Source organism: Lissotriton helveticus, chromosome 8 (assembly GCF_964261635.1).
Source record: "Lissotriton helveticus chromosome 8, aLisHel1.1, whole genome shotgun sequence".
NCBI lineage: Eukaryota > Metazoa > Chordata > Amphibia > Caudata > Salamandridae > Lissotriton > Lissotriton helveticus.
The window spans coordinates 161,612,198-162,188,913 of NC_136069.1; the positions used below are offsets into that span (position 1 = coordinate 161,612,198).

The 576,716-nt window shown below is 46.3% G+C and overlaps 1 protein-coding gene and 1 long non-coding RNA gene across 2 annotated transcripts; one reads left to right on the plus strand and one right to left on the minus strand.

Annotated features, from left to right (window-relative positions):
* Positions 1-30,891: 30,891 nt before the first annotated feature.
* Positions 30,892-319,656, minus strand: BACE2 (beta-secretase 2). Its single transcript, XM_078656817.1, has 9 exons — positions 319,013-319,656; positions 193,847-193,935; positions 149,280-149,496; positions 144,838-144,957; positions 131,512-131,646; positions 126,905-127,006; positions 90,898-91,047; positions 82,053-82,221; positions 30,892-33,985 (listed from the first exon to the last, which is right to left on the minus strand). Exons 1-9 carry the CDS (start codon positions 319,289-319,291, stop codon positions 33,744-33,746), a joined length of 1,503 nt encoding a protein of 500 aa, XP_078512943.1. The 5' UTR covers positions 319,292-319,656; the 3' UTR covers positions 30,892-33,743.
* A 214,659-nt stretch (positions 319,657-534,315) lies between these two features.
* On the plus strand, positions 534,316-535,710 carry LOC144771524 (uncharacterized). Its single transcript, XR_013599327.1, has 3 exons — positions 534,316-534,450; positions 534,975-535,064; positions 535,512-535,710. It is a non-coding gene; the product is annotated as an uncharacterized LOC144771524 (long non-coding RNA).
* Positions 535,711-576,716: the final 41,006 nt, after the last annotated feature.

Genomic DNA, 576,716 nt, shown 5'->3' on the forward strand with positions numbered 1-576,716 from the left:
AGGGCGGCTACTCACCCGTGAGGGTCTCAAGGCGCTTCATATACCCTATGCATGCACAAAAAGCCCAACACTCCAAGTGACTGAGTGCTCGAATGCCACTCAGCAATGCAGCAGCAAAGAACTGTTTCTGCAATGTCATTGCAGGTGTAAATAGTTTTGATTGGCTGATTTTGCTTGAGCTGCTAATGCTTCAAAAGTATTTGTTTGCTTTTGGTTGAAAAAGATCTGTTTTCAAGAAGAAGGACTTGTAGAAACAAATATTAAAGTTTTATGAACAACTTGGTGATTGTTTTAATTCATATAAATCAGAGAAAGAAACCGAGATTAAATCATTGCGGTTGTCTAAAATAAAAACCTTCATTGAGTGCCTGACGATATGGCGGTTGTAAATCAATTATTAGAACTGACACCACCCTGTCATAGTATAAACTGACAGAGAACAAATGGACCACTTAGGAATCAAAAAGCTAATTATTACGTTTCACTTCACCTACTTTCCGGGTTGGCTTCTACAACAACTGACTGATGTTAACAAATAATTAACTTTACTTCTATGAGTCCACAGCACTGCTACACCCCATCACACAAACACAATGAAAGACCTTTAACCCATGTTGATAGAACTTGAAGAGTCATTTGCATAGCCAGAAAGTCTCTACTTTGGAATTTAATGCCTTCGCCAGTGGATTTTCGCGATCCTGTACTGCTGTTCAGCGTGGCTAAAGAGAGGTAAAAAAGCCCCCAAAAAAGGCTCAATGACATGCAAGCTCTTTTTTACTCGGTATTTACTTATAAGCATTGTGTCACAAAAAAAAGCACAGTATGGTGAAGCAACATTGAGGGGATGGGTGTTTGAACCCAAAAGGCACCGGTGGGGGGAAGCAACACTGTGGGGGGAAGCAATACAGAGGGTGAGGGGAGAAGTACGCAACATGGGTGAGAAAGCAACATGGAGTGCGGGGGAACAGAAACAGGCAGGCGAGAAGGCCATGCAGGGGTGAAGCACATAAGGGCAAGTGTGATAGAGACCAATAGTGCTCTTTCATTTGTAGGGGTGCATCAGAATCACTAGTAGTTCGCACCTACATTTATTCTTTTGTTGTATTAATATGAGACAGTCGAATGTGCACTGTAATAATTTGAACAGTGGCGCGTTAGAGGAATTTCCATGTAAATGTGAAGAAATGTAATGTTGTAATACATACATGTTTAGTTAAAATATGAATGTGTAGAATTTGTATATGAGGCTTATATAATGTACATATTTGATGTGCTCATGTATCGTGCAGATTTAGAAATTCTTCCTAGAATATTCATTTATGTTTGATTTTCTTAAGGCCTATGTGCCTCACTCTTATGTTGGCCGATCTCTGTAGGCCTGAAATGTATTCTCCCCGACAGCTCTCACAGAGGGATAAAAGATGAATTTCTTGTGCATGTTGGAGTTGTTCTGTTCTCATGTTTCTTTTGCAGGTGGAGAGATTCATCCGTGTTAGTTAGACTAATGCTATTATTTTGGGAGTTAGCCTCAAGGAGGAGAGGATACTTTTTATACAAGTATTGCCGATAATGTGAGACAGTGTTCTTTCTCACTGGAGAAGGCCTGGGAATCAAAGTCATTGAGTCAGGAGCTGGGAGTATCGAGACTAAATGGAAAATCACCTAAGAGGAGTGTCCAGCTGAATGAAGTGTTTGGAAGATGATCAGTGGGCGTGTTCTGTGATTTTGATGTTTTGAATTAGGCACACTGCCCCGGGGGTTGAATTAGGAGAAGTAGATTGATGGTGAAGGAAGGAGCCTCTTAGAACGAGCTCTGTAGATTTATGCTACTTGACCCATACACAGTGAGTGCACTTCTTAGGAAGTCTTCATGTGCTGACCCCCTTTTCCTGACTTGCCTGGGAAATGCTAAGGGATGTCATGTTAGTGGTAGAGTAGGGACAGTCTAATGCTTTTTACTTACGAACCTCAAATGAAGACTGATCTTCACATGGGTGCAATCAGTGCCTGCATCCTGTTTTTGGAATTTGTCATTCTTTTCTTGCTTCAGAGGCTTAACATAGCCCGTAGGTATGGCTTTGTATTAGTTCCAATGTATTTCTACAACCTCATATTGAGGTGTCTGTATGTTCAGTTATTTTTGGCTTTGTAATAAACCTACTAAACTAGGAGACCTGTAATCAGTGATTCCTTGGACTCCTGATTCATTGAGCCCATAAGTCAGACCTAATGAGTTATTTCTTCCCTCTACACTTCTAAAGCAGGCAACAAAGCTCCATTGTCCAAGGTTTCCAGAGTATGTTTAGGAGAGGGAACCTGGCTCCTTCAGTTGGTAGCAGAGGATGGTTGCCTCTTGGAGTGAGGGGAGAATCTGGGAAAGTTTAGCCATAGAGCCCCAAAGAGCCCAAAAGAAGAGAGCCCAAAGGATTGAGAGCAGAGAGCGACAGACTTTGGCGGAGACCAATGGAGAGTGAAGGTGCGGCGGGAACAGCAGTTCACAGTGGAGTTAGTATGATTAGGGATGTGTGTGTTAGATTGTAGTGGTGATTTGATTGTGTGATGTCTGGCGGAGTTGGGATGCAAGTCAAGTGATTGTGGTTTCGGGCCAAACGCACGTGGTCCATGTGATACGATTTTTTTTATATCAGGCTCAAGGAGTAGCCTAAAATCCGGGGATATATTTGAGGTGTTGAAGACACAGAGTGATGTAATTGTCTAACCAGTGATTGTGGGAATCATGAAGCGCTATTGACAACCCGCTGGGAGATAGGGAACATGTGTGAGTGAGCTTGATCGAATCGTGTGGGAAGCTAGTGCACAAGGGGGGACCACAGTGATTCAAGTGACCAATGCAGGTCGTGGTTCACAGTGTGTGAATGGTTTGAGCGATTAGATCCTATCGATTTTATTTATTTGACCGTCCAGTCATTTCGTAGACAGTCTGAGGTGCAGCTGTTCGGTTGTTTCACAGACAATTGCCAGAGGTGAGGCAAACAATTACTCGGGACTGTCCGGTTGTTTCGTGGACAGACAGTCAGATATGTAACTGTCTGGTTGGTTTGTGGACAGACAGTTACTAGGTTCTATGAGTGACGTGTGTGAATGCTTAAAGAGAGGCTGTAAAGGAGGGTTAACTGCTGTGTGCGATGAGGAAGAGTGACAGAGTGTGCCGCGCTGTAATAGGTTAGTTGGTGTAAAGCTGTGCTCGGATTGGATGAGACGTTTTAGGGTGTTAAGAGACCTTTGTAGGGGAGATATGGGAGTAGTGACTCAAGTGAGTGAAGAAGCACCACCCAAGGACAACCCCGCCCATTATTTGGCCACAAATGTAGCACTCCATACCATAGTTTGGCTTCAAAATTAACAAAAGATTACCGAAAAAGAGGGTGATTTGGCTTTTCCGCGCTATGGTTCATTTAGGTTAGAAGTGTTCTACCAATTGAGGGGAGGGATGGCTTCATTGCGACCTCCACCTAGACCGACACAGTCGGAGGCATTAGATGCATGGATGAGAGCAGCCCAGGCAAAGAGCAGAGTGTGACGTCAGAGAAGGATGAAGAGGGCGATGAAGGCATATCCGGAGGCACGATGGGACGCACAGTTGAAGAAGTGAAGGGTAGACACCATTGAGGGAGAGAGGCTATTCCCATTATTAGTAAAAACAGTAGACGCTCGAAAGAGGAAGGAAGAGGATGATAATGACATGGATGACAGCTTTTTAAATAGTTTGCTAGCAGAGCGTCCTCCGCTATACAATCCAGATTACGATGAGGGAAGGCGAGTACTCATGGAGAAAATGGGAGAACCGCAGACAAGCCCCAGTGCAAGAGTAATGGGAAAGATTGCAACAGGAATGCCAATGTTGGTGGGGCACAGAGATGAGTGGAGTTAATGCTGCTACATGAGTTAACTTTCTAGTTTTTGTGTTTGGAGTAAATCTATTTCATGTTTTTCCTTTTACTCCTTGCTTTTTCTTTAAAATCCTTTATGTACAGAAATCAATACAGGAGGATATATATGTTGGTTGGTCACACGGCCAGGACTATGTTGGGTTTACGTATGTAGATGTACTTAGTGTTTCCTATTTTTCTCCCTGAAGTACATTTGTGGTGACACATATTTTATATATTTATAGGTCCCCTGGGAAGTGTTTGTGTGTAATCTGGAAGAGGTCCTGAGGAAGGTGGCCTTGTTCCACCGAAACGCGCGTCGACCTAGTGCGGAATCTCATACGGTGTTTTGAGATTTACTCTTTGGCAGAGATCTTCTATGTCAATTAGATCCCACCATTGTACAAATTTTGTTTGAATGTATTTGGTGAGGGTATGATTGATGTGAGAGTTGTATGTATCCGGGGGTATATTTCTTTGATGAATTGTGATTTTTGGATAATGTTTCTCTTTTTATATTGTATATATCATGTGTTGAATTTTCAATTTGTGCAAACTATGAAATAATATGTTTAATGTAATATAAATCAATATTATTTCTTGAATATAGACACAAGATAAAATGAGTTATTTTGAAGAAAAAGAATGAACTATATAAAAAAATTTAAAAAGTGAAAATCTTGTGCAAATAATAAAGAATATAAATGATTTGTTGTGGTTGTCACTAATGTACTGTTCAAATGGATTATAGAAAGTAAACAGAAGTATAACTTTGTTGAATAATTACGGTCTATGAGGGAAGTGCGTCCGTTTGGAGTTAATGATGCTACATGGTTAGCGGAAGCCCTTACAGTACCTGTCACCATTGGTCCCATAGTGTCAGTGTATGATCCAGGTCAGGTAGAGAACAGTAGTCAAGCACAGTCAGCAGCCGGAGGAAGGGTTAGTTCTGGAGGAAATGGTACTGTGAGCAAAAATGGGCCATTCTTGGTGCCTGTAGAGGCTAGTACTCTATTGCCAGCCACTGCAGACTCTTCCAGTGGGCGTATTGGATCGAGTGCAGTAAGATCAGTGCCATTCACATACTCACGTTTGGACTTGAGGATGTGGGACCCTCCAGTCAGGGGACTCATGGGGAGGATATCAGGGGGGATTGATCAGGGAACTCCTGGGAATCCGTACACTCCACAGCATACAACCAAAGAAAATCCCTTCATGAATCAGAGCAGTGAAAGAGAAGGGCTGAGCAGGACACTAAGTTAGGGAATGATCAAAGCTGCAGTAAAGGTGAAGCTGTTGGATGTAGTAAGGCTAAAGGTAGAAGTGGATGAGATCATAAGTGGAAGTTTGCCCCTAGAAAGGTAGAACTTTATGAACAGGATGAGCGGTTTGTGACAAAGGATGTTACCCGTAAGGTAAGGAAAGCCATGAGAAACTGACCGAATTGGCACAGAGGTATACCATGGATTTGTCTAGAACCAAAATGTTACAGGAAGTCATAGGGTAAATTACAGTGATCAAGAATTGGAAGAGAAGAGTCATAGGCTTGAAGACCCACATTTGATAATTGATTATAGGGATACATGCAGAGAGCATGCTTGACAAGTGGTAGTAAAGGTGGTCCAAGAAAAAGAACGTCAGAGAAGGGATAAGAAATACACCGCCTCCAGAAGGGGGAACAGCAGGCTTACCCATTGCGAGAGGTACCAAGCGGAGTGTATGTGCATGTGCCTTGTAGTAGTGGTGATTTGGCAGCATTTACAAATGATTTCCTTCAGCAGAAGGAAAAGCCTGTTGAGTGGCAGAAGCAGGTTGATCGCTTTGTCAAGGTTTCAAAAGTACTGTGTATTGATTTGAACACCTTGTTTGACATCGTAGTACCAAGTGATTTGTGGTCTTGCTTGTAAAATTGCATTTGATTGGCCATCTAGTGAACAAGAATGTGACCCCATAACGAATGGTCCTTAACCTATAGTTATGAAAAAGTGTGAACGTGTGATTGAACAGGGTGTGGTGTCCTCCGCTCTGATCTGGAACCTGGAACACTCGGAGTGAAGAGTGGTTCCAGGGTTCCAGATGAATCGGTTGGCTCAAGCTTGTACGGATCATTTTATCTTCTCTCCAATAAATCAATTTTATTATCAATACGCTGGCTCCACATCATTCCTCAAGGAGAACACTTCACTGGCGACGATTGGGTAACAAACCTACGCGACTCACAAGCTTGAAGCCCTGCTTGCCGCAGATTAAGCAGAATGCAACTGCACAACGAACCTGTTGATACATTTGTAAAGGATTTAAGAATTTTAGCTGCAAAGTGCAATTACCAGGAATTTCATGATCAAATGGTAAGGGACCAATTAGTGCATAACGTTGCCGATGCCAAGTTACAAGAGAAATTACTAGATGCAAAGGAATTAACACTTGCCAAAGCCCTTGGCATTGCTCATCGTTTTGAAGATATGAAATTGGGCATGAAGGAATTGTCCGAAAAAAAGACGAAGGAATTATCAGAAAGTAAGACTTTGACGTCCGAAGTTCAAGCGGTCAGGAAGAAATCCATAGAGAACATTTACAATAAACCCACACCGTCCGTGAACAACACCAACACCAACAGAAGAGATGTAATCTGTTTTAAATGTGGTTTTCCTGGTCACGTAGCCACCGATAAACGATGTCCAGCAATTAGTCAAGTATGCAGATATTGCAGGTCCAAAGGACATTTTGCTAGAATGTGCATAAGCAGGAACAAGTTTAGAAGCAATACTGTTGATGTCAGAAATGTTAATTCTGAGAATGTCTATGAGATTGATAACGATATAGATGATGATGAGAACATAGTAACTGTATATGAAATTGACGAAGAAAAAAGTTATGGCTGATTCTGGTGCCAGGCACACATTAATAGGAGACGAATGGTTCAAAGAATTTCCCAATGTAGCATTACTTCCATCCGATATTAGGTTAGTTGGTTATGGCAAAAAACCAATAGAAGTTTCAGGTTATTTCACTACTGACATTTCATTTAAAGGTAAAACTATATCTTCAAGAATTTATGTTGCCAAAGAGGGCTCATGTTTGTTAGGATGGCCACAACAACGTGATTTGATGATTAAATTAGATCCCAACCACCCTCAACAGGTATTAGGATACTTAGATATAATTAACCAGATCAGCACTGCAACTGATAGTGATTGGGAAAAACTATTTCCGAAAGTGTTTTCTCCACATTTAGGACTTCTCAAGAAATGTGTACATAAAATTATATTAAAGCACAATGCCGTTCCAAAGGTTCATAAAGTCAGGAATATTCCGTTATCATTAAGAGATTCTGTCAAGAAAGAATTAGAAAGGTTGTGTGAATTAGATGTTATAGAAGAGATAGAATCTTCCGAATGGCTTTCACCAGTTGTGGTTGCCCATAAACCAAATGGTAAGGTGAGATTGTGTGTCGACATGAGAGACCTAAATTTGAATGTTTGGGTCGACAGACATCCTCTCCCGAATATAGGTAAAATGTTCACGAAACTTAAAGATGCCACTATTTTTACCACGTTAGATTAATCTAACGCATACCATCAAATATCATTGCACGAGGACAGCAAACACTTGACATCTTTTATCACAACAGAGGGTGCGTATCGATACAAAAAAATGCCATTTGGGTTGGTTTTAGCCTCTTCAGTCTTTCAGCAAGTCATGCATACATTATTTAAGAACCTAACTAATGTACTTTATTTTCAGGACGATATATTAGTTTTTGCAAAGGATGTAAATGAGCATTCTGAAATTTTACATAAAGTATTGTCTATTCTTCAAGACAATGGGTTAACCTTAACCAAAGAGAAATGTAAATTTGGTTTGGAGTCAGTTGATTACCTTGGCCACTCTATTAGCAAGAATGGTACCTCACCCAAGCATAGTCTAGTGAAAGCTATTGAAGATGCCCCGGAACCCTTAAACAAAGATCAACTCAGGTCCTTTTTAGGATTAGCTGAATATTATGCCAAGTTTATTCCGTCTTTTGCAGATAAAACTAAACATTTAAGTTATTTGATGAAAAGTCATCGATTATTTGTTTGGGACTCAAACTGTAAATAACAATTTGCTTATCTAAAAAATGCATAGCTTCTGCACCTGCTCTATCCCCTTTCGATACTTCTTGTGAATCTGTCATCATTTCAGATGCTAGTAACGTAGGCATAGGCACTGTCCTCATGCAAAAGCAAAAAGATGGTCTTGTCACAATTGCTTTTGCATCCAGACCATTACGAGGAGCAGAAGACAAGTATTCCACTTTGGAAAAAGAAACCTTAGCCTGCTGGTGGGGAATTGAATACTTTCGCAAGTATGTATACGGTTCAAGGTTTGTAGTGAGAACCGACCATCGCCCACTAGTAGATTTATTCACAACGAAGGGATGCGGTAAAGCAACTGCCAGAATAGCTAGGTGGCAGTACAAATTACAAGACTTCCATTTTCATGTGGAATATATTCCTGGTGTAAAAAATGTTTTAGCGGATTGTCTTTCAAGACTTCCTATTGATGATGACAACATGGTTGTTTGCGATGAAGATCCAGATAGAGTTGTATCTATATGTGAAGTCTCTAATGGGTGCATAAAAGAGGAACAATGGAGAGTTGCTTGTAACAATGATGAGGATTACAAATGTGTTATGTCATTTGTAAAAGACAAGTGCCCTAACAAAGCTGAACTCTCTCTAAATGTATTACCTTTCTTTCAAATTTCTCAAGAATTATCCATTCAAAACGACATACTATTAAGAGTGTTCCAACTAGTTGTACCTCGTAATTTCAGGGAGATTATTCTAGACATGGCTCATGAGGGACATCCCGGCATGACCGCAATGAAAAGGAGAATCAGATGTAAATTTTGGTGGCCTGGTATCGATAGATCCATAGAAAGAAAGGTTAGATCATACATTGAGTGTGCAGTTAGCGACAAGTCTATGAAAACAGTAAAGTATCAGCACAAGTTTATTTCTAGACCTTCAAGAGCATGGGAATGTGTATTGATAGATTAAACAAAACCATTTAAAATAGGGTCCAAGGGATATATATTTTAAAGACCCACACCTGATTTTATCCCCAGCACCAACTGCATGTATAACACACGAAACACAGGGGGTCTAACAGCCAAATTGAGAGGCTACACTGTCGATACTGAGTCAACAAGATCTCAAAATATCTTTATCGCACACACATAACGTATTAATAAGGATAAAGAAGGAAAAAAGGCTAACACTACATGCATAGAGGAGACCGGTACATCATCGATTATTCGTAAAATGGCTGATTAATCCACAACAGATTGTAAAGGGTTTCCATCAAATTAGACTCAATGATCAGTCCTATCATTTGGCCAAACCCATGTGCAAATGAGGCTGGTCCCCTGATCAGTGGGACACTCAGCTCCGCACCTTATTGTTGTATCAGGATTTGGTCCACCAAATACACAAACCGTCCATGATGACTGATCTTTTGATGGTAAAGTAAGAAGAAATAGTGCAACGAACAAGAAAGTGATTTAAAATAGGATGGAATGTCCTCCTTCTAAATACTTTATTCTGCGGACTGGACACGCCTCCTAATTAAAAAATAGAACAGTGCAAGAGAAGACAGTGACAATTATCTGTCTACATAAGGGCCAACATGTTTCTGCCTAACGGGTATTTAATCCCTTGGCATTCGTCAGGGCCTCTGCTCGTATAATAATTGCACTCCTAATTGTGAAATATTGAATTCACCACCATCACCAAAACAAATTGTAGTAAAACTGGTTAGAAACGGTACAACCTGTAACAACCATGGACATTAACCCTCCGATTCACAATGGTTACTGTGAATTCTGTGAAGGAAAACGTTATATCATTAGTACTGTATTCGATGCATCAGTCTCATGTGCATAGTGTGTCACCAAGCCAACCAATAATGTGTGTCAGAAAATTAATTTTTATGCTTACCCTTTGTGGTAGGGCAATAGACCTCACCTCACCTGGACACTGCTCAGGTACTAAGAGGCCCGCACTACAAAGATATAGGGAAAACAAAAGAATGTGGCAAAGTACTGTAAAGAAATTTTTTCGCTTTACACCCTGCCTATAATCATTCCTATAACCAAATGCCCTATATCTAGAGGCAAAACATGTGAGGTAGATAAACACCCCAAACTCAGTGTACTAAGCCTCAAAATGACCCAGAAACTCGACTAAGACACCAAACTTTAAGGAAGATTAAAACTCCTTTGTATGCTATTATCAGACATTTATTGTAAAGTAAGCCTTATTGGTCTTTATTTTCATTAGAAAACTAAGCGCACTACTTTACGCTCGAAATCTCGCGAGATCTCGCGAGAGGACGTGCTCAGAACTACCATATGATGTCATATCGGCCATCTTTGTAGTTCCTAACACTATAATCTGAAAATCATTAGACCATGATTATTCCTCACGTGCATATGATGTTAGAATGCTCCCAGTGTTGTGAGTCACTGCCTATTTTTCTACAAAGTAAGCCTAGTTGAGCTTGTTTTCTTAGGAACAAGAGCGCACTACTTAACGCTCGAAATCACGCGGGAAGATGCGCTCAGAACTACCCGATGACATCATGTCGGCCATCTTTGTAGTTCTGAAGGCTCCAACCTGTATATCATAGAATCACGATTGACCATGTGTTGTTTTTGAAAAAAGTACCAGTCATTGGGCAATCACAGCTGCCCAATGATGTAATTTCGAACATCTTTGTAGTGCAATGACTGCAACCTATTGGTTCGTGATATTCCAATGTTGTTTTTGGGAACGCAAGTGCTCTGAGTAGTGTGCCATGAGTGGCCTCAGAGTATATTCAATGGGCATAACTATGCAGATGCTCCAAAATCTTACAATGTGGATACCATCCTAATGATTGTGCATAGTTATATGTCACCCTCCAGTGTATGTCAGAAACTCCCATACTCAAACCTATTTGTGATATTATGAGAAAAGTGTGAGCAAAGTAATTCAGGCATGAATCAATATGTACAACATGTTTATATAGACACACCCTATTACAGTCAGTATATCCCAGTTATTGCTCACTAGTGCCAAGGCTACAGGGAGGTCCAAGGAATATCATCATTTAATCCTCCTGTATCAGTCCGAAGTTTATAAATCCATTTTTGCTCTTTTCTAAAAAGGTAACCCGACACATCACTTATGTGACTGGGTATATATGGCTTCTCCAGGACAGTCCATTGGAAGTCCGTTTCTAGATGTGCACGCTCCAGGAAATGTCTTGTAAGTTTAGTGTTGTTTTTCTTACAATGAAAAGAACTCTTGTGTTCCAACATCCTGGTTCGGACTTTGCGGGTCGTCATACCCACATATCGTGTGGAGCAAGGACATGTCAGCATATAAATCAGATTGGTACTATTGCAATTACTATAGTTACTCTGCAACCAAGGTCTCGTGGTGCCTATATCTATCTCCTTCGTGTGTTTGGTCTGAGGGCAGACTGAGCAAGTGCCGCAAGGGTGATGCCCGACAGCTGGTGGAAGGTTCCACAGTGTTTCACCAAGTTTCCTAGGGAGCTCTTTTGGGCGTGTGTGAACAAGTCGAACCCGAATGCTGCTTGCCCTTTTGAACGCAAACAAGGGCTGCGCGATTTTCTCTCTCCCATGGTTCAGAAGGCGCCAGTGTCTTTTGACAATCTTCTGGATGGCATTGCTTCTAGTGTTGAAGGTGCTCACGAAAGTGAGTCTAGTCAGAGGTGGTTTAGGGATTGGAGCTTCCAGGAGGGCCTCCCTATTGTTGTTAACCGCTCTCTTTTTTGATCTTTTTATGAGTGAATTTGGATAGTGTCTGTCCCGTAATTGTCCACAGAGATTCCTAGCATGCACCTCAAAGTCCTCTCTATTGGAGCAGTTCCTGCGAACCCGTAGGAACTGGCCATATGGTAGATTCTGGCGCAGGGACTTCGGGTGGTAACTCTCGTAAAGGAGGAGTGAGTTCCGCGCCATTGGTTTCTTATACAGTTCACTCTGCAATCCTGCAGTAGTGACATAGATCGACAGATCTAGGAATGCAATTCTTTCCTTATTTGTTTCCATGGTGAATTTAAGAAACTGGTTTCTACTGTTTAGCCATTGGTGGAATTCAAAAACAACACATGGTCAATCGTGATTCTATGATATACAGGTTGGAGCCTTCAGAACTACAAAGATGGCCGACATGATGTCATCGGGTAGTTCTGAGCGCATCTTCCCGCGTGATTTCGAGCGTTAAGTAGTGCGCTCTTGTTCCTAAGAAAACAAGCTCAACTAGGCTTACTTTGTAGAAAAATAGGCAGTGACTCACAACACTGGGGGCATTCTAACATCATATGCACGTGAGGAATAATCATGGTCTAATGATTATCAGATTATAGTGTTAGGAACTACAAAGATGGCCGATATGACATCATATGGTAGTTCTGAGCACGTCCTCTCGCGAGATCTCGCGAGATTTCGAGCGTAAAGTAGTGCGCTCAGTTTTCTTATGAAAATAAAGACCAATAAGGCTTACTTTACAATAAATATCTGATAATAGTGTCCTTGCCACTAATACATACCAATTGAAGGGACACATGATAAGATTGCCACTATCTAGTATACATCTTAAAGGTGGAGGGATACTTTACTAACAAACCCCCACTAGACTACTTATACTAGCATCTCCTACAGATCGGTGCCTCCCCCAAGTCTCAGATGGGAGCTTGAGGTACCGACGGAAAGATGAGCAGCTACCACAGAATACTTTTAGCTATACTATGTTGTAAACTTTAGCAAATCACAGGTTTTGAAGATCAGAATGTTGTAAAATTCCTGAATAAGCATACAAAGGAGTTTTAATCTTCCTTAAAGTTTGGTGTCTTAGTCGAGTTTCTGGGTCATTTTGAGGCTTAGTACAATGAGTTTGGGGTGTTTATCTACCTCACATGTTTTGCCTCTAGATATAGGGCATTTGGTTATAGGAATGATTATAGGCAGGGTGTAAAGCGAAAGAATTTCTTTACAGTACTTTGCCACATTCTTTTGTTTTCCCTATATCTTTGTAGTGCGGGCCTCTTAGTACCTGAGCAGTGTCCAGGTGAGGTGAGGTCTATTGCCCTACCACAAAGGGTAAGCATAAAAATTAATTTTCTGACACACATTATTGGTTGGCTTGGTGACACACTATGCACATGAGACTGATGCATCGAATACAGTACTAATGATATAACGTTTTCCTTCACAGAATTCACAGTAACCATTGTGAATCGGAGGGTTAATGTCCATGGTTGTTACAGGTTGTACCGTTTCTAACCAGTTTTACTACAATTTGTTTTAGTGATGGTGGTGAATTCAATATTTCACAATTAGGAGTGCAATTATTATACGAGCAGAGGCCCTGACGAATGCCAAGGGATTAAATACCCGTTAGGCAGAAACATGTTGGCCCTTATGTAGACAGATAATTGTCACTGTCTTCTCTTGCACTGTTCTATTTTTTAATTAGGAGGCGTGTCCAGTCCGCAGAATAAAGTATTTAGAAGGAGGACATTCCATCCTATTTTAAATCACTTTCTTGTTCGTTGCACTATTTCTTCTTACTTTACCATCAAAAGATCAGTCATCATGGACGGTTTGTGTATTTGGTGGACCAAATCCTGATACAACAATAAGGTGCGGAGCTGAGTGTCCCACTGATCAGGGGACCAGCCTCATTTGCACATGGGTTTGGCCAAATGATAGGACTGATCATTGAGTCTAATTTGATGGAAACCCTTTACAATCTGTTGTGGATTAATCAGCCATTTTACGAATAATCGATGATGTACCGGTTTCCTCTATGCATGTAGTGTTAGCCTTTTTTCCTTCTTTATCCTTATTAATACTTTATGTGTGTGCGATAAAGATATTTTGAGATCTTGTTGACTCAGTATCGACAGTGTAGCCTCTCAATTTGGCTGTTAGACCCCCTGTGTTTCGTGTGTTATACAATGTGTATCGATAGACATTGCTGGCCCTATGAGTTTTGGTCTCAATCCTGTCTACGCCATTGTATTAATCGATCAGTTTTCTCAGTGGCCCGAAATAAAATTTGTGCCGCATGTTACGTCTAAGGTAGTCATTGATTTCCTGAATTGCATTTTTGAGAAGAAAGGTTTTCCCATTTCTGTTTTGTCTGATAATGGAGCGCAATTCACCTCGTGTGAAATGAAATCATTTTTTGACAATCATGGAATACTCCATAAACGTTCCTCTGTACATTACCCACAGGGAAATGGGATTGTGGAACGATGGATTAAAGTGCTGAAAGAAGGTTTGCAACTCGCTTTATGTTATGGTCAAAATTGTTATGAAGCTGTGAGAAAATTACTATGGAACTATAGGAATACTCCTAGAAGTGAAGGTGACTTGTCCCCTTTTGAGAAAATGCGTGGTAGAAGGGGTATATGTAATATGAGTCAACAGTGGATGGGAGATTTGAGATGTAGTAGAGTTACAAGGTCTTTGTCTAATGATTCTCGGTGTCTGTCTAAAGAATTTCAGTCCAAAGAGTCACTCTCTATAGTCAATGTTCCATGTAGTGTTGGCGATTGGGTACGCGTAAGGAAGTCTGGTTTTATTAGATCTGGTAAGTCCAGGTTCTCTGATCCCATGCAAGTTGTTAGAGTAGGTAAACAAGTTGTGGAATTGACTGATGGAAATGTTTGGAGTCTTTCAAAGGTGGTAAAGGTCTCCAAGCCTACTGGTACTTATGGTTTATGCAGGATTGATAGGAGGACAGCTCGTGGGAACGTAAATTGGCGTAAGTGTGTACAGAATACTAGTGCATACCGTCAAGATTATCAAAGATCGAGTCTAAGGCAAAAATGTTCACCAGTTTGGTGCAAGGACTATGTTATGAAAAGATAAGTTGTACAATTGTACTTTTTCTAAAAATGTAATGCTTTCTTTCTTTTTATTTATTTAGTTTCTTTCTTTATTTCATTTTTTTTTCTTTCTGTATGTGCATGCTTTCTTTTCTTTTAAGGAGGGAGATGTGTGGTGTCCTCCGCTCTGATCTGGAACCTGGAACACTCGGAGTGAAGAGTGGTTCCAGGGTTCCAGATGAATCGGTTGGCTCAAGCTTGTACGGATCATTTTATCTTCTCTCCAATAAATCAATTTTATTATCAATACGCTGGCTCCACATCATTCCTCAAGGAGAACACTTCACAGGGTTGCAGTCCAAGATGTCCCCCAAAGATATTGATTGGGTTAAAATAGATCGAACTAACCAAGAGCCCAAGGAATCAGTACATGCTTACTATGAGTGGCTTGTACAAGCCTTTAAGCAGTACAGTGGATTGGATACGTTAGATTCAAAGGACATGAGACAGTAGGTTTTAAAATTCATCCTAGGATTGAGACCAGAAATTAGCTTTATGATCGGCAGCATCTGATCTGTTGACAGAACAAATCTGTGGACAAAATTCTAAGGTATGCCTGTTATTACAGTGATGAGTTAGACTCTAAATATAGGGAATTAAAGGACAAGCTGATGGTAGTCCAAATAAGTAAAAGAGATAGGGTAGACCAAGTAGAGTCCAGTGGAGGAACATTGGGTCGGAAGAAAGGAAACAATGGAGGATCCCAGAATGTGTTGAGTCAGGGAACAGTGAAGCCGATAAATCTTAAGGAAGGGATAGTTGTTGGTACCCTAAAGAGAACCACTGCATGTTATTTTTGTCACAAAATCAGGCAATGGTAGTGCAAGTGTAGACTGAATCCAGCTAATCAGATCCAGCATGGAGTAATAGTGCAGGTACTTGAGGTTGTAAATACTGTGACGAGGCCCAGGTCTGTACAGGGAGGGGATCTGAATCCACAGGTACAAGTTCCCCAACCTCAGAGGATTCCACAGGAGAATCTAGTGTACCAGCAGATGCCCTTCATAAAAGCTTTTAATACATTTTGATCCAGACCCGTTACAGTGACGGCGCCTGAGGGGGAGGAAGACTGTACCCTTGGAGACAGAGAGCATCATATGTGGAGGCAGATGTGGATGGTCATCCCATCATATTTTTGATTGATACTGGTTCTACCCATTCTACTGCGAGATCAGATGTGGTCCCAAACATACCCCTCTCGGGACAATCAATCCAAGTTATAGGAGTTGCTAATAAGAGAATGACCAATCCATTGACCTGTGAGAATAGGAACCTTTCAAGATTTACACCAGTTTGTGGTGTGCAATTCGAGTCCAGTCTGCTTGTTGGGTGGTGACCTTTTATGTAAACTGAATTGTACCATCTATTGCACACCCAAGGGAGTGGAGTTGCAGATTAATGATGATGACGTTGCATTCAAACTGGTGAACCAGAATTTCTGCATAGAGATGTTTCCCATGTTAACAACTGAAGTTCTGCCATACAACTTGAGGGACTTGGTCTCTCCAGAGGTGTGGGATTTCACGGGAGAAGAGATAGGACTGATTCGAGAGGTTGAGCGAGTTAAGATCAAGATCAAGCCAAATGCTGAATTCCTGAGAACTCCCCAGTACAAACTGATGCTGGAAACAGTGGAAGGAATCAAGCCTGTGATTGAGAGCAGGGCATTTTGAAGGAGATAATGTGGAGCCCATGCAATTCCCCAATAATGGGACTGCAGATGCCAAGTGGGAAGTTCAGAATCGTGCAGGACCTGCGGAAGGTCAACACAATTGTAATTCCATGTTGCCCTCTGGTACCAAATCCATCAGTGATCTTCTTTCAAATTCCTTGTAAGGCTGAATAGTTTACTGTGATTGATCTATGCCAGGCATTCTTTTAGATACTGTTGCACGAGAAAAGCCAATTTTTATTCGCTTTCCATCTGGAAAATCATGTGTTAACAAGGGAATACTGAGAGTCCATCGATCTTCAATCAGTTCTTGAAGAAGAATCTTAAGAGTCTAATGCTGCCGCAAAATTCAGTTCTCGTGCAACACATTGAGGACCTCCTGATTGCATCAGAAAAGGAGGAAGCTTGCAGGATTGACACCTTTGCACTGTTGAATCACGCAGGAGAGAATGGACACAAGCTGTCACCGACAAACTTCAGCATTACTTACCCAAAGTTCAGTATTTGGGTCATCGCATTGAGAAAGGCAAGAGGAAGGTGTCACCAGACCGCATTGATGCGATCATGAAAATGAATGCGCCTACCACACAAAAGGAAGTCAGGATGTTTTTAGGAATGGCTGGGTCCTGCAGTCAGTGGATTCCCAACTTCTCATTGAAGGTGAAACCTCTGCAGAGGTTGACTCACAAGGATACAAGTGATCCGGTACCATAGGATAATGACTATTTGGTTGCCTTTCTGGAGCGGAGAGAATGCCTGTGTCGCGCTCCGGCTCTAGAAATGCTTTATTACAACAAATATTTCTCATTATTTTGTTGGGAGGGTTGCGCACTGTCAGTGCTCATGTGAGAAAAAACTTGAATAGCAAACACTAAATTTTAAACTGCCCTAGTATGGTCTATATCATTCTTAACAAAAGAGACAGTATCAACTGTCTCTTTTGTTAAGAATGATATAGACCATACTAGGGCAGTTTAAAATTTAGTGTTTGCTATTCAAGTTTTTTCTCACATGTTCTGATTAGTCCCTGCAGTTAGCAAACGTAACAATATGTAGGGGTCCCCTGTTCATAAATCACTGTCAGTGCTCATACAGATTCTTGGAGGTGTCTGTAGACCAGTTGCCTACTTCTCAGCTACCCTAGATCTGGTAGCTTAAGCATTGCTTGGATGTCTTAAATCCGTGACTGCAACAGGTGTCAGCATTGAAAGGTAAGAAAGTATTGTGATGGGTCATCCTCTTACTGTATATGTTCCACATTCAGTTGAGCTTCTGATGACGAGAACCAAAACACTGTATTTGACAAATATCAGACTCACACACTATGAGCAAGTCATACTTGCCTCAGAGAATGTGACTTTGAAAAGATTTTCTGATGCCTATTCCAAATGTTGAAGATGAAGATTGTGAGGACCATGACTGTCTCGATATGACTGAATTTTGCACCAAACTGAGACCTGACATGGTTGACCAACATCTGCCTGAATCAGATGAAATTCTCTTTGTAGAGGGTTTATGCTTAAGAGAGAATGCAGGTTCCTTGAGAGCAGCCTTTGCTGTCTGAATTGTTTTTGGAGTTGTGGAACCTGCTTCTACACTCCACACAGGTGGCTGAAATCATTGCTTTGACACGTGCATGCCTGATCTCTGCTCAGATCAGAGTCACCATTTACACTGATAGCCAATACCAGTTCGATGTGGTTCATGACTTTGGACAGCTATGGCCACAGAGGAGGTTCCTAACGTCATGATGCTCTCCCATCAGAAATGGGAGACAACTGTTGGAAGCTTTGCAACGACAAAGAGAAATAGCTGTGGTAAAGTGCCTTGCCCACAGGAGAGGGGATGGCTTTGTGACGTTGGGCAAAAGGTATGCGGATGAAGTTGCACATTTCTGCACTGAACAAGGATGCATTTGTAATGGGGAGAGAGCACATAGAGAACCGAGCTCAGCATGGTGTTAGCCATAGCGGACACCTGAGTGGAGGTTAAGCATCTGCAGGGAGAGGTGTCTGCTCAAGAAGACGTTGGTTGGATTAAAGCAGGTTGTGAGAAGAGAGATGATGGCATTTGGGTTTCAACTGATGGTCGAGCAGTGTTGCCACATGATAAACTGGGCCCCATGGTGAGGCAGATTCATGGAGCAGTTCATATTGAAAGGGATGCCATGGTGCAAGTGTTAAGACAAACGTGGTTTTGTGCGTTTGTTGAAGCTGGGTGTCACAGATGTGTTATGTGTCAATAGATAAATGCTGGGAAAAAGACTGGTTGTGTTGAGTCACATTGAGAGATCTGGGGGTCCCTTCAATTGGATCCAACTGGACTTCATTGAAATGCCTAGGTGCAATGGATTATGGTACATTCTGGTGGTGGTGTGTGTTTTTCTCACATTGGGTGGAAACATATCCAATGAGAAGGTGTGACAGTCTTACACTAGCGAATCTGTTACTTAGAGAGTTGATACCGCGCTTCGGATTTCCGACTTCATTGGAGTCTAATAGTTTGACGCACTTCCACAGCAAGATATGAAGCTTCTTTCTCCTGCCTTACAACTAGATCAGGGATTGCCCTGCAGATACAGGCCAGGGGCACCTGGTATTGTGGAGCAGGTAAATGGAACTCAAGATGCGAATGGTGAAGGTTTGCTCGTCCACATCCCTGTAATGGCCTGATGCATTGCCTTTGGTGTTGTTGAGTATTCGTAGCACGTGGTCTGTTCTGTGTCTCATCAGGTTGAGGCAGCGACTACCCAGACCTCGAAGGACCTCCATCACAATCTGAGCCCAGGTGACTAGATCCTGGTGCGAAAACACGTGAGGAAGAACTGTCTTGATGGCCGCTGGAGCGGTCTATACCAAGTGATTCTGGTGACAAAAACAGCTGTGCAGTGTGGAGGGTTGCTAAACTAGATCCACGCTTCACATACCTGCAGAGTTTCAGGACCCTTGGAAGAAACAGCTCCTCTCCCTGAAGAAAATCCAGCTGTGGCTAGGAGCTTACTGGAGAGGGCAAGCCAAGCTGTGAGGGTTACTGACTAGGCTTTTCACCCGCAAGTGCAAGCTGAGGGGAGGGGGGTCAGCCACAGAAGACCCAGGTATTGACTCTGAGGGAGACGGTAATGTTGCGAGTGGTACAGTCAGACTCAGCTGAAAGAACTGGTGTGCAGAGGGATCAGGTGAAGAGAAGAAGGGTAGAGTTTTCAAGAGAAACGTGGCCTGTGAGACAAAACCTGAGATTGACATCTGAAAGAGATCTTGCCCCTGTGTCCAAAGCTTCTGAATCTGATTAAAGTGACGCAGAGCAAACACAAGTGGAACTTGAGGAGATTGAGAAGAGCCAGAGTGCCTTGCCAGAGGTACGCTGCTCCGAGTGGACCTATCTGATCACAAATACCGGGAACAGTGGGGACAGGCAGACTGAGGTCTTCACGAGTCGCCAGCAGAGTTCCTGAACTGAACGTTGAAATGGAACTGTTAGTCCCTGGAATAGAAGTCAATGGAGTGTTGACAGTGACTGTACCAAGACCTCCCAAACTGAGTAAGGTGCAGGTTTTCATTCTGCGAGATCGGTCTTTCCCAACATCCGGATACCAGCCACAGTCTCAGGAGGTTGCAGCTGTTAGTCTTGAAATTCTACAGTGCATCATTAGTGAAATTGTCTCAGAGCTTGTAAGAGACTGTTGAGTGAACTGTGGACCGAAAATAAACGTTTTAGAGAAGATAACCTAGGCCCAAGTGGAAGAAGAATAAAATCGTCGATTTTCCAAAGAAGGAGAGGGCTGAAGAAGTCTTTCTGAACTGTGTAAATAATTGTGCAACAAACTGTGAACTGATTTCCTGGACTCCAAGAAACTGCATGTGAATATTGTTGAATGGCAATCAGAGGCAGAAAAAGAGACTTTGCATTGATCCTCTTGCTGTGCTAAATCGACTAGGTAAAAATGGAGTCTTGAAATCCAAACCGTAGAGCAAAGTGCGTGATAGGTACACTCATAGCAGGAGTGATAGTGGTGATAGCAGTAGATATCATAGTCTCTGTAAAAGTTTCACATGATGTGGAAATTGAAGGGGTGGGAGTGCACAGGACATTTACACCTGTTACTTCTAGCACAAAAGAGGTTATCGGAGCAGATAAAGCTATGCTAGATCAGACTAGTTGCATGTCGATTTGTCTACAGGTGATTATACATTGAATGCCTATGTGAAATTGTTGTAAAATTATGTAACACGATGGATGTGAGAGTTTGTTGTGTGTATGCCGTTGCCTACTTGAGTGGAGGAGGGGATTCGTTATCACCATCTTCCTTTGATGTACTGTATTACATGTAGTTTGTTGCTTAGCATGTTTTACGGTTAGGGTCATTATGAGTATTACTTCTCCAACTATGACGTAGTGCTTTCAGAGGTTCCACCTTATAAGCACCTGAACAAGTATGATTATTACAAGCAGGAAGAGAGAATTGGGAGATATTTTATATCTACAGTTACATTGGATACAGCTTATGCATGTATATTCACCGATGTAGAGAAGTTCATAGATCAAGTAGAAGATAGATGTTGGCAGTAAAACGTAATACTAAAGAGGAAAGATTTGAATGAACCAAGGAGGAGTTAATACACAAAGCTAAAGGGAGTTACTGTCCAATAGCTTTAGATTATGAAAAACGAGAAAAACTTTGCATTAGGGAAGTACAGATCTGCTATGATAAGATCTTTGTACGACAAAGTGTGTGTGATCACATCTTCACAATTGAAGACACTGCAAAGAAATGTACGCAAGATGCAGTGCAGGTACTACCTAATATGTATTTTGTGTTGAGAAAAATGCCTATGTTCATTTGCCACTGAACTGGTACTGTAGCTATTGTGTTTCCAAAGATTTATCACGTTGAGGATTTGGCCCATGAAAGGTGGGTTACACCATAGAGAGAAGCGAGATATCAAGATTAGAAGGTTGTCGACCATTGTCGATAAGTGGTCAGCAAATACACAGTCTTTGTTGTTGGTAGATGGAGAGATGGTGTTGATAGGAGCCATGGTGATGCAGAACCGTCTTGCTTTAGACATTTTAGCAAGAGGGCGGAGTCTGTAAAATGCTGAGGGTCCAACAGTGCTGTACTTCTATCCCAGACCATAGTAAGGATATGAGGAAGTATACAAGTGACATCACTGAGATTAACCATGAGGTGCATGATCTGGAGATGGAAGGAGTTTGGCACAATGTTGGGAAAGGAAATGGAAAGATTGGAAGTTGGTTTGCCAACCTCAGTAAAGGAATTCTCGTTTACATTCTCAAGCCCATCATTATAGTTGTGGGTTGTGTGATTCTCTTGCTTGGAATGGTACGGGCCTATAAATGGTATAAGGCAAGACAGGCTGAGAGATCTCTTAGAGAGCAGGCGAGGAGAATGGAGGGACTGCAGGACAGTCGCTATGAGAATCTCAAAAGACTAGAGAAGTTCCGGCAGGGAAGAACAGCTACGACTTCTGTTTAGGTCGGTTCTCTCTACAAGGAGTTGTGATTGATTGTGATGACACTTGTCATCAGAGGGGGGCGGATAGAGCGTGATAATGCTCTTTAATTTGTGGGGGTGCATTATACTAGTAGTTTGCACCTACTTTTATCCTTTTGTCGTATTAACATGAGACAGTAGAATGCGCACTGTAAAAATGTGAACAGTGGTGTGCTAGAGTAATTTCCATGTAAACGTGGAGAAATGTAATATTATTTAATGTTGTAATAAATACATGTTTAGTTGAAAAACTTAAGGTGTAAAATATTTGTAGAAGGCTTACAAAATGTACGTATTTGATGTGCTCATGTATCGTGCTGATTTAGAAATGCTTCGTAGAATATTCATTTATGTGTGATTTTCATACGGCCTATGTGCCTCACTCTTATGTTGGCCGATCTCTTTAGACCTGAAATATATTCTCCCTGACAGCTCTCAAAGAGGGGTAGAAGCTGAATTTCAGGTGCATGTTGGATTTGTTCTGTTCTCACGTTTGTTTTGCAGGTGGAGAAATTCATCCTTGTTAGTTCATTTTAAGAGTTAGGATCGAGGAGAAGAGGATACCTTTTATATAAGGAGTAGCGATTTTTTATTTATAGAGTTTTATATATAGCGCGAACTTGACCCTTGGGTATCAGAGCGCTTCACAGTTACATTTGGAACATTTGTGATACAGTGCGAATAGCTGTATATAATTCCTGTACATGATTTGCTTATCAGTTTCAGGAAAAACAGCAGCATTACTATATATAATATTCCTGTACATGACATTCTTATCAGTTTCAGCAAAAGTAACAGTATTTCTGTATCCATGGTTATGATTTGCTTTCTGTGAGTTCTAAAACAGGACCAGTTTGTGATTGACGTTTGTGTATTAGTCACAATGCTAAAGAACAGACTAGCCTTATGGAAGGAACTTGCTCATTAGGAAGTTCTTCGCTTCCTTCTTGAATGTTGATATGTCTGGAATTTTTCTAATGTTTGGAGGGAGTGAGTTCCAGATTCTGGGGACTGCTCCGGAGAAAGCTCGGTCATATGTTTTCTTCTTCCGAAAGATGGGTGGTTTCAGCAACAGTTCTCTGGCGCTCCAAGCTGGTCTGCTTCCCCCTGAAAGCTCTATTTTCTGAGCTAGGTACGTTGGAGTTTTGTAATGGAGTGCTTTGTGTGTAGTACATGCCAGTTTGAATTGAATTCTGGCTTGGTAAGGTAACCAGTTTAATGCTTTCAGGTGAGGGGAGATATGGTCGTATTTTTTGGATCCAGTAATGAGTCTTGCTGCCGCATTTAGACATGCTTTTAGTGGAGCTGTGGACATTTTTGAAAGACCTGCTAGGCCTGCTTATTTGACTGTTGCTTTAACATCTCGAATAGTTTCTGCAGTCTATTTTTGCCACCGTCTAGTTCCGATCTAAAGAATTCCTTCTTGGAGTTGAGTACTTTTTTGTTGTACTCGTTTCTGATCTTTCTGAGTGTTTTAAGATGGGGGGATGATGGGTGCTGTCTCTATTTTCTTTCTGCAAGTCTTAGTTTACGCCTACCTTCATTCAGTGTCTCATTAAACCATGGATTTTTATCCTTCTCAGATATTCTTTTTAGTTTTAGTGGCTTGGTGGAGTTGACTATATCCGTCATTGATTTAGTGTAGTGCTCAGTGAGTTCGTTAGCGTACAGCAAGTTGTTAGGCGGATTTAGTTCCTTCTCGCATCTTGCTATTAGTAGCTCAATATTAGGATCTTTGATGTCCCTGGTACATTTTTTTTCAGTATGACAGGCTGTGCGGATTTGCTCTTTTTTATTGTGGGTATCAGGAAGGTTATGGCATGATGATCTGACCAATCACAAGGAACAATTGATTGGACTGTAACATCTTTACTCCTTGAAATTACCCAATATAAGGTTGCCCTTTTCGAGTGGGTTTCTTATGTGCAGGTTTGAGTGAGGTTTAGATCTGTTAGAAAGTCTTTAAGTGCGTTGATCTGTTTGTCATTATTGTCATCCCAGTGTAAATTGAAGTCGCCTAGGAATATGTTATTAGTGTGACTGTTAGAGTTAGCCGTGATGATCTCCATTAACTGTTCTATGAAAGTAGCATTATTGCCTGGTGGGTGGTAAAGCGCATGCAGGTTGCATCTTTGATTGCCTGCTGTTCTTACATTGAGGCCTAGGTATTCACAAGATTCAAGAAGGTCTGACTGTATTTGGTTGATCTCTATATCTGATCGGTGTATGCATGCTATACCGCTACCTATTTTTTCGTCTAACTAATCTCACAATGTTATAATGAGGGGGCACCGGAAGATCCATGAAAGGGGTAGTTGATTCCGTAAGCCATGTTGCTGTTAGGATTGTTACGTCTATTTCCTGACTAACAATGAGGGCAGCGATGTCCCAGGCATGTTTTGCTGCGGACCGACAGTTGAGCAGTAGGAAAAGTAGTGGTTTCCCTGTGCTACTCGAGTTCATTTCTCGAGTATTGGTGGTTAGCTGGACTTGTTGTAGGTTGTTATGGTTGGGTTTCCAATTCTTGGGCCAGGGTTTCCTATAGGCATCGATCGGGACTGACTTAATTTCCTCCCCTTTTCTACTAGTTTCCGGCTCATATGATCGTAATATGGTTAAGGTTTCATCGCCTGATAGGTATTCAAGATTTCTGTCTGGTTGGTTATGTCTATTTGATAATGGCATGAGTGTCTCTCTACTCCTTTCTTGAGAGCTATGCACTAATTTTTGGATGCGTTTGACTTCGGCGTGGGTGCTTACTGTGATTTCCAGTATTGTTTGCAAAGCTTGTAATGCGTTTAAAATGTCCTGTGACATATTACCCACTTTTGTTTGAGGAGCTTCGATTTCTTTCCGAGGTTGTGAAGATATTTTGGGAGTATGCGTCTGCCACCTGCGAGTTTTGCTTGGGTCTTGATGTTTTAGAGCTTTGTTTTCTTCAGTTTTCCTATTTTTATCATTGGTTCGGGTGTTAGTGCCTCCTATGTTTGTGGGGTGGGATGCGCTTCCTGAGACCTGGGCTTTTGGTCTTACGTTATGAGGATATGAGTTTCGTAAGGTCCTTGATGTACTTTGTGATGCTGTTGAGTGGGGTATGAGAGGGGTGTTCGCTTTCAAATCCTTTATTTCTGGAAGGAGGTTTCCGTGGACTGTCCTAAATGTAGGAGAGGTCAAATCCCACGATAGAGGCGTTGATTCTACTCGCTGAGGTGGCGTTGAGCGGTATTTGCATATGGTGTAGCGTTTTCACCTGTCTCTGTATCATTTCCGTCTAAAGAGCCTCCTGTCAACGTTGTGCCTCCTGGTATCATTGTAGTTTGTGGATCTAGAGGGTCTCTGATTGTTGCGACGGCTGTTGCGGTATTGTTGGAGGTGAGTAGTGTGGCTTCTTGTATGGTCTGTTGTTGATTAGAGAGTTTTGTTGTATCTACCCACTCTTTTAGCGTTGAAAATAGGTTGTCAAACTTTTCTAGCTCGTTGTTAACTGCTTGTATAAGTACAATGCCGTGCTTTTAGATAGTTATGCATAAAATCCGCTTTTAGTGTTGGTGACAGGATGATCATAAATTTTGTGCCATGTGGAATGTTTGTGTTTTTTTTACATAGAGCATCTTCGTAATGACAGTGCGCCATTGTGCCATTTTTCTGGTGAAAAATATCGTCATTAATAATTATGCCTTTGTTTAGGTTGAAGTAGGGGTCAGAAATCAGTGTGTCTGGGTGTTTTCTAATTAGGTTGTGTTTGAATTTTTTTGCTGCATTCTTAGATAGGTTAGTTGGGTATTTTATGATAAAGGAGTTTGTGCCTGCTGATTCTAAATTGGTTCCTGCTATATTTCAGAATATAAAAAAAAAATGGTGACCTCACTTGTATGACAAAACCTGTCTCTCGCTGCTTGCAGGGCTATTTTTCGTTGCTGTGTCCTCTTCGCTCCCTGGGTCTTATATTTCCCCAATAAATGAATTACATTGAGCCCTTCCAAGATGGCTGCCTTCTTAGTTGCTTAGGCTCAACTCAAGGCTGTGAGGTCCTTTTCTATTTCTGTGCCCAGTCCTCTTTCTGTTGCCCTTTCAATGTTGTTGCTATTTTGGATGCTGAGCTGATATGCCAAGATGGAGCACTCAAGATGGCTGGGGCAAAAAAAACAAGACAAGTAGCAAACCACATTGAGAAGACGGATGCCCGACTGCACATTTGCCTCACGTTATATCACAAATATGTCCAGGGTGGCCGCCATTTTAAAGTCAGGCAGCCCATGGTGCAATGCCACCTTATGGGGAGAAAACAACCACTCACGGTGAAGTGATCTCTCCAGAGGAATAGGTGCCCCACTTACGCACTGCCCAGCAGCGTGACTTCGCCCAACTAGGGCCCGGCCCAGCACAGACACGCACGTCTCCTCCGGGGGGGGGGGGCCAACAATGTGGGCAATGCTGCCGACAAAACCCCTCCACTTCGGGCTGCGTGCGGCGCGTCCAGCCAGTAAAGAACACCACCACTCGCCACACTGAAATCACCAGCCCCTGGGGCACCAAATCATCCGGTGCCCGGCCGAGCAGGAGGGCAATGCCGCAAGAGCGAAATGCAGCGCATCCAGCAGGAAACCCGCAGTCGTCGAATCCAAAGACTGGACAGGGGACCCCATACGCTTGCCACAATGGTCCGATGCTGATCTGACGATCCTGCGTTCAGCGTGGGGGGCTTACAGTCGTCTGGTCCAGTGAGGGGTTTGCCGTTGTAGAGTCCAGAGATTAGACACAGCTCGGGGATCCTGGGTGATCGCTGCTCCAATTTGTCGCAAGCGGGCGGTGAGCTGGCTACCAGGCAACCATCACATCACTAAGGGGAGGTTACCCGGCCCAGCAGCGTCCTGCACGTAGCCCAAGCACTGAAGCAGGAAAGGGGAGGGCTCGCTTGATGATCTTCTTAAGGTAAGCCAAAATTTCCTCTCCTTATGAACTGGCTTGATTGTAAAAAGCAGGCGGGTGCAAGACGGGTGGATGGCTGGGGTTTGCAAAGGGATTTAAACAGAATTGGTTATCCCCAACCCAGGAGCTCTAGCACAGAGCGGCCATTTTGCTACATGTTCCTTTTTGGGTCTCACTGAGCCAGGGCATGCACTGCTCACCGCTAATGTGAGAAGGTGTTCTTTATCATTTTAGAAGGCCTGGGAATCAAGGTCGAGTCAGGAGCTGGGAGTATCGAGACTAAATGGAACATCACCTAAGGGGAGTGTCCATCTGAATGAAGTGATAGGAAGATGATTTGGTGTTTTGAGTTAGGGACAGTGTCCCAAGGATTCAGGTAGAAGATCGATTGTGAAGGAAGGAGCATCTTGGAACAAGCTCTGAAGCTTCACACTACTTGGCCCATACAACGTGCATTTCCTAGGAAGTCTTCACGCTCTGACACCTTTTCCAGACTTTCCAGCAAAATGTTAAGTATGGATGTCACGTTAGTGGTAGAGTAGGGACAGACTAATGCTTTTTACTTACGAATCTCAAATCAAGACTGATCTTGACGTGGGGGCAATCATTGCCTGTGTCCTGTTTTGGGAATTTGTCATCCTATTCATGCTTCAGAGGCTTAACATCGCCTGTAGGTATGGCTTTGTATTAGTTCCAATGCTACTCTACAACCTCATCTTAAGGTATCCGTAGGTTCAGTTATTTTTGGCTTTGTAATAAACCTACTAAACTTGGAGACCAGGAGTCCGTTATTCTTCGGAATCCTGATTCATTGAGCCCGTGAGTCAGACCTAATGAGTTATTTCTCCCCGCTACACTTCTAAAGCAGGCACCAAAGATCCATCGGCTGAGGGTTCCAGAGTACATTTAGGAGAGGGAACTTGGCACCTTCAAGTGCGGCAAGGGTGGGGCAGAAGCACAGTGGCTAACAAGAGCAACACCGAGCGTCGTGGAACTGGTGGTGGGGGTGTTAAGTAAACAAGGGACACAGCTGGGAAACACATGCACTCTCAAGCAAAAAGAAAAAAGTAGTGCCAGAAAAGAAAGTGGAGGAAAAACACAAATTCGATTCTCCAGGCGAAGGACAAACACAAGAAGAGGAAGGAAAGGCCATGCAAGGTAACTAATAAAAATTATGCAATGAGAGTGACAAAGTCAACAATGTTTAGCACTGTGTCGGCTCAAAGCCGACAGGAAGCAGAAAATTGGTCTTTTTGCAAACAGACAGGTTGTGCTGTCTACTAGGCGAGACCTAAAAAACGGATCTGGAGGTGTTGACAAGCACTGTACATTGTGTAAAAAAGTGGAGCAAATTCTGTATACTACGTTATGGTGATGTAAGATATAATTCCACGGATTCCATAGTAGTGAGTTTTGTACAATGTAGAATCCATTGAAAACCCTCTTGTGATTCCTAGAAATTGGGTCTACTGTAGGTCAATTAAAGCGTATCGTTTGTATGTCGTTTATTAAGAAAATTAGAACCACCAGTCTGTAATCAACAAGTGCAGCACATTGCCACAACAACTCACCTCTTGCAACATTCTAAATGCAGTGTTGTGTATTATCCTGCGCTTTAAGTTTGTAGAAAACTTAATATGCATTTATAAAATGAATGGTTTACTTGTACGTTAGTCTGCAACGTTGACTGCTGATGTAAGGTGAGGGACATTGTAGACATGATGGGGCTCACTTCAGGTGGCTGAAACATGTAGACTAGCGGATACGCACCCACTTGTAAACATTTTGCAACCATGTTGGACTAACCGCAAGAACAGCAAGAAAATATTAAAGTATCTTCAATCAGGTAATAGCTGTGTCTACCATGGCTATTTTTCTAAACAAGATTTTAAAAAACCCACTCTGTATTACGCTTTAAGGTTTATACATGCACCCATCATTGTAAAATTTAGGCTGTACTGCAATATTTTTGCCCTATTTTGCTCATTCTTCAGTTCATTTCTACAAAACCTTATTTAAAAGGTTTTCTTTATTTATAATCTGTTTTTAATTCCCTACAATCTGAAGTAAAACTTCAAAAGGCAGAAACGGCCATTGGTAGACGTGAGCCCCTACAAAACTGTAGATCATAAACTAATCAAAAGTGGAAATCAGAAACTAATCAGAAAGTAAAAGATTACTCGACCAGAAACTCTGGATGCTACATGTGATCAAAATACTTGACTGCTACTTGCAGCTACGCCAGACAGGTCAGTCTGGGGCTGTCTTTTCACTGCCCTGACCTAACAAACTTTCCTCCTTTACAGGGGCTTCATTGTTGGCTTTTGAGCCAGGAATGATCATTGATGGGGTGATGCACTTGTTCGATTACAGATTATGATGTTCTCGCTCTTTGTCACCTCCACACCTATTCCCCAACAGTCCTCAAAGTGGCACTTTCTAATATCTTTATTAGGATGCTCTCGCACAGGTTTGTTTGTTGTAACACAGAATCGTTAGCGGGTAGAACTGACCATCGCTTTTGGTAGTTGAGAGGCTTCTCCAACGAGTAGCTCGTGATCTACTGGTAGCTCTCCAGCTCCCTGTTAGTAGCTCTCATTGGTGCCGCTCAGTGAACTAAATTAAAAGATATACCTTGGTAGAATTAATAAATATACACCATATTGGAAAAGTGTGTATTTGAGAGAAAATGTGTATTTTCATAACAACTACGGATAGCTGGAGAAAAATGGTTTAATTTCCGAAATATATTTGTCGTGGACATTTGAGGGATAAATCATGCTGGTTTGTGAGGGTAATTACTCATAGGATTACATCGGTGCCAGGGGCATTGCAGGTATGGCTGATATACACGATTCATGTACAGGCATTCCAAGTCTATAAAGCTTGGTTTACATTACTGCTGGCAGTCCTGCCTGATGCTCTGAAGTGATTGTGCATGTGGTGGCCACCAAGGTAATCTTGCTTGATTTGGTCACCATTAAAATACTAATAGTTGCTGATGATTTTCATTGAACACAAGTAGCTCGTACTACACAAAAGGTTGGAGACTCTTAGTTGAGCGAAACAATGAGGATGTTAAAAGAAGGTAATGTCATCTTATGGCCAGTTGTAAAAGTGCTGAACTGGTCCCTTACGTGGCCAACTCAAAATATGTGAAATTGTTTACATCCTTACCTTGCAACACAACACTCCGGTCCGGACCGTGCTGCAGCCATAACTAGAGTCGACATTCTGTTAAAGTACCTGGGATAACACTTCCAAAGTAATTTATTCAGACCACTATCCAATGTTCTGCAGAGTGAAACCTCTGAAAACCTTGACCCATCAACTGTAGAATAATAATCATTGCCGTTTTCACATTCTCAGAACCACCCACACATTTCTGGTTCAGTTGTGTCCTTTTTTTGTTTTGCACTTTATTTTTCATAAATCTAGTATCTTTTATAGAGCAACAATTAAGAACGGAAACTGCAAGTTGATTGCACAAAACATACGTCTCGGACACTGAAAATAAACCTTGGCAAAAGCATGCAAGTCCATCTCACTAGAGAAACCAAACCTGAAAAGCATAACACAGAAGTGAGGAACTTTAGTCAGAATAATTCTTTAGAGGTTTTTCTAGCATAGAGTAATTTCTCTTGGTGTAACACAAACTTGAAGCTTATTTCAAGAACTACTTTTGCTTGTCATCACAACACATTCCACCACAGCCCTTCAGAGTTATTTTCTCAGTGTGTCTTTTCATTCACAGGTCGCAAAATGAGCGCCCACAACCAGGTGACACTGCTTTTCTTTTACTTTAAGGAGGTCAAGGTGACCCTGTTGCAGAAGAAATATTCTTCGTGTGAAAGTATTTTTCCTAAAGCCAAATGCAAAGAAAACGACAGCATTGTTAAATCATGTCATTACAACAATGAAGACAGTCTGCACACTTTAAAGTTCTAAGGCAACACGTTTAATAACTATTATTTCTAAAGCACTGACTGCCATTTACCAGTAGTTGTAAGAGGACTTAAGCAGTCTTCTCAACGTGGAAAAACAGCACAGCGGTTGTCATGGTATCTGTGCTAGGTAAAAATGCTCATATGCAACGTTTCAAAATGAAGAATTAAACATTACTTCAAAGACCACGGTTGACAGCAGCCCTCCAACAGGGTTTGTTCTCATCCGAACGGAGATGGAGAGGACATTATCTGAACCCTGTTTTCACCATTTCTAGATGTCTAGACATGCATTTGGGTAAATTCAACATTATTGTGCAGTCAATGCAATTTGGCACAGAGGGCGGTGCGACCAGAGGAAGCGCATTTATTGGCTCTGCTTCAAGTTAAACAGGTCAAATTTGCTTGATGATGCTGAATCTATTTTGTTCTAAAAATAAACATTCCCTTGTGATCATGTTCTTAATAGAAAAGGTTGCTTAATCAAGGGGTTTCATCTCTGGCCAGAGCAACAATTCTTAAGGCTGCAGACTACACTATTTAGTGCGCCTTTTACTAGAAGTAGTGCGTACCTAAACATATAGATAAGAGGTTATAGGAAGACATATTGTAGATGGTAATATGACATTTCAAGTACCATCACAATTATTTCTGCAGACTAAAAAAATGTAATGGACAGGGTGCAACAGTTGCTGAAAGAATGCAAGTCGTGGGATAGGGGTGGGAGGTTACACTTCCTTACCCACATATGACACAGGCGTCCCACCGAATGAATCTCAACTAAATATACATTTGTTAGAAAGGAGGCTAAGATGTTGAAGCAAGTATCGTTTTTCAGTTCAGATGAGTTATGCGCCACCGATAAAAAAATAATGCCCCTCAGAAAGGTATGGGCTTTGGTTTTATGAGCACAAATACTATCTAGAAGTAAACTTAGGAGAATATGTTACAAACACACTTAAGTTTTTCCCAACTACATGTTTAGACTTTTGACGTTTCTGAAATCAATTTGACAACTATATCGTCGACTAAACATGGAAAGAAAAGGCAAGAAAATTTGGCAAACTGAGCTATTAAAAAGCTTCTAGGTAGGAGGCAGATGGGGATTGGGAGTGCATTGAAACCCAGAATAAAAGATGACCATCTTTATTTAACATTACGCTTAAAAAAATTGAATATGATTAGGCAAGGTGTCCAAGCAAACTTTTGGATGGAATTGCTACTCCTAAAACCAAGAAACAATTTGTTTAAATGCACTCAACTGGTAATAAATGCCATTTACCATTCAGTGGCATTACATTGTGTCATAAGACCAAAAAAAAGCCACTAATGTATTTCCTCAAGTGGTTCTATGACAGGTGGTTTATTAACATCAAATCAGAAAGCTACCCCCAGAGATTTGAGAGGAACTAGAGCAATAAAGTGGCAATGATTTACCTTACTAGTATTTATTTTAACATATAAATACTCCTATGCAAAAGAACACTTCTAAGGGAAACCTGTAAGAGTTGCAGGGAGATACAGGTTTGGCGAACAGCGCAGTGACCCCGGAAAGGGACACCCAGCACCTCTGCCACACACCCCTCAGTTAATTGGACTTCATATACGTCCAGATAGACTGAATGACGTAAAGTAACAACAGCCCATTTATTAAGAAGCAGACAAAGCTGAAACATCTTTCCAAATTGGCCGACACCCATTTGCTGGGTGTGCTGTTCCTCTCTGTGCCCTGCATGTGCTGTTAACACAGATTGCGCATTGTAGTATGCAGTCTTGATTTCGAAAAACTTTTGTAATGTTATATATTATTATTATTAAAGTAACAGGCACTTCCTGAGTTCGGGTTTACATGGAAAAAGGATATAACACATTGACTCTCATTAGAACTTGGCTGTCTAGATCGCCAATAAATCTACATTTGCCTAAGCTCCTCATTAATAGTGCACATAAAAACTCAGGGGATTTTGCCAAGAAACCCCCAGGAAATGAACTTTAAGTTCCAGTGTAAGACTGCCTTGTAAACATACTGCATAGGGGAATTTTCGTCAAACATGGCAGAGTCCTCAATCAGAGGTAAGACTTTAGCCTACATGAAACACGTTGTCATACTTGCTTTCTGTTCAGCACAATTAATTTCCATCCAGCACTTGGAAAACCTTCTTATACTGCACACAGGAATGTCAAGGCCCAAGAACACACAGTGCAAGAAATACTCATTTAGAAGTTTTTGATTGGATACCAATACCTTGATACCGGTTACGCAATTTTTTTACGAACTAATTATATCGAATGCAAACCTGTGGTATGTTTAAGAACACAGCTGCTTCTGCTTTCTGGCACTGACAAACAATGTAAGACAATACAGAATGTAAGACATAGGGGTAGTGTTACAATATTGAACACACTTTCTGGTTAATATCCTTTTCAAGACAAGCACTATGTTGGGAAGTATTAGTGTAAGTCAGCCTATACCAAAGGAGAAATCAAGAACATTATTTCTGAGAGAATTACAAATGCAGGTCAGAGGTAGTTATGTACAGGCGCGGTAATCCAAACACAGATAACCTTTTCATATGTAGGTTCTGAATGATACTGGAATGCTTGTCATTTGGAAGCCTACGGTGTCAAGGAATAGAAAACTAGCTGGACTTGAATCAGAGTATCAGGTTTCCACATAAATTTACAAGAAAGAGATCTTGATGTGGAGTGCAGTTAGACTGGAGACCATCCCGCAGCAAAACAAAGACTAAAGATTTTATAGTGTTAAAGAACTCCAGTTGTTGTCCTCCTTCCTAGTTTTTTGGTGATGTCATTGTACTCTGCTACTTCAATACAGATTAGCTTCACTTCCAACGATTCTGTACCAATGATGATGCATCGTTCACTTCACCATCCCGGTGATTTCGCCGTGGTAAAAGCAGCAGAATGATGAGTATGAGCAGAATGATTCCACACATTGCCATGAGGACATAGGATATGATCCACACGATGGGTTCACGAAAAAAGTTTGTAGACACGCAGCTGCTTGAAAAATCAGTTGTAGGGAAAGGACCAGCAATCTCGGATACATGGCTGCCACCTACATCTGAAAAGGAACAAATCAAATATATATTGAACTAAAGACTTCAAATGAAAATATGTATCAATAAATTAATAATTTATTATGAATTAATACGTGTTAAGCACAGAAAAATCATACATGACTAATAAACCAAGAAAACTAATGCATTACTTAAAATTATTTTGTCCTCTATTCATATAAAACAAAAATGGAAAAGCAAGGACAGTAAAACAAGGAAGCAGAAACAGACAAAAATGTACATAAGTTACATAGTGCATCTACACTTTGCTCGAATTCTGCTACTAAAGTCAACTTATTACATTTCCATATATTTTTTTTTATTTGAAAAGATTTTCTTAAAGAGATTTTAACAGAACATGTGAAGTGAAGGCAGTACTGGTGTCTTATGCGCCATAAGGTTACAATGGGCATAAGGTTGACATAGTTAGGTGCATGTTACATTCATTGTTGATGCTCGTTTCAAACGTGTACTATTTCTCAAATATCTCTGCCATTGCGCTAATTTTTGGAATGGAAGAAACCTTGACAAATTGGCAATTTTAAAGCTTAGGGCCATTTAAAATGGGGCCTAATTTTGGTCAATTAACTGTTGAGAGCAATGCTACAGAATCTACTGCTATGATATATACAAATGTCTACTTCCCATGATTGAAGTCATGGGTTACTTTTGAATGAGTCATCTTGCGGTCCTGTACCTGCTCAGAGGTAGTCCTAAAAACCATCAAATGTTAGAGCTGCTGCTCTGCTCAGAATGGTGCCGCAGTAGGTCTATCCTTTGGGCACACCAACATTGTTTCAGAATTTAGGAGTGGTATCAAGTTAAGATTTCTTTTTTGGTTGGATGTAGGTTCTTTGCTTTTATTGCAACCCTAGAGTATAAAGCACATCTGTGGTGCTTTGCTAATCCACCAGATTTTTTAGATGAGATTGTGATCTCACCAGTCATTAATGTACAGAAAGATTGATGTTCTGCTAGGCGGCAAACACTGGTTCGCATTTCATAAACAGTCCGGAAAGTCAACTTCAAGCAAAGGAATAGCACATGAAGCAGGCCGGGGTTCATGCTTACATTGAACATGAAGTCGTACTTTTAAGATCTGCAAATCAATAAATGCATCCGCCCTGTCCAGGGATACCAGTTAATCTCCTTCTGTCAACACTGGAACAAGGGCGTGCATAATTATTTTGAGGCAGTTGTTCAATCATTGAGGTCTAGCAGCAGTGCACATCTTATGGCCTTTTTTTACTGTGATGAAACCTTAAGGAAATATACAACTTGACCCCCTCAGAGGAAGCGCTATCTTCAATACTCATGTCTGTAAAATATTTCAGCCCTACTCATCCCGGTGGTGCCAACTAGAGGTACCCAACCAAGAGTCTTGATAGTATTTAGGCTCTCTTGTCAGAATTTAGTTTCCCAAAAGTTAAGGAAGGAGTAGAACTGCACACAATCACTGCAGCATGCAGTAAGATAGGTGCGACGTGAATAAGCCATTATTCTGGTTCAATGGGCTACTTCAAAATGGTCTCTATGGTTGATGTACACAAAGGCTGGAAATTACAGCCTCTGTGTGGCTTTAACAAGAGGACCCAGCTGTGTCTGGCCATAAAATGTGGCGACCCAACCTTGAAATTGTTTGCAAAAATGTACTATTCTCCATTAGACATCTGGGAGTAAGCCTGATGTTCTCACTAAGGACATATTGCAAGGAGGCTCTCCATCTGCTATTTTCTGACTACCATGACAGCTGAGGCATTGAACTCCCTCTGCTAAGAGACTGAGCTTCCACAATATGTTCGTCTGGCAAAAACTAGACAAGTTGACAGAGACCAGTCATCCTTGGAGAGCAGCTTATTAAGAGTAGTTCTCATGCTGGAATTGATATGCCAAGTCATGCCTTCAGGTGGTACTGCTGTTCTTGTACTTGTGCTGCAGAATGAGCTACAGGGAGCGATCCTTGCTAAAAACTCAGATTTTGACACGTCATACTTTTTTGTTGGGCGCGGGGTACATCATGGCCAGTTCAGGTGCAAAAGACACATACACCGCAGGGTTCCTTGTACCCTGCATCACAGGAACCATTACCGTAGCAACCAAGGGGTAGGTGGTGTACTGAAGATGAAACCTATGCCTGGAGGATAAGGTGGAAAAGGAATGCTACATTTGCCAGAAGTTAATCCGTGATGGCCTTCAGTTCCTCATGATTGCCTGGATCACCTTCTTTCAATAATCATCACAACAGCCAAAGCATGATTCCAAACCATTACCTGGGACTATCACACAAACATCCTATGAGAAACCTAGGTTATGGAAACAACAATTATTTAAACCTATTGTGGGCTGCAAAGTGCATCACAAACTTGAATTACCAAAGAGTTAGATCTTCAGCACAAATTGCTGTTCTCTGTATTGCCTCGGTTTGAACACTTTTTACCAAAACTGATGCTCAGAAATATTTTGCTGTATGTGTGATATTGAATAACCCATTATCTGCATGGAAGCATAGACATAGTCTCTAGAAATGGTTTCAATTAATTAAAGAAATACTGAGCCTTATTTTAAATAATAAAGTCATACTTTCCTATAAACAATTTTTAAAAGGCTCCTGTTGATTCGGTTACCTCCAGGTGAACTTCATAATTCTGATTTCCCCCGTCCCTCCCAACCCTCAGAGATCTCAATCTCGCCCAACCATAAAAGGTGAAAACATTCACACATCTTTTCCCCAGGGAAAAAAAAAAATCAAGCTCCTCCCTTAACTCCTCCTGTATTTCTTCTCCTAGCGATCTGTTTGACGATGAAGCCACTGAAGGAGAGGGTGGTTTGTAAGAACTGGGACAACTGAGGGGGAAGTGGGTTTATGGAGGTTAGCAGTAAGTGATCAGAGCATTATCTCTGTCCTTCACTCTGATGTGCATTGAAGTGGCAGGTCTCCGCCTAGATTCCACAGACCCAACAAAGAATACACCAGATTATGTAGGTGCATTATGTGGTAGTGTGTAGTTACTTCCTGTAGTCCTTTTTTACATGCCCACCTGGTATGTTCTTCCCTTTATTTTCCTCCTGTTCCCTCCCTCCGCACCCCACTACCCCCAAGTGTTTTGTTCCATAAAGAATGCTTACTCCTGATTGTGGAAAGTATGAGAGGCATTTACTAGGGTGAACTTGTTCATAGCTGTGTCTGGAGTTTCTTTTCTTGTGGAATAAATCTTGTTTGAAGCTCAACTTCACATTGGTGATGACTGGACATTCCCCGTGTGAATAGAAAGAAACGTCAACATCTTTACCTTGATACCATTAGATTTACTTCACCAATGTACTTTTCTTCTTGGATATACAATTTCTACACTCATGCTCATTAACAGCCTTTTTACTGTTATATAGGTGCATCCAGCAAGTACCTGCTAGTGGCCATGGACAGGTTATCCATGTGGTCGGAGGTTGGTGTTACCAATGAAATTAAGACCAAGGCCGTCATCAACATTTTGCAAGGGAGGGAAATCCCAACATTCAAGTCAAGGGAGATGGAGAAATGTCTTGGTCACAGGGCATTAATCATAAGAAGTGTGCTCGCTTTCATCCCAAACCAATGGGATGGTGGAGAGGTTTAATAGGACTCTCAAGGAAATAATTCTAATTGCCAAGGGTGGTGGAGGTAGTTGGATTCAGGAAAATAAAGAAAAGGGTGGAAGAATACAGATTTACCCCTCACCGTGCCACAGTGATGAATCATTTTGTGATGTTCAAAAAATGTACGCTCTACACTGTTATGAACACCTCCTGGTTGGAAATGTACAGTAAGAATTCTTAAAGAGCATATGAAGGGAGATGGACATCCAAATGAAGAGAAAAGAGAACTAGAATAGTGGCAAATTGGTGAAACCTTAGTCTGTGTGTTTTAGAGATCTGGTAAAGAAAATGTTTATGAGGTGTCTCACGCTATAGTGAAATGTTCAAGGTGACAAAAGTATTTTGAGGGGCTGCTAAAATGGATGATGGGTGCACTTGGAATTTCAACTTAATCATGAAACATCCATCAACTCATTAATGTGTTTTGTTTATTCACCATCTGTTAGGGGACGTGGGGTGTGGTAATGTGTAGTTATTTCCAAAAGTCCTTTTTACATGCCCACATAGTATTTTCTTCCTTTATTCTCCCCCTGCTTTCCCCTTAAGTGTTAGGTTCTATATCGAATGTTTACTGTTGATTGTGGAAATTTTGAGAGGCAGTTCCTAGGGGGAACTTGGTGACAGCTGTGGCTGGAGTTTTTTCTCTTGTGGAATAAATATTGTTTGAAGCTCAGCATCTGTTACCTTGCATTTCTTTCATTGGGACTATGGGTAACTACAGCACCAACGTCACACATTACATCTCATCTATGTGCACATATACATATTTCATACTAATTATGCTTGTAGAAGGCGTGAGTGTACACTTGAACAAACGCCAAAGACCCTCTCCTATTCATAGTCAAAGGGTTCAAAGGGTGACATCACACTCACGAGACGCCCACAACCAGATTGAAGGAACTACCCAAGAGGTACCCCCAATCTGGTCAAAGAGCCACACAAGAGGTGCCCCCAGCCAGTCCCTCATCCAGTGTCAAGAACCAGCTGCGGACGGACCTATTTTTCATGATCTTGCAAACAGGTGAGTAGCAATCTGATTTTGTCAAACTAATGAATCTCAACTTTGGTGAATGGTAACTATATTGTAAACATCCATTTTTATGGCAATCGGATGGTTTTCTAAGCAAAAATGTACGATACTCAGTATAAAATATCCAGTCTGGCATGAAGGAAAAACTTTCCAAAAGTAAAACAATAAAAAGCCTAAATTAAAAGGAAATCGAAGCAAAAATAAAAAAGACAAGGGTTAGAGAGTTTGATTAAAAATAAAAAACAAGCATTTGCAATGCAATAGGTCTCACATTAGGAAAGTTTGAGCTATTGGTCTTGTAAATGACAATGCCTTTTATTTATGGGTTGTTTTAAAAGCAGATAAAAAAAGCTGATGGTATTTTCAATGCCAATAGCTTAAACTCTCGCAAATGCGAGGCCTATTAAATTGCAAATGTGTTTGGAGCCAGGAGAGAACGTCTCCTGATCTTGCAGGCAGGACAAAGCTATTTCAGAAAAAGTGCTTGGAGGCTGTACTGAAAGGCAGCCAACCAAAAATACAATTGTTATTGTAGAGGCCGACATTAAAGTTAAAAATGCTGCCTACGCCTGACTGCGGGACCCATCTAATGGACACATGAGTAAACATGTTCACTGTGTTCCATGTCACATTTGGGCTTCACAGCGCTTGATTTTATGAAACCTCCAAAAAGACAGTCAACTACAAACTGAGGCAGGAAATGCAAAAGGAAAGCTGCCACGTGATATCAGTTCCCATATAAGAGCGCTTGGGGAAGCACATGGACACCCAAGTTCGCAGCGCTACATTCCGGCAAGGGACCTGGTTTGAAACCGTGATGAGCCGACAGAAAGTAGCTATAGGCGAACGCCGCCGCCATCCGCGACAGAAAAGCAAACGAGGCACGGTCGGGACACACTCTGCAGCACATATGAGAGAGCACATGAAAGGAAAGGGCCGCGCTAAGAATACTCCGAAGTGTGTCCCTGAGGCGCTGCGGCCACTCCAGAAGGAACGGCTGAGAACTTCGGACAAAGGCTCGGGCCGAGAGTTGTTAATAATCTGCAAAGCTGCAACGGGCTTCGGATCCGAGGCAGGGTCCTCGAACAACTGCCTTCAGGCCCTGGTGCTGCCGAGAACCAGGGCTACCAATGCAGTGCAGTAACCAGCGCCACCAACCCAAAACAAGCGCTACATGGACAAGCCATCTGGATGTTGCAGGCTGATGACATAGTTGTATTAAAAAAACTGGCAAAAATAAAGGAAAATGAACTGCATACACAAACGGCCTGGTCCCCGACCTGAATAACAACTGTCGCCGTTCACACAGCATTGGAGGGAGGGGGAGGAACAGCAGAGTCAGTGGGGTGGGAGTGGAGGAGGGAGGGGAGGGAAAGAGAAGATGCGTGTGACGGTTACATGCAAAAGCTTGCTAGGGCTGTAACCAAAACAAGCTGGTACGTTAGAAGGGAGACATGCTGCGTGGAGAAATGCAGGAGACAGAGGTAGGGAAGAGAGTGAAAGACAGACAGGCACGGAGATAAAGAAAAGAGAATGAGAAGGCCAGGAGAGAGAGGAAAGAGACAGAGAAAGAAAGAAAACAGAACAAGCTCTTGGCATTGCTGTGGGGAGGGGTGAGGAGAAATACGACATGGCCTGGCGGCCGTGAAACGTGTGAAATGAAAGCCTTTGATGCAGCAGGGGGCAGAGCGGATCCCTTTCAAGTGAAGCTGCTGGCGGCAGATGGCTGGCTTTAATGTGCACGCGCTTTTTAGGTCAATGCGCTTGCGCATGGAGCTTGCTTTTCACGGGCAAAGCATCAAATCGCCCGATGGTTCAGCTCTCGTTAAGCCCCTATATTCTCGCAAGCTCAATGCGCAAGCGCATTGACAGGCGAGACCTAATAACTGGATAGCCTGTCTACTATCTGTACCATGTTCTGTGGAGGAAGGAGTAACAGGGGCCAGATTGATGAACACTCAAGATAAGAAAAGCATGGAGGATTTCAGAAGTGGCGGTAAGTTAAAAAATAAAATAAACAAAAAGCATCAATAGCGAATGAGTAGGAGGAGAGAAAGGGAGGGGTTTCGAAGAGCGGCCAGTTGGGGGTCTGCCCCAGATTGGAACAACTATGAAAGTGAGAAGAAAAAGACGGTGCAAGAGGGAAGTTTATTTGCAGGAGCTAGGAGGCCCACACATGATGGTTAAAAAGGCACTGTCAGGGGTATGCACACACCGGCTAGGCGCTTCCAGATATATTCCTACCTTAAGCGTCACAAAATCGACATAGCGCTACTTCAAGAAACGCATTTAAATGCAGTAGAGGTGCGTGCTTTACACCGTAGGTGGCGTGGGCAGCTTTATGCCACGAACTACTCTTCATACGCGCGAGGCGCCCTGTTGTGGGTTTGGCCTAGGACCCCCTGGGTGGTTATGGACACGCACATAGACCCTGAGGGTAGATATGTAGCAGCCCGGGGCAGGCTTGACGGGCAACAGGTGGCATTGGTCTCCCTATACTCCCCAAACACGGATCAAAGCAGCTTTTTTGCACGCCTCTCTGTGACCCTGGCGGCCTGGCATACAGCCCCACGGTTGTTGGGAGGCGATTACAACTGCGTGCTGGACACAACTCTCGACCGCTCCTTCCCACCCACAGCCAACGCACCGACACATGGCACCACAAAGGCACTGCTGGGCTGGGCTGCATAGTGGAATCTACATGATGCCTGGCGGGTTCACAACCCCGCAACACGAGTGTATTCCTACCACTCTCTCTGGCGCACACAACCTGCACGTGCGCCTGGATAGATTCATGGTGTCCACTGACCTCCTCCCCCTTGTTACTGACACATGCTACATGGGGCGTACGCACTCTGACCACAACCCACACTTCCTAACCATTGCCTGGGAACGCCCACATCCACCCATCCCCACCTGGCGGCTCCAGCCGGCGCTGCTACTGGATGCAGCCTTTCGCGACTCTCTGCTCACGCAGATGGCCCAATACTTTGCGGAAAATACGAACACGGCGTCCTCTCCCCAGATTGAATGGGATGCCTTTAAAACAGTGATTCGAGGCCATTGCCTAGGTACACAGGGACACATGCAGCGCCGACTGGAAAGCGATCTTATGCGACTAGAGACCGACCTACTTGATAGAGAACGGGATGCGGTGGGTGGCGCAACTAACCAGCTGACAGACACACGAGCGGAACATACGCGCCTTCTGGAGAGACTGCGCGTTCTCAACTATGCAGCTCACTCGGCGCGCACACACCATCTGAGTGACAGACCTGGCAAATTACTGGCGTGGTTGATATCGCGGGAGGACCGGGCAGCCCCAGTGGCGGCGATACACGTGGAGGGGAGGGGAGGGGCCTGCAGTACGCGCAACGCCACATCCACGAGGCGTTTACAGCGCACTACGAAGCTTTGTACCGCTCCAGGCTCCGCGACCCCCACCCAGATATAATCGGATACCCGTCCCCCCTCCAGATGCCGCAATTAACCATCGCACAGCAGGATGAGCTTGGAGCCTCACTCACAACTGAGGAACTCCATGACGCCATCTTTAATTTATCTAATGGTAAAACCCCTGGCCCGGATGGGTTACCGGCCGAGTTTTACAAAGCTGGCTCAGACATTCTAGTGCCGAAAATCTTACACATGTATACTGCAGCCGTGGAAGACTCCGCTCTGCCTCCCACTCTAAGTGAAGCTACCCGGATATCCCTAGCCAAACCTGATAGAGATGCCACGCGACTGGGCTCTTATCACCCCCTGGCCCTCCTGAACACGGACTATAAAATATTAGCATCCACACTAGCCCGAAGACTGGCACCTCTGGTCCCCCTCCTGGTGCACCAGGATCAGAATGGCTTTGTACCTACACGCCACACCTCCCATAACATACGCCGTCTATTCCGTATTCAGAAGTACGCGGTTCGGGCATGGCCTCGAGCGGGGTGTTTGGTGTTAGACCTGGAGAAGGCATTCGACTCTGTCGAGTGGCCATACCTGTGGGCGGTGCTACAGAAGTTTGTCCTGGGAGGCGGCTATGAGGCCATGGTGGACTTACTCTACCACAGACCGACAGTCCGAGTCCGCACTGGTAAATTGATCTCTGACACCGTCCGTGTCTGCAGAGGCACCAGACAGGGCTGCCCCCTGTCGCCCCTGTTATTCTCACTAGCAATGGAGCCACTAGCTACGATTCTCCTGTCGCGAGGGGACGAATGGGGGATCCCGCTAGCGGACGGTCTCCATGTAGTTTCACTGTATGCGGACGACCTGCTCCTATACGTCCGGGATCTGACGGCAATCCCGGATTACCTCGCAGACGTTTTCCAAGTCTTTGAGGAAATGTCGGGCCTACGGGTCAATTGGTCTAAATCGGGAGCTTACTCCTTCAACCCGGACACACCTGAAGCCGACATACACCTCGGCGGAGCAAGGCTGCAGTGGCACCCCACCACATTCCGCTATCTGGGCATACATATATATCGGAATCCAACAGACATCCTAGACGGAAACCCGATGAGAGCGATTGCCTCTATCCGCACCCAGATTGGCTTTTGGAAGACCTTACCCCTAAACGTGCCTAGCCGTGTAGCACTAGCCAAGATGATAGTCCTGCCGCGACTATTGTACTACTTCTCCAATATTCCAACTTATGTCCCCACTAAAATATTTCGGGACATTGAGGCGCTGCTTCGTGGCCTCATCTGGAATAAGGGCCGACCCCGTGTAGCCCTGGCCAAATTATATATACCTGCCGCCTTGGGAAGCCTGGCGATTCCCAACATGGAATTGTATTAGTTGGCGGCGCAACTGCAGTGGGTGTCGGGATGGCTTAGTGGCAAGAACCTAGAAGACACAGCCTCGGATATCACTGCCTGGACCCAGGCGCAGATCTGCGCATTATTCCACCCCCTGGCACAACCCCCTTGTCCTTCCCAGCTACACCTAGTGGTGGCACGCAAGTGCTTCCTCCGCTGCTTGCGCCTCACCCGGACCACGACTCTATATGCTCCGATAATCCCTCTCCAGGGTACCTCTCGGGCAACGGGTGCATTGACGGAGACCCAGTTGGCAAGCTGGACACGAGCGGGAGTGGAGACACTGGGTGACCTCTACGCCGAGGGCGAGCTACTCTCTTTTGAGAACCTCGCCGCCAACACGGAACTTCCTGCCGGACAATTCCTACTGCATGCAGCTATAGTTCGCACACTGACCACCCCATGGGGAGATATCACGGAGGAACCACCGATGCATCAATTCATGCAATATCTACATGTCATGGGCAACGGCTCCCATGTTATACACTGGCTGGCGCAGGCCCTCTTGGCACACACGCAACCTTCACTCGCGCAATTGAGGGAGAGATGGGCGACTGACAGAGGTAGAGAGTGGACGGACAAAGAGTGGGAGAGAATATTGCTGGGACCGACCAATATTCCACACAACCCCCGTTTTAAGCTTATCCAGCTGTACATTCTACATCGGGCTTATCTCACACCTGACAAAATCAACAGATACTTCTCCCTCACAGATACAGCCTGCCAGCGCTGCTCTCTAGTGGGAGCGGATCTATTACACATGCTTTGGCATTGCCCCAATATTCAATCGTACTGGGAAGAGGTCACAGCTACGCTTACACAATGCACCAGCGAATGTGTGCCACACACATGGGAAGCCTGTATACTGGGGCTTTACAAACACACAAAGTTGAACAAGGTGCCGACACGGTTTTGGGACATGGGTCTCATTACAGCCAAACGCCTACTCACCAAACATTGGAAGGCTGCTACCCCCCGCACATCCGGCACTGGCACACATCCTTCACTAATTGGGCACGGGCAGAGAGTGCAGTGCTCTGCCGGGAGGAAACAGCGGGCCTCCGAAAGTTCCCTATTGCGCAGACTTGGCATGCTTTCCTTAATTCCTTTCAGCGCACTTGCCAGGAACGTGAGGCGCACTGAGATGACGAGACTAGCCTCTGCTGCACAGACACGAGACGTACCGGAACTCTATGATCCTCGCCACCCCCCCCTCTGTCCCCCGTTTTCGCGCCCCCCCCCCCCCATGTCTGGCTGCCACTACACCCATGCCATTACTAACACTTTGGCTTCTCGCTCACCCGCTATGGCCGCAAGCGCACCACACTGCGCCCACGCCCACGTGCTCACTCTCCCCCTGATTACTCTCGCCACCCGCCCCGCCAACAATGACAGCTCGCTGCTATACCCCCCACCCCCCCGGGCTCGCTAACTACAGACCTCTCATCGCATACCACGCCGACAACACTGCAGTTCTCTCACTCCCGCCCCGCTATTACTCCACAGTTGCGCCTATACCTATTGTTGTTTACTCATTGGTCATGTTCCATGACCGAACCCTATATTGCCATAGACAGCGACATTCCATATACAGTAACATTGCTACGGGACAACGCATGCCCTACGGCATGATGCACTCCTGATGAGACAACATCAGGCCCTCCCCTGTACACGCGCACTGCGCGCCGTGGTGAGGACGAATCCCACTCCCTCCCTGACGCTGAAGGACTGACCAGGGGAACAAACTTGCGCCATTGCTGAGCGCACCCTCATGACTACTACTGAGAGACGCCATGAGTATTAGGCTGACGACTATCCCAGCCCTGACTGTAATATCCATGCTCTGCCGTTCACAGCGATGCGAACTAATTTCCTTGCATTAGTGAGCTATATTATTACTCACGCGCTCACTTCATAGCGACCCTCCACATACAGAACTTTCAATCCCTCGGCAACCTATCCACACCAGACCTAGTACTTACCTCTGACCCGGCACACACTTTGTGGATATAGGTTGCTGCCCGGATATTACAAAGGTCACGGACGCGCTGACGAGACTACATGACTTATTGCAGAAAATGGGAAAATGTATGCACCTATTTCTCCATTGAGCTACGTGCTATAAAAATGTATGCACCTATTTCTCCATTGAGCTACGTGCTATACCATGTCCGCATGTTCTCCTTACGCTACGCCGCCGGACCCCCGGGTTGTCGGCTGAATGGCTGTGTCACGGCCGGCCCTATGGGTTGTAGGCTAAATGCTGTGTGAATACGAAATGGACTGTCTAGAACAATAAAGGTCTTTAAAAAAAAAAAATGTTGGTTAATAAGGCACAGAAACAATTTTTTTTTGAAAATTTGTTTATTTGCATAGTAAGTAGAGCAACAGTATGGTACAGTTGGTATACAAGAAATCGCATAGTAATACGGTCTTTGCGGTACAATGATATCAAGTGCAATATAAATTTTCTATTTTTGTTGCATTGCAGTTAACTAAACAGAACCCCCAAGAAAACCCCCTACCCGCCACCCTTTGTAAACCCACCCTAGGCACTCATATTTCGTAGTTGCAGACATCCATTGGTATTTGGCTATGCCCAAAAACAGCTCTTTCCTAATATGCTATTCTGTACAACCAGTCAGTGACAAACAAAAAACTGTGTGGGTTTCCCATTGCTGTGTTGAGGTGCACCAAGCACGTCCGTAGCATGTTGTGGTTTATTGAGGACGGCTCACAGTTCAATCTGTAGACAACGAGACAGTAGACTCATCATCCCCCCCCCCCCCCGTCTCAAAAATCCCTAGTATGGCAAACCAGTCTAGCGAGATCGGCGTCTTCCTGAGGCCCCTACGTTCCTCGCGTTGTAGCGCTTCCCCCTCTGCCCTGCCCCATCGTATAACCTCTGTCTTCCACATGTCCGGGTCAGGTGGTTTGGGCGATTTCCACCTCATGGTTATTGCACGTTTCGCAAGTAGCATGGCCATATCAGTGAAACGTGTCGACACACTTCTTTTACGCGTCACTGGTCCTAGCCCCAGTATTGCATGTTCTAAGGTGTGTGTTCTAAGGTGTGTGCTAGTAGGTGTTGGTCCAGTAATAGCCCAATTTTGGGCAGTCCCATAGCATGTGTATCAGTGACGCATCATCTGCTCTGCATCGGGGGCAGGTGTCATCAGTGTCAGGGAACATAGTGTGTGTATACGGCGTGGCGTGAGATACGCCCGGTGCAAGACCATCAATTGAATAAACTTGAACTTCGGGTTTCTAGCCACTTTTTTGGGAAATTGAAGGATATGCTCCCATTCTTTATCCCTGAGTGGCCTTCCTATGTCGCCCTCCCATTTGGCCTTGCGGGGCAATAATGAGATCGCCCTCCCCGTTCTGATACCAGCAGTAAGCCATCTGGTCAGGTGGCTTCCCGTTCCCATGAGGTACTGCATTGTTAGCAATGGGTTTGTGGGTGGCTCTTCGCCATCTCGCGCCCACATCGCTGTCACGTAGTGACGTAAACCAGCATGTAGGAGGAACGATCCTCCCGGGAAGTTATGTGTGGCCCTGAAGTCCTCAAAGGACAACATGCGTCCATCTATGAAGAGGTCCCCAATTTGCGTTACCCCTGCGGCGTGCCATGGTGCGAGCTTGAGGGCCGAGAGCGTTCCCGATTCCAGTGGGATACCTAGTAGTGGAGTTGTAGGGGAGTATGAAGTCGTGGGGGTCATGTATTTTACCGCTTTCCGCCAATATTGTACGGCAAGTCGGAGAAGAGGAGGAATGTCCCTAGGTAGCTCCGATCGGGGCAAAAGCAAGATATGAATTTTCCCCTTGGAACGATCCTCCTCCGTCATGTCGATTTCATGTAGGTTTCGGCCTGCCAGCCAGTAGGCCAGCCATTGCAGCTGACAGGCAAAATTATAGGCTCGGAAGTCCGGTGCTCCCATACCCACAGCCCCAGAGGTAAGCTGTAGCTTAGCAAGTCCTATGCGTCTCCGCCCCGATCCCCATATGAGCTCTGTTAGTAGTGTATCCAGTGCCCTGAACGTTGAAGCTGGAATCAGGAATGGTAAGTTAGTGAAATAGTAAATGAGTCGGGGAAGCACCACCATCTTGGAGACTGCCACTCTACCTGCCACCGATAAAGGCAGCGACAACCAGAATTGTATCTGTGATTTGAGTGCCCTCATTGCCCTGCCCAGATTGCCGTCTATCATTTCCTCGGCACCTTTGTAGATTTGGATCCCAAGGTAGCGGAAAGTTGTGTCCGCCATTTGAAAGGTGTAAGGCGGAAAAAGCAGTGATGCAGATGGGCCAGTGGCAGCAAAGCAGTACCCATACGACTTGGGTTCGCTTATCGTGAGGCCCGATGATAACCGGTATTCCTCAAATAGTTTGGGTATAGGGTCTAGGTCACCCCTCAGATCACGGAGGTATAGGATGATATCGTCAGCATAGGCGGACACCACGTGCGTCGTCCCGCCTCTCTGAATGCCACGGTGGGAAGACACCATCCGGAGCTTACAAAGTAGCAAATCGAGCGCCAGGATAAATAAGAGCGGGGAAAGTGGGCACCCCTGCCTGGTACCCTTTGCAATGGCCAAGGGCTCTGAGATGCATCTGGACGTACGCACCCGCGCCGTGGGGCGGGTATATAGCAACCTGACACATGCAATATATTCTGGAGGCATCCCGAATTTTGCAAATGTAGCAAACATGAAATCCCATCTGAGGGAGTCGAAGGCCTGTTTTAGGTCTAGTGAAATACAGCCCTCAGTGCTTAGATCTGCCTGGTCTCGTAGCATTAGTTGGGCTAGCCTCCGGAGGTTCATTGCTGTGCTCCTACCAGGTACAAACCCGCACTGGTCGGGGTGGATCAGTTGGGGGATGTACTGCGCCAGTCTCGTTGCCAGTACCTTGCTCAGTATCTTATAGTCAGTATTAAGGAGAGACAAGGCTATGTAGTGAGCTAGGTGCATCCCGTCTCTGCCCGCTTTAAAAGGGAAGTTATCAAGGCTTGGAGGGCTGATTGTGGCAGGGAGTTGGCCCGTAGTGCCTCTTGGTAGATGATTTGTAGGCGTGGGGCGAGTAGGTCAATAAATGTCTCATAAAATTCTACCGGTAAGCCGTCCGTCCCAGGAGTTTTATTCCTCGGGAGAGCGTGTATTGCCTGTCTAATCTCTGCTATGGTGATATTACGTTTCAGGTCGTCTCGTTGTCCGCCAGTGAGTTGGGGCAGATCTAAGTCCCCCATGAAGTTCTCCAGTGCCGTTTGTGAAAGACGCTGGTGCGGGCCATATAGTGTGGTGTAGTAGTTCTTGAATGCAGTGTTGACTCTCAATTGAGTCGAGGCCGTCGAACCTTCTTGGTCTATAATTTCCAAGATTGGGAGGTGTGTCGGGGAGTCTCGTATAATGCGGGCTAACAGTGGGCCTGACCGATCAGCCTGTGTGTGCAGTCTGTTAGTGTATTCGTGGTAGTCCAGTAATCTCAGGTCTTCAAGTAGCTCAGCATGCCTTATGTGTGCTTCCTGTAGTGGCGTAAAGTGCAGGTTTGTGCCCACTGCTTCGTGCTCTAGCATTGCCAGTCTACCCAAGGCACAGAAACTATTAGAGATGGGAAAGGGGTGTGGGGAAGAAAAAAGTCCCTAAAATGTGTGGAAGGAGATAGGACAAAAAAAGCTAGTGTCAGACCGGTCTATGCATCCCAGGACCAATGTGATGTAAACATAAATGCAGAAACAGCAATATCCTTGGCTTGAAAGGCTTTTGAAGGATCAATTCAACCATCTCCCAAATGTCAAGTCTGTGGTATCCCGAGCAAGAACAAAGGCACAATTGTTTACAAGTGAGTGTCCAATAAAGGGGTCAAGTCCACACTTCTACTTTCTCTTCTTTCTTCATTTTTTCATAGCAGCATCCATGTAGATCCTAGCCAACACGTGTTTTGTCTAAAAGCGGTATACACAAAAGACTTCCTCAGGGCAATTGAAATAAGAAATATTCTTACACCGCAATCAATGATCCATATCGCTTAATAGATAATCATGTAAGGTAAAATAATCTCCAAAGGTTTATATCCAAGTTCAAATTAGAGCTCCAATGTAAGCAAGCAATAAAGTAAAACCCCACGTAAGGGGCTTAGGTCTCAAGGTCCTGAGATCGTAAGTGTAGCACAAAGTATTAACCAACTCGAGAAACCGGCGTCATGTCATTTTTGAAAATACTTGTGGAAATAGATTGGACAGAAATTATTCACCATATATGGTTTTCACAAGTCCATATCATATTCTAACAAAGGGACTATCCCTGTGTGGACCCAGATTGGAACACAGTAAGCTCTTAGGGTAGTTACAGAAAGCCACTGTAATTAAATGTAACTGGTCTCCAAACCCATTACCTCCCGATTTATGCATATTGACTCAAAAGAAGACCAATGAGTGCCACACACCCTCATATGCTAGTTGTAACTGAAGAAACCAAGCTCTAGGACAGACCTAATCACTAGAGCCCAATCGCTTCGTTACCACTGTCAACTTCAGTTGTTTGTAAGAGTGGGTTGAAAGGAACGGTCTCCACAGAAAATGTATCTACTCATAACATCCACTTAAATCTTACTGCCAGTTGATCTGGCGATGGGAACCATTTCTGGCGATGCCAGAAGGGACTGCCAAAATCTTACATGAATTTCCATTCAGACCACTGGCATCTGCAGAGGTAGGGCTTGAGAGGTACCACTATTTGAAGGCACCCTGAACCTACTAGGTGACCACAAGTACCACCTCAGAATCCAAGAGGGTGAGTGTGGGGTGAGGAGGGGTGATGTCATAACCATAGCTTAGCTGAAGATACGCTATTACTATTAAATGAAATTTAAATGAAATGAAATTTCAATTTGTAAAGCGCACTAATACCGGAGGGAGTCTAGGCGCAAAATAATCTACCAGGAGGCTACCCAGAGATGGGACGCCTGGGTTATTGAGCTCATGCTAGTTGATAAACAGCCAGGTTTTTAAAAGTTTGCGAAAAGCCAGGAAATTGCTTTCCTTCTTAAGTGCCAGTGGTAGAGAGTTCCACAAGCTAACAGTGCCTGCAATGAAACTTCTCACCCACCCCTCCCTGCAGGTGGCAGTTTTTGCCTTTTCAATTGCAAGATTAGAGGGTGCCGCTGATTTGAGATGCCTTTCTGGGACGTACCACCTAAATCTGTGTGAAAAATAGTGGGAGCCACGACCGTGTAGGGCTTTAAAGGCGATACAAAGTGCCTTAAATTCATTCTGCCTCTTGACAGGTAGCCAGTGCAGAATTGGCAGGGCATAAGCTACTGACTGATGTTTCAGGATGGCTTGCTGCTGAACTTCACAGGACCCGAATTTTGTTTAGGAATCTTAATTGAATATTAAGGAATGGACCACTGCAATAATACATTTTTGACAGAATGAGTGCTGAGACCACAGCTTTCTGAAGCTCTAACGGAATAAAAGGTGGTACTTTCCTGAAAGTTTTAATCATTAAAAAGGAGGTGATGGCATGTATTTGACCTTCGAAGGACAGTCTGGAGTTGAAGTACATTATTACCTTGGTGACTAGGTTGGGAATTTCTCCCAGCTCCTGCGGCCACTAGCATGGTGTCCAAAAGGAGGTATCACATCCAAATAAAAACACCTCAGTTTTTCCTGTATTCAGCTTCAGACAGTTTTTGGACATCCAATTACCAACTTCCTGCATAGAAGTCGTGAAATCCGGACTTGGTTGTGGTTGGGTCCCAAGCAAAGAATGCCACGATTTGTGTGTTGTCGGCATATGATAACGCCTCAAAACCGAAAGACTTTATATGTCAGTTTGTTATCTTCAATGAACTGAGTTAGATCTATGTTCATCTCCTTCTCAACCATCTTGGGTGGAAAATGTAATTGTGAGATTGGCCTATAGTTGTTGGGGTCTTTATTATCTAGATTTGATTTCTTCAGCAGCGGTAAAATGGATGCCCTTTTCCACTGAATTGGATAATACCCATCTGAAAACATTCTCTTAAAGATATCTTAGCTGGCTGTAACATTAGGAACCGAATGGAGGACAATTGGAGGACACGGGTCCCAGGACACGGGTCCCAGGGTGATCCAGATCTTGTCTAGTTAAAAATAGTCGTGACCAGTGATTCCGAAATGGGATTAAAAATGTCAAAAAAGGGGGTAGCGACTGCTGGGATAACTGTGCAATTTAAGCCCTCGAAGTAGAGGGAGTAGGAACCTCTATACGCACTCCCGGCGCTCGGTGGGTGGAGGAAAAGGTGTAAGAGGCTTTTGACTGGCAAAAACCTGCTAGCAAATTGAGGAATTCTGGATCTACTCTAGTGTTTTCCTGTACAGGGAGTTCACTCTGCTTCTGGACTGTAGAACAGAGCTCTTTCGGAGAGTTGAGAAAGGTCCTGATTTAAGTGGAGGAATAAATTTTTTTAGCAGTTAACATTTTTATTTTGTACTCCAAGGTGGCTTTTTTGTCAGAGGACTTGTCCTCATGATTGTAAATGAGTGCACCATTTCCTTTAAAGTCTCCGGCATATTGGTTTCTGTTGTCTCAGACTATTGTCAAACCATGGCTCGAAAGGAGAGGTCCTTTTATTGGTTACGGTTTTTATAGGAGCGTGGATATTTGTATTAGTAATAATCCAATTATGGTAGATGTTAGTGGACTTATCCTATGGAAGTCTGCCCCCAGTTATGGAGTCAGGAAATACACCTCAAACCAGCGTGCTGTGGCCAATGCTTTTGTTATCCGACAAAGCCCTGGTAGCATCTCCTTCAGGTTTAATACTCTTGCATAAGAGAGAAAAACTACCCATTTGAGTGTTCTGAAATTTGCCAAAAAAAATCCAGATCATGTATTGGTAGGTAGGAATTTAAGTCCAGTATAACTCGTGTCCTAGCGTAATCATAACTTGCGCCCCGCCATGCTTAGATTTTTCATCATTAATGTCATTGCAAATGCTGCAGTGATATTATCAATGATGTCTTAGATCTCATGAGTGATGTTATAAAATATTACTTCACTTTAAAAAACACTAGGTTAAAGTAATGATATAGTTAATGAAGTGTTCAGTAACAAGGTAACGTTTTAAACTCTAGAACTCGTGCCCTAGAACTATAACTTGCGCCCTTGCCATCCACTGCTAATTACCCCACATAGTACTATACGTGAAGCCAAACCCCGCCACGCACAGCCTTTGGCCGCGCGTGCCAGTGGGTTGGCCTCGCCCATGTCCAGGCCCTGTGCGCAACCCTCCCAAGGCAAGGGCCTTTCGCAGCGGCGGGTTGGCCGCAGGGCCTGGACGCAAGGCAGACAATCCCCTGCTGCACAGGGCCACCCTGTGCACAACCCTCCCAAGGCAAGGGCCTTTCACCGTGCGCAGCAGGGGATTGGATGCAGAGCCTGGATGAAAGGCAACCAACCCCCTGCTATACAGGGCCTGTGCAGCAGGGGGGTTGGCAACAGGCCAGGCCCTATGGCCAGCCCCCTGCATGCAGCCAACCGCTTGCCGAGTACGGCCTTCGTCTGTGCGCAGTGGGGGGTTGGCTACAAGGCCTGGCTGCAGCAACCCACCTGAAGGTAGAACCTCCCCCCCCCCCTCCCCCAACCCCTCCATCCCTCCCATCCAGCTGCCATGAACAGGCTTTGGCAATGTGGCATAGGGTTGGCTCCAGAGACCACATCCCTCGGGCCAAAATGTATTCAGGGGAGGGTGGCATGCAGTCCTCCTACCAAACCCTTAATAGGCTACATGGATCTCCATCCCCCGGGTCCAAATTCATCGAAAAAGGAGAAGGAGGCAGCATAGCCCCCTTCCCCTCTACCCGAGCCTTTATAGGTTCTGGGGACCCTAACCTCCAGGGCTGAACTGTAAGGGGAAGGGGGCATGCTGCCCCTTTCCTATGCCCTGGGGCCAAAGCTTAGTAAAACAGGGCGGGGCATGCAGCTCCCCTCCCCAAGCCTTCTTGAGCCCTGGGGACTGCCTTTTCCGGAAACAAACATAACAAAGAACCCTATTAGACCCAAGGACCCCATCCACTGGGACCATAATAAAAGGGGAGGCAAGTTTATTTTGGCCCCTGGGACCACATCCTACAGGGACCGCATCAACTATAGGTGGGTGCCCCAGTGCCCACCTGGGTGTATCCACCGACCAACATGTTGGGCCTTGCAGGGGGAGCCCCAGGGCCTCCGCCAGTTCTCTTTATGGTGCGGAAGCCAGCAATGCTCACTTTAGGAGGGAGCAGCTGCTTTTTGAATACTCCCTCCATGCGGGAGCAATTTGGGTTTTATTTCGGAAACCGTACCCAAGACAGCGGGAGTATTTTAAATCTCCTGTTAGGCAGGAGTAGACTTACTGTTTGCTCCCGTTTGGCAGGAGATTTAAAAAAGCACCCTCCAGACAAGAGTAACCGCATTTATCCCTGCCCACTTTGTTGTTTTGCATTTTTTTAAGACTTGGGACTGACTCCTGAGTCCTAAGATGACTGCTACGACATGCTGGTTGATGTGGTGGCAGCCCAATCAGATCGCAGTAGGAGATCTGTTGGATATGCAGAGGCTCTGCGTCCCTAGTGCTGCATTTTGTTTTTTTTAGCATGATTTGCTTTAAAATTACTGAACGGATTTACACCAAATCACATCAAGCATCCCTGACAACACAGGAGTGGAGAGGATGTGGCACAGCGACCAGAGCTGCTGACTCGAGAGCTGGGGATCCCAGTTCAAGTCTCGCGGGCTCCATGCAACAGCCTGTGATTCTATGCAAATTATTTCATTTCTCCGGGTGATACATTGTTATAATATAAATATGCTGGAAGAGTAAAAGGCAAAACTTTATGAAAATATAGTTTCACTAAGGCACATCTTAATGGTATTTCAGCAGTGGGAAACTGAAAAGAGAAGCAGACGCGGAACAAGCATTTGGTAAATGCAGGAAAGTATGCTACAGCCAAAAGAAATGGAGGAAAGGTAAGTGGCATGCACAGGAACCAATGAGAAGCCAGGAAAGAGAGGAGGCATAATGTAAGGCACTTTTAAGTTTATATTAAAAATAGATTTCTCACAGCGGACGCGCTCAGCAGGCAAAACCTAAATTAATGGGGAAAACACGTCCCCTGTCGTCGTCCCCCGTCCCTCCCCCTCCCCCCTTTTTCTCAGCACCTGCCTGACGGATCACCCCAAAGCTTTCCATGCATAAACTAGTCAAAGAGTAGCACATTTCGTGGAGATGTGTCAAACGGCGCCAAAGTTATTAGGTACACAAAAAATGCTTTCCCTATGTAAACGCGATCCTAACTATAATTACCCAGTGGCGACTGCCAATGGTAAATATAAATATATATTTTTGTGGAGAGCAAATTCCCCAAATATTCATTTTCAAACTGTTCTACAGGTTGATAAAATGGTACTTTACACTTTTTCAGATGTGAAATAGTTGCGACGATTTTTTAAATGTATTTATTTTTTTCAACCAGAGTTTCACTATGTAACAGCTCTGCCATCTTGTGGTATTTAAGAAGAATACACCGCAGGCTGCTGAGCGTCTGAATAATACTGAAAGTGATATACTTTTTTTTGATGATAGTCATTTTAGCACAGGGATGTAAAATCACCGGGGGTTTGGGAGGGATTTTAAAATACCATAACGTGTGCACAGTCAAAACATACAGTGCATACATGAGCAAACATACAGAGCAGGTTCGGAACAGCCCGTAGCAGTGCAAGCTTCCCTCGCATATAGAACTTGTTTGTCGCTGTGTGGAGTGACCAGTAACATTGAACATTCAATTTATATATATATATTGTCCATTGGAACTGAGATACCTGGGGGCCATAACATGGATGCAGAATAGTTTGTTCATTGATGATGGGGAAATTATGTCACTTACACATTTAGGAATGAAAAGGAAATTGTCCTTATAACTTTTCTAATTGTACAAATATATTCTATCCTCTCTCTCCCTTCTCTGGACTGGAGACATTATTCCAATCTTGTTGAATTACTTGTGGAGTATCCTCTCAAATTTGATTTTTGAAAGAATTGAGTCCAAAGGATTTTCTATTTTTAATCACAGAGCACGACACTTTATATATGAGACACTTTAAGAGTTGATTGTATTTTAAAGATATAACGCAGGTTGTATTATTTATACTGCACCATGCACTTTATGTAAAATATATTGCACCTTATTGGAACAAAAAAATCTCAAATGTTAAGAATTAAGATTCCATTGTGACGTAGTTGCGTCATGTATAAAGCAATACACACTAAGTGCAGTGAATAGATAGGTTTTCCAGTCAAAAAGAATATTTATGCACTTTATGTAAATAAGAATATCAAATATGGTTAATTGACAACTGTAAGGGGTATTAGAAAAGTATGATACCACGCAGCATTACATTATGGATTAGGGGAAAGAATTCTTTTAGATAATGGAGGCTGTACTATTAACACTGCACCATGCACTTTATCTAAACATATTGCACCTTATTTAAACAGATATTTGAATTTCATTGTGAGGTAATCGCGATACGCACAAAGCAATATGCACTTTAAATGCAGTGAATAGATATGTTTTTCTGCCAAAATGTATGATTATGCACTTAATGGAAATAAGAAGTTGAAACATGGTCATTGCTTCACAACTGTAAGGGGTATTAGAAAGGCATGATACCATGCAATATTATGCTATGGATCAGGCAAAAATAATTTACCCTTTAAGACCATCATAATTCTGCACTGTGTCCTCCACATAGAGCTAAAAGTACAAGTTACTTACCTTCAGTAACGATGTATCTGGTAGAGACGATTCTAGCCGCATATTCCTTCACGTAGAATTATCCCCAGGTGTGAGACTGGATCCGAAAAATCTTTGCCACAGCATCCCTGCGCGCCGAGGGGACGGCATCAAACGACTCCGCCCAGATGTCACTCGCAAACATGACGTCATCGAGGTCACATAAGTCCAGCCCTGGCACGCCTATGCCAGTTTTCTTCGGAGAGTTTTTCCGCGCTGCAACGCGGAGCCATCAGACAAAACTGTGAGAGTAGAGGAACAGTGTGCGAAAAAAAAAAAAGGGAATGGTGGAGAACAACACCATAAGGAGCAGTGCCAACACTGCAGTACCAAAGGCAGGGAAAAAAGTAAAGAACACAGTTCTGAACAGCCACCCTGCCAGTACAAAGATAGCACCCCCCTTGGCGGCAAAAACACATGAAAAGTGTTATGACAACAGAAAACAGGACCACAACCCCAACCAGTATAATGAAGAGCAACCAATCAGGGACAACAAGGCACAAGACCCCAAGACAGCCCCACCTACAGAGTGACAACCCCTTTAAGGAACAAGGACAGAGGCCCTGCCAAAATACCCCAACCTAGAGGGTAGCAGAGGGGCCAGAATACCTAGCAATGAAAGGGGAAGAGAGGGCGGCCCAACCAAGGGCAACTAGAACACAAAGGCACAGAAGTACCTACAAACAGATCCCCCAAAGCGCCAAAAGGGGAGGAAGGAACAAATAAACAGGACGAACATCCTGCCAGAAAAGAATGACAGAACGCACGCACTTAAGACATAGCCTCCCACAGGGAGGCGAATGCAAAAGACCAAGCCAAACGGCCCTCACAGAAATGGGAGGAAGGGTGGGCCATCAAGGAATCTGCGACTAGAATCGTCTCTACCAGATACATCGTTACCGAAGGTAAGTAACTCGTACAACTGATAGAGACTACTAGCCACAGATTCCTTCACGTAGAATAGATACCGTGGCCATATCCAGGGGGAAGGAGTGTCTGCGAGAGGACCCCACGAGCCTGGTCATAACAGAGGGTCCCACAGGGGCAGAGTCCCAAAGACAGGACGAGGATCCCTGTCCCCCAGGTAAGGGGAAACCCCGCAAGCAGAAGACCACCAATCCCAAAGGGGATGTGGGGAAAAGAAGAGAAGAGGTAGCCCGTCCTCACCCATCAGAGGAAACAAGGGAAGGCGTAAGGAGGCTAAGGCACCTCACGCCCATACAAGGCAACAAAACCTCTGCCAAAGACCAAGGCAAGAAAGAGGTGCACCGAAGGAGAAGAGCAACTTTGAGACTCCAAGGAGAAGAGGCAGAGCAAAGGCAACCCCCCCACCCACCCCACACCGGAAACACACCCAGTGAAGAGGGCAGCCGAGCCTAACACAGCCAGAGGGCAAGACCAGACAGCAGGGTGCCACCAGTATCAAGCAGGCAGTAGCCAAAAAGGGCAGCTCAAGGTCACCCAGGAAGAACCGTCCAGCGCCCCGAAGGGACAGACTGCGCCAGAAAAGGAACAAGAACTCGGGGACCAACTCATCCCACAGGAAGGAGGGGCAGAACCGAGCGCAAGGCCCACTGGAAGGAACGGACAAGACAAGGATGACTGTCCCACCAAAGCGCCAAGAAGGCACAATGGTGCAGAGAAAACAGTAGGTCAGCACCAGCAAGTACAGCCAGACGCTGAGAGCACCGCAGAAGGATGTGCTCATGTGTTCATTGTCCGATGTTTAATCATTAGCTTGGTCTCTCATGCTCTTGTCTTTGGTTTCTGGTTGCGCTGGGACACCTCGTTGCTGAGGCAGCCATGCGCATTACAAATCTTAAATAAATAAATAAGGATGTGCTCAGGACAAGCCAGACGTCAGCTGAAGCCCATGCCATCAGCAAGAGGATTGCATCTGTAACATACCTTAACGCCACGGAGAACAGAGACCCGAAGTCGATCACAACTCCCCAGCGCATAACAAAGCTGTATAACAGCTACCTCTGCCCCACATAGGGCATGTTACGTCCCAAAACATGGGAACCTCTTAGGAAAAAACTTCCGCAGCAGAGGACAACAGAAAATACATGCGGAGAAACCCACAGAAGGCTTGTCAAACAGCCAAGGAGAAAAAACAGCAGGCCTAGTCTAAGGACCAGCATGGTGTAGAAAACCTAAAACAAAAACTAACAGTCAAGAAGGGCTGGCCAGCAGCCAACAAAACCACAGACCCAACAAGGAGGACTCGAGTAGCCACGAAGCATACAGAACACACAACTGGGGCGACCCGTCCCAACTGAAGAACACTTCCAAGAACTAGATCAACTCACCGATCACTGAAAGGGAGGGGGAGGAGGAGGAGGAGGAGGAGGAGGAGGAGGAGGACGGAGCCCCGCCAAGAACCTCTGACTAGCTGAGTCTGCAGGGGAGTGGAACAAAAGAGTAACATCGAAAGGAAGGTCCACCAGCTGTTCCCGAACGTTCTCCGGGAACACACTGTCCCGAAGCCAGGCATGGTGATGAAGGGCAACCGAAGAAGCCATGGCACGAACAAGCACCTCAGAGATGTCCAAAGTGGAGCGAAGAATAAACGATGCCAGCTCCCGGCCATCCAACACATGGTGCCTCAAATCAACACAGGAACCCTCCTGTGAAGCGGCAGACATAAGGGACCCCACCGAGTCCCACAAGCAAGAAGTGTCCCTAGCCAAAACACACAGCGTGTTCAGGGCCCGCAGAGATGCACTGGTTGAGGCGAACATATTACGCACCCAGGAATCCAGCCAGCGGGCCTCCTGTGACAGGGGAGACAACAGCAGCGGCAAAGAGGGAAAGGCTTGCTGCAAAATTGGGCTCCGGTAGAGGGATGGAGGGGATGACGCGCCGGATCATGCGGCCTTCTGCACCGCCACCGGATGGTGGCGGTGCAGAAGGTGTTGGGGCACCGGGTCCCGCATGGCGGGACGGCCCCAAGTCCCCGAAAGAGAAGAATGGAGTGAACCATCAAAGGGAAGCAGCAGCTCCCTGCCACCAGAGCCCTGATGGAGAACCTCCAGAAGATGATCCGCGGGGAAAAGGGTAGCTGGATCACCCATGCGCAAAATTCCCACAGCTGGGGAAACAGCACGAGCGTAGCCGCACCCGCCTCCGTAGGGCCCCGCGGAGGGGAAAGCAGCTCCTCGGTAGGCGACGGCTGCAAGCTAAGGCGCCATCCCCCAAGCCAACTGGGGGAAGGAAGGGCCAAGGCCGGAAAGAAGGAAGAGGGACTGAGGAGTGTGGGACCTGTGGCTCCTCTGGCGAAGACCGCAGCCGCGTAGACTGCGTGAAGCCGCCCTTAGATGACACCGAGGAAAAACCACGATGCGTCGGCCCGTCTCCGGGGAGAACGACACCAACAAGCGCCGAACCTCTGGAGAAGAGGCGTCCGAGGACAGAGTCAACGACCAGACGCCGTCCCGGCGCCGTAGAGTCCGCAATCTGAGGCAGGATTTAGTCATCCGATGCCAGGGGCGACGCCGGAGCGGCGAGGGAGCGGTGCCTGAAAGGCGCCGACCTGACCTCCGACGAGACAGCCGCCTGCCTGTAGGGACGAGAGGGACGAGGAGTCCCCCGCCAGCCTTGACCCATGACGGGGCGAGAGGGGCCCTCCGCCGACCCCTGTGGTGCCGCGGTCTGAAGGAGGGACCCCTGAAGGGCTGCACCCCAACGGCACCATATCCTTCTAACCCGGATCCAAGCCAGTCCGCGCCAGAGCCACCGGCGACGCCATGGAGGGCCCCGCACACTGCAAGGGATACGCTGATGTCCCAGGAGGGGAAGGAGAAGCCAGCGAGGCCTGCAAAGTCGCCGCATATGTCTCCATCTGGGCTCGCCCCCACACTGGAACACGGCGGATAGGGGGACGACACGCGGGGCCGCACCACCTGCGGAGAGCCCGTGCCCCGGACAGGGCGGGAACCAACCATCGGGGACAAAGTGCAACACTTACCAACAGGTGAGCGATGCTCCTGTGACCTCGGAGAGGGACGATGTCGATGAGGGAAGTATCGGGTTCGTGTACCCTCCGCAGGGGTCAGGCAGGGTGATGCCGCCGACCTGGACATGCGGGCCGAAAGAAGTTTTATCCGGCGCTCCCGCCGGGACTTCGGTTTCATCTGCTGGCACGCTTCACAATCAATGGAGTCGTGGTATTCCCCCAAACACCACATGCAGAAGGGGTGAGGATCTGTCAGGCATCCACAAGCCTGAAGATATTCGCACACTGTTCCCACCCACACACATGCAATAGTGTAAAGTTAAAAGGCCTAAACAGGCCCAGAGCACGATCCAGATCAGTGTTGCACGTGGAAAAGAAAAAAAAACTGACGTAGGCGCACCGGGGCACGACTTATGTGACCTCGCTGACGTCACGTACGCGGATGACGTCTGAGCGGAGTCGCGTGATGCCTTCCCCCCGGTGCGCAGGGATGCTGTGGCAAAGATTTTCTGGATCCAGTCTCACGCCTGGGGATAATTCTACGTGAAGGAATTTGCGGCTAGTAGTCTCTATCAGATACAGCTATGTAAGAAGAATAAGGATACACTCTTACACAGTTTTGGAGGACTTGTGACGATGACAAACATGTACCTCGCTTGATCTGGGAGAGTAATTGTCATCGTGTATAAGGTGCATTTCGTTATGCAAAAATGAAAAAATTAAAGAATAAAAAAATTGAAAAAAGAACAGAAGAGAAAGATCCAAGTTAAATACAACCTCAATCGAAAGTCTTTCCTCACTGAAAGAGTGATAGAGCAAGTTATTGATTGTACATAGGAATTTGTAAATAGTAACATGGTGGAAAAAATACTTTTGTTATGTGAAAACCATTGCGCTAGATGTTTAGGGGTCAAGGAAACCGAGAAAGGACCAAGAATAAAATCAAACACACCACGTAACCCGGTAAGATCGAGTAGAAGGCGTCACCCGAAACACGTCGGTCTGAGACACCATCTTATAGAACACTGTTGATTACTTTTGCACATAAAACTAATGGAATAAAAAAAAATTGATACAGATCTTACATCATGGATGCTGTCCTTCCTGGATTGTGACACTGTGTGAGGTGTTAGGAAGGCGGAACACCGAAAAGGATGGATATATATATATATATATATATATATATATATATATATATATATATATATATATATATATATATATATATATATATATATATATACATACATACATATATACATACATACACACAAATACATACATATACACACACACACACACACACACTCATACATACAAACACATACCTATATGTATTACACAGAAAATCATTTTTTGTTTTCTTAATAACTCTAGTGCTGGACGTCAAGCCTCTACAAAACTTTCCAGTAAAAATGTTCAACTGTTTTGGGTTTGGAATGTCATGCTTCTTACAGCTCCAGAAAGTAGGATCCCCAAAAACGAAGGGGGTTGGGGCTCATAAAAGTGACATTTACCATTTTTATTCCCATATGATTGTTTGCTCTCCAATACAGAAAGAATGCTGAATGGAATGGCACCAACTATGGCAAGAAAGTGGATATTTACTTAAGAGTTTAATAAATAGGTGAGCTTGAAAGGGTTAAATTGTAGGGACATCTGGGCTGTTAACATTTTAAAGAAATATTTAAATCTGGTCGGATAAGGGTACTTTACTTGCCCATAGATCATTTACGGCCCAGAAACTCTCATATTGGCTGTACGAAACTTGAAGATAAAAATGTGGAACCCATTACAAAACAAAGAAGAGCCAAAAAGGGGCAGCAGTAGAATTCTTTGCACCTCCGTCTTAGGCTGGGCGGTTGGCAATCCCAAAATAAAAACAAAAATAAAACAATTTTGTCACCAGGTTCTGTGACCCAAGGACTGGGTTTGCATCCCGTAGTGCAGCACCAGAAGTCAGCGAACCCTGGCCAAAGTAGAGCAAACCCACAGCAAGTGTCTTGGACTTCTACTACATCTTCTGTATGGTCTGCAGATCTAGTGGGAAATGCTAAACATGAGTGGGTATCAACTACATACATTTAAAATAGGCCCTAACATAGGGGCCGATTAGGATGGCGGACGGATCGCCACCGCCTCCGTCTGCCATCTGTGCCCGTCCGCCACCAATTTCCCCCCCGCCATATTACAATGGCAGGGGGCACCGCGGCAGACAGAAACACCGTCCGTCGCTTTTCTGCCCTGGTCGCCTTGCGGCCGGGGCGGAAAAGGGTTCATATGGCTGGCGGTGTCTTCCAGACACCGCCAGCCATATTACGATGGCCGGATGCAGATGCCTTTCCGTGGTGGCAATGCCGCCACGGAAAGGCATACTGGCGTTGCTTTGGCGGCCAGTTGCAGGCCCCCAGGGTGAAGGGGGCATGGGGGTGCACATGGGGGGTACCTATGGTACCCCCCTGCGTTTCACAGTACAACATGGCAGGCACCGCGCGGTGCCGGTCATGTTGTGCTGTGAAACGCACAACATGCATTTTTTACATTGCGGCAGACGGTGCTTTCAGCACCGTCCCCCGCAATGTTAAAAATGCAGGATTCACCCGCCACTGTGGCGGGTGCATCATAATTCGGGGCACTGTACCTCCGCCCTTTTGGCGGATGGTCCCTGCCCCAGACAGGATGGCAGACAGACTGTCCGTCCGCCATCTTAATCGACCCCTAAATTAGGTGGTTGAGCCAGGGATCGCGTGTACAGATTAAACAGGAAAGGAGGTAGGACAGGCGATACTTAGGTGTGTGAGGAAAAGGATGTCAAAGCAACCCCTTTCCCCTTGTCTGTGTCACTGGGACTAAGCCACGGCCCAGCTGAAGCTCTGTTCAGCTGCCCGGCTGCTGTATTTGTCCTGCATTGAATCCCACAGGCAGCCCCCACTGGGCCCTGCACCAACAGAAGGCCTGAAGTAACCTGGGCCTGCTCTTCCTTTGGCAAGCTGTTGTGCATTCCACAGCGAAAGAGGTTTGAGGACATCTATTGAACACCTCACACACCACAGTAGTGATGGAGAGGACTACCCAGGTTGGTCTCTTGACTAGGTAGTTGGACCCGGGGACCTCAGCTGTCCACTCAGAGCCCATCTTATCCTTGGCACTGGCCACTACATGCCAGCTCACATTCAGAGCCTCTGTATCTCCACTGTAAACCATCTTTAACTTTAAGAGGTACAAAGATTTGGCTAGAAGGTTTTAAGATCCTCCATTTTGATTAACCAGATCCATGCAGCTTTATCTTAAACACACTGTTGCAACTCCTAGCTTTTGTATCATGCCAGGATACCCCTGCGGGAGATAGTGTACTTTACACATACACAATGCTAGGAAATTTTCTTTGAACTTTCAGAGGCTGTGATCAATAGTTTCACAAGCATTAAATAGTATCTAGTGTTGAGAAGTGGGCCCTACTGTTAAAACTATATGGTCTTCTAACACCTGTTCCATAGCTGCCAAGGTTTCGAATTGCTATGTGTGACATTGTCATATTTTCAGAGTAATTATGAGTGACATTACAATGACTATGAGTGACACTTTCTCGAGAGCAAAATAAAGCAATGAAGCCAGGGAAAACATTTAAATATCACAAATGACCCCCATTCGAACAACGAGAAACCCTGAGAAGATCCTAAAACTTCTGTAAAGCACTAGAAATGGAAGGGCACTACCCAGACACAGACTCTACATCAGAGGGCAGGCAGGCACAGAAGCTGCTAAGAAGATGATCTCATTGATCTGCTCATTCAGGACCTGCACTAGCCTAAAAAAAGCAACGTTTATAGCATAGCAAGGGCAACTATGAGCTTATACCATCACTGTCTCTAGTTTCTAATGCAATAAGGTAAAAAAGAATGCTCGGAAGAGCCAGCGCAAAACCTGGAGCTGTTTTGCTCTAAACATGCGACAGTCCAAATAAATGAACAAATGCAAATTGCACAAAGTTATAAAGAAAAGTCCTATAAACAGTTGGACATTATATTATACTACTTTTACACATATTCAAAGAATGTTTTTATTTATGACCCGTTGTGGTCACGTACTGAGCCCTTTCAAAACAGAAAACAATTCCTTTTTTTGAAAATGTAGATTTTGTTAAAGATTTGTTATATAAATCCGTCACTGCAAATGGACTAGCTGCTACCTTGATTATTTTAACAATATATAGATGCAGAATAGAATGCAAACGAGGGTCGTGGATGTTACAAGAGTATTTATACTTGTGTGGTGAAGACCTTTGTTCTTCGCCACCTGTGTTGCTGGGTGTTAGACCTGTCTGGCTTTTTGCGTAGTCCCTCCAATTTATTATTTATTTTGTCCCCTTTTTGCCCCTCATACCCTTAATAATTTTTGTGTCCACTAGTTTTTAAAGGTGTTGGCCAAGGGGATAGGTGTTCTTTTGTCCCTCATAGTTTTTCACCTTAGGCCCAGAGGCCTGTTCTGTCAGGAAACTGCTGTAATTCACAAAATGGAGGGCCTTAACTGTTTCCAACTGCCACATCTTAGACAACCCCATAGGATAACCTTAGGCCTTCCAGAACCTTCTGGACTCTGTGGGGGTTGTCTATAAAAGGGCAGGGGTTGAGCAGCCATTTTGTCTACCTGTGAGAGTCAGCTGGAGGACAGGCTATCTTGGAAGGTGGGGAGAGACTAGTGCGAGGGTTGATCTCCTGGTCTGGGAAGCAGCCTAATTAATCCACCCCTCTACTCCTCCTTTGGGATCCTTGTCTTGTCCCCGCTGTGGATGTTTAAGGGAGACCCTGGGCGCCTGACTGACCCCTAGCTTCAAAATAGTGGGGTGTACACAGGAGAAGGAGACTGTGGCGCTGCGGAGCGCAGTCCTCTGCCCAGTGAAAAAGACTCAGGAAGAATAACCCTCATCCCTAGACATCAACTTCCATTCAGGCTTGAATAGTAAAAGGACTTTGCGAAGTGGGGAAGTGGGAGCTGAGGTACAAAATCGAACCAGCGCTGTTTCCTACCTTCCTGGGTGCTGGGGAAGGCTTGTGCCCTGGTGTCCTGAGAGGCCCTGGCCGGACGTGCAGTCGGCCGATCCCTAGATTTCCTGGTGAATCGGCAAGTGGTGAAGGGTGCCGGTTTCTCTGAGGCAGCGCCGTCTCAACTGTGAGCGGGACCCCGGGGGCGCCTTCCGTGCTCCTGACACATTGCCTGCAGCGCTCTGATTGACCGGGAAAGTGAGGGCGAGACCCTGCTTAAAGGCGCCTTCGCGCATGCCCCAGTCGTTGTAGCAATCCCCACAGGAGGGGCCTAGGACCGAGCAGGCCCGTGCGAGTAGTGTCCTTCCTGGGAGCGGCCGCCGTGAGAGGCGGTACCAACGCGGGCGTCTCCGCGCATGTCAGCGGGAGTAGCAGCCCCCGCCGGTCAACGCTGAGGAGGAGCGCCGGCTACCGCTGCAGTCAGAGTGAGTGTCCCGCCTCTCCCTTCTGCTCGCGTGCCACACGGAGGAGCTGGCCGAGCAGAGAGGGGGAACTGAGGGGGCATTTTGTTATCGTTCCGTCCTTCCACTCAAGCGCCGAGCAGGAGGAGCTGGCCTGAGTGAGGAGGGGGGGAAGCAGGGGAGCTTTGTGAGGCGAAAGAGCCTTTACCACCCTCGTGTTCCCTGGCCATATCGGTGGTGAATTCCACCAAACGACTGGCGAAGGAAGGACCCAGCAACAGATAATTCTCAAGTAAGGAGGTGAATTGCAGGGGGAAGCGGCACTAGCGCCTACAGTGAAGCAATTAAGGCACTGGTCGTTTTCAGCCCTGTTCAATCCAGGTGGGGGAGTAGCACAGAGGAATCTGCTGGATAAATGAAGGAATAAATTCCTTATGGAGATTGCTGGTCTTTAACTAAACTTCTGGTTAAACTGAAAACTCCTCATTGCAGTTAAATCTGGTCTGGTCAATGTTGGGGAATTGTTTGAATGTATAATTGATGACAAATACTGAAATAAGTTAGCATCCCTGAGGATAGAGCTACTGAATATAAGTCATCTAAATGTAATGTGATGAAAAGTTTAAGAGTACTGTGTTTTTGACATTATTTGGCATTTCTAAATGTACTAGTGTTTTTCCCTGGCAGAATGCATTACATTGAACTGTAAATTCTAGAACCAAGAGAACAAAGAGTATATTATTTTTATAAACAAGTACTTATTTTCCTAACAGAATGGTGTATTGTCCTTTTTAAGTGTTATTGCGTGGGTTTACTGCTGGGTGGTCTGCAACCTTCACACTTGTGCCTCTAGAATTGCATGTCTTACCCCTAGGCCAGGCTACCCTAGGTGACCTGGCATCTCAGGTTCTAACATTTGGTGCCTAGCGGTGGGATTCTGACTTGGTTGCAGCTACTCATTAGTAATTCAACGCAATACACTGACCTACACCAGGAGTTTTCTCCTTGCGGCCCTCCTAATTTGAATTTTGTTTTTCCAAAGTTATTTCTGGTGGTGGGTGGAGGTTAACCTCAGGTCACTTCTTGGTTTTCTCCTGTGTGTTAATTTTATTCCATAGTGAAAGATGGAATTGAATTTTAAAGAGCTAGAATCTCACACTGTGACCCAACTCAAGGAATGGTGTCAGCAACAAGGGGTATTCTTTAACAAAGGTGCCAGGAAAGGCGAGTTGCTGACAAGCATAAGGGCATGGGTGGAAGCTCATTTAGTGGAAGAACCAGATACCGAAGAGAGTGACGGGGACACTGTCCTTGAGATTGCAATGTTGAACCAAGCTGGAAGGGGGAATCTGCTGACAGGTCCCAGGACACCTTCGAGGGCGAGCAGCAGCGTCTCAGAGAGGGGTTTAACTGACGCCGAGCTAGAAGATAGGAGGGAGGAGAGGAGAATGAAGTTGGAATTAGCTAGGATGGATATGGAAAGGGAGGACAGGAGGTTAGCCCATGAGCGAACCATCAAGGAGATGGACCTACAAGCCTTAATACGAAGGTCTCCCAATCCAGATAATGGTGGCAGCGAAAATAAGATGAATACCAGGGAACCCAGACCCTATCTACCCAAGGATGTCATTGCCAGTTACACCACAGGCGATGACATTGCCAAATGGTTAGCCGCATACGAGGTTTCTTTAAGGGCTCACGGGATCTTAGAAACTCACTGGGGGGGTGGGCTGTATAAATACATGCCACCTGCTGGCAGAGACACCTTGTTGGCTCTGGAGCAGGATGAGCAAACCCACTACCCTACAATGAAGGTGGCACTGGTGAAGAAGTTTGGACTTACCCCAGAAAGGTACAGACAGAAATTCAGGGGAAGTCACAAACTGAGTACCCAGAATTGGGTAGACTTCTTAGACTACGCCAAGAAAGCTTTGGAGGGTTGGGTTAAGGGCAGCGAGGTGAAGGATTATGAGGGGCTGTACAATCTATTTTTGAAAGAACACCTCCTCGAGAAATGTTTTCCCGAGCTGCGCCAACACCTGGTGGACAGCAAGCTGACCAATCCCCGGAAGCTTGCAGAGGAGGCGGACACTTGGGCGAGTACCCGGGTGTCCTCAAAGGGGACTGGAGGGGATTCTCAAAAAGCTGGACAGGGCGCCCCCCAGAAGAAGGAGGGGGGAGATAAAAAGAAGGAGTTCTCCAAAGGTCCCCAAAATAATTTCCAAGGTAAGGGAGCAGGTTTCACCCCTAAGGCAAACCCGCCCAGAAACCCTAATCCTGGCCAAAGCCAGCAGCCAAGTGTTCTCCACTGTTTTGAATGTGGTGGTGTTGGACATTATAAGGGAGATGTCAGATGCCCAAAGAGACCACCCCCTCCCACCGGAGGAAAGTCACCGGGAGTAGCTAGTGTAGCGCTCGGGGAGGAGTTGCCCTTAGATAAGGGGGGTGAGTGGGCGGGTGTCACCTTAGTGTCCTTGGGAGAGCGGGAGATGGTTCCAAAGATCCAGGTGCCCCTAAATACTACAAAGTATGGGCAATGGGTCACCATCAATGGCCAGAGAGGGGAGGCTTGAGAGATACAGGAGCCAGTATGACTATGGTGAGGAGTCAACTGGTGTCTCCAGAGCAGGTGGTTCCCAATGTACTCCACCCCGCCGCGATGGCTGACGGCAGAATGGGCCACTATCCAGTGGCTGAGGTTCCATTTGAGTGGGAGGGGGTTGCAGGTTCACTTCGAGTTGCCGTAAGCCCTGCCGTGCCAGTCGATTGTTTGTTGGGGAATGACATGGAGCACAACACTTGGAGAGAGGTGGAATACCGGACGCATTCTGCGATGCTGGGTACACCTGACTGGGCCTGTGCAAGCACACGGTCTGCGACTGCCCGGAGAGGGAGTTCGCCTGGGTTGGAGCCTGGAACAATGGCCCAACCCGCTGCCAAAAAGGGACAGACCCGGAGACAGGAAGAGCCTGCTTCGGCTTCCACGCCCCATGTGACAGATCAGCCACCTGCGGTGGTGGGCCAGGAGTCCATGGAGGGGGAAGTAGACTCTCTGGAGGATTTACCCATCCCTGCTGAGTGGCATGTGGAGGGAGGACCTACCAGAGAGGAATTCTGTAAGGGGCAGAGGGAGTGCCCTACCCTTGAGGGACTGAGGCGTCAGGCTGAAGCCCAGGCAGCAGGTGATGCTACGGGACACCACCATATTTACTGGGAGGATGGACTCCTCTACAGTGAACCCAAGGTACCCCTACCTGGCTCATCAAGGGCCTTGGTGGTCCCGCAGCAATACCGAGCCTTTCTGCTGGAATTGGCTCATGCAATACCCTTGGCAGGACACTTAGGCCAGGACAAGACCTTTGCTCGGCTTGTCCTCCACTTTTACTGGCCTCAGATGAAAGTGGCGTCCAACACTTACTGTCGGACCTGTGTATCCTGCCAGGCCAGTGGGAAAACAGGAGTGAAGCTGAAAGCTCCCCTGGAACCACTTCCAGTCGTTAGCACCCCCTTTGAAAGGGTGGGCATCGACATTGTAGGGCCATTGGATCCACCAACAACAGCTGGTCACAGGTTTATCCTGGTTCTAGTGGATCATGTCACACGTTATCCAGAGGCCATTCCTCTGAGGACTGTTACTGCACCTGTGGTGGCTAGGGCCCTGATGGGAATCTTTACCCGAGTAGGATTCCCCAAGGAAGTTGTGTCTGACAGGGGGACCAACTTTCTGTCAGCTTACATGCGGGCGATGTGGAAGGAGTGTGGAGTGACTTACCGGTTCACCACTCCTTATCACCCCCAGTCGAATGGATTGGTAGAGAGGTTCAATAAGACCCTGAAGGGCATGATAAGAAGTCTGCCTGAGAGCCTACGGAGGAAATGGGACGTCCTCCTGCCTTGCTTGCTGTTCTCCTACAGAGAGGTGCCGCAGAAGGGAGTGGGCTTCAGCCCTTTTGAATTGTTGTACGGGCACCCTGTGCGTGGACCTCTCAGCCTGGTAAAGGATGGATGGGAAAAGTCTCCCAGGAAGCCTCCTCAGGATGTGGTGAGCTACATGCTGGCCTTTAGGAGCCAGATGGCCAAGTTGTGGAAGCAGGCTTCTGATAACTTGGAGGCCAGCCAGGCAGTAATGAAGGAATGGTACGACCAAAATGCTCACCCGGTGGAGTTGGAGCCTGGCCAAAAAGTATGGGTGATGGAACCTGGAGAGCTAAGTGCCCTTCAAGATCGTTGGACAGCTCCGGACTGCCGCCAGATCCCCCTGTTCTATGCCCTCGGTTCTTCGCTGTCTGGTTCTTGTTGGATCAGACGACTACAACTTTGGACAAACGAGGACAGGGCTGATACGAATTTTCCCTTGTGTGCGATAGTCTTGTATTGGTTTGATGATCGGCATGTACTGGTATGATTATGTTTGACTTTACGGGGATCCTGAACTGTATCCTGATACTTTTTGACTTCCCGTGGGCCCGGTCCCCTTTCTCTCAGGCGGGTGGGTGGGTGGGTGCAAATAATACTGTCCCTTGGCCCTCTCCCGTGCGTGATACTTTCCCTTTCTCCCTTCCCCTCTCCCGTTTTTGTCCTTTGTTTCTGTCTTGTCCTTGCTCTTCTATATTTCGGGTTCTAATTAGGGCGACAGGCACGCTGCTGGGGGGTAGGCCATAGCCTTCTGCAGGGGTGCAGGGTGGGCTTGTGGGGTGGGTGGGGGGGTCTGTCATTTTGGGGGGTCTTTTTCCTCCCCCTTTTTTCTCCCTTCCTTTGTTCTATGGCTCTTGAGTATCCCCTTTTTTCGGGGCTCTGTCTTGTCATGTGTCCCCCTGGCGTGTCTCTGAGGCATTTACCTTCCGGTAGTACTGGTTAGCTATGTGTTCTATCATCGACTTTTACTGTATACTTTGTACCGGATTTTGTTTTCCTGCTTTGTCGCCGGGGGGCGCGTGATTGGATAGGAATCCCTTCTTTTCCCTTTTTCCTCCTTCCCCTCCCCCCTTTATGGGGGGTTTCCTTTCTTTGGTTGGGGTGCGTTTTGTATTGTTTTTCACGATGGGGTCCTTTTTCATTGATGTTTGATAAGTCGGGTGGTTGCTGTGGTGGGTGAGCGTTGGACGGCGAGCGCAATTGCCTCTCCTTGTGGACCTCTGATTGGGCCTGTGTTTATTGATATGTTTCCTTCATGTTGGTTTTATCCTGTATTTTTATGATCGCCGGATCGCGGCGCACCACGGCCCCTCCCTTGTGGTTTGCCTCACTGCCCGTCATGATCCTGTACTCCCCGCCCCATTTAAAAAAAAGAGAAAACTACCCTTCTAATTTCCTGTTCCTGCGATTGCTCTATGGCTTTTGGTGCTTCTCCTGTCTCCTTGCCGTCATATTCTGTGGACACTTTTGTATTGCTACTAATGCTTTTGCTATGTGGTGGCCAGCCCGTTGGGTTGTAGGCCCGTATTTGTGAGCATTCTCTGTACAATAAAGGTTTTCAAAAAACAAAAAAACAAAAACAAAAAAAAAGATCGTTGGACAGGCCCATTTGAGGTGTTGGAAAAGAAGGGTAAGGCCACTTACTTGGTGGATCTTAAGACCCCGCGACAGCCCCTACGGGTGCTGCATGCCAATCGCCTCAAACCCCACCATGAGAGGCCAGAGGTCATCCTGATGATGGTGACTGATGGTGCCGAGGAAGCAGAAAGCGAGCCTCTCCCGGATCTCTTTTCATCCCAAGAGAAGGATGGGTCGGTGGAGGGAGTGATTCTCTCCCCATCCCTAACTCCTGAGCAACGAGAGGATTGCCGCCAGGTATTGGAGCAGTACTCTTCGCTGTTCTCCCTTGTCCCGGGAAGAACCCACCTGTGTACCCATGATGTGGACACAGGAGACAGCCCCCCAGTGAAGTCAAAGACCTACAGGCTGTCAGACAAGGTGAAGGCTAGCATCCATGGCGAGGTTGCCAAGATGCTAGAGCTAGGAGTGATAGAACCTTCCAACAGCCCTTGGTCCAGTCCGGTGGTGCTAGTGCCAAAAGCCGCACCACCAGGCACCACACCCGAACTGAGGTTCTGTGTGGATTACCGAGGACTGAATTCAGTGACAAAGACTGATGCTCATCCGATCCCTAGGGCGGATGAATTAATTGACCGGCTAGGAGCTGCCCAATATCTGAGTACCTTTGACCTCACTTCAGGGTACTGGCAGATCTCCTTGACAGATGGAGCAAGGGAAAGGTCAGCCTTCTCCACGCCTGAGGGACACTTCCAGTTCTGTGTGATGCCCTTTGGGCTTAAGAACGCCCCTGCCACATTTCAGCGGCTGGTGAACCAGGTCCTCTCTGGATTGGAGAGTTTCTCTGCTGCTTACTTGGATGACATTGCTGTCTTCAGTAGCAGTTGGGAGGACCATTTGCAGCATTTGCAAGCAGTTCTCCAGGCCCTGAAACAAGCTGGATTGACCATCAAAGCCAGCAAATGCCAGATTGGGCAAGGGTCGGTTGTGTACCTTGGACACTTGGTGGGTAGGGGGTCAGTGCAGCCCCTGCAGGCAAAGATTGAGGCAATCATGGCCTGGGAACCCCCCAAGACACAGACTGAGGTCCGAGCTTTCCTGGGCCTCACAGGTTACTACCGTCGCTTTGTGAAGGGGTATGGCACTATTGTAGCGCCCCTCACAGAGCTCACCTCAAAGAAACAACCTCGACGGGTAGTTTGGACGAGGGCTTGTCAGCAAGCCTTCGAAAAGTTGAAGCAGGCAATGTGTGCAGCACCGGTCCTGAAGGCCCCAGACTTCTCCAAGGAGTTCATTGTACAAACAGATGCATCAGAACATGGCATTGGGGCAGTGTTATCGCAACTAAATGAAGAGGGCCTGGATCAGCCTGTAGTCTTCTTATCCAGGAGACTGCTTCCCCGGGAACAGAAGTGGAGTGCAATTGAGAGGGAAGCTTTTGCGGTGGTGTGGGCTCTGAAGAAGCTGCGGCCATACCTCTTTGGCTCGCACTTCCTGGTTCAGACTGACCACCGACCCCTTCGTTGGCTGATGCAAATGAAGGGGGAAAATCCCAAGCTGTTGAGGTGGTCCATCTCCCTACAGGGAATGGACTTCCGGGTGGAACATCGGCCTGGAGTGGACCACGCCAATGCAGACGGTCTCTCCAGGTATTTTCGCCTTAGTGATGAGGACTCCCAAGGGGTTGGGTAGTTCTCCCCACTTTCAGCTGGGGGGGACGCGTGTTAGACCTGTCTGGCTTTTTGCGTAGTCCCTCCAATTTATTATTTATTTTGTCCCCTTTTTGCCCCTCATACCCTTAATAATTTTTGTGTCCACTAGTTTTTAAAGGTGTTGGCCAAGGGGATAGGTGTTCTTTTGTCCCTCATAGTTTTTCACCTTAGGCCCAGAGGCCTGTTCGGTCAGGAAACTGCTGTAATTCACAAAATGGAGGGCCTTAACTGTTTCCAACTGCCACATCTTAGACAGCCCCATAGGATAACCTTAGGCCTTCCAGAACCTTCTGGACCCTACTGGACTCTGTGGGGGTTGTCTATAAAAGGGCAGGGGTTGAGCAGCCATTTTGTCTACCTGTGAGAGTCAGCTGGAGGACAGGCTATCTTGGAAGGTGGGGAGAGACTAGTGCGAGGGTTGATCTCCTGGTCTGGGAAGCAGCCTAATTAATCCACCCCTCTACTCCTCCTTTGGGATCCTTGTCTTGTCCCCGCTGTGGATGTTTAAGGGAGACCCTGGGCGCCTGACTGACCCCTAGCTTCAAAATAGTGGGGTGTACACAGGAGAAGGAGACTGTGGCGCTGCGGAGCGCAGTCCTCTGCCCAGTGAAAAAGACTCAGGAAGAATAACCCTCATCCCTAGACATCAACTTCCATTCAGGCTTGAATAGTAAAAGGACTTTGCGAAGTGGGGAAGTGGGAGCTGAGGTACAAAATCGAACCAGCGCTGTTTCCTACCTTCCTGGGTGCTGGGGAAGGCTTGTGCCCTGGTGTCCTGAGAGGCCTTGGCCGGACGTGCAGTCGGCCGATCCCTAGATTTCCTGGTGAATCGGCAAGTGGTGAAGGGTGCCGGTTTCTCTGAGGCAGCGCCGTCTCAACTGTGAGCGGGACCCCGGGGGCGCCTTCCGCGCTCCGGACGCATTGCCTGCAGCGCTCTGATTGACCGGGAAAGTGAGGGCGAGACCCTGCTTAAAGGCGCCTTCGCGCATGCCCCAGTCGTTGTAGCAATCCCCACAGGAGGGGCCTAGGACCGAGCAGGCCCGTGCGAGTAGTGTCCTTCCTGGGAGCGGCCGCCGTGAGAGGCGGTACCAACGCGGGCGTCTCCGCGCATGTCAGCGGGAGTAGCAGCCCCCGCCGGTCAACGCTGAGGAGGAGCGCCGGCTACCGCTGCAGTCAGAGTGAGTGTCCCGCCTCTCCCTTCTGCTCGCGCGCCACACGGAGGAGCTGGCCGAGCAGAGAGGGGGAACTGAGGGGGCATTTTGTTATCGTTCCGTCCTTCCACTCAAGCGCCGAGCAGGAGGAGCTGGCCTGAGTGAGGAGGGGGGGAAGCAGGGGAGCTTTGTGAGGCGAAAGAGCCTTTACCACCCTCGTGTTCCCTGGCCATATCGGTGGTGAATTCCACCAAACGACTGGCGAAGGAAGGACCCAGCAACAGATAATTCTCAAGTAAGGAGGTGAATTGCAGGGGGAAGTGGCACTAGCGCCTACAGTGAAGCAATTAAGGCACTGGTCGTTTTCAGCCCTGTTCAATCCAGGTGGGGGAGTAGCACAGAGGAATCTGCTGGATAAATGAAGGAATAAATTCCTTATGGAGATTGCTGGTCTTTAACTAAACTTCTGATTAAACTGAAAACTCCACATTGCAGTTAAATCTGGTCTGGTCAATGTTGGGGAATTGTTTGAATGTATAATTGATGACAAATACTGAAATAAGTTAGCATCCCTGAGGATAGAGCTACTGAATATAAGTCATCTAAATGTAATGTGATGAAAAGTTTAAGAGTACTGTGTTTTTGACATTATTTGGCATTTCTAAACGTACTAGTGTTTTTCCCTGGCAGAATGCATTACATTGAACTGTAAATTCTAGAACCAAGAGAACAAAGAGTATATTATTTTTATAAACAAGTACTTATTTTCCTAACAAAGTGGTGTAGTGTCCTTTTTAAGTGTTATTGCGTGGATTTACTGCTGGGTGGTCTGCAACCTTCACACTTGTGCCTCTAGAATTGCATGTCTTACCCCTAGGCCAGGCTACCCTAGGTGACCTGGCATCTCAGGTTCTAACACTGGGCATCCGCAAGAAAACAATTAACAAATCATCTAGCCTCAGCCACACTACGCCAACTTCCCACCACCACACCTCCATGTCCCCGGTTCCAATTATTAGCATGCTGCAGCAGAGCATCAGTTTGGACTCCAGTCTGCTATCTTTCCCACGTGGGGCCCAGGCCCGGCCGACTTGAGCTTCCCAAAAAATAATGTGATAGGCCCCATTCCTGGATCTGAGGCACTTGGGAAGCTGGTTGAGAAAGCAGCAAATGCTTTGAAATATTAGTTATGCATGAAAAACATTAACAACCAACCTGAGGACGAAAAACCAATAAATAAAAAACGTGACAAGCTGCGTTTGCATAAAAACAGCGTGAAATACTTTTTTTTATAGACTAAGCCTGTGTCGTTTGATTTGAATAAAGCTCAAGAATGCCCACTTTCCGCAATTGCAGCGTGAGTGCGCTTGTGCTAAAGTTACACAGACTTGGTACTTTAGACAGTGCCAGCACCACCTCTGCAGCCTGGCGGAAAGTAAAGTGCGAAATAGGTACTACACTTACTTGAACTTGAAGTCTTATCGCTGTCTTCTTTACAGTCAAGACTGCATCACACATTCTCCTCTCGTGTCACTCTGGCAGACTCCCTGCAGCGCCCGCGATGCCTCTGATGCAGCGCGGCCAGGGCCATGATCATGTTGAGAGTCACTAGTAAGTTGCGGTCGATGTCTCCCAATGCCGCTGGGAGTGGATATAATTAATTACCCCCTGGTCCCTTATGTCCTCGTCCCATTCATAAACAAGTGGAGATAACCATCTCCCGACAGAAAAAAAGATCAGAAGAATGCTGGGACACAAACCCCGCCCCTCCCACCGGGAGTACATAAGGGGTACTTACCCAGCATTCCACCTGTCCTTTTTTCTGTCTGTCGACAGTTCTTGGATGCTGGTGCTGCTCCTGCTCCTGCTGGGCTGGGGTGGCATGCGCTTTTTCTGCTCCTCCCGCCCGGCTGCCTGGCTTCGCGGGCGGAGGATGTTTCTTCTGTAGTCTGCCTCCTGGCCTGCCGGGCTTGCTGGGAGGCAGGTCTGTCCCTGGCTGGAAATCCGCCGTCCCTTTGCGGCTGGTGCGCCGCCTCCCGGTTGCTTACGGGTCACTGAGAGGTGTTTCTTCCTTGGCTTGGCCAGGTGGTTGCTGTGCGGCGTCCTTGGATTTCCGTAGCTGGTTCTTGGGGTGGGGGCCTTGTTCCTGTGCGGCCCCTGCCTCGGGTAAGTCCCGCATAGCGGTGTTTTGTTTGGGGGCGGCTTTGGTGTGCTGTTGTACACCTTGTCCTGGGCTGCTTCCTCCTACAGGGTGGGGTATGGAGTGCGGTGCTGCGGGCCCTTCCTGCCGTTTGGATGTGGACTTCAGCGCTTCTCCTCTGCCGGGCGCTTTCGCTCCGTGGTTGTAAGTCTTGTGCCAATTCTGAAGGGGTACACGATTTCCGCTTCCCATGGACGTTGGACGGGAATGCAGAGGCGGTGCTTCCCTGCTGCGCCCTTTGCTGTGGCGTTGGTGATACCTTAGGAGGGCTGATATCTTGCAGGGTCTAGCCTTGCCTAAAGTGTTTACTGCTAGTTTATTTCATGTCATTGGACTGCAGTGGCATCTTTCTCTCGGTATCCGTTTCAGCTACTGTGTTTGCGTGTGTATGTGACCACATTGGTCTCCGTGTCTTGCCTTATTTTTCTGTGCGAAAGATCTGGTGTCAATCCCGCTGTAGCGTTTGGGGACGCTGGGGTGCTTGGTGACTGTGCTTCACGGTCACTGGAAGGGAGCGTGGTGCCATGTGTGGGATGATGAACGGTTGGAGGCATCCTTACTACACGCCCGGCGTCATGTGCATATATGTCTCCTGCTTATGTGCTGTTCCCTTTTTTTCGCAGGGCGCTGAGTCTGGTGCTGCCGTGGTTGCTCCTTTTTCACTTCTGCTTCTGCTGTACGGGCCTCTGTTTCCCCTCATGGTCTCAGGCTCGGATCCCGGTGGTCCGCTCTGCCTTTCATCCTTCTGAGGTCGTTGGGGTGTGTCATTGGTTTTGGGTGCCTCTCCACATCTGTTGTGCGACGCCTTGTTGACCGTGTGCTTTCCTGTTGCACGTTCCTCTTCGGGGGCTCCTGGATTTGTCGCAGTTTGGACTCAATGGTCTCGTCCCTGCTGCCCTTGGGCTCTGCCTCTGTGCTTTGTTCCCATTTCTGCCCTCCTCTTCTTGCCGCGAGGGGCTGTGTCTCTTCTTTTTCGCCTTGTTGGTGTGGGACTTTCACTTGGCTGGTCCTTTTCTGCTTCCTGAGCTGCTCGTGGGTCGCAGTTTTTCCCGCGGCTTTATTCTTGGGGGAGTCGGTGCTCTTCCTTGGGGATCATGGGTTCTGGACGTTTCCCTTGGTTTTCCTTGTTTCTGCAGTTTGGGGTGTGCTGTGTTTGTGTGCTCCCTGCTGTGTGTGCTTGCTTTCTGTCGCCCGTGGTTGCGACCTTGAGCTTGCGCTCGCGCCTTTGGTCCATGTGCCTGGGTTGTGTGTTTCATATCTGCCCTGGTTTCTGGCTGGGTGGGTTGCGCTTCTGGAGCGGACCTGTATTTTTCCGGTGGAGTTTTTGCATCTCCCGGGTGACGTGCTGCTCTCCTTTTCTTTCTGGGTGGCTTGCTTTGGTTTGCCTGCACTTTGTCTGTAAAGGTGTTTTTGTTGCCTTGGACGGACTGTTTTGGCTTCTTGCCCTTGGGCTGCTGCGCTTTTCCGCATGTTCTTTTTTTCGGGCTCCTCGGGGGTGGGGCCCTGTTGTTGTGCTCTTTTTGGGTCCTATGTTCTGCCCCCTTGTTACCTTTTGGCTCCAGCGCGGTGGCTGTGGTGTTTACCGTTGTCTTTCGGGCCTGGCTCTCTCTTCTAGGCTCTGGCTTTGCCTTCGTGGCTGCCTTGGGCTGTCTGTTGGGGTGGGGGCCTTGTTGCTGGTGGTGCTCGGCCTCTCCTCCGGGTTTTCTCGGCCTCTCCTATGCTTGGCCCTTCCCTGTGTGGGTCCTGTGCTTCTGGAGGGCTGTGCCTGTGGCTTTCCCTGGTTGGTGTGCCATTGGCTGCAGGGCCGGTTGTTGCCTCTGTCTTCCTGCTGCTGTTCTGCCTCTCTTGGTCCCTTTCCATGTTGCCTTTTCCTGCGCTTCTGCGTGGTTCTTGGCTGTGTCCTGGACGTGGTTGCTGTGGTTCTGGCTTCCGTTTTTTTTTGCCTGGGCCCTTTCCTCGCTGGGGTTGGATTTTCTCCTGTGTGGGGTCTTCCGTTGGTTGAGGTTTGTTCCCTCTTTTTCGGGCCCCCGGGCTGCTGGTTCTTGGCGGGCTCTGTGGTCCCTGTTTGGCCTCCTTTCGGAGTCTGTTTCCCTTGCCTGTGTGCTTGGGTTGGTCTGCTCCTTCCTCTCTGTTCCTCCATGCTGCTTGGTGTTCTGGTCGCCTCGTCGGCTGTGGTGCCTTGGTGGCTTTTGGCTTCCCCTGGGTTGTCTTCTGTTTGGCCCCTTGGCTGCTGGCTGGGCCTTTCCTGCATGTTTCTGCTGGTCTGGTCTGGTCTCCTTGGTGCTGCTGGGTGGTCGTTCTGTGGTGCCTGGGTGGTTTCCACGGGTTCTGTTGTCCTCCGTTGGGTCTCTTCTGGCCTGCTGTGTTCTTTTCCGGCTTGGTTAGCTGTGGAGTGGTCTGTTGTCCCTGCTTTTCTGGCATTGTGGTGCTTCAGCTTTCCCTGTGCTCCTGTTGTTCCGGGGGGGCTGTGTTTAGGTGGCTCCTGGTCTGCGGGCTTGATGTTGCTTCTGCTTGTCCTTCGACCTGCCTCCCTGTTGGCTCCTGTTCTTGGCTGGTCTGCTGCTTCCTGTTTGATGCGACCTGCTCGGGGTTGCCTGGTTGTGCTCTTGCGCCTGTCCTGGCCTGTCTGTTGGGACTGTGTTGCAGTTTCCGCTCCCTGGTGGGTGTGGTGTTTTCCTGCCTTTGGGGCTTCTCCCGCTCCTGTTTCCCTTCTTCCCTCGTCTTGAGTTTGATTTGGGCATTGCTGGGGCTGTTTGCTCTCTGCCCTTTGCTCTGCTGGGGTCTTCGCTTCTTTTGCCTTCCTCCGGGTTGGTTTTGGGGCTTTCGGGTCCTTCTGGTCCTGGGGGTTGCTTTGGCTTCGGCTTCCCGGCTGTGTCCTCAGTTGACGTTTATGCCCTGGGGTTCGTCCCTTGCGCATGCCCATCTTGGGTCATGCCGGGCTGTGGGTTTTGGTTTGCTTGTGCTTTCCTCCCTGGCTTCTGTTGCTTCTGTGGGGTCCTCTGAGGTTGTTGTGCCTCGGTCTCTCTGGCCTCTGGGATTTTGCCCCGGCCTTCTGCTTGGGCTATTTGGGGTCGTTTGTGCCTGGCCCGTCTCTGGCTGTGGTTGTTGCTGGCTTCCTTCGGGTTCCCTTGCTGTCGTCTTGGGTTCTCCGGGTCCTTTGTCCGTCAGGTTGCGCTCCTTATATGGTGGTCGGGGTGTGCCTTCTTCGGGCTGTTGCTTCCTGCTCCCGTTTCCTCCTGTTTGGCTGGAGTTGTGTTTTGGGATTCCTGGGGTTACTTCGGTTCCCTTTTCCTCTTTTTTTTCCAGGTCTCTTGGTCCTGGTTGGTTGCCCTTGTTCGTTCTTGCTGCTCCGGTTCCCTTTGGTGCCTTGTATCCTCGTCTTTCGGGTCCTGGTGGCTTGGCTTCCTGGGGTTTGCTATTCGTTCCCAGGTGCCTGGGTTTTCCCTCTTTCCCTGTCCGTGGGCTCTGTCTTGCCTACCGGGATGGGTGCAGGTGGGCTTCCGCCGGCTGCTGGCCCTTTTTTTCTTGTGGCCTGCTGCTCTTTTGTGCTGTTCCGGGGATTTTTTCCTCTGTTCTCTCTGTGGTCGGGTCGTTTACTTCCCTTCTTTTCGGGTTTGGTCCTGCCCTTGTTGGGCTTCTCGGACCTTTGGTTTGCCGGGGTCGGCTTTGGTTGGGACTTTGTGTTCCTCTGACCCGCTTGTCCCCTGCCTGTTTTCTTTCTTTCTGGGGTCTGGATTTGACTGGCGTGGGGTCTCTGTGCCTGGGTTTGGCTCCTTTTGCCCGGTTCTGGCTTGCTGGCCTGGTGGCTCTTGGCCTTTCGCTTTGGATGGCCTCCTCTTTGTTGTTTTCCTCTTGCATATGTTGGCTTCGGTGTCTGTGCTCTCCCCTTTGCTGGTTGGCTGTGGGGTGTTCCTGCGGTGGGCTGGTTGACCTCTGTGGTTGCCGGTCTGGTCGTCTGGCTGTGCTCCCATGGTTTGGTTGGGTGTGTGCTGGTCAGGTGGGGGTCCCTCTTGTCGGGGGCTCTGCCTGGGGTTTCGCCGGTTCTGCCTTTTTCTTCCTGCGGTTGCTGCCTTGGTGTGGTTTCCTGGGTTGGCTTCTGTTTGGTTTGGGAAGGCCGGCTTTTTCTGCTTTGGTATTCTCCACTTGTTTATGAATGGGACGAGGACATAAGGGACCAGGGGGTAATGCTCTATTACTTACCGTTAATCTTCATTACTCCGGGTCCCGTTGTCCTCATCCCATTCATACGCCCCACCCTCCCTCCCGGACGGCCGGCCTTCCTGTTGGGGGCTTGGTTGTTCAGGTGGAATGCTGGGTAAGTACCCCTTATGTACTCCCGGTGGGAGGGGCGGGGTTAGTGTCCCAGCATTATTCTGATCTTTTTTTCTGTCGGGAGATGGTTATCTCCACTTGTTTATGAATGGGACGAGGACAACGGGACCCGGAGTAATGAAGATTACCGGTAAGTAATAGAGCATTATGCGCAGCCAGCGGCAGGCTGCCTAAGGCTGAGGCAGAGGTGCTTGAGTCGACTGACAATGCTTCCCCGCTGCTTCTCTGGCAACCTCACTTTCTCCTGCGGTGCAGGACGGGCCGCGTGAGGTCACATTTGGATATTAATCCCCCCGCGCCCACACTCAGCCAGTAGCAACTGACTATTTCTGTACTGGTGAGGGCAGGCCCCCGGGTTTCAAATCGGCAGTGATCTGGTGTCAGTCAGTGACTCACAGACAGCCGCGCGGCCGGGGACCTGGGAATAATTGGCCGCAAATTGTAACATTGTAGCAATACTGACTCTCACTCAGCCAGAGCGGAGGAGAATTGAATCATTAACTGTTTCTTGACTGATACTGAGCCAGCTGAGTTGCTGGCGGCAAGTCTGCGGGGCGTAGCAGTGCCTGCGCTGGCACCTCACAGCCAGTTTCAGTGTCATTAAAAATGCGTGACAATGCATTTCAGTGCGGTGATGCGGAACACCACACTGAAATGCGTTAGAGTCACACGTGATGCATGATACTTGGCAGGCCTGCTGTTCCGATGGACTTCAGGTCTCTTCAGGGATTATCCCTTCTAAAAGCAGTTCAATGGCTCATTGTACCACAAATATATATTGAGTATTGTGGACTTTCTATTTCACCTGGATTTTACACTGTCAATATATTTTAGAGATATGAATAATTAAAGATGCTTTCTCTTGTGTTAGGCACCAGACTGTTCCCACATGTTTATCCGAGGAGTCTTAACTGACCACCTCACTTTCTGCTGCAGATTGTGTACCTTAACGTGGACTGCTGGGGACCCTAAGCTTACGCTCATTCGAAGAGTTTACAGTGGCCTCATAATAGACCTTCCATAGCACCTGGATGGTAAGATTGTGTAATAGATTAAGATAGTGGTATTTTCATCCTTTTCATGGAACTTGGACACTACTCTAAAATATCATACATGTAACTGGAGTTCTAGAGCATGAACTTACATGGGAAGCAATGGGGCATGTTTTTGAGATGGGTGGGGGAGACAACAGAGAAGGGCTACAGGATGTCAAGATAGACCTGGAGGGGAAGGGGGAAGCTGGGCCATGAAAGCTGGAATTATGCAGCAACGAGACACAGCTTTTGCTTTTCATATAGTGGCAATACACCATGGAGGCAGCTTCAAGGCACTTGGCAAGAATTAGAGGTCATAGAAAATTAGAAAGCTTTGGTAAAGAGGAAGTCTTTCCGGACAATTACAAACAGATCTTTGACGACTAAAAAGTATGAATGAACCGAGCCCTTCGATTAGATCATAAATTCAAACTTTTCTCCTTTACCTGCACAGGTGCTCACTGCAAAGCCCACTCTCTTCTGTGCTCGGTCAAAGATGACGTAGAAGCCTTCCATAACTGTAGCACCAATCACAAGGGCACCAGTCGAGGAGGAGATGCCAAATCGGTAGCAGTCCATAGTCCCCTGGACCGTGAGTATGTACTGGATGTAAAGCTGAAAAGAAAACCGTTGATTATTTATTTCAGTCTAGAGCTTAAAAACAATATTTTACTTCAGTTATTCCAAGTGCTATATGTAATTGAGACAATGCAATTAACTACATAGAGCATCAAGCTGATCATTAAGTCTGCATAGTCCCCAACAAAAAAAGTTTCTGAATCAACATGTGTGCTTCAAAACAATTCCCATGAGGTTTTAAGTAGCAACAACAAGAAAGGGATTACATGCAAGTACTAAAATAGAATATAGTATATGTTCATTCTATTAGAAAAATGTAGGTAAACCATAAAAAAAAATCAGGTTTCCTTTTCTTGCATGCGCCTCCTTTGCACAGGTTGCGTACACCAAATGTTGGCTGCACAATTTGATATGTTGGGAGCATGCGGTGTAAAAAGTTAAACTCATGCTGCCTGTGCGTCATTTAGTCTAGAACACCTTTATTGCAGGATTTGTTTGCCATATGGAAGAAATATATTGAAGGGGGTTCCTGTATCTCTAATTACCCATCTGTATGATGGATATCTATGTGTGTGTTCATGGGGAACAAGGTTTTGGAGTCAGCCAGTGCTGTATTAACATTGATGAAAGGCTTTTTGTAGAGGTGAAGAGAATGTGAGATAGCTGGAAGTAACAGGCTGAAGAGACCATCTTTAGAGGTGAAGCAGTAGCAGGCTGGAGACCATGACAAGCACATTTTACAAGTTATCCTGGGAGAATCCTCCTTACAGACTGCTCCTCAAGTAACTTACATTTTGAGAGTTACTGTGGGCTTACCTTTGGCACATCACCTCAGAGGATCTCCGGTTCTTAGAACTTCAGTGAACCAACCTCCCATCCACCATTAGGATCACAGAGGGTGTGATGTGAACCATGAACTGCCAGGATTCCACCTACTAGGCAGCATTGAGGTACCAGAGCTCTCCCTAAGTTTGCTTACAAAGGAGAGGGCTGCTCAGCCGTGATTGATTACAATGTGTGGGATGAGTGTGAACAGCAAATGTGCAGAAGAGAACAGAGATCACCAAATAGCACATTCATCCTTAAAGTCACTACTGTCATAGGGAGAAAAATAATTGATAAAACATAGGAAGTGCCAACACTTGAGAAGTTATAAATGGCTACTGGAGCCAATGAGTGACAAACAATCAATTTCTTATTCTGTACGTTACCCAAAGTATAGAGATGTTTGTTACACATTTAGTGGTTGCATTGAGAAGCAGACGAGGGATTTTCATACATTGAGTGTGGATTCAGTAGAACCTATGATCTGTAAGTTTCAGTCGCATGGTTTACTTTAAATAAACAAAAGATTGTTTTGAACCTGAGAAAATTGTTGGGACAGTGGTTTATTTCCATAGCAATGACCATTATATTTCGGTTACAATGGCTTTAGTCCTTTACTTATGAGCAAAAAATATATATGAATCCGGTACTACTTTTCTGGTAAGGCAAATTGAGGCACTAAGTTTGAGAGGAGTTAAAAAAAAACAGTATGTCTTCACCCCTGTTATAGGATGCACGGCTATTTTCACAACAGGTTTTCCAAGTGTTCGGTTTGATTTAGCCATACCCACATTGCTGAGAGAGTGAGACCCCATCACGTGCTTTACCATTACAGCACCAACACGTAAACAACTGACAGGGCACACATTCACATGCCCCTACACATACAGTGTTAGTATAGCACATAGACTTTAATGATATACTAGAAAGAGAAAAGGGAGGTAGGACAACCAGCAGCATGAATGCGCCTCACAAAGTAACATGTGCATGTTGCTGACTTCAAATGTGTCTAAGAACAGCAAATACGACAAAAGATTAACAGGGCCCACTGTTAACTTTCAGCTGTAAAATGTTTGCAAAAAGAAAAAAAAGTCAGAAGTTACAAAATGAAATTACTGGCTGATTCTGGGCTGTTGTATTGTGAGTCATCAGTCATCCAAAAATCACATATTGGGTGGAACCTCCCTTAAACAAGTACTGGCCAAGCCACTAGGGCTCACATATGCAAACGCTACGAATGAATGTCAACTTATAAAGCGCACAACTACCTCGGAAGAGGTGTTCCCGGTGCTAGCCGGCTGGTTTTGCCAATGTCTTTTACCCATGTTGTATGCAGCATGGCTAAAAGTTCTAAAATAGAGCGTTATGAATGGAAGGGGAAGAAGCAACACTGACCAGGATGACGGAGGAAGAAGAAACAAAAATTGTACCTCAAATCACAGCGCAATCAGTGAAAAGACAGCAATCAAGCTGAAGCAATCATGCTCTAGCCGAAAGAAGAAGTGAAACCAGCACATGCTGCCAAGTAGACAGCACCAAATAAGAATGACAATAAAGCCAACCAATGGTAAGCAATGACGGGCTGCAAGCCCGTAAATGTATACAATCTCTTATGCAAGCAACCTGTTGCTGGGGCGACCTAAAAAGTAGGTGGTAGAATGAGTGGGTCTAATCACGATAGCCGATTTAAATCCCAGTGTAGACATACTAACACTAAAGAGTATCATATCAGCAAGAAAAGGCAAGAGCATGTTCACCATTCTAACTCCGTGGATTGTCTGGGGGAGGTAGAAACATTTCTCCTTAAGTGACTGAAATATACAATGAACAAAAAGACAAGAACTCCATCCTCGGTACATATGGGATAATAATTACCAGTTAGAAGGGAGAATCCCACTCCAACACATTTGGGCACAGACTTGCCCGATTCACCATATAAAAAGTAGATAAGTTCACATGTGCCCAACAAAGGTGTGCCACCCAAGAAAAAGAGCATGCATCCATAGGCAAACCGCTTGACACTCAAGCATGCCAAGAGTTGTTAGCCTGTCAGACCCTCTCTCTGCCCCGTTTTCAGCACCAGAACCAGTAGAGCCACCATCCAAAATGGTGGAATTAAACATTAACTAAGCATGGCAGAAAAGAGAGAAGAACAAAGGAGCCGCTTATCGACTCAAGAACCAAACTGACAACCCAGAGACGCCCGAAACATGAACTCCCCAACACAACAGCTGACTGTTGGCAGTAAATGAGAACTGCTGGGTGGAATTTATTTTAGTCAAGCTCATTTAAGGACCATCTGTTGACAGAGCAGGCTTAAAGTGAAGCGAATTGGCTGTTGGAGAGGTCTTTTGACACATGTTTACTGAATCTGGCAGTCTTTTAAATAAATCGATACATTTGTGGTGAGCCCTGGAGGAGAAAGATCGGGGGTCTCCAACCTTTTCGGTAATAAGAGATACTTTTGGTCATTGAAAATTCTCCTGAGCAGCTAATATGTGAGACGTAATAGACCACATCAGACAAGATTACATTAGTGCCCATCTTATGCAAGTTTACAAACAGCAGCAATCACCTCAGTGCATCAGGCACGGTTACTAGCAGTAATGTGAAAATACTTTGTCAATGTGGAATGCCTCTACCTATACATAAAAGCTATAGGTGCAATGCCCTGCAACAAAGTTATTAGTAAAAAATCGCCCCAACACCATTTGATATTGCTCATTCAAATATCAGCTTTAAATATATTTTGCAAATTAAACCATTTTTCTCTGCACACCAGCTTATGAGTTCCGAAAATACACACATTTTCATCACAAATACATGCTTTTCAATTTTGGTATACATATATTAATTCAAATAAGCACAAGCTTCTGATTTAGTAGACTGGGCTGAACACAGGAGAGCTACTTACAGGTACCTGGAGAGCTCCAAGTAGCTTTTGCGCAAACCGTTGGAGAAGCTCGAGATAGATTAATGTAATCTATTACTATTTGAACATTTCCATGAAGAATGTACAATCTCTGCTCTTTTTGTCCCAAAAGTTGCATTTGCTGTTCATTGTTGCCATGTTTTTCCTCAGTGAATGAATACTACGCATTTAGGGAAATACCACCTGAAAACAAATTAGTTTTCATTTCTTCAGCACGTGGAACAGCAAGCTCATCTGTAAGTGGGCTGTAGAGCAATGCAGACAGTTCAAATTATGAATGGAGAGATTTTTAAAGATTGTTATTTTTATGCAGATTATTGCTAGTTTGAAACGGAGTTGATGTATGCGATAGTCCGGGAGGTAAAAGGGAATTAAAAAGAGGTAAGACATTTACATTTGATTGGAAAGGTTTGTAAAGCAGTAGTTTGTTGAGAAATTAAGAGGTTAAAGGTCATGCCAGCTCTGTAAACGGGTATAGAAGGAAGCGGATCCAAATCAGTCAATCAATCAATCAAAGCATTTATATAGCGCGCTACTCACCCGGAGGGTCTCAAGGCGCTTGGGTGGTCCTCTACTGCTCGAATAGCCAGGCCTTGAGTTGCTTCCTGAAGGAGAGGTGGTCTTGGGTCAGTCGGAGGTGGATGGGGAGGGAGTTCCACGTCTTGGCAGCCAGGTAGGAGAAGGATCTTCCTCCCGTTGTGGCTCTTCGGATGCGAGGAACGGCGGCGTGGGTGGCCGATCGGAGTTTGCGGGTGGGAGGGAGAAGGTCAGGCGGTCGTTGAGGTATCTGGGGCCTTGGTTGTGGAGAGCTTTGTGTGCGTGGGTGAGGAGTCGGAACGTGATTCTCTTGCGGACGGAGAGCCAGTGCAGGTCCTCTCAGGTGTCCGGAGATGTGGCTGTGTCGGGGGATGTCCAAGATGAGTCGTGCTGAGGCGTTCTGAATGCACTGGAGTCTTTTCTGGAGTTTGGCTGTGGTTCCGGCGTAAAGGGTGTTCCCGTAGTCCAGTCGGCTGGTGACGAGGGCTTGGGTGACCGTCTTCCTGGTTTCGGTGGGGATCCACCGGAAGATCTTCCGGAGCATGCGTAGGACGTTGAAGCATGATGAGGAGACGGCGTTGACTTGTCTGGTCATCGAGAGGGAGGAGTCCAGGATGAAGCCCAGGTTTCGTGCGTGGTCCGTTGGTTTGGGTGCGCTGCCGAGGGCAGGGGGCCACCTGGAGTCGTCCCAGGCGGAGGGTGATGATCCCAGGATGAGGACTTCCGTCTTATCTGAGTTCAGTTTCAGGCGGCTGTTTGCCATCCACTCGGCTATGTCTTTCATCCCTTCGTGTAGGTCGGTTCTGGTGGTGTCGGGGTCATTGGTGAGGGAGAGGATCAGCTGGGTGTCGTCGGCGTAGGAGATGATGTTGAGGTTGTGTTGGCGTGCGATGGCCGCGAGGGGGCTCATGTAGATGTTGAACAGCGTGGGGCTGAGTGAAGATCCTTGTGGTACGCCGCAGAAGACTTCGGTGGCCTCTGATCTGAACGGGGGGAGGCGGACTCTCTGGGTTCTTCCGGCGAGGAAGGAGATGATCCACTCCAGTGCCTTCTCCTGGATTCCGATGTTGTGCAGGCGCTGTACTAGGGTGCGGTGGCAGACCGTGTCGAACCGCCGCGGAGAGGTCCAGGAGGATGAGGGCCGCCGTTTCCCCGTTGTCGAGCAGGGCTCGGATGTCGTCTGTGGCTGCGATGAGGGCGGTCTCGGTGCTGTGGTTGGCTCGGACGCCGGACTGTGAGTGGCAGTGTTGAAGGAGGCGTTGATGATGTCCCGGAGATGGGGTGCGATGATGGCGTCGGCCTTGATGAAGACGTGGTGAGGGCAGGGGTCGGTTGGTGATCCGGAGTGGTTGGAGTTCATCGTGCGGATGATGTCTTCGGTGTTGACCGGTGTCCAGGCGCGGAGGGTGGTGGTGGGGGGCGTTGGTGCGTTCGTGGGGTGCGTCGTCTGTGTGCTGAAACTGTTGTGTATGTCTGCGATCTTGCTGTGGAAGAACGAGGAGAGCGAGTTGCAGAGTTCTTGCGATGGGGTGATGTCGTTGTTTCCGGCGCTAGGGTTCGAGAGCTCTTTGACGATGTTGAAGAGTTCTTTGCTGTTGTGGGTGTTGTTTTCTAGTCGTTCCTTGAATGCGGTTTTCTTGGTGGTGTGGATCAGCTGGTGGTGTTTGAGTGGCGAGCTTGAGGGAGGTCATGTTGTCTGGTTTCGGGTCTCTGCGCCAGGCTTTCTCGAGGGCTCGGCAGTTCTTCTTAGAGCTCTTGAGTTAGTCGGTCAACCAGGATGCTTTCTTGTTGCTGGGTCTGACGGGGGGGGGTCTTCAGTGGAGCGAGGTAGTCTGCGCAGTTGCTGATCCACCTTGTGAGGTTGTTGGCAGCTTGGTTGGGGTTCGCTGAGCTGGCAGGAGGGTTCTGGCTCAGGGATGTGGTGAGCTGGTCGGATGTGATCTTGTTCCAGCTTTTCTGCGGGGGACCTGTTGCGGGTGGTGGTGGAGCGTGGTCCTTCTGAAGCTGAAGTGGACGCAGCTGTGGTCTCTCCAGTGGAGTCCGGAGGCGTGGCTGAAGGAGATGTCCTTGCTGGAGGAGAAGACGGGGTCAAGCGTGTGGCCGGCGTAGTGGGTGGGGGTGGTCACCAGTTGCTTGAGTCCGAGGTTGTCCAGCAGGGCGGTGGTGTTGCAGTCGTTGTTCTCCAGGTGGAAGTTCAGGTCCCCTAGGAGGATGTAGTCAGCGGAGGGGAGGGCGTGCGGGCTGATGAAGTCGGCGATGTCTTCGCTGAATTGTGTGCGTGGTCCCGGGGGTCTGTAGATGAGGGTGCCTTTGAGGGTGGTCTTGGGGTCGGTGTGTATCTGGAAGTGCAGGTGTTCGGCGGTTGTGAGGGTGTCGTCGGTGTTGGTCGTGATGCGGATGGTGTTCTTGTGGACGATGGCGATGCCTCCTCCTGTATGGTTGACGCGGTCCCTCCAGGTGATCTTGTATCCGTCCGGGATGGCGATGGCGGGCGCTGAGGAGGCGTTCATCCATGTTTCCGTGAGGAAGGCGACGTCTGGGGATGTGGAGTCGAGGAGGTTCCAGAGTTCCACGCCGTGTCTGTGGACGTTGCGAGTGTTGAGCAGGATGCACTTCAGGTGGTTGTTGCTGGTGCTTGGCGGGTGCGTTCAGGTCCGGATGCAGGAGAACTTGCAGGATTGGCAGGTGAAGGGTCCGTGGGTGCGTCCTGGGGAGGCTCGGTGGCAGCCGGGGGTCCGGCCGGTGTTGAGTGCGTTGAGGGTGGCTGCGTCGTAGGTCCGGCGGGTTGGCTGGCAGCTGCGGGGGCCAGGGGTTCTGGCGCTGGGCGCGGTCCAGGCGCGGACGGGCGAAGACGGGCTTACCTTTGGCGCGCCTTTGGCGCGCCATCGGCGCACCATCGGCGCGTCAACGCTGCGCGTACGCATGCACTCTGCCATAAGTGGAGAGTGGGGGGAGGGGTGAGGGAGGAGCAGCTGGGAGGCGGGAGCGGGGTGGCGGGAGGGGGGGCAGCGGTGCGGTGATGCTGGAGGGAGCGTGGGTGGGGCCACGGGGGAGCAGCGTCAGGGAGCGGGGTGGGGCCGGGGACAAGCGAAGACACGGGGCACAAATTAGCGAACAAAAATCAATTACAGTCCAAAAAGAAAACTTCACAACAAGTACAATACCACAACTTCACAAGGACAGCGGGACGGGTAACGAAAATCGGCACAAAGGGCGGCGATACAGGTACAGAGGGCAGGCAGGGTCCAGAGGCAGGGGCAGATCTCAGAGGCAGCAGGAGGAGGCCGGGCGCACTCGGGGCGGGCCACGCGGCGGGAGGAGGGAGCGACCGGGTCTGACCAGGTCAGATCAGGTCACAGCTCCTCGCCCGTGAGCCGCGCCTTATCTACCCTAGTGGGAGGGAGGAGCAGCTGGGAGGCGGGAGCGGGGTGGCGGGAGGGGGGGTAGCGGTGCGGTGATGCTGGAGGGAGCGTGGGTGGGGCCACGGGGGAGCAGCGGCAGGGAGCGGGGTGGGGCCGGGGACAAGCGGAGACACGGGGCACAAATTAGCGAACAAAAATCAATTACAGTCCAAAAAGAAAACTTCACAACAAGTACAATACCACAACTTCACAAGGACGGCGGGACGGGTAACGAAAAGCGGCACAAAGGGCGGCGATACAGGTACAGAGGGCAGGCAGGGTCCAGAGGCAGGGGCAGATCTCAGAGGCAGCAGGAGGAGGCCGGGCGCACTCGGGGCGGGCCACGCGGCGGGAGGAGAGAGCAATCGGGTCTGACCCGTGATCTGACCCGTAATCAGTGAAGTTTAGGAGGATCAACTGAAGAATGGATTTGCCAGAGGGCTGACCCCGGTGTAGTAAACAAATTATCCTAGAAAGACTTACCAAAGAAGTTCAATGGCTAGGATCATGAACATTTCATAATGTACATCTTAAACCAGTAAAGCGGTCCCCAAAACTAATCTCTTAAAAAAAAAAAAAAAAAAGTTTTCTGAAAATAAAATTAAAAAAAACCTTTGTTTTCTGTGATAGAAAAGATTCTGCTTCTGGATCCAATGAATCTTGATAAAGTTGAGGATTACTAAAACGAAACTTATTGCGGGGGACATCTTCCACGGACACCAAAAGTTACTGACTGTATGACAATAGGCATTTATTTATAAAGCACTCTTCAACCCCTAGGCGCTTATTGGTGCTGCGGAAATGTACTGAATCAATCTGGTAAAAAATGCACACAATTATTAAATAGTTCCAGATGGAACACAACATAGTCATATTGTGCAGTTAGTTCCACACTAAGTGATTTTCTACACTTCACCTGTGCCTTTGTATGAAAGAGTTCAACTGAAGAATGGCAAAAGCCATGGAAGAAATCTGTTCAACCAAAAAACACTATGCAAAGTCATTAATACTACTGACCGGCGGTTTGATGGTGAGCCGAAAACTCTGGTTGAAATTCACATCCCTCAGGTAGATGGAGATTTCAGGGAAGAAAGTCCATGGCTTCTCCGATTTGTCCCAGCACGCAAGCTGACCGCCAGTCCAGAAGTCGCTTACAAAATCCCGGATCTGTTAATGATCAAAGACATTGTATTTTACGCAGTATCTCCACTTTTCCCATAAACCAATTTGCTGATACTTCCTACAGAAGCTCTCAAGCCTCATCATTAAATATATGGGTAAATAAATTAAGGAGAAAATTTATTGAAAGGTTACTTTGGGTATCTGATAATCTGAACATAAATAATATTTGATACAGTAAAACCCAGCAGTGTAATTGCTGCAATTATACATTTTGAGCAAGGCGCTGCTTTTTGTTGTCCACCAAATATTTTCAAATTTCGTTATCATCCTTTCGTATGACTGTGATGCAGTAAAAAATAACGTTTCAGTGACACAAAACAGGTTAGACAACATCTAATAAGGAGTATAAACGCAATATTAATTGTGAAAACACGTTAACTAGAATACACAGATATTCCTTTTGAAGAATAAAATTAAACTAAATATGAAACCATTGTATGGTGCTGAGATATACTCATGTGTGTAAAGACAGATTCGCATGAAGGTTCAAATGACTTTAAAATGTCAGTGCCTCCACCAAATTCATTCATAATTCATGCATGACATTACAGGTTTTCAGGAAACCATGGCAGAGGAGCAGCTAACACAAATCATGACATTACTTTCACTGGTCAAGATTTAAGGTTTACAGGGTAGTAAGCCTCAATGGGTTACTATAGCACACTAACTTCGTTTTCTTTGTCCAAAAATCTGAAACAATTGCATGTGAAACTAAATTTGAAACAGATTTACAAGTGTAATTTGAAAATTGGGATTGAGCCATATTAAAAGAAAATAAAGTGAGCTAAAGTCTGTGTGCACATTTTAAGTTTTAGTCTTAAGGCAGTTTTAACTGTCCCGGCAGTTTCGGGCAATAGAAACAATTCATAAATAAAAATACAAATATAGAGGGGATTTCGGCTAGCTCTCTCGGTCTATTAGTCTGTTCAACGGTCAAGCACTTTTACCACAACAGCATACAGCATGGGGTGGCTAACTTCAGCCAATGTCTTTTGAACTGGCAGTGATGACAGTTTGCCTGATCATATGTACACATCCACCTAAAAAGGAAGAGCACTTAAGTGGCAGGGCTATGGGGCCAAAATTTTACTTTGCCAATTCTGTTTTTTTCCATTCTTTATCCTTTTTAGGTTTCACCTACCAGACAGCATACGCTCTCTAGTTGTGAAAGGCCATTGGTTAGATTCACTGCCACTCTTATCGACTTGCCTCTTATTTGATGGCTTACCTTTAACTACTTGCATTAGTCCTTCCCCTGGAGGGCATCCTCTTTACTATCCTTTTGATTGGGGTACTTGTATCTTTTCATTGCTCTCTTTTATGGAACTACTTTCTCTTTTCGGTTAAGCATTCCATAAGAGTGCATGTGTTTTTAACCAATCTCCCTTGTGTGCCTTACTATTGCATGGCTCATGTTCTCTCTCTCATGTGCTGCATGCTCTCCCTTGTATGCTTCTCCTCCATGTTGCTCTACGGCTACGCTCTCCTTTTGTGCTGCCTTCCTCCTTTCCCCACTCTACTTTATTTTAGTGCAGCCCTCTGTAGTACACAAAAAGCACTTTTGCACCACTCAAATTTCATTTTTTTTGTACTTACCAACTCAGTTTGCAATGGTTAAAAAAAAAATGGAGCACCAGTCATTTCATAAGCACACAAATACACTCTAATGAATTAGGGCGACCAGCAGAAGCGGCTGCGTCATTGTACTTTTTTCTTTTTGACAAATGCTAAGCAGCATTGGCAAAAAGGTTTTTACTGATGCTGTGTAGCATCACTAAAAATCATTGGTCAATAGGTCATTGACCAAAAGGTCTCAAAGATTGACTTTGCTAGTGCCTGTTTATTTATCATATTTGTGTGTTAAGTTTACAGTAATTCAAAGCCAATAGAACCTTCTCTTTTAGCCAATAGCTAGCACATGATCCTATAATAAGCATTAAAACTGAAAAAACGTGTTACCGTATCTACTCTAGTACACACGCCCGCAAGAAAGTAGATATACTTCTCTATGCAAATGATTAGCATTTTTTTAATTAAGAAGTTGTTGCAAGCATTTGGCCACCACGTGTAGGTGGAATATAGTATTTTTTTTTAAGATGACAGTGGAAAGTCAAAACTAAAACAAAAAATTCCTAATGTCTGCATTTAAACTGTTCCCTATCTTTCTTTATTTAGAGCGGGCAGCATGAAAATAATATTTTCTACTGTAGGACGTTTTTCTTGTGGGATGCTCTAATGATAAACCTTGAAATCCAAGGAATGGTCGGTAAGAGCAAAACAGTTTAGTGCGCTAACACAGCTCTAAACGTTTCAGGGGAGAAAAGGGAGAGTTAACATTACTCTGTGCACCAAACACTTTATTTATTTTAAAAGGCCCTTGTCACTGCTTCAGGAAATAAAGAGCATACTATCAGAACGATAAAACAGCAGAATTAAGACAATTACTAATACGTTGTTCCCTTAATGTGCAGAAAAAGTCATATCCCAAAGTATCCTCCTAGTACTGGCACAGCATTCTGTAGGAGAGATTTTTATACGTGGAGTGCAGCTGAGCTAGACTCACTTGCCTTATGCTTTTAAAAGCTGTTAAGAGAAACCAGAAAGATACCCAAGTATCCTCTTAAGAACAAGACACTCTAACATAGCAATTATAAGTGGTTATATAGATTTGAGGATACCAATTTATTTCCCTACTGGATAGGGTCAGACAACAACTCTTCCTTCATATTTGCCTCGTTCTGAAAACAGAATAGGGATTTGGAGGCAAGATTCCAGATGTCAACACCGAGCGGTTAGTTTGTAAACATTTTTTCTTTCTTTTAACCCCTTCCATGCTGATGACGGCCCCGTCTGTCATGCATCACGGTGGGCGTGTGCTGATGACGGCTGGGGGCCGTCATGAACCCGCCCACTCATTAAAACGGCTGCACAGGCGCAGAATCGCGTCCGCGTCCAAGGGGTTAAAGTACCAGGGCTCTCGTCAGGCCACTGCAGCTCGGACCACATATTGCCCCGCCATGCTTCCTATGATAGTAACACAGCTACTGCCCATTACACTCCTACAAGTGGGACAATTCGGACTATTTCAGGTCCCCAAAGCTGTAAGAATGGCTTTGGTGGCAGGTAATAGTCATTTTAATGTATAATGAACTAATAATGAACTGTTGTGGTCATCTCTCAATTAGCCAGACAGCGCCACCTTGTGGCGAACTGTTGCAACCACCGGTGTTGACAATTAAGTGTCCGGTGCCAAGAACCAGATGCCACTGGCTCAAATTTAGCACTGTCTGCCCCTAATATTTTTTTAGAGAAATTACCTACAAAAACTGATATTTCTAATGCATATACAATTGTCTCATTGGTACCAATATAAATGTGTTCATGCAAATCAGTGAAACAGATGTATTAACGTTTAACCAGCAAAGTTGCAATTGCACTCTGGTTTAATCACGTTACACTTATTATACTCCATAGCTTGAAAAACAGTTACAATGCTTGCTACAATACTACTAAATGTAGGGTCACAATAATATACAATAGAAGATACAGGACGAGTTCTAAAAAGGTCTTCGACTCCACTGTGAAGCTTACCAATTTATTATTTATTTATTAGTAAGACATATTGCTGAATTATATAAATAAAACATCTAAAAACCGGAGGTTTTCTTTGAACATTGTGTTAAACTTGCCTTAAACAGCGCTCTACACCACGCGCGCTGTTAAAGCTTGGCGCTAGCTCCTGAGGCGGAAGCCGGGCGTACTAGTTTGCATTTTAAAAAATTGGTTACTTTTCCTTTGTTGTGTTGAAGTTTTGCTATTTATAAACAAAATTGCGTAGACCTACCTATTTGATCTGTCACCCTGCACACTCCCCCCACAGCCGAGAAGGCGCTGGGACAGGGAAAGAAATACGCCGCCATTTTGGGGGTAGACTGGTTGCTGCATTAGCTGTTCGGCCTCTCCCTCTACCTCTACATATAATGAGCACCCCATGCCGGCCGCGCAGCGGGCGCGCCAATGGCGCGCCCAAGGCAAGCCCGTCTGCGCCCGTCCGCGACCGGCCGGGGCAAGGGGCCATAACCCCTGCATCTTTTGTCTTACAGAGAAGGTATTATAGCTCTGATTCCCTCCTTAGCATGAGGACTCCTGTAGAGGCAGGCTGTATGCATTCCTATCATGCTTTAGAGCTGCCCGCGGTCTGTCCTTATTGTAAACACAAGCTGAATATCACCCAGCACCAGGATGAAAAGCGGGACATTAACATGCTGCTCCTAAACTGCAGGTCTCTACCTAAACACAGCACAGAAGTTGCCCTTATGTTGGAGGAACACATGCCAGATGCAGTTTTTTTTAACAGAAACCTGGCTTACGCCAGATTCCGAACCAGATGTAGTACAAGCACTACCCCCGGGCTTTCAGATTATGCGGAAAGACCGTGCTTTAGGGAGAGGAGGGGGTGTGGCAATCATTTACAAAGAATATATATGCCGATGTACCCCTGACTTCATCCCAGACTGTGAAATCCTAGCCTTTTGTATTGAATTTTCCTCTAATAACTTCTTTTCGGGCACTCTTAGATATCGTCCCCCCAGGCCCCCTAAAGCAGTTTCATAAGGTTCTACCGCCGATTATGGCCTAGTCGGTAACAACCCCTGCCAACTTTACGCTGTTAGGCGACCTTAATATTCACTTTGATGCGGTCTCTGACCACATTGCAATGGAGCGGTCAGATGACTTAGCTGCACTGCAATTGGAACAATTGGTCGATTCCCCCACTCACACTAAGGGCCATCTCTTGGACCCAGTTTTCAGTCACTGTACGGAGCTTAAGGTTGGGTCCACGATTTGTCTCCCCTGGACCGACCATCTACTTATCCCTCTTACATGGTTTATATGGAAGGCACCCTCCTCGATTCCCACTCCAAGGAATTTCAGGAGGAAGTAAAAAGCTGGATGACGACATCCTGCCTTAAGCTTAACGGGGACAAAACTGAGTTGATGTTTCTACAGTAACTAACATCGACTCCCTATGGCCCCCAAGCCTGGGCTCACCTATTCCTAAGGACAATATGAAAAGTCTGGGGGTATGGTTGGATAAGTCCCTGACTTTCAATACCCAGGCGACCTGTTTTGGCCTTCTTAGGATGTTGAAAAAAGTCCTTCCTCTTTTATCTATGGAAGCCAAGCAGATAACTATTCAAGGTCTGATCCAGTCTCGATTGGATTTTAGTAACGCTCTGTACCTGGGTGCGCCAGATTACACACTACGGAAATTGCAGATTATTCAAAACTGCGCTGCCCGCACGTTGCTCCAGCTCCCGCGCAGAATGTCAGCAAAACCTGGACTCAGGAGCCTACATTGGCTCCCGGTGTGGGAGAGAATCTCCTTTAAAGCAATGTCTATCTCTCATCAAGCCTATTGGCAAAGGGGCCTGGCAATCAGCCGTGAGCTGATTATTCCGTACCATCCTAGCAAACCACTCCGCTCAAGCCAGGCCTTTTTGGCCACAGTCCCCAGAATTAAGAGAACTAGAGCTGGTGGCAGGATGTTCTCATATATCGCCGCCAAGTTGTGGAACCTGCTCCCCCTTCAGTTTAGGGCTAATCCCAATCTGCTTTCTTTCCGCAAGCAACTAAAGACTTTTCTTTTTAATGCAAATAACTAGCTCTTTGAGCTGACAGCTTTCAGCAGGTAGCACCACTCTTTTGTAGCGCTTGGACGCCCCAGGGCAGCAATCGCGCTGTATAAATCCCGTTTCATTTCATTTAATTTCATTTCAAACTAGACTATGCCAACACCGGTTTCGCAACATTCAAATAAAGTGTCACTTCTTCAAGACATCACGTTTTTAACACGAAGACAGTCCACATTCATATAAGAATTTTATAAACATTTAGGAGAATATTAACATTACATCCTTGATGTTTTAAGTTTAATTACATTTTTGCCATATTTAAGTACTGTTAATAACAGATGTAATTGTTACTCAATGTAATGGCACTTAATTTCCCAATCCCAGACGGGGGTAATGTTGGCAGGATAGCTCAGTTAGTAGCAAATTTGTCAGAGGAACATGGAATGGTCTGCAGGTCACCCGTTCACACCATAGAAACCCCAAGTCAGGCTTCCAAGGTCACTAAACTAAAATTAGGTAATAAAACCACCTAATAGTTTGACCACTAAAGAATGGCCAAAAAACGCTGGCTCTTTAACTTTGTGACTTTAGCTGGTGGACAAACTGCTGCCCTTAAACTCACCTGCCAGATAAGTTGGTGCTCGGCCTGTCAATCGTTTGTTGTTACAGTGGAGATTGGCTGCATTTTTGGATGAATAGCTGAGCTTCTTTTGGTTGCATTTTACTTGTTAACTCCTGCTTACCCCCTGGGAGCTTAGCACAGGCAGCCAGGCTTATCTTCAAGGCAATGTGTAAAGTATGTGCAACCACACTCCCAGTGAGACAGTGATAACACCACAAATGGACACCACACTGATGTATTAAAATAGCGGTATCTTTATTAAGAAGAAAAATACGGTAAGACCAAACGATAAAAATCCAAAGTATGCTTATTCGTAATATTCCACTATGCCGGTTATTAGACCAACAAACATGTGTAGGTTATTGCAGTATTAATGAGCAGTTCACGATGTTCAAAAGCAGTCCTAATGCAATGCTATGCAGTTTGTGATGCACTTCGTATTGTCAGACGAATGCAGTTCGTAATACAAGAACAATGCAATCCTCAATGCACGTCATCAGGCAGTTCGTAATGCAAGTATAACGCACTCCTTAATGCAAGTAATAAGGCAGTTCGTAATGCGAGAATAATTCAATCCTCAATGCACATAATAAGGCAGTTCGTAATGTGAAAATAATTCAATCCTCAATGCACGTAATAAGGCAATCGTAATGCAAGTATAACGCACTCCTTAATGAGAGTATACTGCACTCCTTAATGCAAGTAATATGGCAGTTTTTAATGCAAGAATAATTCAATCGCCAATGCACGTAATCAGACAGTTCGTAATGCAGGAATAATAGCAGGCCAATCAATGCGATTACCACGGGCACCCTTAGGCCTCAACCACAGACAACAGTCCTGAACGTCCGAGGGCAGCCCCGGTGCTGCTCGTCAGGTCCGGGCCGCTCGAGGACTCGGCGCGTCTAACGCGATGCAGCGGGAGAGAGAGGGGAGCACTCCTGTACTCCTCCTGCGTGCATCCCCAGGCCACACACGCTTGTGGCTCCCGACCAGAGTCCAAGCCTTACCTGGAGGATGCGCTGCCTCGCACTCTCTCTCCGTCTCTGTCTCTCCGCTCGTCAGATGTCCTGCTGGGCGCTCCCGATGACGCAGCTCCGATCCAAGGCGACGCTGTAGTCGGACAGGTTACGGCGCTGTCTTCTCCGTTGCTGGCGAGCTTGGGCAGATTCCTCTTGCGAACAACGATCACGATTACCTCACAACTTCCTTAGCTATACGAAATCATTCAGCACATTGCGGCTCAGGCCGGTGGCGGCGATCTTGATCCCCAGCCTCCGTTACGATGACGGCTCGGGCCACAAACCACTTCACAGCAGCGTGGACGATGATTCCCGCTGCGGGGGCACTGCAGTCACGGGGCACTTTCCAACCAGCACCACGGACCCCAACGGAAGTCTCAGGCTCCACATGCACAAAGCATCGCTGAGACACGGTTGGGTTTCGGGCTACACGGTCCCGGAGCAATGCTTACGAAGGTCTCAGGCTGCAAAAAGCACACGCACACAGCACCGCTGAGACACATTTGGAAATGTTGATGTTCCCGAGTTTCCACAACAGGGAGTCAGCTCTCTTCTGGCCCTTGGGGACAAGTTACTTCGGGACACAGCAAAGTCCTTTTAAGCAGGTGGACACAGCAAAGTCCCTTAGCCTCTCCTTAGTTAAATCAGCAAACTGCAGGCCAGCCCCAGAACACACAGCAACGGTCAGTCCTTCTCTTCAGCTGTTCTTCCTTGGCAGAGGTTCCTCTTGACCACAAAGTAGTTTAAATCCTTTTCAGTCTTGATCAGTCCAACGTTCAGGGGTTTCCGCTCTCAGTTATACCCCTAAATGTATTTTAAGTCTGTGTCCAATCCAGTTCTGGGTGCCTCCCTGCCAGTGACACCTTCTTCCTTTGATTAGTGGGGGTCTGGTTCCTCAATCACTCAGCAGGAGGTGGAGCCATTCTTTTATGGCAGCAGCCAGCCCAGGCCTCTTCACCTCCAGGGGCTACTCCTCCCCCCTACACTCCAGATGCAGGTCAGCCTGTTGCAGTTTCCTACTCCTCCCCTGGGTCAAGACATTTCCCAGATCCTATCCATTCAAATCCAGACAATCAATCCGCAACCAGACATTGACACACAAAATTGTTAGAACAAAGAAACCAGCCACTTCTAAAAGTGCGGTTTCTAAACACAATGCAAAAACCACATACACAAAAAGATGTGTTGTTAAACTGTGAGTTCAGGCACACTAAACTTCACCTCTCCATTTTAAGCCTCTAGCAAGATAAGCTGGAAACATATTACACTGCCTTCCCCATTCTGTCCTATGGGCAAGGTGGCCTTGCAACAGTGAAAAACGAAATGGAGAGTATTTCACTGTCAGGACATGGTACACACCTCAGTACATGTCCTACCTTTCACAGACATGGCAGGCCCACGAGTAGCATTTGCATTACCAGCCCTGGCACACATAGTACACTTTACTAGGGACTTTACTAGAAAGGCAAACATAGCAATTATGGACAACCAATTACCATAACACTTTATACAGGGAGCACTTGCACTTTGACACTGATCAGCAGTGGCCAAGTGCCCAAAGCATCTAATTCGGCAACATAATGTCAGAAAAAGGTCTAGGAGGAAGGAAAAAAGTTTAAGGAACTTTAGCCACAAAGAGCCAAGTCCAATAGTAATACTGTGGAAAAACTTTAGTACTGGCATTTCAACAAACAAAACATGAGATATGACTTACTCAACTTTTCAAGCCAGGAGGTATTTTTGCAAAATAACCCTTTTTACACAGTCGGTACAGCTCCCTTACGTTGCACATTTCAAACTGCAATAGACGTAAACCCATTGACTTTGTTCTACAGAACTGAATTGTATCATGAAGAACCCAAGTAAGATGTATTTGTAATATTCACTCCCAAGCATGGATCCATTGAGCCGAAATATCATTAGAATGGGGAGACTATCCTCAACATGTATGGAGTGGAAGAAATAAAAGAAGGTCTCAATGGCGGTGAAATCCAAGGTAAGAGGAATGAGAGCTGTAATGGAAGTACATGCGGTTGTTAAAAAGTAAACCTGGCTGCGAATAATTACCACTGTGAAGAGTGATAGATGTAATCTGTTACACATTCACACTGATCCATGTATGCGCTGCCGGAAGGATTAGCAATTCTCGAATGGTGCTGATGACACGTATTGAGATTGGACTACCACAATCATAATGGATTGTGATCTCAAAGATAAGGATCGAATTCTACTGCCAGTTCCCTGAGGGTGATGTGTCACCACAGAATAACAAATGTTGCTTCTCCCCAGGATCATGGCATTGTGACTTGATCCAAAGCACCTTGCACAGCAGTTCAGTAGAGACTGGTCCACACCAGACAGCATTTGCGCATGAATGGTGTGCTTCAGTTTACAGGTGCTGGAGGACACTTGTTCCATTCTGTACAAGGCCACCAGGTGTACATGAGGGCAGTTAATTGACCCTAGAATGCCAGGAAATCCTGCTGCAGCAGAGGCACTTACGTTGCTGGCATTGGCTGCATGGGTTGCTAAGGGGAACTCTATATGCTATCCACTCACTATCTGGGCAAAGCATCCATCACATGGCAGAGTATTTTGCTAAAGGTTGACTGAGAAATACCATGCACCAATCCTACTGTCCACACCTATGGTGACTGATTCAAAAGAATGATTGCACTGATCGCATTTACATTAAGGCAGAAAAGGTAGTGGATCTCTATTTTGGGCTCTAGGTTATGAAAATATGTTGTTTGGTGCCATATCGAGCTAACTCGTGCTAATGGGTTCCAGCCTTACGCTGTCAATCCAGGCTTTTGTCATAAATTGCTGCCCAATTTGAGGTCACCGATTGGTGGCCTGGCTTCCATCCTCATGCTGCATATTTTTTGTAGCAGAACATGGATCTGGCATAGCATGATACAGTTGCCTATCAGTGCTGCATCCATGGTGGTTTAATGTGTAATGTAAGAGTGGGCCACTTCAATTATGATAGTGAGGGGAGAACCGAATCAAACAATGCAGTCAGTTTTATATCGTGCACACATAATAATGAATGGAGCTTCTACCAGCAGAAGCAAGCATGTCATTCACAAGACACACACATCTGAAGTTTCTCTTGTATGCACATTTGGTCCAATCGCTGGACAATTGTAAAAACCCACAGTTGTCATTGCCACAATTTTAAAAACATTTTTCCACTTCTGATGGTTTCAGACCAGAATGGCCATTTTCCTTTACAGACTCAGATTTTGCTACCAACTCCTATTTACCTTATCCCAACTGCCTGATTCAAAGACTCACAATTTCTAAAATGCACCTGCAAGAGCCCTCTTCTTCTGGACGAGAAGGTAGAGAATCTTACCCCTTATCATAGACCTACATTTCTTATCTTTGTCAGACAACAGTACAATAAAATGTTTATCCCTGGTACTTAAAGTACTTTCAAGGAAAAATAGATTCTGGCAGAGGAGTGGTGCAGAATTTTACAGATTGGGCAGTGATGGGACCGACAGAGGCATGTATTTTTTCAGCAAGACAGAATTGAAAGGCACCTTTCCACCAGCGGCGGGTCCTATGCTATGGCGGAGGAACATCACCCCACTGCCTACAAAGGCAAACAATAAATAAAATGCAGATCATTTTATTTTTCGTCCTGTGGCCGAGTCTTTGGGGGCGGGGCCAGAGCACTGCAGTAGGGGGAGGAGGAGTGGTGGGCACTGCTGTCAGTGCGCATGACAGTGTGGCCGGCCGTCTTAGGACAGCCAAACTGACATGGATACTGGCATACCTCCAATCCAGCTGTGAGGTTGGGTGGAGAGACTAGCAGGCACAGGCTCCCTGCTCCTGATGGGGCGCAAAACAAGCCAGCTCTGCCCAATCCAGACCCTGCTCTCATGGGAATGAAAGCAGTGTCTGAAAAGGCCGTAGTGGAGGCTGGGAGCTTCAATCTGTGCCCAGAGGAGCAGAAGACCGGCAGGTACTTTTTTTTAAATAATTGATTTGTTTGTTACAGTCCCCCCACACCCACTGCCCTGCCTCATCCCCGCACTGTTCCACCACATTTCCCTGACACCAGCCGCTACTGCTTTTCACATGATTAACAAGTAGGGTTGCCACCTGGCTCCGCCCAGTACTACAACACCCCAAAACACGCAAGGCTGTCAAATCGAAGTCCAGAACTGGAAATATGGTGTTCTTATAACATGGAGCTAGCTAGAAAAGCTGGGAAAAGATTTGCTGATGGCAGCAGCAGTCAACATTTTTACACCCACACTGTACAATTTAGTGGAAGGCGCGGCTTCGGCCAACACTAAAACGCTGCTAAAAATATTCTGCAGTGATGCATTGAGATTTCATTGACGCTTTAAGGGAATACATGGATATATATCAGAGCATTGTTGGGTAGAGTTCCGAAGGCTCCAATTATGCGGTCATTCCCTGCCTGAGCTAACTTTAGGAATTTGATCAAATATCGAAGATTACAAGAAAAAAAAATCAACTTAAACTCCATTCAGATCTGCTACATAAAGCTAAATGGAGTGATTTAAATCCCAAACCGTGCCATATAAATCAGACACACGCTACCGGCCTTGCCCAAGCACCACCAAAACAAGGCAGCTGCTTTAAATCCAGTTCATCCCCATTCTTGATAATGGACAAATTTAGGAAATCTAATCAATTACACGGACAGAACTGCTCTATTCTACTTGGGATGGTGCAACTTAATTAATCACAAAAGGCAATGAAATACCACCCCCTCTCCCCCCCCCCCCCCAAGACTATTAGGCAAACGGGCAATGCCCGACACATCAGTGTGTGTGTGTGGCCGGGTTCATGGTCTGCTGGGACAGTCTTTCCTTTGATTTCCATGATATTAAAACAGTCTGCAGCAAGCTCAAATCCATGCACACTTCCCTACCATGCAAAACACTTACACCACGCGTCTGTACAAGATCAAAACTGCCCCAATGTACAAACATTGATCACATTATTTTTTTTTTAAAGCAAATTCACTAATGGGGGAGGTCAGTTTTATTTCGGTGCCCAGGCCTATTTTCTGTCACACTGAAAACTTCCCAACCACACAGCTCAGTGTATAGCAATGTGCCGGTGGTTGGAGGGGGGAGGGTGGGAGTGGGAGGGGGGGGGGGGGGGGGGGGGGGGAGGGGGGAAGTTGGGGGAAGGGGGGGGTGTAATCACCTAGAGCCCTTCACACCTACTAGTAACAAGGGTGTGCCGCTGTGGTGGTGGGTGACTGACGTCACAACATACTGCTTGATATAACTGCTCGTGCTACAGAAACTGACATCAGAACGCAGCACTCAGCGAGTATCTATTCATAGATTTGTTTGCTGTGTCACACCAGTCAGCCAGCCGTGTCACGGTTATGTTCTCCCCGGCTTGTTTGCATTACAGGCGTCGTACAAATGTTCAGGTCAGGGACAAAACAGTCCACCCTCCTGCTTCTGCAAATAATGCGTCATGTGCATTCCCTCAGTCGCGCGCCTTTCAGCTACTGTGTACGTCAGCGATGACTGCGCTGTGCTTGGCAGGAAACAAAGTACTGCTCCCCTCGAAAGAAGCTGCACTAAACAATCTCGCACGTGAGGCTGGTGCTCGTGCAGTCACACCTGCCATCGAGACAATGAAGCACCACCATTAATAGAAACACTTTCCATTTCGCGGATAATTAAGTTACAGACGGTAAACAAAGGTTGACCTGGCTAGTCTATGTCGACCCAGACATTTCCTGTGAACTTTCATGATTATAAAGTCCCAGCATTCACCTTGCGCAAGAGCCCCATGCAGCTATCTGTGCTCTATGCATCACCACCCGAGGTGAGCAGACAAGTGTTCGTACACATCAGCAAGTTATTACAATGACCAGCACGCAGTGTGGAAAGAAAAAGGAATCTTTCTTGCATCACAAACATTTAGGGTGAAGAGGTGGCAGCAGAAACGGGGGAGAGGGCGGAGAGGGGGGGTGAGGGGGGTGAGGGGGGGTTTCAGTGAGTAGACAGACGACGAGAGAAAATAAAAAGAGAAAACCACTTATCGTGCCCAGGGCCTGTAAAGTTGAAATGCTACTAGAGGGCCTGTAGCACTGGTTGGGTCACCCACTTAAGAAGCCTCTTAACCATGTCTCAGGCCTGCCACTGCAGAGCCGGTGTGTGCAGTTTTACACTATATTGTATTGTAACTGCGTCTATATAGCACATACTATCCCTGATGAGGCGTTGAAGCTCTTTTTCGTGGGGGTTTCTCTGGTCAGTACTGGAAAGAGTTAACATCGGCAGGGGGTGTCTAAGGGCATTACAGGTTCTTTTAAGAACCTTAGGATACGTGCTAGGGTGATGGGAGGACAAAGTAACGTTCTAGATATTAAACGAGGGACCAGGCAAGGAAAATAGTAATAAACAGACGTATTGCTCCAGTACAATTGAATGGATTTGAAACAAAGATTTTGGGTTATGCGGACGATTTGGCCATTATGTCCCCTCACCCCGTAGAGGCTCTGATTGAAATTGAACAGGAGGCAGATCTTTTTGGGATAGTCTCTGGCTATAAACTCAACAGGGGGAAGATCCAGATTGTAATCAATGAGTACACTAGCCTGGTAGACTCACGTCTGACTGAATCAGCCACATACTTGGGCGTGGTAATCTCATCAGATTTAACAAAGGTCGTCGAAAGGAACCTTTCTCCTATAATTCAGAAGTCAAGGAGTGATCTAGATAGGATGAACAATCGGCATCTAACAATTGTGGGTAGATCTTTCATTATCAAAATGCTGTTTCTTCCAAAGGTTCTATATCTTTTTAGAACAATACCTCTGAAATTTGATAATAGCTGGTTTCAAGAAATGGAGAGAATGATGAATAGATTCATTTGGGCCCATGGGAAGACAAGAAGAGCCTATACGTTTATGACCCTCCCAAGGGAGAGAGGTGGCTGGGCAGTTCCCAACCTAAAATTGTACTATTATGGCAACAGTATTACAGTATATACGTGGGCTGCTGAGAGGATTTGTGACCGATAAATGGAGGAAGGATGAAACCGTGCCAGAAGTATATGGGCTCCTTTTAAAATATCAAACACGCAACGAGCTTCTCAGGTTTCACGAGGCCAGTTACTACAAGAAAGTTAAATTTAAGACTCTAGGAGCAGCAACTTCAGTTTGGTCTTCTGTTAGAAAAATGTTGGGATTAGGCAGAATTAATTTTTATACTCCCCTGTTCGGAAATCCAGCTCTCCCAGAGACGTTTCATGATAACATAATGAAGCAGTGGGATGGGATGGGAGTTAAAACAATTGGTGATATCATGGACCCCGATGGCATAATAACATATGAAATGGCACAAAGTCGGTTTAACCTTGAACGAAGGGAGTTTTTTAAATTCCTACAGATACGGTCGGCTTTAAGTAAAAAAAGTGGGGGAGTAAAGGGTTTGGATGAAGATGTAGTTATGGATAGGCTGCAAAATCCTAAAGGCTGCTCCATATCCCAGCTATACTGTGAGCTAAACCAAAAGCAAAATTACGATATTACTAAACACACTGGGAAATGGAGGGAGAAACTGGGTGTCGAAAGAAATGAAATGGCAACCTCGCTCAAAATGGGCTGTACGGTTCTGAAGGTAGTGAACCTACAAGCCCAACACTTTAAAACGATTTTTAACCTCTACTATACTCCGGCAAAAATAGCCCGTTGGGGAGGACAAACGGGAATCAGCTGTCCACAGTGTGGCAGCCTGGAGGCTGACGGAATACATATGTTTGCTGCCTGCCCAAAAATAGATCAATGGAAAAGTTCTATAGAATCTTTTATGGGTCAATCGTTAAAGATTACAGTAAACCTATCTAATGAATTAATGATCGTAGGCACCTGTAGGGAGGGAACTATAACACCGCATAGAGAGTTTTTATTTGTTGCCATGGTGGTTGCCAGGATCTGTGTTGCAGCAGCATGGAAAGACTCTAATCCCCCCACATTTCAACAATGGGTTTCAAGGCTTTTGGCCACTTATAATCTGGAAAAAGGCCTCTATGAGAAGAAAGGGTGGAAAGCTAAAAAATTGGGAAAAGGCATCTGGGCTCCGATAGCTGACTGGAAGGCTAGGATTTAATAACTTCAATCATAATTGTGGATTATTGATGCTTTGTTTTATGCTGTTTTTTTTATGTCTCGGATGCTTAAATATGTAAAAGTTTGTGAAAATTTGATGGAATACTGATGGTGAAAAATAAAAAACATTAAAAAAAATAAAAAAAGAAGCTCTTTTTCGGCGAGTAGTACGCTGCTCCAGAACCCATAAAGGATTAGGGGTGAATTAGTATAGTTAAATATAAAAGTAATTTGAGTGGCGGATAGGTTAGTTAGTTATTTGAATTGAGAAGGGTAGCGAAGGGATAGAAGAGGGAAAAGGTTTGCACTTATATAGCACTTGCTACCCCTGATGAGGTGTTGATGTGCATTTTTGGCGAGTAGTGCACTACTCTGGTGCCCATGAAGGATTCGTGGTGAATTAGTATCGTCAAAACGAAAATAATTTGAGTGGTGGACATGTTAGTCTGTTATTTGGATTGGAAATTATAGTGGAGGGATAGAAGAGGGAAGTATTTAGCAAAATATATATAATTTATTGGAGCTCATAGCAGTAGGAGGAGTCTTGGTATGAGTAAAAGGGAGCTGGAGGTGGAAGAGTCAATGGGAATGATTTAAAAGGGCTTGTTTTGGGAGGTCTGAATAGTGAAAGAGGTATGAGATGATAAGGAGGGGTAGAGTAGGGAAGAGTCTAGAAAGCGTTATTTTGGGGATCATAGTAGTGGTATGGGATTAAAGAGTGGTAGTAGAGAATATTTTGACTGAGGTATAGGGTGAGAAATATGGTAGTTAATTGGAAAGTAGTAGAAAGAGGTTTGAGCTGAGCCAGAATTGAGGTAAAGGATATATTGGGAGCAGTATAGGGTGAAAAACAGGGTAGTACATTAGAAGAAAAGTAATAAATATATAGATACATAAGTACATGGAAACATATAGATGCATAAAGGAAGGTAAAAAATCGCAGATTAAAGATGCATTAAATAAACTCCGGCTTTCAAGTGTTGTTGAACTTTAAATTAATGTATATATTTTTTGTAAATCAATAGATAAACAATTGTAGATGAATAGTGATGATAAAAGATTCACTTATTTATGCAGTCACTTATATACAGGTTTAAAACCTAGAATAATGTAACTATTAGTAATATTTACATTTGTTAAGCAGAACTAATAAGTAAATATATATATTTTAAATTAATTACTCTACACATTCATACAAAGCAATACACATATATAGATACATATCTACTGTACAAATAACTGCTTATATACAGAGAGATATGCTGTATATTTCTGTTTGTGTATGATGGTGAATGTGGGAAAGAGCCAATTCTTGAGTAGTTTTCTGCAGATAAGGTGGTTATCCGTGGATCTTATGTTAGGAGGTAAAGAGTTCCATAGTTTGGCTGCTTGAACAGAGAATGACGTGTCACCCATGGTTTTTTCTTGTACGTTGGCATTTTGAGGCAAGGTGCCACTCTAGAGCGGACAATCCTTTGTTGAATATTTTTGGCTATTTTTTTCCTGATGAAGAGTGGTTCTGTTCCATGCATCACTTTGTGGTGATACAAAGCAGCTTGAATGAGGATCTTCTGGCAACTGGTAAACAATGCAGAGATTTCAAGGCTGGGGAGATGTGGTCTTGCGGTTTTATATGCAAGAGTAGTCTGGCAGCCAAATCTTAATCAGTTGTAGTCTTTGCATGGTCGTTAAATGTGAACTGTGGTAGAAGCTATTGGCGTAAGAGAGTTTGGAGAGAACAAGGGAGATGGTAGCCTGGAACTTGAGTGGAAATCCCAAATGATGGAAGATTCGTCGCAGAGTTTTTATAGTAACAAAGCTTGATCTGGCTAGTTTGTCCAATTGGGCATTCATAGATGGCTTGGAGTCCATGGCCATTCAGAGGTCTCTTACTTCCTTCAATACTTTTGGTGGTGTGCCCAGATCATCAAGCCACGTGGCGAGTAAGTCATAGTGTTCCCAATCGCCACACGTGAATATTTCCGTTTTGGAAGAACTCAATTTCAGATGGCTTCACATCATCCATTGATCCACAGCTCGGAGACAACTAAGAATTGCTGAGTTTCTAATGTCTTTGGGGCATTCCAATTGAAGGAGTTGCGTGTCATCTGCATAGTCATTGCACGTGAGGTAAAATTGATTGATCATTGCCGGTAATGACTTCATGTAGATTGTAGGACATGGCCTTTTTGGCTAAAGTTCCCTAAACTTTTTGCTTTCCCCCAGACCGTTTTTCTGACAGTTGCCAATTTAGATTCTTTGGATACTTTAACACTGTTGATCAGTGTCAACGTACAAGTGTTCCCTATGTAAAGTGTAATGGTAATTGGTTGCCCATGATTGGTAGGTTTGCCTTACTAGTAAAGTCCCTAGTGTTGTGCACTGTGTGTTGCATAGCTAGTAATGCAAAGGCGGCGGAGAAGGGAACTCAGGCCTGCAGTGTAGGGCCTGCGTGCAGTTTGCTAAGTTAGCATGTAACAAGTGCAACCATTTGTTAGGCCATACTTTCCCTTTTTCATACACATTGGGCACCTCTGTGGTAGGTCTCGGGTAACCCCTGGGTAAGGTGCAGTGTAAGTAAATGGCAGGACATATACCAAGGTGTGTGCTATGTCCTGACTGTGGAAAACACTTTCGTTTTTCCTGGTGAAAGGCCATTCTGCCCATAGGACAGAAAGGGGAAGGCTGGGTATTGTGTTTTGGTAGCCCAGTTTCCCTTAGGTTTATAATGGAGAGATGAAGTTTAGTATGTATGAACTCACAGTGTCATAACACATCTTTCTATGAAAGTGGTTTTGTCACTGTGTGTTCAGAAACCACTCTTTTAGAAAGCGTCTGAGATTTGTTCTTTAAGCATTTCTGTGTGTCTCTGCTGAACGTGGATTGACTGTCTGGATCTGAGAGGTGTGAGGAGCTGGGGGAGGTCTTGACCTAAGGGAGGGGTTGAGATGGCACCAGGCTGACCTGCATCTGAAGAGTAGGTGAGGAGAAGCCCCGGGAGGTGAAGAGGCCTGGGCTGCTGCTATAAAACAATTGACCCATTTCCTGCAGTGTGATTAAGGATCCAGACTCCCAGTATCAAAAGGAGAAAGTTGACAGTGGGAGGGAGACACCCAGAACGGATTTAGGGAGGGACCCCTGAGCACAACAAGCTTCAAAGACATTAAGGGGTATAACTATGAGAGCTGAAACCCCTGAACGCTGAAATGAAACAGAAATAGATGGAGACTAAAAAGGCTTGGACCCATTTCGCATTCAAGAGGAACCTCTGCTAAGGAAGGAGCAACTGAAGAGACTGCTGGGGCTGGTCTGCAGTTTGCTGTTCTAACCAAGGAAGAGGCTGTTGGGACTGTGCTTGGAGGCACTGGGTCCCCCCTGCTTGAAGAAGACTGCTTTGTGCTGTGTCTTGTAACCCCAAGGGCCTGAGGTGAGCTGGCTCCCTGTTTGGAAACAAAGGAACATAAAAGTTTCCAGAGAAGTTTCAAGCGATGCGGTGGGTGTGTGTTGTGGAAGCTTGAGACCCTCAGAAAGTGTGCCCTGTGATCTTGGACACACGAAGGAGGAGTGAGACTCGGACGCACTAGGTGCGTGTCGTGGTGCACAGGAGGAACGGGTGAAGAGTGCCTGGTCAACTTGGGCATCGCAGGTGAAGTGAGTCTCAGACGCGCTGGGTGTGTCGTGGTGCACCTCAGGTGTTGGTGAAGAGCGCCTAGTCAGTGTGTGCACCGAAGCTGAAGTGAGACAAGACGCGCAGGGTGCGTGTCGTGGTGCACCGCAGGTGCTGGTGAGGAGCGGCTGGTCGGCGTGTGCATCGGAGGTGGAGTGCATCTCAGACGCGCAGGGTGTGTGCTGTGGTGCACAGGAGGCGTTGGTGAGGAGCGCCTGGCCAACGTGTGCATCGGAAGTGGAATGAGTCTCGGACACGCAGGGTGCGTGTCGTCGTGCATCGAAGACGGTGAAGAGCGCATGGTCATCAAGTGCACTGGAGGAGAAGTGAGGCTCAGAGACTGTGAGCATGTCGTGGTGCAGCCAAAGGCGTTGGTGAAGAGCGCCTGGATATCGGGGCACCAGAGTTGTAGTAAGTCTCAGTGAAGCACTGTGCGTGCTTTGGTGCAACCTGGGACTGTGAAGGTGATCGGCTGATCATCGTGTGCACCGGAAGAAAGTGAGTCTCTGCAGCACGGTGTGCGTGTCTTGGTGCCAACTGAGACCTCAGGAAGGAGTGCCTGGTGCGCGTGCACTCAGAGTTGACGTGGAGTCCCATCAGCATTGTGTGTGTGGCTACGTGCCAGAAGAAACCCGGAGGGCACGGTGGTGAACGTGCACCCAGAGTAAAAGTAATCTCAGTGGTGTGGGATACTTGTGCCCTGCGGCCACCTGAGACCTTCCTAACAGTCGCGGCCCAGACCGGCAGCCCCGGAGCAGCTGAGCTGCCAGGCTGAGCCGGTGAGGCCCGTTGAGAGAGTTCTGCAAGGAAGGCCCAGTACGCGGAAGGAGGAGAGTGGGGTCGCGCCCCCAAGTAAAGAGGATTACTACCTGGGCGTGTCAATATTGCTGCTAACGAGCTGCTGGACTGTGTTAGGACACCTGGCATTATTATTGCCTAACGAAGTACACGATTGTAGGGCTACGCATTGAATTATTTCTCCCTTGCCAAGTACAGGAGTGTAGCACCCCGCATTGCATTATTTCTTCATTGCACAGTACTTGATTGTAGCGGCCTACATTACATTATTTCTTCATTGCAAAGTACGTGATTGGGGTGTGACACAGTGCATTATTCCTTCACTATGCAGTACATTAATGTGGCTGTATGCATTGCATTATTTCTCCCATTGCGGGTACCGGGGTGTATCGTTACGCATTTTATTATTTCCCCTTTGCCCAACACAGGATTGTATCATTACGCAGTGCACTATTGTTTTTCCATTGCAACGTGTGTGATTCTAGCATTGCGACCAGCGTAGCATTTTGAAAGCGGTGGTTGGGATTTGAACCTACCAGCCAGCCGCAATGAATATTACCCTTTATTCTATGTTGGCTTATGTATCGTGTGGTCTGATCGTATATCTTTTGTATAAAGTTTATACTCGTTTTTGTCAAACTCGTGTGGAGGCCATTTGTGGGGTTACCTGGGGGTTGTGGTGGACGTGGTAGCACATACTGAACACCCGTGCCTTAGAGATAGGCCTGGCTGCTCCTGCCCAGCTACTAAGGGCATGGTTGCACATACTGAACACTCATGCCTTAGAGATGGGCCTGGCTTCTCGTGCCAAGCTACTAAGGGGGTGAGCAGGGCTATCTCAAACGGTGTCCTTACTTGGTCTAACGTTGAGTGGGGAGCCCCGGGTCTCACACTTGGGGACAGTAGTGCAGGACTGGGACTCCGGCTTCCAACATAGATGTTGAAAAGCATGGGAGAGATAATAGAGCTGTGAGGGACCCCAGCTTTTGTAAAGTACAGTTTGAATGAGAATGGTGGGATAAGGTTGACCTTAGTTCTTGTGCGAAGGCTTGCCGGGCCCAAAGCTTCCCTTTTTATACATAAAGTTCACCCCTAAGGTAGGCCCTGAAAAACCCAGAGGGCAGCAGTGACTGCAGGTGCAGGGTGGTGGGGGGTGAGTTGACAGACAATGAGGAAAAAAAAAAGCCACTTAACTTGCGATCGCCGCATCGCCGAATCTGCAATGTGGCGAGCACAAGGTAAGTGGCTTTCTTTTTATATTTTTTTTCCATCATTGTCTATTGACTCCCCACTGCTCTTACCTGCATCAGCTGCCACTGGGGGACAGGGTCCAATGTATTTAAAAGGCAGAACATTTCCTAATAGGTTTTACATGTCCTGGTAGTGAAAAACTGTCAAATACGTTTTTCACTACAGCAAGGCCTATCGGGGTAACATTGGGATTGCCTTATTACATTTTAGAAGTGTAATTTCCAATCAGGAAGAGATAAGACCCCAAAGTCTGGGGTCTCTAGAATCGGAATTTTAAATCCTAACTTATGGTGAAGTAGAATTTTAAATTACAATTAAGGCAATTCCACGTTTAGAAAGTTGATTTTTTCTTACTTTATCTAATTGGTGCCTGCTGCCCATCGCTGATCAGTCTGGGGCCGGTGACAGCTGGGATTTGTGTATTCACCCTAGGCAGCCATGCATAAAGGGAGCTTAGGTGTCACTTGATGGCCTACCTGGCTGGATGGGAGGGAGGAGCTGAACCCAGCATTCTTATACCTGAAAAGGCTGTGTACTGTCCCCGCACACTGGGCTGCATACCCCCTCTGTAGTGATTCCGGAGCCAGGGCAGGAAAGGAGGATCTCTGTGTGGTTTATAGGCCTGTCTTTAAAGTCTCTTTTCACCTCACCTGTGAAGACTGCCAGGAAGAAGGACTACTGTGCTGCTGAAGGACGGACACTGCTGCCTTGTTGGACTCCTATCTTACCATCCTGCCCTGCTGCCAGCTATTCCTCTGCATGGGTGAGAAGGACTGGACCAGCTTCACTTGAACGCAGAGTGACTCCAGGGGCTAGGCTGGCTTGCCTCCTGATCTGAAGTCTAAGGGACATAAAAGACTTCTAACCATCCTGCTTCTGCACCTGGACTATGAAATGTGTGAGCCTGCCCTGCCAAGTGGTGCCCATCACAGTTCTGGACCCTTGGAAGTGGGCTGAAGGTGCAGGCTCCAGCAAAACCCACACATCCTCGGTCAAACCAGCACATCACAGCTGTTGCATGGATCAGAACGGGCGCATCTCTCCGGTTGTGTGGACCAGACCTGGCACATCGTCTCTGCTGAGTGTATCGGCCTGAGGCATTGCCTTCCGAAACCACAACGGCGCAAAGTCTTTGCGCCCTGTCGACTGCATCCTCGAAGATTACACCTAATCTCCACACTGCAGTTCTTTGCTCATTGGAGCCGATGCATCGCCGCTGCTACGTGTATCAGGACTGGCATATCGCCCCCACTGCATGGATCGACACAGCAGCCTGCATGGAGAAGAGGAAAGTCCACATGACTAGTTTGGCGGTCCGTGAGGGCTGACCAAACAGTCTTTGCACACTCAGGAGAGTAGCAAAGTAGCCCCACCCACCAGCCTACCAGCTTCTCGCACAGTAGTGGGGCGATGCACCTCGACCATTGCGGTTGAGCAGCTGCTGAACTACATACCTGCCAACTCACAACATATTTTCACTGTGTGAGGAGGGGGCAGACATGATGCAGAGAGCTTTTTCACACCTTTTATGGACATAGGTTGGTTACAGCATCCGAAAGAGCTGGAAAACACTGGTTTTCCCTGCCACCATGTTATTTTGGCTTCTCACCGGGGACCGTGGGAAGAGCTCTAAAATCGTGTGACACACGGTGGCACCATGTGAGTTGCCAGGTATGTAACTACATAAGATGGTGAGTACTCTGAGAGGGCAGAGAGCTGGAAATGGGGGCAGGGCTTTGAAGACATCACACTCGGGGCTGCCTTGAAGAACACTGAAGGGGCTAGTTCTGTAAAAAGGAGGAGGCCACTCCTACCCGGCAAGAAACTGCCACCTCATGTATTTTCTGGGGATGTTGGTAAACGGGTAATGAGTTTCGTAAGTTCGACGTCTCCACATATGAGCTGGAAACCAACTTTCAATATGGGGTTTCCAGCTCACCTGGCGCTCACCGTGTGATATGGACTATTCATAGGGTGGTGGTGTGAAGCAAGCCTATATCGTGTGCCAGTGACGCCCTGTGAGTTGGTAGGTCTCCAATACTAGAAGCCTTGATACACTCACTCGACTAATATGAGCTATTCGGAGTTATTCCAATGCCCAATACATAAAAGACTTTCACAGCACAGTAACAATAGAATAACAACCTGCTGAAGATTATAATCTGACTTTTCACAAAAAAATAATGTGCCGCGGAAGACATCTTGTGGCTGGCACGTACTGTTTTAGCATTCTACTGGCTAAACTAGTTCTCAAGAGAACTAGAGAGAGTAGAGAGTAAAATAACATGTTCATTGTTATTCATTTTTTCATCCCTTACGACACATTATATGTGGAATGGAAAACCGTTTTTAGGTACTTTAAGCCAAAGAGTTACTGAAAATCTCATTTAAAAGTAATTCAATGTGTTTTGAGTGAGTGGTGAAATAGGAGTCTGAATTCAACTCGAGTGTAAACAGGGCTGGTCCAGAGGGTGAAAGAAGGGAAGCACTGATGCTCGCATATTGTGATTGCGTGCTGAAAGTGTGTATGTATTAAACCAGCCGATGGCGTTGCGGCTGGAGCTGACAAGAGAAGATTCTGGGTCTGAACATGAGACTCTTTGACTCACGCTTGTCGAAGTGGGAAGCCCCGAGTTTCACAGCCTATGTGCTGCAAAAAAGCTGAAATGCATACACCATAGCCCCGAGGGCTGCAGAATTCCCCACAGATTTGTAAGTTGCGCTGGTGCAGAGTTTCAGACTGGCCAGACTGCTTGACAAGGTACAATAATGTGTAATAGGAGAAAGAATTGTGTTTGCTTGAATGTGTCTGGCTGGCAACCTGTGAAGGGAGGTACGGTGGGCTGATTGATGTACAAAAAAAATTGTACCCTTGAGAAAGAACCTGGGTTTTTGAATGGAACTTTAGGATCCTAACGGTGGAGCAAGGTAGTCATGATGAGAAGTGTGCATGAGCCATTGATGTGCAGCAGTCCAAGGAGATGAACTGCAATGCCCTCACCAGATTCTGCAGGAGTGCGACACACAATAAAAGGCCTAATCAATCAATCAGGGATTTGTGAAGCGTTCTACTCACCCATGAGTGTCTCAACTCACTGGGAGGATGGAGGTGGGGAGGGAGGTCATGCAGCTCGGATCCATCCTAAGATCCAGGTCTTGATGTTCTTCCTAAAGGTTTGCAGAGTGAGGAAACGTCTGATGTTGAGTGAGAGTTTGTTCCAGGTCTTTGCTATGATGTAAGAGTAAGCTCTTTCACCCGTTCTGATTCTGCGTATGAGAGGGGTTTCGGCGATGGCTAGGTCGGCAGAGCGGAGGTTTCTCATGGATACGTGTTAAGAGACTCTTTAATTGAGGTATTGGGTCCGGTGTTGTGGAGGGATTTGTAGGCGTGAGTGAGTAGCTTGAAAGTTAATCTCTTCTCAACGGGGAGCCAGTGGAGGTGTCACGGGTGCTGGATGGTGTTCTGGATGGTCTAGAGTTTCCAAAGCAGGGATTTGTTGACTTGGGTGTAGAGGGTTTTTCTGTAGTCCAGTCTGCTGGTAATGAGTGCATGGATGATGGTCTTATGAACCTTAAACATGTTTTTGACATCATATTGGTCTGGAGCCCTGGGAAGTGGCTCTCAAAAGAGGATTTTAGATTGGAGAGCGGTTTCAAGGTAAAGAAATCTAAAAATGTTAAAATATTTATTTGAGATGCCAGGAAGGACAAAGTAGGTTCAACTACTGACTCATCTAAAACTGCAGGCAAGCTGAAGTGAGAGCAGGACACCTACATCAGGTGTCTCCCCATTGGGCACACTACTGATTCTCAGCTAAATCGGTGATAGAAATTAAATGATAAGAGCCTAACTTTTTGTTGTGCACTCTCTTCACTTTCTCCTAAGGACTTCGATTGCAGGCATCATTTACCTTTCTATACTCTGGAATGCCTGATTGTGAGCACACAAATAGACCTTCGGGTAAGGTCACAGTAAAGTGAACTTACCAGATGTCACAGTGGCAGTTCCTCCGCAATGGCGGAGGAGCGTGCCCCAATGCCTGGCTCAAAGCCAGCAAAAGTCAAATAAAATGATCTTCTTGCATTTTTTTTTTACATTTGCCAGCGCCTAGCCAGCGGTGTTGGGAGGGGCAGGGCTGAGGTATGGGAACATCTCAGGTCGACCAAAACACAAATGCGTACCTAGGTTTTCTCCAGCCCAGCTGCACTGAGCAGCCGGGCTGGAGAAACCCCAGACTCCCTGGTCCGAGCAGAGTGTCTTTTCTGCCTGCTCAGATTAATCCCTGTACTGCTGGTCTGCAGGACAGGGATTGGATGAGAGTCCGTCCCAGGGGCTTCTGGGACCTCACCCAGGAAGAGGAGGTGAAGATGCCGGTGGGGTGGGGTGGGGTGGGGTATGGTAAGGTAATAAGGTAAGGCAACAAGGTAAGGTAATAAGGTATTCCCAACCCCAAACCCCTCTGCGCGATGCCTCCTGCGTGACCCCAACCGCTCCACCACTCTTAGCTTACGGCGGCTGCCGCTGCTCACATGTGAGCTACATTGTGGATTTGAACCACTCATGTGAACGACATTAGTAACATGCAATGAAGACGGATGCAGGCCAACACTGAAACAGACACAAGCCAGAATTAGCCCTTCCCAACAGCCTGAAATGTCTTCTAACATTAGCTAGGCCACCTGTAAGTTGTGCATTGAAGCCCGCATGGGCGCAGCACATCATTTGGAGAGAAGACTTACCTCCACTTTGCTAAAATGTCATTCTCGGCGGAGGCTGGACCTGCTTCACATTCAACAAAATCTACTTCAAGTATAAATCCCTTAAATGCCCATCTCGAGTGTAAAATATCATTTTTCTATAAATGTTACACAAATGATTTTTTTAATAATACGTGGCTCGTCTTTGCACATAACTCCCCTGTTAATTCTTTTACATTCAACAAGCCCCACAGAGAGAAAAGAGGTCTCTGGGGCATCTGGCTTGCATTAAGATCTCTGGCAGAAGAATTAATTAGGGGGAATTAATTATAAAATCTACACTTATCCAAGGAAAGTGAGAGACAGGAAGGAGAGCAGCGGGCATCCACTGGCCACACCATGCACAGCCAGAAATTTTGTAAGGTCCACTATTTGTACTATAATTGAATTATAGTGAGAACCTGCCTTTGATGTTGGTCTAGCCTTGGCTCCGCTAACTCAGGAAAGTGGTGAGGAACATCAGAATCAAAGGTGCACATGACTCGATGGAGTAGGTTTGTAGTGGTATGAAGGAGGAGGAAACCGATGTGTCAAGATGTCTGCCTGCCCTGGGGAGTCTGTGGCTGGGTTTTCTGCCCACCCACTCAAATGAGCTCTTAGAAGTTTAGGGGCATCTGAGTGTACCAGCCTACGAGCTACCAAACTATGCCACTGCTCTATCCGCCTGTGTGAGCAAAGGAGTTTGCTGGTCACTGTTTTTAGTGCCCACGTTTTTTTCCAATGGCAGCTTTTGGTAATGTAATACACAAAGCATACATGGAAACCACAGGAGAATCGAATAGACACATTTAGACTTTTTGCATTTTTTTAAAAACATTTGCAATTTTCTTTATTGAAAAAAGTAAGCGTCATACAGCATATAGTGGAGAGAAAACTGAAAATCGGTAAGCCTCAAGTGATCAATGGTTCATTACATGACAGAGTAGGTGTTTCCCCGAAATCAAGAGTGGCGCTTTTATAGTCCAATAACCTTCAGATTGCACACTTCGTCACCTGCACCCCCTGGTGGCTCTCCCCAAACTGTATCCCCTATACTCATGCCACACAACTCACACTTTCTCCCGCTTTTTTGGGCAAACTCTACCTTCTGTCATGCACACTTCGGGAGTGCAAACCACTCCTCCCCCTGCTCTGGCCAGCCCCGCCCCAACCTGGCTGCGAGTCGGCAGTGAAATATAAAATGCTAATAACGTAATGTTATCATTTTCTTTTTTTGCACTGCTCAAATAGAAATGGGGCGACGCTCCTCCACCTTAGCAGAGGAGCCACCCACTGTGAGGCACCCCATGCACCTGGGGCAGGCCGCAGCCAGACCCCCGAATACTTGAGCCAAGCATTTCACCAATAATCCCCACGACTAGCCATTTAGCGTCCAGCATAACCTCCAGCGATACTAGTTGAGACATTATTTCGGTTGTTCTCACTAAGTAACTCCATATGGGTGCGCCGTCCTAAAGGAAGTGAACAAACGTGCCCTCTCACTCACTTCGCCCCCTGCACAGTAGAGTTGCCGCTCGGCCTACCAAATGCAGTAATGTCTGCGAAGAATAGGATCTATGTAGTACCATTTGCAATTCTTTATCTCTTTTGCCAATGTTTGTAGATTTTTGTGTCATATCATTAATTATTTTTTACTAAATTAGTAATTTTATGGTTTAATTTTGTGACTTTAAAATTGTTTTTGAGAAAGATAAAATAATACTAAAACATTCTCTCTGAGATCCTACTGCTTGGATTGAGCCCAGTGATTCCTCTGCAAATCCTGCTTTTTAACTCCTAGGGGCCAGATGTACAAGGCTTTTTTGAGGTATCCAACGTTCCAATTCACAGAGAAAAGCTTTTTCAAATGTACGAATTCCAAACTGTGATTTAGTAACCTGTTACCTAATCCCAATTTGCGTTTGCGACCCAATTCTGAATTGGTATTTGGGAGTGGCGTGTTTAAGGTGTCCCTTCCAAATACTGAATCACAGTGGTATGTATTAATGTTTTGCAACCGAATTCTAGCCTCAGAACAGTAATACTTTACAACCAATACAATATTTGTGGTAACCCATTTGCAAATGGGAAGGGGTCCCATGTGCTTTGAGAATGTTAAACAAAATCTTTTTTTAAGAGCAGGCAGTGGTCGAACGGATGACTGACTACTCTTAAAAAACTAAACAAATGTTTCATTTTTTTGAAATGCATCCAGTTTTCCTTTAAGGAAAAACGGGCTGCATTGAAGAAGAAAAAAACAGGACTCCTTTATTAAAAAGCAATCTCAGACATGGTAATCTGCTGACCCAAGTAGGATGACATCCCAGTGATGGCCACGATTCCTAGTGGGTCACAAATTGTAAACTACCTCCTTAATATCCATGAGGTAGGTCAATTTACAACTCACTAGGAATCGCTATTTTAAAATATAAAGTTTCATGCATTAGGAATAGTTATTTCCTAATTGCAATTTGGATATAATCACAATTAGGAAATCGCTATTCCCTTTAGTACATCTTGTCCTAGTTAATTAACCGAATAGCAGCTCACCGCTGGCTTTCCCCCAGGTAATAATCTGGATTTTCAAAATGCCTGACTATTATTCAGAAAACAATAACGCCCGCTGGAGCAAAAGTGATGCTCATGAAACCAGGTATGCCTGCTTCAATGCGGCAGCCAGACTACTTGCCGGCCAAAGTACCGGTCGAATTGACCATATTTCTCCACACCTGAAAGCTCTGAACTGGCTTCCCTTTGAAGCACGAATGCAGCTCAAGCTAGCATGCATCACACACAAAGCCTTATACTCTAACTCCCCTGCATGTCTGGCACGGAAACTTGTGATCTCCGGAGGAATCAGAACTCCCGGGCAGCCAGAGACCTCTTGCTCCAACCTACACGCTTTCGGGAAAAGAAAAAAACCTTACAATCGGGCTTTCTCTGGTGCCGCTCCAAGAATATGGAACTCTCTCCCACCTGACATCAGAAAAATCCCTCTCTGGCCCGCTTCAAAAAGGACGCCAAGACCTTCCTTACGAGTAAATTCCTCTTTTAAATTTTGCCCTCAACCACCACTATGGCGCTGATCTACGTCTGTCTTTTGCGTCCCCTCGGATTACCTCGACACCCCACCCAGAAACCTGGGATCTTGTCTTGATTAATTGTAAATGTAATTTGTAAATACGTGTCCTTCTATCGCTTATGTATCCTATACCACCCAACCCCCCACACCCCCCACTATTAGTTTTTCTTTTTTTTACTTGGTGATTCTATGCCTTTTGTACAATGGTATGTTTCCTGTAAAGCGCTCTGATACCCTAACGTGTCAAGTTCGTGCTCTATAAAACACAGTAATAAAATAAAATAGGTGAATGGTCATCGTGAAGAATCAGGAGTTGAGGCCTTGCCAACAACCATGATGCAAACTAAAAATGAAAATCTGGATGGGAGCAGGCATCCAACCTCTTTACCAGGGTCATGGTTCACAATAAGTACCTAAAATAAGGCACCCTGTATGGTCATGCAGAATAAAAACGAGCGGAGTAAAGTGGGTGCAGAAAAAAAGCGAGGCAGGAGGCAGCTGCAGGACTCCTTTCACAGTTAGCTGCCTGTGCTGTGATGATGCCCAACAGTGTTGGGACATTCCTATAGCAACAGGCGCACAGATCACCTCCAGCAGGCCAGGTCAAGCAGATAGTTACTTAAATCAACCAAATTACCACCTCTGCTTGGTACTAAGAAGGCCAGCTGTAGTGTTTGGATTATGCAGTTGGAAGTTACTCTGATGTTCTCAGTGCTTAAACCACCGATTTCTGGTTTTTGACCCACGGATGAACTTTAACTGAGCAATGAATGACAGGTAGTGTGTTGGTTAAAACTCTTATTGTGTGATGGTAGTGAAATATGTGCTTTTTTCACCATGAAATGTAAGCCACTTGAGTAGTTGCATGTTGCTATTTCCATAGTTAGTTGAACAATTCAGAGTGGTTTTGAGTGGTTAATGCTGGTAGGTGCGGGTGGTTGTGCTTGACTAGTTATGCTAGTGAACAAGCCAGCAATATTGTGCTGGTCTGTAGGGGAGTGATGTTGCGAAGGGCTGAGTGCAAGTGGTGTTGTAGATAACTAAGGGGGAGTGGTGTCTTTGGCCAGTAGCTGTGGGAAGGCTTTATTTCTAAATGGCAAACAGAAAGTAGTGCTTTGAGAAGCTGAGGGTCTGATGTATTGTAGTTGGTGACGTTTTAAGTGGTTTCAGATAAATTGTGCTGTGTGGCTGAGAGCAAGTGTTTTCTTTGTCGGGAGAGAGGCTGTAGGTTAGGGGTTAGTGGTAGAGGCAGAGTTGTGTAATATGATAGTCGGTAGATTGCTGGGTGAGAAAGGAGAAAGTGGCAGGCTTGTACCAGGGAGGAGCAACCAAACTCCAGGCAGCAGTGACTGAAGATCACCACAAGTCCTAAGCCAAGCAACACAGCTAAACTCCGGACCAAGAAGTAAGAAAATCCAGACTTGATGAAAAATTAAGATTAAGGTCGTGAGACATATGTGGGGACATTTGCAAAAAAACAACTATCATCGCCTCAAACCTAAAAAAAACCAAGCATTGGCATAGCCAATAGGTCTCGCCTTTGGGACCTTATAAGTGTTAAGCCATGCAACACTTGATGTTGTTGCACCAAAGATAGTGTGCTGGATAACTAAACACTTATAATATCCCAAAGGCGAGACCTGTTGGTTATGCCAATGCTTGTTTGTTGTTGTTAGGGAACCTTCGCAGATGTCAATATAACACTTTTCAGCTTTGTGTACTTTGTTAAGCTGCTTTGCTTCAGGTCAGCTGTGTACATAAATATTAGTTTTACTATAATGTAGGTCCCATGCGTCCTTGAACACGTAAAAGATTTACTTAGCAGAAAACAGAAAGAATGTATGTAATTTCCAGCCTATTAAATGATGATGCGAAAAAGCATTAAGAGTGAATCACACTGCGTGTTTGGATCGGGTGGGCGCTGGTAGCATGAAAATGACCCACTGTTGGGAGAAAAAACATTCAGACGCTGAAGTGAACCAGGGGAAATCTCAAAGTACGTTAAGTGTGAAAACTGGGAGTTTTTCAAAAGTTTGTGGCCGAAATGATCCTTTGTACATCCATCATTATAATTTTGCACCACTCTTCTGAAAAGCACCAAGTAGAAATAGAGGTGGGGCTTGGCCGTCCTGTAGGTGTTAATTTTCGCTCATTGAGCGGTCTCAGTGCCCACACTGCTGTGACCAGGGATCCGAAACTGTTGAGAGGAAGCGAAAGCGCTACACAAAACAAGAAAAAGCAACAAAAAGACGCGCGGCCCTGAGACGCGCTCTGTGGTGGGGGAGGAGCATTAAAGCGCAAGACGGAGAGGCGGAGCGAGGCGTGTGTGCTTGTGTGTGTAACCGCAAGCTCTAGGCCGCCACAAGCAAAAGTGTTTGGTAGCATTTTCGGAAGCCCACATACTAAAAGTCTCACCAGAGCAGCACACGCGCTGGCTCAGGCGAGACCTAATGATTTTGGCCTAGTCAACTTGCTCAAGATCACCAAAAAGGTTTGTTTTATGATGAAGCACCTGCGTGTATACCTATTAAATTGAGACCAAAAATGTGAGGAAAGTGGGTTAAACTTCAAACACGACCTGTACTACTTGTTATGTTAAATAAAGCCCTACAAATCTTTGGAAGATGTATATCGTTTCCATATGTCCTCATTGGCAGGCCTCAAGCTCAGTAAACGTAGAGTTCATTCTCGAGTGAGTGACCTGCTTGGAGGGAGGGACGCCTGTGGGTCTTGGGCGGGTTTGGTGGCTCTGAGTGCGAGGTTTGCTTTGGTAATGTTGTTGTTATAGCGTGACTGAGCCCACAATGTCACCACCGCTCCACCCATTGTCACCTCACCCAAGCAGAAGTGACCTTATGGTAGTTCAGTACACACATTAAGTATTGTATGAGTATATTAACCCTGTGTGTTCACTGTAAGATGAGCGCAGACCTGTACGCAAAGGAGCACAGCAGACGGCGGTTCCTAAACCGGTGCCAAACCAACGCCAACACCACCAAAAGGGTGTTTTAATGTTAGTGTCCTCCTGAATGCTCTCACGTTCCATCTCAACATAAAGGAAGCATTCTAAGGCAAGTAAACTGTACATGATTTATTATCCGTCACAATCCCAAACTGAACATTAAATAAAAAAGTCCTGTGAGTAAGCAGTACATTGGTTTGCACAATCAACAGCATAGGAGCAAAAAGTGTATAGCTCCCATTTCTTCAGTGCAATCCCGATACACGTTGCGACATGTTGGGGCACATTCAGGTGTAAGCATAGCGCACAGATCTCATCTTATGCAAATCAATGCCTGCTGGGACTTACAAAAGGCAGTGCTGGCATCCTTGTAGAATACATGACCACGCAGGAAAAGAGCCTGCTGAATATGTGGACCATTCTGCCCAAATGTACAAAGTGCACCAACAAAGTGAATCGGTGAACCCAGATCACAGGTCTCCATATTTCATTTCCCATCAAAGGGGTAAGACACGCTCTGCACCACCCTACACCTTCCTCCCTCACGCCACCTGGGCCAGGACGAGCTCACTCTCTGCCACCTAGATCTGAATTCAGGAACATTTCCCACCGCATCACTGGCTTATGGGCCCTGAATGGGAAGCCATTACAGGCTGCTGCGTAAGCAAGGGTGAGGAGTGCATGGGGACACGAGCGTAGACACAGACAGTCCCTCACCTGAGGATCTACTCACTGTGTGTACTGGGGGCAGCGCTATAGTGCCATGGACAAAGAAAACAGCGCGAGCGAGCGAGAGAGACACGATCAGATATAGACACAGACACAGGAGGGTGCATGCACAGGTGCAAATTAGAGGAGTGTACACATGCTAGGGTAATTCCCAAAACAAAAAAAAAACCTGGACAGGTCATAAACATAGAAGTAGGACTACAGTTTACACTGGTGGCTGTCTGGATCTTGGTGCAGGCAGTGACCTCTGACTCCATTGAGTAGAGCAGGGTCATGCTGGCAGTTTGGACACGCTGTTGACCCGATGGCTGGCACAATGACATTCTTGCTTCGTTGTAGAAAGAGAAACCTCAGGGAAAATGTCTCTTTAAAGGATTTCCCTTCCTACAACAACCTCATCTGGAGTGACGTCACACCGTAACATCTCCAGTAGTGAGAAGAGAGCATGTGCACATGTTTTTAACCACGGTGGTAGTCAGCCACTACTCAAAAACTGGGACATTTCTGTGCTCATCCCAGCCACTATCCAAAAACAGGGACATTTATTCAGTTTGAAGGAAAGTGTTGGGACACTTCACGAAAAACCAGGACCGTCCGTAGAAAACTGGGACGTCTGTTCACCCTAACACTTGCCCCAACACGCACCCTTCCTGTTTAGGACTGCGAAGAATTGTTCGGCATCAACAGCCACACTCAAACCCGTCACGTGGCAGAGCGGGGTAATCCACATGGACTACTTTGGGGCAGACGTGTTACCACAGAAGGGGGTGGTTGGGGCATTTGTTTATTTTCACAAGAAACAGTTTTCAAAATCCTGAAAACCTAGATCTCCCACGGTTCCCTGCCAGAGCCAGCAGAGCCCTTCTTTCTAGTTCCTAGATACCCTCCCGGGTGGAATGTGCGCTTTACAAATAGCCACAGCATGTGTCCTTAGACAGGGCAGGTGTTGTTCTAGCTCACGACCTCCAGCCATGAAGACAATAGACACCTGGTCCACTGTCGGCATAATATATCTATCAGGAATACTTCAGTGCGTCATCTTATTGTGTGTTCCAAGAGCTTTCCAAACACAGCTAAGTTAATCAGTAAAAGAACACTGATAAAGACAGTGTGCGCCAAAAAACCTTGACTGAACAACTTTCCTGCCTTCCTGTTCTTTTATTGAACTTTTATTCCTCCTTGTTGTCGTCTCCCTACTTCTCTTTTCACGTCAACCAGTCACAACCAGTCTGTAGCGCATCCTTTTTTCATAAGTAAGATAGTTTTATTGTTCTAATTACAGGTTTCTGCTTTTTTAATATATATCTAACCTACACTTATTTAATTTAATTTTATTTAATGCTGTTATGGATGTTTAATGTACATTCCATATCTAATAGTTTAACTGTCATTTTGTTTCTTTACATCATTATAATGCTCTAGTTATTGCTGTTTCCGCCACTGATCAGTTCAACTGTCACTTACATTTTGCTTCCTCCCACTACATCAGACAACATGAGGCAATGAGTCGGCCCACTTTGGACACCGACTCGCGTGCCCTGTGAGGGGCAGCATTCCGCCTAGTCACATGAGCACATCTGCCTAAAAAAGTCCCCTTCAGTGCCAGGGGTGGTACGACAATGCTTTACTCTGTCAGTTATTATCACTGCCCCTTCTTTCTGTTTTTTGTCATCCTAGTTTGTCTAAGCTATGCCTCCAGTTTACTGTAATTCATAGCCATTAGAATATTTTCTTCCACCCAGTTAGAATCACATTTTCGTTCCATCTGGTTTAAACTAGAAAGTGCTTCTATACCAGTTTTAAGTAATCCCGCCTGTTGGGAAACACACATACTGTTTTAATAAAATTATGCTCCATTCATTTTTAAATGCAAGCTTTTATTGCAGGCACACCACTGCCATATTTAGTCAGTGGCATGTTTTTGTCCCTTCTTTAGATTTGTTTGTGGCATATGCTTTTATTTTTAAAAAAATGAAGACGATTGTAACCATCACTCCAGCTTGCTTTGCCTAGAGCTATTAACTTTGCCAATGCTTGTTCAAAATACCACCTCGATAACTGTAAACTCAATACATACAAAAAGTAAGGCATCCCCAAGTCTTTAAGTTTCAGTAATGAAGTGCATTCTCCGATGATAATGAACACGAAGGCACACTTCCTACCAGAGGCATCTGGTGTTTTGGCTGCTGCAGCAACATGAAATACAGGAAAGACGACAAGATGGCGGACGTACAGCTGCCGTTCACCATGGGTGTGGCATTCCACCCCAGTAGAGACAAGTAGAGCACATCCTTTCTCACCAATGGTCCCCGGACCCTCACAGTTCAAGCAGCAGCTCACCTTACTGCAGCCGCCAAGTTACCAGGCTTCCCTCTGGAGCAGTGCTTGAAATGGAAAAATAGAAGAGGAGGTACTATGTACCAGGGTACCAGCTTGTTTCTGAGAAGTGCAGTACTCTCCAATTAAAAGTATATTACAGTTCTCTTGAGAAGTGCCGTTACTTGCGCTCTCAAAATAAAAAAGTGCCGGTACTCCGTACTGGGGAGCCAGCACATTGAAAGCACTGCTCTGGGGAAAAATTCCCTCCACGTTCTCTCTCCGCCCACTTACCTATTTCATCCAACCAATCCATAGCAGGAGCCACATCCGGGGTCCAAATCTTTGATTACCCTACTAGCCCCTCCTCTACTAAGTATTACGCTTGCGGATGACATAAGCAGTGTTCTGCAAGTCACACCTTCAAAACGAGGTATGATCAACACAGACTTCCATCCCTATGGGATCTAGAACCAATGCCACTACATTCAGTAATAGCAACACCTGTTATTTACAGCTCTTGGAAACAGCAGAAGCATGGTATGAAGCACTGAATAAAGAACACATTCTCATTCTACTCACACTCCCTTGTATTGCCTTACTCCACCCATTCTCTCCAACACATTTGACCTCTCTTATGGAGCGACCAAACACACTGAGCTAAGGACTAACAGAAGTAAAAAACATGTTATTGAAACTAACATCACAAGCCTGAGAGGAGGTTAAGGCAAATTGAGTCCCTCAATTTCCTTTTCTCTTCCAGTGATTCTAAAGTGCTTGCACTGAGAAGCTTTATTTAACACCCGTAAACATTGTTGAAAAAATACGAACCCTGGGTTATTGAGTCTGAGCAGAAGGACAGGTCCAAAGCTGTACTTCCAGAAAGGACACTTACCAAAGAGGTCTGTATGATTGCGTCTACAACACTGTTAAACACCTTCTGAGGCAGGCGCATGAGGGTGGTGCCGCTGTCCACTATGGCTTTATCCGCATTGTACTGAAAGAAACAAACGAAGAGCATACATTTCAAGACTGTCGCATTTAGAAGAGAAAGCTGGGCTAGGGATCTACAGGATTCATTTAGAATCAAAAAAAGAAAAAAAAAATTATGACTGACTTAGTTCCAATTTTCTTTTTTTGGGGCGGTTTATTTTTGTTTACAGAATACGTGCTACTTGTCAAAAAAGCGATTCAACGCCTTGTCTGGGGTAGTAAGTGCTATATAAATGCAATTACAAAACAATAATAAACACACACTCAATACCTCTACCCCAGCCCTTCTCTTCCCTTCAGCAACCCGCTTCTCCTCTACTTCATACTTTTAAAGAATTTACGCTAAATATCTAGCTGTTCCCTTTTGCTTTTTAGGGGTTTATCACCTTTACCTGCTTTGTTTTCTTACTGCCGTTCAAGCATTTTTAGAGTTAGAAGATACAATTACTTTAAAAAAAAAAAAAATCTTGTTTTATTGAAGGAAAAGTGGGGGAGCGCCATGCGCACGTTGTAGGAGCGCCGTGAGCGTGCACATCAGTGTGACCTGCGGCTCGTGCCCAGTGCCGGCGCCTGCGGACTTTGCCATACTCGAATAGGTGCTGCGCAGCTCGTGCGGCCCAGGGAAGGGGCTGCCAGGGCACCCAAGGCGGGGACACATGGCAGCTGCGTTGGAATTCCTAGCTGCTCTTGTGCGGTTTGGAGAGGACTCCGAGGTAAGAACCCCAGAGATGCTGCTGCTGATCAGGGGTGTTGTGGGTACTTGTGAATGCTGCCAACGTGTGCTGTGATTGCACGAGAGGAGCACTTACTTTGGTGCGCGTTGACGGGCCTGCAACGGGAGGCTACCATAGCCTTGGTCATTGACCCCTGTTACATCTGACACTTTCAGCAGACTTTGACGTGTGCTTTTATTACAGAGAGCAATTTGAAAAGCTGTCTCTGTGAAGCTGACGGGGGGACAGGAGGCTTGCAAGGACGGAAGGGGGCCAGGAGATGTGCACACTGCGTGGGTGTACGTGCGTGTGCACCAGCTCTAATCGCCCTGCGCGTGCCCATCTCCTGTCCCACTTCCGAGGCAAGTCAGCAACAATAGATCTCACTAGCGACAGCGCTTTCGTGCTGCGTTTGCCAGGCTTGACCTAAAAAGCACTACCGCCGTTTTGGGATTCATTCTTTAGTTCTATGCTATATGTCGCCTGGGGTGCGCTTAACCAACACAAAAGCCCTGCACCGAATTAATTAAATTATATGCAACCACTGGTATTTATTGTAACCCAATCCCATTCCAATGTTTTAGCATGTCTGTGCTCAGAGGAGAACATGACCATTCAATTCAACAGATCTTTATTCACATTAAATGATCCATAAAGATATAAAAGGAAATTAATTTCATATAAAAAGTTATCATAAAATCCTAAATAGGATACAGGACTACTGAACTAGGGGTATAATGCATATATAATATATACAACATCCCATTAAAGGGCAATATGCTCTGGGTCACATTACTTGTAGTCAAATAATGGCATAATTTAATTCCTTAAACCAGCTACAAAGCCATTCATAATTCTCCAATAACCAATACATACTTTATAAAACATGTATTGAAGAATATACAATTGGCCTGACCAAGACAGAGTCATGATAAGACATAATTTCATATCTTCTTATCTAGAGCAGTTAAAACTTTCCTTCTTGCTGCTACACGCCTAATGTAAGTAGAAACGATGTGACAAATTAATGCATTCTCCAGATTACATAAAAATGTAAACACATCTTGATAAAAAAGAATTTCTGGGTTAACCATACGGGGCATAACAGATTTTTCCTATTATCTTTATACACCCCACAAAATAATATGAGATGGACAGTGGATTGTGAGGCCTGGCCATCACAAGGGCATTTTGGTAATTTTGTGTCCATGCATCTTTCTTTGGGCATGCTACCAGCTGGTGCAAAGTACCCAAACGCAATTGTGTGAGAGAAAATCTCTACTTGATATTACTTACCGTAGTTCGATACATGGGTAATCCCAGATTTCTCACACATACCAAGCATCTTACTACGGAGGGTTTATAACTTCCTCTAATCTCTTGCACTTCCCTTATTAAACATTGCTTTTATTTCCTTCTTACTAAATTGCAAAATACTAGCTGGATTGCTTACTTCTGTACCTTTAAGTGATTCAATTAATAACTTATTTATGTATGCTAGCCATAGATTGTTTAATAATGTTTGAGATGTAGACAGTCTGAAATAACTTAGTTTTGAAGTTTTGAACCTGTCTTTCTCCAAATATTGTGCCAGCAGATAATAGAGTTCAGATCAATCAAATCTTCGATGTACGGCATGTTCAACTCACAGGGGGTCAAAAAAGAAGAAACCGTGCACGGTACTGCCAAGACCCTACATAAAAACTGTTTCTCTGATTGTTATGGTAGGTTCTTGACCAAAGCCCACACAGCTGCCCAATGTATAGCAGAGGGTATGCATTTGCTCCTATATAGTTTTGACAATTCTCGAATTGGCTTGTTGCCTATTTCGCTAGAAAGTCTGAACAGGGCCTCAATAGTGTTGGCTATTTTAATTTTTGCGTTTCTAATGTGAGGACCCCATGTACCTGCATGTGTGAAGAGTATACCGAGATAAGAAAAGGTCTGTACTTCGACCAATTTATAGTCCTTCACAAAATGCGTTCTCTTTCTAGGATTTCCCCATCCACACACCATGGTAAACGTTTTGGACAGATTTAGCTTCAGATCTTTTTGCTCCATGTATGCCGCAAAACCTATCAGGAGCTGCATGCCATTTGCAGTTCTCGAGATTAGGACCACATTGTCGATATACAGAAGCACAGGTGTCAGATGTAAACCCACCCTAGGAACATCTACTTCTAATTGTTGTAATGCCTTGTCCACCCCATTAATGTATAGTGCAAATAAACGGGGTGCGAGACCCGAGCAACATGGCAGATGACCAGTGGAGCTGCTTGACAGTTTATGAGGAGTCTGGCCCTGGTTTTCCCCCTTGACCGTCACCTACCCAGCCGGACATTGGGCATTGTTCCTCCTCGTCTCCCCGCTATTACTCCTTCCTCCCGTTGTTTGTTTACTGTACCTACTACGCTATTGTAACTGAGTAACGCAATCTTCCTCTGCTATAGCGCTCTGATACCTACAGGTCTAGCCAGCGCTTTATAATCCTGTTTGATGTACCTTATAATGCAACGCTCCTCTGGTTATGTGCTCGGATACCTCTGGGTCTAGATAGCGCCATATAACCTTTGCATATCAAATAGACTAAACATTGGCTTTTCCTGAATGCTGAGACCTGAGCAACATGGCTGATGATCAGTGGAGCCGTTTGACAGCTAATGAGGAGTCTGGCCCTGGTTTTCCCCCTTGACTGTCACCTACCCAGCCGGACATTGGGCATTGTTCCTCCTCGTCTCCCCGCTATTACTCCTTCCTCCCCTCCCTCCTTCGAATTACTGTAACATTGTTTTACGTGTACTGTTCATTACTATGCTTTCGTATCTGATGTAACTTGTAACGCAACAATCCCTAATGTAAAGCGCTCCGATACCCTCTTGGGTCAAGTTCGCGCTATATAAAACTTTATAAAAAAATAAATAAGCTAGAGGTACATTCTCCTCCCATATGATATCTTATTCGGGTTGTAAGCTTTGCATATATCCAGGCTATGTGTGAAATTATATCAACCGAGGCGCCTTGCTCCCATTAGTGTTTTCCTTAACATTCCATGGTTTACTAAATCAAAGGCACTACTCACACCAGCAAAGCATAAGTGGATATGGCCCTGCTTAAATCAGTGTATTTACTAATCAAAAGATTATGGTTAATGCACTGTTCGATAGACCGATGTCCCTTCTGAAGCCATATTGTGTATTGGCTAGTATACGATGTTCCTATGCCCATACCTCTAATCTGTCTAAAATGATATGTCCATCAATGGGGAAAATTATACTCTCTGGCCAGGTAAGTGGGATTATCTCCTGATTTAGTGTAGGGGTCCACAATGGGATATTAGATTTGAAAACATTTACAGGGACCCCAACAGGTCCCGGAACCTTCCATCTTATAGATTTATCTATAGCCAATTTGAATTCCTCCAAACTAACTGGGTTTATAGATACCATCGTATGGTCGTATTGTAGGGCAGTTCCTTGGTCACAAATTGGGTTAAAAATACTCCCACAGTGTAAAATCCAATCAGACGAAGAAACCATTGTTTCTACTTTGGCTATCCAGGAGAGGCCCCTGAGAGAAAGCAGTCACACTGCAGTGAACCGGAAGGTTGTTGGAAATTCTACAGACTTGCACATTTATACAGAGAATGTTCTTGATAACACTTGTGCACAGAGAGTGCAAACAGACATTCATTCAAAAGCATAAAAAAATAGAACATTATCCTAAATGAATTATGTAACGAAATGCTAGGTTGGAAAATGACCAACAAAGACAAGGCATAGAAAACAACTTTAGCTACCTCTATGCAGTCCATATTCAGGTTGATTCCTCCCACTTCCAGTTTGAGGACTTCAACTTGGTAATACCACTCTTCGGTCACCGGTGTATACCAGACGTCCCCGCTGTAAAGGCTTGGTTCGATTCCACCCAGTACCTAAATGACCAGATCACCAGAAAGCACAGTTGTAAGAACAAATTACAGACCAAATCATCCACAGTTCACAAAACCAATGCGCCAGTACGTCTAGAGCAGCGTGTAAGCAATTATTGCAAACAAGCTTTGGCAACGCCTTAGGTGTTGTCTTTTAATGACATAATTACCGGACCAAACAGTGCTGCTACTCCAATTTGATGATGCTGTTTTGCATCACAAAAAAATAATCTTTTTAAGTGCTTGTTTGGAAAATCACTGGCCAAAATCATTGGCGCGTGATTAAGTATATTTGTGCATGCATGCATGCATGCATCCCTACATGTGCGCATACAAGAGGCTCCAAACTCCTCTTTTTTGAAAGTTTTGTACTTAATGGAGGCACACAGAAACAGTAAGGAGTAATGGTGAAGGAGCTCAACATGCAACATGACTGGAAAAGAAGGAAAACCAGTGCAATTGCACAAGCAAAAACATTTTCTGCATTCGTGCACAAGGATAGTGGAACACGCATTATGACAATCCACGTCATATTGAAATGATTAAACAGCAAATATGGCTAAAAAACCATGATTGACTTAGAGAATAAAGCTTAATGATTTTTAATATTTACAAATATTGAAGGAGTTTGTTGCTTCAGGAAGGTGCATTATTTATAAAGATGGATCTCAACAATAACAGTTTGGACCTAGCATTCTGTGTATGGTACATGGATCTGTTACAATAACAAGGAACAAGCCTGGCTCTTTCTCAAGGGCTGGCAGTCTTGGTGTAGGGTTTCCTGGGAAGGAGGCAGCAAACAGGTGTAGAGCCCTCTGAAGATCTCAGGGGACTTGTGAGGGTTGATTCACTATTCCACTGAAGCTCAGTCTTCTGTGCCGAGCACAGTCCAGGGCTGCCCAAAATAGGGGCAGGAGAGCCAGGTCCATGCCATGGTTTCACAAAATACAATTAAAATACATTTACAATCAGTTGATCCGAATGGAATGCATTCACATGGTCTGTAGTTATCAGACAATGCTGTCAGGGTTTCAGAACCTCCACGAGCTATGTTGGATGTTCCTGAACTAGACTATTTCGTGGTAAGTAGGTCTTCAAATAAATGCACCAACGTGCCTCAGCAAACAGACACAATCAAATGACAGACTTTTATGAGAAGGGACAGTTGCATTGAGTCGACCCCCTGAACAACAGAAAAAAAGAAACAAAATCACAGCTGAGGCAGCAAAAAAGCGGATTATTCTTTGCAAGACAATCTATTTATACACTGAAACTTTAATGTGTACTTTGCACACGTCTAAAACACAACAACACACTGCGAAGAGTTGAAGTACTAGCACCATAAAAGGGTGCTTGGTTTTGTAGAAATAGAATTTAAATGCAATAAGTTAACATGCTTATTGAGTATTATAGCAAAACAGTTATGAAAATGCTTTCAGTGACAACAGTTTAATTTTGAATGCCGAGACGTAGCATCTCTATTGCTTTTATTATAATGGATCATGTAAAATAATGTGGTGCAAAAATTATAAGCAAGCTGTAACATGAATGATATTTACAGAATATTTGGCATTATTATAATCTTTAATCTCTAAAATCGATTTTAGTAATTTTTTAAAGAATAATTTACATGTATGTGAAAATCGTAATAGTAGGCCATATTCAGGTTCAGACATTTCTATGCAATAATCACCGACAACATTACAATTATTTCTTTATATGAATTGCCCGATTTATTTAATTATACTTGAACTTAATTATTGACCTTTTCCCGTAATCTACACTATTTTGTAGGCTGCTAATGGACCTTTGCTACGTTTCTTCAAATGCTGCTTTATGTGTTCTGTTTACGCAACATTCTTTATGACAAGGACATTTTTCTAGTATTTCATTGTGAGTGAATGGGTGGGAACTCGAATTTTGGACTGAAACCATGAAGAACAACAAAGTATATAGCTCTTTGTCAACTAACCTGTGAGGACGGGATGGACAAGGGTAGTTTCTCATGACCAGCAGGGGAAAGTATGCTGGAGTATCAAAATTGTACTTGACGAACGGAAGAATGACCATAGGATGATCAGACTATTGTGGTACTATGACTGATGTCACATTTAGACAAATGAGGTATAAAAAGTGACTCCCCAGAGGAGGGGCATGATCTCTCGTTCGGAGCTCTTCCATTTAAAACTTTTTTTTTTGCCCTTTTACTGCGGCTGCTGATCGATTATGAATCCTTCTTTGCTGGCAGAATGATGGCTTACCCTTTTCATACCCCTGATTTTCTTTTGCAATGAACTAGCCTGCTGACCTATATTGAGCTGTCTGGTGAGAGACCAGATCTGAACTTTCCAGATTTTTGCTCCATTTCCCTTTACACATGCCCATGGACCTTCCCCTAGTAGATTTTAACTTGATCCCTTTGCACCTCCTGAGAGAACTCTTTTTTTACATTCCTCCTGCCTTCCTTAGTAGTGGGAATCTATAACCTTAACCATCCTCTTTATGAATACTTTGATTAAATGTGTGGTTTGATACTACGAGCTGTAAGATTTATGACTGAACTAATTAAAATATTGCTTTTATGTTTTGATTTTGGAACTTTAATACAATAACCAAGTTACCAAAATTTCCTGAGTCTCGGTATTATGTTTTAATGTTCTTTCCATACAAACTGGGCAAAATGAAATTTTGATTTCTAAATGCGTGATGGGGGAACCATAGATTATTTTCAAAACATCAGATTCTGCTACTTTTATTCTGTGTAGCGACTGCAGAACTCTTAGTTTGCATAATTCTGGTTAGACTAAACTTCTTTAGGAGGTTGGGTCTTCCAATTGCAATACTTTATTTTTCTAGCAAGGTGCTGAGAGTACTGTATTTGAACCTTATTTGTAACTCGTGAGTAGGCTACCAATTAACTGGTCCTCACTGAGTAGCTGACAGTTTGGACATCCTGATTTCTCACCCCTCTCTACGGCAATCTAATGTCCATCTGAGGACCAATGCCTCTGTCGATACAGAATAAAATAGGAGTATAGCTATCCGAAAAGTTGTCAAGCCATTTATTGGCCCAGACAGAGACTTCAGTGAGTGAAAATAGCTTCACCTGCAACACAGATACAGGTTTTGTTTTCTTTGAAGTTCAATCAGACAGTTAGACTTCACATTTCACAAGAACGTAATGGAGCAAACATCCTGGTTTGCATCTCTTGTGCATTTCTAAGCAGGAAAACCTTTCTTAGAAGCAACTTTCCATCCAGCGCAGGACCCTCAGATGGGACATATGCCTTTCACCAACTGTTTCAGCTCCAGCGTTTTCCTGTTTAACATCTTCCTGCGGTTAAAAGAGAGGGATGCTAAAGTTAAAGGAATGTTATGCCTCCTTCTTGCTCATTGAAGTAGACACTGCAGCAGGATTCCATTTAGCCATCAATGACGAAAGGAATGTGCAAAGGCTTCTTGTTGAGGGGAGAAGTGTGAGGAGGGTAAAGGACATTAGTCTGGCAGGGTGTGTAAATGAGAGAGGGGTATCCACCATATCTGATGTTGCAGCCAAGATGTGAGAAACAAATGGGAGAATCACATCACGTGGGCAGCAGCTTTTGGCAAAGGAGTCGGTCTGTCTGTGTGTCAAGGTCAAACTCTGTGAAAGGGCAAATGAACAATATGCTATTATCTCCTGTTTCTGCAGCTGCGTAGTTTGCCCTCAAATGTTCAGGCGGGGATAAAACTGGGCCTTTTGGGTCATATGAGGGAGAAGAGGGGATGTGTTGGGATTGCAAACTATCACAGCTTTGTTTTAGGGCCGAGAGGAAAGTCCAGGGAGAGATGCGTTGAATCTTCTGGTTTAAGATATTTTTCACATAAACCCCACTCTTCAGACTCCGGGTGCACAGCATGTTATCTGCAATAAAACACATTTTGCAACCCTGTGACACTAGCACGTGTTAGGGGCTGAGTACTTCTGCTTTAATCGAAAAACTAATCACTAGGAGTAATTCAAATTCAAAGCTGGCCTTAAAATAGAAAACCTGCATTACCACACAGGAAATACTGCTCACACTTTAGCTATTACAACCTCATACCTCTCGATTCATCTCAAATCTACACCGCAGCAGTTAAAGTGTGAGCCAGGGGATATAACACCACCCCCACCACCATCACATCACTGATCCTGCCTACCCACCGCACATGGCTCCTTACCACCACATCTAACTCTATGCAACACTGACTGGCCAATTGGCATAGCGCTTTGTGCTTTCACGTTGAACGTCGGTGTGCACAGTGCTGGAAATGTGGAAAGGAAATTGTAGGGTGCAATGTTTACATTTGCAAATGTAGTGTTAGAGGAGGGGATATAGGTGTTTCTGGGAGGCCCTACCAGGAAAAACTGTTAAAGACCCACACATAAAATTATCCATGAGTTAGTCGGTTGACAGTCTTAACTCAGACTGGGTGTTACATGCACAGCCCCTAGCTCAAGCGTTCGAGATAACCTAGAACCTCAATAGTCAGAGAAGACAGACTTTGCCTGAACAGCTAGGGATAGCCTGCCCATGCCAGTGGAGGTGAAACATCTATTGAGTGGTGTTTTCCGAGTCACTGGCTAGCAGTAAAATAGAGAATTAAATGAAGGCTCTCTCTATGGTGTACAGAGAGCCTTTTATAACATCCTTGTAAGTCCACTTACTTTATCCTTACCACTTCTGCAACTTCCTTAAAGCTAGTTCTTGAATCAATGTCTTTTCATTTAAGGTGTACACAGTGTGGATCCCTTCATTTTTCCCCTTCTCCTTCTCCCAGATTGAAGGCCTTTACCACAGTCAGGTAAGGATACTTCTCCCTGTTTTTAAAGAGGGTTCCTGCCTTAAATTGCATCATAAGATGATCCTCAGATTTCAGGTCTACTCCTGCCCCCAGAACATATACCTCTACTATAGTCATTTCTGATTTTGAAGCGTCAATTGCCCTCAGTAAGTTCCAGGCAACATTCAGCACATTGCACAACCTCTCAGAAGCTGCAGCATCCCATCATACAGAATTTATGAATGGATGAGATGGAGGTGGTCTTTAAATACCAACAATGCAGACATAAGTGCTACATCATCTCTACACTGCCCTTGAGGGTCTACAAATCCCTTGATTTGCCAGTCTTGGTTGCCTTCACTCAATCATTATAGAGGAACGCCACTCGTCACTACAACAATTCTTGTCCTTTTTGTTCCCAGACATCAAGTGATACAGGTCGTGTATCTCACGGTTGGCCATCTCCACCAACAGAAGCATCCATCCCATCTCATGCCAGTACAGACTCCATGTCTTGGTTTTTCCAACTCAAGTTTCAAGAACTTGTGCACACAGGCTTCCAGGTTTTTTCCCATCTAGTCATACTTTCACTGTTTTTATGCTTAATCACAAAACCCGCTTATGTGGTCCTTGAATGGTACTAACCTGACATCGCAACAGGAGTGCAGGGATTAGTCACACCTCACCATGTCTCATCTTTAATGGCAGCCACCCTGGGTGGGCAATATTGAGGGGCAGGCTTTCAGTAACAGAGTTATGCAGATTAAGGAACATATTTACTTTATTTATTTGTTTGGGAGCTTATATTGGCGGTTATGTGTCTCCTCCTAATAATTTCAAAACGCTAGATTGAATAGAGAAGATGAAATGCAGGCTAGGGGTGTGTCAAATCTGCTGGTAATAGGGCTACAAGTGGTGGAGGAATTATCCCAGGTCTTCGAAACGCTGCTCCTGGCACCATAAAAACTATTTACTATTCAATAGGTTGCCCCCCCAAAAAGGAAGTAGTCTGGTTTTAGTCTCTGGCAAGGGCTCAATTTCCATAGTACGTTTTTAGCTAATTTCCAGGGGTATTGCCATGTTTTGTTCCATTTGAAAGCTTGTTACAATAGAATGTTGACTGTAGGCGAATGCAAGTGTCATTTGGGCAAGTAGGGGATGGCCCGGTTCCTCAAGTATCTTGGGCCTTTGCCCCGGTTCCTCTGGAGTTCTTTATTGTTCCATCTACTGGGAGCTAGCAGACCACTTTAAGGAATGGGGGTGTGTGGTTGCAATGCCACACACAAACACATTTAGCACCCTTGGTTTTGAGGATGTCCCGGACCTCTGTATTGGAATAGAAACTGAACGAGACAAACACTACTCCCACCTTCTCGACTTTCAATGGAGAGGGAGGTGGTGCTCATAGACTGGGGGCCAGTCTAAAGGGATTGACGAGGATTTATAGCCTTCCATCATCAGGATTTCTGTCTTTGTTTTGGTCAAGCAAATTAAACTTTGCTTATACAGAAGAATTGATTATCGACCGGATTCTCAGCATTGTTTTATAAAGCAAGGTCATGACAGGATAAGTCCAGAAAACACAAATCAATATTCTATTGCAGCGGAAAGGAAACAATAAGCCAATAGGGAAGAAAAAAGAATGAAGTTGTACCCACAGGTTAGTCTCTCAATAGATAGAAGCACATTCTGCATTGTTCAGCAGTCCTGGGATCGGACATATTCCCACTGCACAATTCTGTTTTGTGGGACATCCATAAAACATAAAATATATTCATAGCTGTTAGAGTAGCTGTTCCATCCTTCCATTTTTTTAATTTTGTCACACAAGTTTCCCATTGTACTATTTCTTTTTTGCAGTGATCTGCTGATTCAGGAAGAATATCGACCAAAGTACTCTGCAGTGACACAATTTGTGTCACAAGTGACCATGCAGATCTCGCCGCAGTCCCCCCCAACCCATGGGTCTTGACATGGCCCCTCGCCCCCTTATTGCTCGGCTGCTGGGTGCCACTTGAACGTTTTGGAGCTGTGGAGAGCGGTCTACTGCCATTTACCGAGAGAATAGGAGTCTTGTCAGAAACACCAATGAAATCACCAGAACAGCAGAGAAAAGTCTGAGTGCAGTCAGCGAGCATTCCATTTAGAGTTGCTAGAAGATTGCAAACATCCTTCTAAGAATCCCCCAAAAATGAAGGAGTGATTGCCAGACCCATTTCTTGCTCCTCTCCCAGTAGGACGGGTTGACTGGGATACATATTTTCCTGCCAGCAAGAGTAGCCCTGTTGTGTTCTTGCATGGTGGCATGAATCAATAGGACCCTGCAGTGCACGCTAAGGATCAGTCTATGCCTACTGTGCCAAGGAGTGAACCCAGAACTTGTCAATACAGGCTGGAAGTTGGCAACAGCTGCTATCCGACTGCCATGAACACTCAGTAAAAGCCTGAGTTACCCTGCAACGCATGGAAGAGCTACACCATGATCTGTGGACCCAGATATTTCCTGAGCATTTCGAGCGGTCATCTACATCTCTTTAAGGCTAGGGCTGAGATAGATAGCTGCTAAGCCTCACAGGACTGTTCTGCTGCCACTGCTTCAGCTACTTGAAAGGCCACCCCTTCCTCAGCCCATGCCCACCATCCCTCAGCTTTGGCACAACATGACCTACACGAGAGCCCATCACCCTTACCCTGGGTGCCAGAAGAAGTGTTCCAGAGCAGGCTGTGTCCTCGTCTCAAGACTCATACTATCAGCCATTCACCTGTAGATGGGTCACCGCTACCTGCAGTTCACACGATTAAGACCACGCTGCTGGTAATGGAAGATAAACGTGCATGCAGTTATAGTGGCATGTGACCTTCAAGTGGGAGGCCGTCCACATTACCCACACGAAAGCGAAGTACCTGGGAGGATTACTCCATCAGGAGGTCTCACCAAAAATGCAGGTTAGTGCTGTGGTCAGTTCAAGTCTATAGTTTTTCCTCTTGACAAAAATCCTCCTTTTCATTTCCCGGGACTGTCGGTATGACTTTATTTTCCAAATAGAGTATTGCAACAGCCTATTTTTGGCCTTCCCACTTACCGTGTAATCGCTCTTCAAGTAGTACAACATTTTGCAATTAGAACTATCAAACACATCTCAAAGTTTAACAACCTGGCAGACACTGAGACACAACTTCATTGTCTAGCGGTAGAGAAGACCACGCAGTTCAAATACCACTGCAACACACAGAGCTTTAAGGAATGAAATTAGCCAAAGAATTACAGCTTCACAAATAGACATGCGCCTTGCACTCTAAAGCTTTCATTTATACTAGGCATTAATATACCCGATGCCGCATTACAGCGTCATTCAATTCTCTAGCCTCCCCGGCTATAGAACGCCATAGCATCAGAGCCAAGACAGCTGGAAAACCATCTGACCTTTCAAAGGCCTCTGAAAACAATTCACTTTTGTTAACTTGAATGTCTGATTGACCCATGCTGGGCCCTCTCGGCGTCTAAAGTCTTTATAAAATTTGTTGGCAAAGCCTTGGCCCGGCCTGACTGGATAATGGCAGAGCGGCTATTTGTCTAGAGTGATAGCTTGAATGAAAGCGAGTAACAGGGATACAATTGTTGGCAGTTTGTCTTTGTGGTGTGACCGCCACCACAGGCATCCAAGGGTCAGAGTCCACCTGCAAATGCTTCCACTTCTGGGCTTGGATCCGTCAGGCTGCTGTTATTGGCACATTTAGGGCTTTTGAAATTCACTTCTAAGTTCCATAGGAGACAAACTCTGATCAAGCACATTGTCCCTACGGCAACCTTCAGGCTCAGATATCCGTCTTCAGGGGCTCATAACATAACTAAGTGCAACAATCAGGGACCAAGTTGTTGGACTTTATAGAGAGAAATAGAATGCTTGATATCATTGTTTAGTGCATTGAGCTTACATCACCAAATTTTACCACAAAGGGCGAAAACCAGTGGTCTTTCCACGGTAACGCATATAAAGACAATTTCCATAAACTATTCCAAAGGACCCTCCAGAAGCTCCCACGTTAAATAGCTGTCAAGCTCCAAGCAGCTCACCATGGTCCAGAGAATATGTAGGTTGGCCCCTAGATTCCTATGAAAGGAGAATGCACTGAGTATATTTTGTGAAAAGTGGTTTTTGAACAGTTAAGTGATGGTGAACAGAAGTTTTGTATTAATGCTCGAGTGTTCTTGAGATACATTTTAGTCTACTTTTTTGGTCTATCTATAGAAAGATAGAGCCACCTGGAATCACGGATTCTTCAAAAACTATAAGAAATAGTGACAGAGTGAGGGCTATGGCTTAGGTCTTCAACTTTTTGGCTTTCGTGCATTTTTTATGATCTGCCAGTGGTGGGATGAGCTGTCCATCAAGGCCATTGCATTTTTTAAATGGTTAAATAGTCCCATTTGTGGTAATAGTAATGAGACAATATAAATCCATTTGTTACTCTGCATATGCAAAGGATATGCAGCATGTGAGTCAGTGTTTGCAATTTGATGCTTTCAGTTTGCTGATACATTGTACACATTGTATTGGTTGGTTTATGGCTTTTTTAAGCGCTTCTTGTTTGGATACCATACCCTGTTATACATTCACTAATCTCCTTTGCACATTTATTGCTTTTCCTTTGCACTCAAGATAACATGTTGGATTTAAGACTTCATTTGTTCACGGAGGAGTTCCTAAAGATGCAAAGGAAATACTAACCCTTTCTTAAAAGAATCTACTATGCAATATTTTGTGTAGGTCTTTTAAATTCACCGCTAACACATATGTCATCTTCTGACTCCTTTTCATTAAACTTCGTTGATGGTGCAAATTCGACTGCATTGTGGGACTTAATCTCTCTGACAGTTGAGTGCAGCTCATGCAAAGTCGCCCAACTGCAATCAAAACCTTCCCTGAACAAAGAGCCAAATTAGCTTTGCCAATGCGGATTACTCTATAATATATCAAGGTGGTATTAAACAAATATTCCTTTATGTAGGGGGGGAGATTTAATATTGTACTGCACACATGCCTAAGTAGGTAACCTGAAGCATGTAGCAGGGAAGCGCTGGCCCATATAATGCAGTTATATGGGCTGATAGATGTGTGGATAGACCTTTATTCCAGTGCAACTAAGAATGCGTTTTATTTATCAGTACATGTCATCACGCATAAATGTGTCTGGTTTCCTGGAGCATGCCTACCAAAACCTGTGAGGTCCATTTCCTACCTCAGACACTGACCATTCATCGATGGTACGGACTATGACCATTCAATACATGGCGCATAAAGGATCAAAGTTGAGGGATCCGGTATTTCACACAGAGGTACATGCTGCCATATTAGAATACTTTGACAAACAGAACAGCAAGGGCTGGTATCTTATGGGAGGCCTTCAAAGCCTACATACGGGGAATATACATCTCCAAAGAAGTCCTTGAGTGACACACTAGATCACCTAAAATTAGACTTGGAATATGCGGATGCAAAAAAGAAGCTACACAAGTGCCAAACTACTCTTGAAAAAGGTTCTTGTAGGCGGGGGACCGAGGGGTTCTCCACCTCAGGAAAGAAGCAAGCGCAACAGTTTGGTGAGGAGGATTTAACCTGGGAAAACGTGTGCCTGGATGGCCAGGTCTTGTACAGCCAAAGCTCCAATCTCTGGTATACAGATGGTAGATGGCTCTCTGTCCTCCGCGCAGTCTGATATCATTTTGGCATTTACTCCGTAATATTGCACCTTGTACACAACCAGGACCCATTGGTTCCCACATGACCTTCCAACCTATCTTGATGACATAGCATTTGGTTGACAGGATGGCGGGGTGTAGGAGTTGCTTAATTCATCACTGATTCTGGAAATTAAGAGTGTGATTAAGGCACTGGCTAGCAGTAAGGACCCTGGTGGCGACAGCCTCCCTATTGAATTCTATAAGAACTGCATCCAAGAACTTGCTCCCAGATTATTGGATGTTTACAATGAGGCTGTTTTGTAAGAGGCAGCTTCCACTCTCGATGCTCGAGGCCACGATCACTATTTTTTTTAAACCAGGCAAGGACCCAACATAACGTGCTTCCTATTTACTATGCCTGGGTGGTGAACTCCAATGGAATGTAGTTTTTCCCCGCTTGCGAAGCTTAAGTTGGTGAGCGTGAGCAAGGAAAATCCAAAGCAAGATCACTTCCCAGTGAGATTGCACAGCGCGGATGGCCACGCCCCCTCGTGTTGAGAAACCTACCGTTCGCATTGAAGAATCTGCCACTCGAGTAGAACTTTTACTCGAGCAGCAGAAAGAAGCAGCACCCTCTTGCACATGCTGCAGTTTGGGCCAATTTTATAGTGCAGGACAAACAGCCGGTGCTAAAAATCAGCATAAAGTAACTCACTATGTCATTTGTGGATCTCTGTGTAGCACTGCTGAGTTTTTTGTCACTTCGTGGCGTTCCATGTAGCGGAACTCTGCCCAGGCTTACTATTGACTTTTATCACTGCTCAGTGCAGATGAACTGTTTGTAAATATCCTCGTAAAATGCTTGTGCCACTTATGCAGTTGTTGGTATTGCCTGATAAGTCAGACTTTACATATAACTGATCCACAGCCCATGACCTAAGCACTCTGATGGTCCTCCTTCACCACGTAAATCTGCACCTCTCCAACGTGGGAATATTACTCGATACGGAAAAAGTGTCCGATTCACTCTAATGGCCTTTTATACATGAGGGCCTCGGTACTCAGGTTTTGAAAATAGTTGCTCTGCTTTGTACAACTTCAAGTGTGAGAGTTAAAATTAATAAGAACCACTCGGAGATGATACAAATCACTAAACGTAGACAACAGGGATGACTACGGCCCCCTTTGATTTTCACAATAGCTGTGGAACCTCTGGTATTCTTTCTTCGGGAATGACACATACATCGGGGTTAGCGTTGGTGGTATATGGTTTATAAAACAAACAAGGAGATGGTTGGAGAGCTGAAACTTTTCAGACACTCACCCCCAGTTATAGATCTGGGTTGAATTCATCATTCTTCAGCTCACTTCGCCACCCCAGTTCAGGCCCAGCTATATGCAAATCAGTCTTGACCCTGTGCCTCATAAGAACAGTCCAGCTCGAACTGCCAAGCCAGGTCTTCCCTGGATAGGAAACAGGCATCCTGGGACTGGTTTCGGGGTAACACCCCTCCTCAGCCAGGCTAGCTTGAATCCACTGGCAAAGTGAGCAAGGGATCCACGTCTTGGCATACCTTGCCAACTTAGAATGAACAAATCAAACATAAGGAGATGACGGCGGAGTGCTGAAACTTTTCAGACACTCCTCTCCAGTCACAGATCTGGGTTGAAGCCATCATCATTCTTTAGCTTTCTGTAAATAAGTGCTGAGCGCATTCCAGAGGCCACTTGAAGCATTAGTGCTATGCCTTTTTTTGTATTTATTTGTTTGTTTGTTTTCCCATCTGATTTGAATTTGTGATTATGCCACAGGTAGGCTATAATGGAGTCCTTGGGTCTTTTGGGGAGTGTGTTGTCCATGCAGTGAAGTGTGGCATTTTTAATGTGAATATGGCTTGGGCATGTCTCAAACTACAAGACTATAGGGTGGATGTCTTCTCCTCCATAAGCAACATTGTGACCACATATCTTCCAAGGAACACAAGCTTGACACTCTTTGGGGCCACGGTAGATATTCCCAAAACTAAGCAATGCTTTAGTGATATGGCCCCCTCACTCTCTGAACAATGGACAACGATCGCCTGGTCGAGCAGAGCTGTGCCCAAAATAAACTGTTGGTTACGAGATATGGCTGTATGACATTACAACGCATGCCTTTACCACGCAATGCCTTAGCCATGCATATACCTTTATAATAAAGGCATGCTGAGAACCGGGCACCACAGGAATTATTCCTCAGGAATTATCTCTGCAACACTGCCACCTCCCCACCCACTGACTGATCCACAGGTCTTATTGTAGCATTTTACCTCCATTTGACACGTTTAAGGTCATGAGAAATCAGGTGTATCATTCACCGATTCATTTCCTGTCACACTACAACTAAAGTAATCAAAATTTAGATTAACAATGCCCTTTTGCTGGCATTGGCGATTTGAGCACCCACTGTATCAATAAAACTCGTTTTTAAGGGAAGGGTGAAGACTGTCTAATTTGGTCCTGCCTGAAAAGCCTCTCACACAAATGTTACCATGTCATAAATGCAATGTAATTGGCATTCACACGCAAAAATAATTACAAACGTTAGAAGTGAGCATTTTCCCTTTTTTAGGGTAAGATTAAAACACCTTTGTACAGTTTGTTCGAGTTTCTAAAGCAGATACATTTTACGCAAGGTTACAGAGTCGAAGCTAGCAGATACTTACAAGGCTGCCACCACGATCCGATGACGTGAGCCCAGAACCACACATCTGGAGCGAGAAGATGTTTGGGATGTGCTCTTGGTTCACAAGGGAGTCAAAGAACGTGGTCACCGAACTTGACGGCTAAAAAGGAAGGTGCATCAGCTTAATATAGGATCATGGTCCCAATATCAATCAGTTGTTTATATCATTCATTATATGCATGATACCTTCCATGCTGCTCAATTAAGAGTTCATAGTTCAATCAGGAATCATGTTATATCCACAAAATGAAAGCAATCTTCAACAAAACGATTCAGCAGTAACCTTATGTTGTACTAAGGGTCAAGTCTGGAGCCTGTACATGCAGGTATAAGCTTTCCCATTCTGGGTCCAGCACAAAGTTCTTAAGAAGCTTCTTGATATCAAGTTAAATGCTCAAGGCTCCCACAGGCATGACTGAGGGGAGTCGAGAATTGCACCATCCTTACGGTGTAGGTTTACAAATTCTCGAGTCTCTGTAGTCCCTGATATGGTCTGGTTTGTATCAAACAATGAGGATTTATAAAGTGCAGCAAATCACCTGTGAGGCAAGAGCATGAGAAAACACTAAGAAAAATAGTGGGAAAGGACGGAGAAAGCAGTGAAAAATTAGGCAAAAGCAGGAGAAAACACTCAGAAAAACAGGGAGTAAGCAGAGCTGCATCCGCACGGGGGAGCTGGGCCTGGGACCTTCAATGGGGTCACGCTGCGGCCTCCATTAAGTACGTCCTGGGAGAAATGAGTGGGGCTAGACAGCAGGCGGGAGCGGCAAACGAGGAAAACAAGCATTTGCAATGCCAAATATCAAAAAAAGCATTGGTTTGAAAAACAATGCTTATTTGGTGAAAGACCCCAAACAGCGCTTTCATTTTAATGGTGGAGATGGCCCTTCCTTTTGACGTGGCTCGTCTAAAGAAAGGGGCGTGTCCTTTATTAACATGCAAGCACGGCTTGGGGTGCTTGGAAACAACAAAAATGAGAACGTGAACAAGGAGCAAAATAAAAGACTTTTTTTTTTTTTTAAATTACCACATTTGGCACCGCAAATAAACCAAAACAGTGGCAACCCAGGTGGCGTGCTGAGCCATAAAAAAACAAATTCAAGCATTAGGAGTGAGCAAGTCCACAGCAGGCAGGTGAAAACAATTTAAACAAAACAGTGCTCGGAGGCTGTGAATAAAGCCTACTGAGAAACAACATGTTAGAGGGCTAGTCCTTATGGGAGGTTACAAGATGGGACAAGGCGGTCCTAAGGCGGGACTACTAAGGCTATTGACCAATGAAGAGCCAGAGTTTACAAAGGACAATGACACAAGCCAATGAAAAATATGGATGGAGAGTCGGTGGAGTTTCAAGTCCATGCTTGAATACTCTATGCATCGCAGAGCAGCACATGCGCTGCCCAAGCTTGAACACAAGAAAGTGCACTGGAATATTAAATGTAAAACAATGTACCAACTGGGGCAATGAGCCTAGTTGAAAATATTATCACATTAATAATAACTAAACATAACTAAATAACTCAACCTGAAACGACTGCATTCTTCAAAATGAAGATTTAGGTGGCACCCTGGTGTTCTTGGGCAATACATATCTCTCTGTGTAGACCCCAGCTCCAAAATATTAGATAATACATAAAAGGCAGGGAAGCCTAGAGGAGAGTTGGACTGGAGGGAGGTATGTATATCCCCAATTCCTCCACCCACCTACTCCTAAACTACTCCCTCAAGAAAACCAGTCTCTGCAGTTGCGCCATCTCTTGACAATTTCCAGTGGACACCTATAGTAGCTGGTGGGGTTAGAAAACCTACAGAGCACAGGCCGGGTAAAGAAGGAGATTACGAGGGTTGATGAATCAGGAAGGTGACAGGCTGGAGTCAGGCCACAGACCAAGGAACAACCAGTAGGTTGGAGAGAGGATAGCTATAGGGGTAGAGAGGGAAGGTACATAGACCGGTTCACCAACACGCTCCAATTTTATATCACTCTTGGTATAGGCACCACAATGAACTTAGTGTGTGCAAGGGGGTGGGGTCTCCTTGCTTGTCCCTGGATCAGTGTGACTGTGTATTCTAACCTTAAGTAGCAAGTAATATCACATTGGAGCTCTCAGAGCTTTTGCATTGATATCTCAGGAAACCCAAGTCAATGCAATATTTGTTCCAACCGTATATGCAATAATGGATTGCCATTTATTTTTATACCCAACAAAGGTGATACCAGCAAATTGACCAGGTACTGTAACAATTTTTGAAGTGTCTCCCGCTTATAACTGTTGCTTCTATGCTTTCATTTGCTCACATCACCCTGTGCACAACAAAAAACAGAAAACAATTGTTACAGCTTGAGTATCTTCTACGCAAAGCAAGTCACTTGTATGAAATTTTGATATGGCTTCTCCTCATTAGAGTCAAAACATCTCTAGCCTACATTTAGCCTAGGAATACAATTTCTATTTTGTAGCCATTCAAGGCTAGACTTGTGAAAATCATTCTATGGTTACATTTGTGTGTTAAGGTTGTTTTAGATTTTTATGTTAAGCTATTATTACACACGTGGTAAGCAACTATATGTCATTTGATGTCTGTCCTCAAGAGCTGGCAGATAAGCACTGAACAGTTTAGGAGAACCCTTGCGGAATGCCCTTGCCGGGCATGGATATAGCTGGATTCAAGCATCCAGTCTGTGCAAAGTGTGAACTGTAGGCAAGGAATGATTTGATCTGAGAGTGTGCAAAACCTTTAAAAACATAAGCCGCGTGTAAGTCTTTGCAGCAAAACAGAATGGTCCACGGTGTTAAAAGCGAGATTGGGTAGGATTAGAAGAGCTTCAGCATCATTGGATAGGTTTTCAGCAAGCTCTTCTGCAATGACTTCGTACTATGACCTTGACGGAAACCAGGTCCCTTGGTGTTGAGAAGTTAGTGGATTTGCAACAATGCTTAATTTGATGGTTACCAATTGGTTCAGCAATTTTGGGCATGGTAGCCAGGTTATAGTTAAGACAGACGTTAGAGACTATCTAGGCCCACATTCGCTTTTTTCCCTGCATTTTGTGATATTTACTTGCTTCAGTGGAAGTAGCACAACTTCCCATGAGAGGAAATCCTTAATGCAAAGAGGTACACTGTTGTATTAAAAGAAGGCGTGTAACAATGTTTAATGTGTTTCTCATGAGAGGAGAAGGTGAAGTAGCAGATTAAATACCCAGTTGTAGGCCATGAACCAGCTTGGAAGATTTTAATATTTTTTTAAATATAATAAACAAGACAGCCTTGCTACATGCTGCTGCCTGGGGTGATCTAACAGTACATTTGGTCCCTACTATCACAACTTTACATGCATAGACTGCCAACATATGTTTCACTACAATGCTGCTTCTTTAGGGCAACCTCTACAACAATCGACCTTTGCCAAAGTTTGCAGTGAGTAAGCACTTCTTTTCTCCTTGAAATTTTCAAAGCAATTTGTATAGATTCCATCTTTAACCACAGCTCACAATATTAGTCAATTAACAACTCCATTTAAGCTTTTGGATAATCACCTAGAGAGGTTACCATGCCAGTGTCATTAGAGAACCTTCCCAGAGGTCATTTAAAAAACATCTAAGACCCTTTCAAAAAACAAAAAAATAGCTTCTGCGCCAAAAGCTTAGATGCAGATGTAAAGAGAGAAATAGTGCACGCTGTGGTTCCCTTCAGTTATGTGTTCCCGTTTCAATCAATGGGCCAAATCGAACGACCTTTAAAAGTGTGAAAGATTTACATACCACAAAATATCATGCATGTTACATTTGTGTCAACAAGGCCCCATGTGGGCTATTTGGATAGTGAAGAAAACTATTACAAGACCCTATTTCAGTCGAACCATAAGAGCATGGTTCGACTGAAATAGGGTCTTGTAATAGTTTTCTTTGGCATTGGCATTCCTCAACGTAATAACGTTGAGGAATGCCAATGCTACAAATTTAGAGATGCCTTAGGCACAACAGTGACCGCTCCAACCATCCCAGGAGGTACAGAATAAGGTTTTTTTCAGCCCAAACATAACCCTTCACTGCCAAAGATTAACTAACACTCACAATGCTACAGGTTTCCAAAAGCTTGCAGGGTATTTACAGGTAACAGACAGCTTTCTGCCATCAGGGATCCTATTCCACACGGGTCTTTCATTTTAGACATTCCTTTAACCTGGAACTTCAGTCTAACTGAGGTGACCCAGGACTACAGTTCTCCTAAAACAATGATAAATGGAAGTCCAGGAATTAAAAACGTAGGTACCCGATGGCACGGATTAGATGGTTTAAATAGTTTTGAACATACTGCATTGTGCAACACTGCCCTATGAACCCCCACCTGGGTATCCAATGTCCTACAACATACTGCATAGCATCCATTGCCATTAGCGATAAAAAGGACATCTTACCTTAGCTAGGGTACCATATGCAAGTCCGAGGATGCCAATCCATTTAACTCCAGGTAGGAAGAAGCTCTCAGATTCAAGAATTGAAGCAATATTTATTGTGAAGTTGCCACTGAGTCCCTGGGGAACTGAGATGACATCTTGTCCGAGCACTCCAGTCCAGCTTCCTTGAGTGTACTGAACACTAACCTGGATTCCGAGCGAATGGTATGTGCTCGACCTGTAAATAAACAAGTAAAAATGACTGTGCCACGTAGTTCCAAACAATCATGGAAAATAAAGATAGATTTTTTTTTTAATGCGGAAAGCAATACGGATATTTAAACTGAGGCTAATGTGCGGAAACCTAGAGCGTTTAGACAATTGTTACTGAAAGGCTCAACTTGTGGCAAACTTGAAACACAAGCTTAGAAAACATGACAGTCCGAGGTTGCTTGTCCACTGTCTAATGTACTCAAAGTAAGTATCGACACAACCCACATTTCTTTGGTAGAAAGAATTCTACTTCAGTAAGTAAAAAAAAAAAAACCCTATTGCAAACTGAGAAAACCCTAGGAACAGCCTTCAACACAAAATGGGTAAGGAAAACATTTGCAGTAAGATAAAAAATGTTTTTAAAAGAAAGCATTTGCAAAGCTAAAACGTCATGCCTATTGGCTTTGCCGATGTAGACCTGTGGACCTACTGACTTTGACAATGCTTTTTGCTGGTGGTGTTCAGCATTGACAAACACAAAAAAGGGTATTGCTGATGCTGAAAAGCATCAAGAAAAAGCATAAAAGCGAAATGATGTATAGATGAGCTAGCATGTACTCCCCCTATTGTGCCTTGTGTGATGAAGTATATACAGGAATGCGTCACCTTACGTTGTAACGAGGACACCATTTAATTCTTTCTTTTGGGAATTTTCCATTCCAAGAGTGTGGTGCCAATTCTAAAACTGTAAATAAATGTAAAAAGAAACATTGGCAAAGTCAATAGGTGTCGCTCATGCAAGAGCAACTGGCTTTGCCAATATGGTGTAGTTATGCTGTACACCAGATTGGAGAATTGGAGAAGTGTGGCTCACTGGTTAGAGGAGGCAGACCTGGAAGCAGAGGTCAGCCCGGGACCAGGGTTCAATTCCCGGCTCGGCGGGGTCTTGAGTCCTAAAAAAATGTCCATGGACTCGACAATTCTCGCTCCGGTGCCTAATCGATTCACGGGTTCACACTCTGCGACTCTGGGCAATAGCTTGTTTAATCTCCACAACGGCCTCTCGCGGCGGGATGCCTGGCTTTCACCTTGCGGATACCCTGCTGGGGTTATCTCACAGGGGAATACCAGGACGGGTTCCCTAAGCAAGCGCTTAGAAACCGCTTGGTGATTTGCGCTATATAAATTCCTGTACATTTACATTTACATTGGCTAAAAGTTAGTGGCATAAAGGAGAGTGGCGTGGAGTAGGGTGTCGCAAAAGTAGATTCTCCTGGAGTAGATTGGGGTGTTATGAAGTGGTGTAGAGAGTCGTGAAGTGGTGTACAGTTGAGTCGCGTGGAGTGACATGGAGCAGTATAGAGTGGAGTTGCATAGTACAGAGTGTAGTGGAGGGAGTAGAGTGTCAGAGTGGAAGGGCGTATAGTGGAGTATAGTGTTGTAGAGTGGCATGGAGTGTTGTGGAATGGTGTAGAATGTCAAGGCGTAAAGGGTGTTGGGTAGAGTGTTGTAGAGTAGAGTGGGGTGTTATGAAGTGGTGTAGCGAGTCGTGAAGTGGTGTAGAGTGGAGTAGTGTGGAGTGTCATGGAGCGGTGTAGAGTGGAGTGGCATAGTACAGAGTGTAGTGGAGGGAGTAGAGTCAGAGTGGAAGGGCATAGAGTGGAGTATAGTGTCGTAGAGGGGCATGGAGTGTTGTTGAATGGTGTAGAGCGTTGAGGCGTAAAAGGTGTTGGGTAGAGTGGAGTAGATTTTCGTAGAGTGGTATAGAGTGATGCACAGTGCAGTGGCATAGAGTGTTGTAGATCAGAGTATAGTGGGGTAGAGTGCATTGTTTTTGAGTAACATGGTGTAGAATGCATTGGCATATAGCACATTGGGTAGAGTAGAGTGCAGTGATGCAGTGGAGATTGTTTCAGAGTAGAGTGAAGTGCCATAAAGTGAAATGGGGCATGATAGAGTGCAGCAGGGTAGAGTGGAGCGCGCGCAGAGGGGAGCGGCGCAGCACACAGGGGAGTGGCGCGCCGCACAGGGGAGTGGCGCGCCGCACAGGGGAGAGGCGCGCCGCACAGGGGAGAGGCGCGCCGCACAGGGGAGAGGCGCGCCGCACAGGGGAGAGGCGCGCCGCACAGGGGAGAGGCGCGCCGCACAGGGGAGAGGCGCACCGCACAGGGGAGTGGCGTGCCGCACTGGGGAGTGGCGCGCCGCACAGGGGAATGGAGTGCCGCAGAGTGGAATGCCATAGAGACACATAAACAGAAGTGGCGTAGGGTCGAATGGTGCAGAGTAGAGTGCAGTGAAGCAGTGTGAAGTGACGTAAAGTGGCTTGGTGTAGTGAGTGTGGTGCAGAGTGAACTGGGGTAAAGTGGAGTATGCATGGTATGGTAGTGCATTGTCAAAGAGCAGACACCTTCAATTGAAATCACAATTGCATTTGCCTGGATATACAGTTTAACTGATACAAGTTCACAGCGCACACACTATGTGTTGAAATGTCAGCACCTAATGTATTGATTTGTTTCCACCACACTTCAGAATTACCCCTGGTAGCAGCAAGATTGTCACATAAATCCTCTCACTTTGAAGTCGGAGAAAGAAAAGTAAACAATCAACCTCCCTCCGAAAATGGAACCCGACTTCTAACCTCTGCCTTTGCATGCACAGCAAATGTGGCAAGATAGGAACCAGATTTAAAGCCCTGTTTACAGAAAGGGAGTACTCTGAAGGATACTGTAAGTAAGTTAGAGTTCGTCCCATCCGTTGCCCAAACTTTGACAGCATAAAACAAATAAAGCCAGCAAATAAAAAGCAAGAAAATGTGAGTTACAAATGAAAAAGCCAATGGTAAGCACCGGTTGGAGTGCATTCCCAGGAAACCTTTCCGAATGTCCCAAAGATGTCGTCAGCAAACCAGAAAGCAGCACTGCCTGGTATGCTTCAAACGAATACGTTAAAATGTACACCCAAGTGCGTTTTTATAAAGAAGTAGCCTGGCAGTAAATTGCAATGGTGGGAGCCTCCAAAAAGAAAAAGAAAACACTTTTCAAAAGCATGGAATGGAGAAAGGGGAGGGTTGGAAGGAAAATTAAACTCTGCCAAGCAGCATGAGCAGCCAGGAATAGATGAGAAACATAGGGGGTTAAAATACAATAAATAAATAGAAATAAAAACCCCAAAAAATGCAAAGTGGGAAAGAGTGATGGGGCGAGTGGAGAAAGAAGTATGGAGGTGTCAATACCTGGGGGACCTCCCTACCTCCACCTCCCTCCCTAGAGCTTCAGGGGCTGATATCCAACTCCCTGGTGCAAGAACTTAGTTCAATGCACCAATACGAATTAGAAATATTTTGAATAATGTAATTAGTCCCGACTGCACGAAGAATCAGACACCTTCCTCTCAAGACCTTTGTGATAGTCTGGCAAGGTTTTTCAATGACCAAATTAGAACTATCATTGATGACCTTGGTGGGGGACCTCCGGCAACCTGAGTCAGAAATCATAGATATCAACTGTCTCAGTGGCAGTGCTATGAGGTTCAGAGGTTCAGAGGTCAGAGAGTCAGTCTATCAATAATCTAACTGAGTTTGTGCCACTGGCAGTAGAGGATTTTGGTAGGGTGGCTCTAGGTATCTCTTCTGGATCACCTTTGGACCCTCTGCCACAGAAAATCTGGAAAGAGTTTGAAGCAGAGTTGTTCCCTACACTTCGGCTAATCTGTAACCAGTCTCTTCTTAATGGAGTGGTCCGGTCCCACGGGAAACAGGCACTGGTCCACGTTGGACCCTGCCAGCCCTAAAAACTATAGGCAGATTTCCCTTCTGCCTTTTCCTGCCAAAATTGTAGAAAGAGTGGTTGTGATCTCTTTCAAAACATCTGGAAATGAACAAAATCTTCGAGGACGTACAATTTGGCTTCCGGCCTGCTCATGCCACTGAGACGGCCTTGGTGACCGTGATGGATGACCTACGGATGCGGGCAGACAGGGGTCAAGCAGCAGTTCTTATCCTGCTTGACCTGTCTGCCGCATTCGATACGGTCAACCATGCCATCCTGCTGAGGGGGCCGAGGGAGGTAGGGGTGACTAGCCTTGCTTAGAGCTGGTTTCAATCCTTTCTTTCAGAAAGGAGACAAGCGGTGACCCTTCCCCTTACCAATCTACCTTTACCAACATCACGCAAGTCGTGCCCCAGGGCTCCGCAATTAGCCCAAATGTATTTAATATCTACATGAAACCTCTGATTGCGGTCATAAAGGCACATAACATTAACATCATATATTATGCAGATGACACGCAACTGATTCTCTCCTTAGAGGGAGATCAGGCGACATCTCTGGAAGTGTTTCATGGCTGCCTGCATGCTATGGCTCATTGGTTGAGGGAAAACTCATTGCAATTTAATGCTGAAAAGACCGAGGTGCTCTATTGTTCAGTGGGGAAGGTTAATTCTGTGCTGCCTGGAAATTTCTAGCTCTTAGATACATCAACTGCACTGAGGCCAGTGGAGAAGGTTCGGAACCTGGGCGTTATGTTTAATAACAAACTAATGTTAGAGGCTCAGGTTAATTAAACTGTGAGAATTGTTTCACCATTATTAGAACTTTGCAGAAAATGTTCCCCCTGTTGCCTTCCCATGTGCGAGCGCTAGTAGTACAAAATACTAGATTAAGCAGATTAGATTACTGCAACACGCTGCTGTTAGAGTCCCCGAAATATCTTTCAGATAGACTTGAGGATTCAAGCTAGCCTTGGGATGGCCCAGAGGTTCCTCCTCATTGGCTTTGGTGGCGCTGCATTGGCTGCCGATATGACAAAGAATCCAGTTTAAATCTCTCTGCTTAGTGTTCAGGTCCCTGCATGGCACTGGACCTGTATCCATGCAGAGAAAGTTTGAATGGTACGTACCAGGGAGAAGCCTCCGCTCCTCTTCGGCCAGACTGGTGAAAGTACCGGGATTCAAGAAAGTAAAATCAGGTGGCAGAGCCTTTGGCGTATCAGCCGCCAGGTTATGGAATGAGCTTCCACTGGAACTGAGACAAGTCAGGGATCTTCTTCCCTTTAGGAAGAGATTAAAAACGTGGCTGTTCCCCAAAGTCTAGTTTTGTTGTCAGCTCCCGGAGCATACCCACAAATTGTGCATTCTAAATGTCAGCGCCAGGATGCCCGTTAGGTGACAGAGCGCTTTACAAGTTAGATAAATGAATACATAAATATATCCAGTGGACAGCAACCTGTACACAACCCAATGAGACAAATCACTGAGCAGTATTGTGCAAGAAGTATTTCTGGCACTGATCAGTTCCACTAGATGAGTTCAGGGACACAGTAGAATCCCAAACCCTCTTTTGTAAATGAATAACACATTCAAAATACAAATTAGAAACAGAGGATATACTTTAAAATGTTTATTTGCAAAACTCAAATCTTGTGCATTGAAAATGAAAGGTAACCACCCAGAATGTGAAAATAAATGCAGCAGTAGGTGACATGGCCAGAAAAAACAATGTGAACATTCCTAGCATGGTTAGCAAGTTCCTAACATCCTTTAGCTACTTCTAAGCGCCATGCTAAATTATAGCAGTAGCAATCAATAGGGGGCAACATGGGGTAGTGTGAGGGTGAAAGAAGCTCACAGGAGAGAGGACAAGAAAACTTGCATTTCCGTAAATGTAAGAAAAATGTAGAGACCTCAGTGTGAGCCATGGAAGGTTAGAAATCACCCAGTCATTAAAAAAAAAACCACATATTTAAAAGAGATTTATAATACATACAGCTACCCCAAGAAGTTTACGAGTACAAAGCATAAAGAAGGTGGTATCTAGGTACATCAAATGTAAAAAGCCAAGTCTTCAGGCCCTTGCGGAAAGCAATTAGTGACTTCAGTTTCTCAACAAGACTGGGAGGGAATGCCACAGTTTCAGGCCCAAATATACATCAGAGTGCTCTTTCATACGAACCAAACGGAACATAGGCACAAGAAACAAGGACTGATTCATTGATCTCAATGCTTGAGTGGGCTGATAAAGCACCTAAGAAATCCAGAACGTGGTTCTAATCCAAGTTTAGCATTGAACATGCAGCATAAGGCTTTGAATTTAATACAATTAGAAATCGTAAGCCAATGCAGCTTGCAAAGAAGAGGGGAAACCGAGGCAAATTTGGGAAACTGGTTCAGAAGCCTGACGGCAGCGTTCTGACCTGCAATTGACGAATCGTTGTCTTATCGGTTTCCAGATATAACGCATTGCCATAATCTAGTCTGGATAAGCCTGAATCACAGTCCTTTGGGCCATTGAAGGAATCATCCAGATGATCAGCTTTTGCCACTTGAGCACTGCAAAACAAGTAGCCATCACCTGAGGCTTCATGGATAAATTATCATCCAAAAAAGCCCAGATTTTTAACCTTAGGGAAGGGAGTAAGCAAGCCCCTCCTAGAGATTTCGCCGAACGTTGGGGACCGAGGAGATGAGAGTTCTAGCCCAGAGTCCTGACCTCTGGTTTATCACCATTGTGCTTGAGCAAGTTTTTGGTCATCCATAAGGAGACATGGCTCAAGCCCAGGTTAAAATCAGACGGTCCATGATTCTGTTTGGATGACAAAGTAAAGATTACCTGTGTGTCATCTGTGCATGAGAAAAAGGATCAGGCCACAGCTCTTCACAATATCTGCCAAAGGGTGGATGTAAATGTTAAACACAAGGCTCAAAACTGAGCCCTGAGGGACTCCTGGGCTAAAACTTGTGGTTCCGACCTGGCACTAGATGAGAAAACTTGAAACAAACATTCTTTTAAAAAAAAGATGTAAGCCATGCATAGCTGAACCTTCAAGGCTTAGTGACCTCAGTCTTTCCACCAGGATGGAATGGGACACCATATCGAAGTCCGTGCTAAAATCTAATCAAATAAGCGCAACTTTTCCGCCCCTTAAAGTATGGTAAAGAAGTTATTCACCAGGTGAAAAACAAACAAAAGATGAGGAAGGAGAGCCAATGAACTGGAAGTAGGCAAATGGACTTACAAGAAAGTCAACCAATGATGAGCAGTGGGTTGGCACACTGCAAGTACTGTTATTGTCCACAACAAACTACTAATGCGGTCAGTAGCTGAGATCTAAAACAGTCTGCTATGCTTGTCTTATGCTGTTCCCATGTGATGTCACGCCTGGGTACAGAGGCTATCTGATCTCTTCTTGCATAGCCTCTCCTTTTACTGCATTATGTTTCCTCCTATACTGATGCCATCCCTACCTTCCAGTAACTCTGGAAGTGGCATGTGTAGTGAAGAAGCAGCTGCAGTTACAGAAGTCAGCAAGTCCGTGCCCTCCCCCTGTCCCACTGTGCTGTGTGTAAGCAGGTGGGCCAATGTAGTTCTTGCTCCATCACACCAAATCACTTTTAACTTGTGGGTAAGAAGGGGCCCAGCAGAGGGAAAAGCTTTGGGGTGGAGAGAGAAGAGAGGAATTTGAAATGGAGAGTTTGGGTTCGAGGTGTAAAAGGTTGGGGGAGGAAGAAAGGGAAGTGTAGAGACTCATAATTTGGCTCATCAGTGATCAAAGACCAGTATTTAAGCCCTTGGTTTGCAGCTGAGACCTAAAAAGTCAAAGCATTGCAGCACACAGTTTTCTCTCTCTGATGCCCAGACCTATTGTTTATTACCCATATATATGTGAAATGGGCAATGTGCCAGCCCATTGCTTGTGATTGGATTGCTTCACTATCTGTCTCCCTTCTCTGCTCATGAATCAATGGCTTTCTTGCTTATTCACGTGTATGTCCAATCACAGGAAAATTTTGGCCTCACAGTGTTCCGATTGGTTGACTTGTATCCTTCCATTGCAGACCTTCGTTACATTCAGGGAGCTACTCTTTTTCTAAACACTATCCATGGGAGTAACACTGTTTTCTTGATCTCTCTTATGTTTCTCCCCCTTTCAATTGGTCTGCACCCCCTCGCTCTCCTTGTTGATTTACCGCCCCTCCACATACAGCTAATTATTTTAATCCCCCTTCCAACGCTTTATTTTCTTTTCATCCACCATTCTCCATGCTTCCCGATGAAAAATACATATTTTTAAGAGAGTGGAAGCAGCAAAGCACTGCCGAGCCACTTGGAAACTATTTTGTGCTTTGCACACTTAAAATATATTTTTTTAAATAATTACCAATTCAACCTGGGCTTCTGCCATGTTAGTTTACAAATGGCTGCTGGCATCACAGGGCAAATGCAAAACCAACAGTTGATGGACAGAATGCAGAACAATGTCATACATTCACCCCAGTAAAGAGATCTGGGCCTAAATCCATCGTTTTGTTGCACTCCACACCACCCCAGTTCAGACATGGTCATATGCAAAACAGCCTTGACCCTGTGCCTCATGGGGACAGTCCAGCCCGAACTGCCAAGCCATGTCTTTCCTGGACCGGAATCAAACATCCTAGGACCGGTTTCTGACTATCAGCCGTCTTCAGCCAGGATAGCTTGACTCCAGTGGTGTGGAGAGCATGGGACTCACGTCAGAGCATACCCATCCCACTCGGGGTGACAAATGCAAAACCAACAGTTGATGGACAGAATGCAGAACAATGTCATACATTCACCCCAGTACAGAGATCTGGGCCTAAATCCATCGGTTTTTTGCACTCCACACCACCCCAGTTCAGACATGGCCATATGCAAATCAGCCTTGACCCTGGACCGGAATCAAGCATCCTAGGACCGGTTTCTGGCTATCAGCCGTCTTCAGCCAGGATAGCTTGACTCCAGTGGCGGGGCAAGCAGGACACTAGCTGGGTGAAATTGCGACAAACCTAGATAAAAGGGAGTGGATCATAGACGCCAATGAACTCTGGACAGATCAAGTAACAGGGGGCTGCCTGCTCTCTCCATCGACAAGGGGTTTCCAGAGAAGGGGTTTAATATAAAGCAGGGTACCTGAAGGCTCAAAATGAAAGCAGGACACAAGCTGGAAGGAACATGCTGTGATTATGGAACTGCAAAGTGAGCAAGAGAAAAAATGCAACCATACCAAGTACAAACAAGAAAGGTGCAAGCATGGAAACAAAAGAAACTGTTTTAAATGATAGATTGCCTGCTCCTCAGGAGCGTGGCTGGACGACCCCTTGGGACGTTGGCCTCCTGGCTCCAACGTATCTCCAACCTCCTCTCCTCCTCCTTCGTGTTCCGTCTGCTTCGGTCTGCTTTCAACGCTCTCGCTTTCTCAGACTCCTCCGGTGTGTACACACACCGGTCTCTCCCGGCTTCCTGCTTTTGACGACCCAGCCCCTTCTTCGTCATCTTTCAGGGCGGGGTTAGGAGTGAGCGCTTCCCATTTAAAGAAACAATGTTCCTTTTCGTCGTTCTAGGAATAGTGTAGAAAACCCGGGTCAATCCAGTTGTCCTGTTGTTGGGAAAGAGAAGGAGAGACTGGGTTGTTTTCATTACATCTGGCCCTACTGTTTGGTGTCCCGCTTCTGGCCAGTCCGCCTCTGTCACACACCACCGCCCTTGGATTCTCCCGATCGGGGAGAGGAAACCTAGAGAGGTAGTCTGCGCTACCATTTTCTGCCCCTTTACGGTGTTTCGCTGTGAATGAAAATGGTTTAAGGGAAAGAAACCAGTGAAGGACCCTTGGATTCAGAGAGATGTTTCTACTCATCCACTGGAGGGGTGCATGATCTGTGTATAGGGTGAATTGGTGACCCTGGAGATAATATCGCAATTTGTCGACAGCACATTTTATTGCCAGGCAATCCTTCTCGACAGTTTGATTCTCTGGGAAAAAGTTTCCTACTTATGTATAGGATGGGATGGGATGGGATGGTCTGTACCCTCAGGAGACAGCTGTGACAGGACGGCCCCTATCCCATAATCTAAGGCGTCTGTGTGGAGTATGAAGGGCCGATTAAAGTCAGGGGAGGACAACACGGGACTGGTAGTTATGACCTTTTTAGTGCATTAAATGCTTTCCACATTTCCGGAGAGGGATGTAAGAGGACCTGGGCTTTCACGTTTTGTTTAAGAGTGTTTGTAAGAGGGGCTGCTACTTCTGAAAACTGGGGAATGAAACTGAGATAGTACCCGATTGAACCCAGAAATGCTCCAATTTCTCTTATTGCCAGGGGGTTTCTGCGATGGCTCTGATTTTCTCATTTTGGGGTTCTATCCTACCGTGTCCTAGCACGTAGCCTAGGTATTTAACTTTTTGATAGGCAACTCTCGATTTCTTGGAGTTCACTTGTAACCCAGCTTGTTCTAAAACTCCTAAGATGGTTTGGAGGTGGCGTATATGGGTCTCCTAGTCTGGACTGAACACTACTATGTCGTCCAAGTAGGCTGATGTAAATGCCTGATGTTCCCGGAGGATGGTATTCATTAGTCGTTGAAATGTTGCCCTGGCACCATGAAGTCCGAAGTAGTACGTTAAATTCACATAGCCCATCCGGGGTGGTGAAAGCGGTCTTCATCCGGTCTCCTCTCTCAGGGGTACCTGCCAATAACCTTTGGTCAGGTCCAAGGTGGTTATATACTTTGCTTCTCCTAGTTTTTCTATGAGCTCATCTATCCTCGGGATAGGATAAGCGTCAAAGGAGGATATGTCATTCAGGGCGTGCAAGTCCATACAGAACCTGGTGCTCCCGTCTGGCTTTGGCACCATAACGATCAGGGACGACCACTCGCTTCTTGATGGTCTTATGACTCCCAATTGTAACATCTCTTGTACCTCTTTCTTGATTGATGCTCTCTTTGCCTCGGGTATGCGGTAGGGGCGTTGTTTTATGATCTTCCCTGGTATTGTTTCAATCCAATGTTCTAAAATGGTCGTTTTTCCCGGTGTGGGAAAACAATGAGGCAAATGGTCTTAAGGTATTCTGGAGGTCCTTCCTTTCTTGTTCTCGGAGGTCTTCATTGATCACTAATTCATCTGGGGTCAATGAAGAGAGGGGGAAGTGTTGGTAGGGTGAGATGGGTTGCTTTTGGACGGGGTCCCAACCACTTTTTCAATAGGTTTATGTGGTAGGTCTGTATCCTCCGTGTCGCCACCTGTATCTTGTAACTGGTTTTCCCTACGGTCCCAGCCACTTTGTAGGGTCCCATCCATTCAGCTGGGAACTTCTTGGTACTTGAAGGTAGTAATACCAGGACCCAGTCATTGATCTCCAGTTTTCTCCATTTGCTCCCTCTGTCATAATAGCCTTTGTTTTCCTTGACTCTTCTCCAAATTGGAATACGCTAAACCTCTCAGTTTTCCTAGTTTTGTTTTAAGCGCCTGGGTGTATTCAAACATACCACGTTCCTCCTCTCTATCCCAGGCTTCTTTAGTCATTTCTAATAATGAGCGAGGTTGGCGCCCATACAGCATTTCAAAGGATGAACATCCTAAACTGCTCTGTTTTTTGCATCTTATAACAAAGAGCTAGAGGTAATAGTTGGCCCTACTCTCTCCCGTTTACTTCAAGCATCTTCCTTAGGGTGGAGTTGAGGGTGCCATTATACCTTTCGACAAGGCCGTCGGTTTGGGGGTGGTAGACGGAAGTTCTCTTCTGCCTAAGATTTAGCAACCCACAAACCTCACTCATTAATTTTGACACGAAAGGGGTGCCCTGGTCAGTCAGGATCTTTTCGGGGAACCCCACTCGAGAGAACAGTTCCAGGAATTTGTCGGCAATGAGGCGCGTAGTTGGTGCTCTCAACGGAAACGCTTCTGGAAATCTAGTGGCATAATCTATGATTACCAGAGCGTACTGGTTCCCCCGTCCTGTCTTCGGTAGGGGTCCTATCAGGTCCATTCCTACTGTCTCAAACGGGGTCCCTATTACAGGGAGAGGTGGTAGGGGTACAGCTGGGGGCGATGAGAGTTTCTCTTCCGACAGATTTCACCAGCTTGGCAATGGGTCTTTATGTCCCTATATATCCCAGGCCCAAAAAAATGTCGTAAGATATTCTGAGTAGCTTTTTTACTCCCCGCATGTCCCGCTGTTAGGTGTGAATGAGCTAAAAACATGCTTTGGTCCCTAAATGTCAAGGGTACTAGGAGCAGATGGGGTTCCTCTTTATTGCCATGGCGGTGCAAGAGATCATCCTTGATGAGAAACCTGGGATACGAGGTATTAGTGCATGACTGTGTACTATGGGCCTGTTCCCAAGCGTGAAATAGGGAAGCAACATTCGTTTGGGCGAATTTAAAACTTTTGTCCAGGGCTCGGGGGTTATCAGTGCTGGCATGGGAGTGTTGGCTCTCTGTCTCAGGGGAACCTGGGGATGAGCAGTAGTCTGGCCCTGTAAGGTATGTAAGAAAAGGTCTAGAAACCTAGGATTGTCTGTTTGCATGGGGTTTTATGGCTTCCATCATCATGCAAGGTTTTTTTCTCAACTTTGCTGTTTATGGGTCGATTAGGTTTTTCGGGTTCTCCTCCATATAGTTTTGGCTGGGCTCGAGAAAAGGTAGCGGTCATGTCAATGGCTTGCTCCAGAGTAAGATGCGAGCGCTGACGCAACCATTTCTGAGTGTTAAAAGGAAGAGCGTCTAGATACTGTTCCAAATAGATTTTACTCATGATTTCTTCCTTGCTGCTTGTGTTTGGTGTTAGCCACTTGTCCGCTACCATTTTCTCCGGGCAAGCCCCATTCCCGGCGGAAGCGCATCAGATATGATTCTGTATCCAGTCCTAGGTGATCAAGTATCACCGTTTTTATTTCGTTATATGGGGTGTTTCTGTATGCGTTGGCCACCTGGTAGGCGGTTGGTGCCTCCCCGGTTAATAAGGGAACTAGAAAGAACGGCCATTTTTCCAGCGGCCAGCCACAGGCCCGGGCGGCTCATTAAAAATTTCACAAGAAAGCGTCAGGTTCTTCCCCGGAGACGTATTTCTGTAGTAAAATCCCCAAAAGCGCTGAGGGGGGTTTCGTTGTTCCGAAGGTGCAGGGTGGGAGGGATCTCTCATCATCTTATGTAAGCCCTCGATTTGGGCCGAGATGGTATTTTTGAATGAGTCTGTCTGCTTTGGCATAGGTGAGTTGTTGCTCTACAGCCCATCCGAGCTGTTCCTGGCCCTTCACCAGGTGTTGGACTAGGGTGGTCATCTTAGTATCGCAGATGGCGGTCAGACTACCCGCTTTCTCCACCAGTTGTGGTAAAGCTGGAGGAAGGACAGAGACTTTACTTGTAGTCACCAAGTGTTTTATTGGGCTAAACACTCTTTTACGGTAAGGTACATGTCTGTAATAGGGTACGGGGTCTCCGATGTCTTCTCAGGCTAATCCCTGTCCATCGGGGAGATCCGTCCTCTCCTTCTGCACTCTCGTGCAGCGTCATCAGGTCGAGAATCCGTCTTGGGGAGGCGTGTAGGAAAACAAAACAAAGGACTCTGTTTGAGTATGGTGCTCAAGAACTCAAACTAAAGTGAGGGAGGGTAAGTGAAGAAACACTCGGTGCACTCTTCATCTCTACAAGTGAGGTATGTGCTCGGGCGGGGATACCAGGATAGAAGGAACAGGGGTGTCTATCGCGGAGGTCTTCCCCTTTTGCCCGCCCAACCAGTGAAACGTTTGCGTACCTGCACTAGCCACGCTCCTGCTGGAGCGTGGCTGGACGACCCACGGGGACGTTGGCCTCCTGGCTCTGACGTATCTTCAACCTCGTCTCCTCCTCCTTAGTGTTCCGTCTGCTTAAGTCTGCTCTCTACTCTCTCGCTTTCTCCGACTCCTCTAGTGTACACACACACACGCCAGTCTCTCCCGGCTTCCTGTTTTTGACGACCCAGCCCCTTCTTCATCATTGTTCAGGGCGGGTTTAGGAGTGAGCACTTCCCATTTAAAGAAACAATGTTCCTTTTCGTCGTCCTCGGAATAGTGTAGAAAACCCGGGTCAGTCCAGTTGTCCTGTTGGGATAGAGAAGGAGAGACTGGGTTGTTTTCATGATATCCGGCCTTACTGTTTGGTGTCCCGCTTCTGGCCAGTCCGTCCCTGTCACACGCTGCCACATATGTTAGTGTACGTCCTAACTGCATGGGACGTAATGTCCTTGAGACGCTCCCAGTTCTCACAGACTTCAGTGTTTAACCGCATCAAGACAGCGCATCTGTGCACTAGCCCTCTAATTGACGTGATGTATATTTGGCTATCACGCACAAACATGCACGTCCTAACCACACAGGACGGAACATTTTTAAGACACTGCTATTTAGGAATTAAAATGTCTTACTGTACTAAGATAACGTACCTAAACACTACACCCCTCCAAGGCCAGAGCCTCCATAAGTAAGTCAACACCTTCTTATGAACGAACATTTGCAATGCAATAGGTCCAATTGCATTGCAAATGGTTAAGTATAAAACTGAAAGCGGTGCCGCTTAAAGGACACCGCACTCTGATTCTTTTTTTTTTTTTTTTTTTAACTTTAACACTGAGCGGGGTGTCCTTGAAGCGGGCGCTGCGCTCAGTTTTAAAGTTAAAAAATATAAAGAAATCTAGCGCGGTGTCCTTGAAGCAGTGCCGCGCTCAGCTTTAAAGTTAAGAAAACCCCACACAAACAGAGCTAAAGTGAGCGTGGTGTCCCTAGCGGACGCCCGCTCATTAAAGTAATAAAAAGCATACAATTTTGAGCGCATATCGCTGCAGCCGCCATTGTCACCATCTTGTTCATTTTAAAAATAGTGCTAACCCACCAGATAAAGCCCACCCTGTAACGCCCCAAGTAAACAATCCAGTCTGGATGGGCGGTCCCAAAAGGAGAAAGGGCAGTAACAAAGAACCCTCCTTTTCAATCAGAAGTCAGCGTTTACCATAAACGATGATGTCAGCCAATAAAAACGAGTATTGAAAATGCAATAGGTCTCGCTTTTGATTAAGTTAAAACCATTTGCTTTGGTAATGGTATTGTATAGCAAAGCAAATGGCTTTAACTTAATGAAAGGCGAGACCTATTGCATTTGTAATTCTTGCAAGGGTGGCTCTCGAGACAAAGGCATGGTCTGGTCACAGAGAGCAGGCAGTGGGTGACCACATGAAATCAATCTTGGTCAGACTGTCTGAGGTAGGCCATGGGCTTCATGGTTCGGATAGTTACGAGGAAAGGTGATGCCAAGATTCAATTGCGATCCTTAGCTAAAGCTCTGTGTCTTTTGTATCCTAGCGAAAGCTGACGTTTAGGTTTATCAGAAAGATTCCCACCAGTATTACATAGAAGTTTAAAATTACTCGTGAGAGGAGAGAGCCTTGGGGGATTTCACCTGCTATCGTTGGGAGATGAATCAATAGGAACTCCTGTGGACAATAAGGCTATATTTTGTCAGTAATGGAGGGCAGTGCTTTGAACCACATTCAATGTGCCATTGTTACATTATGTGGCCTGGTGTATGGGCACTTATATCCCGAGGGTCTTTCCTTTTCGAAGAAGCTCTCTGTGCTTTAGTTTTTCTTTGGAGGGTGGTGGTGAGCCTTCCAAACTTAGATGCTATACCAGGGTTTCTAAACAACTGGTAACTGGTATTTCGTATTATAATGTTTCAAAATGCCAATTGTAACAAAAGGCACTTAACACCGTTCCGAGTATCGCAAACGGATCACAATTCATCGGCTATGTTCCTTCGGTCAGCCTGCAGATATTTCTGCGCGGGCAGTGACTCCAGAAACATGAAAACTGTCATAAATTGATAGGATTGAAAGTGACTAACTTCCTTCAACCATACACTCATCTTTACCCAAATGTGTGCCCAGGTCGAGCATGTGATAAGATCGAGTATAGCGCTTCACTTCTGAAAACGTATCTAATGGCAAGGTGGGTCCTCCAGGGGGCAAGACTCACACCTTGAAGTGCACACAGAGGACAGCGCTCGCTAGAAGAGTCGCCGCTCTTCTTCACACGCACCGAGTGATCTGCAGCAGCCAGAAATGGTATGTGTGTTAAATAGGCATATTATTCTGCACAAGGGCCAGTTTTTTGACACAGCAAGATTGAGACAAAACAAAAGGGCAGGAGAAAAAAAGATCAAGGATAACAAGACGGAGGGAAGGCAGAGAAGGGGAGGGGGGGAGGAGAAATGCGACACGGCGGGCAGGGGAGGGGGCCGAGCGGGGAGAGCGGCGATGAGGGTGTGAAGCAGCAGGGGCCTATGAAGTGAAGCTAAGCTTCACTTCAAAGGTGTGGGAGGAGTGCTGCTACGGCCTGGGGGAAGCTGGCTGGGGAGGGGGAGGAGAAATCCAACGGTTCACAATTCATTGGCTATGTTCCTTCGTCAGCCTGCAGATGTTTCTGCGCGGGCAGTGACTGCAGAAACATGGAAACTGTCATAAATTGATAGGATTCAAAGTGACTAACTTCCTTCAACCATACACTCATCTTTACCCAAATGTGTGCCCAGGTCGAGCATGTGATAAGATCGAGTATAGCGCTTCACTTCTGAAAACGTAAAACGTGGGCGCTTTCAAAGCCTCCATACACTCGGCTCAAAAGCACTACATTAAGCCTGAGTGCGGGTTGAAACATAATTACTTTCTATCGGCTAGTAAGATGAGGGAAACTCGTACCGAAGAGCATACCTGTGCAATGCAGCGATGGTAGAGGGTATGGCTCTCAAGTTTCAAGACACCTCATCACACCCGGCGTCTGGATCGGATGAAACGTGCAGCCAGAGTCGACACGGGCGAGTGAAAAAATGCAGTTTTTATGTGTTTGAGGAAAAGTTAACAAGACAGGGACATAAACGAAGGAGTAAAAGAAAAGGGGCGGTAATGAAAACTGAAAACTGATGACGGGCTAAAGGAAATGAGAAGGAGCAGGCTAAAACAAAACAAAAAAAACAAGCATTTGCAATGCATAAGGTCTCGCATTAGGAAAGTTTGAGCTATTGGTATTGTAAATGACACATTTTTAGGTCTCGCCTGTCGATGCGCATGCGCATCGAGCTTGCGAGACTATGGGGGCTTAACCACTCTTTAACTAACTTGCAAGGAATCGTGGCGATTCCTTGCAGTGCCCGTGACTTTTAAGCTCAATGCGCATGCGCTTAGACCTTAAAAGCGCGTGCACATCTCACAGCCTCCCCCAGCTCCGCCCCCTCCTCTCCTGCCCGCCGTGTCGCATTTCTCCTCCCCCCACCCCTTCTCTCTCGTCCAGCCGTCGTGTTTATTTATTGTTTTACCCGCTCCGCCCCCTCCCCTGCCCGCCGTGTCGCATCGTCATGGCAGCTTTGAAAGTAGGGGCAGAAGAGCGCCACTCTCTCTCCCAGCACACCTCCCCCTCCAGCATCCACTCCCCCCTTGTCTCTCTGTGCCCGCCCCCACCACTCCTAATGAGCTGCTTGTTTTCATTTGCAGTACACCATGTGCGCATTTACTTTCATAACGGTGGCTCACCGTTTTAACTTGTTTTAATTTCCCAATCTGACCAAAAGGTTTGCCGATGCCTGACGTGCTACTGACCTCTCCACAGCCATGCCTACCTAATGGAGTACATGCTTGAATATATGTATATAGCCAGGCAAATATAAAGTACAACAAAAAAAACATTTGTCGCATTTCTTCTCCCCCCTCCCCTGCCTTCCCTCCGTCTCTCTTTTTTTTTTTTACCCAAAACATTTGTCGCATTTCTCCTCCCCCCCCCTTCTCTGCCTTCCCTCTGTCCTTCAGTTGCTTCATGCCTTTGCTTGACCTCTTTTCCTTCATTCTTTTCGTAACCTCTACTCCTACTCCGCCTTTCAGCATCCTTTCATCCTCTTCCTCCTCCCCCTCACTTCAGCCCTCCCTTCTCGTTTCCTCTCTCTTCTAAACACGTCATTCGTCCCTGCCTTCAATATCCTCTCTTCTTTCCCTCATCCGACCCCCTCCATGTCCATATTTACCCTTGCCCCCTTCGCCCCCTTCCCTCCCTGCCCCTCCCCATCACTGTTGGCCACACCATTGAATTGAATTAATTCCGCCATGCTGTTCGCAACGGGCCCACCCCTGCAGCAGGCATTGCTTGAAATCAAAGGCGCTTGGAGGTCTCCACGGGGTTCTCTTTGTTTTCCGCCCAGGCGCTGCTTTGATCCGTGGCTGATTATTATGAGAACCCGGAGGGGCTCCTGGCCCCCAGCGTTAAGGGCTCCTCGCCTGCAACCGGATACTTTTAGAGTCTGCCCTTTAGTTTTCACAACAAAGCAAAGACAACCCTGAAAATGTCCATGAAGTATAAAACATCTTAATGTAAATTGTCCGGCAAATTCCCACTGAACACCACCACATCCACCATCACCACCACATCCACCACCGCATCCACCACCACCACCGCATCCACCACAACCACATCCACCGCATCCACCACCGCATCCACCACCACATCCAACATCACCACCACATCCACCACCACATCCACCACCACATCCACCATCACATCCACATCCACCATGACATCCACCGCCACATCCACCACCCCATCCACCACCACCACATCCACCACCACCACTGCATCCACCACCACATCCACCGCCACCACATCCACCGCATCCACCACCGCATCCACCACATCCACCATCACCTCCACATCCACCATGACATCCACCACCACATCCACCACATGCACCACCACCACATCCACCACCACATCCACCGCATCCACCACCACCACCGCATCCACCACCACATCCACCATCACCTCCACATCCACCATGACATCCACCGCCACATCCACCACCACATCCACCACCACCACATCCACCACATGCACCACCACCGCATCCACCACCGCATCCACCACCACATCCACCACACCCACCACCACCACATCCACCACCAGGTGCAAATGCAATGTTCTTGGATTTTCGTCACAATAAATTACACTGAACATAATCTTCACAAAATTAATTTACAAACGTTTAAGCTATTGCCATTATAAATTACAATAAATGTTATTTAAGTATTAATTATTTACAAAATTAAAAGCCATTGTTATTTGCAATATCAATACATCTAAGTCACGTAAAGACAACACACATTGCATTACAAATGCTATAGGTGTCACATTTGCGAAAGTTCAAACTATTGACATTGTAACTGACAAAGCTATTACTTTTGCTATTTTCAAAACCAACACATAAATAAAAAAAGTGTCATTTACAATACCAATTGTTCAAACTTTCCTAATGCGAGACCTATTGCATTTCCAATGCTTGTTTATATATGTGTTGGTTTTGAAAATAGCAAAAATAATAGCTTTGTCATTTACAATGCCAATAGTTATAACTTGTGACACCTATAGCATTTGTAATGCAATATGTGTTGTATTAACGTGACTTAGATGTATTGATATTACAAATAACAATGGCTTTGAATTTTTTTAATATTTAATACTTAAATAAAAGTTATTGTAATTTATAATGGCAATAGCTTAAACTTTTGTAAATAACTTTTGTGAAGAATATGTTCATTGTATTTTATTGTGACGAAAATCCAAGAACAGAAGTGAAATACTAACCTCTTTTTGTGACATTTGTAATAAAGCTTGAAACATTGAGAGATCATATTTGACCCAGTTGTTGTTGAATAGTTGCACAGATTGATGCTGTGGTGGCGCTGAGTGATGTGGTGGCGACTAGTGATGCTGTGGCATTCAATGATCCTGTGGTAGCGCATAGTGATGTTGTTGTGCCCCTTAGTGATGCTGTGGTGGTGCTGAGTGATGCTGTGGTGATGCGATAGATAGAGTGAGTGAGGGCGATAGATAGCTAGACAGATAGATAGGAGTGAGGGCGATAGATAGCTAGACAGATAGATAGGAGTGAGGGCGATAGATAGCTAGACAGATAGATAGAGTGAGGGCGATAGATAGCTAGACAGATAGATAGAGTGAGGGCGATAGATAGCTAGACAGATAGATAGAGTGAGGGCGATAGATAGCTAGACAGATAGATAGAGTGAGGGCGATAGATAGCTAGACAGATAGATAGAGTGAGGGCGATAGATAGCTAGACAGATAGATAGAGTGAGGGCGATAGATAGCTAGACAGATAGATAGAGTGAGGGCGATAGATAGCTAGACAGATAGATAGAGTGATGGCGATCAGTATCTAAATAAATAGATAGAGTGATGGCGATCAGTATCTAAATAAATAGATAGAGTGATGGCGATCAGTATCTAAATAAATAGATAGAGTGATGGCGATCAGTATCTAAATAAATAGATAGAGTGATGGCGATCAGTATCTAAATAAATAGATAGAGTGATGGCGATCAGTATCTAAATAAATAGATAGAGTGAGGGCGTTAGATAGGTAGATAGAGTGAGGGCGTTAGATAGAGTGAGGGCGTTAGATAGAGTGAGGGCGTTAGATAGAGTGAGGGCGTTAGATAGAGTGAGGGCGTTAGATAGAGTGAGGGCGTTAGATAGAGTGAGGGCGTTAGATAGAGTGAGGGCGTTAGATAGAGTGAGGGCGTTAGATAGAGTGAGGGCGTTAGATAGAGTGAGGGCGTTAGATAGAGTGAGGGCGTTAGATAGAGTGAGGGCGTTAGATAGAGTGAGGGCGTTAGATAGAGTGAGGGCGTTAGATAGAGTGAGGGCGTTAGATAGAGTGAGGGCGTTAGATAGAGTGAGGGCGTTAGATAGAGTGAGGGCGTTAGATAGAGTGAGGGCGTTAGATAGAGTGAGGGCGTTAGATAGAGTGAGGGCGTTAGATAGAGTGAGGGCGTTAGATAGAGTGAGGGCGTTAGATAGAGTGAGGGCGTTAGATAGAGTGAGGGCGTTAGATAGAGTGAGGGCGTTAGATAGAGTGAGGGCGTTAGATAGAGTGAGGGCGTTAGATAGAGTGAGGGCGTTAGATAGAGTGAGGGCGTTAGATAGAGTGAGGGCGTTAGATAGAGTGAGGGCGTTAGATAGAGTGAGGGCGTTAGATAGAGTGAGGGCGTTAGATAGAGTGAGGGCGTTAGATAGAGTGAGGGCGTTAGATAGAGTGAGGGCGTTAGATAGAGTGAGGGCGTTAGATAGAGTGAGGGCGTTAGATAGAGTGAGGGCGTTAGATAGAGTGAGGGCGTTAGATAGAGTGAGGGCGTTAGATAGAGTGAGGGCGTTAGATAGAGTGAGGGCGTTAGATAGAGTGAGGGCGTTAGATAGAGTGAGGGCGTTAGATAGAGTGAGGGCGTTAGATAGAGTGAGGGCGTTAGATAGAGTGAGGGCGTTAGATAGAGTGAGGGTGTTAGATAGAGTGAGGGTGTTAGATAGATCGATCGATTGATAGATAGATAGAGTCAGGCCGATAGATAGAGTGAGGCCGATAGATAGAGTGAGGCCGATAGATAGAGTGAGGCCGATAGATTGATAGATTGATAGATAGATAGATAGATAGAGTGAGGGCGATTAGATAGATAGAGTGAGGGCGATTAGATAGATAGAGTGAGGGCGATAGATAGATAGATAGAGTGAGGGCGTTAGATAGGTAGATAGAGTGAGGGCGTTAGATAGAGTGAGGGCGTTAGATAGAGTGAGGGCGTTAGATAGAGTGAGGGCGTTAGATAGAGTGAGGGCGTTAGATAGAGTGAGGGCGTTAGATAGAGTGAGGGCGTTAGATAGAGTGAGGGCGTTAGATAGAGTGAGGGCGTTAGATAGAGTGAGGGCGTTAGATAGAGTGAGGGCGTTAGATAGAGTGAGGGCGTTAGATAGAGTGAGGGCGTTAGATAGAGTGAGGGCGTTAGATAGAGTGAGGGCGTTAGATAGAGTGAGGGCGTTAGATAGAGTGAGGGCGTTAGATAGAGTGAGGGCGTTAGATAGAGTGAGGGCGTTAGATAGAGTGAGGGCGTTAGATAGAGTGAGGGCGTTAGATAGAGTGAGGGCGTTAGATAGAGTGAGGGCGTTAGATAGAGTGAGGGCGTTAGATAGAGTGAGGGCGTTAGATAGAGTGAGGGCGTTAGATAGAGTGAGGGCGTTAGATAGAGTGAGGGCGTTAGATAGAGTGAGGGCGTTAGATAGAGTGAGGGCGTTAGATAGAGTGAGGGCGTTAGATAGAGTGAGGGCGTTAGATAGAGTGAGGGCGTTAGATAGAGTGAGGGCGTTAGATAGAGTGAGGGCGTTAGATAGAGTGAGGGCGTTAGATAGAGTGAGGGCGTTAGATAGAGTGAGGGCGTTAGATAGAGTGAGGGCGTTAGATAGAGTGAGGGCGTTAGATAGAGTGAGGGCGTTAGATAGAGTGAGGGCGTTAGATAGAGTGAGGGTGTTAGATAGAGTGAGGGTGTTAGATAGATCGATCGATTGATAGATAGATAGAGTCAGGCCGATAGATAGAGTGAGGCCGATAGATAGAGTGAGGCCGATAGATAGAGTGAGGCCGATAGATAGAGTGAGGCCGATAGATTGATAGATTGATAGATAGATAGATAGATAGAGTGAGGGCGATTAGATAGATAGAGTGAGGGCGATAGATAGATAGAGTTAGGGCGATAGATAGATAGAGTGAGGGCGATAGATAGATAGAGTGAGGGCGATAGATAGATAGAGTGAGGGCGATAGATAGATAGAGTGAGGGCGATAGATAGATAGAGTGAGGGCGATAGATAGATAGAGTGAGGGCGATAGATAGATAGAGTGAGGGCGATAGATAGAGTGAGGGCGTTAGATAGAGTGAGGGCGTTAGATAGAGTGAGGGCGATTAGATAGAGTGAGGGCGATAGATAGAGTGAGGGCGATAGATAGAGTGAGGGCGATAGATAGAGTGAAGGCGATTAGATAGAGTGAGGGCGATAGATAGACAGATAGAGTAAGGGCGATAGATAGACAGATGGTTGTGTGTGGCTGTGTGTGCGTGGTTGTGTGTGTGGTGTGTGTTATGTTTTGTTTTTCTATGTTTTGTTATGCTATGCTATGTTTTGTTGTGTTTGGTATGCTATGCTATGTTTTGCTAGGCTATGCTATCTTTTGTTTTGTTATGCTATGTTTTGTTTTGTTATGCTATGTTTTGTTGTGTTTTGTTAAGCTATGCTATGTTTTGTTAAGCTATGCTATGTTTTGTTGTGTTTTGTTAAGCTATGCTATGCTAGGTTAGGCTATGCTATGCTTGGTTAGGCTATGCTCTATGCTTGGTTAGGCTATGCTCTATGCTTGGTTAGGCTATGCTCTATGCTTGGTTAGGCTATGCTCTATGCTTGGTTAGGCTATGCTCTATGCTTGGTTAGGCTATGCTCTATGCTTGGTTAGGCTATGCTCTATGCTTGGTTAGGCTATGCTCTATGCTTGGTTAGGCTATGCTCTATGCTTGGTTAGGTTATGCTCTATGCTTGGTTAGGCTATGCTCTATGCTTGGTTAGGTTATGCTCTATGCTTGGTTAGGTTATGCTCTATGCTTGGTTAGGTTATGCGCTATGCTTGGTTAGGTTATGCGCTATGCTTGGTTAGGTTAGGTTATGCGCTATGCTTGGTTAGGTTAGGTTATGCGCTATGCTTGGTTAGGTTAGGTTATGCGCTATGCTTGGTTAGGTTAGGTTATGCGCTATGCTTTGTTAGGTTAGGTTATGCGCTATGCTTTGTTAGGTTAGGTTATGCGCTATGCTTGGTTAGGTTAGGTTATGCGCTATGCTTGGTTAGGTTATGTGCTATGCTTGGTTAGGTTATGCGCTATGCTTGGTTAGGTTATGCGCTATGCTTGGTTAGGTTAGGTTATGCGCTATGCTTGGTTAGGTTATGCGCTATGCTTGGTTAGGTTAGGTTATGCGCTATGCTTGGTTAGGTTAGGTTATGCGCTATGTTATGCGCTATGTTATGCACTATGCGCTATGTTATGCGCTATGTTATGCGCTATGCGCTATGTTATGCGCTATGTGCTATATGTTATGCGTTATGTTATGCGCTATGCTCTATGCACTATGTTATGCGCTATGCTATGCGCTATGCGCTATGCGCTATGTTATATGCGCTATGTTATGCGCTATGCGCTATGTTATGCGCTATGCGCTATGTTATGCGCTACGCGCTATGTTATGCGCTACGCGCAATGTTATGCGCTACGCGCAATGTTATGCGCTACGCGCAATGTTATGCGCTATGTTATGCGCTATGTTATGCGCTATGTTATGCGCTATGTTATGCGCTATGTTATGCGCTATGTTATGCGCTATGTTATGCGCTATGTTATGCGCTATGCGCTATGCGCTATGCTATGCGCCATGCTATGCGCCATGCTATGCGCCATGCTATGCGCCATGCTATGCGCCATGCTATGCGCCATGCTATGCGCCATGCTATGCGCCATGCTATGCACCATGCTATGCGCTATGTTATGCGCTATGCGCTATGTTATGTGCTATGTTATGCGCTATGCGCTATGTTATGCGCTATGCGCTATGTTGCGCTATGTTATGCGCTATGCTGTGCGCTATGTTATGCGCTATGTTATGCGCTATGTTATGCACTATGCGCTATGTTATGCGCTATGTTATGCGCTATGCGCTATGTTATGCGCTATGTGCTATATGTTATGCGTTATGTTATGCGTTATGTTATGCGCTATGTTATGCGCTATGCTCTATGCACTATGTTATGCGCTATGCTATGCGCTATGCTATGCGCTATGCGCTATGTTATATGCGCTATGCGCTATGTTATGCGCTATGCGCTATGTTATGCGCTGTTATGCGCTATGTTATGCGCTATGTTATGCGCTATGTTATGCGCTATGTTATGCGCTATGTTATGCGCTATGTTATGCGCTATGTTATGCGCTATGTTATGCGCTATGTTATGCGCTATGCGCTATGCGCTATGCTATGCGCTATGCTATGCGCCATGCTATGCGCCATGCTATGCGCCATGCTATGCGCCATGCTATGCACCATGCTATGCGCTATGTTATGCGCTATGTTATGCGCTATGTTATGCGCTAAGTTATGCGCTAAGTTATGCGCTATGCTATGCGCTATGCTATGCGCTATGCTATGCGCTATGTTATGCGCTATACGCTATGTTATGCGATATGCGCTATGTTATGCGCTATGCTATGCGCTATGCTATGCGCTATGTTATGCGCTATGTTATGCGCTGTTATGCGCTATGTGCTATGCTATGCGCTATGCTATGCGCTATGTTATGCGCTATGTGCTATGTTATGCGCTATGCTATGCACTATGTGCTATGTTATGCGCTATGCTATGCGCTATGTTATGCGCTATGCGCTATGTTGCGCTATGTTATGCGCTATGTTATGCGCTATGCTATGCGCTATGCTATGCGCTATGTTATGCGCTATGCTATGTGCTATGTTATGCGCTATGCGCTATGTTATGCGCTATGCTATGCGCTATGCGCTATGTTATGCGCTATGCTATGCGCTATGTTATGCGCTATGCTATGCGCTATGTTATGCGCTATGTTATGCGCTATGCTATGTGCTATGCTATGCGCTATGTTATGCACTATGCTATGCGCTATGCGCTATGTGTTGCGCTATGCGCTGTTATGCGCTATGCGCTATGTTATGCGCTTTGTTATGCACTATGCGCTATGTTATGCGCTATGTTATGCGCTATGCGCTATGTTATGCGCTATGTTGCGCTATGTTATGCGCTATGTTATGCGCTATGTTGCGCGCTATGTTATGCTATGTTGCGCTATGTTGCGCTATGTTATGCGCTAATTATATGCGCTATGTTATGCGTTATTTTGCGCTATGTTATGCTGTGTTTTGCTATCCTATGCTTTGCTGTGTTTTGCTATCCTACGCTTTGCTGTGTTTTGCTATCCTATGCTTTGCTGTGTTTTGCTATCCAATGCTTTGCTGTGTTTTGCTATCCTATGCTTTGCTGTGTTTTGCTATCCTATGCTTTGCTGTGTTTTGCTATCCTATGCTTTGCTGTGTTTTGCTATCCTATGCTTTGCTGTGTTTTGCTATCCTATGCTTTGCTGTGTTTTGCTATCCTATGCTTTGCTGTGTTTTGCTATCCTATGCTTTGCTGTGTTTTGCTATCCTATGCTTTGCTGTGTTTTGTTATGCTATGTTTTGTTGTTTTACTATGATATGCTATGTTTTGCTATGTTTTGTTTTGCTATCCTATGCTTTGTTTTGCTATGTTTTGTTATGTTCTGCTGTTTTGTTCTGCTGTTTTGTTGTGTTATGTTATGCTATTCTATGTTTTGCTATGCTATGCTATTCTATGTTTTGCTATGCTATTTTTTTTTTAAGTTATGTTATGCTATGTTTTGCTATGCTATCCTATGCTTTGTTTTGCTATGTTCTGCTGTTTTGTTCTGCTGTTTTGTTGTGTTATGTTATGCTATGGTTTGCTTTTTTTTCTATGCTACGTTTTGTTTTGCTATTCTTTGTTATGTTATGTTTTGTTTTGTTATGGTTTGTTTTGTTATGCTATTCTATGTTTTGCTGTGTTATGCTATGTTTTGTTATGTTCTGCTGTTTTGTTATGCTATGTTTTGTTATGCTATGTTTTGTTATGCTATGTTTTGTTATGCTATGTTTTGTTATGCTATGTTTTGTTATGCTATGTTTTGTTCAGCTATGTTTTGTTCAGCTATGGTTTGTTGTGTTATGTTATCCTATGTTTTGTTGTTTTACTATGATATGCTATGTTTTGCTATGCTATGTTTTGTTTTGCTATCCTATGCTTTGTTTTGCTATGTTTTGTTATGCTCTGCTGTTTTGTTCTGCTGTTTTGTTGTGTTATGTTATGCTATGCTATGTTTTGTTTTGTTTCACTATGTTTTGTTTTGCTATTCTTTGTTATGTTATGCTATGGTTTGTTTTGTTATGCTATTCTATGTTTTGCTGTGTTATGCTATGTTTTGTTATGCTATGTTTTGTTATGCTATGTTTTGTTATGCTATGATTTGTTATGCTATGTTTTGTTATGCTATGTTTTGTTATGCTATGTTTTGTTCTGCTATGTTTTGTTGTGTTATGCTATGTTTTGTTGTTTTGCTATGATATGCTTTGTTTTGCTATGCTTTGTTTTGTTATGCTATGGTGTTTTGTTGTGTTTTGTTATGCTATGCTTTGTTGTGTTTTGCTATGCTATGTTTTGCTATCCTATGCTTTGTTTTGTTATGCTGTGCTTTTGCTATCCTATGCTTTGTTTTGTTATGCTGTGCTTTTGCTATCCTATGCTTTTGTTTGTTATGCTATGCTATGGTAAGGGTGTGTGAGGGTGTGTGAGTGTGTGTGAGTGTGTGTGAGGGTGAGTGAGGGGGGTGAGGGTGTGTGAGGGTGAGGGGGTGTGAGGGTGAGAGGGTGTGAGGGGGTGTGAGGGTGAGGGGGTGTGAGGGTGAGGGGGTGTGAGGGTGAGGGGGTGTGAGGGTGAGGGGGTGTGAGGGTGAGGGGGTGTAAGGGGGTGTGAGGGTGAGGGTGTGAGGGTGAGGGTGTGTGAGGGTGAGGGGGTGTGAGGGTGAGAGGGTGTGAGGGGGTGTGAGGGTGAGGGGGTGTGAGGGTGAGGGGGTGTGAGGGTGAGGGGGTGTGAGGGTGAGGGGGTGTAAGGGGGTGTGAGGGTGAGGGGGTGTAAGGGGGTGTGAGGGTGAGGGTGTGAGGGTGAGGGTGTGAGGGTGAGGGTGTGTGAGGGTGAGTGAGGGTGTGTGAGGGTGAGTGAGGGTGTGTGAGGGTATGTGAGGGTATGTGAGGGTATGTGAGGGTATGTGAGGGTATGTGAGGGGTGTGAGGGTGAGAGTGTGTGAGGGTGAGTGTGTGAGGGTGAGAGTGTGTGAGGGTGAGGGGGTGTGAGGGTGTGAGGGGTGTGAAGGTGAGGGGTGTGAGGGGGTGTGAGGGTGAGGCAGTGTGAGGTTGAGGGGGTGTGAGGGTGTGAGGGGGTGAGAGGGTGAGAGGGTGAGAGGGTGAGAGGGTGTGTGAGGGTGTGTGAGGGTGAGTGAGGGTGAGTGAGGGTGAGTGAGGGTGTGTGAGGGTGTGTGAGAGTGAGGGGGTGTGAGGGTGAGGAGGTGTGAGGATGAGGAGGTGTGTGAGGGGTCAGGGGGTGTGAGGGTGAGTGAGGGCGTGAGGGTTAGTGAGGGTGAGTGTCTCCAATGCCTTCTTTGAAAATGTTCAGTGCTGCAAATAGAGCATGCCGCCCTAATTATCACAGCATGAGGCCCCAAAGTGATAATTATCACAGCATGCAGAGAGCCGCCCCATGCTGCTGGAGCACTCAACTGCACATTAATTATAGTTGAGTGACCCAGCAGCCTGGGGCGCCTGTTGACATGCTGTGATAAGTGGGTCTCATGCGGTGAAAATTGTTGCGGCGCCTGAGGAAGTGGAGACTCCTGCTGGGATAATTGGTCTTGTGGCGCCTCAGGAAGTAGAGTTTCATGCTGGGATAATTGGTCTGGCGGGCTTGCAGCGCCTGACGTCCGACAAACGTGCACAAGCTGCTCAACCTTGAAGCGCGTTCACAGACCTGGGTCGGCTCGTGCCCAGGTCTGTATCGGGCTCGTTCACAGCTGTTACTCCCTTGACAGGGAGGAAGGTGACTATAGTCTCGCTGGCGGGAGCGCTTCGCGCTCCAACGCCAGCTCGACCTAAAAAGGGACTATGTGTTTAGACGAAAAGATAAACGAACAACTGACTGGAAAAAGTGCTAAAGATAAAAGACAGACTTCGTGTGGTGAAGGCAAATGAGGCTATCACCGACATCAATGAAAGACTATGTATTTATGTAGATAGAAGAGAAAGAAACAAGCGTTAAGAGCGGCCGGGAAACTGAAAGTAAGGCCGGCCAGCCATGATTAATTAGGGGAGGAGAAGCCGCAGAGCGCACGCTGGGCGAAGCCCTTTGATGTGCTGGCGGCTGTTACAAAATGCAATTAGGAGGGAGGGAGGGAGGCTGATGCGCGTGCTTGTTTGGTCACGTGATTCACGTGAACTTAATGAAAACCGCAGCGCAAGAAGCCCTTGGTTTCACTAGGATTTCGAGCACTTGAATTCTCGCTCCGCTCAATGCGCTTGCGCGCATTGATAGGTTGCGAGACCTAAAAAGGCATGAACAAACACTCATTCACATGGACGACAGGGCCAGACCAAAGAAAGAAGGCATGAGGGGGTCACAAACTGCACCACAGATTTTAGCTCCAAGAGCAGTCCGGGGGTGCCACCTGATAGCGGACATGGTCCTGGCTCACAAACTAAACAGGTCAGAGAGTGTGGCACTTCGGGGTCGCCCGGGACTTGGACCTTAGGTATGGGAGTGGTCGGGGCTGCTGCGCTGGGTAATATCCCCTCAAGGAGACTCACAGACACCGGGATTCTGGGTAACGCTGGCTTTATTAACTTGAAAGTGCGTTTGCGGTTTATGGTTTTCCGGTAATAGGGAAGTGCTGTCTCTGCCTCTTCCGTCAGTCTTTGTAGGCGTTTCTCCGACGCTGTTTTCCTCTCGTGCCGGTGTCTTCTGGGACTGGGAGTCCGGTCCTTCTTCTCCACGGTGTCGGGCCGTCTCGTCAGGGGGTAAAGAAAAACAACAGCGTTTTAGGCTCCTGGTCGGACCGTTAACACAGGGAAAGGGAGTGAGGACTCACACGTGCACAACTCGGCTCTAGGGTGCTGGGTAGTGAGGGTGGGGGTAGTGCATAGGATGTGAGTGGGGTAAGGCTACGGTGGTTTCGCCCACTTAAAGCCCGCCCAGCCCGCAAGCCGTGACCGTACCTCTGGTAGCCACACTTCCCTCGATGAAGTGTGGCTGGGCGAAGAGCCTTCCTGATGGCCTCCTGGCTTTCCCCGTCGTCCTCTCTCCTTCAGTCCCAACTCGTCCTCCTGCCTCCGATGTTCTCTCGTCTCCTCTCCTGCCTCCTGCCTCCGATGGTCTCTCGTCTCCTCTCCTGCCTCCTCTTCTTTCCTCCGCTCCCGCCTCTCCTCCGTCGCCGTCCTCAATCTCCGCTCGTCCTCTTCTCCTCTTCTCTCTCCGTCGCTCTCACTTCCGCCTCCTCCGAGTGCATAACACACCTGAGTGTGTTCCTGGGCGTCCTTTACCTGAGTCGAGGGGGCGTGTCCAGTGACGATGTCTTTGTCCAGCTCCGCCCAGTTAAAGTAACAGGGTCCACCAGTATCGTCCGAGTCTGAGTCGTCCTGTTCCTCAGCTCCCCGCCAGGCCCCTGTATGCTGTTCAAAGAGAGGTGAGACAGGTAAGCCAGGTGGACCCGCGTCCACCCCGTCACAGAGAGTGGCCCTTGAAAGCCTGAAAGTTGTGACTGTTAGATTTGGGGGTCTCTGGTTGGCACAGGTAGGTACTTGTGACAAATAGGGACCTTCTCCTCTGGTTAGGGAAAGGGGATTACACACCTAAAATAGCCCCTGCTCACCCTCTAGGTTGCGTGGTGCGAGCAGTCAAGGCTTATTTCAGAGGCGTTGTAAGTTAAGCAGTTGTGACCACATACAGTAACCCAGTGACAACACTACAAATGGACACCACACAGGTTTTATGTAAAAAATAAGTAGACTTTATGTAGAGTTACCACAAGACCATAAACGACACAAATACACACTATGATTACTTTAAGATGGTAGATTTAAGCTTTGTTCAGTTCAGTTCTTAGATGCGACACTCTGCGTCAATGTACCTTAAGTTGCGTTGCGCTTCCACGACAAGCAATGTCGCAGCGATGGGAAATGCGGCAAAGTCAGGTGCAAAGAAATAAAGACGTGAAGATCTTGCAGATGCGGCGTGCTTCACGGGGATGCGAGAAACTCTCAGTTCGATGCGTGGACTGCAGAGACGACAACCTTCCGCTCGATGCGACAACTACAGCGGCGACATCCAAGATGCGATGGCAGCAGCTCCGACGGCGGCGCGCTTCCTGGGGATGCGAGGTGCTCTTGGTCAATGCGGTGCAGTGTGAGTTCCAGCGGCGACACCCTCCGGCTTCGGTGTTGCGACGGCAGGCACAGCGACGGCGACACGCTCCGACCTCGTTGCGAGATTCTTCTCCCGATGCGGTACAGTGCGACAGCTTCAGCGGCAACACCCTCCTTCTTCGGAGTTGCGACGGCAGCAGCAGCGACACGCTTCTTCTCGTTGAGTCGCGCTTCCAGCTCCTTGCGACACGCAGTTCCTCAGAAGGCCCAAAACAGCAGCAGGCACTTCCAAAAGAACTCTGGGGAGCTGGGGGTTGAAGTCTGTTGTCCCTGAGACTTCGGCAGGAGGCAAGCTCTTTTCCAAGCCCTTGGAGATCCTTCACAAGTTGAAAGCAAAGTACACAAAGTTACTTTCTCCTTCCTTTGGCAGTAAGGCAATCACTGCAGGCCAATCCCCCAAGCAGCACTTCAGCTTGGGAATAGTCTCTCCTCAGTTTCTTCAGGTTCCTCTCCTCAGTAAAGGTTTCTTCTTGTAGTCCAAAGTGATCTAATTTCTTGGGAGCAGGATCCCAATATTTATACCCCAAAATCCTTTGGTTCTCTGAGGGGAGAGGGGCCTGTTCCTAGTCCAACCCAGTTCCTGAGCACTTTGTTTACCAGACTTCTACTTTCCTTTCACAGTGCAGGGCAGGCACAACAGACGCCCCACAGGAGGTGGAGCCAGCATTTTGGAAGGCAAGTACAGTCCTGGAGCACTTTGTTGACAGGACTCCTTCTCTTCTTTCAGTGTGCAGGGCAGAGACATCAGCCGCACCCCAGGGGGTTGAACCAGCATTGTGGAAGGCAGGCACAGCCCTATTCAGAGTTCAGGTGCACTCCTCCCTCCCATCTAGATGCAGATTTCTCTATTCTCCACTGGGTGACTCAGCCGGTCTCCTGGAATTCCCCAGCAGAGGCAGGTTTGAATGGTTAGACAAGCAAATACCTACTTTCTATAAGGAGTATTTGCAAACACAAAATATTAAAATAAACTTTACTAAAAGATGTATTTTATTATTCTGAGTTCAGGCATACTAAACTCGAATTTCTACCATGCTCTCTGAGCCGGTTAGGATTATATAATTTAACAATTCTAACAGCCCATTCTGGCCTATGGAGAATAGGTAGCCTTGCAATAGTGAAAAACGAAAATGGCTGTAATTCACTATTAGGACATGCCACACACATCAGGGTTTGTCCTGCCTTATACTTACAATGCACCCTGCCCTTGGGCCTACCATAGGGGTGACTGATATGAAGAAAAGGGAAGGTTTAGGGACTGGGAAGTGGGTGCACTTGCCCAGTCAGCATGACCGTGCCAGACTGCACACAGGCTTTGCAATGGCAGACCTTGGACACATTTTACAAGGCTGCTTCTGTGGGTGGCACAACCAGTGCTGCAGGCCCACCAGCAGTATTTGGATTACACACCCTGGCACACTCAGTACACTAGACTAGGGTCTGACAAGTAAACCAAAGTAGCCAAACATGGAATCACTGATTAGTACATCAATTTACAGTAGGGAGCACTTGCACTGTGGCACTAAATAGCAGTGGCACAGTGCCCAAAGCATCTAACACCAGCAAAAACTCGAGGCAACAGCAAAAATGGAAGGGACATCCACTCCAATGGTGCCAGGTCTAACAGTGAGCATAACGTACAAACTCAAAAGGGTAGCATCAGAGCTGAAGCATTTTTACTGCTCCCACTGGGAAGGGTTTGTGTGTCCACAGGCCCACTTTCTCCCCACCCGAGGGGTATCCCACACAGCACAATGACTGTGCCCCACCCGTTTGTGACACACAGTCAGTCTGCCCACAGCCAGATCCTTTTGCCTCGCCACCTGTCCAAGATGCACAGGAGTGCAGAGACAAAGTGTTTCCTCGTTTGCAATGGGGGGCAGAACGCCTCTAGAGATTGTGCCGGCACTACATGTGTTCAAGTGCAATCTGTGTTACAGATGGGCCACACAAGTATCACCTGCCCCTTCTGTAATACTCCTAGTATGCAAAAGCAGACAAACACACACACACACACACACAACCATTCCGCCTCTGGGACACTTTTGGTAATATTGCCCCTGGACAGTATCAGAGTCTAAGCTCAACCAACCAGTCTTTGTTTTTTTTAATTATACCATTTCCCATTATGGAGTTTGTTGTTTCACTTTTCCTCTCAGAAATATAGTCTTTCAACTCACAGTCCACTTTCTAGTGTTGGGTAAAAGCCAGGACTGAACAAATCAGTTACATATGCAGAGGGCCGTTTAACAATTACTTAGATGGCAAGGGAGTTAAACTATGCCATAGTAAAGGTGCTTAAAAATGCGGTAGTGGACTATGGGCGGGCACTAGTGGGAACAAGTGGAGGGCTGCTTTCACATGAAAGAGTTGGATTGGTGGCATCCACTCCCGTGCAGTGAGGGTGAAAAGACTGCAGCAACAGCAAGTTAAAAGTCATTCACAAAACCAGCAGACTAAACCCCAGTCAATGAAAGGAGGGGGGACACCCAGAGACCCTCGAAAGACATACCCAAGGAAAAGCATACAATCAAGAAAAGAGGCAACCACATATACTCGGTGAAAACCACAGAAGTAAAAGGGGCACAGGGAGAGGAGTAACTTTCGCAGTTTTGTTTATAAAGCGCAAACCCGGCCCGGAGGTATTGGAGCGCTTTATATGAGCACCAGTTATATCACACAATTACATTAATTTTCGGTAATCACAGGGACATTAAGTGATTTGACTCTTAAGGTAAAATCCTCAAATGCCAAAGAGGGAATACCAGGGGACAGCATTTACAGATAATAAACTGTTTTCACAAAGAGAATCATGTAGAGTGCCATACACGGGCACTCCCCCTCCCACACACACACAAATTCCGGGCAGTAGGAAAGCCTGTCTGAGACCCGGCCCTTTGACCCCTTGCCTACCTCTTCCTGCCAGGCCCGCCCTGTGACCTCCGCACACAGTCAGGCAAAGTCTCTTTGTGCGTCCGCCTCACGCACGGAGGGGGGAACAGAAGCAGCCCCGCGCATGCGCTGTCTCACAGAGCCGGGGCCGCGAGCACAGATCTCACCACCGCCGCCATCTCTCGCCGTCAGAGGTGAGCTATGCATGAACACAGGGGCGCGCGGTGATCACTGCCGTTTGTTGTTCTGGTTTGGGAGGCCTAGGGAGTTCAGCTGCTTCCAGGACCTCCAACGGCAGCGTGTCACTACGCCAGTGGAGGGTCTGATAGGTGTGGGTGAAGGTCTTAATAACAAGCCCCAGAATGTATGCGTTGTCTAGCCTGAGGTTTAAAGCCCAGAGCTTTCGTTAGTGTGCATACAAGTTTTCCTGCGTTTGCTCATTCCCGTGGGCCCATCATCTGGGGGGATGGGGGGGGGTTGTCCTTTTCTGTGCTATCCCCAGTCAAATAGTGGCTGATATTTTCAGCCCTCCAGGCTCTCTCCAGGAAAAGCAAGGGAGCAGACCTCACCTGCACAGCACAGTAGGAGCCCCCAGGCACGCCCTCGGTCCACTCACCCCCAGGGGATTCCCGTCAGGGAGCGGCTGCTAGGTGTATATTTTGCTGCTTTGCTCATTTGGCAAGGAAAGCACTGGGGGCCACTCCCAACTAAGGGGCCAGTGTCACATGGATGGCTCACTGGAGAAGTCTCAATCAGTTGGAGGCGCGCAGGGCAGGCAGGGGTAAACGTCTATCACCACGCGACCCCAATCCATCTGTCAGACCCTCAGAGATTCTATTCCCCCCCACCTCCTCACCTCTGTCCACCAGGCCCGGACTGGCCGTAGCGGACACCGGGCATTTCCCCAGTGGGCCGCTAGGACTGGGGCAGATTTTGGGCCCTTGTGGGCCGTTTTTGTTACAGGGCCGCTGCGAAATCGGCCCCTGTAACAAAATCGGCCAGAACCTGCCCTGGCAAACAGCTCGGCTGCTCCCAGGGGGGGGGGGCAAGCTAAGCTCTTTGCCAGGGCCAGTTTTGGATCACAGTCCGGCCCTGCTGTCATCGCTGCCCTCAGTTTTCAGATGTCCGCTCCCTGCCAATCCTGTTTCAGAGCCCTGAGGCCCAACGTCGACCTTCACACAATCACCTGCTGGCACTGCAAGCTCATCTCAGTTTTGCAGGTCCGGTGTCCAGATGGGCCGTGAGTCCAGTATCTCACAGCCTCCGGTCGCTTCCTGCAATGCCCAGAGTACCACCCAGCCTCTGGAGTATTTCAGCCGGGTCACCTGACGCTGCTGCGTCGCAGAAGTTACCCTCGATCCCCTGCTGACCATGCTAAATAAACACGCAGCTGACAAACATAATAAAAGTAACATCATATTGACCTTACACCCTGATGACTACAGAAGTATAAGCGAAACAAGTGCGATACCGCAAAGGCAGCCACGTGTTTATTTACAAATCCCGTTTTCACTTTAAGTGAAAGCGCAATGCAAAAATAAACATGCGGCTTACTTTGCCAAAGCCAAATGAGAAGAAAAAAGTGCATAGCGACTAATGAAGGAGAGAGTGTCACGTCGCCAGTAAACTATCCAATCCTTGCGGGCGCGGCCAAAAGGAGACAAGACGGCAACAAGGAGAGACTAAAAAGCCTCCTTTACAATCAGAAGCCAGCGTTTTGCATGGAAGATGACGCTACCCAATTAAAAAGATTTAAAGTGATGGGCGGGGCTTCAAGTCCCCTTCCAAAACCGTATTGATTTCAAGAAGCTCTCTAATGCCAAGAGCAGCGCATGCAAGCTGCTATCGCCAGCTGAGACCTAAAGATGGCCAGGGATTCAACTCCACTTCTAAAACCTACCCTACTACAATATGCCTCGCAGAGCGAGCAGCGTGTGCGCGCTGCAACGCTAGGCGTGAGACCTAAAAAAAGGAGTGTATGAGAAGTAAACAGTGGAAGGGCACAAGTAATGAGACCATGCTCCAGAGGGGGGACAAACACAAGAATAGGAAGATTGACTGCATTTGTAGGTTGCTTTATTAAAAGCATGCCATATAATGTGATGAACACTATGCTTTCCTATTCCCACTGCACAGCAATTAAAATATACAAGACAATTAAATATACCGTTTATGCAAATATGAATCTGCCCAGCCAGCACTCTCCTTAGGGTTCACAGCAACATCTTACCGTAAAGTTCCTTCTCATAGTTCACATATTGATTTCCATAGATAAGGCTGACAGGTTGATGGATAGTATTGGTAACGTAAATGTTTCTTAATCTTTGCTCTGACGTAGCTTTACTGGACACAGATGCTTAGTTTTAGGGGATAACAAGTTACTTGAGAATAAAGAAACGCAAATGTTGGCCACAACGACATGTACTGACCAATCCGGAGCCAGCAAATTAGAGTGGCAATGAAGCCAATGAATGGAAAGCAATGGGCGGGCTTCAAAATGTTTGTATGTGGAAACTTGGCAGAGATCACGGTTAGCATGAGCTAAAGCAATTTTGTCTGTGGAATTCATTTTATTTAGCCATGTGTTTGCCATGGGCTTCCCAGTCTTCGCTGTTGCCTGCTTCTCTATTTCGTCTGAGTCATCATCTATAGTTAACTCCTGCAGCACTGAGCTTGAGAATTGCGCATGCTCCGAAAGGCTTGTAGCTGCTAGAATGCACCGTTTAGTTAAAATAGCCTGTCAGCTAAGTCTGTAATGTTAGCAACATTTTAACTCCTCCCACTCGGTTGACTAAGCGATTCTCATTTTCCTTATATGTAACTAGCTATTTGTGTGAACACTTGTACTGCCTCTTTTTGAACATCCTTGCTTACACTGCAACTATCACAGTACATAAGCACCATGGTTTCTGTACTCCATGTGCTGCCTCATACATTGCCTGTATCAATGTAGTTCCACTCATGAGTCCTAATAAACTATTTCTTTAATATTACAGCTTCTGTGCCAATCTCTATTTTGTCAGTCTAAAAGGACTAGTGCGCAAGAAGGGTGAACCCCTGCACCGGTTACCTCTAAAAAGGCTCACCCCAGCATGTAGTTAAAAAAGAATTACAAAAAATTAAGTTTAACAAGCTACCGCTAAAGTGCTGTCTATGGAGAGTCCTAACAAGGGAAGGTGCAGATTGATCTCAGAGTTCGGGGAAACAACCTGTAGCTCTTATGCATACAGAGCGCTGGGTGCATCACAAGGCCTCCAAAACACACTGGCACCCTTAGTAACAATGATAATCAAGATTATAATACAAACACAAAAAAAGACAACGGGGAACAGAAGAAGGAACACAAAAACAAACTCGGTTCAGGGAAAAGCAAAAGCATAATCGAGGTTAGGAACAGAACTGCAATACGCAGAACTAAGAATACTAAAATCAAGATTAGGTAACTCTACATCTTAAAAAGGCAAGACGGAAATATGCAAACAGACAGGAACATAGAATGCAAGGCAATGAGTCACCATATAATAAAGTAGATCAAGAAGAGTGCAGACTAAACCAGGAACAAAGGCTTTCGTAGGAACAGAGAGGAAGGAAACTGACAGAAAAAGAATCCAAAGGCATGCCTGGAAACACAGCAGAAGGGATGCGACTGAACATAAGGAGACAACCACCGAGTCAGTTGAGACTTGCTGCACTCTGGCTCACAGGGTTTAAACGGCTGGAAGCTCGGGGGAGGACCACAGGTGCAGAGAATGACCCAGGTGACTCTCTGAAGGAATCAGGCATCCATCAATGCTGAACTGGGAGTTGTAAAAGAGAAGGCCAGGAAAACCAGGAAAAAAACAGGAAAGCTAGAACGGAGTATGGATCGGAGCCAAGAGAGAGAAAGGGCCAGAATGAAGATATAAAAAGGTTAGGATAACCGTAGGAGCTAGGATCGAAAACAGTGAACAGAGAAACACCATCTGTACGTGATCGAGGAAAAGAATGATGACATAGGGAACTATAAAGACCATAAAGCATCAGGAAAGTGGGACAGAAACCTGGACTGGAAGCTGAAGCGAAATGAAGTACGATAAGTGTAGATGAGTATATTGCCCTCTACTGATGTAGCTCATGAGGGGGCTTTAGGAAACAGCCTTTACATTTAGTAGCAGGATGTTAAATGGTAGACTTTTGACAGTTGTTGGGGGACATCTTGGAATAGGTTTTCTTTATTAGATTCCAAAACTACCATTGCATGCATGGAATGCATTTTCATGCATGCACACAGATGTGCTTGCAAATAGGTAGTGGCATTTTTAACCAGAGACCTCCACCAATTATGAAATGTAGAAAAAGAGTGAATTAAAAAAGAAAATGTACACCAATTCCAATCACTAGAACTGGTGATACGAATTTTAAAGTTTAAAGTGACTAACACCTAAAGATCAAAGCTCTAACTGCGGGATATATAGTCGCGTCAGACTGGGGCAAAGTCAAAAGTTCTGGCTGACCGCGATGGGGCACGGTTCAGATACATGAAGTGAATTGGGCCCGGGCTCACTTATCTTCAGACATAGAAAACTTTTGAAGAAAATTGTCTGAGAAGGTAAAGTTCAGCAGGGCAAAGCAGTCATAGTGCCCAAGGACGTTGAGTCAAGTGCAGTTATCTGGGAGCCGCTGGCTAAAGTCATAGTGAAGATTTCTACATTTGACTTCGTCTCTAATGGAATTCATAAATCTCCGGTGGGATGAAGCTACCACCTGTAGCAGACTAGGACTCCATGAGGCTGGATACTCCTTCTGGGAGGAACCACTAAACTGATTTGCCACAGTGGAAAAGAATGTAGTGAGAACTGCAACAAAGTCAGGCCAACTGGTGATGCACCTTGGGTGGGCCAGCGAGCAGGTAGGTTCTGGTCTACTCTCAGTTCTTATAGTCCAAGTTTTGGATATGGGCTACAGGGGCACCCTTAGCACCAGCGGCGGCTTCTCTATAATGGCAGAGGGGTGTCGCCTCACTGAATAGCTCAAAGCCAGCAAATTAAAAATAAAACTATGTTGTAGCATAGTTTTATTTTTTAATGCAGAGTGTGAGCCAGCGCTGTAGGGAGGGGCGGGGCAGAGGCATGGGAGGGGGAAGAAGAGTTGAGGGTGAGCAAAACACACATGCGCACTTAGGTTTCTCCAGCCAAGCTACATTGAGCAGCCGAGCTGGAGAAACCCCACGGACTCCCTGAGCGGAGCGTCTTTACGGCTCGTTCAGGCCAATCCCTGCGCTGCAGTCTGTCCCAGGGGCTGCTTTGACTAGGAAGAGGAGGTGCAACACAATGAGACAGGCGGCCAGAGGTTCAGGTAAGTTCTTTTTTTATTAAGAGATTACTAACCCACCCCCCTCTCGGCGACACGACCAGTCCTGCGTTCCCTCAACCCGGCCCACCAACCTTTGTTTGTGGGGGCTGCCACTATTAGCACCACTTCCAAGGGCCCAGGACTGGAGGGGCATCACTTGAGGGTCAAGACTCACTCAGGCTGGACCCAGGTGCAGATTCAAGATATATGCACCCTTTGGAGTCACTCTGGAAGTCTTGGTTTCAAGCAGGAAAACAGGTCACAAGCAACAGGACAGTCCTTTGAAAAACACAGCAGGACATAGCCAGAAGGGCAATTCTCTGAGTCTTTACCCAGGTCCCGATGGGCACTGAAGATTTTATACCTGGTGCCCACTTTCAAGTGAAAGAAACTTCTAGAGTTTCACTTCCCACAGAAGTGTCAAGAATTTCCTGCCTCCTTGCACTTGTCCCAGTCTGTCTGCAGGCACAATAGGCTAGTGTGAAGTTCTTCATGTGGAAGCTGAGGCATGGTCTTTGCAGTGCAAGTGGGTTTGTGCCCAGTTCCGTCCCCAACCATTCTACTTGGATGGCTCACCATTCTAACACCCAGCCCCAATATTGTGTGGTTGACTGGGAGAAATACACAAAGACCAACTGCCAACCACATCTAGTCATGTGATCCAGGAAGCAGGCACTAAATGGTTAGGATAAGTAAATTCCAACTTGTTAAAAGTGGCATTTTCAGAATTGTGACTTAAAAAGCAATTTTTCCATTAAAGAAGATTTTCAATACATTACAATTCCTCACATTACAATTCCTCAGACACCAAACATAACATTTCTACCTGCTCCCAAGCAAATGTTATTACTTATTCAATTTAAAACGGTAACCCAATGTTATCCTATGGAAGAGGTAGGCCTCACAGTAGTAAAGAATGGAATTTGAGAGTTTTTCCACTACCAGGACACACAAAACGTTTTTATTTTGGACGTACCTTATCGATGACATTCGTTACCAAGCACTGGCAAAGCCAACAGGTAGCACCTATGAGAGAGCTATTTGTTTCGACAATGTGTTTAAGCCACGTTGTACACTAGTGTACAACGTGGCAGCTTTCCAGCATGACTGAATGTTAGTGGGGTGGGTTGGGGTGGGGTACACTGGTGTAGAGTGAGGAAGATTGGGTTAAAGTGGGGTGGGATAGAGTGAAGTGTCAGGTATATCGGGGTAAAGTGGAGTGGAGTAGAGTGGGGTGGAGTAGAGTGGGGTGGAGTAGAGTGGGGTGGAGTAGAGTGGGGTGGAGTAGAGTGGGGTGGAGTAGAGTGGGGTGGAGTAGAGTGGGGTGGAGTAGAGTGGGGTGGAGTAGGGTGGGGTGGAGTAGGGTGGGGAAGAGTGGGTTAGAATAGAGTGGGTTAGAATAGAGTGGGTTAGAATGGAGTGGGTTAGAATGGAGTGGGTTAGAATGGAGTGGGTTAGAATGGAGGGGGTTAGAATGGAGGGGGTTAGAATGGAGGGGGTTAGAATGGAGGGGGTTAGAATGGAGGGGGTTAGAATGGAGGGGGTTAGAATGGAGGGGGTTAGAATGGAGGGGGTTAGAATGGAGGGGGTTAGAATGGAGGGGGCTAGATGGAGGGGGCTAGATGGAGGGGGCTAGATGGAGGGGGCTAGATGGAGGGGGCTAGATGGAGGGGGTAGAGGGTAGATGGAGGGGGGTAGATGGAGGGGGTAGAGGGTAGATGGAGGGGGGTAGATGGAGGGGGGTAGAGGGTAGATGGAGGGGGGTAGATGGAGGGGGGTAGATGGAAGGGGGTAGATGGAAGGGGGGTAGATGGAAGGGGGGTAGATGGAAGGGGGGTAGATGGAAGGGGGGTAGATGGAAGGGGGGTAGATGGAAGGGGGGTAGATGGAAGGGGGGTAGATGGAAGGGGGGTAGATGGAAGGGGGGTAGATGGAAGGGGGGTAGATGGAAGGGGGGTAGATGGAAGGGGGGTAGATGGGAGGGGGGTAGATGGAAGGGGGGTAGATGGAAGGGGGGTAGATGGAAGGGGGGTAGATGGAAGTGGGGTAGATGGAGTGGGGTAGATGGAGTGGGGTAGATGGAGTGGGGTAGATGGAGTGGGGTAGATGGAGTGGGGTAGATGGAGTGGGGTAGATGGAGTGGGGTAGATGGAGTGGGGTAGATGGAGTGGGGTAGATGGAGTGGGGTGGGGTAGATTTGAGTGAAGTGGTAGATTGGGGTAGAGTTTAGTGGGGTGGATCGGGGTAGATTGGAGCAGTCTGGCATAGATTTGGAGAGGTGGTAGACTGAAATGGAGTGAGGTAGATCGGGGTAGATTAGCAAAGCCTTGCAAACGTCTCATCGTGCTCTAGATGTCCTGCCAGGGGTATATCATAAGTAAGTCTCCTTGTTTTTCATTTTTAAGGATTTGTACGGATAAATACAGTCAGAAAACACATCGTTTTCTAAGGTGGATGAATACAGAAAATGGTGCTTCTTTAAATGAACCTCTGTGCTGTCTTTCATGAATTATAGCCAACAGCTGAACTGCATGCGAAATGAAAAAACAGGATGAAATATCTTTAAACAATGGCCTATGTCAACATACATTTGTGGTATATTGCTAATATTTACCAGTGGATGTATTTGTATGTAATACTAGGCAGCTTAAATAGCTAGGACATGACAGACATCAAAGTATGAGTGTGTCGATCAGTTAAATAAATATGGAAATGTACAGTTTTACAACTTCATTTTCATGCAAAACATTAAATACAGGCGGAAATGGAAAAAAAAAAAAAAACCACCATAAAACCAGGACCCCTAATCATGAGCCAGTCCAAGTAGAAAGGCCCTGCAGCACTGAGACCACCAAAACACAGGCTCACTATACAGGACAATATTCTCCCAATCGATTAGGTGATCTCCAGTGTTGTCATCAGCTGCCTGGGCCTCAGCTTGAGCCTCAGAGTTGGGCACACTTTCTGTGCTTTATAGATCTCCTCCCTGGTGGGCCCACCTTCAACTTGCCATCTAGCAAGCTCCGGTAGCTTTCCTAGGGCAGCAATTTTCTCCCCAGTAGGCTCTGGCGAGGGGTCCTCAGGTATCCATCAACCAGTAACAAGAGTGTTTCAGGGGCTGGCTTCCCACAACCCCGGTCCTTACCTTTCTTGGTAGTCTATGGCTGCTGAGGAGGGCACATGCAGCTGTGTGTTCATGCAGACAAACTGAGGCAACCCTAACAACTGCAGGTGTGACCTCAGCTCTGTTTCTTTTCAATCATTGTGCTACACACCATTGCCTAACAGACAATCCACAGACATGGCAGGGCTCACAGCTACTTTTAGAGAATCTGAGACCCCCCTCCCCCACTCAACCCTACCCAAAAGCCACCAGAGACAATGAGCAGTGTGTCTCCAAGTTGTCTGCTACCAGATCCTGGTGCAATGTATTGGGTGACACCTGCTCGGACACCAGATGACACATTAAGTAGTCATACTGGCTCATGTGTCCCTCAGAGCCTCCACCCGGGGCACCCAGAATTCTGGGCATGTTGGGGCCAGTGGGGGAACCCCAATACCTCAGCAGGCTCCACAGTCAGCCCCATACAGGAGTATTTTTTTTCACTGCTGCAGGGGCAAACTTTTGCTCCCTGCCTGAGAGAGTGCTGTTAAGTATAGAGTGCCAAGAAATGGGTTCCCTGAGGTAGATATCGATTAGGGGAGAGAGGTGGGGCACAGCTCCCTTCCCTTTTCAAATAAATGTGGTCTATGGAGCCTGAACATGCTCAGTGGATGGGATCCCTAGGGTCCTAGAGTGACCCTGGGAGGAACCCCTTCCCTAAATATTTCATACTCAACCCAAGGGATGGGGTCCGCGGGGCCTTGCAAAGGCCCAGGAAGGCGTGCTGCACACACACCATCCCCAAAATATATTAATGTGTCGCCCCCCTCCCCATGACATGACTCACCCGGGGGTTATTCTTTTTAAAGCCTGCACTTTTTTTAAATTGCAGTAGATTTGTAGATTGTCAAACACTTCTGGCAAAATCTTTAAAAATATAAATTTTTGGGCTAGGGAGAGGGGGTGGAGTAGAATCCTTCCTCACCAGATTTAGCGGACTGGATATCCTAACCCTGCCCCCTCACTTTTTTTAAGCCTTTTTCACAGGACTCACGATTTAGTCCCAAGTCGTCAGATGATTGCCATCATATAGTTGTTGATGTAGTGCCAGCCAAGCAGATCTGGTCTCAAGACCTGTCTGCTTCGTGGATCACCTGCAGCTCAGAATACATAAGGTTTTTGATCCTTAATTGCTTGAAAAACACTGAATAGATTTTCACCAAATCCCAAAAAGCACGCTTTCTGGACCAAGAATTTGCTTTATGCCAAATTAGGTGAAAATCCTTTGCTGTTTGGGCTGTAGCTGTGTCTAAATTGCCTATGGAAAAAAATGAATGGAAAAAATTGTTTTGGGACCCTCCATCCCATTCGAGCCACGCTCGACGGATCACTCTAAAACTTTCTAGGAAAGAGCTAAGGTGTATGAGACTTTTTGGGAAAGTTTTAAGAAGATTTGTCAAATGGCGTCAAAATTATAAGCAGACCCAAAGGAAATGTCCTCTGGAAACTCGATTCTAATAATACCCTGTGGAGACTGCCACATTGGGACATGTATAGGACGGGGGTGGTAAAGGTTGGTAAGGGTATTTTTAGGTTTAGGGGTGGGTAGGGGTAAAGTGTGTTAAAAGTAATTAAAATAGGGGGGGGGGGAGATTTTTTTTTTTTAAAGATATGTACGAGTTTACTTACATTATGTTTACTTGACATATGTGGTAAAGGCATACATCACTTTCTATCCCATGGCCATTGCAATGAAGACCTTGATGTGGTTTTTGGTCTAATTATGAAGGAAATAGGATCAGATACTGCAATCAAAGTGTTACAAAAGGGGGTGGTGATGGACGGAGCATCTGAACCAATCAAACACTCGCACCCAGTCAAAAGATCTGGGTTTGATCCATCACCGTTCTTTAGCCCACTCTGCCACCCCAGTTCAGACATGGCTATATGCAAATCAGTCTGACCCTGTGCCTCATGGGAACAGTCAATCAAAGGGGGCCTGGGCTAATGGTGGCTTCCTTTTCTGAACTCGGTGTGCATTTCAACCATGGGCCTTCAGTGGCAACCATGTGACAACGCACTTCCATGTTGAAACTAAATGTCGTGCGTAATGTATCACATGTAGGAAGGGTGGCCATAAAGCTCTTGAAGATCTCACTAGTCAAAAAAATACCCAATTACATGCAAGTGGACGGTTTCAATGACAGATGTCTGCTTCACAGACCAGAACGATTTATCTGCATAAAACACCTGTAATACTCACTTGTCAGAATCGAAGAATGCGCTTATGTCAGGGTTTGGAGTACCGGCCACTGCGAAATTACTGCTTCCAGTGTCGACCAAAATATTTAACTGAAATAAAAAGAAAGTGTTCTTGTAATATCTTCGCATTACTAATACAATCAGAGATATTTTTAAATACACATGCACAAGAGGGACCGCTGCAACACCAAGCAACGGGGTAGCAGCAGTAACTCTACAAGGGGCGCAAAAGTTTACTTCCACATCCTTTTGCCACTAGATGTGCGCCGTTGGGTCTAGAGGGCCGGATCCATTCAGATTTTGAAGGAATGTACATGGGATACTTTTATATACGATGTAGCGGAGTGAGAACCAATTACACTGGTAGTGGTTCTGCTTGAAATTATGGGGATCCGGACGCACTGGACCAACATTGGGCAGTCTGGTGTAAGCCTATTCAATGGTTAAGTAAACATATACCTCAATGCTAAAAGTTTCTTCAAAATTAAACTAGAGCATTCTACAATCACACTTTAACCCAAGTTTCTTCCACACACAAACCAATCCTGCAATGCTAACCAGAGTAATGTGGTTTAGAAACGCCTGTGTCTGCTGACACCAAATGTAGTTATGCCTTCTATCGATGACTGGTTGATCGTGTAGTGGCACACGTCACTATTATGGCAGAACAGTTCCATAAGATGGTATTTCACTTGGTGACAAATGCCAGCCCCACTTCTGAGACAAACAAAGCACAACCATATATCTGATGGCTGCGCGCACACCAACGAAACAATCAGTAAGCAGTATACCTTTGTCCTCCAGAGTGGCTAGCTAGATGTGGGAATGAAAAAATGGTCCGTGACCATGAGTTTATAATGAACTCAATTCAATACTAAACAATAGGTGCTGTGTAGAGAGTCTACAACACTGTTAATGGATAACTAAACACAACAACAGATTAAACAATTTGTGCATATACTAGTTTCCTTTTATGCATGCCTATGTCAAGAGACCACACACGAAAAAAGCACCACAATATGAAATTAATTATCAAAATCACATTTATTTTAGATTAGTCATGAATTGCTTTTTCAATAGTCATACGTTGCGCGTGAAAAAAGGGGGAGAGTAGTAGGATAGTGGTGGTGGGTAGTAGAAAGTGCAAATCATGGAGATAAAGAAAAGAAAAACATTAAGGTATTCAAACAACACTGGTAGCTGAGAACAGGCTGTGAAGACCTGTCCACGTTATCACTTGCATTTACATGTATTCTGTAAATTGTGGTGTGCATTCAATGCATTTTTACATTATAAAGTAAGGAGGGTGTTGGTACAGGTTGTATTCAGAGGGGCAGCATCGACGTTTCGACTCCGCTGATGCAAGGCGGGAACTTTGGGGCCTCAGCTGTGAGTCTTCATCAGGACAGAGGGTTGTAACCTATGATGGAGAATACTAGGTTAGAAGGGGCTCTGTGTCTGTGTGTATGTGTGGTAATTAGTGGTAAGTCAGGTCGTGCTTACTGACCTAAACCTGGTGCCAAGCCTGGCTACTCAGGTGGAAGATCCATGAATGTTTCCAGGGCTCAAAGTCGCCAAGGGAAACAACGTTCTTGCTCAATTAATTAGACATCAGTCACTGAATCAGTGATTCATCCGTTCGGAACAACTTCCTAAAAAGTATTAAAACCAAGTGTCAATTGAGGCAACAAAGGAGTAATAGTCATGGGGCCAATACACCCATACTTATAGGCAAAACCTCTGCAGAACCCTCCGTAATAGTTGCTGGATAGAGGGTGGTGTTAAGTAGGGCCGGTTCTAGGTTTTGGGAGGCCCTGGGCTAAAAGGCACCCTGTGAGGCCCCCTCTAATTTAGATAAGTGGCCCCTTGCAAGGAGACCATTCAGAGACACTGTGGGGGGCCCATTGTCCAGCATTTTTGCACCCCACAGTTTTAGCTTTTACTCCACAAGCATTTCTCACACCTTCAGTCCGATAGGTGTGAGAATTGATTGTGGTCTAAAAGTTAAAACTGTGGGGGTGCCAAAATGCTGGACAATGGGCCCCCCACAGTGTCTGTGAATGGTCTCCTTGCAATTGAGGGAGCGTCTCCGGACACCATCCCTGAGAGGCCCAGGGAGGGGGGGGGGGCCTACAATGGACCTTAATTGCAGGCGACACCTTTCTTTGAAATAGATCGCCAGGGAAACAACAGGACACATCACCAGTGCGTGGCCCTGTGCAGCCGCCCACGCTGCCCATGCCTAGCGCCGGCCCTGGTGTTAAGGCTACAAAACACGCATAGTGAGTGTACATGGCCACCTATGTGTATCAACCCGGGCGGAGGCTTCCCGTTCACCCGATGTAACTGTTTAGTGTAAGCGTAGCCCCCAATGTGTGTAAGCCGGGGCTAAGGCTTCCCATTTACTCGATGTGACTGCTAGGTCCCAGCATGCAATATACAACAGCCCTCAAATTACACTAGAGACACTATCGCATTAATGCAGCAAGCCGTTATAGCTAAACCTTCAACAAGAGTCCGGGAATTGTTCAAGTTAGACCCGGATGCTGCCCACAATAAACCAGTGGCGGCGTGGCTGATACGGACAAATTACCTGTATTGAATTGTATCAGAGGTTAGCCATCCTGCTCGGTAAGCGAATGCGGCAAGGAATGGAAAGCGGGCGTCGCCGGTTAAAAGGAGGCGCGCTCGCACGTTTGCAACGTGCATGTTACCGTTTACAGAGCCCCGAAGCTCCGATTGACTCCCGGTTCCTAGACCGATGTGAGCGATAACAGAGAGGGGGAACCGCTCCCACAGGTCATTCTCGGGGTATATTTACAGTGGGGCGGGGGCCGCCACAAGGACGGGTGTATGTACAGAAGTGTAAAGGTAAAATCTATTCAAACAATATTTACAATTGCAGCATGAGTTTCCGTGATGTACAGTTATATACATATATACATAATGATAAGGTTCTCCTTGATGGGAAATGGTCATTGAACCACAAATGATGAAGACAATTATGCAATATATATTGATAATCTCCCAGTGATTGAAATTAGACAGTAAGCCACGAATGATGAAGACAAATACACAATACATATTGAAAATGTCCCAGTGATGAAATGTCGACATTAAAAAACGAATGATGAAGAAAACTGTGTAATACATCTTGGCTGTGCATAAAATGCTGTGTTTACAGGCCCCCTATGCATAGCATAACTAGTTATGTAAGACGGGGATAGAGGAAACCTATGCTGTGCGATCGCAGTGACTACTGTGATATTCTACATATACATATCTGCGTGCTGATAACGTCCTAGTGATTGGAACATAATTGGAAACATAATGGAGCACTACACATGCGCTGACTAAAGGGTATGTTGGGCAGCAGGAACCAATCCTATACTAACGGATACCCTATGACTAACAAAACTAGTTATGAATGACCACCATGGTCTGGTGAAGAACCATATGCATGTAAGTTAGTGGAGATACAGTTGGCATGGCAACCAACTACCTAGGGTCCCAAGTGTGTCTGTCCTCAAGGGGTCCTGTATTAGGAGATAAGTAGATTGGCTGCTTGTCGGGCGATTTCCTCATATTAGTTTAATCCCTCGTGTATTGTGTTGAAGATGTAAATCCACTTGCAATCGCGATAGTTTAAATTGTGAGAAAGGCACCCTCCTCTAGGGTTGGTGTGTACCCGCTCGATGACCCACCATCTTAAGCTGTCTGCGGTATGTCCAAATTTAGTGAAGTGTTCTACAAGGCGTGCCCCTTTGTGTGGCGCATCTTATTTTACTGCAATGTTGCAGGATCCTACACTTGACCTTTTGTGTAGTCTGGCCTATGTATAGAAAATCACAGGGACATTGAATTGCATATATAACTCCGGAGGAGTTGCAGTTGGTGTGTTCTTTATGGGTATACGTGTAGTCATTGTAGGTAAATGATTGTATTTCTTTGGTTAGAGAACAAGCCTTACAACCCCCGCATTTATAATGCCCCTTGATGGGGGGAATGTTCCAGAGGTGTGTCTGGGCATTCGTTGTGTTCGATGGAAGAGTGATTTGACCAGTGTGTTTCTAAGGCTTTTACCTTTGCGAAATGCATGCATAGGGCGGTCTGACATGGTAAGTTCATCTGCAACCATGTGCCAGTGTTTATTGATCGTTTTCTTGATTTGGTTGCTTTTGGTGCAGAATGTCGTGACACATGTGAGTCTTTCTTGAGTGGTGTTCTGCTTGTCCTTAGGCATAAGAAGAAATTCCCTGTAGTTATACCACGCTCTTTTTTGGGCCTTCTTCAGGAGCCCAGTGGGCTGCTATTTTCTTTGGATACAAATTTGGAATAATAAATACGAATTTGGAATACATGGATTTGTGAGCTGAATTTATATGGATACAGAATAAAAATTAACGGACTGGACTGTGCCAACTGAGGAATACTTTTTTGAGAAAGACTACTTATCTATGGAGATCAACTAATTTATTTTGTATTTGAGTGCTCAAGGAGAACTTGTTTGATATATTGCTATCTGCTTTTGTGGATTGAGGTGGGGAATTCTCTCCCTCTAAAGCAGCTCTGCTGACCTGGTTCTCTTCCTCTAAAGGAGCTCTGCTGACCTGGTTCTCTGGCTCTACAGCAGCTCTGCTGACCTGGTTCTAAGGCTCGAGATTGGCTCTACTGAACTAGTTCGCAGGCTCTAGAGCGGCTCTACTGAACCGGTTCTCAGGCTCCAGAGCAGCTCTACTGAACCGGCTCTCAGGCTCTAGAGCAGCTCTGCGGATCTGGCTCTAGAGCAGCCCTGCTGACCCAGTTCTCTGGCTCTAGAGCAGCCCTGCTGACCCGGTTCTCTGGCTCTAGAGCAGCTCTGCTGACCTGGTTCTCAGGCTCTGTCATGTAATTCCTATACCGTATCCGCGCGTTCGGATAACAAACTGTGGGATTGGTGGCAGACTGGCTCTGAGCACCCCCACCGAAAATGTTAGCCTGTTTCCATTAGCTAGCTCACAGTGCCACTAGAATCTCTTATCTGGAAGAGAATGGTTTCTGGCAACCTTAGAACATGAGAACCCTGATCCCTCAGAATCGTGGAAACAATGTACTACTTTTCGCTCAGTCACTCGTGCTCACTTATTCGGTCACAGAGAGTTACCCAGAGGAAACGGTCTGGAGTGTTACAATAATTTATTGCACAGTTGTTTTTCTACTGTAAAATAGATGTGCTGCGACAAACGTTAGACAGTAGCAGATATATAGGATTAGCAGTGCAGGGAATATGAAAGGATAGTACAGTTCTAACATCTTGCAATAATCATCAATACATACATGAATATAAAATGCATGATAAAGGAAAGTGCATACTCCTACAATGCCTATGTAGATGTACCTAAGTGTACCTAGCATGTGAGTAGGTGTGAAGCCAAGAATCCCTCTAGGTTTAGTCTTACCCCATTACCAGAAGCAAGAGTGTGTGGGACCCCATCCTGGTCTTGAGTTGGAAACCCCGCAAGGGATGTTTAGACCACTGTCAGCTGGAGCATCTGCATGCAGCAGGTGCCTCCGCGTCTCTTTGTCAGTGTGTCTGCCTGGAAGTCTCAGTTCCCTCTAAGCACTAGCAAGAGGTGCTGCATTTATACATCAAGTATTCTAGGGTTCCTTTGTGCTTTGTTTCTTGTATTAGCCATTTTTGAATTTGAGGATGACGTATGGGATAAACCTTGTACGTAGATATTATGCAGGTGGTTATAGCCCCTGCCTGGTTTCCCAGAACCCTTATGAATATTCATTCACACTATGTCAGTCTAATGATGAAGTCGTAGAATGCTATTGTTCAGGGAAACCTTCCTTCTGCGTCCAGGACTGGAACTAGGTAAAGGTTCAATCCTAAAAGGCTTGTCACTGTGTAGTGTAGGGGATGTAATGTAGGTGAAGGTATATGATATTACCCGGGCCTATAATAGGGTACCTATATGGAACATAACAGCTCTACAATAGCTCTGCTGACCTGGTTCTCAGCCTCTACAGCAGCTTGCGGACCAGGTTCTCTGGCTCTAGAGCGGCTCTGCTGCCAGGTTCTCTGGCTCTAGAGCGGCTCTGCTGCCAGGTTCTCTGGCTCCGTTGACCTGGGTCTCAGGCTCTACAGCAGCTCTGCTGACCTGGGTCTCTGGCTCTACAGCGGCTCTGCTGACCTGGGTCTCAGGCTCTACAGCGGCTCTGCTGACCTGGGTCTCAGGCTCTACAGCGGCTCTGCTGACCTGGGTCTCAGGCTCTACAGCGGCTCTGCTGACCTGGGTCTCAGGCTCTACAGCAGCTCTGCTGACCTGGGTCTCAGGCTCTACAGCAGCTCTGCTGACCTGGGTCTCAGGCTCTACAGCAGCTCTGCTGACCTGGGTCTCAGGCTCTACAGCGGCTCTGCTGACCTGGGTCTCAGGCTCTACAGCGGCTCTGCTGACCTGGATCTTAGGTTTTACAGCAGCTCTGCTGACCTGGATCTTAGGTTTTACAGCAGCTCTGCTGACCTGGATCTTAGGCTCTACAGCAGCTCTGCTGGCCTGGGTCTCAGGCTCTAGAGCAGCTCTGCTGGCCTGGGTCTCAGGCTCTACAGCAGCTCTGCTGGCCTGGGTCTCAGGCTCTACAGCAGCTCTGCTGACCTGGGTCTCAGGCTCTACAGCAGCTCTGCTGACCTGGGTCTCAGGCTCTACAGCAGCTCTGCTGACCTGGGTCTCAGGCTCTACAGCAGCTCTGCTGACCTGGGTCTCAGGCTCTACAGCAGCTCTGCTGACCTGGGTCTCAGGCTCTACAGCAGCTCTGCTGACCTGGGTCTCAGGCTCTACAGCAGCTCTGCTGACCTGGTTCTCTGGCTCTACAGCAGCTCTGCTGACCTGGGTCTCAGGCTCTACAGCAGCTCTGCTGACCTGGTTCTCTGGCTCTACAGCAGCTCTGCTGACCTGGTTCTCTGGCTCTACAGCAGCTCTGCTGACCTGGTTCTCTGGCTCTACAGCGGCTCTGCTGACCTGGGTCTCAGGCTCTACAGCAGCTCTGCTGACCTGGGTCTCAGGCTCTACAGCGGCTCTGCTGACCTGGATCTTCGGTTTTACAGCAGCTCTGCTGACCTGGATCTTAGGCTCTACAGCAGCTCTGCTGACCTTGTTCTGTGGCTCTAGAGTGGCTCTGCTGGCCTGGTTCTGTGGCTCTAGAGCAGCTCTGCTGGCCTGGTTCTGTGGCTCTACAGCGGCTCTGCTGACCTGGGTCTCAGGCTCTACAGCGGCTCTGCTGACCTGGGTCTCAGGCTCTAGAGCGGCTCTGCTGACCTGGGTCTCAGGCTCTAGAGCGGCTCTGCTGACCTGGGTCTCAGGCTCTACAGCAGCTCTGCTGACCTGGATCTTAGGCTCTACAGCAGCTCTGCTGACCTTGTTCTGTGGCTCTAGAGTGGCTCTGCTGGCCTGGTTCTGTGGCTCTAGAGCAGCTCTGCTGACCTGGTTCTGTGGCTCTAGAGCGGCTCTGCTGACCTGGTTCTAAGGCTCGAGAGCAGTTCTGCTGACCTGGTTCTAAGGCTCCAGAGCGGCTCTACTGAACCAGTTCTCAGGCTCCAGAGCAGCTCTGCTGATCTGGCTCTAGAGCGGCTCTGCTGACCAGGCTCTAGAGCGGCTCTGCTGACCTGGTTCTCTAGCTCTAGAGCGGCTCTGCTGACCTGGTTCTCTGGCTCTAGAGCGGCTCTTCTGATCTGGTTCTCAGGCTCCACAGCCGCGCGCCAAAACCCTGAATACAAATACCAAACAAGCTGTGCCCATTTTGAAAAAATTATAGTGCTTACCTGACTAATGAAGGAGATAGTAACACTGCAAGTAAAAGATCCACTCCTGAGGGAAGGTCACAAAAGGAGATAGGGCGGTAACAAGGAGGGACTAATCAGCCATATTATCAATCGGAAGCCAGCATTTACCATCAACAATGACATCAGCCAATGAAAAATATGGGCGGGGCTTCCACTGCACTTGTAAAACTTACCCTACTACAGCATCCCTCGCAAAGCGAGCAGCGAATGTGCTGCAACGTAGGATCGACCCAAAAATATAGAAGTTACCAGCAGACAGGCAGGGAATCACTTAACATACCTCTGTCCAGTGAAATCCGCAGTCCCAAAGGCCAGGTCCCTAGTCACACTGGGCTTACGTCTTAGGTGACGCAATGACACCAGAGACTCGTGACGGAGTCTGCTGACTGGGAGGGAAGCACCAAGGTCGAGTCACGCAGTACGGAGCGGACGCCCACGGCTCCCGGCCGAGGCAATGGGTCCATTCAGAAACCGGATTTTTGTAAAAGGCTAACATTTGAAACATTTTTCGCCTACACACAGCGGAGCACAGGCGCCAAACAAACACTAGCGCTTTGTGTGCACCGATGGCTTTTGGGAACATTCCCACTGTGCTGACCTTAGGTTACCGGAGCCGCACCCCCTGCGACTATGGATGCGAGGCCGAGCCCCCACGCAACTTCTATAGTGAAGCATAATTAAGGACACTCGGCCGCATGAAACTACCACTAACGGCACTGCATCGGCTGCTGGTGGGGGCAAAGCTGAGTCCTTGGCCCTTATTGTCCACAAAGGGCCAATGCACCTGCGCTCCTCCATAGGCACAAAACAGACGCCCCTGCTAACTGTGTGCACACCGCGTTACCCAGCACACTTGCAAAAGGCTTCAGCACAGAGACAGATCCCTGGAAGTTCACAGCTCTAAACTACGAAGTGCCTGGAACCCAAACCCGAGAGCTGAATCAAACTAAATAAGCAATAAAACGGGGGTCTTCAAACCGGTCAACAGGTTGGAAAGGGGTCGCGACTAAAGACCTTAAACAAAGTTCCTCTTCTGGGGTAACAGCCCCCCTCCCAACCAGCAGATGCAGACTTTAATGTTAAAAATCTCCACGCAGTTTAACAGCCATAGGGGCCAAGATAACATCCACACAACTTCTAAAGAAAGAAAGGATTCCACAGTAACAAAAGGCGCTTGTCAATGTCATGTTATGAAATTATTGGGAGGGAGAGAATGGCAGACTAAAATGAGGTCAGTACTGGTTCCAGCAGACAGAGCACCCTGCACGTCTCATTTTCCATATTCTCATAAAACACACGTGCCAAACCCTGAGGAGATGTTAGTCTTAGACTAAACACATACTGTTTCTACTGCTGCTGCTATTAGACCAGGAAATTGTTCTGTCTTTCTATTTGGAAGCAAAAAAGGGAGTGTTCTTCATTAAAATGTATTATGTCTTCAGGCAAGGTCTTGACTCTGGGGTTAAACTCTGGATACAAGCATTTCAGATGGAATAGGAGCCTCGACTGCAGCGGGGTGGATTCTTCAAGCATTTTCTTGGAATAGTGGTGAAATGGTTTGGTGATTATTTTCACAGGTTTCGAGAACTTGCAGAGAGGTGTTCTACACAACCTACTCCATGCACTCAACACTAAAGTGAGGAATTCATGAGAAAGCGGGTAGATCTAGTGGCAACAGTAAAAGTGCCCAATTTTGTTTTGCAGACACCTAGGATTACGTGTTTGTTGGTCTCGTGCTGAATTACGAACGCTGCAATTCTCACTTACGTTATTCCATTGTCAACGAAGGCAAGACTGTAGAGTGCTTGATGGCCACAGAGGATAGCATCAGTGGTGGTAAGACAATGCTATCAGACTAAGGAAGCAGTTTGTGAAAGGAGGTGAACTCAGGAGGGTATCAGCATTTTGAGAGACAGCATATGCTAGAAGGGTGGCCTTTTCTCGGTTGGGGTTTGGGGCATGCGTATTTCAGGGGGACAATAGCAGTATGATTCTGGACCTCACCACAAGAAACACTAAACAGACAAAAAACAAAGCATTTAACTAGAAACAGCCTGAAAAGGAAAAAACGAAATCCCTCTTTTGGGATCTTCTGCTCGGCAATGTAGCAAATTTGTCAAGACTGCTTTTCTTTTGTGCCGGATCCTGCTAGACCAAGTCCTCCAAATCTATCCCTGTGGTTTGCGCCAGAATTCCAGGAGACAAATAGGTAACGTTCTGGGCTCCGTCTCTTCCACCAGTGGCGTAACGCAAAGTGATCGGATCCCCTGCAAAATATGAAGAGGGCCCCCGCCCCCAGTGTACCATGGCTCACAGATATTTATTGAACTTGGGCTAAATGAGCCCCCCTGACTGCTTTGTGGCCCCTTGAAGGGTTGAGGGGCAACCTTGAGCTACAGAGGCCTGCGTTACACACCTGCCCCACCACTCCGTGGAACACAGCTCCTTTTGCCTGGAGTGTAATATCCACCAGATGCCCAAGCATCTGTAAAAGTGAGCAGAATCAATGGGCATCCCCACCCTCCCAGCTGTGGGTGCACAGATAAATACAAATACTAGCAAATACTAGCATGTCAGACTCTAGTGAGTGGGGAGTCATGGTGTGCTTCCCATGTGCCCTCCCTGGCATACCTGTATATCTTTTAAACTGTGTACCATGATTTCTAATCAGCACACCCTACTTCTTCCCAGAAGCCTCAAGCCACTTTACTACTTAAATCCTTCATTTACCTCTTCCTCATGAAACAAATATTCAACTGAAAATTGCATGCATGCCTCACAAAGCTCCACACTCCAATACCCCCAAGATATCTCGCCAGGAAGCTTGAACTTACTCTAGAAGCTCCAGCAACCTATTGCTAAAACCACAGCGCTTCTTCAAAAAGAAAATCTGCAATAGAGCTTTCTCTGACATCACCCTAAGAATTTGGAACTTTTCTCCCCCTGAAATAAGGATCCCTTCAATGGCATATTTCAAGAAAGAGGTCTAACTTTTATTTATGAACACATTTCTACCATAGACCTTAAGAATGCCTTTTTATGAGCATACTAGAATTCAGCAACCACCCACATGAACAGTTCATTTATGCTACTACTGCATTCTTTCACCGTGGATTTCTCCATTCGAAGCACAGGTGACACCATCATCTAGGATGTTGCCTGATCCTGTTCAGTTCCAGACTAAATCACTGCTGTTCATGCTCGCTTGGCATGCCTTTGTCTATTTACCACCATGCAGGAATTACCTAAACTCACCCTCCGCTTCCTCTCCACTAACAGTCACAATCATTCACAGACTCTGAATCCTAAATCACTTAGGGCAACAGCCTGAGCGGACAACTATTGCTGGACACTGAATACATCACTGGCCTGATAGGGAACCAACAACTGCACCACTCGGCTCATATCGCCAGTCAACATCTCAGTATACCTGGCAGAGCATATACAGTCTAGATTGAATGGCAGTGAAACAATCACTTCAGATGCCCTCAAAGCGCAAAAACTTGTAGACTTGTTGACCAGAGGAATCCCAAAGACCACCAGTTCACCCGGGAACACTTGAACTTTAGCTCTCTTCTACACTGCCTTTCCAGCACCCCGATCAATGAAAAACCCTTACGCCAGAAAATGATCCTTAAACGACTTACCATCTGACAACAAAGCAGAGTAACGTCCCCCTTTTTTTTCTTTTTTTTTCTTTAAGAAGAAGAATTACATGAACCTGGCTGGAAGACAATGCCTCCACGATTCCCCAGAATGCCATTAGTAGCGGGTTACCTACCTTACTCGGGAAAGAAACGGTTTGAGGTCATAGGAGTGGTCCACAACAATACTTTACAGCCCGCTAGCATCAAAGTCCACACTACACTGCAGAGCAAGTCCTTACCTGTGTTGCCATTAACTTGGCCTTTTCTCTTTTTCCTGCTCCACCTCCACAAATGCTCCTGGATTAGATTTCAACAGAATGTGCAATCTACAATTGCTCAGTATGCTCTCTTAAATACCCCAGACACATAGGTATTTCACCATAGATCCTCTAACCTCAGCTATATGGGGTTCTAGTTCATACGCGGTCATAACCTCTTTCCACCACTCATCAAATTTTGACGGATAAGCAGATTTCCAGTTTCTTTGCAGGACGTATTATTGGTGTTTAAATAATGCCCAACGAACCAACCTCAGCGACCAGAAACAACCCTACTTCTTGGAATGATCTTCACCAGGACTAATTTAAACCACAAGAACTACGTTCAGGAGCAAGGCCATTCCCATTAAGGTTCATCCCACGCTCTCAAATTATTTAGCCCAAAAGTCCCAACCATTCAACACACTGTCCATAAAAAAAGAACCTGAACTAATAAATCCATCTTTATGATGAGATCAACTGACCAACGCGCCTCCTGCATGCATTCAATGACATCCTCCAAGTGTTACCTGCTCTAATCTTAGCCCCACCAATTATTAGCTCATACCTTTCTGGAAAGCACTGCAAACTTCCTCCATTGAACACATCACAACCAGAAAGAGGAGTGGGTTCATACGCATTGCAAATCTTCAATTCTCATGACATGACGTTCATCCTTGATCTCAGACTGCTGAAATGTAAGTAAATGTTTGAGAATGACTTTAAATAAAGGGGGACTATGTAGAGCAACTGCATACATGTAGGTGCTTAGGTGGATAGTATTTGGCAGATTATCTAAACTATTATATTTTCTTGTCTGAAAGAAAACGAGATTTAAAAAAAAAAATCCCTGTACAGCTTTTCTTAATATGCAGAGGTTTGTGCCTAAACAGTCCAAAAGCCACTAGTTGTACTCACTTTCAAACTTGAGTAGTGTGCGGCCACACACCTGCACTATATTGTGCACTCATGATCAGAAGTGTTGCTTCAGCGGTCAATGCTTTCTGTCCTAGCTTTTCAAACTCTGGCTCATGTGGGTGCTTCAGCCCAGGTGTGAGATCCTCGTTTCCAGATAAGTAGTACATCAAAAGTAACTAAAGGAATAGCATACTGGTACCATAATCATGGAAAAGTTATAATACGGGGTATGCCCAGACATTGATCCCATGCTCACTGTTCCACGGGAACCAAGCTAGGCCCGGACTGATGAGCCTCAATCAGGATAAAACCGGTATTGGGCTGCTTGTGTTCCCGTTCGGGAAGGACCTGGTATGACAGTTCAAGCTGGGCTGATCCTATTGGAGCAGAGTCAAGATTGATTTACACGTAGGTAGTTCCAAACTGAGGGAGCATGAAAGATAGGTTGGAATGCTACCCCCAGAGATTGACAATGGTTAAACTGACTGCAAGCACCCTTCTGTCGCCTTGTGTATGAGAGCATTATTACTCTTTTGTGAGGATTGTGAAAGATCCTAATATGTGCAATGATAGGATTTTACAGATAGTGTGCACAATTCCACCCATCTCATGTCAAGAGTGTTTCATGTGGAACATTAAAGACATTGAGTACCCGACTGCATGGTGAGGCTAGCAGCTGTGATAAATAAAAGGCAAATGCTAACATGCCTTGGAATGTCTAGGCTGAAAGTAAAAGGTTTTAAACGGGACTAAAAAACCCAACATAACACAAAGTTAGCACCCTTAAAAAGTATGAACAATTACTAAAAAATACTTAAATGTCCAGGAGGTGGTTCCCAGTGTTTTTTAAGAATAGTACTTGGATTTATATCACACACCTCACCTAAAATCAACAGTATCACAGAACACTACAACCATCAGAACTCTTTGCGAGGTTGGCAAATATGTCAAATTAAGGACAAATACCATTAGGTCTTGGAGTATCATACCAGATTTCAAAATGCTTCCAGGAAGAGACCGGGTTGGCTTTCGGGTAAACTAAGACATACAATTCCATGCCTAACATTTTGGAAGTCAATATGCTTTCATTGTTTGGAATCGTTGAATATAGTGAGGTCAGTATCGTTTTTGGATGTCAATTTACTTGACATAAAGCATAGGTCAAAAGGTAGGTGAGGTATAATTTGGCATTTGGTTTGTGTTCTTCAAATGACAGAGCAAACTGATGGCGCAAGCAGAGGGGTAGCAGGGGTCTCACACCAGGTACAGGGAGTAAGGAGTGGGACCCTAGAAGACATGAAGGAAACACGGTGATGTCTGCTAAAGTACACCTTCATGGCTCCAAACACGAAGTCGCAATTAAAACACTGGGAAATTAAGTAATTACTCAACAAGAACATGGAAGTTATTGGACCTTTTCTGAAATAAAAAAATTAAGAAAATCCCCAAACTGGCTTTGCTGAAGCACAGATTCAAGGTGGTACTCCACTGCTTTTTGGCTAGGTCCGTGAAATACTGTATACATTCACAAGTACATAGTTGTTTACTAAGCAGGTCATTAGACTTGACAGCAATGGCATTAACCAGGTTACTTTTTTTTACTATTCTGCAATACACTTGGTATGAAACGACGCATTAATTGCGCGGCCATCGCTAAGGCAAGATCTTCACCAAGGTCATCCACTGAATGGAGGCAAGCGAATTGGAACTTTAGAGCCCGATGGACATGCATGAATTTTTTGCACATGTCCAACACGCCTTATCTTGACTGCGCATAACAAATTGATCGCGCTACACAGTCATAACTAAATGGTAACTAACTTTAAGACTATAACCAGTTGCAGGATCTGCTCACTGCCAATTATATTGGCTTTTTTCAATTCCTTGAATTTCTGGTCGGTCCCTTAAATCCTGGTGTGTGGACTTATTGATTTTATGCCCCAATCTATGACGATGGACTCACTATTTCGCTTTTGAATTATTGTATTCTCCAGCCAATTTCTTGGCATCTTTCAAATCATTGCCGAAATTCCGGTTGGCCCTTCTTCCCCATTTAAAAAGAGTGTCTTACCTAGTTGTTCTGGACGCTCAGATAGTTATTTTTCTGTCCTGATGAGGACCGTGAATGTCTACAACGGTCGAAACGTTGTCGACGCATATATGTGGCCGCAATTAATGAAGGACGCATTGTTATGCTTTGTGTTTCAGTTTTGTCCTGAACTCCCCATCTATGTATAATCCATTCCCTCAGCCACTTGTTCGATTACACATTGTATTGTTGATTATTTTAATTGTTTGTGTACTGTCTTGAGCGCCATTGTTTTACATGTTTTAGTATTTTAAAAAGTCTGCTAATACATTTTCTATGAATTTAATTTTGTTGTACGTAGGTTCCTTTATCATTTTCTTCTCTCTCCCTTTCTCCCCTCACTTCGGGTTTCTTTACTGATCCGTTAAATTGACACATTCTTTTGTAGTCGAATGTATAGTTTGTTCTTTGATGTATGTATTGTTACCTTGAACCCTTGTTAGGATTCCAGTATTTGCCCCTGGTTCAGGTTTGTCAGGGTTGCCCCTGTTGTCCATATCCACTGAATGGTGCCATTGCCTAACAGACAAACAAAGCAACATTTCAGACTGCTTCTTGTTTGAGAGTGTTAATGATTCAAGACGGGGTTAAGAGAACTGTGCTTTTCTCTTCAATGGATGGCCACTTTAATAATGAGGGAAGAGTAGGAAAGGGTTAGCTTGGATAGTAATCCAATACCTTAGAATGTTGGTTGTTAACCTCTTGGCTTCTACGGACCAACATTTAATCCCACGAAGCCCGAGACCCCAGCCCAGGAAGCTTCTTCGTCTCACCACGACATGCAAAAATACACAAACAACTAAACATAGAACAAATACTCAAATTATGAAATATTTTATTTAACTCAAAAACAAAACATACAAAAAAGTGCGAAATTTTAATGGAAAGGTTAAAGTTTTTTTTTTTTTTTACTATTGTATTTCTAAAAGCTAAAGCTATATGCTGGACTCTAGCATACTGCTTTGTCTTGTTCTGTTCCTAATGCATGCTCTCTTTTTCAGTGCTGCACTCGAGACCACCTATCTTTTCTTTACTTGTACTTCTACTAATCAAGATAAGGATACCAATGCCATTGTTGGCCTTCATTTTTAAATTCTTGCATAGCGTTTTAAAATTCTGCTTTCATTTTTGCTTTTTTTGTACATGCACATTATTAATCTTCGAATATTATTTATTTACCTAAACTATCTTGGACCCAGTCAGTACACACTGAGGATCCCCAGGGGTCCATGGACTCCAGGTTAAGAACCGCTGTCTTACAGTGCTTGTTGGTTCTGGGAAAGGGCTTGACTGCATTAAAGGTGGCCCATTGCTAGTAAGTCGCGTGACATGTATGGTTTCCCTAAGGGCACTAAATTGTGTTTTTATTGGGCAGAGCTTACAAGTCTTAATGTTCCCTCCCACTGAAAAAAGCTGGCAAAACTGCAGACGCAAGTGCAGTCAAGCTAATAACTAACATTCACACCAATCAGTGTTTTTATCTAGGAGGCTAATGCACAGGTATATTAGAGGCCATTAGAGATTACCACCTCATTTAACACAACTCCTACTTATGCTACCAGCCGCCTGCTTACAAGTGCCTGGAAGCACAAAACACTGAGTGGGCACTTTCGACTTGAGGGCGGACACTGGTACCGTGTTTGCTCAAAAGCCACCATTTTATCATGTTTAATGGGACGTATTGTGGGAATTTTGTAATTACCGTTTAATGAAGACCAAAAAAAATCCTCTCTCTGCTACCGATCACCCCGCTCCCCCCTTCCCCAACTAAAATTATTTTTGATACAGGTTCAAACCTGCCCATTCATGGTCTTAGTTTTCAACTTAGTAGGCTAATTTGGTCTAGACAGAACACATATCTATGTTTACCAGACCCATATAACTTCTACTCGTTATTGAGGGGCACGAGCTAAAGTAATTGCTGAAAAATACCAGGAGAGTGAACTGTTTTTAACTGGTTGCCGTGAGAAAAAGGGGCTGTCAAAGGCTTGAATGCGAGACCACAGGCTCTACCAAGAAGGTTCCTACTAGGATTTAAGAGATAATCATCTGCACAAACCACAGCTAGCAATTAGGTGTATGATTTTGATTCATCACTTGTTACCATCTCTCTACTTAAATCACCTCCTAAGAACACCTAGGTGTCTGCAGTAGAAGGCGGACACAAGCAAAGGAATTGCTTGTTGACACCTGCCAGGGTCAAGACGGGCCTTGAGCTACAACGTCTATTCCACAGCAACTTACAATGCTGTATGGTTATGGAACATGAAAAACACAGACATTAACCTCTTCTCCTCACGAGCTTTGAATAGATTTCAGTCTCCCAGTTGACGATTCTAATCCCACCATGAATGTCTCGCTTGATAATCTATTATTACACCTAACAAAAGGTTCAGGTGAAACAATCAAAAACAACAATTTAAACAAACATTACGCCAATAAAAAGAGAGTGAAGAAGCCTACATACACACATTGACAAATTTACAAAAGCAATTATAATTTATAATACATGTACTATTTTAAAAGGTTTACCAAGGAAAACCAATAACGCTCAAAAAAGAAATGTTGGGAAAACAAAAACGAACAATTCACATGCCAAACCAGTGGCTAACAGACAAACATTATATATACAAAAAGGAACAACAAGGGCAAAATAATGTGTCCTTTGCAAATTATGGCCACAAAAAGCGAAGACGGCGTTTCAACAGCTAGGTAACTGTACGGTCATCATCAGGACAAAAGGTTGTATTGAGCGTTTAGTTTCTTTGTATAGAAAGCCAGTCGTGAATAGAATGGCATATGGATAAAAATTCCAATTTCAGAATAATAATTGATAGGAGAACTCCTATATTTTAGGTCCAGGCATGTGAATATTGCCTGTCGATGTCTCCGAATGAATGGAGGTAGTGGGTGGCCTATAGTTCCGCCAACCAATCTGCCTAATAAATCAGCAACATTTAATTCTCAAGGTGCACACCCGGCATGGAGTATCCAAAAGATTCGCTAAACAAAAAAACTTTTATTGTCTTGATGTTTGTTTAAATTGTTGTTTTTGATTTTTTCACCTAAACCTTTTGTTAGGTGTAATAATCCATTGTCCCTGGTTCAGGGTGGTTGGACAGCCCCTGTAGTCTGTCAATAATCGCTTGATAATCTAGTATCCCTCAAACATCAAAAATCAGATAGAAACCCTCAGCTTAATCATGATATTTCGGTCATACCTTTTACCCCGGATTTCGAAAGGGTTGCTGCACAGACAATGCCTCTCTCAAAATTGCAGGCAAGGCTCTATTATTCCTGCATACAGGGAACTCCTACCTCCTCGTACTCCTAGATCTTTCCACCACATTCAACACTGTCAGCCACTTCCTGCTGATCAAAAACCTCAAATACAGAATGGGCATTGAGGAAAAGTTCTCAAATTGTTTGCTTCCGACCAATCCACCTGGTCATAAATGATAAAAATGGAGAACGCTCCCTCTAGTTGTGTTAACTTTTAACAAGGTGTCCCAGAATACCATTTTGTCCCACACTTTAAGGAGATCGTCAAGAACTCTAGCATCTTGCACTACCAATTTGCTGATGATACTGTATTTTAGGATCTCTTCTCTCACTAACATCCTCTTCAAGACCCGTCAAGCCTGGATGTTCTCCTACTACTTGCAACTTCACCCACATAAAACAAAATTTCTTGTCATCTCACCCAAGATCTCCAACCTTCCTGTGCAAACTTGGATTGACTCCCTCCATTTGAACTGCCACATCAGCCTGGTGGATTATGGTAAATTTCCGGGCGTTGTTCAGTATAGCAGATGTAATCTTCAGTCTGAAATAAAATACAAGGCAAGGAGCACCCAGTAACACATTGGGTAATTCTGGGGCATTGGACCGTTACTTCTGGAGCAGAATCCAAAGCCTTCAGTTCATGTCCTCAAGGCTCGACTACTGTCACTCACTTTACTGATTTATAAGAGCTCCCCTCACTCCTCTCAGAGCAGTGCTGAATGCTGCAGATCGATTGTTCCCCAGCTGTAGTACGTTTAATCACATTTCTCCCATGCTTTTAACACTGCAGTGGCTCCCCACTGAAGCTAGAACTCTGTTCAAAACAGCCTGTATCTCCCACTGAGCCCTGCAAACACGAACACCCCCCTTATCTGGCAGGAAGTTCAATCTTTATGGTGGTCATCGTCCTCTCTGGAGTGCAAACTCCTTGCTTCCTTGAGCTGCCGGCCTTCAAAAAGAGAAACATTTCTCAGTTGTTCTCTGGCACCACAAGACGACTTAGGAACTCTTGTTTCAAAGAGACTTCCATGCTGTGGCTTAATTATTGCAGGTACCTCTCCCTGCATCCTTCAAACACTTACTTACTTACTGGTAGTGCTTTATCAGCTGACTGGGAGTTTGAGATCCTCGAAGGAAGCTTTATTCACTGTACCAAGTTTTCGTTTAACCCGTATGAAAGGCCGTTCCTTTGCCTACCTGGGTCCAAAACTGTGGAACTCTTTACCATTCACTAAAAGTAAGTCTTTTCTCACTTTTCGGAAAAATCTTAAAACCTGGTTATTCTAGGTTACTTTTCTGGGACATTCAATCTACGCTTGCCTTGGGCCGGGAACCCTTTGTGGCAATTGTGCGCGTTATAAGTCGATAATAATATTTACTGCTTGATGGATCAACTATTCTCTCTGGATTACTTTTATTTAGGTTAGGTTCACATTGTGAAGCACTTCAATGCCTTAGGGCCAAGTTAGTGCATAAATAAAATGTAATTTAGTAACACTGCCAATAAAATATCCCACTTATTTTGCCTTTTTTTTTTTCCACACACAATTTGGTCCCCCCTGATTTCTGTAGTGTTGCGCTCTAGTCTCCACGCCTCTGCATGATGATGGAGCGCAACCGCCATCTTGGGGACTGAGCGCTGAGTCCGATCGCCGAGCGGACACTTTCCCGGCGCTCTCCTGAATATATACTAAACCTCATGATCTACCTGCAATTTGTCTCGAGCAGATCTTTTGGGGACAACTTATGTCATTACAGTGGCGACGAGGACGAGATCGGCTGATAAGTATAATAGGAGTTGAACACAAGACCACCAAGAGCCGAACGACAGCACCCCACTAGAGGCCCATCATAGGGAGACCACAAGGTTGATCCAACCCTAGGCAGGCACCACCAGAGGTGAGCGCGGCAGAGGACAGCCCCACAACAGGAGGGCAGCCCACTGCACAAGTGAGCCCCCCTCAGTCGAGTGAATGCAGCCTAGGACGGGAGGCAGAGGACACATACCCCACCACGTGGGTAGAGTCAGAAGTCTCCACTGGCTTCCAAGACACGTACAACCCACAGACCACTGAGGTACACAGAGAAAGGGGGACTCTGCCCGCAGGGAGTACTACTCCACACCGGGAGGGAGAGACAAAAGGAGCGAGCTTCTCGCCAGGCACCGCAGAACCAGGCCTAGAGAACGCAGCAAGTCTGCTAGAGGCCCTGGCGGAGCACACGCAGCGCAGTGAAGGGGGCGATTCTGAGCCTCAACAAAACAAAGCACATCGGCGCAGTCTAAGTGCACCGGGCAGTCCCAGAGGGGAAGAAGCAATACCAGAGAGGCGACGGGAAATTTGTGCCCAGGCATCCTCGCTCACGACGCCTGTCCCATTCCTACCCAAACCAGGTATTCCCTTGATGTAGTGGGAGGATTGGAGGGAATACTTTATGAACTCCCTGGAAGCCCTGGAGGATGAGAATGGGGAGGCATTTCCCAGTAAGAGGAGGAAGAGAATATTGCTCCATAACCTAGGCCCAGAAGGCATCAGAGTGTTCCAGAATCCAGTCTCCGCACCGCGACAGGCAGCAGAGGATGACGTATTCCAACACGCGATAGAGGACCTAAACAACCACTATAGACTGGCAGTGTGCACATCCATAGACAGGTACAACTTCCAACAGAGGAAGCAAGCACTGGGAGAGTCCATAGATGAATAAGTAGCAGCTTTAAAGAAATTAGCGATCACGTGCAAGTTTGGTGCCTTACACGACAAATTCATCAAAGACCAAATAGTCATGCACACCACAAACACAGCGATCCAAGACAAACTGTGGGTAAATGGGGATGCCATCCTGAAGGAAGTCATAGCAATGGTAAAGAAGGCAGAACTATCCAAAAGGTGTGCAGACGCGGCAAAGTGGGAAACAGCCACGAGACCCATGGTCCACAGAGTCACCGAAGCAAAACCACCAGAGAGGGGTAAAGCAATAGCGATGGAAGGGAAGACACAAGCTAAGTGGACACCCCGACCAGCGCAGGCAAAGCAACCCACTAAGGAGAGCTTGAATGCGTGCTATAGGTGCGGAAGCCCCTCCCATGCAGTATATGACAAACGTTTCATAGCCTTCAGTGCCAAATGCATGTTCTGTGGAATCATGGGGCACTTTGAAAAAAGTATGTCGCCGCAAGCTGAAGAGACCCACAGTCAAGTACATAGCACAGGAGTTAGGAGCGGAAGGTGAAGAAGAAGGAGAGGAAGACAACGTGCTGTGCATCGAATAACACATACTGGGCATCGACAGCACCCACTCCAAGAAACCGCAATGCGACCTAGTCGTGGGAGGAGTACCGATCAAGATGGTGGCAGACTCAGGATCCCCGTATAACATAATACAAAGGACGGTGTGGTACGAACACTTCAAACACTGCCTAGGACCTCACCTGTTCCCTCCAGACATTTAACCGGTCACTTTTACGGGGGAGCCCATCCTCATGGTTGGACATCGAGTCCTCAAATTCGAGTTTAAGGATCGCAGTGCAGAATGCAAGCTATATGTGGCTGAAAAAGGCCCTTCGGTACTAGGACGGGTAGACCAGGGCAACCTCAGCATACAGCTGAACCCGAGCGGCACCACACAGGTTCTGATGACCAGCCCAGAACAACAGCCTGATGTCACCAGAATGAAGATGGAATTCCCCACGGTGTTCGGAGGCAGAGTTGGAAAACTAACAAAATTTACACACAGGATTGACCTCAAGACCGACGCTACACCGGTATCCCACAAGGTAAGAAATGTGCCGCTGGCAATCAGAGGCGGTGCAACAGGAATTACAGAGGCTGGAAGACAATGGCATCATCGAGCCGATAAACAGTGCGGAGTGGCTGGCCCCGCTGGTGGTGGCGATGAAACCCAATGGCAAGGTCCGCTTGTGCGTGGACCTGAGGGAATTGAATAAGAACATAATAGTTGAGATGTTCCCACTACCAAGGATAGATGAAATGCTAGCAAAAACAAAGGGGATAAGATAGTTTTCCACCATCGACCTCACCTCGACCTACAATCAGATAGTCCTACACCACACAAGCTGCAAGCTGACATCTTTCATAACACCCTTTGGATGCTACCAGTTCCGCCGGATGCTGTTTGGGCTGGCATCGGCAGCGGCTGTATTCCAGAAACTTATGCACAAACTATTCAAGGACATAGACGGAGTACAGTACTCCCAGGATGACATCTTGGTGACGGGCAAGGATCAGGCAGACCACGACAGAAAGCTGTTGGTTGTATTACAGGTCTTAGAATGAAACGGGCTCACGGCGGAATGGGAGAAGTGCCGATTCGGAATGTCGTCGGTTACCTACTTGGGCTACGAGATCAGGGATCACGGCATCACGCCCAAACATGCCAATGTCAAAACAATGTGTGAGGCACCCCCTCCGAAGAGCAAGGAAGAAGTAAGATCATTCTTAGGGATGGCTGAGTATTATAGCAAATTCATGCAGCACTTCGCCACCAAGACGCACCACCTGCGCCAAATCCTACGTGACAAAACATCCTTTGGAGTGGACAGAAGAGGCACGAGCAGAGTTTCAGAGGATAAAGGAGGATATTGATCAGCAAGGGAAATCTATACTAATAACAGACGCAAGTGAAAGGGGACTAGGAGCAGTCCTTGTGCAGGAGAGGAAGAATGGAGAGATAACCACTATCAGTTTTGTGTCCAGGTCACTATCACCCACGGAGCAGAAGTTCAGCGTGATAGAAAAGGAGGTGTTAGCTGCTGTATGGGCCATGGGGAAGTTCCGCCAATTCCTATGGGGAGGAGATTCAGGCTCAAGCCAGACCATAAACCATTGGTCAAAGAACTCACGTCCAGTGGACATACAAATGCTACTCCACGCATCGCCAAGATGACTGAAATTGCTGGACTACAGGTATGACGTCTAGTACATCCCAGGGGCAAGGAACAAAGTAGCTGACTATCTCAGCCGAGCCTCAGCCATGGAGGAGGCCCCCTAGTACACCAAAGAGGATGATGTAAGCTTCGCGTTCATGGAAGATCATGATAAGTGGGCAAGAATGGAAGAAAGCCTATGAGGAAGAATCTGACATCATAGAAGTCAAGCGCTTCATAATGCAAGGTTGGCCAGAAAAAAGACACATGAAAGCTGAGCACAGGAAGTTCTTCGAGGTGAGGGACGAATTATCCATCGGGGACCAAGGAACCTTCCTATTCAGAGGTGATAAAGTAATTCCTCCTGTGTCACTGGTACCGCACTTACTGGCCATCCTACATGAAGGGCACCTGGGCATCGTGAAAACGAAGCTGAGAGCTAAGCAGATGAACTGGTGGCCAGCAATGGATAGCCTGATAGAGAAACATGTTCGTGAATGTGAACAGTGCCTAAGAGCGGACAAATCGCAAACATTGATGCGCCCTTCGCTGGGGAAGTTCGACAACCCATCAAATCGATGGGAAGAGTTGTCGATAGACATCCTCGGTCCAGTGCTGGATGCGGAGGAAGTACCGAAATATGTAGTGGTTCTCATAGACAGGTATTCAAAGTGGCCAGAAACAGACATCCAAGAGGAAATGGACACGGAGACAGTACTGAAGTTCCTCATCGCCGTCTTCCTCCGAGAAGGCATACCCCGCTCCCTTCTGAATGACAATGGACCCCAATTCACGTTGGAAAAATGGAACAACTACATGGAAAGAAATGGCAACAAGATTAAACACACATCCATATATCACCCAGCTGGCAATGGCCTAGCAGAAAGGTTTAACCGAGTCATCATGGGTTCCATACAATCTGCTATAGGATCGGGAAAGGACTGGGAAAAGGAAGTGAAGAGTACGTTGTGGGCCTACAGAATCACCCCCTACCTGCACCGGATACAGTCCCTTCCAGATCCTGAGGGGGCGTGACCCTTTCACCAAGGATCATCTAGCGTGGAAGGAACGTACCATCACGAGCAAATGGTCCCCTGCGGTAGTCCACCACAACTTGGAAAGAGCACAAAGAATATATACAGAACACTTCAACAAAAGGCCTAACGTGAAAGAGACAGTGTTAGAAAGAGGAGAGTGGGTCAGAGTCAAACTAGCCGAGCTGAGAAGAAAAGGGGACAGCAAGTTCAGAGCGCCCTTGCAAGTAAAAAAGTGTACGACAGAGCTGCATTGCTTAGTGACGGAAAAATCTGGTCACAAGATCGAATGTCCAAGTGCACCAAAATACTGCAGTGGACCAGAGAAAAAGAATCGCTGGCTAAGGACAATCAAGTTCAACCGAGAGACTTCGTCCTGTCAAGGGAAGGTGAGATGAGCTCTGGAGTAGAGGGAAGTGAAGAGGAGTTGGAGAGTGAGGATAACCCAGTCGCCGTAGAACATCCGGGAAACTCAGGCGAAACTCCTGGGGTGTAGAAAGTCCTCTGGGAGCTGGAAGAAGGGGAGCACGAACGCCCAGAGAAAGTACTGAGAGTCCCTCCTCTACCCCGGTTAGACGTACACGGGCAGGGAGAATGTTGGTAAGGCCTGCCAAGTACCGAGACTTTGATATGGGGGAGGTGAATGGCCTAGCCAGCGGATAAATAGATCGGGCAAGTCTTTATTCGGCTTGACTCCTTGGGCACAAGTTTAGGCTGGGTCCCCAGCAATTAAATCTCTTCAATTCAATTTCTTCGTTTCAAAAGAAGTTTTTTTATTTCTTGTAATCCTTATTTTATATAACAATCTTTCACATGAGTTTATATCACTCGTGTTGTCATGATTATGATTACTTCATCCTTCTATGCATTTTTTATTTTTACGTTAGAGTGGCCTCCCAATGCATTTCGGCGCAATTGCGCCTTTGTCAAGGGGTCTGAAAATCAGAAAATGAGGTTCATTAGTACCACTGTACTATCGCCCACAACATAGTGCTAATTAATAGCTTCTAACATAATCACTCGTTTTAACATGAAAGTTCACCCATTGCGCAAAACATTATACATTGTAATTTCTGTTTAAACCACATAGCTGTTCTCAAATTATGCGTCCCCTGTGACTCTCGTTACCTTCTAAACATCAAAACAATGCGCATTTCAATGTAACATTACTTAGCCCTCAAGTGGAATAACAAACGATAACGTGAATTCTAAATGTTGTCGTGAGATATAAAATATACAAATATCTAGACCGCTGCCACACCATTAAAAGTTATGGCCTCTCCCGGTGCAAATATTTTCGTTATCTGTACGTGGACTTTCAATGTGCCGCTTACCGTAATTCAAAAGCTCCTTGTCATGGTTCAGTTACTGCTCCGCTGAACTCCGACCATTAGATGCAGAGTCGCGGGCGGGAAAATATTCAAAGGGTGCTTGCGGTGGGCTTCCGCCTATGCCTACATGCTAAGGATGCCGGGAGGTGGATTTCTCCGTAAATTTAAAGAGCCAGTATACTAATGCGCTAAGGTTGCTCGGAGATGTGTTACTCAAAATGTTTAAAGAGCCCGTGTTCCAATACGCTAGAGTCACTAAGATGTGTAATTCACCATGTGTTTAAAGGGCCAGGAATTTAATATGCTAATGCCTCTAGTTGCATTCTTCTAGGGATATAAAAATATTTGGGTACATAGGTGACATAAAACGATTAATACAAAGTGCCATAACAAGAAATTCATAAAGTTCACATCCATCTAATCACAGATAACACAAAAATTCCACTCTTTCATTTAGCCCCCCCGGTTTCAAAGTTCTCAGATGGTAAATCCAGTGGTTCTCTCTTTTCAGTAGTTGTGACTTGTTGTTAATACCATCATGTTTCTCTACAGTTTCAAGAATACATGCTTTCAATTGAGTTATGTTGTGGTTTGCTTCCATAAAGTGTGTAGCTACCGTAGACTTTAGCATTTTCGTTCTGATGTTACTTTTATGCTCGTTGAGCCTTACTTTTAATTTGCGTTCCGTGTGGCCTACGTAATATAAGTTGCAAGGGCAGCTTAATAAGTAGATAACGTTTGTGGTGTCACACGTTCCATTGACTTTCAAATGGACCTTTTCTTTGAGATTGGGGGATAGTAACTGGTTACCTTTCATAATGTTAGGACAATTGTGACAGTTCATGCACGGTTGGGTGTATGCTGTTGCAAGTTGAAACTATGGGTCTACATGGTGGGTTTTTTAAATCCTTATGTACTTTGGGTGTCATATAGAACGCAGGGCTCCTAGGTTCCGTTTGTGTGAGGTATTGCTTGGTTTTCTCTACTGTTACCCCATTTTCAACTGCATTGTTCAGGATTTGTGAGAGTATACTTTGAATTTCCTTCGTGGGGTTTTGTTGTAGTTTCATATACCAGAAAAAGCAGAGGAACAACTGAATGAAATGACAGCACGATTCCACAAAAGGGGCTGCCCCCAGCCCATACTCAATGAAGCAAGACAAAGAATTGGTATGGTCACGCGGGAAGAGCTATTTGCGAGTAAACCTACCACCAAAGAGCAGCGCATTACATGCGTTAGTAAATTTTCAACATCCAGTCAAGCTTTCAAAAACATTATAAAAAAACATTGGTCAATTTTGCGAGTAGAACCAGACTTTAAAGGAGCATTCGCTGAGGAACCGTTGTTTGCTCACACTCGGTCCAGAAATATAGGACAATTATTGAAACCTAGCAGTAAGATGACAAGCATTATGAAATTCAAGCGCACCCAACCGTGCATGAACTGTCACAATTGTCCTAACATTATGAAAGGTAACCAGTTACTATCCCCCAATCTCAAAGAAAAGGTCCATTTGAAAGTCAATGGAACGTGTGACACCACAAACGTTATCTACTTATTAAGCTGCCCTTGCAACTTATATTACGTAGGCCACACGGAACGCAAATTAAAAGTAAGGCTCAACGAGCATAAAAGTAACATCAGAACGAAAATGCTAAAGTCTACGGTAGCTACACACTTTATGGAAGCAAACCACAACATAACTCAATTGAAAGCATGTATTCTTGAAACTGTAGAGAAACATGATGGTATTAACAACAAGTCACAACTACTGAAAAGAGAGAACCACTGGATTTACCATCTGAGAACTTTGAAACCGGGGGGGCTAAATGAAAGAGTGGAATTTTTGTGTTATCTGTGATTAGATGGATGTGAACTTTATGAATTTCTTGTTATGGCACTTTGTATTAATCGTTTTATGTCACCTATGTACCCAAATATTTTTAAATCCCTAGAAGAATGCAACTAGAGGCATTAGCATATTAAATTCCTGGCCCTTTAAACACATGGTGAATTACACATCTTAGTGACTCTAGCGTATTGGAACACGGGCTCTTTAAACATTTTGAGTAACACATCTCCGAGCAACCTTAGCGCATTAGTATACTGGCTCTTTAAATTTACGGAGAAATCCACCTCCCGGCATCCTTAGCATGTAGGCATAGGCGGAAGCCCACCGCAAGCACCCTTTGAATATTTTCCCGCCCGCGACTCTGCATCTAATGGTCGGAGTTCAGCGGAGCAATAACTGAACCATGACACGGAGCTTTTGAATTACGGTAAGCGGCACATTGAAAGTCCACGTACAGATAACGAAAATATTTGCACCGGGAGAGGCCATAACTTTTAATGGTGTGGCAGCGGTCTAGATATTTGTATATTTTATATCTCACGACAACATTTAGAATTCACGTTATCGTTTGTTATTCCACTTGAGGGCTAAGTAATGTTACATTGAAATGCGCATTGTTTTGATGTTTAGAAGGTAACGAGAGTTACAGGGGACGCATAATTTGAGAACAGCTATGTGGTTTAAACAGAAATTACAATGTATAATGTTTTGCGCAATGGGTGAACTTTCATGTTAAAACGAGTGATTATGTTAGAAGCTATTAATTAGCACTATGTTGTGGGCGATAGTACAGTGGTACTAATGAACCTCATTTTCTGATTTTCAGACCCCTTGACAAAGGCGCAATTGCGCCGAAATGCATTGGGAGGCCACTCTAATGTAAAAATAAAAAATGCATAGAAGGATGAAGTAATCATAATCATGACAACACGAGTGATATAAACTTATGTGAAAGATTGTTATATAAAATAAGGATTACAAGAAATAAAAAAACTTCTTTTGAAACGAAGAAATTGAATTGAAGAGATTTAATTGCTGGGGACCCAGCCTAAACTTGTGCCCAAGGAGTCAAGCCGAATAAAGACTTGCCCGATCTATTTGTTACTCGTTTCTCCTGAGTGGGGAGAAAACCGTGGAGCACAGTAAAACACATCTAAAACGCTTCCAAATTTTCAGCAGTGCTCAGACTGAGTTCCATTTTTGCTAGCCAGCGGATAGACATTGTGACTTTCTTTTCATTCATTTGTTGATCTGTAAAGAAGGGAGATATGTAGTGTTGCGCTCTAGTCTCCATGCCTCCGCGTGATGACGCAGAGAGCAACTGCCATCTTGGGGACTGAGCGCTGAGTCCGATCGACGAGCGGACGCTTTCCCGGCGCTCTCCTTAATATATACTAACCCTCGTTATCTACCTGCAATTTGTCTTGAGCAGATCTTTTTGGGGCAACTTACGTCATTACAATTTCCAGTATCATCATGACGAAGTAACAATCCACAAACTAGTAAACTCAATTCACTGGTTGACTGTTTCCTGGGATTGACTCTCTAGAGCGCCATGCCGCCTTTGGCTAGGTTCACGCCACACAAATACTACATTTACAGGGCCCGCCTTTGTATGGGCGAGCTGGGCTTATGCTCAGGGCGGCGACCTTTTTAGAGGAGCGCAGAACTCTGCATAAGTCTGTGTAACCCACCGTTTCAGAAGGCCACCGACACCCGTGCCTATATTTTGTGCATTTTTCTCCCTCTCGTTATCCTAATTATTTCCCCCTACCCTTTACTTTTCTTCCAACATACCGACAATTAAAGATGGCAGGTGGGAGGAGGAGACGGTTTTGGTTTTGCCTAGGGCGCTATCTGCGCAAAGGCCAGCTATGACGACACACGTACACAAGCACGTAGTATCAAAAGATTTTCCCAGTCGCGTGATGAGCAGGCCTGCCCTACGCAATGCCCAAGGTGTCGTCAGATTGTAACACATTTGGTGCCATCGCAACAGGACGGGTCGACACATTGCACTTTCTTCAAAGGTGCCAACATATTTCACCGACATGCGCATGACTGCAAAATTCATCCTGCCCCGAGCCACTTTAAAAACTGGTCCTGCAGGGTCAAAACTGCGTTGGCATGTGGAGAGAAGCAAAGAACTGACCTAAATTACCCCTCAATCTCAGTTTTTAGCTACCATATGCGGCGCAGGAACAAGAGTGGCATTTAATAACGACTCATTTAAAGCAGGTCCCAATTAAGTCATCGGCCCATCTGCAGAGAAGTGCCTACGGGCACGAACACCGCCGAGTGCCTTATTTACACGTGCGGCTGGCACGTGGTTAATGTTTGTTCCAATAGCAAGAGTGGCATGATCGGGCTCTTGTTTAAGTGAGCACTTTTGCGTGTTGACGTACAGTGATGTAACTATTGGCCACAAACAGCGACAGCCTTTCTCAGCTCCTCATGCGGCTTTTCGCTCCATTCTTGGGCACCACCCTGCAAAGGTCGTGGAGGTTTACACTGCTAACAGAAGTCCTCAACTGCGTCTCTTCACACCTGGGTTGGTCATGTTACGGCGCTGTACGTAAGCCCTGGTTCCGGTTGCTCAGTCTAGAACAAGAGGTAGAAGTGGGCGAGCCAACAAGTTAATACAGAGAGCCAAGTCAGAGCCGAGCCCAGGGTCCGTCTCTGCGGTCACATCTGAGCCAAGAGTATGCAGTGCTTGGGCAGGAGCAAGCCAAAGATTTTGCCCTGCAAGTCGTCCAACAAAGATACTGCATAACTATGTCTCCAGTCTGCCCTCGGTCTGTATTGGGTTTGAAGTGCCGGGACACTCCTCGGAGTAGCTGAGCGCTATATAAAACACGTTATAACATAACATAACACTATGTGAGTCTCTTAAAAAAACGACTTCTTTAACAAGCGGAAAAGTTTCATCTTCACCAAACGTGAGCTTAGAACCATTCATACCGCCCTCCCGTCCTTACGACTTATCAGTGAACTAAGAAGCAAGTTAGTTGTTGCAAAGCACACACTCTGAACTGGTGCATTTCAAGGTGCTCTCATTTGCAATAATTATCAAAAAGGAGCACTGTGAAATAAATATTTGCCTAGGATCACAAAATCTGTTAAAGAAGACAAGCAGGGATTATTGACAGTTTGTCTGGTTTCGCATGCTGCATTTCAGCTGCTAGAAAGGTTTATGATTATCTCCCCTGTTTTACATCAAAGGTTAACGCTTTGTCTTTCATTCTTGGTGCATGAGGATAGAGTATCAGTGGCAAGGCAGAAGCCACATGAACGCTCTTAATGTTGGGTTCAAGGACCCAAAAATGACCTCGAGCCGAGCCAGAGTTGGGAATCTGGCGGGAGCCTGGCACCAGCCTTTTGAGGCTCGACCATCTCCGTAAATGGACAGCCAGTGAGACCCCAAACAAGTCTTTTCTGTTGCTTTTGCCTGTCAGCAACAAGACGGCTTAGTGCAACATAGCATCTGCTGCAGGAATGTTGCTATATACTGAAGTATATATCACACATAGGGTCTCAAGTGGAACGTTTTATCCTACCACAAAGTTACTGCTCCTAAGGACCTGTTTAAGGATCAACATCAGTGCGTTAAGGACAAGAACCCTACCTCACCAGACATGCTTCATCATTGTGCTCCCTCCTCACACAAGGAACCTTGTGTGGGCTACAACTCCCATAAATATTGTGAGGAACTGAGGTGTTTTCGATGAGCAGGATGGTAATATAGGTGGATGAGGGGCAGAGTGAAAAAAGGAGGAGGAAATAACAGTGATTAAAACTATCTCCCGGTGAGCAAAACTATTTTATTCTGGTGCCCCCTTCGAATATAGCTAAAAACAGTGAAGACAAGGGGTAACAACTGCCCCATCTCAAAAGGGTCAACATGTTTCTGCCCCTAGCTGACTACAAAAGTTCATGGGCATTCATCAGGACCAGAGATAGACTGTTAAAATGGAACATACATTAGACCTGGTGATTGCCTGGGTGTGTAAATCTCATCCTCAGGCTTCACCCATGGTACCAAATGTGATGCATCCTACTTCATAATTGTATTGACTGATCCCAAGAGGATATAAAGAGCTGGACGCGTGTGATCAGTCTCTTTCCTGGGTGGTGTAGTTATGTTAATACATTTTGTATAGCGCACAGCTGCCCCAGCAAAGAGGCGTCCCAGCGCTGAAGCATAACATAGCGGCTGGAAGTCAGAGAAGGCACTATGCTATAGGGAAGAGAAGGGTTGTAATAGCTTTGTGAAAGGCCAAGTAATTCTCCATGGCACGAATGGAGTAAGGTAGAGCATTCCAAAGCTTGGCAGCCAAAAGACGGAAAGAACGTCTGCCCGCCATACCCTCCTCATATAAGGCCCCATCGCCAGGTGTTGTCCAGTCGAGCGGAGCTGGCGTGTAGGGTGGTAAGGTGAAAGCAAATTGGTGAAGATGGCCAGAGAGGAGAGTTTGAGGATTTTAAATGCAGTACAGAGGATCTTAAATTCCACTCAGTTGGCAACAGGAAGCCAGTGCAAACGACGGATAGCAATAGAGGTGGGGCAGGTTTGGGGGGAAGGTCCAGCAGGGTTCTAGCCGCCATGTTTTGGACTCGCTGTAATCTCAGGGTTGTGATCTTATTCACCCCTAGGTACATCGCATTGGCATAGTCCAGTCTTGATAGGATGGAGGCTTGGATGATCATTTGCCTGACTGGTGGGTCAAAGAACCCAAGCATCAGTTAAAGTCCCCTAATTAGGCCAAAACAGGTCCCCGCGACCTTTTTGTTTTGGGGCTGCAAACTGAGACCCGAATCTACCCAGACTCCAAGATGTTTTACCATCCGCTTAGGAATAGGTGCACAACCCAGTATGGCTGGCCACCACCCGTCCCCCCCATAGCTCTTGATGGCTACCCACCAGCAGGACATCTGACTTGCTGGAGTTCAATTGGAAACAATGGTCAGTCATCCACTCCGCAACAGCCGTGAGATCGTCCCGAAACTTAAATGTTGCACTCCCAGTGTTGTTGGTGAGTGCTACCACTAACTGTGAATCATCAGCATATGATACGATACGATGGTGAGCCCTCTGCTTCGTGCCAAGACTGCCAAGGGTTGAACGTAGAGATTGAAAAGCAGAGGGCTCAGTACGCAGCCTTGCGGGACCCCTTGCTTATTGGCATGGGACGTAGAGGCGAATGGGGGGGGGGCTGTAACCTGGAAGGTTGTCTTTGAGAGAAAGGAAGCACACCAGGTCAAAGCTGGGCCCACAACACCTGCGTAACAAGATCTGATGAGAGACTGTCGAATGCAGCGCTGGGGTCTAACAGAATCAGAGCCGACATATGTCCCTCATCCAAAGTGGGCCTAAGATGTTCAGTGACAGCCAGGAGAGCAGACTCCATACTGTGACCTGAGCGAAAGCCATTCTGAGAGATGTCCAAACTGTTGTTTTCTTCCAGAATTCTGGCAAGAATGGAACGGGCATAGGTCTCAGTGAGTTTAGCAATCCCTGGGAGGAGGGAGATCGGGCGATAATTTTCCAATTTGCCAGCATCCAAAGTAGGCTTCTTAAGCTAAGGAATCACCTTTGCTTGCTTATAAGAATTGGGTACAGTCACACTAGACAGAGAGTTGTCAATCACCTGTCTTAGAGGTGACAAGAGCAAAGGTAGCGCCTCTAATTCATCTTACTGCTAGGTGTTGTCCAGGCGGATTATGCATATTTGATACATGCGGTCTAGGCGAGACCTCAAAAAGGAATTAACTGGGGCAGTGCTTTCCTTTGGGCTGTATGAATTGCAGTTGTCAGCTACACTTCGGGGTTGGCAGTATGAAAAGCTGCAGTTAACCCCAGCAAACCGACATTAAATTTGAGTAACTCAATAAGGATTTTCAGTTGCACTGCCTCACCACTGCTTCGACACCTTCAATATACACAAAAGTAAAATGAATGGCTTAAAAATAGCAGGTTTGTATCGCGGAGTCCCTTTGTTCTACGTATCCAACAACGTTACGCAACATCCTGTTCTGGGTATTCTGGGACATGTTGCAGTACCTTATCTAGGAGCTCAATGACTTTATGCAGCACCCTATTATGGATAGTCAGTAAGTGCTGGAAAAGGGTATTACAGCCTGCCACCAACATGTTACGTACCCTATTCTCAGAAATCAACAGCATGCTACAGGTAGCTACTGTGGGGACAAGCTGCAGTAGACAGATTCCAGGTATTCCCAGACACATGCTGCAATACCCTAATGTGGGTACTCTTGCACGCTGCACAGCCATTTTGTGGGTACTCCATGACATGCTGTTGGGCACTCCATATTGGACTTCAGGCCCTTATTGTGGGTAGTCCACAGCATGCTACAGTATCATCGCCTAAGGAGTCAATGACATGTTGCAGTACCATCTTCAGAGGAGTCAATAACACACTGCATTCTCTATTTTGGGTACTCTATGTCTTGCTGCAGTATCTTATTGTGGGCACTCAATGACATTCTGCAGCACCATCTTCTGAGGAGTCAATGACACACTCCAGGATCAGGTCTTCAAAAATATGCAGCAGTTACCTAATTGAGGTACTCAAGACATGCTACAGTACCATCTTCAGAGTCACTGACATGCTGCAGTATCCTATTTTGAGTGTTCAATGACACTCTGCAGTATCCCATTTTGGGTACTCAGTGGCATGCTACAGTACCATATTCTGAGGAGTCAAAGACACAAGGCAGTATCCTATTTTGAGTACTCAATGCTATGCACTGTATCCTATTTTAGAGTACTGAATGACAAGCTGCATTCCCACCTTCTGAGGAGTCAATGAAACCCTGCAGTATCCTATTCAGGGTATAGAGTGGCATGCTACAGCATCATTGATGGACCTGGCCCGTATTGCAGGGTTATTCCCCCATTTTTTGCCTTCTTCCTGTAATTTTTATTGACCCGCTTTTGTTGGCTTTAGGAGTCGGGGCACTTTACCACTGCTATTCACTGCTAAAGTGCATGTGCTCTCTCCTTTAAACATGGTACAATTGGCTTACACCTTTTTGGCATATTTAAATTTACCTGCAAGTCATTTCGGAAAGTAGGGCAGGGTGTGCCTCAGGGCTCGGCCATCAGCCGAATATTATTCAATCTGTACCTCCGCCCGCTGATCCAATTGATAAGTTCCTTTGGTATCTCGGTATTTAATTACGCCGACGACACTCAATTGGTCTTCTCTTTGGAAGGTAAAGAGGCCGTTTCTTTAGAGACCTTTCACCGCTGTATGACAGCAACAGCAGACTGGCTGTGCTCTAATTCACTCCAGTTTAATGGGTCTAAAACGGAGGTGTTGTATTGTTCTAACGACCGCGTCCCGCGCCCCCTGCCAGAGGGCTTCTGGTCCACCTCCTTCTCGGGGGCAGTGACGGCAGCGGAGTCTGCTCGCAACTTGGGGGTCATGTTTGGCCCCAATTTACAACTGGATGCCTTCGCCAACAAGACCGTAGCCACATGTATGATGCTGCTCCGTATGCTACGAAAAGTCCTTCCTATGCTCCCAGCACAGGCTAGACCCAAGGTGGTGCGGGGGATTATTTTAAGCAGGTTGGATTACTGCAACGCACTGCTTCTGGGAGCGCCAAAAACTCTGGTTGGTAAGTTGCAAAGCATACAAAATATGGCAGCCAAGCTGGCACTCTCTCGTCCGCGCACTGCCTCCTCTACTTCAGCGCTGCTTGATCTTCATTGGCTGCCTGTCCAGCAACGGATTCTTTTTAAAGCATCGTGTCTGGTTTTTAAAGCCTTGCATGGACAGGGACCTGTCCTGCTGCAGAACCTTTTCTCTTGGTATTCTACCTCTCGAACCCTGCGTTCTTACTCTGTATGCCTGGCAACGGTTCCCAGGTTTCAGAGGTGAATTATGGGAGGTCGCTCCTTCAGTTTCTCCGCTGCTAATCTTTGGAATTCTCTCCCGCTATCGCTGAGGAGCCAGGACGAATTTCCATCCTTTAAGAGAAGTCTGAAGACCTATTTATTTCCAAGAGTAGTGTGATCCGACCTGACCTGGTCAGAGCCGGTCGCTCCACCCGCCGCGTGGCCCATCCCTGGTGTGCCCGGTCTCCTCCGCCACCACTGCCCGTTGTGCCTCTGCTGTGCCCTGATCTTCAACCGTATAGTATCTGCCCTTTTCTCGCTTCCGTTTTGTGCCAGTAATCTGTTTCTGTAATCTCGTCTTGCCCGTTTCTGTGGGAGTAATTTGTTTTCCCCCCCGCATTGTGTCTGCCCCTGCTGTTGTGCCAGTAAATTGTATTTGTGTCCTCGCCATCTTTGCTGCCCCTCCACCCCGCTCCCTGCCGCTGCTCCCCCGCGGCCCCACCCCCGCTCCCCCCAGCATCAGCGATCCGGTCCCCTCCCCATTCGCCACCCTGCTCCCGCCTCCCAGCTGCTCCTCCCTCCCACTGGACTCATAGGGCTGTGTCCGCGAGGCGGGGAGCTGTGACCCGACCTGACCTGGTCAGAGCCGGTCGCTCCACCTGCCGCGTGGTCCATCCCTGGTGTGCCCGGTCTCCTCCGCCGCCACTGCCCGTTGTGCCTCTGCTGTGCCCTGATCTTCAACCGTATAGTATCTGCCCTGTTGTCGCTTCCATTTTGTGCCAGTAATCTGTTTCTGTAATCTGTGATCTCGTTTTGCACGTTTGTGCCAGTAATTTGTTTTCCCCCCCGCATTGTGTCTGCCCCTGCTGTTGTGCCAGTAAATTGTATTTGTGTCCTCGCCATCTTTGCTGCCCCTCCACCCCGCTCCCTGCCGCTGCTCCCCCGCGGCCCCACCCCCGCTCCCCCCAGCATCAGCGATCCGCTCCCCTCCCCACTCGCCATCCCGCTCCCGCCTCCCAGCTGCTCCTCCCTCGCTCCGCCCCCTCCACTCTCCATTTATGGCAGAGCCCGCGCGTACGCGCAGCGGGTGCGCCAAAGGCAAGCCAGTCTATGCCCGTCCGCGCCTGGACCGCGCCCAGCGCCATACCCCCTGGCCCCCGCAGATGCCATCCCACCCACCGGACGTACGACGCCACAATCCTCTGTGCACTCAGCACCGGCCGCCTCCCTGGCTGCCACCGAGCCACTCCAGGACGCACCCACGGACCCTTCACCTGCCAATCCTGCAACTTCTCCTGCATCCGGACCTGCAACTCACCCGCACCAGCCAAGTCGACCAACAACAGCAACCACCTGAAGTGCATCCTGCTCAACACCCACTCCGTCCACAGACACGCCGTGGAACTATGGAACCTGCTCGATACCACCTCCCCGGACGTCGCCTTCCTCACGGAGACCTGGATGAACGCCTCCTCAGCACCCAACATCGACATAGCCATCCTGGACGGCTACAAGATCATCCGGAAGGACCGCGTCAACCAGACGGGAGGAGGCATCGCCATCATCCACAAGAACACCATTCGCATCAAGACCAACTCCGATAACACCCTCACAGCCGCCGAACATCTTCACTTCCAGATACACACCGACCCCAAGACCACACTAAGAGGCACCCTCATCTACAGACCCCCGGGATCCCGCACACAATTCAGCGAAGACATCGCAGACTTCATCAGCCCACATGCCCTCCCCTCCGCCGACTACATCCTCCTAGGGGACCTCAACTTCCACCTGGAGAACAACAACGACAACAACAACAACACCTCCAACCTGCTGGACAATCTCGCCAACTTCTGACTCAAGCAACTGGTGAACACCCCCACCCACTACGCCGGACACACACTTGACCCAATCTTCTCCTCCAGCAAGCACATCGCCTTCAGCCACTCCACCGGACTCCACTGGACAGACCACAGCTGCGTCCACTTCAGCAAGACCACAACTCACCACCTCCCACAACAGGGCCCTCGCAGGAACTGGAACAAGATCATCACCGACCAGCTCACCACATCACTTAACCAGGACCCTCCCGCCAGATCAACGGACCCCAACCAAGCAGCCCTCAACCTCGCACAGTGGATCACCAACTGCGCCGACGACCTCACACCCCTGAAAACCAATCCCAGCAGAACCAGAAGCAAGAAAGCACCATGGTTCAACGACGACCTCAAGAACTCCAAGAAGAACTGCCGCACCCTCGAGAAACGATTCAGAAAAGGGGGTGGTGATGAACAGAGTGTCTGAATTAAGCAGACCACTCTTACCCAGTCCAAAGATCAGGGCTTGATCCATCACCGTTATTTAGCTCACTGCCCCATCCCAGCTCAGAACCTGGCTATATGCAAATTAGTCTGTCCCTGGCTTGGTAGTTTGGTTTGCCCTGTTCCCATCATGCACTGGGACAGGAACAGACTAGTTTGCATATAGCCAAGTTCTGAGCTGGGATGGCGCAGTGAGCTAAAAAACGGTGATGGATCAAGCCCTGATCTTTGGACTGGGTAAGAGTGGTCTGCTTAATTCAGGCACTCTGTTCATCACCACCCCCTTTTCTGAATCATTTTGTCCACCATAAGCGTGGAAGGGTATACTCAGATGTGAGTCCCTTGCTCATTGCACCATCAGGATTCAAGCAAGCCGGGCCGACGACGCCTGAAATGGCAGAAACCGGTCCCCGGAAGCTTGTTTCCTTCCCAGTATAAGAATTGGCTTGGTAGTTTGGTTTGCCCTGTTCCCATCATGCACTGGGACAGGAACAGACTAATTTGCATATAGCCAAGTTCTGAGCTGGGATGGTGCAGTGAGCTAAAAAACGGTGATGGATCAAGCCCTGATCTTTGGACTGGGTAAGAGTGGTCTGCTTAATTCAGGCACTCTGTTCATCACCACCCCCTTTTCTGAATCATTTTGTCCACCATAAGCGTGGAAGGGTATACTCAGATGTGAGTCCCTTGCTCATTGCACCATCAGGATTCAAGCATGCCGGGCCGACGACGCCTGAAATGGCAGAAACCGGTCCCCTGAAGCTTGTTTCCTTCCCAGTATAAGAATTGGCTTGGTAGTTTGGTTTGCCCTGTTCCCATCATGCACTGGGACAGGAACAGACTAATTTGCATATAGCCAAGTTCTGAGCTGGGATGGTGCATTGAGCTAAAAAACGGTGATGGATCAAGCCCTGATCTTTGGACTGGGTAAGAGTGGTCTGCTTAATTCAGGCACTCTGTTCATCACCACCCCCTTTTCTGAATCATTTTGTCCACCATAAGCGTGGAAGGGTATACTCAGATGTGAGTCCCTTGCTCATTGCACCATCAGGATTCAAGCAAGCCGGGCCGACGACGCCTGAAATGGCAGAAACCGGTCCCCGGAAGCTTGTTTCCTTCCCAGTATAAGAATTGGCTTGGTAGTTTGGTTTGCCCTGTTCCCATCATGCACTGGGACAGGAACAGACTAATTTGTATATAGCCAAGTTCTGAGCTGGGATGGTGCAGTGAGCTAAAAAACGGTGATGGATCAAGCCCTGATCTTTGGACTGGGTAAGAGTGGTCTGCTTAATTCAGGCACTCTGTTCATCACCACCCCCTTTTCTGAATCAGCACCCTCGAGAAAGCCTGGCGCAAAGACCCAACTGCAGACAACATGACCGCCCTCAAGCATGCCACCCGCAAACACCACCAGCTGATCTACACCACCAAAAAGACAGCATTCAAGGTACGACTGGACAACAACGCCCACAACAGCAAGGAACTCTTCAGCATCGTCAAAGAGCTCTCCAACCCCAGCGCCGGAAACAACGACATCACTCCCTCGCAAGACCTCTGCGACTCACTCGCCTCGTTCTTCCACAGCAAGATCGCAGACATACACAACAGCTTCGGCACACAGACCACGCACCCTACCACCGAACCAACGCCCCCCACCACCATCCTCCGCGCCTGGACCCCGGTCAGCACCGAAGACACCATCCGCACGATTAACACCATCCACTCTGGATCACCAACCGACCCATGCCCCCACCACGTCTTCAACAAGGCCGACTCAGTCATCGCACCCCAACTCCGGGACATAATCAACTGCTCCTTCAACACCGCCACCTTCCCGGAGAGCTGGAAACATGCCGAACTCAGCGCCCTCCTGAAGAAACCATCAGCGGACCCCACCGACCTCAAGAACTACCGCCCCATCTCGCTCCTCCCCTTTCCTGCCAAAGTCATCGAGAAGACCGTCAACAGACAGCTGGCCGCCTTCCTCGAGACAAACGGATCCCTCGACCACTCACAGTCCGGCTTCTGAGCCAACCACAGCACCGCGACCGCCCTCATCGCAGCCACTGACGACATCCGAGCCCTGCTCGACAACGGGGAAACAGCGGCCCTCATCCTCCTGGACCTCTCCGCAGCGTTCGATACGGTCTGCCATCGCACCCTAGTACAACGCCTCAGCAACGTCGGAATCCAGGAGAAGGCACTGGATTGGATCATCTCGTTTCTCGCCGGAAGAACCCAGAGAGTCCGCCTCCCCCCGTTCAGATCCGGGGCCACCAAAGTCAACTGCGGCGTACCACAAGGATCATCACTTAGCCCCACCCTGTTCAACGTATACATGAGCCCCCTCGCAGCCATCGCACGCCAACATAGCCTCAACATCATCTCCTACGCCGACGACACCCAGCTGATCCTCTCCCTCACCAACGACCCCGCCACCGCCAGAACAAACCTACACGAAGGGATGAAAGATGTAGCTGAATGGATGAAGAACAGCCGCTTGAAACTGAACTCAGACAAGATGGAACTCCTCATCCTTGGCTCATCACCGTCCGCCTGGGACGACTCCTGGTGGCCCCCGGCCCTAGGCAGCGCACCCAAACCAAAGGACCACGCGCGCAACCTGGGCTTCATCCTGGACTCCTCCCTATCGATGACTAGACAAGTCAACGCCGTCTCGTCATCGTGCTTCAACATCCTACGCATGCTCCGTAAGATCTTCCGATGGATCCCCACCGAAACCAGGAAGACGGTCACCCAGGCCTTTATCACCAGCCGACTGGACTAGGGAAACACCCTCTACACCGGAACCACAGCCAAACTGCAGAAAAAACTCCAACTAATTCAGAACGCATCAGCACGACTCATCCTGGACATCCCCCGTCACAGCCACATCTCCGGACACCTGAAAGACCTGCACTGGCTCCCCATCAGCAAAAGAATCATGTTCCGCCTGCTCACCCACGCACACAAAGCCCTCCACGACCTAGGCCCCAGGTACCTCGACAGCCGCCTTACCTTCTACACTCCCACCCGCCAACTACGATCGACCAGCCACGCCCTCGCCGCCGTTCCACGCATTCGAAGAGCCACCATGGGAGGAAGATCCTTCTCCTACCTGGCAGCCAAGACCTGGAACTCCCTCCCCATCCACCTCCGTCGTACCCAAGACCACCTCTCCTTCAGGAAGCAACTCAAGACCTGGCTGTTCGAGCAGTAGCTGACCCCCCCCCCCCCCCCCAAGCGCCTTGAGACCCTCCGGGTGAGTAGTGCGCTATACAAATTTCTTGATTGATTGATTGTGATCCCTGTGAGTGTGTATCAGCTATGCTCAGTCAAAGCCCCAGGATACCCTTTGGGTGACAGTGTTGCGCTATACAAGAATGCAATACATACATACATACATACATTTGTACAGGGTTATCCCATATAACCAGGGCCTGTAAATTAAAAGCTATGAGTGGGCCTGCAACACTGCTTGCGCTAACCACCAAAGTAGCCTTTCAAACCGGTCTCAGGCCTGCCACTGCAGGGCCTGCATGCATAGTTTAAATGCCAGGTCAATGTGTCCGTGAAGTTACTTGCCAAGTCTAAAACTCCCTTTTAACTACATATAGGTCATCCCTAAGGTACACCCTAGGTAGCCCTATGGGCATGGTGCTCTGTAGGTAAATGGTAGGACATGTGCCTTTGTTGTGTGGCATATCCCGGTAGTGACAAACAGCCTATTTCGTTTTTCAATGCAGTGAGCGCTGCTACTCTCATAGGTTAGCACTGGGAATCCCCTTATATGTTTGTAAGAGGTAACTTCTGATCTGAAAGGAGTAGCATTGCCATGTTTGGAATAGTGGTGAATAATCCTGCTTATTGTTGTAGGTGGATTTTTAATTACTATTGTACTAATGCTACTTTTAGAAAGTGTGCATTTCTATGTGCATGCTTACTACTCTGTGCTTTGGTGCTGGACTCCAATCAACATCTAGGGCAGAGTGACAGCTGGGCTGTGTGCACTTTGCCGTCACACAGGAAGGGTTGGGTGTAAGAGGGTTGCATCTGCATTCATCAGCATACTGAATGGTCTTCCTGGGCTGGGAGAGAGGGAGGCGTGGGAACACTTAAATTGGTATAGGCAGTGTCTTGCTCTCAAACAAAGGGCTCGTTTACTCCCTATTGTACGTCTGGAGCCAGAGCTGGGTTGAATGGCGGTGTTGTGCACTTCTAAGATTTCTTTTGAAGTTACCTCCACACCAAAGACATTTTGAGTAGAAGTACAGGGGCTCTGAACCCATGTTTTTAAACACTGAGGGGGACTTGTAACCAGACACTGGTGGCTACATGCTGCACCAAAGGACTGCCAGGCTGCCAGAAAAGATCACCAGTTGGACTATACTGGCTCGGTTTGCTAAACCAAACAGGCGAGCAGGTTAGCACAAGTGAAAGTCTCTAGTAGTCAGTGTTCTGGTCGGCTGCCTGCCTGCCTCTTGTGCTCCCCAGTGTTCTCCAAGGGCCTGTGGGCTCCCCCCCGGTTAGTGTGAGGGGTGTCCAGGAAGACTCCTGTAACCTGGTAAGCAGGCTCTGCAAAAGGAGTTGTTGAAGATTACCCCTCTCTGGCATGTGGCTCATAAACCGCACAGTTGGAGCGCATCGTTTGTCCCGAGACTGGGGAAGTGTTTGAGCCCAGCATGTGGTGAGTGCTGTTGGAGGCTCCTTGTGATTTCATCCCACTCAGCGCTTTACACCCGGATACTGCATGATACCACTGTGTTATGGTGGTAAAGTGCTCTGAAGGTTTATGCTCTTCATAGGTGCACTCGGACTTGGCAATCTCACTGGACCACTACTTTATTGATTGTGTGGTGGTCACCTCAGGGTTTCCTCCACTGCGGCGCACAGCAAAACCAGCCCATCTTGCCGCGTGCATCTCTTGTGTGAGAGGAACCTGGTGAGGCTGTGATCAGAGGACCACCCCCATCCCTTTCTATAACTGCATCACTCAGGTCGTAAGAGACCGCAGAGGTGCCAGGACCGAAAGAGGCTGGACTATATCTGCTGCAATGCACTCTCGCAGGCAGCTGCATTTGAGCATTTTGCAAACTTAGGAGACTGTGAGGATTCCCTGCTGTGTCCAGTGTGTGGGAGCCCCCATTTTAGCACATACCTGGGGCACCCGAGCTCAGCTGGCATTATGGGGTGACCCCTTGACAGAGGTCCCGATAGCCACTAGGAGCTTGCTGTACATGGGAGAGCCGCAATTACCATATTAATTGTAGTAGGTGTTTCTGTAGCCTATGATTTATGCCTGTATTGTTCTGTCTCCACCATCTTGGTCTGAGAGACCCAGGAGGGCTTCAGATACACAGAACTTGGGGACATTGTTCTAGTCAGGTATTGCGGGGTAAAATATCAATGGAGGCCCCCGGTAACCGCTAAGAATTTGCCAGATTGAGGATCTTTGCTAAATAATCATAGTACGCATAGTTGGTGCGCAGATAGACTGTGCCCTAGGAAATTTGATGTTGGGCGATTCAGATGTTTTGTTTTCTTTCCGTAACTGCTGCATTTTATTACCCGATGTTATGATATATATATCGTTTGCCTTGCATGGTCAGGATAAAGCGTGTGTCTATCTTTACACATTGTTCTGGGGTAAGCTTGAATGGTCGATCCATGTTACAAGGGGGTTATCCTGAGAGTGTAACTCCCTTACCATGACTGAGTGGTGGGTTCTGCCTGGCTTAGGTGCATACCCTAGCCAACCAGAAAACCCATTTCTAACCATCTGAGGAGTCAATGACACACTGCAGAATGCTATTTTGGGTACACAGTGGCATGCTACACTACCCTATTGTGATGTGTGACTGACATGTGGGAGCTGAAAGATATGTTGTTGTACCCAGCACAGGGAAATAGGCTTATGCTCACTATTATCGGTACTCTGCCATATGCTCCAGTAACATATTCTGGGCACTCAATGGAGTACCATGGTATTTAAAGAGGCTTGGTAGTTTTAAGCCTTAAAAGTGTGGCTCCATGTGCAGGCTGGAGACTTCTTCAGGGCACTGACTCGCCACTTTCATATCATCTAATAAAGGCATTATGAGCTGTGTTACTTACAGTGAGAGTTCCACTGGAAATTTTGATTATGGTTTATAGACATTCATGGTTTTTAGGATGCTGCACATGGTTATTTTATTCAAACGTTAAGGTGGTGCTTTTAGCCTAGTCATTTTTAGGTCGAAGCCTAGCGTAAGACTGCACACATGAGCAGTCTCGCTGGCGAGATTTAGTGTTATTGGGAAATTTCACTAGCGGGCTTTAAGCCCCGCCCTTCTTTCCCCATTGGCCAGCATCACCGTTCATGCTAAATCTTGGCCAGCCATTGGGAAAGAGCGTCCTTGGATGTACACTTTTCTCTTTTTTGTCCTTCCCACTTGGACTGGCTGCCCTGACTTACTGCTGGCGTAAAAGGTTTGTCATCTTCTTTATGGGTCCAAACAGATGGCCCCATAAGGAAGATGACAAACCTTTTACGCCACAAGGAAGTCAGGCCAAGCCCGTCCAAGTGGGATGGCAAAAAGAGGGAAGTCTACGTCGTGGCGGTGCCGCGATTATACCAAAATGAAAGAAATAGATGTTTTTTCTATTTCTTTACTTTTGGTATAATCGCGGCACCCGCGCTTTACTTTTAAAATGTTATAAGCAAAGCGCGGCTGCCTGGCGAGCGCTTGTTTATTTATACGGGCTACATTCCTTCTGTCTCATGAACTGAACACACATTTGACAGTAGAATGTCACTATATACACTTAAAGCATGGAAATGTTAAACATTAGCAATCTGAAAACTTGTCAGGTAGGCTCATAGTTTCCTCTATCCCTAAAAAACACGTCTTGGGAAACCTCATGCAAAGTATGTCCACAAGTGCAAATTAGCCTGCAAAGTGATCAAGGAAATAGCCACCCTATTTATAGTTAACCGCTATTTATAATTACCTTCTCCCATTTTGATGTTTTGGTCATTGACAAGGAAACCGTACAAATACAGAATAACTTGCAGGATCTTTAGGAATGCCAAAAAATTCACCATAGTGAGTTTAAAATACCCACTCTAAGATGGACGCAACTTAATGTGTAATCTCCCGCTAGAACAGGACCAAAGCAAACTTGGTTAAACTCCCCATTCTAAAATGGCGACAACTGACTGACTAACGTGACAGCTTTCAACGATTGGTGTATATTTTGGGACGGCGCAATAAGCACTCAAATGTCAACTCAGGAAACCTACAGTACAACCCGGAAGTACATCAGATGTTCTTCCTGGGTTGCAGCTGGCAAGATGGCGGAAGACACGCAAGGGAGTGTGGCCGTGTTCGATTCGGTAGAGCTGCAGTACATGTCCTCTGAGGAGGCTATGGAAGAACAAGAGCAGACTCTTAAAACTTCGGGTGGGGTCTCTACGGCACTGTTTGTGACACTTTCTTTGGGTAGGCGGGGTTGACGTCTAGTTGCGATTATGCGATAGACTTCCACCTGACATGTCAGGGCACTGACCAAATAAGAGTTAGGACAGTAAACACGGAAGCATTTATACCAAAAAGAGGACAGATTGATGTGTTTAATGCTAAAAGATGAGGTGGTTTGTGTACCTGGCTGCACTGGGGTGTAAATGGTGACAGAGAAGGGGGCAAGGGAATGAATCCCATGCACCTTACAATTGTTAGTGTATGATCTAAGTGGGATTGTGGAGCCGCTAGACATTCAGGGCACATATGTGGACAGTAAGAAGCAAAAAGGTGATGGCGCATGCCACGGTTTGCTTCAGATATGACAAATACGTACAGCGTTCAATCTCGGACCTAGGGAGGGGGGGGGTCAACATAATCTTGCTATATGAGTATGTGGCATAGTGCCATGTTGCAAATTTACTAAAGTGGGGGGGGGGGGGAAATCGAGAAAGAAGTGGCCCATGCTATGTTGTTGGTATTGGGGATATATTGATATGAGTTCAAAGCATTGTGTAAGAATTCAGAAGAGTGCCGGTACTCTCCAATCAAAATAAACAAGCATTACACATGCAATAGGTCTCGCCTTTTATTAAGTTAAAGCCATTTGCTTTGCTATACAACACCATTAGCAAAGCAAATGGCTTTAACTTAACCAAAGGCGAGACCTGTTGCATTTTCAATGCTTGTTTTTTAATGAAGTTAACTCTATTCATTTATAGTCTCTTAAGAAAAGCACAGCCAGAGGCCTTGTAAAGCGCATATTGTAGTCATCAAACCAACAAACTGTACATTTGACGTACTCTGTGGGGTTATGCTTTATAACGCAATACAATGAATGACCTTTAAACTGCAGGTAGGCTCCAGTGTTTGTATTGCCTAGGTGGGGCGCGATGGGGTGGCCAAGTTAGACAACTCTGGCTACTTGACTAGTGAAAAGTGTACTTTAGCCATGAAGAAATCAAACACAATGGTTATATAAAAACATCCAACACTGCATTCAACAAGAGGGGCCAACACAAGCAAATGAGATTTAGTGCATGCACAGTTGTGGTTCTTGGGTGGCGGTACTCTGGCAGCAAAACAAGACAGACCAGTTTTTGGGAATCCGGTCAGGGCAGCTAGAACTCGACCTGCTTCAAAAAACTTAAGAGTGTCCTGTGCATTGTGTGGTAATTAGTGTATAACAAAGCCAAAACTACCTCCAGTAACTAAGGGTGGGACTCCGCCAACAGAACGGCGCCTGCAAACCCACAAGAGCAAAAGGAGAAGATAGATAGAGAGATATATATATATTTTTTTTACCTGGATGCAGTTTAGCTTTAAAAGCATAACACCGATGTGCTTGCTCCGGCCTTCTTCAGTCCCTTGAAATAAATTAACTGGATTATTCTGCAGAACAGCGGGAGTCTAGTTAAGAGGCCAGAGCCTTGATTCAAGGAAGCGGGCCTGTACCTCAAGCCTTTACCACAAAGTGCGCCCTGAAAAAAATTACAACACGGAAAAGGCGCCTGACAGCAGTATATGGCCACCCTTACAAACAGTGTGGAGAGCAACGTGTTCCGATGTTAAGAGTGGTTATACTAAAGCATGTAGAAACAAAATTCAAGAGCCTCTAAGATTTGGTACAAACATTAGAAGAAACTTAAGTCGCGGTTGTGCAGCCCGTCCTTAAAGTAAAACACAGAAGAGGCTGAACCACGTGATCACTTCCCAGTGCTCAGCAAGACAGCCGCCATCTTCCAGAAAAACATACATAAGTACCTTGCCATTGGCTTGAATCTTGCAGTAGATGAGAACAAGGCCAGGCGAGCGCCTGTGTGGCTACAGACATGATCTATCAGCCATAAACAGGACCATGCAGCTGTGTTCTGATCTTAAAGGAAGCAAACTTACCAATGAATGTAGAAAAGAACAGATAAGCTGGTCAGGCTTGACAGGCGTGGAGATTCCTTGCACAATAAGTGTGAAGAAATCTAATTGCATTATGAAAGTTGAAAAGACGTGATGGTTGTGGGGGTCATCTGGCTGCTGTGCGCGTAACCGTTCATTGCACCACAGATTTCTTGGACTGAAGCTCACCAGACACCTTCCACGGCTGATGAGCTGGGTATGGAGTAGGAAGAGGAGGGAAGGGGGTGGTAGTCTAGGAACGGATTACTACACACCTGGTGAGCTTACAAAAGCATGCAGGCTTATTGCGAGAACACTGCTCCATAGCTGTCCAGTGAGAGCAGACCACTCTTTAGACTTGGTTGCAAAGCCTACATGGCTACTCGCCTTGATGAATCTGCCTGTGTGCTATTGGTTAGTCCCAGCTGGGGTCTCCTTACTTACTGGTGAAATATAGGGTTTGAATGTTTCGCCAGGGCAGCCCCTAAAACTATTGAAACCCCATCCTACCATCTGTATTTCCCTGGTTATTTTTTGTAATTAAGTAATTATGTATCTTGTTATTTTTGCTAGTTTTGTGTTTTACACAGTAACATTTTTAAAGCAATAGGATACAAAAGGCGTGCTTTGCGCTTACAAAAAAATGGAAATAAAGCTTTCGAAGAATATTGATGGAAAAGCAGTATTACATTAAAAGTCACGGTGTAAACAAAGGATACACCAGAAACATTTGGCAGGTTTACGGCTCAGTAGGTCATCACTGAATCACTTTGACAATAATCTAATTTGAGTGACAGTCAATAGTAACCTCTTTCATTGTTTACATGGTCGTCCATTAGGGTCACCAGGGACAGCAGCTGGTTTTCCCCTTAGGCACCTCTGACACTGCCCTTACTACCTTGGAACTCCGAGGTCATAAAGGTAGTAGCAGAATGGGAAAAAAATGCATTAGCAAAGCCAATTAGGTCTAGCTTTAACCTGCCAAAGTGTGAAAAAACAGGTTTTTAGAAATGCTGTTCACTTATATCGCATGCACCAATGCGGTTTATCATATTAAAGTGTGCCCATCGGACTTTGGCAACACTGGAGAGGGTAGTACACAAGATTAGGATTACTTTCTGCATAAAATGCATATTGGAGATAAATAACTGAGCAAAGCAGGAGGGGGCGGGGCTATCCGCCATGATACTTGGCCACAGAAGAAAAGCGCTCTACCTGCCCCGGGAACCCGGCTTGATCCAGGGCCCCCATCGGCGACTAGACTCCCAGAAGTGCCGCTTCACATCAGAACCTCCCCGGAGCTCTTACGAGGGTTCGACCTGCGCGGTGACCGGTGGGACACATGAGGAGACTACACCGCCGACCCGGAGCCCCCACTGGTGGAGAGTGGTGCACGGATGGGGTCCCGATCCGGTGGACTGCAGTGACCTTGGCGATACAACCTAGGTACACGGCCGGGGGTCTGATGCGAGACCCGTTCTCCTCCTCTGCTGGAGACCAGAGGAGCGGTGCGCCCTGAGCCGGAGGCCCGGAGTCCCTGAGTCGGAGGGCAACCTGCATGGCCATGATCACTGCAGCGCTGCAGATGCACTGACCGTATCCGGTGCTCGAGCAGAGGGCCTGGAGGACACCCTTGAGCCGCCGACAAACTGTCTGATTCAACTTCAAAGAAAACAAAACCTGTATCTGTGTTTCAGGTGAAGCTATTTTCACTCACTGAAGTCTCTGTTCTGGGCCCATAAATGGTTTGACAACTTTTCGGATAACTATACTCCGATTTTATTCTGTATCGACAGGGGCATTGGGCCTCAGATGGACATTAGTTTGCCGTAGAGAGGGGTGAGAAATCAGGATGTCCAAACTGTCAGCTACTCAGTGAGGACCAGTTAATTGGTAGCCTACTCACGAGTTACAAATGAGGTTCAAATACAGTACTCTCAGCACCATGCTAGAAAAATAAAGTATTGCAATTGGAAGACCCAACCTCCTAAAGAAGTTTAGTCTAACCAGAATTATGCAAACTAAGAGTTCTGCAGTCGCTACACAAAATAAAAGTAGCAGAATCTTATGTTTTGAAAATAATCTATGGTTCCCCCTATCGCGCATCTGGAAATCAAAATCTCATTTTGCCAGTTTGTATGGAAATAACATTAAAACACAATAGCAAGACTTAGGCAATTTTGGTAACTTGGTTATTGTATTAAAGTTCCAAAATCAAAGCATATAAGCAATATTTTAATTAGTTCAGTCCTAAATCTTACCGCTCATAGTATCAAACCACACATTTAATCAAAGTATTCATAAAGAGGATGGTTAAGGCTATAGATTCCCACTACTAAGGAAGGCAGGAGGAATTCACAAAAGAGTTCTCTCTGAAGGTGCAAAGGGATCAAGTTAGAATTTACTAGGGGAAGGTCCATGGGCATGTGTAAAGGGGAATGGAGCAAATATCTGGAAAGTTCAGATCTGGTCTCTCACCAGACAGCTCAATACAGTTCAGCAGGCAAGTTCATTGCAAGAGAGAATCAGGGGTATGAAAAGGGTAATCAATCATTCTGTCGGCAAAGAAGGATTCAAAATAGATCAGCAACCACAGTAGAAGGGCAAAAAGGTAAGAGTTTTAAATGGAAGAGCTCTGAATGAGAGTTCCCACGCCTCCTTTGGGGAGTTACTTTTTATACCCCAGTTATCTATATGTATATTTTTTTTTTTGTCCTCATATATGCCACCAGTAGATGTTTGCTCTAGATAGGCGTTCTCCAGGCCACTGACACAAACCTTCCTTTCCAACCCTTGTGTTCGTGGATAGCCAATGGAGATTGCCCAGAGGTAGGGCTGTCTATATGTGACATCAGTCGTAGTACCACAATAGTCTGATAATCATATGGTCATTCCGTTCGTCAGGTACAATTTTGATACTCCAGCATACTTTCCCCTGCTGCTGGTCATGAGAACTACCCTTGTCCATCCCGTCCTCACAGGTTAGTTTACAAACAGCTATATACTTTGTTGCTATTCATGGTTTTAGTCCAAAGTTTGAGTTCTCACCGATTCACTCACAATGAAATACTAGAAAAATGTCCCTGTAATAAAGAAAGTTGCGTAAACAGAACAGATAAAGCAGCACTTGAAGAAACGTAGCAAAGGTCCATTACCAGCCTATAAAATAGTGTAGATTACGGGGAAAGGGCAATTCAATGCATTTAAAATTAGCATTTTTTATTTATTAAAATTAAGTAATAATTAAGTTCAACCATAATTAAATAAATCGAGCATTTCATATAAAGACATAATTGTAATGTTGTCGGTGATTATTGCATAGAAATGTCTAAACCTGAATATGGCCTACTATTACGATTTTCACACACAATACATTCTTAAAAATAATTTTACTAAAATCGTTTTTAGAGATTCAAGATTATAATGCCAAGTATTCTGTACATTTCATTCATGTTACAGCTTGCCTATAACTTTTGCACCACATCCTTTCACATGATGCATTACAATAAAAGCAATAGAGATGCTAAGTCTCAGCATTCAAAATTAAACTATTGTCAGTGAAAGCATTTTCTTACCTGTTTTGCTATAATACTCAATAAGCATGTTAACTTATTGCATTTAAATTCGATTTCTAAAAAAACCAAGCACCCTTTTATGGTGCTAGTACTTCAACTTTTCGCGGTGTGCCCCTATTTTGGACAGGCCTGAACTGTGCTCGGCACAGAAGACTGAGCTTCAGCGGAATAGTGAATCAACCCTCACAAGTCCCCTTGGATCTTCAGAGGGCTCTACACCTGTTTGCTGCCTCCTCCCCAGGAAACCCTACACCAAGACTGCCAGCCCTTGAGAAAGAGCCAGGCTTGTTCATTGTTATTGTAACAGATCCATGTATCATACACAGAAGGTTAGGTCCAAACTTTTACTGTTATTGTTGAGATGCATCTTTATAAATAACACACCTTCCTGAAGCAACAAACTCCTTCAATATTTGTAAATCTTAAAAATCATTAAGCTTTACGCTCTAAGTTGATCATGTTTTTTTTAGCCATGTTTGCTGTTTAATCATTACAATATGACGTGGATTCACATAATGCGTGTCCCGCTATCATTGAGCACGAATGCATACATTTTTTTTGCTTGTCCAATTGCACTGGTTTTCCATCTTTTCCAGTCATGTTGCATGTTGAGCTCCTTCACCATTCCTCCTTTCTGTTTCTGTGTGCCTCCATTAAGTATAAAACTTTCAAAGAAAGAGGAGTTTGGAGCCTCTTGTATGCGCACATGTAGGGATGTAGGGATGCATGCATGCATGCACAAATATACTTAATCACGCGCCAGCGATTTTGGCCAGTGTTTTTCCAAACAAGCATTTTAAAAAAATTGATATTTTTTTTGTGATTCAAAACCGCATCATCAAATTGGATTAACAGCCTGATTCATGAAGCGAAATAGCGCCCGCAATGGCTGCGAAAACGCAATTGCGGGTGCAAAACACGGAATCGGCATTCAAGTACGAAATAGCGAAATCGCTAAAAAATAATAGCGAGCGGAATAGCGATTACGCTGTAAAAGTCGCAGACTCCGGGAAGTCGAGCATTAGCGATAATGAAATCGCGACCAACCACGGAATCTGCGAATTGAATAGCGAAACGCAATATTGTCTCAATCGGCATTCATGAAAGAAATACATTAGCGAAAAAGCGCTAAATCGCACATTAGCGCGGCGCAATTTAAGGACAACTCAAAGCAGGTGGTAACCATAAAAGCCATGATCAACCAAAATTTGAAAAACTGTTAGCCAATCACCAACAGGTCCAGGCCTGACCAATCACACATAAGGACATTCAGCAGCAGCAATAGGCGTTCCACAATGCCTGGGATGTACATGGTGGTGAGGCGGCGAAGGCTACAGCGAGCAGCACGGAGGAGACGCATGAGGCAGGCAAGGATTTACCGGCAGCGGGTCACCTTGCTGGGGCAAACCAGAGAACAGATTTATGCTAAATACAGGCTGAATGGGGAAATGATCACCTGGCTGATACAAGAACTCGACCCCATCATGCAGCACCCAACAAGGCGAAACAATTCTGTGCCCACACATGTGCAGGTATTGTGCAGCCTGCACCTCCTGGCATCGGCAGTTTCCAGGGCATAGTAGCCGCTGCTGGGGGGATATCCCAGCCCACCATGTCACGCTGCCTCCACACTTTTGTTGACGCCATGCTCACCCAGCTCCACCGGCACATCACATTTCCCACGAGCCAACAGGATTTGGACCTCACAAAACTACAATTTTATAATGTTGCCCATTTTCCCCATGTCCTTGGCTGCATAGACTGTACCCACGTCGCCATCTGCCCACCAGCTGGCACGGAGTATATGTACCGCAACAGGAAGTCGTACCACTCCCTCAACATACAGATGGTCTGCAATGCCAAGACCATCATCACTGACATTGTGGCCCAGTACCCAGGGAGTACCCATGACTCCTTCATCTTCAGGCACAGCGGACTCCACACACGACTGATCAGGGGAGAGTTTGGGGAAGGACACCTACTTGGTAAGTACACTTTGTCGACAATGTCACATTGCTATGAAGTAACTGCGCTGCACAGGCAATCAACATCTGCTCCTCTCATTCAGGTGACAGTGGCTACGCCCTACGGGAATACCTCCTGACCCCTTACCTCAACCCTGCCACACCTCAGCAATGCCGCTACAATGTTGCGCACATCCGGACAAGGAACTGTATTGAAAGGACATTTGGCCTGCTCAAGAGCAGGTTCCGTATACTGCACAAGACAGGTGGGGCCATGTATTACAGTCCTGCAGCGTGCTGCCGCATTGTGGCTGTCTGTGCAATGCTTCATAACATTGCAACCAAGCGCCGGATACCAGTTGACATCTCAGGCAGTGAATCTGAGGGGGACGACCGGCCACCAGCACATGCGCACCATGCACGCGGGGAGAACCCAGCTGAAGGCCACAGACGTCGCAACCACATCACAGCTAACAATTTCTAGCCCACCCCCTTCCCCCACCCCACATATCACAATTGCATGCAAACTGTAATGATTACACAAGGCGTATGTGTGCACCAAAATAAATGTATTTGTTATAATCACACAAAAAAGGGTCTTGGTAACAACTATTTACAAAATGCAGTATTCATGCATACTGCATGAGATGGTCCATGGCATGCTTAAGTTCAGCCTGCGCCTGTGTCCCTGACACAATGTCATTGGCGCATCCGGCGCACAATTCCCAGGCGCCTGTGAGGCTCTTCCTCATCCTGGGCAGCTGGAGCAGGCGTAGCCCTTGTGCTGCGCCTAGGTGGGGGGGCCTGCGTGGCAGAGTGGCTGCTGACACTGGAGGCACCCTCACTAGCATCATCACCCCCCACAATTGCCGGTAGCGCAGGTGCGTGCAGTGCGGTGACGGCGGTGGTCAAATGCTCCAGCACCCGGGTAATATCCTCGCAGCACTGGACCAGTTGGTGCTGCTGGGTCAACGAGCGCCGCGCAAGCAGGGTGGTGGCATTTGCCGAGACATAATTGGAGCGGCTATAGGTGGACAGCCGGCTCAGCAACTGGTGGTGGCGCCTGCTTGCAACACTGCGGTGCTTCACCAGCGCTGCAGTGTTGTCTTCCATAGCCGCCGTCATGCGGTCCATGGCCGCCGTCATGCGGTCCATCCTCTCCCCGACTCCAGCCACATTGCGGCCTATCTTATGAAGCTGGAGCTGGATTGCTCCTTGCTGCTGGGACTGCCGCTGGTGTATGCGGAGCATGCGCCGCTCCACGCTCATGCAGGCATGGAGATGCCCATTGCCCCGCCTGCTGTTGGGCCGCTGTGTAGCGGATGTGGCTGGCCCAGATCCTATTGGACGTGCTGCAGGTGTTGTAGCAGCTGGTGTTGCAGGTGCGGCAGCCACTGGAGGCACATTGGTGGGGTGCCTGGCTCTGGCAGACGGTGGGCCTGCAGGTGTTGTAGCAGCAGAGGCGGGGGGCCTGGCTGCTGGTGTTGTCGCTGCTGCAGGGACTGGTGGCTGTGTATCAGGTAGGGATTCCTCCTCCTGGGCCTCCTCATCGATCAGCAGCCTCTCACTGTCACTGCTGTCACCCGCACCTGTGAGGGTAAGTGGATACTCATTAGGTGCATGTGACTGTCAGACGTGCAGATGTTACATGCATGCTGGGTGTCATTCCCTGGGTGGCTGTGTATTTGCGCACTTTGGAACCTTTCTGGGCGCATTGTGGTACTACTACATTGTGGACATACTACGTCTCCCACAATGCTTCAGGGCATTTCCTGATGCACAACATAGGCATGACTAAGGGCCAATGAGTGAGCCTATTTGGTCAGGGGCGGTCATAGGGGACAGGGTCGCAGTCGCATGCCACTTACCTTGGGTGTCTTGGGTGGGGCGGGAGGAGTCCAGAGGGGTCACGCCAACACACGCCTCCCTCTCCAAGGTGTCCTCTACCTGGTCCTCCAGGGGGGTGTTGGGTGGGACAGTCGGTCCACCACCTCCGGTGCCTGATGCCTCACCAAGGCGCTCCGCCACCCTCTCCTTGGCACGCCCCCGGAGGTCGTACCACCGCTTTTTAAGCTCCTCCAGAGACCTGTCCGCAACGCCCACAGAGTTCACACTGGAGGCAATCCCCACCCATATCCTCCTCTTCTCCTGCTCTGGGACCCTCCGGGAGTTGGCACCAAACAGCTGGTCGTGGTTGGCCACCACCCCTTCGATGAGGTTCTCCAGCTCCTGTTCGGAGAATTTCAGTTTGCGCTTGCGGCCAGCGCTGTTGCTGGGGCCTGGCTGGGGTTCGTCCGACATGTCGGTCGCTATTTCGGCGGGGTTGTGAGTCGCTAACGGCGGTTTAGCGGCAGCTTTCGGTCTTCAACACTCGACTGATAGCGTCACTGTGTTGTTTGGGGGTGGGATTTGGCTGCTTCCTGGTTGTGATGTCATCACGGTGCTCGTAATGCGTCTTCCCGTTTTCCAGATCCCGCGAGATTGCGACTCGCATTCCCGATCGCACGGGATTGCGAGTCGCTATCCCGTGCAATCGGGATTGCGAGTCGCTATCCCGTGCGATCGGGATTGCGAGTCGCTATCCCGATCGCAGGTAGCCGGAAATAGCGATTTTTCTGCGTTTTTTGTCGGTCGCTAACGGCTTTAGCGCCCGCGTGCGAGTCGCTATTTTTTTCCCGAAAAGTACATGAATGCCGTTTTGCGTTTCCTCAATAGCGAGTCGCTATTAATCGCTATTAGGGACACGCAAAACGGCCCGTACATGAATCAGGCTGTATGCAACACTGATTGGTCCGGTAATGTCATTAAAAGACAACACCTATGGCGTTGCCAAAGCTTGTTTGCAATCATTTGCTTACACCCTGCTCTAGACGTACTGGCACATTGATTTTGTGAACTATGGATGATTGGGTCTGTAATTTGTTCTTACAACTGTGCTTTCTGGTGATCTGGTCATTTAGGTACTGGGTGGAATCGAACCAAGCCTTTACAGCGGGGACGTCTGGTATACACCGGTGACCGAAGAGTGGTATTACCAAGTTGAAGTCCTCAAACTGGAAGTGGGAGGAATCAACCTGAATATGGACTGCATAGAGGTAGCTAAAGTAGTTTTCTATGCCTTGTCTTGGTTGGTCATTTTCCAACCTAGCATGTCGTTACATTATTCATTTAGGATAATGTTCTATTTTTTTTTATGCTTTTGAATGAATGTCTGTTTGCACACTCTGTGCACACAAGTGTTATCAAGAACATTCTCTGTATAAATGTGCCAGTCTGTAGAATATCCAACAACCTTCCGGTTCACTGCAGTTTGACTGCTTTCTCTCAGGGGCCTCTCCTGGATAGCCAAAGTAGAAACGATGGTTTCTTCGTCTGATTGGCTTTTACACTGTGGGAGTATTTTTAACCCAACTTGTGACCAAGGAACTGCCCTACAATACGACCATACGATGGTATCTATAAACCCAGTTAGTTTGGAGGAAGTTAAATTGGCTATAGATAAATCTGTAAGCGGGAAGCCTCCGGGACCTGTTGGGGTCCCTGTAAATGTTTTCAAATCTAATATCCCATTGTGGACCCCTACACTAACTCAGGAGATAATCCCACTTACCTGGCCAGAGAGTATAATTTTCCCCATTGATGGACATATCATTTTAGACAGATTAGAAGTATGGGCATAGGAAAATCGTATACTAGCTAATACACAATATGGCTTCAGAAGGGACATCGGGTCTATCGAACAGTGCATTAACCATAATCTTAGGATTAGTAAATACACTGATTTAAGCAGGGCCATATCCACTTATGCTTTGCTGATGTGAGTATTGCCTTTGATTTAGTAAACCATGGAATGTTAAGGAAAACACTAATGGGAGCAAGGCGCATCGGTTGATATAATTTCACACATAGCCCGGATATATGCAAAGCTTACAACCCAAAAAGGATATCATATGGGAGGAGAATGTACCTCTAGCTTATTTATTTTTTTTATAAAGTTTTAGATAGCGCGAACATGACCCAAGAGGGTATCAGAGCGCTTTACATTTGGGATCGTTGCGTTACAAGTTACATCAGATACAAAAGCATAGTAATGAACAGTACACGTAAAACAATGTTGCAGTAATTCGAAGGAGGGAGGGGAGGAAGGAGTTATTGCGGGGAGACGAGGAGGAACAATGCCCAATGTCCGGCTGGGTAGGTGACAGTCAAGGGGGAAAACCAGGCCAGACTCCTCATTAGCTGTCAAACAGCACCACTGATCATCAGCCATGTTGCTCAGGTCTCAGCATTCAGGAAAAGCCAATTTTTTGTTTATTTGATATGCGAAGGTTATATGGCTCTATCTAGACACAGAGGTATCAGAGCACATAACCAGGGGAACGTTGCATTATAAGGTACATCAAAAAGAATTATAAAGCGCTGGCTAGACCTGTAGGTATCAGAGTGCTATAGGATAGGAAGATTGCGTTACTTATTAATAATAGCGTAGTAGGTACAGTAAACAAACAACGGGAGGAAGGAGAAATAGTGGGGAGACGAGGAGGAACAATGCCCAATGTCTGGCTGGGTAGGTGACGGTCAAGGGGAAAAAAAACCAGGGCCAGGCTCTTCATAAGCTGTCAAGCAGCTCCACTGGTCATCAGCCATGTTGCTCAGGTCTCGCACCCCTTTTATTTTCACTATACTTTAATGGGGTAGACAAGGCATTACAACAATGAGAAGTAGATGTTCCTAGGGTGGGTTTACGTCTGACACCTGTGCTTCTGTATATCGACAATGTGGTCCTAATCTCGAGAACTGCAAATGGCCTGCAGCTCCTGATAGGTTTTGCGGCATACATGGAGCAAAAAGATCGGAAGCTAAATCTGTCCAAAACGTTTACCATGGTGTGTGGAAGGGGAAATCCTAGAAAGAGAATGCATTTTGTGAAGGACTTGTGATTGGTCAAAGTACAGACCTTTTCTTATCTCGGTTTACTCTTCACACATGCAGGTACATGGCGTCCTCACATTAGAAACGCAAAAATTAAAATAGCCAACACTATTGAGGCCCTGTTCAGTCTTTCTAGCGAAATAGGCAACAAGCCAATTCGAGAATTGTCAAAACTATATAGGAGCAAATGCATACCCTCTGCTATACATTGGGCAGCTGTGTGGGATTTGGTCAAGAACCTACCAGAACAATCCGAGAAAAAACTGTTTTTATGTAGGGTCTGGGCAGTACCCTGCACTGTTTCTTCTTTTTATTACCCCCTGTGAGTTGAACATGCCGTACATCGAAGATTTGATTGATCTGAACTCTATTATCTGCTGGCACAATAATTGGAGAAAGACCGGTTCAAAACTTTTAAACTAAGTTATTTCAGACTGTCTACATCTCAAACATTATTACAAAATCTATGGCTAGCATACATGAGTAAGTTATTAATTGAATCACTTAAAGGTACAGAAGTAAGCAATCCAGCTAGTATTTTGCAATTTAGTAAGAAGGAAATAAAAGCAATGTTTAATACAAGAAGTGCAAGAGATTAGAGGAAGTTATAAACCCTCCGTAGTATGATGCTTGGTATGTCTGAGAAATCTGGGATTACCCATGTATCTAACTACGGTAAGTAATATCCAGTAGAGATTTTCTCTCACACAAATGCAATTGGGCATTTTGCACCAGCTGGTAGCATGCCCAAAGAAAGATGCATGGGCAAAAAATTACCAAAATGCCCTTGTGATGGCCAGGCCTCACAATCCACTGTCCATCTAATATTATTTTGTGGGGTGTATAAAGATAATAGGAAAAATCTGTTATGCCCCGTATGCTTAACCCAGAAATTCTTTTTTATCAAGATGTGTTTACATTTTTATGTAATCTGGAGAATGCATTAATCTGTCACATCGTTTCTACTTCCATTAGGCGTGTAGCAGCAAGAAGGAAAGTTTTAACTGCTCTAGATAAGAAGATATGAAATTATGTCTTATCATGACTCGGTCTTGGTCAGGCCAATTGTACATTCTTCCATACATGTTTTATAAAGTATGTATTGGTTATTGGAGAATTATCAATTGCTTTAGCTGGTTTAAGGAATTAAATTATGCCATTATTTGACTACAAGCAATGTGACCCAGAGCATATTGCCCTTTAATAGGATGTTGTATATATTATATATGCTGTCTTATACCCCTAGTTCAGTAGTACTGTATCCTATTTAGGATTTTATGATAACTTTTTATATGAAATTAATTTCCTTTTATATCTTTTATGGATCATTTAATATTTGAATAAAGATCTGTTGAATTGAATGGTCATGTTCTCCTCTGAGCACAGACATACGAAAACATTGGAATGGGATTCGGTTTCAATAAATACCAGTGGTTGCATATAATTTAATTAATTCGTTGCAGGGCTTTTGTGTTGGTTAAGCGCACCCTAGGCGACATATAGCAGAGAACTAAAGAATTAATCCCAAAACGGCGGTAGTGCTTTTTAGGTCAAGCTTGGCAAACGCAGCGCGAAAGCGCTGGCGCTAGGGAGATCTATTGTTGCTGCCTTGCCTCGGAAGTGGGACAGGAGATGGGCACGAGCATGGTGATTGGAGCTGGTGCACACGCACGTACACCCACGCAGTGTGCACATCTCCTGGCCCCCTTCCATCCTTGTAAGCCTCCTGTCCCCCCCGTCGGCTCCACGGAGACAGCTTTTCAAATTGCTCTCTGCAATAAAAGCACACGTCAAAGGCTGCTGAAAGTGTCAGATGTAACGGGGGTCAATGACCAAGGCTATGGTAGCCTCCTGTTGCTGGCCCGTCAACGCGCACCAAAGTAAGTGCTCCTCTCAGGCAATCACAGCACACCTTGGCAGCATTCACAAGTACCCACAACACCCCTGATCAGCAGCAGCATCTCTGGGGTTCTTACCTCGGAGTCCTCTCCAAACCGCGCAAGAGCAGCTAGGAATTCCAACGCAGCTGCCATGTGTCCCCGCCTTGGGCGCCCTGGCGGCCCCTTCCCTGGGCCGCACGAGCTGCGCAGCACCCATTCGAGTATGGCGAAGTCCACCGGCACTGGGCACGAGCCGCAGGCCACGCCGATGTGCACGCTCACGGCGCGCCTACAACGTGCGCATGGCGCTCCCCCACTTTTCCTTAAATAAAACAATAAATTTAAAAAAAAGTAATTTTATCTTCTAACTCTAAAAATGTTTGAACGGCAGTAAGAAAACAAAGCAGGTAAAGGTGATAAACCCCTAAAAAGCAAAAGGGAACAGCGAGATATTTAGCGTAAATTCTTTAATAAAAGTATGAAGTAGAGGAGAAGCAGGTTGCTGAAGGGAAGAGAAGGGCTGGGATAGAGGTATTGAGGGTGTTTATTATTGTTTTGTAATTGCATTTATATAGCATTTACTACCCCAGACAAGGCGTTTAATCGCTTTTTCGGCAAGTAGCACGTATTCTGTAAACAAAAATAAACCGCCCCAAAAATAGAAAATTGGAACCAAGTCCGTCATAATTTTTATTTTTTTTGATTTTAAATGAATCCTGTAGATCCCTAGCCCAGCTTTCTGTTCTAAAGGCGACAGTCTTGAAATGTATGCTCTTCGTTTGTTTCGTTCAGTACAATGCGGATAAAGCCATAGTGGACAGCGGCACCACCCTCATGCGCCTGCCTCAGAAGGTGTTTAACAGTGTTGTAGACGCAATCATACAAACCTCTTTGGTAAGTGTCCTTTCTGGAAGTACAACTTTGGACCTGTCCTTCTGCTCAGAGACTCAATAACCCAGGGTTCGTATTTTTTTCAACAATGTTTACGGGTGTTAAATAAAGCTTCTCAGTGCAAGCACTTTAGAATCATTGGAAGACAAGAGGAAATTGAGGAACTCAATTTACCTTAACCTCCTCTCAGGCTTGTGATGTTAGTTTCAATAACATGTTTTTTACTTCTGTTAGTCTTTAGCTCAGTGTGTTTGGTCGCTCCATAAGAGAGGACAAATGTGTTGGAGAGAATGGGTGGAGTAAGGCAATACAAGGGAGTGTGAGTAGAATGAGAATGTGTTCTTTATTCAGCGCTTCATACCATGCTTCTGCTGTTTCCAAGAGCTGTAAATAATAGGTGTTGCTATTACTGAATGTAGTGGCATTGGTTCTAGATCCCATAGGGATGGAAGTCTGTGTTGATCATACCTCGTTTTGAAGGTGTGACTTGCAGAACACTGTTTATGTCATCCGCAAGCATAATACTTAGTAGAGGAGGGGCTAGTAGGGTAATCAAAGATTTGGACACCAGATGTGGTTCCTGCTATGGATTGGTTGGATGAAATAGGTAAGTGGGTGGAGAAAGAACGTGGAGGGGATTTTTCCCCAGAGCAGTGCTTTCAATGTGCTGGCTCCCCAGTACGGAGTACCGGCACTTTTTTATTTTGAGAGCGCAAGTAACGGCACTTCTCAAGAGAACTGTAATAATACTTTTAATTGGAGAGTACTGCACTTCTCAGAAACAAGCAGGTACTCTGGCACAGAGCACCTGCACTTCTATTTTTTCCATTTCAAGCACTGCTCCGGAGGGAAGCCTGGTAACTTGGCGGCTACAGTAAAGGGAGCTACTGCTTGAACAGTGAGGTTCTGGATACCATTGATGAGAAAGGATGTGCTCTAATGGTCTTTCTGGGGTTGGAATGCCACACCCAGGGTGAACGGCAGCTGTAGGCCTGGCATCTTGTCGTCTTTCCTACATTTCATGTTGCTGCAGCAGCTAAAACACCTGATGCCTCTGGTAGGAAGTGTGCCTTCATGTTCATTATCATCAGTGAATGTACTTCATTACTGAAACTTAAGATCCCCTACTTTTCGTATGTACTAAGTTTACAGTTATCAGGGTGACCTTTTGAACAAGCATTGGCAAAGTTAATAGGTCTAGTCAAAAGAAGCTGGAACGATGGTTACAATCTTACTATTTTTTTAATAAAAGCATATGCCACGAACAAATATAAAGAAGGGACAAAACATGCCACCGACTAAATATGGCAGTGGTGTGCCTGCAATAAAAGCTTACATTTAAAAATGCATGGAGTGTAATTTTATTAAAACAGTATGTGTGTTTCCTGACAGGTGGGATTATTTAAAACTGGTATAGAAGCACTCTCTAGTTTAATCCAGATGGAACGAAAATATGGTTCCTACTGGGGCTAAGAAAAGATACTAATGGCTATGAATTACAGTAAACTTAAGGCATAGTTTAAACAAACAAGAATGACAAAAAACAGAAAAAAGAAAAAGCTGTGACAATAACTGACAAAGTAAAGCAGTCATTCCACCCCTGGCATTGAAGAAGGCTTTTTTTAGGCATATGTGCTCATGTGATTAGGCGGAATGCTGCCCCTCACAGAGCACAAGAGTCAGTGGCTAAAGTGGGCTGACTCATTGCCTCATGTTGTATGATGTAGTGGGAGGAAGCAAAATGTGAGTGACAGTTGAACTGACCAGTGGGGAAACAGCAATAACTAGAGCATTATAATGATGTAAAGTAAAAAAAGGACAGTTAAACTGTTAGATATAGAATGTCCATTAAACATCCATAACAGCATTAAATAAAATGTAGGTTAGATATATATTGAAAAAGCAAAAACCTGTAATTAGAACATTAACACTATCTTTCTTGTGAAAAAGGACGCGCTACAGACTGATTGAAGTGCAACGATAGAAGTAGGGAGATGACGACAAGGAGGAATAAAAGTTCAATAAAAGAACAGGAAGGCTGGAAAGTTGTTTAATCAAGGTTATTTGGCATACACTGTCTTTATCAGTGTTCTTTTACTGATTAACTTAGCTGTGTTTGGAGGAAAGCTCTTGGCACACACAATAAGATGACGTAATAAAATATTCCTGTTAAATATATAAAATGCAAACACTGGACAGGGTGTGTATCGTCTTCATGCCTGGAGGTCGTGTGCTAGAACAACACCTGCCCTGTCTAAGGACACATGCTGTGGCTATTTGTAAAGCGCACATTCCACCCGGGAGGGTATCTAGGCTCTAGAAAGAAGGGGCTCAGGCCTGCCTGGTATCTTGCATCAGGCGTGACTCTAACGCATTTCAGTGTAGTGTTCCGCATCACCGCACTCAAATGCATTATCACGCATTTTAATGCCGTCCCTCTGCTGTACCAGTGCTGAAGTATTAGCCACGCCAGGCTGCTAGCGCGTGCCTGTGGCCTGCGCCCACTCTACTCCCTGTAGATTTGCTGGCCCGGGCGCTGCCACCAGCGCAGGCTCAGTCAGTTAACAGATAATTGCTGTGCCTAATACCGAGACAGTGAAACCTGCCGGGCGGGTCCACCTGCCCTCAGTGGTTCCGTGATTATTGGGAATTGTTGGGCTCAGCAGCTGACTGTGTTGTAACCAGCTGAGACCCGCTGAACCCATTTCCTGTGGTCTGCAGTTCCAGCTTACTAGTAGCAGTCAATGTATCCAGCCAAGTGAAAAGGTTGCGCGCCTTCCGCTGTGTTGCTATTTTTCAGTATCTGGCGCTACCCCACCCACTCTCTATTCGTGTCACTGAGACCTTTTGGCGGCCACCTAGGACAAATATCTGCCAAGGATCACATGGGTATTACTATCTTGAATTGGCGCCCTCTGCTAGAGTGGGACCGCTGGCGCCTGTCGAGTCACGTTGCACGGTCCGGACTCAGGCGGGCATCAATCATTATGTTTATTTTTCCCCTTATTTCCTGCCAATTGACCTGGGCCCCTAGGAGCTGCTGCCCATTGGCGGAAGTTTGATTGCCCTCCCAGTGACCTCGACACTTCAGGGCAGCCACGGCAGCAGGATGGTGTAGTACAGAGTTGTGACACTCTCAGCTTGGCTTTCCTCGAAGTGCAGGGGCCTCCTATTCCCAAAGTTTTAAGTTGGTTCGAGTTCTAAGGTAGGAACAATTTTTTCTTTAACAATAGAGTATTGTTTGTTGAAGCTGTTGTCTTGAAGTTGTGGTGCAGGGTCCCCTAGGTGTTCAGTTTAGTTTCACTTTTATTTCTTGCAGTCAGAGGCTCCTGTGTTCTTTCTATTTGTAAGCGGTTGCAGCCATTGCTGTAACCGATTACTTTAGTTTGACAGATGCTGTGTTTTTCCAAATAAAAAAAACCTTCTGCTGAATCCCTGTCAACTGTTATTAATTTTACCCCCACCTAGTACCGAATACAGCCGATTTGGAGAAGTGACCCGGAGATTCATAGCTGCCAAGGTTTCAGATTGCCATGTGTGACATTTTCATTAATTTGATGTAATTGTGTGTGACATTTAAACAACTCTGAGTGACACTTTCTCGCAAGCAAAATCAAGCAATGAAAACGAGCAAAACATATAAATATTAGCTGTTATACCCATTTGAGCATCAAGACGTTCTAAGATGTTAAAACTGCTGGAAAGCACCAGAAACTGAAGCACCTGAATTCTCTTCTAAGCTGATCCTAATGTGAAACAAAACGAGGACTCAGATCTGCACCACTCATTGACAGTGCGCCCCGCGCCACTGCAAACAAAAATAATGTTTCTGTACATTTTAGCGGTCAGTTATTGTAATACGGTCAGATTATCTATTGCAAAAACTGACGCAGTCTGCTTGCCACTTGCTCTCCTCGAGTACAGAGAATAAATAATGACGGCTATAGTGGGGGATAAAGAGAGAAAGAGGCGGATTTGGTCTCCTCACATGAAAGCACACATCATCGCTCGCTGGGGAACGGAATGTAGCCACGGTGCCGACTCCACTACCGACATTTTCAGCAGGTGTTCTTTAATTTTTTGTTTTGCTCTGACAAACGTAAAATAACAAGCTTTAGCTAATCGCTTTCTTGACTGCTCGGCAGCTACAAATCTGGCCAATAAAATGAGCAAAGGGACATCACTTATTTAGGAGCACAGTTTTATGAGTTCACATTTTATGAATTCACTTACTTGGATTTGAGGCTGGCGACAAACTAAGACAGCAACGGGTGCCTCCCCCACCCTCCGGGCTGGTACATGCTCACAGCTGCAGTGCAGGCAGCAAGGCTTTGGTCTGGCCTGAGTTGGTTGATCATCCCTTGTCCACCATGGGATCATGATCCTACCACTCTGCACACTGCACAGAGCAGGCAGCGGACCAAAAGTGGCGAGCAGCACCTATCTCTGCTACAGGGCGGCAGCAGACTCATAACTAAGTGAGCTGTCGCCAACGCTGGTGGGGCCGGGTGAGCCTCAGAAAGACCGAGGCAAGCCTGCGGTGGTGTGAGTTCTCACACAGTGGCTTGCACATAACTTCCTCTGCCATGATGACTCAACAACCCATTCTCACTGTCCAGTTGAACGCCAGCTCGCATTATGGAAGAGTGATTTCAGCGCAAAGCGGCCGCCAGGAGAGTATCACTGGGCGGCCCTTCACTGAACTTCAGGACTGCGGCAGCCCAATCACTGTGTGGAGGCTGTGGACCGGGCGGCAAATGGTCCCGGAATCACAGCCTCACCTGAGCTGAGCCTGCCGCAGCCTGCAGTGCTGCAGCCTGCACTAGCAGGTCGGAGTGGGGTGCTGCCTAGAAGTGCCACCCATCTGCAGCCTCCGAACACACAAACATTAGGACTCATCTGGGACCAGGCAGCGGCCCAAGTTGGTATCATGTCAATATTTCTGGTCCTAGTGCTCCATTTCCCTGATGCTCCATTATTGCCCACTATAATGCCCGGTACCCGTTTATTGCACTTGCTGGTACCATATTATTGTCGTGTCCGGTTACCCTCATAGACGACTTGCCATTGTTCTCTTTTAGGCCGTATTAGCCCTTGATGACATTATAGACCCTCTGATTCGCTCCTCTGCCCTCTTGGATGGGCTATTTCTACCCAATCTGAAGCACTACTTTTATTCTCTCAGACGCCCGTTATTGTCTAAAGTAATTTGCTGTTATTCCTGCCACTGATGCTTTGTCATTGACACCTCGGAGGCCCTCTCATTGTTTTTTCTGATGCCATGTTATGCCCCCTGATGCCCTCTTAACGCCCCCTCTGATGCAGTATTAGTACCCTGTTCAAAGGTGTATGATTTCCTTATGTATTGCCCTGTTATTGACCCGTTCCATGTTCTATTATTGTTTTGCCTTATGACGTTTTTTACTGCTCTAGCTCCGTGTTAATGCCCCCTGTGATGCCTGATTGCTGCCAACTGTGATGTTAGTGTTGCCCTCTCTATTGTACAATTAATGCCTCCTCTGATGTCTCATTATTGTCCCCTTTGATGCGTTATTGCCCGCTCTACTCCCTATTAATGCTCCCTCTGATGCCTTCTTATTGCCCCCTTCGATGTTATTACCCTGTCTGAGGTCCTGTTATTTCCTCCTCTGACGACCAGTTATTGCCCCTCTCCGGATCTCTGCCCTGTCTCTGGTTTGTTTATTTTGAGGCCTCTTGGCAGGAATTTCACTGATGGGGGGGGGGGGGGTGGAGAAAAAGAGCAGTGAGGAGTTTTTAAGGTTCTTCATGATGGTGGGGCATTTAGTTGTTGCATTGAATGAAATAAAATAGATTTTGAATGTTATTAAAAAATTAGAGGAACCACAGTGCTATGAAACCTGATGGACAACAGCTTTAGAAATCCGAAAGTGCCCAATGGTGGATTTTGTGATGTAATCTAGGTGTTGCAATACATAGATGATAATTTGCTATTTTGTCCCATACACGCTTTCTTTCTAACTTCTCTTGATAACATTTTATGAAAAGTGCCACACGTGATAGACTTAAATACCACTAATAAGTAGAGTATAAACATAAAAATGTCACTGGTATGCATGCTAAAAACTTGGCAGCTGTGTGAGTTAGTCCAACTCTTGATGCGTTGTACTTAGCAGGGCTGGTGTAATTCCTGATATTGATATCTTTCTCTTGTCTTCATTGATTGATTTTGCATGTGAGAAAATGTCACTCATAGTCATTGAAATGTCACTCATAATTACACTGAAATTATGAAAATGTCACACATGGCAATCTGAAACCTTGGCTGCTATGCATTCCAATCAACGAACACGGCTCCGGAGTGTAAGAACTTGCAATGATCTGCAATAGCCAATACTACTCGTCTGTACATTGTTTTTTACGAGCAAGAAAAGCTGTGAAAAGCCATGGGTGAGAGGTTTTGGGTTGCACATGGTGGGGGTCTTGAAGCCTTGACGTAGCCAGATGTGACTTGCGGAGGGTGCTACCAATGTGCTTCCCCTTACTCCCCTTCGCCAGACATATGGAGTGATGGTGAGTGATGAATGCCGCGGTGTACTATGGGCCTGGCCACCCTGGTATTCTATGCACCCCCCCACCGCAAATGGTTGCTAAAAAAGATGCAGGAGCTCTACCCCCATGTATCCTCCCACGCACGCCTACACACCAGGGAAGGGGCCTTAGCCCACCACTGCTGTTCCTCATTTAGAGACTGGCACCGAACTTTTCGGACCACCCGACACCGGGCTGACCATGGGGAGATCCAAGCGCCAAGAGTTTGAAAATGGTTTAAGTTATAGGATTATGAATTGCTACAGCTCAGAAATGTTGGCAGGACATGTTCATGTGGATGGTAGATCAGTAGGTAGAAACATCTTGGTTTGTTCGATTCTTAAAAGTGCGAGGCTGAAGAGACCACCTAAGGCACGGGATGATGTATTATTGAACATGAATGTGGTTCAGTCAGCATTTCTAACATGGCCTATAAATAGGTATTGGGAATTAAATAAATCATCAGAAAAACTGGCTACTCCGTGTTTAATATCATGCAAAAGGATTTCTGATGTGAAGGCTTTGGAGGTGGGTAGCAAAGCTTACGGGAGTGTATTTTGAAATCTGGAAGAGGACGAAGACAATGTCGGGGACTCTGTTTTATCAGTTTTCCAGAGGAGAGAACATTGTATGTGGTGGATTGTTTAAGTGAATATGAGAGCAGAATGAGGGAGCATAGGCGACATGGAGAGAATCAGTTGCTAATTTCTTATGTAAATTCACACAGACCAGTGAGCACAGCAACGACTGCCAGATGGGTAAGAGATATTATGGAGCGAGCTGGAGCAATGGCGAGTAAGCTGTATGTGTCTGAAGGATGTTTGGAGGAGATTCTTAAGGCAGCTGATTAGTCGAATTCCAGTACATTGGCCAAGCATAACTTAAAGGCCAATAAAGCATGTGTCAAATGTGGTGCTGAAGGGCTTTCAACAAGCATAATGGTATCCACTGGTCTTGAATTGAAATGGAGATTCTCTTGTTGAAATTAATAGAAAATTCAAGATTTCATTAAAGCAGTCGTGGCCGGCACGCATCGCGTGAGGGGTTAATTTATTGATAAAGTTAAAAAAAAATTTAAAACTTACCTCCGCCTCTGGTCCCGGACTGCTGCGTCGCGCCTCCTGCTCTCTCTGCTAACAGGAAGCAGAAGCAGGCAGTCTCCCTCTCTTCCCCCAAGCCAATCATAATGCTGCAATTGCAGCGTTGTGAGTGGCTAGGACGCAGTCCTTACAGGTGTCTAAGGGGAGGCCGTTTTCTTCATGCAGGCTGCAAAGCAGCCTACATGAATAAAACCGAGAATGCCATGACTGGTTTGGTCGGCCCTGGGGCAAACCAAACAGTCAGCGCCCATAACATTGGGCTAGCCACTCTTTCCTGCCCCGCCAGCCCCAACCAGGCATATCCTTCTTCTGCTTTCTCGCAGTGCGAGAAGCAGAAACATAAAATGGTATTTGTACCATTTTACATTTCTACCTCTCGCACTGTGAGTAAGCAGTGGGGCGACGCTCTAACGCCCACATGGAGGAGCCGCCCCTGCATTAAAGACATGGAGGCTAACATTATCCCACCCTCCACATCCCTTCTTATACGTGGGGGGAAAATAAGCAGCATATTGGACTATGTTGTATTTTATTTCAAGTGAAGAATCTCTAGTAAAAGAGTAATGATAGTTCTAATTAAATGAAGTTTATAAATAGTAGAAGAGTGACCTTTTCATTTTTATACGATTCAGTTATGTAGTAGGCACTGGTTAGTGACATGTCTGGTGTTTTTGGTTGAGACAGTAGAGAATAGAAAAGGAAAGGAGGAACTAAGCACTGGCGCATGACAAAGAAGACTACACATAGGAGGAGTGATGTTTCGCCACATATAAAGAGGAAGAGCGTTCTGAGATGGAATTACTTATGGATTGGAGTGTTCTAGATTTAGGTTATTGTTTGGAAGTTCTTTAAAAGGTGCTGCAGGAGCGGTTTTAAAAGCTGTTCAGGCATAGTGTTAGCCTCCGTGTCATGAAATCTTGATTCTCTATTGATTTTAATTGAAGAATCTCCATTCTCCAACCGTTATGTAAAACTTTGGATATTATGCCCAATATCCTTGTCAATTCCCTTAACTATTTCTGTTCTAGAGCGCTCAGCAGAACAAGTTTTATGCCCGGGACCTTCCATTGTTGGCCATGACCATCCTACAGAGGCCTGGAGGGGATTGAGAGAGAGCTGGACTTATTATCGGAGGCCTCTTTAAGAATGATGAGTTCAAGGTTTTCTAAGATCTAATCTAGATGATTGAGCTCCTCCTTCCACAACTTGTTATATGGGAAAAAGATGGCCATGATTTAGAAATATTGGCAAGGGGGTGGGATGAGGGGAAGCAGACAACCCTACCCATGAAGCCCTATAGATCTTGTTCACACCGACTGGCAAAATCCAAGTCATCACTTTACTATACAAAGCTCTTCTCAAACAAGCGAAGGAAAGACTGGAGGATCTATGAGACAAGTGGGTGACCAATATGGTGCTCTCAATCTCAGAAAAAGATATGGATTCTATCTTAGAATGTACGCCATGCACATTGAGGAACACTAGGTTTAAGCTTATCCAATTTTATTTCCTGTGCAGAGTATACCCCACACCTAAAGATATAAATCTAATGTTTCGTACGGCACAAGCCATAACGGGGATGCCGATTCTTATCCCAGTCTGGGCCTGCCAGGCCCTTTCCTTGTAATGGGAACTGGTTGTACAATATGTTGAGGGGGGCCACTGACCGCCAGATTTTATCAACACGGTCATGTTGTTTATTAGGACTCTTACCCAAGGGCAAGGTGAAAGCAATAACATCCACATTTATTGACCTAGCAATCATATTAGCTTGCCCTCAGATAGCAAAGAGACAATCCTACGAAGGTTGAAACTGCACGAGGAGCAAGGCTCATGGACACTGCACAAGCCTGGCACTTTATATTACAAGATTTTCCCAGGATTGATATTGTAGAAGGACTGGTCTCTCCCCCTGCGAGCAAGGGCGATCGCGTGGATAAGACAGGATTGCATCAAGAAACTGACTAACCGTCAACACCCGTCCGACCCCTTATAGATCCAGCTCTGTATCCAGATGGGAGACAGCCATTTGAAGGCGGTCATAACCACACGTGACCGCCACCACGTAGCTATTACCATACATATGGCTTTACCACACATGCCTTTACAATGAATGTTGTTCAAATGGCATGCATGATAGTCATACAAGTGGTAAAGGTTTTACAGGCAAGTATAGGTATTAACTTTTTATATACATAAAATCACTTTTTTTTAGGGATTGGTATGGGTTTTTGGGTAGCAAGCTTATGGTTTTTGGGTGGTGAGGTTTTCTGCTGTGCAGGATGGATATGGGTGTTTAGGTGGCAAAGGCATTTAGGGTGGGGCTTTTTGGGTGGCAAGGTCGGTCTCTCTCTCCCTCTCCAGGTATATGCCTTTACCAACTAAGCCTTCACAATGACATTTTCGTGGTAAAGGTATATGCGTTGTCAACATTTTCATTGTAATTGCATGCGTGGTAGTGATACATTCATTATATTGACAGCGTTGTAAAGGCATGTACGGTAGTAATTGCATGCGTGGTTCTGTCATACAACCTATCCAGACAGCGGCCCTACAGCCTAAATGAATTTCACTGTGATATCAATGTACAATTTTGTATTTTACCAGGATGATATACCCACTTCAGGACACCATATGCCCAGTATTCCCTTTGCTATGCCTGTTAACCCCTTCGATGCTTGTGACGGAACCATTCCGTCATCAGTCACGGTTGAGCTGTGCTGATGACGGAATGGTTCCGTCACGACCACACCCTGTTCTGGAATGTCCAGCACCGGGGGGGGGGGGAGGGGGGAATCGCCGCCGCACGCAAGGTGTTAAGGTATTATTTGCTTTAGATGTTACCACTTTTTTGACCTGCACTCTCCCAACTGACAGCAACCACCCAGTGTGTTATCCTAGATCGGCACATTCGTTAGTGACACAATCTCATACATGTTGATGGGAAAACAAGCAGCGCCACTATGCCGCTCCTAACTCCCTCCCACCCCCCCGCACCCCCACCTCCGGCCCCCTGCTATTCTACCAACCCGGCTACTAATCCACAACACCAGCCTCTACTGGACTTGATACAAGGAAAGTGAAAGAGAGGTAGCCTCCCTCCTCCTAGAAAAGTCACTTACTATAGTTCCATTTTGTCTACGGTGACATCAATAGTCATTCCACAATGGTCTGGACATCATGTGATCATTATTTCGTTCTCCAAGTACAAATTGATACCCCAGTATACTTTTCCTTGCTCATCATGAGAAACAATAGTACATTCCGTCCCGCAGGTTAGTTGACAAAGACTATTTACTTTGTTGCTCTGCATGAATACAGTTTAAAGGTCACTTTCCCACCGTTCATATACATAGAAGGGCTGTAAGAATGTCTCATGAACCAGAACAAATAAAGCGAGATTTGAAGAAACATATCAAGTACATTGAACAAGGTTATGAAATAATGCAGCCTAAGGAGGAAATCAATTCCAATACTTTTTAAAGGTAACATTTCTTATTTAGTAAAATAAATCCCTAATTATGTTCAAGCATAACAAAATAAATCCCACAGATCATATACAAGCATCTTGTAATGTTGGCAGTGATTGTTACACAAAAATGTTCAACACTCACAAGGGCCTACTATCAACATTTTCAAAAAGTAGCAAGATGTAAACCATTTCTAGAAATCATTAAAATAAAATGTTTCTATAAATAAAAGATTGTTACAATGTGGGGCACTTAAACTGAAAGTTTCTGACATCACATATTGCACCAGTGTCGAGTTTGTTATGGCACTCTACAACCAAGTCAATAGCAATGCTCAGTTTCATCATTCATTTTCATGACATTTTTGTTGAGAAAGTAAAGTAATCAGTTACTCAGCATTTCAGAATCACTATTTGATTAATCCTACTGTTTCTACCTAGTCAAGCACACTTTTATGGTGATAGTATTTCAACTTTTCTGGGTTTGTGTCTTTTTCAAAGACGTGCGCAAGGTGAACATTTGTTTTTTCATTGTCAAGCTAGGTTTATGTGTTGTGCAAAGCTTGATCAGTTTTTACGCTGCATCAGTAGTAAGGCAAGAAGTAAATCAAACGGGGATTAACTAATTGATGACCAACGTGCAATCAGGAGCACATAAGAGCAATGAACCAGCAGGTTGGACATAACGCATATGTCTGGGTCACACCCTCTACAGTCAAAATCAATTCGTACTGCTCATACTCCACAGTCACTCAACCTAATCTCACAACTGCAGGACATAGAACTTCAACTCGCAGACTAAGAATAAATCAAAATATAGCATTACCTGCTCAAAAATAATACTCTCGCAAAACACTAAAATTGCAAGTGTAATTATGTTTCCTTATCCAACCATCAGGTTCTCCTTCTGGCTAGGCAGGTATGAGTCAATGCTGCATTCATCAGGAGCACAGATAAAACTGTTTCCTTGTTGCTTCAATTAACATAGTTGCAGATTAACAGGTTGAACCTTAAATTCTCCAAGGCAAAGGTAACGCTTATTGCTATTGGCGGCTGGGAAATACCAAGCTTCATATCATAGATTTGCATACATTCGTGACTTGATAACCGAAGACATGAATTGTCAAAAGTTTTGGCAACCAAAAGTCTAAAGCCTTTGCTCCAATGTCTGCTATGAAGCATTTATATTAGGCTCTTATTTACACATCTGTTGCTACCCTTGCAACATCCCCAGAACATTTACAGACTCTTCAAAATCTGGTAGAAGAATTTGAGTCGACATACATCAAAAATAAGATCGGATGTTACCGACCCAACATTCCTGATGAAAACCTATATATAAATCTACAGACCCCCCGCTATATTGCAGCATAGATTTGCAAATTTTGCAGCACAAAAACGTACATTTTGTTGCATTAATGCAGCACTATATTTTACTCTTAATCACGTCTTTTCAGCCTTATTTTAATGGAAACTGTTTTAGCAGAGTATTCCACCTTGACATAGGCATGTTTAAAGTGTCTGGGAGTGTTGGTTTGCTACATTCTCCTTTGGGGTAACATTCTGGAGCATTGGTTAAGCCAAGCACAATAACACTGGGTTGATAATTGTCCTGTTTTCTGTGGCATTGTACAGACTTGGGGCTACCGGTTCCAAGCCCCCGAGCTATATGCTGTAGGACACCAAACCTCTTCCTCAGGCACCCTAGGGTGCATGATCGTAGGGGAGGTGCATTATCACAGCTCATATAATCACGTTAAACATTGCTCTAGACAAATCAGAAGCATGGGGATTGGTGCAAGCCCAATCACAATGCAGCCCCCACCTCCATGTGACTTACAGGTGTTGTATGTGCAGTCTACACCCCAAATATGAGACTATTCCCACCACAGCCCCTCTGCTAGCACCCCCACCCACCCACCCGCCCCACTCCCCAGACTATTCATAGCAATCAATACCTCTAGCAATATGGTACAAGAATGCCATTACCAAAATATCGTCAGGCTAAAAAAGTCGGTCCTATAATTGGTTTACAAAAAGAGCATCTTTCTCATGGAATTAATCGGAGTTAATAATAGAGAAATTATGCCCATTGGGCAATATTTTTGTAAATAATATGTAGGATACTATGTTTCGGTCAGGCAATATGTTTGAAAAGGGTATTCTAAAACACAACCATCCTTAGCATGTTGGTTGCATACCTTACATAATCAGTGAAAATGCATTTCATAAAATGGGCAATCCTTCTAGCATCATTTCCTGCCTTCCCTTAATCCATAACCATTCCCACCAACCTTTATTCCTATAGACCCTTCCATTCTGTTCGATATCTGGCTTCATTCATGCTCACATTTCCCTGCTGCATCTCCATTTTCCCCTTCTGCGTCTATCTCCCCTTTCTCTTTTTCACTCATTAGAACCCTCTTACTTATCTCTATTCCTCTCTCACCTTTCTTTTCACTACTCCCCCTCACAACTGCCTCCTCCCTCCTTCACTTTTACCTTACAAAGTTCGATTGTCCAGAACTACTCATTAGTGTACACTCAGTGGTATACCAACTTTTAGAAGTGAGAACACAACATACACTGAACAAATGTTTCTCTGAAGCCGAGACTAAAGTACCTACCAAATGGCAGACTTCAAATTCGTGATGGCTGACTTTTGTATGAACCCCTTATATGTTTATTGCCTGGCCTGGAAGTTGCTGAAAAGGTGGCTCATTGGAAAAACAGGTTTGAAGCACAGTTTCTATGAAAAGCACCAAAGTTGCAAATGACAGCACATCTAGTGGAGTCCAAGCTTCTGGCAACTAAAATGAAACTTGCGCTAAGTACTGACACAGCATGGTATTCAGTTGACCAACTTCAATACACCTCTCTCGAAAAACACAACTATGCCTTTTGCAGAAAACAAAGTATAAGAAACGAACAGACCGGTCTGGGCGTATATAGCACTAGGCTTTTAAACGGCCCTCGAATCCCAGCTTCCCCTCTGGTCCGCACCATGTAATAGTAGGAAGACTAGCTTCCCTACATGTGCATCAGATCTCTATTTTGATCAACATTGCAAGAGATAAGAAGCAACTATGTTTGCAATGTGGTACACATAAAATGTAGTTCATCATCGTGCTAAATAAAGCATGAAATTGATAATAGCCCGATATTTGTTTTCACATCACTGCTCTGAGTCTCCTTGTTTGTTATTTTTTGCATATTATACCATTGTTGTTGGACACAAGAAATTGCTCTTTCCACTAGCAGAACACACAAACTGCTATACTGAGCAGTAAATTCCAAGCAAATGTGCTGCTGAATTTTGTTGCAGTCAGTACTGCATTTTTCAGGCATTCCTCCCTCCTCTAGGAACATAGGGCCAGATTTACGACTGTTTTTTGAGGTCGCAAACGGGAAATCGGCCGTTTGCGACCGCAAAAAGGTCTGCCCTATGCACAAACCCTATTTTGCAAGTCGGTAGCCTAAATAGGGTTTACAACTTGCTATTCGGAAGGGTGTGCGATAGGCGTTACTTCCTAATAGCGAGTCATTCTTCAATGTAAGATAGTTTTGCAGCAGTAATTGTGGCCACAAAACACTTGCAGTGTACCACTCATTTCAAATGGGTGGTAAGCCACTCGCAAATAAGAAGGGGTCCACAGGGGGCTACTTCCCCTTTGTGATTGGCAGGAAAATATTTTTTAAGAGCCTGCTGCTAAAAAATGAAGCAAACTTTTCATTTTTAAATGCATCCCATTTTGCATTTGAAAACAAAAATACTACTTTGAAAAGCAGTCCCAGGCATGGTAGTCTGCTGACCCCAGCGGGCCTCCATCCCTGGGACTGCTAGCCATTCCCAATGGGGTCGCAAATTGCACCTGCCTCATAAATATTAATGAGGCAGACAATTTGCGACACCATTAGGAATCGCAAACAGTATCTGAGACACTGTCATAAATTTCAATTTGTGAGTCGCAAAACGAAGCAATTTGCGCCTTGCAAATCGTAAGGGGTGTACATCTGGCCCCTAGTGCCATAACCTTATTTTAAACTCATACTTGTATTCGCGTTTAAAAGAAGGATAAATGATACAATACTCTCCACACTGTCTGTACCCGTCTATCTAGTTTTGAACTTGCGCTGAAGTTCTGTGAGGGAACTTTACTGTACGCAGTTATTTTAACTAGTGATGGCTCTCTCTTTAATCTCCACAGTGTGTGCCCACCTTTAGTTTGGGAATGTGGTAGTCTAGGACCCTAAAAGGCATGTCCACAGCACGGTGGCACAGGTGGCAGGCACACAAAGGACAGAACCCCTTGCTTGAAAGCAGATCTGTGCAGGTGGTGCTTGCTTCACTCCATGTCCCAAGCAGCAGTCAAAGTGCATAACAAATTTAATAAAAATAAAAAATAAAAACACATGGGGTCGCGAGGGTCCAGATTTCGTGGGCACTTTTGTAAAAAGTGCAGGCTTTTTCCCTTTTTTTTAAAAAAAAACCTGCTGATTTTGCAATGTTTGCAAAGCGCGACTTGCTGTAGGGTCTGAATATATACGTTGCCCTAGATACTTATGCTCATATTAAATCCTATGAACTTAAAAAAGATCTTAAAGCGCTCACTAGGTGGTTCAACTTAGAGTTCATCAAATTGAAACTAATCAAGCATAATCATTTTTTCTCTGTGTACTTTATTTTGAATTTTAAACTACCAAACATAGAATGAAGACCGGTGTGTAATTGGCATTTCAGGGACCAAATAATCAAGAAATACAAAAAAGTGAGTTGCAAAAATCGGACAATCAGAGCTACCAGTGTGTTGACAGGGGGCTGAGCAGTACAAGATGTTCTTACAGTTCTGGTTACATCATTTATAGAAGAAGAAGAAGAATTCTTTATTGCTCAGTTAATTAAAACCATTGCAATCAGCATATTTACATGTAGATGAACTTAAAATAAAACTTTTGTCTAATAAAATATTACTATCAGGCTTTTCAGTTAAATAAGTTTTAAAATGTTCTAAGAACTTACTTGAGCAAAAAAAATGTATGTTGGAAGGCGATTAGGCTTTCGATTATCTAAATGCTTAGTCATTATGTGAGCAGGAAATAAAAGGCAAGCTCGCAGGCTCCCTGCGGCCTTTACAGATACTTTAGAGTTCGTAATCTGTCCATGGTGATTGTGGCTTGAGTTTGTGGTAGAGGCTTGCTGGGGCGGTAATCGGAGTTAAATGTTGTGTGGGTTAGTGTCTTCCGGGCTCTCCCTTCTATCGTTCTGCTTCTTACCAGCTTTTTCCAGGAATTTTACCAGATGACTTGCTAGTTGGATGTTTTTTCCATCAAAGCATGCTTTGACTGCCTGCCGGCATGTCCTTATTCCCAGTTTCTTTAGGGTTGGCTTTAGATGTCGTCGGCGCTCCTTGTCCAGACCTTTGTAGATGCATATTAAGTGAAGGATGTCCTCTTTTGTGTTCCCACATAATCGACAACTTGATAGCATTTGTGGCCGTTTCCACGGGGGAAGATGGATTTGAGATGGGAGGATGCCCAGCCTTAGTTGTATAAATTTCTCCTTTGTAGACCGTGTAAAACAGGCTCCTAAGTAGCTTTGGCATGAGCTGCTGGTGTAGTTTTGGATGACGGTCCAACCGTGTGCCCTTTTCCTTAACGCAGCTTTGTCCTCTATTAGAGACATAGTCCTTACAGATTTATTTGCTAGTTGTTTGAACAAATTATGTGAGGTATTGCTCTTCCAGGCTTCTTGTAGCTCCAAAGTTTCTATGGAGTGCTTTAGATAAGTTGCGGCGGCACTCGTGTTTCTCCCTGATAGCTCATTCCAGAGATGATAATCCATGGATGAGGCATCGGCTCCTCGTATTTTGTGCCAACTTTTGGCGTAGGCCCCCGTTCTTTCTGTTACTTGGTTTCTCAGGCCAAATTCGAGTCTTATCTGTGCTTGAGAGGTGTATTTGGGCAGATTAAATAGCATGCGCATTGCCCTGGCTGTTGTGTTGTTCAGTATCTGTGTGTCCCTTCCTCGGAGGCATTCGCTTCCATAGGCGATAGCCGGTGTTAGTTTTGCTTGGATTATTTGTAGGAGTGGGGTGAAACTGCGGCCTGATACTTTCTTTTTAAGGTTTCTCAGTGCAGCTGATATTATGGTACCTCTCCTTGATATTGCTTCCTTCTGAGGGAGGAATGTCCCTTTTCTGTCAACAATTACACCCAGGTATTTGTACTCGTCCACGGTTTCCACTGTTAGGCCTCCCATTTGCCAGTGAAATTTCGATGTGGCCGACTTCTCATTTACTCTCATGGCTTTTGTTTTGGAGAGGTTTATGCTGAGGCCGTTCGTGGCTGCATGGGTGTAAGTTGTGTTGATTAGGCATTGTAGCCCTATCGGCATTCGGCTTATGAGCACGATGTCATCGGCGTACATCAAGTTTGAGACTATAAGTCCTCCTAGTTTTGGGGCGTGAGGATTACATTCGTCTAGCATTGGAGAAAGATCCGACATAAAAATATTAAAAAGGGTCGGGGCTAGAACGCACCCTTGTTTGAGGCCCTTGGTCGTCTGTACTTTTCTTGACAGGCAGTCTCCTGAACCTAGCTTGATTTGTACCCATGTGTCCGTATGTAATAGCACCAGTTGTGATAGTAAAGTTGTCGGCATTTTCCTGTTGGCAAGCTTCTCCCATAGTAAGTTTCTATTGATGTTGTCGAAAGCCGAAGTGAAATCGATGAAGCATATATAGAGGGGTAAACTGGCGAGTTTGGCGGATTCAATTAGCAGAGTTAGGGCCAGAATGTTTGTCGTTGTTCCTAGTTTTTTTTCGAAACCCTGTTTGGGTGATGGGGATTACTGCATTTTCGTTTACCCATTCTGTGAGCTCCTCTAGTAATAGACCAGCATAGTATTTGGCCTCATTGTCAATTAAGGCAACAAGTCTATAATTTTTTGGTTCATTTTTGCTGCCTTTCTTATGAATGGGAGCTATTATTGAGCCTTTCCATGAGTCGGGAATCGTTCCCGTTTCAGAAATCTGTTTGAATAGTGGCAGTAGGGCTGCTGCCCAATATTCCGGATTTTGTTTGTACAAAATGGGAGGAATTCCGTTGGGGCCTGGCGCCCCCTCTGTCTTCCCTTTTGCTGTCCTGCTTATGATTCGTTTTTCTGAGAAGTGCATTGAAGTTGGCATCATTTATAGGGTAAATACAGCTCCCCTGGACAGGAGACACCCCAACACTCCCTTTCATCCAATCAAGCGTAACCATAAAAGCGGATTGTACAAATCCAAGCTCAAAGAGGACAATGCTCACCACAAGATGCATGGGAAAGGCAAACTCCAAAAAGCCCCCCGTGCAAAATGCAAATCGATGGAGCTGGACAAGACCAATATTTATGTTAAAGATTGGAGGGATTTGTTAGGATGAGCTGAAAGCCATTTTGTATTTTGGCAGCCATTTTAGGTAGCCATGTGCTCGCCATGTGCTGTTTCCCTCTTCAGAGCCTTGCACATGCTCAGAAGGGCCTAGCTAGTAGAATGCACCTGCTCCTCTTATACAACGGCCAGGCTATTGTTGCTGCTGTATGGAGAAGTAACTCTCCTCCCACTTTGTTGAGCAAGCAGATCTTGCATGCCCATATTAATCATTTTGCATGCTTACATGTGCCAGGACCTCCTCTTGGTCTTATGTCGACTATGTAACCCTAAGCATATATAAGGCCCCTGTTTTCTGCACTCCTTAGACTGCCTCATTCATTTGCCAAGGCTTCTGTGTGACGTAGTCGCCCTCATTTGAGGTTAAGATGTTACTTTTATATTGCAGCTTCTGTGCCAATTTCTTCTTTGTTGGTTTAAAAGGACCAAGTATCAGTGCGACCCCTGAGAAGGTTTCTATTTTCTACATTTATACATCACAACTGACAGGAGTCCATCTAAGATGTAACAAGTTCCATCTCTTTCTCCTTCCTGCCTCAACTGCTCCCCACATCTGCATCTTTCACACATGTAGCAGAGGAGATAAGACGCTCAATCTGGTTGCAAGAATAAAAGGGTCCAACTCTCATTCAGACCCTCGTTCAGCTGCTTGCCTTAAACAACTCCTTCCTGCCCTTGCAAAGAGTACTACACTTATGATAAATACCTCCTTTCCCTTAGGAGCCATTGATAATGTGTGAAAGCATACCATTACCAAACTCACTTCTGAAAAAACGGACCCCAGGTTACTAGTTAACTATAGACCTATATCACCTCCCTTTCTTTAACTGGATCCTGGAAAAGCAGGTGATAAAACAGCTCGATAGACCAGGCAGACCTCCTCATCTTCGTAGGCAAAGAGGAGAGACATTATGTTCCTTGGCCCTTCTGCAGCAGACAACTGATCACACATTTTGTGCAGGACAGGCTAGAAGAAAATGGGCAGGAATTCCAAGCACTGCCCTATCCCAGATCTAGAATGATCAGGCCAATCACACTCAGAAACTCAGGGTCTCAGCAGACTAATCATCCATCTGCCGTGTACCTTGTGTCATGCCCCACAGCGGCGGTGCGTCCATTGGGGCATTTGGGCGTTGCCCTCCCAATGTGCACTGCCGCCATCCGGGACCGACACGGTGTTAAATCACACACCATTCAACAACGAGTTTCTGGCCGGCCGGTCACCGGGCCGGACCAGAAACCATCGGGAAAAGGGGGGGGGGGGGGGCTGTGCAGACGTGCTAGTGCACGTGTCCTGTTTCGGACAGATCATTTTCCTGCCCGGCGCGGACATACGAACTAGCCCCCTCTTGGGAGACCGGGGGTTGCCTCATGCCGCAGCCCCGGTCTCCTAATGGGGCGGGGAGTTTGGCTGCTCCAGCCAATCCTGTAGAGTCAGTCCGACCTGCCTAATGACGCCTGACTTCACGTCAGCTAATCCTTAGTCTCACCGTGACCCACACCCGCAGCCATTGCCACACACAGTGCTGCCCGCTTCACAATCACACCTGGTGTGCGTGCTCCTCAGCTCCTGTCCTGATGGTAACTCTTTCTGCCTCGTCGTCGTGGAGCTGGACTACTAACGAGAACTAGTACTACTGAGGTGAGCCATAATATCCTGCTCCTGCTGGTGATTACCGCTCTTTTGTAATTGTATTGTATTTTAAACTCCCGCCCATGACCCGTTAAGTATTACCCATGATGCCCCACAGCTGAACCCCTGAGAGTGCCATGGCGGGTTTGGGCATCATTCGGTCTGTAAGTTTTTTTTTTAAATATAGCGTTTCCTATCATGGCAGGTTTGATGTTTTGTAGTGCCGCTACCGCAGCAAATTACTAGTATCTCCATGGCCACATAATCCATTTTTGCGCTCTTTACACAATGTATATGTTCTACCTGTCCGGATCCGGTTTAAAGCAGAGGAGGGGGAGGGGGTTGATAATTAAAACAAAATATGTAGATAAACCCAGACCAAACGTAGTGTACTTCCATTTCCTTGGGCCAAAATTGCTTGCAAATGCACCATTTGTCCACTCGATTTTCACATTTTTCTCGGGGGGTGAGGGAGGGGGTTGGGCGGGGGGTGTTCGGACACGCGCGCCGCGCTCGCGAGCTACAGTGCGGAAATCATTTCCCGCCCTTCCAGGTTCAAATGTCACCAGCCGCCACTGATGCCCCAAGGTTAAACTAGAAAAACAAAACAAAAAAACTTGTAGATGAAACAATGAGGAGATCCCTGGGAGTACATGGACTAAGACTGCGAGTTTAGATCTCAGTGAGGGGCCGAGGAGGTTTCAAACACATGAAGTTCAGGAAACTGATATATTCAAATTAACTTCCTACTCTTCGGGGCTGTGGACAGCTTTCCACCCCGATAGGGGACTTGATCCCCAAATGTGCTTCTTTTTTTCAGACCGAACATTGCTCCTGTCCGCATAGTGATGCGAAGCAAATACACGGTTACATTAAGGGCATAATAAAAAGTAAATAAAATCATAGGAATCCCTTTAAGCAGGCTATGCTTGAGCTCTGTTTGAGTGTTTTAATTTTAACCTTCTCTAGTAGTTCAAACCTTACTCGCCTACGTCTTTCTTTTGTTTGCTTCCACACCCAAAAGCTTCCTTGTTCCGTTCTAATAAAGTGACTTCACAGGAAAGCCAACAGTGGCCACGTAACCTGCTTTATTTGTTTCCACAAGCAGTGCTATGTCAATCAAACAAACACGTTGCAAAATCACCGCAAACATTCCAAAGAAGCCCACAGCCTGCTGATGGTTCCTACCCACGAGCCATTTTTTCTTTTCTTAAACCTTGACCTACGTAGTGGACTTTGCCTTCATAGGCAAATAACTGAACTGTGTTCAATTAGGTTTACCCCACCCAATCACCACCCAAATATGGGCCACCCAGGTTGACTTCTGACAGTACAGATGGCATATACACAGCATAGACAAATCCAGTAGGCTAAGGTGTGCACATCGCTAGCCCATGAGAACCGCTATACACCAGAGGCAATATTATATATACGGCACATTTATCCTATTAGCAGCACCACCTTTTGAAAGGTGTGCCGGGTGCAAACAGTACGCTGTATTGCAAAGAATGCACTGCCCCTCCCCCCCAATACTGCTGAACTTGTTTTCTTTTTCATATTAAGAAAGCGAAAATAAACACATCCCAGTACCATGCTTTTTAAGGTAACTGTGCTAATAAAACACAATTACTAATACTGTGCAAGTCAGATTCCATGTTATTACCTCTGTACAGCGAATTTGACATGAGGCGGAAAAAAAATCCCACACTCTTAGCTGTCTCAAAGATTGCATGTTGAAAGTACTTTATACCTTGGAAATAACACCCCAAAAAGGAACTATGCTTCTTCAATGCGATTTTAAATTACTGCATATATGTAGAACCTTCGTAAGTTAACTACTTAAAAAACATACAAATACACCTAAAATAAGCAATGTCAAACTTCATAGGTCTGGCCTTGGCAAGAAGGGTATTTTTTGGTTATTTTATTGAGAGCATGGGCCACAAAGAACAACAATGAAAGAGCAATGGAAATGTCTTAGTGACTGCTAAAGTAAAGATGAGGTACGGTTTGCAAAGGTGCTTCCTGTCCTTTTGCACAGAGTGAACTTAAATAAAAAAGAAAAGTAAATATCATGCTGCCACTTTAACATGGTGGCCATATAATTAACATTTTTAGATAAAAGAATAACGGAACGTTATAGAGGTTTCCTAGAAGGCAAGTGTCCTTAGAACTGGTTTAAAGACTTTTTAGTTTAAATGGACATCATTAGACAATACGATTCTTATTAGCACAAAGAAAAGGCAAAATTGGATTTGAATTACTGTAATTTGAAGACATCATTTAAATACACCAAACTGATTAAAATTACTAAAAGAAATAAGGTAAGATAGAGATTGGAAAAAAAGCCTTGGTAAATGCTAAGCATCGCCCTATCAGCCCGAGCCCTGAGGTGCCTTTTCTTTTTAGGCAAATGTGCAGTGATTAGACAAAATGTCATCACTCACAGCATAAGATAACCAATGGCCCACACACTGTCCCATGCTTAATGTTGATGTGGATGGTGTGCATGGGCGTCCGCAGGGGGGGCAAGGAGGGGCTCTTGCCCCCCCCCCCCAGCGCCTCACCTTGCCCCCCACGCGCACGCCCATGAGCACAAATGCATCCCGGAGGGAGGCCTGACGTCGGGGCTCATCCTCAGGCAAGACATCATCCAACCGTCCACCTTAATTTTAGGCATTGCAGGGAACAGAGCTCCCTGATGGGGCCGCCTCGCACTCCTCTGAGCACAAGAGCAGCCCCACCCCGCCCATTGTCATTCTGAGTGGGGCGGATTGCCACAAACAGAATGCCAATGGGTCAGTCTGGGCTGGCACAGCATGTGGCGGCCTCCTACAGCCTCAGGGCAGGGCATTCTGTCACATGGAAGTGCAAAAACGCCCATGCTGCTGCTACCTGAGAATCCAGTTAATCGATGGAAGGCAGTGAAACAAGTTCAAAGGAAAGGATTATAGTTATAGTATAGCAGCCATGGTTGCTGCTTTTTTATTTTATGCAACTAACAACCATAGACAAAGCCAATACTTCTGGCTTGTTGTAGGTGTAACGTTAATTGTTCCAAGTGTAACGTTACTTGTTGTATTATATATCTGGATGCAATTACAGAAACAACAAAAATACCAGTCGGGAGGCACATTATATTAAGCACAGATTTTTAGCTAAAGTGTTTTAAGCCACGCATTTTATTACATCAAACACCCTTTTGGAGCGACCCCCCTAGTTTTTTCATCCCACTTAACGCTCTGGAAACAACACCATGTCAGTCGCCCCACGTCAAGGCACTGTACTTCATGCATGACTCATGCCTTCCACTTTTTCAGATTGCCTATGTGCAGGGGCACAGTGAACCCTGCTCCAGCCCACCCCTTGCCTTAGAAACTATAGCAAGGGTGGAGTTCTTGATAGGTCTCAGAATTAATGTGAAAAGGCGAGTGAGTAAGTAAGTGAAGAGATGGGTGGATGGATGGCTGGATAGATGAGTGAAATGATGGATGGACGAGTGAAAGGGTGGAGGACGGGCGAGTGAATGGGTGGATGGATGAGTGAAAGGATTGATGGTTTGATGAATTGTTAAGTGAAAGGGTGAATGGATGGACGGATGAGTGAAAGGGTGGATGCAAGGCTGGGTGAGTGAAAGGGCGGGTAGATGGACAAAAGGATGGATCAATGAGTGAAGGAGTGAAAGGGTGGATGGATGAGTGAAAGGATTGGTGAATGATAGGTTCAATGGATGGATTCATGAGTGGATGAGTAGATGGATGGGTGGGTGGATGGAAGGATGGATGGCTAAGTGAAAGGGGAATTGAAAGGGGGGATGGGTAAATGGATGACTGAACGGGTGAATGGCTGGATGGATGGAAGAGTGGATGGATGAGTATATGGATGGATAGGGTGAGAGGGTAGATGGATGGATGATGGATGAGTAAAAGGGTGGATTGAGGAATAGATAAGTGAAATGATGGATGGAAGGAAGGAAACGTGATGGATAGGTTTGTAAATGGATGAGTATGGACATTGTTGGGCACACAGATGGAAGGACAAAATGAATGGTGAAAGACTGAATGATGGATGAAAGTATGATTACACATTGTAAGCCCCATTATCTTAAGCAACATTTCCTATACATTGACTTTCCCATTTATAGGAGTGATTGTCTCTTTATAATATGTGTGTGTTGTAACGCACTCCAAAACTCTGCCGCACATACTTGGGATGAGTAGCACTATAGAAGAAATTAAATACACATGAGATAGCACTATAGAAGAAATTAAATACACATGAGATAGGGTCTATGTGAAAATGAGGGGGCGCCATTGGAGGGTGGTATCAAGGCCAGACTGGCCGGACCGGGCATCAGGTGTCTTCTCTGGGAGCTGGAAAGGTGGGGGCGGTTTTGTTACCAGAAAAAGACCTGCACATTTGCTTAAAACTGCACGTATACTGACAAACCATGAAGTGCACAATTGTCTCAACCTAATATAAACTTATTTTCACTTGTACTTTAGTGGTTGTCTATTTACTTACTTACATCAGAGAAGGTTGCGCAATAGTATATGTCTGTAAACCTTACCTTTTGTCCTGAATTTTGACCCGCTGTCCTGAATTTTGGTCCGGCATTTCGACCCTTTGTCCTGAATTTTTACACTCACTGTCCTGAATTTGCACCCATGACAGTTGTAAATCTGCCCCATAGCGTTCAGCTTTTGGAATGCCAGTGGGGTAATTTTAGGGTTCAGGGTGGGTATGGGTTTTGGGGTGGCAGTGACAATTTTAGGGTTCAGGGCGGGTATGGCTTTTGGGGGTGCCAGGGGAAATGTTAGGGTTCAGGGTGGATATGGGTTTTGGGATGCCAGGGGTAATTTTAGGGTTCAGGGTGGGTATGAGTTTTGGGTTGCAAGGGGGGACATTTTAGGGTTCAGGGCGGGTATGGGTTTTGGGGTGCCAGGGGGACAATTTTAGGGATCAGGGAATATAGGAGTTTTAAGGAACCAGGGGGGTAATATTAGGGTTCATATGTGTGCTCTAATTGTTGTCCAGTTTCAAATGCAGAATTCACCACTTTTTTTTTCTCAGCTTGAGCATTACCCGATCCTGATTGTCTGTCATTTTAGCCCCACCCCTATTAACATTAGCCACGCCCCTTCGTTTGCCAGGTTAGCTCCCCCCTGGAAAAATTTCTGCGGATGCCGATGGTGGGAGCAAAATTTGAATGACATTTAAAGAACAATGGATGAAGAGGGCCAGGGCCGGACTGGCCATAGCGGGCACCGGGGAATTCCCAGGTGCACCGCACGGGTGAGGGCCGGTTTTGGACCCCTGTGGGCCATTTTTGTTACAGGGCCGTTTTTGCAGCATGGCTGCAAAATCGTCCCTGTACCAAAATCGGCCAAAAACCGGCCCCGGCAAAGAGCTCGGAGGCACCTCCAACCACCCCCCGACCCCCCGCCAATTGGGGAGGTGGGGCCGTCCGAGCACTTTACCAGGGTCGGTTGTGGTTCCCAGTCCGGCCCTGAAGAGGGCTGACCCAAAGACACTCAACATATGATTATATGTATTTGTATTTTTAAGTTCTTTTTTGTTTGTGGTCTGATGGAACACAAAGTTGCCCTTAGGCCGGAAATACAAATGCTGTGGCATAAATGAATGCATTAGTACAGAGTTATAAATACTATTTATTGACGTTTTTGAGGGAGTGGAGGGACATTATGACCTGCTAGAAGCTTCGCCTTTTGTGCTTCTTGGCCCCTCTCCACACTCCACAATGGCATACAACGTCAACGGTGACCTAAGAACCAAGTCAGCTGCTACATCAAACCTGTGGGTGGCAAGGGTTGTTGTTATACATGGACACCATTATAGTTTCTTAAATCAAATACAAGAGAACATTTTGTTCAGTGCATATCCTAAATGCACGTATTTCAAGATGCGCTTACATATGAAATGATGAAAAGGGAGGAAAGGTGAAATAAAACAATTGCCAAGGATCACACAAGTTAACCAGGTGGGGGCGCCAGGATTGATTCCAGGTTTTTTGGTTTCACATTGTGCAATTCCCTTTCATTCCAATCAATAATGAAGTATTGTCCAATGTAGGACTCGTCTAGAGTCTAAGGGCTTAATTTAGAAGGCAGTATGGAATGAAAACCTCAAAACTCACTGACTACACCAGGACCATGATCCACTTACCCAATGCCAACCTTGCCTCTTCCCCACACCCACTCCAGCAAAGCACCACTTCCAACTTGCTGGCATCAATGCGGCCCTCGGGCACCCCGGAGGCCATACTTTGTGGCCTCTGGAAAAATGTTTGCAAGTACCCATGTTATAACTAAATTCCATTATATGGACTCCCATTATCCAACGGAAGAAAATAAATCTCACAAAGCAAGAACTGACCAGTTCGGGCAATTTTAGGTAGTACGTGTGGTTCTCACCAGCATAATGAGCTCCAGCAGAGCATGAAGCTGGAGTACTGACTAGTTCAGCCAGATCACGTGGTCATATCTTGTGATTCAACCAATAAACACTTGTAAAGCGCAGCACTGTTAAGCCAGGTCTTGAGTTTTTCTGAAGTTCACCAGGGAGAGTGCTGTTCGATGATTCTGCAGCCCACTTTTACTGGAAGGACAATATATATCTTTTTTTTTCTAACTAAATGGGTGAATTTTATGCATTCGATGTTCCCTTAAAGAGTTTCACCAACTCCATCATTGTGCGACCACAGATGCGGAAAAACACAGAATAAAACAGTGGTGCTTCTCTTGTCCATGTCATCAATCAGAGAAAATCTTCAACAGCAAATGGCTTCACTTAGTCCCAAAGACACATTAGAACTTTAGCTTTATTTTGGATTCTTCTAAAGTGTCATTAAGCCACACAAAGGTGATCCTGCAGTTTTCAAAGATCTTATTTTCCCCGGAATGTGTTTGATACCCATCTGACCGGTTTCTCCTTAAAGAATCGGAGATCAGTGCAACACAACAGATACATTTCCTTTGTCAACTAGCTCAATAGACTATAGAGCAAAATCTACTTCCGGAAGTCAGTGTCAACATAGGACAATTCGAGCACAGACGTTTTAGTCACAAATTAGCTGTAGAGGATTGAGGGAGGGGACGAAAAAGGAACTTAGGAGCAGAAGTACCCAGGCTGGTGGCCTTTGACCTAGCGGCCACCATTCACAATGTGTGAAAAGCTTCGAAAGAAGGACCTAGTTTAGGGGTGGGACCATCTTAGAAGCGGGCGAATAGCGGCCACCCAAACAAGTCCATCTAGACTGGGACTTTGCCCCACAAGGGGGTAATGGGTGTTTTGTTAATCATGGAGTAAATATTGCTACCACACAATTCACTGAAACAAACACCTGTTAAGAAAGGTGGTATTCAAATGTCATTCCTTTGATGGCTGAAGATGACAAAAATGTATACTATCCTTGGAGAGTTCAGATGTTTATCAAACATCCATTTGTCCGACATGCCGCAATCTAGAAGGGACTTTCATGGATAGAAGGTTCTCTCGTCTAACTTTATTATCAGAGACCAGCTTAAGAATGAAAAATGTGTACATTGTTAAATAATCACTTATCCTCAACATAATTGAAGCATAAAGAGGCCTTTCTTCTCCGGACAGGACATTCTGGTTGCATACACAGCGGATGTGCGTCATCTACCAAGGCCCACTCCATGCCTAGGACGTCAGTACGATGCGCTTTGGAAGGCATGTCCAAGTTACAGACTGGGGCACAGCCTCCACACTAACCCCGGGCGGTAAACTCCTCTCCGCTCGCGGAGTTTTCCGCACTACGCTTTATGCGGAACTCGCGGTGTTCCGAAAAATTCCGCCAGCGGAGTGGAGTTTTTTTTACCTCACTTGCGTTTGTCAACGTCAAGTTGGTGACCGCGAGCGAGGAAAGTTAACCTCCTGGCGAGATTTCTCAACGCAAGGGGAGGGTCAAGTTTCTCACTGCGTTTAGATTCCACGCACCCGCACACTACGGAATTTCCTCTGGAGTGGCAGTCCGACCCAGTGAGGTACTTAGGGGTATGGTACCATCGGGACCCGGAAATTGTCATCCATACAAACTATGGTTGAGCAATAAGTACTATCACTGATAAAATTGATCGCTGGATCCAATTACCCCCGTCCTTGGCTGATAGGTTAGCTATAGTAAAAATGGTGGGACTGCCAAAATTCCTGTATCTCTTTAACAACAGCCCCATTACGCCCCCGTCGGAAGTTTTCCGTCAACTATAATCATTAGTGACCAAACTTATCTGGGCCGGCAAGGAAACCAGAATTGAATTGCGTGCTCTAACCCTGCATATTCCAGAGGTGGCAAGAATTGATGCTCTTGGGTGCGGGATGCGGTAGCATGATGGTCTGTACGTTTGTTTATTTCGGACATGTTGTGTATTGGAAAATGCCAATACAATGAAAAAAAAAGTTCCTCACTGCGATTGGTCGCATATGCTCCCGAGCGCTCGGGTTGAGAAACAGCATGTTCGCGTTGAGAAAGCTGCCGCCCGAGTAAAAATCTACTAGAGCGGACAAAAAGGAAAGAAGGGACAGCTTGTGCTGTGCATACTGCGGTTTGCGATAATTGCATAGTGCGGACAAGCATCCGGCACTTTGCAATCACCGTGAAAGTCATTTTACTATCGTACTCTGCGGCTTGTGGAGCCCTGCATAGTGCGGCATATGTTTTTTTGCACTTCGCGGAGTTCCGCATAGTGCAACTCCGCGAACTATGCCCAGGGTTACTCCACACGCACGTCTGCATAATAATTCCAAGCCTATAGATGGCTTAATGTTAAGTAATCACGGCTGAAACAGACATGTGGTCGACAACTGCACGAGGCCCTCCCATCATTCCTCCACCCTCCCATAATTCCTCGGTCTGCTTCAAGGAGCTTCTTTCACCAGAACTAAGAAGCAGATAATGTTTTTCCTCCGCTGGTCAGGCATGCCTTGCTGACACGCAACACTGCCAGGTCTGGTCCAACTGGTGCCTTTCAAATTACACAGGGAATCCGACCTTCGGACAGAACGCACCTTCGGAGGTCAAAAGCCGGAGAAAAGCGGCTTCTCCTAAGGGGCCCTCCGTGAGTGAGTGAGTGAGTGAGTGAGTGAGTGAGTGAGTGAGTGAGTGTGTGTGTGTGTGTGTGTAACAATGAACCCGACTGCCTCCCTTCCTTCCTCCTTAGAATGTGGCTAATTACCACATAAAATGGTCACTCAGGCGGCCAGCCTGGGCGAGCAGATTTGTGACGGTCGTATTTAAATCTCACAATGCATGACTTCGGAATTTGTGTAACATTTAAACAATCACAAGTTAATGGATTAGGCAGACTTAAAGCGGTCAATGCGAAGGCCTGTAGTAATCCTCGTCAGCTGACACCCCAGCATCCCACAGGAATTCACCAGCGAATCACATGCAGCCAACCCCATGTCACGAGACAACAGAGCCATCAAAGAACAGACCCGGGAAACTCATTCACTGAGGCGAGCTTGGGCTGCATTCACGTTACACACACGGAGTGTAATCAAACGTCTAAGGAAACGTACTTAACACACAGTGAACAGCCCGTTACTCCGTGACCCACACAAAACATAGTACTTAACACACAGTGAACAGCCCGTTACTCCGTGACCCACACAAAACATAGCACATGTCGCCCAGGTGGACCAATCAGTGGTAGCACATTTAAAGGCGCAGTGCCTAGCTGTAATCTGGGTGTGACTTTCGTCAGTAGAAAATAAATACTCTTCAGAAAAATATTCTTTCTCCCCTAAACAAGCACTGCCCTTCATAATCCCATTTCAGTGCATTTCACTCAAAAATAGGTGCATTTTATGCAATTCCTAAATCTTTGTTTTTAGATTTTCAGGCTCTTGATTACACCGATTTGCTTATGCACTAAATATGTCCTTAATACATTTTAATAAACTACGTGTTTTCATTGGGAAGGTACTGTCGGGTACTGAGTACTTGCACTTCTTCGTTCTGAAAGGTAGAGTGCAGGCACTTCTCAGTAAGTCTACCTGCAATACATCTAATAGGACAGACACTACCTGCACTTCTCCCACACATCTTATGGGACAGTACATGCACTTCTCAGCATTGCTGCAATACATTTAAATGGAGAGTACCGGCACTTCTCAGGAGCAAAGAGGTACTCTAATTAGCGAGTATCTGTTATTTGTTATTATTATGGGTTTATATAGCGCCGGGTCACCTACAGGTCTCAGGGCGCTTTGACCACAGAACATAACATCCGAGATATAAAACGGTGGAGTGCCTAAGCTAGACTGAGTGCTGTTCTGAACAAGTTGGTCTTCAAGGCTTTCCTGAAGCGGAGTAGATTCCCCTCCTTTCGGAGTGTTTCAGGCAGGGCGTTCCAAAGATTCGGTAATAAAACCGAAAAAGATCTCCCTCCCATTGTGGCCAGCTTAAAACGAGGACATACAAGGAGTTTGGCATCAGAGGACCTGAGATTTCTTTCCGGTCTATATATCTCGATCCGTTCCTTGATGTAGGTCGGGGCCTTCCCATAGATGGCTTTGTGGGCTATGCAGAGGCCTTTAAAAACAGACCTCTGTCCAGTTGGTAGCCAGTGTAGACTTTTTAATAGTGGAGAGGCATGCGTTCTCCGCGGAAGGTTGAAGATAAGTCTAGCGGCATCGTTTAGGACTACCTGGAGTCTGTTTGTTAGCATTTTTGGCAGGCCTAGGTAGAGCGCATTGCCATAGTCGAGCCTCGACACTATGGTGGCCGTAACCACTGTGCGTAGCATCGACTGGGAGAGAAGAGGGACTAGTTTGCGCAACTGTCTTAGAAGACCTGTACAAGTGCCAACCACGGTGGAAACCTGGTTGGTCATTGAGAGGCCACTGTCCAATTTAATACCCAGACTTTTGACCGTGGCTGCTGGCTGTGGGGTTGGGCCCAGCTCCTGGGGCCAGTACATATCGCTCCAGGAGGAGCACTTAGATGGTATTATCAGCACCTCTGTCTTTTCCGGGTTAATTTTGAGCTGGTTGGTGGACATCCAGTGGACCGTGTATCTAAGTATATCCTGCGCGTGTGCCTGGGCTTGTGCTGTGTCATCTATGCCCAGCAGCAGCTGTGTATCGTCTGCATAATTAAACACCCGGCAGCCCATCCCCGCTAGTGTGTTAATCAGGGGCTGTAGGTATATGTTAAACAGGAGTGGGGATAGTGCTGAGCCCTGGGGGACGCCACAAGTCAGACTTCCCACTCCTGATACACTATCTCCCATCTGGATTCTCTGGGTTCTCCCAGATAGAAATGATTCCAGCCACCGAAGGGCTAGACCCTGAATCCCAAACCCAGCCAGCCTATTCAGCAGGATAGGATGGCTGACAGTATCGAACGCCGCTGATAGGTCTAACAAAATCAGGGCGCTCGGTCTTTTGCTGTCAGCCATCCTTCTGAGCTCATCCAGCACCGAGAGCATGACCAACTCGGTGATGTGGTGTGCACGAAAGCCTGCCTGCCTCTCATGGAGTAGATGGTTAGACTCCAGATAGCTTGACATAGATTTTAGTACATGTTGCTCAAGTACTTTAGACAGGAAGGGCAGCTGGGATATGGGTCGATAATTTTTTAAGGCATTGGGATCTACCCCCACTTTTTTTAGCAGCGGTCTTACACGAGCTTCTTTGAAGCTAGTGGGGAGCCTGCCAGTACTCAGGGATTTATTCAGTGTAGCTAGAATATGGTCCTCTAGACTTGGGCCTGCCAAGCGGAAAATACTTGGGGGGCATGGATCCGCTGGGGAGCCAGATTTTGTCTTTCTCATCAGTGACTCAAGGGTTAGTGTATCCATGGGGGGAAATGATAATAGGCAGCTGACCGTTGGATTTAGATCGATATGCTGTTCAGTTAGGCTGCACCCCGTGCTTTTTATCTCGCGCCTGATAATATCAACCTTATCCAGGAAATAATTCTGGAAGGTGTCGCAGTCTAAGCTACTTTCTGCATCCTGGGCTCTTTTTGTTAGTTCCTTCAGGATTTGAAACGTTTCCTTTTGAACATTATTCGCCCTATTTATACGGACCTCATAGAATGCGGCTTTAGTTGTCCGAATAGATTTTTTGTAACTACGGAACGCCGTCTTGTATTGTTCGCAAGTAGCTATATCCTTATTCCTCCTCCAGTTTCTCTCTATGTTCATATTTCAACTTACAGCACTGAATAAACCTGTAAAACTGAAATAGAGCTTGTAAGACTGTCCTTGTGTATAAACATCTCTTGCAGATTAATTCTTCCTCCATGTTCATTTTTAAATTTCCAAAACCATTTCTATTTCGTGAAATTGTTTAAATGAAGCTGCGTTCACGATAACCGGCGGGAAAGCTGCAGGGTGAGATTAACTAATAAAATGTTATCTCTGGGAACAAAAGTATTCAGCCTCCTCTCCCAAAATGATACGTTTATCCAAGGAGCAGTCTCTGGCAGAAGAGAGTCAGGTTTCCAAGTGTGTGCCAGGGCCAGTCCAATGTGACCTCTGCCACACTATAACACACCCAGCAGAAGAAGGGGCACAGCCACACTATATCACACCCAGCAGAAGAAGTGACACAGCCACACCATGTCACACCCAGCAGAAGAAGGGACCACACCCAGCAGAAGAAGGGATCACAGCCACACCGTGTCACACCCAGCAGAAGAAGTGACACACCCACACCGTGTCACACCCAGCAGAAGAAGGGACCACACCCAGCAGAAGAAGGGATCACAGCCACACTGTCACACTCAGCAGAAGGGACACAGCCACACCATGCCACACCCAGCAGAAGAAGGGACACAGCCACACCGTGTCACACCCAGCAGAAGAAGGGAACACAGCCACACCGTGTCACACCCAGCAAAAGAAGGGAACACAGCCACACCGTGTCACACCCAGCAGAAGAAGGGAACACAGCCACACCCAGCAGAAAAAGGGATCACAGCCACACCGTGTCACACCCAGCAGAAGAAGTGACACACCCACACCGTGTCACACCCAGCAGAAGAAGGGACCACACCCAGCAGAAGAAGGGATCACAGCCACACTGTCACACTCAGCAGAAGGGACACAGCCACACCATGCCACACCCAGCAGAAGAAGGGACACAGCCACACCGTGTCACACCCAGCAGAAGAAGGGAACACAGCCACACCGTGTCACACCCAGCAAAAGAAGGGAACACAGCCACACCCAGCAGAAGAAGGACCATAGCCACACTGTGTCACACCCAGCAGAAGAAGGGAATCACAGCCACACCGTGTCACACCCAGCAAAAGAAGGGAACACAGCCACACCCAGCAGAAGAAGGACCATAGCCATTCTGTGTCACACCCAGCAGAAGAAGGGAATCACAGCCACACCGTGTCACACCCAGCAGAAGGGAATCACAGCCACACCGTGTCACACCCAGCAGAATAAGGGAATCACAGCCACACCGTGTCACACCCAGCAGAAGAAGGGAATCGCAGCCACACCGTGTCACACCCAGCAGAAGAAGGGACTCACAGCCACACCATGTCACACCCAGCAGAAGAAGAGAATCACAGCCACACCGTGTCACACCCAGCAGAAGAAGGGATCACAGCCACACCAAGCAGAAGAAGGGACCACAGCCACACTGTCACACCCAGCAGAAGAAGGGATCACAGCCATACAGCCACACCAAGCAGAAGAAGGGGCCACAGCCACACTGTCACACTCAGCAGAAGAAGGGACACAGCCACACCAAGCAGAAGAAGGGATCACAGCCACACTGTCACACCCAGCAAAAGAAGGGACACAGCCACACCAAGCAGAAGGGACAACAGCCACACTGTCACACCCAGGAAAAGAAGGACCCACACGGTCACACCCAGCAGAAGGGACCACAGTCGCACTGTCACACCCAGCAGAAGAAGGGATCACAGCCACACTCTCACACCCAGCAGAAGAAGGGACACAGCCACACCAAGCAGAAGAAGGGATCACAGCCACACTGTCACACCCAGCAGAAGGGACCACAGACACACTGTCACATCCAGCAGAAGAAGGGACCACAGCCACACCATGTCACGCCCAGCAGAAGGGATCACAGCCACACTGTCACACCAAGCAGAAGAAGGGACACAGCCACACCAAGCAGAAGGGACACAGCCACACCCAACAGAAGAAGGTACCACAGCCACACCTTGTCACACCCAGCAGACAAAGGGCACAGCCACACCATGTCACACCCAGCAGACGAAGGGAATCACAGCCACACCGTGTCACACCCAGCAGAAGAAGGGATCACAGCCATACTGTCACACCCAGCAGAAGAAGAGATCACAGACACACCCAGCAGAAGAAGGAACCACAGCCACACTGTCACACCCAGCAGAAGGGACCAGAGCCACACCAAGCAGAAGAAGGGATGACAGCCACACTGTCACACCCAGCAGACGAAGGGCACAGCCACACCATGTCACACCCAGCAGACGAAGGGAATCACAGCCACACCGTGTCACACCCAGCAGACGAAGGGATCACAGCCATACTGTCACACCCAGCAGAAGAAGAGATCACAGACACACCCAGCAGAAGAAGGGAACACAGCCACACCGTGTTACACCCAGCAGAAGGGACCAGAGTCACACCAAGCAGAAGAAGGGATCACAGCCACACTGTCTCACCCAGCAGAAGAAGGAACACGGCCACACCAAGCAAAAGAAGGGATGACAGCCACACTGTCACACCCAGCAGAAGAAGGGGCCACACTGTCACACCCAGCAGAAGAAGGGATCACAGCCACACCAAGCAGAAGGGACACAGCCACACCGTGTCACACCCAGCAGAAGAAGGGACACAGCCACACCAAGCAGAAGAAGGAACACAGCCACACCCAACAGAAGAAGGGATCACAGCCACACTGTGTCACACCCAGCAGACGAAGGGAATCACAGCCACACCATGTCACACCCAGCAGAAGAAGGGACACAGCCACACCAAGCAGAAGAAGGGATCACAGCCATACTGTCACACCCAGCAGAAGAAGGGATCACAGACACACCCAGCAGAAGAAGGGAACACAGCCACACCGTGTCACACCCAGCAGAAGGGACCAGAGCCACACCAAGCAGAAGAAGGGATCACAGCCACACTGTCTCACCCAGCAGAAGAAGGAACACGGCCACACCAAGCAAAAGAAGGGATCACAGCCACACGGTCACACCCAGCAGAAGAAGGGGCCACACTGTCACACCCAGCAGAAGAAGGGACCATAGCCACACCATGTCACACCCAGCAGAAGGAATCACAGCCACACTGTGTCACACCCAGCAGAAGGGACACAGCCACACCGTGTCACACCCAGCAGAAGAAGGGACACAGCCACACCAAGCAGAAGAAGGGATCACAGCCATACTGTCACACCCAGCAGAAGAAGGGACCACAGCCACACCATGTCACACCCAGCAGAAGGGAACACAGCCACACCGTGTCACACCCAGCAGAAGGGACCACAGCCACACTGTCACACCCAGCAGAAGAAGGGATCACAGCCACACTGTCACACCCAGCAGAAGAAGGGATCACAGCCACACTGTCACACCCAGCAGAAGAAGGGATCACAGCCACACTGTCACACCCAGCAGAAGAAGGGATCACAGCCACACTGTGTCACACCCAGCATAAGTGTAGTTGGCATCAGTGACACTCGTAGGTTGCAGCTGCCGGGCACCTACAAGAGGTAAATACACACCGAAGCTGTACAAGGCGCTGGATGAAGGGATCTGACAGGGTGGATTAAACAAGGCAAATGATTCACTTGTGCCCCGTGGTTGCAGGCTGTGGGTGCCAGCATTCTTGTATTTATTAGCTCAGGGGCTTCTTTTTTCATCTTCAGACTTTGGACCCAGAGCTCAAAAGAAAAAAGGAGGCAAACTAGGGAGGAAATAAGTAGGAGAGAAAGATAGGAGAACGGTAACGGAGGGGAATGAGCAGGGATGAGAAGGAACCCTTTATAAACTCAGTTTCTCACTTGAACCGAACACAATACTTTACTGCCCCAAAAAGGTCACAAAAGAAGATTCAATGCGGATGAGCACTTGTGCTGAAAACAAGAAAACCAAATACCCAGAAGACACAGGGTAGAAAAAACAACCCAAGCAAACAGAAGAACAGATCAGGTGAATAGTGCTGAGAAGAGTATTTAGTGGCAGTAAGCCTGGGGACAAAACGAAAACAAGCATTGGCATAGCCAATAGGTCTCACCTTTGGGGCCTCATAAGTGTTTAGCCATGCAACGGTTGGTGTTGTTGGACCATGGATATTGTGTTGCATAACTAAATACTTATAAGGTCCCAAAAGCGAGACCTATTGGCTGTGCCAATGCTTGTTTAGCGGATGTATGTGAGCATTTAGCTTGTAAATGCACTATTTAATCCCATGTTCTTCCCTTCACTTACTCACTGCAACTCAGTGCAGTGCAAGCATTGCACCTCACCCCTTTCAAAGATCTTCAGCCACCACTGGACTAGGAAAGCTGCAAGGAGACCAATGTTGTTTGGGAAATTTGGGGAAAGAGAAGGAACACTATTCAAGTCCCATAGAGCATATAGCAATGTGTGAAATGAATCACAGAATCAAGTATGCGCTTGATTTTACAATTAAATGCCTCTTCCTTCTGGGGTGCTTGTCTTTTCCAGCAAATTGCGGATACCAGGGGGTGTGACTAACATTTCTGCCTACAACTGTTAGACAATGGAGAAAGTGAGAGCGGAAAAAATCATTTGCACAACCAATCACTTAACTTTCATAATTGTCCAAAGAAGCACCTACACATTATGAAATGTTAGTACTGACCAATTGTCCAAAGAAGCACCTAAACATTATGAAATGCTAGTACTGACCAAATATTTCTATTATAAAAGCTACAAAGTTTGTCTTGTGTTAACAAATATCCATCTTTATGTCTTTAATAATATAGTACATAATGCAAGGAATGCACTGCTGAAGTTCAGTGGCTGCAACTTAAAATGGATTGAGCATTTCTAGTTAATTTACCAAAATACTTCGCTCAGATGACTCGCTCTCTTGTACCAATTTACACATAGAAAACAAATGTGCCCTCAATCGGACTTCTGAATTCTGAGTCATTCCTATTTTTTTTTTTTGAAAATCTTTATTATGAAGAAACAATACAAAAAAAAAATTAACTTCTCAGGTGAAAGCATAAATAACAACACTTCGGTTCATTTGGCACTTTGTAGGATCAATCCATAAATAAAGTAAACATTTGGATCAAGGAAGATCTTGCACTAGTATATCAGGGTCTTCCATAGGGGCTTCACAGAGGCCTCCGCGATACTGATTCCAGGCCCCCCATACCTTCGTCCACTTCCGAGGGCAACCCCTTGCAGCATAGACCGCCCGCTCTCTCATCATACACCAGTCTAGATCTTCTTCCCATTAACATATTCGGGGCGGTTGGCGGGCACCCCACAACTGAGCTATATTTCGTTTGGCAACCATACATGACAGCGTTACCCATTGCTTCTGGTAGTCATTTAGATCTGTCGGCTCCCATATGTTCAAGAGGCATCTCCGGACTTCCATTCGTACTTCCAACCCCAAGACAGCTCTCAATTTCTCATGGATCCTCACCCAGTACGCATGTATGTACGTACAGTGCCAAAGGATATGCATCACTGTGCCCTCTTCCCCACATTCTCGCTTACATTCCGCTCCAGTTGCTCTACCCATTCGCACGAGTCGTGGCCCTGTGATATAGACTCTGTGAAGTATCTTCAACTCGACCAATCGAAGCCTCATTGAAATAGCCACTACCTTGGGGGAGGACAACGCCTCTACCCAATCCTCATCATCCATGTCAAGGCCATCTGCACACCATTGTGCTCTGAGTCTAGCCAGTGGGTCCTCTGCGTTGTTAACTAATTTGCGGTATATCAGTGAGATCGTCTTATCTGGGATGTGTCCGTCTAGCACCCGGTCCTCCACGGGGGACGCGTCAGGGAGTACCGTTCCTTTCGGGATGTGTGTCAACAAGGAGTAATGGACCTGCAGGTAACGAAAGTATTCATTCTGGTGTAGACTATATTGTCCGGCAAGCGAATCAACGTGTGTATTGTGTCTTTCCCCCACACATCCTTAATCTGGGTAATTCCTATTAGATCCCAGTTTTCGAACCCTTTTGATTTCCACAAGCTACCCAATTTCTCAGAATTTAACAGTGGAGTGGCCAGTGTAAGCCTGCCCTCCCATCCCAGGCTTCTGGTGGCAGCATGCCACACCCGTACTGTGTGCGCCGTCGGCCCCGTAAGAGGAACCTTGCCCAGTCTAGAGTATAAAGCTCTCTCTATTCTACCACCGGGGGCCTGGCCCCGATCCATAGCATAACCCGGATCTCCTCGAATACCATAGACTATATGATTCAGCGCGGCCAAGTGGGCTGCCCAGTAGTACTTCTTCAGGTCTGGGAGTCCAATTCCACCGTCATACCAGGAGCGAGTCAGCTTGCCAAAGGCTATACGCACCCCTCCGTCCCACAAGAGATGTCGCTGGAGGGCTTCTATCTCTCTAAAATAGGCAGCTGGCACGGGGTCCATCGCGTTCTGCAGTGCGTATAAAAATCTAGGCAACGCCAGCATCTTAAACAGTGTTGCCCTGCCCAACAAGGACAGCGGGAGAGTTCTCCAACGTTCCACGTCGCCCCTACAGCGAGCCAGAGGGGACGCCAGGTTATTATCGTAGCGTTGTTTTGGGTCAAGCGAAACATAAATCCCCAGATATTTACAGCCATCCTTTTCTATGCGAATGGGACAGGTGTGTGGGACCTCCGGTGGGTCTCCGTTTAAGACATAAAGCACTGATTTACTCCAATTAATAGCTATGCCGGAGTACTTCCCAAAAATAGCAAGGACGTCTAGGAAGCATCAGAAGGAGGACTTCGGCCTGGTAAGGTAAAGCAAAACATCGTCAGCATATAGCGACACTTTATCCTCCCACCCTGGCGTCCAACGCAATCCGCGTATAGTGATGTCCCATCGTACCCAAGCCGCTAACGGTTCCATGGCCAATGCAAAAAGCAACGGTGAAAGAGGACACCCCTGTCTGGTGCCTCTCCCAAGGTGATAATCTCGGGACTTACAGTTATTTACAACCACTCTCGCCAGCGGCCTCGCGTACAACAAGCGCACCCAACTCACAAAACCATCACCGAAACCCAGCTTAGTCAATACTGCAAATAAATATGGCCATTCCACTCTATCGAATGCCATCGTGGCATCCAACGATACGAGGACCGCTGGTTCCTCAAGCTTCGACACCCCACCAAGCACACCATGCAACCGTCGCAAATTTAATGCAGTGTTGCGGTTGGGCATAAAGCCGGATTGGTCCGGGTGGATCAGTGTCGTGATCACTTTCACTAATCTGGTAGCAAGTAGTTTGGCCAAAACCTTAGGTTCTACATTGAGGAGCGAGATGGGTCTATACGAGGAGCAAATAGTCTCAGGCTTAACCGGTTTGTGAATAACAGCTATGTTGGCCAGCCGTTGATCATGTGGGAGTTCTCCTTTCTCTCGGCTCTCTAGAAACATGGCACGGAGGTACGGTGCTACTCTATTGGCATTCAGCTTATATAACTCAATAGGTATCCTGTTTGGGCCAGCGGCCTATCCGGAGTTGACCTGTCTGATGGCCTGGGCAACTTCATCTACCGTAACAGCGGAGTCCAGAAAACTTTTATCCTCCTCCGAGAGGCAGGGCATAACAATATCTTTAATCATGTCTCCGTTCTCCTGTTCAGTGTAGTCGTTCCCAGCCTTATGAACTCCCTGATAATACTCTCCGAATTCTTCTGCCACCGCCTGCGGATCCTTTATCACACCTCGTTCCTGACTATACAATTCTGGGACCAACCTCGACGCACGCTCTCCTCTCTCCAACCAAGCAATGAGTTTCCCGGCCTTATCACCATGCTCGTATATGCGACTTTGTGTAACATTATGTTGCGCCACAGCGCCCTCCCTAGCCAAGATCCTGTATTCCTCTTCCCGGAGTTTCAATAAGTGGAGGTCCGCCGCCTCTGGGGATTCTGCGCAACGTCGCTCTAAACTCAGAACTTCCTCCTCCTTGCTAGTTATCTCCGCCTGTCCTTCCCTCTTGCGTCGCGATACAACGGACAACACCCCGCCCCTCACTACGGCTTTGTATGCCTCCCAGAGCGTCCCGGCAGATGAAACCGACCCTTCATTCTCTACAAAGTATCTGTCCGCCACCTTAAAAACCTCCTTCCTTACCACCGGGTCCCTCAATCTCCAAGCCCCAATTGGGGCCACCCTACCCACTGCAGGGAGTCCGAACGTTAGGCTGAGCCATAGCGGGGAGTGGTCCGATACACCTCTCCCCAAATATTTAACCTCCGAAATCGAAGATACCGCTGCTACCGGAACAATCACATAGTCTAGTTGGGACAGAGACCAGTGTGCAGCTGAAACATGAGAGTAATGAACCGATCTCGGGTTTCGCGCACGCCAGCAATCAATGAGCCCAAGCGTATCCAAGAACTCAGGAAGCCACCTCTGGGATTGCGGCAATACCCGGGGAGGCCAACGATCTAAGTCCCCGTCTAATATTGAATTGAAATCCCCGCCGATCACTAACCGCCCCAGAGGAAATGCAAGGATTATATTTCTCAAGTCTCGAAAGGTCTCGGACTGAAGAGCCGGCGGAACGTAGACTGACAATAGTGTAATTAACTGACCCCCTAACTGGCCCGTAACCCCAGCGTATCTACCCCGCTGGTCAATCCAGGTCTTCTGTACTGAAAAGGGGAAGGAGTTCTTAATCAGAATACCCACCCCCCTGGAACTGGATATGAAGCCCTCGTGTACCACCATTTTGAATCCCTCTCGATGTAGGGCCATGCATTTGTTGCCTATCAAGTTAGTTTCCTGCAGCAATACTACTTCCGGGGAGTGTCTCCTGATGAGTTGGTTGACCATACCCCTTTTGATCTTATCACCCAAGCCATTTCTTTCCAGCTCAGAACTTTCATCCCCGATCCTCGTTTCTCATGCGCCTTCGAACCCATTTGCGACAAAAATCAGTAATGGAGAATCACCCGAGTCAAAAACACACACAAACATACAATAATCAAACCAAAACAAAGATACGCCACCACGAACAAACATAGAATTCCCCACCCCAATCACACCACCCCCCTCCCTGCACCCCTGCATAATGACAATGCCCAACCCCAACTCGCAGCGTGCCTGTCGCCCAACCCTAACCATTTAACCAAAAATAGTACGAGGGGGAACCCAGACCCCAGCCCCTTCATCCCACTCCAATAAGTATCCACCCGAGTTATAGTCTCCCATAAATGTCTTGTAAATCACAACCCCCCCCAGTGATAATAAACAAATAGACAGTCCTTGTCTCACTGATCTTCCGCCGCTTCTTCTTCGGCCCTTCTCTCGGATTCCGTCTGGGAGGTGCTGTCCAGCCAGTCCGATGCAGCCTCCGGATTATCAAAAAACCATGCCTTCCCATCCACCTCCACTCTGAGCTTTGCTGGAAAAAGCATTGAGTACCGCAGTCCCTTGTCCCTCAAACTCCGTTTAACAGGAAGGAAACTCTGTCTCTGCCGTTGCACGGCCTGGGTGAAATCAGGGAAGATGGACAAGGTGGTATTTTCAAACCGGAGCAGGTCGGCGGTACGTGCCGCCTGCAGGATCGCGTCTCTGTCCCTATAGTTCAGCACTCCCGCTATCATTGGGCGTGGAGGTGCCCCAGGTTTTGGCTGGCCGCCCGGTACTCTGTGAGCACGCTCAATCGTAAAGATTTTGCTGAGGCCCTTCGGTTTCAGGTGATTCAGAATTAGGTCTTCTACCCATAAGTCTGGAGCCGGATTCTCCGATTTCTCCGGAATTTCAAGAATTCGGATATTGTTCCTCCTGTTGCGTCCCTCATACTCATCCAACTTCCACCGTGTATCTTCCCGGGCCGCGTGTAAGGCCCGGACCTCACGCTCCATCTCCGCCATGTCCTCGACTAGACTGGAAGTCTTGATGTCTAAGGATTTAACCTTTTCACTCGTCTTGGCATGGTCCGCTCTCAGTAGATTTATCTCTATTTTCACAGTGTCCAATTTAGAATCTAAAGCGTCCATTCTTTCCTCCATAGACGTCTGCACTTTGTTTGTGGCCGACATGACATCGACCAGCGTTGGCACCTCCGTTCCTCCCGGGGAGTGTCCTCCGGGCGGGGGGGGATTTCCTCCGTTCCGTCGGCGAGCCTTTGGCCTGTGCATATCGGTCTATTTTATTAGTTTGCAAGTTTTTCAAGCCTCTGTTACTCCGAGACGGGTCCTTTTCGCTGTCGGGCTTCGACGCCATGAGTGGTCTCGTGATGGCCGCCTCTCTTGTGAATCAGAGTCGGATATCACACCTCGGGCCGTGCGTCGCACCTCTGTCGTGTGCTCCCGTCGTAGTCCGTTATGGCGATGCGGTGCCAGTCGTTAGTTCCACGACTTCAAAATAACGCGAAGGAGGCCGATGTCGGAGTCGAGCCGGAACTTCCGGTGGATTCCAGCCGCTGTTGTTGCATTAGTGTCCGGCTTAGTAGTATACCTCGGCTCCCGGTCTCCGAAGACGTCAGGCCCAAATCTTCCGATGTCACTCCTGAGGGGTAGAGATATCAGAATTCGTCCCTTTTTTCGCCTGTTGATATCTTTTCGACTCAGTCGTCGAGTATCACTCTCGGGTAGCAGGATTATGACAGGATAGACTTAAAGGAGGAGCGGGCTCTACGGAGCTAAGGTCTCACGCAGCCATCTTGGTCCGCGCGTAGCTCCTCCCCCAGTGAGTCATTCCTATTTTTAATATAGGAAACAACGTCATTCAATTTAGAGCGATTCCAATCTGGAGCCTTCAGTCCTCAATAAAGGCAGCTTGAAAACCAGGGATCAAAGTTTATATGTGGGAGACCGGGAGTTACATAGGATTGTTTAAGATTATGATTACAGCCAGCAAAATCACACTGCAAACACATTGTTTGCATTGGTTTTGCAATAAAATTACCTAAAACCTATGGTGAGAGTCCTTCATAAACTGTGAAGGAGAGCCTTCCCTATAGATTAGAGGAAATTCCGCCTATATTCAATTTATAGAATTATTTGAAACCCACTCCTGTAGGTACATTGTTTTGGCAAGCTGTGTGTCAATGGTGGATAAATGCCTTACCTAGGAACTTTGTCTGTTCAAATAAAAGGTAAATGATTATTATTTCCGTTCTGAGCCTAACAAGCAAACAGCGATAAAGCCAAGAAGTCTAACTTTTACCATGTACATGGAGAACTTTATTTAAATGCTTCAGGGAGAAGGGAGCAACATATATGGGCTTATGCATGTTGAAATTGTTATAACTGAAGCACTGGGTTCATCGTGAAGTATGTTTTTATTGTAACCTGTAATGAGATACCTGTGAAAATTTACAGACATACATATAAACGGAGTAAAAATAAAACAAATATGTACAAATACGTAAGAAGAGTATTCAGGAATTGTCGTGTTCAATCAATCAATCAATCAGGTCATTTGTAGAGCGCACTACTCACCCGTAGGGTCTCAAGGCGCTGGGAGGGGGGGGGGTGCCGCTACTGCTCGAACAGCCAGGTCTTGAGCTTCTTCCTGAAGGAGAGGTGGTCTTGGGTCAGGCGCAGATCGGTGGGAAGTGAGTTCCAGGTCTTGGCGGCCAGGTAGGAGAAGGATCTTCCTCCTGTTGTCGCTCTTCGGATGCGGGGGACGGCGGCGAGGGCGTGGTTGGTTGATCTGAGGAGGCGCTTGGGAGTGTAGAAGTTGATCCGGTTGTTGAGGTAGCTCGGGCCTTGGTCGTGTAGGGCTTTGTGTGCGTGGGTGAGGAGACGGAAGGTGATTCTCTTGTTGACCGGGAGCCAGTGCAGATCTCTCAGGTGTCCGGAGATGTGGCTGCGTCGGGGGATGTCGAGGATGAGTCTCGCCGAGGCGTTCTGGATCCGCTGGAGTCTCTTCTGGAGTTTGGCAGTGGTTCCGGCGTAGAGGGCGTTGCCGTAGTCCAGTCGGCTGGTGACGAGGGCTTGGGTGACCGTCTTCCTCGTCTCGGTGGGGATCCACCGGAAGATCTTACGTAGCATGCGCAGGATGTTGAAGCATGACGAGGAGACGGCGTTGACTTGTCTGGTCATGGAGAGGGAGGAGTCCAGGATGAAGCCCAGGTTGCGTGCGTGGTCCGTCGGTTTGGGCGCGGTGCCCAGGGCGGGGGGCCACCAGGAGTCGTCCCAGGCGGAGGGCGTGGAGCCCAGGATGAGGACCTCCGTCTTGTCTGAGTTCAGTTTCAGGCGGCTGGTCGTCATCCATTCGGCTACGTCTCTCATCCCTTCGTGCAGGTTGGCTCTGGCGGTGGCGGGGTCGTTGGTCAGGGAGAGGATCAGCTGGGTGTCGTCAGCGTAGGAGATTATGTTGAGGTTGTGTTGGCGTGCGATGGCCGCGAGGGGGCTCATGTAGACGTTGAAGAGGGTGGGGCTCAGTGAGGATCCTTGAGGGACGCCGCAGATGACTTTGGTGGCCTCTGACTTGTACGGTGGTAGGCGGACTCTTTGTGTTCTTCCGTCGAGGAAGGAGGTGATCCATTCCAGTGCCTTCTCCTGGATTCCGATGTTGCTGAGGCGCTGTACTAGGGTGCAGTGGCAGACAGTGTCGAAGGCCGCGGAGAGGTCCAGGAGGATGAGGGCCGCTGTTTCTCCGTTGTCCATCAGAATTCGAAGGTCGTCGGTGGCGGCGATGAGGGCGGTCTCGGTGCTGTGGTTCGCTCGGAAGCCGGACTGTGAGGGGTCGAGGGATCCATTTGTCTCGAGGAAGGCGGCCAGCTGTTTGTTGACGGTCTTCTCGATGACTTTGGCCGGGAACGGGAGGAGCGAGATGGGACGGTAGTTCTTGAGGTCGGTGGGGTCTGCTGTGGGTTTCTTGAGGAGAGCGCCGAGTTCGGCGTGCTTCCAGCTCTCAGGGAAGGTGGCGGAGTCGAAGGAGGTGTTGATGATGTCCCGTAGGTGGGGTGCGAGGACAGCGTCGGCTTTGTTGAAGACGTGGTGAGGGCAGGGGTCAGTCGGAGATCCGGAATGGATGGAGTTCATGGTGCGGATGGTGTCTTCGGTGCTGATCGGGGTCCAGGTGCGGAGGGTGGTGGTGGGTGGCGTCGTTGCGGTTGTGGCTTGCGTTGGTTGGTTGTTGAAGCTGTTGTGTATGTCCGTGATCTTGTTGTGGAAGTAGGACGCGAGGGAGTTGCAGAGTTCTTGCGACGGGGTGATGTCATTGTTTCCGGCGTTGGGGTTGGATAGCTCTTTCACGATGTTGAAGAGTTCCTTGCAGTTGTGTGCGTTGTTGTCCAGCCGGTCCTTGTATGCATTTTTCTTGGTGGCGCGGATCAGTTGGTGGTGCTTCTGGGTGGCGAGCTTGAGGGTGGTCATGTTGTCCGTCGTTGGTTCCCTTCTCCAGGCTTTCTCGAGGGCTCGACAGTTCTTCTTGGAGCTCTTGAGTTCGTCGGTGAACCATGGTGTTTTTCTGCTGCAGGATCTGCTGGGTGGGGTTCTCAGAGGGGCGAGTTCGTCCGCGCAGTCGTTGATCCATTTCGTGAGGTTGTCGGCGGCCTGGCTGGGGTTCGCTGAGTTGGCGGGAGGGTGCTGGCTCAGGGAAGCGGTGAGCTGGTCGGCTGTGATCTTGTTCCAGCTTCTTCGAGCAACCTGTTGCTGGTGGTGGTGGATCGTCGTTCTTCTGAAGGTGAAGTGGACGCAGCTGTGGTCCGTCCAGTGGAGTCCTGTTGCGTGGCTGAAGGAGACGTCTTTGCTGGATGAGAAGACGGCGTCGAGTGTGTGTCCGGCGAGGTGGGTGGGGGTGGTCACCAGTTGCTTGAGTCCGAGGTTGTCGAGGTTGTCGAGCAGGCTGATGGTGTTGCGGTCGTTGTTGTTCTCCAGGTGGAAGTTGAGGTCCCCCAGGAGGATGTAGTCGGCGGAGGGGAGAGCGTGCGGGCTGACGAAGTCGGCGATGTCCTCGCTGAATCGTGTGCGTGGTCCCGGGGGTCGGTAGATCAGGGTGCCTCTGAGGGTGGTGGTCGGGTTGGTGTGGATCTGGAAGTGCAGGTGTTCAGCGGTGGTGAGGGTGTCATCGGTGTTGGTAGTGATGCGGATGGTGTCTCTGTGGATGATGGCGATGCCTCCTCCGGTCTGGTTGTCGCGGTCCCTCCGGGTGATCTTGTAGCCCTCTGGGATGGCGATGGCGATGTCTGGGGCTGAGGAGGCGTTCATCCAGGTCTCGGTGATGAAGGCAACGTCGGGGACGGTGGTGTCGAGCAGGTTCCAGAGTTCTACGGCGTGTCTGTGGACGGAGCGGGTGTTGAGCAGGATACACTTGAGGTGGGTGCTGCTGGAGTTCGGCTTGGCGGGTGCAGGGAAGGCCCGGATGCAGGTGAACTTGCAGGCGTGGCAGCTGAAGGGTCCGTGGGTGTGCTTCGGGGCGGCTCGGTGACATCCTGGGATGCGGCCGGTGTTGAGTGCGATGAGGTCGGCGGCGCTGTAGGTTCGTCGGGTCGGCTTCCGTCGGTGGGGGCCAGGGGTCCTGGCCCTGGGCGCGGTCCAGGCGCGGACGGGCGCAGACGGGCTTACCTTTGGCGCGCCTTCGACGCCCAATCGGCGCGCCCGCTGCGCGTTCGCACGGTCGCCATTTAAGGCGAAGTGCGCGGGTGGGCGGAGCAGCTGGGAGGCGGGAGCGGGGAGGGAAACAGAAGAGAAAAAGGGGCGGGGCTAAAGGCGGTGGCGGGAAGCGGGAGCGGCGAGGTGGCCAAAGCACGACGAGAAACGGCAAAAAACAAGCACAATTTTAAGTCAAAACAGGGGAAAAGACAGTGACACACGATCTGGGGAAGAAAAACAAGCACAAATTCAGGTAAAAATACGGGGGAAAAAGACAGTGACACACGATCTGGGGAAGAAAAAAACAAGCACAAATTCAGGTAAAAATACGGGGGAAAAAACCAAGGAGAGCGCTCAGGGCGGCAGCGAGGCCGGCGCTGAGGCAGAGGCAGGCACTGGGGGCACACGCAGCAGCTGGTGGCCGTGCGGCGCGGGGGTGTCCCACAAGTGGGTCACACTCACCTGCGTCGCACGGTCGCCATTTAAGGCCAAGTGCGCGGGTGGGCGGAGCAGCTGGGAGGCGGGAGCGGGGAGGGAAACAGAAGAGAAAAAGGGGCGGGGCTAAAGGCGGTGGCGGGAAGCGGGAGCGGGGGGCGGCGAGGTGGCCAAAGCACGACGAGAAACGGCAAAAAACAAGCACAATTTTAAGTCAAAACAGGGGAAAAGACAGTGACACACGATCTGGGGAAGAAAAACAAGCACAAATTCAGGTAAAAATACGGGGGAAAAAACCAAGGAGAGCGCTCAGGGCGGCAGCGAGGCCGGCGCTGAGGCAGAGGCAGGCACTGGGGGCACACGCAGCAGCTGGTGGCCGTGCGGCGCGGGGGTGTCCCACAAGTGTTGTACATTAAAAGCCCCCCAAGGAGGCTGGAGAGCACCACATACGCGACTGCCTGACCCAAACATGGCATGGCACCAACCATAAGACTGATCTACGGGCTCCTGAGGAGGTGAGACACAGGAGCCCAGACCTTTCTAGGCTTGCGCTGTGACGTTTGCGGCTCAGTCTTTGCCACACTCCACCCCTCAGTAATAGTAAGAGGCCACAAACCCTCCAGGCTTCATTTAATCCTTGCTTGGGGGAAAATATCCTGGTTTCCACCGAGTTTGACCTGATGGAAGTTGTCTCAAGATATAACTGCAGCTGTGCCAACAGGGGTGCCACTTCACATCCCTCCTTCCACCCTTGATTGGTGTAAATTTCCTGAAGAGATGAAAATATCCTGACCCTTAATCCTTACCCCAGTACCTTTAAAAAGGTCTTGTGGATCTTAGGAGCTTTGGGACCCCGGCCCAACCTTCTGGGCACTCCACCGAAAGCGGTTTAATTAAAACAACGAAGCAGACTCCCTAGCCTTCTTTCAATCAATGGAGGGTCAGTGACAAGGGCAACATCTTGCCCCAGGGGTCACAGTTGGACCTGAGCCCAGGTTCATGTATTGGATTGGATGCTGCTCCTCAGCAGAAGCCTCCTGACGACATGAGAGGATTCGGGCACAGCGCTTGGCTTCAACATCAAAAGACTCAAAGCCAGGGGTCGAAGTGGGGGGGGGGGGGGGAAGTAGGGGAATTGTGGGCGGAGACTCCGAAGGCGGGGATAACCCAAGGATTGGATCAGTGGGGGGAGTCAGAGGTGTGGCCAGAATGTGCCAAACATCCCAATTTTTAGTATTTGTTTCGCATTTCACCGACCAGTTACAGCTTATTGCGTTATTTAATTCAACCAATTGATACACTTTATTATTTAAGGTTTAATAGGAGTTATTGGCATTCAAATGCATTCGCAAAGTGGGATACATTTCCAATCACACAATGTCCCAAATAGGCTTAAAAGTGGAACCCACAAGCCATTTGTCTCCAAGCCATGCATTTTCTCTCATTAGCACTTTTTCCACAAGAGCAGTTCAAACATGAATGGCAAAATATCCTAGTTTGCAAATGTTTTCTTTATAATTATGGCTCTGCCTTATTTGCCACATAATACATCATCCACTGCATAATCTTACAGCTTTAACTAATCATTTTTGTAGCTCAAACAGATAAAAAGTTACTAAAAAATGTGACTCGAGTTGCTGCAAAGTGGATGGCCCTTTGCAAAGGTTGACCGTCTTCCTTTCTGCCCAGCGAAGACACGGACAATGTCCTCTTCTTTTCTGTGCTGGTAGCTGCCCCCAGCCCCTCTCTCTTCCTATTATTCCCTCTCTTTCTGTCTTGCTCCTCACTTACTGAAAACCGTGACTTGAAGAAACGGTTCACAACCTCCCTTTCCCTCTTTCATTTAGTTGCTTCCCTGTGAAATGGATCCAAAAAACGACAAGCGTGTGCCTCGCGCTGGCAGCAGGGGAGGGACGAGAGGAGGGGGCCTGAGCCTGTTGCCCTTGCGGGAGCGAGCAGGAGCCATATGGTTTCAAGGCTCGCTCCCGCAAAGGAATCGCTAAACGTGAAGGTGTTGCCATTGAAAGCAATGCAACGTGTGCACGTTTTTGGGGCCAAAACAGAATCGATCACTAAAGGTCTCCTATGCAGCGCATGTGCACTGCGTAGGCAAGACCTAAAAAGAATGACGCTACAGTGAAGCAGAATATCTAGAAAGCCAGAGAGTGTAAGCTAGGGAAAAAACTAGAGAAAAACAGAACAAATAAAGGAGAAACTGCACCCAAAATTGCAAACACCAGTGGAAGAAGCAAAAGAGTTTACAAAATAAATTAGAGTTAGTTGACATAAGCCAAGTAAAGAGGGCTGCAGGCTTTGTGTACGTACGCAAACATAGGTTGAACAGCTACCCGCTTAAGGCTACAAAGTATGTCATGTCTAGTTAGTAGGTGGGTAAATAAAAGATAAATCAGACTGATGAGATGCACGTTTGTGGGATCTGGCTAGAGCAAACCTAGCCAAAAGGCAGCGGAGTTCAGAACCAGGGCCAAAGACAAGCATACAGTGTCAACGAGTGCGCTGAGTGGTAGCTGGCTTCTGGGAACAGAAGTGGATTGGTACTGCATCGGGATGTGGTGTTCTTTAAAAAGGCGCATCTTCAACTCGTTCCTGAATTGAAGAAGCGCCGTGGTGATCAGGGAGGTTTACCAGGTTCTGGGAACATAGATGGAAAAGGCCTGCTACCTTGGTTTGGCTTACCATCTCTGGTGGCTCTCAGCACACCCATAGCCAGGACCCCATGAGCCTGGAGAGTGTGCATGTCTGCAAGGTATGCAGGGGTGCCGATCCTGATGTCTTTGTATTGGTCTGTGGTTGGACAGTACTTGGGATCAGACGCAGGTTTTTTCGCCGCCTGGTAAAAAAAAACTGCAGCGAATCCCAATTACAGTCCAACTACAGACCAATGTTTTTGTTGCCAGCCTTTTGCAAAGTGCTGGAAAAGTTTGTAAACCATCACCTTTCCTGGTATCCAGAGAGAGGAAAACAACCTTCTGTACTTAAACCAGTCTAATTGCAGCACGGAGACCACATTGTTGGAGGTTTCGGAGTACATCAGAGGTACCCTGGATGCAAGAGAGAGGGCAAAGCCAATGTTAGCTCTCTCAATGGCCTTTGACATGGTCCCCCACACCAGGCTCAATCAGACAGAGTGAAAGGTCAGGCCTTGAACTGGCTTGCATCCTTTCCGAGTGGTAGAGGACAGGAGGGATTCCTCAGATTCCCTGGAATTAACAGTGGGGGTGCCAGAAGGATCCGCCCTGAGCCCCATGCCGTTCAACATTTATCTCACAGCACTTGCACAGCAGCGGAAGACCTTGGGGCAAATGTAATTTGTTATGCAGACGAAATACAGCTACTTTTTTCCTACAAGAAGGGAGAAGAGATTGCAGGGGAATTAATTAAATCTGGTCTAGTGGCTGTATTTTATTAGATGGCCCTCAATCAATTGAAGGGTAATGCAGACAAAACCGAAATTTAGTTTTTCGATCAAAACTTCCTGGCAGTGTGACAGATCCTTTGGACAGATAAAGCCCTACACGCCCTCCCCCAGGCCCGCATGGGAGAGTTGTCAAAAAATCTAGGTGTCAAATTTGGTAGCCATCTTTGTTTCGAACCTCAAATTCATTTTGTGGTGGGCTCTTGCTTTGGTCTGCTGCACATTCTGAAAAAAAAAAAATCCTGCATTTTCCTTCTCAGTCAGAAATTCAGTCCCTTAGGCACTTATCACACCTAGGCTGAACTGTGCGAACTCCCTGTATTTGGGCTTGTCAGACTACCTGGTCAATAGACTTTAGGTAGTCCAGAATACTGCAGCCCACATCCTTCTCAACCTGCTGCTGAGAAGGCATGTGTCCCCTCATCCTCACTCCCTGCTCTGGCTTCCAGTGAGGAAAAGGATCATGTTTAAAGCGAGGGTCCTGGTTCAAAAAGCGCTTCATCACACAGGGCCGGAGTACTTGGACGCCAGAATCAGCTCTACCTCCCCACCAGGAACATGCGGTCACATCCTACAGGCAGAGGTACCCAGGATGCGCCTCGCCAGAGCAGAAGGGCGTGCTTTTTTCTGTCTGGGACCATCAGCATGGAATAATCTCCCCCTTGAGCTTCACTCACTGGAATCGATCACCAATGTTTAAAAAAAAAAAAAAAAAAGAAAAAAAAAAAAAAAAAAAAAGCTGAAGACATGGCTGTTTGTTCAACAATAAGTGATCGCGACATAATTAGTGGTTTTACCCAATAGCTTAGCGCTGGGACACTCCTAGGAGTCGCTGCGCGCTAGATAAACCCTGTTTTATTCATTCATTTGTAAGCTGGTACGGAAAAGGGTGAGGGCAGGTGATGATAGCCAATGGAGTTCCAGCAGGATGGGGAAAAAACGTGCTTTTTTTTCCCTTTGTTTTGCGTGCAACTGAAAAATATTGGTTTATAAATCTTTCGTAGACATTGCATGCCACTACTCCAGTTAAAACTTCTTAATTGAGCAGTTGACAGTTCAGAAACAAGACAAACCTCAACCAAAAGTTTCCATTTATTGCACCTTCATTTTGCAACTTTTTCTGAAATTGCACATCAACTGTTCAGTTGCAGGCCCGGTTCTAGAGGGTGGGCCGGGTGGGCCAGGCCCACCCAAACATGATGTGAGCCATTCCCCCCCCCCCCCATCAGTGTTCGTGCTGGCTCTCCTGCTCCGACTTCAAGAGGCTGCTGCAGCCTCTGCCCAGCACCGATTATCGCGTCCCATTGTCACATATAGAATGACAATGGGCCAAACCCAGCAGTCGCAGTATGTGGTGGGAGCTCCGGCCCTGGCCTTAGGGCGGAGGTCTTCAAACTGTGGGTCCCATGGCAGCAGTCCCAGGAGGGCGCAAAGGCCTCTTTAAGTACTTAAGAATGAATATGTCCTGGAAGAGCAACTTTTTTGTTTTGTTTTGAGTTTCCAGGCTGTCTTCATTTAAAGTCAACAGCTTTGCTAAAAACAACACAATATTTGATAAGTATTTTGTTGTATTTACACGTTCAGCAACTGTACTTAAAATAATGCTCACGCCTACAACTGAGTATTGAGGTGTTAAATAAATGCACATTAAACTAATTGATGGGACAAGCACATCATGAAACTTGGTTAATGTGATCCCCGAAGATGTCTGTATGAGAACAGTCACAAAATTTAATCAAGGATGGTGCAGTGCTTAATAGTGACATGTGTATTTATATAGTTTTATGGTCCCAGCATGTAACAGAAAGCAATGTGAATATGTAGGGCATTATTCTAAAATTGTAATAAACACTGTATAACATAGGTTGCCACACAATGATTATGTGATCAGGGCCAATGGAATTATGTGGAAGGGGAGCACCATAGACAAATTATGCAGTATAATGCAGCACATTTTTTACTAGTAGAAGTTAATTATTTTGACATTTTTTTTACTTGGTAGTACTGTCTGGGCAAAGATTTCATCTCATTAGTTCCAATTTAACAGCCAAATACAGAAATAAGCCACTGAAAGTTGGCCAGTTACCCTTTGAAAAGGGCTTCAAATGCGCACACACACGTCACCATGTTTTTTAGTAACTTTTGATCCATTTTAGCTTCAAACAATTGTTTTTTAAATCTGCATGTTATACTGCAGGTGGTGGATTATGTGGCAAATACATAATTATCGCATAATTTCAGCAGCCTTGTATAAAATAAAACAAGTGCTTTCAAAGAATACATAGTAGTAATAGCTAACCAGACTGTACCTATTGCAGACATTTTTTTATAAGACCGTTAAAAGTACACTTTTTAAAACTCAACAACCTTACATTGCCTCTAAAAAATAATTATTTTTTGTCATCATGATGCTTCAAGTTATTCCATAAATTAAATCACATTAGACCCCCTCCTTGAACTCTCACACAGAGGTACCTCCAGGTACCCATTACCACATCTGGGATGGTTGTTTTTAACAAAGGGTATGGGAAGTCTTTGCAAAATGGGCGCCTTAGTCCTCATACCCCAGCCAACTTGGCCTCTGTTTACATGCAGATGTCCTTTCAGGTCGGTTGAGAGGGTACAAGAGAAGAGACCCTGCGTTCAGTCCTAACCCTCACAATTACCTTAGACTTTGCATAACCTTTTGAAGGGGGGCCCGACTTCAAAAGGTTGCAATTCGCAAATGTGGGCCACTTCTTTATTGGGTCCCCGGACGTATTTCTGGTACCAATCTGACTCTTGACCCTCGCAGTGACGGCTTGAAGGCCAATAGAAAATGGCCACGTTAATTTCTTCCTGTTCTGGAAGTTTTGTGATTGGGCCCGGGCTCTTTCTCACAGGCACCCCAATAGCTCATCTCCTTTTAGTAAGGTGGGCTGTGTTGTGCCTGTATAATAGGGGCATGGCGAAGGGGACAAATTCTTTCTTTGACTTTTGTTGCCTGGATATTTCCTTTTCTATTCTGTGCTGGAGAATAAAAGTTTGCTTATCCTAATTCACCCTTCGTGACCCCTGCAGCTGCTTATCAGATCTGTCTATGAGGCAGAGTTCTATGTACAAAGTAGAAAGAAAATGTGTGACTATTTTTCTCATTTTTAAAATCTGCAAAGGCCCAGCAAGGCACACACTTTGTGTATGCTTCATTTAAATCATTTTCATCATTATATGGACCATGGATGTAAGGCAACAATAAAAATGTCCAGATAACTGATGATTACTGATCCTGCTGGAGAGTTGGTAGTTTTGAAATGCAGATAAACTGTGGGGCATATTATCAAGGACCAGTGTTAAAATTATCGCAGTTTTATCGGCAGGAAACTGCCGATAAAATGGCGATAATGGGCTTGATAATATGCCCTTGTTAATTCCCATAGAAGCCCATGTTCTGATGTTAACATGGGCTTCTATGGGAATTAACAAGGGCGTATTATCAAGCCCATTATCGCCGTTTTATCAGCAGTTTCCTGACGATAATACGGCAATAATTTTAACACCGGTCCTTGATAATATGCCCCGATATTTTATGTGGATAGCTGAGTGTGTTCTGTCTTTCTCACAGTGATTCTTGTTTTACTTGCAGCTCAGAAGTTACAATCCTAACATAGGACAGTGACCTATGAACTGTCCTCAAAGAGCTGCATACAAACCTGAATGGTTTAGTTAGAACTTCACATTTTGTTTGTGTTGCGATATAGTTAGAACTTCCTCAGTCTTTCATTATTCTAATGTTGCTAAAAAGAGTTAGCTTGGGCAGATATACATTTTTATTAGTAAAGTATTAGTAAAGCCAACCCACCAACCACTAGGGTATGCTTTAAACCCTGAATTTGGTCTTCTCCAGACCATACCTTCTTAAAATATACTGCCCACTAGTATGGATGATGTGATTCCTACACCTTCTAATCCTCATTGGCTTCTGTGACATTCCCTATAGACTGATTTACCTACTTGCATCATTCATTATCTCTGTATAATGTGTGTGTGATGTGAAGTACTGTGACACCCTACACTGATATGAGTAGCGCTATACAAAAAATGAAATGCCTATGAGGGAGGGGTTACAGAGGGATGAAGGGCACTTTTGGAGGGTAGTAGTAATGGTATCTATGGAGAAAGAGGTCATTGGTGGGGCGCCAAACAAGACTTTGGCATTAGAGCTAAAGCCGGCCCTGTAATGCCCTTTCGGTTTTTGTTCATTTAATAAGCAGTCAGGTCATGAGTGCACAAAGACTGTTTGGTCAGCCCTCTGGGGCCGCTCAAACTAGTCATGCCCACTCTGTCCTTCTCCATACAGGCTGCATTGGCTGCAGTGCAGCCTGCATACAGAACATGGCCTCCACATAAGCCCCTGGCTGGGCCGTGTCCTGACCAATCACAACACTGCTTGCAGCGTTGTGATTGGCTTTGCGGAGGGAGCCTGGCTCCAGAGGCAGGAGAGCCGGAGCCGAGAAGACGTGGGACCCGGCAGGCGGAAAGGTAAGCTACATTTTTTAATAATAATTATTATTAAATTAAACCCCACCCTGAGTGACCCCGCCCCGTGAGAACCCTCTGCCCCCTCGCCCCGCGAGTCATGCCAGCCGCGACTGCCGTAGTGGCCCACCCTAATGCACCATTGGCCCACCCAAATAAAAATTCCTGGAGACGGGCCTGTTCAGTTGACAGACAAATCTTTGGGAAGTCTTTCAAGAACGCGAACGATATTTGGGAATCTAAATGGTCTGGAACAAAAGCTTGACAAAATGATCCCGTAGTTAAACAAGCAAAGGCAAATTCAACGCACTGGGTGAATAACTCTGCATACAGCTCCCCAGTGAGTGCCGTCTTCAGTGTGAGAGGGACGGAGAAGTGCAGCGAACAGGGACGCTGGCCTCCAGAAGTTGCTTCCACTGTGGGCAGATCTGCGCTCAATCCAGGTGTGAGTTAAGAAGTACTACTTTGCCACATCACCAAAGCCATAGTGTAAAGACAATGGCACAGTGTAATCATCCGCCAAATGCGGCTGCCCCTTATTGATCGCACTAAAGCTTGCAACAGACAGCGGAAGCTGTTCACAGCCAGACGCACATCTCAGCAGTATGCTTAGAGCAATCCAATCTTGGAAGCAGCGCTTGTAGAGGGAAGCCGGCCTCCTGGCCTGTGCCAACCGGGCCACCTCCTTGAACCGGAAACAATGCACGCTTATTAGAAAGAAGGTCCAGCTAACCTCTGCCAAGGAAAGCATTGGTTTTCACTGAGCAGTTTGTTTTGATGCATAGCCCTCAAAGAGCCGCCTGCACTGACCCCTTTTGAGCGCCACTCAAATGGGTGCACATTGCCCACAAAGGTTTAAACCTGTGCAGGGAGACAAGATTTCATTAAATTGGCTTTGAGAGGGTGTGTGATCGACACAAGGAACTCCGAGGCAGCACTGTAATGTAATGTAATGTAAATTGATACTTGTATAGCGCACTACTCACCCGCAAGGGTCTCAAGGCGCTTGTACGAATACCGCTGTGGAACCCATCCTGGCTTTCCCTGTGAGGTGTCCACTCCTGGGCACCCCCAAGGTGGAGGCCAGGCATCCTTAGCGTTGTGGGGATTAAGCAAGCTATTGCCCAAAGTTGCAGAGTGGGACTCCATGATTGGAATAGGCACCAAGGCGAGAATATTCAGGTCCGTGGAATTTTTGAGCCCAAGACCCTCCGAGGCGGGGAATTGAACCCTGGTCCTGGGCTAGACCTCTGCATCAGGGTCTGCCGCTCTAGCCATTGAGCCACACTTCTCCACACAGCAGAATTCCGCATCAATACTGACTGATGTGTGAATCTGCCTTTATTTAATAACACATACTTGTGCAAGGCACAACCCACTATAAAAAATAAAAAACGTCTGCATAGAGTTGATGTGGGGAATTGCAAGGATGAAAGGCTACAAAAGAGCTTAAGTGCCTCGTGAGGGGGTCGTAAGCGCTCTGTAAATACATGTACAGAAAATATTTTGTGAACTTCTGTGTTAATGTCCCTGTACATGTCGGTGGCTCGTCCCGAGGCGAGGCGTTCTTCTAATGAAGTGTAAAAGAAGTAATCTCTGCAGAAATCACTTGTAAAAACCCCAGTGTTTATTCCCGATTGCTTCCGGGTCCCGTGCTAACGCAGAATGAGAAAGTGTTTGTCCCACACACTGAATCACGCTCAAACTCTTAAATGGTTTTGTAAACATTAACATTAAAATTATCTTAGGCCGGGTTTTTGCAAGCAAGATTGATAAAAGGTCTCAAGAAAAGCTTTCACTTCTGCAACATGTTTCCACAAGTAATTTCTCATCTTCAATGATGCTCTTTGGGGCAAGGGGTCGTCACCTGTGACTCAGTTGGGGGTCCCTGAGAAGGCACGCGCGTCAGAGAGCCAAGTGTGCAGTGTGTTGAGGGGGTCCACTGGGAAGCACGAGACGAGGCGCCTGCAAGTTCTAAGTAGCCAGAGGTATAGCAGAGGGTGCTGGGAACATATTCCAACAAAAATAACAAGCTAAAGAACAAAAAAAAAAAAAAAATAACCAAAATACAAAAACATATATTCACACATGGAATAGAAATATAACTTTCAACATATAGCAACTGAATAACAAAATAAAGAAATGTAAAACACGTCTATGGTGATTTCCTAGGGGAGACACCAACTATGATTAGGAATTATTTGACTGGTCCCGTGGAAACAGACAACTGAAGAATTAAAGGACATCATGTGAATTACATCATTTTTACCCTCAGGGGCTTCGGGAATTCCGCTCACATTGTTGATAATGCTCGTTTATTAATTATCCAGTGGCATGGTTTGTGCTTCATAAACACAAACTTCTCCCAGTACAATAAAACCAATGTGCCTAAAAGAAATGTTTGTCACAGCCCCCTTAGCCCCCGGCAATGCTCCATGTATGTTCATTCACCCAGGGTTATTACACCAGCCCCGTGCTCTCGGGTGCCTTGTTGCTAGCCTAGAACCTCAGGGTGCCTCACTGATGTCCTAGAGGCCCTGCTCTCAGGTCCCTCGTTGCTAGTCTATACTGCCAGGGTGCCTCACTCATGACCAGGAGATACCAACTTGTCATCATGGTTGGTGGGGGGAAAATCGGATTTAAAAAAAAATGTTTAAAAAAAAAAAAAAAAAAAAAAAAAAAAAGAACTTACCTTCAGGCCGGGACCTGCGTCTTCTCTGATCCTGCTCTTCTGCCTCCGACAGGAACAGGAAGCAGGCAACCAGGCTCCCTCCACTAAGCCAATCACAATGCTGCAATTCAGCTATGTGATTGGTCTGAGCGGCGTGACATAGCGCTCAGCCAGGGGCTGGAGGGGTGGGCGTATTCTCCATGCAGGCTGCAATGCAGCGTTGTGATTGGTCTGAGCGCCGTGACATAGCACTCAGCCAGGGGCTGGAGAGGTGGGCATATTCTCCATGCAGGCTGCAATGCAGCATTGTGATTGGTCTGAGCACCGTGACATAGCGCTCAGCCAGGGGCTGGAGAGGTGGGCATATTCTCCATGCAGGCTGCAATGCAGCGTGGTGATTGGTCTGAGCACTGCTATATAGCGCTCAGCCAGGGGATGGAGGAGTGGGCACGTTCTCCATGCAGGCTGTAATGCAGCCTGCATTGTAAACAGGAAAGTGCGCATGACTGGTTTGGGCGGCCTCAGAGGGCTGACCAATCAGTCATTGGGCACTTACGCGTGGGCAAACCCCTCCTCACATGCCCAGAGAGTAGGTCAGCCCCTCCCAGCAGGTCTTGGCAAAGCAGCAGGACACAAAACATAAAAGGACAAAAACCAAGTATTTATTATTTTATGTTTCTCATGGCTTAAAAGCAGTGGGGTGATGCTCTCTGCCATAGCGCAGGTGCCGCCCTGCACACAATCCATTCAAGTTGCTACAAGCCATGACTTTGAATGCCAGTAGCACAGTTCAGAGGGCCCTGCAGCTGTGGTCACGCATTTGAATACAGGCAGGTCACCTCAGCCTCTCATACAATTAGTACCATCGAGTTGGTTAACAGCGCATCCTTTTACTTCCTAATTGTGAAGCTATGGCAAAACAGGCTCTTTAAGTGTAGCCTTGTCACCAATGGTCGAGCCGTAAGAAATACACAATAAAATAAAATACTATTATCATTGTATGCCCGCTCCGGTGCTCCCCCCTGACCTCGTCATGGAGACATATGATGGCTGCAGTCAGGAGAAATGACTTCTAGGCGCATAACTATGACTTAGATGCAGTTAGTGAGAGAAGACTTCTAGGCATATAACAACTATGATTTGGCTGCAGCTAGGGAGAGCCGACTTCTAGGCACATAAAACATAGGATTTGGCTGCAGCTTGTGAGTTCTGGCTTCTAGACACAAAACTAGGATTTGTCTGCTGCTACAGAGAGCCGGCTTGTAGGCGCTTAAGTGTAGCTAGTGAGAGCTAACTTCAAAAAGCATAAGAGGATCTGGCTGCAGGTAGTGAGAGCTGGATTCTAGGAGCAGAAGATGATCTGGCTGCAGGTAGTGAGAGCTGGCTTCTAGGAGCAGAAGATGATCTGGCTGCAGGTAGTGAGAGCTGGCTTCTAGGAGCAGAAGATGATCTGGCTGCAGGTAGTGAGAGCTGGCTTCTAGGAGCAGAAGATGATCTGGCTGCAGGTAGTGAGAGCTGGCTTCTAGGAGCAGAAGATGATCTGGTTACAGGTAGTGAGAGCCGGCTTCTAGGAGCAGAAGATGATTTGGCTACAGGTAGTGAGAGCTGGCTTCTAGGAGCAGAAGATGATTTGGCTACAGGTAGTGAGAGCTGGCTTCTAGGAGCAGAAGATGATTTGGCTACAGGTAGTGAGAGCTGGCTTCTAGGAGCAGATGATGATTTGGCTACACTGGAGGTAATGAGATCTGGCTTCTAGGCGCAAGCTTGCAGCGCTTCCAGGGTGAATGGCAACAATGGAGTCCTGGAAGCGTAAACAAAGAGCAGTCAGCGCCCCTCACCATTGTTTCTAAGGTTCCCACTGCTGTCCTGTGACCAAACACAGGCTAGCCTGCAGCCAATCCGACTAATTCTTTAGTGCCGTCTCCTATGCCGTCCCCACAAGGTCTTCTCACAGGCCCCTCTTGTTCCCTCTTCCCCCAACCCTAACACTCTCACTTCTGAAGGAACTCACTCGCTACAGACTGTCACATTCATGGGTGGCATCCAAAATAAGAGACCCAACCCCCTGGGCTGACTACTCCTGCCCCCTTACAGGACACTTCAGACAGAACTTTGCCTATTACTCACTGCACCCCACAAACAGGCTTCTATCTGCACAGACCCCCGTCAGCTTTGGCGAGAAGGTAAACACGAACAGAGCTAGCAAACCATGAGAATTACAGAATGCGTGCCGTACAAATATACATAAACACAATAGGCCCTACGCATGACCAAACTGTCCAACCCCGCCTTCTGGAAGTTTGACCATCCCATTTTTTTTAATGTTCGTACATTAAAATGCCGATGAATCCAGCCGAAGTCGAGTTGTAGTTTTTCAACGTCACTATATTTCTTATACGCCAAATCCCACGATGAATACAGCTCACATTGTTTTAAGAGATAAAGCTTTTTTTATTCCTCAACCCGTGTATTGTTCTTCCCTAATGTGTCAGCGTCTGTGGCCCGTCCGCAAGCTTGCTTCTCCTGAACCCATGCACGCATGCGCTGCTGGGTAGAAAGATACCCATGGCTGGATGAAGAGGCTGGGGGGGGGGGGGGGGGGGGGGGGGGGCACGCGGTCAGCTGCGGGTACAAAGGGGCCTGTGAAGGCGCGCGCGTCAGAGCCAAGCGTAGCTCAAACTGGGAAGCACGAGACAGGGCGCCTGGGCTTCATTCAGTTTGGCGAGGGAGGAGTCCCAAGGCGAGGAGGAGAGGGCACGAGGCACAGACTGTGGTGGATCCTACGGGGAGCAGCATTTGAGGTAGGTCATAAGAACACAGCTGGGGCTACAGGGGGATCCCAAAAGGCCAGCAGGCAGGACTCAACACTGGAGAGCCACCCAGGAACAGGGCACACTTCTTATTCTCCTTGACCTTTCTGCAGCATTTGACACTGTCAATCCCAACACTCTCCTTAACACTCTTCAACAGAGAATGGGCATGGAAGGCGCTGTGCTTAAATGGTTTGCTTCCTTCCTCTCTGATAGATCCCAACTGATCAAAATAGAGAATAGTCTTTCATCTCCTTTGGCGGTTGGTCAAGGTGTTCCTCAAGGCTCTATACTTGCACCCACATTGTTCAATCTCTATTTAGAACCGTGGGGAAATCTCCTAAGGAAATCCGGGATCCACTATCATCTCTAAGCCGACTACACTCAAATCTACCTCAAGGTTGCCTCCACTCACGATCTCTCCATCCTAAAACTCTACTCCATTCAAAACTGGATGTTAACTCACCAACTGATTCTGAATCCCTCTAAAACTGAATTCCTCCTCCTCCCCTCCTCACTTTCTCCTCCCCCAGTTCAATCATGGATGGATCAGATGAATCTACTTAACAATAAACCCATCATTGTCGACAGCGCAAAATCCCTTGGTGTCACACTCGACACAAAACTCAATCTACTCTCCCACATCAATTTCATTGCAAAGTCTGCTCGATACCAACTGCGCCTTCTTCGGGGGATTTGCCGCTTCTTCCCGGAGCATGACCTTAAAACCCTGGTCAAATCTCTGGTTCCCTCCAGACTGGACTACTGCAACTCTCTTCTTACTGGTCTCCCCAAATCCCACCTATCCCCCCTTAAATCTGTTCTCCATTCAGCAGCTCATTTCATATATAGGGCCAAAAGAAGCGACCACATCACACCCATGTTATCCACCCTCCGTTGGCTTCCCATCGAGGCAAGATCTATCTACAAGACTGCCTGTATCACCCACAAAGCCTTGCACTCCTCCTCTCCTCGCTACCTGGCGAATAAATGGAAACTCTCTGGAGGCTCTAGAGACCAACACGTAATGTGTAAAATCTATTGCTTGAACCTCCCACTTTCAAGAAGGAAAGGTCGATGGCCCAATCCTTTTCAGGCAACGTGTGAAAATCTGGAACTCACTTCTGCCTCAGCTCCGGCCCAGCACCTCTTCCCAGGCCTTGAAAAAAGGACCTCAAAGCTCTCCTCCTTCAAAGACACTTCCAAATTTAATTCTCGCCCTCTCTATTATATGTAAGAAGTCCTCCCATTATAGGAAATTCTGTTCTACATGACTATAGAAGTGCCTTCCCAATGTGTTCTTGTGGTTTGAGAGTCTGCCATTTATTGCAGTATTATTCTTCTACTTGTATTGTGTACTCCTTTGTAACATGCACACGTCACTTTCCCTCTTGTAATGTATCGTTTGCTACCTCTTGTATTTTGTTTGCTTTTGATACATGCACAATTGCCACCATTGCCTCATGTAAGATAACGTTTGTTTTCTGTTTTGAGTACCAGCCATTTAGTGCAGTATTGTACCTCTATTTGTACTTTGTATGCTTTTGTAACATACACACGTCACTGTTTTCCTCTTGTAACGTATCGTTTGCTACCTCTTGTATTTTGTTTGCTCTTGATACATGCACAATCGTCACTATTGCCTCATGTTACGCAACGTTTGCTTTTGTAACATGCTCACTTGTAATTGTAGTGTTTCGCTACTGTTCTTATTGTGAAGCACTCTGACACCTTCGGGTAAAGTCCGCGCTATATAAAAACACATAAAATAAATAAAAAATCTGGGGATACTAGCCAAAAAGCATGGGGCAGCCGAGGGGTGGGGGGCAACACTGGGGATCCAGCCAGGGAGTAGGGGGGGGGGGTCACAGCACTGGGGATCCATCCAGGGACGGGTGGGGCAGCACCTGGGATCCAGCCAGGGATGAGGGACCAGCACTGGGGATCCAGCCAGGGATGAGGGACCAGCACTGGGGGTCCAGCCAGTGATGAGGGACCAGCACTGAAGGTCCAGCCAGTGATGAGGGACCAGCACTGGGGGTCCAGCCAGTGATGAGGGACCAGCACCGGGGGTCCAGCAAGGGATGAGGGACCAGCACCGGGGGTCCAGCAAGGGATGAGGGACCAGCACCGGGGGTCCAGCAAGGGATGAGGGACCAGCACCGGGGATCCAGCAAGGGATGCTGGGGATACTAGCCAAAAAGCATGGGGCAGCCGAGGGGTGGGGGGCAACACTGGGGATCCAGCCAGGGAGTAGGGGGGGGATCACAGCACTGGGGATCCATCCAGGGACGGGTGGGGCAGCACCTGGGATCCAGCCAGGGATGAGGGACCAGCACTGGGGATCCAGCCAGGGATGACGGACCAGCACTGGGGATCCTGCCAGGAACCAGGGGGGGCAGCACTGGGGATCCAGCCAGGAACCAGGGGAGGCAGCACTGGGGATCCAGCCAGGGATGAGGGACCAGCACTGGGGATCCAGCCAGGGATGAGGGACCAGCACGGGGGATCCAGCCAGGGATGATGGACCAGCACGGGGGATCCAGCCAGGAACCAGGGGGGCAGCACTGGGGATCCAGCCAGCGATGAGGGACCAGCACTGGGGGGTCCAGCCAGTGATGAGGGACCAGCACTGAAGGTCCAGCCAGTGATGAGGGACCAGCACTGGGGGTCCAGCCAGTGATGAGGGACCAGCACTGGGGGTCCAGCAAGGGATGAGGGACCAGCACCGGGGGTCCAGCAAGGGATGAGGGACCAGCACCGGGGGTCCAGCCAGGGATGAGGGACCAGCACCGGGGGTCCAGCCAGGGATGAGGGACCAGCACCGGGGATCCAGCCAGGGATGAGGGACCAGCACCGGGGATCCAGCCAGGGATGAGGGACCAGCACCGGGGGTCCAGCCCGGGATGAGGGACCAGCACCGGGGATCCAGATAAAAGCAGCAACGATGCATATGCCTCTGAAGATCAACACCAGCTGGTACTGGGCAAATGGGGACCTATGGCCACTCCATTCACCTTGGCTCCTGCTGATGGGTAAAGTGTGTATGCAGCGGCTGCAGCAATCAGGCGCTGAAAGATTCATGGGATCAGGGTGAAGCAACAGACTTATGATGAATATGGTAAAATTAGCTTTGCTAGCACAGGCCGCAACATTATACCAACCATTTTTGACGAGGATCATCCGGTCCTCTCGCACCATAATATGCATGTAACGCGAGCTGAAAGGTCCACTAATTGTGGCAAACGCAAAGAGAAGGAGAAGCAAAAACCTGAGAAATTAAGGGATGCAGAACGTAGGACGAGCAAACCATAGGAAGTGACAAATCAAAAACTGAAAAAAGGTAAAAGGAACCAAAAGGGATAAGAATGAAATCTGTGTAAAATAGGCAGGAGCTGGGATGTTGCTTGATTGGTTATCGGTGGCAGATGTCCTTGTGGCTTAGTTATGTGGCTTCACGGACTGCAGAGAACCATGTGTACAACCTGTAAGCCACAGATTATACTTTCAGTCTGTAAACTCAGCGGGTACATGCACCACCGGAGAAATGCCTTTATTCCCTTAAGGAAAGTAAGAGATTCTGATCCCATTGAGAAACCACGGTAGGTTAATGCGCCTACCCAAATCACTTAAGTACAAACCATTGGTCACAGGGTTCAGCCATAGAGACGTAGATAAGCGGGTTAATGAACCGAGTGTTAAGATCCGTTTGCAATGTGTATGTAAGACAGCTGCCTCCTGGACTAAGCGAAACATACGGTGACCAGTGAATAAATGTGTAACCATATCACATTCTGCTGATGTGCTTAAATGCATACGCTTTAGAAAGTGAATAAAACTTGTTTAACTATCCTCCAAGCGTGGAGTGGGACAAGTATTATACACGCACTTACTTTGAAACTAAAGCATAGTTACGAAATATTTACTCTCGTTAGCAACGCTGCTGGCCAAACCCGCATCACCCTTACATCGACTTCGAGGTGACAGTTCCTTCGCTGTTTGTTTCCCATACGCTTCTACTAGAGGAAAGGGGTAAAGCATGACTGGCTAGATGTAACGAGGTGGTTAATACAGTTGACGACCACTGAGGGGTAGGTGTTTACGCAGAGTTAAATAGTCACGTCGTATTCGGCACCTGTAACCAGCCCTCGCCTTTTAGCCAAAACCACTTTGTAGATTGAGGGAAATTCGACCCATTGCTTGAGAACAAAACTACAGATCCCAGAATGCAACATGGGGATAGCTGAAAACTCACGACTGCCTCACGGTGGCAAACTTGCCATTGACTTAGTAGCAGCTATATGTAAATATTGGTGGGACATTGAATTAATTCATCCGTGAACCGTAGGGTAACAAGTGACCAAAGGGTAAATGAGACATTTTACATAGAATTATTACTCGCCCAATATAAGCCAGCCTCCTCACCTTCTGGGGTGGAGTCCCGATGTTCAGCTCCAGGTAGTAGCCCCTTCCGGAGTCCCCCTGTAGATTGTCCACCATGGCCAGGAAGTTGATGCTGCCGCCGGGCTCCGACGCCAGGGACAAACCGGGGGCATTCGGCTCGTTCTCGCGGGAGGCGTTCAGGAGAGGTCCCCACTGCGCCCTGGCCGGAGGCGAGTAGACCCTCAGAGGGACGGAGATATAAGCCCGGCAGACCCCTAGCCAGAGAAACCAGCAGCAGCAGCCGGCCCACGGGACCCCCATACTGCCTCGCCGGGGTGGGGAGTCCAGACGCAGCTCCCCTGCACCCGACTAACCCCGAAGAGACCTGGATCCAGACCGGGGCGCGGCCCGAGTACAGCCCATGGTGTCCCCTCCCTGCCTCGGAAACTTTAGTTTCTCTTCCGAACAAACTTCCCTGATCACACAGCCGCGGGCGGAGGCTCGGGGCCGGCCCGGCAACTAATTAACTCACGGGACGGCCAGGCTCCCAGTCAGACGGATGTGACGAGGGACCTTAAAACAGGCAAACTTTGGTCAAAAGTCTTAAAGGCGCATTGGCCCGAGCGCCCCTCCCCGCGAAAAGAAGGCAGACCTGGGGCTGGCCTGAGCTAGGAGGGGCAAACAGCTGCTCTCTCACTGCAGACCAACCCACCAGGACCACGCGCTGCCCACGGGAGTGGTTTAAAAAAATATGTATCTTGTATAATGTGTTCTTTGTGCCCAACTTCTTGTATGGGAATAATGGGATTATATGTCTGGGTGCCCGACAGAGCGTCACTGTTTACTCAAAACACACCTCTTCTTGGAAGTGTACCTATTCTTTTTCCTATCATTAACTTGTTTTTACAGTGCTTCGCGCCTGCTGTTTCTGAGCGCTGGAAAATAATTGTTGCAGTTATCCACAATGTAACATTGCTTAATTTACCGATCTCCGAAGGATGGAAGTGTTGTGCAGCCTAACGAGGTTGACTGGCAGATCACGTCTTGGACCAGCCAAGCGTTTTATAAATCCCCAAATTGTCCGACTCGCTTTTTAGTGCTGATTTGGAGAATGTATTTGTCCCTTTTAAAAATAATTTCGGAAAAATGCACTTTCAGTCAGCGAATTGTGTGAAGCCTTCACTCCGTACCAGTCGGTGGCCGGGAGGAAGAGGAGGGTGCGACATGTATCTCGCCCTATAAAACCCGACGGTGCAAGTGTCTGAGGTTGTAGGGTGCGTTTAATAGCTCCTTTTTACAGGTTTCCCACTCCCGATAATAAGTGGTGATACTGTAGCCCTCTATGTAAGATTTACGGTTAATTGCAGTATATGCGTTAAGTGCATATACCGTACATGTCGCAAATAGGAGTTTTCTGATAAATATTCGCATGATGTCAAACCTGCGGATATGTATCTGGGGGAAAATGCATGCTATAACACGGTAACATGCGGTAAACAGCCACATCTGCTTGTCATTCCCACAAGGTTTGCAAGTACCACACATCTAGAAATCAACCAAGCTGCTCTTAATGAGGGTCATAAAATCAAACTGTTAGGCCCTCATTACCAGTTGGCAGAATATGATGGGGCATTCTCCACATATAATAAACACTATTATTCCAGGGTGAGGTATTTGCCAGAAAGAGGTATTTACCAATCTGGTAAATACCTCCTATTCCGAGTTTTCAACAAGAAAAGGAGGCATAACATTCAGAATCAGTATTTAACGCTCATAATTCCACGTTTTGCCTTGAGCCTTTTCCCCTACACATTTCTGCAGGTTTGACCTGCTGAAATTTATCTGGGGAAAACCGAGAGGTGGTGATAATTATCACACTATGCGTAGTTATAATCCCTGTGCAAACACTTGTTTGCACAGGGATCCGAATTGAGCCCCATAATCGTTACAAGGCCCTTAATCTCCATGTGCATCAGAGCACAAATTGGACAATTTTCAAAACGACCAAACCGCAACGGATTTCCTTGCTTTTACAATTGTACGTAGGCCTGTGTGCATGTATGTACTTGTTTTTTGTTGATGTTTCATATAGCTATACACAGTTATAAGACATTGGGTTATTGGTTGAGGGAGGTGGACGCCCAAAATGCTGAAAAATATTTCGGGGGGGGGGGCTAATTCTTCCAACCACGGACAGAGTGGCTGTAAGAAGGGGTCAACACACAACAAAAGCCTAATTTGCAAGTAAATGGTCTTTTAAAGACCTGTTAAGTACTCGGGTGCGGCTGCAATAAGATGCTCGCCAGCCCACGGAGCTGTCTCCGCCGGTCTGACACACACGAGGGGGGGGGGGGGGCTGAAGCCCCGTGAGCCCAATGGGTGTTGCGCGCCTGTAAGCCACCCCCTCGTTCTCCCACCATTAGGGAAGACCCCTCAGTTGATGACATCCTGGTACCGCCCTGGCTCCTCCCAGGGCGCTCCCACCAGGAATACACCCCCCCACCCCCCTGGAGATGAGTAAGAGGCATCCTGGACCTCGGTCCACCACTACTTTTCCCCCTTCCTTCCAGACGAGATAGAGGACCCCACATGCCTCCAACTCCATGGGGAATTGCCCACGCTCATCTGTACCTCCCACACCTTTGGTAAGGGACCACCGGAGCCACTCACATTAGGTTTCTTCCCAAGTACCTGCCCACCACGCTGGACCCAGTTGACGTGCAGCCACCACCTTGGCCAGACCTACCCACCCTGGCTTGCGAATTCGACCCTGCTGCACTCAACCCCAGAGCCAACATACCTTTCCTTGCCTTCATGCCACACCATCTCTTTTCCCTTGCCCGTCTATGTTTCCATTGGAATCTACCAGGCTCCACCTTGAGCCCCCTTTCTCCCCGCCTGCCTCCCAGTTCCCTGGAGGATCGACACCTAGAGGCGACACTGCTTTCTGCCTGGGGTGGGGCACCACACCCCATCCCCGCAGCTCCTGATTCTGGAAAGCCTCAAGAGGCAGATCCTGTCCCATTCCTGACAAAACCTCCCCACAGCAAGTAAACCTGCTGGCTCTACAGACCTAGACACAACTGTTGATAACAAAGACATGTTTCCAAACTACAAGGGCAAACCACAGAAAAAACAAAGCCCAAGGAAAGAAAACAATATTGTACCCTGGAGTCATAGCAAACAACTGTGTGGCTAGGGCTTGTGTCAACACACGTCCTATCCAGACTGCTGATCACCAAATGTTAGGCTCAGCTGTTTTCGGCTGGCTGGGACTCATCAAAGCCAATCAGAATCCACCATTCTAGATGGGATGAGAAGAATACACATGTCCAATGACCTGTGCTCACCCTTGGGTAGCTTTGCACAGAGCAGTCAGGCTTATCGTCAGGGCCCAAGTGTAAAGTATTGGCACAACACCCACATTGAAATCTAAATGAAATACACATTGTATATATACAGTTTACAGTTATATGCAATTGTCAGACTTTACCGTTAGCAGCAGAACGGCATGAACATGCATGCCCTAAGCAGAGGTATTCATCCAAAAAGACATGCCCCAACACCCCGTGCAGCTTTGGCCGTCCTTCGAAAGGAGGTGCACCGGCGCGTGCATCCTCGGTGGGTGCCCACCCCGCTCTGCGTCGCCGCCGCCTGCTATCATCAGCACTTGAAGCAGCGCCCGAGGTGAGGCCGAATCTGCCCTGCGCGTGTCAGCGCTGCCTGGGATTGTAGCTCCGGCCCAAGCAGAGTCTCTCCGATGCCCCTGCGGTTTCAAAGCCCGGCCGCGCTCCCACAATCATGTGGTCGAGCCGGCGGGTGAAGTGCAAGCTCGTCGCAGCGTGCTGGACGTCTGGCCCCGCAGCACTCTGTTCTCACACGAGCGTGCTCACTGCCCCGACCCCCATCACAGACTACAGAGTCTGGGACCGGTAGACGTCGAGGGACACAAAGCGAACAGAAGATATTAAAAACGGACAACTAAGAGAAGGAAAGGAGGGGCCAGACATACAGGGAAACAAATAGGGAGCACATAACCCTGCAATTTGGTCCCCTAAAAAGAGGACGTTTTTCCTCAGCACAGGACAGGCAGTACCTAGGCCCAACATGACCCACAGCCAGCTCTGCCACCCTTCAAGGACACTCCAGTTCAGCGCTGGAAGCAAGAGAACACCCCGCGGTGAACATTGCCACAGAGCACACCACAGACACCGTGTGCTTGCCACACACGCTCCACAGTGGCGGAGCATCGATACCGTACAAAGGCCCGGGCCCATCAGCATACCCAGAAGTTACCGCCCATGAACACCAGCAAGCGTGCTGACGACAGAAGATTAGCGGCCTAACTGCAAACGGAGGGGGCTCTCCCCTGGTCGCGCAACCGCCACCCCTTCAGCAGGTGGACCCACCTGCTCAGGCGCGGCCTGGCCAGGCCAAGGCTGCCCCTTTACCGCCCTTCAGTGAACTTTCCGACCCGTCCACAGCCGCGGCGTGCTGGAAATCCTGGATTGGCTGCCTAGATCACTACTTCGTGGGTGTGCGAGAGACCGACGGGAGAGTGAAAAGGTCGCTCCTCATGTGCTATGGAGGAGGTAAATTGTACGACCTTTTTGAAACGTTGCCGGACAGAGGGGCAGACGACGACTACAACGGAGTGGTGGCCGCCCTAAACAGGCATTTCGATCCCTAGATAAACCCCGACTTCGAACAGTTCAAGCTCCAGCAGGCACAGCAAGGGGCGGCAGAGACCATCAATGTTTTTTATGCTCGCCTAAGGAAGTTAGCAAGCTCCTGCACGTTGCCGGACCAGAGTGAGGAGATCAGGGCGCAGTTCATTCAAGGGTGTCAGTCAGTCACACTGTGCCGCCTGATACTCCGGCAACCGGGCATCAGTCTGGACGAGATTCTCGTGCTTGCCAGGTCCCACGAGCTGTCCAACACTCGCGCAGATGAAATGGAGGCGAGGATGTATGACGTTAAAACGCATACTTTTACTCCGCAGACCATTACAACGCGACTTTTACTCCGCATACCGTTACAACGCATAGCGCCTTGGGGCGCTGGATAGTGGTAAGTATAATTTACTATTCTAACTCCAGTCCCCGTGGACCCTAGGGAAGGTGTTGGATAGTAAATTATACTTATCCCCTATCCTAGAGCGCCCCCCAGCGCAATGCGTTGTAATGGTATGCGGAGTAATGGTCGCGTTGTAATGGGTCTGCGGAGTAAAAGATCCGTTGTAACGGGTGTATACCGGAGGCGACCCTCAACCAGCCTACGCCACAGCCTGCATCGACGCGGTCACCCATGATCAAAGAAGAGAGAGTGGACACGATTCAGAGACTGCCGGCTCAATCAAGAGGACTCAAAGACCTCCCCAAAGAAGTGCATATGGGAATTGCGGGTTAGATCACCCTCCAGCAGGGAGGTGTTTTGCGAGTGGAAAAACGTGCTCCCAGTGCAGAAAGCTTAACCATTTTGCAAAGGTCTGCAGGAGTGGCAAAGGAAGAAGCAAAGCCCCTGGCCCACGTGGACATACGACGGAGGTGAGAGCTGACGCTGGAGGACCCTGCGGAGCAAGTGAACAACACCCCGCCAGGATTTGGTCTGGGAACCGAAGACAATGACGTGTTCTTTGTGTCGTTTGTCGGCCGTTAAGGTACAAAGTGCAGACCACCGCCCATGTGCACCATCACCGTAGCTGGTTCTCCCGAGAGTGCCCTCATACACTGGAGCATCGGTGAACGTGATGGACAGTACGAGAGATTATCACCATACCCGCCGCTCCTTCGGTCCAAGGTGAGGATATACACGTCGACGGAAATGAGCCGCTTCCCTTACGAGGAGTCATGGAGGTTGAGGGCCATCGTCTCAGCACTAAGTTCCATGTAACAGAAGGAAAACAAGATACCCTCCTCAGTTGCCACATGGCGGAGGACCTGGAGTTAGTGTTCTTTGCGAACCAGGTGCATGATCTGCATGCCTGTGAGATGCTCAGAGACTTCCCCATGCTGTTTGAGGGCCTGGGTTCCATAAAAGGGAAAACGTTCAAGCTGCACATCGATCCGACAGTCCAGCCTATGGCCTTGAGGGAGACGTAATTATACTACGTTCTCCGACTCATCCTTCAGTTCGGGAAGTGAAGGAGAACCGGGTACAAGCACATCCTATAACTACCAACAACAGGATTTTGGACACCAACAATATCCCCCCCAGTTTCCACCTCAATGTCCATCTCATTTTTTAGACCAAGGCCGGGGTCAATGGAGACCGCCCCGCGGCCGTGGCAACAACTGGGCCCGCGGACAAGCGCGGGGACAACAACAGAACCCGAACAATTGGAGCGGAGGCAGAGGCAAGGTGCAGAAACAAGTAACCTTTCGTCCGGAGACACATGGAGAAATCTCAACCAGGAGGAACACCTACAGATGGTAAATAACCCTCCCACTGCCCAAGCAGTTACCAATGGCCAGACTGATGACAGCAATATACAATCAGTCACCAACCCAACATGAATTAAATGATCAGGAAATACAGGTCCTGAGTAGAGGCCTATCCTATGTCCCGACATCAACACCTAATAAATTCCAACTGAAGACGGAGTTGGTAAGGTTTTTTCGCAAGATCCGTTTGAGATACTATTTCAGAAACCAAACCACTCAGCAACGAACTTCTACCACCGGGCTAAGATCAGCTTCAACCTTCTTTCCTCCAACATATGCCATGAGTCACAAAATCTTGGCTTTTGAGGACATAGTGACTAAAGAAGTTGACAGACTTCTGGGACACCAGAAGTATACGAGATTCAATCTGAGTAAAGCTGAAAAGACCGCATTGACCACTCTCACTAAGAACAAGAAGGTGGTAATAAAACCCGCTGATAAAGGGGAGCCATTGTGGTTCAAGATCTTACCAAATATAGTGGATGAGATATATCGTCAGCTTTCAGATGGAGTAAGCTATCAAAAGTAACATACAGACCTTTCTCGTGAACTAGCCATGGATATACTACAAGTGACACAGAGAGGCCTGGATGAAGGTTTATTGTTGGATCTGGAGTTTAAGTTTCTAAACCAACAACATCCGAGGTTGGCCACTATATACACTTTACCGAAAGTGCATAAGGATGTCAACAATCCGCCGGGCCGACCAATCGTCTCGGGCTGCGGCTCGATGCTGGAACCACTTTGCAAGTATATAGACTTTTTTCTCAAACCGATAGCCATTAAGACTCAGGCATATCTCCGAGACACCACCCAAACCATTAACTTAGTGGATCAGCGCCCATTTGATTGCACTCGACAATTATTAGTCACCTGCGACATAGTGTCTTTATACACTAGTATACCACAGTTGGAAGCTCTCGAAGTTATTCGCCAAGTTTTGGACGAACGTCCTGCACCCGTACCAGTACCAACTGATTTCATCGTGGATTTGCTTAAGTTAGCAATGATGAAGAATTTCTTCATATTCCAAGAAGATTTCTACCTCCAAACAACGGGAGTAGCTATGGGGGCTACGTTTGCCCCAAATCTAGCGATAATATTTATGGACTCCTTTGAAAAACAATTCATCTTTTCAGATACTAACCCATTCAGTGCCAATTTGGCTTTATGGGTAAGATATATTGATGATGTCCTGTGTGTTTGGGATGGCAATTTGGAGGAATTAAACAACTTTCATACTTGGTTAAATTTACGTAACGAACATATACAGTTCACCATGCAGTTCAGCAATAATCGGATCCCATTCCTAGACATTACCATCTATGTTGAAAATGATCATCTACATACAACCTTGTATAGAAAACCTATGGAAAGGAATTCATTGTTACAATATGGAAGCCATCACCCAAGGGGACTAAAAGACAATTTACTTGTGGGACAGTTCTTACGTATCAGAAGGAATTGTTCCAAGAAAGATGACTATATGTGTGAGTCCCAGGATCTATCGGAACGTTTAGTAGCCCGAGGGTACCCGGGACGACTTGTGAAGAAAGCCCGGAAACGGGCGTGGTACAATCCACGTGACATTCTTCTTAATGTCGAAAATCGGGACAAAACCAATCCTGAGCGCATCATTTGCCTAACCACTTTCTCGACGAGAAGTAACGAGATTAAAAAGATCATTAATAAGAACTGGCCCCTGGTGGCTGATGACATCAAGCAGGAGGATTTACCGTTACATTCTTTCAAAAGAGCTAAAAATATTGTATTGTATTGTATTGTAGTATATTTATATAGCGCGACCTGTCACCACCAAGGGCATCCTGGCGCTTTGAACCATGCTCCAGTGGATTCAGCAGCTAGCCTGTCCTAGGGAAGAGGTACGTTTTCAGCGCCTTCCTGAAGGCTGAAAGATCCTCAAGACTCCTTAAGGGTAATGGCAAGGAGTTCCAGAGTTTGGACGCCGCCACTCTAAAGGAACGGCCGCCCATCCTCACTCTCTGGAACCGCGGGACTACTAGTAGCCTAGATGAGGAGGACCGAAGGGCTCGAGATGGAAGGTACCAGGCAAACATTCTTTGCAAAGGGATCGGACCCAGACCATGAATGGTCCATGAATGGAAAATATCCAAGACATAGTGGTCCATTCTTTCCTAGACTCGCCTGAACAACCCACTATTACTTCTTTATGGAATCTTCCTCCGATTATTGGGCATTACAAGTGTGGAGCATGTATTGCTTGTGCCACCACACTACAAACTAAGAAGTTTGTATATCAAAATAGAACCTTTTTTCTAAAGTCCTATACTAATTGCAATACGGCCAACGTTATGTATATCATCCAGTGCCCTTGTGAAAAAATATATGTTGGTCAGACTCAACAGAAGGTCAAACAAAGGATCTTACAGCATGGTAGCAGGATACGGTGTGCCGTACCAGGAGCCCCCCTAGTAGAGCATTGTCAAAAAATGGGGCACACTGCACAGGATCTAACATGGTTAGTCATAGAGAAGATCACTTTGGGTAGAAGGGGTGGTAATCTAGCGACAGTGCTTAATACCCGTGAATTGAAATGGATGGCTACTTTTGACTCAAATACAAATGGTCTCAATGAAACGGACAGTAGCTATGCCCAGATGGCAGCATTGGGACAGTAATCATAGTGGCTAATGAAAATGTACATATGTAACAGTCCTTACAAGTGAATTCATTGACAATGTCTATATTCTCATACTTGTAAGGTGCACGATTTTGAATTAGTCATCTTATTGAACATTTTAGAATGTACCTTTTTGCTATGTGAGACTGTATCCCACCACAATTATTGATTGTTGATGTGTAATAATGAATAACGTCTACACCCTCGTGTGTGAGAGGTGCACGTTTTGCATATTGGTCACATTAATTTATTTAATTTCTGATTTGTAATAACGATTATGCAATTTTAAACATCCGTCTCGCACACTCATGTTGTAAGTCTCCCACAGCTCGAGTAGTATCTCTTGACTTTTTAGTCACCCACGTGACTACGCTATCAAGCTTTCAAACTGAAACACGGAAGTGCACTTACTTCGCGCACACGAAGAAGCGAGCACTTGTGTAACGAGAGACCGCGGCTGCGGCTACGTTTTTCAGTAAGTACTATACCGCGGCAGTTGTTTGCCGCTTGCCAATGACTCCTGAGCTCAATACGAAATTATTAATACCCGTTCAATTAACTAAACTTTTTCAGAGATTTTGAGAATAGTGACGAGCAATTATCGCCAAGGGCTACTATTTTTGGACTATTGAAATCCAGCGCGACCGCCTTATTAATGTAAGTTTTTGATCAGGGATTATAATGCCACGGTTAGACCGCATAGAGCTATTAGATTGTAACCGCATTCCTCTTCCTCCTTTAGCGGAAGTCTAGGAGAAGGAATCCGTTCTATCTCAGCAGTCCTCCTACATTGATGGACTGACTCCAGCCCAAAGTGAAAGATACATGTAAGTGAGACCCCATTGGAATACAGCCAATTCTGGCTTAGTTGCTTTGGAATGTGACGCCTGCAATTCACTGATTTATGGCTCTATTCTTGCTCCTCTCTAGTCAGCCCATTTCTTGATCCTTAAGTCCACTACTACTCGACCACACGGAAGGTGGTCCATCAGATTCCTGACACTCGGAGCCGGCTGGCCCGAATGACCATGGTAAATTCCCTTTCTCTCATTATTATGTAGCTAAATTTTCAATCCATTTTTGTTCAGAATTCACTTAGTTCTTTTTTTATTAATTTTTAGAATTGTTGTGCCCCACTACAACACTTCCTGTCCTGATGAAGACCCCGTTTAAGGGCTCAAATAAACCTCCCATGTAGGGGTTGAAACGTCGACGGCTCTACCTGTCTCGTCATCCGGCACTATCCATGATTAAAATATTTAGGATTGTGACCATAGAATGATTTTTGTACTATTTCAATTGCAATATTGGCTTGAATAAGTTATAGCCTTCTCTTAACTAATCATGAATGTTTTGTATTGAATAAGAAATTAAGTTCTCTCTTTTGAACCACCCTACCCTCTTTTTATTTCACACCTTACACTTCCTTTCCCTTCTGTGCTTGGGGCTCTAATACTTTTATGTCGAAAAATTGGAATTGATTTAATAGCATATTGTGATTCATTGACAGTTTTTGCTTTATTAAACGTGATTAATTCTGTATTCGAAAATGTTTTGATTAATTAATTGCGTACTTTTATGATACGCTGTCTCTCTGGGACCCTTATATATGTATTACTTAGCACCCAGGTCCCAGCGACTTTTCGGGTAAAACCCCTCCTTTGGTAACATAACACATATGGCCTTGAGGCATCAGCGGTTGCCATTTCACTTGCGGCTGCAAGGGGAAGAAGAGCTGAAGAAGTTGGAATATTTGGGTGTGATAGAAAGGTGTCGCCGTTGGTCGTGGCCTCAAAACCAAAATAGTCAGGAGCCATTCAGCTCGGCGTCGACATGCACCTGCCAAACAAGGCCGTGAAGAGAGAACGTTTTGTATTGAATCAGAAATTAAGTTCTCTCTTTTGAACCACCCTACCCTCTTTTTATTTCACACCTTACACTTCCTTTCCCTTCTGTGCTTGGGGCTCTAATACTTTTATGTCGAAAAATTGGAATTGATTTAATAGCATATTGTGATTCATTGACAGTTTTTGCTTTATTAAACGTGATTAATTCTGTATTCGAAATTTTTTTGATTAATTAATTGCGTACTTTTATGATACGCTGTCTCTCTGGGACCCTTATATATGTATTACTTAGCACCCAGGTCCCAGCGACTTTTCGGGTAAAACCCCTCCTTTGGTAACATAACACATATGGCCTTGAGGCATCGGCGGTTGCCATTTCACTTGCGGCTGCAAGGGGAAGAAGAGCTGAAGAAGTTGGAAGATTTGGGTGTGATAGAAAGGTGTCAGGCCCCACCCCGTGGGTGTCGCCGTTGGTCGTGGCCCCAAAACCAAAATAGTCAGGAGCCATTCAGCTCGGCGTCGACATGCACCTGCCAAACAAGGCCGTGAAGAGAGAACGTCATCTCACACCCAACATGGATGACATCGTAGTCAACCTTAATGGCGCCAAGTGGTTCACCAAGCCCGACCTCAATGCCGGCTACCACCAGCTGGAGCTCCACCCTGACAGTAGGAACATCACAGCCTTCTCCACTCATGTGGGACTACATCAGTACAAGAGACTAAGTTTCGGCATCTCTTCGGCCGTGGAGATGTTCCACAACGCAATAAGGGAGACGCTCACTGGACTGCAGGGTGTAATAAAATTAAGTGATGACATCCTCATGTTCTCCAAGACACTGGAGGAGCACCACATACATCTCCGGGCCACCCTTTAACGGCTAGCGGACAATGGACTCACCCTGCATAGTGCCAAATGCGTTCTTTCAGGAGTCAGTGTATTTCTTCGAATACATCTTCTCCAGGGAAGGGCTGCGAGTTGACCCGAAAAAGCAGCTCCCATATGATCTGCCCGAGGCCCAAGTCGCCCACCGAAGTCCAGAGTTTCCTCGGAATGGCCACGTACTGTGGGCGGTTCATTCCCAATCTGGCGTCCCTCTCCAAGCCACTCCGCACCCTCACGAAGTCTTGTCAGCCATGGGTCTGGTCCGTGAAGGAAGATCTGGCATTCCATGCCATCAAGGAAGTCCTCATTGATGACAAAGTGATGGCATACTTTTGCCCACATCGGCGCACTGAAGTGGTGGGGGATGCAAGCCCTGTAGGACTGGGCGTGGTCATGATGCTAGAGACAGAGTCTAAGGAATGGCTCCCAACTGCGTACGCCAGCAAGCCGTTGACTGGAACGGAAATACGATAAGCGCAGATAGAACGCGAGGCTCTGGCCATTAAATGGGCGTGCCAGCACTTCCATCTCTACTTGTATGAGCATGAATTCCGAGAGGTCACGGACCACAAGCCTCTCGTTCCCCTCTTCGCTGGCACATCTCTGCTCGCTCCTCCCCGGATCGAGTGGTGGGCAGTTCAGTTTCAGGCCTACCGCTTTGAAGTAGTCTTCCGTCCCGGGGTCAACAACCCCGCCAATTTCCTGTTGCGGCACCCCGGTCTGCGAGTTCCATCCATGACACTGTCCGATGAAGACTGCACCGAAGAGTTTGTCCGGATGGTCTCCCTTGAAGCATGCCCAGCCACCCTCACGCTAAAGGACATCGGAAAGGCAATCAAATCTGATGAGTGCCTTGTCAAGGTCAAGACCACATTAGCCAACAGGAACTGGTGTCACTTTCTCGATGGTGTCAGCTCCCTGACAGCGGATGAAAGGTTGTTTCGACAACAAGTGTGGAAGGTCCAGAGTGAACTCAGCGAGGGTCTTCATGGAGTTGTGCTGCGAGGAACCACCCTTGTGATTCCAAGAAGACTTCGAGAGGAAGCGGTCCGTTTGGTGCACCAGGGGCATCAAGGGGTATCGAAGACCAAGGCCAGGCTGCAGAGCAAAGTCTGGTTCCCGGGCATGGACGCCATGGTCAAAGAGGTCATCCACACATGCCATGCTTGCAAAATCATGGTGGTGACCCTGCACCCCACCTGTTGATCATGGAAGACCCATGCCTGGAGCCTTGGACCAAAAGTGAGCTACGACTTTGGGTCTTTTCCTGATGGACGGAGCACCCTGGTTCTCGTCGACTCCCACTCAAAATTCCCGGTGGTGGAAGTAGTCTCATTGACAGCTTTCCAAAATGTCAAGACTGCTCTTGAGCGCATCTTCGCCAGATGGGGCTGCCTGAAGAGATCAAGTCAGATAATGGTCCGCCGTTTCAGGGAAGGGACTTCCAAGAGTACCTGGCCTCCTGGGGCATTCAGGACCAAAAAATCACGCCACAGTGGCCCCAGGCGAAGAGGTGGAGCGGATTAAGCGAACGATGAACCGACCTCTCAGAATTGGAGTGGAGAAAGGAGAAGACGTCAAGCAGTGCCTTCTGCAATTCCTCTGTGCCTATCGTCAAACGCTGCCCTGCACCATTCAGTGTGCGCCGGCTCACCTAGTATTCCGAAAGGCACAGAGAGACAGTGTTCCCATGGACCCCTCGTGGAGTCCCCTGGCGTTGAATAAAGAGTCTGCTCAGGCCGTAAGCAAAGCGTCCAATGACAAGGCGAGCCAAGATCGAAGTGCGCAGCTGATGAGCATTCGAGTTGGGGACAGAGTCGTTGTGAAGGACCGATACCCAGGCTGGAAGTATTGCTCCCCGTATGAGCCAGAGGTGTGGGAGGTCATCAATGTGCACGGCACCATGGTATTGTCCATATGAGGGACTTGCGTAGTCACAAGGAATGCCTCGTGGTTTAAGAGAGTTGTGAGCGTGCTGTCGTCAACAGACAATGCCACGGAAGACCCGGAGGAAGGAGAAGGGGTGGTCTCAACAGACACCCCTATTGGTAGCACAGGGCCTATGCAATGCCAAGCCGGAAGAGAATTGATGGCAGCGGAAGAGCCGCAGAATTCTGGAGCTGTGTTCCCCGAGCTAGAGAGGGACACGTAGCGGTCTGGGGCAGAGAAGAACTCCAGGAGCCAAAGGTATGGTCTTCGGCCGAACCCACCCCACAGCCAGAGACTAAAAGACTTTGCGTGGTGCACAAAGAGAGACTGAACATAACCCAATAAAAGGTCCCTGTATCTAAAAGATTGGAGGGATGTAGTGACGGGGCCACCCGGCCCGTTCACGCACAGCTAGCACGCACGCACCCCAAGGGCGGGCTTGCACAAGGGTTTAAATAAAGGGGCTCAGGACCGCTCGGGGTCTTGGCCCAGTGACAAAAACCTTTGTGGGTGTCCTTTATTGCTGCGGACTGAAGCCTGAGGCTAGCCACGCGCAGCGAATGTCCAGCCAGGTGAAAAGTTGTGAATAAAACAGGAAAGAATATGATTCCTCAGTTAGCTGATGGTTAGGGTGCATATGAATAAACCTAACAGCCAGCCAACTGACATTACAAGAATCCCTCATACAGAACATTATAAGTTCCATAGAAACCACAAGTAATAGATATGGAGAGAATACTACACATCCTCTTTCTTATAATTAAAAGCTGAAAAGATACAAGAAAGAACAAAGAAGAAAACATGAGAGAATAAACATTCAAAATGAGCATAGAATACAATGCTAAATTAATAATGCAGAAACATAACGAAATCCTTAACTTGTATAATCTTTAAGATAAGAAGGAACTCTCTTTATGTGAGAGCTAAGTCTTTGTTGAGTTACATTTGTATCATCACAACAAACAGAATTCTTTACATTAGTTTTATCAATAATCGTGAAATCTTTAACAATGGCAACACGATTTAAATTCCATATCTTACCATTTTCCAATTTGGCTGAGTTTTTAAAACATTTTATGACATGCAATGGTGCAGAGTATTTTGACCAAGCCAAAGCACCTACAGGTGCTCTGACTCTAACTACATCACCAACTTCAATCTTCCCTTCCTTTACTCTTTTCCTTTCATCATAGCATATTTTATTTCTTAGCTGAACTTTCTCCTCTCTAACCCTCCAATCACCAATTCCATTGTTAATTAAACCTTTACCCCAACACATTCAAGCTGGACTCAAACTCGTGTTGGGAATTCTCCCTTTAAATAATTCAAATGGAGTTTTCTTAGTTGTCATTTGTGGTGAAAATCTATGAGCTAGAATGCACTTTTGCAACTCCACCTTCCAATCCAAAGAATTTACCCTTGAAAGCTGAACATTTTCCTTTATCACCCTATTGAACCTTTCCACAGTTCCATTGTTTTCTGGGTGATAAACAGAAGACCTTTTATGCTTTATTCCACAGGACATTAAAATTCTGACATCATGCTTGAACAAAATTGTGGACCATTATCCGATAAAATAGATTTTGGAAAATCTTCCCTTCTAAAAATTTCTTTAAAAAAGAGATGACACATGAAGAAGTAACTTCAGAAACAGAAGAAACTTCCACCCACCTAGAATAAAGATCAATCAATACTATCAAATAAGGTGTACGATGCTCACCTGAAAGAGGACCTGCAATATCTATAGCAATATCTTCCCAAGGACCTGTTGGAACATTGCGACGACCCATGGGAGTTGTGCGTGAAATTAAAATTTTGTCACTTACCCTACATTGCAAACACTCTCTCACCTCCCTTTCTATTTCCTGATCCATTCCTGGCCACCAAAATGAACACCGAATTCTTTCTTTGGTCTTAACAATTCCTAGATGACCCTGATGAGCCTCATCAATCAATCTTTTCCTCAAAGAACTTGGAGGAATTAATTTGGTACCCCTCAAAAGAATACCATGCTCCACTGATAACTCATTTTCAACTAAATGCCATACTTTCTCAAAAGAACTATCCCAATTAACTTTTCCTTTAAGCTTATCAATTATTTTCCCAATTTCAACATCCTTACCAATTTCCTCCAACCACTCATCTTCAAGTATAGCACCAGAGGTAATCTCACATACATTTATTTCATCTTCACATACCTCATCTTCACAATCAACTCCCTCTACTTCATCAACCAAACGTGATAGACAATCAGCAAATACATTGTCAACTCCTGGTATATAAACAACATTAAAATTAAACTCCGGAAGTCCAATTACCCATTTTCGAATCCTTGACGAAACACTATCCAAACCTTTCATCATAAAAATCTCCCTTAATGGCTTATGATCTGTACAGACTGTGAACCTCATACCCCATAGAAAATTCTTAAACTTTCTTAGTGCCCAATATATAGCCAGGGCCTCCTTCTCTATAACCGAATAGTTCAGTTCCGAGCCCCTCAAACTCCTAGAGGCACAAGCAATCAGTTTCTCTTGACCATTCCTCCTTTGTTTAAAAACAACACCCACACCCTTTGAACTAGCATCCGTTACTACAAACGTCTCTTCAGAAGGTACAAACGCTTGCAAATCTGGAGCATCAACCAAATCCTTTTTAATATCACTAAACTCCCTTTGACATTCATCTGTCCACCTAAACTCTTTATTCTTACCTAGAAGATTTCTCAAATTGATTGTTTTACCTGCTAGGTTGTTTATAAAATTTCCATAGTATTCAACCATGCCAAGAAATGATACCACCTCTTCCTTGTTTTTTGGTGATACCAACTTTTCAATAGTCTCAACCAATTCTTTTTTAGGTGCAATACCAAACGCTGAAATATGATGTCCCAAATAATTCACCTCATTGACAGAGAACCTAAATTTTTCATATTTCAACGTCAAACCAGCATTTTCCAACATTTTTAGCACCATTCTAAGAGTCCTGTCATGATCTTGTTAATTTACACCAAATATTAACAGGTCATCCTGATAACATTTTACAGATCTAATCCCTTTCAAAATTGAATGCATGACCCGTTGAAAAACTGACGCAGCGGACACAAGACCAAACGACATTCTTTTATATTTGAATGCACCCATTGGCGTTATAAATGCCGTAAGATCCTGTGATTCCTGCGTCAACTCTATTTGATGGTATGCCTGTGTTAGAACTAAAGTTGTAAACACTTTTGAGTCACCTAGAGATGTTAATATGTCTATATTAGGCAGAGGAAATTTATCTACTACAACTTCCCTGTTCAAAGATCTTAAATCACAGCACAGTCTTATCTCACCATTGGGTTTGTTAGCGACAACAATTGGCGCCAACCATTCAGTTGCTTCTACAGAAGTAATGATGTCTTGTTTTTGTAATTTCTTTAGTTCTTGCTCCACCTTTTCTTGTATCGCAATAGGAATTCTCCAAACTTTTGCAATTACAGGTACAGCATCCTTTTTTAATTTTATACCATGTTTATAGCCTTTTAAACATCCCAACTCTTTTCAAAAAAGTTTTGGAAATTTTTCCATAAATGTGTTCACTTCAGCTTCTACTTCTTAAATTTGCACTTGAGGATCAGAGTTAGGATTCAAAATTACACCCAATAAGCGTTGATGAGGCCACCCAATCAAACAATCATCAACCTTAGAAACATAGATCTTTCCCACAGTTATTCTCTTCCCCAATTCAAGGGTTGCATTAAAGTAACCCATCATGGTAATAGGTGCACCTCCATATCCACCTGGACACACATCCATTCTACTAAGCTTATTCTTACTTCTGAAATGTTCCTCATAAATTTCTTTTGAAATAAATGTAATACGTGCACAAGAGTCAAATTTCATCTCTATTTCTATATCATCAATCTTGATGATACCAGTGGGATGATCTTTCTCATCTTTAACTTTAATTTGACATATAACCTCTTTTATCTCTTTGTTAACCACTTTTCTTTCTTTTGTTTTACAAAATTTTACAAAGTGTCCCTTTTTACCACAGCCATGACAAACAAAACTCATAGCTGGACAAAACTTAGAGTTAGCCTTGTGACCTGACTTTCCACATCTAAAACAGGTAATACTAGCCACATCAATTTCTTCTTTGTTCATATTTTTTACAACAGGCTTTACTTCCTTAATTTGAGAAACATCATCCTTAACCTCTTCCACCTTTTCTTCAACCTTACCTTTTACATTTCAACATATGTTCTACTCTTTTTGCAATACCAATTACCTCTTCCAAAGGTGGTTCATCTTTGAGCCACAACTCTTCCCTGATCTTATCCTCTCTACACTTCAAAACAAATTGATCCCTTATACGTTCCTCATTTGCACCACCATACTTACAGGTAGAAGACAATTTCCTTAGGGCAGTTATATATTCTTCCACTGACTCATCTTTTCCCTGTTCACGTTTCCCAAAATGATATCTTTCCATAATGGTACTCACACGTGGTAGATAATGTTTATCTAATTGCAATAAACACATTTCATATTCATCCAAACCCCTTTGCTCTTGTTGAGACAAATACGGTAAATTTTCAAGCGCTTCCTGCCCCTCACCCCCGAGACAATGCAACAACAACGAATGCTTCCTTTCCGCACTTAAATTAGTACCACATACTTTTGCATAATGTGCAAATATCTTTTTCCACTTACTCCATTTGACTCTTGGCTCACCTGGATCATTCAAGAAAAATGGAGGTGTTGTCACATTCTGCATATTCCTAACTTATAATGTTTAACCTTTATTATACACTTTAAAACAATTGTCAATTTTCAAATTCTTAAACTAAATAATATTTTCAGTGACAGTGCATAAAGTATTCATTACAAATACAAAAATAAAAAAAATAAAAATAAAAAAACCCGAAGTTTTTCCTTCCTTAACTGAAATAATAAAGTTTCATACAACTAAGTGAAAAATATTCATCAATAACGCTAAACATGGAATATTGTACCGATATTGATATCAAAATCACTTCTTTTGTATACCACAAAATAATCCAGTTCACAGATGTACTTCTTTCTTGATAAAATATGTTTCTTCCTCACACGGTGTCTTCAAGTTGTAAATATTAAGTTCCTTTTAACAAAAATAACATTAAAATAAAAAGATTGCAAATGTTTTCACATTTCTCCTCCGTGCGCAATCACTTTTCCTCAAACAACGACCTTTGCCACTCCAGCGCAATGACGTATCGTCACCCAGCGCCCTTAGTTACTTCCGAAGACGTTGCTCTTCACCAGACGTTCGCCGAATCCCTCAGCCTGACTCCACTACGTCATCACTCGGCACTACGTCTCAAACAGGACATAGCTCCTCAGCTGAACAAAGCAATAACGGTCGAACAAAACGGTAACAGTTAACTCCTCTCCTCAAATCAATCAATCAATCAAGGCATTTATATAGCGCACTACTCACCCGGAGGGTCTCAAGGCGCTGGGGGGGGGGGAGGGGGTCCGCTACTGCTCGAACAGCCAGGTCTTGAGCTGCTTCCTGAAGGCAAGGTGGTCCTGGGTCAGGCGGAGGTGGGTTGGGAGGGAGTTCCAAGTCTTGGCGGCCAGGTAGGAGAAGGACCTTCCTCCTGTGGTGGCTCTTCGGATGCCGGGGACGGTGGCGAGGGCGTGGCTGGTCGATCGGAGCTGGCGTTTGGGAGCGTAGAAGTTGAGGCGGCTGTTGAGGTATCCTGGGCCTTGGATGTGTAGGGCTTTGTGTGCTCGGATGAGGAGCCGGAAGGTGATTCTCTTGTTGACCGGGAGCCAGTGCAGGTCTCTCAGGTGTCCGGAGATGTGGCTGCGGCGGGGGATGTCCAGGATGAGTCGTGCTGAGGTGTTCTGGATCCGCTGGAGTCTCTTCTGGAGTTTGGCGGTGGTTCCGGCGTAGAGGGAGTTGCCGTAGTCCAGACGGCTGGTGACGAGGGCCTGGGTGACCGTCTTCCTGGTCTCGGTGGGGATCCATCGGAAGATCTTACGTAGCATGCGCAGGATGTTGAAGCACGATGAGGAGACGGCGTTGACTTGTCTGGTCATGGAGAGGGAGGAGTCCAGGATGAAGCCCAGGTTGCGTGCGTGGTCTGTTGGTTTGGGTGCGCTGCCCAGGGCGGGGGGCCACCAGGAGTCGTCCCAGGCGGAGGGTGAAGATCCCAGGATGAGGACTTCCGTCTTGTCCGAGTTCAGTCTCAGGCGGCTGTTCGACATCCATTTGGCTACGTCTGTCATCCCTTCGTGTAGGTTGGCTCTGGCGGTGGCGGGGTCGTTGGTGAGGGAGAGGATCAGCTGGGTGTCGTCGGCATAGGAGATGATGTTGAGGTTGTGCTGGTGTGCGATGGCTGCGAGGGGGCTCATGTAGACGTTGAAGAGTGTTGGGCTGAGCGAGGAGCCTTGAGGAACGCCGCAGATGACTTCGGTGGCCTCCGATCTGAACGGGGGGAGGCGGACTCTCTGTGTCCTTCCGGCGAGGAAGGAGATGATCCACTCCAGTGCCTTCTCCTGGATTCCGACGTTGCTGAGGCGCTGTACAAGGGTACGGTGGCAGACAGTGTCGAAGGCCGCGGAGAGGTCCAGGAGGATGAGGGCCGCTGTTTCTCCGTTGTCGAGCAGGGCTCGGATGTCATCGGTAGCTGCGATCAGGGCGGTCTCGGTGCTGTGGTTGGCCCGGAAGCCAGACTGCGAGAGGTCGAGGGAACCGTTCGTCTTGAGGAAGGCGGCCAGTTGCTTGTTGACGGTTTTCTCAATGACTTTTGCCGGAAACGGGAGCAGCGAGATGGGGCGGTAGTTCTTGAGGTCGGTGGGGTCGGCTGATGGTTTCTTGAGAAGAGCGCTGAGTTCGGCGTGCTTCCAGCTTTCCGGGAAGGTGGCGATGTCGAAGGAGGTGTTGATGATGTCCCGCAGGTGGGGTGCGATGACAGCGTCGGCTTTGTTGAAGACGTGGTGAGGGCAGGGGTCTGTTGGAGATCCGGAGTGGATGGAGTTCATTGTGCGGATGGTGTCTTCGGTGCTGATCGGGGTCCAGGCGCGGAGGGTGGTGGTGGGGGGCGGTGGTTCGGTCGTGGCGTGCGTCGGTTGAGTGCTGAAGCTGTTGTGTATGTCCGCGATCTTGTTGTGGAAGTAGGAGGCGAGGGAGTTGCAGAGGTCTTGCGAAGGGGTGATGTCGTTGTTTCCGGCGTTGGGGTTGGAGAGCTCTTTCACGATGTTGAAGAGTTCCTTGCTGTTGTGTGCGTTGTTGTCCAGTCGTTCCTTGAACGCGGTTTTCTTGGTGGCGTGGATCCGTTGGTGGTGTTTTCGGGTGGCGAGCTTGAGGGCGGTCATGTTGTCCGGTGTTGGGTCTCTGCGCCAGGTTTTCTCGAGTGCTCTGCAGTTCTTCTTGGAGCTCTTGAGTTCGTCGTTAAACCATGGGGCTTTCTTGCTGCCGGGTCTGCTCGGTGGGGTCTTCAGAGGGGCCAGGTCGTCTGCGCAGTCGCTGATCCATTTCGTGAGGTTGGTGGCTGCTTGGCTGGGGTTCGTTGTGCTGGTGGGAGGGTTCTTGCTCAGGGAAGTAGCGAGCTGGTCTGCCGTGATCTTGTTCCAGCTTCTGCGGGGAACCTGTTGCTGGTGATGGTGGAGCGTGGTCCTTCTGAAGCTGAAGTGGACGCAGCTGTGGTCCGTCCAGTGGAGTCCCGTGGCGTGGCTGAAGGCGATGTCCTTGCTGGAGGAGAAGACCGGGTCGAGTCTGTGTCCGGCGTAGTGGGTGGGGGTGGTCACCAGTTGCTTGAGTCCGAGGTTGGCGAGGTTGTCCAGCAGGGTGGTGGTGTTGCGGTCGTTGTTGTTCTCCAGGTGGAAGTTGAGGTCCCCGAGGAGGATGTAGTCGGCGGAGGGGAGGGCGTGTGGGCTGATGAAGTCGGCGATGTCTTCGCTGAATTGTGTGCATGGTCCCGGGGGTCTGTAGATGAGGGTGCCTCTGAGGGTGGTCTTGGGGTTGACGTGGATCTGGAAGTGCAGGTGTTCGGCGGGTGCGAGGGTGTCGGCGGTGTTGGTCGTGATGCGGATGGTGTTCCTGTGGATAATGGCGATGCCTCCTCCTGTCTGGTTGACGCGGTCACTCCGGATGATCTTGTAGCCGTCTGGGATGGCGATGGCGATGTCGGGCGCTGAGGAGGCGTTCATCCAGGTTTCCGTGAGGAAGGCGACGTCTGGGGGTGTGGTGTCGAGCAGGTTCCAGAGCTCGACGGCGTGTCTGTGGACGGAGCGGGTCAAAGCAATATATATGCGCTGATTTTCGTAAATCAAGTTTGCAGATTTCAAAATTACTCCGCAGTTGTTTTACCGTTTAAAATAATTCCTCCAATTCCTTCCCTTCCTCCACCTTTAAATTACTGCCACTGGGGAACCTCAAATCTTCCCTTTTAAAGAACTACTGCAGCTGGGGAAGTACATACTTGGATTCACACGCACTCTGGTTTCAATAGAATATACCAGGAATCGTTTTTCATCCTCTTTTAGAATATAGTAGATTTTCCACGAAAATTTCAGTCATTCGAATATACAAAGTACTTAGCTTGATGTTAAGGTGCTCTTTACTTATTCTTCATCCCGCCCTCGTTGCCAATGAAAAGTTATGAATAAAACAGGAAAGAATATGATTCCTCAGTTGTTAGGTTTATTCATATGCACCCTAACCATCAGCTAACAGCCAGCCAACTGACATTACAAGAATCCCTCATACAGAACATTCTAAGTTCCATAGAAACCACAAGTAATAGATATGGAGAGAATACTACACCAGGCCTGGACACCACAGCCGGTAAAATAGGAAGGAAGTATGGCGATTTCAGTACAGCACCCCATATGGCATGCACAACATGGGGGAGACTGCGTGGCCACGATACCATCATGGAGCTAGTAAAATAGAGAAGGGAAGGCTGTGTGAACACAACATGCCCTAGAGCCGGTACTGCCAAAAGGCAGCAGAACGTTTTCACCACAGCCCTTCACAGAGAGTATATTGCGCTGTACCGATAGATTGGTAGGCCGCCGTCAGCGCAGCGCCCCCGGTGGTCCATACAAGAGGGAGGGGGGCTGCTTCAGCACAACCATTCCTGGAGACTGTGTTACACTCACAGGGCAGACCGCTCCCAACACAGCACCCCTTGTGGCCGGTGAAATACAGAGAGTGAATATTGCTTTCAACACAGCACCGCACCACTTGGAGTCTGTACTACAGGGCCGGTAAGGGCAGGATCGTGAGTACAGCACGTGGCTGGTAAAATAAGGAAGAGACAGAGTGCTTTGAGCACAACCCTCTGTTGCTGGTAAAATCGGGAGGTAGCGCATTCAGTACACCACCTCCTGTGGCATGTACAACAGGGGGGGAGGCTACATGAGCACAACATATCATGGAGCTGGCAGGGAGGGGGCAGTGCGCTCTCATTAAAGCATCTCTAGCACCCAATGAGGGATAGAGCGCTTTTTAAAATTTCAACACAACACCTTGCGGAGCCGGTACTACCGGGAGGGTGGTGCTTTTGCGGTACCCTGCAGTTTCTGATTTACCCAGAATCACAGGATTTTGAGATGAGGCCAGCTCTAGCACCTAGGATACATCTCCTCCACTGACTTCAAGGAAACCCATGTGATCAGCACACCCACTGCACAAGGATGCTTCTGGGGGGAGCACAGTGCAAGGGCACACAGAGAAGTCTGGCAACAAGAAATTATGATATAGCAGACAGCACCATGCTGCAGTAAAGTCTTCAGTGGCAGCTCGTGCCCTCAAGAATAGATCACCTCACGCTCCATTGAATTTGTATCCTGCAGACATGTTGCTCTGGGGACCTGATCACCTTAAAGCCCACAACCCAGCCCTGCACCTTATTATCTTGCAGAGAAGTTGATGTTTGCACATTGCTCACAAATAAAGACCGCTTCATTGTGTTTCCGGAGGAGATGCATGCAACTACATGGTGTGAAGAGGGGGTGGTGTTCATCCTAGAATAACGCCCTACTTTCCTCCTGGCTCCTCCTCCCGCTGTACCTTCCAGGGATGAACAAAGGCTTTCCAGGTTGGAGGGGCTTGAAGACACGCACTGCCCGCAGGGGTCGTAAAGAACAAGGGGCATGTGGAGCATCTTTAACCACTCACCCAGACATAGGTAGACCGTATGCACAGAGCAGCCTGTCTGTTGGTGGGACCATGTATAGTGAAACAGGAAATGAGGGACGCGCACCTCTCTGTAACTGGAAGTTACTGAACATCCCTCGCTGAGACATGCGCAGGCCGTTCCCCCAGCATTTACAAACCAGGGGTGATGAGCATGCTGATAAACTCTGCTCCACCGGCGTCCGGTGGAGTCTTTTTGCTGAATTCCATGCTCCAATGCAGAGAGTGGAGTGGCAAAACTCTGCGAGCATCACCGGCGAAGTTCACCGCCCACACCAGTGTATGTTGCCCCTGCTGGGGTTGTGTTGATTAGATTGTCAAAACCACCTAAAACTGAAATAGTTACTTAGTTTTGTCCATCCGGAATAGACCTCCAGGCGCCCAGTGGCATTGCACAAGTGTGGGATCACTATCTCCCCGTAGACAAACGTTTGTGACCCAGGAAGTGGGTGCAATTCAAAGTCTGGAGAAAGGTTTCCCCTCAAGCGGAGATGTGAGCTCTCGACATCCAGCCGTACGTGCCCACAAAACAGAATGGTCCTAATGGCTTTGCTTATTATCAAAAAAGGGAGAGAACTAAAATATATTGGGTCTGCTGTCAATGCGTTGTTTAGGCATGCAGAGTTAGGAATTTGGTTGTTCCGTCATACAACCCAAGTTTGCGGATAATCCAGTTGCAGTCCTTCCTGCCCTAATTATTCCTCTTGTTGATGTCCCAAAATCGAACCAGCTTAGTATGGTTCCAAGTCCAAAAGTGTCTCTAACTTCCAAGGCCGGAGCCCCAGTATTTATACCCACAATGGCCTTTGAAGATGCAATCAGTTCAAAAGGCCACCTTTGAAATGCACGTCCTCTCTACATTTTGTCCTGTCTGCCATACTACCCCAGGAGGTTTGCTCACTATCTTTAGTGGGCCAGGACCCTGCACCTTGGAATGCAATTCCCAATTCCACCCCGAAGTAACCATCTCCGAAAGGCCGCTCAGAGTCAGAGGTCTGAAGCTTCCCTTGAGTCCCTCGTTTTTGGCCTTCTATCAGAAAGGAACAGATATAGCAGCCCCCCAGCACCCGGCTGTGAATTGGAGACAGGCCAACAAGTACAAACACCCACAAGCAATGAAATCCCCACTTTCTCAAAGTGAAATTTCCACACACGTAATGTCAGATCCGCTCGCACTACTGGAGAGAATTCGCCATTATAAACTCATTGATATCAAACACTATACTGCTATTATTCTGCACTTAGGAAATACCAATCAATAGCCTTTCCCAACCTTCCATTATGCTAATCCAATGCGAGAAGCAGGTCCCATCATACGGAACACATCATCCGGTGCCGTTCACAACCCTTTCATATAACACATACATGCCCAACCTCTTCCGAACACAGCACCCTATCCCAGTGAGAACTCCGATACAGCAAGAGACCTGCAGAACCTTGACAGGCAGCTTTTAAAATGCCAAGCCGAGTAACAGTAATCTGCGCACCCAGGCCCCACCAGGGCAACCCCGTAGCACGATCAATGACCTACCTCCATGGATGGCACAACCAGTGCTGCAAGCCCACAGAGGAGCATAAGAGGTACATGCCCTGGGGATATGTCTTATCCCTAGACAAGGGATTTACAACAGCTACCTCGAATCAGCCAATCATACATACACCAATCACCAGTATGTATATGACAAGCACAGTGCTTTGGCACTGAATGGCAGTGTCAAAAGTGCTCAAAGTCCTAGATTAGCGGAAAATCAGGAAGGAGAAAAGCAAAAAGTTGAAGGAAAGCACCCTAGAAAGTGCAATTTCCAACCACGCACATCCCATATTCAGCATGCTTCCCGTGTTTTGAGGTTGGAGATTCCTTCCGAACACTGATTTTTCTACTGAGGATACGGTCAGTTTTTCCAGGCTGTGTATTTTCTGTGGATTTGACATTTTGCCCTTGTAGCACGCCTATTTATCGTTAAGTGGTCATCTATGTGTTGCCACTGGGGGCTGACTTATGTGACAATCCTATTTATCCAAAACGCCTTATTTTATTGTACATATTGTAACTGCACAACTTTAATGCCTGTTATGTAGATGGACTCGGGCAACAGTAAGGTTCCTCAAATATATTTTCTGTTCAAGCCTTTTGCATACTTTGACGCTTTAACGATTTGCATTGATTTAGTTGTTTAGCGATTAATCTTATGAACATTCATTTTATGACATATTGACTTTTCACCTTGAGTGTGTTTTGTGCCCTCGCCCTTTGCACATTATGCCGCTTATGTTTTCAGTAGTTTTTTGACATGTGTAGCGACTATCCTCATGAATGTTCATTTTGTGGCATTTTGCCTTTCTACCAGCATGGTAAATTTTATGGACCATGATCAATGCTGGATTAGTCTGTCCGATTTTCAGATTGCCAGGGGTGTTTCTGAGCAAACAGCTTTAATAAGAACATTCATATTCCACAAAGAACATATGCCAAGGTAGAGTGAGGATGAATGTGGGAGCTGGCATTTCTCTCTTCACAGCACCTCTCCATCTCACATCTAGCCACTTTAAAAATTCCGCGGACTGGCAGTCCACGTATTGGCGCAAATTGGCTCTAGGCTGGTACATTTTGTGAAGTGGAGTCCAGCTGCCTGGCCTCAGTGAGGCGCGCTTAGACGACCTCCACTGAGGTGAGTGTGGCTGCACGCATCACAGAATTTGGTTGTTGGCCCATATCAACAACTCGCTGGAGAAAGAAGTGGCTTAACATGCTGTCTGTAGATTGTTTTGCCCATTTCCTCCCTCCAGCACGCCAAAACCTCATCAACGCATCGTGCCTGAATTCCACTCGGTACAAACTTGTGAAGGAATGATGAGCGTTTATTTATTTAATACTTATTTAGGAATTTCATTAGCTATTGTCCTGTGGTGTTCCAAGCAAGCACTGGCTTGTGCTGTAACGAGTGGACAGTAAACACTGCATCATTTTAGGCCAGATCTTTAAACAGATCATGTGTGGGGCCTCTTAGTTTTGTTATTGATATTTTAGTCTTTAGGATGACTGAGTTCCCTAATCTTACAAAACATTTACAGATTCTTTTATGAAGTTTCATAATCATATTTTACGATTTTAATGTGTTTTTTCCATAAAATAAGCAACCAGCCCTTACGTGTTTCATGAACCACTCCTCTCTCCCTCTGTAATCTAATGGTGTATTGTGGATTGTTCATCACTGTTAGAAGGGGCAATCTCCGAGGGCCAGGTTGTGCTCACCCAGACACCCCAAGATCCATTTCTCCCACAGAACTTGCCGAGTCTTGATTGTGAGGTCCTCGCCGGGGAGGCCTTTGGGTTTGGGATCGTACACACTGAGCTCACACCACACTACGAACAGACACCACACCGTTGGGTTTTAGGAACAAGTTCTTTATATAAGCAAATAATGAAGGAAGCACTCTTATATACACAGTGGTGACAGGACCACAAAGTCTCTGAGGGTTCGGGAAGGGGGAAGCGGGACAGTCTTTTAGTCTCTGGGTCAGTACGAGGCGTACCCCACGCACAGCTCTCAATCCTCGAGCCGGGGGTTACGGGATGGTGGTCGTACTGGCTGCCTCAGCTTCGTCGAGTCGGCCCGGTCGTGATGGTGGTCTCGATGGTCCAGCCGGACCAGAGTACCCCTCGAGCCGCGACGAGGTCAGCAGGGCTTGATCTGGAGAAGTTCGTGAGAGCCGCGACAGAGTCAGCAGGGCTCGGATGGTCTTAGAGGTCGAGCCGCGACAGCGTCAGCAGGGCTCCGGGGGTCTTTAGAGATCGAGCCGCGACAGCGTCAGCAGGGCTCCGGTGGTTCAGTTCCTTAAGGCGAAGAAGGAGCCGCGACAGCGTCAGCAGGGCTCAGAGGTTCCAGGTAAGTCTTCTTAGGGTCAGCCGCGATCAGATCAGCAGGCTTCAGGTCCAAGATACAACTGCCCGCCAGTTGTCAGGCGGGCCCAGTTATAGTCCTTCTACTCTTTGATCTCCGGACCCTCGCAGGCAGAGGTCTCAAGCCCTGGGGGCTGGTCGTTGGCGAGGTCCGGCGGTTGGCTCTTTGATCCCTTTGAAGGAAGGGTCCGGGAATTCCCAGACGCCCAGCGGGTCTGGAGCCAGCCCTCGGGGGGGCCAGAGGGGTGATCGAAACTGGCCCACAGGGGAGGGCCAAAGGTGTGACAGAAACCAGCCCCTCAGGGGAGGCCGCAGGTGCCATCGAAACTCCCTGGCTTATCTCACTCGGGGAGCCCTTTACCCCCCAGCCGGGACTGGCGCGCCTTTGGAGTCTGGGCTTCGCTGGGGCCGGGGTCACGCTAGGCCTAGGGAGACAGGGATGTCGGGAAGGGAAGATGGCGTCCGGGCCTTGTGGGGCATGCATGGTTAGGCGCTCGGAGCCGGGCGAGGAGCGGGAAAGGCAGGCCTGGTCAAGGTTCTCGGGGGATCTAGGTGTCCCTGGGTAGGACGACCAGGCTCGGGTTGCAGGCTACACTAACGGGGTGGCTGCGCGGGGGACTCGGGGTACAGGCCTATGCTCACAGGGTGTGGAGGGACAGCGGTGAACCACGCCACGAGGCCAGGTCCAACAATCACTGTTTGGTTTGACAAGCTATTTCTTTTTATGCTTAATATTTTTTGCTCTGGTTCTCGCTGCAGTGCATCAAATTATTTTTCCATAAAATAAGCAGCCAGCCCACATGTGTTTCAATGCCTACACCTTTCTCCCTCTGTAGTCTAGTGGTAGTATTGTAGATTGGTCATCGCTGTTTAATTCTGTAAGCTATTTTTTTTGGATGAATATTGTTTGCTCTGGTTCTCTTTCTGCAGTGCTCAAATGTTGATGATCTCTGATAGGCCTGTGCTGCCCACTGCGTTGGGTTTGCTGCGGTGTGAGGCTGTCCGGGTGGTGAATGGGCTTAAAATAAAGAAACTAACTTTCGTCCACGTGTCCTGGTCTGCTTTACTTCTGCACTAGATAAGAACAAACAAAACACTGGTATGTAGCACATAGTAAAGTTGGCAATCATATTGTTTGTTCTTAATTCATATGATTTGGTAGGGGTGGTGGATGAATTGGGGGAATGACGTGAGTGTTCCTGAATGAGCTCTGTGTAGTTTTTGGTGCTCTGCAGTTAGGTTCCATAATTAAGGCACTGATGGATTGGTTAGAATTGATGGAGCATGATTATTTAAGAATGATTTTGCTTGGTCAAATCCTGCTTATTGCGAGTGAATTACTAAAACATACTTTAAATAAGCATTTGCAATGCAATAGGTCTCGCAGTTACTCAAGTTTGAGCTATACAAGCATTTGCAATGCAATAGGTCTCGCATTTACGCAAGTTTGAGCTATTGACATTGCAAATGACAATGCCTTTTATTTTTGTTTTCGTTTTTAAAACATAAATAAAAGGCATTGCCATTTACAATGCCAATAGCTTAAACTCACGTAAATGCGAGACCTATTTGCATTGCAAATGCTTGTTTAAAAGGCAAGTAAGGCACCATTTTGTGGACGTGTGTCTGCGAGAGTGCTGCCTGCAGATCCCAGGCGTAACATAAAAGTTCCTAAGGGAATGTGGATTTATGCATTCTGATGTTTTCCTTATCATGCTAGTAGATTTCTCATTGAATGCGGGGTTGGGTTAATCAGTAATGCACACAAGGCATTCCCTGGCAAATATGTATGACTGCACTTATGTTTTTTCTGGCTTCAAGTGATTTATTTCGGTTTATATTGTTTAGAGGGTGATCTTTCAATGTGGTAGTAACAACATTATGTTATAACTTAATGACCTCCTTGGCCATGACACACCTGGTCTTGTACACCTTCTTAAAACGGATTATCTGATGGCAATGGCCCAGTCCTCCTACAACCCACTGAGAACACCTCATGTTGTTAAAGGCGTCTTTATTGATCAAACTGAGTCTGTTTTTACTAGATCAGATGTATTTTACTGATGTAAACAGAAATTGATTAATAGTTGCTCTCCCAGTAAGGGGGTGGTGTGGTTGCAGAATCAGCTGCCACAGTTTCAATATTTTTTTACTTTACAAGACTACTATTTTACTTCCCACGTGCCACATATTTTAGCATTTCATATCAGAACTCCATATTTATTTATTTCCATTTTTATGTGTTCTGTGCTGTTAAAACAATATGCTGGATCACTCCATCAATTTGTATGACCTGTGTTTCGTCCCCGATGTAATTTTTTTAAGGCAACTGTTACTTTCTTCCTTTCAACAAATGCAGTCGTCCCTTTCAGTTTGTCATCGATATTTGTCAAGCTCACAGTGAAATGGTGCAGCTATTCTGTCATGAGTGGCACTGGCCTAGAGAGCCCTGATAAGACCTGTCCTGTCCTATACAAAATAAAATGTGGGCCCATCAAATATTGAGGACCAACAGATGAGGGCGACTACATTTGTTATTAGGCAGTATTTAACAGTCAAATAGGCCACAGGAAGATCACCTTTAAGAAACTCATACTGTATCGTCTTACTTCACTTATTATTAAAGCCATCCTTATGGCTAAATTCACCTGAACTCTATTTTTATTGGATCGAAGACTCTGCACCATTCTTGTATTATTGGTTTTCTGATTGTCTTTTTGTATTATGTTTTTATCTGATTGCTATCTTATTTTGCTATTCACTTACTACCGACTACTATATTGTACCCAATAGTTTGTTTAATCACCCTCTTGTTTCCCCCAGACCTTGTTTTCTGTAAAGCGCTCTGATATCTGCAAAGATCTTGTTCGCGCTATATAAAACTTTGAAAATAAATAAATAAAATAAAGAAATTGACGCATTTGCGTCCCAGAAGTGGCGCGGGGAAATCTTATAGATTTCACTGCGTCACTTCTATGACCCTTTCTTGCGTCAGAACGCCCCCCTGCATACATTATACCTGGCGCAGGTATAATGTTGCGCAGGGGTTTACAAAGTGACGCATCTACCTAGATGCGTCACTTTGTAAATATGGTGCAACAAGACACATTTTTCACGCTGCTGGTGCGTCACAAAAAGTGATGCACCGGCGGCGTAAAAGTGGCGCACGGCCTCATAAATGAGGCCCATTCATTTTTGGTAGGCACGGGGAGATTCAGTGATTTGCCCAGAATGACAGGATGTTGAGCGTGTCTGCCGAGACCCGAACCCAATTCCCCAGGTTTGAGGACGACATCCTCTAGCTGTTAGGCCATATCTTCTCCCCTTCGCAAGCTGTTATGTTTAGCAAAGTTATTGGGAGGTGTTTGCGGGTGTTAAGAGTCCAAACTTTGAATGGTAGAGCGGGCCTCTAAAAATGGATCTCTGTGCCTAAGACTGCAGTTTTAACCAGTCACTTCCAACTCAAACCCTGAGAGTTCCATACTTTATTTGCAGCTGTTGCTAGCAGTTTTCAAGATCACACAATGTATGTTTAAATTGCCGATTTCAAACCCTAGCCTGGTAATGTGTACCACCAGCACAATAACACAACAAGCTGAAGTATGTTCTTTCAGAGGTGCTGGAAGGTGCTTGCCGCAGAAGTGCTCTGACCCATGCACTCATAAAATTGGCACAAAAAGGAAAGCAAGAGAATCAAGGGGCTGTCACCGCGCTGTTTATGTGGGACGTTTCGCAATACATTACGAAAGAATCTCAGCGTTTTTTAACATCTCATAGACCTGTGGCTTTGACCCGCGCGTTTCCTTCTTTCTTCGGCACAGAAATTGAGACGTTAGCAGCACTCGTGGAAGAAAGCACAGCGCCTAGACTCCAGACCGGGGTCTTTCGACCAGTTCAGAGACGCACAAATGGGATTATTTCCTGCACCAAGTGCTGCTCTCGGCGCTTCGTCAGCTGTGAAAAATTAGAACAGGGTTTTGTTCCAGTGAAATCATTTACACACACATGCACACTTACTGCTAACACATCAACTACACACGTTACCACTACACACACACAATTTCATCCACGTCACACTCCCGAAGGTGTAAATACGCACAATATATATACAAACACATCACACACATATACACATGCCACACGCGCATATATATGAAGTGCTATGCTTAGCGCTGCTTTAAGAAAGGTGCCCATCCAGGCACTGCATGCAGAGCCAGGCGTGGGGGGTATTTGTAGGAATCTAGTTTCAGGGAGGTTCAGTCGCACTTATTGCCACAATGGCCGTTTGATACCTGTGCAAGCAGGCTGTGTCTGGGCAGAGGCTGGTGGGAAGGAAGGGGTTGGGGCAGCTGGTCTGGAGGGGGATGAAAAGATGGGGTGGAGGGCAGGTGAGTAGAGATATTTGAAATAGTACGCAGTAAGTCAGGGGGAGATTGTAGGAGAGTAGGGCCTGCTTCCTATTGTTACCCTGACTTTTTGCTGTGATTTTCTGGTTTTTCGACTTTAGTGTGGCTGTGGTCCTCCTAATCAGGCCCACAGCCTAGCTGTTCTCTCTCTAAATTGATACCATGTACTTTAGGTACATACAAGATTGGTTACTGGGTCACCCTTGCCTACCAGGCCTACCAGGGGCTGCAGCATGTATTATGCCGCCCCTGGTTTGCCTTCCAAACTGACACCACAGGTCTGTACTTACAGCCTGGGTAAGGTGGTGAAATCACCCTTTACTTAGATATAGTATACCTATATCTATATACCTATATGGACACATATACACCTATAAGCCACTCCTAAGGCAGACCTTGACAATCCTGGAGGTAAAGTGCTTGGTTTTATGTGAGAGGGTGCCCTAGCATGAGCTGAGCCCCTCTGCAGCTTTCGTAACCTTCTCCTTATAGCTGTTCTATGATATGGCCATACCATATACTCTTAAGTGCATTATAATCCTCGCGGTTAATGCTAACTTTGGTTTGGCTTTATCAAAATATGTTGTGTAAGGTGTCAAACACTTTGGAAGAATAACCCTCCGCCAGTTCTGGCGGCAGGGGTAGCATTCCACCCTTCTAGAGGGAGAAGACATGTAGTTACTGGTAAACCCGGTTAAAGTTAAACAGAGCCCCAGCATCACGAAATGGATGCTGCTGCCACAGGCACGAGTCTGCCCTCCTGCTGCTGGACGAAACTCCGGCAGGGGAGGCCTGGACAGACAGGCTTTACACAGTGTGTATTGGGGCAGGGAGGGCTGCATTCAGTGAATGCTTTCCAGACACTGCCTAGGGCACACCAGGTGCTCCATGCATTTCCCAGTTCAAACTGGTTGCTGGGGTGCTCAGCCCCAGGTCTGGCACGAAACTGGACAAAGGGAAAGGGGTATAACCACCCCCTCCCCAGGTCCACCCATAGGAGGGACCTTAGAGTTAGTCCAACCCCTAAACTGACTATAAGTATAGAACCCCAGTCCTTAGGACTTTAGATTACCCTGGACGAAACTCTGAAACATATATCCTGGACCTTCGACATTCCATTTCGACTGGAAGATGGAAGGCATCTCCCTTGTGGTCAAGGAGTGACCACCCTGTTCAAACAGGCACCAATAGCAACTTTGCCAGTCAGAATTTTCGAGGCTCCTGCCGGATCCTGAAGAATCTTCGACACAAGACATGGACTTTCAGACATTTCTGATTACAGCCTTCGCTCACAGCAAAGCTGAGACCCGTGGTGGACATGGGAGATGGGGGACTGGATCTCCTGGACATTCTGCATTTTGCAAGCTGCACCTACTTCCAGAGGTATCCCAAAGTAGTGCATTGGGGTGCTTGAAGCCCCAGTCCCGAAGCACTATTTGCACTGAAGCTCAGAGGCCCAGACTCCATGAGTGTCCCGTGAGCCCACTGTGTGCATTTCCGCTCGACACGTCTTTGCAGTTCCTGGCCCGTTGGCTAGTGAGCCCCCAAGAAGACCAATCTTGAATCAAATTTGCTTTCCGGTTTGCTTTAGACTTGTCCCAGCTTCTCTGCAAAGGAGAAGTGCCACAGACCTTGCTGGTCTGCAACAAAGCCGATCTCAACATCCTGCGTTTGTTGCGTTTACCAAAGCTTGTTGGGTCCAATCCGGATACCGACACCGCAGATAGCTAGATCCTTTGTGGGACAGCTCGAATCCAGCTCCTGTTCATCGTCGACGCCTCCTGGACCTCGTGGCTGAAGAGACAAACTTCACCTTTTCACCTGAAATCACCCGACATTGGCTGGCAGCTTTCCATCTGGCAAGTGACCCAGACTCTGTCCTTTCTGCTTTCAAGTTCTTCAGATCTTCGATCCACCCTTGGATCTACCCAGACACTTTTCCTCTGGTCGCCTGCAGCTCTTCTTTGCAGATCTCCTTTGAAATCGACGACGAAACCGACACCAAAAGTCACCTATGCACCCGGCTTCCGTGGGTGATGTAACACGAGTATTCTGGTAGTCTCGAGGGTATTGGCCCTCCTAGTGTCTAAGTCTAAAAGGATGCCATCGTAGTTCATAAGTGTCCTTAAATTGTAAATTTGTAACTTGTTCGTTTCCCATAGAAAGTCAATGGTAACCCGAGGCTGTGTTTAGACATTGCACGCGTCTCCCATGGGCCTCCTACTTCCTAACCCTTGGTTGTTCCTAGAAGCCCCCGCGATTCCACAGGCCCTAGGCCTGCTTTCTATCCCAGATGTGGTTCTTATACCACTATTTTAGTATATGGTTTGCGAGGCCCCTAGGGCAAAACTTATACTGTGCAACTTATCGTATGCTAATTAAGTTCCTTGTATTGTACTTTTACCTCTGACCTCATAAAGACTGCAGAGGGGTTGTGTTTAGAATAAATACATATATATTTGATATATACCATTTGGTACTCAAGGGATTATAATTGGTAAAACAACTAGCTTAATTCGCTCTCTGAAGTCTTAGCCTGAAGACTGCTCGCCATTGCTACCCCTAGGATAGCTTTCTATAAGGTTGACTTTACAACCACCATCAATAAGGGTCGATTAGACTGGTGCAAGGTGCCCACTAGAACTAGTGGACATCATATGCCAGGCTAACTTCTCACAGAGATGAGAAAGAGCACAGTGTATAGGGGCATATAGATGCAAGGGGGAAGTACAGAAAAAGTTGAATACATGGCGGTGAGGTGGGTGACAGACTTTGAAAAGGTGAGGATGTTCTCTTGTGCAGCGCTTCGAAGACACTAGCGGGGTTTAAACGAGGGCAGGAGAGGGGCTGTGGGTCTGAGCCAGACTGCTTGGGTTCTTCCAGACCCCTTTTATAAGGCTTTGGTAAATCTCTTCAGACTTCCATGCCCTTATCCAAGCACTCATTCGTCAGCATCATGCCTGTATATGGTCATTGAACTACGAGGTGACATGCTCTTTATAATGTGCAACTGGGCGTCCATTCTCCTATTAAAATAGCATTATATTAACCACTTGTGTATCTAGCTACAAAAACTGCATTTCCGGCCATGCTTAAATAATGGATAGTACACAACTCAGCATGTTACCAGTTTAACACCAGCAGAAGTAACACAGGCACCTGAAGCCCCTGCGGTGGTTGTGTGTGTGCGCACGTGTGTGGTGGGGGTGGCCTTTCAGCCCAAAGCCTTTGACTATCTCTGAGCTATGAAAGCCTGAAGGGGCCGGCACGGCTTTCACATGGAGGCACCATCACTGAGTCATGCCAACACTCAGCAGCAGCTGCTTTTTCTGTACACATGCGCCTTACAGTACAAATTGCTTTTTTGCTATATTCCACACTGTACCACAGCTCTTTTATTTCCCCAAAAATGAATCCTTAGATGTGCTCACTGTTTACAAATCTTGAATCAAAATCTCAAGTGTATATTCGGACAAGCAGCACCCCTATCTGACCCTCGACTGACAGGTGCCCTGCTTTATAGCACTGACTTTATAACACATTTCTGGATGTAATGTAACCGATGTTGCACAGTCAGCACAGTGGCAGCGGAGCATAGCAGTCACCAAGAACTCCGGCTGTCACTGGACAGGGGTCTGTTACTCATCCATGAATGAGAGGGACACGAGTCTGTCTCCAGTGGGGAGCAGTTGTGCAGAGTCGGCAAGAACATTTTTCAGGGTCATGTTGTCATGACCACGCAGCGGAGAAATGGTCACGTTGTACGTAAATCTTCAGCCAGTGCACTGAAAGCTGCACAGCCTTATTTTCAAACATATAGATTGGAAAAAGGCATTTTTTATCTTGTGTGAGTTTCAGGAAAATGCTGCTGCGGAAAGCGAAAGAAATAAACATTAGGAAATAACGGCAGTGTTAAGAATAAAACCAGTGGTGCAAGCGCACCACAGAGGAGCGGGGGCTAGGGAGCGTGGCAGCGAAGCGAACGTGCGCTGCTGCACATGCTGGCCACAGACGGGAAAGGGCGGAGCAAAGGCGGGACATGCGCCCGCCTTTGCCTAATTGCTTGCTGGCTTTTTTAAAAAAAAACACGCGAATGCCAATGGCAGCTGCGGAAAGCAAAACCACACTCACGAGCGTTTGAGCAGCTTTCAGAACCCCATACAAAAGGACTCTCTCTGCTCGGACAGTGTTGCGCACTGCAACGTAGGCGCGAGCCCTAAAAAACACATGACTAACATTTTGTCTCGTTGAAAGACTGAGAGTTTTTAAACGGCATCGTAAAAGCATGCAGAAAAGGTCGCAAACTGGTGAAGTTGAGACATAATATGATAAGGGAGAGAAACATTACTAATGTGGTATGATAATAATGTGAAAAATAATAATGTAGTTGTGGGTTTTTAGCAAAATATGATTTGAAAGGATTGCTATATTGAAAGAAGACTTGCTATGTTTTCTCAATTGTAAATCTGAAACTGCAAGGAGAAGCTCTCTGTTTATTAATAAAATATATTTGGACTATGCTTATGAAAATAGTGAAATTACGTTTATAATAGTTTTCTTATGCATTTATGTTTCTTAAATGTTTTAACGTTAGAACTTTTTACTTAGAAAATGCTGATTTTGTAGTTTTCCTGAGTAGGCTTTAAAGCTTATTGTGTCTTTCCATTGTAGGCCTTAGAGAAAATGTATTTTGTCCTTCATTATTTTCTTTGAATAAGAATGAAATGCTGACATGATTGCTCTAGTTAAAAGTATTATCACCAAGGTTTCTTTCTTACAGTTTCAATATTCTCTCTCTATGAACAAACGGTGTCAACCTTGTTGCAATCTAACTCGGAAGCGAGCGTGTCGACATAGCTAAGTTGCAAGTGTGCTTCCTATTTCCGAGGTGATTTTGATATTGACATTCTTAGAAAACAGCAAACAAATGAACAAAGATATTATGTAAGGATTCCGTATGGTTTGTGCTGGAAAATGATCATTCCACAATCACACCATGGATCTCAACAAAAATAAACCGTGCAGAGCTGTGCAAAAGCTACTTTGTGGGCAGGAACTGGGACATTTTGAGGTATAATTGCCCCCAGTGGGAAAAGGACGTGTGCAGCTAATTTCCTTACAAATCTTGGGCGTGACATGCTGTCAATCAGAATTCTGACTATCCTGAACTTAACTCTCCTAATGTTTCACCCTGTACTTCATAAGCTAGTGAAATTGCATAAGCTATAACTTTCAGCTGAAGGGTTAGCTATTCAGGCTACTGCACGCCGCTGTGCTTTAGTCCATTCTTACTTATCGGTCCAGATAGTCTACAGCTGAACTTTGGTTCGTATGATTCTTGAGTTGAAAACTGAATTTGCAATGTGTATTCTTTTTCTCTCTGTCTCTCTTCCCTCACACCAGTTATTTGATTATTGATGTATTTTACGTTGGACTGTCATTGTGTTAGGATTTTACCTGTATTCAATTGATTAACCAAGTAATGAGAATTCTAATGTCTTTTCTTTTGTGCATTGCATTTGACCATTCCTCTTAAAGTTTAGATGAAATTACCTTGATGCTATTATTGATAAGAAATGGTTATTGATTATTGTTGTAGGCATTTCTTAATTACAGGTCCTCATGAAGGAATGACTTCCATCTCAAATTATCTGAGTCCCTATTAGCTCTAACAAAGATCTATAAGAGGCCATCATGATTTGTAAGTGGTTATAGAGTTTCTATGGGCCTCTATGTTGTCAATTACTTTGCTGAGGTTTGAGTTCATGGTATGTTGGGTAACTCATGTCAGTGCCCACAATTTTAAGCCGCTTCCGCTGGATCAGAAGTGACGTAAAAATCAGTTATTGGTGGTAAGTTTGGTATTCCTAAATATTTCTATATACATCCCACTCTCTCTTGCATTCACTATCCCTTCTACATCTGTCATCTATGCATTACATATGAAGCCTTTAACCATGTGCCTTTCTCTTGTTAAGCACAGTAAATTGTATGGCACCCTGCTCTCCAGGGCCGGCTTTAGGGCTGGTGCTGCGACAATCTTCTTTGCCCCACATGACCTCCTCCTCGGATTCCCTCATTAATGCCCAGCAAAGGGGCCCCTATTCTCTCCAAAGCCCCTCTCTCACATACATTTACTTTGTTTTAAAGCGCTGGTGAAGCTTGGCTTTCCTAATCCACTCAGCTATCAACGTAACATACAGATCTGCTCTTTGCAGCAGGCATATTAACCCTCAGCACTACTTTATGGTGAGTCAAAACTGCCACTAGACAAAACTCTGATCTCTCTCTGTAGCAGAAATATTAATCACAAGAGTTATCTTAACATTTTTATTGCTGCCTGAAAGCTGGACACACCAGGAACTCTGCAGAAGGTGCTACGGAGGACCTGGAACCCTGGGCCGCAAGATCACGATGCACAGTATCCTGAGGGGAGAAGGAGGCTCCCCTAGTTTGGTGCGCAGGGGGCTCGGCCTCTGTGAGAGTTTCTGAGACACCGCCAGCGCTACGTCTGAGTGCAGGGGCGCATCAGAGCCGCATTAGAGCCGCGTTGGGCATTACCGTGCTGCTGGCAGCTGTCCCCACTCAGCCAAGGAGCAAGATATGGCAGGCGAGGCACTGCGGGAGCCCGATACAGGAAGAGATATAGCTGGCCGTGTGGTGCAAAACGCAGGTAGCTGGGACACAAACTTGCACTAACTCGCCTCAGCAGGCCATATATAGGAGCCTAATCCAGAAGCAGCATATGCTGGCATTGGTCATAACGTGCCCGTGGCTTTAAATAACATATCTCGACCTCTGCCTTCCACCTTGTATGTAAGGGGACGCTCAGGGGGAACTACAACACCCACAGACCTTTGCGGCAGGAGCCGCAGCCGTGACCTCTGTCCTGACCCGCTGGAGGCGCTCAAAAGGGGCCATCCTCTCCTGCAGCACAGGACTCTCATGGGGTCTACAATGCCCACAGACCTTTGCGGCAGGAGCCGCCACCGCAACCTTTGCCTTGACCCGCTGTTCGCGCCTGGAGGCGCTCAAAAGGGGCCATCCTCTCCTGCAGCGCAGGACCCTCGGGGGGTCTACAATGCCCACAGACCTTTGCTGCAGGAGCCACCTCCGCGACCTCTGCCCTGACCCGCTGTACGCGCCTGAAGGCACTCAAAAGGGGCCATCCTCTCCCGCAGCGCGAGACACTCGGGGGGACTACAATGCCCACAGACCTTTGCGGCAGTAGCCGCCACCGCAACCTCTGCCCTGACCCACTGTTCATGCCTGGAGGCGCTCAAAAGGGGCCATCCTCTCCTGCAGGGCAGTGTTGTGTCCTTCAGAGTGTTTGGACCAACTTAGCTGATCGGCACTAGGCCTGACACGTGGCCCTAGGAATAAAGGACTCAGACACTGGAAATAACTTGCTGGCTCTCCGTGCGCCCGTCTCAGAATAGCGTACGTGCGTGCGGAGCCTTTCTTTATTATAGGCGGTCACATGACTTCAACACTGCACGCCCCTTACGCCAGGGGCGGACCATGGGCCCAGAACATAACATTCCTCCTAAAACAAGAAAAACTCAAACTAAATTCAAAAACAGCTGCAACCCTGCAGTCTCGATGGATAGTCTATTGTACTAATCTTCATAGACTTCGAGTTCACTTTCCAAAATCACTAACAGCAAGTAAGACACATTACTGTGCATTGTATTCAACACTGATACATAGAACAGTCTTACGTGAGGTAATCGCGTAGTCGACAGGAAGGCGTCGGGTTTCGTCTCAGCCTTTGATCCACGCCCCTCTGGCTTGAACAGTCTGTCTCTGGGGCGGAGCTGGTCTCAGGCGCCTCCATGTCGGGCCCCTCCGGATCTGACACCCCCTCCTGGGCCTCCGCGCTGCCTTCCGTCTCCTTGATCACCGCCCTCGGAGTGTTACTCTGGGTGACCTCGAGACTAGGCGTCGGCTCCCTTCCTGGCAAGTCCTGTGCAGTTTCGGTTTCTGTTGCCAGAGTTGGTGGATCCGATGCTCTCAAGCCCCCATGGAAATGTTTAAAGTGCGACACATTCCTGGTTACAGTCTCTCTTCCTCGGACCACAGTGATGCGGGTTCCTTTCACACCAACCACCTGCCAAGGTCTTCTTTTATAGTTCAAACGGAACTTTCCACTGGTCACCCTGTTACGGAGAAGTACCACATCTCCTCGGCTGAATTGTGTCACCATGGCTCTTCTCTTTTGGCTAATTTTAGCAAAGTCAGTCTTTCGTTTGCGGGCAATTATTTCTTCATTCGCGGGTGCTGGGGCCCATTGGGGATGGTGAGGAATGGAATCAGGTATAATCCGTCCCATCAAAAGATGCGCCGGAGCTATCCCTGTAGTTGAATGGGGGGTTTGTCGATAGCTGCGGAGGAACGTGAAGATGGCCATTTCCACGGACTGTCCTTTGTCATGAGCAATGCGAATTACTTTATTGAGGGTCCTCATGAAGCGTTCCGCTTCCCCATTAGCTTGTGGCCATCGGGGAGTGATGCGTCGATGCCGAATCCCTAGAGATGATAGATAGGTGGCCAATTCCTGTCCTTGAAATGGGGGTCCATTGTCTGTGCGGATTTCACACATGGCCCCATGTGTGGCAATAATCTTCTCCACCTTCGGGATTACACACTCGGCACTGGTGCTGGCTATTATTTCTACTTCCGGATACTTGGAGTGGTCATCAATCATGACCAGCGTGTACTTTCCATCCGGAAGACTGCCAAAGTCCATGCTGACCTTCTCCCATGGCTGTTGTGGACGAGGTTCCACAGCAATCGGGGCTTCACGAGGAGCTTCCCCGGTCACCTGACACGCAGCGCATGTCCTTACCACCTGCTCCACCATGTCATCCATCAGGGGAAACCACACCTTTGTCCGTAAGCGGGCCTTGGTTTTGACTATCCCTTGGTGACCTACATGCGCTAACTGTATTACTTGGTCAGTGAGGGCTGAAGGTATCACCAAGCGATGCCCCCGCAGAAGACATCCGGCCTCATCCTCATTGAGCTCCTCCCGGACATGATACAGGCTTTCCATTACTTTCTGAGCTTCGGACGTGAGTACCTTCCACCCCTCCTTGGCCCGATTCCAGTTGGTCGTGTGAACAAGTTCTTTGGCCCTCTGGAGACATGCGTCCTGTGCTGTGGCACTTACAATGTCACTGAGAGAGATGGGACGAGGGCAAGATCGCGCCACCACCCACCTGACATAGGCCTCCGTTTCTTCAGCTTCCTCCATCTCCTCGGCCGTGGCTGGTCTGGGATGGGATCACTGAAAGAATATCGACTGAAAGAATATCGACTACCCAAAATATCGTTGAGAAAATATCGAGTACAAAATATCGAGTTTCTATCTACAAACAGGTAAGTACAAAAATATCGAGTACAAAATATCGTTTACAAAAATATCGTTGTTAAAAATATCGACTTTACTAAAAACAATGTTTAATTACATTAATATAAAAAATTAATTACTAAAATATAATTAACAATACTTAAAATAACTTTTAATAATTAAATAATTAATGAAAGTAAAAAAATATTTTTTTTTCATCATATTTCTTAAAACATATATATATAGTAACAAAATTTAATTAAATAATAGGCAATATTGTATATGTACCCCAAAAACCCCAAACTGACCCTGAACCCTAAAAATACCCCTTTACCCAAAAACTGAAAACTGACCCTGAACCCTAAAAATACCCCTTTACCCAAAAACTGAAAACTGACCCTGAACCCTAAAAATACCCCTTTACCCAAAAACTGAAAACTGACCCTGAACCCTAAAAATACCCCTTTGCCCAAAAACTGAAAACTGACCCTGAACCCTAAAAATACCCCTTTACCCAAAAACTGACCCTGAACCCTAAAAATACCCCTTTACCCAAAAACTGAAAACTGACCCTGAACCCTAAAAATACCCCTTTACCCAAAAACTGAAAACTGACCCTGAACCCTAAAAATACCCCTTTACCCAAAAACTGAAAACTGACCCTGAACCCTAAAAATACCCCTTTACCCAAAAACTGAAAACTGACCCTGAACCCTAAAAATACCCCTTTGCCCAAAAACTGAAAACTGACCCTGAACTCTAAAAATACCCCTTTACCCAAAAACTGAAAACTGACCCTGAACCCTAAAAATACCCCTTTGCCCAAAAACTGAAAACTGACCCTGAACCCTAAAAATACCCCTTTAATTTAACATAATTAGCAATTAATCAATTAAATTAAATTAATTACCAATTAAATTGTAAATAATTAACATATGTTATTTAATTACCAATTAATTAATTATTACTACCAATTAATAAATTTACATATTTAATTTATTATAATTAAATTACTTCCCACCCTATTCCCCTATAAACCCACAACCCGCTACAGAATAAAATTACACAATAATTAAAAACAATTATTAATTAAAAATAATTATTAAAAAAATGACACTTTTCACATATATTATAACATAAAAACACTATAAATAATTAAATATTATTGAAAAAACTATATTTTTTACTATCTAGATTATATACTTGGATATTTTCACTGTCTATATTATTTACAGTCGATATTACTTCACTTACCTTAAAAACGATATTTTGACTGTCGATATTCTGTCTAGTCGATATTTTCTCCAAACGATATTTAAAACTCGATATTCTTTCCAGTCGATATTTTGGAGTCGATATTATGTCTGTGCACCCTGGGATGACGTGACAGGTAGTCTGCCGGGTTCTTAGCTCCGGGCTGATACTCGATCGTACAGTTGTACTCCTGCAATTGAAGCAGCCACATTTCTATGCGAGGCGGGGGTTTAGATGAGGTTCCCGCAAACAGAGACAGCAATGGTTTGTGATCAGTCACCACAGTGAATGGTTTGCCATAGATGTAGAGGTGAAAATGTCGGCACCCCCAATGAATGGCAATTGCTTCTTTCTCAATCTGCGAGTACCGTTGTTCCGTGTCCGTGAGAGATCTGCTCGCAAAAGCAACCGGCATCCAGTCGATGTCGTCTCTCTTCCTTTGCATGAGAACCGCTCCCAGTCCAGCAGGCCCCGCATCCACAGCAATGAGCGTGAAGTTGCGGGGGTCAAAGAAGGCCAGAGTGGTGTTGTTGGACAGAGACTCTTTGATGTCTCGAAAAGCTTTTTCTTGCTCAGGTCCCCAGTGCCAGGGGGTGGAGTCTTTGGTGAGGTCCCGCAAGGGGAGCGTGAGATTAGCCAGGTCTCTGATGAACCGGCCACAGTAGTTGACCATGCCCAGGAAGCTCCGGACTTCAGTAACGGTCTGCGGGGGTGGCGCATCTTTAATGTCTTTCACTTTATCCGGATCCGGGTTGACACCCTCGGCTGAGAAGACGTATCCAAAAAACCCTATCCGGTCCCGCAGGAATTCACACTTTTCTCGGTGGAGCGTTAGTCCGGCGTCTTTGAGTCTTCGAAATACTTGGGCCAGCCTTTGATTGTGCTCCGGGATGGTGCGGGCATGTATCATTATGTCATCACTGACATTTATCACTCCAGGTATACCAGCGATTAGCTCCTGGATTACATTCTGGAATACCTCTGCTGCGCTGGAAATTCCGAAACTGAGGCGAGTGTATCGTCGAAGGCCGATGTGGGTGGAGAACGTAGTGATGTTGCGCGACTCCATGTCCAACACCAATTGGTGATACCCTGATCGCAAGTCCAGCTTAGAAAACCAACGGGCACCTGCCATTTCTCCGATGAGGTCATCTATGGTGGGCGTGATGTGGCGCTCCCGTTTTATGGCAGTATTCGGGAGGCGCATGTCCACGCAGATCCTGACCGCTCCGGGTTGCTTCGGTTTCCGGGTGACCACGATGGGCGAGACCCAGGGGGTGGGACCCGAAACCTTCTCAATTATGCCCGCCGCTTCCAGTTTGTGGAGTTCCTCTTCCACCAGCGGCCGTAGATGGAACGCAATGCGGCGATGTCGCAGAGCCACCGGCTGCACCGTTGGATCGATGTGCAGATGAATTTCTCGGCCTTTGAACTTGCCAATGCCCTCAAACAGATCCGGGTATTCCATGAGGAGATGTTGAACGGATTCCTCATGGACCCCAAAGGCAAATGTCACTACACCCAGGTCTTCAGCCGCCCTGCAACTTAGCAGCATACCTTGGCCTTCTTCTGACACGAAGACGTTGGTTTTGATTGTCTTATTCCCATGGCGGATTACCGCTTTGAATTTCCCTCGAATCTCGAGAGGGGTGTCTTGCCCATACGCGAAGACGGTGATGGGGGTGGGACGCAGCGCCGGAGGCGTGGTCATGGTCCTGTAGAGGGAAACACTCATAAGGTTTATGGATGCGCCCGTATCCACCACTGCTATTAGATCTTGGTCCGCTACCTGTATGGCGCATTGAGGCAGTGGCCTGGTACGGCGGGCAGCGGTGCCGATCATGTGCACCTTGTGCACCGACCGTTCTTCTTCTTCATCGTCATCCATATCACTGTGACTCTGTTCCCCCTCCATTATGGCCTGCACAGCGGGGCGTGGTTTACGGAAGTTCTTCGATCGGCACACCTTTTCAAAGTGATTCTGCCTGCCACATCCCGAACACCGCTTGCCCCGTGCTGGGCATTCTGCCATCGGGTGACGCGGACCTCCACAATAACCACATCACTGTCCCGACGCTCCACCCTGAGTGGGCGGTCTCTTGGGCCACTTGGTGGGCGTGCGTATCTGTATCTTGTTAACCGGTTCCACTTTGACCGATGCCTGCAAAGCAGCTTCCATGTGCGCAGCCCTAGCTTTGGAGAGTTCTTTCGTGCGGCCAAGAGTTAGGATGTCCGTCAGCGGCTTGCCAGACTCCTCTAGAATCCGTTCCCTCAGTTTGGCCGACGCACATCCCTGTATAATTTGTCCCCGAATTTCCTCAGTGGTATCTTGAAACCCACACGTGAGCGCCAACCTTTTGAGCCTGGTGTGATATGTGTCCAGCGATTCCTCGGGCAACTGGCGCGCTTGTCTGAACACAAATCGTTCATAATCTTGATTAGCCATGGGCTCAAAATGTGCATTGAGGGCATTAATCAGCGTGTGATGAGTTCTGGGGGTCGCCTCCGGGAGGGTCCGAGCAATGGAATGGATGTCCTTGCCGCCGAGATGTAACACCATGGCCCGTTTCTGTTCCTTGTGCGTCTTCGTAGCTTCGAAGAATACTAGGAGTCTATCCACCCACTCCTTCCATTTAGGAGCGAGCGCTGAGGGCGCACCCTCCACCACAAAGGGTTCAATGGGCGGAATCGTTGCCATCCTCCCAGTCGCGCCGGATCAGGTACTTCGCACGACCACCTGATGCGTGTGCTGAAACGGGCCACCGCCCGGAACACCGAGCAGATGTGATCTGTGCGGCAGTAGGGTCGCAGTCACCTACTCGATGTCCATGCACCAGGCCGCCCCTCCCGGCGGTCTGCGCGGGGGTGAGGTACGCCGCACGGCACAAGCACCACGAGCTGAGGGACAGGCTCGCGGCCGCCACACGGGGCAGGAGGCAGGTACCCTCACCCAGCGAGGATTCAGCAGCCACCCTCGTCGCCAATTGTTGTGTCCTTCAGAGTGTTTGGACCAACTTAGCTGATCGGCACTAGGCCTGACACGTGGCCCTAGGAATAAAGGACTCAGACACTGGAAATAACTTGCTGGCTCTCCGTGCGCCCGTCTCAGAATAGCGTACGTGCGTGCGGAGCCTTTCTTTATTATAGGCGGTCACATGACTTCAACACTGCACGCCCCTTACGCCAGGGGCGGACCATGGGCCCAGAACATAACAGGCAGGACACGCGTGGGCCAGGGGCAGGCCCGTCCCTGCCCGTTACTGCCAGGAAGAGGCAGGGCAGGGCCAGCCCCTTTGGTGTTGCTCGGTTGGGACAGCCACTCAGGTAAGACTTTTCCTGGACTGTTAAACAGATATTTTTTATCTTCCAATACTATCTTACTGTATTGTATAGTAATTTCCCAGACCTACCAGCAGGAGCAGGTGGTGGAACCAGGATTCAGTAACTTATTGTCTTACTTGAAAGCCACCTATGTACTGTAATAGCCTGGGCAGAGCCTGAGACATTCTCACAGTGATTATTGTCCACTCAGCCCCTTTTTAAATCTACCGCACTTAGTCAAATTCAGGGGTGAGGCTACCGTTTAACATTGTTCAATTGAGAAATGGGGAAGCGCGCATGTGTAACAAAACATCTCCAAGCTCCCATTTGCTCTCCAATGCCCCCAACCTCAATCAATAGGATGCTCCAGAGGACTATTGGGGTAGTAACATCCGAAATAGAGTTGACTGAGAGGTGCCTGTCTCTAACGCCAGACATCTTTTCCCCAGTGCCCGAGGCATCTACCTCCCAAGCCGTAACCCCTGTATCCATTACCAGGCTAGTAGAGTCTACACCCAGGCAAACAAAGTCCCCTCTATCCTTACCCCAAGATCTACCATTGAAGACAGTTACACGCAAAGGTGGAACCACCACTAATTTAGTCAAGAATGGGAAGCACAACATTGGAAATGGGGCAGGAGCCAAGAGGAAGAAAAACATTGACTCATCATCTAGGGGAGAGGAACTATCTAGCTCTGGGGAGAGGAACTATCTAGCTCTGGGGGAGCAATAGAAAATCCCACCAACCCTCGGGCAAAATCTGATTATCAACCCTGGGTGAGGAACTTGATAGCGGATCTGGCGATCCAGTTGAGAGCTATTGTAAAGGAAGAGCTTGCTCATTTACTTAATCACCCAGATACAAGACATTTACTGGGGGACAATAGGTACACTAACACCTCAGATTGTATTACCCAAGCCCCAGGGAAGAAGAAGGATTGTAGTTCGCAGACAGACAGTGTAGACCAAACCACTTTAGTCAAGCATGGTCCCACGAGGGTGGCACTCCCAGATGCCCAAAAATGAGCTAGGAGAATAGACACTTATACTACGGAGGTGGCGGAAACCACCTTGTGCCAGTTAGAAAGTCTAGGCCCCCAACAGGCCCAAGATCCGAGGACTGTTTCTGGCCACAGGAGCCTTACTAAAACAAAAGGGAGCCACAACTGTGACTCCACTACGGAGGACGCAAACGCAAAAAGGCCCACCCAATTAGATCCCAAGGCAGACAGGGAAGAGGTGGAGGCCATAGAGAAAGGCTATGGACCAGATACCCTCCCGACTATAAATTTACCCCCAGCCTCAGTTCTGTATGTCAATATTTTTCCTGAAATACCAGAGATTAAAGATGGCCAGAAGGAAACACAGCTGGACCTAAGGAACAAATGCCTTTTCTGGCTGGCCAGAGAAAGACAGTTCTCCTATGATCAAGCAGGAGAGATCCTAATGGTTAGTAGGGTTGGCTGGGTGGGCAAGAGACCCAAGACATTGCAAGGGGATTGTATTGTTATTAATTTTAGATATCCTCAGACCGTTCACACCCTAGCAGCCCACATCTCCAGTCCCTATGCACCATACAAAAGGGTCAGGGCCCATACATTAGACTATTTTTATTTCCACAGTCATAGCCAAAATAGGACCACTAACACCTGTGCACCAGCTATCTGGTCTTTAGAACAACCAATAGCGGGTCCACCCCCCAGGTCTCTCCTTTTTAACATCGCAGTGGTGAATAGGTTTGGGGTTTTAGAGGAGGTGGATTGACTTGTGTGGGAAGGTGGACTTGACCCGAGATATGGGTTCGGGGGGGTCAAGTAGGGAACTAAGGGAATCCAATAGTGGTCAGCTGAACCAGAATACCCCCTGTGGTCATGGCGAGGATTTAGGTGCTCCACAAACCGAAAACCAACTGGGAGCCATCAATTCCCAAGGGACCTGTGTAGACTCGCCTAGAAACCCAGTGCCGACAGTGGACAACTCCTTAATCTTTGGTACATCTAGGAGCTGTCCTCCTGCGGAAGATGTAGAAGTAGCCCAAATGGCCAAGCAGAAGGACACCTAAATCCCAGATTCTAACAGCCTTAATGCTCCTGGTGAAAACACTAACTTTGAGGGTCTCATCCTGGAACATCGCCGGAATAAAAGGTAAACTATATAGCCCAGAATGGGGGTTATTCGTAGGCAAATTTGATGTGTGTATGTTACAGGAAACATGGGCAAGGGATGATATTGTGAATATGGGATATGCAACCTTTAATGTGCTGGCCACGAAGTGGGGGGGAGAGGCAGACCCTCAGGCGGTATATGTACCTGGGTTGCCATCGACCTGGATTGTACAGTGGACCAGCTGAACACGCTGTCTAATGACATTCAGTGTACCCTGCTCACTTTCTCACCCAGCCTTAAAATTGCTTTTATTGACATCCATTCCCGTCCTGTAAGTATCTGCCACGAATCACAGACCTTGAAACAACTGAACACTTTTATTGGTACTGTCCCCACGAACACAAGGCTGATCATAGGGGGAGATTTTAAGTGTCAATTTGAGTCCCTTGCTGCCACTACTGATGCTCTTTCCAGTGATGAGGACCGACATTGGCTAATCCCTGACCCCCAAATCCAACCAATAAAGGCCTGGACCCCATTGGCAGTCCAGATCAATGCATTAACACTAACTCATTCTCTGAAAGCTTGCACTGGTCGTACTAAGTCAGATAGACCAGGGAAGCTAACCTTTAATAGAATTGGACAATCCTCCATGCTGGATTATATTTTAGTGGAAACAAGACTATGGCAATGGGTTGCTGACTTCGCCTTCCTGCCAAGACAGGAGAGTGACCACAATGCCTTGACCTTGGAGCTACACCTCCCATATTTTCATAACACTGTGGATAGTGGTACCCCTTTAGACAGCAACCTAATACTCTCCAACAACAGAAGGAGAATTAGATGGGGGACAGTCAAGCAGTCACCAGATAAGGTAGCCACACTATTTTCTCTAACTATCTTGCCCTTACAGGAAATGGGGGAGATCTTTGGGGAAATGGACTCTCCTCGAAGCACTGCTAGAATAGAGGCGCTGCATGCAGAACTAACAAATAGCTTGACCAATATCTCTGCAGCAGCATGGAAGTCTCATTTTCAAACTCTATACTCTACCAAAGAGCACATAGACACAGAAGCTGAAAGTCCTCCGTTAATACCAGGGATTGCCTTTGAAGAGGGCCAAGGGATTACTATAACAGAGGTGCTAAATGCAATCAGGAAGCATCCCCTTGGCAAAGCCCCGGGACTGGATACAATTCCAGGGGACCAATTTCGGACAGAACCTGAAATATGGGGACCTTACCTCTGGGCACTATTCAATGGCATCCTGAGAGGTATGGCGATCCTGGACACTTGATTGGGGGCTGAAATTTTTCCCATTTTCAAAAAGGGTTCACCTCTCTTGCCGACCAATTATAGGCCAATCTGTTTGATAGATGTCACCCAGAAACTGTTTGTGAGGATCCTCCTTGATAGCCTTCATATGTGGATGGAGGAGTGTGAAATCCTGAGTCCTTATCAAGCTGTTTTTAGAAAAAACATCTCCATCATCGACCACATTTTCAGGCTTCAATTACTATACTGGAAGTCGGTATCAATAGAGGGTGGCAGCCTCTATTTGATATTCGTCGACCTGAAAACGGCCTTTGATTTGGTCCCCAGAGCAAAATTGTGGGAGGTTCTTAAACAATAGGGAATCCCCCCTATCTCTTGTCATTGATCACAAGACAAGACATGAGAGCAATTTTGCCCAAGTAAGGTACTGGAAATATGGGGAATTAACACCTCGCTTTCCAGTTAACAGAGGAGGAAGGCAGGGGTCTGTGCTCACTCCTACCCTGTATTGTGTTTTCATCAATGCACTGGTTGCCCAACTTAATGAGGTAGCGGACAACGACGCCCCCAAGCTGGTATGTAGAAAGGTGCCAGCAATGATGTTTGCGGACAACACTCTCCTGTTGTCGACGTCGCCTATGGGTATCCAGAGGGTTCTTGATAGTTTTGTAACATTCTGCAAAAACAGGAGGCTGGAGATTAATACACTAAAAACCAAATTTATGGTCTTTAACCCAGCCAATACATCCCGCCCAAACCCCTCTTTAAATGGTACCTTGCTAGCGAGGGTGACCGTTTTTGACTATCTTGAGGGCCACAAACATGGGTTTTCTGGGAGGCGAGGGTGTTTTACTCTCCAATCGTTTTGATTTATTAAGGGGACTGGAAGAAGTGGATTGACCTATTGGACCCACAGGGCAGGAGGAGGCCCAAAGAAGGAGACAAACTGTGATGGTGGGAAATAATGAAGCGAGTGAGGGAGCAGAAAACTGTACTAAAAGTACAAGGACCCCAGATGCATTTACGGTTAAAGATATAAGTAGGACAGGGGCTGTTAGTTGTATAGATATAGCAAAATTTCCAAGTGAAGATGGTCAACTGGACTCTGTTAACGGAGATTTGTAGGGCCAATCAGGGTGAAGAGATTATCTTAAAATCCAGTAAACATGGCAATATATTAACATGGAATATCGCAGGGTTACATACTAAAGTAAAAGACCCTCACTGGATAACGTATATACAGGATTGCAACATTATTTACCTTCATGAGACTTGGGTCATAGAGGCACAGCATATAATTGGCTTCCAAACATTCAAAACCGCAGCACATGTTAGTAAATATGGTTGAAATAAAGGAGGTCACTGCACTTATGTTTCTAATACGGCAGGGATCTCACATGTGAGAGTCATAGATGGCAGTGATTATTACCAGGTCCTGACCATGAATTTAGGTGGGCAGAAGGATACTGTCTTGATACATTTTTATAACACCATCCCTAAATGCCAGATAGTGAAGGTCCTATCTAATCTAGCCTCTTATTTAACCCCTTCCATGCTGCCGTCGGCCATTGGCCGACGGCAGAACTACCTCTCTGGTGCTGCCGTCGGCCAATGGCCGACGCGACCTCTCCCGTTTTTTGAAACGGCTGCACTGCCGCGAAATCGCGGAAGCAGCCAACTGGTTAAATAATCTTCAAGGAACAGCGAAGGGAGACCTGTTCATCATTTGGGTGGGTGATTATAATTGCACTTTGTGTCAATTTAGCCATCAAGGCATTGGTGGTCTGGGGAAGGACAAGGAAGATACCCCCACGCGTTTCTCACATCTTTAGGGGAATTGCTGAACGACATAGCCTTTCAATTTGATCTTGGCTATGTGAACGAATTGTGTTCACCTCCTATCCCCTTCAAGCCAAATTTTAATGGAAGGGGATGTAACTCCATTATCGACTTTGTCTTAATATCTAGTAGGTACTCCCGTAACATCCTTTTCTGCAAGACACTTGATAGTCTAATGAGTGACCACTATCTAATATGTCTGGTCCTTCTGCAAACAGGGTCAGAGGAAAAACCTGTTAGGAACTCACAATATCCCCCCGACATTAGCCTTGCTAGTATTAATGGTTATAAGTTAAAGTGGGAAAAAGTCGACCATGAGGCATTCCTGGTAAATTTGATTACCAATTCGATTAAGGAAATAGAGATATGCCTTTCACATGACAGGGAGGACAAAGACATTTTTAATGCTTTTCTTAAGATCTCAGACGAGGCTAGAATACTGTTGACAAGGGAAAAACAAAAGGGATGCCAACCTTCTCAGGGATGGTTTAGTAATGATTGTACAAAGGCCCACACTACCCTAAAGAAGGCATTGAATAAAGCACCGAGATCCAGGGACGAAATCAGGCAGGCAAGATCGTTGTACCGGTTTGTACTAAAAAAACGTAGGACTATACTAAAAAGGGAAGCATGGGAGGCCCTACACGAGGCATGTGTATCCAAAGATAACACCGGCTTTTGGAGAGCGGTTAATGCCCCATTCCTGAATGATAGATAGTTAAATACCATTGATATGGCGATCAGCGGCAGCAAAAAATTGGTGAATTTCTTTGCTGGACTCTATATGGATGAGTCGACTGGTGCTAATACGTCAGAGACAGCTGCAGTTAGCACAGCTGATAAGGCTGTCCCAGGTTCTTTCCCCCTAGAGATTAATATCACCATGGAGGAGGTTACCAGGGCAATTAATGATAGTGCTTTAAGGAAAGCCCCTGGGCCGGATGATATACCGGTGGATGTTTACAAAGCTAACACCGGTTTATGGGCTCCCCTCCTAACATGTGTTCTTAGGTGTTGTACTCAATATGGGTTTATTCCCACCTGGGCATATGCACTCGTGATCCCCAAATATAAGAAAGGGGATAGAAATTAACCCAGTTGTCACCGCCCAATATCATTACTAGATTCCTATATGAAAATACCTGGCAGGGTCATCTTAAACAAGCTTGAGCTATGGGCTGAGGAGAATGGTGTGCTATCAATGTTTCAATATGGCTTTCATGCAGGCGTGGGCACTATTGAACATGGAATACATTTGTCTCTGATCATTGATAAATACACCAAAGCTATGAAGGGCAAACTTTTTCTTACTTTTGTAGATTTAAGTTCCGCTTTTGATTTTGTAAAACATCTCATGCTGTGGGATACTCTTAAAGATCTAGAGGTGGATCCTTCCCTGATAACGTTTATTAAGGAATTATACAGGGGGCCAGGAGCAAGAGTACGGTATGGGAAACAGGGAGAATGGTCAGACAGATTTCCCATTAAAAGAGGGGTGAGGCAGGGGTGCATTCTTGCCACCCTGCTTTTCTCACTCTATATTAACAGTCTAGGACAGTTTTTGGCTGAGAAACAGCATGACTACCTAATGATTAGGGATTCCCCTGGCCCGATTTTATTGTATGCAGACAATGCGGTTATAATGCTGCGGAGCCAGTTGGGTCTGCAAAGGTCTGTGGCAAATTTTGCTGTCTACATGTCAGAGCGGGGCTTAAAGGTGAACATCACTAAGACATTTACTATGAGCTGTGATTTAAAAGCTTGAAACATTTGTGACATTTTTATTGAAAATAAGAAAGTTGCTAGCACAGACAAATTTTCCTACCTAGGTATAACCTTTGATAGGAAGGGATCGTGGAAAGCGTCCATGAATAGTAGAAGCCTGATCTTCTCGAGAGCTAGAGGTGCTGTAATTAATTTCTTGAAAAATTTAAGCGGGAGACCTGTTTCGGAGTTAATGGCAATTTATAAGGGAAAATGGATTTCCACAGGGACATATGGGGCAGGCATATGGGGCATAGAACCCACGGATTAAATTCAACGTCATGAAAACAGCTTTTTGCGTTACCTTTTGGCAGTCCCCTGTACGACCTCAACTTACTGTTGCCATAGGGAACTTGGTATTGCTTACATCTCTGACATTATAAAGACACTCCCTTGCTTTTACGGCATAAGATATGGATGTCGTTAGAGTCGGGATTTAACAGGGACGTAATTAAGGATTGCCTTAAACTGGATGGGGTGTCCAACCTGCCTTGGATTAACTATATAAAAATCTGTCAAGTTAGATTGGTCACCTAGAATACTTTTATCATCCTAGTAGCCTGGAAAGTGTCCCCAGAAAATCCCTTAAGACACATTGTATGAATTACTTGGAAAACAAGCGGTGGCTTACCGAAAAAGAGAAAAAAACGGTTGTTAGAATTGGGGGTCTCTAGTTGGCACTGGTAGTTACTTGTGACAAATAGGGACCCTCTCCTCTAGTCAGAGTAAGGGGGGTACTCTCCTAGAATCACCCCTGCTCACCACCTTGGTAGCTGGGCACGAGCAGCATGGCTTTATCTCAGAGGCGTTGTAAGTTAAGCATTTGTACCACATACAGTAACTCAGTGACAACAGTCCAACTGGACACCACACAAGGTTTTATATCAAAAATAAGTATATTTGCTATAGAGTTACCAAAAGACCAATAAACGACAAAAAGAATCCACAGTACTATTAGATTTCAAGAGCTCTTGTTAAAAGGCTTAAATCAAGGTTCTGTGCGAGTCGGTAGCCCTATCCGGCTCCAGCGTTGTTGAAAATAACACAGAGTCTAGCAAACCCAGCGGACCACGTCGGTACGGGCCCACTCAAATGTCGACAGACTCAGTCACAGTACCTTTTACTTGGGGCGGCTGGCACGGATGTGCGAGCCAGTTTCGGTGTTCGTCGCTCTGCAGAAAGGAAGCGTTGCAGGACACGTTGTCCCTCGATGCGGTGCAGGCAGCGGCCCGTTGACAAAGTCGGTGGATCCAAGGTGCGCGGTGCAGGGCGAGACGGTGCTTCGATTCGATGCTTGCAGCTTGCGGTGCGGCGACAGAGCCAGAGTTTAGGAGCTGGCGTCGATCAGTCCGGACAGCGGTGCGAGTCGGGCGGTGCGTCGCGAAGCGTGCGAGGCGGTGCCCAACTCCGGTGCGGTCACAGGACTCTGAGTCAGCAGCACGGACCTCTCCGGTCAGACCAGTACGAGTCGGTGTAGCGAGGCGTTGCACGTCGTGGTGTCCACCAGTCGCGGTGCAGGCTACGGCTCGGTGACGGCATCAGGGCGGAGTCGGTGAGTGCAGAGCTTGCGTTGTTCGAGGCGGACGTTGCTTGATGCGGTGCCTACAGAACACCGGGCCGGTCGTGAGAGTCGGTCACAGCTCCCTGTCTCTGTAGCCACTGAAACAGAGTTTCCAGCAGCAATTCACAAAGGCTGGTGAAGTCCACTGGTCCTGGGACTTCGGTCAAGGAACAAGCTTTCTTCCAAACCCTTGGAGATCTTTTGCACAAGTTGAAAGTAAAGTCCACAAAGTTCTTTCTCCTCTCTTTGGCAGTAAGGCAACCACTGCAGGGCCAATCGCTCCAAGCAGCACTTCAGCTTGGGAATAGTCTCTCCTCAGTTTCTTCAGGTTCCTCTCCTCAGCAGAGGGTTCGTCTTGTAAGTCCAGAAGTGATCTAATTTCATGGGCTCTGGGTCCCAATACTTATACCCCTAAATCCTTTGTTCTCTGAGGGGAGGGGGCCTGTGCCCAGTTCAAGCCAGTTTTGAAGCACTCTGTTTACCAGACTTCTCCTTTCCTTTCACAGCGCAGGGCATGCACATCAGATGCCCCAAAGGAGGTGGAGCCAGCATTGTGGAAGGCAAGTACAGTCCTGGAGCACTTTGTTGACAGTCTTCCTTCAGTGTGCAGGGCAGAGACATCAGACGCACCACAGGAGGTGGAGCCAGCATTGTAGAGGGAAGGCCCAGCCCTATTCCTCCCATCTAGATGCAGATCTCCCTAGTCACCACCGGGCTGCCCCAGCCTGTTTCCTGGAATCCTCCAGCCCTGTCACTCACAAACCCAGATGAAGGAATACACAACCTTGCAGAGGCAGGCTTAAATGGTTAGGCAAGCAAAAACGTACTTTCCAAAAGTGGTATTTGCAAACACAGAATATTAAAATAAACTTCACTAAAAGATGTATTTTATTATTCTGAGTCCAGGCATACTAAACTCGAATTTCTACCATGTTCTCTGAGTCTGCTAGGATTATAAACATGTAATAATCTAGCAGCCCATTCTGGCCTATGGAGAACAGGTAGCCTTGCAATAGTAAAAAACGAAAATGGCTGTAATTCACTATTAGGACATGCCACACACATCAGGGCTTGTCCTACCTTATACTAACAATGCACCCTGCCCTTGGGCCTACCATAGGGGTGACTAATATGAAGTCAAGGGAAGGTTTAGGGACTGGCAAGTGGGTGCACTTGCCCAGTCAGCATGACAGTATCAGACTGCACGCAGGCTCTGCAACGGCAGACCGTAGACACGTTTTACAAGGCCGCTTCTGTGGGTGGCACAACCAGTGCTGCAAACCCACTAGCGGCATTTGGATTTACACGCCCTGGGCGCACTCAGTGCACTGTACTAGGGCCTGAAAAGTAAACCAAATATCCAATCATGGAACCACTAATCAATACATCAATTTACAGTAGGGAGCACTCGCACTGTGGCACTGGACAGCAGTGGCACAGTGCCCAAAGCTTCTAGCACCAGCAAAAACACATGAGGCAACAGCAAAAATGGAAGGGAGACCCACGCCAATGGTGCCAGGTCTAACATCGGTCATGGCAAATCAGCTGATGTCCACTTGTCCAGGTGTACAACCCTATTTAATATGTGCAGAGAGTGGCTTTACACACATGTTTTGTCCCGTTTTCGCTATGGTTCCTTTTACAGGATGGTTACATTCCCTGATATTAATGATTGGTCAATACTCCATCCATTATGTCCATGCGATGAAACTTCTAGATTAACCACGATGCACTGCACTTTATTTTGTAAATATTATATTGTTCCCAGGAAAAAGCTTTTGCTTCCCATACTAAAAAGCTGGAATTTAAAGCAATGTAAAATAGCCTTTTTAAAACTGCAAATGCTGGAAAATAAATATACAATCCTGGCTTTGTCGGCTTTTTTAAAGCTCGTTATAAGGTTTCGTAACACCATCTGATACTATTATAAAGATTTGGTGTTTGCGTATTTTTATCTATGTATAATCTTTTCAAATGTATTACTGCTTGTTTACATGAATTCCTTCTCCTGTACTTTACACTACCTTTCAAGCTGGAAAAATTTATTCTTTTTAAATTGTTTTTTATCATTGTGCTTTTATGATTTTATGACTTAAAATCAAATAAAGCTGATTTGATTTGATTTGACTATCTTGGTGTCACACTGTCCGAATCTTTTCAGTGGGGTCCACAACTCGCCAAAGCAAGCCTCAAATTAGCCCAGATGGTGGTGGGGGGGGGGGGGGGTTAAAACATATAGGAATTCCTCCTGTAAACCGGCAGACCCGGTGGTTGAGATATATAAAGTGCAAAACAGGAGCGCTGCACTGTATGGGGCAGAACTATGGGGCCACTGCCCCCCTGGCGCTTTGACTAAATTAGAGAATAAATGTATGAGACAGTTGGTGGGCCTTCCTCTAAGTACCCCTATTTATCCCCCTATGCATTGACTTAGGAATTAGACCTACTGTAGAGCAGACTGGTCTTAGATCTTTGACCTTCTAGCGTAGACTGTGGGTGACCCCGGAACTAGCATTCTATCAGTCAGAACTAGGAGATTTTGGGTCTCACAGGTATGGGTAAACTGCCATGGCTCTCACATATAAGGAATGTATGTTATAAGATAGATCTCCCAAACCTATGGAGCAACCCGAAAATATCGTACTTGGCTACTTTACATGTCGAACTAGTGAGAGCATATAGATCCCTCAAATTAGCCGACATTGAGGTAAACATCCAACTTGGTCATTTAACAGCTGATTTTTTTAAACATTAAAGCTGAGTATGAGCTCGAGCCCCTTCTGGACGACATTCAACCTGTCCTGGCTAAGAAATTATATATCCAGTTTAAAATAGGGACATTGCCGCTTCGACCCTTCACTAAAAAATGGCTAAAAGCCTCCCCCCTTGGGTGCCCTGCATGTAACTGTGTAGGTGAGACTGCTAACCATGTCTTTTTTTTTGTCCTGGCTATAAAACAGCCAGACGACGATGGCTTCTCACACTTTGCAGAAACCTGGGGTGCAGGCAGTTTGAGAAGACATTTAGAATATTGAGAACGGATGCCGATCCACTCATTGTTTTCGCCGTCTCCCGTTTTTTTAACTCCATGTTGCATAAGCATAATGGTGTTGTTAAACTCATCTCAGTAAGCGTAAAATCTCCACAGTGCCGACATTGTCATATTCTAATCATTTTTAACATTTTAACTTATTCCAAACGTTTTTTTTTAACCTTCTTATTTCATAAACCAATATTATTGATGAATTGAAACTCGACTAAACTAGCTTGATATGGGGTAAATGCCGGTTGTTGAGAAGAAGCTTTTAAACCTTTTAAGTCTTGTTCTTATGATGAATCTTAATGCTGTTTATAATCAAGTTTTGTTTCTATTTTACTTTTCAATTCAATTCAATTCAAAAGTGCTTTATTCGAGTATTACTCATAAAAGCAAACAAACAACACATAATAAAAGTACAATTAAATTACAAAATCGAATATGACTTAAGCACAATACATGTTAAAAAGACAATTAAAATTCATTTCATCCAGTATATATAGTCCAAAAGTGCAAAGTTCATATAGTAAAAAACAGATTAAAACCAGATAAGACACCTCGCATGGGGAACAGAGAGTAGATAATCTAGCAATCTCTGTTCAACTAAGCAGAGAGTAGTTACCCTACTAGCAATCTCTGCCTAATTACCCACGCCCACCCCAGAAACTTTGCAGTGGCTATTGTAATCCAATTTAAGGAGGTAGTTTTTACTATGCGTAGAGCTACCATGCTACTTTTAGTACCCAGATTTCTACACATGGGAGCCAGCCAAACACGTCTGGGAACAGAATATACATAACAAGAAAACAAAAAGTGACCCAACGTTTCATTTCCTTCCCCACAAACTGGGCATATAGCTGGGCCTCCATCTCTCCATTTTGCAGTTAAATTACGTAGAGGTAGAGAGCCAGCCCTCATTTGAAAAAACAGTTTCCTGTCCATGGGTTTCGTTATTAAATCCCAATATATTTCGTACATGGGAAAAAGCTTTGCTTCGAGGAAAGTAGCCGTCATAGACCCATGGTTGTTACTAAGAAGACTCCTGTTTTCTACCTGTTCCCAGAAAAGATTTTTTATAAATGTTTTGGATGGGAAGGACGACCCAGTTGGGTCGGACCACAATTCAATTAACCCTAGTTCACATAATGCTGATTTTAAAGATCTAAACCATCTGATTTTATGAAATCGGTCTGCTTTGATGACATCGGCAAACCCTACTGCATATTGTGACAACTCAGGGGTGGTCCAGATTCTACGCCAATATAATATCGGACGAAGTTTGCACATTGCCGATATTTCTTTCCGGCCAAGATCATATCTAAGAGGCAAAAGGGGGCTGCTCTGTGGGGTGCCTGTTAATTTCCGAAGGAAGTTATTTTCTGATACCTGTAACTCCTGAAGGTTTTCTTGCCCCCACATCTCTGCCCCATACAAAGCTGACCCTATGGCCTTTGCCTCATATATGATCAAAGGAGGTTTAATTGGTTTGGTCATAGATTTAAAATGCTCCTTAATGATGGTACCAGCCAATTGTTTATGTCTTAGAACTGCAATGTTTAAATGTTGGTTCCATCTGTTGTCGTTTGAAATATGAATCCCCAGGTAGGTAAAAGAATTTACTACTTCGAGGCAACGCCCACTCATGGTTATTTTAGATTTAAAATTTCTACAAGGATTAAAAACCATGAGTTTTGTTTTAGCTGCGTTTACCTCCAAGCCATGGTCGCTACAAAATTTATCAAAAATTACCAATGCCTTTTGCAGACCGCTGGGGGATTTCGATAAAATTAAGGTGTCGTCTGCAAACATTAAAATAGGAACTTTTGCACCTGCAAGGGAGGGAGCATCCACAGACTGGGATTGCATGCGGGCAACAATTCCATTGATGAAAAGTGTGAAAAGAGTTGGTGCCATTGAACAGCCCTGGCGAACTCCTCGGTCGACTGGAAAGTCAATGGTATCGTTACCGTAGCCACCCCATTGGATTTTAGCGTAAGTGCCCTCATGGAGTCTCATGATCAAGGTTAGAATAGTCATTGGGACCCCTAGAGCTGCAAGCACCTCCCACAATTTTGCCCTTGGCACCAGGTCGAATGCGGCCCGTAGGTCAACGAACGCTGCGTACAGACTGCAACCCCCCAAGACCACGGTCCTCCATTGTATCAATTGAAAACGGAAGACCTGGTCCACAGTGCTAGTTGCTCTGCGAAACCCAGCCTGGAAAGGAGATAAAACATTCTGCTCCTCAGCCCAATCTAACAAGTTGTTAATAATTACACGCCCAACAACTTTTTGAACCGTGTCAATTAAGCTAATTGGGCGGTAATTGCAAGGTTGGGCACGGTCTCCCTTTTTATATACTGGGATAATAACAGCACCACGCCATGATACCGGGATTTCAGCGCCCCTGGCAATGTGGTTTAGTAAAAGGCAGATGTATTTACTCCACCTAGCGGTGTCATTTAAAAAGACATCCGCAGGTACTCCGTCAATACCCGGGGCTCGGCCAGTGTGAACAGATTTCAGGGCAGTCAGGACTTCACTCTGCACAAAAATGTCATCATCTGCATACAGGTAAGTTAAACTTAAGCTGTTGACAGATTGGTCCCTGGAGGAGTACTGCTCGCTGAAAAATTTAACCCATGCATCATGGGAGACGTAGTTATTGGGAGCTTCTGGAGACCTATCATGACCCCATTTGACAATATGCCAAAATAGTCTAGAATGTTTACGGTCACTTGCACACTTCAACTTCTGCCAGTGATCTTCGTCCCATTCTCTTTTTGCCCTTACAATACAATTTTTGTAGTGCTTCCTAGCAGAACGAATGCCGTCCAAGTTGTTACTTTTAATTGCAGCTCCTAGATTTAATCTTGCCATCCTACAGTCTGGATTATACCATTTTGCTGATTTGTGTAGGCAGACCCTCTTGTTATTTGCAGGTTTCAGGAAGAAACCTTTAACTTCATTAAAGAGAGTCGTATGTGCATTAGTGATATCCTCATGGGCCTGGGAACACCCATCTACACTCTCCAATGCCATAATGGCCTTGTCTGTCGCTGCACTTATTTTTTCAAGGATCTGCTGATCTGCCTTGACACCTGCCCACCTTAACCTACGCATATTGTTGGATGGAAGAATCGTTGGGAGCACAAGTTCATCACAAGGGGTTAAGGCAATTTCATTAGATGTCCACCATTTGTGCGAAACACATAAAGGGTCGTGGTCGCTTTCTGGCCTAGCTATTACTACCATGTCATTGAGAGATGACCATATAGACATGCTACAAATGACATAGTCAATGCGACTTTTATTACGCCCGTTATTAAAAGTCATGGCAGGAACACGGTCTGATTTAGTTCGACCATTCAGGGCTCGTAGCCCGTGCTCCAGACACATTGCGTTCAAGCCTAATATGTCAGACGTCCAGCGAGTTATCGGTGGAGATTCTAATGTGGGGATGTCCCAGAGCTTATCTTCCTCTACTCCAAGAGGAGAGTCACCAGTGATAAGAGGTTCGAATGTGCGATTTAAATCGCCTGCAATTAAAATGTTTTTACCTGCAGAGTGAGTCTCAAGAAAGTTAAAAAGACTCAAAAGAACCTCTGATTTACCTTTACTACCACCTCTAGCATAGATATTGTAAATATCTATGGAGATGGATAGGTCACTAGTCAATCTGATAAGCTGAATATCTTTATGGTCAAGCTCCACACATTTTACAATAGTTTTTAAAGACTGCCTGATCCATATAGTAAGACCCCCCATCGGCCGCCCTTTAGGGCCCTTAGTAGCAGGAACATGAAAATGTATATACCCCAAGGCGAAAATAGGGTCACACGCCCAAGTCTCTTGAAAGATACATAGATCATAGTTGTTAATAGATCCAAACCAGTCTGCACAATCCATCCTGGAACATAGTCCAGCCACGTTCCAGGACAAGAGCTTCCCTGAATTAGATATCGTAAGAGAACAGGGGTTTGTGATAATCTCATGTGACACCCTACCACCAGAGTCCTGGATACTAATATTTCCATTGGGGGGGGCTACTGGATCATCAACGGGATTCCCCTGAGTACAATCTTTAGTTGAATTGCCAACCCTATTAATGATACTTCCATCACAAAAAGACAAAGACAAGGATGTACAGCTAGGTGGTTGTCAATCACAAGCATTCAAGTTCGATAATACAGAGAAGCGGTTTTCCAACCCCAAGCCCCAGTCCACTGAAGCAACATCCTTCCTCCCCCTCTTCGTCACAATGTTCCATTTGGTTCGTAAAATACTTGGATTTGGACCGCTTCCCTTTCTTGGGTAAAAGAAGTCCAGAGTCAATGGAACAATTGAGGTTGATCTCCGTTGTGGTGGAAAAATGTTGGGCAAGATGTTAGGCAAAACCCCTGGGTCGGAAAAATGTAGAACAACACACTCCCCCTTAAACTTTTTCGCTCTGTCCCCAATCCACTGTACCCTTCTCGCTTTAACGAGCTCTTCTGAGAGTTGCTGCTTACCCCATGGAGAAATAACCATATTATTGGTCAACCATGATAGAGATTTATTTATTAAGGAAGATGTTGTTTCCCGCTCATCATGGGCCAAAGGGGGAACATTGGCAAGAACAAGTACCAATGGGGAAGCTTCTACTACAAGCTCGAAAGACCCTTTTTCAACAACTGGATCATCAGCAACAGGAACTGGGATAAAGGCATTAGAAGCATCACCAGCGGAAATACTCTTGGGTGCCATTTGAGGGTTTGAGACAGAGGTAGAAATTAATCCACTGCCATCTATAGTAACTGGTTTACTCAGAATGTCCTCGATCCTAGTAAAAACATTTTCTGGGATTTTATCTATCTCACCCACGGTCTTTTCTAATAAACCTTCTAGTCGGCTAACCTCAGATGATAACTTATCTATTTTGCTGACCAGAGGTTTAACCACACCTTTGATTTTGTTATCAATCAAGGCCAGTAGTTTGTTGAATTGGGCATTAGAAAGTGTAACAGAAGCCTCATTGGTCAAATCAAACTCCTCTTCCTCTGAGTGTTTCCTCGGGGGGTTTGCTACTCTGTTCTTGGCTGACCTTAAACCCTCCCGTTTCCCCGGAACTAAAGTGGGAGCTGAAGGGGAGATTAAGGGCTCGCTGCTATTTGTTATCTCTATCAGAGCTTCATTAATGCTGCGGTCTACAATTCCAGCAACAATACCGCTGGGCTGAATAATACTGGTATCTGGAACAGAATCAAGCGTTTCGCCAGTAGAGCAACTATTAATCTGAAACCCAAAAGGATCATCTGAATCAGTATCAATGAGGGGGGATTGGGTGGTTAGATCTATTCCCAGGGAAGATCTCCTATCACTATTAAATCTTTCAACAACCTGTACAAGATAGTTCTCAATAGAGTTACTAGGAGTAACTAACTTTTTAGGCGGCATATTTCTATGTGCACACAACTACAGAAATAAACACGTGAAAGAATCACCAAAGTGCAAGATGAATAGAAACGACGTTTTACAGCACCACAAACAAAGAGACCAGACCCAACCCAACCTTGTCCAGCCTCGGACGGCCTCAGACGGCCCGCCCTTTGTCCGGGCTTCGTCCGGGCGTCCCGCTCGCGTCCCGCGAGACGGGGGTAACGCGCTATTTCAGCGCCTCCTGGCGCCTGATGACGCGGCGTGCGCCGCTCGGGATTCTGGGGATGGTAGTTTAGTGTCCCCCCTCGCACCGCGCTCCGCTCGGCAACCTGCCTCAGAGATGGCAAATGAGTCGGCTGCGGGAGGCGGGAGGCGGGAGGCGGGAGGGCGAGCAGCAAAGGGCAAAGGACTCCAGCAACTGTCAGCAAGGACCGGCACAATCCTGTTAGCGCGTTACCCCGGTCGAGTGGGGGAAACCTAACAGGATTGTGCCGGTCCTGGCTGACAGTTGCTGGAGTCCTTTGCCCTTTGCTGCTCGCCCTCCCGCCTCCCGCCTCCCGCAGCCGACTCATTTGCCATCTCTGAGGCAGGTTGCCGAGCGGAGCGCGGTGCGAGGGGGGACACTAAACTACCATCTCCAGAATCCCGAGCGGCGCACGCCGCGTCATCAGGCGCCAGGAGGCGCTGAAATAGCGCGTTACCCCGGTCGAGTGGGGTAAACCTAACAGGATTGTGCCGGTCCTTGCTGACAGTTGCTGGAGTCCTTTGCCCTTTGCTGCTCGCCCTCCCGCCTCCCGCCTCCCGCAGCCGACTCATTTGCCATCTCTGAGGCAGGTTGCCGAGCGGAGCGCGGTGCGAGGGGGGACACTAAACTACCATCCCCAGAATCCCGAGCGGCGCACGCTGCGTCATCAGGCGCCAGGAGGCGCTGAAATAGCGCGTTACCCCGGTCGAGTGGGGGAAACCTATTTCAGCGCCTCCTGGCGCCTGATGACGCGGCGTGCGCCGCTCGGGATTCTGGGGATGGTAGTTTAGTGTCCCCCCTCGCACCGCGCTCCGCTCGGCAACCTGCCTCAGAGATGGCAAATGAGTCGGCTGCGGGAGGCGGGAGGCGGGAGGGCGAGCAGCAAAGGGCAAAGGACTCCAGCAACTGTCAGCAAGGACCGGCACAATCCTGTTAGGTTTCCCCCACTCGACCGGGGTAACGCGCTATTTCAGCGCCTCCTGGCGCCTGATGACGCGGCGTGCGCCGCTCGGGATTCTGGGGATGGTAGTTTAGTGTCCCCCCTCGCACCGCGCTCCGCTCGGCAACCTGCCTCAGAGATGGCAAATGAGTCGGCTGCGGGAGGCGGGAGGCGGGAGGGCGAGCAGCAAAGGGCAAAGGACTCCAGCAACTGTCAGCAAGGACCGGCACAATCCTGTTAGGTTTCCCCCACTCGACCGGGGTAACGCGCTATTTCAGCGCCTCCTGGCGCCTGATGACGCGGCGTGCGCCGCTCGGGATTCTGGGGATGGTAGTTTAGTGTCCCCCCTCGCACCGCGCTCCGCTCGGCAACCTGCCTCAGAGATGGCAAATGAGTCGGCTGCGGGAGGCGGGAGGGCGAGCAGCAAAGGGCAAAGGACTCCAGCAACTGTCAGCAAGGACCGGCACAATCCTGTTAGGTTTCCCCCACTCGACCGGGGTAACGCGCTATTTCAGCGCCTCCTGGCGCCTGATGACGCGGCGTGCGCCGCTTGGGATTCTGGGGATGGTAGTTTAGTGTCCCCCCTCGCACCGCGCTCCGCTCGGCAACCTGCCTCAGAGATGGCAAATGAGTCGGCTGCGGGAGGCGGGAGGCGGGAGGGCGAGCAGCAAAGGGCAAAGGACTCCAGCAACTGTCAGCAAGGACCGGCACAATCCTGTTAAGTTTCCCTTACTTTTATGTATTGGGCTTTGCTATGTATTCTCTTTGTCATTCTTGTATTTTGTACTTTTTATGGTCTGTAACGATGGAAGTAAAGTTTGTTGGAATGGAAAGGGCTTTTAAATCATAAGTTATTGTTAAACACAGTCTTCCCCCTGAGGCCAGTGCTTCCCCTCCAGGCCAGCGCCCAGTGTGGCTGCACCGGACGCTCTGCCCTAAAGCCAGCTCTGCTGCTCATTGCCTGTTTTTTCCATTAGGCTATGGAAATTGTAAGTCATAGCACTTAAACAAAGTTTCAGTAACTTATATTGCACAACTGCTCACCAGGCTACAACTTGCAACAAAAAAACAGCATATTATTAATCAAATAGGCGAAACCTAATGCATTTACCAATGCTTGTTTATAGCAGCTGGCTAGAGAGAGGCAACTTGTTAAGCAAAGAGACCCGTCCAAAGGCAGTGCATGAAATGGGAGTCCTTTTGTTTGGCAGTGACGGAGCAGAGGCTGTGCTCATTACAGACAGAGCTGGAAAGGTGTGTGGACTGCTTGTATTTCATTCATGAACAGAAACAGCAGAAAATATGACTTAATGTGTTTTGCTACACAATAATGTACTTTGCACTCAGTTTTTTCTAGCATCTTCTGTGCTAACGGTATTGCTATTATCATTAGAATTGATTACCATATAAGCTGTACTAGAGTAGTGTATAAGGTCGCTTTTCAGGATGTTATGGGCATAAAACATTAGGTTATTAATACTTCTTTTTTCCTGGTATGAGACGACATTGCATCGATAAACAGACCTGAGTGTCTTTCTGATGAAAGAGTAATATGTGAAACTGTTGATTGGCCAACATTTCTATGCCAGATTAGCTTGAGTCCAATGCACGCAGTCTCCAAGGTCTACAGATGATGTACGTGCCCTCCTGCTGGGACAAGGCAAGACGTCTGGTGACATGCGGGAATGAAAAGCCTACAAGGCTTGAGGTGGAGAAGGACCTTCAAAGTAACAAAGGTCAACGCTAGGGTTTTCCTTAACTGAGAGGTAAATTGGTCTCTAGGGCCAGAAACAATGACTGGGCTGTCAATACACCTGAATAAGATCAGCTGAAGCGGTAGGACCTTTAGAAGGAAGCTGGTGTGCGGTATTGGTAAAGGTGTGTGTAAGCACCAGTAACAAGTTGAAATATCTGCACACACTGGCCAGGTGCAGGGCTCCAAGGATAGGAAGCCATGAAGATAGGTTGCAACAACCCCAGTGGTAAGGTAGTTGGACTTGTGGCTGGTGCCCAGAGATGCAGCATTTAATCTATGTATTTACCTTTTGTTTCATGGACTTCCTGCAGTGGTAGTGGAGGAGTTGCTAGAAGTATTTTGTTGACCCGATTACTCTAGAACTATACTAACCTTCCCATGCAAGTAAATGGCTGACTTACGTGAGCATTGTTGATGCAGTTATAATTCCTCATAGCTCTGCCTATCACTCACAACTGTCTCGTATCCTCAGTACCAGTTCACGCAGCTCTTCTAAAACAGAAGTTTGCTGAACACAAACTCCGACAAGCCTTCCTGTGTCTTCCTCGTTTCCAGGTCTGGTGGCTCAGTAGACTAGTGCATCCACTCCAAGGATCTGTGCTTCAACTCATGGTCACAGGTTACAATCTGAGCGGAGCAACTCCGTGTTTCATCCTTATAGAGGCGATAGAGCAACCAACATTGAATTGGATAACAATGAACATCTGTTATTCAGCATAAGGAACCTCAAGCAGTCAATGTGTGCATTACAAACACACAATATTGCTTCACACATCCTGATATTATTCCCGACGGTCCCTAAAACACACATCCTTGCTTTTCAAGAAGAATACTCCATGTTGTGGAGTGCTGACTTTACTTTAGAAGTCCAGTAGCTTCACTTAATCCCTGTGAGCCTCGGCCTCTCTGACCTGTTTCTAAAGTGCCAGTGAATATCCTATGCAAACATTCCCTGAAGCTGGCTGATCTGTGGGGTACTGTAAGACCTGTGCCCCGACAAGCTTCTGTGCTGTAGCTGGGCCTGTTGATACCCACAGCAGCCCTGCTCTGCAGTACATCTCCTGCTACTTCTGCCTTTTAGCTTTCATAACAGGTTTAGAGTGGGGAAATACCTCTGGAGTTTAGGATGGTGGTGCACCAATAAAAAACGCTGCAAGTATGCTTGATGTGAAATAACATTTAGCAGAAATAGGTTCCAAAGTGGGAGAATAAACCAGTCTCTGGTTCTTACATTGATTGTCTCTATAGCTTGGCCGTGACCTTGCAGGCTGCAAGGCCTCTCCTAGCCTTGAGATATATACCATGCAGCCCTACTCAGAAGTATGGAGACAACTTAGGGGTGCATGCACATGACGTCACACCACTAATTGGCTTCATTCCTACTTGGAGCCAACCACCTCCCAACACCAGTGTTTCATGGTAGTTTGAGATTCGACTAGGTTGTCAGTTATTGAGATTTTATTAAACAGCAAAGCGCTTCAGGTGACGGATTCCATGCCTTGCTGTGCAGTGGTCATGGTGCCTTTTATGTCCATGACATTTCTAAGGATCTCTTTGATATGGTGTGTGGAACTTTCAGCCAAGTGTTACTCTTGAATCAAAATGTGATCTATGTGAAATGTGGACAGCTTGGATCTTTGCTTCACACTGGCCTGTTGATTGGTCCGTTCCCATTTTTCCTACCATGCATCTACGTCCAATGGGGAAGAGGGTCATTGCGGAGCAGGGAGAATTTTTTCTTTGAGGTGATTTCCTGAACATTAGAGGCAGAAGGAGGCACTGATGGTGCAGTGTGTTGAAACAGATCCACAGAGAGTTGTTTATGGTCCATTCCATTTCCTCAATCTTCGAACCCATTGTGCATCACTTTGTTCAATGTTCTTTGCATTTCTTTGCATCACTTTGTTCAATGTCCTTTTGAATCTCTCAGCTCTGAAGGGGTAACATTGCTGGGCCAAATTTTCAGGGTGCTCCCGCTATGTTCTACTCCGCAGCAGTAAATCCAGTCCAGAGAGACTTTGCAGAGAAGGTTACTGCACTCTTGGATGCTACAACCTTGCTCCACTGGAGGAATCTGAGCTCCAAATGATCTCCAAAAAATTGACTGAGTCTGAAGGTAGAAATCTTCAGTAGGCATAATAAGTATCCGGCCAATGAGGGATCTTCCCAGTGCATGAAATTCAAATTTGTCCCATTTGAAGATTTCCCATCAAAAGTCAGCAGCTCCATTGAGACATCATCCAGCAGTTATCCAACAACATGGAACCCTCTTCAGCCTACTGCCTTGCCCTGAGGATTTTTGACTTCCATTCCAGAATCCGAAGGTAAAACGTTTCATCAGGATGAATCTGGTCCCTGTATCCAATCCGCAGCCCATCACGGTCAGTCTAACTTTTTGCTTTACCCCAGTCAGGCTCAACCAAGTGACCGCGATTGGCACTTAATGCTTTTTGGCATATTTCGAATTTTGAACTTTAAAAATTCATTACTCCGGTTCTACTTATTGAATTTTTGTCATTCTGTGCCATTTTATTTATTACAATTTACTGTTTCTTCTAAATTGATTTCAGACTTTTCTTGCATTGGGTTTTCACTTTATTATTGTAGGAGTGCTGTGTAGTTACAAATTGCCTCTAGGTTAACCCTGACTGCTTTTGTGCCAAGCTAACAGAGGGTCTAGCACAGGATTCTTTAGTGACTTTTGCGGTCCACCCTGACAAGGACTGGGATTATTATTTGATGTAGGTTCTTACCCCCTCAACTAATACTCCTAATCTTACATTTGTGTTGAGCTGTGGTACTCCGTACTTGTGTTTTCGCAGGGCCACTCAGTGATTTGTGTAAAACCAAAAATCCCTTTCTAATCTGACATCAAAATCGATTTTAGATTTTTGAATTCGCCTTTATTTTTGATTAGCACTTTTTCCCTTTTCCCTAAATTTCACTCCAGCCGGACCAGCCCCCATATTTTGCACCTTTGGTTTTACATGATTGGAGGCGGATCTCTGCAACTTTGAAATCTTCACTGTGGCAGGGATAAAATTTGTGTAAGAACAGGGGGCTGGCGTTATCAAAGGGTTCCAGGCAGCTGGAGAACCAGATAGCCTGGGAAGTTTGCATGTTGCAGCAGTAGCGGTCGGTAGTAGGGGTTACTGCAGGGCGGTGATGTGGACAGGGGGAGGGGCACGGTGGGGGGTAGTAATGTATGGATTACGAAGTTTTACAGGTAAGTAAGGATTAAAATAAATAAAACGAATTTCATTGCACGCACTGCATCACATTTGGTGATGCAGTGTGCGGACCAAAATTCGTTTTATTTATGTAAATGTTTACACACCTGTAAAAGTCCGTAATCCATACATTACTAGCCCCCACCCTGCCCCTCCCCCTGCCCACGTCACCGCCCTGCAGTAACTCCTACTGCCGATCGCTACTGTGTTGCAGTCTATATGTTAGGGGCAGGAGGAGGATGACACAGAGGAGGAGGATGAGATAGAGGAGGAGCGAGAGAATATCCTGGAAATGGCCCTAGAGGCAGAGGAGAGAGAAGGACACACAGGAGTGGGGTCCCCTGCCATGTGCAGAGCAGCAAGCAGTGTGTCCTGTCACAATCTTACCCCGGGAGAGGTAGAGAGTTGGTAAGCCGAGGGGGCCACAAGGCTGTAAATGGCCATCCTGGCAATGGAGGAAAGAAAGCATAGGAAGCTGCCAAAAGGGCCTTGGAGGAAAAGAGGCTTGTCCTGGAGGAGCAGGAAATGTAGCTGGCTCATAATGTGAGTCAGAAGGAACTGGACCTTAAAGTCAGGAGCATTACAAAGCCCAGTGAAGATGATGGCAGTGACACCGACATAAAGGATGTAAAAGGGTCCATATTCCCATATACCTGGTACCTAGTTTTGTGGTGGGTATAACATTGACAAGTGGTTTGAGGCCTATGAGGTGGCCTTGTGTATGCACAGAGTCCAAGAAGAGGATTGGGGGCTACTCTCTGGAAGCAGATGTCAGTCACTGGGAGGGATACCCTACTAGTCCTGCATAGGGCTGACAGGATGAGATATGCCTCCATGAAGGAAGCCCTTGTTGTCAAGTTTGGGTTTATCCCAGAGAGATACCGTTTAAAGTTCAGAGGCAGCCAGAAACTGTCTACCCAGTCATGGTTTGATTTTATGGATTACTCCAGTAAGGCACTAAGGGCCAGAAGTACAAACCTTTTTTGCACTCGAAAGCGGGAGATTGTCCCGTTTGAAACCACAAAAAAAGCTAATGGCATTTACAAATGCTATTTAGCGAGTCAATGACTCGCAAAATAGCATTTGTGACTCTCGCTATTAGGATGGGGCGTCCTTTCCTAATAGCGAGACACACTGCCATGTATTATTGTTTTGTGACCGCATTTGCGGGCGCAAAACACTCACAGTTTACCACATACTTCAAGTAGTTGGTAAACCACTCGCAAACGGGAAGGGGTCCCCAGGGGACCCCTTCCCCTTTGTGAGTATCTGAGGAAATATTTTTTGAGAGCAGGCAGTGGTCCACGGGACCACTGCCTCCCCTTAAAAAATGAAACTGAAATGTTTAATTTTTCTTTTTTAAATGCATTTCGTTTTCCTTTAAGGAAAAACGGGCTGCATTTAAAAAATAAAAGGAAATGCTTTATTCAAAAAGCAGTCCCAGACATGGTGGTCTGCTGACCCCAGCAGGCACCATTCATATGAGTGCTATCCATTCCCAATGGGGTCGCAAATTGTGCTTGCCTCATGAATATTGATGAGGCATGCAATTTGTGACCCCATTGGGAATCGCTGACAGTGTCTGTGACACTGTTGTACATTGCATTTTGGGAGTCGGAAATTGTGAGTCGCAAAGTGACACAGTTTGCGAGTCGCAAAATGTCACGGTCATACATCTGGTCCTAAATGGTTGGGTGAACGGCAGCAAATTAAGTGACTGTAATGAGTTGTGCAATCAAATTTTAAGAGAGCACATGTGCAGTAATTGCTTTGCAGAGCTGTGCCAACACCTCATTGATTCAAAGCTCACTGTACCCAGATAGCTTGTGAAGTATTTCTGGATTAGTACCAGAATGTCAAAGAAGATACTTGGGAGTGACTCCAAGAAGGATGGTTCAGTTCTCCCTCAGCAGAGTGAGGGGGAGGGTCAGGGGTCAAACAGACAAGTTTCAAAAAGGACCCCAAAATAGTAAGAGGGGAAAGGATTTCCATGTACATAAAGTAGAGGTTCTGATGTGTGGAGGCCATAGGCACCCTTTTTCCAACACAAGTGCTTTGAATGTCTCCACTTAAAACACAGGCAGGGGGGGACTCTGTCTTTTTTTGAAAGTTTCATATATTGATACATTAGTATAGTTTCAAAGATTGACTGCTGTAACAGTTGCAATAGACAGCTGACAAAACATAACACCTTAGTATATGTCATATATGCTCTATATTAGGAAGAAAAGACAGACAGACAGAGAACAGCCTCATTTGTCAATATGTGTACCATTTGTTTTCCCCCTGCTGCACAAGCAAACTACCTTTAAGCTACGTTTCTCCTTCCTCATGATCTGGTCTCAGTATTCCAGTGGTGACATAAGTCCCCTCTTTCATCATTGTTATCACTCCCCCTCCCAGCAGGATAAGTGCTTGCGGTCCCCATATATCTCTAGGTCATGTACTGCAAGACACCAAGGGGTTTATTTACAAGCCCCTTGTGCCGGCGGTCCGTCACTTTTTCACATATTAAAAGTGACGCACCGGCGGTGCACTGGACTTCTAAAAAAGCCCCATAGTCTGTAAACCATTTGTCCACAGTGGGTGATGCAATCCTTCCCCATGCCATAGCAACCTGGCACTTGCCGGAGAGCAGGGCTAAACCAGTGAACTACCTACTGTGCTTAAGTACCAGTTTGACATACAGTGGCAACAGTGCTCTCAGGGCCTCAGTCCCTAGCATCAGGCCCATGATGCTATTCAAGGTTTGGAACAGTCTGCTCCAGCATTGCGAGATCACCTTGCATTCCCATGGCAAATGTAAAAAATCAGCTGCCGGAGTGTTGCATTTTTACAGACATCGCTATCTCACCCCCATATTTATGTAATTTAGCTGGAGTGTAGTAGACCTGGTGGCGGAAGTTGTAGCATAGTCATCTATGTCTTCATGGAATCCTATTTTGTGCTCTGACAACAGTATTCCCATTATGTGTTTGTCAGTTGTGTACACAAAGCTTTCGACTGGTTGTCCCTAGATCGATGCCCCACCTTGGGCACGCCGCGCAGCGTTGTGGTGTATATTGTGGTATACTTGTTCGTAGTCAATGCTCCAGATGCTGCCATACTCAACAATCTCCAATCTGTCTTGTTCTTGTGTATATGTAGGGAATGCCTTTCATACCGCCACAAGAAGTCTGATATAGTGGAATATCACCAGTGGTGTGGAGTGGCCCTTTTACAGATATTCTTCAAGGCTGAGGAATCCCCCAACCCCCACTTATAGATTTAAAAGTGTCAGTATTTGTGTGTCCTGCAAATGTTATATCATCAGAGGTTCACTAGTGATTGGCAATTTTGGATAATGAATCGATTTAACGTGCGGGGAGTACACAATGTCTATGCCAGTGATTTTAGCTAGTTATGCCCACCCATATGTACCACCTGAATATCAAGCCCCAGTACCATCGGGCATTGCATAACAACATTATTTAGCTTATGGGGTTTTGCTAAGCACAGTTCTAGATTTCAGTGTGGTACTTGTCTATGGTTATAGAACCAATGTGTGGCAAATTGCACCCGACTAATGTAATAATATATTTCTAAGTGAGATACAACAACCCCCCCCCCCCCTTTGAGTATACAGACTCTGCAATAATTTCCAAATTACTCTGGGCTACTTATCCCCCCATGTGATTTTGATCAATGAAGATATTAAGTGATTTAAAAAACCCCGGTTCAGCGGTATCGGATTATTTTGAAAAAGGTAGAGGTTCTGTCTAGCACCCCTCTTAATTCTGATAAGTGCAATACTGCTTGCCATAGTTATGGTAAATTTAATCCATTTGTCAAATTGGATGCATTTGCTGCTGTGTATTTCGCGCAGCGTGCAAACTAAAGCTTCATGCACTAGAGCAAAAATTATCGGGGACATAGTCAACCTTGCCGTATCCTGCGCTGTATATTGATAGGATCAGAGATACAGTCATTCACCCGTATACATACCACTGGGTTAGTATAGAGCAGGTTTATCCATTTCGTCATTGCCACACTCAATCCCATTCTACTCAACATTGTTAATAGGTATGGCCTGTCTATTGAATCGGACTCCCTGGTGGCGTCTAGAAACACCGCCACCGCCTTCAAACCTGGTTCAATTAGTTGGAGAACAGCAAAAAGAGTACAGAGATTATCAGTAGTAGATCACCGTGGTATAAACCCAGATTGATCCTACAAGACTAGGCCATGTAACAATGAAACTGGTTGGGATGCTAGAATTTTCTCCAGCATTTTATTATCAGAATTTATTAAAGACTGACTCATTGTCAGTGAAATTGCTCTCCCTCCCTCGCAGCTCCACCATTAAGTGAGGCCTTCCCCCGAGCCCCTGAACTCTCGAGTGTTGGTGTTCGAGGCCCTCATCCACCCGCAGGTTTCACCTGCGCCTCATCCCTGGTGGTCCAGTGGACCTCTGTCTCCATTCTCTTGCTCTGCTTTTTCTCTCCTTTTTTACTCGTTTTTTCCCTCACTTCTATCTCCCTCCTTCACTCTCCTTCTGGGTCTTAACCTCCATTTTCTGTTGTTCCCCTCATTTCAAGCTCCACCTTACCTCTCCTGTGTCTTTCCTCCGTTTTTCACTCATTTTTAACCCTCATCTTAATCTCCCCTTTCACTCTCCTGTGTCCTCTGTGTCTTTCCTCCACTCTTTCTTGCACGTTTTCTGCCTTATTTGCACTTTTCTCTCTCTTTTTGCCTTTTTCCTCTCGCCTTTTTTAGCCCGTTTTTCCCTGCCGCTGCTGCCCCTGCAGCACCCGCAGCCCCCCCCAGCACGGCCAGTACGACGGGCCCAATACAGCTCCCCTCACCGCTCCCGCCTCCCAGCTGTCAAGCCCTCCCCTATCACTACCTAATGGCGCGGGCGCCAAAGGCAAGCCCGTCTGCGCCAGTCCGTGACCCGACTGTAACCAGCATCAGGAACCCTGGATCTCTACAACCCCAACGCTACGACCCAGCGGCACTCCACGCTTTCAACCCAGGCTGCAACAACAACTGCAAGCTAGCATCACCAGCCGACACCCACCGACCCTTCAGCTGTCACCGCTGCCGGCACACCTGCAGCACCGCCAAGACGACTGACCCAGCGCAATACACCCGCAAGAACACAACCGAACGGAAGACCCTGCAATGCATCCTCCTCAACGTCCAATCCCTCCACAAACACGCCACCGAAATCTGGGACCTCCACGACAGTACTACCCCGGACGTAGCATTCTTTACCGAAACCTGGACCAAAACCACCTTGGAACCAGACATCACCATCGCTTTTCCCAAGGATACAAGATCTCCTGGAAGAACTGCCTAACCCACCCTGGAAGAGGAATCACCATCGTCCACAAATCCACCCTCCAACTGAGCACACTCCCCGACGAGCCCACAGACCTGATGGAACACCTTCATTTCAAGATACTGGCTAGCCCTACCTCCACCCTCTGTGGAACCCTTATCTACCTACCTTCAGGACCCCACTGACTTTTCACCAACTCCATCACGGACATCATCTCCCCGCATGCCATCGTGTCCACCAACTACACCCTACTCGGAGACCTCAACTTCCACCTCGACAACTAGCTGGACCCCAGCACCACATCCCTCTTGGACAACCTACACAACATTGGACACCGCCAGATCGCGACCGAACCCACGCACTCATCATGACACACCCTCGACCCCCTCTTCACAACAGGAAACTCGATCACCTTCAGCCACACTAACAAACTCACATGGACTCACCATCGATGCGTCCACTTCACCTTCAGAACACCCACCATCCAAAGACACCAGCACCTGCTCCCACAAAGAAACTGGACCTGAATCGCCGACGATCAGCTAACCTCATCACTCAGCAACTCCACCCCAACCATTGCGGAAAACGACGGCGCCAACACCGCAGCCCGAGCCCTGCACAGATGAATCTCCGACAGCGTCAAAACCATAGCCCTCCTCAAGAAAAACAACAACACCCATGCCAAGAAAGCTAGATGGTTCACCACCGAACTTCGAGAGTCCAAACACACTTGCCGCCGCCTCGAAAAGGCCTGGAGGAACACCAAATCCACAGAAGCCCACTACAACTTCAGAGCCGCCTCCATTGCCCACCACCAACTCATCAGAAAAACGAGGAAAAAAGCAATTGAAGACATAATCTCCACTCATGCACACAACAGCAAAAAACTCTTCAAAATCATCAAGGAGTTCGCCCAACCCACCAGCGAGTCCACCGACATCCCTCCCTCACAAGACCTCTGTGACATACTCAGCATCTTTTTCCACCACAAAATCAAGAGCATCCACGACAACTTCGACGAAGACAACCAACACACTGAACCCTCATCAACCACCACCGACACCCTGAAGCAAGCGATCGACAACTGGACAGCCCTCACCACCGAAGACACACTAAAGTCGATGAAGTCAATCCACTCCGGGCCCCCACGAACCCCTGCCCCCACCACATTTTCAACAGAGCCGCTGACACCATCGCACCCATGCTCTGCCACACCATCAACCGCTCCCTGGCAACTGCCTCATTCCCTGATGACTGGAACCATGCTGAGATCAACCCCCTCCTGAAGAAACCCGCAGCGGACCCCACCGGCCTCAAAAACTACAGACCCATCTCCCTGCTCCCGTTCCCAGCGAAAGTCATCGAGAAAGCCATCAACAGCCAACTCGCCACATTCATCGAAGAGCACAACATCCTCGACTCCTCCCAATCCGGCTTCAGAAAAAAACACAGTATGGAAACCACCCTCCTTACCGCAACAGACGACATCCGTACCTTACTGGACAAAGGAGAAACAGCAGCCCTCATCCTCCTCGATTTCTCAGCAGCGTTCAACACAGTCTCTCACCGCACCCTAATACGCAGACTCCATGACGCAGGGATCCAAGACAAGGCCCTCGAATGGATCCGCTCCTTCCTCTCCGGCAGAATGCAGTGGGTCAGACTCCCCCCTTTCTTGTCAGACCCTACACCTACCACCTGCAGAGTCCCCCAGGGGTCCTCCCTCAGCCCTACGCTCTTCAACGTCTACATAGCTCCGCTCGCCCCCATCGTAAGAACCTACGGATTCAACATTGTGTCATACGCAGACGACAGAGTAACTGTGGGTCTAAGCCAACTACCTGTCAATCAGTGTCTGACATACAACTCAATACTAATTATAACTATAAATCAAAAAGTGTGATTCAAGCACGACAAGATACTTCCGAGCTGTGAAAGTACCCATCAGTTATCGTCCGGTACCGCCCTTGTCATCATCTGGGCCTCCTCACGCCAAGGAGAGTATTCCTGCAGCCACTTGTTATCTTTAAAGTGGATGCCCCACATGTGTTGAGGGTATGTAGACGGTGACCGTGTTCTGATAACTGAAAAGCAGTGCGTAAAAGAAGTGAGTGAGTGTGTAAGCGAAGGGAGATGTATAAAATTGGAGAGCAGGGAGGAAAATACATTTATTAGGTACCTCTCATGCTTCCAATAGTTAAAACCAGTGCGGGAACATAGTAGGTTAAACAAATAGCTACTATTTAGATGATGTAGGTCAACATGTTTCTGCAGTCTATGGACCCATCAAGGTATCCGCTGCTTTAATCAGGACCAAATCTCGCTACTGAATAAAATCAAGATAAGCGAAGATTTTTTTTTCTTTACGTTAAAATAGTCCTAGGTATGTACAAGTCCTCCAGGGTACTTGCTGATGTCCAGGGTAGGAAAGTAATGATGTCAGACAGACAGACGAACAAGAAAAAGACAATCAAACATTGGTGTCAGAAAAATTATCAAGTACGACCAATGGACGGTATAAATACTATTTATCCCAATATGTGTCATTACATGTACATCTAAGGCTCATAATGAAGCCTGTAATCCGCTTACCTATTAAGTAGGAGGATGGTACTACGCCTCACCTGGCTGCGGCTCAGGTAGGTAGAGCACCGCTCTAATAGAAAGGAGCAAATGAGGAAAATGGTCAGTGGTAGATAATATCAAAATTCTAAATACAACTAGTGCACCCGATGGTATTGGGAAAATAAGGCTGGTCTTTAATTAATTTAGCGCTATATTAGGAAGCATTATCAAGAACTATGATACAGATACTGGTATGGAGACTATGACTTCTGAGGGTCTATAGTTAGATAGGACATACCCGGATGTGCTTTAGAACGGTTGCTTTCAAGGTCTGGGGTATGTCAGTTCTTATTATATGGGTGCTGGTTGTCTTTGTTATTCTCACCGCTTTAGCAGTATGGACGAAGCGGGAAGTACCCCCTGTATGCAAACCTGCCATCCGACATCGTGACCTGTACAATCACTCAGCTGGCAGCAAGTATCTGCCCCCGGGAGTTCGACCTGCGCGGTGGAGTCTGAAATGGCTTGCGTCTCTGGGAACGTTGTAACCGAGCCACACTGTTAAACAAACTCGGTAATAATGCGCAGAGCCAGCCCAGAGCATGTGTGCCCCTACGCGCGTGCAATCTCTCGCGACCATGAAATTGAAAAACTATGCCTCGGTGCATTGTAAGCTTGATTACAAACTCAGGACGCCAACCTCACCTGACCGTCACTCCGTGCGTCCCTCTGGGATAAATAGTATTTATACCTTCCATTGGTCGTACTTGATAATTTTTCTGACACCAATGTTTGTTTGTCTTTTTCTTGTTCGTCTGTCTGTCTGACATAATTACTTTCCTACCCTGGACATCAGCAAGTACCCTGGAGGACTTGTACATACCTAGGACGTCCAAGTGACACTATTGTAACGTAAAAGAAAAATGTTTTCTTCAATTATCTTGATTTTATGCAGTAGCGAGATTTGGTCCTGATGAAAGCAGCGGATACCTTGATGGGTCCATAGACTGCAGAAACATGTTGACCTACATCATCTAAATAGTAGCTATTTGTTTAACCTACTATGTTCCCGCACTGGTTTTAACTATTGGAAGCATGAGAGGTACCTAATAAATGTATTTTCCTCCCTGCTATCCAAATTTATACATCTCACTTCGCTTACACACTCACTCACTTCTTTTACGCACTGCTTTTCAGTTATCAGAACACGGTCACCTTCTACATACCCTCAACACATGTGGGGCATCCACTTTAAAGATAACAAGTGGCTGCAGGAATACTCTCCTTTTTGGAGATTGGAGATTGGAGGCAGGCGACCCCGGCGGCAGAGGGTTCGCGCCTGCAGTCAGGAACGAGACTGTGTTTTTACTGAATGCGACTGCTACGCCCTGCTGAAGGAGAGCAGCGGCGCTTGACTTCATCATTGTTTTAACCATCTCCAAGTCAACAGGAGACTAACTTTTAAAACTCACCTCTTCAGGGCTCGGTGGTGTGTGGGCGCCATCTTCCTTTGGGCTGGTCAGGCGACCTAGCTCGGCGCCACACCCCCTGCGCTCCGCCCCTATTTAGGAGTGGCTTTCCATTGCTCGCTATTGGAGGCAGGCGACCCCGGTGGCAGAGGGTTCGTGCCTGCAGTCAGGAACGAGACTGTGTTTTTACTGAATGCGACTGCTACGCCCTGCTGAAGGAGAGCAGCGGCGCTTGACTTCATCATTGTTTTAACCATCTCCAAGTCAACAGGAGACTAACTTTTAAAACTCACCTCTTCAGGGCTCGGTGGTGTGTGGGTGCCATCTTCCTTTGGGCTGGTCAGGCGACCTAGCTCGGTGCCACACCCCCCGCGCTCCGCCCCTATATAAACGTACCGAATGAGGAAGCGCAGCGGACGAGCGCAGCGGGCGTGACGAAGGCGCGCCGAAGTGGCGCCTAAGTCAAGCCCGTCTGCGCCCGTCCGCGGCCGGACGGGGCTAGGGGCGCGTCCTCATGTCCCTTCGTATTCATCCGAGGACCTATTTGCCATTCAGGGTCCTTGGCCCCTTCCTGTGCCTATTATTAGGCACATCTCAGCTCTTGGTCTTGATCCTACTTCTCATCATACCCTCCCTACCCACTCGATCCCTCCGCTGCCCCTCACTCCCGATTCTGGCCCTTCATCCCTCTCCCCTCCTTTGTCCATCATTTTGCTCAACACTAGGTCGGCAGTAAGGCATCACCAGGAGCTATTTGTGCTACTTGACACCCATCAGCCTGATATGTTACTTTTAACTGAAACCTGGTTCTGTGAGTCCTCCCTGCCCTCTCTCTTGGCGGCCCTTCCACCCTCTTATGTGGCCCTCCGCGCTGATCGATCGGCGGGCAAGGCAGGGGGTGGCGTGGCTCTTATTGCCCGATCTGAGCATAACTTTCAACTCCTTCCCTCCCCTTCTATTAGTTCTACCGAGCATCTTGTGGCTCGTTCTCTTGCCTTTTCTCCCCCGCTCACCTGTTTACTAATGTATCGTCCTCCCCAGTCCTCTCACCTGTTTCTGCCAGCATTTCAGGACGTACTTGCCACTTTAGCGATTAACCACGCTTCAGTACTAGTATTAGGGGACTTTAATTATTGACCCACCGATCCCTATGAATGTACTGCTTCTAAGCAGTTCTCTGAATCACTTCCATCACTAAATTTTGTTTCCCACTTGCAAATTCCTACGCACGTTCACGGTCATGTACTAGACCAGGTTTGGTCTCTTAATATCTCGGTCTCCTCCATGTCCGTGACCCCATGCCCCTGGTCAGATCATGCCTTGATCTCCTTCCTTCTTCGCCTTAAGCCGGCAGTAAAGATTCCGCTTGCCAAAAACACCTGGGCGCGGAACTGGAATAGGGTAGACCTTTCTGCACTATCATCCTCCCTTTTGAATCTTGCACCTAACCTAGAGGGTCTATCTTCTCTTTCTCAAGCCGCTGCCATTGATACCTGGCTTGCTGGAGGCTGCGATGCAGTAGCCCCTTTACGGCGGATTTCAACCCGACGACCTAAAGAGTCAAATCGGTGGTTCGGCGATGACCTGAAGATAAAAAAGCTGACCCTCCGGCGGGCCGAGAGGCAATGGAGAAAGGATTACTGTCCTCTATTAAAAACCCATTATGTGACTCTGCTGGGCGACTACAAAAGGGCTATACTAGGCGCTAAGACTGCGTACTTCTCAGCCAAAATTTTGGTGGCGGAGAACAAATCTAGGGAGATTTTCTCCATCGTACATGACCTGGCCTATTCTGACAGGGCTTCACTTAAGCCTTCCCCTACCCAGTCCCTCTGTGATTCCTTGAATTTCTATTTTTTGGATAAAATCAGCAATATCAAAGCTAATATTCCACTTCCTTCCCCTTCATTTTGTTGAGCCCTTTCCCCGACTGTTCACTGTTGTCTCTCGTCTATCCCTCCTCTTACCGAAGAAGTGTTCCTTGCAATACTCCCCAAAGTAAAGTCTGGTTCCCCGGCGGACATCTGTCCAGCCCATATCCTGCAACAGATCTATTCTGCCTGCCCTAAACCGCCAATCTCCTTTCTCAACAGCTCTCTGGCCCAGGGGGTGGTAATCCCAGCACTTAAATCTGCCACAATAGTGCCTATCCTGAAGAAGCCTGGCGTGGATCCCTCTGCTCCAGCTAACTATCGCCCCATTTCGCTTCTACCTTATTTGGGCAAGGTGCTGGAGCGACATGTAACATCGGTCCTCAGTGCCCATGTAGAGGCAAATGGGGGCCTAGCGTCCCGGCAGGCAGGCTTCCAGCCTAGGCACTCCACCGAGTCCGTCGTGGTGTCGGTCCTGAACAACCTCAGGGAGGGCATGGCCCGGAACAATTACCAGGCCCTGGTGCTCCTCGATCTTTCCGCCGCCTTCGACACGGTGGATCATTCCATCTTACTCTCCCGTGTCGGAGCGGCGGGGATCGAGGGCTCAGCCCTGGTTTGGCTATCGTCCTTTCTGAGGGACCGCACCCAGGCAGTCCGGCTGGGGGATTTCTCGGCCAACAAACAACTACAAACTTAGGGGTCTAATGAGGGATTCAACCGTGATCCTCTGCTCGTCATCACCTTATCAATAGTACAAGGGTACGAACACAATAATACTAACAAACCAGATCACAAGATGTGAAGAACCAGTAACGTGAGTCACCCCTGGTATAGGATTCCCATCAACAGTCTTGTAATGATCAATATTATAATTTGGTAGTCCTTATCGGGTATTGTGTCTCTAGATCATTGAGACCGGCATCCCCCGATAACCAGATACGGGGTAGCGACCCACAATCACTCGGTACTACCACATGATGTTGATGTGATGGGAAGTGCAGTGTAAACAAAAAATAAGTGGTGATCTTAAAAAAGGATAGGGAACTCAACCCAGAAAACTTTAATGATTGTTGGCCCCTTCCTTAATAAAAACAAGAACAGTATAATATCGTCATCGCAGTCCACACAAATAGCTGCGAGGAGACCAACATGTTTCAGCCACTAAGGGATAACTCCTTCGGCTTTCGTCAGGGTCTCTGTTCTATAATAATACTACTGCATTAGTTGTGATTAAAGTGTGAAAAAAATATGAAAAAAACACACAAGTGAAAACCAGTAAAGGATATAATGTTCCTTCGACTGTGTCAACTCCTCTCTTCGGCACCTGGTTGGATATGTACTGTTTAGAGAGGACAAACGTACAGGAAAATCACAATCCGCTACACTGGTCTGTAGAAAACATAATAAATTGTTTCGCAAAAATATAACAGCTTCCTTACTCACCCAGTGTGTCCGGGGAGTGGACCTCACCTCTTCCTGGACCTGGCTCAGGATATATGAGACCCCGCTCTACAATAACAGAAACCGACTGCGTAAAATACAAAAGCCAGACGACCAGACATTGAGCTACTCTGGAGATGTATATATCTACGTAATCCAAGGTATTCTGTACATGGAGTTAATTAACACCCATCAAAAGGTTCACAAAACACCCTCTATCCACCTCCCTGTCAACTACAGGCTAAACTAACAGTGGTTTACAAAACTACTTATATGCAGCATATGGCTAGCACAATGGCAAAAACCTATTATCAGGCTAGCAACACAGGTAATCATACCTGTCCGTCGGTATCTCAAGCCGTGACTGAGTCAGGGGGAGGCACAGTCACCAGTAAGCTCTAACTACTTCACTGTTAGGCTGAGCAGCACATAGCCAATCGATACCGGTAGGGGAGGGGCTGGCCCGATCGCCGCCTACCCAAAGATCACTTTTCATGTCTATCATTGTTACTCATCTGCCGTTTACCTTAGTAGTAATGCCCGCTGATGGTGTCAGGACTTAATAATAGCCCCGTCCTTGGCAGTGCCCTGTCACACATTCATTCACGGCCTCGCGCGCGTACTCTCGCGAGCATGGCCGGTGTAGAACTACAGAGTGACGTCACGTCGTTCGTGATTGTAGTTCTTTCAAAAAAGTATACTTCCGCATTGCTAGTTAGTTCGTGGCAAGGCGCAATATCTCACAGATAGCGTGATGCTATGACCAGCAGTGGTAACACACATGCCTAATCACAGTACTACCCACTTGTGGTGTCCGGACTTACTAATCGCCCGGTATTTGTCAGTGCCCTCTCACACACTCATTCACGGCCACTTGCGCGTCCTTCCTATGGCATTGCCGGTATAGAACTACAGGATGACGTCATGTCGTTCATGATTGTAGTTTTTTGTAATAAAAACCAGACTACCGCATTACTAGTTAGTCCACGGCGAAACGCAATTACTCCCAGATAGCGTAATGCTAGGTCCAGCAGTAGTAATGCCGCGATAGAAACACACATGCCCACTCATGTGTAGTTTATTAAAACAGAATAATAAATTGCTATTTAATCGTGGCAAAGCGCACTGGCTCGCAGATGGCGCAATGCTAGGTCAAACAGTAGTAATGACGCGTTTAGAAACACACATACCCACTCCAAAGAGGTTGCTCAAATCAAACCCGGATACGTACCATTTATACCGGGATTGGACGGGGAGTATTCGTCAAGTAGCAGACCCCTATCATTAAAAGGATAGTTAGCCATATACAACTTCCTGGGTAACAAGGCTCACCGTCATCTATGCCAGAAAATGCTGAATAAGCCGCCAAACTGCCCTGCCATACGGGCAACGCTGGAAATCGATATACCTAGTAAGGAGCATCAAACCACAGGCGAATTACTCTTAAGATAATCAATAAGTAGTAGGCTAAAGATGATTAGCCAACGGCCAACTAGTGTATTACCCTCAAAGGAAGAATACTGTTGTGTACAAGGACAAATCCTGATGTGCTCTGTCAAGGGTATGACCCACGCATAACCCTATATTCATACATAGAATTACAGAGTGCTCAGGACAAGGCGAACCACGGAATATCATCGTTCAGCCCTTGTCTGTCTGTCCCCAATCTGAAAACCCACTTTTGTTCCCGAATAAAAAGATATCTAGACACATCACTCACATGTGGTGGAATGTGTGGTTTCTCAAGGACATGCCATTTGAAGTCTGTCTCGGCATGATTACAAGTGATAAAGTGCTTGGTAAGTTTAGAGATATCTTTCTTGCAGCGGAAAGTACTTTTGTGTTCCTGCATCCTCACACGCACCTTTCTCGTGGTCATGCCCACGTATCTTTCATTGCACGTGCAAGTGATGAGGTAAATCAAGTTGGTGCTGTTGCAGTTTGTAAACTGCCGCAGCTCCCACGGCTTATCTGTACCAATGTCCACGCTCGTAATTTTAGTTGTTAAAGGGCAAATAGAGCAACCCCCACAAGGATGGTGCCCTACCACCGGCGGGAGATCCCATAGTGTGCCTAGCTCTCTCCTGGGTGTGGCTTTGGGTCGAGTGTGTACCAAACGGTCCCTCAGGTTAGTTGAGCGTTTGAAGGCGAAAAGTGGGAAGGGAATCTTTTCTTTACCACTGTTCAGAATTCTCCAGTGCTTTTTAATCACTTTTTGAACATAGTTCGATTTAGTATTGAATGTGCTCACTAAGGTGAGACGATCCAGTGGTGGTTTCTCTATCCGTGGTTCCAAAAGAGCAGCACGATGATTGTTAGCTGCTCGTTTGTATGAACGTTGGACCAATTTTTTTGGGTAGTGCCTCTCTCTCAACTGTTTAGAAAGCTCCTCCGCATGGCGTTTGAAAGTTTCTGGGGTAGAACAGTTCCGATGAACTCGAAGAAACTGTCCAAAGGGCAGATTATCCCTCAGTGACTTGGGGTGTTGACTTTCATACAGGAGCAAGGAATTCCTTGCCATTGGCTTTTTGTACAGTTCGCTCTCCAAACCCCTCGAGGTGCTGTAAATCGAGAGATCCAAGAAAGGGAGTCTGTCTTTACTCATTTCCATCGTGAACCGGAGATAATTGTTCTTGCTGTTAAGCCATTGATGAAACTGTTTGACCGATTCACTAGTCCCTCTCCACACCATCAGAATGTCATCAATATATCTTTTCCACCAAATAATGGATGGAAAGAAGGGGTTGGTGGGATGCAAAACTGTGGTCTGTTCAAATTGATGGACATATAAATTCGCCAGCGAAGGGGCAAAAATACTGCCCATGCTGGTCCCGGAGACTTGGTGGTATATCTGGTCCTCGTACATGAAGAAGTTTTCTTTCATGGCTATGGTAGCCAAAGCCATAATAAACGGTACTGGAGTAATGGAGTCCAGTTCCGATTCGCCCAGGATGGACCTGATAGTATCCAGGGTCGCATCCTGGGGAATGGAGGTATACAGGGACTCAACGTCCAGAGAGACAAGATAATCTGTCTCTCGATCAAAGACAATCTCGGGAATCACTCTCAGGACATCCGCAGTGTCCTTAAGAAACGTAGGCATCATGCTGACCAAGGGTTTGAGAAAATAGTCAGCAAACGCTGAAAGCGGTTCAAGTAGTGAGCCCTGGCCTGAAATTATGGGCCTCCCTGGAGGCGGTCTCTGTGGTTTATGCACCTTCGGTAAGGTGTAAAAATAAGGCATAATAGGATGCTTAGCCTGCAGGAATAATGCCTCGGCGGTGTTAGACTTGGGCCTTAGGGCAAGTTCACCCCTAATCTTTTTGCCTTTATTTGTGACCCTGTGTAGTGATTTTTGGGTCTTGGCGCACTTTTTCCCTGTGTCCCAGAGTGAAAGTGCGTGCGTGTAGTATGGCTGGCCTGCCCTCCCATAGGAATGCATGGGGAATGTGTGTGCCCTGGTAGTTCCTGATGTGTGGGGAGTGCAGGCTCGAGTTTAGTATGTATGAACTCGTGAGAGCGAATGCTGCGCAATGGTATGTGCGGCTTGTGTGTGTCTAGAAGGGAAGTGCTACTTCTGGACATTGATGTATGTGTGCAGTGAGGATAGTGGAGCGTGATTGGCTGGAGCTGGCTGGCATGCCAGGCTCCAGGAAGTCTGGATGGGTCTGCCCGGTGGTGAGTGTGAGATCAGCATGAGTGATGTGTGGGAGGAGTAGATCTGTGTCCTGGATGGGCTGGGTTTTTCCCCACACAATGCTGGCTCCGCCCCCCTGTGGTTTGTCTAATGACCCTAGCCTCCCCAGTGAATGAAAGGGGTGGTTGGGCCATCAAGGGTACTCCCAAGCCAGCTGCAACTGGTTTCCCCCCACCCTGCACCTCCTAACAAAGGAATTCTCTGTATAAATATGGGGCTGTGTCCCCACAGAGGTGGTTCTACTTGTGGATCCTTGCCAGAGGGGGCTGTTGCTGCTGCTGGGGCCAGGAGGACCGCCACTTGGACTGTCTCCCTGCCTGGAGACCCAGTGTGCTGGCTCTGGCCCTGCCCTGCCCCTTTGCCTGCCTCCAGTCCCTGCTGGAGCTTTTGCTTTGACTTAGAGTGCCTGGAGGCGCTCTTATTTGATTTATAGCGCTAGGCGCGCTTTCCTGGTGCCCCAGCGCTCAATAGCGCTTTGCTGATATTTCTAGCGCTAGGAGCGCTTTTCTTTAGCCCCTAAGCGCTGGGTGCGCTTTATTTCTATTATAGCGCTGTGGAGCGCTTTTGCCGCTTTTTGGCATTAGCGAGTGCCACCTCGCTTTACTTTTTATTTTGAGCGCCGGTGCCCACCCGGCATTGCCCCGTTATTGGATTTTGTAAATACCTCGAGGGAGCCCACTCCTCGGGTACTGGGAGCCCGCCTGCCTACCTGGAACGGGCCGCCGCGCTGCCCGCGACGACCCGGAAGTGCTGGAACCGTCAGCCAATCGCTGCGCGGCCCGGGAGAGGCGATCCGGAAGTCCCGCCCCCGGAGCCGAGCAGCGAGGAAGGAAGCAGCCGGCTCTGTCCTCGAGGCTCCCAGAGTGAAAGGGAGCCCCGCGCTGACCAGAAGAGGAGACGCATCCGGCCCCAGAGACCTGGTGAGTGAGAGGCGTCTGCATTGTGTGCAGAGCGGCCCCGGTTGGCAGCGGGCCGCTCCGCAGGATAGAGCGGGCATTATTGGATTCTGAGTCCCCCGTGAGGGACTCCAACGAGAGGGGCCATTCTTTGTTCTTTGAGCCCGAGGGGCTCCAGCCACAGTCTGTAACGGGCCCGAGGCTCCTGGGGGCAAATTGTATATTTCGAGCCCTGAGGCTCGCGCCCACAGTGAATTTACAAGCCTGCAAGGCTCGAGGGGGGCAGTCCTTTGCTCTATTGCCCCGAGAGGCTCAGTGTCCCATTTTTGTTTTGCGAGCTCAGAGAAGCTCGAGGGGGCAGTTGATTTATTTAGAGCCAGAAAGGCTCACAGCGCCCACATTTGTTCTAGAGCCCCAGAGAGGCTCTTGGGTGCCACCTGTGTTCTTGAGCCCACGAGGCTCCAACGTGTGCCCAACTGTGATTTACAACTGTCCAGCACTTAGTGGACAGTTGCTACGTTTAGGCTGTTGTTCTGTGCTGCCTGCGCAGCCTCCCCTGACATTGAGACTCAGGGCATTCCAGCCCTTTCGAGGCCAGTTGGCCTGGGGGACAATTCTGGTGTTGTGCCATGTGCACCCTGCGCAATTTATGATTTACTGCTAATTAGATTCCTGCGCAAATGTTCTACCTGCACCTCTGAATGTGTTTTAATGTTTCATGTGCCCTTGTTTGTTATTACCTTTGCTAAAAGTGACCTGCTTAGGTAATTCTTTGTTCTTTTATTTCCCTTTGCTAAAAGTGACCTGCTTAGAGGAATGTTGATGTTTTATTGCCTTTGCTAAATGTTACTTGCCTAGGTGATTATTTTAGGTTTCCTTCCCTTTGCTAAATGTGACTTGCTTAGGTGATAGGTTTTCCTTCCATAGGTCCTGATGATAAGGTCCTAGTTCCCTGCGTGATTTCCCTACAGTGTTTAGGGTGGCGTAGGAGGTATTTTCCCTTTACCAGTAGTTACTGGTTGTATGCTACATATAACTATTTTGTGTGCTACATTCATTATGTTTATGTGCTAAAGTGTTATACCTACAAGCGTTATTTCTAAAAAGTGCATACCCCTGACAGTGGCCCAGGTGGCCCTGTCCTGTACATAATCCCTTGTAAATCTTGCCCGTGCCTGTTGGCACATTGTAAAGTGTGTGTGTTATCTAATGTGTTTTTATTATTATAATACAAAGGCTATTTTTGATATAACCTTGTGTGGAGTTTCCTTTGTGGTGGGCCTTTGGTTGTTGTCGCTGGGGTGCGCGCGCAAACGCTTTACACATCACCTCTGAGATTAGCCTTGCTGCTCGCGCCACGTTACCTAGAGGGTGAGCGGGGGTTATCTTGGTGTGTGCCTCCCTTGCCCTGACCTTGGAAGTGGTGGTCTCTGACTGACCTTGGCGCAAGCCTTGGCCAGCCAGAGGTCCCGTTTCTAACATTGGTGGCTAGCGGTGGGATTGGACTTGCGTTTGCGTTGTACCACAGTGGCGACAGGCCACACTTCAAAACTCTGCAATTTTAGATAACCACATTTTTGGGATTATTGTTTTTTAGGGAAGTTCAGTTTTGCTTCTCCTGAAAGGTGTCATTTGTATTTTGTCCAGTACCTTGTTCCCCGCCCTGCTCCCAGAGTTTGGTACCTGTGTCGCTAGTGGTCAGGTTGAGATAATCAGGGGTGGTAGAAACTGCCTTACCAGTCCGAGGGGAGGGTTGTGTGTGAATGAGTGTGTGTTACGCTGGACAGTGGAGTGCAAGTTCTGAGATAGGAATCTTGCTGAATTTTGTTGATTGTATACTCCTGTTTAGCTCAGACCCCCAGGTTCCCTGTGTGATCTCGTCTCTAGAACGTCTGCCAAAATGGAGCCTGTTTTTGATCTCAGTGATCTAGTTTGGTACAGTATGCAGGAGTTGGAAAGGTTCTGTAGAGAGAGAGACATAGGGGTGGATGAGTCAGATACTGAGAACCAACTTAGGAACCACCTGGTCCAATGGTATAAGGATCAAAGGGATCTTGAGCGCAGCGAGGAAAGGGCCCAGGCCACACGCCATGAGGGTGGTGAGTCTGTGGGGAGCCCTGAAGATTCTGATGAAGAATGTGAGTTGGATGATGACAGTGGTTGGGCCCCAGCAGATAGTGAGGACCCCATAGATAGGGAGTCCCTTGCTAGGCCCAGTGTCAGTACCAGCGCCCCATCCCTTTCCCTGTCCCCAGAGGATTGGTTAGATAGGAAGGAAGAGAGGGAGCATCAGTTAGCAATGGAACAGCTCATGTTAGAGCATGCCCAGGCTATGGCGCAGCTAGAGATCGAAAGGCTCTTAGCGCAGGAGAGGATAGAGGTGGAGAGAAGGGCCATCATCCGTGAGAGCGCAGCCCTAGAGAATAGACTCTCCCCTACCCACAGTTGTAATTGTCTGGATTCCCCAGAGAGGGTGGAGTCCAGTGGTGGCAGCTTTTTAAATGTCAGTGTAGACAGTCCCACTCCCAGTTCCCCGAGTATGGTTCCTGTTTCCCCAGAGGAGGAGAATAGGTTGAGGTTTAGGAACCTTAAGAAACCATCTCACCAGAAGTGGGGGTATTTTGTGGATGACTGTTCGGATGCAATGTGGGGTTGGCTGACGGCTAACTCGGACAATGAGGTGGACGGTGTGGTGAATATGTTCCTCAAAGAGCAGTTGCTCAGTGTTGTTTGTCCAGAGTTGCGCCAGCACCTGCTGAAGTTGAAGTGTTTTTGTCCTTGGGACCTCGCAGAGGAAGCAGAACGCTGGGACAGTGCGAGAGGTTCTTTTGAGTCACTAGTGAGTGATTCCAACAATAGTGGGTCAGGTGTCTTCCAGCCCAGTGTGGTGGAGGAGGGTGAGAGTAGCCCAGCTAGGTCCTTGGTTAGTGAGGAGGGTGTAGGGGCTGACTGCCTGTCTCAGTGGAGCGGGAGTGAGTGTGTGACCGAGAGTCCCCAGACGCCCGAAGCCTTGTCACAGAGCCTGGATGGTTCCTTTAGGGAACACCAGGAAGGGAACCTAGACTTGCCTGTTAGTTCACTTGAGGGAGATCTCCTAGTGGGTAGAGAACCTGGAGCATCTGTAAGCGGAGCTTCCATGGTTATAGAGTCTGGCAGTACTGCTCCAGTAGGGAGAGTACCGGAGTCCAGCGTGAGGAGTGATTGGGGGAGTTCCCCAGTGGAAGAACCAGTGGGTCAGGGACTACCCAGTGGGGCTAGGATCCCGTGTAGTGACCATGGTGACACCACTTCTGTGCTGGGGGACCTTTGCGCACTGTCAGGTGGACAGGAGGCGGGAGATCTGCGCCAGGCAGACAGTCACACAACATATGTGTCATTTGCTAGCCTCAGGGGGATGGTGTGTGAATCCCCAGAAGTCCTGGAGTGCCAGGCAGTGATTCCACCAAAGGTTCTAGACCGGAGGTTGGAGGTCCAGGTTCAGGATTCGCCTGACCTGAAGGGTGGGAATACTGTAAACAGTGTCCTAACCAGTTCTTTCTCCAGAGGTACCGCCCCGGTTGGGAGGGAGCAGGACTCTGGAAGGGGGTGCAGAGGGTGGGAAAGCCCACCTCTGACCCCGTTACCACCTGAGGGGTTAAACCCTAGGTTGGGAGAATGTTGTTTAGAGGGGACCCCTCGCAGGAGGAGGAGGAACCCTAGGAGAAGAGGTAAGGGGAGGAGAGCCTTCCCTGAGACTCCTGGTCCACCTAAGGTTGTAGACCCTAGGCTGGAGAACCAGTGGAAGTCTAGCCCTGTCTTGCAGACAGGAAGAGTGGAAAATGGCTGTTATGTGCCAGGGGTTACTACCCCCCACTTTGTGAGTAGGCAGGATCCAGTGGTACCTGGGTGGCCTAGGGCCTGGTCCTGGCCGAGGGCAGCTGGAGAGTATCAGTGGGGTACCCCAGTTAGTCCCTACAGTAGTTTTAGAAGGAACCCTAGGGGTTCACCGTGGCGTAAAACAGGAGGGTGTCCCTGCAGTTGTGGGCCCGCGTCCTTGTTTTATCGCCCCAAGCAGGGAAGCCCATCACGGTGGTGATCGGTCTGCCCTGCGTTTTGGCTGGAAGGGGGTCGTGTTAGACTTGGGCCTTAGGGCAGGTTCACCCCTAATCTTTTTGCCTTTATTTGTGACCCTGTGTAGTGATTTTTGGGTCTTGGCGCACTTTTTCCCTGTGTCCCAGAGTGAAAGTGCGTGCGTGTAGTATGGCTGGCCTGCCCTCCCATAGGAATGCATGGGGAATGTGTGTGCCCTGGTAGTTCCTGATGTGTGGGGAGTGCAGGCTCGAGTTTAGTATGTATGAACTCGTGAGAGCGAATGCTGCGCAATGGTATGTGCGGCTTGTGTGTGTCTAGAAGGGAAGTGCTACTTCTGGACATTGATGTATGTGTGCAGTGAGGATAGTGGAGCGTGATTGGCTGGAGCTGGCTGGCATGCCAGGCTCCAGGAAGTCTGGATGGGTCTGCCCGGTGGTGAGTGTGAGATCAGCATGAGTGATGTGTGGGAGGAGTAGATCTGTGTCCTGGATGGGCTGGGTTTTTCCCCACACAATGCTGGCTCCGCCCCCCTGTGGTTTGTCTAATGACCCTAGCCTCCCCAGTGAATGAAAGGGGTGGTTGGGCCATCAAGGGTACTCCCAAGCCAGCTGCAACTGGTTTCCCCCCACCCTGCACCTCCTAACAAAGGAATTCTCTGTATAAATATGGGGCTGTGTCCCCACAGAGGTGGTTCTACTTGTGGATCCTTGCCAGAGGGGGCTGTTGCTGCTGCTGGGGCCAGGAGGACCGCCACTTGGACTGTCTCCCTGCCTGGAGACCCAGTGTGCTGGCTCTGGCCCTGCCCTGCCCCTTTGCCTGCCTCCAGTCCCTGCTGGAGCTTTTGCTTTGACTTAGAGTGCCTGGAGGCGCTCTTATTTGACTTATAGCGCTAGGCGCGCTTTCCTGGTGCCCCAGCGCTCAATAGCGCTTTGCTGATATTTCTAGCGCTAGGAGCGCTTTTCTTTAGCCCCTAAGCGCTGGGTGCGCTTTATTTCTATTATAGCGCTGTGGAGCGCTTTTGCCGCTTTTTTTGCATTAGCGAGTGCCACCTCGCTTTACTTTTTATTTTGAGCGCCGGTGCCCACCCGGCATTGCCCCGTTATTGGATTTTGTAAATACCTCGAGGGAGCCCACTCCTCGGGTACTGGGAGCCCGCCTGCCTACCTGGAACGGGCCGCCGCGCTGCCCGCGACGACCCGGAAGTGCTGGAACCGTCAGCCAATCGCTGCGCGGCCCGGGAGAGGCGATCCGGAAGTCCCGCCCCCGGAGCCGAGCAGCGAGGAAGGAAGCAGCCGGCTCTGTCCTCGAGGCTCCCAGAGTGAAAGGGAGCCCCGCGCTGACCAGAAGAGGAGACGCATCCGGCCCCAGAGACCTGGTGAGTGAGAGGCGTCTGCATTGTGTGCAGAGCGGCCCCGGTTGGCAGCGGGCCGCTCCGCAGGATAGAGCGGGCATTATTGGATTCTGAGTCCCCCGTGAGGGACTCCAACGAGAGGGGCCATTCTTTGTTCTTTGAGCCCGAGGGGCTCCAGCCACAGTCTTTAACGGGCCCGAGGCTCCTGGGGGCAAATTGTATATTTCGAGCCCTGAGGCTCGCGCCCACAGTGAATTTACGAGCCTGCAAGGCTCGAGGGGGGCAGTCCTTTGCTCTATTGCCCCGAGAGGCTCAGTGTCCCATTTTTGTTTTGCGAGCTCAGAGAAGCTCGAGGGGGCAGTTGATTTATTTAGAGCCAGAAAGGCTCACAGCGCCCACATTTGTTCTAGAGCCCCAGAGAGGCTCTTGGGTGCCACCTGTGTTCTTGAGCCCACGAGGCTCCAACGTGTGCCCAACTGTGATTTACAACTGTCCAGCACTTAGTGGACAGTTGCTACGTTTAGGCTGTTGTTCTGTGCTGCCTGCGCAGCCTCCCCTGACATTGAGACTCAGGGCATTCCAGCCCTTTCGAGGCCAGTTGGCCTGGGGGACAATTCTGGTGTTGTGCCATGTGCACCCTGCGCAATTTATGATTTACTGCTAATTAGATTCCTGCGCAAATGTTCTACCTGCACCTCTGAATGTGTTTTAATGTTTCATGTGCCCTTGTTTGTTATTACCTTTGCTAAAAGTGACCTGCTTAGGTAATTCTTTGTTCTTTTATTTCCCTTTGCTAAAAGTGACCTGCTTAGAGGAATGTTGATGTTTTATTGCCTTTGCTAAATGTTACTTGCCTAGGTGATTATTTTAGGTTTCCTTCCCTTTGCTAAATGTGACTTGCTTAGGTGATAGGTTTTCCTTCCATAGGTCCTGATGATAAGGTCCTAGTTCCCTGCGTGATTTCCCTACAGTGTTTAGGGTGGCGTAGGAGGTATTTTCCCTTTACCAGTAGTTACTGGTTGTATGCTACATATAACTATTTTGTGTGCTACATTCATTATGTTTATGTGCTAAAGTGTTATACCTACAAGCGTTATTTCTAAAAAGTGCATACCCCTGACAGTGGCCCAGGTGGCCCTGTCCTGTACATAATCCCTTGTAAATCTTGCCCGTGCCTGTTGGCACATTGTAAAGTGTGTGTGTTATCTAATGTGTTTTTATTATTATAATACAAAGGCTATTTTTGATATAACCTTGTGTGGAGTTTCCTTTGTGGTGGGCCTTTGGTTGTTGTCGCTGGGGTGCGCGCGCAAACGCTTTACACATCACCTCTGAGATTAGCCTTGCTGCTCGCGCCACGTTACCTAGAGGGTGAGCGGGGGTTATCTTGGTGTGTGCCTCCCTTGCCCTGACCTTGGAAGTGGTGGTCTCTGACTGACCTTGGCGCAAGCCTTGGCCAGCCAGAGGTCCCGTTTCTAACAGGCGGGGGTAATCCAGCCTTCTGCTAAGGCTTCTTCAACCAGGACTTTAATCTCACTCGTCAGTCTGGGAGTCGGATCAACAGTCAGTGGACGGTAGGCATCGCTGTTGCTCAACTGTCGGAGACACTCTGCCCTATAAGTATCTACATTTTGGACCACAATGGAGCCCCCTTTGTCAGCGGGCTTCACAATTATAGTACCGTCTTGGGTCAATGTTTTCAGACCCTGTCTCTCTGCAGTGGTGAGATTATTGTACCGTGATCTGGAACTATACTGTATGAGATCTATATCATTCTTGACAGCCAGTTCGAAAGTAAGAACTTGAGTGGGTGTGGCATGTGAGGGAGGTGAAAAAGTAGATTTGTTCCTCAAACCTGTATTAGTATCCTTCTCCTCCTCTGATTCCTCAGAGTTCTTGTTTTTGAAGAAATAATGGAGCCTCAGTTTGCGGAAAAACTGTGCTAGTTCCATTTGTAGGACAAATGGATCGCCCTCATCAGTAGTCACAAAGCCTAAGCCCTTATTCAGCACAGCTTCCTCTATGTCTGTTAAAGTTCTTGAACTGAGATTGACCACCAAGCTCTGTTTAGGTTTGATTATTGTTCTTGAGCATTCCTTCTCGTATGACTCCGAGTTCCTGCATGTGGGCCTGTTGTATCCTCCCATTGGACCTGAGGTTGTCCTTGTGCCGGTCTTCTTTTGCCCCGTGACCGTCTGGGGCCACGCGCTAAAAAAGGCTGGCTATTAAAGTTTTGGAAACCTGGAAAGGGGCCCATCGGTGGCGCAAAATTCCCTGGATAGCCCCAGGGTCCTGGAGGCCACCACGATTGGCCGGGCATGTTGTACTGGCCCCTATAGTTCTGTGATCTACCTCCTCTGCCTCGGTTGTTACCGGCGTTGGAAGGTTGATTACTGGCCTCTGAATCGCTTCCTGTCTCTGAACTTGATCCTGAGTAATTGGATCCATACAATCTCCCTCTCTTATTGAAATCAGTAGCTTTGTAATTATCGCTGGTGTAGGGATAAACAGTTTCCAAATTAAACTTGGCCAGATCTTTCTTGAACTTCTCAAGTTTAGTCTGAAGTATCGAATCAGCAAATTCTTTGTTGGCTTTATCTGATTCGTCTTTGTTTTTTTTGAAAGTGGCACTAATGGTGGCCTTAATTTTGCCCTCCAACACCTGTATTTCTACTAAAATGGCGTCTGATACCCGTTTGGCTGTACTGATAATCAGAATTAGCCAGTCACGGGTACAGCGCCAAGCGATCATTGACCAATCCTTCAGGAATGGTTTGTCACTTAGAAATAATCGTGGAGCATTGGTTACTATAAGCCCGGGAGGTGCGCAACTGGCTCTCATGTACTCTGCCATGATGATCCCATGAGTCTGAGTCCGAGTGTGCGACTTTTTTAAGGCTAGCACTTTAGTCCAGTCATCTGTTGCATTCACTGTAGGTGTGGGCAGTGTTTCTAAAATACTTGGCATGTTGTCTAAGATGGAATGATACATGGCCCCTGGTCAGATCATGCCTTGATCTCCTTCCTTCTTCGCCTTAAGCCGGCAGTAAAGATTCCGCTTGCCAAAAACACCTGGGCGCGGAACTGGAATAGGGTAGACCTATCTGCACTATCATCCTCCCTTTTGAATCTTGCACCTAACCTAGAGGGTCTATCTTCTCTTTCTCAAGCCGCTGCCATTGATACCTGGCTTGCTGGAGGCTGCGATGCAGTAGCCCCTTTACGGCGGATTTCAACCCGACGACCTAAAGAGTCAAATCGGTGGTTCGGCGATGACCTGAAGATAAAAAAGCTGACCCTCCGGCGGGCCGAGAGGCAATGGAGAAAGGATTACTGTCCTCTATTAAAAACCCATTATGTGACTCTGCTGGGCGACTACAAAAGGGCTATACTAGGCGCTAAGACTGCGTACTTCTCAGCCAAAATTTTGGTGGCGGAGAACAAATCTAGGGAGATTTTCTCCATCGTACATGACCTGGCCTATTCTGACAGGGCTTCACTTAAGCCTTCCCCTACCCAGTCCCTCTGTGATTCCTTGAATTTCTATTTTTTGGATAAAATCAGCAATATCAAAGCTAATATTCCACTTCCTTCCCCTTCATTTTGTTGAGCCCTTTCCCCGACTGTTCACTGTTGTCTCTCGTCTATCCCTCCTCTTACCGAAGAAGTGTTCCTTGCAATACTCCCCAAAGTAAAGTCTGGTTCCCCGGCGGACATCTGTCCAGCCCATATCCTGCAACAGATCTATTCTGCCTGCCCTAAACCGCCAATCTCCTTTCTCAACAGCTCTCTGGCCCAGGGGGTGGTAATCCCAGCACTTAAATCTGCCACAATAGTGCCTATCCTGAAGAAGCCTGGCGTGGATCCCTCTGCTCCAGCTAACTATCGCCCCATTTCGCTTCTACCTTATTTGGGCAAGGTGCTGGAGCGACATGTAACATCGGTCCTCAGTGCCCATGTAGAGGCAAATGGGGGCCTAGCGTCCCGGCAGGCAGGCTTCCGGCCTAGGCACTCCACCGAGTCCGTCGTGGTGTCGGTCCTGAACAACCTCAGGGAGGGCATGGCCCGGAACAATTACCAGGCCCTGGTGCTCCTCGATCTTTCCGCCGCCTTCGACACGGTGGATCATTCCATCTTACTCTCCCGTGTCGGAGCGGCGGGGATCGAGGGCTCAGCCCTGGTTTGGCTATCGTCCTTTCTGAGGGACCGCACCCAGGCAGTCCGGCTGGGGGATTTCTCGGCCACCCAACTCAAGGTCACATGTGGTGTTCCTCAGGGTTCTTCTCTTTCCCCTCTTTTGTTTAATCTTTACATCTATCCTTTGATCTTTGCACTTCAGCAACCGAAGGTCACCGTTTATAATTATGCGGATGACCTCCAGCTTATCTTTAATCTTTCTTCCTCCTCTCATTCTATTTCTAATTTTCAGACTACTATGATTTTCATCAGGGACTGGATGAACCACAATCATCTGAAGTTGAACCCCGATAAAACGGAATTGGTTCTTACGGGTGGTTCTTCCAGTCTTTGGAACTCTTCATTCTGGCCTTCTTCTTTAGGATCCCCTCCCACGTCTTCTCCCTCAGTAAAGACCCTGGGCATTAAAATCAATAATCATCTCACTCTTCACTCACAAGTAACTTCTGTTGTCTCTTCTTGCTTTCTGGTCCTTCGAACTATTCGCTCTGTTTCTCGCTTTTTCTCCCCTCTCGCACTTAAACTTATCTTGTCCGCTCTGGTGATTTCCCGGCTGGACTACGCTAACGCTCTATACAACGGCATTCCAGCGTATAGTTTGCGGAAGCTCCAGCTGGTTCAAAACCAGGCGGCCAGACTGGTCCATGGTCTTCCCCGCTCTCATCATTCTACCCCCTTACTGAAGGCATTGCACTGGTTACCTGTCAGGGAGCTATCCCTTTTCAAAACAGGTTGTATGGTCTTTCAGGCGCGCCAGGGCACAGCCCCTGCCTTCATTTCCTCCTTATTAAAAGAGTACACCCATGCCCGAGAGCTTCGCTCATCTACTCAATCGCTTCTTCAGGTACCCCGTTACAGACGTAAGAAATGGGGTGGAGCCAATTTTTCATTCTTGGCACCATCCTTCTGGAACTCCCTTCCCGATCATTTACGTCTGGCCAGACATTACTCCCTTTTCCGTAAAGATCTTAAGACTTTTTTGTTTACCCAAGCCTTTTCCAATGTAAACTGATCTCATTTCCTGTTTCTTTACCAGTATTTGCGTTCCTACTGCTAATTCAGTCTCCACAGCGCCAAGAAACCACATGGTGTATGTAGCGCTATATAAATATTTTAAATTCAAATTCAAATTCCTTGGCGTGAGGAGGCCCAGATGATGACAAGGGTGGTACCCGACGATAACTGATGGGTACTTTCACAGCTCGGAAGTATCTTGTCGTGCTTGAATCACACTTTTTGATTTATAGTTATAATTAGTATTGAGTTGTATGTCAGACACAGACACCGAGGTGATGCTGGTAGGGAAAAACACCTCCCTTTGGAACAAACATTGGTGGCCAGCTTCCTTAGGCATTATGCCTGCAGCCAAGCCAGCGGTCAAGAACTTGGGAGTGTGGCTGGATACAGATCTACATTTTCAGTGCCACACGAAGAAGGTGGCAGCGACTTGTGTGGGCTTGTTGAGGGGCCTTCGCCCTATTTTGAAGTTTTTTAGTGCACCCGTTTGGCAGCTTATCATTCAGGCTACAATTCTATTGCGCCTAGATTACGCTAGCGTGCTATTTTTGGGCGCAAACAAAGCTGAGATTCTGCGTCTACAGCGAGTTCAGAACTCGGCAGCCCGAGCTCTTGTCGGACTGCCTCGTAGCTGTTCTGCTAGAACCACTATCAGAGCCTTACACTGGCTACCGATGCAAGCTAGAATCCAGTTTAAGGCACTCTGTTTAGCATTTAAAATCTTGAATGGCACTAGCCCTGAGCTGCTCCGTCCACTGTTAACTTCGTACACTCCTCAGCGTAACTTGCGCTCCTTGGGTCAACATCTGGTAAATATACCAAAGTTCAGACTCTGCCGTGTTGGAGGACGCTCCTTTCGACTGTTGGCGGCCAAACTGTGGAACTCCTTGCCTGTATCTATTCGCAGCATCAATGAACTTCTCCCTTTTCGGAAAGCCATTAAGACTTATCTTTTCCCTCTGACTTAGGTTTTTTCTTCTTAGTTTCCTTTTCTGGTACAATGATACGGTTAGCGCCGGGACGCCCCTTAGCTGGGGCAGCTGTGCGCTCAAACAAAACATTAACATAACATAACATAACATTGACAGGTAGTTGGCTTAGACCCACAGTTACTCTTTGGTTTTTCACATTGTCTTCTTTGGGGGACGTATCTGTGCTTGGTCTGTAAACATTCCCATGGACCATCTCTTTATCGGTGTTTTCATGATCATACGCAGATGACACCCAACTCATCCTCTCCCTATCCAACGAACCCAACACTGCCAGACACAGCTTTCGAGAAGGCATGAAAGCCGTCGGCAAATGGATGAAAAATAGCTGCCTGCAACTAAACACAAACAAAATGGAACATCCATACAACAGATGCCTTGAGTAGTAGCAGCACTCGACTACATTACTCCAAGGCGGATCTTTTAACAATTGGTAAGATATCGACTCAAAGATGCTTACACACCCTAGACCCCGCTGATCTACCTTCCCTTTGTAAAATATGCAATCAAACAATTCCTATGATAGCGAAACCATCTAGAAAGGTAGATAATCTCAAAATGATACTGCTAAATTGTAGGTCTTTGAGCAAGCACAAAATGGAAATCTATGACCTATTGATAAAGAAGGACCTGGATGCCATGTTTCTTACCGAAACGTGGCTAGAAGAAACGTCCTCCCCTGATATTCTGGACGCAATACCCCCTAGCTACAGTCTATTGAGAATTGATAGACAAAAAAAAGCGTGGTGGAGGGCTAGCATTAATTTATAAGGCTGAACTCGATTGTACGCTACTTAAAACAACTATATCTAACAGTGAATGCGGTATATTTACAATAAAAACAGAGCCAACAAATGTGATAACTGGCCTATTAATATATCGACCCCCGGGAGCTGCAGCATCTTTCTGTAGCCACCTCATTGAGTTGGCAACACAGCTAGCAGTCAGATATAAAAACCTAATGGTCTTGGGCGATTTAAATCTTCATTTTGAAGATATTAACTCGAATGAGGCACAAATGGTAGCTGCCGCACTAAGTGCCGTAGATATAAAACTTCTCTCCACAGCACCCACACATCAGCAAGGTCACCTTTTGGACCCCATCTTTGCAAACTGGGAAGGCATAAAGATCCTACCTCCAATCCCACTAATTTGGTCTGACCATAGTATTGTGCCATTCGAGATAGAAAAAAAAACCATAGGCACTATATTCACAAAGCACACCCCTCAGAAACGTCGGAATTGGAAAAATTTCACTCCTGAACTTTTCAATAGCATTTTAATGGAGCACCCCTTAGCAACAGGCAGCACCTTGCAGGAGGTTTGGGATAATTATGAATTATGGATAACTGAAGCCTTGGATAAGATTGCTCCCTGGACAGATAGACCTCCAGCAAGACAATCCAAAACCGCTCCATGGTTTACGGAGAATCTTAGATTAGCAAAGGCTCAATGTAAATCTATGGAGCGGAAGTGGAGAAAAAGCTACGCACCTGATCTCAAAACTAACTACAAAATTGAATTAAAAAAGTATCAAAAGATGGTTAGAATGGAGAAAAGTACCCATTATAAAAATAGAATAGAGTTAGCAGACAATCCCACGAGAGAGCTGTTTAGTATCTACAAGGAACTCACAATCCCTTCACGATTAGACGCTCAAGACACATACTCTTTAGAGATATGTGAACAAATTGCTGATTTCTTTGTAGAGAAGGTAGATAAAATACATGCTACTTTTGTAAACAACACAACTCCCCTGAGTTCCAATTGGGACACAAGCCTTACCCAAACTCACAAATCCCTTCTTACTGGTTTTCAAACACCGGGCAAACATGACTTGCTGGAAATCATAACTGGCATACAATCCGGCTCCCCCACCGACGCATGTCCACCCGACCGGTGTAAAGGAGTTATGGAAAATATACTAATTGATAACATTAGTCAAATGATAACACTATCTTTTGAGGATTGCTATGTTCCAGAAGCATGGAAAACTGCTCAAGTCATGCCATCAAAGAAAAAGCCCAACATTCACATATCTCAATTCCATAATCTTCGACCAATTTCCCTTCTCCCTTTCTGTGCCAAAATTATAGAAAAAATTGCCAATAAACAACTTATGGAGCATTTGGAGAAAGAAGCTCTTCTCCATCCTTCTCAGTCAGGATTTAGACCAGGCTACTCGACCGAGTCAGCAGTGCTATATTCGACCGAATGCATCCGGCAGATAGTGGACGAGGGTGAGACGGCGGCGCTAGTCCTATTGGACCTGAGTGCAGCATTTGACACCGTGCTGCACTCAACACTGCTGTCTCGTCTCTCGGACATGGGAGTAAGGGGACCCGCGCTGGCTTGGCTACGCTCCTTTCTGACCAACAGAAGCTTCCAGCTACATTGTCCACCCTTCAGATCATCTCCTCGGAAGATCAGCCATGGGGTTCCACAGGGCTCAAGCTTAAGCCCCACTTTATTTAACATCTATATGGAACCCCTGGCACGTATTGTAGAGGTCTTTGGGGTGGGCATTGTAAGCTACGCTGACGACACCCAGCTGGTGTTCAAGTTAACACCAAACAGAGGAGAATATGCCACCAATTTCTCAGAATGTATGTCAGCAGTAGCGGCCTGGATGAACAACAACTGCCTTCGCCTGAATGGCGAGAAGACTGAACTACTGGTGGTCGGGAGAGATACTTCCACATGGTCCCAGGCATGGTGGCCCAGGGAACTGGGGAAACTGCCCACCCCAGTAGAGAAGGTCAGAAATCTAGGCGTTATGCTGGACTCAGATCTCTCTGGTAAAACCCAGGTCAACAAAGTAACGGGAAGATGCTTCGGCATTTTAAAGGTGCTCCGAAAGGTGCTGGATCTTCTTCCTACTAAAGCCAGGAAGACCATAGTCCATGCACTGGTAACACCCCATTTAGATTACGGGAATGCCCTTTTGATTGGGCTCAGTCAGAGGGGCCTACATCAATTACAATGCGTGCAGAATGCCGCAGCACGACTGGTGCTTGGACTCCCAAGAAGAACTTCTGTTAGAACGGCCCTAGCCAGACTCCACTGGCTTCCAGTTAGGGAGAGGATCAAATTTAAGACCCTTTGCTACGCCCATCGCATTGCGCAGGACAGAGGCCCAGAGTATTTAAAAAATCTCCTAACTATACATCGTCCGATTAGGAACCTAAGGTCATCTGGTGCAATGCTCTTTGAACTCCCCCGTGTCATTAGAGCTAAGATGGGAGGAAAATCTTTCAGGTACCTAGCCCCGAAACCCTGGAACGCTCTCCCGCTTCATCTGCGGATGGAGCCTTCTGAACTGAGATTTAAGACAAAACTGAAAACCTATCTGTTCCCTAAAATATAAACCCTCTCTAATTCCTCTAGTACCACAGCTCCTCTGGATATCTGGAATGTATTAGCAGTCAGCGCGGGGATACACAGTGTTGTGCAGCCAGGCGCTCTATAAATGTTTTATTATTATTATTATTATTAATAAGTACTCATCATGGGCCCAAACCCAGATGCCTGGAACGACACCTGGTGGCCCCCGCCCTCAGAAGCCCGCCCACCCCCATGGACCACGCACACTACCTGGGACTCATCCTGGACTTAGAGCTCAGAATGAACCCCCAGATCAACTCTGTTTCGTCCTCCTACTTCCACACCCTTTGCATCCTACGTACCCTCAAATGGATCCCCCTCGAACACAGAAAGACTGTTACTTAGCCCTGGCCACCAGCAGGCTCAACTACGCCAATGCACTCTATGCCGGAATACACAAAAACCTCACCCGCAAGCTACAGAACATCCAAAAAGCCGCCGAAAGACCGGTCCTCAACCTGCCAAGCCACTGCCACATCTCCCAGCACCTGTGCATACTCCACTGGCTCCCCATCGAAGCTAGAGTCACCTTCAAGATGCTAACCCACGCTCACAAGGCCCTCCACGACACCGGACCAGCATACCTGAACTGCTGACTAAAATTCCACCTACTCCATAGGACCCTACGAGCAGCCCAGCTCTGCTGTGGTCCCCTGCACCAGAAAGACCAGATCGGGAGGCCGCTCCTTCTCTTTCTGTGTGGCCAGTGCCTGGAACGACATTCTGCTCCACCTCAGACAGATACCATCGCTCCCCATCTTCGCAAGAAACCTCAAAACCTGGCTCTTCGACAGACTCCCTTCTTGATGGACTGGAACCTGCGAAACCCCCCACACCCCCAAAGCCTTGAGACCCTTACTGGTGAGTAGTCGCGCTTAACAAACACCTGATTTGATTTGATTTATATGTGACACAGTCCTGTGCAGTCTTTCCAGGCTTAAGTAGTGTAATAACCACTGCCTCCCACACCTTAGGTGGGAGTTGGCCCTTTTGGAGGGCTTCATTATACATGTCAAGGAAGTATGGGGCGATTAGGTCATCATATTCTTTATAGGACTTTCCTAGAAATCAATCACTCCCTGGTGAGTTACCATTTGTGAGGTCTTTAATAGAGCAGATACTATCCTCTGTTGTAATTAGAGAGCACAGCAGTTCCAGCTGTGCTGCTACAACCCATGGTAATGTGACCTATTCTAGGTATTTTGAAAGCCCGCTTCTCATCTGCTCGGTGTTCAGTGGTATATGGTGTACATGAATTATGTTAGATTGTCTATCGATTGGGTTTTCTCCTCATCTCCCTTTGTCATTATCATGGCTATGTGAACTATTGCCATCTGGGTTTCTGTAGACTAGCCAATGAATGCCCAGGTCTCTCGGCCTCCCCGTACCGCTGCGCAGTCGTGCATTTCCCCAATTTTATAAGCTCCCTATCCCCTTCGTCATGAACCTCATCAAGTGTCACTGGGGCTGCTTCAATTGATCTACTCATCGAGTAAGAGTGCATCAAATCGATTTTGAAATGCAATCTGTCTTTGATATGCACTCCCCTCATATTATGGCTTTAAAAGCCTCCCATACTGTTCCACATCCCTGCAATGAGCTCTTAATCATGTCAAAGTACGTCATTATGGGCAGTTTGATTTCCTCTCTAAAATCCATGTCAAGAAGCATGACGGGTTGTAAGTGCCAGGTTTTCATGTCCCATCTCCCTCTGCCATGCGTAACATGAGTATCACTAGGGGAGTGCTCTGATAGTGCTCAGGGCATATCTGTGACGTGGTATGTCCACTCCAGAACATCAATGGGCCTCACTCAGAATCAGTCTGGAGGCCGAACCATGAACCACCAAGCAAAATGTGTATTCTCGATTGGTACCAGCATGTGTTCTCCAGATGTCAACTAATTTGTGTGTCTGTATTATATCTAGTAACACGATCCGGGCACCACCATGTTGTCGAAGGTCTAACATTCAGACTAGCTACAGTGTCATATGGTTAGATTAAAATCCCCTCCCCATTGTATTGTACTCAGTTAAAGGTGGAGGCTAGGTGCCAAAACCACATGACAAAAGTTGGTGTCATCATGATTGAGACCATCGGTGTTGATTGTCAGGTGTGGTGGCTGCAGTGTCCCCTGAACTATCAGGTATCGTCCCTCTGGCTCAGACTCCACATGAAGCAATCAGAAACGTTGGCCATGTCTAAAAAGTGTGGTGACCCCTCTGGAGTAAGTAGAATATGTGGCAAAGAATCAATGGGAGCTCCATTGTCCAGCCACATGTTGGCTTCTGTTGGGCAACCAATGGGTTTCTTACGGTAGGAGGTAATTAATCGAGTGTCTTGAGGCATAAGCTGTAATACCTGATGTGTTTGTTAGAGGTGTTTAGACCCCATACATTTAACGTTGTGCATTTTACTAGAGGGGGGCTAAGTTCAGTTTCTATAGCAGTAGCAGTTTTTATTAGGCTGAGTTCTATTAAGGCTGTAGCGTACATCAATTACTCGAGATGTAGGCAGTGGAACAAAACTACATGCAGCACCCAATCGTTAGCCACCTATGACATTTATGAACAAGAGAATGTCCCTGTGTGCAAATTTCCACATGCACCCCCTGCCCAGCGGTGCCTTCCTTCAACAGGGAGTATAGAACAACAATACACAGTTGGAGCTGCACCTCATGCAGACAAACATATAAACTGAGACAATGTCAAAATAAAACAGTGTGATATGACACTTCCTATTGAATGACAGTGTCTACACAGTCCAGAGGTTATCGTTTCTTCCTTTATTTGTGTTCAATTCTTAAAAAACCATCAGCCAACGTGTTTCGTCCATTTAAACATTGGACTTTTTTAGGGCAGCTAAAAATTCAAATGCCTATATGAATCAAAAAGGTATGCACCAAAGTTCAGGGCGCAATTCCAAATTTAGTGCCGAAATGTGGCTTCTGCACAGGACTGTTTCAAATGGCAGTCCTAATCATGAAGAATAAGGATAGACAAGTTCTCAAACAGCTCCAACTGTGATTGGCTGTAGTGTACATATAGCAGTCATTTGTAGATCTAAACGGTTTATTCCAGTTGTCACCCCAACCCCCGCTCATGCTGAGTCCTATCCGGTCAGAGACCATTTCCCCCTGCATCCCTCCATCTAACCCAAACATCCCCATTCCTCTAAAAAACATTCCCATATTTCAGGCGACTTGCATCTGGAGGTGACTAGCAGAAAACTGCATAAACTATGGGCCAGATGCATCATGCATTTTGCTCCTCGCAAATGGGCCGATTCGTTCTGGTCTTTCTGGAATGGTGGGGAAAGTGGACCATGGAGGATCATTATCAATCCCCAGATGCCCATTGACTGCATCCTGGGAAATAAACTACCACCTGTGATAGAAAAGCTGGGTGGGGCCGCTGCACAGGGTGCCACCAAAAGCTCAGGTTTCTGGGGTACTACTCCCAAACAGAGAGTATGTAGGCCCAGTGGGCAGGAGGCAGATGAAATCCAGAATGGGAGGACTAGAAGATCAGGGTTTACCTGCTCATACTGCACCAAAACAACTTTTTATTTTAACCCCTTCACTGCGTGTGTCAGCCAACGGCCGTCGCTAGCACTACTTGGTAGTGCTGCGTACGTCTGTTGGCCGATGCGGCCCCACCCACTCGTTCAAACCACCGCACAGTGGTGGAATTCGCTCTGCGGTTAAGCGGTTAAGCAACCTCCTTTCATTTGCCTCAGGTGAGCACATTCCATAAAGTATTGTAGTGCATGTAGTTTGAATATCATATTTAATCCCAAATGGGTGTCACACATCCAAATTGTTAGAACAAAACAAATCCATCTGCCTTGTGGGCTGCAGTCTTGTCATAAAATATCTTTTTTCAGGCCCCTCGATGGTCCATTACAGTCATGAAAAGTGAAATGACACAGGGCTTAAATATGATATCCAAACTACATGCACCACAATACTTTGCGAAATGTGCTCACCTGAGGCAAATAAAAGGAGGTTGCTTAAAATGAAAACCTGCGACCGGAGTAACTTGTTTTTCTCCAAGAACGAGGTGAGAGGAATTTGTGCAATTACGGTGCAGTGGCGCACGCATGAGCCCCCACCTGCCCGTAAAAAAAAACACAAATATATATATTACCTACTGGCGGTCGCCAGTAGGTATATATAGTTAGGATTTTTTCTCTATGGGATTTTTGAAAATTCTATGTCTAATAACTTTGGCGTTTGTGGACGGAATTGGCTGTAATTTTCAGGAAAATGGAACATTTTGTTTCTGAGCAGCCCCTTAAAATTTGGGGGGGGTTTGTCAAGGGGGGGCCGAGAAAAAAGGGGGGTCCCAAAACGTGTTTTTAACATTGAGTTTTCCATAGGGCGGTTGGCCTCACTTTTAGCCCGAACGGCTGAATGGATTTGCACGAAACTTGGCAAAATTGTAGGGACTGGTAGCCCGATGTGCCTTTGCTAGGTCTCAATATATGTGCTCCAGTGGATTTTGAGAAATTAACGTTCAAAAAAAGATATATATCTGTAACAGCGGACCGGGCAGCGCTCCAGTTCGCGTACTTTTCGCGTTACGGAGCTTTGTGAAGCGAAGCTGATTGGTTCTCCGGCGTCTGTAAACATTCCAAACAGTCCGTAGCGGCCGCCATCTTGTCTCTCGGTAGGATCGAGAGACGAGAGGAGGCCAAAGCGAAGGGGCAAATGACCATAAGGGGGCATAGTAGATCCTCCCTGACCCCCTAGGTTTGATGTGGAGGTTTTAAAAGGGCCCCTCGGGGCAAAAAATAAATAAATAATAATAATCGAACGGCTAAATGGATTTGCACGAAACTTGGCAAAATTGTAGGGACTGGTAGCCCGATGTGCCTTTGCTAGGTCTCAATATATGTGCTCCAGTGGATTTTGAGAAATTAACGTTCAAAAAAAGATATATATCTGTAACAGCGCTCCGCTTCGCGTACTTTTCGCGTTACGGAGCTTTGCGAAGCTGATTGGTTCTCCGGCGTCTGTAAACATTCCAAACAGTCCGTAGCGGCCGCCATCTTGTCTCTCGGTAGGATCGAGAGTCAAGAGGAGGCCAAAGCGAAGGGGCAAATGACCATAAGGGGGCATAGTAGATCCTCCTTGACCTCTTAGGTTTGATGTGGAGGTTTTAAAAGGGCCCCCCGCGGAGCAAAAAAATAAAATAAATAATAATCGAACGGCTGAATGGATTTGCACGAAACTTGGCAAAATTGTAGGGACTGGTAGCCCGATGTGCCTTTGCTAGGTCTCAATATATGTGCTCCAGTGGATTTTGAGAAATTAACGTTCAAAAAAAGATATATATCTGTAACAGCGCTCCGCTTCGCGGAGATAACATTATCTCCCTATTACCTAGCTGTTGCTAACACCAGTTAGCGACCGCTAGTAGGAGATAGCGACCATCTTGGGCTCCACTTTGCATGTCAGTGATATTTATCACTAATGACATGCAAAGTGGGCATGTCAAGATGTTAGCGACTGGAAACAGTCGCTAACATCGCTATCTTCTATTACCAACTTTTGGAGATATTCGCGCTAAGCGCGAATATCTCTAAAAAGTAACACCTGCCCTGAGCAGTTCTTAGCCATGTTATCCAATGGGAGGTGGATAACATGGCTAAGAGCATTAGCTCGGTAATGCATGAATATCGCTGACTTTTCAGCGATATTAATGCATTGCGGTCGTTTTTCATCGCATTTGCGATAAACCTTGATAATAGCAATGTTTATCTGCGATAATTTCTGACGATGCTTAGCGGTAAAAAATTCGTTGCTAAGCATCGTTAGGGATAAATATCGCTTAACTTTGGTAATATGCCCGAACGTCTGTTAACGTTCGATTCGAAGGAAATCAGGAAGTGTTGAAAAACATTGTCTGCGCCATCTTGCCTTTTTTCAAATGCCACACTTTTGTCGTGCACGGCAGCCATTTTAGATGCCTTGACCAGACCCACTCTCTGTACGCTGTCGATCCTTAGCATGGCTCCCCACCCTCGCAAGCATCTCCCCCAGGCACTGGTCACCCCCGCTCTCTGTCTTATGCATGGGTAATAAACCTCCCCCCATCTGCGCTGCTCTTCCCTGAGAATCACACCCTGTGCCCGCCCGACACCTCCCTTTCGCCCTATTCACTACCGCACCCTCTGACACTCCTTTTCCTCTGTGTCCAATTGTCCAGGCCGGTCCTAGGCTATCAGCTAGCCCTGCAGATGTAGTTTATGGCCCCAGCTGTAAAGAATCACCCCTCTTCAAAGGAGTTATAGTAGATCAAGGCCCACACCCGATGAGATCCGTCACAGCACACGCGTTCCTACTATCTGAAAACCATCCTGTATTGTGATTGGGGAGGGGACCGAGCCTGAAGCGGAAGATTCCAGGGATGACTCTTTGTACATCAAAGTTTTTACAATTATGTGTCACATTAAAAATATATAGCACTCCAACAAAGTAGTAAGATTATAAAACTTTAATAACTTATAAATATATACAACAAAACAAAAACAGTAAAAACATTTAAACATTTTTAGGGAAAATGAAGGAAGTAGCGGTCGGCTGTGCGAATAGTCCCAACGTAGCACAATGTCCAGATTTCTGGACGGCACCCAGGTGATGTTGCCTGGGTGCCGCACTGATTTCGCTATCCGGCGTGGGGCGTCGCGGGGGGTGGGTCATCAGTAGCGGTCTGTTGTGCGAATAGTTCCAAGGCAGCAGAACGATGGCACCAAGGTGATGTCCAGTAAGTTGCCGCCCTCCGAATAACGGCGTGGGGCGCCCCGGGGGGGGAGGCGGCGTGAACGGGCCTCTCCAGGTGGAGTTTCGTCTGCTGTAGTGGGGCGCCCCTTTACCGTTTCAGTTGCCATTCCGTCCGCTTTTGGTCCACTGTGTCAAAAGCCGCAATTCAGCTGAGTTGCGCCCACTCTTGCGGTGCAGCGATAGGCGGCTGTCACAGGACTCTCAAAATGGCGGCAGGCTCTTTCCTTTTTGGGCCTGGTCCACTGAAATGGCCCTGGGACACCTTGGAAATCGCACGCTTGTCTGCTAGGTCTTGGACCCCATTCTCGAAAGCGTCCCCTCCGCCTTGAGGATTCAACAAAAGTTTTGGGGGCCCCCGACTCCTGCAGGCTTCTGGTGGGGAGCGGCTGCCATGATTGCTCGCGGAATGACCACGACGGAGCCACGAGATGGTGGTGCTTTCATGTTGACGCCAGCTTCAGTCTGAAATATCCAGAAACAAGGTGGGGCTTTCATCGTTTGGGGAAAAAAAAAGTTTTCATCCAATGAAAAGTGTTATTTTTAGGTCATATGATCAAGCCTTCCATCATTAGGAAACCAAAAGTAAAATGAACCAATGAAAAGTTTTATAAACAAGTCACATGACCTGTTATGCGGCATAGGGTATAAAATGCGGAGAAAATACATTGGCACGTGAGGCGGCGTCAGTAGCGGAACAATGTGCGAATAGGCCGAAGGCAGCACAGCGCGCCAAGATCCGGATGGCACCGAGGTGGTGTCTAGTAAGTTGCCGCACTGGTGTGGCCATCCTACAATGCTGAAAGTCGGCGTGGGGCGCCCCGTTGGCCTGTGAGATGGCGTCAGTAGCGGACCGATGTGCGAATGGGGCCAAAGGCAGCGCAACAATATTTTCTGAATAGAAGACACCACAAGGCGCTGAGATGCGAAGATCCGGATGGCACCGAGGTGGTGTCTAGTAAGTTGCCGCACTGGTGTGGCCATCCTACAATGGTAAAAGTTGGCGTGGGGCGCCCCGTTGGCCTGTGAGATGGCGTCAGTAGCTGACCGATGTGCGAATGGGGCTAAAGGCAGCGCAACAATATTTTCCGAATAGAAGACACCACTAGGCGCTGAGATGCCAAGATCCGGATGGCACCGAGTTAGTGTCTAGGTTGCCGCACTGGTGTGGCCATCCTACAGTGCTGAAAGTCGGCGTGGGGCGCCCCGTTGGCCTGTGAGATGGTGTCAGTAGCGGACCGATGTGCGAATGGGGCCAAAGGCAGCGCAACAATATTTTCCGAATAGAAGACACCACTAGGCGCTGAGATGCCAAGATCCGGATGGCACCGAGGTGGTGTCTAGTAAGTTGCCGCACTGGTGTGGCCGTCCTACAATGCTGAAAGTCGGCGTGGGGCGCCCCGTTGGCCTGTGAGATGGCGTCAGTAGCGGACCGATGTGCGAATGGGGCCAAAGGCAGCGCAACAATATTTTCTGAATAGAAGACACCACAAGGCGCTGAGATGCCAAGATCCGGATGGCACCGAGGTGGTGTCTAGCAAGTTGCCGCACTGGTGTGGCCATCCTACAATGCTGAAAGTCGGCGTGGGGCGCCCCGTTGGCCTGTGAGGTGGCGTCAGTAGCGGACCGATGTGCGAATGGGGCCAAAGGCAGCGCAACAATATTTTCTGAATAGAAGACACCACAAGGCGCTGAGATTCGGTTAGCACCGAGGTGGTGTCTAGCAAGCTATGCAGCTGAGTTGCGTGCGCACTTGCGGCGAATAGGTCGAAGGCAGCAAAACAATGTTTTCTGAATAGGAGACACCACAAGGCGCTGAGATTCGGTTACCACCGAGGTGGTGTCTAGCAAGTTGCTGCACTGGTGTGGCCATCCTACAATACTGCTCCGAATAACGGCGTGGGGTGCCCGAAGGGGGGGGGGAGGCGGCGTGAACGGGCCTTCCCAGGTGGAGGCTCGTCTGCTGTAGTGGGGCGCCCCTTTACCGTTTCAGTTGCCATTCAGCTGAGTTTCGGCCGCTCTTGATGCTACAGCGACAGGCGGCTGCAACAGGACTCTCAAAATGGCGGCCTGTTCTTTGGATTTGGGCCTGGTCCACTAAAATGGCCCTGGGACACCTTAGAACTCGGACGCTTGAATTTTTTTTCCTTTCCTCTACATGCAAAAAAAGGTAAATGCCCGGTACGTTACACGCTTCATCTGCCACGATGTACTCTCCAGAGGAACCGAAAAAAAATATAGTTATGGTAACTATACCATGCATCGTCATATGGAGAGGTGGCACCGATTAATTATAGTGCTGCATAAAAGAGAGATTTGGAGAAGAACCCCCGACCTGCCAGTACATTCATCAAAGAAGTGGCACTGACAGCATCAGAGGCAAGGGAAACGGTCCCAAATATTTAGAAGAAGTTTGGAAAGATTAAAATGACATGTTTAGATTGTGGCAAATTAATTTCATGTGGACAGATGAGTGTTACTCTAATAAATACAGCATATGAACATCATCATAGTCGATGGTTGGTAGAGACATTTTGACTATATCCTGGACCTGCCCGTCCTCGCCCAAAATGGCGCCGGAATAAATGGGACTCGTAACTCCTTGTTGTGTACTTGTTGTAAAACTTTGATATCACGAGATACGTATGCAGTTTTGAAGCACATGGCGGGCGGGGACGAGAATAGATTGAATATTTCGACATCTCTATTGATATTAAGTTGTGATGTGTTATTGATTACTGTACTATTGAAAGTTCGAATTAACGTCACCCATGGTACTTGCCCGCAAATGTATATCTAGATAATTTTATTGTAACTGGCCCTGTCCTATTTTAATTATAAAATGTACGTCCACCGATTCCGCAACTGTTAGACACCTTAGTTCTTGCAACCTAATGGCCCGCCCGTAACGTTTCTCTACAGTGTAAATGTCTCCTCATCATATACGATTACAGTTTGCTCCGTGGCCGGCGCACGTGGTTATAGGCCCGTATTTGTATACTGACATTTTCACAATAAAGGTTTTTAAAAGAAAACATGGTAGTAGTATTTACATTGGTAAAGTTTTTAATAATAGTCACTGTTTTAAAATCAGTAAAAGGCAAGTGAAATAAAGCAGACCAATTACATGAAGGGTAAAAGGTATAATACGCAGGAACGCAGTAAAGATAAATGGTCAAGGGCTGTTGTGTTTTCTACTCCTGCAACATAAAGTGATCGATAAGAATCTCATATTCAAGCGTATCGGCGACTAAGACAGCAGGTCGACCCTCTTTTGCTCAACGGCTCCGTCATGGGACGAAGAAACGCCCTTTTTCTCGAAAAAAGAATATATTTTACTTGCAGGACAGTTGTAAATTTTCCGGGAAAGTACATTAGCCTGGAACATTATAACATATATGTTTAAGAAAAAATAATGTTCGGAAGTAATAAAAAGCGTAATTTTTAGGTCATATGACCAAGCCTTTCATCATTAGAATAAGAAAAGTAAAATGAACCAATGAAAAGTTTTATTAACAAGTCACATGACATGTTATGCTTACGTTACGCGCTGCGAGTCGCGCCCCGGATCACTTCCGGATGCGCTAACGCGGCGCGTCATATGACTCATTACGCGACAACGCAGGTCCAGAATATAGTCGAAATGTCTCCACCAACCAGCGGTCGGAACACAACCCTTTTCAGCAGGCTAAATAGTTCTGTTAAATGACAACAGAACGGACAGGCAACAAGAACCATCAGTCAAAGAGGGGAGGGCTAGTTCTTCTCTACCGGGTTACGTTGGGGCGCTACCGGAACTGATCGAATTGGTAGTCTACAGTGTTTCTGGATGTTTCAGACTAAAGCTGGGGTTAGCATGAGAGCACCACCATTTCGTAGCTCCGTCGTGGCCATTCCGCGAGCAATCATGGCAGCCGCTCTTTATCGTTATTTTGGGCGGGGTGGGTGGCGGAATCGAGCTGTATTGCAGCCATCATGGTGTGGAGTTTAGTTCATCTCACTAGTTTCGTATTTGTCATGAGGGGTTGTTCCTAATGTTTCTATTTTAGCGAGGTCAAAAAGAGATCCCATTAGTGGCCTACTGATTTTGCTCGATTCCTTATGTTTTTTTACACGATTTTTCGTTATCTGCAAAGACTAAACAGAGTATTGCGACTCTGTGTTTGTTTGTAAATAGAGAATGAACCAAAGAGAACCAATTCTAAAACAGTAAATGCTTGGATAACAATCAATCAAATGGAGAGAGAAGCAGGCACGACGTATTACAACGGGGGCAAAGGCCTGCGTTAACTACCTTTCACTATCTGCAAAGAGAGAGTACTCCTAATAGAAATGAGGGGCGGGGGGCAGCATTCAAAGCAGATCAGTGTGCATAAACACGAAAATGTTTTTACTTACCACGTATTTGACATTCGGCAGCTTATGATATTTGCTATTAAAAAACCATTGAAATTCACTGAAAAAAACATAGGTTATAGACCATATATAGTTAGGAATTAGCATTTACAAAACCTTGAAAATTCACTGAAAAAAACCATAGGTTATAGACCATATATAGTTAGGAATTAGCATTTACAAAACCTTGAAAATTCACTGAAAAAACCATAGGTTATAGACCATATATAGTTAGGAATTAGCATTTAAAAAACCTTATTTTACTCACACAAAACCATTGAAATTCCATATATAGTTAGTTGCACTAACTATATATCGCGCACCCGCAATCCACTGCTGATGATGTCACATATTACATCATTCATGACATGGTCAGTGACATCACTGATGACATCACTGATGACATCTCAAATGACATCACTGATGACATCTCACTTGACATCAATGATCACATCACTGATGATATCATTCATGTGATAATACAATGCATCTCCTCACACTCTAATATAACCTCCGTTACACCCAGTGTTAAATAGAGAGTATAATTTTTGAAACCATTGACACACCAATACTAGTTACTACATACGCACTCACTGATTCCTATGTCTACACACACATTCACTCATACAATCATTCATACATACAATCACTCATCTTTACAACACTATCATATGCACTCATACACCTATACAGACACTCACACTCTGCCACTCATCCATGGAGTTACTCACACACCTAGTCAGTCCTGAAAAGAATCAATCACACTTCCATTTTCTCATCTATACAGTTAAACACAGAACACCTTACATTTTTTAAACATATACTAACACATACTTACTCTCTTATAGAATCACTGATACAAGTACACATTGATCTGCACAGAGTCACACACCTCCCAGCCAGCCATACACACACTCAGTCTCCCATACAAATACTTGTGCAACCAATCAATAACCCATATAGCTACTTATATAGCTACTGATCAACACATGCAGCAGCTTGCACAACAACAGACATACTGATGCACAAATTAAGACAGTTTAGTCACTAACCCATGCACTCAGTGAGACACATTTAATCACTCACTCATACAGTCAGTCACGCACCTACTAAATCCTTCATCCAGACACTTCTACATCTACTCATTCTTCAATATGTAAAACATATTTAAACTTTACAGAAACACAGTCACTGGATGATGTCATCAGTGATGTCATTTGAGATGTCATCAGTGATGTCATCAGTGATGTCACTGACCATGTCATGAATGATGTAATATGTGACATCATCAGCAGTGGATTGCGGGTGCGCGATATATAGTTAGTGCAACTAACTATATATGGAATTTCAATGGTTTTGTGTGAGTAAAATAAGGTTTTTTAAATGCTAATTCCTAACTATATATGGTCTATAACCTATGGTTTTTTCAGTGAATATATATATATATGGATATGTGGGGATTTTTCCCAGAAAAAAACAAAGGTTACAAAGATGTTATAGTTAGGAAATAAAAATAAAAACATCTTAGAAATTCACTGAAAAAAACAAAGGTTACAAGGATGTTATAGTTAGGCTCACATTTCACTCGTACAAAACCAGTGAAATTCAGCAGTTATAGTTACCTGAGCTAACTATAACTTACAACCCCGCAATGCACTGCTTATGTCCTCTCATATGACATCACTCATGACATTGTCAATGACATCATTAATGACATCATTGATGACATCCTCCACAGAACCACTCACACCCCATACAACCTCTCACACTCAAACTACCACTAACATACCCATTGCAAAACCCATTCAATGATTCACATACTCCCACTCACTTACTCATACAGCCACTAAAACAGCCAAATCACTCACTCATAAAGCCATTTACATGTCCACTTACTCACCCATACAACCACTCACACTAGCATTCACTCACCCATATAGCTACCCACACAGCCACTTACTTACCCATACAACTACTCACACATCCACTCGCTAATCCAGTTAAGTACTCTCAGGAAACTACAACTGCTAAATTTCACAGGTTTTGTACGAGTGAAATATGAGCCTAACTATAACGACCCTGTGACCTTTGTTTTTTTCAGTGAAGTTCTAAGGTTTTTTAAAATTCTTTTTCCTCTATAGTGTCCAAGTAACCTTTGTTTTTTCAGTGAATTGCTAAGGTTTTTTAAATTCTATTTCCTAACTATAATGTCCTTGTAACCTTTGTTTTTTCAGTGAATTCCTAAGGTTATTCTAAAAACAATTCCATTGCTGTAACCTGTAATGTTTCACAGTAGATGTGTGAGCATCTGTGTGGGTCTGTTAGTGGGTGTATGAGTGTGTGTGTGGGTCTCTGAGTGGGGCTGTGAGTGTGTTAGTGGCTATCTAAGGAGGTGTATGAGTGCATAAGTGGGTCTGTTAATGACTGTGCTAATGCCTATGTGGGTTTTTCCCTGTTTGTCAGAGCCTGTGTGTGTCTGCGAGTGGCACTGTGAGTGTTGCTTTGGATCATTGGGTGGGTATGTTAGTCAGTTTATGGGTGTGTGGGTGGGTGTGTGAGTGTATGAGTGGGTGTGTGAGTGGGTGTGTGAGTATGACTGGGTCTGTGAGTGGGTGCACAGTGTCTGAGTGGGTCTGTGAGTGGGTGTCTGAGTCTCTAATTGGGTCTGTGAGTGGACGCATGAGTCTCAAAGTGGCTCTGTGAGTGAGTGTGTAAGTGTCTGAATAGATTTGTAACTTGATGTATATGTGTCTGAGTGGGTCTGTGAGTGGATTCATAAGTATCTGAGTGCATCAGTCTCAGAGTGGGTCTGTGAGTGCCTAAATGAGACTGAGGGTGGGTATAAACATGCTTTTTATATATCCACCTTTTCAATGGTATTCACAAATTTGTCACAATGTTTATTCATGAATTCATTGCGACGTTGCACGGAGCACCCAGTCGTGCCGAATTTGCAAATATCGGGAGTGGAAAAGCCCTCCTGTTTTTTCGCCTATTATACTCATAAGGGATTCCTCAAACAAACCTATATTCCAGCCATGAGATCAGGTCACATCCAATTGACCTCTAATGTCAGTTTGTGCCATTTCATTTGAGCCCAGGGGACTGTTTCGATGAGGTAAAATGGCATTCGCAACTCTCTGCTCAAGTTTCGGCCAGCCAATGATGGCATTCCCGTTGACATGCGCATTCTGATTAATCACAAAATCGTTGTGAATTAGCTGTGATCGCAGATAAACACATTTGTATTTCCTTACATTTCTCAACAACTATTGAACAGATTTACACCGGATAACTGAAAGCGTGATCTGTGAACCAAAATCTAACTTCCCGCCATATTCAGTGTAATTCCGTCCAGTAGTTCGAGCTGCAGGTGTGTCTAAAGAATCTATGGAAATTAACATGGGAAACACACTTTTTCTGACCCCCCCCTTTTTCTCAGTTCCTCGCTTGACAGATCACACCAAAACATTCCATGCTCAACAAGAATCACTACCACACTTTTTTGAGGAAAATTTTGTGAAAATTCGTCAAACGCCACCAAAGATATAGCCAAGTCAAAAAACACTTTTCCTATGGAAACATGGTCCTAACTATAACTACCTACTGGTGACCGCCAGCAGATAATATGCATGTATGTGTATGTATATCTATATTTATATTAACTGAAAAAAACCATAGGTTTCAGACAAGTTATAGTTAGGAATTACCATTTAAAAAACTTTAGAAATTCACTGAAAAAACATAGGTTTCAGGGGTGTTAGAGTTAGCAGGACATTTCATGAGTTCAAAACCATTGAAATTCCTCCGTTACAGTTAGTTCTACTTACTATAACTCACGCGCCCGCAATCCGCTGCTGATGATGTCACATATTACATCATTCATGACATGGTCAGTGACATCACTGATGACATCACTGATGACATCACTGATGACATCTCAAATGACATCACTGATGACATGACTGATGACATCATCCAGTGAATGTGGTTTAGTTTGATATTTAAATATATATTATATATATAGCAATCTGTATTGAAGACTGACTGGAAGTATAAGTGTCTGGATGAAGGATTTAGTAGCGCTGTCATTGACTGTCTAAGTGACTAATTTAAAGTGTCTCACTAAATATATGGGATAGTGACTAAACTGTGTGAATATATGTTTCACTGTATCTCTTGTGTAAACTACTACATAAGTTGGTTAGTAGCTATGTAAAGTCTATATTAGTATTAATTAATTAAGTGAGTATTTGTATAGGATAGTGAATGTGTGTGTGGTTGGATGGGAGGTGTGTGACTGTCCAAAGATGTATAAATAGTTGATTTAGTAAGTGTATGAGTTAAGACTGCACGTGGAAACACTTGTTTGGGTGAGTTAATCTCTTTATGGGTGTGGTGATGAGTAAATATATTTCTCAATGATACATGTCTAACAAAGTTGAAATATAAAAGGCAGTGTATGTGACAGTTGTTGTTTATAAATAAGTATACTTAACACTCAGTGATTGTATGAGTGACTGTATCGAAAACTGTATACTTCTAATAGTGATTTTATAACACACTCAGTATGAGTTACTATCTATATGAATAAATGAAGTGGTGTTTGGATAAGTGTGTAGCTTAGTAAATGTAAGTATGATCAATTGTTTGCATAAGTGAGTAGTATGACTGCCTAAGTGAATAGGATGTGTGCTGGTGTGTAATGTTGATGTAGGTGTATAAGTATATTTAATAATGTTCTATTGATCTTTGTTAGCATGTATGAATGAATCTTTAGGTAAGTGTTTAGATGTGTGTGTAGATGTAGGAATCACTGACTGGGTTTTTAGAAACTTGTATTGCTGTGTCAATGGTTTCAAATATGGTAGTCCGTATTTTAGAATGAGTGTTGAAAGGTTATACTAGTGTATGATGAGTTGTATCAGATTGTCACGTGGATGATGTTATCAATGATGTCATTTGAGATGTCATCAGTGATTTCATCAGTGACGTCACTGACCATGTCATGACTGATGTAATTTGTGACATCATCATCAGTGGATTGCGGGCGCACTAGTTAACTAACTATAACGGAGGAATTTCAATGGTTTTGTACGCATGAAATGTCCTGCTAACTATAACACCCCTGAAACCTATGGTTTTTTCAGTAAATTTCTAAGGTTTTTTAAATGGTAATTCCTAACTATAACTTGTCTGAAACCTATAGTTTTTTCAGTGAATTTCAAAGGTTTTTTAATGCTAATTCCTAACTATAACATGTCTGAAACCTATGGTTTGTTCAGTGAATTACAAAGGTTTTGTAAATGACAATTTTTAAATGTATTAATTGTTATCTTTATTTATTTTTTAATACTGATTTACTAAATGTTTTAAACAATTTTTTTAGATATTTTATTTTTTTAATTACATTATACATTACATTACAAAATATACATTCTCAGAAAGAATTACTTTAGTTTTATTACTTTGCAAATAGGCAATAGACTTTTAAGTACAGTAGTTACAGTTGTTGTAATGCGCAACACAATTTCAGACACAATGCAACATTGTGGTCAATGTGAATTTCTAGTTAAATGAAATTAGTTACTTTTTGGATAACTTTTCTAACCACAGGACTGGATCCTAGATTCAGCCCTGGGACATCTTCTGCAAACAGTTGAGTAAAAGCGTTTTGGTTACAGGAGTGATTTTTAAGGAATAATATTGTATTTTAAAAGTTGTCACTTAGAAACTTTTTCACATAGAATCACCAATGTTATCCTACGGGAGGAAATTCAGGTTTCAGGTTTTAATGTCTTTATTTCGATGATAAAATCATAAAAGACAAATTTAACACAACATTCAAAAACAGTTCAAGAAAATCTCCACAGTTTTACAAAGTCGTTAAAAACAGAGTATATCTGTATATTATGAGAATATAAAAAAAGGGCAAAATATCCCCAATTAAGACATTATTAAACTATATATTCGAAAAACCAGACATTCAGTAAAATTCATCAGAAAAGTAGGAACAGCTAATACATTAAGAAAAGGATTTACACATAATATATTATGGTCGGGGGACAGTTGGGATCCTTCTAGCTCTTATTGCCCATGCCCACCCTAAAAACTTGGCAAAACATATCACAGTTAAATTAGAGGTGTTTGTTTTTAGGGCCCGTATAGCTTCCGAGGCTTTCCTACAGGACAGGTGTTTAAAGATGGGATTTAGCCATTTGTATCGGGGAACACTATATTGGGGACAAGCAAACAGAAAATGACCCTCAGTTTCCTTACAACCTGGACAATGTATGCATGAATTAGAAAAGGATTTATCCAGGATGAGGTAAAGGAATTCAGGGGTAAAGATCCCACCCGAAATTGATGATATAATTTTTTGTCCAATGGCCTAGTGATGAGGTCCCAGTATGTTTCACGGGCAGAGTCCAGTTTGAAGCTTAGAAAACGACCCGTCAGACTCACCGAACTAGAAGCTTGAGCCAAGGACAGGCGGATTGAAGCCCAGAATAAACACTTAAATTCCTTTTTTGAGGGAAAATTGTTAATGCCTGGGGAAACCCATAGATGGCTAAGCCCCATATCGCACAGGCTAGTTTTCACTGAGCGAAGCCATGGGATGCGTTCCGAACCCCCCATGGCCTTCACCTCGGCTAGCTCCTTAGCGAAAAGTACAAAATCCTCGGATGTCCATAGGCGCCTCCACAGAGACACTACTCTGTATCTAGCCATATCGGTTATTGGTGGACAGCCCATGTCGTGACAGAGTGGGATCAGTGGGGTTGATTGGGGCAGCCCCACCAAATTACGAAGGAATCTGCACTGTATTCTATATAAACTTGTGAGGTCCATGAAGCCCCAGAGCTCTGCCCCGTAGAGTGTAGCTGTGTTAATTTTAACATCGTAAATTTGAAGGGCAGGGGCAACCCTTTTTGTGATAGTTTTCTTTTGCTCGCGCAAAAGACATCCAGTCATTTGGGCGAGTTTTAATTGTTGGGTCTCTATTTGTGGTTTCCAGGACAAACGAGAATCCAGGGTGACCCCCAAGTACGTCATTTTGTCGACTTGTTCCAGGTTGACCCCGTTTAGTTGAACGCTACTACGTATGGGTTTTTTCCTGGAAAAAACCATAAACTTGGTTTTCCCCACATTGATTTGGAGACCATTTTTGTTACAGAATTCCTCAAAATGATTTAGAGCCTGCTGTAACCCTCCCCTGGTCTTAGACAAGAGGAGGGTATCATCGGCGAAAATCAACATTGGGAATTTCGTTCCCGCCAGGGATGGTGCATCAGTGTTAATCAGCCTAAAGAATTTGACTACCTGATCTATATAGAGTAGAAAGAGGGTAGGGGCAAGAACACACCCCTGGCGTACTCCTCGTGAGACCGGAAATGAGTCTGTAGTTTGCCCTTTAGCCCCCCATCTTACCCTCGCAAAATTGTCTTCGTGTAGTCTAATAATCATTTCAACCATATCCCCCGGCATACCTAGGTCCCTTAATACTTGCCATAGTTTTCCCCTCGGCACCAAATCAAAAGCTGATTTCCAATCTATGAAAGCAGCGAAGATGGTACCCCCTCCAAGTAAGACGACCTTCCAAAAAATCATGCAAAGCCGTAAAACCTGGTCAATGGTGCTTGTGCCATATCTAAATCCCGCCTGTAATGGGGACAGTATTCCCTCTAGTTCCATCCACCCATGTACCCTCACCAGGAGTAACCGAGCAAATACTTTCTGAAAGCAATCAATTAGGCTAATCGGGCGGTAGTTTCCTGGGTTTGATCTGTCACCCTTTTTATATATTGGGAGAATCTCCGCCCCCTTCCAAGTCTTTGGGATGCGTGCGCCTCTTGCTATAGCGTTTGCTATGCGTGTTAAATAGGGTACCCAAAGGCCTGTATTTGCTTTAAAAGGGTCTGCTGGAATTTCATCCAGTCCTGGGGCCTTCCCCCGCTTCGTTAAACCTAGTGCGATCTCCGTTTCCCTTTCGGTGAAGGTCATAATCATGTTGCCAGTAGGTATTGTTTGTTGCAGGTTCAATGGGATCGTTGGGTCAACCACCTCTTGGCAAAATTGAGAGGAATAATGATTTATCCAATCTTCCGGGGGTACATGGTTAGATGGTGTACGGAAGTCACCATCCTTTCCACATCTAACAATATCCCAGAATTTGGTCTGGTTGTTTGATTTACAGGCGTCCAAAAGGTCCGCCCAGAAATCATCCTCCCATTCCCTCTTAGCTTCCCATTGCACTCTTTTGTACCTTTGCCTGGCCGCCTTTACTTCACTCAGATCTCTAGATTTGACTTTCTCAATTAGATGGCTGTGGGCCTCTCTGCACTCTCTATTATACCATTTAGCTCTTAAAGCAGTTTGGATCCCGGGGTTTGGCTTACATGGTTTGGAGAGGAGATTGTTAAGCTCAGAGAAACATTTATCGTGTATGCCCATAGTCTTATCTAAATAGATATTACCCCTTTCGGCATCAAGAGACCTCAGGTTGTCTAATGCATTCATCACCACCTTTTCTATATTAGCCTGTAACACTACATCGTTTGATATGGTTGACCATTTCAATCTCCTCCGGTCATTTGATACGGTTACAACCCCCTGGCCCCTTGGAACAGGTTCAGCTAGACTTGTTAGATCATACATTTTAATTTTTAGGCACAGTGGGTTGTGGTCGCTTTCAGGTCGCGTAACAATTTCCATATCAACGATTAGGCACCAATGTTCCATATTTAGGAAAATATAGTCAATACGACTCTTTCTAACACCATTATCGAAGGTGAAATTGGCTCCAAAATCCGATTTGGTGCGGCCGTTTACAGCCCTTAGTCCCCAAGAGAGGCAGAAAGCAGACCAATTCAGGGCAGCCTCCGTTACTTTGACTATGTTTTTGTTTGATAGATCCGGAATTTTCCAGGTCGCGTCTTCTGCGAGCCCCCAATTGTCCTCTGGCAGGTACAGTGGCTCAATGGTACAATTGATATCACCTGCCAACATTATAAATGACCCTTTGTTCCAACCTGATAGTAAAGTGTCTAAAGCGCCTATCAGCTTGGGACATCGTCCACCCGGGAGGCCTCTAGAATACATGTTGATAATAAGCATGTCCTGCCCCCCTGCTTTACTCAACCTTATGGCCAATATATCAGGGTTGTCCACGAAAATTTCAGAAACAGAATAACACCAGGCCTGTTTGACCCATATGGACAACCCCCCTGACGCCCGTCCTTTTGTGCCTTTTATTGCAGGTTTAAAAAAATTTACATAACCAACCATAAAAAACGGGGCAGTGGCCCAAGTTTCTTGCAGGAGCACGACCTGATAATTACCTATAAACTCCGACCAGTCCTCAGAAACCAGACGTGTCTTAACTCCAGCAACATTCCATGACACCATGTAAGAAGATAACATGTCCGAGTCCTCAGAAATGTTACTAACTGTCGGGGGGGGAAGGAAACTCGATAGGATTACCCTTGCTGACCTAGTTTCTTCTTCGTTAGAGGCGGGGATCTCTTCCCCCGTTGGTTCCCCCTGCATTCTAATTCTGTTATGGGGCGGAGACTGTTGCACCCTTATGAGGTCCAAGGTGGGACTAGATGGAATGGGCATTCCTTCCCCAATCCTTGTGACTAGAGTTGGTGACTGGGACGATGTACATAGTCAGTCGACCCATTCCAAATCTGACAGTGCCTCAAAATGGTTAAAGAGTGGGGGGTAATAAGGGGGGTGGGGGATTAGATGCTCTCGGGGCCTCCCCCCACGAAATTTCCAGTGATTGGGGCCCATTGGATAATTATGATATGTGTGGGGGTAAAAATAACCAAGGTGCAGGGTCTGAATGTCACCTACACGGGCAAATCTAGCTTTCCTCTGGATTTTTTCCACCACCCATGGGTCTCTAAAGGAAATCAGAATACAATCCCCTTCCAGATCTTTATCACCCTTTCCTACCCAGTCAACTCTCCTTACATAAAGGATTTCGGTGGGGGATGATGGGGGGAGAGGACGATGTTTGTTTAGCCAAAAGGTGACCTTGTTCCGTAGGTCCCCTTGTGACTCTTTAGTGCCCTCTCTTAAGGGGGTTACCCCGGTTAAAACAATGGTATATTGCGCCGCTTCTGGGGGTAAGTTAGCTCTCGGGGGGTGTTGTGTGTTGCTTTTAACTGACCTGAGATGCCTATCTGGGTGGGGGGTTTTCTTCTCTTTACCCAATAATGGTGTTGGCGCTGTGATGTTATTGGTTTGTTGTGACGGGCCATTCACTATGTGTTGTTTTACTGGCACGATGTTGGGTGCCAGTGGGTGTTTGGCTTTCGATGTTTCTTGGCTATTTGCTCTACTGGCAGTGATCGATGTAGGTGCTGCCGATTTTGCCCCCGGATTTGACTTCTTGATGTTATGGCTGGTTGATGACCCTACGGGTAGTGTTGTGACTATCCCACCTTTTTGGTTAGCACTCCCTCCGGAATAGGAACCCCCTGTCCTAGAACTGGAAGATGTAAGTTTGTTCAGAAGGTCCATATTAATGTTAGCAGCCGCTTCCAAGACATCGATTTTAGCGGACAATATCCTTGTTAATTCAAGGACCGGGAGCAATAAAGTTTGAAACATTGTTTCCATTTTAGCTAATAAGACCTCGTCACTACTAAGGCATGTTGGACAAGGATTAGAGGACCCAGAATGAGCTAATGAGGGGCAATATACTACTGGAGGTTCAGGGTTGATCTGTAAGGGGGAGTGACTAGCACTGTTAACATGATCTATTTTAAGTTGTTTTTGTTCCTTGTCACCCTGTGGACTTGAGGCATGTTTTCTTTTCCGAGAGGTGTGATTAATAATGACTTGTTGCGGAGCTGGCACACTGGGTAAAATGGGGGCCTTTGGTAGAGGGGAACCGCCCGTGCTACTCACGTCGTCCTCAAAATCATTACTATCAGCTTCTAAGCTAGACAGGTTGGAATCAAAGTTCAAATCCATATTTACATTGGCCGTGTGTGTTCTAGCGCCATCCCCATCAGCGTGAACTATGACTTCTGATTCTGAGGTTGAAATACAGTTGAACGCTGCGTTCGTTATGGGGCTTTTTACATGGGCCAGGGCACCTATAGAGGAACGCTTCCCAGTAACTAAGTCCAGGGACAGTCTATGTTCTGCCTGTTCTATTTCTTTTTCTAAAATTCCTGTTGCTCTAGAGATGAATGCATCAAGGGGACCTGAGACAACACCTTTAGAGGTTTGTATGTGCACAAGGCGCTGTTTACCAGATCTTAATGGCATGTTTAAGAAGATGGTATAAATACTAATGAGTAGACCTCTAAGTGTGACTAGGTGGGGTGGGGTTATATTGAGGATGTAGGATGAACCAGGACTCCTGGCCCAACCCAACCTTGTCCGACCACGGACGGCCACAGACGGTCCCGCCCTTGTCCCGGGCTTCTCCCGGCGCGCTCCCGCGCGCTCCCGCGCGCTCCCGCGCCTGCGGGAGGGTTTCCTTCTTTAAAGGGATGGATAGGGAACACCAAGGGGGCGGGGCCGGCAGGGAGAGGAGCCCAGCTGGAGACGGGCGCGCGGGGACTCCTGGTCCGTGGAGTCCCGCTCTACCCTCGCAGCCCTGCCGGTAAGATGGAGCCCGTTTGTCACAACCTGCCGCTGCTGTGAAACCGCGAAGCGGGACCCGCGAAGCGGGTCCGGCGAGGAGGGGCGGCACACAGCAGGCAGGAACACAGGAGACACACAAAGTTTGGTGCGTTCAGCACAGGGAGCACAGGGAATCCAACGACGAAAGTCTCGGGGGCAAATTAAATCACCTGGTGTTGGAGGCGGGGCCGGCAGGGAGAGGAGCCCAGCTGGAGACGGGCGCGCGGGGACTCCTGGTCCGTGGAGTCCCGCTCTACCCTCGCAGCCCTGCCGGTAAGATGGAGCCCGTTTGTCACAACCTGCCGCTGCTGTGAAACCGCGAAGCGGGACCCGCGAAGCGGGTCCGGCGAGGAGGGGCGGCACACAGCAGGCAGGAACACAGGAGACACACAAAGTTTGGCGCGTTCAGCACAGGGAGCACAGGGAATCCAACGACGAAAGTCTCGGGGGCAAATTAAATCACCTGGTGTTGGAGGCGGGGCCGGCAGGGAGAGGAGCCCAGCTGGAGACGGGCGCGCGGGGACTCCTGGTCCGTGGAGTCCCGCTCTACCCTCGCAGCCCTGCCGGTAAGATGGAGCCCGTTTGTCACAACCTGCCGCTGCTGTGAAACCGCGAAGCGGGACCCGCGAAGCGGGTCCGGCGAGGAGGGGCGGCACACAGCAGGCAGGAACACAGGAGACACACAAAGTTTGGCGCGTTCAGCACAGGGAGCACAGGGAATCCAACGACGAAAGTCTCGGGGGCAAATTAAATCACCTGGTGTTGGAGGCGGGGCCGGCAGGGAGAGGAGCCCAGCTGGAGACGGGCGCGCGGGGACTCCTGGTCCGTGGAGTCCCGCTCTACCCTCGCAGCCCTGCCGGTAAGATGGAGCCCGTTTGTCACAACCTGCCGCTGCTGTGAAACCGCGAAGCGGGTCCGGCGAGGAGGGGCGGCACACAGCAGGCAGGAACACAGGAGACACACAAAGTTTGGCGCGTTCAGCACAGGGAGCACAGGGAAATTCACTTATCAGGTAAGTAGTGTTAACGTTACTTTTTCTTACTCAGTGGTAGATCCTGGATCCAGCACGGGTGCATCTCCTGTAAACAATCGAAAGAATGCATTTAAGTCATACAGGTAATTTTTAAGGAATATTTTTAATTTGTGAAAATAGAAACTTTTCTGGTGAAAACCACACAATGAATTCCTATGGAAGGAAATACAAGTTACTGGTAAATACAGTTAGAATTACTTTTCAGGATCAGTACTGGGCTCAAAGAAGCAGCACTGAGGTCACTCCTGATAACAGGTGAGTAAATCGGACTTCGTAGTTCTGCTGATTTTATAGGAATTTTTTAAAGTTCCAAAACTCCACACTTAGAAGAATTTCCAAGTGAAACCAGTCAATGTTAGCCTATGAAAGGAAATTCAAGTAACTGGTAAGTTCTGAGGAAAATAATTTTTCGATCAACAATCATTTTTAACAGGACTCCATTGGTTTTTTGCATTGCCATCTCGTGGCAAACACTTTCACAGAACCCACCTGGTCGTTTTTCCTGATGTACGAGGAAAATTCTATCAGCACGACAAAAATCCATTTTTGTAGGCCTGCATTTCTGCCCAGGAACTGTCACCCGCCCAACCCCCTGTTCTCTTCAGTTCATCAGAAAGCCACATGGCCCTCACCCCGAGTGAATGATTCATTTTCCCTCTCCTGCTCCCAGCCTGATAAAACACCCTTGACACAGTGATCAGTTTATCTAGACAATGGTCTGACTGCTGGACTCTAATCAGGGTAAATAAACAAATGACTTGAAAGACCAGGCTTTGATCAGGCAATTGAACAATGACCTGAAAGAAAGAGCCCTGATCAAAGCAGAGTGGACAATGCTCTGTGTACCAAGCCCTTGACCAGGTCACCAACTACAATCATAGAGTGGACAATGCTGTGTGTACCAAGCCTTGACCAGGTCACCAACTACAAGCATCGCCTTGATCAAGCTATCAACTACAAACACTGCCCTGATTGGACAATGTACTGACAGCCAAAAGAATGGTATGAGAAATGTATAAAAGGCTTGTAAGCTACAGAGTAAAGTAGCAGCCTCCTGGGTTTTGTCTCTGACTAGCTTGGGACACTGTTCCATAGCCCGGGCTATTGAAATAAATCTGGGTTCCTACTGCAGACGAAGGCTCCTGTGTCTCCTTTTACTACGTATGAAGGGTATGGAAGATTTGGGTGGTTCCCCCGTTGCCGAGACCCTGTAAGTGGGTTAATCCGGTTCTTCAAATGCTGCCCGAATAGGATCTCCACGAGTACGGAGGTCAGGCCCGGTGGACGTGAGGAGGTGCACGGAGAGACTCTGACGGAGGCGCCCTACCCAAGGATTCGTGTATTCCGGTAGACCGAACGACTCACCCGGTGTTCCTCCCCACCCGGTCTGGGCCACTTGACCGCCTTCTCGCTGGAGTCCCCTAGCAAATCATTTCTGGAGCAGGACACAGCCCTACATCTGCAGAAGAGAGCTACCCCTGTAAGGTAAGGGTGGACTGATCATCCACCAAGTCTGTCTGTTATTGACTTTCGCAAAAGCCAATTTGTTATTGACTTTTGCCAAAGCCAAGCAAGCGAGGTAAATTTTTAAAAACCCTCTGGTGTCTGTTCTGTATGAAATCTGTATGAATAATTGACTTTGCCAAAGCCAAGCAAGCGAGGTGAATTTTTTACCCGCTGGTGTCTGTTCTGTATGATTCCGCTATTTAATTGTCCTTTGCAAACGACAAGCAAGCGAGGTGAGTTTTAGGAACCCGCTGGTGTCTGTTATCTGTTTTAAGCATGCCGGTCAGTAGTAAATTCAAGAAATTATGTTGTTGTATGTGTACGCAGGACTCCCAGCTTGAGGCGGCTTGTCCGCTTCCTCCAGAGGGGACCCCTGGCCATACAATGTATGTTAAACATGGCCCTTCTGCCATAATGTTTTCCTCCTTATGGGTAAAATATAAGAAACGAAGCAATGTGCCCTCCTTGCAGAAATTCCAAGAAAGGATTAGGGTTTGTGCACTTTGCACTACACGAATAAACCAGAACACTCTGATCTTCACTTCATAGCCCTCATAACTTAATATTATTTTTTTTTATCGAAGAAATTTGATATTGCAGTGGCCCAAATGCTCCAAGGCGCACTACTACGGACTGTCTTCAAATGTATCCTTCATTCACATTTCCAGTAGTCTTCAGAAAGTACTAATACTGGCCTCAGCAACATCTCGAGCCATTGGTTTGGGGGAAGGGCTGAATAGTTTCTTTCATTGCACGTTTATAAAGCTTTGCATCGTATTCCAAACAATAACACAAGGTTTTAGGCGCAGGCAAAATGCCATTTGGGAGACAATAACCTTTCAGCACGCTTGACCGAACACATTAGTTAGAGACCGGCCATTCTTTGTGTACACCAGTCAGTCATTCGGTGTTGATAAGTGGGTCTCTGGTTGCCTTAATTTGTCCATTTGTAGACAGGAAGAGTGATGACCCTGTTGTTTTTGTTTTTTCCAAAGCCTTCCGAGTGGAAAGAACACCCTTTCTGTAGTTGATATTAGACTTTTATTGTAATGGAGCCATTTAGTCACCCTACGCGAACACCGTTAGCCAGTCCTGGCCTTTTAGCCTGCCCTGCGGTGCTTTCTGGGAGTTGCAGTCTCATTGCGTTAAGTGGTACAGTGAAGATTTCAATCCCTTTGAGTGTAGGCGCTTCGTGCAGAGAGGCACAAAAACGGGGCCTGGCTGCAGCCATGGTCTCAGGAAACCAGGCGAGACTTAAGGTTTTACTAAAAGCTGAAGCCTGGAGTAAATGTTTAAGCTTGTGGAGGAGTGTTTGTTCCCCGCCCCAGGGCACATGTCGATGAAGCAATGTCTAGCACTTGAAATCCGCTGCCCTCGCCCACGGGTCAAACAGCGTCCGCAGTTACCATCACGAAACCCGGCATCAGCTTTCACTTTAAGGGGTGAAGCGCCCTGTGGCACCACGTGCCTCGCTTTAAGTTGGAAAGGTTAACCTTACCAGGCCGACCGGTTTCCGCGTGTGATTTTAGCTTTAGAGAGCACTTACTTAAGGAGGCTTGCAAAATGGCTGGAAAGAAAAAGTGGTTTAATGTTCTACTGTTACACTCGGGGGTTTCCTACTGAAGAAACAAGAGATGTAAAACCCGAATAGCCTTTAAACGATGTTTACTGACATTTTTAAATTAATGAAAAGAACATTGCTGAGGCATTTCCCCGTTTTAAGTTTCAACGCGTTGAGGAATGGAACCAGAAGTAATAAACAAAGCAGTACAACTTAAAACATAAATCACACTTTCAACGCACTCTTAAGAAACAATGGGGCCAGTTCACGAAGGGTTTGTTCCAGAGCAAAGGTGAATTTTCACAAAATGCAGATTTATTAAGTTACACGGAGGTATGTGCTTGCATCCGTGTAACGCAAGTGCAATGGTTTTGGAGTGGTGCGCTCCAGGGGCTAAGCCTTCCATATTTATAAAACATTTTGTGTGGCTGTTGATTGCATCCATGGGATGTTTGATGCGAGTCAACCCGCAGGATAAAGAGGCGAGGACTGACAGGAATTGTCATGTGGCAGTCATGATGACTGGGCGCCACCCGTCAACAGTTTTCCTCTGCCTCTCAGCGGTAGAGAACTGACATCTTCAGGAGGGCACTGGCCATGTGCCACCCAGAGAAGAGCTTTGCCTGAATGTAAAGGGATTGTGTGTGTGTTCCTGGTGTCAGGCCATGTCCAAGCATATGTTACGGTGCTTCTGGTCCCCAACCTGCCTAGTTTTCCAGTGTAGCAGAATGGAGAAGGGTTAAGTAGTCTTTATAGGGAAAGTAAATCTAAGAGACATTTACTGCTAACTGTGTGAGTTGTGATTGGACGTGTATATGCAAATCAAGATCTAACATTTTAGTCCAGGTCTAGTGCCGGTGGTGTAGCAACGGAGTGTTAGGCACTAATGCAGGCAAGGAATGTAATGGTAATAAAAAATAAATTAAAAAAAACAGCTATAAATGGGTGCAGTGGGCCCTTCACATCATTGGACCATCATTGGACCACAGTGCCACTGCACAAGCTGCACTACTGATTCATACTGCCCTGTCCAGTCCTTACATACAGGGGTGTTGTGTAAGGCGGGGGGGGGGGCGCTGCAGATTATTCTCCTTTTCCTCCTTTTACTTATCTGAATACTGTCAGTAGTGTGGATATTAATGCATTAGCAGCCACACTGACAATCCTGGACAGTGATTGTGGGAGTTCTTCATATGGAGACTCGTCGTGGTTGTCTTCGCCCTTAGATGTAGTCAAACTGAACTCTTCTGCACAGGCTGTACGTGTGTGTGCTCAGGAAAAGCAAATGGTGGAAAACTGGGGTTAATTGCTTCGGGTGTCTCCACGCTACTGGCTTTGTTTACAGATGAGGCCTTGAGCTAACATGTCTGCATCGGTTCATTTGGCTATCCATTGATTTTTGCTGAGCTTTTCCTATGCTGCCTTCTGTGGCGTCATGAGGCGAAGACAAGGCCTGCTCATATTGACTCCTGTATTTATGCTCTATATGCCAGAGAGAGGTCTCCCATGGACAACTGTAGCCCGAGCCCTCCCTGGATGTTTACGCACAACTGCTGCTCCTGCACTTATGGTCCGCCAGAGCGCACGTATTGTTATGTCTTCACCCTTGACCTTAATGGTACCACATGCAGTAGATACCTTGCTCAACAACACCAAGACACAGTACCTTACTAGCGCATGACTCACAGGATATGAACTAACTCTCTTTGCCAGCCACATTAACATCAAGAGAATCACTGTACTAAACCCCGCCACATTCAGCATTGTGTATAAAACAAAAATGTCATGTAGCTAACCACCCCCAGGCAGCAGGTCTAGTAGAGGTCTACAATGGCATCCTAAAAACTAAAATGGCCAAGATAGTAGCCAAGACAGCTGTCACTTGGGTTGATGCTCTTCCCTTAGCCCTACTGTCCACAAGAACAACGGCCCACACCAGAATCGGCCTATCTCCCCATGAAATTGTGTTCGGGAGGCCTGCCAATGTATGGGGTGTCCCGCGGCCTAAAAAAAAACTGTCTGACGTTGAATACCCTGTATTAACTGATTTTCTGTACAGTCTAACTAATACCTTTCGTACTCTTTACAGAAACAGTCCCGACGTTTGTCCCATTTAGCGATGCCAGACTGCATTCCACATCCACTGAAGCGGAGAGTGACAATGTCCTAAGAGGAAGGGTGGAGCCCTCCCTTAACACTGCTCAGCATCAAGAAAAACTGTTTCCTGATCATACTGTCCCTGCTTCCGACAGGTATAATCTACGTTCCAGAGGGAAGGCTTGCCCTTGACTTCACCAGGTGCCAAAGGCTGTAGTGCTGTGATCCTCCCAGGCTGAGAGTAGTGCCATTTGTAAGACTGAGGTAAACCATAAGGGCCCTCGGCCACTGCATCTGATGAAACAACCACCAATCACAGACAGCCACTAGGGGTCCCTGGCTTAGCACAATGGCCGCCTTCCCAAACACCCGTATCCAGAAACAAGATGCCAGTCTCCGACATAGCAGATGCTTCATTGTCACCGTGGTGACGCTGTTTGTCTCCTTCCTCCTAACTATCCTTGGTTGGCTCTTACTGATCTTCCATCCTGTTACATCACCGACTCCTACCCCGACTCCTGCAGAACCCAGTGGGGTTTGAAGGTCCTCATCTTCCTTGCATTAGGAGTAGCTGTCCTGGTCTCCTGCTGTTTGTGTTTTCAGTGCCTGCCAGTACTCTGTACAATGTGTGTGCAGACCATCAAGCCTCCGCCATCAAACATTCACAAACACCAATATGATGGTAATGATCTAGCAAGAATCAGATGGCCTTATGAACATTGACATTTCCTAAAGTATTTGCCACTCTATGACAAAAGGAGGGCTGAGGAAAAGAAGTTTTCGATCAACAATCATTTTTAACAGGACTCCATTGGTTTTTGCATTGCCATCTCGAGGCAAACACTCTCACAGAACCCACCTGATCGTTTTTCCTGATGTACGAGGAAAATTCTATCAGCACGACAAAAATCCATTTTTGCAGGCCTGCATTTCTGCCCAGGAACTGTCACCCGCCCAAACCCCTGTTCTCTTCAGTTCATCAGAAAGCCACATGGCCCTCACCCCGAGTGAATGATTCATTTTTCCTCTCCTGCTCCCAGCCTGATAAAACATCCTTGACACAGTGATCAGGTTATCTAGACAATGGTCTGACTGCTGGACTCTAATCAGGGTAAATAAACAAATGACTTGAAAGACTAGGCTTTGATCAGGCAATTGAACAATGACCTGAAAGAAAGAGCCCTGATCAAAGCAGAGTGGACAATGCTCTGTGTACCAAGCCCTTGACCAGGTCACCAACTACAAGCATAGAGTGGACAATGCTCTGTATACCAAGCCTTGATCAGGTCACCAACTACAAGCATCGCCTTGATCAAGCTATCAACTACAAATACTCCCTGATTGGACAATGTACTGACAGCCAAAAGAATGGTATGAGAAATGTATAAAAGGCTTGTAAGCTACAGAGTAAAGTAGCAGCCTCCTGGGTTTTGTCTCTGACTAGCTTGGGACTCTGTTCCATAGCCCGGGCTATTGAAATAAATTTGGGTTCCTCCTGCAGACGAAGGCTCCTGTGTCTCCTTTTACTACGTATGAAGGGTATGACGATTTGGGCCGTTCCCCCGCCGCCGAGACCCTGTAAGTGGGTTAATCCGGTTCTTCAGTACGGTTAGAATTACTTTTCAAGATCAGTACTGGGCTCAAAGATGCAGCACTGACATCTCTCCTGATAACAGGTGAGGATATGGGAATTCGTAGTTCGGCTGATTTTAGAGGAATATATGTACGTTTCAAAAATCGCCACTTAGAAACTTTTCTGGCGAAAACCACACAATGAATTCCTATGGAAGGAAATACAAGTTACTGGTAAGTATGCTTAGAATTACTTTTCAGGGTCAGTGCTGGGCTAAACGATGCAGCACTGGGTTCTCTCCTGATAACAGGTGAGTAAATCGGAATTCGTAGTTCGGTTGATTTTAGAGGAATATTTGTACAATGGTGAAGGAAGGGGACGGGGCCTGAAGTAACATGTGTGCAAACACGCCCTGTGGCGCGTTTTAAGTTGCAGGATTAAGTCCCCTTGAATCCTGTGTTCCCTTGGGGGCCATCTAGCCCACCAGGTACCTCCAGTATGTGGAAAAAGGGTCAGGCAGATCAGGTCGATTACCCCTTTTCAAGGTTTGCCCGGCGCTAGCCGCCTCTCACCCAACTCACGGTTACCAAATAAAGAGGCAGGCGCTGGAGACTGGAAGGCAGGAAACAGGAGTTTATTCCGACGGAGCAGAACACATCAAATCAGACAACAGGGTATCCTCTCGAGGTGCTCTAAACACATCCTTGAGGCCTGGCCTCTTATACACAGGTTTATTGCTTTATTACATGAAACACATTCTTGTCAATACTTTGATGTACGGAAAGACATCCTCGGAATCTTTTTGGGCCTGTTCCCACACACATTTACAGTAGAAGTCCCCACCCCGGTCACAGTAGGTGATGACTATCGCACACCAGGACATTCCGTCGATTCCCGGAATGTGTGTCTGATCGGATCTCATGGGGTGGGGGGGTGCTTTGATCAGTTAGAGATCCTTTGAATCGGGGCAGCTGCTTACTGTAAGGGGGTTAATAAATGGTGTCCGCAGGGCCAGGTGGCGCCCTGGGAACGGGCAGGACGATTGGGCACAGAGGAAAGGGGGTTCATCAAAGGATGGGGAGGTGTTGGCCGGGAGCGAAATGCATTTCCGAGGCAGAGTCGCGCTGGAGGGGAGTTTTATGGTTCAGGTATGAGAGAGCGGGGGCTATCAGCGCGTGGGGGATGCTTGCAAGGTCAGAGGGAGAGACGCGCTGGCTAGCGGCGCTGGGCAGGGAGACCATGGTTTTCAAAATGGCTGCCACTTACGCGCACGAAGGGGCCTAAAAAGGGACAAGATGGTGTGGCCAATGTTTCATGATTTTCACTTTACGCTCAACAGTGGCTATGGTGAACATAAATGAACGCCGCTTATGTATACCGATTTTAGTCATTTTCCACAGTCCCCAGTTTTTATCATAAGTTAGTTCATTTCTGTTCATGTCTGAGGTAAGGACGTACAAGCTGACATTTAGTTATACTAATAAGGGAAGTATGTGGCTGGGCTGTCTATTGAGGTCTTTGGTAGCCCATATGCATTACGGGCAGATGGAAATAATCCTGCTATCAATGCTGACAGAATCATACATAACCACATGTAGTCAATGCGATAGGCGAGGAGGCAGTGCATACAAAATTACATTAGCTGTGTCATACGTTAGACCTTTGAGACGGGGATATTATTTAGACGATGTAGGAAATGCGTTCGAATACAAACATGATGTCATACAAAAATGTTCTGGCAGAATAAGGGCTATTATCACTTGAGGTCTGGACTCCATGGGGATCAAAACTAGACGGTATGCTCATGTGCATAACTGGTGTTCTACAATCATCATGATACAGAGTTAACGCTTTCTTAGTTATCCATGTACAGTTGAAAGTGACCGATGTAAGGTTTCGAAAGCTCAATTGGGTGATAATCAATACAAGTGGTTGGGAGAGGAATTCAAATTAATACAAGTGTCAGTCAAGGGGTGGCAATGTTCAAAAAGGGTTCGTCTTTCCAGTGTCTTATTACAGCGAGCCATCCCTGGTAGGCTCTCATTGTTCTTCTTCTTTCGTTGGCACTGTTGAGCACCGGCGGTGGAGCTATGCATCCAGCTCTAATTCAGATTTTGCGTTGCAGGGTGTGGCCACTCTTTGCTCTCGGACCACAGTCCTGGTTGTCCTGTTCCCTAACTAATCTATCATAGGTACCTTAGGCGGGGTACCCGCATTCCGTTCTTCTTTCGTGACAAACCCTACTCTATGTTTGTGCTGTGCTTCTTCTTCAAGTCAAGTTCAAAGAAAAACTCCGTATGGAAAAAAGGGGCAATGGGGGCGTGCTTTGGGAGACCGAGGGAAGAGAGGGTGGAGTGGGATCAGATCTGAAACGGACCAAGGAGGGCAGAAATTTCAAGCAAGTGGGCCCATCAATCGGGCACAATGGGCTGGGACTTTCGGCACGGGCTCATCAACATGCAGGGGCTTCTGGACAGCCCTTCTTTCCTTCACTTTCCACGTTGAGAATGGTGCCTCGTCCCGCAACTCTTTGCTCTGTGGCTCCACCTTGGTCGAGGTCATAGATATTCCCCGATCTGCAGCCAGGCTGTGCGTCACGTCCGGCCCCTCTCCTCCTCCGACTGCACGTTATCTTTAAATGAGTACAAAAAAAAAGTCTTAGAGAACTGACAGGGGAAGACGTTTACACACTTTAATTTCTCTCCCAACCCCAAGTAGTTGGGGAAACGTTTATCGGTCATGATAGGGTGGAGGCTTATTTATCCTTACGACGGGGTATGCTGTTAATTCATAAATCATTGTTGTGGTGTAGGTTTGCGAGCAATTCTACGAATTTCCATAATCATGTCTGTTAGGTGTTGATTCCTGTTACATTCGTAAACGTGGCAAGGAGTCTGGTGTCTATCAATTACATGGTCTATTAAATTCAAACCGGCTCCTCCGGTAGAGACTCGTCTTTCTAAAACAAATCCTGTTGAGCTATATTTTTCTTCAGGGTCTGCTAATTTTATGAGAAAGTGTGAGGGGCTACTATCATGGGCTTATAGGTACCTTTTTCCAGGGAAGGACATACGTTAAGCATTTTTCTTTTCTGAAAGCAACGGCTAACTTTGATCAGTTTTAGACGATTTGTTTTTAAAAAACAAGGTCATCAGCTACAGTCTTTAAGATTTTCTGGGACGGCTGGTACAGAACTGGGACCATTCTGGAAAAACGGGGACGTTTCGGCCATTCTACTTTTGTGGAATGGGCGGTGGTAATCTGAATGAGGAAGGTGGTGTTACTAAAGCACTAAAACAAAAAGCCACTGACATATAGTTCCCTTTTAAGGGTCAGATTAGGGGACATCAGTCGTCTTACCTGTCCTTTCTTTCTCAGCCAATTAAGTTTCATCATTTTACAGAAAGGAGAGGCAGTAATATGGCAAAATACGATCGTTTTGTTTCTGTCAATTTGTTCAAACACTGTCGTGTCTAAAGCCAATTATACCTGTACCGGCGAGGTACAGTGTCGCCATTTATTCAAAAGGGAGCAAGGGAGCCGTCAGAGGGAGATAGCGTCGTGCACACCAAATAGGCCATTAGTACACGTACAACATAGAGAGAGAGAGAAAAACGTGTATGATAATAGGTTATTCAGTGCACACATATATAGAACAATACGGGTTGGTTTCACGTATAAAACACAAGCTGAGAGAAAACATAAATTCACAGTTTATGTACACACAAATACCGGATAGGGTGCGACAGTACATACATCAAGTGCGAAAACCTAAGACAAAACACAGAGCTATTTTGGGCAAAAGGACTTTTTCATGCGTGTTGCGCATTCTCAGTATTCCATTTAATTCATTTGGGGGTCGAGCTCTTTATTCTCCTTCCTTCCTAATAGTGGACAATTTTTGTTGGTAACCTCGTTTTTGAAAATACTTACTCCCTCTTAGTTGGTCGGACACTAGTCCAGTCGTGCTTATACTCACGGTGGGGCCTTCCAACATCTAGCAAATGATGATCCAAGCTGAGGTAAAGGAGGGGTGTCAGTCGGACATGTAATGGTACAATTCTGATTTTCCTACGAGGATGGAAGAAGAAGGGGTAAATCTAAAACATAACAATATCCCTAATTTCTGGGCTGAGGGGGATTTGAGATGAACCCCAACCCGGGGTACTCTTGACTTCTCTTATTTAGTCAGCACGTAAATTGACTCACTGGTGCGCATTATTTTGGGTGTACATTTGGGATATCGGTTCGGGTCCGAGGTACTACAATGACCCTTCAAGTTTCTGGTGTAGGCCACTCTCCCATTCACTAGCTCCAGAGAGGGAGAGAGTCGTTCCTAGGTAAGGTAAATGCTATATCCCTTTTCGTCCTTCACATGCAGGTACCATGTTCGGGCTTATTTTTCTTATTCCATTAACTGCTCGATCAACACCTCCGTCATACAAAAAGCATTCTTTTATCGACCCAGACGTGCGCCACACATACGCATTCATACCGTACAAATCAGGGCCCATGCGCACATTCATACCATACAATTTTCATGCTCTCAGAGATAGCTCCTGCATATAATGTACCATCTCACAGAGCTGGCCTATTTTCCTCGCGTGGAGCATGGTGCGTTTTAGGTCCTCTCCATACTTCAGCTGAATTTCCGATGTAACCTGCAGAAAAAGAAAAGAGGGGGAGGGGGCAGTGTTCAAAGCACATCAGCGCGCATAAACATAAAAAATGTTTTTACCTACCACGTACCTGACTTATCTCTGTGGGATGCAGTCCCTTTTATCTCGGCATTGAAGCCCAGAGGAACCGGTAGTGCGGAAAAGATAACCAATGACAGGCTGTTCATTACATAGGTCGCCCGAGGGCGGTAGTACAGACCGCGTGTAGGGAGAGGTCAAACGCCAGGGGCATTCGGTATAAGGTGGGGGGGGGGGGTGACGGATTCACGTTTTGATTTGAGGAAAAGAAATGGCCTACGGTGGTATAGGGTCGTTCCTATTCGCAGAGCGTGGTATTTAAAAAACCTTACCAATCAAAGTGACTGTTATGATGCTAGTTTCATATATTTTAAAAACCTTTATTGTGGAAATGTCAGCATTCAAATAAGGGCCTCCAACCATATAGGTCGGTTACCAAACAGACGGGAAACGCATGAGGTAAGGAGAGATTACACTGTAGTATAGAAGCAAGTGAGTCATTTAATTGAAAAAAAAAACAAACGTGACAAACGGTTGCAGGATCAGTGAAGGTTGATTTTGTAATTGAAAGTATAACAGGATCAGTTACAATAAAATCGTTCATACGCACACCATGGGCGAGTATCATGAGTAACATTACTTCGAAGCTATAATAATACAATAATCAATAGTGAATAAAAACCAATATCAGTAGGGTTGTCCGCATGCCCAGTCAGTACCCTTCCCCGCCCGCCACGTGCTCAAGGACCGCATACATATCCCATAACATCAAGGCTACGTAACTAAAACGTCATAAGGAGTTGCAAGTCCCGCCTATACTGGCGCCATTTTGGGACGAGGCCGGGTGGGTCCAGAGTATAGTCCAAATACCTCCAACAACTAGCGGCCGGACCAGAATCCCTTTCGGCAGTTCAAAAAAAGTTTGTTAGCGCCAACAGAAAGAACAGGCTGCATGAACCGTGACTCAAAGCGGGGGTCAAAAATCTTCCCTACCGGGTCACGCTGAGGTCTCACCGGAGCTGATCGAGTGTCTCTTGGTAATTCAGACAAAAGCTGGCGTCATCATGAGAGCACCATCCTCTCGCGGCAACGTCGGGGCCACTCCGGGGAGCGGGACAGCAGGCGTATCCCTCCACCGATGCGCTGAATCAGCCTCTCTCACGGCACCAGATGGGGATAAGGCGGTGGTCACCCGGGGCAGTGGCATATCGATGGGGGATAGTCGAGCAACAGTGGCGGTTGCCCCCACCGGAAGCCCGCGGGAGTCGAGGGCCAACGACTCTCGTAGAATCTTTAAAGCTTGGACAATGTCTTCAAGAGTGTGGCTCATGCCCGAGCAGGCAAGCATTCGAGTTCCAGAGTAGTCCAGAGCCGTTCTAGTGGACCAGGCCCAAATCCAGGGAGCCGGCCGCCATTTTGAGCGTTCCGCAGCAGCAGCCGCTCTTCACCCCGGCCACCGGAGCGGGTCCCCCGGCCATCCAACCGAGTGGAACGCCAATGGCAGTCCTGGTGCAGCCGTCCGGCAGGTGAAACGCTAATGGTTGTCCTGCTGCAGCTGACCGGCGAGTGAAACGCTAAGGGTCGCCCTGCTGCAGCTGACCGGCGAGTGAAACGCTAAGGGTCGCCCTGCTGCAGCTGAGGAACCTCCCCCTGGGGAGGTGGGGGAGGCCCGTTCGCGTCGCCTCCCCCCAGGGCACCCCACGCCATCTCTTGGCGCAGCATTATAGGATGGCTGGACCAGGCAACAAAAAAAAAAGGGGGGGGGCATCAGTAAGGCATCCCCTGCCCGCAACTTGTTGGACACTACATCTGGATGATTTGGGGACGTGTCTCTGCACGTTGTGTCGTCTCCGGGCTATCCGCACAACGACTTCCTCGGCCAGCTTCCTCCCTCCATCCCAGGCCTCCACCGATGCCACATCGCCGGCTGATGGATTTTGTAGGCTTTCTATAGCCCAAAGCCTACTAAAAAGTAGCCCAAAGTAGCCCAATGCTGATACTCTAAGGAAGGAGGGACAGGGACAGCGTCAAGCAGACGGTGAATGCATTGGGATTGATGTTGCAGCAGGCTGCCATGTAAATAGTTGTTTAATAAACCGTTTTACCCTGTTACTTCGCTGGAGTGTTGTATATATTTAATATTTGTATAGGGTTTGCCGTTATTTGGGCGGGATGGGCGGCGGAGTCGAGCTGCCTTGCGGCCATCATGGTGTCGAGCTCGGCTCCTCCCACTAGTTTCATATTCCTCATGAGGGGTTGTTCCTAATGTTTCTATTTTAGCGGGGTCAAAAAGATCCCATCAGTGGCCTACTGATTTTGCTCGATTCCTTTTGTTTTTCCTAACGATTTTTATGTCATAGTTTGCTAGCAGGATACAGCGGCTAATCCGTATTTTTATATACATGTCCTTTTTATTAGGGGTGTCCTCCGGTGGAGCCGGATGATCTACCTCTAATAAACGGTCCGGGCTGAACCAACTACTGAACAATGGGGAGAAGATAGGCATGACGGGTTACAATGGGGACACAAGTCTGCACTACCTATCCTTCACTGCTTTGCGAAGACTAGACAGAATATTTCTATTCTACAGTATTCGCAAATAGGGAATATCCAAAGAGAGAACCAATTCCAAACAGTCAATGTTCGGACAAACAATCAATCAATCAAATGAGGAATAAAATAGGCGCGACGGGTTACAACGGGGGCAAAAGCCTGCGCTACCTATCTTTTCACTGCTTACAAAGACTAGACAGAATATCTCTATTCCACGTTATTTGTAAGCAGACAATACCTCCAAAGAACCAATATCGAACAATCAATGTCCGTTCAATCAAACAATCGGTGGCGAGAAAGAAATAGGCACGACGGGTTACAACGGGGGCAAAGGCCTGCGTTACCTATTCTTCACTATCTGCAAAGGAGGACAGAATACTTTTATCCTTCCCCGTTTGTAGACAGAGAATTCTCGAGAAAACAATCCTCGAACAAACAATGTTCGGGCAAACAATCAATCAGTGGGGGAGAAAGATAGGCACGACGGATTACAACGGGGGCAAAGGCCTGCGTTACCTACCCTTCACTACCTGCAAAGGAAGAGAGAATACTTTCTATTCCTCTCCGTTTGCAGACAGAGAATCTCCAAGAGAACCAACAATTCGGAGAGTAATACTAGTATTTTCCAATCAATCAATCAAATATTTCACAGTTTGTCGTGTTACACGACCTTACCCGGACCGCATGGACAGTTTCCTGTCTTCCGAATCCAGCGCCCGATCGTCCTCTATCTTCTGTCGTGGCACTCCTGATGGTTCCCAGTCAGGACCGTAGATCACTCGAGAGAGGTCTGCTCGGAACCAGTGAAGTTCGGATGATCGGCTGCCAGACGAGGGTCTATTGGGCAGGTGCACTTCCCGATCGTTGCAGTCGTTCACTCTGTCGTTGGGACCTCTCCCACTGGATCCACGTGTCACTGATGGGCTCCACGTTTGGGACGCCAATTGTGGAAAAAGGGTAAGGCAGATCAGGTCGATTACCCCTTTTCAAGGTTTGCCCGGCGCTAGCCGCCTCTCACCCAACTCACGGTTACCAAATAAAGAGGCAGGCGCTGGAGACTGGAAGGCAGGAAACAGGAGTTTATTCCGACGGAGCAGAACACATCAAATCAGACAACAGGGTATCCTCTCGAGGTGCTCTAAACGCGTCCTTGAGGCCTGGCCTCTTATACACAGGTTTATTGCTTTATTACATGAAACACATTCTTGTCAATACTTTGATGTACGGAAAGACATCCTCGGAATCCTCACTTTGGGCCTGTTCCCACACACATTTACAGTAGAAGTCCCCACCCCGGTCACAGTAGGTGATGACTATTGCACACCAGGACATTCCGTCGATTCCCGGAATGTGTGTCTGATCGGATCTCATGGGGTGGGGGGGGCTTTGATCAGTCAGAGATCCTTTGAATCGGGGCAGCTGCTTACTGTAAGGGGGTTAATAAATGGTGTCCGCAGGGCCAGGTGGCGCCCTGGGAACGGGCAGGACGATTGGGCACAGAGGAAAGGGGGTTCATCAAAGGATGGGGAGGTGTTGGCTGGGAGCGAAATGCATTTCCGAGGCAGAGTCGTGCTGGAGGGGAGTTTTATGGTTCAGGTATGAGAGAGCGGGGGCTATCAGCGCGCGGGGGATGCTTGCGAGGTCCGAGGGAGAGACGCGCTGGCTAGCGGCGCTGGGCAGGGAGACCATGGTTTTCAAAATGGCTGCCACTTACGCGCACGAAGGGGCCTAAAAAGGGACAAGATGGTGTGGCCAATGTTTCATGATTTTCACTTTACGCTCAAAAGTGGCTATGGTGAACATAAATGAACGCCGCTTATGTATACCGATTTTAGTCATTTTCCACAGTCCCCAGTTTTTATCATTAGTTAGTTCATTTCTGTTCATGTCTGAGGTAAGGACGTACAAGCTGACATTTAGTTATACTAATAAGGGAAGTATGTGGCTGGGCTGTCTATTGAGGTCTTTGGTAGCCCATATGCATTACGGGCAGATGGAAATAATCCTGCTATCAATGCTGACAGAATCATACATAACCACATTTAGTCAATGCGATAGGCGAGGAGGCAGTGCATACAAAATTACATTAGCTGTGTCATACGTTAGACCTTTGAGACGGGGATATTATTTAGACGATGTAGGAAATGTGTTCGAATACAAACATGATGTCATACAAAAATGTTCTGGCAGAATAAGGGCTATTATCACTTGAGGTCTGGACTCCATGGGGATCAAAACTAGACGGTATGCTCATGTGCATAACTGGTGTTCTACAATCATCATGATACAGAGTTAACGCTTTCTTAGTTATCCATGTACAGTTGAAAGTGACCGATGTAAGGTTTCGAAAGCTCAATTGGGTGATAATCAATACAAGTGGTTGGGAGAGGAATTCAAATTAATACAAGTGTCAGTCAAGGGGTGGCAATGTTCAAAAAGGGTTCGTCTTTCCAGTGTCTTATTACAGCGAGCCATCCCTGGTAGGCTCTCATTGTTCTTCTTCTTTCGTTGGCACTGTTGAGCACCGGCGGTGGAGCTATGCGTCCAGCTCTAATTCAGATTTCGCGTTGCAGGGTGTGGCCACTCTTTGCTCTCGGACCACAGTCCTGGTTGTCCTGTTTCCTAACTAATCTATCATAGGTACCTTAGGCGGGGTACCCGCATTCCGTTCTTCTTTCGTGACAAACCCTACTCTATGTTTGTGTTGTGCTTCTTCTTCAAGTCAAGTTCAAAGAAAAACTCCGTATGGAAAAAAGGGGCGATGGGGGCGTGCTTTGGGAGGCCGAGGGAAGAGAGGGTGGAGTGGGATCAGATCTGAAACGGACCAAGGAGGGCAGAAATTTCAAGCAAGTGGGCCCATCAATCGGGCACAATGGGCTGGGACTTTCGCACACCAGGACATTCCGTCGATTCCCGGAATGTGTGTCTGATCGGATCTCATGGGGTGGGGGGGGCTTTGATCAGTCAGAGATCCTTTGAATCAGGGCAGCTGCTTACTGTAAGGGGGCCAATAAATGGTGTCCGCAGGGCCAGGTGGCGCCCTGGGAACAGGCAGGACGATTGGGCACAGAGGAAAGGGGGTTCATCAAAGGATGGGGAGGTGTTGGCCGGGAGCAAAATGCATTTCCGAGGCAGAGTCGCGCTGGAGGGGAGTTTTATGGTTCAGGTATGAGAGAGCGGGGACTATCAGCGCGCGGGGGATGCTTGCGAGGTCAGAGGGAGAGACGCGCTGGCTAGCGGCGCTGGGCAGGGAGACCATGGTTTTCAAAATGGCTGCCACTTACGCGCACGAAGGGGCCTAAAAAGGGACAAGATGGTGTGGCCAATGTTTCATGATTTTCACTTTACGCTCAACAGTGGCTATGGTGAACATAAATGAACGCCGCTTATGTATACCGATTTTAGTCATTTTCCACAAGTATGCGCCAGGGAGCTGCGATGCAGAGAGGTGTTCAGAGCCACGCCCCTTTTTACAACACTCTGCAACACAGCTCGGTGGCGCTTATTGGAGGTACCTGGTGGGCTAGTTGGCCCCTAGGGGACCTCTGGATTGAAGAGTAATTAATTCCCCAACTTAAAACATGCCACAGGGCGTGTTTGCACACATATCACCTTAGGCCCTGCCCCCTCCCTTCACCACTGTGCAAACGTGACCCGTGGCGTATTTTAAGTTGGGGGATTAAGTCCCCTTGAATCCTGAGGTCCCCTGGCGGCCAACTAGAGACCAGGTACCTCCAGTATGCGCCAGGGAACTGCGTTGCAGAGAGGTGTTCAGAGGCCGCGCCCCTTTTTACAACACTCTGCAACGCAACTCCGTGGCACTTAGTGGAGGTACCTGGTGGGCTAGTTGGCCCCCAGGGGACCTATGGATTGAAGAGTAATTAATTCCCCAACTTAAAACATGCCACAGGGCGTGTTTGCACACATATCACATCAGGCCCCGCCCCCTACCTTCACCACTGTGCAAATGCGCCTGTGGCCGTTTTAAGTTGGGGGATTAGGTCCCCTTAAATCCTGAGGTCCCCTGGCGGCCAACTAGCCCACCAGGTACCTCCACTAAGCGCCAGGGAGCTGCGTTGCAGAGAGGTGTAAAAAAGGGGCGTGTATTCAAGGGGAATTTGTTCCCCCTCTGCAAACGCGCCAGGGGGCGCATTTGCAGAGTAATGCTGGTAGGGGGCGTGGCCTCAGGCCGATCCCGTTTATTTTAATTTTATTTTTTTTAAAGAAGGGGAGCTGTGTATCCCCCCTTCTTTTTCTAATTTATTTGCCCTGGGGACCCCATCCCCCGGGGCATGGCCCTTTTTTTAAAATTGTTATTTTGAAAGGGGGGTGCCTTGCCCCCGTCCTGTGGCCAGTTCTGGCCCTGGAACCCCATCCCCTAAGCCGTTTCTTTTTTATTAAATTTCTTTATTATTTTTTTATGCGGCCCCCCTCCCCAGCCACTACTAGCCCCGGGGACCCCATCCCCCGGGGCTGGCCCTCTTCGTTGGGGGCTGCGGGGGTGTCCTGAATCCCCCCACGGTCCCAGCCGGCTCCCTGCGTCCTGCGGGAGCCGGTATTGCTCTTCCACATGGGGAGCAGCTAACATGCTGCTCCCCCTTTGGAAAAGCAATCTGCTTTCCTATTTGGAAGAGAGAGCAAGTTTCCTGCTCTCTCTTTCAAATAGGAAAGCAGTTTGCAATGACAGGTTGGGAGCTGCGAGGCTCTTGCCCTGTCATTGCAAACTACAATGTCCCGGGGCTGGGCACCCCGGTACAATGCAGGAGCCGGCCCTGGGGGATGGCGGTCCCCAGGGCCATGACAGGCTCTAGGAGGGGTGCCGCACGGCCCCCTTCCCAAAGTTTGAAGAAGCCCCGGGGGTGGCGGTCCCCGGGGCTGTGGGGGGGCCCCGTGAGCCCCCCATATATCGAACTAGAGCCCCGGGGGGTGGCGGTCCCTGGGGCTGGGGGGGCCTCAGAGCCCCCCCCAGTTAATGTTTTAAACCCCGGGGATGGCAGTCCCCGGGGCTGCGGGGGCCAGAGAGCCCCACACCGATTTTAAACAAGCCCCGGAGGGGCGGTCCCCGGGGCTGCAGGGGGGCCCGTGAGCCCCCCGCATATATTAAATTAGAGCCCCGGGAGGTGGGAGTCCCCGGGGCTTGGGGGGCCTCAGAGCCCCCCTAGTTAATGTTTTAAAGCCCTGGGGGGTGGCGGTCCCCGGGGCTGGGGGGCCTGAGAGCCCCCCACCCATTTTAAACAAGCCCCGGTGGGTGGCGGTCCCCGGGGCTGCGGGAGGGCCCCGTGAGGCTCCCCCTTATATTAAGTTAGAGCCCCGGGGGTAGCGGTGCCCTGGGCAGTGTGGGGGGGATTGGGACTCCCCTCACTATTTTTTGGATAATGCCCCCGGGATTTGGCCCCCCCGGGGGCACATTACCATATTACACATTACATTTTTTTTTATATCGGCAGAATGCGCGGATCCTATGTGCATCCCGCGATTTTTAAAAAACATAAAAAAACATTCTTTGGCCCTGGGTGTCTTTGTGGGACCCGCTGAGCAGGCCTAGAGGGTCAGGGGGTCTACCCTGTCCCCTTTTCACATTTTGCTGCGTTTGTTTTGGGCTTTCTTGTGCCTCAGTTCTACCGAGGCACAAGATGGCTGCCAACACTTTCTGATTTGGAGTGTTGACAGTCAATTAAAATACAGCTCGTGCACGGCAGGGTGCGCTTAGGCTGAGCTTAGGGTACGCGGATAGGTACGCGGATTCACCGCGCCCATAGATATATATATATATGACTTTAACTGTAATTTTCTCAGGAACTATTGAACGGATTTACACCAAATAAGCAAAAGGCATGAGTCTGAACCAAGGACTACCTCTTTGCCAAATTTGGTGTAATTCCGTTCAGCAGTTCGGGCTGTAGCTGCGGCTAAAAGTCCTATTGGAAATTGCATGGGGAATACTCGTTTTGGGACCCCCCTTTTTTCTCGGTCCCCGCTTGATGAATCATCGTGAAACTTTCAGGATAGGAGTGGACCGGAGCTGGCCTAAAGTTTTAGAAAACTTCGCACAGATTCGTCAATTGGCGCCAAAGTTATTACAAATAGAATGTTGCGGATTTCCTATGGATAATAGGTCCTAACTATAACTACCTACTGGCGACCGCCAGTAGGTAATATATATATATATATATATACATATATATATATATAATCTATAATATATATTATAGATTATATATCATTTTTGATATTGTTCAACAGTTATATTATGTTAAAAATTTGATATATCATTTTTAAAAAGTACTTACTTTTACGAAATAATTAAACTAAACTTTTATTACAAATTTACAATTAATTTACATTAATTAGGACAATAGCTTTTAATTACATTTGACTAAATATTAATTATTAAAATGCTGGTTTGGGTGGGAGTTTTTTACGTTTAGTTAAAAAATATTTGGACAATAATATATTTTAATTATTTAAAGATTTAAGAAAGATTTCTTTTGAATTAATGTGTTGTAACATTTTATTTTATTAATTGTAGTAGGATAGTAATAATTATTTGAAAATACTTTACAATTCTATAATACATTAAAACATTTATATATAAGTATATATATTTTTTAAGTAATAAACGTTTTTAATTCCCCATTCACTTTCCTATAGGCATATCCCCACCACTGAAGAGGATCACCGCCTATATGGGAAAACAGTCAGAAACGTTACCCTTGTAAATGTATTCTCAGAGGTCTTGAAACACTAGTTCCAGAGGGTGTAGACCTGGAAGTCTACACTTAGGAATAAATCTACACAGCGAAATGGTGAATAACAGAAAAGTGTACATTTACGTGTAAGTGCAAGAGGACATTTACATGTGTTCATTTACATTTGTGAATAGGGCGCAGAGTTGGGTACCTTCCTCTGAAGAGCAAAACTTTCACATATAAAATCCTGAATGATAGTCATGTTTCCGCAGAGGCATATCTTTTCACATGCAGTCGCCATGCAGTTTCACATGCATCTCTGACCCTCCTCACAGACGGCAGGTTCTAGGAGCAGTTTGTTGATGGGAGCTCTCAGCTCCTCCTACGTATGCTAACGACACATTACAGCCTACTGTAAATTGCAACTGACTTTTTGATTGGCTGGAAAACTTCTTAGACCTTCACTTTAAATATTCCTCAAAGATATGACCGAATGTGACTGCGCATGAATACATATTGATAAAAGCACATCACCATGAAATGAATCTGCCATCTAAAGTCCCTGTCTGTTCAGCCAATTTGCAACTAAACAATTAAAATTACAGCTGACTCTGAAAGTCATGTTCGAGCATTCCCTGCCTTCAGGTTGGAATGTCAAAGCCTCATTTGCATAAGCCAAAGACATTTGTTCCCCCTATCTTTATTAAAGTCTTTTACGAAGCACCTCTTCGGAACATGTTCAGACATGACCGAGCTGGTCCTCAGTCTAGCCGTGACAATTCACTGATTCCTTCCATTCCTCTTGACTGTCACTTAATGATTTTTTTCATGAAGTAAAAACCGCATTACTTACCACAGAATAACAATGGGGCATATTATCAAGGGGGTTTATCTCCGATTTTTTTGGCTTTAAAAGCCAAGAAAGCGGATATAAAATTATCTCCCTATTACCTAGCTGTCGCTAACACCAGTTAGCGACAGCTAGTAGGAGATAGCGACCATCTTGGTCCCCACTTTGCATGTCAGTGATATTTATCACTAATGACATGCAAAGTGGGTGTGCCAAGATTTTAGCGACTGGAAACAGTCGCTAACATCGCTATCTCCTATTACCAACTTTTGGAGATATTCGCGCTAAGCGCGAATATCTCCAAAAGCTAACACCTGCCCTGAGCAGTTCTTAGCCATGTTATCCAATGGGAGGTGGATAACATGGCTAAGAGCGGCCGTTTTTTATCGCATTTGCGATAAACCTTGGTAATACCAAGGTTTATCTGCGATAAAAATCGCCGCAGCTCAGTGGTAAATTTTTGTCTCTAACCAAGCAATAGCGATAATTATCGCTATTGCTTGGTAATATGCCCCAATGTCCGGCACTTTTCCCCTCAGCACCTATATTCAAGCCATTGTTACTCGTTATTTAGCGAGGCCCAAAATATAACTGTATTGCCTTCTGATTTGAAACATCTGTGTCTCTAAAAGTAAAAAGTTAATGCAGGAAACATTTTATGCAGCTGGTGCTTGCTATAAACACATGCAAACAATATGATTTTAAGTGCACATTAAAAAGTGAAAACAGTAATCGGGTATGATGCCGCGGGTACAATCAAACGAACTGTTGAATTTATTTGTTGCCGCGTTGCATAGTGATTAGCCGCAAAAGGTTTGCATGTGTCCCTCATTAGGTAGGAAGTGTTCCCTCTTTGCACATACGTGTATCCATGGCATGGTTCTGGTGGAGGCCTGGTGAGTAAACATCTAGTAAAGGTTGCATCTGTGCCTCAGACATGCTTGATATAGGATGGGGATGGTGTGCACTGTAGTGGCAGTCTAGTGGTTGCACGTCACGTCGGCGACGTGACGTGCCGGCGGCCATGTTGGCTGCGCGCGCATCGGCGCTCGGCAGAAGCGTGAAGAGCCGGCGCTAGAAACAGAGGCTCGGCGCTCTTTAGGGAATTAAATAGCAATAAAAATAGTTAACTGCACAACGGCCTTTGAGTCTTCCTTGGGGGGTTGAAGAGACTTTACAATGGCGACGAAGGTGGGATAGCAGACCCCCCCCTCCCCAGAAGGAAGCAACACCGGAAAAAAAAAAACATCAACCACACCGGTGGACAGAGAGCACCAGTGCAAGACAGGAACGAAGGGCCAGGAAGATCATCAGTTCAACAAATACCCCACAGGTACCCTAAAGAGTGTGGCAGAGCCCAAGAGCACCCAGAAGGGTGGTACAGTGAAACCCCGGAGAGTGGACAGACCCCCGCAACGTGTGGCAAAGCGCGCCGCAACCCACAAGACAAGGGAAACCACGCTGGATAACCCACCAAAAAGCGAGGGGACTGACGCAGGTAGTCCCCAAGCCCGAGCAAGCGAGGAAGAGCAGGACAACACACCGAGGAGCCCCAGAAGCCAAGGGAGTGTGCAACCCACGGTCAAGAAGGAGAAAATGAGTGCGCAAGCTGGATATGCAATGGCGCCGGTGCAGTTTCTACCCCGACCAGGAGAACCACTTATGAAGTGGGAGGACTGGAGAGACTACATTGACAATTTCATAGGTGTCTTGGAAGATGAAAATGAAGAGGAGTTTAAACCCACGAGAAAGAAACGCATTTTGTTGCTGAACCTTGGCCCGGAAGGTCTGAGAATTTATAAGAGCCTGGTACCGAAACAGAGAACATCCACGGACAATGATGTATATGCCAACGCAATTGACGACCTTAATGAACACTTCAGGCCGGCAGTGTGTGTATCCGTGGACAGATTCAATTTCCAACAGAGAAAGCAACACCCGGGAGAGACAGTGGAAGAATATGTAGCAGCGCTGAAGCGGTTGGTGTCCACGTGCAAATACGACCACTGGGAAGAGGAGTTCATCAAAGATCAGGTGGTGATACATACCACGTGCACGGCAGTGCAGGACAAACTATGGGCCAGCGGGGACACCACACTGAAGGAAGTGATGGTCATCGTCAAACGGGCCGAATTAGCACGTAGGTGTGCGGACGCAAAGAGGAAGGAAACAGCGCCTAGCACCATGGTGAACAAGGTGGACGATGATGAACCTCGCAGAGACTTTCAGAGCAAGAGATCAACGGAGAGGGGACCCAACAAATGGCAGGGCAACGCAGGCCCCTCGGGAAAACAGGCGGGAAGCAACAAGAAGCCATGCTATAGGTGCGGGAGCTGGTCGCATGAGGCGCACAACAGGAAGTGTCCAGCATTTCGCGCCAAATGCATGTATTGCGGAATAATCGGTCACTACGGAAAAGTATGTCGGAAGAAGGCCTCCAAGAGCACGGTGAGATATGTCGGTCAAGGCAGCGAGGATCAAGAAGAAGGTACAGAGGAGGATGTCATCACAGTACTCTGCATCTATGACCAGGTGATGAGCGTGGATGGCCAAGTCCTGGGCATCGATGGCAAAAGGACAATGAAACCGGTCCTGGAGATGTCAATAGGAGGAATCACCATCAGTGTGGTGGCCGACACAGGCTCACCCTACACCATCATCCAGAGAGCGGTGTGGGAGGAGAAATTCGCACCGCGTCTAGGCCCAGAACTAGAGACACTAGACATCCGTCCCGTCACGTACAACGGGGACCGCATACCAATGGCGGGATTCAGGCCATTGAACTTCGAATTTAGAGGCCGGTCCGCGCACTGCAAGCTCTACGTGTCGGAGAAGGGCCCCTTGGTCCTAGGATGGCTAGACCAAGGCGACCTAGGCATAAAGCTGGATCCGGGGGGCAAAGAGCAGATATTACTAATGGAACCAGAAGCGTCGCCCGACCTCAACAGATGGAGGAGTGAATACCCCAAGGTATTTGGTGGCACGGTGGGAAGATTGGAGAAATTCGCACACAAAATCATTCTGAAAAGAAGATGCCGTGCCCGTGGCCCACAAGGCGAGGAATATCCCTTTGGCAGTGAGGGAAGCCGTACGGGAGGAACTTCAGGACTTGGAAAGGAAGGGGATCATCGAGCCCATCACGTGTGCTGAGTGGCTGGCGCCCTTGGTGGTAGTTAAGAAACCCAGCGGGAAGGTCAGGTTGTGTGTCGACCTGCGCGAACTGAACAAGAATGTCGTGGTGGAGAGGTTCCCCTTACCCAGAATAGAGGAAATGCTGGCCAGCACCAGGGGAATCAAGTGGTACTCCACTATAGACTTGACCTCGGCTTACTACCAGATAGCACTACACCCCGAGAGCCGCAGACTCACATCATTCATCACCCCGTTTGGGTGTTATCAGTTCCGCCGAATGCCGTTTGGACTGGCCTCGGCGGCAGCGGTATTCCAAAAATTGATGCACCAATTGTTCAAAGACACTGCCGGCGTCCAGTATTTCCAGGACGACATCCTGGTTATGGGGAGAGATAGACCTGACCATGACGTGAAGCTTGGAAATGTACTGAGGATCTTAGAGAGCAAGGGACTCACAGCAGAATGGTCCAAGTGCCGGATTGGGATGAACTCGGTGACCTACCTAGGGCATGAAATAGGGGTACAAGGAGTGACTCCGAAAGCAGAGAACGTAAAAGCGATCTGTGACGCACCTCCACCCACCAACAAGGAAGAAGTCAGATCATTTCTTGGAATGGCGGAATACTATGGCAAGTTTGTGCAGCACTTTGCCTCCAAGACTCACCACATGAGGCAGTTAACGAAAGAGAATACGGAATTCCGCTGGTCAGAGGAAGCACAAGGGGAATTCGAAATCATCAAGAAGGAAGTGGCAGGAGCAATACCGCTCCAAGGGTACGACCCTCAAGGAAGGACAGTCTTGACCACAGATGCCAGCGATAAAGGACTGGGCGCCGTCCTCATGCAAGACCGTGGGCAAGGAAGACTGGAGACACTAAGCTTCGCTTCTCGCACGCTAAGCGAAACAGAAAAGAAGTACAGCGTGATAGAGAAGGAGATGCTGGCAGTGGTGTGGGCTACCACAAGATTCAGACAGTTCCTATGGGGCACGAGGTTCCAATTGAGGACGGATCACAAGCCCTTACTGAAAGTGCTGACATCGAGTGGGCATGCCGATGCCACACCCAGGATCTCAAAAATGACACTGAAACTCCTTGAATTCAGGTATGATGTGGAGTATATCCCAGGCAGCAAGAACAGAGTGGCAGACTATCTGAGCAGAGCAGCAGCCATGGAGCCGAGTGAAGAGGACAAGTCGGGAACAGAAGAATGGGTAGCACTCACGGAGGACCACGAAAACATCATCAGCCTTCAAGAATGGAAACAGGCGTATGAGGAAGATCAGACCCTAGAAGAAGTGAAGTTATACATCACACAAGGATGGCCTAACAAGAGACAGACCCGTGGGGAACTCAACCCATACTTCGAAGTCAGGGAAGAGTTATCGATGGACGACCAAGGAATATTTATGTACAGAGGAGAGAAAGTCATCCCCCCAAAAAGTATCATCCCAGACTACTGGACATGCTCCATGAGGGACACCTCGGAATTGGAAAACTTAAACTGAGGTCCAAGCAGAACTACTGGTGGCCAGGAATGGATGTAAGAGCTGAGCGACACGTCAGGGACTGCTCACGGTGCCAGGGTGCAGACAAGACGCTCAAACCACTGCGCCCGGCGTTGGGCACATTTGAACCCCCGAAAAATCCATGGGAGGAGTTGTCGGTGGATATCCTGGGCCCGATCTTAGATATACATGGAGTCCAAAAGTATGTATGTGTCCTAGTGGACAGGTACTCGAAGTGGCCGGAATTGAAGATAGATGAGACAATGGACACAGAGACCATCATACAATTCTTGTCCGACACTTTTGTGAGGGAAGGCATCCCAAAGTCCATCCTCAGCGACAACGGCCCCCAGTTCAAATCAGACAAATGGAACAAATTCATGCAAAGAAACGGAATCCTAGCGAAGCACACATCCATATACCACCCGGCGGGAAATGGTCAAGTAGAGCGTTTCAACAGAGTGGTGATGGGGTCGGTTCAAGCAGCCATCTCGGACAACAAGGATTGGGAGAAGGACATATGGCACATGCTGTGGGCGTACAGGATCACCCCCACAGGGACTGGTTATAGCCCCTTCCAGATATTGCGAGGCCGCGAGCCATTCACCCAAGACAATCGGTGTGGAAAGAAAAGACAATAGTGAGTGAATGGTCCCCAGCAGTGGTGCGAGCCAACATAGAGAAAGCACAAGCTGTCTACACAAAACACTATGATAACCGGAGGAACGTGAAGGACACTGGACTGGAAAAAGGGGAATGGGTGCGAGTAAAGCTACCCACGCTACAAAGGAAAGGAGAGAGTAAATACAGCAAGCCCATGCAGGTGAAGGAAGTAATGGGCAGAGCGGCCCTGCTTAGTGACGGAAATGTATGGTCACAGGACCGCATGGCAAGATGCAACAAAATTCTATCTTGGGATCATGGTGGAGTAGATTTAGGAGATGGAGAGCACGGAACTGGTCAACAAGAATATCTGGAGGTAGAACTTGAAGTGAGAGGAGGAGAACAGCAAAAGGAAAAGGCTGGAGGCATCGACCAGGAGCAGACGAGCGGAGAGGACCTGAGTGGTGTAGATGGAAGCGCGGATGCGCTAGGGAGCAGAGGAAGAAGCGAAGGAATGAACCCCACTACCCCGGTAAGACTGACTCGGAGGGGTAGGGCGGTGGTCAAGCCAACCAGGTTCAGAGAATATGACCTGAGCGACGGACTGTGAGTTAAACAATGTTAAGTGTTGGAAAAAGGGGAGATATGTAGTGGCAGTCTAGTTGTTGCACGGCGGCCTTGTTGGCTGCGCGCGCATCGGCGCTCGGCAGAAGCGCGAAGAGCCGGCGCTAGAAACAGAGGCTCGGCGCTCTTTAGGGAATTAAATAGCAATAAAAATAGTTAACTGCACAACGGCCTCTGAGTCTTCCTTGGGGGGTTGAAGAGACTTTACATGCACCTTTGGCCTGGTTCCTAAGGTCTGCTGAAGATGCTAAATCAGGGGTCTCCAACCTTTTCTGTGTTAGAAGCTACTTATGTTGAATGAAAATCATCCTGAGCTACTGATATTATTAGTGTTATAATGGTGACCACATCAAATACATTTACATTAGTGGCCACCATATGCTAGATTACCAGCAGTGATCACCTCGGTTCATCAAGCTTGGCTGTCAAGAGAGATGTAGAAAAAGCTTTATCAATGTGGAATAGCTCTACAAGGATAACACAAAACAGCCATAGTTGCAATGCCCTTGGTATCAAGGCCATAATATTAATAATAAATCTCCCCAAAGCAACAATTTATCACAGAGATATCAGCTTTAAATACATTTGCATTGAAATGTAACAACTTTTCTCCGAACATCAGTTTATGTGCTCTGAGAATGCATGCATTTTCACCTCAAATATATGCTTTTCAATTTTGGTATAGATATTTATCAATTGAACCAAACAAAAGCTTCTAAATTCCTAGGCTGGGCTGGACATAGGAGAGCTACTTACAGGTCGTTGGAAAGCTACCAGTAGCTCACTAGTTACCCGTTGGAGATGTATGTCTGTGCTAGATATAGAATATGCAGCTGGTCTCTTTTTGTGTACAAATGCTTGCCTAGAACATTTTCAATTTTCTTATACCGAGCCGTTGCTGCCAAAGAACCTTGGTATATAGATAGAAGTTTATAGTTTGGGTTGGTGTTGGCACCAGCATTTCAGGGCCTATATGAGACAGGATGTGGAACATTTGTTTTGAAACTAAAATGCTCTTAGAATGTGATTTAGCACATCCGATGTTTTAAAGGTGCCACTTTATCCCCATGCTGTTCATCTTCTCACAGTTGTTCTTGATTATATTAATACACCATGGAACACTGTACTTATATAAGGGTTGCCTGTTAACTCATGTTGACTTTCAGGTTACCACTATCATCAGCGAATAGTGATCATTGCATACCAAATCCACTGCAAGTGAAGGGCCTCTCTTTTCAGACCTCTTTCACACTACAATTTGTTCACTCCACTGTAGCTCTTCTTGACCTTGTGTTCTTCACCGCCCGTGTTTCTCAGCTGCACACCTTATCCTTCCCATCCTTTGATCTGTACATCTTTTCTCTGCTCCTTCTATTCTCCGTGCTTTTCTTCTTGAACCTGAATGTATGTGCAATGTGTCCCTTCCTGTTTCTTTTCCAGCAAGTCTGGCACATTTCTTTGTCTTCACCACTAAGTTTGCACATGCAATTTTTCTCTCAATCACATGGACACAACAACCTATTTTGTACCATTCCACCCTCTGGATTGGGTTGTGTCCTTGGCTTATTCTAGAAATGACAGCGCATAAAGGTCAATGTTTGATAGGACGGGATTGCCTACTGTTCAGGCAGGGCTGAGGGAGGTAGGAATGCTCTTCCTGACAAATGCCAGTCTACCTGTCTCAATTTGTGATCAAGTTTACACTATGATTTCATTACAAGACCGGAGGCTACATTATGCAATAACTTTTATTGCTTCCCAGGACATGCGGCCCTTTAAAGTGTAACAAAATACATCATAGAAGAACATTCCATATTGTAACAACAAAGCGCCATGGCAACCAACTATCTTCCTCTTTTATTCGCTGCCCACGGACAGTTAAGTACAACTTCTTCTTGTCTCTCATGACTTCTAAAATGTATGATGTTTAGACTGTTTTTGTCTGCATCATTGCCATTATTCTATTGTCTACAGTTAAGATTGAGACTGTTTAGAGTATTTGCTATGGTCTTTATACTTTTTCTATAATTACACTCTGTCTTCGACATATATTTTTGGCTTTTTGTGTTTTATTTTGAAGAAGGTAAGTTTTTTTTTTCTTCTCTTCCTACCTTTTGGACACCCTTCCAATTTATGGTTGGTTCCTTTTCTCTCCACTCTTTTCCTTCTTAGGCTTCGCGATCGGTGAGGTACTTGCTCACCGATCGCCTTTCCTTTCCTGACTCTGATCGCTACTTTATCCCCTCGGAGCACCGTTTTTTACCCCCCTCCCCGACCTTATTTTCAACACGATTCGGTGTCTTTTTAATTAGAGGCACCGCGCGTACACAAAGTGTCTCCTCACAGACGCGCCCCGAGGTCTGCGGTCTGCTTCCGGGTTCCTCTGTTTACACAGAGGTGACCCGCTTTGCCAAAATAAGAGCTTGAGGATCTTCTTATGACCCACTAAGCAAACATTTAAGAGCAAGCAGGCCCCCGGTCTCACTCTCGCGCCGCGCGTGTCCATGGGGACGCGCAGCGCTCAATTAACGACCCGCCTTCTGCCTTTTATAAAAGAAAACAGCGCAACGATCTCTGGCTGCCCTTTTTCCCGGTAATTTTATTCTTATTAACTAAATACAACTAGCGCTTCCAGGTTTAGCGCTTAATTGAGCTAGAACGCTTCAACTTTAAGCTACCCACAAAAAAAGGGGAAAGAACAGTTTCTTGTTTTGACATATATATTTTTTGTTATTATACTTTCGATACATTATGTCACAAGAGGACTCTCCCTCTAATAATGAGTCCCCCCTTACTCAAGCCTCACTTATGAACCTCTTTGAGAGGCAATTGAAGTCCTCCCTTAAAGAAGCTGCGGAAGCAGCACTTAGTAAAAGGAAAAGGGAAACCCCTGATGAACCAACAGTGAGGTGGACACACTCCCCTCTAAGGGTGGTAAGGCAGTTAAAAAGACTAAACATGTTGAGCCTCAAAGTATCCTACGGGGTACCAGCGACAGAGTTTTATCTATTGGTAGCCTTTGCGCTACAAATGACACGGGTGCCCCGAGCGGCACAAAAAGATCGAGCGGCCTTAATGGCGCAAAAAGCACAGGTGCCCCTCGCGGCACAGAGAGATTGGGTGTCCATAGCGGCACAAATGACCTCGTCAATGATGATGACGATTACCTGTCCCCATTAGATCTGGACGAAGAGGCTGATGAGTACATTTTTGACCCTCAAGAAAAGTTTGAGGACAACCTCCTTTATGAAGACCTGGCTCAGTCTAGTAATAATTTGAACACTATTAAAGATCCATCAGGCAATGAGATGTTTAATCCCTCTAAGATCACCCACCCTAGAGGTTACGAGTGGTGGCCCTTGGATCACGTCTCTCAATTCATTAAAGCCTGGATTAGGAAACCACTTGAAAGGGATTCACATAATCTTATGAAATCTGAATGCCCAAGACCCTTTTTGGACAACAAAGCGGGCACAACTCCCAATCTTGACCCTGAGCTTCTGACCTTCTTATTTAAAACTGGGAGAGATCCTCGCAAAGGTCTGGAATGCTGCCTTAAGCAGCGTCAAAACAAACTTTTAGACACCCTTGGCCCTCTGGCTAGGATCCTTGACCAGGCTGAGGAGGCCTCTCTGCATGGGACTCCAGTTGACACTGAACGTCTTAGAGGTTGGAGCCAACTTGCCACCTGCCTATTGGGAAACGCTAACGCAAATCTTACCTCAGAGAAGAGAAGAGCGATTCTAATGCGTATGAATCCTAAGTTAGGAGATTTGGCCAACAAAGACCTCCAAGGAGACCCGAATGGTCTTCTCTTCGGAGAGACCTTCATCAAAACCCTTGGCAAATACGTATCGACTATCTCCGCCATTAACAAAGCCCAGACAAATATGAGGCGCATGTTTGGCCGAAGATTTATTGGAAGGCCCCGCAGGGGAGGATCAGCTGTCGGCCGCGGTTATAACAGATCCTATTACCAACAAAACCAACGTGGTTATTCAAGGAACTACAGGGGAAACAACAACTTTTTCCCCCAACGAGGCCGCAACAATCGAAACCGAGGCGGAAACAGTCGTGGAAGATTCCAAAATCAGGGACAAGGTAAGAATTCCTCTTCCTGGTTCTCCACTCCCAAAGGTAGGGGGAAGACTCTCCCTTTTCCGTCACATTTGGCCTTCTATAACAAACGAAGCTTGGGTCCTAGAAATTGTAAGAGGGTTCAAAATAGACTTAATTTCCATTCCCTTTCAAACCAAACAACCCAGGGAACTTTCGCAAGACCAAGAACAGTCAAGTTTGGTAGATGCAGAGGTGAATCAAATGTTAGAAAAAGGTGCGATGCGCATAGTTCAAAACTCTGGTCCGGGTTTTGTGAGCACAATCCTTTTGCTGAGAAAAAAAGACCTGTAGTCTCCTCTTTAAGGAGAAGAGGTGTTCACCTTTTTATCTATCTGGACGATATCTTACTGATGTCTCAGACCAAAGAGAAACACCTGACCCACATGAACTGGACTGTGGATCTCGTGGAGAGTCTTGGCTTTATCATCAATGTGGAAAAATCCATTATGACACCTTCGCAGAACCTGGAATTTCTAGGTTTTCAGGTGAACACACCCCTAACCCAATTGCAACTTCCCAAGAAGAAACTATCAAAAATAAAAAAAGAAGTTTTGTATGTTTTATCCAAGGACCAAGTAAGCTTAAGGGAACTAGCAAGAATAGTGGGTCTATTATCTTCGTCCATTCAAGCTATCTCTCCAGGCCCACTTCCCTACAGGGCCTTACAGAGATTAAAGGCTTCAGGTCTGAAGAAGGGTCTTTGGTACTCAGATGTAGTTCCCCTGTCCCCGGATGCTCGGGAGGACCTTCTATGATGGCGCAACAACTTAGACAGTTGGAATGGAAAAGCAATATTCGGGAATACCCCAGATTTTACTTTGGAATCCGCTGTGAGCAATTTAGGCTGGGGTGCCATGGTCAAAAGAAGAACTAACCCTTCAAATAAATTCTCTGGAGATGTTAGCATGCTTGAATGCCCTGATGAGCTTCAAGTCTGTCCTCAAAAACAATGTAGTCCTGATCAAACTAGACAATTTTGCAGCCATTTCATGTATCAATCGACTAGGGGGAGCAAGATTGAAACCTCTAGCGGACCTAGCAGAAAAGATTTGGTATTTCTGTTGGAATCGCAAGATATCTCTGAGAGCGGAATTTATCCCGGGCCATCTAAACATGAGAGCAGACTGGAATTCGAGGTTCCTAAGAGACTCCAGCTATTGGAAATTGACTCCTTCAGTATTCCAGAAAATTTCAAATCTGTGGGGACCCTTCAAAATAGATCTTCGCAAGCAGACTTACCTTTCAGATAAGTCGCTATTTCAGTTGGAGACCAGACCCTCTATAGCATTAGCAGTGGACGGTCTTCTCCAACCTTGGAAGTCCCTGAACTCTTATGCCTTCCCTCCGTTTGCCCTAATACATAGAGTTCTCTTGAAAATTCGAAGAGAACATTGCTGCACTGTTCTAATTACTCCCTTTTGGAGTTCTCAAATATGGTTCCCAGGGGTGATGGAATTAGCAGTAGACTTTCCTCGCCTTATCCCAGGGAGTTAGGATCTCCTTCAGGGTCCCGACGGAGAGTTACACCCTCTTCTCTTAGAAGACAAAATGGACCTTCTTGCCTGGAAGATTTCAGGGGTTCAAGAAGATATTTGGGCCTTTCAGGAGAGGCTAAAGATCTTTTGGATGAGTCATGGGCTCCAGGAACAAGGAAAAGATACATTAGTTCCTGGAAAAAGTGGTGTGGTCAGTGCTTGGAACGGGATTTGGATCCCGTGGATGCACTTTCTGTAGAAGTAGCACATTTTTCTAGCAGATCTTTTTAAATCCGGACTTTCGTATGGAACAGTTAATTGTTACAGGTCTGTAATCTCTGCAGGTCACTCCCTGTCCAATGATTTTTCTATTGGTACTGATTCACTAGTACGTAGAGTAATGAAAGGAATAAGACTCAAACGTCCTCCTAAGGCTAAGTATGATTCTTTATGGGATGTTAACCTTATCTTTGAACTCTTTCCGTCCTGGCCTGATAACCCTTTCCTTGCTAGGAAACAACTTTCAATTAAGTTAGCTACACTCCTTTGCTTAATCTCTTTTAGACGTGTTTCAGATGTTAAAGCATTAGAAATTTGTAATAGGAGTTATTCTCCTGATGGGGTATTATTTGAAATTTGGAAAAGAACCAAAACTATGTCAGAAAATATTTTTTATCCTTCCTTTTTTGATTGTCCAAAGCTTTGTGTTGTTAACTGTATCAAGGTATATGAATAAAAAAATGAGTGTTTTTAGACCTTTAAATGAAAATCAATTGCTGATTTCTTTTGTTAAACCCTATCGGGCAGTTTCTTCTGCTACGATCTCTAGATGGGTGAGAACTGTTATGTTAGAAGCAGGCATTGACTTATCCAAATTTGGCGCTCACTCTTCTCGAGGGGCTATGGCCAGTAAGGTTTTCTGGAATGGTGGTTCTATTTCAGATATCCTCAAAGCAGCGGATTGGTCAAATGCTTCAACTTTTGTTAAATTTGATCTTAAACCTGTAGAACATGTAAGCAATGTAGCTTTACAGAGCTTTAAACTTGCACAATGTAGCCTTCGGTCTTATAATGAAATGACGATTCTCCAATTATCATACAGAGAGAATCTTGATTTCATTAAAGACAACGGAGGCTGACATTATCCCTTCCACCACTCTCAGGTGGTTGACTTATTGATTCTGCTTACATACTTGCTCATTGTCTTACATATTTGCTCATTATCTGCATCTATGCATTCGGTTTCTACCATTAAGTTTCTTTCTTCTATTTCAGAATCTTCATCCTTATAAAGAAGTTCTAGTAGTTTTATTTTTTATCTTGGAAGAAGTTGTCTATTCGTTTGCAGCACCAAGAGGAAGATAGTTGATTGCCATGGCACTTTGTTGTTACTATATAGAATGTTCTTCTATGATGTATTTTTGTACACTTTAAAGGGCTGCATGTCCTGGGACGCAATAAAAGTTTTTGCACAATGTCAGCCTCCGTTGTCTTTAATGAAATCAAAATTCTCTCTGTATGATTGGAGAATCGTCATTTGTCTCTCATAAGGATATGACATGATCTAATTGCTTAAGATGTAACTTTTACCTACACTGTCAGGATTCCACTCTGCAGGATCCGTCCGCAGTAACAAAGCTCCACCTCCGGACCTCCCGAACACCCCGAATGTGAAATCACAGGGTGTTCAGGTGATACGGCGCGGGAAAAAACCCCAAAGGGGAAAAAAACGGGAAGGGAAAGGAAGGGGGCTGCAGGGAAAGGGAAGCTGTAAAACAAAATACACAGCAGGGTAATACAGTATGTAAATCCTACTCTCGTTATATTCTCGCTAAGGGAAATAGAAATCACCTGTGTCTTTTTAGCATTATCTTCATCCATGCAGTGGTCTCTCACAAGACACCTTCTATTCCTAAAGATTACAAGGACATTCGTTACCAAAAACATTCAGCAGCAACAATGCCTATTCGTATGCAGTGTGAATACTAGATACATACCCCCTAAAGCTGAAACAATTTCCATAAAATATGTACACCTTGGGTCCAAGTGAAACCTAGGTAGCCGTCAGTCTTCCGGGACCAAGGAAAAGAAACAAGCAAACTATTCGTTCTACCCGACAAGAAAAGGGTCTTTACTTTTCCCTAACCGATGACAGGTTTCCTCATCTGCAATAGTTAGTATAAAGAGTAATACTCCAGAGCAACAAGATCACGTAACCCAAACACGGTAGGGTGTGGTTACACCACCACTGCCGTCCGCTTTGGTATTTATATTCCACAAATCATAGATTTATATGCCACTTCTTCGTGACGGTAATGCGGAGATTATTCCCCCTACACTCCGCCACCTGCGCCAGAACAGAACGTTCCCAAAATTGCACAAAGAGAAGCACTGAGGCACTCGTAACCCGAGTGAGCTCCGTTGGAATTAATGAGCCAGAACCAAACGACGAAAAGAAAACAAACAGACCTGCGACTGTTAACAGAGCTACCCGCTCTGAAATGCACAGGTGCAGAGAACAGTACCAGATCAACGCTACACTCCGGACGCTGATCCTCCTGCTGCAAACGAGACACAGGAACAGTTCGGAGAGGCAAGAGCAGCCGCTCCCGCTCACACAATCAGAATCAGGTACGCCTTCCCTACGGGCAAGCCGCGCTATATCCGGTTGGCCCGCAAGGATCATGGGAGTTGCAGTCAAATCCCGTAGGCCCATGGGATATGTAGTCCTTACGATCTAATACTCAGGTAGGCGCATCGGTGAAACCTGACATAGACTGTGGGCGGGAGATGATGGAATGGTTCTTAGAGAAGTATGCTGTGATGCTAATGTCGATTTCTACATGTATCAACCCATGACTAGACTTGCCCAGAGTTTCTCCTACTAATTTCAATAAAAATAAAAAGATTTTTAAAAAAGAAGAAAGCAATGACAACGGAGTTTTGAGATAACTTACACAGCAACTGTGTGTGGTTACAGTAATATTCTGTAAAAACAACAGAACGCACAGAGAACTCACACCAACAGTCAGTAATGCTAAGGTGTTAGCAAGCAGTGGGTGACCCTCATCACCGTTGTTGAGTGGCGTGAGGATGAATCCCATAGAAGCAAGTTTACTCCAGCAAACTCTACAAACCTAGGCAGGAGTCTCAGGAGCTTTTGAGTGTATCTTTAGCATGGCTTGACATTTTGAGTTCCTAGTTATTGTTCATAAGTAATCAACAAAGTTTCATAGAATTTGATATCTTGATATTTCAGTTATTTATTTAAACAGTAAACATAATTTTACAGAATAGAAGTAGGTGACAGATTAGAAGTCCCTTTTAATTGAGTGCGTATTTAAAAATATGTACCTATGTTCGGAAGGAGAATATAAACTGGAACAAAACATTATTAGATAGAGAGGAACATCAATCCAGGGACCTCAGGCTGAGGGTCCTGCAGTAGCTGTAAAAGCCTTTGCTTGTTGAAGACTACGGAACAAGCTCATCGAGTCCTCAGATAGGATTATCCGCCTGCCTGACGACAACCTAGTCACCAAAGTGCAGAGACGAGCCCAGCAGTGGTCTCTTTATTGAACAGTGCTTATATTGTATGGAAAAGGTATGCAGGTGCAGGCCATCTATGAAACTCGAGTACGCCCAGTTTGGTGCTAAAATCAGCTTAGTTAGCTGAGGGAAGGGGGCTAGTTCTTATCAATGTAGAGGAACTCTGAAATACCATCATAATGTATGTATATGGTATCTGTATTTAGCATGAACCTAGCCAAAATGCAACGGAGAGCTGTATATGGTCAAAGACAATCATAAAGTCAACGAGCAAGAGGAGTGAAAGCTGGGTTCTTGATGGTTATTGCATTGTGATGTAGTGTTTTTTTAAAGAAGTGAGTCTTCAAGTCCTTCCTAAACTGGAGCAGCTTGCAGCGGTCCTGATGGATACAGGGATGTTGTTCCAAATCATGGGTACATATATGGAAAAGGTCAGCTGTCTTGTTTACAATTCTTCATCTACGGTCTGGTGGTGTCCTCTCTGGCTGTGGGTGAGCCAAGAATCACAAGAAATGTTGAGCGTGTCTACAAGGTAAGCAGGATGCTGGTAGTGCTGGCTTTGTAAATGATGAAGCTAGTTTTGAAGAAAGTGCAGGCAAGAAAGGGGAGCCCGTGGACTTCCTTCAGAGTGGGGGTGCTGGGATCATATTTCTTGAGGCCCTGGATGAGACGTGCTGTGGTGAGTAGGATGCCCCTAAGGGGGGGCAGTGTGGAGTCTGGAAGGCCATGAAGTAGGGCATTACCAGCAGTGCTTAATTTGAGCTGGAGACAGGTGTGGACGAACAACGCTCATTTATGGGGGCTGGCACGTATTTTTCTCGATCGGACATTTACAGAGAGTAACAGAGAGGAAAACACACAAAAGAGAAAGAAGGAGAAGGGTAAAAACGTAAAACGTGTCACAAAGAGGAAACCAGGAACCTGTAAGAGTGAGATAAAGGTTCAGGGAGTGCCTGGTAGTGGATTTAAAAGACATTAGGTGGATTCAAGACTGCTCAACCTTGGCATTTGGGGCACTGACATTTAATAGAGCCGGCTGGGAGCTTCTGAGCAGCGCTTTGGACACCAGCACTTATTCTTTTACAAATTAAGCACAGGAATACACCATCCAAATGCGGGGCTTCAACAGCAGTTCTGATGTCACTTTCTGGAAGAAACAGCTTGGCTTTCTTTAGAAGAGACAGCTGGTATAAGGCTATGTTATAATATTTTCTGTTGTTCTGCCTATTGACAATATCTTTGTCACAATCTTTTTAATTTTTATATTAACTACCTTTCATATTGTGCGCACTAGGATAGGATTTTAATTTTAATAAATCTTAAAAATATATTCCTTGTGTCTTAGTGTTCTTGAATGCCTATTCATTATGAAACAGGGTTTGAGTTTCAATAACTGTTCCGATGAATCTTGTTGGACTGATTTTTACCTAATGCGTCTAATTGGACTGATTATTACCTAATAGGAATCCTACTCATGTAATGCTCAATGGGAGCTGAGGTTGCAGTCCATTGGGTTCTCTGTCTCATATTGGTACATAGAGTCAGTCCTTAATGCCAGAGGGTTTAGAGAATCCTCTCTTGAGCCGTTTTCTGGGCACAGTCCAGAAAACACATGAAGTCTTTGCGATATAGACCTGTTGACTGGGACAACTAATTGGTTATTTTAAACACCTGTAGACATTAAGGGGGTCATTAGGATCTCGGGTGGATCGCCACCGCCCGCATGGTGGTGGCGATTCACACGAGATCCATCCCCGCCCGCCACCTATTTCCCTCTGCCATATTACTATGGCGGGTGGGACCACCATGGACGGAAAGACCGTCCACCACTTTTCAGCCCGGTCGGCAAGTCGACCGGGTGGAAAAGAGTTTAATATGGTGGCGATGTCTGCTAGACACCGCCATCCATATTAGTATGGGGGCGGACACATGCCTTTCCGTGGCGGCATGCAGGAATCACTTGCATGGGCCCATTGCGTGCCCCCCGGGACTCTGGGGGGTGGGGGGTACACATGGGGGGTACCTATGGTACCCTCCTGCAGTTCCATGCACAACATGGCAGGCACAGCGCTGTGCCTGCAATGTTGTGCATGGAAGTGCACAACATGCCTTCCTGGCATTGTGGCGGGCGGTGCTGAGTGCACCGCCCGCCACAATGTCAGTAATGCAGGATGCGCCCGCCACTGTGGCGGGTGCATCTTAATGGCCCCCACGGGACCCCAGCCCTTATGACGGGCGGTCCCATTTCACGATAGGATGGTGGGCGTACAAATCCGCCCGCCATCCTAATGACCCCCTTAGGCTGTATTAACTGGTGAAGGACAAGGGGAGCAATGTAAACAGGTGAGTTATCAATATATTAGGGCATGGGCTAATCTGAGCTTTGCTGAGTTAGGACTGACCGTGGGAAATCATAGATGTGCAAACTCACCATCTAACACTGGATTTAATGAGTGACTACTCAACGACGTGAATAAGGTGATATCAATTGAACGTGGAAACTAGTGAGAAGGTCAAACATAGTCCTCTAGTAGGGGCAACCCTAGAGATTTTAAAACCTAAAATTAATGTGCATGTTTTCATGGGTGAATGACCTATCTTCCTGCCCCAAAGAATTGGAAGACATTACTGTACCGCCATTGATTTACTGCAGAGCTGCCAATGTTCATGAAGAAACTGAAAACATGGCTCTTCAAGAAATGCCGGGTAGCTATAGTTGTCTCAGTTGTATTGCCTTTTATGTTAGCATCAAGGAACTCAGTGAATAAGTTAAATAAATAAACCAACAAAAACACTGTATAATATTTTCCTTTTAACCTTTTATAAAAGAGCTCAGGAGCGGCCAATTTATATTTATACTGGTAAATACGGTGGTAATCACTATTACAGTATGCCAGTATTGTTGTCTCTAAGGATTGTGAGTTTTGGGAGCTTACTTGGGTGATTAGTGTCACCGACGGCCATTTTTGTTTCCTCACTTTGGCAGCGTTTAGCTGATGAAGACATCTGTAAACGTCACTGGGAGGTTTGGCGTTTTACCCTCACACTTGGTAATTTCCACATTTATTCTGAGGCTGCATTATCTACAAACTCTATATGACCCCGGACGTCTTTTCTAAACCTGGATTCAAAACCTAAAAATTACTATAGAGGATGAAGCATTTTTCTGGCCTCAAAAAGCTATAGCTAAAAATCCACATGGTGCTTACAAGCAGGTGAGTATAAGCGGGTCAAGTTCCTTCACAGACTTCAAGATCATGCAAATTCCTACATTCCGTGCCCATTCACACCCAATACTAGCCTAGGTTTTAATGTTTGAATGTCAAGTTCTTTCATTTGCTCTAATGTGAAATGCAATTTAGCAGCGAGAGATTTTGCTTGATGTGTTTTTAATGGTTTTCTATTTTTACAGGCATATTAGCTGATGCTTAGCAGCAAGGAGCCCCGAGTTCTGCTTCTCCCCCGCCATTTCAAACCAATTATCGTTGTTGAATGCAGGCTTCAGAGCAAGGCAGATCATGCAGGGGCGAAAATGCACAGTTGTTTTATTGAATTAAATCAAAACTGTAAGTGGACAATTTGTTTACCACGGTTTTCACTCATTAATAAGGAAAGGGGGAAGCTAAGATATGGTTGCATCGTACACGACATTACTGGAGTAAAAAAACGTGCAGGACTTAATGTTCTTGGCCCACCAAAATGACTACATTGCTGGCCAGACGTATCATTGGCTGGACGTAGTGCAGGACTGTGTCTGTGTTATGGCCTGGCCAATTCTTTGCACTGTATCAAATGTATCAGAATTGTAAATCTTACAGAAAAGGTTGTAGGATTTGTCAAAATCCTGCCTCATCAGTGTCCATGACTCTGATTCACTTGGATTCATTCTGCCAGTCTATGCTGGCATCTGAGAATACAGAGATAGAGGCCTGGAGACACCTCTTGGGGATCAGGAACTCACTCCAGCAGAGGCCAGCGGGGCTCAGGCAGACCCAGTTGCAGGTACAGACTGGTCCAGAGAAGCAGGTAAGTGGATAGTTACAGGGAGGCATCTGAAGCTATTTGTGTCCTTGCAGCTCAGACAGAAGGTTAGCTAAATGACCCTTCAGAGTCACTCTGTTTACCCTAGGATGAAGGGAGCAGGTCTGGTATTTCTTAACGGAGAGCATGTCAATCCTAAAGCAGCAGGACAGTCCTCTTGTAACAGCCTCTGGGAGGCAAGGGAGTCTTCTGTAATATCCGCAGGTTCAGGAGTGTACTGATGTGTGGCTCTACAGGACCACTATTTATATGGTGCCAGCCTTTGTTGTGGGAGGATTCCTTATACTACTCCCACATCTGTTTCTGGAAAGTTCTACCCTCCCCTTGTCAAGGCTCCAAGGAATCTGGTGTGACAAAAGACTAGTCTCAGGTTCCTTTGTGTGTGCTGGATGCAAGCACTTTATAGTGCCACTGGGGCAAGGCCCAGCTCTGACCCAGCCATCCTGGCAGGATGACTCATCCTGCCAACACCTAGCCCTCTTTGTTTCACAAACCCCAACATGCAGACCCATTCACAGTCATTTGACCTGGGATACGGGCAAGGCCCAAATGGCTAAGAAAAGAAAATTCACCCCCAGTGAAGAGATCTGGGTTTAATCAATGGATCTTATGCTCACCAGGCTAACCCAGTATAGACTTAGCCATATGCAAATCAGCCTAGACCCTACTCCTCATGGGAACAGCCCAGCCCGAACTGCCAGGCCAGGTCCTCCCTGGACCAGAAACAAGCACTGTGGGACCGGTTTCGAAGTATCACCCCTCATCAGCCAGGTTAGCTTGAATCCAGTGGCACAATGCTGCATTTTTGCCCTATGTGGGAAGGGTATGTCCAGACATGGGTCTCTTGCTCGCAACACCATCAGTTTCAAGCTAGGTTGGCTGATGCGGGGTGGTACCTCGAAATCAGTCCCTGAATACTTGTTTGCCAGTCCACATGCTACATGCTACATGAGAGCAGCATGGGGATTGCACATTGCTCTGACGCTGTCCCAGGGACTTCTGGGGCCAGGAAGCAGAGGACCTCGGAGGTGCAAGGTGGCAGAAGCAGTATCAGGTAAGTTTTATTATTTCTGTTGTATTGTATTTGTTTTATTATTAGCCCCCCAGCGCTTCCCACCTGTAACCTCTTCTCCCCTACAACCTGCCTCTGCACCCCTACAACCTGACTCACCCCTTTTTTTGTGTCGGCCGCCACTGCACCCATATAAGATACTGCATAATACAATGTTTCCATCCTCACACCTGGGATCAGTAAGTGCATGCACAGTTTTTGGAATGTACATGCTCAGGAAAACATATAATGCTAATGCTCTTTGACTAAAGGCTTTTAATTTATGTACAATTGTAATAATGCTAAACTGAAGTGTTTGTAATAAATCACATAACTTTGCTGAGCGTGCCCTTGGTCTAGTGACACACATTCCCACTCTGAATGCCACGCACGCACTAGCCCCTCACAATGTCATTCCCCGGGCTTATAAACATGTTTGAAACAGAATAAACGATATCTCCCACAGTAAATGGTTACCATATTCAACATATTAAAATATGCAACCACATATGACAAACATCATAGCATTTTCAACAACAACCAATATCCGCAAATAAACAAAAGACACAAAAGACTCAAGTTTAACTTTTTATAGATTTTAAATAAAAAGGAACAACAAAAATCATCATGATCTGGGGGGGAATAAAAGTCTTTAAAAAATGTATACAAATCAATGTCCATTGTCCACACAGTTGTTTACCAATCAAAAACCATCATGACACATCTATAGAGTTTGATGGAATGGACACTCCATCATAAATGTGGCATACATTTTGTCGACTATAATACAAGTTAGATGTACTTCAATGCACTTGTAAGATGATGCATTTATGTTCTGCCATGTTTGTGATGGGATCTTCTCCCGAGCTTACAATCAGGCACATATTGTTCTCTTGGTTTTTTTTCTCAATCTTGTAACCGCAATGTTCCATGGTTGGATTACACTCCTAGTTCATGTCCAGCATTCACATTTGCAAATATTTGCTATCACACTTACAGTTCTATATAGACTAAACCTAACCTAACACAAAATCTGCGTGAGTGAAGACCTAGGCTGATTTTGTGGCAATAGTGTGTTCATATACTTGCCTATGACCTGGTTGTTTAATGCAAAATTCACCCTCAAGTAATAGTCTAGGGACACAATACGCATCACAGATTAGTTTTATTAGCACAGTAGTGACAACACATCATGCGTAATAGAGATCTGAGGATGCCTAACAGTTTTTAAAGGCACTACAGATGTGTGCATTATGAACCACTTCATGGAGGGCCTGGTTTCAAGTTTTAATCGGGTGATACTCCATCAGTAATGTGACAGATATGCCATTTGCAATGGTACAATTGTATTATTGCCTATGTTACTTGTAAAACAACAATTGGGAATCCTTTAGGTTTGCAATAGAGAATCACATCTTCAAAGAATAGGCAAATATATTTAGGGCCTAGTTTAGAATTTGGCAGAGAGATTACTCCATCACAAAAGTGATAGATATCTTGTTCGCCTTATTACAAGTGCATTATATCCTATGGCACTTTTAATAAGGCAGATAGGATATCTCTGATATTTGTAAAAGAGTGCCGTGCTCTAAACCTGATCTTTTATTTTTAAAATCATACTTATTAACTAGGCTATGCGTTGATACGTTAATACACATATTTGTGGCCATACATTTTAGGATGCAAAGCTCCAGGCACACATTTAGTAAAACATTGTCATTATAGAAACTGAAACCTAAATTTGGAATGAAACTGTGGACTTACATATCACTTGATTTACAAGTATTTTTTTTGGCTTACTCAGCCGTTAAATTAAAGCTTTATTTAGAAAAAGAATAAAAACAAATAAAATATATGTATATGACAAAATGTTTTTGGAGTATGTAAGTATAAGTTATTCTGATTCTTGTCATGTTTTATATGTCTATAATTATACATGTGACAAAATATATTATTTTAATATGTTCATCAAACGTTTGTGCACCCATTACATTTACACATTGTACTCGTATTTTGCATTTATGTCCATCAACCACCCCAGGCAAGACAGAAAAGAATATTTCAGAATAATGAATGTTTATACAAACACTTCCTGATGATGCAGGAAAGACACATCATTAAGTTCAGGCTGAACCATAACACCATTGAGGGTTTTGTACAGCAATTCAATCTGAACTTTTGCCAGACATCAGAATTCAGATTTCCATCCACCTATGGTGAAGATTTTGGCAGAATTACAGTTCTGTACTTATGGCTCCCTCCAGTACACAGGTAGTGACACCAATGATTTGTCTCAAGGAATGTTTCTTAGCTGTCTTCAACCAGGTCCTGAATGTTATGCTCAGGAGTATGAATGGCTTCAGCGAATTCCCAACAGGAAATGCTCCACTGAACAACATCAAGGCTGAGTTCTATAGCTTGGGAGGCATGCCACATGTGGTTGGTGCCACAGATGGAACTCACACTGGACTTCATGCCCAGGGGCAAGTGTACCGCAATCGGAAGCATTTCCCCTCAACCAATGTCCAGGTGGTTTGCACTGCAGACCACTACATTTAGATTTTCAGGTTCCACCAATTACATTGTACGCGTATTTTGCATTTATGTCCATCAACCAACCCTAGCAAGACAGAGACAAATATTTCAGAATAATGAATATTTATACAAATCAATTTCAGATGATGCAGGAAAGACACATCATTAAGTATAGGCTGAACCATAACACCATTGAGGGTTTTGCACAAAAATTCAATCTGAACTTTTGCCAGACATCAGAATTCAGATTTCCATCCCACCCATGGTGAAGATTATGTCAGAATTACAGTTCTGTGCTAATGGCTCCTTCCAGTACACATAGTGACACCAATGAAATGTCTCAAGCAATTTTTCTTAGCTGTCTTCAACCAGGTCCTGGATGTTATGCTCAGGAGTATGAAAGGCTTCATCGAATTCCCAACAGAAAATGCTCCACTGAACATTATCAAGGTTGAGTTCTATAGCTTGGGAGACATGCCACATGTGGTTGGTGCCACAGATGGAACTCACACTGGACTTCATGCCCAGGGGCAAGTGTACCGCAGTAGGAAGCATTCTCCCTTGCTAGGATGCCTAACATATAAATTACATGTTTATTTTGAGAAACCACACTAGATTTTGTTTTACATATTGGTCTTAGTTTAAGCTAATGTTTTTTTATCATGTAATGTTGATTGTTAGAAGACTACATAAGTATCAAACATTATAACTTTTATGTGACATATGTATGGTTTGTGAACAGAGCTGGTATGTTTTAAACAATTAGAAGAATGAGGTGTGTTAAAAATAAAACACAACACTTCAGGAAGCCCTTTCTGTCTAGCATGTGTTTAATGCAAAGATAGCGAGCAGGACAACAAATTATTTAAAAAAATATATTGATATTTTGAATGGTCAGATCCCTCGCTAGAAAGGGGTCAGTTGGAGCCTGATGCTAAAATGCATGACATGTACGACAGTATATCTATGTTTTCTCTAAATAAAAGTCTATGGAACCTAATCATATTGCAGAAACGTTTTACTTTCAGCAAAAACGTATCAAATAAACAGGTGACATTATCTTCTGTGGGAAGAATGAGACACCTTTGAGGAGAATATATGATTCATGAATATCATACTGAGTTCATTATTCTCCTAAAATCCAGCTTCTAATGGCCAATACTGAAAACGAGGTTATGCTTGACAGCAATGTTCAAAAGTATTACCCTGATTAAAGTGGCTTCTGGGCATATCAGATTCATAAAACTTAGCAAGTGGTCTATTGATACAGAGTGTGATCTACAAGGCAGAACTGGGCTACTGGAACCTAGGGTTGTTTGACTCTCCTGTTCCAGGGTTCATTCTACTATGTCTTACCAATACTGTGTGCCCCATAGAACTCCTCAAGCATTTGATTGTCAGTAGTAGTAAAGTTGAACAATTCTGAATTTCTGCGGAGGTTAGTGTATACATACAACACAATCAGCTCACACAATACAGGCTAGAGTGCATTGCAAAAATTGAGCTTTATAATCATACATTTTTACTTTAAAACGTTTACAATTTTAATAATTTTAAAATGCAAAAACGACACTAATTTGCTGATAGACAAAATTAAGTTGTGGGGCAAAGACATTTAAAGTTGATGATTTCTTGCAACTCAACCCCCTCCCACCCCCTTTTGTAGTATTGAGTGTATTTGCAAGATACACAGTGCAGGTGCAGCACTAACCCTCAGTTCTTACACAGTATCTATGCCAGCATCTTTCATACAGACTGTTAAACAATCTCTAGCCCTCAGCAGACAACTGTGTCACACCTAAGTCTGGGCAGTGAACTCCGCTCCGCTCACGGAGTTTGCGGAGTTTTCCAAACTCCGGGTTATGTGGAGCTTGCGGAGTTCCGAGAAACTCCGCTAAGCGGAGCTTTTTCCCTTGCTCACGTTCATCAACGTCAAGTTGGTGAGTGCAAACGAGGAAAATCCACCTCCCAGCGAGATTTTTCCTCGTTCGCGATCGCCAACATCAAGTTGGCGAGCACGAGCGTGGAAAATCAACCTCCTGGTGACATTTCTCAACTCGGGCAGTCAGATTTCTCATAGCGAGTGGTCGCGCATGCTTACGTGTTGAGAAACCGCCCGTTCGCGTTGAGAAAGCTGCAGCTCGAGTAAAAACTACTCCAGGGCAGAAAGGAAGCAGAGCCCGCTTGCGCTGTGCATGGTGCCATTCACGATGATTGCACAGCGCGGACAAGCACCTGGCACTGAAAATCACCGGGAACAGCATTTATCTTACACACTCCGTTACTTGCGGAGCTCCGCGTAGCACAGCAGAGGTTTTTTTGCACTTCGCCCAGGCTTAGTCACATCCACTTACAATCTGTCAGCAGACACATGCCAGTGTCATGGAGAGCACTAGACCCATGTCTGGGCATAGCCGTTCCACTCGGAGTGACAAATGCAAAAAGATCAATTGATGGACAGAATGCAGGACAATGTCATACATTCACCCCAGTACAGATATCTGGGCCTAAATCCATCGTTTTTTTGCTCCCCATGCCATTCCAGTTTGGACCCAGCCATATGCAAATCAGTCTTGACCCTGCGCCCAATGGGAACAGTCCAGCTTGAGGAAGGGACACCTTCCTGCACTTAAACAATCTTTAAAGGCAATTTACTCCTTCAAATGCAGCCCACACAGACTGCAGCGCACACAGAAAGAGCCAAAATGAGGAGAAAGTATTTCTCCTTGTTGCGCCATTCTAATGCCTGCTATTCAGTGGTGTTTGCTTTTGGAGCCGCCTCAGATTTTCACATCCTTGTATATCTGACACAGCGCCAGAAAGCAATGGGTGTTGCGTTGGAACTCCCACCGCAAGCATCCACTTCATGCCCCTTTCACACAGATAACTGTGAAAGGGTATGATATTTACAAAGTGGCGTTAAACCTCGTAAAGTGACTTAACACCGCTTTGTAAATACGGAGCAGGGCGCTGTGCCACTGAAGCATCTTAAAGCGTGTCACTCCGGTGGCTCAATGCCCTTGTAAATATGCTCCTGAGTTCTCAAGCAAATCTGTTTTTAGTATTACGTATTATAATATATTATATTATATTTATATAATATGATAATATTAATATACGTATTACATATCTAGGTATTATCCTAGACAAAGGTGGTGTGGCAGTCCTGATCCTATTGGATCTGTCCACGGCTTTCGACACGGTCGATCACGTCATTCTGATCGACCTTGTCTCTGCCATTGGCATTGAGCAAAAGGCCAGAGCTTTATTAACCTAATTTCTCGCCAATCGCACTCAGTCTGTTAAGCTTGGCGAATTCTACTCTCCGGTCTTTTCCCTCCCTTGTGGGGTACCCCAAGGATCCTCCCTAAGTCCGACCTTATTTAATACGTATGTGTCTGACCTGGCCAGGATCATTAAAACCCACGGGATGAGGTTAACCACGGATTGACGCCATGCTGGGAGCCAGGGGGAGGTGAGAACGTTACGCCTATACCCTGCTGCAGGCCATATTGTCGCATACGCAGGCCTGCAGTCACCTTGGCCCTAACGCTGCACTGGGACCTAATTGCATCAGACAATTTGCGGGACAGAGGAGACTACGATCGGCGCTGCTCCTCTTTGCTACTGCCGTTTACTGCTGGGGCTGATAACTGCACTATCCTCACCCCTGCGCCACCGGTAATACAAAATCTGCCGTGGCTCAACTCGCATGCTGAAAAGGGGCGCCCACAGCCGCGTGCCGCCGGCCTGAAGCTAGTGCTGACATATAGCGCCATTGTGACCCGCGTGGAGCACATACTGAATGCCACCAGGCACTAGCCACTATTGACAACTAATCGTGCATACCCCTTGCACGACTTCACTATACGGTGAGGCCCTGGGCAATTGCCCACTCTGCCCATGTCTTAAAAGGTCTCTGCTTTTACCCTTGTTTTGAGAGCCATGTTGCACTCCACCTACCTTTTAACAGCTCCTGCGCTTTAGCAGAGCCTCACAGTATCTCCCAAACTCAAACGGAGGGGTATATTTACAAAGAAATGGTGCAGTACTGCAAGCTATTTAGCTGTGCCACTCTGCATCATTTAAAAAAATGCAGGAATAAATCATATTTACAAGAATACGGTGCACCTTTGTGTTTTCCCTTGCGCTGGCACTAAAAAAATCAGCTTAGTGCAAACACGGACACCCTTGCACCATAATCATTGTTTATGTGCAGGAAGGGACACCTTCCTGCACATAAACAATCTTTAAAGGCAATTTGCTCCTTCTGTGTCTGCAGCACACAGAGAAAGCGCAAAAACGAGGAGATATAAAAGTATTTCTCCTTGTTACGCCATTCTAACGCCTGCTATTCAGTGGTGTTTGCTTTTGGAGCTGCCTCAGATTGCCACATCCTTGTAAATCTGGCGCAGCGTCAGAAAGCAATGGGTGTTGCAGTGGAACACCCATAGCAACACCCACAGATACCTGCGTGAAAGGGTATGATATTTACAAAGTGGCGTTAACCCCTTGGGCGCGGCCGCGATTCTGCACCTGTGCGGCGTTTTTTGAAGTGGGCGGGTTTATGACGGCCCCCAGCCGTCATCAGCACACGAGCCCCGTGATGCATGACGGCTGGGTGCTGTCATCAGCATCGAAGGGGTTAAACCACGTAAAGTGACTTAAACCCACTTTGTAAATACGGAGCAGGGCGCTGTGCCACTGAAGCGTCCCAAAACGTGTCGCTCCGGTGGCTCAATGCCCTTGTAAACATGCTCCTGGGTCCTCAAGCAAATCTGTTTTTAATGCAGAAAATACCCTGCAAGCGTTCCCTGCACATACTGTGTCTGTTTGTATAGTGATGGCACACTCTGCACATGCTGGATCTAACAATGCAGAAACAGACGAACAATTTGGGATCATCATTGTCCCTGGCACAGGCGCTGTGCAGTCGTTTATTATTGCCACTTCTCCTCAAAAAGAATATGTTCAAGCAGATGAGATTCATTCCCAGCAAACAGAAAGCCAAAAGCGCCTGATTAACAAAATCAGTGCCAGTAATAACAGGCAATAACTGTATGCAAACATGGCACGGTGAGGACAGAAAATATTCAGCGTTTTGTGCTTTCCAGCAGCTCCGAGCAGATGGGCTGGTAATGTAATTAGGAATCTTTGTGTTAAATGAGGCATTATTTAAATTGGCTGCTAATTTTCCCATCTATTAACCTGCTAAAAAAAGACCCTGTTATCTGAGTGATTTCTCGTCACTAATCACTAACTAGAAGCCTTTTTTTTTCCATGCCGCATTTAGCAAATTGCTTTCAGTAGAGTTTATTACCAGATGTTGCGTCTTCTCCTGGAGAGATCAAATGCGCATTGTCGAACATGCAGCCCCTCGGCGAGGTGGCGCCTTTGCAACGGCTCATAAAAGATGATGCTGATCACAATAAATTAGACCGTCTATTGAAAGACAGAAATTGTTAACAAATAGCCTTTCAATCAGAAGCGAGCTGCCAAAAATGCAGTCGGACGTGAAGCCCAGAGGGTTTTAAGCCTGGAACGAATGTGACATGTGCTTTGTGCAAGATGGAATTGTGAAAGGCCACGAGGCCTTTACCTTTAATCGGAAAATTGTGCAGGATCCCCACCATGGCCTGGGCCCCAATCTGAAAGACTGGATCTGTGACCATGGGTAAGTTAAATGAACGTGGTTGTTGGAGAGCAGCAACATCTGCGCTCCATATGCTTGGACACAGCTGCACAGATACCCAGCATCAGTGTGAGGATGTCTATGTTTTTCAAGCCAGGGGGAATTGTTACCTACCGGCCACACCTGGCAAGAGTATTGTGTCTCATGCTAGTCCCTCCATTGGCAGCCACTAGAGGCCAGTGACCACTCCTCTCATCTGCGCAGCTGGCCCCGCCTCCCAGCCGCCACTACAGTGGACCCCTCCTCGTGGCCTCGCCCGTTCTGACCAGGGCTGCACACAGAAGGCCTAGATAATACCATTGTGGTGCCAAGTACTGTATGATTCAGGCCACAAAAGCAGTGTCATCGGCTCCAACTACCTCCTTGTCACCCAGCAGCAGTCGTTCTCCTAGTGAGGTGGGCTATGACGCAGCCCTCAACCACCAGGTATCCGCTGCCCATTTCAATGCCCTGCAACACTGATGCCCTCCCTCCAGCTGGCCTGCTGAGATCTACTCCAGCGCCTCTGCCCTCGGGCCACGCCTGCCTGGATGTTGTCTTCACACCTACAGGGATCATTACTAGGCTGTCAGTCCCCATGGAGATCATGCTGGGCGACCTTCGCAGAGACTCCTGGAGACTCACCAGCATGCGGCCACGCCTCACATCTGCAGCAGAGTTCTTGCCAACTGCCTCAGGATAATCTCTAGATGTGTGAACCACTCTCCTTGCCACCCTACACTCAGAGGACACATTCGCCACAGCGGTCCTCCATCATTCTGTCTTCACCTAGCCATCCAGCGCCACTATGCAGACCCGTAACCCCAGTATGACATCAGACCCAGCTCTCTTGTCCGAAGCAGCCCAATGGAAGTCCTAGGTAGAGTGCCTAGAAACATACTTAGCAGTAGTGAAGTTCGAAGCAGACTGGCGATGCCGAAAGCTTTTGCACCTAGGGAGCTAAACCATCCACAAGCTCACGCAAACCGAAAAAGCACACATGGAAGCGATGCTAAAATGCACCGTAAAGACTGAATGTGTCAATCAAGCTGCACAGGTGACTTACAACAATAGAAGAATCACACGAAAAACACTCTATCCAACCGACTGGCGGTGCCACCCCACACACAGAAGAATTTTCGGCAAAATTAAAAAAGTGCTCAGCAGGTGGTAGGTTAAACCACTATGCCAAGGTGTGCTTGTCCACACCCGTGCCTAAAGGACCCCAGAAGAAAACAGCCAACAATGTAGAAGCTGCCCTGCTAATAGTGGCTACTCAGAAGGCATGGTATGTGTGAGTCACAACGTAGAACCAACCCAAAGGAAAGCTCACATGGCATCTCACTGCCAAGTCACCATTGAAGGCCACTGACGACGCTCGATGATGTAATGCAGCTAATGCCACATCAGTCACTGCACATACCCTGAACCTTTGCCCCAGGGGCAGGAGAGTGTACACCTTTAGCACCGTCACCTGTCGGAGTTTTCACCATCACAATTGCCCACCGAGATAACTCTACAAAGGCAAATATCTATGTCACTCGAGAGTTAGGGGACATGCTAGTGACGGATGTATGACGTTACATCGCGAACTTTTACAACGCACACCGTTACAACGCAATTTTTACAACGCAGATACATTTACAACGAATACTTTTACAACGCATGCCATTACATAGCAGATGCTATTACAACGCATGCCATTACAACGTAAGTATATGTAAGTATATTATTTTTAAAAAAAATGTAATTTATTAAAATGTATTTAATTTAATAAATTAAATTATTTTTTAATAATTATTTTGTAAATATATATACTTTAAAAAATAGTTTATTTAAAAAAAAACAATTATTATTAAAGAACTAATATTAAAAAATAATACAATTATTAAAATTAATTATTTAAATTATTTAAAATTATTTATTTAAAAAATGAACCCTAAAAATACCCGTTACCCTGAACCCTTAAAATACCCATGTACCCCTTAACCCATACCTATCCTTGAAACCTAAAAATACCCCTGTACCCCAAAACCCATATTTAGCCCTGAAACCTAAAAATACCCCTGTACCCCAAAACCCAAACATAACCCTGAAATCTAAAAATACCCCTGTACCCCAAAACCCAAACCTAGCCCTGAAACCTAAAAATACCCCTGTACCCCAAAACCCAAACCTAGCCCTGAAACCTAAAAATACCCCTGTACCCCAAAACCCAAACCTAGCCCTGAAACCTAAAAATACCCCTGTACTCCAAAACCCAAACCTAACCCTGAAACCTAAAAATACCCCTGTACCCCAAAACCCAAACCTAGCCCTGAAACCTAAAAATACCCCTATACCCCAAAATCCAAACCTAACCATGAAACCTAAAAATACCCCTGTACCCCAAAACCCAAACCTAGCCCTGAAACCTAAAAATACCCCTGTACCCCAAAACCCAAACCTAGCCCTGAAACCTAAAAATACCCCTGTACCCCAAAACCCAAACCTAACCCTGAAACCTAAAAATACCCCTGTACCCCAAAACCCAAACCTAGCCCTGAAACCTAAAAATACCCCTGTACCCCAAAACCCAAACCTAACCCTGAAACCTAAAAATACCATGTACCCCAAAACCCAAACCTAACCCTGAAACCTAAAAATACCCCTGTATCCCAAAACCCAAACCTTACCCTGAAACCTAAAAATACCCCTGTATCCCAAAACCCATACCTAGCCCTGAAACCTAAAAATACCCCTGTACCCCATAACCCAAAACTAAATATATACTATTAATTAAATTAATTTATTTAATTTACATTTAAAAAACAATGATTTTAAAAAATAACATACTTACCAATACTTACGTTGTAATGGCATGCGTTGTAATAGCATCTGCTATGTAATGTCATGCGTTATAAAGGCATGCGTTGTAACGGATCCTGCGTTGTAATGGTGTGCGTTGTAACGGTGTGCGTTGTAATAGTTGCGTTGTAAGGGTTGTTTCCCGCTAGTGACCTGTCCCGCCGCCAAACGCCTCCAACTAGTCCAATTTGCCTTTTGAATTCACATCACTGCCACGGAGAGTTTACTTGGGGAATTTGAAAACTTGTTGAGAAGAATCTGATGTTTCAATGGCCAAACCATCCACCTACATATTGATAAATCCGTGCAGCCCATCTCTTTATGCCACCGGCGTGTGGCTAAAAGTGGAAGCTGAACTAAGGGAACTGGAGTCCACTGACATCAAGGAAAAAGTATATCGGCCAACCCCATGGGCCTCGCCCATCGTAGTAGCCAAAAAACCAAAGCAGTCCAGGGAAGTAAGAATATGCGTCGATATGCACCTATCCAACAAAGCCATAAAATGGGAGAGACGCTTGACACTGACTTTCTATGATGCCATAAGGGAATTGTCTGGATCACGCTGGTGAGATCATGGTACCACAGAGGACTCCTGGGGCCAGAATCCCACCACATCACCACCTTTTCCAACCTTATCGGGCTAGGTTGATACAAACACCTCAATTTCGACATCTCAAGCACCACAGAGGTGTTCCAAGAAATATCATTAGGTGAGTGTAAGAGGGGCTCCCATGTGTGCTGAAGGTCAGCAACAGTATCCTGCTCCAGGCTTCCACAATGGCACAACACCTCCCCCCTACGAACTGTGTTCACACGCCTCCAAAACAGTGGGCTCACCCTACACCCAGCCAAAGTTCATGACATCCAATCAATCCCATTCACACCACCATCATGAGCGTTAGACGTTTCCTGAGCTTGGTCACATCCGGTGGCCAGTTTATGCAGTACCTCACCACACTCATGGAACCCCTTCAGGCTCACACTAAAACATCTATGCCCTGCTGATGGGGTGAAAAGAGAGAGAAAGCCTTCCAAGCCACCAAGCAAGTTCTGTCAGAATACACCACCCTGGCCTACTTCGACCCCAGCAAAGACACAGCACTGTCATTCGAGGCCAGCCCCACAGGTTTAGGAGTGATACCTTTCCATAGCAAATATGATGAGTGGGCACCCATCAAATATGCCAGCAGAGCATTTATTGCTACATAGCAGCGATACTCTTACCTAGAGAATGAGGCAATGGTAATACATTTGGGGTGCTGACACTTCAACATTTACCTCTACAGCCAGCCTTTCAAAGTAAATATGGACCACAAGACACTAATACAGCTGTTCAAGGGGTCGACCATGAAATCATCCCCCGGATCGAAAAGTTGATTATTCAGTTGCGAAAATTCTAGTTTGCAGTGATGTAAAAAAGACTGAGGCAGAGCATTGAACGCAGGTTGAGCTGTGTTTTTAACTTCCAATCATCTAGCGGTAACATTTTTTTAAATCGTATCATTTAATTATTTGATTTCTATTTTGCGGCGAATTTGATTTGCTTTGCGCGGTAAAAATACTGTTTTTAATTTCACGTACCCGAGCAACGTGACAGCACCTGACGCCCTACAGTCTACCCGGTCCACTGCCAGTCATTAGCGGACTATTTGATGTCGAGGGAGACTTCGGGGGACAGCCTATTTTTTCTGATTGTTTCACTTCCTGCTAGGGCCTCTCATAGCCGCCATCTTGGCTAGGTTAGCGGTCTAGTGTCTCCGCTACAAACCAGGTCGGGCACTATAAGGACACCAAATGGCGCGAACGTGCTGCTGGCGCGCCGAAGGCAAGCCCGTCTGCGCCCGTCCATGGCTCGACCGGGCCCAGGGCGTGTCCCCCTGGCCTATCAAAAACAACCTCAAGTAAAAAGGTACTATCTTACACTAGCCTTCAGCTTATGGATTTCAACAATACCAACAACAATTATCATTGCTCCCATTTCAGTGAAGATGCATTATTTAATAAATCACTCTCCTCATGCCCCAATTGTGTGTTTAACATAGCTCCAACTAAATCGTCCCTTCACTCTAGCGTTCACCCCTCCCTCTCTAAACCTGATCTAATTTACTACGCACTCCCTCCCCAAGCATAAAATTGAAATTCATGAATTTTTGACCAATCATAATTTGGATATTTTATTTTTGACTGAAACGTGGGGTGATTCCTCCTCTGGTCCTGACTTCTGCGCAGCTACCCCTGAAGGATACTGTGTACTTAGACAGGATAGAACTCTAAAAAAGGGTGGGGGCTTGGCAATTATTTATCGAGACAAATATGCAATAAAAACTGATACCATTAATTCGTCAGTTTGTGATGCACTGACCTTCTCTGTCTTGTTCTCCAATACTCAATCGTTCAGATGTACCCTATTATATCGCCCACCAGGCTCTTGAATGGACTTTCTTACAGCACTACGTACTCTAATAGAACCAATGGCAGGAACTCCTGATTACACTATTCTGGGAGATTTAAATTTTCAGTTAGAATGTCTAGATGATAAGGAATCTTCTTCCCTCCAAACAGACCTCCTATCAGTAGGTCTAAATCAGCTAATTACTATACCTACTCATAGGGCGGGTCATACACTTGATGGACTTTTTACTAACAATAGTAATATTTCTCTATCCTCGGTCACACCCCTGATCTGGACAGACCATTCTGCAATAACCTGCACCATTCTGATGAGGAAATCCAAATGTAGGGTCACTGGCTCCCGTATCCGTAAGCACATTCGGGCATGGAAGAACATCGACGTTCAACTTTTGCGAACAACTCTTTCCTCTACCCAATATGTATCCTCAGCAGATCCGGAAACAGCATCTAACAACTACTCCACCTGGCTACATGATACTTTTAATACTTTAGTACCACCTAAAAATGCCTCTACTAATCGAATGGTTCGTTCCGCACCTTGGTTCTCAGAGGAATTGAGACTTGAGAAACATTGTTGCAGAAATTTAGAGAGACACTGGTGTAAAGACTATGATAATAATGCCAAAGCATTATACAAAGAAGCAATGATGAAATACAAACATCTCATAGTTACAGAAACAAAGTAAATACTATCTTATACAAATAGAGTTGGCCCAAAATTCCACCAAGCAGCTATTTCAGGTGGTAACCAAACTTTCCACACCCCAGACGGGTACTTCCATTGAAATCTCACCGGCCCTATGTAATTCCCTTGCTAATTTTTTGAAGATAAAGTCAGTCAAATTTACCTAAACTTTTCAACCCAGGTCAATTTAGATCTACCCACCGCTAACAATTTAATTAATATCCCCACCACGACATTTGCAGAATTCACTCAGGTCTCACCTGAGCAGGTACGAGAGCTCATCCTCTCTATCAAATCAGGATCCCCTTGGACCCTTTCCCCCCTTCTATTCTCAAATTTATCCCGGATCCCATTGCCACAATCCTCAGTGACATTTGTAATCTAATGTTTCACACTGGCACCTACCCTTCGGTTTGGAAAAAGGCCATCGTCAAACCCTTAATCAAAAAATCTAACCTCGACCCCTCCAAAAAATTATAGACCCATAGCTTGCCTCCCTTTTCCATCAAAAATCATTGAAAAAATAATGAACACCCAATTAGCCCAATTCATTGACCATAACAATCTGCTCGATGACACTCAATTTGGGTTTAGGAAGGGTCATGGGACAGAGACAGCCTTGATCAAGGCATCGGACGAGATCAGGATGATCCTAGACAAAGGTGGTGTGGCAGTCCTGATCCTATTGGATCTGCCCGCGGCTTTCGACAGGGTCGATCATGTCATTCTGATCGACCTTGTCTCTGCCATTGGCATTGAGCAAAAGGCCAGAGCTTTATTAACCTAATTTCTTGCCAATCGCACTCAGTCTGTTAAGCTTGGTGAATTCTACTCTCCGGTCTTTTACCTCCCATGTGGGGTACCCCAAGGATCCTCCCTAAGTCTTACCTTATTTAATATCTATGTGTCTGACGTGGCCAGGATCATTAAAACCCACGGAATGAGGTTGACCTCTTACGCCGATGACACCCAACTTGTGTTAGCAGTCCACAATGATGGACTGGAAGTGGTGGCAAATTTTCAAGAGGGAATGCAAGACATTAGTTCCCAGATGTCACTCAGCTGCCTGAAGTTGAACTCCGATAAAATGGACGTAATGACTTTTGGTAGTTTATCTCCCAGTTGGTCCCCTATTTGATGGCCAACCGATTTGGGATCCCCTCCTCAACCTGTTACTAAGGTCAGGAATCTTGGAGTGATGTTCGATGACAAGCTCTCGTTCATCCACCATGCAAACTCGGCGGTGGTTTCCTCATCTTTCTTTATTCTCAAAATGATTAGGAAACTCCTTCATTTCCTTCCACTGACCACAGGAAAAACCCTCATGTTCACATTAGTCATGTCGAAGATCGACTATTGTAATGGCCTCTTTCTAAATGCCCATGAGAAAGTCCTAAATAAGGTGCAACTTATTCAAAACTCAGAGTCCAGAATACTGTCCGGTACGCCTAAGTTTAAATCTATTTCTCCCGTTATATGCCAACTTCACTGGCTCCCTGTTAGGAGCCGAACTAAATTCAAAGCACTATGTATTGCCTACAAGGCAATCAACAACTCCGGACCAGAGTTCTTAAGATCATTATGCCCGTACATTCCCAACAGACCCTTGCGTTCCTCTTCAGCTCGCTTTTTAACTGTTCCGCATACTAAGAAATCATCATGGGGAGATAGACGCTTAACAGTTGCTACGGCAAAACTATGGAATACCCTGCCTTTTTACATCAGGGCCAGTCCCTCTCTCCTAACATTTAGGAAGCTAGTAAAAACTTGGCTTTTCAACCAGTAATCACCCATTTCAACTGTCTGCTTTATTATCTTTTCAGCGCAGAGACACCTGCGGGTAGTTGTGCGCTTTACAAATCGCATAAATAAATAAATAAATAAAATAAATGTACAAACCAATGCCCACAACCCGGCTGACTTCCTGTTCCAAAACGCAGGCCCAGCCACACGTCAAGAAAGAAAAGACCCTGCTGACACAGAAGAATATGTGAGAATGATAATGGAGTGATTGCACCCTCTCCCCATTTTGCTGGTGGACATCGTTGAGGCACCAAAATGGATGACTGTCTCCAACTGGCCATTGCAGCGACTTTATCTGAAACCTGGGGTGCTGTCATTGCTGGACTCCTAAACAGAACCAAGACAGCCAGATTAGCTTTGACGTCCCTGCACCATGCACAAAAAAAACTCAAGGTTACCCCAGAGGGTTGTCCGGTTCAAGGTCCAGCCTTGTCATACCCTCAAGTCAAACACAATGGATCATTGACCTCATGCCAAGATCCCACCAAGGAATGGTCAAGACAAAATATCGGCTCCGTGCTAAGGTGTGGTTACCCGGTCTGGATGACCAATTGGAAAGGACTATCATGCAATATAGCCTCTGCCAAGCAACTGGCACTCCTGACCCCTCTCGCCCCATCATCACAGAAACCATCCACAATTTATCATGGCACCGCCCCAGTGCGGACTTTGTGAGCCTTCCGAAATGTCGACACCTGCTCGTCGCCATCAACTACCACTCTAAGTATCCTGAAAAGGAGGTGGTAAAGTCTACCTCAGGGGAAAAAGTGATAACAAAGCTAAAAAATATCATGGCCACCCATGGCCTGATCAAAGAACTATCAAGAGACAATGATCCGCCTTTCAAAAGTCAAGACATCGCCTGCTACCTCACGTCTTGAGGAACCAAACATACCAATATTACCCTGTGGTGGCCTCAAGAGAACAGGAACAAGACGCATTGCCCAAATGGAACACTAGTGTATTGAGGAGGCCATATACATTTTTCTAATGGACTATCACCTGACCGCCATACCACTACTGGAGACGCTCCCAGCCAGCTCTGTTTGAAGAGGCGAGTAAAAGACGCCTACTCGGATCACCCTGTGTGAGTGGAAGCAACCAGCCTTGCAGCTGACCAGCATCTTGAAGACGCACTCAAAACCAGACGATGTCGCAACAACAGAGGGCCAAACTTTCCAGCCTCTAATTGGGTTACCCCCTGCTTGTAAAAGATCGACATCAAAGAAACAAGTTCCAATACCCCTTCAAATACCAGCCATGGCGGATCACTCATGGTAATGGAACTATGGTGACCACAGTGAGAGGCACAGAGACTTTCACTTGCAACGCCTCTTGGTTTAAGCGCTTTCATGTGGCCCCTGAAGGTGAAAGGGGTGTCATGGAAGAAAACATTCCAACTTACACTATTCCCCTAGAACTCAACAGTCAAGAAGGAGAAGACGAACTACCAACCATGTCTCCAGAGAACATTATTGCCCTCAGGCATCAACTGCCTGACTCGCCCCCTCGGAGCACCCATGAGGTAGCCAGCCCACCAAGAGCTGAAGAGGAAAGATCCTGAACAATGTCTCTGGAACAACGAGTTCCGGAGTCACGCAAGCCAAACAACGACTTGCCTGAACAATGACTAATCCTTAACCACGCACCAGGCTAAGTTGGTCTAGTGTTCGGGTTGGACAGGGAGAGAGGAGCGAAGGACAGGGTAGAGGGGTTTCGGTTCGTTTTTAGAGGGTGGGAGGGTTCAGGGTAGTTATTAGGGTGTGGGAGGGGTTCAGGGTAGTTATTAGGGGGTGGGGGTTTGGGGTCGTTTTTAGGGGGTGGGGGTTCAGTTTAGTTTTAGGAGGCTTGGGGTACTTTTTAGGGTGTGGGAGGGGTTTGGGTTCGTTTTCTAGGGGGTGGGAAGGATTCAGGTTAGTTTTTAGGTGATGGGAGGGGTATGAGATCGTTTTTAGGGGATGGTGAGGTTTGGGAAAGTTGTAAAGGGTTCGGGTTAGTTTTTAAGGGTGGGGTATGGCATCGTTTTTTGGGGGTGGATAGGATTCTGGTTCATTTTTAGGGGCCAGGAGGGATTCAGGTTAGTTTTTAGGTGGTGGGAGGGGTATGGGATAGTTTTTAGGGGTGGTGGGAGTTGGGGTAGTTTTAAGGGGTTTGGGTTAGTATTTAGGGCATGGAGGTACGGGGTAGTTTTTAGGGGATGGCAGGGGTTCGGTTTAGTTTCTAGGGGGTGGGAGGAACTCCGGTTAGTTTTTAGGTGGTGGGAGGGGTATGGGATAGTTTTTAGGGGTGGTGGGGTTTGGGGTAGTTTTAAGGGGGTGGGTTAGTTTTTAGGGGGTGGGAGCGGTTCAGGTTAGTTTTAGGGGGGTGGGAGGGATTCCGTTTACCATGCATTCCTTTACCACAACAAGTAGTGGTAAAGGAATGCGTGGTAAAAAAAAATTGTGGTTATGACGCGGTCATTCTAAAGACTGCGTTGTTAAGGTAGGCACTGAAGATGTGGCTGGATGGCCTAGCCTGCGCTCCCACAGTATGCCCCATAAGAGTGGCCAAGGTCTGCCATGCTACTATCTCCGGAAGAACCCCACTCTGTCCCAGAGGTTCCAGGACAATGTGATGGACAACTGTGTGTTGTAATAAATGAAAGTCTATTGGTCCAGGTGTTGATAAGGTAGGATGATATATTAAGATGTTAGCATGAAGAGCCCCAACAGGAGCAGCCTTCCTGCTGCTCAGCCCATTCTCCAACTGTGTCTCTCAAACCTCCACCTTCAACAGCATCACCACACACCAACATTCCACACCCAGTCACACTGGCTGAGCAGCAGGTATAACATTGTGCTTACGACAGACCAGGTGTTCCATTCGGTGAAAGTCTGTATCCTTTCTTTTGTGTTCATATGCAAATAAACTGTTGAAGCTCTCAGACTCTTCCTGTTAAATGACTGATTTTGTTATCAGATATGTTCTGCTTATCTATGGTGGGGAGGAATGTAGTTTTTCAAGCTATAGGGGTTGTTTTAGCAACACCTGGCATGGATATTGTGTGTGGTTACTCCCGAAGGTCATGAAACCTAAGTGTAGATAATAAACAGGCGGGGCTGACAAGGGCATTCCCGCGCAACAGAGACACCATTGTTAATATATACAGATTATGTGTTGTGGCTGCACTCCGGGGCCCGGCGGTGCCATATAATTACATTCTGGACGAATGCACCCAACACTGCAGGCAGCTACACAACAATACCCTACCAGGGCGGCCATTTTAATTTGGAACTCAGCAGGCGAGGGCACTCATTACCCATCCCCTTTCAACACTCTTCGTAAAAAAACTTTCTCAAGGAATAAGCCCTATTGCCAGGGAAGTAGATCACCTTTCAAACATTAAGAATATGTTTAAAGGCAATGGGCCAGATGTATGTAGCCCGCATTTTGCTATTCCCTAATTGCAAATCACAAGGATTCACAATTAAGAAATAGCAAAATGCAATGTATGAAGGTGTATAATACACCTTTTGCGATTCCTAAGGGGTCGCAAATTACTTACCACGTGAATATTAATGAGGTAGGTTGCCATTTGCGACCCCCAGGAATCGCAAAAAATCACGGGGATGGTTGCCGGCTGAGATCAGCAGACCACCATGTCCGTGATTGCTTTTCAATAAAGCAATCTTTTTTTTTTGTAAAGCAGCCCGTTTTCCTTAAAGGAAAGTGAGATGCTTTACAAAAGGAAAAATGAAAAGTTTTCTTTTAATTTTTTAAGCGCAGGCAGTGGCCCGTGGGACCACTGCCTGCTCTTAAAAATAGTTTTACAAACATTCACAAAGGGGAAGAGGTTCCAAGAGACCTCTTCCCATTTGCGAATGGTTTGCCACCTACTTGAAATAGATGGTAATATGCAAATGTTTTGCGACCGCAATTGCGGTCACAAAACATTCATACATACCGATGCCATTCGGTATTGGGAACGGACACCCTAAACACTCCCCTTCCTAATACTGAATTGCAAACCCATTTTGCGATACGGTAACAGGTTACCAAATTTCAAAATTGGGATTGTTGCATCGGAGAAGTAATTTTTGCATTCACAAACAAACGCAAAAATGCTTGCTACATCTGCTCCAATGTGAGCAGATTTTGTTAGCATTTGTTTTTATGTAATTGCTCATGCTACAGTGCAGTTGTGTGCTAGGTTGTATGGTCCTCTTACATAGTGTAATATAAGTTACTTCTTCAGTAATGGTTTGCTTAAAATACTCTAGATATTTGGGTATTGGGTATTTTGATTGTGTTTGTGGCTTGTGTCAAACCCAGAACTCTATGAAAAAGGTCCAATCTCAGCATTGGTAAGGGTATTGCTATCTATAAAGCTTGTGCGTAACTAGTGGGAAATGGTTCAGTATACATAATGAGGCAGGTAATTATTCAGGATCATTTTGAGGGCGTGGAGAAGAGGGTAGGTGATGGATTATCATGTGTAAATTCGAGGAAGGGAGGAATTTTAGAGCTCCCTGTTGAATGAGGTACTTTTTTCTGAAGCGATATATTTTTAAAACTCTCCCTGAACTTCAGAAAAGAAAAAGAGGCAAGTCTAATGGGCCAGGGGATGCTGTTCTAAATCCTAGATTCATAGTTTGAGTATGTTTGTCCTCTGGCTCTTTAAGGTGTGAGGAGAGACAGCAAGAACTAAGCAAAAATTAAAAATAATACACAGGGGCTTTGAGTCAACCTCTTCAAAACTGGTTGCTTTGGGTTGACCCTCTTTAGCCCTGTCTTGTAGAAAGTGCTATTCACGTTGTGGGTCGGCCCACAGGAGTATTTCCTCTTTACTATGCTACAGCCTGTTTATTGGTGCATTGGGTGTAGAATTTCACCTACAGAGTGCTTCCATTTCGTCACCAGAAACATGCCGTGGAGCACAATGGCCTATTGTGCACATAAGAAAATACGGATTTCCGGACTGGCAATATGCCATTTTATGTCTGTAAAAATAAAAGAGCTGCATTATAGGAAGAATACATGAGTAAAAAACACAGTGAATCATTTCCAATAAAAATGCTTCCAAAACCAAGAGAGTAAAATGTTTTCTTCCCTGGGTCTGTAAAGAAAAGCATAACCCAATATTCCATCATTCCATTACTCTTTTAATTGTCCTGAATAAAAGGATTGGCAAAGAGAGTGCAGTATGTGTTTCGATAAACATAGGGAGGCTAGAATAGAAGATGTAAATATATATATATTTACATATATATCCAGCAAGCTGCTCCTAAGATGCTGTCTGCACCAAGCACTCCCAAGGCAGAGTGTACCGATGGGTTGGGAGACACTTAAAGCAGTCTTGCCGGTTGTAGCTCGACTACAAAAGACGCGCTGACACGAGCAGTGTTGCTAATGCTTGTTGATGAGGCATTTTGACTCAACAAGCAAGTCTTTCTCACAGTGGCTGCCATCTTGTTTACAAGTTGGTGATGTACCTTGTAAAAAACATAGAAATTGAAAAAAGACTTTATAAAATACATTAACAGAACACAATACTTCAATTGTAATGTCTCATTTCATTGTTCATCTTTGTATTCATATTCGATTTATGTAGGAAGGGGGAGTCTCTGGTTGGCGCAGTGCAACACTGGCGACAAGCAGGGCCTCTCTCTTCCTCGTCAGGGCTGAGGGTTACCTTCAAGACAACCTCTGCTTACCCTCTAGGTAGTGTGGCTTAAGCAGTCTTAGGCTAATCTCTGGGGCATGTAAGGTTAAACATTTGCAATATTACACCGTCACAACCAACCCACCACACAATGACACCAAACGGTATTTGTGAAAATATATCTCTTTATATAAATCTCAAGCAGGCTTGTAAATACAGTCTTGGTTACTTTAAAAGCAGGTTCCAGTTACTCTTTTATCAATGTCACAGTTCTTTCTCCATTTGTCTTTCTTATTCAAGAAAGGGGTTCAGGCTCTTCCATGTACTTTCTCTGTCCGTGGGCCTCTCTGCGCACTTGGGCTCCTCCGCGTAGGAAAAGCGGGCCCGGTCTGCCCACTCTCACGCTTCTGGCGGGAGCGGCGGCCGGGGAGTCAGCGTCCGCCTCTCTCTGCGAGCTGCACGGCTGTGCGCGGCTGGCGGGAGAGAGAGCGGGGGCCCGGGGAGCGTTCTTCACGCGGCTCCTGGGGCGAGGCGAGGCAGCGGGCGGTGCGAGCGAAGCAAGACAGATGCTCGCACCGCGGGGCAGGACACAGTACCTTTTCTTGTGGAAGTAGCCTGGGCACGATTCAGCGCGGGGATCCGCGTCGCGGTGTCTTCCTTCCGACGTTGGAGCGAGCGGCGGCTCGGCTCTGGCTCGGGGGTTGGCGTTGCGGCGCGGGCCGGGCTGAGCAAGTGCCTCAAGGTTTCCTGGCACAGGGGGGGGCACACGAAAAAGGGATAGCGATCGGCAAAGTACGCCTCTCTCGATCCAGGCGACATTCAGGCACCCCACGCAACAGCTGTTTCTCGGACAGCGGCGGCGCGTTCAGGGGCGCCAGACACGGCGGGGGCAAGCCGGCAACGGGCACCACCTCCTCTTTGCGTTGCGAGCTGCGGCTCGGGGTCAGTCACGATGTTTGGGTCAGCTGGGCTGACCTTCACGGTGCTTCTGGGCCAGGCAGGCAGCAGTCACGGTGCTTGGAGAGATAGCAATACCCAGAGCGTTGCTGAAGAGCGCGATGGTCACAGCGCGCTCCGCTTTTCCTGGTGAGGCGGGCAGAGGGAAAGCAACTCCCCACAGTGGTTCCTCTGTCAGGGGGTAGCGCTCACTGTTCCTGGAGCGCTGGTCAGGGGGCAAGTTCAACAGCAAGCCCTTGGAGATCTTTCAGCAGAGTTTGGCACAAAGTTAAAAATAAAAGCAACAGTCTTTTGTCTTCCTCTCCTTTGGCAGCAAGGCACCAGACACAGGCCAGAGTCAGCACTCCTCCTTGTAGTCCTTCCAGGTCCTTCTCTTCGGGCAGAGTTTCTCTTGTGGTACAAACAGGATCTAATTTACAAGGAGCAGGGCTCCTTCTTTTATACCCAGTTTCTTTTGTTCTAGCAAGCCAGGAGGGCCTCTGCATAACTGCTCCAGTCTCTGAGTACTTGTTGTGGGTACTTATGACTTCTGCATTCAGGGTGAGGGCAGGCACATCAGCCGCTCCCCAGGGGGGTGGAGCCGGCATTGAGAGGGCAGGAGTGGCCTGAGTACTTTGTTGACAAGCTTCGGTCCTTCCTGGGCCAGGTGCAGGCTGAGTCATCAGTCGCTCCCCAGGAGGGCGGAGCCAGCATTGTGGTGGCAGGGGCACAGCCTGATGCATCATTCAGGGGAAACTCCCACCACCCATTAAGGGGTCCTCCTGCTAATCACTACCTGTCAACTCCCAGCCCTGTCACTCACACACACCAGACAGTCAGATCCACAACCAAGCAGAGGCGGGCTGAAATGGTTAGGCAAGCAAATGCTAACTTTCTAAAAGTAGCATTTGCAAACACAGGATATTAAAATAAACTTTACTAAAAGAAGTATTTTATTATTCTGAGTCCAGGCATACTAAACACGAATTTCTACCATGTTCCCTGAGCCTGCTGGGATTATAGAGTGTAATAATTCCAGCAGCCCATCTGGCCTAGAAGGGAACAGGTAGCCTTACAATAGTGAAAAACGAATTTGGCAGTAATTCACTATTAGAACATGCCACACACATCAGGGCATGTTCTACCTTATACTCACAATGCACCCTGCCCTCAGGCCTACCATAGGGGTGACTAATATGAAGTTTAAGGGAAGGTTTAGGGGCTGGCAAGTGTGTGCACTTGCCCAGCCAGGGTGACAGTACCAGACTGCACGCAGGTTCTGCAATGGCAGACCCTAGACACATTTTAAGGCTGCTTCTGTGGGTGGCGCAACCAGCGCTGCAGGCCCACTAGCAGTGTTGGCATTCACAAGCCCTGGCACTCCTGGTGCCCTTTACTAGGGACTAACAGTAAATCCAATGAACCAATCATGGACATCAATCACATGTACACTTTACAGTAGGGAGCACTTGCACTGCGGCACGGGTTGGCCGTGGCGCAGTGCCCTGAGTAGCAGACACCAGCAAAACATTTGAGGCACAACAGCAAAAAGTGGAAGGGAAACTCACGCCAAGGTGCCAGGTCTAACACGTGTCCCCTCCAGCTGAAATGTGGGGAGAACTACCCTTCCCCAGGGAGTTCCTCATCACTAAGGCGGAAAAATCTGGACAGACCATCAGCGTTGGCGTGATCTGTGCCAGGGCGGTGTTCCACCGTGAAGTCCATACCCTGTAGGGAGATGGACCACCTCAACAGTTTTGGGTTCTCACCCCTCATTTGCATCAACCATCTGAGGGGCCTGTGGTCCGTCTGAACCCGGAAGTGAGACCCAAACAAGTAGGGTCTGAGCTTCTTCAGCGCCCAGACCACAGCAAATGCTTCTCGTTCTATTGCACTCCACCTACTTTCCCGTGGAAGTAACCTCCTACTGATGAAGGCTACGGGTTGGTCCCAGCCCTCCTCAGTCATCTGTGAGAGAACAGCCCCTACACCATGCTCTGAAGCGTCTGTTTGCACTATGAATTCCTTGGAGAAATCAGGAGCCAGGAGCACGGGCGCCGTGCACATGGCAGTCTTCAGGGTGTCAAAAGCCTTCTGACAGGTGTCAGTCCAAATCACATTCCTGGGCTGCTTCTTAGAAGTCAGCTCTGTCAAGGGGGTCACAATAGTGCCATAGCCCTTGACAAACCTCCTGTAATACCCAGTGAGCCCCAGGAAGGCTCTCACTGCAGTCTGGGTCTTGGGGGGTTCCCAAGCCAGGATGGTCTCAATTTTGGGCTGCAAGGGTGCCACCTTGCCACTCCCAACTTGGTGCCCCAAGTACACCACTGAACCCTGCCCAATCTGGCACTTGCTTGCCTTGATTGTGAGGCCTGCCTTGCGCAGCGCCATCAACACTTCCCAGAGGTGCCGCAGGTGTTCTGGCCAGGTGCCACTGAACACTGCGATGTCATCCAGGTAGGCGGCACTGAACTCATCCAGTCCGACCAACACCTGGTTGACCAACCTCTGAAAGGTGGCAGGGGCATTCTTCATCCCAAATGGCATAACCCGGAACTGGAAATGCCCATCTGGTGTGGAGAATGCTGACCTCTCCTTTGCCCCATCGGTCAAGGCGATCTGCCAGTACCCAGACGTTAAATCAAACGTGCTGAGGAACCGGGCAGCCCCTAGCCGATCAATGAGCTCATCAGCTCTGGGGATAGGGTGCGCGTCAGTCTTGGTGACTGAATTGAGTCCTCTGTAGTCCACACAGAACCGGAGTTCAGGTGTGGCTCCCGGCCCAGCAGCCTTTGGGACCAAGACCACGGGGCTGGACCAAGGACTGCTGGAAGACTCAACCACCCTAAGAGCAAGCATCTTGGAGACCTCCTCCTTGATGCAGGCCCGGACCCTGTCAGTTACCCTGTAAGCCTTATGCTTCACAGGTAAGCTGTCTCCTGTGTCCACATCATGGACGCACCAATCTGTGACACTAGGAACCAGGGAGAACAGGTCTGGAAACTGCCCCAGCAACTGGCGGCAGTCTTCCTGTTGCTCAGGGGTCAGGGTGGGTGAGAGGTTAACTCCATCCACTGACCCATCCTTCTCACAGGCCACTAAGAGGTCAGGAAGAGGCTCAGACTCCTCTTCCATTCCATCATCAGTGGCCAACAGCATGCCCACTTCGGACCTTTTCAAGTGGGGCTTGAGGCGGTTGACATGTAAGACCCTTAAAGGATTCCTGGGCGTCTTCATGTCCACCAAGTATGTCACTGAGCTCTTGCGCTCCACAACCTCAAATGGGCCTGTCCACTTATCCTGAAGTGCACAGGGTTCCACTGGGGCCAAGACATACACCTCTTGTCCAGGCTGAAGCTCTACCAGAGTGGCATTCTGGTCGTACCACCGCTTCATCTCCTCCTGGCTAGCTTCCAGATTTGCCTCAGCAAGTTGTCTGAAGCGCCTGGTTTGGTTTCTGAAGGCCAGCATGTAGCTATATACATTCTGGGGAGGTTTCCTGGGAGATTGCTCCCAGCCTTCCTTTACCAAACTCAGTGGTCCTCTCACGGGGTGGCCATACAGCAGCTCAAAGGGGCTGAACCCTAGAGACTTCTGTGGCACCTCGCGGTATGCAAAGAGCAGGCATGGTAAGAGGACGTCCCACTTACGCCTCATTGGACCTTCCAGGCCCATGATCATGCCCTTCAGGGTTCGGTTGAATCTTTCAACCAACCCATTTCCTTGGGGATGGTAAGGGGTGGTGAACTTGTAGGTTACACCACACTCTTGCCAAAGGGACTTCATATACTTGGATATAAAGTTGGTCCCCCTGTCGCTCACCACCTCTAGAGGGAACCCCACTCTGGAGAAAATTCCCATTAGTGCACGCCCCACCACGGGGGCCGTCACTGTCCTCAGAGGGATGGCTTCAGGGTACCGGGTGGCATGATCCACCAAGACCAGGATGAACCTGTTGCCCATGGCTGTCTTGGGGTCCAGAGGCCCAACAATATCAATACCCACTCGTTGGAATGGCGTACTGACCACAGGGAAGGGTTGGAGGGGAGCCTTGTTCTTCCCTCCGCTCTTCCCACTTGCCTGGCAAGTTGGACAGGTCCTACAATGAGCATCTGAGCTCTTGTGCATTTGGGGCCAGTAGAAGTGGGTGACAAGCCTGTCATAGGTCTTGTCCATCCCCAAATGTCCTGCTAAAGGCACATCATGAGCCAGTCCCAGTAGGAAGGCTCTGAACTTCTGGGGTACCACCAGCACACGGGCTGACCCAGGTTCAGCAGCCTTAGGCTCTGAGTATAGGAGGTCATTCTCCCAGTACACATAATGTGTTTTGGCCTGAACACCATTGGCCTGGTCTGCAGCCTGCTGCCGCATACCCACGAGAGAAGGGCATTCTTTCTGCTCCCTGCAGAATTCCTCCCTGGAGGGGCCTCCTTCTTGCTGCCAATGGGTCAGCTCAGGCAGGTCCCCCAGTTCGGCAATCTGTTCCCCAGTAGGCTCCAGGGCATCCCCCTCAAGGTCTGCTTCCTCCTGGACCGTGGGAACTTCAGGGGCCGGTTTCCCGCGCACCCTGCGCCTTCTCCCTAAGGCCGGTTCCTGGGCCTCTCCGTCAGGCCCCAGGACCTCTTGATCACCCCTACTGGCTGCCATTGACCGGGTGGTCACGCACGCCCAGTCAGGTAGACCCACCATCTTTAGGTGAGTCGTTTTCTCCACCTTTTCCCAAGGGGAGTCCTCCAAGTCGTTCCCTAGCAAACAGTCAACAGGCATGGCTTTCCTCACACAGACCTGCAGATTACCAGAGACCCCCCCCCACTCGAAGGGAACTTGAGCCATCGGACACTGACTCTCTGAATTGTCAGCGTTGACAACCCTACAGTAGGCATGGGGTACAACCTGCTCTTGAGACACCAGGTGATGCCTCACTGCAGTCACACTGGCTCCTGTGTCTCTAAGAGCCTCAGCTTTCTTACCATTGATGGTAACCACCTGCCCATATTTTTTAGTGTTAGAGGGCAGGTAGCTTGTAGGGACCATCTCACTGTCTCCTAGTGAGACTAGGGTCATCTGAACAGGATCTCCACCCCCCGGGACCCTCACTTCTTCTCCTAAGTGAACACTGGTCACTTGTCGGGGCGGAGCACCAGTGGGTGCTGGTTTTCCAAACAGGCGACACTTGGGGTCACTGGCTATGTGCCCCGGGTCACCACATTTGTAACAATTGAAGGGCCCCTTTGGAACAGGTCGACCTGTCGGGGCCCCATTCTGCTTAGGGGGTGGGGGAGGCTGAGAACCTTTCTGCTGGTCCCCTTGGGGATTACTTTGGGGGCCTTTTTGGAACCCTTTCTGTTTTCCCTTGTCCCCCCCACTCTTCTGCTGGGGACCCTGCCCACCCTTGGCGGAGTCTCCCACTGGACCCTTGTGGACCCTGGTGCTGAGCCAGCGGTCCGCCTCCTCAGCAAGTTTCCTCGGGTTGGACAACTTGCTATCAATCAGGTGCTGGCGTAACTCAGGAAAACATTGATCAGACAAGTGCTCCCATGCAATTAAATCAAAGAGACCTTGAAAATCATTCACTTTGTTACCCTTCACCCAACCATCCAGTGCTCTGCAAAAAAAAGTCACAAACTCCACATACGTATTCCCAGGCCGCTTATTACACCCCCTAAACTTCTGTCTATACATTTCAGGGGTAAGCCCATACCTGGTCATTAAAGCTTCTTTCATATGGGGATAGGATCTTTGGTTTTCAGTGGGCAAATCTAGCAGGGTGTCCCGCCCTTCGCTAAGGAACCTTCCCCATAACCCCGCTCCCCAATCCCTCTCAGGGACCCGGTGGGAAAGCATGGCTACCTCATATGCCCTAAACCACTGTCCTATGTCATCCCCCTTAAAGAACTCTTTAACTACATCTTTGGGGATGTGTACTCTTGACTCTACCTGCACCGGCATTGCGCTGCCACCAGAGGGAGGATGATCCAAGGTTTTCTCTTTTAGACTCATCTCCCTCATCTTCACATCATACTCCAACTGGAGTTTTCTCTCTTCCAGGGCCATTCTTTTGCTTTCAAGCTCCATTTGGCCCTTTAAATTTAATTCTGCCATCTTGATCTCATGATCCCTGGTTGCCTGTCTGTCTGCCAGCTCCTCTGGCGACAGGCCTCTGCCAAAGCTAAGAACGCTGTCTGGTTTTTCCAGACTCACAGGATCCACAGGTGCATCCTGATCCTCAGGTGCCTTCCTAGATTCAATCCAGGCTCTCATGGCCTTGTAGAACTCAGGTTTGTTTCTGCATCCTGCGTGTGGAACCTTGAGTTTCCTGCAAAAATAACTCAACTGCTTCTTTGTGTAGTCATCCAGCTTTGATGCATCCCATTCCAGCCCCTGCGCACTAGAGGCTATGGACTCTCCTCCATCAATGCTGTTTGTGCCAGGCATGTTTGCAACACTAGGGATCTTCTTCTTTAGCAAAATTAAAAAATCCAAAAGTCTGTGGCTAAGTCACTGGACTGTAATCACTATGCAATGGTCAGTAGCTAAGGTAAAACACTGCAAATGTAAATTCGCGAATCCTCACCGCTGCGTCCAATGTAGGAAGGGGGAGTCTCTGGTTGGCGCAGTGCAACACTGGCGACAAGCAGGGCCTCTCTCTTCCTCGTCAGGGCTGAGGGTTACCTTCAAGACAACCTCTGCTTACCCTCTAGGTAGTGTGGCTTAAGCAGTCTTAGGCTAATCTCTGGGGCATGTAAGGTTAAACATTTGCAATATTACACCGTCACAACCAACCCACCACACAATGACACCAAACGGTATTTGTGAAAATATATCTCTTTATATAAATCTCAAGCAGGCTTGTAAATACAGTCTTGGTTACTTTAAAAGCAGGTTCCAGTTACTCTTTTATCAATGTCACAGTTCTTTCTCCATTTGTCTTTCTTATTCAAGAAAGGGGTTCAGGCTCTTCCATGTACTTTCTCTGTCCGTGGGCCTCTCTGCGCACTTGGGCTCCTCCGCGTAGGAAAAGCGGGCCCGGTCTGCCCACTCTCACGCTTCTGGCGGGAGCGGCGGCCGGGGAGTCAGCGTCCGCCTCTCTCTGCGAGCTGCACGGCTGTGCGCGGCTGGCGGGAGAGAGAGCGGGGGCCCGGGGAGCGTTCTTCACGCGGCTCCTGGGGCGAGGCGAGGCAGCGGGCGGTGCGAGCGAAGCAAGACAGATGCTCGCACCGCGGGGCAGGACACAGTACCTTTTCTTGTGGAAGTAGCCTGGGCACGATTCAGCGCGGGGATCCGCGTCGCGGTGTCTTCCTTCCGACGTTGGAGCGAGCGGCGGCTCGGCTCTGGCTCGGGGGTTGGCGTTGCGGCGCGGGCCGGGCTGAGCAAGTGCCTCAAGGTTTCCTGGCACAGGGGGGGGCACACGAAAAAGGGATAGCGATCGGCAAAGTACGCCTCTCTCGATCCAGGCGACGTTCAGGCACCCCACGCAACAGCTGTTTCTCGGACAGCGGCGGCGCGTTCAGGGGCGCCAGACACGGCGGGGGCAAGCCGGCAACGGGCACCACCTCCTCTTTGCGTTGCGAGCTGCGGCTCGGGGTCAGTCACGATGTTTGGGTCAGCTGGGCTGACCTTCACGGTGCTTCTGGGCCAGGCAGGCAGCAGTCACGGTGCTTGGAGAGATAGCAATACCCAGAGCGTTGCTGAAGAGCGCGATGGTCACAGCGCGCTCCGCTTTTCCTGGTGAGGCGGGCAGAGGGAAAGCAACTCCCCACAGTGGTTCCTCTGTCAGGGGGTAGCGCTCACTGTTCCTGGAGCGCTGGTCAGGGGGCAAGTTCAACAGCAAGCCCTTGGAGATCTTTCAGCAGAGTTTGGCACAAAGTTAAAAATAAAAGCAACAGTCTTTTGTCTTCCTCTCCTTTGGCAGCAAGGCACCAGACACAGGCCAGAGTCAGCACTCCTCCTTGTAGTCCTTCCAGGTCCTTCTCTTCGGGCAGAGTTTCTCTTGTGGTACAAACAGGATCTAATTTACAAGGAGCAGGGCTCCTTCTTTTATACCCAGTTTCTTTTGTTCTAGCAAGCCAGGAGGGCCTCTGCATAACTGCTCCAGTCTCTGAGTACTTGTTGTGGGTACTTATGACTTCTGCATTCAGGGTGAGGGCAGGCACATCAGCCGCTCCCCAGGGGGGTGGAGCCGGCATTGAGAGGGCAGGAGTGGCCTGAGTACTTTGTTGACAAGCTTCGGTCCTTCCTGGGCCAGGTGCAGGCTGAGTCATCAGTCGCTCCCCAGGAGGGCGGAGCCAGCATTGTGGTGGCAGGGGCACAGCCTGATGCATCATTCAGGGGAAACTCCCACCACCCATTAAGGGGTCCTCCTGCTAATCACTACCTGTCAACTCCCAGCCCTGTCACTCACACACACCAGACAGTCAGATCCACAACCAAGCAGAGGCGGGCTGAAATGGTTAGGCAAGCAAATGCTAACTTTCTAAAAGTAGCATTTGCAAACACAGGATATTAAAATAAACTTTACTAAAAGAAGTATTTTATTATTCTGAGTCCAGGCATACTAAACACGAATTTCTACCATGTTCCCTGAGCCTGCTGGGATTATAGAGTGTAATAATTCCAGCAGCCCATCTGGCCTAGAAGGGAACAGGTAGCCTTACAATAGTGAAAAACGAATTTGGCAGTAATTCACTATTAGAACATGCCACACACATCAGGGCATGTTCTACCTTATACTCACAATGCACCCTGCCCTCAGGCCTACCATAGGGGTGACTAATATGAAGTTTAAGGGAAGGTTTAGGGGCTGGCAAGTGTGTGCACTTGCCCAGCCAGGGTGACAGTACCAGACTGCACGCAGGTTCTGCAATGGCAGACCCTAGACACATTTTAAGGCTGCTTCTGTGGGTGGCGCAACCAGCGCTGCAGGCCCACTAGCAGTGTTGGCATTCACAAGCCCTGGCACTCCTGGTGCCCTTTACTAGGGACTAACAGTAAATCCAATGAACCAATCATGGACATCAATCACATGTACACTTTACAGTAGGGAGCACTTGCACTGCGGCACGGGTTGGCCGTGGCGCAGTGCCCTGAGTAGCAGACACCAGCAAAACATTTGAGGCACAACAGCAAAAAGTGGAAGGGAAACTCACGCCAAGGTGCCAGGTCTAACAATTTATATTTCCACATTAGGAGGGTCTAGGAAGCTGGTTCTTTATATAGTGTACTAAAACGAAGTACACTGTGCAGAGAGTCCAGTGAGACCAGATTGGAATACAAAGGCAAAAGTAGATAATACTATTGCTCTATTTGAGGTAGAGTGGACGAGCAGTTAGGATTATCAGAGGGCAATGCTAAGCATGTGTTGTACTCACAGAGGCAATAAATGAGACACTCACTCAAGAATAAATACGAGACTACTTTGCAAAAACAAGACTGATTATTATATAATTTTTAATACCAAGTGCTTGGTTCACAAGTAAGTACTCTTTTAGTTATGAGTTTTCAAGGTTTGGAAAATAACTCACTTTTGTGTGCAATTATCAACAAAGAAAGTCTATGGAGAGAAATACATAAATGCATATAAAATTGTACAGTTGGGTCTAGGGGTTCACCTTCGAGTTTTAGCGTATCAGCAGGCCAAGGTCCAATGATCGCCAGCAGGTCGTTGGGAGCATCCCAGATTTGTCGGGGAGCGGGTGCTGAAGTTATTGGTAGTTGGTGTGCTACAACGAAGGGGGACATCTCAAAACAGGTTGCACAAGGGCACTTACAGGTAAGTCAAGGGGACCCTAAATGAGGGATCAGGTTGCACGGGCCTCAGGACCATCGGAGTACTGCTGGTTCATCGGTACCCAGGCCCAGTGGGCTGGGTCAGGAGCAGATAGGTCAGCCAGGCTCCCTGCGTTAAGATGGTCATCACGGTTGGGGGCAGGCAGCTTGTAGGGACAATTCCTGGACAGCTGGGCCACTCATGGAGTAGGTCTCAGGGAGTACAATGTCCCTCAATGGGTGCGTGCTTCCTTCGCAGTTTGAGTCCAGATTGGACTCTTTGTCTTGGCATTGGTTGCAGGTGGTCTCGTACCTTGGGTATTGCTATGGCATGGTTCTGGTAGGTCCTGGTGTCCTCTCACTTGGTGGGAGGACAAATATGACATTCGGGAGTTGATGTACTGCTTCTTATTTGGTTGCTGAGTCGGTGTTGCTGGGCGGGAAGTCGGTAAGTCAGACTCTGCGGGTTCGGTGCCTGAGGCTGCAGGGGAGTAGTTCCTCTACTCCAATGGTGTTCTCTGGCAATTGTCAAAGGGCTGGAGGTACTCCAGGGTACTCCAGGGTTCCTGGAGGCTTACAGCAGCAGGACGAGTCAAAAGACCACAATGGTCGAGTCCTTGGAGGCAGCAAGCAGGGTTTTGTACCAATCGTCTGCAGCAGATACTCTGTTCTGGAGTCAGCAACTTTTCTTTGTCTGTTATATATGGTATATGCTAAATCTAGATGCGTTAAAGGGCTTCCTACCTTTAGGGTGTCTACTCCCTCTATGTAACCACTTTCTGTGGGAAGGGGCACAACCCTGAGCCTGATAAGCTTCTTTCCTCCATACCAAGATAGAGGAATTGGAACAGTGGAGTCCACATCACCTGCCCCACCTTAGTGGCGTTAGCTGGATGTGTGCACACCTCCTAATCTAGCTAATTTTCCATCATGTCCTCCCGCCAAAAGTGGAGCAGGGTAGGGGGGTTGGCATCCTCCATTACCTGGAGATGCCTGGGCTGCATTTCAAAGGAGGCATCACGTTTGAAGCTACCTGGCTTGGAATGCCATTCCGGCCTGGGGGAGATGTGAAGCTCAGGGTTTGGTGGGTTTGGTAGGTTTGGTAGGTTTTCAGGGGGCACCTCTAAAAATACACACCAACGTGGAAAATGCTGGTGTTTTGCCAGTCCCCCAGTCCATATACCGGCCCCATCTGTGTCTGGGGTCCGCCATTATGGCCTTGCCTCTTTGATCACTCTGCAAGACTGAGAATTACAAAGAAAAATGGTTTTACATGAGTTATAATTACTTTTTTTTAAATTTGTGGAGAAATATTGCTTTATAAATAAATTGAAAACATGAAATTATACAATATGTAAAACTGATGAAGATTGCTATGCTTGTTTTAAAGTATTTTAAACATCGTAGGCAGGATCACAAAACATTTTGACTGGCATTAGTTCATGCCCTTGTTCGAAATTTTATGTAATGCGTGCATGCTCCAAACACTTTTTATCACCACATTAAAGAAACAGGATTCTGGATATGGTAATGTGTGGCAAGTACATTTATGCATATTTGTTGTGTGGTATTTTATTTTGATAGTGATATGTCCATTGTTTTTATGCTGCTGTATTTTTGGACTGCATTATTTCACTGTGAGTTTGTTCTATTGTACTGAAGTAGATATGTTGTGCTTGTTTTGACTGTTTGGTTTCTAAGTGCCTTGTTATGCTTTAAATGTGTTGCCATGTTACTTTGTGCATGTCATTGTGTTACGTGCTGTTGTTTATTTTAGATATGTCAGCAAATTCTCCTACATTTCCAGCCAAAAAAGCACATTACTTTGACGTTCCTGTGGCAAACATCTGTTTACCACTGGTGGTAAAATAACACTGCTCTCGCTCTTGAAGTACCTAATGCTCCATTCTGGGTCTAAACCTTGCACTCACAGTGCTCTCTTTAAGTGATAGGGCCCTCTGAATGTTGAACAATGTATTAAAAAGAACTATCAGCCTGATTCATGTACGGGCCGTTTTGCGTGGCCCTAATAGCGAATCATAGCGACTCGCTATTGAGGACACGCAAAACGGCATTCATGTAGGAATTGCTAAATCAATAGCGATTCCTACATGTTCTCTATTTGCGAGTAGCAATTTGCTACTCGCAAAAAAAGGAATAACTCCCCATTCATTCCTATGGGCCAAAAGGCCCATAGGAATGAATGGGGAGTATCCCTTATTTGCGAGTAGCAATTTGCTACTCGCAAATCAGATAGCGATTTTAAGGGTGCCAGGGGTGTCCAAAGGACACCCTGTAGCACCCCTAAAATGCACATTTGAACAGGTGTTGCGCACACACATGTCCAAAGGACATGTGTGTGTGCAACATGCAACTTAGAAAAATGCTTTTAAAAGCATTTTTCTATGTTTTTGCTATTTACCGAGAGGTCTGACCTCTCGGTAAATAGCGGCCCAATTTTGCTAAATCGCAATTTTTGCAAGTGTCATGAATAGCATTTAAGGAATCTCTAATAGAGATTCCTTAAATGCTAATCCTCGCATATTTGCTAATTCCTCATTAGCGATTTTTGTATTTGGGATTGTGAATCCCAAATGCCAAAATTGCACTCGCAAAAGGCAAGATTCTGAGAATCTTGCCCTTTGCGAGTGCAATTTTGCTTCATGAATCAGGCTGTATGTGCCTTTGTATAACACTCAACAGTTTCTGCCTCTTAGCACTAAATATTTGTTTTGTAAAATGTCTGATGTGAGTGTGCATCAACTCGGGTTGGTTAAAGGCTGCCATTTCAATTCTTGCCTTAGTGAGGCCCCATCATGATTTGCTTTTTCATCCTTTACCTCAGTGTGGAGCAAATGAGCAGTGGAGGCCGGCACGGATCTGGGCTAGTGGATGGGGGGCGAGGGGGTAAAGGAGTACACACTTATCTCCTTGCCGGTCTGTCCCTCATCGTCTCACCTCCGCCTGCCGAACAGGAAGCAGCCAGGCTCCCCTGAGCCAATCACAACACGGCAATGCAGTGCTGTGATTGGTCTGATCACAGTGGTTCGGCACTCAAGCGGTGACTGGGGCCCTGGGCATGTTCTCCACCCTGGCTGTAATGCAGCCTGGGCCGGGGTGGAGAGCATGCTAAGTGCACATGACTGTTTGACCAGCCCGAGACGGTCGGTCAAAGTGTCATGCGCACTTCATTATGCCCACCACTCCTCCCCTGCCCTGCTCTGTGAGCAGAGCAGCCCTGCCCCACCCTCATGCTGACACAGCAGGAACAAATAAAATGATAATAACATAATGTTATTATCATTTTATTTCTCCTTTTCTTCACTGCTGCATCGCAGTGGGACGATGCTCCTCAGCCTTAGTGGAGGAGCCGCCACTGCAAATGAGGGGATGTGGGGGTGGGCAGAGGGGGATCTGAAGAGGTGCAACAGGATGACAAACACATTCTAGTGAGGTCCAGTTGTTATGGAAAGCTGCAGCAGCAGGTGTCACCAAGGGCCACCCTGAGAATTAAAAGGAGCAAAAAAAACACAGAGGCAGACGGATAAAGACTGTACTGAATGATGCAACATAGGGCAAAGTCTCGATAAAGTATTTACTTTCGAGCACGACATTTGTTTTCATTCAAACCAGATCTAAAAATATTGTCAGGCCTGGCATTTGCATAAAAAGGTCTTCTTGAGACAGGCATTATCAGGAGAAACGTTTTTATTTCTCCGGTCATTTCCAAATGTGCACACTGTACAGCACACTTGCAATATGTGAAATGCTTTAGAGTTTGTCAAAGCATTTGATTTTGTGCTGGAAGAATACACTTCCAGTACAATACCATTGCTAGACAGCACACACACCCCTTTGCACTATAGTGCAAAGGTTTGTAGTTGGTGCAAGGCAGCCTGTTCAATCGATAAGGACACCAGGACATATTTAGTAAATATGGCTGTGGGCTCCTTTGTCCCTTTTGTGCAACACAGTGCAGCAACTTTGGTTGCAGCTATGCTGCACTGTGCTATAATTTAGTAAATGTGACCTATAGTCCTTCAAAGGAGAGCGTTCACCGCAGAGGGAGCTTCCTTGCACTCACAGACCACAGGTTTCTCTGACACGGTCAGTGTGCACCAGCAGTCTGGCTGCTTATCACTCTCAGCCATACATGTAAATGACAGGAAGAGAAGCAAGCAGCCATTGATAAAGACAGTATTATGGACTTTTATATAGGTAAACGTTTTTCATGTATTCACACACTGAGGCCAGGCGTGCAACACCCATTGGGCCCACGGGGCTTCAGCCCACCCCCCGTCGAGTGTGTCAGCCCAGGCTGACACAGATTTGCGGGCTGGCGACTGTCGAATTGCAGCCGCACCCGAGTACTTAACAGGTCTTTAAAAGACCATTTAGACCATTTAGACCATTTACTTGTAAATTAGGGTTTTGTTGTGTGTTCACCCCTTCATACAGCCACTCTGTCTGTGGTTGAAAGAATTAGTCCCCCCCCCGAAATATTTTCCAGCCCCCCCCAAAATTTGGCTCTAGTTGCCCGCCTGACTGACGCCCTAGCGTGAGTGTAAGGGGTGGTTAAGTGGAGAACATAGGGTATGAAAGGAGTCCTTATGGGACTTAGGGACATAATAGCAAGGATGTTCTTGCCGATGTAGCTTGCAATTTTTTTAATGCCAATTACCAAGCTGTCGAAAACAGCAGTTAGCGACAGCTTCCAGGCGATAGCGACCGGTTTGGGGCCCGCTTTGCATGTTAGAGATATTTATCGCTAATGACATGCAAAGTGGGCGTACCCAAACTGGTAGCGACTGAAAGCAGTCGCTAACACAGCTATTGCCTATTAGCAATACCCGCGATGCGATAAAAAAACGCGCGCTAACCCGATTAGCGCCAGGATTTTACACCTGGTAAAAACCTGACTTAGCCATAATAGTAAATGAGAGGTGGCTGCTATGGCTAAGTCCCCACCTGCCTATTAGCGAGATTTTCCTTAGCGATAGGATTTTTATCTCGTGTTAAACATGGGATTCGCCGCTATCGCTGGATTTTTTTAATGCCGTGGAGATAAACGTTGGGAATACTGCGTTATCTCCGCAATAAAATCCAGCGATAGGAGGCGATTAAAAGATCCCGCTAATATGCCCCTTAGTCCCTTAGATATAGTGTGGAAGTGAGTGTAGGAGGAAAGTATACCACAGTTGTTGTGAAGGAGGACAATCACATGCAAATTAAGTCTTGGGGTGATGAGGTTTTTGTGTGAGAGGGCCAAAAATAGGGGACAGCAGGGGCTGAGGTTCGGCATTACAGCCTTTAGCAGAGATTGTGAAAAAAAAGAAGGTTCAACGGTTCTCCCGCACAAGTCTACACCTGACATCTTTTTCTAAACTGCGACTTTTACATGCCTTGCACTTACACGATAACATACTTAGAAATTATTCTGCTTGTAGTACATTTCTTAGTAAGCATTTTATCGAGTGGTTCGAACACTCTGGCTAGGGCGCGAGAGCTGCAAGACTGAAGGGTTCTTAGAGAAAGAGCTACAGGTGATGTTATTTGCCCCTACAGAAACATCAACAGTGGCTGATTTGTGCCCTGAAAAGGCAACGATAGTTGCATGTTTCGGAAGTGCTCAAGTGAAAGAAATACACATAATGTGAGCTGCACACTTTAAGATCTTGAAGAGGTGATGTGCCCTGGGAGAGCTGCAGGAGGAGCAGCTGATACCTTTCTTGGGAGACCGAGCTGGGTGGTTGATAACAGACTACATGCATATAAACTCATGCACTCGCAGCTGGATGATTAAAACATAAGTAGAGGATGGAAATAAAGGATGAAAAATTATTGACTTTGTGAGTTAATGGAGAGAGGAGTATGCATAATGGGGCAAAGGGGAGACAGATTGAGTGATGGTTGTATATGTATCAGTATAGTGTCCATTCATCCGTCCATTCATACACCCACTCATTCATCCAACTCCCATTTATTTACTTATCAGTTCACCCATCTATAAACTCTTCTATCTATGCACCTGTTTATCAATTCACCTTTTCAAGTCACTCACCAATTCATCCACTATCCAAGTAATGACTCATTCCGGTATTTACCGACTCACAAAGCCATGCTAAAAAAAACGGTCAGTCAATGAATCATATTTACATTTATCAAAAATGCCAGACCAATTGGCTTTACAGTGGCGTGCATTATGTACTTCTTGATGTCCTGCCTAGTAATATCTTTGCTTATTGTGCTACATTGACCCATTGAGAGGGTTAGTGTTTTTTTCCAGGTAAGATTGGGCACTGACTGTTCTATAGATTACTCAGCAGGGATTGAAGATGATGCTGGCGTTTAAGGACAGGTGGGATGGCACAGTAAGCATGATATGGTCATACCCCCTCAGTTCCTCGAGGAGCTGTCCTGCAATATGCTAGATGCTCCTTAGTGGGGCTTAGATGATGTCAGGGGCTCCTGGATTTAGCGTTTTGCCACTCTCCAGGTGAGAAAGACCAGAGTGTGCTGTGACTTTGAAGTCTAGATCTAGCAAGCAGAGCTTTAGTTTTAATAAGAGAGAACTTGTCCCAAGTCATGAGGGTTTTACAAGAGAGCTGCCATCTTTGATGAATTCTAGTGACTTTGAAGTTATGATAAGTTGAACTGTGAGCTACCAGACAGTGTCAGTAAGTACGCTGGCACTGCCCCCTTTTAATAATATTTCTATCTACACACCTTAGCGCGTGTGTAAGACTAAAACACCATCACGTGGCCACTTTTTTGCCACTCACCACTTCACCTTTGGTCCTGAAGAAAGTCCAAGTAATAACCTTGGAGGGCTGAAACATGTAGACCGCATCGCTTCAGACAACTCATAGGATAATTATTCCTAGTAGTAGTTGCACCACATATTTTAAAACAATACCCTGGGCTGTCAATAATGAAAAACTAGGTAAGGATTCCCAGAGGTATTTTTTTATAAAAAATTCACTTGCACTCATATCACACTGTTGTACCACACCCGCTCCGCTGTAGTCAGGCGTCGAAGCACAACCAGGTAGCATTCGGACGCTTGGTTGGGACCCCAATGATGAAACATGACACCAACCAGGTTGGTTTGTGAGGGGTCTTTTAACAACACCCTATGGGTCCATTAGGAGTGACTAATTGCTAGACGCACACACATAGTGGGCTAGTCCACATTGTTTATTCAGATTATTCTTGGGGACAGGACGCGCCCTGAAAGCCCTAGCTCTCCCACTGATTTGTTGAGACACCAACACTCTCCAAGTTTATGAAGGACCTCAAGTCCTGGCCTTATGACGAATCGCCATGCACATCCAGGAGCTGTGCCCCCCCACGAGCCTTGAGACCCTATCGGGTGAGTAACTGCACTCTATAAAATATGTTGATTGATTGATCTGGGGGGATTGTTTTGTCAGTGAAGGCTTACAGTTGGTTATTGTCCCTCCTTTTGGGGAATTTTATGGACCTCTGCATTGCTACAAATTGCATTGTACTACATGTACATTTTGCAAATCAAATCACAGGGGAGTGAATACGTGTCTGATGTACTACATAGGTTTCCTATTGCCTCTGGCATCAGGTGCCAGAGGGTTTAGGGGCATTTCTTAGTGCCTACATGGCCTCAACATTCCTTACTCATTAGATGAGGTGGCGTCTGATTAAACAAAACAGAGGCACATCCATTGTAACACAAAGGTTTAACATTACATGTATGGTGACAGAGTGTTGATCTAGATTTATTGGGTGACGGTGTTGAAGGCTGGTGAAAGATATAGCATGATTTCTCACCCTTGTCTGTGAAGTCAATGGCATTGTCCATGATTTGAATTGTTACTGTCTCAGTGCTGCATTCTGGTATAAGATGGTGGGCAAGAGGACTTGCAGTTTGTATAAGAAGCAATTGTTGATGAATGGCTACTGCTTTATAAGTTGGCTACAAACAACTTTAGCTGTCTTTAAGGTGTCACGGCATCAATTCTTCAAAAAGCTCTAAAAGAACTACAGAGTAAGACAGCTTTGGGTCAGCTTTCCCTTTTTCATGTGTTTTTCAAGGTTTATCATTGCCTGGATGGGCTCTCCATCAGGGCTTTGGCACTTCACAAGTTTGTACATTGTCTATTTGTGGTCCCCATCAAGCTATGGTGATGGGGTTTTAAGTAATCTTTTTCTTAGACATCAAATATTAAATGACAACTCAAAATGAGTGTGTGTTCCTTATGTATTTACTTTGCTGGCACAAAAACCTTTTGATTGCTTTTGTGCTTTGATTAAGTTTTGATTTAGGAAGTTCTTTTGTTTGGATAATGTAGCCGGTTAGAGAAAAAGAGTGCTATTCATTGTTGCACATTCATGTCGGTATTTATTCAAGACGATCTCAAAGAAAGAGATGTTTTATATAAGATATATTTCAGAAACTGAGACAATTAAGCATGCAAGAAAGGCTGAATAATATTGAGGACTGGCTTGTGGCAACTGGCACACAAACACTCATACAGGACTGCAGAAGCACTCACTTCTGTTTTGGGACCACCAAAGGCAGAAAAGGACTCACATTGGTTCCAGGTTTCCATAGCGACAGAACAAACAAGACGGCATCCAGCAAATTTTCATTTGTTATAGGGGTTCAGCTTTCACTTAGATCATGGCTTTGGATTTCTCACCTTTGTTCTCGGTTCCCTCCTCAGTTTGTGTATCCCTCTTCTCCCCCTCCTTTCATCCAAAATCCAAAGACTTCCTTAACTGTTACATCATCTATGAAGATTCTGATTTTCAACACTGCTTGGCTGTATTCTGATAGTGTCTTGAGCACCGGTTCCTTCAGGGTATAGGGGCATTTCCTAGTGCCTGCAGGGTCTCAACATTGCTCATTCTGAAGGATCTATATACTTGCATGTGATAACTGTTAAATTCTGTGCTAATTCAATAGTGTTATGCTACCCGTTATTTAGGGAACACGTCAGACTAGGATGATACCCGCACACCACTATTGTCTGTACAAGTGCTGAGAAGCTCCTTCTGTGACGGAGGAGCTTCTCAGAACTCATGCAACTGCTCCATCAAGTCTGCAACTGTCCCAGAAGATTGGAAGCACGCAGAGATCAATCCCCTGCTGAAGACATTTTCTGCTGATCCGATGGACCTCAAGAACTACAGATCCATCTGTCTGCTCCCCTTCACAGCCAAAATCATCGAAAAAGCCATCGATGCCCAACTCTCAAAGTTAGTCGAAACGGACAACACCCTGGACCTCTTCCAATCAGGCTTCAGAAGCAACCACAGCACTGAGACCGCTCTCCTCGCCGCTACAGACGACATCCGCACCCTCCTCGACAAAGGTGAGACTGCTGCCCCCATTCTACTGGATATTTCAGCCGTCTTCGCACACCGTCTCCCACCACACCCTCTGCGCAAGTCTCCACAATGCAGGCATCCGCAACAAAGCCCTAGAATGCATCCGCTCCTTCCTCACCCTTCGAACACAGAGATTCAGACTTCCACCGTTCAAATCTGAACCCACTGAAATCCGCTGCGGAGTGCCTCAGAGGTCCACCCTGAGCCCCACCCTCTTCAACGTCTAAACGGCCCCGCTTGCAGTCATTGTCAGAAGCCACAGACTCAACATCATCTCCTACGACACCCAGCTGATTCTCTCTCTCACAGACTAGCACACAGCGGCCAAGAGCAACTTCCACGACTGGATGAAGGCAGTCACCACCTGGATGAAGGACAACTGCCTCAAGCTTAACTCAGACAAGACAAAAGTCCTCATCCTGGGATCCACCCCCTCATCATGGGAAGATTCTTAGTGGCCCGCAGCGCTTGGAATCCCCCCACAGACCACGCACAAAACCTCGGCATCATCCAGGACTCTTTGATCTCAATGAACCACCAAATCATCGCTGTCTCATCCTCCTGCTTCCACATGTTCTGCCTCCTTCGTAAGATCTTCAAGTGGATCCCCACAAAGTCCAGGAAAATGGTCACTCATACACCCGTCAGCAGCAGACTCGGCTGCAGCAATGCACTCTACGCTGGCACCCCCATGAACTCCAGAGAAAACTGCAAACCATCCAGAACGTCTCAGCCAGACTCATCCTAAACGGATGTATGGCATTACAATGCATGCTTTTACCACGCATGCCTTTACAACGCGGTATTTACAATGCATGCCTTTACAACGCATAGCGCTTTGGGGTGCTGGATAGTGAATAGTTTAATTTACTATTCCAACTCCAGTCCCCGTGGAAAGTAGGGAAGGTGTTGGATAGTAAATTAAATCTATTCCCTATCCTAGAGCGCCCCCCAGCGCAATGCGTTGTAATGGTTTGCGTTGTAAATACCGCGTTGTAAAGGCACTACGTTGTAAAAGTTGCATTGTAAAGGTTGTTCACCTCCTAAACATCCCATGCCGCAACCACATTACCGGCCACCTGAGGGGCCTTCAATGGCTACCTGTCAACAAGAGAATCACCTTCCAGCTTCTCATGCACATCTAGAAAGCCCTCCACAATGCCGGACCTGCATACCTCAACCACTGTCTCCCCGTCTACTGTCCCACCAGTCATCTTGGCTCCTCCCAACTGGCCTTGGCCTCCATCCCATAGATCGGCAAGACCACAGATGGAGGAAGACCCTTTTCCTCCCTTGATGCAAACATCTGGATCTCCCTGCCCCTGCACCTCAGGCAATCACCATCGCTGCTACAATTCAGGAAGGACCTCAAGATCTGGCACTTCCACTGAACCACAGACCCAGCACCCCCGCCACCTGACACCCAGCGCCTTGAGACCCTCACGGGTGAGTAGTCGAGCTTTATGAGTACTAATTGAAGATCTGTTCCTCATGTGTTTTAAGGAGCTAAACAAAGTTGTTTTCCATGGTGGGTGGGCAACAATGGAAGTTGGTTGCTTGGTATTGATATGGGGCCTGAACTTGTCTAGTTTTTGTTTGAGGAATTCCTTGATGGTGCAGCACAGGTCATTGATTTACCATATTGGTGGCACTGGAGGTGGCTTGATGGCATCTTTGCAGATAGATCTACTTGTTTTAGATCCTTTAATTACTGTGATTACATTTCTGAGTGTTAAACACATTTTATCCTTGCTGTTGAAGACGAGAAGGAGCTACATAGCTTGCTACCGAAGTCCAAAACATTGGGTTGAGAAGTGTAGCAGTGTAGCAAACGGTACCCGTGATGTATACTGGGGCCCAATAGGCAACATTTAGTTCACTTTGCTATGCAAACCTTTAATCACTCTTTTTAGGACAATCTTTGTTGGTTGGTTTTGGTGTTTACATCTTTTCACTGAATGTGGTTTTCCGCCCAAAAATAAACTATGGTGCGACCATGACAGGGTATTAAAAGCGTAAGCCACAAAGCCTGCTCCAAGGACTTTATGGGCCGATTTAGAATTTGGCAGAGAGGGTACTCCATGGCAACAGTGATGGAGTGCCCTCTCTGACAAACTGAAGGTCCGCCTGCCTTACTTTGAGCTGAGTGGTTGCTCATTATATCGAACAGGAGTCTACACTGCCTCTGACATAAATCTCAAATGGCCTTTCAGAGTAAGGGACATCAGAGGCTTGGCCATGTGTCTGCCCACCCAATTTAGAGTGGGAGAACACATGGGCAGTTTTCACTCTGTCGTAAAGGGCAGTAAAAACTGCTAAAAGTCCGCTTTGCCATGGGAGCAAACTCCCAAAGTGGGTGGAGTTCATTGTTTTTTTTTTGTTTTCCAAAACCAAATTCCACATTAGGTTTTTGTTTTGAAAAAAGAAAAACTTGTTCGGCTCCTTCATGTTGATGGAGCCATCCGTCAAACTTACTGTGGACCGTTAAAGCAGTTGCAGCCAATGTAAAAGATTTCTGCTGGGCTGGCAGAATCTCAAAATTTGGCAAGCTATGACTCTTGTCTGCCAAACTCTGAATCAGGCAGTTACTGTCAATGGAGGGAATTCCCGACTCGTGCTACTTGTATTGTATTATCAGAGATACCATCCACGCAGCACACAGTTTTAATTCTCCTTGAAAATACCACCTGGAAAACAGAGCAGTGTTAAACTATGGGTTCAAAATGGAATGGCATGGTGAGCAAAAAAACAATGGATTTGGGCCCAGATCTCTGTACTGGGGTGAATGTATAACATTGTTCTGCATTCTGTCCATCAATTGTTCTTTTGCATTTGTGACCCCAGTGAGACGGGCATGCCCAGACGTGGGTCCTGTGCTGTCCATGCCACTGGAGTCAAGCTATCCTGGCTGATGAGGGCTGAAAGCCTGAAACCGGTCCTAGGATGCTTGTTTCCTGTCCAGGGAGAACCTGACCTGGCAGTTCGGGCTGGACTGTTCCCATTGGGCGCAGGGTCAAGACTGATTTGCATATGGCTGGGTCCAAACTGGAATGGCATGGTGAGCAAAAAAACGATGGATTTAGGCCCAGATCTCTGTACTGGGGTGAATGAATGACATTGTTCTGCATTCTGTCCATCAATTGTTCTTTTGCATTTGTCACCCCGAGTGGGACGGGTATACCCAGATGTGGTGTGGTGGTGAGCCTCAGCAAGGCCTACCAGGGCAAGGGGTTCGCCCTTCTCTGCACAGAGTCCTCAGACCAATAGGAAGAAGTTGGCACAGAAACTGGAATAGAAAATACAGAGTTTATTAAACCTCATGAGGTGGAACTACATTCACACAACACCCTTCGGTAATGTATGAAGTAGCACCCTGAATGGAAGGAGCTTGGTCCTTTTATACCCACATAGGGGCTCAAACGAAGGCAGTACAAGTACAAAATGCTGGTTTTAGGTACATATGAGGTCATTCAGAAAATGCACAGTCAACAAGTGGGAGGAGCTAACAGTGGCTGTTTTTGGCAAACACATCCTGACAGTTACATTCTAGCGGCAGCTGAAAAGACAGCTCCAAGCTCAAATGAGCATGTGCGAAGGTGGAAGATGCTAAATATATCTCGTCTCTAGGCAGATTTCAAGAGCAGTTAACAGAAAGGTAGGACAGAGCACATGGTGAGCACATGGTAGCACATGGCAAACAGAATAGCTGACAGAAATACAAAATGGATTCCACAAAACGGACAAGATAGTCTCTAAATACAGGATGGCTTCTGCTAATGCTAACCCAATCGCTGCCAAATTACAACAGTGGGTCCTGTGCTCTCCATGCCACGGGAGTCAAGCTACCCTGGCTGATGAGAGCTGGACTGTTCCCATTTGGCGCAGGGTCAAGACAGATTTGCATATGGCTGGGTCCAAACTGGAATGGCATTGTGACCAAAAAAACGTGGATTTAGGCCTAGATCTCTGTACTGGGGTGATTGTATGACATTGTTCTGCATTCTGTCCAGCAATTGTTCTTTTGTATATGGCTGGGTCCAAACTGGAATGGCAAGGTGAGCAAAAAAACGAAGGATTTAGGTCCAGATCCCTGTACTGGGGTGAATGTATGACATTGTTCTGCATTCTGTCCATCAATTGTTCTTCTGCATTTGTCACCCCGAGTGGGACGGGTTTGCCCAGATGTGGGTCCCGTGCTCTCCATGCCACTAGAGTCAAGCTATCCTGGCTGATGAGGGCTGAAAGCCCGAAACCGGTCCTAGGATGCTTACTTCCAGTCCAGGGAGGACCTGGCCTGACAGTTCGGGCTGGAATGTTCCCATTGGGAGCAGGGTCAAGACTGATTTGCATATGGCTGGGTCCAAACTGGAATGGCATGGTGAGCAAAAAAACTAAGGATTTAGGTCCAGATCCCTGTACTGGGGTGAATGTATGACATTGTTCTGCATTCTGTCCATCAATTGTTCTTTTGCATTAAACTATGGAAGTAACACATATCTGTTTATTTTACATTGGTAACCACATGGGACACTTTCGAGATTCTTTCGAACCAATTCCAGTTCAAATAGGGAAGCACAGCGGAGCGTTCGGTAAAATGCAAGTCTACTGCTCTTCCGGGACACATGAGGCAACGTCAGCACCTCACCTCGGGGAATGAAACTGCACGCTTGTGCGTTGTACCAGGGACACAATCCAGGCAATTTGGGACTAATTAGGCAAACAATTAAACTACATTTTGGTGAGTATTTATACCCACCGTTCCTCCGACACAACTGTTAATTTACGGTGAGTCATATGTCGGGTGTCAGAAGAGTTGTTGCAGCGACCGTGCCTACCTGTCCAATAAAGGTAGGCGTATGTGCCTACCTGTCCAATAAATTGGCCTTTTACCCCCTTTTAGCTTGAGGTCATGCTTATAGCCCGATGGCTATAAGCATGACCTCAAGCCAAAAGGGGGTAAAAGGCCACTTTATTGGACAGGTAGGCACATCAATACATCATTATATACAAATCAGGCCTCACTAATACATATTCCAAACTATCACCCCCCGCCCCTAATCAATTTTCCCCAACAACAGACTTCCCCCACATTGCTCGGCCTAATCCTCCTCACCAAACCCCTATTTACATCTCCTGCCTACCTCTTGCCTCCTAAGAGAGCGATGTTCCCTCAATGGCCACAATATTTCAATACTGGTATAAATCCCATTCTTAGTATAATATAGGTGACAGATACACAACAATCATTTTTATTTTCTTCAAAAATATATAAAGCTTTTTATTTTCAATTTATCAGTGCTTTGATATTTTTATATTTTTTCGTTATACTTTAATTCATAAAAGACATTTTACCACATATACATTTCATAAATATTTTCATGGTTCATGCAATAGAAAAAACATAATATAACAATAACTATATACATAGAAAAACAATTTATCCAAAATAAATAGACCCCTGGTGGCATACAATCAATCACAACATACCAACACAATCATACCCTCACTTCATTCAAAACCACAGCATCTGAAAAAAGGAAACTGAATCTTAATTGGGAGAACCATCACGCCAATTAGAAGGTCTCAAGGCTCAGTATGAGACCCAGCACTTGGTCGACGCGCGTTTCGGCGGCACAAGGCCACCTTCCTCAGGACCTCTTCCAGACAATCAAACTCAGATATCCAGGGGCCGATTAAAAACAGTTTGTTACTCTTAGTCCATAGAGAACGATGTCGCAAGAATGAACCATGTATAATGGTAGATTGAGGAAACTACACTGCGGATGCCACAGTATAGAAAAACGAGGAAGAAATTCTTTGGCGCCAAATCGGTTTTTGGAAGAGCGTGCCGAGTATTCAACGGTACAGTATTCTTTTATGAATTAAAGTATAACGAAAAAAATATAAAAATATCAAAGCACTGATAAATTGAAAATAAAAAGCTGTATATATTTTTGAAGAAAATAAAAATGATTGTTGTGTATCTGTCACCTATATTATACTAAGAATGGGATTTATACCAGTATTGAAATATTGTGGACATGGAGGGAACATCGCTCTCTTAGTTGTGTCTTTCTTCTTCCCCTCTGTTCCCTGGCCGTATTTAACTTTCGAGGGGGTCCCATCACTCTTGCTACTACCTCTTGCCTCCTACCTTGCTCCCTTGCTTCTCTCTGTACGAAGCTATTCCTAATGGCCCAACCCTTCCTGCCTGTCTTGATCTGCTCCAACTCTCCCAACTGTTCAAGTGACAACCACCAACATTTTACGGAGAAAAAAAATTTGTATAGACAACGTGAAAATAATGCTACTCATTCAAAGGGTGGGTGGGCCAAAAATAAAGCCCCTACCTTATCGCCCTCAGAAGCAAGTGTGCAACGGTTATTTTGTGCTACTGATGCTCGCGCCAACTGGCGCCAGCCAATTAGAATATGCCTCCTGTCCTGGGCCATATCAAATGCCCGAAGCTGCCCGGGGGTGGACAATCTGGAAATGCCACCCCCAGGAGCCCTCAAAGTAAGTGTTCCAGGTGAAGCGTTCTCACTATGCTCGAAACTTATTTTGACCCTGGCTTTCATTAACTGGAACTTTATTAATAATTATTCTCCCCTCACTATTTTCCCTCTGTAGGCTCAAGTAATGAAGGACCTGTAAAGAAAAATTTGAGGGGATTAACAAGACGGCGCAGCCCTCATGCAACCTTCTGGTATGTACACATTTTCTTTTATTAAATGTGAGGTCTTCTTAGTCTGCCCATTCTTTGACAAACTTTTTTTTTAGTGGTTTGAATGTGCTGTAATGGCAACCTTTAAATATAAGTCCCCCTGTTTTACAGTATATTTCTCAACAGGCCCACATCGTGGAGGGTGAGAGTAGGCAGCTTTATATATTATTAGACCTCTCCAAGAGGTTATAAAGGTGTCGATACCCTAGCGGTAAGAGCATTTAATGTACATGTTGCTAAGAAAATTAAATTTCTAGTATAATACCACATTTTATAATAAGATTGGGAGTGTGATTTTGACTACCCAGTCCTATTTTTCACGTAGACGTAATCAACTGTGCTACAGAATTTATGATTACCTTTCAAACAATGAAGTACCTTGTATAAAGCAAGAGTCTTACAACTAGATACAGGAGGTATGTGAGCTAACCCCCCCCCCCGCTTGAAGTATAAATCCCATTGATACCATGCAATATGAGGCTAATTTGTTTGCCTGATTTTTCCAGGTGGAGGTATAAAAGCCCCTTCTGTGAGGAATTCCACCTAGCAACAGTACAAGCTTTGGACTAAAATCAGTATTTCCCTAATCTTATAAGGTATTTGATTGGTTCTTTAGGAATGTAAGAATGTTTATGTTAATTTTAGAATACATAGCTTCAAATAGCGAGTCATTTGCATGCTACTAGTGGAGTCATATTATTACAGTGATGACAGTCGATGAATCAGATCTGCTGTTCATCTTCATAAGATCAGGCAGCCGTTTGACAAAACTCTTAGATAAGATCGTTTGTGTGGAATGTGCATAGGTGAGGAAGAATAGACTCTTCCATGTGTATTCTCTCTTCTTTTATCTACCTATTCTTCCTTTTTATCTCGCCCACTCAATAGGACAAATGTAATGTTTGAGGTTTGAGGCATGAAGTTTGGTTCATTTACTGTATGTTATAGAAGGAAATTTAATATTTAGGTATTTAATAAGAATAACTTGTTTTATATGATGTTTTTAATATAAAAAAGAATTATTTCTTGTTTATCATACACAGGTCTTGGTCTATGGGATATTGTGAGAATTTCCAATCGAGAGAACTATAAGATAGCCTTGATGAAGATGGTGTAAATATATGAGTGCCATCGGAACACATCGACGCGGCCATTTGACACAATTCCGTAGTTGACTAGTTCAACAGATACATCAAGACGAGCGTGTTTCAGGCTCCAGTCAACAGTTCGTTTTACCTCACGGATGTGTCGCAATTTACGACAAATTGTGTTGTCTGTTGTTCTTCTCTTTGGGGGTGATTGTTAGGATTGATAGTGGCCATTTTTCCCTTATCATCCAGCAAGGCAACAATAGTATATGAACTTGCCTTTTTGATTGTATGTTTTATATAGTATCGATTTGATACATCATGTTTTTAATTTTGACTCTATGATATTTTTAACTTGATCTGTATAATCTTTTAATAAAAATGATCTGTATTGACTTCTACCTTTGATATTCATTTTGAGTTTATTGTTCGGGCTTTCATTCTTCATTTGTCTTCCCTATTTGCTGCTTTGTTAATATAAATCTCTTTCAGATAGTCAGTCAGTCAAATCACTTTATTCGATTTATTAAAATCATAAAAGTACAGTACATATTGCACAATATAATAAAAGCATGTAACCCAACCCCCGTTTGGATAGAATGTGATAGTGTGTGCATCTGTGAGTTTAGATAACCAAGGAATAACTTAGCTTTTATGTATTACATCCACCTAGCACACTCTTAGGGGGACACCAGGTATTAGCCCTATCCCCTTTAATGTTAAATCGAGTGCCACCAGCCAACCTTCTCCTTTGTAGCATGATAGCGGAGCAGGAGCCTTAGTCCCATATGGGTGAGGTCAAGCTTACATTCTTACGAAAGAATAGTACTCTGCTCATAAAAACACAAAAAGCTCCTCCAGTGCTTTCACAGATGAAAACAGCACTGTGTAAGTCTGTGCACACGGGAAAAATCACAAAGGGCAGCATGATGTATGCTCCAGACCACTGTGCATGTCTCCTATGATTCAGGGAACCAGCACCCCCCCATATACCACTCAACTATCTTTTTGATAGTGATTCCCTGGGATCGGCACACTGACTTAGTTTGTCTCCTCTCCACTAACATTCACTAGTTTTGTGGAGGTGCAATTGGGAGGTCTGAGATGAGCAGACCACCCAATTCTCTGGTCACTTGATCAATATCCAACAGTGTCTTGGTGTGTTTCCCTCATCACTAGCTTACTCCTAAATCTCTGCACCTTGACCATTTCTTATAACAGTGGCATGCACAGTCAATATTGCCTTGGAGGGAGACTGCTGCCCCAATATCCCTGCTTCGCCCATTATGCCTAGTTATTGTCGCTAAGCTGAGCGGTCCCTGTAAAACCTCCCAAAACCTAGACCTGGTACTAAATTGTGTTGAGAAAGTGCATATTTCTGTGTTCTTCACTTCTGTTGAGGTTCTCAGTCGAGAGCCTCAATGTGTAATAGCGGCTGTTGCTTCAGTCCCTAGAGGTAGATAGAGTGCTATGATCCTAGTAGGTTAATGTATAGCTTACCACATGGAGAGTGCTTAACTACTCCACCGCCTGGTAGTGTGGCAAGCCGTCCCTCCGCACACCCTTTTTGTATTATCCCTTTGTTTCTTGCTCTTTGAATACCCTTGAGTCTAAGTAGGAGCAAGGGGAAATTCAAGCTGAGGGGCCTTAAAAGCAAATTATGCAAGGTGTAGAGTGCCACTAAAGTTTTGAGTCTTATGGTCCAAGCCTTGTGAATTTCAGATTTTTGCCTGTCCCTTAACGTTCTTCTGGAACAGTCTGCCAGACTGTGCCTTATGTATTCCAACTTTGGATGTGGCTGACCTCCCTCACTGATATAATGGGGCTAAGCGACCCCAAAAGATCACTTATTGGTCAAAGAGAAATGGGGTATTTGGATATATGGGATGAATTAAGTTGAGGAGATTTGAGGCATAAGGTACTGATGAAAGCCACACAATTGTAATTTCCTATGATGCACGGCATTTGGAGACGATAAGCTGTGGGACATTACAAGCCCGGAAGATATGGGGCATTTATGAACAAAGTACATGTGGGGCATTTAGAATGCATGAGATGAATGAATGAAACAATGAAACACGCACTAGTAAAGTGTGAACGTTACCACAAAAGATCTCCCAATATGTTGGAATTCTGTGCTATTGATTTGTGAAGCTGCATGCGGTGACGAAACAAGGAGACACTTTCTTCTGCAGGGTTCTGGGGAAGAGTTATGTGCCCCTAGGTTTAACCAGGATCACAGGTGGAGGAAACAGTAGAAGCTGAGAGTGAAGATTGGTTGGTCAAGAAGTGCATGGGAATAGTCATCTCAGCCATTTATCTTCAATAAAATGAATGCCATCTGTTTATAGTATGAAGATACCCCTCTGGGTAAACATATACTCTATGAATACCAGTTATGTGTTGGGAGTCCACCATGTCATTAACGCACTGGTGCAGGTAGGCAGCTGAAAGGATGGAGAGGTGTAATGGACCAAGTCCTTGGATAATGCTATTACCTGGGTCTAGCAGTGCCCTACTACTCACTTGAAGACCAAAAACAATTAGAATAGTCAAGGTGTAGAGCAAGTATTAACCAACCTTCATAAATTATAGCTGTGTTTCACTCAAGTGTCAGAAAATACATTTTTCTTGCAAACTCATTGCATTAACTCTGATGAACACCCAGCAAACTCAGTCCTCCAATCAGGGCAAGGTCAAACCATCACAGAACATCTTTAAAGAGAAGAGGAAAATTAATCTTCACTTAGCACTGGAGTGGTCTGTAAATGTTCAGGAGTCGTTGAAAAGGGAGCCAATAGTTGGAAGATGCATTTTACAAGAGTATAGAGGGAACAAGTGCTGACCTCATCATTGGTGGGCGGATGAGCAACTTGTCTGGCAGCGAAATAGGCCACAACCAATGAACAAAGCAGACTATTGGAATGCACATGGATGGAATGGCTGATTCAGATGAATGCATTACCCAATCAATGCGGCTGATGCCCGAATTTATCACTAAAAAGCTTCTCTCTCATTGGTCAGGAAGTCTGATTCTTGACATCATCTTTGGGCACTTAATAGACTATAACTACTACACGTTGGATCCTCCGTTTTTACCAGAACAAGGTAATTTCTGAATATTGTGGTAATGGAATTGGCAAAAAGGGAAAATTCCTGTCCTCCTTATAGCTAAGGCTATGAGATTACATTTGTGAGACTCCAATGAATTGCATCAATGGGACACAAATGGAGATGAACTTAAGCTCGACCAAAATGCCCCAGCTTTATTAAAAGTGTTCTATAAGAGCTTCATATTTCAGTTCTTTCCCTTTTTCTTTTATTCAGATATAAATATTACTATAATTGTATTGTTCCTGTAGGCAGGGAATGTTATGATGAACAGATATTTTCTTATGGAGACACTATGCCTAGCAGATACGCATCTGAACATGGAATCCCAATCCACTGCTCAGGAAGGAAGTAACGTGGGGACAATGAATACACAGACACTGGTCAAATAATTGGGACACTGGGAAGGGAAACAGCTAATACCACAACCGCCGAACAATGTGTTGCCTTTGCAATGCGGGCAGAACAACAAATGTGTCTGAACCACACATTCCATTTACAATACAAGTTGTTGCAAGCCACAAGACTTTAAAGTCCAACACTTACCCTACGGTTGCAGGGATTGGAGTTGGAATAGTAAATTATACTATTCCAAAGTCCAACACACCCTACGGCAAGTCGTTGTAACAGCTTGCATTGCAAATGGAATGCCTAGTTTGGATTCATTTGTTGTTCTGCCTGCGTTGTTAAAGAACACTTGGGAAAGGATAGCGTGATTGTGTCATACAACCCACTGAGAATGGTGTACGCTGACACAGTCAATGCACACATTATCCCATGAGCAGAGTGTGCACTAACACTGGAGCCTGGAGTAATAGACTCTAGGACAGGTACAAAATCAATCAATCAACTAATCAGTGGTTTGTAAAGTGCACTACTCACCCAGTAGGGTTTCAAGGTGTTGAGGTGGGGGAGGTGCGTGCAGCTCGATTGGGACCATTCAAAGAGTCAGGTCTTGAGGTTTTTCCTGAATTGGTGCAGAGTCGGGCTTGGCCGGAGGTGAAGGGGGGCTCGTTCCATGTCTTGGCTGCAGGGTAGTAGAAGGACCTTTCACTTGCTCTGTTCTTGTAGAAGCATGGGATGGTGGCTAAGGTGAGGTTGGCTGAGCAGAGGTTTCTCTTAGGGGCTTGGAAGGAGAGGCAGTTGTTGAGGTATTGTGGTCCGATGTTGTGTAGGGCCTTGTAGGCATACGTGAGCAGCTTGAAAGCTATTCATCTTTCGACGGGGAGCCAGTGAAGGTTGCAGAGGTGTTATGCCTTCGGATATCGAGGATTAGTCTGGCTGCGGCGGTCTGGAGTCTGCGAAAGAGTATTTTGTTGATTCCAGCGTAGTCCAGTCTGCTGGTGATAAGGGCAGGAGTGACCATTTTCCTGGAGTCCAAGGGTATCCATTTGAATGTTTTACGTAGTAAGCGGAGGGTGTTGAAGCACGGGGAGGAGACGGAGTTGATCTGGGGATTCATAGAGAACGATAAGTCAAGTATGATGCCGAGGTTACATGCATGATCTGTCTGGGTGGGTGGGTTTCTGAAGGCAGGGGGCCACAAGGTGTCGTCCCATGTGGAGGGGGTGGAGCCGAGAATGAGGACTTCGTTTTTCTCTGAGTTGAGTTTCAGGCAGCTGTTCTTAAGGTTGCGACGGCGAGGATGAGTTGGGTATCATCGGTGTAGGAGACAATGTTGAGCCCATGGTTTCTGACGATGGTTGCAAGGGGGGCCATGTAGACATTAAAGAGGGTGGGCTGAGGGAGTATCCTTGGGGTACTCTGCATCTGGTCTCCGTTGGTTCTGAATCGAAGGATGGGAGTCTTATTCTCTGTGTTCTGCCAGTGAGGAATGAGTGTATCCCGTCTAGAGCCTTTCCTTGGATGCGTCGTGGAGTCTGGTGGCTTTTGTGCGGTGGGAGATGGTGTTGAAGGCTGCTGATAGGTCCAGGAGGATGAGGGCTGCCGTTTGGCCTTTGTCATGGAAGACGCGCTGCGGATGTTGTCTGTGGCGGCAAGGAGGGCGGTTTTGGTGCTGTGGTTACTGTGGAATCCGGATTAGGAGGTGTCTAGGATGTTGCTGGCTTCGATGAAGTGTGCCAGCTGGGTGTTGGCGGCCTTTTCAATGACCTTGGAAAGGAAGCAGTGAGATGGGCCTGAAATTCTTGAGGTCTGTCGGGTCTGCCGAGGTCTTCTTTAGGAGGGGGTTCACTTCGGTTTGCTTCCAGTTGTCGTGGAATGTGGTGGTCTCGAGGGAGCAGTTCATTTGACGTAGCTCGGGTGCGATGGCTGTGGCGGCCCAGTGGTAGATGTGGCAGGCAGGGGTTTGATGGTGCTCTGGTGTGGATGCTCTTCATGGAGAAGGGAGACACTAGCAGCCACATTCTGATCACAACCACATGTGTTTGGTAGAATTTTGCAATATCCAACCTACCTACAGGGCCGCTCCCATGTCAAGAACACCAAAACTCAGCAAACACTCTGCACACTGAGACACCCAACAGGTGAAAGTGGCAACATCAACAGCGAATGCGAGGCTGCACAAAAATCATACCCAGCCATGTGTATCCTTTTTTATCGTAGGGACACAAATTCTTCTTTCTAGAGCTCATTTTAAGTTCCTCCTTGTTCATAGTGGTCACACATGTTTATTGTTAAGTTTTGGATCGTTCTAAAACATGTGCAAGCACAATTGTGATATAAGGACTCACTAGTAGCATTCAAAGAATGGACAAAAAACCACAGCACAACCAACAAATAATAGAATGAGAATCTAGGCAATCAAACCTTAATACCTGTTCAGTGTGAAGAGGGTGTAGCTAAGAGGAAAGACAAATGCTAGGGTATTTTGTTCTCCACAATGTGGATGTGCTCCAGCAACCTGACCTTCGGATCTGAGAGGCTGAGTAGTGAGGAAAGGATACTCAGCAGCAGAATATTCTGAGAAACACATAATAAATAAGGTCCCTTAGGAATATGGCAATACATATATACAGGTTTACAGACTTTTTGGGCAGCGCATAGACTAATGAGCCATGAAGTCACCAGGATTCCACCCTCAGACACAAAAGAAGTTGGAAATGACCTGCCTGGGCAAACAAATGAGATAATGACACTCTGCAGGACAGAAAAACAGGGACGAATGAATCCTGATACAAAAGGATTAAGGGAAAAACACAAAAAATGCAGGACTGAAAGCGTGTGCCAACTCAACGATATGGAAGCACATCAATAAAACCCCATTGACGGGCATGGGTAAATATGAGTCACCGAGTCCTAGAAACCCAGTTTCGGAAGCGAGCTGTACGGCTCCATGTCCCACAGGAAGCCCTTGCAACGCACAGCCCAGCTGCCTCCAACTAACCTTTCAGGTATGACAATACCTGTGGATCATTCTGTCTAACCTCATCGCCTGCCTCTGTTTACCACCATGGAGGCAATCCCTGGCATCTACACAGACTGTTTGTGTATTGCCTCTGTGAAAATGCTTCTTTCTCTTCTTCCTATGGCGGAACCCAGTTTTTTGCTTCCCAAGCTTGCAAAGCTGTATAGCACCAGCCCTGCAAACATAGGGAATAAAAGCAGTAGCACCACAAACTTGGGGCTAAAATGAGATACATGTTATAGGGGGGGGGGCAGAAAGACACAGCTTGCAGATAGACATGGCATGGATAGTCTGTACACATTCCTGTTTTTGTATGCCTAGCACACAAAGGTCACACCAATTGGCTTTGCCAATGCTTGTCGTCAATATGTTTGAGGTCTGTAGATGTTAGCATTTCTGAATTACAATGGGGAGAATGTGTTATGATCACAATTTTGAAAGAAATTATGAAGTGGTCATACCAATGAAATTTGAGAGGGTCAAAGATTTGTATGTGGGGCTTCTTTACGGAAATCAGGTTTAAGACAGAGGGCCTGATTTACAGCTACATGCATCAAACAAAAATCCGCTCACAAAGGGGCAGATTCTCAGAATCTGCCCCTTTGCTACCGGTATTTTTGCATTTGGGATGCATCATCCCAAATGCAAAAATCGCAAATTGAGAAATCGCTAAATTGCTATTATTTGCTTTAAGGAATCTCAAATTGAGATTCCTTATATGCAAAGCATGAAAGTTTTAAAAATAGGGAATTCGCTAATAGGGCACGCAAATTACCATTAAGTACAACTTCATGGTAATTTGCAAAAACTTTAAAAAATGCACTAAAGTGCATTTTTTAAAGTTTCATGTTGCGCACACACATGCCCTAAGGGCATGTGTGTGCGCAACATATGTGCACAGATCAATTTCAGGGGTGCAACAGGGTGTCATTTGGACACCCCTGCACCCTTGAAATCGCAATCTCAATTTGCAATTCGCTAATTGCAATTCGCAAATTGAGATTGTCTTCCTATTCATTCCTATGGGCCTCTAGGCCCATAGGAATGAATGGGGAGGTATTCCTTAATTGCGACTCGCAATTTGCGAGTCGCAATTAATGAATTCTAAGAAATCGCTTTTTTTTAGGGATTTCTTGATGCATTCCATTTTGCCATACCTTAATAGCGAATCGGTATTTTTCGCTATTAAGGAATCGCAAAATGGGTTGTTGATGCATCTGGGGGTTAGATCTTAGAAGGAGTGGTTCTGTCAGGAAAGAGGCAATTTCTTTTGTACAATGTATAAAATACAGTATGACTGTCCACTTTAGCAATAACCGATATTACAGACAAGTGATACACAGGTTCAACAATATTTTTTAAGAACCTAATCGTAATACTTAGAACACACCACAAAGAACAGCGATTTATAGTCAAAAACTGAAAATTGAATTGCATGAACACATATTATTGAAAAGGCTGTCAATAAAACAATACAATACACAAAAATAAGGTGATTGAAGTGCAAGAAAGGTGACTTGTGGTGATAGGTGAAAAAAGTGCTGTACATATACTACATGAAATGGATAACATAAAAAGGCGTTATGTTTAACTGTCTATACCCGCTTGTGACGCAGAATAAGTTGCGCTCTGACCTAGGGTCGAAACGTCGATGTCGCAACCAGACTAGTCCATGCAGCTTCCCTGACTTAACCTTAAAAATCATCCAGGGGACGTTTATTCATGCTTGAAATAATGGACGGTTCAACATAACCCCTTTTTATGTTATCCATTTCATGTAGTATATGTACAGCAGTACAATGCCACAAGTTTTAAATCTTGGCTCCCTTTTTAACTACCAAGTGTCCTATTTCATGCCTGTGCTATTATAACACCAACAAAACATATCACCCTTCTCGCTGCATCCCATTCCAAACGCAATTCTTCATTTTCCTCTACAGCATATAGCCAGCACAACTACACATACTAGCCCATAGCTTTTTGTGTGTGCAACAGGTGCAGTCGAACCGTGCCCCACACAAACCCCAAAACAGCACACTACTGCTTTATTTCACCCATATACATATCCCTCTCCCGTCCCTAGAATTTGTCCAGCGATTCCATAGGCAGAGCTCCCATTGGCGCAATGGTGCCACAACACTTTTCACTCTCACATGTGCTTTTGATCTCAATCCACTCATGGGTTGCTATTTCGCACCATGCTACTTCAGAATAGCCACAAACCACGATTGTTGACCTTTGCTAAGCCCCTAGAAACCCACCGCTACATCTCCTTTTCCACTTCCAAACCTCAATTGTTTTTTTAGCCATTAGCTGCCACCACATTCAGTTACATTTTAACAATATTCAAATACTGGGTGTCGGATTGTATGATGTGGTCTAGTGGTTGGGGTGGAGTTAAGAGGGAGGAGCAGGAACAGGAGGAGCCAGAGACAGGAACCACGACAGTTAGAGTAGGGACAGGGAAAGAGATAGACGCATGAATAAAGAGCTAAGTATACACAAGCCTGTGTCCGTGTATAATTGTCGTAGGATACGACAACTGGCGACGAAGGTGGGATCGAGCACACAGCGTGACATGTGCTGATCCTGTGACGCTGCCCGACACTGTGACCCTGTCCCCGGCAGCGTGAGTGAAAAGCCGACCCTGAACCTCCATGACTGCGTGGAGCGGTAAATGAGCGTGGGAGCGCCGTCGCGCGTAGGAGGGTCGGAGCTCGCCCGTGTGTGGGGCTGGAGCACAAGAACAGAAGTGCCCACCGGGAGCTTACCCCGGCGGCAACTAGCCTGAAGCTCGCCCTGCGTGTGGGGCTGGAGCGTGGAGCTGAAAGCGTCTACCGAGTGCCCACCTCGGCGGCAGAAGCGCAAGTGAAAGCGCCCACCGAGTGCCCACCTCGGCGGCGAACAGAGCGGAGCTCGCCCCGTGCCTGGAGGCTTGAGTGTGCCCACCGGAGCCCACCCGGCGGCAGTAGCAGCGAAGAGCACCCCACGTGTGAGGAGTGGACAAGAGACAACCAAAAGCCAACCGGGAGCCCACTCCGGCGGCAAGAGACGAAAGAAAGAAATCTCACCTGCAGCAGTGACTCTGGCGGTGGATCGCGGCTGAAAACGGCGAGTGGTGAGTGGGAAGCTGCAGCCCCGAGTGAATGTGTGGCTCCGGTCGAAGGAACGAGCAGAAACGACCAAAATCTCGTTGAAAACGAGATTCCCGGCGGCCATCTTGAAGTCAGGCAGCATTGGCCAATCCCCTGCGAGGGATCATCGGCGGCCATTTTGAAGTCAGGCAGAGAGCCTGAAACCTCAATGAAGCATTGGGAAATACACTAAAAACAGCAAACAACCTTTGGCAAGTGTAAAGGCAAACAAGCACAGGCTGAAGCAAGAGGCAAAAACACATAGACAAGCACAAGGACATGCATGAGCTGTCGGCTCTCCCCGGACCCCAACGAGGAGTGTCCAGTCCCTGGGCGTCGTGCGAGGAGATTCGCAGTTGCGACACACGAGCCCCAAAAGAGATCAATAAGCACTGGCAAGTGCAAATTAAATGAGAAGAGATCTAAACAACAAGCAGCGGCAAATGGAAAGTGCCTGACTGAGGACACGAACACAAGGAAGACAGGCCAGACTGCCCCAAAGAGACAAACTAACACCGGCAGAGGTAAGAAGCAAGCATAGACGCATGCAAGAGATAGATGGAAGCAACACAAGCAACACGTGGACACCAATAAACCCGAGCAAAGACAAGTACCAAAGTAAACCTCAGCACCACGGGAAGACAAAGAGTTGCAGAAGTGGGAGAAGTTAAGAAAACAAATGATCCAGAAGCGGGAGCAGACAAGTATAAAAGAAGTCGTCTCTCATCAACTGAGTGACTGGATAATCTGCATTAGCCTGGAACGAAACGCAAGAACACTGACAACAAACACAAACAAACACGTTTCGTATATAAACAAGCCCAAGCAACTGCAAGCCTCGACGCTAACAAGCTCGGGATCACGCAAATCTTGAACGAAACTGACACAAGCAAACACGGATCCTGCACGTAAGCAAACACGAGCAAAGGCGAATACCGAAGCATACCTCCGGCGCCACGCAACGATAAATGATCAACCTACCTGATTCCAAAGAAGATAACCAAACAGAGACTAGAGACCGGGAGGGTCAGCAAAAGAAGACAAGAAGAAGAGGAAGGGAACGGTCCTGCGATATTGTCAAGCCAGCGCAGTCCACCATCATGTCGGTGAGAGAAGAAACTCATACTTTGAGCCCCTGCATTGGAGTGCCACCCCCGGTGACACAGACTAGCAACCAGAACCTGGGGCCAGAATGGAACCGGTGGCTGGAATCACTGGACGATTTTCTTGAGGCAATTGGTGAGCGAAGAGACAGGAAATGTCTGATGCTACTCCTTCAACTGGTCATGAGGGCCGACGCTTAATCAGAACATTTCCCAAAAGGGACACAGAGAGCTATGAAAGACTCCAAGTGAAGTTACGGGCCCATTTCCATGCACCGGTGGAAGTGGATCATGCTCGCATCGCTTTCAATACAGCACGGCAGGAACCAGGAGAACCATTGCCGAAATTCATCACCCGGTTGCTAAGTCTGGCACCCCACTGCTATTTCAATACATTTACAAATGAAGAAGCAGTTCGGCTCCGGATAATCGAAGGCTGCTCAAGCGCAGACACAAAGCGCAAGATTCTTCAGGAACAGTGGTCGCTAAAGAGAATCATCAGAGGGGCCGAGGTTGGAGTGCGGATGAAAGCAAAAGACTTATCGAAAGACATGCACTCGAATGCAAGACACATGGATGTCTGGAGAGAAACATCCCTCATGTCTGGGGGCAAGGCCCAGGAAACAAACAAAACTGAAAAGAAGGCAGGTGAATCAGAGCCAAGACGAAACAAGAGACACAGCGTCATGGAACACCCCAAGTCACCATCACAACAGACCAGGATGAATCAGGATTGCGAAAGCGACACTGATACAACCTCGCAGAGTTATTCAACCTCAAGGAGTCAGTCAACGGATGACTATACTGATACAACCTCACGGAGTTACTCAACCTCAAAGAGTCAGTCAACCGATGATGAAAATGGTTATGAAGCAGATAAAGTGTCAAGCGGGTCAGATCACACCCATGAACAATATGGCAGATTGCTCAACAGGAGGGCAAGCAAGACAAACTACAGAAGACAGGACCAGTCCCGTCAACGCCGGAAATCGGCACACGAACATCCCCGGACATCCTCTCGCTATGCACCAAAGTCTATAGATGAGTCCGAGGAAGCATCAATCAGAGAGACATATCACCCCAATGGCACGGACGTCAGCACGTCTAACGAACGAGAAGAAGAAACCAACCACATGAGGAGTGGTAAGTCACTCAGACACCGAAAAGGGAGGGGCACGTGCACTCAAGACAGTTGTGTCAATGAGAAAACGGAGAAGGGACAAGTGATGTCCCGTGTAAAGGGTAAAGACCAAATGCGCCGAGATCAAACTAGAGAAGTAAATGTGTGGTTAACAAACAATCTCTCCATCACAACAACACAAAAGACACATAAAGAGACGTACCCAAAGGAATGCTCCATAGATAGCTCCGACTTCAGGAGCATGTCATCCCAAACCACCGACTCAATAAACTTATCAGTCACGATGCCCTCAAAGGAACGTTCTCAAAAGAAATCCGCGAACGACTCCTCCGAGTCGGAAAGTATGTCTGTCCAATCGTTCAGGTCAACAAAATCATGGTCCCGACCACGTCCATGGCATCAGTCACCCGACCGCACAACAGAACCAAAGGACACCATGTCTCATCAGTCATCGCCATTTCAAGATATGAGTAATATGCCGTCACCCCTGATGGGGTCAGCGAGGCTGACTAAAAGAACTGACGGAAGGAAAACAAAGAGATGGGACAGTATCTACCAAGTAGAAAAGGATTATCCTGTCACCCCGGGAGGAGGACCAAAAGTGGTGACAGAGATCGACTGTCACCGAATGAGAGAGAAACAGGTACCTGACCGGATGGTCAGGGGTTTCGCCGGTCTCAAACATGAGCGGGAGAGAGAGAGACAAACAGAGGCAGCAAACGAGTCCAGGAATCAAGACAGGACACCCATTTCAGATAGTACATTAATGTCTGGCATGCCCGATGGTGAACAGAAGAACAGTGCTGCTCCCAACCCGACAAGACAAAGAGAAATAACCTTACAGGTGGGAGCTCGGAAGAAGACCGGAACATTGTCCACTCCCGAAGGAGATCAACCGTCAACAGAACAAGAGTCACCAAGGAAAGCAGACTGCCACTGCCGAGCTGAGCCAGCAGCAGTCACACAACATGAAAGAACCATGATAACTGCGGAACCGGATAATAAACAGCCCACACATAATGGGTTGCATTCTCAAAAGTGCACTCCCGTAGTCAAGGATGTCTTGGTTAAGGCACCGAAAAGATTGGTCAATGTCAGGACCACCACAGATTCGACACTACTGATGCTTGAAGAACAAGCCGTCCGCCAACCCGTGTGGTGGATTGAAGAATTGCGAACACTGTGGAAATTAAGTTCAGTTTGTTAAGAAGGGGGGAGATGTCGGATTGTATGATGTGGTCTAGTGGTTGGGGTGGAGTTAAAAGGGAGGAGCAGGAACGGGAGGAGCCAGAGACAGGAACCACGACAGTTAGAGTAGGGACGGGGAAAGAGATAGATGCATGAATAAAGAGCTAAGTATACACAAGCCTGTGTCCGTGTATAATTGTCGTAGGATACGACACTGGGAATGATCCTTCAGTTTACTTTCACCATTTGCAGATTTATATTGTATGGTGTCATACCCTTGTAGAGCATTAAAAATAATAACTTGGCTCTTTTACGTGCGCTGTCATTCATACAAAACCAACTAATGAGATATGTTGTTCCTTTCCTCCCCACATACACAACAACATGCCTACACCTCTTCCTTTCTCATCCATAGCTTACACAACTACACTTACTGGAACTTAGCTTCATCATTGTGCCCCAAAATCCATCCAACTCAGATGCATGTTTTCTTGAAAAGTTAAAACAGGATCCCAAGCACCCAATTAATTACTTGCACTTAAGCTGAAAGTGTCCTGGCTACATTTCTGCACACTTTTTAAAGCAGGCGACGAGTGCTTGTGTAGTCACTTAAAAATGATGCTCACATGTCTTTCTGAAACAAAACACCATCACTGCTCTTGTAGGACGAATTCAAAGTCCCATTGAGTGACTCATAGATAACAGCAAAGATGCAACGTTTTGCCCTGGAGTAGGGAGTTAGAAGTCTGCCATAAAGTAATATGTGCACTGTACACATTTCTTTTCAGCAGCAGCACAGCACCCCGGAAAATGTGTTGCATGGCTACACATTTAGAAGTTCCAAATGCTTGTTTACATATAGCATTGCACACCGACAGCATACACACACTATTGAATGTATACCCATAGGCACCACAAGCACAACACCCACAACCACAACCACCAAAAATGTTTTTTTTTAGGTGTCAATACAGGTGTGTTCATTTTACCACAAGAAAATGTAAGATGAACACTAATGCATGACACATAAAAAATTGCAAGTGACAGCAACGTAAAAATACACGATGTGAACGGAAATGCTAACAAATGATACACAGGGAAACAAGTGACACAGAAGCCTATCTTAGATTCCGATGACAACAGGTTTGCTGAGTGTTGTTGTAAGGTAGCAGCAGCACATGAACCCCCACATGCATCATTGTGACATTTTGCACTTCTTAATTTGCGAAAAATAAGGAATCGCAAATTAAGAAGTGCAAAATGCTATGCATCATTATTTTCGGTATTCATTTGTGATTCGGTAAAAATCGCAATTTTTACCGAATCCCAAATAAATACCGAATTCTTAAGTTAATTTTCGCAATTCCCATTGATTCCTATGGGCCAAAAGGCCCATAGGAGTCAATGCAAATTGCGAGTGGCACTTAGAAAATTTCATGGGTGCCGGGGCATGCACCCCTGAAATGTATTTTTCGCATCATGTTTCACACACACATGTCCTAAGGACATGTGTGTGTGAAACATGAATGTTGAAAAAAATACATTTTCAGCTTTTTAAACACTTTTTCCAAATTTACCGAGTGGTTCAACCACTCGGTAAATTTGGCACCCTAATTGCGATTTTACAGTTTTAAATTTAATGATGCATTGCTTTTAAGAAATCGCACATCTGCGACTTCTTAAAAGCACCCGCAATTTTAGAACTCGCAAACATGTTACGAATTCTAAAATTGCTTCATGCATCCCAAAAAGCATTTTTGCATTCACAAACGGCCGATTTTAAGGAATCGCACCGTTTGCGACTACAAAAATGCTTGATGCATGTGGGGGGAAGTACCTGGACAATTATGTTCCAGACGGAACCGGAAGTGGGAACATGAAAAAAGGTAAGTTTTCAACTCTTTTTTTACCAGTCTGACAACTCGAGTTTAGAGGTGTTCCTGCCACAATTTGCTTGACAGAAAGGCACATCTTAATTGAGACAACGGGATTCTTGGCAGGAGTTCCTTCGAAAGCCATCTGCCTCTGATGCCGTGAACACAGGAGCAAGATCCTGGCAGAGTTGGCGGGACTCCTACGGTCTTCCCTCCAGGAACCAGCCAACATCTAAAGCAGGCGGGTGGACCGCCAAGTTAACAGGCGGGAAGACCATAGAAAAAGCAATGTTGATACTCAATCCACCAACATCTAAATCAAGCCCAGAGTCGTTGTGCAATGTTGCAGTATGTTTTGTTCAGACAGGAACTATTTGAGGAGGGAGGTGCAAGTGTCTTCTTTTCCCCAGTGGAAGTTGTCAATTTTTAGGAAAATTGCATCTTAAGAGGAAGCAGGCTGATCAATGCTATAATCAAGGAAACCTTCAATAAAACGTAATTGCTGCCAGGGAGTGGAATAAAATGTTTGGCCCTAGTGGTTTAGGTGTCGTGTTTGTAATGTCTCCAGACTGAGACCTTGGAATGAGAAGGAGTTTATTGGGTTAATCATTTTGCAGTTTATGGACGACTTCTGGATAAATCCACCTGGCAGGTTTTTCTGCTCCATCAAGGTGAAGTATGTTGTACCCTATTGTAAGACAAAGGAATGGAGGATGATCAGGTTCATGTTTCCATGAGTACAGTGGTGCCAGAGTTAGTCTTGAATGAGGGCAGATATAGGGGTTGCATTAGAGACTGCAGACCTACAGTTCCACAAAGCAGCTTTAAAGTAATGTGTAGGAGATGGGTCACTGGGTTGAGAGGATGTGATTCTTCTGAGGTTGATGGGCCCATTGGTTGCTGATTGTGTTTAGGGGTAGTATGCAGGAATTCAACAAAGCAGTGGTTCTTAACCTTTTGACAACTGTGAACCCCACTTGATCATTACCGGAGCCCAAGAACCACCGCAGAATCATTGCAATCTGGGATACCCCACCCATTCACTACATGTAAGCAGAGGACCGCAGCCTTCGCATTTTTGATGATTTGAACCACAGAACACTACACAGAAATACAGAAAAAAGCATTCATCAAACAAAACACAAACTATTAACTACTTTATTAAATTCACAAGACTAATCTGTTAATACTATTTCATTTTCCAAGCAGTCACAACCATCTGAGTAGGATTTGTGGACCCCCAGCAGTCCCTGGACTACAGGTTAAGAGGCACTGCTCCAAAGGGTTGAGATTGTTGTGCATGTTTGATGAGTGGTGTGGTGTAGGAGGAATGTTAGGGTAGCAGTTCTTGTGAGATGGGGAGTGTAATTTGTATTCTTTGTATCACCTCTTGTGGGTGTTTGTGTTTTGATTTGATGCTAAGCAGTTCTTTTTGTAGAATGGATAACAGGTGTTGGAAATTGGGTTACTGGTTGAAACCCTACTCAAACAGCAACCACAATCTTGTTGACTCTTCACATTAAACCATCTTTGGTGTCTGTATTTATCCTATTGAACATGAGCACAAGTCATACGACCAGCTAGAGAGGGATGTATGACATTACAACGCATGCTTTTACCACGCATGCCTTTACATCGCAGTTTTTACAACGCATGCTGTTACAACGCATAGTGCTAAGGGGTGCTGGATAGTGAATAGTTTAATTTACTATTCCAACTCCAGTCCCCGTGGATAGTAGGGAAGGTGTTGGATAGTAAATTAAATCTATTCCCTATCCTAGAGCGCCCCCCAGCGCAATGCGTTGTAATGACATGCGTTGTAATAGTTGCGTCGTAAAGGCACTGCGTGGTAAAAGTTGCGTTGTAAAGGATGTCTCCCGCTAGAGAGTATATGATATTTCTAGGTTAAAGCCACACCACCCATGTCAAGCACTTGTATCTGACTTGAGGGAGACCTCTAGTAATGACTTGTATAGTGTCACAGCTTAGGGTTGCTGGTAAGACAACACACACGGACACCTTACTACTGCTCACTACTCTGCTCGTGGGCCACCAGCACATGTGATTATATAAATGACAACACCCTGAAGCATACTATCATTCTAAGCTCCGCGGGTGCGTCTCAAAGTAAACACCCCTTTCTTTATCAGTGTTGGAAATGCTGAATACCCCATTCTTCCTTAACTTCAGATAAGACAAACCTAAAAGTAGAAACACATACAACAGATAGACAATCAGTTCCTAATGCACAAAGTCCTTGTACTTTTGGGATGAGACTGTGTCAGTTATTAAATTGTATAGGTGAGTCCCTCCTCTTTGTGATTGACTTGCAGGGGTGGACGAGAGGGCTGGGCCGAGTTACGGATCTCCAGGACCGCTCGTCGAGAGATCTGTCTGGGCTTATTCCTGCTATCTGGGCATGGACAGCTCTTTCCCTCCAGCTAGTCGTTCATCTGGCACCTCCTCAGGGCCCTCATACATTTCTGTCTCTCAGCCCATCTCTTCACCGGGTTGTCGCCCAGCCTTCACCCCAGTATCTACTTCTGTCCCTCTCTTGGCAGATATCATAGTGTCTTGACCTCAGGTGATTCTCCAGGGTGTATGTTCAAAAGGTTGTCAAAACAGAGAGAAGAGAGAACAAAGAGAAGATTTACCAGCTGGGTTTTTAATCTTCTTCTTCGCTCTTTTTAAAAATTGCTTTTTACACTTTTAAATTTAAGACCTCAAATTGAATTTTACTGTTGTTTTAGAGTTGGGCTTTGAGGGAATTGCGGTGACTGTATTGCGAGTTGGGGGAAAATTGACAATGGCCATTGCTCAACCTGATTAGATACAAGGGAACCAATCAGGAGAGAAGGAGGCAAAGCCTGTAGGAGCTCATATCCTATTTCATGCCAGCAATGGCACTGACGCGCCATTAGGGAAGCGGTACAGCTAGATTTATTATCTTGTTCTTTGCACTTTTTAAAACTTTTTTTTTTCACTTTTAAATTTAAGCACTTTGAATTGATTTCTACTTTTGTTTTAGAGTTAGGCTTTGAAGGAATTGTGGTGTCTGCTTCATGCCTTGAGGGTAAACTGACAACCACCATTGCTCAACCTGATTGGATACCAGGAAACAAATCAGGAGAGAAGGAGGCGTAGCCTGTAAAAGCTCACAGCCTATTTCATGCCGGCAGTGGTGCGGGCTCACAGCGGACGCTCGCAGTGGGCACGCCAAAGGCGTGCCAAAGGCAGGCCCATCTATGTCTGGCCGGGGCCAGTTATAATGCTATTTTTTTCTCTTACTCATCAGAGGTACTTAAAGAGATTAATTCTGCAAGGCATCAACTAGCCTCTCATATACTAACCAAATTGCAAATGCTTGATATCCTTAGGGCTGAACCCGGAATGATAGACATGGGTACATCACCCAAACCTACATTAAATGTATCCACAAACCCGAATCTTTTTTAAGTTAGAGCTGATGAAATTATGGTCATATACCTGAACACTAGATCTATGATTAAACATCAGATATAAATGTATCATTTACTTGAGGCTGAATCTCCAGATATGTTTCTGCTAACAGAAACCTGGCGAACAGATGAATCCTTCCCTGATATTTTGGCGGCCATTCCAGCGGGATACTACCTTAGCCAAGTTAATGGGTCTACTGATAAAATGGAGGGGGAACAAGGGACTGGCATCATTAAAAAAGCATTTAAGGTTCTCTAGCCTTTCACTATTTGCCATCCCCTCTACTGACTGCCTTCTGATTGTGCTAGAATCCCCCCTCCAGCATCTCTAACCTGTGCCAGGCTATACGAGACTCGTTCCTCAATTGCTGGCAGAATCCCTGTCCCCATTGATCCTCAACCATGCAAAAAGTTTGTTAATAGGGGACTTGAATATCTGGGCAAATGAAGAAGCGGACAGGCCTCTGTCAGTAGAATAGACAGATTTGCTAATAAATCTAAATCTAGAACAGCATACATTTCTCCCCACACATGTGAAAGGCCACACATTAGACCAGGTCTGGACGATTAACTTATCAGTGGCTAATATTATAATTTCTCCATGTGCATGGTCAGATCACCATCTGATTAAGTTCTAGTTATCGGGCCTGACTTTTCTGAAACCTCCTCAATGTTCCAGAATACTCTGCAGCAATTGGTCCAGAGTGGATCTGGATACCTTTTTGGAATCTTTATCTCTTTCAGGATGATATAGACAGCAAATCGGACAACATCTCCAACTGGCTCACTACAGTTAGTAATACACATGACACTATTTGAAAATTAAAGCAAGCTCGTCGCCACAACGCTGCCAAATGGTTCTCAGATCAAAAAACAGCAAAATCTACTCTTTGCCATGCTCAAAGGACATAGTGAGTGAATTTAAAATATAGCATTCCTTTCTACAAAAATCATGGCTTCCTCAAATAAGTCGAAGGGAATTTTCAATATAGTGTCTGAGTTGTCTACCGTCACAAAGCTTATGTGATACGCTCAATATCTTATTCATAGAGAAGATCAAGATAATAAAGGACTATTATTCCCCTCAGTCCTACTGTTAATGTGACAGTCAATGAAGATAGTAACTCTACCAAATTGTCTTCCTTCCCCACAATCAGCAAAGATGACTTTCTACACAAGTCGGGTTCTCGTGATGAAATCTGCCCACCCAGAATCCTCAAAATGGTTTATTCACACTGCCCTGAGATAGTTATCTCCTTTCTCAATCACTCCCTCAGCAATGGCACGATGCTTTAAAGAGGCTATAGAGGTTCCTCTTCAAAAGAAAATGGGTGAGGATCCCCTCCCCTTGGAAAGTTACCAGCCGATTTAATTAATACATTTTTTGTCAAAGATGTTGGAGGCACATGTGGCCAGATACCTCTGTTCCTTTTTAGAGGAGTCTACATTTTTTGATCCCCAGCACACAGGTTTCTGCCCTGGCAATTCAAGGGAAACAGTCATCCTATCAGACATTGATGACTTGCGAGAGGAGACTGACAAAGGCACTACACAAGCGTTAGTCCTACTAGATATGCCAGCAGCCTTTGACACAGTCGACTATGAGATTATGGTCGGCCGTGTCAGAGCCGCAGGTCTTCAAGATTCAGCTTTGACCCAGATCACATGTTTTTTAAAGCATCGGTCACAGTCTGTCTGGTTTATCCCTATCAAATCCCCCTGGGTTCAACTTACTTGTGGAATCCCTCAGGGATCTTCTTTGCCGCCTCATCTTTTTAATTTGTACATCCGTCCCTTGGTGCACTTATTGAAAGAGAGGCAAGTAAGAGTTTATAACTACACTGATGATCTGCAGCTGTTATTCTCCATCAATCACTCCCCTGAATCCATGGAATTCTTCCAGAACATCATGTTGTTCATAAGAGATTGGATGCATTGCAACCATTTAAAACGTAACTCCGATAAGACCGAGATTGTTATCATTCACTATAAGCAGGACCTGTGGAACTCCTCCTTCTTTCCTCTATTGATAGGTGATCATCCTATTGTTGTGTGTTGTTTAGATTCTGTATCCATTTTCCCGATTCATGCCCTTATATAGGTACATTTCACATTGCCCTTATATAGGCATAGAAATCCAGTCCTTATTTAGGCATAGCCCATGCTACCCAAATACAGGCATGGCTACTTACATCCGTTCATCTACGTCAGAACGAGTTCTTGGAAAACCAGACTCTTATACCGTTGGGGACTTCCCCTTGCTTGGATATTGATTTCTGAAGAACTCATTTATTATGCATGAACATCTATTCCTTAGGGGTTCATTCATGACGTTCATATGCCCGACTTTAATGTCATTACTGGCATTCCTAAACACCTTCAAGGTATAAATATACCTTTACTTGCTATGGCAAAGCATGGTGTGGTTCGGTGCAGTTCAACTACCTGCTTGCACGACGCAGCTTGCCACAGCAAGTACCGAAGGAAGCCAACTCTCCAGCTGACGCACTGACTAGAAGCTGTTATCCTCCTGCCGAGAATCCAGCTCCAGTGTTTCTGACTTGCGGGGTGTTGGGAGATCTAGTCCAGGTTAAGAGATACTAACATCTCTCATTGTAAGGTATAGAGCTGTTTATAACCTAGAGAAACCTTTGGCAATTCTTGGCAGAACTAAACTATAGCTTAAGACAGCACGTACTTCTTCCCTGGTACTAGACCTAGGTTAGGTACATTGGGGTAGGCGTATTTTAGAAGCACCAGTTGAGTATTTTAGCCTGTGTTATTTATGTATGTATTTTTTATATATGTCATAGCAACAGACAATGCTATTACAGTAATATTTTATACTACTGTTCACGCTGTACGCATTATACTTCGAATTCTGTCTAACGATTGTAGCAGTTCACCTCTCTTGCATGAGAAAGAAGACTGTTCAATAAACCCCTTTTATTGAAACGCTCGTCTCACTATTTTTGTGCAACTCTGTAGAAACGAAGCATGCGCGATTGACTGAGTGAAATAGTTATCTATTATTTCCACGACTCTGAAGATATTGTTCCGGTTCTAGTGGAAACAAAATTGTCATGTTTATATGGTTGTCAGAGACTAATCCCTTCTTGTTTAATCGAGAAAGTTTCTAGTGACCTCTGAGTTAGCTGGCACACACACAATTAAGTTTAATATACTCGATAGAGAAATACTGACCTTAGTCCTATGTCAAATCTATAATGTATATTATTTCAATGCGCAGAGCCTATTGGGAATATAGGAACTACACTACACTATGCCCAAGAATTCTGTCAAGAGCCTTGGAATTATTATTGACAAACATTTATCTCTGAAAGCCCAAGTGGCAGCAGTCACCTCTGCCAGCTTTGCTCAACTACGAAGAATAGAGAACATTTGCAGAGTCTTTACTTTTGATGCCCTAATTCAGATTGTGTTGGCTTTAGTAATCTTGATTAGACTATGTCAGTTCCATCTATCTTGGCATCCCTAAGGGACTTAATCAGAGATAGCAGCTGGTTCAAAATCAAGCATCAAGCGTTATTTGTCTACAGCCTAGGCACTTCCACATTATCACTCTATTGAAAAAACTCCACTGGTTACCTGTGGAACAACACTTGAATATTCAAGTCAAGCTGTTTCATCTTCAAATCCCTAAATTGGTAAATGCCCTGCCTTTCTATCTTCTTGAGTCAAACAATATGTACCTAGCTGCAACCTGAGGTCTAGGCATAAAAACTTCTTTAGAATTCCTTCATTCAAATGGAAGAGATTAGATGGGGCTAGATTTGCTGAGTTGGCCCCTCAAACTTGGAACTCTCTTCCCCCCAGAGACTAGATCCACCACAAATTATATTCATTCCCATAAACTTTTGAAGACTTGGCTCTTCCGACAAGCCTATGTTTAAATTATCTCCAGCCATATGCTGCCATCTGATGCCCAGCGACAAGAAACTTCCCCGGTGATTGAGTGCTTTATTAAACCCATGTAACATAAAATAACATAACATAACAAACATGCTTCTAGTATTCCTATCCTTAACCAGAATTAGGTCACCCACCAACAGTTGTAGGTTACGAGCCCTCTGTCACCTGCTAGCTTGTGCATTTTGGGTCTGATGGCATTGGAACAACACATCCTCAGTTGTGGTTGTTATTGCCCCATCTGGATGATGGGTAATAGTATCAGTCACTTGATGACCCAAACATTATATGCTCCGGGCTACATCTGTGAGAGTAGTAGATAGCCCATTCTACATTTTGGGTTGTACCCCGAGCCATGCAAATCACATTGGTGAGGATTGTCATTAAAGCGCTCAAGTTCTCCATTTGTCTGCGGCTATCTGTGTGTGTTATTTCTATGTTTGATGTATATTAACATAGCAGAAAGGAGTAGTTAGCCCATTCTAAATTGATGGCCTGTACCCTGAACCATGCAAATCACTTTGGTGAGGGTTCTCATTAAAGCGCTCCATTTCTCCATTTGTCTGCTGCCATCTGTGTGTGTTCTTTCTATGTTTGATGCATAGTAGCATAGCATAGTTCGTGACTGAAAGTAGTCAGCTCTCTCTTTGCCATTGAATTTTGGGCCATTGTCAGTGCAGAGCTATTTGATGAGACCATATGTTGCCATTATTTTCTCCTATTTCGGAATCACGTTGAATGCTGCTGTTGATAACATCACCTCTCCCTGCGGATACTTTGAGTAGTCATCAGTGATGACTAAGGAATACTGCCTGTCAGGCAGGCTCCCAAAATCAGCACTGGCTCTATGCTAGCAACTCAACAGGCTATCTTCTGTTATTATAGGTACCAGTGAGTCAGATGTCCAGCTGTTTGTTCAACAGGTTCATACAATAAGGGGAAACAGACTACACTCCTGATTCCCTTCTTGGTCTCGACCATTCCTTGGTGGGACTTGTGAGACAGGTCTACAACCTATTGGGCCAGTCTTCAAACGAGACCAGCCTTGGGCCTCTAAGAAGGCAACCTTCTGCTGAGGCTACCAGCTCATGTCTCACAAGTGGACTGACACCAACGCGCGTTGAGCTACATCAGTTCTGCTGGAAGTGTTGCTTTGGAAGAACCCTCCTAACCAAAGGGGGGGGGGGGGGAGGAAGGAATCCGTGATTCTTCAGTTCCTTATATTCAAGTATAATCTAATCAAAGGAGAAGGATCACTTGTCCTGCATAACTCTGGGTATGCGGAAACGGTTCTTACAAGTCCCAATAAAAAACCCTCATTCAAGTGTTGAATGTTGGTAACGTTAAGCGGTATATCTTGGTTCTCCGCTTTCCCTCACACGTGTTTGCACAATCATCGGGTTAGTGGTTATGCAACCTCCACCAGGAGGAAATACCCTTTTGTTAATACAGTAGTGACCAGTAATAGTGCTCGTGAATTCGTGAAGGAAAATTAAAAGTCTCAATAGTCCAGATACTGTTATTTATTCTTTCTGGTTTCAAGAGGCATTAAAAGCAATGTGGGTGACTTGGAGTTATTATGACTCAGTCACTCTACAGAAACGGTGTAGGTCGACATGTTTCAGCCCTCAATCGCCGGTTGGTCGGGTGGGCTTTCTTCAGGACCAGGGGGTGTAATGTGTGATTTGGTGAAAGGGACTACTAAGGATTGTTTAGTGTATCTGTGAAATGGAACAGCTGTAAATGAGGTTCCTAAGGTCCTAAGGTACCTGTGAAGAGAAATAATCAAAAGGGAAGGGCTTTAAGGCTATTCAATCTTACGGATATCCTAAGGACATTTTAAAAGTGGTAAAGTTATTGATAAAGTAAAAACTTCTAACTCTACTCCCTATGTCTCAGATAGGGTCAACTCTCTCATAATTGGCAAATAACTGGTTCCGTATATCTAGAACATTTACTGGCAATGTGGTATCTGCTTCTATGCATTGCATGTATGGTCTGAACCCATTTTACTATGTTCGGTAGGTCTCTAGTTTTCAGGTACATTTCGATAATCATTGACAAGATGTTATCACTCATCACACTTAGGTCTGCTAGCGAAGGCGCATTTCATATACCTTCGCTAGTGTTCATTCAGAGCGTTGCGTTCTTTATCATTCATACCACTGAAGGCGCATTTCATATACCTTCTCATGGTTTTGAGCAATTGTATTCAGACTCAGCATTACGTGGGGTTGGCAGGGAGTTCGAGGTTAGGGAGACGTGTTTTGAGCACTATCATATGTTCGAAGGCGCATTTCATATACCTTCTGTGACATTCATTCAAAATGTGCATACATACAACCCAAAACCGATGGAGGCGCATTTCATATACCTTCTCATTCGGTTTGGAAAGCATACAGACTGGCTCAGTGTTGAACGAAGATTATCAGAGGTTCGAGGTTCAAAAGGTAGTTACGTGAAACTTCTAGGGTGAGTCGTTCACTCGTTTGATGCAGTCATGCAAAATACGAACAGTTACCATATACATTGAGTTTACACACCTCCGATAGGTTTTCTTTAAAACCTCATCAGGATCCAAGTGGGTCAGCGGGGACAGGTTGTATTTTAGTTTACATCACACAATTTGTAATACGTTACGGTTTTGTAGCCGTCGAGTCTCCTGCTACCTGGGGTTCCTCCGTAGTCGAACTTGTTCTGACTCTGCCACTGATGGTCCCGGAAACAGAATTGTTTCCGGGTTCGTGTATTTATGCATGAATGGCAGTGTGGAAACACATGTAAAATCGCCCTTAGTCTTACTTCTGATGTCGCAAATCTTACGTTGTGTATTAGCAATATCACAGTGGTCACGGTTTATGGGATTTTATAATTATTCGCGCATTCTCATGATTTTCTCTATGCTCAAGGCAAATACGTTGCTGTGTACAAAAAACACGTGGTACTGCCCTTAGTCTTTCTTCTGATGTCACTCAAAAAATTATCGTGTATTTGCATTATCGCAGTGTTCTTGGTTAAAAAAGTTTTGTAATTTGCCACAAATCATCCTTACTGTCTTTAAAGAAGTTCTTTGTTTAAATATGATATTTATTGACATAATCGTGGTTCTTAGGGCCATTCCCCATTATTGTTATGGATCTTCGATAGGTAATGGGTGGCCCTTTTATTTTCATTTAGGGTGGCACAGTGCTTCCTGGTTATTTATAAATGCTCCCCCATGGAATATTGTCGTTCAATCCTTCCCGGTCAGTACCCAATCTGTGTATTCATCTTTGTTCCTTTTCAAAAAGGACCCTTTCTGCATTGTGGTCTTTGTTTGGCAATGTTTCTAGAACAACCCATTCTAGATCATTCATTGTGTGTCCTGCTTCAAGGTAATGAGTAGACATCTTGGTAGTGATCTTTTTACATTTGATGTTACTTCTATGTTCACACATTCATTGTTTTATTTTTCTGCAAGTCATGCCAATATAGAGTTTCTTACATGGACATGTGATCATATAGATCACAGGACTTGTATTGCAGTTGGTGTGGTTCAACAGTTTCCATCTGAAGTCTAGCAACAGTAGTATTTCTTTTGTGACCTTAGTCAGGGGGCACACAGAGCAAGAACCACAGGGGTAATGTCCCCTAACTGGGCGCATGTCCCATGGTGAATTCGTGATGGGTGTAGGTTTCTTGGGGGGAGGTCTGGTATGAACCAACATATCCTTCAGATTCCTCGTTCTCTTATTAGCAAACCTCGGTTTCGGCCACTGTATGTCTGCTGAGGTTAGAATTTTCCAGTTCTTATTTACGCTCTTCTTAAGTTTGTTGCTTTGGAAGAACCTTCAGTCTCTGGACCTGGCAGCTTTTCATTACCAGCGGCAAACAGTCATCAGTCTTGGAAGCTTCAACAATCTCATGGAGGGATATTTGAAGTTGTCGGGAACAGTCAACTACCAGTCTCACATACTCTTGTGTCTCCAGAACGCTTCCTCCTCCTCTGCAGCAGCTGGACGCGCATGTCTAGAAAGATAGTCAGTAGGTGTTGGAGATGACCTACTCTGCAGGGTCACCCCCAAACATTTTCCTTCCTTAGGCCCTTTTAGCAGGATTGGATTTTGGACTCTGTATACTTAACCACTGCTAGCCATTGCTAAAGAGCATGTGCTCTGTCTTTAAAACATGGTAGAAGTCGCCTTTACCCAATTGGCACATTACATTTACTTATAAGTCCCTAGTAAAGTGCACTACAGGAGCCCATGGCCTGTAAATTAAATCTACTATTGGGTCTGCAGCACAGATTGTGCCACCCACTAATGTAGCCCTTTAAACATGGCTCAGGCTTCCCGTTGCAGAGCCTGTGTGTGCAATTTTAAACTGTCATGTCGATCTGGCAAGATACACCTCTTGAAGGGCCCAAACCTTCCTTTTTTAATACAGATAAGTCACCCTTAGGGTAGGACCGGGACATCCCAAAGGACAGGGTGCAATGTATTTAAAAAGCAGGACATGTACTTTTAAGATTTACATGCCCTGCTAGTGGAAACACTCTTAAATTCGTTTTTCATTACTGTAAGACCTATATCTCCCATAAGATAATGTTGGAATTATCTTATTACATCGTATAAGCATACTTTCCAAATGGGAAGATATAGGTGGTTCATTTTTGTGTCTCTGGAACCCTAATTTAAAATCCTAACATGGTGAAGTCAGATTTTAACAACTCTGAAAATGCCTCTTTTTGAAAGTTGGCATGTTCTTGCCTTAGCCATTTGGTGCCTGCTACCTGTCTCTGGTGAGATAACTGAGTGTTGTTGGCAGTTGGGCTTTGTGTATTACACCTAGACAGCCACACACAATGGGAGCTTAGGTATGAGTGAGTTGGCTATTCTGACAGGATGGGAGGGAGGGGGTGGAACCAGCCTCACTTACTTCTGAATAGGCTGTGTACTATCTCCAAACAAAGGGCTGCCTATCCCCTATAGTTAGTCTGAAACCAGGGCTGGCAGGGCAGGGCATCTGTGCACCTCAAAAGCATGCCTCTAGAAGTTTCTCCCCACTTAAAAGGCACAACTGTTTATAAAAGAAGGACCTCAAGACCAACACTTCAATACACATCTGAACCTGTGGATACTCTGCCATGATGAACGACTGCTGTGCTGCCAAAAGTTCTGCCACTCTGCTGGCCTGCTACACTGCTGGACTTCTGCTTTGCTGTGCTGGCTTGCTGCCCTCTTGCCTAGGTGAGGCGGACTGGACTAGAATCTCTTGAACTCAGAACCTAGAGTGACTCAAAGGGCTAGTTGGCTGGTCTCCTGATCTGAAGCCCCATGGACATAACAGGCTTCCAAAACCTTGCATCTGCACCTGGACTCTGCCATCCATGAGTCTACCCGGCCAAATGGTGCCATCCCAGTACTGGACCCCTTGGAAGTAGGCCTAAGGTGCTTACCAGTAGAACCGATTCATCACTTCACTTCGTGGAGAAGTGTGGCTCACTGGTTAGAGGAGGCAGACCTGGATGCTGAGATCAAACCCGGGACCAGGGTTCAATTCCCGACGCGGCAGGGTCTTGAGCCCAAAATGTCCACGGACTCGGTAATTCTCGCTTCGGTGCCTACTCGAATCACAGGTTCACACTCTGCAACTCTGGGCAATAGCTTGCTTAATCTCCACTACGGCCCCCTGCGGCGGGATGCCTGGCTTTCACCTTGGGGATACCCAGTAGGGGCTATCTCACCGGGAAAAACCAGGACGGGTTCCCAATGCAAAGCGCTTTGAGACCTGGCGGTGATATTGCGCTATATAAAAAAAAAAAACTATCCTATCTCCTCCGCTGAGCAGCGCATCCTTGAGCAGCACCAATGCATTGCTGCTGCTGCATGGACTGCACCTGGCGCAGAAGGTCCGCATCGCCCTCATGGTCCTCATACCCGATGCATCACCGAAGAAGCGATGCATCTCCGACCCAGGTCCTCGCATCTTTCGGCGATGGCAGCTTGACAATGACGCCGGCCTCCGCATCGTAGCCTCGCTGGTCTTCAGAATGAAACCGATGCATCGTCAGCTGTGCGCAGCACTCTCAACGCCTGGACTTCGCATTGCAAGAACCGTTAAGGGCACAACCAGATATCCCTTGTTGGCCCTTTGTGTGGCTATTTTACCTTAAAACTTTAAAATTCCACATTCCATATTTTGTCGTTTTCGTCTTGGTTTATTTGTTAAAAACTGCTCTATTTTTCTAAATTGTTGTGGGATCATTTTATGTTGTGTTTCACTGTTTTACTGTTTGAAGTTTTGCACAAATACTTTACACATTGCCTTCAAGATAAGTCAGAATGCTCTGTCCCACGCTACCAAAGGGGGAGCATAGGTTAAATTGTGGTTTGCCTGTAATTTACTGTGACTAGGATTATGGATGTTTTCTAGGCCAGGGCTCACACCGCAGTCTACCAGTAACCCAATTTCTAGCAGCAGAATTCTGTGAACCCAGCTCGTATCTAATGGTAAGCTTGTATTCCTGTGGCTGCGGGCTCCATTTCTCTATGCAAGGCGCTGGTTTTGATGCTGAACCCAAGAATACTGGAATGATGAACTTGAGGTCAATGAGAACTACAAAAGTATGTTGATACAGATGGAAATGTTTGTACCCCAAAAGGAGGGTTATCACCTCTTTCTCAATGTGAGAATAGCACTGGTCAGTTGGGGGCGAGCATGACTGGCTTATGCAATGGGTACCCTGTGAGAAAGTGGATTATTAGTTGAAGTGGATTGTAGACCTTTTTAAGTAATAATTGCACTGTTCCTTACTAGGTATATTTAAGTCTCAATAATTTAAACCTGAGCTCAACCCAGGGTAGTTGTAGGACAGGACAGCCAGGCTTAACTTAGGATAAATGGGTAGAGCATTTATCAGTACCAAAACAAATAAAGAGCAGAAAGCACAGCACACTAAAAATCCCACTCCAATTTCTAAAAATAGTGAAAATATGTATGAGGGACTCAGCACAAAAATTACACATTTCATATGTAGGGAACCAGAGATATGACTTTTGAACATTTTAGATGCTTCTAGCCACATACGTGCAAAGAGCAAACCGCGTGTATCTAGTTGCGCTAGACCGGGTCAAAGTCAAAAGTTAAAGCCCACCATAATGGAGTGCGGGTCAGTTAGGGGGCCAAGTTCAGTTCGGTGGAAAGTATACCTTCTGACTTAGGGCAGGATTTAGAGTTTGTCTGACTGGCTACTCCTTCACAAATGTGACAGATATCCCGTCTGCCTTTTTTCAAATGCCATAGGTTATAATGCACTTGTAAAAATCCAACTTGACAATCAGATTGGATTTTAAAGTCCTAATAATTAGAATTTTTAAACCAGGTTTCAAGAATGCTTAAACTGAAGTTATACTTTATAAGGTGTTGAAAGGTAACCTAGAACTTTTCTGTCTGAGAGCCAGCTGACTGTTGAGATTTTTCACTGCCAGGACATGTAGAACTTAAGAACACATGTCCTATATTTTAAATACCATGCACCCTGCTCCATGGGGATTTAGGACCTACCTTAAGGGTGGCTTACCAGCATTAAAAAGGAAGGTTTAGGCCTGGCAAACATTTCGGTTATCAGGTCGAATTGTTAGTTTTACACAAGCTTTTATTTTGTCCCTGCAGTTGTGGTACAATTGGTGCTGCAGTCCACTAGTGCCATTTAACTTACAGGCCCTGGGTATACAGATTTTCATATACTAGGGACTTACAGGTAAGTTAAATGTACCAATCCGGGATTAGCCAATTGTACAGATATTTTAGTGGTCAGAACACATGCACTGGGGTCTGGTTTGCATGGCCCTAGTGCAGCAATGTTGGAAACCAGCAACATCAATACAAACATTATTTGGAGATCATGCAAAAAGAGGTCTTTTCTACCATGCCCACTCAAGATACTCTTATTTCTGCAATAGAACCGCCCCCAGTCCAGTGGGGCTGGCTCCCACTGCAAGCTTAGAGTTTCTCTGACGAATAAAGTACACCACAGGGGTGTTTACAAGAGAGGGCTTTTTTTGAAATCTGGAATGCCTTTTCCTGGTCTGTACGCTACTGCCACGGGCTGGAGGCTTTAATGAGTTCCCGAAGGGCAGCTGTGAGGGTGGTCAAGTTGGGTGTAAAACATCCTGAGTAGTTGACCATACCTAAGAAGCTGCGAACCATAGTGGCCAACGTCGGGGCTGGGGCAGATTATATGTCATTCACTTTGGCTGGATCGGGCTCTACTCTAGCTGCTGAGAATTTGTAGCAAAAAAACCCAAATCTCATGCTTTAAAAATTAACACTTTTCTTTGTGGAGTGTGAGGCTGGTGTCTTGATGCCTGGAAAACAACTCTCTCAATTGCTGTAGATGTTCTTCCAGGGTCAGGGCATGTGCCATGATGCTACCGCTGAGATTTAGGACCCTAGAAATCCCCCACCAACACACCTTGTATCGTATCATGAAATACTTTGGCAGCGCTGGTAATGCAAAAACTGAGGTGCTTGTAACACCAGAGACAAAGATGAGTTGAGGATGTATCTTGACTCAGGAGCTAGTAACAGTTGACAATACCCCAACCTGAGTTTCTTCTCCAAGAACCTGCAGGACCCTGAGATCTCACGCACAATGTTGTCAACTGTTGGAGTGAAGTGTCCCTCCAATTTGATGGCTAGATTGGGGAGACTCATGTCCACACATATCCATATGACGCCTGGTTGTTTTGATTTTCTAGTCACCACAATCAGGGGTACCCACAGGGTGGGACCCTAAACTTGTTCATTGATATCCGCTGCCTCCAAATTGTCAGCTCCTCCTTCACCTTAGGCCGGAGATAGAAGGCCACACGTTGGGCCAATGGCTGGATTGATTGGTGAAGCCCGGGGGATGGAGGCCCTGGGGCCAAAACTGGCCTTGGGAGGGGGGGGGGTCTTGCAGCCCCCTTCCTCATTAATTGCTGGCTGGGCCCCAGGAGATGGGTTTGCCATGGCTGAAATCAGCTTGGGGTGGGGGCAGAGTGCCCTTCTCTTTTATTATTGGCCGGGCCCCAGGAAATGGGGTCACCAGGGCCAAAATCATGTGTGCCCTCCTCCCCCTTTAATTATTGGCTAGGCCCTGGAGGATGGAGTCCCCAGGGTTGAAATTGAGCTGGGGAGTGGGGCTGCATGCCCTCCTCCCCCTCTGTAATTGGCTAGGCCACAGGAAATTAGGTCCACCACTGCCAAACCGGCCAGGGCAGGGGCCTGCATGCCCCTTCCCCGTTTACAATATAGATGGGCCCCAGAAGATGGGATCCCCAGGCTGGGCTTAGCCGCATGAGGGGTATTGGCCGCAGGCTGTGAGCAATAGTGGTTGGATTGAGGTATGGTAATTAAATATTATTTATGTTAATATAATATATATATATATATATATATATATATATATATATATATATATATATATATATATATATATATATAAAACCACGTGGCGGCCACCAGAAGGTATTTATAGTTATTCCTTGTGTTGCTAAACCCGTTTGACGAATCGCCACAAAACTTTTCAAAAAGATGTTACTTTTTTACTAGTTTGTGTATGGTAAGTTTCAGGGAGATTCATCAAGCGGGTCAAGAAAAAAGGGGGGTACCAACATGTAAAATCCCTGTGCATTTGCTATAGACTTCTTTAAGACAGGCTCCACAAAAGGTGCTGAACTGATTTACACCAAATTTGGCATGAAGCTAGATGTTGGTCCACAGATTGTGCTTTTTTTTACTTGGGATAAATCCTTCAGTATCTTTTGAGCAGCAGAAAGTCATGCTGTCTCTAAGGGACAACTACAGTGATAACAATATATATATTTTTTTATTTATGGTCTCGCAGGACTCTCGTGGAATCGTGAATAGTAAAAAGAAGTAAGTGAGTTCTCAATACAGTCTACTAGTAGGAATACATATTGTGCCCCTTGCTATTGAGATGAAGTGTGTAAGAACTAAGTACTGTGATGAGTAGAACGTTAATTATTTCTTAAAAATTGTTTACGATCTCGCAAGACTCTTGCAGGATCTTAAAAATAGGAAGGAGTAGGTGATCTTTGAATACACTCTAGTATGGAGACTTGTTATTGTAGGAATGAGTCTTACTGGAGATGGTGTTTATCAGAGTCTACTTTTTATGTCTTTCAGCTTAGTAAGAGTTCTGAGAAGAGAGCTAAGACTCTTCCACCACCGTATAACGCACAGCCCTCACACAATAGATGGGTGTCAGCTGCGAGGCAAGTGCCGTCGCACACCCTACTACGAACACCGGTCATCTAGGAGGGAGGTCTCAAAGGAGAGGTTAGTTCAGTCACACACCCTACAAAGCACACCCATCACCTGAGAGAGAGGTCTGAAAGGAGAGGCCAGTCCATCCATACACCTTACTACCCATAGCCATCATTTGAAAGAGAGGTGTGAAAGGAGAGGCTATTCCCTCTCCACTCACTATTAGGTATACCTGTCATTTGAGAGAGAGGCCTCAAAGGAGAGGCCAGTCCATTCAAATACTCTACTATGCACACCCATCATCTGAAAGAGAGGTCTCAAAGGAGAGGTTAGTCCATGCACACACCCTACTATATACACATGTCATATGAGAGAACGGTCTCCAAGGAAAGGCCAGTCCGTGCACACACCTTACTTTGCACACCCATCATCTGAAAGAGAGGTCTCAAAGGAGAGGCAGTCACTCTCCATACACCATAGTATGCACACCTGTCCTCTGAAAGTGAGGTCTCAAAGGAGAGGCTAGTCCATGCACACACCCTACTATTTACACATGTCATATGAGAGAACGGTCTCCAAGGAGAGCCCAGTCCATGCACACACCCTACTTTGCACACCCATCATTCGAGAGAGAGATCTGACAGGAGCGGTAGTCCCTCTCCACTCACTACTATGCACACCCCTCATCTGAGAGAGAGGTCTTGAAGGAGAGTCTAGTCTATCCACACACCCTACTACGCCACCCATCATCTGAAAGAGAGGTCTCAAAAGAAAGGCTAGTCGCTCCTCATGCACCCTACTACACACACCCGTCATCTGAGAGAGGCATGAAAGGATTTTTCCACACCCTACTGTGCACACCCGTTATCTGAGAGAGAGGTCTGAAAGGAGAGGCCAGTCCCTCCCCACACCGTACCGGTTAGGCCCCGAAGCCAAACCCCATACACGGTTGGGGTTGCATTTACATATGGTAATTAAGTATTCATTTACATGAAAAAAAACTAGAAATTCACTCAAATTTTTTTTATAGTAACTTTATAGTTAGATGTGATAAAAGATACATTTTCGTTTTTTTTTAAAAAACATAGAACTTCACTAAAAATATACAAAGGCCAAAGTAACGTCATAGTTTGGTGAAGTGGTCAATGATAACATTAATGTTTTGAACTAAAATAAACAGAATTTCATCAGTTATAGTTAGAATATCTAACTATAACTTGCGCTCCTACCATGCACTGCTTAAGACCTCAAATATGAAATCACTCATGACATGTTCTGTGACATAACTTATGACATCCTTGATGACTTCTTAAGTGACATCATTGATCACTTATGACAGTGAACATATATATATATATATATATATATATATATATATATATATATATATATATATATATATATATATATATATATATATATATATATATATTTTTTTTTTTTTTTATTCACCAAGTTGCTCCGCTACTGAAGGCACACCATTTAACAGCCGGTGCGAGTTCCAGCGACGGGCTTTCCCTGCTCGTCAATTTCTCACCAAAAGAATGATTACTCGCACTCCACCAGGAATATAGTTTCTTGAAGGTTTATTACTATGCCATTACAGCAACAGCTTTACCTGTGCCAACAGACCACCACTGTGCGCGCTCTGCGTTGAGCTCACGCTTCATTTCAATTTGTCATTTGCAACAATGCTCAATTAACTGAAAACAACCCCATTAATAACTACCCATCTATAACTGTATACATTTTTTTTTTTATGTATAACTGATATCAGATATACGAGACGTTTTGTTTTCTATAGTGACCGACTTAGTAGCAAGGATTTGTCAGTCAAATAGCTTGCAATGACACTGACATTTACCAGGTATTGTTCCACCAATCCCAGGTTCAGCTAGTGAGAACCTGAGGCAGGCGGAGGCATGGACATTGTATCGCAAAACTAAATGCAGGAACTGCAGTCAGACAGACTGACGGGGGAAATGCGAGGTAGAGAGGTGTCCATCAGACGAAACTAACCTTGGAGCATTGCTATAACTACGCACTAGCAAAGTAAAAATAACAAAAATCTAAAATCAATAACGCATTTAGGAAATTATTATTTCGAAGAGAGTGAATGGGCCCAAAGCCACGTTTAACATGCCATGCTCTATATTTACACTAGATGGCACTCTGGAGCTGTTTTGGCTCTCACATGCCCAGAGCAGACTGCTGTTCCAAAGATTCATTATTATTATTTCTGTTGTTGTAGTCCTAAAACGAGCCGCGGACTGGAAAAATAGGATAGGAAACACGAAAGAGGGCTCTGCTACCCCAAAGGAAACTATTAAGCAATGCTCAGCGCGCAAACAATTTAGGCTTCATCAAGGTTTTAATGCCAGGGATGAAGAGAAGGGGGGGGGGGGTTAGAATGAGTAGAGAAAGTGGGGCTGTACAAAAAGTGTTTCCAATGGCTGCTCGAAATTCAATTACGTTCTTAATGGATTCAAATGGACTTAATTGGCATGAAGATGTATGTGTACCAGTACTGCCAATTTTTTTTAGGCACGGGCAGATTAAGTGATATGACCAGAATCACAGGATGTTTGAGCCTCCGCCAGACTCGAACCTGGGGGCATATTAGCAAGGGCAATATCGCCGCTTTAGCAGGACTTTTTCCCGCTAAAGCGGCGATATTTTCATCGCCCTATTAGCAAGCTGTCGCTAACAGCAGTTAGCGACAGCTTTTAGGCGATAGCTACAGGTTTGGGGCCCGCTTTGAATGTCAGCGATATTTATTGCTAATGACATGCAAAGTGGGCGTACCCAAACTGTTAAAGACTGCAAATAGTCGCTAACACAGCTATTGCCTATTAGCAAGGCAGGAGAAGCGATAAAAAAACAAATCGCGATTATCGCTATAAACTGCTAAAAGTTGACTTACCTTTATAGTCAGTGGGGGGGGGGGGGGGGGGGGTGGATTATCAGATTAAGCCCCCATTCGCGTTAATGCGAGAATATCGGTGGATTTCCAGCGATATTCTCCCATTTCGCCGCTATCATTGGATATTTTAGCACAATGGAGAAAAACATTGCTAATAGCATGTTTTCTCGGCTAAAATATCCAGCGATAAAAAAAAGTCGCTAACCACGTTTAGCTATAAATATCTCTATTTCTTGCTATTTCTTGCTAATAGGCCCCCTGGTTTCCCAGCTACAAGGTCCGCCGCTCTAGCCCATAAGCTTACCAGTTGAGTCCATGTTATTAAAGAGCAGTGCAGCTGTTCCGAGTTTTCGTTTAACAGCTTAATTCATTCTGGGAGTTGTAGTCCTGATTAATTTCAGTTGATACAATGAAACACACACAGTTGAAAGCATTGAATTCAAGACTGCAGCTTTATCCCCCTTGGTGGTTTACAGTCCTTTGATAACCTTATTATACATAGTGTAATAAACTAGGTTACTGTTTGAGAGGGGTGAAACCCTACTCAAGCAACAATTTTAATTATGGTAAAGTCAAAAGCAAACCCCAAATTAACCTGTCCTTAACCCCCTGATAGTTTTGCACAAAAGGAGTCAGGCAGTTAGGTATCCACACTACTGAACCTGTTGGCTAGTTCTGGTACCACTCTTGGCTAAGCTGTATATAGGTCCAAGACTGGCCAATTGAGGGCATCTGTTTCACTGCCTGCAGACCAAAGAGGTGTCCTTTCAGACCATGGATCCCTAGCTGATCTGTATCATGTACCCTTTACAATTCACTTCTTGGGCATGGTTGGTTTCGATCACTCGGCAATGAGGTTCGGCCTGAGGAGAGCTTCTAAAAGCCAACCAGAAAAAGGTGTTGATCTGGCATCATATAAGAGCTGGGTCAGGGAATGCTTTTATTAGTCTTCCTGGTCTGGAAGTCAGACTGCTGTTAATCTTGTATTGAGGGCAATAGGTTGAGACACATCTATGCCTCTTGTAAAGTGCATAGAATTCCATGTTCAGGCAGGGGGTCTTTTTCACTTACACTGACCTATGGATCATACGTATTCCAGGTAGGTCCCATGTGTGACCAACTCATAGGATGTGTGGTAGCCTTACAATTTTTGGGACTCTTACTTTTCCAGGTTTGTTCCCTATGGATTTGAGTTTTCTCTTTCTGGTAAGCACCCTCTACTCCCTACCGCATGCACTGCGTTCGGCAAATCTTATCCTCGCACGAATCCCAGGCATTCGAAGGACCAGATCTGGCAATCGTTCCTTCAGGCCACTGCCCCTGCCTTATGGAACTCCCTTCCCCTACACATCTGCAGCATCTCTCTTCACCAGGTCTTCAGACGGTTTGTGAAGACTTGGCTTTACTCTCAACTCTAATCCCTCCTCTGTCCCCCACTTTGCCTTGCTTCAGCGCTGGGACACTATATTGCCGAGGCAGCCATGCACTTTACAAGTCTTCTAATCTAATCTAATCTAATCTAAGTTCGTAGGTCAACCATTAGGGTCATTGCACTTCAGAGTGGTTATGCTGTACTTTACTGGCAGATTATTTTTACTTTCATTTTCCGCATATATTCTGCACACTAGGTCTTGAATATACAGAATGGCCTATGCATGCATGCCCTTTCGATCATCCATTGTAGTAAGGATGACAGCATCAGAGAATGATGCAGGCGTAGGCCTGATCAGTTCTTGATGCATAGCATCTGAAGTTTCTCTTCCTCACTCTCTCTTGAACAGTTCCTCCTATGCCTCTTAAGTATTACAAGTGCCAGTAGTTTGTGGGTGATACCACCTCTGAACAAGGTTAATGAATTTAATCTAGACAATGCTATTTGTCCACTTGGAAGGAGCATGTGATGGATTGCTGTTGCATGTCTTCTAGTGTGAATCATGCAAACGATGTATGGAGGGGCATTAGGTTGTCCCTGATGTTCTATAGTGAGATCCTGGGCATTAATCCAGCTTCTGGCCCTGTGGAACCTGATCTACCAAGACTAGTTGTTTATGGCCTTCAATGGTTTCGGTCACTCCTGAACCTCTTCCCGGATATTGGTGGGGGGCTAATAATTCCAGCAATGGACTTCGTTACAGGTTCTAACAATGCTCTTCTACTCTTCTTTCAATTCAGTTGTCTAGTGATAGGAATTTAGGGGTAAAGGTATACACTTGTCGTAGCGGCTTCTGGTACCTTTTAAGTTATTTTCTTTGACCCCATTGATCTATCTGTGAGAAAGTGCAGGTGATATCAGAAATAGCCTTATGAGCCAGTGGTTTCTTCTCCTCTACTGACTTCCAATGGCCTCTGATTTGAGCTTATGCTGTGCATTTCACCCTCTGTGGAGTCTGGTTCTAGTGATTCCTGGGTACTAATAGTTGTGGCTATACTTGCAGAATTTAAATCGAAAAGATGTCAGCAGTGGACCAGGGCTTATTCAAGCCATTGATGGATGTACAAAATAACACATGTTCCCCATGTGACCCATAAAACTCGCTACCTTTCGCACTATATCCCAGGTAGTCAGAATGAATCAAGCATAATTCGGCATCACGGTAGTGAATAATCACTACTCTGAATCATTTAAATTATCATGTTTTCCTAATTGTTCAAAACATTTTCTTTTCATGTACAGGTACAAACCAACAATTGAAAACAGCACAGACGAGGCAGTGCTCGTGCCACAATGACATACAAAGTTGCATTAAAAACACTGAAAGAAACCCCACCTGGATATCTTAATACTATGCAATGTGAAACCAAAACCATAGTTATGAAGGGATCTAATTTAGACCGAATCATATGACCAATGGAGGTGGAATGTTGATGTCCCAAACAGTAAGTGATACTCCGAGTGTCATCGGGACATTTTTGCCTCTCTATAGCACCAAGATTGACTATAATTTCGGACATCACAGACAGGTGACCTCAAGATTAAAATTATAAGGTAACCAAGAACCACTCTGGACCCAAATATCATGAAAGTGCTTATTAGGAGAACTGTGAATTTGGTGCTGAGACGCCGGTGGCCATGGACAACAGATTCACTTATCCATGCATCTGAGGAAATGTATTGACCCCAAGACGATTGGTTTGTCATAGAATCCCATTCTTATGGATTGAAGCCGTGTTGTCTTGTTTTATATGATTACCCCTGATTGTCCCTGTCCAGGTGGGCATAGTAGGTTTAATCCTTGTATAATCCCATCATAGCGAAGAGGTGCTCAAGTGTTCTCCGGACGTGTTGAAAGGCTGTTGATGATACCACTTCCACCAACGGGAACTTTGAATGCGAGTCTACGAGAACCAGGGTGCTTCGGCCGTCGGGAAAGAGTGACAGGTGCGGATGACCTCCTCGACCATGGCATCCATGCCCGGAAACCAAACCTTGCTCCGTAACCTGACTTTTGTATTAGATATTCCTTGATGCCCTTAGTCCGCCAGACGGTCCACTTTCTCTTGAAGGCTCTTCGGGGTTACAAGGGTGGTGCCTCACAACACAGCTCCATGAAGCCCTTGCTGAGTTCGCTCTGAGAAATCCACAGCTGTTGCCGAAACAGTCTTTGTCCGCTGTCGGCACACTGCTTCCGTCGAGGAAGTGACGCCAGTTCCTGTTGACTAGCGTGGCCTAGACCTTGACAAGGCACTCATCAGACTCGGTCTCCCTCCCGACATCTTCCAGCATGAGAGCAACTGGGCACGCTTCAAGAGAGACCATCTGGACATACTACTTGGTGCAGTCTTTATTGCATAGTGTCCTGGATGGCTCCGGCGGGCCAGGGTGCCGCGACAGGAAGGCGGCAGGGTTGTTGACCCCCGGACGTAAGATTACATCGAAGTGATAAGCCTGCAGTTGGACTGCCCACCTCTCGATCTGGGGAGGAGCCAGTCGGGTGAAGAGGGGAACGAGAGGCTTGTGATCTGTGACTACTCGAAAGTTGTGTCCATATAAATAGAGATGGAAATGCTGGCACGCCCATTTGATGGCCCGGGCCTTGCGCTCTATCTGTGCATAGCGCATCTCCGTACCGGTCAGCGCCCTGCTGCCGAATGCAGTTGGGCCCCACTCTTTGAACTCCATCTCTTGCATCAGGACCGTTCCCAGCCCTATGGGTCTTGCATCCACCACCACTTCGGTGCGCCGATGGGGGCGAAAGTACGCCATCACTTTATCATCGATGAGGGCTTCCTTGACGGCATAAAATGCCAGATTTTCTTCATCGACCAGACCCATGGCTGACCAGACTCTGTAAGACTGCGGAGTGGTTCAGAGAGAGACGCCAGATTGGGAATAAACCGGCCACAGTATATGGCCATTCGGAGGAAACTGCGGACCTCTGAGGGCGACGTGGGCCTTGGGCCGACGGTATGGCCGCTGCTTTCTTCGGATCAACACGTAGGCCATCTCTGGAGAAATGTAGCCGAAGAAGTCCACCGACTCTTGATAGAATGAGCACTTGGCTCTGTGCAGGATGAGTCTGTTCTCCGCTAGCCGTTGAAGGGTAGCTCTGAGATGCACATGGTGCTCCTCCAGTGTCTTAGAAAATACGAGGATGGCATTGCTCAAATTTATAACACCTTGCAAACCGGTGAGCGTCTCCCTTATCGTGTTTTGAAACACCTCAGCAGCAGCGGACACTCCGCAGCTCAGTCTCTTATACCGACGTTGCCCCACGTGAGTGGAGCAAGTCGTGATGTTCCTGATGTCGGGGTGGAGCTCCAGTTGGTGGAAGCTGGCATTGAGGTCAAGCTTGGTGAACCACTTGGCACCATTGAGGTCGGCCACGATGTCATCCATGGTGGTTGTGAGATGACGCTCCCTCTTCTGGGCCTTGTTTGGAAGGCACATGTCAACACAGAGCGGAATGGTTCCGGGCTGCTTCGGCTTTGGGGCTATGACCAAAGTTGACACCCACGGGGTGGGGCCTGACACTTTCTGTATCGCACGTAACTCCTCCAGCTTTGTCAGGTCTTCCTCCACTTGAGGGAATGGCACCCATTGGTGCCTCAAGGCCATAGGCTGGACTGTTCGATCGATGTGCCACTTGAATGTTTTCCCTTTGAGGCGGCCCAGGCCCTTGAATAACATGGGGAAGTCTCTGAAGATTTCACAGGCATGCAGATCATGCACCTGGTTCACGAAGAAAATCAACTCCAGGTCCTCTGCTGTGTGACAACTGAGGAGGGTTCCTTGTTTCCCTTCCGTGACGTGAAACCTTGTGCTGAGAAGATGGCCCTCGTTGGCAACCTCAACCTCCATGACTCCCCGCAGGGGAAGCGGCTCATTTCTATCGTATGTGTATATTCTTGCCTTAGACTGGAGAAGTGGCGGACGTGGTGATAACTGCTCTTACTGGACACTGTCCATTAAATTCACCGATGCCCCCGTGTCTATGAGGGCACTCGCGGGAGAACCAGCCACTGTGATGGTGCACATGGGTGGTGGCCGGCGTCTTGTGCCTTCTCGACCGACAAACGACACAAAGAACACATCATCAACTTCTGCCCCCAGTCCAAACCCTGGTGGGGTGGTGTTCACTTGATCCAGAGGGTCCTCGAGCGTCAGCTGTCTCACCGCTGTCGTCGTGCATGTGAATTTGGGGCATTTGTTCTCACTCTGGCACTCCGGCAGACCTTC

Excerpts from the sequence above, each read along its gene's own strand:
- BACE2 (XM_078656817.1), bottom strand. The coding sequence starts at position 319,291 with ATGGGGGTCCCGTGGGCCGGCTGCTGCTGCTGGTTTCTCTGGCTAGGG. Across the intron at positions 193,936-319,012 it reads TCGGGACTCCACCCCAGAAG|TTAAATATTTTGGTCGACAC; the intron begins GTGAGGAGGCTG and ends TTTTTATTTCAG. Across the intron at positions 91,048-126,904 it reads CAATCATACAGACCTCTTTG|ATCCGGGATTTTGTAAGCGA; the intron begins GTAAGTGTCCTT and ends GATCATTAACAG.